Source organism: Calonectris borealis, chromosome 1 (assembly GCF_964195595.1).
Source record: "Calonectris borealis chromosome 1, bCalBor7.hap1.2, whole genome shotgun sequence".
Lineage (NCBI taxonomy): Eukaryota > Metazoa > Chordata > Aves > Procellariiformes > Procellariidae > Calonectris > Calonectris borealis.
Genome location: NC_134312.1, coordinates 174,648,360 through 175,225,075, shown reverse-complemented (window position 1 = coordinate 175,225,075; position 576,716 = coordinate 174,648,360). Strand labels below are relative to the sequence as shown.

Sequence of the window (576,716 nt, the reverse complement as noted above, 5' to 3'; positions counted from 1 at the left end):
TCCCTGTGTGTTTATATGCTTGACAGTTGCTGAAGTGAATGCATGAACTCCTTCATTACTGTTCTACACATAAAGGCATATTTTATGGTAACACATAGACAATATTATTTCGCCATTTCAGTACCAGTCATAAAATTAATACCTCTCCTTTTCTTGACAGTTTCTTACTGTATCAATAATGAAGTTCAGCATTATTACTTGGACTTTTAGATGACATAGATTACATAGACTTTTCTATTCCTACCAGTTATTGTAGCTAAGTTTGTCATAAACATATAACCTTCAAACACACTATTGCATGCCACCTGTTTCAGAAAGCTTCTGGTTGGACAAAATTCTGTTTACGTTTTGATAATAGAGGTGACTTACTGTCCTTTCCTGAATACTTGGTGTTCAGACAAGTTGTTCAAGTTATTTTATATGTATTGTATACACACTGTGTATTTATATAAACATGATTTCCTTCAATCTATCACACACTCCATCATGGTGAGTATAAAGAAACCTGTTCTCCCAGTTCTGCAGATGGCAGAAAGAGCCATAACAGAGGTTAAAGCAATATCAATATTGTGATTGTATTTAAACAGTTTGAGCCACACAGATGGTAAGCCTTGACTGGGCCTTTTAGTTCTTTTAAACCATAGTCAATATGGGTTTTATCACTTAGGGGAAACAATGAAAGGTCTTTCTTCAACCTCAATGCAACCATCATTCTGTGGGCAGATAGAAGTGTCATTTATAGTACAAAACTCTGCTGTCTCAGAAGTCCACGTACTCATGATGCAAAGAACTCTTTGTATCATGATTAAGTCTCTGCAGATCTGGAGCTGAAATGTTTTACTCAAGCACCTTGAGCCAACCATCGTATGAAGGTGATTTCTTTTAGAAGTTGACTCAAAATTTGATCACCATACGTAGGATTTAGTTGCCTCAACATAGCTGCCTAGTGTTATCTGAGGTAGGCTCAGATACCTAAGGCATCTGGATATCCAAGACACCTGCATGGCACTAAGACACATGGGATATCTGCTGTTCTGTAGTAGCAGCTGTTGATCAGGCAGGATAACCTACTGTGTTTGAATGGTGCTAAATATCAATGTTTAAGCAGTTAATTTGAGTCCCATGGGCAGGATTCTTGTCACAGACAGATTACTGAAGGCAGATGTCTTCAAGGTGTTTACAGGGAAGCCTGATGGTTAAGTTCCCATTATAGTCAGGATGGCTCAGTCTGGCTGCTCGCAGGTGGGGCATTTGTAGTCACATGCAAATGTCTTGAACACCCTAGGACATCTCATATGGTTAGAGGCCCAATGGCTATGTCTGTGTGCTGGTAGATGAAACAGGACTGTTCTCTGGTCCTGAGGGCAAGTGGCAAGATATGGCTCACAAGCACGTAGCTTAAAGCTCCTCCATCCCCAAAACAGTGTAACTGCATCCACAGTTTCCTTAAGGGAACAGTCCTCGGCCCATGCTATCCTCTAAACCATGTCCAGGCTCCTTCTGGCAGGTTACCAGCCTGGACTGAAACCAGATTAGGGTGTATCTTAAAACATAAAACAATATGGATGTGATGGGACATAACAAGAATGTTGTTTCAAGCAAATAAATTTTTTCCATCCTCCTGAGAAAAGTGTAAAATTTATTTCTACTTCAAAAACTCAGGGTATTTACATCCAATGTAGTTCATTCTCTATGTTGACATTCTCTTTGTTCAAAAGCTTTAGGAAAGCTCATCGCCTTAAATATATGTGGAAGAATTGCTATATAAATATAGCTATGATTATTTCTGTAGCACCACAAAACACAACAAACAGAGCACCACATAGCCCTTAATGATAGCATTTTATAAATTTCATTTTATAAATAATACAATTTATATATTTCTAGCCCCCAAATCATAATGGGTTTTTGTATTTTTCATTCTGTACATAAAAAGATAATATTGAAAGTTAATCAAGAATCTATTCTAGTTACTTTTCAGGTGTATCTCTAATGCTCAGTGACTGCATTTCAGAGATGCAGTTCCCACCAAATGTCATGTCTTGAAATCTTGAGAACATGTACTCTTGAGATCTAATAGCTACCTAAGTGAACTAGCATAGAGAATAGGAGCAGGCACCCATACATTCAGCCTGCCTCTAAACAAATATTATTAGCTTATAAGCAGGGCTACATTATTATATTAGTATATATTTTCCAGTTCTAGAGTGAGCTTGGAGAGCATGGGAGGGTCTTTGCATAGTACTCCATTGCATCATGCAGATAGACAGTTAGTGTCAGTTATAAACTTAAATTGGGAGTAACTTGGAGATTTCACCATATAAAAATAGTGTAACTAAGAGAAGATTCAGGTCATCATTCTCTTAAATTAAAGACTATTTAGTCCCCTCTTTTATGAAAATGACTCTTTGTTGCTGTATCTCAAGATTTTATTATGAACCCTCATGATAGTTAATATTTTTTTCAAACTTCACCTCCCTGAAGTATTATACTTACAGAAGAATCTCAACTTTTGTTTCAAATTAAATGGGGTTGCAGAAACACTTGAAAATATCACCTCTGTATAACTCAAATATAGCTGATCTAGGTAAAAGGGAACTTTCACCACCATTAAGGTATGTCATTCACTTTTTTAATAGCCTTGTGTAGTTCTCATAAAGAGAGAGAAAGGAAGAATTTATTTCAGTGTAAGATTTTGTCAATGTAATAACTTGATGGAGGTATTTGCATTAAAGAGTTACTGAAATCTTAATTTCAGACAGAGAATTAGTAATAATTGACATATACTATGACTTATTGCCAGCAAAGGAAATAATTTATTAACAGAATTGTTCACTGACAGTAGCTGCAAGAAGTTATGCATGAAATTCTGATTTAATTCCAAAAGTTACATATACTATGGTGGAGGTGGCATTTTACTTGCTAGTCTAAAAGAAGAAAAAGGTAAAAAAGACAGTCCTATTTGCATCCTTTTCATAATTATGTGGTTAACCGGCTTGCTCATCACATTGGCACGCCAAAACAGTGGCTGCATAATAAAACACTCTGGCAAAAACATGCATTTTATATAACTGCAAATGCATGACTCAATCTCTTAGTTCAAAGTGTTTTCCCCCATTATTTTCAAAAAGCAAGCCCATCTACTTCTGCTTGAGGCAGGAGCTGTGTTGCTGGGCATAGTAAAACCATGTATTGTTTTCCCGTATAACTGACTCGTAAGCCAAGATACTGAAGGGCACATTTCTGAAGCCTCCAAGGGCTCCCAGCCATACTGGCAACACGCTGGCCCTTTTCAAGGGCGGTGTCTAGCCTATACCTCCTAACCAGTCTCACCTACTGTGTTTGTCTGCCTCTCGCAGATTGCTTTGTGATTGGCGTCCACCCCTGCATGGCCATGCCAGAACAGTGAATAAACAATCGGGATACCCTGGCACTGGGATGCATTTTCATAACGATGAAAAATTAGGATTTCACAGATGGTGTGACTCAACTTTCCACTTCAAAGATGAGTTAGCTGAAGTCTCTATTATGGCCAGACGATGCCCAACCCTATGTGAGAGAAGTGGGGGCTGAGGGCAAAAGCAGCTTACTCTCCTGGTGCCTCTTGGCACAGTCTGGGATGGAGGCAGCTCGCAGCCAGCAGAGCTATCCTGTCTGCCTATAGCTGACTGGGAACAGGTAAACACAGTATTTTGGATAAATGGAGCAAGCCATGCTGCCCTACTCCCTCACAGAGAAAATCAGGCAACAGTCCCTTTTGGAGACCAAGAAGCTCAGCAGCAGCCTCCCACATGGCTCACCTGAGCTGGTTCTTTCCCAAACTCTTGCCAAAATGCCTGAACGATACCATCTCTACCCGAAAGAGTGGCAAAGCTGTTGAAAATTTCAGTTGAGTGAGTTCTACTAGGGCTTGATTCACAAGGGACTGCATATGAGGACTGAGATACATTTGCTAAAAGCAATTATATGGATCAATTACCCTAAGGACTTTACCAATTACCTATGGACTTGTGGAGGAGAAAACATATTCTTAACTTACATGTTTTATTTACTAAAATTGGGTGAGATCAAGCTATGTAGCACATATTTCTGTTTACCAGTTGGGAAGTAATGTCCCATTGCACCTGCACTTACTTATCTTTGAAGCTGAGATGCATTACTCTGAACAGGTAGGAGTAGAAACAGAGAATGATATCTGATGTGGTAACCTGGAAGTGTGATGTCAGGTACTTGACTCTTGAATATTTAGGAGCACTGTTTCACCCATAGTTTATACGGTCACGCTAATTTTTACTCCAGCCCCATAATGACTGTTCAGTTTTGAGACAAAGTGTAAACTTTGACTGACATTAAATAAACTCTGACAACACTAAGATAACATGTCTGAGAGAGCATTTCAAAGTAGAAATATTTAAATGTGTATGATAAAACAACAGACAAATGACATGATAATACAAAGAAATTAATTTTGTGGCTCTGGTGATTAATTATGTTAACTCAACATGGCATCCCTGAATCTGAAAGGGTCAATTACAGTTTTTTATTGTACATAGGAGGTTTTTACAGTTATATAAGTAAGAAGCTTTTGTAGTCTTATATTCCAAGTATGATTTCAGGAACTATAGCAATACTTTGAAACTGGGCTTCAATCATTTTAGAGAAATTGGTGTGCATAACAGAAAAGAATGAAACTGGGTTCCCAGGCAGTAGTAACATGATATGGGACATCATAGGGTGAGCGGCTTCATATTCCTTGTGCCACAAGTTTAATCTTTCAGTCCATTTTTATGCACCTTGCTCACCTCTATATCAGCTGAAACTCTTTGCAGGCACAAGAAAATGTGCCATGCTCATGAATATCATTATTACATATGTTTTTCAGTGGAGGAGCTTGGGGGTCAGCATTAAACATGCTGTTAAGGACAGCATGATAGGCCAAACCACACACAGACACTACTCCCTCTCTTGCTTCCTGCAAGTGAGGAGTGAGCGGGAAAGAAAAGGAGACAGAGCTGCCAGCCAGGAAACGTACAGTACACTGGGTACACTGCAAGGTTAATCCTCCTCCTCCTCATCCATGACAAAGGTACCGAAGAGGAGCGTGTTTTGATCTTGTGGGTCATCCCATCACCAAGCAGTTCCATGGTGAGTGCCTAAGGCTGCTCAGCCAAGTCCTGCTCCACGCAGGGAGCCCGAAGCAAACCACAACTTAGCCTTAGCAGGTCTTCACTGTCACCTGGTAGCATCATGTCCCACACGTACCCTGTTTTGCTGAAAGGACAGACTTAACATGTAGGTCATCTGAAAAAATACATTAGCCACACTCGAAACCTTGTGGACATCACTTCCCCCACCACCCACGAGTGAAAGATCAGACTGTGTCCAAACTGCGTGCAAGGAGACCAACGTGTTAATGACATTCAGTTTCAGGTACAGAGTTACCTTCCTCTGCTTCTCCATGCTTACCTCCTGGCATGTGATTCAGCACTGCTGACTTTAGATGTCTAATATTTAATTGTCTAAATGTAATCTACTTGTTTTGTCCTTTACTGGAGAGAAATAGGCATGTTCAGCTGGTGATTCATCTACCTATCTCAGATTCCTGTCTTACACAGGGACGATTTGCCTGTCTCCCGCCATTCACTGAAGTCAGAGCCTGAACAGCTAACTTCAGAACTTTTAGAGGTTTAATGTTAAATGAGATTAATCCATGCCTAGGTGCTTACTTGTGAACTATTTGGCTATGGATCATAGAATGGAACAAGTATTATTAGAAGGAATAAAATTCAGGTACAAGTTAAAATGGCTTTTATGTTGAGTTTTAATGTTGTATGTGTGCAATATATCTTGCTATTAAAAAATGAAAAAAAAGATTCTTGCATGTACCTCTGCATATGTTCATGTACACAAGAAAATTAAGGTGTGTTAGTGGAGGTAACTAGCTGTTGTAGCTGAATAAATGTGACACACTTTCAGGCACACTTTTAGTTTTATGTGTATATATATATATGCATATAAAGGAGTCAAAATGGAAACATAGAAACCTATTTCATAGAATCATAGAATCATAGAATCATAGAATCATAGAATCATAGAATCATAGAATAGTTTGGGTTGGAAGGGACCTTTAAAGGTCATCTAGTCCAACCCCCCTGCCATGGGCAGGGACATCTTCAACTCGATCAGGTTGCTCAGAGCCCCGTCCAACCTGATCTTGAAGGTTTCCAGGGATGGGGCATCTACCACCTCTCTGGGCAACATGTGCCAGTGTTTCACCACCCTCATTGTAAAACATTTCTTCCTTATATCTAGTCTAAATCTACCCTCTTTTAGTTTAGAACCATTCCACTTTGTCCTGTCGCAACAAGCCCTATTAAAAAGTTTGTCCCCATCTTTCTTATAAGCCCCCTTTAAGTACTGATAGGCAACAATAAGGTCTCCCTGGAGCCTTCTCTTCTCCAGCCTGAACAACCCCAACTCTCTCAGCCTTTCTTCATAGGAGAGGTGTTCCATCCCCCTGACCATTTTTGTGGCCCTCCTCTGTCTTTCTTGTGCTGAGGGTTCCAGAGCTGGACGCAGTACTCCAGGTGGGGTCTCACCAGAGCAGAGTAGAGGGGCAGAATCACCTCCCTCAACCTGCTGGCCACACTTCTTTTGATGCAGCCCAGGATACGGTTGGCCTTCTGGGCTGTGAGCGCACATTGTTGGCTCCTGTCCAGCTTTTCATCCATCAGTATCCCCCAAGTCCTTCTTGGCAGGACTGGTCTCAATCCTTTCATCCCCCAGCCTGTATTGATACCGAGGGTTGCCCTGACCCAGGTGCAGGACCTTGCACTTGGCCTTGTTGAAACTCATGAGGTTCACACGGGCCCATTTCTCAAGCTTGTCCAAGTCCCTCTGGATGGCATCCCGTCCCTCAGGCATGTCAACTGCACCACTCAGCTTGGTGTCGTCTGCAAATTTGCTGAGCGTGCACTCAATCCCACTATGTCATTGATGAAGATATTAAACAGTACCGGTCCCAATAATAGACCCCTGCAGGACACCACTCGTCACTGATCTCCATCTGGATATTGAGCTGTTGACCACTACCCTCTGGATGCGTCCATCCAACCAATTCCTCACCCACCAGACAGTCCACCCATCAAATCCATATCTCTCCAGTTTAGAGAGATTGATGTTGTGGGGGACCGTGTCAAAGGCCTTACAGAGGTCCAGATAGACGACATCAGTAGCCCTTCCCATGTGCACTGATGTAGTCACTCCATCCTAGAAGGTCACTAGGTTGGTCAGGCAGGACTTGCCCTTGGTGAAGCCATGCTGCCTGTCTTGAATCACCTCCCTGTCCTCCATGTGCCTTAGCACAGCTTCCAGGAGGATCTGTTCCATGATCTTCCCAGGCACAGAGGTGAGACTGACTGGCCTGTAGTTCCCCGGGTCTTCTTTTTTTCCCTTTTCAAAAATGGGGGTTATGTTTCCCCCTTTCCAGCCAGTGGGAACTTCACCGGACTGCCACGACTTCTCAGATACGATGGGTAGTGGCTTAGCAACTTCATCTGCCAGTTTCTTCAGGACCTGCGGATGGATCTCATCGGGTCCCATGGACTTGTGCACCTTCAGGTTCCTCAGATGGTCTCGAACCTGATCTTCTCCTGCAGTGGACTGCTCTTCATTCAAGTCCCTGCCTTTGCCTTCTGTGGTTTGGGCGGTGAGACTCAAGCACTTGCCAGTGAAGACCGAGGCAAAAAAGTCATTGAGTACCTCAGCCTTCTCCGCATCCCGGGTAACCAGGTCTCCTGTTTCTTTCCGGAGAGGGCCCACGTTTTCCCTAGTCTTCCTTTTACCCCCAACATACCTATAGAAGCTTTTCTTGTTGTCCTTGATGCCCCTGGCCAGATTTAATTCTATCAGGGCTTTAGCTTTCCTAACCTGATCCCTGGCCACTCGGACAATTTCTCTGTATTCGTCCCAGGCTACCTATCCTTGCTTCCACCCTCTGTAGGCTTCCTTTTTGTGTTTGTGTCCAGGAGCTCCTTGTTCATCCATGCAAGCCTCCTGGTGTTTTTGCCCTATTTCCTCTTTATTGGGATGCATCGCTCCTGAGCTTGGAGAAGGTGATCCTTGAATATTAACCAGCTTTCCTGGGCCCCTCTTCCCTCCAGGGCTTTGTCCCATGGCACTCTACCAAGCAGATCCCTGAAGAGGCCAAAGTCTGCTCTCCTGAAGTCCAGGGTAGAGACCTTGCTGTGCACCCTCCTCAGTGCCCTAAGGATCTTGAACTCCACCATGTCATGGTCACTGCAGTCAAGGCTGCCCTTGCGCTTCGCATTCTCCACCAGCCCCTCCTTGTTGGTGAGAACAAGGTCCAGCATAACACCTCTCCTCGTTAGCTCCTCTACCACTTGGAGAAGGAAGTAATCTTCGACACATTCCAGGAACCTCCAGGGTTGCTTATGCCCTGCTGTGCTGTCCTTCCAACAGATATCGGGGTGGCTGAAGTCCCCCAGGAGGACCAGAGCTTGTGAATGTGAGGCTGCTCCTATCTGTCTATAAAGGGCCTCATCCGCTCGGTCTTCCTGGTCAGGTGGCCTGTAGCAGACCCCCACCACAATGTCTCCTGTCCCTGCCCTCCCTTTAATCCTCACCCATAAGCTCTTGGTTGGCTCCTCATGCATCCCCAGGTGGAGCTCCATGCACTCCAGCTGGTCATTGACATAGAGGGCGACACCCCCTCCTCATCTCCCCTGCCTGTCCTTCCCAAAGAGTCTGTATCTCTCCATCCCAACACTCCAATCATAGCAGCCATCCCACCACATCTCCGTGATGCCAATAAGATCATAGCCCTGCAGGCGTGTGCACAACGCTAACTCCTCTTTTTTATTCCCCATGCTACGTGTGTTTGCATAGAGGCATTTAAGTTGGGCCCCCAATGAAGCTGTCTTACTGGCTGGGGTTCCTTTGTGCTGCTCTTCAGGTGCTCTCCTGCTGACCCGTGGTCCTTCTCCAGGCTCTGGGCCTCTGTTGCTTGTAGGGGTGGGAGGGATTGAGGTTCCCCTCCCCAGCAACTTTACAGCCCTCTTCACCAGCTTGGCAAGCCTATGACCTATTTGTCTTGTGACGGTGTACATCTAAAGTCCAAGTACACATTTGGTGTTCTTTAATGATATGCCATAATGTTACACACAGTCCTCTCAAAATGTCTCCTTTTTTATATAATTTCATACATGTACAAACATATACTATCGTATATGTAATAGTAGTTCTGAATTACATATAGTTTGATATATTACCTTTATGACATAGTAGATGAGTAGATAGATGTACACTTGTGTATATCTACGGTTGATTGTTCCATATACCTATGTGCAATGTAATCGCTGGTATGGCAAACCTGCACGACTTGCCCCATCCTTCATTGCTTACTCATGCTACTTTGCAACTAGAAAACAGCCTTGAAATTTCACTGAGGATATCTTGACCTAAGATGGTGAAAGACATCGTAATGAGCTCTAACCCCTTTCTATTCACTTTGCCGATAGCATTTACAAGAAGACAGGAGATCGCATGCTGCTCTATTACATTGCCGAAGAACACGCTGCCAAGCCCCAGCAAGGTGTGAGCTTAAAAACAGCCCAGGTGCTCAGAGTGAGACCGACCGCTTTCAGGCTGTCCTGTTCCTGGACTGGGACAGTGACAACATCACTTCAAACAAACTAAGCACAGCTGAGGATTGAGCCTTGTTAATGCACGAAAAGGACAAGTAAAATACGAGTGTGGTAGTCATAAAATAATTTATTTGGAATATGTGCCCAAATCTTGTAGATTTAAAACATTCCTTCTATTATGTTTATTTTATGGAGAAACTGATTGTGTTGTGACTAATGAGTTGCTGTCAAGAAAAAGAAATCAACTAATTGTTTAGATTTAAATCTGTACTTTAATAAAAAAAGATTATCTGCGCTGTAGACTGTTAGCTTCTTTTCATGTAATAATATAGGCAATCATTAAAGTATGAGTCATAAATAATAATAATGAAAAAAAGTAAATCAGCTGTTTTCTCAGCTGTAACTCTCAGGTTCTATTTAACTTACTTTTGAAAATACATCTCAGTGCCAACTGTTGCCCTTACGTGTATTTGTCTCTGAAGTGAAGGGAAATTGTGCATGTAGATCTGAGCTTAAAATCCGAACCAGTGGAATGGTTGTGTTTTTTCTTTTACCCTGCTCGCATAAATCCCATTTGTGGATCTAATCCAAAAACTTCTGAAATCAAAGGAAGTTTGTAATGACTTCAATGGATTTTGGAATAGAACTAAATTATCATGAAATGTTTTTAATTGAAAAAAAATGGCCGTTCTTCAAAGCCAAAACTTTTCATGAGAAATAGCTGGTTTTGATATATTCAGAGTCTTGAAAATCATTTGGAAAGAAAAGTTTGGAATTGTTGAAATGTACAAAAAAATCTCTGCTTTTCCACTTCTCGTCTTTTTTTTTTAGAAATATTGACTACAATAAAAATAATGTTGATCACATAGGATTTTAAAGCAAACGTTTCCTTATTATCAAACTAAAAATGTCAAAGTGTCTGGACTAATTGTTCTTTCAAAAATTTTATGAAATTTGAAGTTTTCATCCTCATCCCTAATGGGATTTTTTTTAAAGTATGAAGAAAATTTCAATGGATGAAGAAACTAGTTTGTGAACAACTCTCCTTTGGTTCAGGCCTTTAGTAGCAGGATGACTGTGGAGCAAATTCATACCTCCTGATAATGCCAGCTGTAATTTCCTTTATACTGAGTTCAGCCCACTCAAATGAGACTGAGCATTCTCAACAGTACCCATTGCTTGTTGTGCTTAAAAAAAGAAATTAAGAAAAAATAAAACCAAACTATTTGTCTTTCCCAAACCCTGCAAAACCCCCCAGCTAACATATTTGCTGTCACCGGAGGGGAAAAGCGTTGATAACTTGAATCTGTCAGCTCTCTCTGCCAGGTTGCTAGTAAGTCTTAACATTCAGCTGTGAAGTATAATTCTGATGGACAAACCTTCCAGTCTTTTCACTGCATTACAGAATAAAGTAGGTCTTCTTCTTTATTGTGTCCAAATGTTGTCTGAAATACCTCAACAGAACAACTGATAAAGTGATTACTGAGGAATGCTCTGTTGTTGTAGAAGGATTCCTATTCTTTATGGAAATGCATTAATAAAGAGTTTTAGGGTATATCTCATGAAACGAGATGCCGTCTTGAGTGATAGAAGTTCAATCCAAAAGTACTAAGGGAATGACAGCTATTCCAAAATACAGATTTTTTTGCAACAAGCCTTACTTTGGATGAACATCATTGTCATTTGTGGACTTCCAAAAAGATAAAAAAAGAAAGAAAATGGGAAAAAAAAGTTCAGTGGAACTGAGAAGGAATTGCAATAATCAAAAATAACTTCCATGGTGTTTTAACTCCTAGAGCCAAATCTCTGAGTGAGAAATGATCATATACACTAAGATGCACTGATCGTATTGTGGATGGGCTTAGAGATATGCATTTTTGTTCTGAACTGAATTTGAAATTAAAACTTTGGAGGATATGAAATGTTCAGACACATGATCAACTTATTGTTCGTTAGATGAACCTCATTGACTCTCTACACATACACTCTTGGCCCATGACTTATCAGAAATAACATGATTTGCAGTCTGGTGTGCAAAAAGAGAAGTTGAAGTTTAGTCACTTTACTTGGCAATTCTCTAACGTATTCCAATGTGCAATTACTTACTGCACAATATGATCATAGAAAGGTTTGGATTTGGTATGATATTCAATTTGTATCTTCCTTGAAAATCTATTCAAGTGGTGTGAAGACAGCACAATTATCTGTAGGACATGAAATCAGCCAGCCAGTTCTTTGTTTGTTATAACAACATGGAGGAGTTATTTTACCAACATTTTCACAATGTAGGCTAATGTCATGTAACTGCACTTCATACCATGTCTAGCAATGAGCATTGCCATTTTCCTACTATTTAACGGATATCCACATGATCAGTACTGGGAAAGATATGAAGAAAGGAAAGGAAGTATTCATGTTTATTGCAGAAGTCAGATTACTACCTTTAAAATCAGGCCTACAAACTTCTCTTTGTGTGATATAAAACCTGAGAAATCCAGGGGAACCCACTGGATCAGGTCTTTTAAAAGATATTTATGCTATATTCAGCAAGTAGTTTCAACCTAGCTCCCTATTTTACAATGTAAAAAAGCGAGGAGAGGTGCTTTAATCTCATGACTACATGTAATGTTGACAATGTAGAAACCTGGAATAGGGAACAAGATTGTTACGGCTTGAGCCTTGAAAAGCAGAGTCAGCAGACTTTATGTGAATGCTGAGAGTGTTTGGGACGATGTGTACAGGAATAGACCTGCTATCAAGTAACCACAAAAAATAAGACAGATTATTCATCTGACTTTGCTGAGAAATTTTGAAATGAGAAAAAAGGTTGCCTGAAATTTTCTCAACTAGCACAACAGGACTGTAAATTTCTGTAGGTGCCAACTCCAATCTTTGCTTTAGCTAAACAGTAGAGTTGGTATAGTAAACGAGACTTACAACATTTGAAAGAAGTACTCTCTGGAAACCTTTAGCATAATTTATGTCTTGAAAAAATTGCATTTCATGGTTCCATTCAAATAATTTCTCCACAATGCAAAAATGCTAGAACAAACAGCATTATCCATTGCAATAACCTACTTTGGCTCAGATGAAGACCAAGACTGAAGCAGTATTTGAAATCTAGCTCTGGAGTTCCTATACTGCCCATCACTGTGATTTTTACATGAATTATTTTCAAGATCAGGATAGGCAGAAAAAGGAGGTGCTTGCTAAGTAAGGTCATATACTCTTATTTTCAAGCCTGCATTGACCATGTCTCAGATCTCTCTGGATACACTACCAAATAACTTAGGTCCTCAGTTCATTCCTGGGTCCATACTCCCTCACAGTCCACATTGCATAAATTTTTATTTGCTACCAAGCTATTCTCTGGAAAAAGGCAAGTAGTTCCTCTGAAACAAAACCCCAATACAGTGTGGTAAAGATGAGACTGCATCAGGTTTGTCTTCCTCTGTCTTACACAGTCCTCCAACAATATCCCTGCAGGCTCTGCAGTCTCAAACTCCTCCCAGTGCCCTCATACCACACCTCAGGACATACGACACCTATTTTTGATCTCATGCTAAAAGAATAAAAACTCAGTGGATTACCAAGCAGATTATATTGGCTACTTTTATATATATATATATATAAAAATAGATATATATATGTATTCGCTCTATTTTTATATATGTATATTTATATAAAGTGCTAATTGTATTTGAGGGCTATGGGAGTACCACGAGACAGCTGTATGCTACATCAGATCAGAAGTGCTGAACTTTCTCTGAAAGAGACTACACTTGAGCAGTGCAGATGCAACCATTCTGCATCACTTGGCTGACGATCCTGCTGTCAGTCTCTGGAGTGAATGTGTCTGTGTTACACTATGCAATGCTTTGCAGAAATACCGCAGCTGGGTCTTAATAAACCCTGTTTTGGCAGCAGAGTGAGGCGATTTCAGAGGGATTCATGGTTTGTTCGTTTAGCTCTTTAATAAAAAATGTCCTATCTTTTTATTCTGAAAAATATGAAAAATGAAAGAGGGAAGACCATGCTTTCTTACTTCTCTCTGTTTTTCTTCCCATCAGATATCCCAGCTACCATCTCCCCTGCAAGATTTTCCTTAACGTGGCTAGCAAAGCACAGTGGGAGATATGGGTGAGGAATGTACAGCTTGCAATAAGAAGTCCACTAATTAATCAGGGCCATAGCAATGACTGAACAGTGTTTCAAATTTTCCAGTGCAAAACTGTTTCACTAATATTCCCATAATCCTAGACAAAGTGAAAGGCCTGATATTTGAAAAAAAAATAGAAGTTAACAACTGCTAGGTTCAAATAAGGGAAAACACAAATTTGAGAACATTACGTACTAAGAGTGAAAAATGTAGATGAAAGTTGTGCCCATAGATATTATTATACCTATTGATTTAGGAATGATTGCCTACACGTGGGGAGGATTGCATTTTGATAGCTTGCCCAGAGTACACATAGGGTGATGCTGTGTCTCTCTGGATTAAATAATTTGCCTCTGAAGATAATAATTTCAGAAGCAGTGAGTCAATCTGCCTTCCTGGCACTGTTCTCCTTTTTTTTTTCCTTTTTCTTTCTTTTTGTTTTTTGTTTGGATAATGCCTCCGTACCCATAAAGTGTTATGCCACTGCTGAATATCTAACTTTTATGGGAGTAAGATATTTATTAGGTAGTTAAACTAGGAGAGCAAGGTACAGGACTGTAAGAGAAGTGTAAACAAGAACATTGAGAATGAATGTTCCCAGTGGGCTGTATTTAATTCAGAAGTCTAATTTGCAACTAAAATAGTAATTATTGCTCATCTGGATACTGAAGAAAGGTTCATCTTGACAAATGCATTCATCACTGTCAAGGTGGATTAATTTGACCAAATGCTGATGTTTCTAATGTAGATGTTTCCATCTGAGCTAAGGCCAAACTTATAGGTAGAGGTTGAAATTTTATTAGATCAATTGTTATAGCTGGGAAAAGAAGACAAGGCTTCAGACCTACAAGGCCTTTTTCAAATCAGAAAGACTGAAAAGTCCAACAGTTTTGCTGCTTTTACCAATGCAAATAGTTGTTCAAATAGCAGATATTACCTCTACCTACAAACTTTGCTTCACCTTTGTCCTTAGACAATGAAGGTTACAGCAATATCTGAGCTAGTCACCACTTTGTAGCCAGTGGAACATGATTCTTTTGACTCATTTCACATATCTACAAAAGTATAAGATTAATCTTTTACTTATATTGCCTTATTTTTCTTAATTGATATTAAGAGAAGATGAGGATGACCAACTCAGAAACATTCCAAGTTAAATGATATCAATCCTATCTGATATATCTACATTGCAATGTACATCTAAGCTATCTCAAATACTAGAAGTAGTGTAACCACAGTAAAATGGAATTCAGTGCAAATTAATTTATCCTATGAAATTAGATTTTTGATTGCTAGCATTAAGAATATGAACTTGCTAATCAGCATAGCCTGCTGGAAATAATAGCTTAATGTGCTGAAGGACGCTATGGAAATAACTGACTAGTATGATGTGCTTTGTAACTATTGGAACGAGGAAGATCTAAAAAAAAAAAAGATTATAAAAAGAGCTTTTTTATTCATTGCCAGCTGTATTGAATGTTGTGAGTTCCTAAGAGTCTTCTCTATGAGTCATATTCTCTTGGAAAAGACTTCCTCTTCTCCATCATTTATCACAAGATAACAGTGAAAGAAAATCCTATGTTCAAAGGGCTTTCAGGATACTGAGGGTTGATAAGCAGCAATTTTAGTTCTTGTTTGTACATAGAAATACTGTATTTTTTATTATTCTATATTATGTTGAATATTATATATTTATTACTACATGCTAAAAGGCAGGTAAGTGTTCTGCGTTCATAGGGCTGGTAGGAAAAAATGGTCAAATTATTCCAGTGCCAGTAGAGGACTTGAGAAGCCAAGGTTCCTTTTCCAGCAGGCTTCCTTGGGCACATACCTTAGGCCTGTTTTTCAAAGGTATTTAGGCATTGCTCCAGTCAGTGTTGCAATGATTCTGTAATCTATCAAAGCTGTTACATGAACTAATAACTCTAAGTTAAGTCAACACAGTTTAAGCAGAAAATAAGATGAAGTTTTTCACAAGGTTAATTAACCCTTGTGAGTAACAGACTATACATGCATAGGACAAATTGCCCAGATCCCCAAGTCTAAAGCAAGGTGGGAAGTGTCTCCGAAGGATGTCTCTACTTTAGTAATATGTTATAAAAAATTTTCAGTGCACTTTTGGGCCTATGTAATGAAGAGGGTCACACTAACTGTCATGGTCGCTTTGAGCTTCAGAATCTACCTATCTTAATTTCTCTATCACATGACTGCTATTACCTACCTGCTTCTATAAGGTACCTATATGGTCCTTTCTTTATGTCTGACAACTTTTGAGGTGTTTATCCTCATTTACAACCTTGTGAAACAGAGAGGTATTGCACCTGTTTCACAGATGAGGCAACAAATAGCGATGGCTTGTCTTTAAGTTATATTTAGGATTTGTTTAGATTCAACATCACTATGTTTCCCTGACCAGTGGCATATCTATACTCCACAGTGACACAGGAACAGGGGCTCTTGGCCAAGTTAACAGACATGGTGAGATGTAGAAGTTTCTCACAAAGCATGCCCCAAATATGACATGTTCCCAGCTCATGGAAGAGTGAAGCTGATGTCTCTTCCCTGCTGGAAGAGAACTGAACCTCCGGTCGTTCCTGAGCCAGGAACTCGGAGAGCAGGAGAGGAGCTGGGAGCTGCATACCACAAGGCCTAAGCAACCCCACACCCAGATTGCTTCTGAAAGGGACCTAAATTTCTAAATCAGCTGCTTCTACATTAGCTCATAATGAGCTCCAGTTTTTTAATTAGAGACCTAATGGAAACCCATGTCAGGCGGTTGAGTATCGCTGTGCTAGAGAGCAGCCCTGGTGGCTGTGCAGCAAAGACTGAGCAGTACTATGAGATTGTGGCATGGCTTTCGTCTGATTTTATAAGGCACGTTTTCTAAACCACAGATCGCTGTTGCATGAATCCGCATCAGGTTTTCAACATCCATTTCAGGGAGGGCAGCAAAACTAGGTACAGGAAACATGACTTTTCAATGTCACAAGCACCAATAGTGCCACCAGCCAACTCCAGCTTAAAAAAAATCTACTTGTGTATCTGAGTAATGTCTTAGTTTGCTTTTGCAACAAGATGCATTGGGAATCATGCTCAGGTGGTTCTAGACATTGACACCTGTGTTCTTTTTAGTGTCACTGCTTTCTGGATTGCAGTCATCTGGTAAACGTGACTAACCTTTTTTATTTTTTTCTTCCCTATGGCTGTATGAAAATTAACGTTGTTAGATCATATCTAGCCCTCTGTTGCGCTTGATTTTGAGTTCAAAGATTTTAAAACTCGGGTAAGGGATATATTTTAATTCAGACACATCCCCCTAATTGCCCATGGATATGATTACTTAATGACTATAAATTTAACACAGCTTTGTTCCCATTTGCCTAAATCTGCCCACCTTCTCTTTCTCTATCATGTTATCAGCGTCCAAGGAGACACATGGGAGCTGATGCAAGGCTATCGCTTGTAAGTCACATTCCAACGGCAAGGTAATAAACTTGTGTATGTATAAATATTAGTACACCCTTCACACAGTTTATTTGACCCGCTTGGGATTTCATCAACAATAAACTTGGAAGGGCAAAACACTGTTACTGAACCTGCAGTTTCAGGATACGGTAGCTATGGGGCAATGCCACCTTAAGAAGTTTGGCCCTTCTGTTCCCTGACTTCCCGCCCCGCTCTCATCCCAGAGCAGAGGCCCCACCACTTGCACTGACACAACTGCTCTCAGAGCTACAGCGTGGACTGGATTGCCGAAATGATCTGCGTTAAGGAAAAGCTCTGATAAAATGGGGTTCAGAGCCCAGTCTTTCAAACAATTGTGCTGGCAAAGCGGAGGGAACCTGGCATTGCAGCACTGGGAAGGAGGAGGAGGAAGAGGAGTGAATAGCTGGAGCTGGGCGGGGTGGGAATTCCCGAAACTGGCACTGCCACTGAATCTGTCCGCTTGCGGACCGCAGCCAGAGCCTGAAGGATGAAAGCGCCATGGAAAACAGTAGCGTAACCAGTTTGCAACCCTTTTTTTCTGCAGCGTTGGTTATCCTCCCGTACTCATTTTTTAGGAAAAGCGATGAGCTCTCTAACACCTTTCTGGGGTTTTGCATGTGAAGTGTTTTCCCTGGTTCAGTTTGTGGCAATGACTCACACTCCTGAGCTCTTCCTCACCACTCTTTGTCCTTTTCTTACGCAGAAATGACTGCTCTGACGGGTACAGGTTTGATGCAGATCAATGTGCATGCTGACATCTGCGGAACAAGGCAGATAACTTTTTTCTTCCAGTTTCCTGTTTAATTTTGTAAGGTGATAGTTCCAGTTAGTCTCTAAAGGCATAATATAAGCCTTGTGTAAAGGCTTTCCAGTTCTGACATTAATGCTGTATTTTCTGTATAGTGAAAACCGTTGTCTTAATCTGGGGCGCAATATTGTTCAAAAATCTTCAAACTACTTTAGGTAAGAAAAATGTGACTTCACCCATTTTAAGGAGTTGGGGTGGGTTTTTATTTGATTGGTGCTGAACATCACAATCTAAGCAAATAGTACCTGGATACTTAGCTCACAAAGTATTTATTTTTAGTTTTGAAGTAGCTTTTCACATAACTGAGCTGTCATCACCTGCAAGAAGGACTGAAGTTACAGATCAAGTTTGGACATGTGGCTTTATACAAGGTCTCACAAAGATCCTGATAGCATGAAATATTCCTGAAAGATTGTTTTGAGTTTCACCCAATACTTAAGTCTATTTAGTCATGTCAGGGATTTTGCCAGTGGTCTGAACCATGTTATCAACTCCGTAGACCATCTACTTTCATAGACATGCAGAAACTATACAGGTACAGAAGACTACCCAGACTTGGCCTTCACATCTGCCTTCAACAGTTTTCATCTTATCTCAATGATAATGAATCTCCCTGATAAAATGATCAGGTAGAACCAATTTGACCAGATATTAAGCAATTGCTGTAGATATACTAATCTTTATTAGTTCATCGTGGAGTGACTAAGATTTTGAAAGAGATCCTGGTGACATAAAATGAAGCGGCAAATAAATTCAATTAAAAAAATATGGAAGACATAAATTCTTGTGTGTGTGAAAGCATGAGAGAGCTAAGGAAGTATTTTCATTACATTTATTATTCAACAAGGACCTACATCTGTTTTCAGTTTGCACTGATTATTGACACATCTGGCTATTTGGCCTTAGGAACTACAAGTTGCTGTTGTGGCATTATTCTCTGAATCAACTTTTTAGACCACCCGGAAAATAATACAGCAAGTGCTGTGAGAAGATTGTGTTATTTGTAATAAGATTACCTTTTGGCATCTAGATGTATTGTACAAATGGGATTCTGTCATCTTCTGTTTTATAAATTACAATTTTGCAATTTTTACACCTGTGGGGAAAATAAGGTTGTAGCCAAAGGGCTTACTGTTTGACAAAGATAAATCAGGATGGCCTGATAAAGTTTCAAGTAGATGCTAGATACGGTAGTAACTACTTGCCTTACATGGAAAAATACCTTTGTTTCAGTAGAAACAAAATACAGCTAAAGTCACAGAAATGAGAAAGATGTTTCTTTAACCTATGGTGAGTTGTATTTTTTCTGATTAATATCCCACTGTTGGAAGTGAATTTTGTCCAAGCCCTTGACCCTTCAAACACTTTTTTTTTGTAAAACACTTTTTTTTTGTAACAAACAGTTAAATTTTCCCCATCAGTGGTTTGAGAATAGTAATCTAGTCCAAGAGTCTAAAAGACAGATATTGTGAAGTATACGGTGAAGAGTTTGAACAACCAAAGGATAAGATCATAGGACAGAAGGGACCACCTAGATTACCAAGCCCAGTCCTTTCCAATTGCATGCAAAAGATAGGATAGTCCTGAAGGATTTACAGAACATCTACTCCAAACACCCCCTCAAACCACAGGCCACAAAACACTTCCAAAACCCTGTCACAGATTTAAGACATAGTAGTAAAAGACCAACAGCCACAGCTTTAATGTGCCACAGGAAGGAACATGATGAAATGCTTATTTGTTTTATTACAAATACTTTTAAACTAGGGTAATTTGTTGTTTTTAAAGAATAGTCTAGATAATCTATATGGCCACATGAAGCCACGATGTAGCTTCACTTGCTATGTTAAATTACATGTGGAATTAATTTGACCTTCTGCATAAAACTAGCACAAGCCTTGAAGATACATAGAATAAAGATATATAGGAAACAATTTGCTGCTTTTTGATGAATTGCAGGATTGTAAATTTTTTTGTGTGTTTTCTCTGAGAAAGTTTAGAAAGCCTCAACAGTTATTTCCATTCCTTCGGGTCAAGGATGCAGTTTTTAATGTGCATTATTGAATTTTTAATTCCTTTAATAGCTAAAGAATATAAAGTACAGAGGGCAGGGCAGCAAAATCACTGGGAGGCAAGAGCAGAGAATGAATACTGTATTCTTTGCAGTGCTATACTACACTCTGCTATTCTCTTTAGGCTTGCTCTTTGTCCTCTTCAGCATTGTGTCCCAATGAGCGGTTTGATTTCTCTTGTTTTCTCCTTAGGAGAAGAATCTTAGGGCAACCTTTGTGGTTGGGAATTGGCACCTCCTACCAGGCACGCTGCCATATAAACTGTCAACCTGGTCTTCTGCCTTTCCACATTTTCTGCACACCTTCATGGCAATGATGATGATGTCTTCTCCTAGCTGCCTGGCCAACGTAGGTGTCTGCAATTGGAGAGAGCATACCCAGCTAGGAAATGACTGCACTAGTGCACAGTTTGCCAGCAATTAAACATATGCAAGAATGACCGAGGCAAAACAAATATGTAAAAATAGAAACTACTCAGGATGATTTTTTTCATGTGCATTTAGTGGACTTAGGAATTCTGCAAGACCTTTGAAAAGTGATTTAGAGCTACTTTTATAGTGCCTGTTTTGAACATTATCTTTGCTGTGCCTACAGAGCTTCTGCCCAGCGCTTAGGGAATAGGCCAAAGTACCTAAGTCAGGTGTTCAGGCAGCCTAGTCAGACAAGAAAGTTAGACATCGTGAGAGGATGATTCAGTGTCCCATATGCTGAGCAGTAACTTTCCTGGAGCTCTGAGGCCTCGCAGTTAGGGCACTCTGCAGAGAGCAGGGGGATGCCTGGTTCCCCTCCCAGAGCTGTTTATGCAGTTTGCATGAGATAGACATAGGATTTAGAAAAAAGAAGAGACTCTAGGATCAGGACCTGAACCAGGTCTCCCCCTCCCAGCTGAATGACCTAACAACAGGTTCCTGAATTGTTTGTTGTTCTCCTTCCAGCAGTAGGAGAATGATCTGTCTTAAATCTGGATCTTGCTTGAAAAACAAAACCTTAACAGGAGGAAAGTAGAGTGCCTAGCTGAAGCTGGTCTACAGCATGAAGTTTAGGGCACAGCTCTAGAAAGGGGGAATATGATTTGACTCCCCTCAAGCTAAAAAGACTCAGACATCCAAATTTCCTACATCCCGCATGAGTGCTTAAACCAGTAAACTCTTTTGCAGAGGGCAGACTGTCTTTAGAAAAGCAAGCTCTGCCTTGGTGAACGCCTAATCTCAGATTGGTTACAGCAGCCTGAAACCTGTGTAATTAGGAGCACCTCTCCCCAAATCCTGGGTTAGCTACCTAAGCTCTGAAGAAGGGACAGGTTAATGCTAACTTCTGCTGGCTGGATCCCAACCATTTTCTTGTCAGAAGGAGGGCTGATTCATGCAGTACAAGCGCCTCGTTTGCATTAATCAACTCAGAAGTCAAGCAGGCTTCTCTAAATCCCTCAGGAATGGTTGTTTTCTTATACAGAGTGTGTCCAAACACCTTCAAGGCTCAGAGTTACCATTCATGGAGACATGAACTGTTGAGGTACTAAGGTGCTTTAAGTTGTAGATAGGATTTTCAGGAAATATGCAAATGTATCCTTGAAATTGGGACCTAGCCTGTCAAGCTACTCAGGTGCTTTAAAACATTTTTCCTTTAGATACAGGCTCTTAAAGATTCAAATGTGCCTTCTTGTGCAGTAAGTGGAGATCGACTTTCTTCTTTGGGGGCTATTTTGATGTCGCTCTTCTGGGTGATGCCAAGTATGTATTCTTTTTTGTTCCTTGGTTAATAAAGCTAAAGATAACACCTGAGAAGCTAGCATTTTCAGCCCGATGGCAAAGGTTTGAAGTAGTTTTAACACATTTCAGGACACAGCTATCCTAATGGGATCGTATCCCAAAACTGCTTTAGTCAGGATACAATAAACTGTTGGGAACAAAGTGCTGTAAAAACCTTCAAACAGAAATTCGGAACCTTACATGGTTCTTGGAAATAGGATCCATCTCTTTTCCTCTGAATTCAGCTCCTGCAGCGCGCTGTTAACCATCTGGTGTCTTCCAGGAAAGGAAAATGTAAATTACATCTGTCCTTTGCATGGTATAGGGGTTAAAATAAAAAGGAGCTATATTCACATCCAAAAAAGAACAGACTCATTTCAACTTTGGTGAAAGCTTTGTGTTTCTTAACTGCTAATAGTATACACACAGCGAAAATTCTCTTTGAATTATTGTTATACGCAATTCATTTTTGTGTACTCCACTGATTTACATGCACGCAAAAAAAATTGCAGTCTCTCTCACTTAAAAAGACCATCCTGGATCGAACTATTTGAAATGTGAGGTCGTTCACTTGTGTTCGTGCAACTTCTAGTGCTCATGATTCAGTGTACAATTATCTACTGAAACTTCTAGCACATCTTGGGGGGTCTTGCTGCTTCCATGCCAGCAATCGTCCCAGATGTAAATGTACAAAAATTAATGGTGTAAGAATAGTTGTTCATTGATGATGAATAGGTGCAGTGTGTATGGAGAATGGGTGGGATTTATATTATAATGAACTGTAGAGAATTCAGTATGTGATGGGACCCTAGAGTTTCAGTCATTACAAAAGGAAACCCAATAATGTATTTCCTTTTATCCAGCATGTTTTTTAAGTTTTTGCCCCTTCTTTTTGCTTAAGAATTGCCTTTTATAAAGCTGAACACCACATCACTTCTCTTTTCATTTCTCATTAGTTTTGTCTGGAATTTCTGTGCCTTATTATCAATATTTGGTTTACCCCAGAAAGAATTTATTTCATGGCACCACTGTAGATGTCTATAAGGATCTTCATTATAATCTCAATTTTTTTAATATCATCTTTAGAGTCATTCTGGTACGTGAGAGGGCTCTGCTTCAACCTCCAACCCCTCCAACCCTGATGTAGATGTTGTGCTCCAAGGGACAGAGGACCTGTCGATGACTTCCCGAATCCACCCAACTAAGTGGTCTGTAGTGATAACACTCAGACAAGGAGCAAGAAGAAAACTGAGCTCCTACTAGAAGAGTGGAAAGTAAGTGGCCAAGAAAGCAGTGCTTTTTCAGTGCAGCTGCCGCCACTGGAACCACTGGAATGGTCGTAGGTTTCCACCTACCTCAGCAGTACTGGCTGAGCAGAGTGTGTTTAGAAAGGGATCAGAGGGGGAGACACATATGATGAACATATCTCATGGAGGGGGGTGGAATGAGTGGGAAGATACAGCAGGCGCTGTAGGGGAGGAGGATAGTAAATCTGTGCTTTCATAATCACATGTGACTAGACACTCAGGGTGGGATTCATCTGACAAAAAGTAGATGTTTTCATCTGAGCTGCTCACACTCTGTGCCTTTCACAGGCAGTGGAGAGAGGTGAGCATTTTTTAAAACATTAGTTTGTGTTTTTGTGGCTTTATGGGTTAAGAAAGAGTTAGTTTTCCACATAATGCTTTTGTCTAATCCCTAAAGAAAGGATTTATTACTACTTTGGCAGGGAGCTGTGCTGGAAACTCTTCCTGCTTCAGTTCCCTGGACAATGTCCTCCCCTGAAATATGGTTTGACTGTTCCGAACAGTGCATTGCAAATTCACACACAGCGATATTGACATCTGGCTTTAGCATATGGGATACAGATAGTCCTTGATTGTTGAACAGCTGTGCTGCTTTGAAAAGAAACAATTGCATTTGAAGAATATGGGATATAGAGTAGGCCTTGTCCTATCCCACACATCTTGCTGACATTTCTTTTTCTAAATTACCAGTCTGTTTATTAAATTTCCACAGTATAAAAACACCAAAATTTATAAGAGACTGAAGTAGATGGTAATATTGTCAGATATGCCAGCAAACAATCCATTGACAACACATGTTAAGAATCAGTCCATTACAAATAGTCAAGAACAATGCCAGAAGATGATGGGACTGAGTAAGAACAAACAAACAAGCACAAAGGAAGGGACAAGGGAAGTACTGAAGGTTCAGAAAAAGTTCCCATCGATTTTGTATGTGAAAAAACACTTTGATGAAGAAACCAAGAGTTTTTGCAACTGTAATATAGCGAGCTCATTTACACAGTAACAAAGAGTGCTGCTATAAGCTGAACATCAACTGTCAGTTCGTCAGGAAATGATTCTCCATAGCAAAGTAAAATGCAGTTATACAGGGAAGGAAAGCGAATCTTTGCAACCCAAATTTATCTCAAGAAAAACAAGGATGTTGGCACATCTTGTTCCGAATTATGCTGTATACAGAACATTGCAAACTGAAGTTGGTTGTTCAAACTTTGCTTTATTTTGCAACCCACTAGTATATATCCCAACATGATTTGGTGATTGCAGGGCTGCATATCCCATTGATACATATTTCATATACTTTTCACCTAGTAAAAATTTTTGTAACCAGGCTAACTCTAGACACTTTCCATCAGTCCTATACCTTATACTATGACTTCTGGGTGCATAGGTCATAGATGCCATTATGAACACCAAGTCTGCCTCATGTGTAACAGTTTCACCAGTAAATTTTGTATATCAGAGCCATGGTATCTGCGTGAAAGATAGTGCATCTTTAGAAGTAGGTATTTAGTACTGATTTAAAGACTTCAGCACCTGAATTTATCCCACCTAACTGAGGTTATATATATATATTAACAGTCATTTGAGGCTTTCTCAGTATTGAGTGAAATGAGAACAGGCGGCATTGCGGTGAATCAAGCTGAATTCCTATTACATATTCAGGAAGCTGTTAACCTCCTATGTCAGTTATGTGCTTGAAACCTGGATGGAACAAATCTAGGACTAAGTGGGCCAAAGTTATTGTAGGCAAAGTTCTAGCAAATAGAAAATTAAGTGAAATGTTGCGGAATAATACACTGGCGATATAACAGAACCTCCTGGCAGCACAACCCTGTGACTCATCAGAATAACTAAAAATGACTTGCAATACAGGAAAGTGAAGGGACTGTTGAAATAGAGGAATAATAGTAATTTTTCAAAGGAAGAGAAATTAGTGCTGTTTATTCAATTCAGGGTAATGTGAAAGAGTGCAGATTTGTACTGTTCTAGCAGGTCAGCTCATGGTCAAAGACTTTTAATGCAACAGATCCCTTCACAAATTTATTTGTACTAAAAAACTGATGTGTCAAAAAACTATGATACCAAGCAGCCAAACAAACCAAAGATGTATTTTCAAAGTCTTTTAGATGTATTTTCAAAAAGTCTTTTATCTTCTTATATTTTCACTCCCCGGCAGATAACCATTTTCTCTTACCTCTGCCAAGTTCATGCAAGTCATATTCTTTTATTTCATCTTTATTTGTTATTAAATTTTCCTAAAGTTTGCCTTTTGTTTTCAGTATCTTTTTAGAAGCTTCTTACTATACACTTTAAATATATGGGACACACCCTTTCCAATTCTCTCCCTGCTCGGGGCAGAGTGGAGCAGAAAGTTTGCAGCAAAGACACTAAATGTCTCTTTCATACCATCTTCTGGGAATAAATACCATCAGTGGCCCAACCTCCACATCCAAAGTGTCATTAACTGATTTGGCAGATGATCTTTCAGGAATGCCAAATCTTTTCATTGCAGAATCTGTGGTACATGTAATTTTAAAATCTTCCATGCATTCTTCCAAATTCAGTACTGCATTGTGGTACAGTAAACAGCTGTGATCCAAAATGCGTTGCAGTTTTTTTACAGATTGCAAATACAGGAATAAATAATAATTAAAAAAAGATACCATACAGCCCAGACTACATTTTTTAGAGCATTGGCACACTTTTTACCTAAAATCTTAATACTTCCCTACCAGCCTGCGTGATTCATGGCTGTGTTGCTCTGTTCTCTGTTTTGACACTTGGCTGGCCCATATTAAGATGCTTTGAGAATGCACCATGATCTCCCATTTCACTGAAACATCACAGAGTGTACAAAGGCCAAAGCAAGAGACGGGATATAAGAAACTCCATATTTAGCTGCTTCACCTATCTTGGCACACATACCCTATTCTCTTTTCCCCACCTCACACTAGCGATCAGGTCTCCCTGATGAGCTATCTGTTCCTTAATGACAAGAATGAACACTGAAAGAAGTATGTACAAATGAAGATTAATAAGTAATAATAAGTATTCCTACCAAATATTTGCTAGCAATTGGCTTGAAAAGCTATTTAAAGTCCAAACCCCCATGGGCACAGAAGCTGTTTAAATTCAAGCCAAAGCAGGATTCTCAAATTAGGGGTATCATGGGCCTGATCCTGTAAACACGGTCAAAGTACAGCAAAATGTATAGCCAGGGTGTGCTTTTGTACTGTACACTAACAATGAAACTATTCTGCAAGGTGAGCGTGACACAGGCTCTTTCCTGATAGAGAGCAGAGGCTGGATCCAGGCCGCCCACGTGCCCAGCAAAAAGCCCTTTTCTGCTGAGTTCCTTGGTTTCAGCTCCTCCTGCCACAGCTATTTTGTTTGGTATAAAAGCATTCTGAAGTGGGGATTTGTACCTTGATGTCCTGGCCCTTAAGTGACTTAGAAAACCAGTTTCTTGTTTGGTCTTAAGCAGGCAGTAAGTGACTCCAAACTCAAATCACTTCCAGGGTCTTGCTGTCTTTTGGTTGATGGGATAACTACATGAAATCTATTCTGTATTAAGGGATGACAGGGTAAAAAACAGATCCCAGGAACACATACACCTCTCTCTTTGCCCAGGCTGGCTTTTTTTCTGGGACACTTCAAGCTGTAGTGAAGGGGTATTCAATGGTCTCATTGGTAGAGACTGACATTAGTGAGGGGGCGCATGGAAATTCATGTCCAAGCCATTCTGATTTTAATGGTTGCCAGTCACTTACTACTTCACTTGGGACTTTTTCAAAGTCCTGATCCTATTTTTTTCACTGAAGTAGGCAACATTTTAGAAGAGATTTAAGGAAGGCTTTGGGGATAATTGATTATGGCATTGTCTGTTTTGCAAGGTCAAAGCAGAAGTTATTAAAAGTAAGAATTTTATTTAAGGAATGGATGGCATATATTTTTAAGTGATAAGCCCATAGGATGCTAAATATGTCCTCCTGGAAATTTTAAAAATGTAAACTATCATTACTCTGTTCTGTTCTGCGGTTGCAAGCACTGGTGCCAGAATTTTTTTATGCCTGTGGTAACAAAATCTCTCTCCCTCTCCCTTTGCCCTTAGCCAGCCTTCCCAGGCCAGGAATTACAACTGATTTTAGGAGGGGGCCTTTTACACTTGGTGTATATACACTTTCATATACACATATATAAATCTGTATACAGCCCAGTGGTTATTACCTCAGTAGGCTTGGTCTTCAAAGTCTTCCATTTAAGGAATGGACAAGAGTGTCCTCCATGAAAAGATGACTTTTTAAAAAACTGAAACAGTAAGTCTGCTTTACAAATATTTTGAGGAAGATCTGGATTTTATCTCTTCATAGTGAGTTGTTCCTACTTTATACAGTTCTTCTGCATGCAGTCTGTATGGGAAAATGTCATTGTCATCAACAGAAGCACCATATGAGGAATGCATCTGGCAAATGAATGTTTCTCATATGTAGATTTTATTACTATTTTTTAATTATATAAAATTTCAAAAACCTGTTTCAATACTCACTGCAGTCAATGGAAATAAGTTATTTACTCCTGTGGGCTTCAGATCAAGACACAGTGTTGGGAAATTAAGCCCATTAGCATAGAATTGTTTTTTGGACTTGGCATTTTTAGATCCTCTTCTCTTTGTATTTTTTGAGCCACATGGTTCATGCTCAATAAAAAGACGTTATACTGTTGTACATGCTGTAACTGAACCAACAACTTAAGTTGCACTGTAACTAAATCATAACCTTTGGACAAGTTACAAGGAAAATGTACTTGCTTTATTGATTTTTAGTCTCTTCTGCACTGATTGAGCATTTACTTTAAATACAAAGACTGAAACAAGGATATGCAAATGCATAGTTCTTTAGTCTGACTAAATGTCATATACAGCAAAATAATCTTTTGTGACTTTACATAATAAGTGATTTAATTTATTCCTTCATTATCACTGTTTGCAAATATTTCAAAACACTAGTAGTAAGAAACTAGTTTAATTAATATTTTTGTTAAGGAATTAGACAGGCACATGCTCTGATTTTTATGATTTTTTTCTAACAAACATAACCTGTATTGTAGTAGCAGCCAGAAGTCTGAGCCAGGCTGGGGGAAAAGGTGTCATAACTATGTTACAGACTTATAGGAAAAGAGGCTCTTGTCCTGGTAACACTGCAGTCTAAATTATGATAGTTGCATTCACTACATCTTTGTTCTCTTTGTTCTCTACAAAATTATTCTCTAATTTTATTGAGATTAAACATATGGTGCTGTTTCTGCTGTTTGATTAACTGCAACATTTTTGAAGAGAAGAGAAATCAAAGAGATTTCAAATTAGCTGTGAAAATGCTTGCCCTGCAATTCTTTAACAAATATTTGAACAAACTTTTATAAGGAATTTGAAGGAAATGATTTCATGTGTTTCTTTAGGCACTGTCATCAATCCAAAACAATAACCTTAGGAAAAATCTGTAGAATCATATATTGTTCTTTAACAACAGAGCCTATCTCCATGGCAAAGTGTGTTGCGCAAGGAAGGGTATTTTAGCTCGGGAGCACTCTATACTAACAGGGCCATAAAGCTTTCCAGCGGAGCTGGCTTGCACTCAGCTTGCTCTTCGTATCGGCAAAGAATCTCAGGGCTTTTGCGTGTGTCCACGTAAATATGCACATACATACCAAATGTGGGAAATTGTCTGAGAAGAAGTGCTGGTCAGCATGGTTTGGACAGTAACATATTGTTGCTCTCAGAAAATCTTTTTACAGGTAGCATGTTTACAATATCTATAAATAATGTGTTGTTATCATTTGATAGTATTTTATGGACATCGAACAGAAGTCTGTGCCTTTAAAACCTGGTATAAAACATTATAATAATATTCAGAAATTAAAAAAAAGACAGGCATTCTTAAACAAAAGTCATTCTACATTTTGTTCTTATCTCCAAACCCAACATTAAGAGATCACATAAATAGCTGATTTAGAGGGAAGTTAAACTCAGATGACAAGTTGCATGATGGAGCTCAGAAGTGGTATTTGTTTGAACTCATAACTATCCATCCTTATGTAAGGTAGATAAGGTATCTACAAAAAAATAAAAGGGAAAAAAAAAAAGGCATAAGTTCCTTCCCAGTCTACTGTTACTCTCAGGTGCTCTTTGCTCTGTGTGATCATGTACTGATATCAGGTTTACTACTGTTGTGTCTATCTGTTCAAATGCATGATCCTAGAACAATGCTGACACATATTCATTTCATTATACGTATACATCTCAAAAGTCGTGTATTTTCAGCACTGAACCTGGGCAAGCACATCAGAGTCTTTCAGAGAGTGAAAAAAAAATCATTACTCTCATCTTCCCAAGATACTTCTTTGCGAAAATCCTCTTTACTGTTCTTCAGTCTTCCCTTATTATCTGAGACAAATGTTTGGATGTTGTCCCTGCTTCAAGAAATTATAGATATTTCCTCTTGAAGGGAAAAACAAATGCAAATAATAAGATGACCACAGTTTGAATCTAAACTAACAGGGGACTGAATGTTGGTTTTTTGTTGAAAAAAGACCTGGAAGGAAAACTAAGTTTGAATCATTAAACTGGCATTGTAGGTTAGGAAAGAAAAGCAGGAAGAGATATAAGACACGGAAAATATGAAAGAAATCGAGGATAAATGTTTTTGTGGCCATTTTAGAGGATAAAATATATGCATCTTGAGGTTTCAAATAATGGTTCGCAAACATAGCTTTTGCTTAAGTTGGAACGTTCTACAATCTAACAGTCTCATCTGCATTGTGTGTGTAGTATTTGAGACTTCTTGTCTTATATAATAAAATTACAGAATTTTTTATATAGCACAATGTATTCTGTATTCTAACCAATTCTCATTTTCATATTATAATTATTATTCGTTGAATGAACATGTTTACATTGTTATTTTAATCTTCTGTAGAGAGAACTTTTCAAACTATGCAAGCAGTTTAGCCCTCTCTGGTTAGTGACTCATGTATGAACTTACACTCTTTCCCTTCAGAATTATTCCAATCTGTAAACGAAAGAAAAAAAAAAGGGAGTGGTGGAAAACTTTAATTTCAGACTACATGTTGTTCATGAACTGTTTGTTTAACTCTGTATTGGTTGGGTTGATATCTGTGTCACATGATAATTTTCTTCCTTCATGATTGGAAGCTAAAACTGAATCACAAAACAATTACTAGTGACTAACAGCAATCACTCTCATTTTTATTATCTGGTCACAATAGCAGTTGAGAAACATTTTCATAGTGACCTGGCAATTGTCAGGATTCTCAGAACAGAGAATGTGATTGAGAATGAACTAAACTGGCCACATCCATTCACACACACAGATACTCACTGAGATGTAGATCTATTTGCCACGGACCGATTTTTCAAATGATAGCTTTCCTGTCTCACTTATTTCGCCAACAGTAACGTATAAGTGCAATTTGATGACGTTCTTATATATAGCGAAGTGACGTAAGTTATAGGTGCAAGTCCTGTTTGCACAAGCAAATCCTGCAGGAAAGAATTTACATCAATGACAACGCAAAATCCATTGTGCCTCGGCTTTTGAAAGTGGAAACCCCCCGGGAAGTTGGTCCTGAATGGCTTTCTGTTAATTACCTGATAATTATCCTTTCTACCTACAGTCACACGGTGACTATTGTTTGCCTCCAGGAAACATCCCAGCAGAAGCTCTTAATGAGTACCTAAAGATGCCCTGTACCAGGGAAGAGATCATAACCTGGGTGAATGAGTGCCTCAGCTCTTCTGGCACTATGGATCCTTTAGGAAGGTTGTTTAAAATCTGATTGCGAGCCATGGAAGCTGCATTTTTTTAATATATATTTGTGGCTCTGCCCTCACAAATCTATGATTCATGACAGGAATGCAGCTTGGATCTCCTGCAATGTAAGCAGCTGCAGATACTTCAAATACTTGGGTACATGTGATCCAGCAGCTTGCTATAAATTTGCCCCTAAAAATAAAGTAACAAGTGATTGAACAGTGATAGGAATTAAACACGGCAGTGAGTGAATGGAATGCACAAGTCCTTACCTCAGAACCTTTTATTATGGCAATTGCTATAATTAAAACCAAAACGAAAAAAGAAACACCCTAGAAAACTATCTTTGAACAAACTTACCGCAAGATTCCTTTAAAGGTTTTTTTTGTACTGTTGAACACTGAAAAAAGGTATTTGCTGGTATGCAATGTCACTGAGCATGATATTTATGTTGTTACATCATTTGAGAGTCAACTGCATTTCCACTTTCCACAAGTTACTGAACTAGTTTGGTTTCAAATTTCCCCTAAGTTTTTATCATGCGAACCAAATAGTCAAGCAACAACCCTGAGCTTTTGATACTGAAACGATATTTTGCTGTATGATTTGCTTGGAGACTGACTGAGAGATTGCAGGGTAAACAGAATTCCCACTGACAACAACCAGCTTTGGATCTGTCTCTGATGACCGAAAGTCCCAGTTTTTGTAGCCTCTTATGTCTGGATTTCTCATTTATTTGCCCTCATTTTAAGACTGACACTGTGTTCGGTAATCCACATAGGATGAAAGAGTATGTCAGCGTCTCTCTGAACTGATACTTCCGTGTCATCTCAGTTTTCAAATACAGTTTTAATATAAAATGTTGGAGGATATGGAAAATTTTAGAAGAGAGATTTCATGGTCAAATCATGTAATTAGATCCCATTAGCAAATCTCAGAATAGCTAACGGGGGACTTGGTGGGAATTTCAACCTAGAGGCCAAAGAGCAAATGAGAATTGGATTTAGCTACACTGCGAATCTCATTTCTAGAAGTGATTCTTTTTTTCGCTAAGAGACTCATCAGAGGAGCTGTACAGCCTCCTGCCTACACGCCTCCTCTTCTGCAGGCCTTTTGCTTCTGCTGTTGTCAGATTCCTATCCTACCCATGCACAGCAAGAACAAAGGTGCGAAACTGCCATTTTTGAAAGGGGGCATATTAGACCCAGATTTTTCAAGTACTCCTGTGCCTCTCCTTGCAGTGTGAGGTGGCTGAAGATAAGCTTTCTTTGTCTAGAGGATGGGCATTTGCTCTGAGCTGGTCTCCCGGGCTCCCTCTTCATCAAGAGAAAGATGGAGGCACCTCCAGAAGGTACAACTAGTGTGTTGGGGGTTGAATCAGGGAGGAATGCCAAAGGAAAAACAGACTGAATGTTTAAAACCAGTGCTATTTCCTGAAGTCTTTGTTGAGTTAATTATAACTCAGTTCTTACACTGACAAAACTAATTCTGAAGTTGATTTGTTTAAAAACATATCTGCCTTGATACAGCATGTCCGATTTTCTGTTTTTTCCCTGAAGCTCTGCTTTTATCTCAGTAAAATCTATGTATTACAGTACAGTAGCAGTATTGCACTACTACTTCAAATAAACGTAGTATCGTTTTTGCTGTGAAGCACCCTGTTCATGTGTCTCCATCAAGTGTGCTTTGTATTTCCCTCTTTAAATGTGAAAGGACAGGGGGGAAATGTTTATTTTGCTCTTGAATTCTGCACTAGCTGTTTAATATGTTTCTTATGAATTACCATTAAGAAAAGATTCCGCATTTAAAAGGAAGCTTATGAGGATATAGGTAAGTGTGAGTGTGGTCTTTTCAGAAGAATGTTTGATTGAAGACCTGTTTTTGGACACAAGCTAAGGAAAAAGATCACTTAACCTCACTTGAATAAGTGGAGATTAAAGGTTAAAAGCTTTAAAGCTTTAAAATGCATTAGCAAGAGAACAGTAAATACAATCCATGGAGACATGGAGGAATTAGCAAAACAAATGTTAAACTAAGAAATGCACTCTAAGATTCACTGGAATCTCCACACTAAGTCTGAATACAGAGCACATTTAAATGTTTCACTGGTTGTTTTAAGATTGTCTTTATATTCCTTATATTGGCTCTAATGGAGATGATACTGAACCTTGCCATGAATTATGCAAGCAAGTTTTATGTAGATCTTTCCATGTTTTAGCCTCCCTGGAGTTTTTCAGTTTTAAAGGGTGATTTTTACCATATACCTCACTTAACCTATTGCACATTGGCTGGGTTTGGTACTGCTGATGTATCACAATCCTGTTCAAAAAATTCCTGTACGGTATTAGGGAAAACAAAGTTACCATCATCAGTGATGTCATTTTATTGTATTGTAGACACAATATAATTTTTTATGAGTAGAACATCTGCTTAATAGCAGTATTTCACTTAGATATCTATATTTTAACTTGTATCATGGATACCTTCAACAAATACATTGGTGCTCTGTTTACCTTGCATAGATCAACAAACTGTTTTACTCAGTAAAACCCATGAACGTGCTAAACACTTTGTGAACACACAGCTACCTCCACAAAGAAGAGGGGTCATCCCAGGCAGGGCACACAGCCTAATTGTGAAGTAGGGAAGCTGTGTACCAACAGGGAGTATCTACCTGAGAAAAATGTTGAACAAGAATTAAAAACGGAATTTTTAACTATTTCCACTATTGAAAGATATAGAAGCACCTGAGGTTCCAACAGGACTCCCAAACTGGCAGTCCCCAACCAAGGCAGCCAAAATCAACGCCTCTACTTGATCTTCTGCACAAATGGCAAAATCTTGCTGGAGATGGGTGACTGATGGAAGTCTCGTGCTTGTAGATGCAGCAGATTTGGCATTGCCCACATTGTGGGTAAAATCCTGCCCCCACAGAGTTCAATGGCAAAATTTTGATCCACTTCAGTCAAGTGAGGACACTGTTTGTAGGTGAGAATACAGAGCGGAGAACATTCAAAGGTTTAAAAACTCAGATTGTATTCATTAGCCTGTGAGTATAATTATAACATGATATTTAAATGTATGGGATATTAGCAATATGTGGTAATTTTTGCTAGTATGAGCAACATCTTTCTAAAATTTGGCTTCTTAAGGATTCCAGTTAATATATAACAAATTACTCTCATTGCAGAATGTTCAGATATAAGAGCTTCTCAAGAGTGACTGAACTTATTTTGAACTTTTATTTTCATTTAAACTCTCCATTAAGGAATTTGGGAGGGTGAGCAGGGGAGAAAGGCATTTGTTTAGATTCTGCTTTTAATAAAGTTTTAACACTTTGATATCAGTCTCCGATTAAATGCAGCATCCCGCATTCCAAAGTGAAGAGAGGCTATTTGCTCCTTCTCTCCTCCACCCAACACATATCTTGCTTGTGTCTTAAGTAGAGCCTCTGATTCAGCCTAATTATTGTCATTAACAGCAGTTTTCTTCGGAGCAACATTCCTTGCTGTGGCCTTTCCTTCTCAACTCAAAGGATTATCCTAAACCCCAGTCTAATAATCATATTTCCAGTTATGTTTTGGGGGGGGAGAGTACCACATTCTCTGTCCCCACATTCTCTGTTCAAAGCTTGACTTAAAATAATGGATTTTCCTGTTTACCAAGTTACTCTGTAAAATGCCTAAGGATGGGATTAATCTGCAATGTAGATGTCTGCATCTAAGCAAGTCCTGGTCCTTTTATAGTCAATAGATATCAATAGACACTCTGAGTGTGTGATTCATCCCATCTCAAGATAGACGTCTAAATTAGGTCAGGTGACTCACTCCCTGGAAGTACTTATTGACTATAAAGGGAATCTGAATGACTAACTCAAAGATTTTTAAAGCGCTTTCTAAAGTGAGGTGAGATGAAACTCATTCTGCGTGCTTCGTATCTTCCGGCACAACCCTCTGCTCCTTGAACAGTTATTCTCACTGTATTTACACCCAGATCTTCGCAGGGCTTGCTACCATTTTCCAGCTCTGTCCTGTGAAACCCAGTCACGAGCTTTCATTTCAATTCTTCCCACCTGGGAAGACACCCCTCAAGCCTTGCCGGTCTTCTTTTCCCTGAACACTTAATGACTCCATTATCCGTCCTTCCTTGTCTATTATCACCCAGGACTTCAGCCCTGATATAAAATTTTATTTCATCTTTTCATGTTTGCTTCCTGAGGCAAGTTCTTCTTTTTCTTAACTCACCTTCAATTCAAAGAAAGAAGATCTGTTTCTTCGCTTAATATTATGAAATGTTATAGAATTTCAAAGTTCCATAATATTAAATAATAATTAATAAGTGATAATTGATTTTTTTGTTTGTTTTACATCACAAGTTTTCATAGGACATTTCACTGATTACGGTCACTCTCCTCGTATGTGGCTTTCTAGCTATGTTAATTCAGTCCTACCTCCTTCTCTGGCTACACTGTTATTCATCAGGGAAATCCCAGTGGAACTTGTATTTGTATTTTCAAAAATAAATAATAGGTTTGAATTTTGGCCAAAGTCTTCCTCCAGTAGTGAGCGAGAGAGTTGCTGACTGAGAGACTCTATCTCTCATGTGGTCACATAAATTAGAGTCCTGATCAACGATGACAAGCATTCTGCTAGCTAGACAAACATTAATCTGGTTAACTCCCCTTCTTCCCACTCCTTCCTGACACAGAGGAAAGAAGTGCCTTTGGAGAAAGTTTAACATGTGTAGGTTGATTTTGTTGTAGCTATAACGTGGCAATGGGGCTCCAAACACCTTTGGGAGTTTATGAAAATTCCAAGCAGAAAACAAACAAGCTACACAAAGCATAAAAGGCCGCCTTTCTTGCTTGCTTTCTTTTACAAGAAACAATTAAAATAATTATTTTTATTGTTTATGATCTCTAGAAAAATAATTTTTTCCACACATTCACACAAATATTCAAATCTGAAAGTCTGAGATTCTCAATTCTTTTAATGTAACTTCCATTAAAATAAATTTTGCTTTCACCTATATGAACAAAATGAGCAACGATGTCAAGTCTTAAAAAATAAATCTTATTAACCATACTGTCCTGACCGAGCTGTACTGTTTTCAGGTGCCTATCTATTACTGCCCCCGAGTGCTCCTCTGTGTCATTGGATGTACATGTTCCTGTTGGTGCCGTTTGCCACATTGTGGTGGGCAATGCAGAGCTATGCAACATAGCCCCAAAGTTTTACTGCAAAACCCAGCTGGAGGACATGGTCTTCCAGGAGTTTGCCTGCCTTTCAAGATCTAAAGAATGTAAAGAAACTTCTCCTGTAGAAAACAAACTTATTTAGATAATAAATTGAATTGCCACGTTTAGGATTAGATTCTTATGCTTTTGTTTGTATTTGGTAGCAGTTTCTTCAGATACTTAACTGACAGTGTTATTCAGGATTAATTCCTCATACTTAATATAATGATGCACAGCCTGTGGATAGTTTCTTGTAGCTTAGGAGGCAGAGAGAGCATCTGGAGGTGAAGTCTCCTGAAGTCCTTTATTTATCAGGCCTGAGTGTTTGCAACTGCTTCACTCCCTTTACAGGTTCCACAAACTCCTTATCAGGGGCTCCATACAGCTATTGTCTTTGTTAACCATTTAAATCACAAAGTGATGCTGGTGCTCTATAAAAAGCTGAAAACCGAAGTGGTGTACTCTTCAGCCTACCCCATTTGTCACATATTTCTATTTGACCTGATTTTATAAGTACCTTTCCACCAAGGGGAAGAGTTTGATTTTTTTTTTTTTTAAATGCTAGGGGAATGTTTTGAAGATTCCATATACAGTTGACTTCAGGAATGAAAGACTATTGTTTTGATCCAGAAAGAGTTTATATAAGGGATAAGGAAGGGAAAATATTCTTGAAAAAACAACCCCCTCCTCTTAAGTTGTGTATCTTGGAGCAGAGGAAACACAATCAGGATCTTCTGTTTTGATTAGCAAAAAAAAAAAAAAAAAAATTAGCAAGACAAAGTTCGTGGTATTTGTCTAATTTTCATAGCTCATTACAGACGTTATGCAAAACTGAGAGCTGCCACCAGCAAATACTCTTTCTGCCTGGAAATTGTATAGACACTATATTTTAAAAGAGTAAGATATAAGGTTTTCTGTAGGATATATTTCAAAGTTAATTAGGTTTGAATTAGGCTATGCAAAAAAAAACTAACTAAAAAAACAACCCAAACCCCCTCCAAAACCCAATACCTACAGCTTTCCATTCTGAAATATTGTCTTGTTTAATTATATTTTCTCTGCCTCCTTTTCCTCTTTTATCAAAAACAGAGACATTTTACCATCAAATTGATCCTGATGTTGAACATCCTATGTGGTCTGTGAAGAAATTGTTGCAATTGTGGCCTTGTTTATTGGATCATCCTGGGTCATTTATCTGCTTGTAGCTGCCTCTGAATTCCCAAGGCACTAGAGAACACTGTTCTCAAAACACCTAATTTCAGCCCTTGAACAAGCCCATTACCATCTAAGTCCTGAGAATACCAAACTGGTAGTTATATAGCTCATGACAAAAACACAGTTTCTCTTTTGTCCTGTAGCTCAGGTGTTAGAGCAGTTTTCCTAGAACTTGTGTAGTAGCTATAATAATCATATTCCTATAAAAAAGAGTAATTGCACCACCAGCATCACCACTACCACCAGTTGCTGACGTTTCAAAAGAAAGTGTGATCCTTGTACTTGAATCCTGGAAATTACCATCTTAAAAGCCCATGCTCAGCACCTTCCCATTTACAGGTGTGCCAAAGCTTCACAGATCCTTTTGGTCAGGATCTTCAAATTTCTGCTTACTTCAAAGTTCTGCAATTGTGTATAAACATGGAAAATACCTCAGCCTTGATGGAGTAGAGCAGCTTGCTGCTTGTTCTTCATTCTTTTGTCCAGGCCACACTCAAACCTTAACCAATACCCATCCTCGAGGTGTGTTGGGTAGCATCATGTCCCCTTTTGGTTACTACAGCGGCTACCGCTTTCTTCTCAATCCCTAATGGAGAAGACAGGGATTTCACTCTCCCTACTCAGAATTCCTTGCCTCTTCCTATTTTTAGGAGAGACACACATAGAAACATCAAATCATAGGATAATTTTGGCAGGACTTGACTGCTGGAAGTCCTCTGGTCCAATACTCTGCTCAAAGCAGGACCAGCTCCGAAGTTACACTATATTGCGCAGGGCCTTGTTCAGCTGAGGACAATCGATGACCCTCTGAATTCTGCCTCACAGGTCATCCTTTGCTTGTATTATTCTTTCCCTGTATTCAGAATCAATTTCCACTTAATATTATCCTAACACATATATTTCCATATTTATGTCATTATCAATTACCAGCTAAAAAAAAGGAACTTGCAACCCTTTACATTATTTAGAATTTTCATTACTTCAGTTTCTCTCAAGCAATGAACATACACTTTTTGTCTTCATTTATCCTGCTAAAATGAAGTTGCTACCAATTTCTGATCATCTCTGTTATATTTTGAACTCCAAAATGTGTTTGCCAATAGCTTGTAAACACCATTAACTTATTTATAGTAATGACTACAATGAATTTTCTATTGAAAGCTCAGCTTTAGAAATTGGTCACCACACACTTCAATTAAAAAAAAATCAGTTTTAAAAGCATGGATTAAGACATGCCCGATTTGTCACTTCCATGCTTGTGGGATACAGCCTTACTCACTTGAACAAGATCAATGTATGAAAGGTCTTCGCATTTCTTGTAAGAACATAGTATAAGGGCAGCCAGACTGAATATGACCATAGATCCTTCTAGCACAGTATCCTGTCACAGAGAGTGGCCAACAAAAAAAAGATTCTGGAAGAAAACTATAAAGAGCGGGGTAACCATTCATGATGACAGACAGGAGAAAAGTCCTTTGGATACTGCTGGAAAGTAACATGATTTTTTATTTGATACATACAGGTATTGTGAAATTAGTTGGGGAAGAAGGTAGCAAAAATAAACAGAACAGAAGTTTAAAATAAAGAATACTTTATTAATTTTAAGTATTGCACTTGGGAAAGACTACATTTGTCCTAATAGGGCAAAACCAAGTCTGAGTATGGATTGCTCTGGCGAGTCCCACTCCCTTTCTGAAAATGATTTCCCTCACTTGAGCCCTTCCTCAGCTAGTGTGCAGTGTCCTGCACTGCTGCGTAAGGCTCAAGCTCTTCCTTGCAGGGGGAGACTATGTGGAAGGTACAGTTTAAGGGCTTTTTAAAAAATATCTTTGGATTTATCAGTTGTATCACTTCAATATCTCTGCATGTATGTATACCCTCTTCAAGAACCAAAATCAATTACTGTTGAAGCCAATGAGATACACTGGGCCTGAATTACTAATAACTGTTTTTTCCACAGTCATTCAAAACAGTTCAAGAGTGCTTGGAGTGAACAATTTTTCTCAGCATTTTTTTGATTAGCCTTTGCTTTATTTATTATTTAAATTATTTATTATTATATGCTTAAGACAAATGCATTTTTCCTGTCCTATGGAATAAGTGTCTTGTTCAAAAGGAAAACCAATTAAAGTGGCTACCTGCAGCTTTGCATGCCACAAGTGTACACGTTTCCGAGGCAAAAATCTAAACTCCTTTGGCATACAATAGATTAATGGCAAGCAAGTACTACTTTGTTTAGGATAAACTATTTTGATGTGACTAGAAATTTCTTAACTAGACAGAGAAACCAGCTTTTGTATTTCTTATGGCATTTGCTTTTCATGGATTCTTTCCCAGTAGCTTGGTTATAGATTTATGGGATACTTAGTATCTTTGCTTTACATTCCAGAAACAGAAAGCTGATATAAAATAGAGATTAAGATATCAGAACCAATTCTTTCTAATTTTTTGCATAAACAAAGATAGTCAAGAATTTATACAAATTACAGTTGATTACAGCAGATTTTTACAGCATTTATTTTTTAATTGCTTTGAAGACTAGAGGTCTATAAGTGATACCTCGACTGGGTCAGGGACTCTATCAATGTGCTACAATAAATTTTTATTTAGTAAGCTAACCCTCACTGACATTATTTAGTATCACTGTTCTCTTTGATGAGGATGATTTTAAGATGCAGTTGAGCTTCTTTATGGAAGGTATAGCTGAAACAGCAAAGCTCTTCAGCCAAAATAAGTCCATTACCAAGTCACTAGTGTATGATGGAAAGCTTAGCTGAGTATGTCTGCAGTGCACAACGTGCTGCACGATGCAGATACTTACCCAGGTTTTAAGCAGTGCAACCACACTAACGTCCTGCTGCTGCTCTCTGTAGCTCAGAGGAAGCATGGGTATGGCTGGCCTTTGCTGTCTTCTATCATGAAGACATGCCTCAGGGGCAAAGGGATTAGCGTACTGCATCTGTGCAGAAGAGTGTGAGAAATACCACAGAGAGACAGAGGAGATACAGAAAACCAGAAAAGCTGCCAGAAGCAGCACCCGGAGATGGCTGGCGAAAGAGGCTCAGAGCAGGGTGCAGACCTGCTCTCCCTTGCCTGAGTCCTCCTGAGTGTAGGAAGCAGAAGCCTGAGCATTTGCCATAAACAGAAGTGAAACAGGAATGTGTAAAAAAGGTGGTTGTGCCCATCATCAATTATTCATTCAGTGCAACAAAGTGGCAAAATTTCCATGACTGTCTCATCAACAGGGTCAACATTTTGAAATGGGATTGAGAGGGTGCCACAAAGAGAAACCAGACTATTAGTTCAGCTTATGCTGCTTCCTGTTGGTTGTATTTTTGAGAATTTTGCCAAAGAAAATGTCACGAATTATTTCCGATCAGATTTATTATCACATTATTTAAACCTCTTAGCTAGCATTCACAATGGAGTTACCCCTTTCAGTTATTCATTTTGACACCTGTTTTAGAGGGAGTTAATTCAATGGAGGGTGGTGGAAAAAACATGCACGCCAAGCTGATTAGATCAGTGCTTAGCCCTGGTAGTGTCATAGGAAAGTCTTAGGGAGTTGGATAAGCTTCACCTGGAAGAATGTTTAGGTAGCCAGAGTACCTCGGTTTGGTTTTGCTGGAGTTACAAGTGATGCCAGAGCCTCTTCAGACCTTCACATGGCCATGTTGAATCCCTCTCCTGAGGCGTGATGGAGTGGTCAGAGAGAGCAAGCGATCTCCCACTGTCTTGTCTACCTGTGCAAAGGTCAGCTATCTCCACCGAGTGCTCACTCATCTCTGCACAAATTGCTCTTGGTCAGCATCAAATGGCAGTTCAAAGGGTGCAGGACCAAAGAGGGACTCTGAATAAGGGGGCTAAATAATTAATAAATTATTGATCATTGGTGGATATCTCCCCTCCACGTGGCCTGCCTGTTACACTCTCCAGAAGACCAGTATCTTTTGCAGAAAATGCTTTTGGAAACAGATCTATAGTGCCTACGACTTAGCAGCACCGAAAGACCAACTGTTACATCTATTAAAAAGGAAAGTCTAATCTTTTCCTTTGAAGAGGCAGTCTTGTCATTAGAAACAGAAACAAAGAGAGATTCAAAGGCAGTGATGGTATGGGAAATCCAAATCTTTCTCCCCAAGTATTGAATAAAGGCATGCCCTTCATTTCAGAGATTTTCCTTCCCTCCAGACTTGAGGATTCAGTGCAAGGAACCCACATTCTGGACTGCAGCCTCCACATCCTCAATTGCTCATTCCTCCCACTGGTCTTGCAGCGAGAGATTTGTCTCTTCTCCCATAGAAGCCAGGTGGTATTTGTCTCACTGACCATTAATCACCTAAAAATTAAAGATCAAATCTAAATAATTTATCTTGGCTCTCTGCAGTCAATGGAAAGAATGAGATGCCTACAAAGGGCAGCTCATCCAGCTATCTTAGACAATTATTGTAGAATAAGATGAATTGCCACTTCCCCATTGACTTCCCCAGAGAGAATCAAGGTGACAAGTTTAGATAAGACAATTAACTTTTAGATGGCAAAAATAAGAAGAGGAATCTCACCCCACCAGAATCATGGCCTCCAGCAACCATATATTTTTCTAAAAAATGCCTCTTCAGTTGCCAGTGACATTATTTGTTTCTTTTCCTGGTGTAAGTCAGATAATGTCAGAGTCACTGGTATCCCAACTGTGCGCTGCTTCAAGCAATGCAGGATGAACATACAGTGGGGTTTCATGGCTGGCATCCAGAACATGGTCGTCATATTAATATCTTTTTTAGTATGACTTTTCTATAGTCTTCTCTGTAGCATAACTAGTATAGCGATTTACAAATATATGCTCTGAAAATCTATTTTGATTTTTTTTGTTGTTGTTCAGTTTTTTCCTCACAGATCTGATATAACTCAAATGTGCATGTGCATACATATGTGCCTGTATAAATATATATATATATAAAAAGAATAGATGACACGTGCCTTCTGCAAATGCTTTGCCGTGTTCACAGTGGAAGTGATTGCTGCCCCATCTCACGCAAGCAGTAACATGAGCTGAAACTATAAAAGTTAATGATTGTTTCTTTGCCACAAAAAACCTGCTTTTCTTCTAATGATCTTTATTAATAATAACCTGCACAGTTTTTGAGCTGAGGTGTTGCTGCAATAATTATTGAGAATGGACTAGAAAATGTACTGGTAGATAAGGACTGTTTCGTTTCTGAGTAGTTAGAAGTATAGCCAGAAAGGGGAAAAACTATTCCATGGAAAATGCTGGCTCAGTTTTCTGATGTTAAAATTGCCAGTAATTCCCCATTCCCAAGATCTGTAATGTCAAAAGGACAGAGCTTCCTAGAAGTGAATGTCTAACAGCACAGCTAATATGTATTGCTTTGCTCTTTGTGATGCCTGCCAGGTTTTCAACAATACTTGAAAGGCCAAGCAGGTTTTTTAGATTAAGCGGGGCCAAGGTAAGGTTTGGAAATTCCATCATTTTCTTCAAATACTTTTTTTTTTTTAACCACTGACTAAGTGGATAAGTTGACTTGAGGGTACTTTTCCAGCATGAGGTTTTCTTAGTGGCAACCACACAGGATTGGGATTTGAGAAGCTTTCAGGAACATTACAACAAGAGATAGATTGGAGAGAAATCCCTGCTCCCGTTTCCCTGGACAGCACATGATGTAATATTGAACAACTGCTGTTTTCTAAACAGGATTGTAGTTAATTGTAATTAATCAACTTCCATCACCTTTGGGTAAGAACTCTGTCAAGCCTGCAAAACTGTGTCTTGTGAATATGTATTCAGGGACATTTCAAATGTTCACTATTGATCCAGGGGCCATTAAGAGGTAATCTTTACATATTTTCACACAGTAGTGACTGGTGATGCAATTCTACACTCAGGAAATTTTACATGATGGCATGTGTTGTCCAGGAATTCCTCACGATATGGATTTTTATGGTATATTTTAAAAACTCACATACAATTATTTCCACTTGCGCAAATGCACATGTCACAGGTTACACTTCTGATGAAGGAAGGAAGACAAACAAAACACACACATTTTCCATAGGAGGCTGAGAGGTCAGTGACTCATCTTGGAAGGTTCTGCAGATGAATTAAAATGCCTCTGCTTTGAAATACGTATAATGATATCTCCTTCCAGTTACATAGCTACACACAGAATAGATTGGTTATCCTCTCTTTCAAATCCTGAATTTTGTATGGCACAGCGTAGCAGCAACCCACACATTACTAATAAACAGAATTTAATCTACACGCTATAGGAATTCTGGGAGGAATCCTATATTTAGGCTGTACACCACTTTCCATTACAAAAGATTCTTGTGACCTTTTTATGAGAAGCTATAATGCCTCCTTTGTATATAGTAGACTTTGACTTTTGGCAAGGGAAAGAAATGCCTTTTCTGGGGAACTGGCTGACTTGTACGCTACTAACATTTCCCGCTTTCCTCCCGATTTGAGCTTCTCAGGAATATATTGGCTGCATGGCAAAACAACAACAACCTACACAGCCCCATCTAAAGCTGGGCTGATGCCACCAGTGATGCAGCAGCAGTCAGGGCTGCACGGGGAATGCCTGAGAGCTGCCAGTGGGACGGGAGCCAGGCTGCAGCCCTACCAATTAACCACAGCGCGCTTACCCTTCCCGCCGCCCATCCTCCCTCCAGGAACGCCACATGGGCAGCTCCGGAGCGGAAGAAGGGATATGGATAACAGGCCAGGTTATTCATTTTCATGAATTTTTCAACTGGTTTAGAACATTTCATACTGGCTGACGGCAGTGATTGAAACCTTACCTAAGAAAAATTCGGGAGCCGGATTCTCAGCTGTGTAAAACCACAGCCACTCGTTTATATGAAGGAGAAAATGACCCGAATTATGTAAAGATATTCAGCCAGACTTTGACACTTGACTGAGCAATTCAGTAACTCTAGAAAGTATATTATTTAAGGCTAATAACACAGTAATCTGCAATTAGTTCACTGGCACATAATGAACCAATAAAACTAAATGATCATGTGTGTGTATTTACACATCTGAGTCCTCTGCAAGTAACGTAAAGGATAACTGTACAGTGCATTTACATACAGCTTCCCAACAGCGATCTCGCTGTCCTGTACGAGTCTGCATTGGTGGAACCTCACGGTAGCCTTGGGCGGTAGGCCAGTTTTGTTATCCTAAAATTACACTTGAGGAAACAGAAGCACCAACAGTTCCAGTGACTTGCTCAGGGTCCAAGCCAGGAACAGGAGCCAGGAAGCAAATGTACCTTTGATTTAAGGCGGGTGTGCCTCCAACCGATTACAATTTGTGTTGCACCTGCCTACGCCTGGGGTGCTTGGCTCCACCTTTTCTGATCCCGACTGGGGCTAAACCGCAAGACCATTCTTTGGCATTTGAATGATAAAGAAGAACAAGAGGAAGGATTTTCTGGCGGTTAGGGTTCTAGCCAAAGCCTTTGCAAGACCTGGGTCCGACACCATTCTGCAATGCAGTTCCTGGCAGAAGTCCTCCAGAGTGTGTAGGTGCCTCAGCTGGGAGTGGGCCTAGGTGGCAAGCTTGCGCTGGGTCCCAGGTGCCTCGGCAGTACTCAAAATCCTGGTAGAACAGCCTCCTAGGTGGATGCCTATAGCTGCTTGTTTTTCAGGCTGTCCCAGAGTCACTCCAGAGAAGGTCTCTTCCCCCCCTCCTTCTGGACTCCCCCTGCCCCTGCGGGTGCTGTGGCTCCTGTGTGACTCGTGTCTGTCGGTGCGTGGAATATATGTTCAGTATGGGCACTATGTAATTCTGGGCATAGTACGGTTTGAACGTCAGGTGGCAATTTGCTAGAAGGCAGAGATGTATACGGGGAGGAAAAAGGGAGGAGACATTCCATTTGCTCTTTATTTTTTTAGTTGCTGAAGAAAGTGCTATTTGCTAATTAATAGCACAGTTCTGTGCCATATTTCACAACTTCCCTGTATTTACTTTCATGATAACTGCCTCGAATCACGTCCTAAGCTTTACTACACATTAACTTCATAGTGTGCTTCTTTCCTGTACTTTCCCTCAGCAAAACAGATGAGTGGGAAAAAACAAAACAAAACAACGTTATTCTCAAATCCATATGGGATAGATTACGTTCTTAACCCAATTACGGTGAAGTTTCAAGTATAGGCATCGTGGAAGAGCGAACGAGAAGTTAGGAGATATTCATCATTCTGATGAGATTTGATATCCATCTGAATGGGAGCTTGGCTTTGGACCCCAGTTTGGTTTTGGAATCCATTGAAGTTCCTGCAAATTTCAAATGAGCCCAGATTTTAATCTTTGGGTTTGACCCACCCTAAGCAGTGATACTAATTTCATGCTTCAGGCCACATTTCAATTCAAAATAGAAAAATGGAGTATTTGTGACTTACAAAGAGGAAATTATGGTATCAAAGGGTAGTGAAATGTGTCCATTGTCTTTACAGTTATATAAACTTAAAAGAAAAAAAGTATTCACATATGTAAATATTAAAAAATGGATTCTCATGTAGGAATGAGCCATTGTGAAAATGTAGGTTCTGCTGTTTGTAGCACCTTGATTTCCTTCAGTGTAGAGAGGAACTGCTGGTTTACTTTCCCCCTCAAGAAGTAAAACAAAAGAATTTTGCTTCTGCTTTGGTTTGAGATTTTGTGTGTTTGAAAATTCAATGTGAACTTTTATGCTTGTTATTCACATCTGAACACACTGAAATTTCTATGACATATACTGACAGATGATCCTTTAAGAGCATCTGTATCATAAAGCTCCTCCTGCTCTGTGCCGGGTGAAACGACTGATGGAGTGTAGCTATATTATGCATAATGTCTCTGGTATACACACCCTTATTGTAACTACTCACAGTCATTATATTGGATTTAAGTATGTATGTAAGACATAAATGCACCAGAACAGAGTTCTTTCAAAATAGGTACTGAAGTCATGGCAGTACTTTCTGAATGTACTTTGCTGCAGGATGAATATAAATAGAGCAGTACTCAAAACATCCGTGCAATGAAATCCTTTGGAAAGGATGAACTACATATGTAAGGTGCTATAAGATGCTGAAATATGACTATTTCAGTATGCATGTATATTTGCAATATAAATCCTTGGCATACATAAGAAATGCCAGGCCTTTTTTTATTTTAAGACTTCAAAACACTTTATATAACATGTTTACACTGTAATTCCAGGAAAGTAATAGTCAGAAAAGAGCACCATGAGCTTTATACATAAATCATATTTCATATGCACTTATTTGATAAGCCATACATGCATGTAAGTTTGACAGAGCTGCAATTGTTTGCACTTGCCTCCCAGGCCAATGAGTGAGTATTTTGCTATCCCACTTTTTATCACTTTGTGCTAATTATTACATTGTGTTGCAGCACTGAGGGGAAAGACGTACTGATACTGAGACCTTACCAAGGAAGTGTAGTGCTATGGAAAAGCATTTCTTGAGGAGGCCTCTGACGTTTCATGGATGGGTGCTTAAAGGTGTACACCCTTTGCAGATACTGCTAGCAGTGCTCTCAACATTTTCCTTGTATGCCAGATCATGACCAAAGAATACCTGCTTCATTCCTCCCTCGTCCGTGTCTGATGGAAGCCACATATGCCATACAGTTAGGCCAGCTGTTGCAAGGGAATATTTAAGATGGCCTGTGGCACTTTTTTTTTTTTTCTGGAAGACTTTCATGCAACCCAAAACATGTCAATAGCATGAATTAATTCCACGTATCTCAGAGAATTCTTGAAAATTCAGGAACAACTTCTGAAGACTCTGAAACTGAGGTATTCTTAGATGCCAGGAGATCAGTTCACAAGAGTGAGGGGAAAAAGACCAAATCCTTCTCTTTCTGAAATAACTGGAGTTCGACTATCAAAGAGTAAGGATCAGGTGTTTAGACTTTCCCTATAATGACAGTTTTGCTAATACTTAGGTGGGTAAGTATCAAAATCAAATTTTACTGTGTGGCTGGAAAAGGCTGAAAAAATTATGTTCCAGAGTCCTCTAAGTATCTAATTGATGTCCTGACTCAGAGTAGTATTTATAACATGATAACGAGGTAGACAGCAATAAAGAAAAGCTAAAATGAAAATCGGCTGTAATAACTCGTTGAACTCCTAATGCCTTCTGTTTGTCCCCCTGCTTGGGAATCTTCCTTCTAAAAGCTGCTGCATCAGGTCCTGCACATGTCCAGCTATTTTTAGGTTTGCAACAGGCTGTTTACTGGGGATTTGAAGTCTGGCAATCCAGATACTCTAGACACAGTTGGAATGCTCTTGCTCACACACTCGCGCCTCTCTGCAGGTTACACTTGGAATTAAAAACTGCGATGTGGCTCTGTCATTCAAATTTTACAGTGTCTGGCATTGGGTATCAAAAAAATCATGATGAAATAGAGCACTGTGGTTTTAATTTAAACTACTTAATACCAAAAATATTCATGGACAACTTATTGGCCAGTGGGCAGGCAAAAAGTTTTGGTGATCTTCCACTTAAAGACTATACTTTTGGTTCAGTCAGGAATCGAGATTTTCTTTTTTTTTAAATTTAATAACCTTTCTTCCTTTAAAATAGTATTTCAGACATTTGTATTCAATATTTAGCAGGCGCTTCTTGAAAATTGGTATTCCCTTGCTCCTCAAGCACGGATTTCAGCAAATTTCTTATTCTCCATTACATGTAATATTATACCTATCCACATGATCAGTGTATATGAACTGACAAGTTCAGCATAACAAGACATTTTAAGTTCTGAGATACTGTTCAATATTATATCTCAACAAACTTTTAAAATGAAATATCCCCAGTGATTTTGAAATCCCTTTAAAAAACAAATTATAAATTATTTATAACGTTAAATATATACAACTTATTGTTCAAAGCATTATACCACTTGGGGATTATTTTTAATTTTTTTAATAACGTACATTTATTGTTAATTTTTACAAGCTATGAAAATAAATTATTTTTTAAGCTTTTTGGACTTTTCAACATTTCCATGTTACGGAAGTGTGATTCTTAGGGCATCCTGGATCCAGCATATTGAGGAAAATAAGGACAGATAAAATCTTGTTCAAATTAGAAACTATTTAGAAAAGCAGATAGAGTTGAATGCTTTCTTCATTCTGTAGCTCCAATATCTATTTTTCTATCTATGTGTTTCTGTAAATGCAATTCCAATTTCAATGTGCTTGTTTTGTGTAGTCCACATATGGCTTTAGCATTTCTAGGTGCAATTTGTTTCAGCAGTCATAGGAGTATGACCAAAGACTACAATACAGCAAAAGAATTTGATGCTAGTTGTTCCTGTTGGTTTTTCACCCAGAAACACAAAGCGGACACGATGTTATTATTACCTGTCAAATACTCTGCCTTGAATTCTGTCATCACTGTTTGATATAAGTTATAAGCTGGAAACAAATGGAAGGTTAATGTTGATTTTAGAGAGACCTGAGCAATATGTTTACATACTTGGTTCCAAAATGCTGAAATTTGAAGCCTGAAACCTTAAAGAGAGGTCAATGGGAATTTAGCATCTGAATGTCTTTGAGGATCTGGGCTTTGGTGCTGTAAAAATGGAGCTTTTTATTCCAGAGGTAGGCCTGAGGCCATTGTCCTGATGTACAGATAGCCCGGGCTCCCTTAACAGTCTTCGTGTCTGTTTCTAGCAGGGACTGTGACCCCTCAGCAGCTCCGATATTAAAGCTGTGTGCACTGTGGATGCCAGAATACAGGTTTAATGTCCAACTGCACTTACCACTGTTTGAAAACGTTGGTATTTTTACTCTGTTTCTGAAATACCATCTCTGTCAGAGGCAGTGGGTAGGACGGGAGCACATGTACTTTGCTTTGTTTCCCCTCCAACTTGAACTCTGTGTTGTGAAACACAATCAGTCTGGTCATGGTCTACACAGCTGAGCTTTCCTTAGATGCAGGAGCATTCCTCTGAAGGCAACAAGCGTTTAAGATGATGTAAGGGCGTTTCTGACCCCCTGTGGGTAATATTGGCAGACAAAACGAGGACTGAGAAGTACGCTCACCTTTTCTGACCTTCCAGAAAGCCAAGAGAAAAAATCTAGTGGAACAAAGTCCCCACTAGAAGGACACAAATAGGTTTAACATGCAAGCACTTGTACAATATTGCTATCTCTTAGATACTCTTCTGCTGAGTACGGAGGACTTCTGTGCGTACAGTGTATAAGAGGAAAATAGCATCTCTGGTAGCCGAGCTGCTCCATCCCCACCACGGATCTCTGACTGGGAGCTTGTTGCCTTGTGTAGCTTCATGCAGTGACTTCAGCTTGTGCAGATGTCCCTCTGTCAGCTTCGATCTGTGCCTCCTTCCCCAGGTACTGATAGCAACCATGCCCTTATAGCACGTAACACGGCATGAGCTAACTACCCAAGTATTTTGTCAGCTTTTTGATCAGCCTTTGCACCTTGCCCCAAGTTCTCTGTTGCCACAGCTACATTGATAGATTTGCCTGAGCTAATGAGCAGCTCTGGTATGTTTACCTGAGCTTTAGCCCCTGAGAGTTATCCTCTGTGCGTCCCTTCCTCACTTCACGTGTATTGTGCAGAGTCCCTGGCAGGCGGGCAGCTCAGCTAGGTGGTGACGGAAGAAGGAAGGGCAGTAGTCTTCTCTGTCCCCCGGTGGTGGGACTATGGTTGCTGTAAGCACTTGCTCTGAAAAGTCACTCAAGCCCAAATTGGTTTCTGGTTTGTGCTTCCAAAGGTGGACTTCAGGATGGGGACGACAGTCTCGACAGTCTGCCTTTGTAGATAAAGCAGAGCAGAAGCCTAGCTTTAAGTGCCCTGAACCAGTCCTGGAGGAGCGGTGAGCCTCGTTAGACTGAAGTCAGCCTATCTGTGTACTGCTTTTATATCCCTGTGCAGCAGTCCCATCACTAGATCTCATCCAGTCCTCATAGTTTTACCTGGAACAATCCTTTACTACACCATGTTTCTCTTGACAGTCTCATTATGTGTGCTGAGAAGGAGCAATCACAACTTTGACATGAAAACATATTCTTATCAATTAATCCTTTGAACAATTTCAAATGGCTACATTTGAAGCTGTAGCTATCCTATATCTAAATGGGAGAAGGTACTAGCTCATCATGACAGGGCCTGTAGGATCTTACATGCCTACAGACTAGTGAGTGTAGGGATGCTTGAAATACCTGTGAGATTCTCCATACCCTACTGGAAATGCCAGTGCCATCTCCACAACACCTGTTTCAAATATTTCCAGGGAAAGGATCTAGACTATTCCCAACAGAGAGGAGCAAGAGTTAAATTATCTCCCACGGAGAGAGAGGCTAAAACTATCATACATGTACCTGTAGCTGCCTTCATGCTGGCTACCATGTGACCAGATATCCAGAGAAGAAAAGGGAAGCACCCAAGGAGGAAAGAAGGGGCTTAGACAGTCTCGGTGGCACTTTCTTCTGGGAACCGTTGATTCAGGGTTGCCCAACAACTACAGATATGAAAGGCCCTCAGAAATATTTGTAGACCAGAGAGAAATTTGCTGGAGGTGACTCCCAGCCTGTAGGAAAGGAGTTGGAAATGCCTGGCTGCATAAAAGGGGATCATACTTTGTTCCTGGGAAAGAGCAGCAGCAGGGACCAAGTGTTGTGTGTGTCCTACTGGAAGGCTCTGTAATGTTCTCCTGAAGAGTTAAGAGCACATGGGGTCCATTTTGCTGCTCATTTTCTGTGCTCCTCATCCTGCATTGCACTGGAGTTAGTGAGTCCAAAAGTGGTATCATAAATGTATCACTTCATTCTAATGGGGTTCGGGTACCCGGTACAGATCCTTAAAAGTGCAGTCCAGTTCACATTAACAGCAAAGTAATAACCTTTATCCTCCAGATATCCAACCAAACTTGTTTCATCTCCATGGTACACCAACAGCTTCTTGTCTTCTGGGAGTATTATTTCAGCTGCCTTTTCTCAGCTGCAGCAGCACAGAGCAGGGAAAGAGGTAATCCTCGAGGTAAACACTTGTCAAACCTTTCAGGAGTTCGTAGGTCAAAAACAACACTGTCAGTCTGAAACAAGGAAGTTGTGATTACAGGTCTACATGGAGGAAATGCCGGAATTAATGAGGAGTCTGCCTAACCTTCGCAAAAATCAGCAGGCTTGGCTCTGAGAGGTCACAGGAGCAAGTAATTTCTAGTCCTGTGAGGCTTCTGTGAGGAATGTGCTGCTGCCTCTTTCTCACCTTGAGGACACAGAGCAATGGTGATTGTCATAATTGACCAGAGAAAGGCAGTATGGGACATGGTAGGCGAGACAGCCACAAAGGGTAGAGAGCTTTTACAGCTCTCTAGAAAGTCACCGCCTTCTTCACTGCATCTGGCAGAGCAGAGGTTGGTCAGATGCAGAATTCAGGTCTGATGTTAACTCAGAACACGATGCCATTTAGAACTGAAAGCAGTTATCCTGCCTTTGTTTGTTGCAAAATTTAGACCAGTGGCAGGCTATGTACTCCTGCGTGTCATCAAGTCATTTTCACTCTGACGAGCGTCCCGCTGAAGATGCTGACGAGCTGCTTCACCTGTCTGTCATGCTTTCCTAGCCGCCCAGGACCGCGTCAGAGCTCTTCAGAGTAAAAGGTTCCTTCTTCTGCCTGAAAAACTCCGACTCACCGACACATGTTCTGAGTGTGCTGAATAAGCACTGCCCAGGCCCCAGTAAAATAGACTCTTGCCTTTCTGAGTTATTATAAGCCAGTAGAGGGAAAGTCAGTCTGTTGCTAATGAGTACTATTAATATCTCCTTTTGTGAGAACAAGTCATCTAATACCCTGAAGCTAGAGGCAGTTAGGTTCTTGCTTGAGAGACCATATCATCCTATTATAATTTTCATCTGGCAAGAAAATACAAAGAGCTAGAATGAAAATGGCGAATTAATTATACATTTTCATTGCAATTCTTAATCTCATTAAAACCTTTGCAGACAGAACTGAATTGTACGGCAACCTCAGTTATTTATTTCTCATTAACGAATATCAGACCCTCGAATCCGAATCCCTCTCTGGAGGGAGGCACCGAGCTGCTCAGGCCGCCTGGTCTGCTCTGCGCGGGGCAGCGCTGGAGACGGATGTGCCCACCCTGCCTTGCTCACGCATCCGCTGTGTTCATGCGAGATTTCTTCTCCCTCCTGGTCTGGTTTTGTGTTTGCCAGGTGACTGTCTCTCAATGCGAGTGACTCCCTATATTCATCCTGTGGCTTTTACATTTGGAGAGCAAAGTCTGGTTAAATGGCTGTTTGGGAAAAGTGATTAAATGGGTGGCAGGAGTTTGGTGCTCTTAAGGAAGCTCCATTAGGACTGTAGCGTCTGGTCCTCTGACAGTAATAAGCAAGTTTTGAAAGGAAAAGTAGAATCTGCATGCTTTCATGTAGCTTATGGTTTCATTTCCTTGCTTTTTAGCCTTGATTTGGAAACGCTGCATATGTAGCAGCCCCATGAGCTTCACAAGCAAGACTTCTGTGTATTAATTATAGCAACTTTATTATTTCCTGGATATTAACATTAAATTCTTAAAATGTCATCTGGATGCCAAACACTTAAAATTCAAGATGTAGTGCATTTAAGAAAGACTCTTATCTTGTGTTACAGAAATTCTTTTTCTCTAAGGCAAACAGCTATCGCTGAAGTCATTTACAAGTAGATTTTTTCGGTTGCCTTAATCAAGCTTTTTAATATACATGCAAATTGTAGCAGCAAAATGTTTGGATACACAAAAGCAAGAAAAAAGTGCACATATTGTATCTCCTTCTAGATATTGTGTAAGCACATGATAAATATTTTTACAAATACGAGCATAAATGCATGAAAAGCACACTCAAAGGTCATTTGTAAGCTGAGTAAACCTCACTCAAAGACAAGGTAAAAGTGAACACTAAAAACACTGAAGAACCGGGCATTGAACAATGGTATTAAACATTTACAAAAAAGGACATTTTGTAATTTCTTGTTTTGAATCTTAATGTGGGTGGAATCCTGGCGCTGCTGCAGTCAATGGGAGTTTTGGCATTGACTTCAATAGGCCTGTGTTTCACCCTGTATTTTTAGGATAATTCTTCAAGGGATTTATGAGATATAATTTTAAATCATAACAGAAAACACCCACTAAGGAAGCTACTAAATATTTTTTTGGGAAGAACAAATAATTCTAAGATGGGAGCAACTTGAAATACTCTTCCAACTAATTTTCATTTGCTCTTCGTGTTTAATGCAGCTTGAGTTTTATATCATGGCAGGAAAAAAAATCATGTGAATGTACATGCTGGAGACTTTTGCTCTTATGAGACTTCCAGAAAAGTTGCAGCACCCAATTTTTTTAGTTTTATATTTGATGAACTTTAATGAACTTGATACCCTTGGCTATTAGATAAGAACCACATCACATCTCATCATTAGTCAGCCAGATAATTAATGGTTGCAACTGCTGTAATAAAAACTGATATTAATCAAACCTGCCATGGTCTGTTTATTATTGTGAAGCAATTCACGTATGACAAGCTGACAGCAAAATATGGAAGAAACAGAAAAGCCTTTCGTGCGGATTGTTTGTTTCGGTGAGTGACATTTTGCATTGGTTAGCACCATCTGACACAAAGCAGGTACCCACGTGTTTTCAAAGGCCTGCTTCAACGTCTACGGCAGACAAATAGGAGCCTTTATGTTGACTTCTGTGTGCTTTGAAGTCACTAATGAGTATGTTTTTGAATAACATATAGTGTGAAATCTTAGCTGAAGCAGTAAATACATTAACATTAGGGTGACTGTTTTCCATTCTTCCTCCTTCCCTCTACTTCCTATTTTTGTGGTTTTCTGATGTTATGTCTTGTCTGTGATTACAGTAAAAGCTCTTTGGGACAGGAAGACTGTCTACTTATGTATACACATATATACGTGTGTCTGTGTGCCTGTGTTTCTGTACGTGCCATCTCATCTGTTCTGAGCCCTTTGCACACTCCTGTGCATGAATTTCCCAAAGCACAGCTATATGGTCCTGGTGAGAGTATGTCTTATAGTTCCTTAGTTATAAAAGTAGCTTTTTTTATTGCTCAGGGACTATAACTATTTTGGTTTAATGCCAGTTATGTTAAAATGTGAATCCTGTGTGCTAGCTAAGATCAAGGTAATTTTCAAGGAAGTGTTTGCTTAAGGGCCACAGAGTCGTACCAGGAGATGAATGCAGCGAAGAGTTCAGATCATCCTCTTCAACTGCAGCTTTCACTGGAGGGGTCTGTTCATCGAGGTCAACATTTTCAACCTAAGAATTAAATTTAGATTCTTCAGTCTATATTTATGTATCTAAATATAAACGGTTTCATTTTCAAAGGTGCAGATTACTCTGGACTGGCGCTGACAGCATCTATTCCGATCTTCCCTGGTAGAATTATTAACAGACACCTTCGTGCCTTGCTGTGCCAAGCAGGGATTCCTGACATGCAAACACATGTAAATATCATGAGTGCCATCTGCAAACGTAAAAGGACCAGGATGAGGAAGGTTGTATGGACGCACTTCAGGGGGAATGAGTAAGTAAGCACAGAAGCTGGGAAGATCAGAGCGAAGACTGATTGTTAGGCTTGATTTTTTATGGCAATGAAGATCTGGTTAGACTACAAGTAAAAATGAGTCAGTTGATCCAAACTAAATCTTGAATAATGAAGTGCGCAATTACTGAAGCACCTTTTTAAGGAAATGTTTGTTCATGTCAGAGAAGAGCTGCAAAACGCCGTAGAGTTTGTTGACTTCAACCTAGGAGAAACCTTAACACGGAAGGGCGAAGAGCTGATTGTCCACATCGAGCTTTATTGATGCATTTGCATAAGGACAAAACATGGGTACAAAACATCTGATCTAACTGGAACTGCTCATCCTTTCCTTGTGTGGTGTGAGTTGGTGATAACCAAGAATGATCAGGCAAAGTGTGCAAAAAGACCACCGAATGTAGGTCAAACACCTTTTGACCGAAGTATTCTCACTGACTTTAAACAGAATAAAAGCATTTATGTTGCTCATCTTGAGAGAGCTTAACTATATGTGTTCTTATATCCAATCCACAGCGCTGCCAGGATTTGCTTTTCATGTACACAGTAACAGGCAATAAACAATTAAAATGAAATATCATTTCTCCAGAGAAAGTTGGCCAGTTCACGTAAAAACACTTTCAGCTCCAAACTCGTGTACGTACATATTACTGTTCAGATTCGCAGGTATCATTGTTACCAGGCATCTTTGTACCATGATAAGTTTCCTCTTTCCTGCCACCACTCCCCATTTTAAGTTGCTTTGTAAAGGTAGACTATAATACTATTTTTTTCCTAATTCTCTATTATTAAAAAACAGTGCATGTTCATACTTCAGATGAGAAGTTTTTACCTGAAAAATGTTAGAGGTCTTGTAGTCTTTGAGGGTATTTGGAACAAACCATTACTGTTTGCAGACTAATTGTTTGGTGAGAATAAGGCAAGCTACCTTAATGACAGCTTGTGAAATAACAATCTATGATATAGTACTTGGATGTAGCAACAACTGTGTTTCAAGCCAAGTACAAAAACTGTCAGTATCTTGTGCGTGAGAAGCTTGTAGATACCCTGAGGTGACTTCATATAATTCTAAACCAGCAGGTAGCTTCTTGCATAGCTAATCATGGCATCAGTGCCTGGAGCAAGTGGAGGTGGTTGACAATGTACTTTAGTTTTAGATGAATTCAGCTCCTTTGAATATCATTTTAATTCTCTGTTCCAGTTTCTAAAGTAGGCATTTACATGCTTAATTTTTTGCAAAATACGGAACGTAAACTCAGGGAGGGGTAAGCATAGTTTATGTTAAAAGAACCCAACAAACCCAAAACCAAAAAGCTCTGATTTGGGGAACTTTAATTAATCTCTTGCAGAGTTGGGAGAACAACTCCTAGAAAATAGTCCAAAAAATGTCTTTTGCTCTCTCTGATACATCTCTAAAATATTTCTGAGAAAGCTTCCATGTAACTCAGTTGAGTGTATAGGTTATCCATAAACTACTTAAATTGTACACACCTCAAATTATTTGCTAGAAACTGTTTATGGTGTTTGACTGTTGTGTGGTACATTAATATCTGCTACCTCATAGAATAACAGACATTTTTATAAAACAAGAGGAATACAAGTGATTTCAAGATGACTGTCCAAAAACTTTTCTTTAAAACAAGGGTCGGTTTTTAAAACAGCATGTAAGAAATGTTAGATGCAGGTAGCTCTTTAACGGGATTAAAGATGGGTAAGCACTTATATGGGTAAGCGCTTAAGTACTTGCCTTTGAAAAATCCATTAATTCATACCTTTTAACACCTTTAAAAATCTAGGTCATATTTACACATTGGCTTGAGACTTTTGTTTCTCAGAAATACTCTCGTTACGTCAAATAACAGCAAATTAATACTATTTTGACACTTCATAGTAAGAATTAAGAGAAAACAATTGCTTGTTTTCATCTCTGTGAGAAATATTTAAAAACATGGATCAAAGTGGATGTTCTGCTTTTATTCAGTGAATGCCAGAAAAAAACTTGACTCTTCATTCTCCCACCTCTGTTGTCTTCACTATACCTAGACTATGTCTCAGTCTAAACTCTGAAATGGTGTCTATGTATCACAGCTTGTGTACACATGTAAAAGTCCGTACCTTGCTAAAAACTTGGGTTTCAGCACTTGAGCTGACATTGCTGGGCTAGTTAAATTTTTTGGTTATGCCCTGTTGTTCCACATCATGGCAGAGGAGAATAAAAATGCTGAGAAGGACCATTTTACAATCATGTTATATCCACATGAAAGTCAGTCTCAAAAGTCAAATCACGTAGACAAATTATTCACCAACACTATATGCCTTTCCTCACTGCACAAGTGTCCCAAACTCCCCAGTATGCTTGCAGAGGTTTTCCAGAGCTCTACTTTCTTTCTTTGCTGTTTGACTATCTCCAGCTTTACATCTGCTGAGAGCTATTTTCTTCTCCTCTGCCTGTTTGGAGCAGAACTGACAATGCAAAGGTTATCTGCTGCTAAACTTTTTCTCTGCAGACAGACCCATAAGGTGGCTCGTGACGAAGAGCAGCTCATCATTCATGCTCATTACGCCAGCATGTAAATCTGTTGGGGGTGAAGTCAGGAGCTGGGTGAAACTTTCAGAAACTTTCCAGAAGCCTACATGGGCTCTTTTGTCTCTGTGTCCTCAGTGATTTCGGATGCAATGCTATAGAAGTAAGCTGACGTTTGGAATGAGGAATAGGAGGGGACGGTGCTTTCCATATAAATCTAGTTAAAACTTCATGTATGAAGTGCTTAGGAAGTTTCATGGAGTATAAATACCTGCAGACGCTTTTTGCCTTTCTTCCCTCTGAAACAGTATTGTCTGGCTGGTTTGATGTAGCAGTTGCAGATCACCTCTCCTGGGGACGGTATTAATGGGCAAAAACTTTTATAGTGTGGATGCAAATTTAGCTTGCTTGAAAATGGAAAGTAAACACGAGAGCTGGATGAGATGTCTGTGTAGACAAGCCAAAGATGCTCAAGAAATACGCCATTTTTAAAGCAGAGGTGAGTATTTGTCCTAGGCACTATAAGAAAATACAAGTCTATCTTAAAGGACTCTGAGTTACTAATCATAATTTATTGTAATTTTTCTTGAGAAAAGGTTGTGTTTATATCAAAAAAATGAATTCACACAAAAAAAATGTGAAAAAAAATCATTTGGTCAAATGTTTAATTTTTCAAAGGATGCCAAAACAAAAAATACGACCCTGTTCCTTCAATAATGCATCAGCTTTCACTCATTGTCTTTTCCTCTTTCCCTTGATTTTCTCCCACTGAAAACATGGAGAATGTAAGGGAAAGGGACTAAAGAGAATGAATAGTGTTCTTGTACCACGACTTTTTCTACTGTAAAGTTTAAAAGCATTCAAAAGTTGAGAAATATGTTTTCCAACCATTAAAAAAAAACTCCAATGATTTTTCCAGTGAAAGAAGAGCATAAAAAACCCACCCCCAAAATAACAGGGAGGGACAGAAACATTAAAATGGAAAATTCTAAATAAAGCAAAAATAAATCTTTTTTCCCATCAGAAACAAAACCCAATTCCAGGATTAAATGAAAACTCTTTAACTGGTTTTGAAAGCATAACATTTTAATCAGAGATACTAAGAAATTGAGTCATTTGGCTCAGTTCACCACAGCCAGTCATAACTGTGAAGCAGAACAGCCTGAGAAACAGTCAGGGAGTCACAGAGGACAGATCATCTGCAGATAATCTCCAGGTCATGACTGAGGTCATTTAGCACAGAACAATCACTATTTTTTGTTGGTATTATGAGATCAACTATCTTAATATGCTTTCTACTTGGGCATGAGCAAGCACTTGTATGTTTGTATGTGCCAAAATGAATGGTTCAGACCTTGTGTGGTCAGAAATTTGGTATGCATGTACGAAAAAGTTACAATATGTGCAAAGGTGATAATGCACAAATATTCTATGCATTATAAATAAACAAACAAACAAACAAAAATTAAGTAGGCAAAACAGAAAGGGCTAGGATCATGTGTAATGTTATGTCATGAAAGTAAGAAAGGGTGGAGTATATTAACTGTATATAGATGTCTACATATAGTCTATAGAATAGACATTTACATCTGAGTTAATCAACGTGGTCCTCCTTAATAGTTACTGGAGAGAAAAAGCTGCTTGTAGTATGTGATGCATCTCTATCATAACAGAAACATCTAAGCCAAGTTCAGATGAAATGTGTCCTGTGTGCTTATTCCTTTCATCAACGATAACTAGCTAGATCAGATGTAGATGTCTACATGGTACTAGTGCAAAATTAGGTGAGAAGACTCCTTCCTCAAACGGCTCACTAGATCCCTAGCCAAGTCTGTGAAATTTGCTTAGGAGCTTCTAACGAAAGAGGGAGCTGAGTATGGCAAACTGTCAGAGGAGCCAGGTCTGTCTGTGATCCTTTTTATTAAAATTCCTAATAGTAGTAATGTTTATCTTTCCCTCAGAGGAAGAAAAAAACCCAACAGTGTAGTGGCCACTGGTCTGATAATTCATGTATTGTTTGGGATAAAATCTAAGGACTCCACAGACCAGTGTTAATCTGAGCTGTGCTTAAATCCCAAGGTTAAGTGTGGCTATGACTGGTTGAAAAGGTCATGCTTTAAAATTTGTTTCTGGGCTAATTCCAGCATTCGCATTAGAATGATTGCTGCCTGTTCAGTCTCTATTCGGAAGTGCTTTTCTAGCGTTAATGTAGCCAAGTAGCTTAATCCTCTCTTTAGTTTTTACCAACCAAAAACCACTGGTGATATCGTGCCTCTGATTCTGTGATACGAGATATGGGATGAGACTAGTCATAAGCATTCAGCTCTGCTTGACTCTACTACCATTGAAATGGCAATGAAATGCCCATTTCTGGCCATACTCTTCTTTAATGTGTAGAAAGTTAACCTCTTCTGTTCATTTCTAGGTATAACAATTACTATTTATGTATTGATATAAAACACTAGTTAAGGCTGAGCTTCATCTACAGCCTCAACCCCCACCACCTGCCCTCTCCTTTTCTGCACCTCTCACATGGACACCTAACATGTTAATGTTTCTTCAACACCTTCCCCAGTATTCTCAGCTGTGGCCGAGCTGTAGCCGCAGAAAACGCTACAGGGGTGTTCAGTATGGCTGACAGGGAACAGATGGACATGAAACATTGTACGTCAGCAGCAAAAGCTGGTGGGAAACATGCGGAATTCTATCTGAGATCTACGTTACCAGATAATCCTTATGCGGTGGACTCCTGCTAGGGAAGGATGTACCAGCTTTGGAGCTACAATTGACTAGCTGTTAACAAGGTGGTCGGCTATTAAGTGTTTTTAAGCCTTCATCTGAAGTAAAAGAAAGGTCAAACAGCAAGATGTCTAGTGTGTTTTCTAAGCAAACAAATAATCGCTCAAACAGAAAATCCAATCATCCCTTAGAAATTTAATTAAAAAAGATAATTCAAAGATAGTTTAAAATTACTATGTCAGGTGATAGAGGCAAGCCCACTGTGCTCAATAAATCAAGTATAGCTGAAACACTCAGTGGGTTTGGCTCCCTTGCCTCACATGAAGCAATTCTCAATTAAATGTGAGTTTTCTTCTTTAAACAATTTCCATGGTTTGATTTTCTTTTTTGTGGTTATTTGTTCCCTTGGAAGGTGTGCTAGTCATGTTGCTTTTGAACTAAAATTCAGCATACCATATACTTTTTATTGGCATCAATGCAATTGCTTCTCTTTGGCCTCCAGAAGTCCCAGACCTCCAGACTAGAAGTGGTGCAGAGCGCTGCTGGCGCCTTTTCACAAGTACAAAGAAGTGCAGACACATCACCCCCACATTGAAGCAACTGTAATAGTTTCTTTTTGATTTCAAGATCCAGTTCAAAATAACTCCCGTGGCTTTACGGACTTTTCAGGCACTTGCTCCAATCTATTGTACCTCATACATCTTGGGCTAGATCCACTCCTGGCTACACAAAGAGGCTGGAAAATTGCCCGAAGCACGCAGTTGACCACTCTCCCAGCTGGAGGGGTTGTGACCAGAGCAAGCTGTTCTCCAGCGATCTCTGCTGTGCAGTTCCCATTTGAGAGAGGCTACTATCCAGCACACTTTTAAGCAGCCGCAGGACTTCTAAGCATGCAGAAGATGGCACGTTAAGAAGCCAAAAACTTCCTTCATGACGCAGAGCGTGAAGCAATTTTTCATGAGAAAGGATCCCCTTCATAGCAATTCTCAAAACTGTAATGTGAACACTGTTAAGACTTTCAATTTTTCCTTCTAAATCCCCTGTTTTTTCTAAAGCCGTATTCTTCTCTGCACCTCCAGGTAATCCATCAACAGCCGAGTGATACCTGTTTTGCTCCCTTGGCTCCTACCACCTACAGCTTTCTGTTTCTATAACTCAGCACTGCTGACTCTTAAGATTTTATCACAAGTCTCATAATATTTTGTGTTTTTTATCTAAACCTCCACTGAAGTCAGCTAATTACAAGAAAATCCCATCTCAATTTTTATGACGTTGATACATAATTCTTACAATTGCAGAGAAAGGTCTGGGTAATGAAAATTTAAAAAGTCAAAAGCTACATGAAAACCTCACGAAATATTTTTAGTTTCATGGCTTTTATGGCTGTCTCCCTAATTTGGGATTCTGGCTCATAATTTTTGAATGCTTATACTGTCTCATCAACATGCTACCCCTTTTCATGAGATGACTCTGTGTTACATCAATTTACTTTGTGCTGAACACTTGAAATGTGCATTACTTTCAGGTCAACAGCAGTGTAGATGATTAATTAAAAATAATAATCTATATATTCATGTATTCATTCATCTACAGCCTAAATAAAACAATTTCTTCAAGAATAAGATACGTATTATACATTTATATAAACATAAAGGAGACATATATTAAGAAGGAAATATACACCCCAACTTGGGGTGACTGCTGTATTCAGCAGTGGAAAACTGTGGGTAAATTGTGGAGATTGTTCCATCTAAGTGGTAGAAAAATTTGTAGCATAATATGTATTCTGCATGGGCTGTGTATGTTAAAGTAGAATCTTTTAAATGTTTTTTTACCAGAGGATACTAAAAAATTTAGCAAAGATCTGAGAAGACATGTGATCATTCTCTATAAATATATTAGGGAGGTAAATACAGGGAGGTTGAAAAGCTATTAAAAATAAAGGATAAGGTTGGCACGAGAACAAATAGTATAAACTCACCATGAATAAATTGAAGCTGGAAATTAGAAGGAGGTTTGTAACCATCAGAGCAGTGAGGGAGTTTTGCCTGTTTTTACTGAGACTATGCTATGTAGCCTTGAAAAGCCACATGCCCTACTTACCATGAATCCAACCTCTCAGGGGTCAAGAAGAACCATAAAAATCTTCAAAAAATCTCTACTCCAAAGCATAAAAATGTCACAATTCTGAGGACTAATATTTATTGTAGGACCTTTTCAGCTAGAAACAGTAGTATGAAGTTCTTGTTTCTAGCCCTGCAGGGTTGAATATTTTTTAAAAAATAGTTATCGAACATGTGTTTTTTTACATAAGGTGCCTTTTAAATTCACCCGTCCATACGGCTGAATATCACCTATTCTGAACCTCCTTTTTACTCTGCCATCACTTTGAGGGGAAATTCTAATTTCAAGGGAAAGAAGGAAATGTTTTTCATTTTCTTTAAAATGGATACTACTGTACTGTTAGATTAGTGAAATTCAAAACTCAGGAAGTTACTGTTTAAATTTGCTGTTTTAAGAGGGAAAATTTGTCCATGTTCTAATCTTGAGGTGTCTAGGTATATTGTGCTAAACTATGATTAAAAAAAAAGAAAATTGGAAACTTCTCAATACAGACAAACTACAGTCATGATATTAGAGGCATGGCCTGATCCCATTTTTAGTAGGTTACAGGAAAACAATACGGAGTTGTGGTTAGAGTAACAAAATAATAACTTTGAGGTGATGCTTACCAACTTTTAATTATTTTCTATGAAACAAACCAAAACCTGCCTCAGTTTGCTAAACTCCTCAGTTCAAGTTTTACATCTGTAAGATCTCCCAAATCCACAGCATTTTGTGGGTTATCACTTTAAAATAATATTTATATATAATTTGTGTCATATAGCTGTACAGAATTAGACCGCACTTAAACAATTCTCAGAATAAATAATTTCAAATGCTATTTCTTACTGTGTGGATTGTTTGATTTTTTTGTACCTTGTTTCATTCCTTACCTCAGTCAATTCTTCTGCCTGTTCAGAGGCCACCATTTGCACTGGCTGAATTTACAGTTCTGTGTCAGAAAGCTGCCTTAGTTCCACCTTAAAATTATCTTGCTTTTGTCTTTATTGCCTTAATTCTTGCAGCCACATAACAGTGGCGGCTGCTGCACCTGACTGTGCCTAATTACCTCTGGAAAGCAATGCAAGTTACTCTGAAACTCTTTCTTGTTTCCTTGCTGACTCCTTTGTTCATGTCATATTCATTTGCTAGTTCTGAAAATTCATGTTCAGACTCAGCTACGCAGCCAACCCACTTTGTTTTTATTTATCAACCACCTAGCAACATTTTATTCATACAGGATCCACGATGACTACATGTCATTCAAAGGCATTACGTTGTGTAAGTGTTTGTAGCCGTGCAACCACGTCTCTTTTTTCCTGAAGTTATTCATCTCACAGCACTCGCTATGAAAGAGGGACATGATTTGTAATCTTTTTAAGAGAAGCCACCTATATTTTTCTAGAAAACATCTTTCAAATTCTTACATTATAAACCCAATCATTATTACTAACTCCTAGCAAAGGTAGGAGGAATATTGAAACCCCACTTTCCAGAGTCATTTGATTACATGACACTTTTAGGCTTCAGATTTAGCCTTCATTATAAGGGAGAGCTTAAATACGTGACCGAAATGTGCCTTGAAGCTGAACCTTCCCCCACAACATAGAAGGTAAATAAAAAAAAAAAAAAAAAAGTCTAAAATATGTTTCATCTCTAAATATCTTTGATATTAGGGCCAAGTTCATAATTATTAGCAGGTATGAGAGAAGAGTTTTGAGCATTTATGGCACCAAGACATCCTAGTCCAGAAGTAAATATTTTGTTTACACCTAACTTCAAACATCTATAATATAGACATCTGCATTGCTCTATACTCCCTTTATTGTCAGGGTAGAGAAACAAACACTTGCAGGGAGCCTGTTCATCTAACCTCTTTCACATATACACCAGGGTGAGATGAATAACATCCTGTCCATTACTTATTCTACTGTACTGAGCATAAGGAACCTTCCAGTGACCAGATCGCATCTGACACTGGGTAAAATAATCTTTCCTGCCTTTATGGGGCTGTTATTCTTGCTGAAACAATGGCACTCAGGCTGTAGTACTTTAGAATCTGAATCTTTTGCTTTTCAGATGAATTTTTTAAATTTCATTCACTATTTTATATCTAATAGAGATGAGGCACAAATACATATTTTTACACGGTATCTGAATTACAGAGCATTAGAGTATGTCATCTTTTTGCAGAAAAAATGCAGACACAATAAGAAAACACTTTTCATTTTGAACTAACCGTTTATACATTTTCTCTGTTTAGTCTCAAGATTTGTGACCTAAATCTTGGTAACAAGATGACAGGGACCTGTGCACAGACCCAGCAATCCACACAGCAGCTACAGATTTTCAGCATGAAGAGGGAGATGAAGAGGAGCCCCTCAAACCCAGATGGGTTTAGGAACAAAAATGGAGACATTTTTTAGGGGAGAGGAAAAAAGTGGAGGGAAAAGCAGGTTGTTTAACTCTTTAGGGACCATCTTGTGTGAGTTTAGGCTCCTCCATGGCTCCTCCGCAGTGGAGGGTGGCATGCTGAGCTCTCTGCTTTGTGTCCCCATCAGCCTACAGCTGGATATTGCCTCACGTCACGTGTCTTTAGGGCTTGCTGGTGGAGGATGAGGCTGGAGCCAGGCAGGGGATCCTCCTAGACAGGCTCTTTGTGTCTGGCTCGGCAGCAGCTATAGCTATGCTACCAAACGACTTAGCTCTCCAGGGTGCTCCTGGGCACAGGTCCTGATGCTCCACTGAAATAAAGCCTGGGCACTGCTCTGGGATAATTTGCTCCAGAAGCAGTATAACTACATTAAATGTCACCGGGCTTGGCTGCCTCCACTGTCCTCTGTATCCTTAAACACCACCCACCTCCCATCACTCCACACCAGGGAGTATGCGACATACACTCTTAGCTTTGTCATATAGAAACACTCCTATGGTGGGCTACAACACAGCCATCACAATATACTGTGCAGTTGAAAAAAACCAAACAGAAATGAACAGTTACATGTTAGAGCCATAGAGGCAGCTTGGAAGAGAGCCGGAGCCATGTGCTTTGTAGTATGGGCTCTGGCTGCTCCGCCTAGGACAAGCGCTCTGCATTTTCCAGGGTCAGGGATTGGCAGTCTCCAGTTCTGCTGTACTACGCTGTTATAGTCACAGTGGCACACTGGTCTGACTTCGTGGTACTGTTTTTCAGAGATAATACCAGTCTCAAAACTGGCTTTGGGCACTTTGCATCACCTTTCATTCTGGTTGTAAACATGTCCTTAGTCATGGTCAGCCTCATGCTCTATAAATATTTCATTGATTCATACAGGGGTTCCACTGCTACTCCATGTAAACAAAGCTAATAAACTCCAGCCCAAATTAAATAGGTGTGCACAAAGCTCCTAAGCCCCAACCTTGGCCACATAGCTTTGTTAATACTCAGCCAAAGTGAAAGCTGTTGATGTTTGCATTGCAGCATGTTATGGTAATTTTTCTAAAACCTTTTACAAACTGTCTTTTCCTTGCACCTGTACACATTACACTAAAGCTCTGTCTAGGCTTGGGGTCTAGATGCTATTTCAATATAAAACAATAACAGTATAACAACGATGTATGAAACATCACTGCCAATAAAGCTAAGGGATCTGAGTTTTGCAAGATGCTGAGAGACTTCAAATTGCATCTACTTAAATGAAATACACAGTATCATTTTTAAAACCATAATTTTACCGTTATACATGCCTTACATAACAATTGTTTTTATTTATAAGTAGTTTTAATGAAGTCAGTGATACCACTTATATCTGTAAGCACTTCTAAACTGGAGATTAAAACTTGGAGACATTGTGTCATTGGCATTTTTTTAATTGAAAAGTGGCTTTTGACCACAATAACAATTTTTAGACAGCCTGTTCTCAGTGACATTTTCTATTCTTTTTTTTTTTTTCTTTTTAATGGGAAATCTGCAAACTAAAACTTTTCCCTAGTGACTTTTGGGGACTTTCAAAAGAAAACAAGCTATTTTTTTCTCTTGAAATGTTTTTTTGAAAACACTTCTTAGCTTTAAAGATCCTTGAAGAAACAAACAAATGAAAAAGGTATTAAAAACATTGAAACAAAATGCTCAGAAATCAGAGCTTTCCAGCTAGGTTTGCAGGATTGGGTTCTACAGTTTGGAATGAACCCAGTTCCTCTACGGTACACATTTACATTTATTATTCTAGACAACTACTAGACATCCATTCTCAATAATTATGTGGTGAGCATTTCCCATGTAAATGCTCATATGAAAGCATAGGCCTAGATTTATACCACCTAAATTTAAGTAATTAGGCATTGAGAGAATTGAGAACGCTGGCCGTCCGGCAGTCTCTAGGCAATGGAGAGAGAGGTATCTCGAGAGGGCAATTCAGGTATGAGGTGGGTGCAGTGGGTGCCTCCCTCTCATCCCCTCTCCAGGGACTATGGGGGCACCTTGGTGCATCTCTAATCCCCTCTCATTTCCTAACTGAAGAACCTCAGTTAAGTGATAAAATTTAGGAGAGCCATTGTGTGTTTATAGCTCTGCGAAGTCATGAAACAGAGCAGAGAGTAGGAACTTCTGAAGTCCTTCTCTCCATATCTTGCCTCCACCAGTGGCCAGCAAGGACTGGTCCTGCCCATCTCGTGCAGGCAGGAGGTGTTTCCTAAGCCAGAGGTGGTGGCTTTGTGTTTAATAGCCCTTAGAGTATTTGTATATCATGTGTTCAATCAATCTTGTGTGAACAAATTTAAGATCCCACATCTGCAGCATCTTGTGGGAAGGACTTCCACAGCTTAACTGTATAGAGTAGTTCAATGGGAAGAAACAGGGGGGAGTCTCTTGACCTGGTAGAACACGAAGGAAGATGGGAACTGTGATACAAACAGTGGTTGCTCAGAAAACAATGCGCTGATGCAAAGGACTAACCCTTCACACTATGTACATCTCTATAAACACATAATACAGAAAAGCTTGATACACATTCTTTTTTTGTACTCTGATTCTTGGCAACAAATCGATTCTTAAATCATTACAAAGTACGTGCAATACATAATCCCATGAAGTATGCAGCCCATTTAATTCATCTGCTTGTTTCCGTACCTGTAAACTAGCTTGATGCCAGTGCAATCTGCCAAGTTTGGACTGGGGAGGGGGAGAAATGGTTCAAGGTCCTTACTCAGACCTTTTCATGTCGCGCTGCTCCTGGACACAGGTTGCGGTTACCCTCTGTATTGTTCTCAAATATCCTTTATGGACTGTGCAGCTCAGGAGGATCAGAGTTTGTTCTCGCTGTACAGGGCACATTATGTCCCTTATCTACTGGAACTTGGTTCTTCCTTTGCAGAGAAATGTATTTTTCTATTGTATCCATGGGAACTACCTTCAGCAAGGGTGGATGTTCAAACAGACGGTTCAGCTCTGCCCCCACTTCCTCCCCCCTCCTCTGAACGAATTCCTATCTAAATAATTCCTGTCTCTACAGGTGTTGAGACAGGCAGTTCTCACATTAAAAAAAAAAAAAGAGAGGGAAGAAAAAAAGGAAAACAAAATGATGACAAACGAGTTTACCTAGTAACCATTTGGAAACACTACCTCCTACCTCCATCTAACTATAAAAGGAAATATGTGTTTTATTCCTTCTCTAATCACAAGGTTTCAATGAACACACCGTAAGAGTACATTCAGAGCTATTCATCATCACTAAGTCCTAAGATTTAGGATATGTGCGTGCTTGAATATCTTAGCCATAGAAACCTCAGAAACTGCTGCTAAAGTGCAAAAATCCTTTCTTTAGTATGCACAGGCATAACATGCATAATCCTTTATCTCTGGGTTTTTTCCAAGGGCATGTTTGGTGGTGTGTGGAATCTGAGGCTGCTGCATGACGTTCCTGTTGAAGGTGCACAGATACCATGGCGATGGGAGCGATATAGGTGCCTAAATAGATAGATGGATGGATGCATGGATGTTTTCTTTACGCACTTGCCAGCATTTTCATTCAACCAGTCCAACTTGATTTTCCAGATTATTTAAGTGAGGAGTCTCAAATCCATCTGTTTGAGAAATCCTGGCAAGTAATCAAGCCCCCTGCAATTCTCCCCCACTGCCATCTCAAAATTAAAGGTAAACACTGAGCAGTTCTCATTTAAATATGAAGCATCTGATACAGCCTTGATTTTTCTTTTTTTTTTTTTCCTTTTTTTTTTTTTTTTAAGTCGGTGGAGAATAAAAACAACAGTTGAAGGAACTGCAGTCAGTAAAAAGTCTTCTCTGGCAAGGAGGCCAAACTAAATAATGACACCCAAAGCAAAAACATGCTTCACTGAAACTAAACTTTAGTCAATTCACTCTCTGAAACAAAGGATTTTTTGTAATTTCAAAAGTGAACATTGTACTTTACTCTGGCAGCCATTTGTATGTTTTTCAATGATCTGATTATGTATAAATCCCAATTTAGCATGCCTTTCAGCACCTAAATCCTATGAGTGATTTGAAAACATTAATGAAGTTTTCTATAGACTACAGCTGCCCTTCTCTTCCTCCTAACTTTTTTTGAAACGCAAGCTTTAGTGACAGTGTTTTGATGTGCCTCATTTGTTGATGTGTATTTTCTTTCCTTTTTTCTAATTACTTTGTAAATATTTATAAAAGATATGAGATCTGTTTCACATTCACACAGCGAGTCAATGCTTTTCCCTTCATTCCTGTCCTCTGCAATTGCTGTGCTTTCATGTGCGCTCTCAGACCTTTGATGGAACCTGTACTCCTTAGGAACGCAGTCATCAACGCAATCCGAAATTTAGCATAAGATGAGTTCAAAGGTTGCTCACTCGGGAAGGGGGTAAAGTCTCAGCTCCTACTCGGAGCCTGAATAATCAAGCAGTTTGCAAGATTGGCTAGATTTCACTCCTGGCTTTGCTTTGTGTCTTTGTCTCCATGTCTTTACAATTTGTAAAACATCTCTAGTCTCTGTTTACCGGATTGTACATCTCCTTTACACTGGCCTGAAGGGGTACTGTAAATCTACCCCTCTCAGAATGATTTAAAATGCTGCAGGTGAAACTGCCTCCCCTTTGCCTTCTCCCAGGCTCGCTGCGGGGGCTCGATGTCTGAGCACAGAGAGGTGAAGGCAAGAACCAAACGGGAACATCTCATGCTTACACCGTATGGCTTGGGATAGCTGTGCGCTGCGTCAAGTGCTTCCTACTGCTAGCAGGGTTTTTTGTGCTAAGGGGGCAGCGGGGACCATACCGACACTCCTGGTATTCCAAAGGGCTCTCTAAAAATGCTTGTATATCTCTGAATAACAATTTAAAAAGAAATACATATAGGGTCAACAAGAAGAACATATTCAATTCTTAGCAACTTTCCTATGGAGCATCTGTCTTCTAGAAATTGTTGTGAATTTGTTTCTTCTTCTTTTAAAAATAAATTTATCTTTACTACTGATTCCAATATTATTAGCAACAGAAAAACAAATTTTGAAAATAGTTCCTAAAAGCCTGTAGGTAGAAAAAAACCTGTGAAAACCAAATCTTTTCCAAGCAAAGGTTTCCCTTGACTGAATCATTATTTTCAGCTGAAAGTCTAAATTGTTGAAAATTCCTACTCAGCTCTATCCCTACTTACCCTGTACTTTTCCTGTAGGAGGAAAACCAAAACCTGAGTTACTGGGAATCATTTTCCTAAAAGTTATGTTTTCTTTTACTCAACTGAGAAATCATTTGTAATACCCTGAGTCCTCTTATTTCTTCAAAATAAGCCCCTACCTTATACACATGAAGTAGTGTAACCACATTCCAACACAGTCATATTTATTAAAAGTTCAATGTCCCGTGTATTTTAAGCAGAAGATGTTTTGGTTTAAGAAATAGTGGAAAATGTTAAAATAAATATTGTTCCAATCATTGCCCAACCAGTGCACTTAATTAATTTTACAATCAGGTGGTGAAAATTAACTTCCTTTTAATTTTAGGGCTATTTGGCCCTGCTGAACGAGGGCATGGTGTGATCAATACCGCAAGTCCTACTGCACAGGGCGAATCCAGCTCCTGGTGAAGCTGGTGACAGAGATTTTGGGCCTCACTCTGACTTAGCACCTAAAATGCCCCTTCATTTCTGCCTGCTGAACCCAGATATCTGAAAAAAAGATATCTGTGTTTTTCAGTACCACAGGTAAGCTGCCCCACTCTCTTTGCTCTGAGGAGTAAATCCTTAAGCCACTTTTCACTGATGATCTTTTTCTGATGCCTTGGCATCCTAAAGAAATCGCTAATGGTTGTTTTAGCCTCTCTTCCAGACATGAGTCTTCATTCCACAATCTCAGATAAAATAGTGTAAACTTGGGGAAATTCCAGACTAAAGGTGTAAATGGATTGCTGGATTCAAAAGCATTAACTTGGTAGATTTATTTCAAAATAACACCAGCATAACTGAGATTCAAATTAGATCTCTGTAGTATTAATAAATGATTAGTTAATACTCAAAATATCAACTTCATATGAAGTTCTACATAGACTTACAAGTAAATAAATTGTACTGTCAGTGCCTTATTTCTGCCTGATTTTTCCTCAGGGTTACTCTTAATGGTGATAAATATTTTTATTATTCTTCATTTGTGGGTTACTGAGTTTCGAAAACACTTTCCAGAGGTACATACAAATGCATGTGATTTTAAAGGATCTTGAATTCACTCCACTGTATTTATCCTAGTTCTAGAAAGGGGAGTAAGTGCACATCACCCATCACCCAAGGAGGGAGAAGCAGGCAGGGCTCGGTGCTCTGTGCTCTCCACATTTAGTGCAAGGGACAAGAGGGTGCCATGCTTCTTTAAGGACATTCTTGCATCACTCCTGCGTTGCCTATGCCCATCAGTGACTCAAGGGCAGAGTACTCTGACTGAACAGATTTGATTAAACCTTTCTGGGAGTAGATCTATCACAATCCTGCTTCTTCATGTTGCATGATAACATCCGGCCCCAGGCAGACTTTTGATTAAACGTTCCCCCGAAGATTTGTGGAGAAATGCTGTTTATTCCCACAACTCTGAGAGCATTGAGGTTATGTGCCCACATTTTGAAGTGCAAATTACATGAATTGCAATTTGGCAAAGATGTCTCTAGAGCTGGGAAACTGACGGGGGAGACCTATAGATGTTTTCCATTGGACTATGGTCAGGAAAAAAAAATGTCCATTTTTTAAAAAATTTCTTTAATTTTTTTATTTAGCCCACACAATCTTTAAAACTGGGGATGATGAGCGAAGAGAAGGGCAGAGCTTGGAGTGCAAGATGGGAACTGGAAAAACTTTAGAGAATCCTTTTTCAAAGGAGAACAACACACTGAGGTCACAACCAGACTCCTGCGATATGATTTATTTTCTATTCAGAACTTGCTATATTCCTCCCTCCTCATTTTTACCTTTGTTTCAGAGACAGCAAATGAGTAAACCGTTTTTTTCTTGACTTTGGAAAGTTTGCTGCTTAGTTTTAGAAGAATTTGGAAAAGTATTTGCCAAGTCATTTTTGAACTGCACACCAGCAGAATGATTATTTATTACACTTCTCACTGTTATAAGTCACTTTGGCCTATTCATAATGCAAAACCAGCTTGATTGTACAAGTTCAAACTCCTTTTCACTAACTTTTTCCAACTAGACCATAGGTAAGGGATGAGGAGAATCAGCCCATGAAAAATAAAAAAAGTATTTGAACTGTTAGTTCGTAAGCGGTTAAGCACCAGAGGCACAGACTGAAATATTTCATTGATGGTTTGACAGCTAACACTGCAGGGGATGACTCAGGACTTCTTGTTCATTCTTCGCTCAGACTGAACCATGATGATTTTTATCGAATTGAGGAGTTAGTAGAAAACGCTGACTGGATCTCTTTGATGCCAGTGTCAGTCTTAATTCCAGATTTCTCTGAATCTGATATGCTGTGGAAAATACTTGAAATGATTTGGAAACATCTAAATTGCTGTGCTGTGATTTTCTGTGATCCTAATCCTCCTAATCTCACATGGGCAGCACACTGAAGGGCCACTAAAGATCAGGGCACTGATGCGAGGCATTTTACAGATGTCGTGGGATATTGAGAGTTCCTGCTCCGCACTTGGCTTCTGTGAGCTTGATGGTCTGTGCCAGTATGGTAAGATGATTGATAGTATCCCCATTAACACAGACTTGCTGCTGAAGACAATGGTCCCAGAGTGCTGTGTGGGTTTCAGACTTTCTGCTTCTGCCATCAAATCATCCGGAAATATCTCTAGGTTGAAAAACTTCTGGTGTGTGTATAGCAGCACCAAGCAGCAGTTCAGGACAGAAAGAGAAAGGACAGAGATTTAGCGAACACAGGCAGGCAGCATGTGATTACATAACTTTTAATTTTTCCTGCTGTTTACAAAATCTTGGCGTTCAGAATATCTCCCTGTGCTGTGCTCCTGGGAGAGAGCAGAGCTGACTCTGCTCTCGTTGTAGGTCACTTGATTCACCAGCCTCCATGGATCAGGGATTAATTTTTATCAGCTGCACAAGAAAAAAAGATAAAGACAAAGAGATAAAGGAAGCGCATTTCTTCCCCCATGTTCCTTGGTAATTTGCCTATCCCCACAGGACTCTTACAATAAAAGAGATCAATAACAGTATACCAGTATAAACAGGAATTCTTTCAAGAGTCTTTATCCACACAATTATAAAACAGTCTCTTCCAGGTGACGTATATACTTCACCTTTGATCTCAAAACACCATGTTTAGCTGTAACAGTCATGTTCACTATCTATCTGTAGTATTTTGAATGTGTGATTCTTATCTATGTGTAGAGATTAAGCAGACAAGTACACAGTAGTCCTGCGATTATTCTCTTTTAAATATTTTCCATTCTCAGAAAAACTATGGGAAAAGGTGTCAAAGAGTAATTTCCAGTTAAACAATCTGCTAAAAAATCTGAAACAAATGGACCATTTCTAATGATTAGGCACTGTACCATAGAACAAAACACAGAACCACTTCAATGCAACAAATCTGCAAGTAAACAGTAAAAACCAAACATTTATAGGATACAGGCCATGCTCTTGTGTTGAAAATAAAGGAATATAGATAAGACATCTGATGTGGAAATAAACTGAAGTTGGCTGAACCTTGCTCTAATGGAGTTACTGAAACCCACAACAAACTTACGTATCCAGATGAAGCTGCTTTAATTTTTGGAAGATTCTGACAAGAATTCTTACCAATTCACAAACAGCACTCAACGTATGCAAAATCATGAGTTAGACTGAAAAAAAAATCCAACAGGTTTAACTACTAAGATTAGATTTTCTATGAAAACTTTTTTCTTTCACTAACCACCTCATCTCTTGAATTAAATCCGGGAATCATCTTGTGCTGTGTTACTCCAGTAATTTTCATTTACAATCAAATCAATATTGGAATAAATGTCAGGAGACATATCCTTTGTTTTATATTCTCACTCACACCCGTTTCATAGGATCATGGGATCAGAGGATTGGAGGACCCTTCTAGCCCAACCTCCTGCTCAAAGCAGAGGCAGCTTTGCGATCAGACCAGGTTGCTCAGGCCTGTGGTCAGTTGGGTCTCGAAAACCTCCAAGGACAGACACTGCACAAATTATCTGGACAGCCTGCACCCTGTCTGACTGTCCTCACGGGGGAAAAGGTTTTCATTCAATAGCTTGTAGGAAAATGTGTATATATAAGCTGTTGTTGTCAATGCTGCTGTTGTTTTTAATTTCTCAATAAATGTTTCATGAACCATCTGCCAGTGACTGCAGAATGAGTAATGCTGGTCTAGAGCGTAAGGGCAGGATTTCTCAAAATGGTGTCTTGGTCACTTTTTTATGCCAAACTTGGATTTTTCCAAAGAATTCTAAAAATACTCTAAAAATTACAACTAATAGAGAGATGTATACAGCCGAAATGCTAATTAAAACAGACAAAAAACAGTTGGGGGGGGAGTTAAGTAGCTTCCCGTGTTAGAGTAGTTAAGATGTCCAGCTGGAGGCAGCATGTAAAAACATGTTGTCCAAATACCCAATCATTTTCCGAATTAGACTAATTATCTGTAACTAGTAACTGAGGAGCGGATGGGAAGGCTTGTTAGGTATTTTGCTAAAGAACCTGAAGTATAAATCCTTGTTGGTGTAAATCCATCTTTGACTAATATTGGCAGAGACTGGGTACGTAGTGGATTGCTACTTTTGGTACTTCTCAGAAATCTAAATACTAGTGTACAGGGCAATAATAAGACTGGAAAAGTCAGCCAGGGCCATAGAACAAGCTTGAGCATTGATGGTTCACAATCAGTTCAATTGTTACTGGTCTCTGCCTGGGCTGCTCCAGTTGCTTCTCCCCAGAGAAAAACTGCTGTAGAGGCAGCAAACCAGAAGCAGTGGGGATGTGAGGCATTTAGCATCACTTGCCTTGGGACCTGGTCCCAGACCTCTTCTATTTGTGGGTAGAGACCACGTAGCCTGGTCCCCGTGGGGCTCCATGAGAAAGCTGCTCAAGGGAATGCAGTCTGGCCTGTTCTGTGCTCTTCTGCCAGGGATCATGTAGGCCTGAATTCCTCCCCCAAACACCTTTAGCTGAAGCATGCAAGACAGAAGCTTCATTGCTCCAGGCCCCTGGGCAGTCAACGGAGAAAGAAAGACACATCTGGAAGGTGATTCAGCACCCTGAGAAGTGTCTGGTTCTCCGTATTGACTCTTGGCAGCATTTAGGTCACCTACACGTCTAGTGCAGCTGTCCCAGATACCTTTAAAATTACTCAGGGTTAATTTGGGCTACAGTTAGTCAAAGAACATTGTGAAGAAAATCTCGTGATAGCTCCAGCTAAGATTAGGTAGGACTGTTTGAAGGGTTCTGGACATCTGGGCACTAAGCACGCACGTGGCTATGAAACAATAAATGCAATCTATCAGGCCTACCAGAGTGAGCGTGCATGGTGTGCATCCAGACCTATTGCATGGTGCATGCAGAATCCAGCATTTCTGGTCTGCATTAAATGAATGACTGAATGAATCTGTGCTGAATGATTAAACACAAAGCAGTGCATGCTCTCCTTGTACATGAGGGAGGTGTATGAAGCATTCATTGTCTTCTGCTGCACCCAGGTTCAATAGTTTAGCTAATTACGTGGTGTGCGTCTTTCCAGCAATTATTATTTCATATGACAGCACTATCAAATTGGGTTTCAAGCTCCCAAATGTGCAGCTAAACAGAAATGCTAGAGCATTTATCCTATTCACGTTTGACCAGTTGAGGAAGCTCATCTTTTCCAGACTGATGATTACAAGTTTATTTCACATTATTTATTTGTCTAGTTTTTTATTGTGGTTATCTCTTAGTCTGCACATATTGACGAATTTATGGACTGAAATGTGAGAACAGTGAGTTAAAGTACATTGGATCATCCAGACCAGCTCTTTCTGCATAGCATGATGACCACTAAGCTATGCAGTTATGCTGCACAGCCTCCACTAGAGAATCTTTTACCATCTCCGTATGAGTCTGCCCAAACGCCATCATTCATTCAGTCCACGCACTCTCTCTGCTCAGTCAAAGCCTGGGAAAGCAGGTGCATCTTCCAGTTAATCCTGAAAGTCATATATCTTAGCTGTAAAAATCAAGAAACATAAAAGTGGCTTGTGAAGTCTGAGATGATAGTCCATTCATCTTTCAAATTGCTGGGGACACTACTGTCATAAACATGGCTAAAAATTAGTATCCATTGTCATGTACAAGAAGCCATAAACTGAAGTGGGAGAATAAAGGTCTGTTATGCATGTTGTAAAAATTGGCATAATGATGGAAACCTGCTGTGACCACTTGAACCCCTAGGCCAAATGTGCCTGGAAATTGCAGGTATTTCATTGTCATTGGTTTCACATTTTTCAGTGTGGTAGATGTATGGAGGAATTCCTATTGCCCGTGGCTATTCCCCATGCTGAGGTCAGGGCAGATAAAGAAATTGTGTTCCTTGGGAGCTATCTTTCTAGTTTTCCTCATGTGTTCACCACTTTTCCCCGGTGCTTTACAGCGTTTTGCCACTATTGCTCAAGGTTTGCTGCAGGTAGGATAAAAAATTCTCTTTTCAGGGAATTCCCTCAGATAATCTCTTACAGGGTGTGTCTATACAGTCTTTTGCAGGCACTGAGTGAGCTCTGCCCAGTCTCTAAGAAAGCCAAAAGCCATGTGTATCCCATTAACACAATGCAAAGCCCAGGCTAACTGGCCTTATTACTGGGGCTCTCAAACACCGCCTTCAGATGGCTTCCAGATGTCTGAAAATTGGACATCTAAGTGTGAGCTAGTCAACCAAGGCTTCTTTTATAGTTAGTGTAGGAGAAAATAAACACCACCAGAGGCAAATTGTATGACCTATCTTAGATGCCTATCTTAGGATGAGATGACTCACGTTTCTCTACATCTACTGTATACAGAAAGGCCAACGTGTCTTGCTCAGACTTAAATTCTTATTAAAAAAAAAAAAAGCTGAGATCTTTAGATAACCATTTGTCTCGGGAACTTGGACTTTAATGAAACATCAAATAATGTGGGACTTGTCATGTGAACTAGCAATGCTGTGATCCTAATATTACATCTCAACCCTGGTTTTAAAGTCTTCCAAGAAACTTCTTTAAATTTGTTTACAGCAAGGTGTCTATATCCACGCAGTCACTCTGAAAACCAGACTCATCTTCTGTCCATTTTGCAGGCATGCAGTAATAGCCTGAGGCTTGGACAAACCATGACCTCCCAGATCTGCCAGGCCAAGCATGCCTCCCCATGCCTGGCATGTTGACTTCTTTCTCCTCTCACCCAGGTTCCTCCACATTAGGAATTCAAGCAGGGCCAGTTCAGTCAGTCCTTGAGGGAATAATATAAATGGAAGGAACTCAAATCCTGGCTTTTCAAGACTGCTCTTAATTACTATGTAGGCTTACCCACCGTGTCCTCTTTGAGCTGATGTTGTTAGAAGTTTTGACCTCTTCCTTAAAGGTTTCATTCTGTATTCTTACAGTCTTGAAGACTGCTTACCTCTGTTTCTGTGGTGACTATATGAAGTACTTGGGTTTGCTCGCTGGCCTAAAAGCTTGGACTAAATGGGCTACAAAGTTTTTTCTGGAAGTCTGGATAACAGAGCAATTAGAAATCAAACAGGTGTTGGCATTGATGTTCATTAGCCATGGGATACACCCTCTTCCGAATCACAGATTACGTCCCTTTCACAATTGGCACTTCATGTCAATAAACCTAGGCTTTCATAGTCACTAATGAGAATGGCTAGAATTGTCATGTCAGTCCCACTACGTATATTTTTAAAAACTATGTAATTCAGATCATGAGTTTCATTTTTCTTGATAGTTATACTTTCTGAAGCCAATAGATTTATCAACAGCACATTCGTATTTTATACCTGTACATACATGTGTACATACTGTGTATACATAGCAACACAGAAACATAAACACAGATCACTTGAGCCAAAGGTAACCATTAAGAAGAGTTTGTCAAAAGCATGCAACAACACAGAAGGTCCAGACTGGAAAGGCTGGTTTTGTACTACTTAAGTTAGGCGCCTATTCACCATAACCTTCCTCCTTGTCAAAGGAGACACATATCTCCGGAGGGTGATTTGGCTTGCTCCAGAATTAAGCTGTCCTCTGATGGTGTTTGTCTCTTTTCAAGGCAGGCTGAGGTATTCAAAGTGTTACACACTCAGAAACACCTTAGATTTGCTGAACGTAAGGTGGCTTTGTATTTATTTGAGACAAAACAGTACTGGGTTTCTCAAAACACATAGCCTAAAATAGGGTATGTACAGTGTAGGAATCTATATGAGTGATTCTACAATCTTGCTGAAGTCACCTGAGACCTAGTCAATCCAGGTCACTCTCAAGAAGACACCTCAGCTGAATTGTTTCCAAAACTCCACTAAATTGTTCCTTATTAGAAATTTAGATACCTAGCTTGCATCTAGACACATTAGGCAATGAAAGCTAGGATGACCTGAATCCTTCCCCACTTATCACACCTGGTGGCTTCAGTTCACAAGGCCTTTTCACAAAATCAAGCCCCATGCATAAGGAAAAAAGAAGACTAAGAAGTCTGAGAAGGGCAGAAAAATTTTGCAGTTTCAGTCCATAGCACAGTGGTTAAATTACCTGACCACTTAGAAAGACTTAGGTTCTGGTCTCACCATTAGTATTTAATTCACTTTGACCTCCCAAAAAGAGTATCTTAGTGCCAAGCTAACAGCTATTCTGACAGAATAGGTCTTTCAGTATTTCCCAGTTAGGCTGTTTCAGTTTCTCTGGAATAATTAAAAAATGGGATATAGGAAAACAATAACCCTAGGTATGAGGATTGCACCTTGAAAATCATCGGGCACAAGTCATCGGAGCTTGTTGCTATATTGTGCTGATCAGTCGGAACATTGACAATGAAAAACCTGTGAACTTAAACATCCTGGCTCTGGCTGATTTCTAAACAATGCATTATTCCCAGAACAAAATCCTACTGATTTCAATAATTTTGTTCTGCTGGCTGCTCAATGCTTTAAAAAAACTTCCTCTGATGACTCTATCTAAATCCTTAGTTGTCTAGCTGGCTTTAAAAATCTGCCTCTTTGAAATACAAGGTTTGGGTTCCTAAGTCAGTTAGAAATTTTTAAGACAGTTTTTCCTTGCCAAAAATTGGAATGACAGGATCAAGTCTGAATTTCTGTTTTTTCTTCCTTGTTTCCTCTTTCCCTCCCTACCCTGCTGTAATTGAGATTGTTAATCCATTTGGTTCCAGTGAGAAAAATCAAATACAATATTACAGTAGTTTTGGTCCAATGGATAGTACAGTTACCTCAGATGAGTAAGTGCCTCTTCTCCAATTAATATTTAGATGCTAGCATAAGTTTACTACTAAAAATTGCATAAGGAGTGATAGAGAAGTTTCGTCATAAAGTGCTGAGTAGTAGCTTGGTGGTAAGGGTCCTTACTAGAGATGTGTGAAATGGCAGGACAGGAAAGTACTCCAAAGCTAAGTAATATAAAAACCAACCTCTTTGGAAGCAAGGCTTTCTCATTTTTCATTTATTAACTGTGAAATTCTTCTGTTTCATTCCTGCACAAAATAAGAACACTTTCTTAAATCTCGGGAAAGCTGTGTAGAGGAACTTTGGTGGTTTCTTGCAGTCCTCAGGACTTAGGCATGTAGTACAGACTCCCATGAGAAGCTCTTTCACAAGACCTTTGACTCCTCCTTACATGACATGAACGCACACATGATCCCCTTCCTTCTGCCCCAAGACACTTCATACAGGTACTCCTGTATTATGGCAGACAAGCATTATTTAAAATACCTCTTTGGCTTCTTTGTACTACCTGCTACACAGAGCCCTCGACCTCTGGCCAAGATTCCAGTCTTCATGACATGATGGTTGGAGTTCCCCTCACACACACTTCTTAATGATAGGCTCGAGTTTTATTTGTATATCCTCAGATCCAGCATATTTCTCTATCTCTTTACATGTCAGGCTGGTTCTGTTGTACTTTAAAGTTAGTTTTACAATGGTAATTATGGACCAAGAGTTCACACAGCGCTGTACTTGATGTTAATACACAGATAAATGTATAATCGCTCAGTATTATGAAAAGTTCTAACTGAAGGACCAAAAGACTTTGTCATTTTACTCCACCCTTTATGAGTCAGTAAAATGGATTGAATTATATAGCAGAACCAGCACTTCACTGTGATGAAACTCGTAAAAAAACCACCAGAAAATGTCACTACATGTTGGCAGTTTATAAAAGGAGATTAACTAGCTTATCCATTGGTATTAACATGTCTTTAATAATGGTAGCATTCTTTGCAAATTAAATAGCTATTAATTAAAAAGCCTGTCCAGATATGCTTATGTGCCCATGTGAATATAAGCATCTACCTACCTTATTGAATAGACCTATATAGCAAGAACTAAACCCATTTTTATGTTTTCAGCAGATTATGCATAGAATTTAAGACCAGTTGGCTCTCATCTAATCCAAAGGGTGACATTTTTGGTCCTAAAGTTCCCTTTCTGCTCATCCACTCCTGTACAAAGCTGCATTAAAGTAGTGCCTAGAATCAGTGGTTTTTGCAGTCCAACTTAAACCCAAATACTGCGTCTGCTGCTAGAGGAAAGAATAGTGTGGATGGTGCATCCTGGCTCTGATGTTTTGTGTTTGGGTGATTCCTGTCAATGTTATAGGACTTTACTACAAAAGAAGCTGAGATGCTTCCCACTGTGTTGGGGGGAAAAAAGTGTCACCTATGGTCCTCCACAGCTGCGGCAAGTGCAGTTTAGAGGCATTGGAGAAGACGGCACAGGCAGGAGAATTGGGATAGAAGTTCCTCTCCTGTTTTGTAAATACAAATATTACATGTACTTACAAATGTATTGAAGGAGGAACCTTTGAAACTCTTTCAGTGATCTAAAAAGTCACGCTTGCTGTAATTAGCATCTGAATCTCTTCAGATCCTTTTTTCTTCAGGAAGAATCTAACCTTCAGAATTAGATAACCTGAGATATTTTTACAGTTCTGTCATAAGTATACTTTCCCTCCGTTACTGCATTGTCCAGATAGCCACTCTCTAGCAAGCAGGGATTTCATAGCAATGGATGTGTCTGCATAATTTGTGTCTACATACCTTTGAGGTGCTGTAGGAGGAAGGCTGCACTACAAGGATCCCAGTGCAAGGATTCCAGAGAGCTTTCACATCTACTAAATATTATAGTTATGTGTGAAGAAAATTGGAAAGAAAGTTGGATACACTACTCAATGTAGTTGCAAAACCAAATTGGAATGCAAAACAGCCAGCACATCTTCAAAGAGCAAAGACCTGTGCGTGTGTATGCGTGTGCATAGAATAGTCATAACTCCCATTTATTACTGCTAGAGCAACAGTGACAGGCTTTAGAGGTCAAATGTATCTGGATGAAGATGGAGTGACTGGTGCTAGCCTAAGGCACAGCAAAGTCTAGAGAAGTCCCTCTACTAATTCCACTTTCAGTTTTGGATGAGACCTAAAGAATGGGTAGGAAAGGCTTCATATCTGTAGGAGGAAACAAAGGGATAACTTTAAAAGACTATATACTACAGAAGACAAAGGGTCCAGAGATGCAGATCCTAGATATTCACTAATTCTACAGCATTTATTTCCTGACCTGTCCCAGCTCCCACTATCTCTAAAATCCAGAGTGACAGCTGATGTCCAGCAGAAGAGTTGTGTATTACCATTGTCTCTCTATTCTTGATAAAAGAAGATAAGAACCTATTTAAATTGTATGACGTTGTTAACCTTAGATTGATTCTGACAGGATTAAAGATAATGGGTTAAGAACTTCTAATCTTTTTAAGAGATACAGACCAAAGCCCATGAAACCATTAACTTAAATCAAGGCTTTGTCTCCACATCTCCTTATATATTGAGCAGTGGCATAATACCGTATTATGAACCACTAAACCTAGTAAAAGTGGCAAGCACAGAAGCCTTTTCCTAACTTTGTTGGAGCTTTTGATTTACTGAATTTAAGCTGTCAGACTCTAAACGCCAGAGAACTAAAGAACAGCTGCTCCATACCCATTCAGATTGTGCCTTAAATGACAGTCCCACACAGTAATGAAAGGAAACTATCTGTTTTGTATTGTTCAGCCCACACAGAAGGAAGCTCTCAAAATGTGAATTCCCAGTGTCTTTCTTTTTTCTTTGCAAAACATACACCAAAAGAGAGTTCTATGCTAGGATTATGGGTTCTTTTGTAAGTGTGCCTTATTGACTAGCTGAAAACAAAAGAAATAAAATATCTGACAAAAGCTTCATACACCTTTGAATTTATGACACAGGCATAAAATCAAATACCAATGCACCCCTCCTCGATACTGATAATATCTGAGGTACAAAACCTCATGAGTTTGACCGCAAAATAATGACTTTTTTGTGACTTCCATCTGAATCCTGATTTTTATGTTCTTGTCACTTACCCCTAGTGGGATGTATTATTGCTTTTTTCTTCCCAAATTCTTAAAGGTAATTCTGGGCAAGTTCTGCTATCTGTAGGCACAAGCCTTTACATCAGCATCACCTTTGTTCATCTACAGTGCCTATAGCATGTATAGAATAACATGGATCTTCAGTTATCTTCATTAACTGTGAAGGACTGTCCAGGGAGAGAAATAGTCATCTCATCCTAGCTATGTCTGATCCTATAAAGGTCTACATTTCCCATTGAAGCTGCCTGTTGCTGTTGCTGGTTCTAGAGACATACTAAACAAAAAGATTAGACTTGGCTAATTACGTCAGGAATCATTCCAGTTTATAGACGTTTAATGTGTACAAGTGTAAGTGTCTACATGTGAGATAGAATCATAGAATCAGAGAATCATTAAGGTTGGAAAAGACCTCTAAGATCATCGAGTCCAACCGTCAACCCAACACCACCATGCCCACTAAACCATGCCCCTAAGCGCCACATCTACACGTCTTTTAAATACTTCCAGGGATGGTGACTCCACCACTTCCCTGGGCAGCCTGTTCCAAGGCCTGACCACTCTTTCAGTAAAGAAATTTCTCCTATGTCCAGCCTAAACCTCCCTTGGCACAACTTGAGGCCATTTCCTCTCGTCCTGTCGCTTGTTACTTGGCAGAAGAGACCAACCCCCACCTCACTACAACCTCCTTTCAAGGTAGTTCTAGAGTGCGACAAGGTCTCCCCTCAGCCTCCTCCAGACTAAATAGTCCCAGTTCCCTCAGCCACTCCTCAGAAGACTTGTTCCCCAGACCCTTCACCAGCTTCGTTGCCCTTCTCTGGACGCACTCCAGCACCTCAATGTCCTTCTTGTAGCGAGGGGCCCAAAACTGAACACAGGATTCGAGGTGCGGCCTCACCAGTGCCGAGTACAGGGGCACGATCACCTCCCTGCTCCTGCTGGCCACACTATTTCTGATACAGACCAGGATGCCATTGGCCTTCTTGGCCACCTGAGCACACTGATGGCTCATGTTCAGCCGGCTGTCAATCAGCACCCCCAGGTCCTTTTCCTCTGGGCAGCTTTCCAGCCACTCTTCCCCAAGCCTGTAGCGTTGCGTGGGGTTGTTGTGGCTGAAGTGCAGGACCCGGCACTTGGCCTTGTTGAACCTCATACAGTTGGCCTCAGCCCATCGATCCAGCCTGTCCAGGTCCCTCTGCAGAGCCTTCCTACCCTCCAGCAGATCAACACTCCCGCCCAGCTTGGTGTCGAATGCAAACTTACTGAGGGAGCACTCGATCCCCTCATCCAGATCATTGATAAAGATATTGAACAGGACCGGCCCCAGTACTGAGCCCTGGGGAACACCGCTCGTGACCGGCCGCCAACTGGATTTAACTCCATTCACCACAACTCTCTGGGCTCGGCCGTCCAGCCAGTTTTTTACCCAGCGAAGAGTGCACCTGTCTAGGCCGTGAGCCGCCAGCTTCTCTAGGAGAATGCTGTGGGAGACAGTGTCAAAGGCTTTACTGAAGTCCAGGCAGACCACATCCACAGCCTTTCCCTCATCCACTAGGCGGGTCACCTGGTCATAGAAGGAGATCAGGTTGGTCAAGCAGGACCTGCCTTCCATGAACCCGTGCTGGCTGGGCCTGATCCCCTGGTTGTCCTGCACATGCCTTGTGAGCACCCTCACAAAAGAAAAAATAAAGATGTCTTGACTAATTACTGAGGGATTCTATTTACAACATTCCTATGCATTTTTTTTAATCCAATTAAATGCAATCTCTACAGATCCATTCCAACGTTACTTGGACATTCATAAATACAAAATGGACCTTTGCGATGAGAAAATAATGTTTTCTTTTTAATGAAACAATTTTTTAATAAGCATACTGTTAAAGGCATGTTATATTAATTTGCCAGTAATTTAAGATCTTGAATTTTGTATTTGTATGTGCATGAATGTTTAGCTCACTGAAACAAAATTATTTCACCAGAACACCCAATCTAACTGCCACCATCACCTGTTGAATGATACATTTCTGGCAACTATAGCAAATTTGCTGATGGGGTTGTTTGAATGGAATGTTGCTATGTAACCAAACTCCAACAAGTGTCTTTAAAACAGTGATGAATGAGTGAAGTCCACAAATAGGTTTTTTTCTGTCATAAATGTAATACTTACATAGAGCCTTTTAATTGCATCAGTAACTGAACCGACAACCAAATAAATCTGACAAAGAATGTGAAAAACTTTATATACCCTACGCTGATGGGTGGAGAAGATTTCAGGGAGGCTTTAACTAGTTATTTGCTTAATAACAAGGTTATATTTGCTCTTATGATTGTAATTATGATTTCATGGAGTTTCAAAATTGGGATGACAACAGCCTTTACATTTTGTGCAAAAAGCTAGATATATTGTCTTAGTAGCCTATGTGTAGCCTACAAATGTGACTGAGAAAGACTGAAAGAAAGATTTAAGAGAAGCCGAAAGATTTACTGTTGCAATAGATTAACAAATGAACTTTTTGAGAACACCTTGCCTGTATGAAACTAAACATTTCTAATAACAGAATGTCTATTTATTACTTATTTTATGTCACTTTTGGTCTGTTTTATTTTTGTATGCTTTCTTTCTTAATGTGTTCTGATGCTTTTGCAACATAAAAATTACGCAGGTGATAATTCTCCCTAGTTTTACTTTTTAAATAAAGACATTGTAAATCCTTTTTCCTAACCAACTAAATGTAGTAACATAATACCATTAAATTATTGGCACAATGATGGTGTTAACTTGGTTAATTTTTGCATTTTTTGTTTTGTTGGTTTTTTAGACTACACCAATACCCCAGCATATCTCAAAATAATCCACAGCCATTGTGAACAGTTTCAGGAATAGCTCTACCAGTCACATCAATTCATATTTGCTATTTCAAGTCTGATCTTCTGCTAAATGCATAAATGCTCCAGCATACCCTGGCTTAGTATTAAACTAAGAACTCAGATCTCCGAATAAAATAGGTTAGCTTGTTATTCTTAGGAAGTATCAGACCAGGTATTTCAAGAAGAAAAAAACCCAGAAATATGAATATCATGGTAGAGGCCATGGCGAGAATCTCAGACACATTCCTCTCTCTGGCATTTCCTATGGGGTTAGTTTAGGTGTCGGCATGTTGGCTCTTGTGAGTGAATTCCATTCATAAGCGCCGGGCTGTACCAAATCCTCGGACAAAGTATTTAAATGTATTACTTGGGATTGTGATTTCCACTCTTGCGTCCAAAGACCAAAAATTTGTGTGGCCTCACTGTACTAAGTCCCCCGGTGTGGAACTAGTCTTTGGTTCCTTAACTAGGCAAACTGAAGGCTGAGAGAAGAAACGGCTGGTCTCTGTTTAAACTCAGGGGATAAACATAAGAAGGCAAAAGATTTTAATATTTTAAGCTAAAATATCATGTTGGAATAGAGCAGATAGATAGTTAAAAATTAGTAACAAACACAGTTCAGAGTAGAAAATAAAAGAAGGATTCTAAGAAATAAATGCCCCTTCTGGAAGTGTTCAAAGCCAGGTTGGATGGGGCTTTGAGCAACCTGACCTAGTGGAAGGTATCCCTACCCATGCAGGAGGGTTGGAACTAAGTGATCTTTAAGGTCACTTCCAACCCAAACCTTTCTATGATTCTATGATTCTATGAAATAAAGTTGTGAGTCTTACAAGAAAAGTAATGGGAGGAAGAAACCTAGCCATTTTAAAATGGCTTTGATCAGTTTATGAAAGGCATTCTGTGTTCTCTTTGCCCATGATAACAAGGAACTGTACGTGATGTTGTGATCTGCTCCTCACATGGTCTTCATACTCAGTAATGTTAATACAGAATTTGAAGTCACATGAAGCTAAGGATCTCCTATCTTAAAAGTATTTGTTGAGATTTATGATAAAGACACAAAGTGCCTCTCGTTCTCTGTGTGGACTTTACCTGGTAAGATCCTGAATTCGCTTGGAGTATCTTTATCTTCCAGTAAAATTGAAGAAGCTGAAGATATTAAATAGTTCCTCAGATATTTTCCTTACTTTAAAAAACCAGATCCTTTCAGGTAACAGTAAGATAAAGATGCAGTGAATAATAAAAATAAGAAAACCTAACAAGGCAGCTGTAACTAGCAAGGATATGAATGCAGGTGGAAATCATGATCCCACAGCAGGTTTTGGCTCAAACTGTTTGCTGGATTTGGCATGCATATTTCAAATATTTTAGTACCTCTTAAGCTGTGGGGTTTTTTGTCACATAACATCTCTCACAAGAAGCTGCATTCAACATGAATTGGGGATGATTCCTAATTTAATGGACAGACCATCTTTTTCTGAAGTCTTTCCCATAAAGGCAACAGTTACAAACAGTGGAATCAATCTTTCCAAATTTCAATGCCCGCACTCTGTTGATACCTGCTTCTGAGATAATCATCCTTTGTTATAATCAGTGAAAAGAAATAGACACTCCTATCATGCAATTCCCAGTTTCTTGAGGAAGAGTTCTGAAAAAGATCAGACGTTTAAGAATATAACTAGTTCAAATGCAGATATTTGCATTGCAGATATTTAAGCACAGGTCACATGAATTCCACTAATAGGGATTGCCACTGCCTAGCTTAGGCACCTAATTTTTAGGGATCTAGGGAAGCATTATGGTAAGCACCAAAGTTCTCTGTATAGTAAATGAAGAAAAGTAAGTGCCTAACTTAGATACCTAAAATTTAATGGGCAGTAATTCTTTTTGAATGCCTTTGAAAGCACCTACTTTTTTCCTTTTACTTTATAAGCACCTACTTTTATGGAATAGGTTCATTAAGAACCTAAAATTAGAAGCAAGTTAGATGTGTAAGCTAGATAATCAGGACTAGCTTTTGCACTGATGTCTCTGTCGGATGATGACACAAGAAGATTGACATAGTAGAAAAAAAGAGTAACTGAAGAGAACTCATTTTGGACAAGATTAATCATATATTGATTTCTGCCTACATCCTACAGTGAGGTCTGTCCTAGACACAGGTACATAAATCTGTAGACATGCAAAGAAAGATAGATGTGATACTAAGCTCTAAACACTCCAAAAATATGTAGGTAAAGAACAAGGTGAAAAGTTCAAAATAAAACCATTTTTTATTAAAGTAATTTTTCATTGTGGGAGTTTTTGTTCATTGAGACTGCCTTGTTGTATTACCTGTCTAAACGTACATACGTAAAATATCAACAATAGTATTCTGACTCCAGAAAGCAATAAGATCTCAGAATGGCTTCTCTAGTTGAATAAAACAACAATTCAAAGCCAGCTGGTGCCTCATAACAGCATAGCTACCAATGGTCCTAAGTTTGATAGCAGTCTGCAAAGTGATGCAGTGGGACCTGGGTGTCAGCCTGGAGTACTGGAGTTATGGCAGAGAGGTTCTGCATTTGGACTGCTTCCTCCGTGCTTCCATGCCAATGTTTCCACATCTGCTTTCTTCTTTCTCAAGTCACAGAGACTGTGGTGGTTATGCCTTATTACCTGCATGCTTAAAATAGGGTTTCTGCCTCATCTGAGTGTTGTTGTAAAACAAGCAGTATGTAACAGCTACACACCGGGCCATTTCTCCTGGAGGAACTTCACTCCTTCTCACAGACCCCATTGGAGGTATCACACAGCACTGTCATTATTGACTGATATCTTTATGTCAACAATGCATTGCTTTCAGAGTGCGTATTTGGAGTAAAATATAAAGTCGTATTTATCAACAGATACTTTAGAATCAACTTTTGTATTCCTAAATGGTTTTACAACAGATGATTGAACAGATATTTCATGCATCTGAGACCTCATTAGTGTTATCCATTCAATTAAGTGACAACATTGAAAGAAGTAGGTGGGAAATTTGTAGTGAGATATAGCGTTATCAAGATTTACTTAACCTAGTGAATGATCTTCTCTATTAGGACACCCAAAAGTCTAGTGGTAGACGGCCTAATAATAAAAGATCTGCCTCCAGAATTGATTCATCTTCACCTAATCTCCAATGGACAAAAGGAAAAGATTTATACTCAGGAGCAAAACACAACATTTTTAAAATGCACACATGCCAGCTTTAAAACCATATGTTTAAGCACAAACAAAAAATATTTGCTGTATTTTTCTTTGCAAATTTCACTACTAGACACTTTCGATATGCTTAATTTGTTAAAGTACATCAAGTATGCCATTTAAAAAGTAGCACTCATATGTTACTGTGCTTACTTTCACCATAAAAATAGAACTCCCAGCACTCAGAGAAGTTGAAGAGAGTTTCAAAAATAAGTATTTTAACTCATGTCCTAGACACCTCTGAACCTGCTCTACACTCAGAGCAGAGCAGTCTGTGCATGGGAAGGAGAGCACTTGCTGCTGTGCAGAAGCTGGTTTTATGGAACTTGGCTTCTTTCAGAGCAATTAGAGCCTAATGGCCTTTAAAAAGAAATCCTAGTCTCACATATTTATTAACTATACCTCCTGGGACACAGCTCCTCTCTTCTCCATTTCTTCTTTTCACACTCAGGGTCAGAAAGAGGGTATTTTTTGACATCATTCAGTTATCTTTTCCTACTGAATATTTTTTTTTTCCAAGGAATGACCTCAGCGGATCTGCACGGGTGCAGCTGAAAGCAGCAACTGGCCACTTACATCTCTTCTTCTAAGGGTGTGATTTACCCAGGCAGGTGCAGGCAGACCTGAGCTCATTTTGCCTTTCCTCAGAGCTAGCTGACTGAGCAGGAGTGAGGACAGGATGAACTCAGGGCTGTCTGTACCCACCTGTGCAGGCATGCTCCGTAAATCATTAATCACAGCCATGGGATTAACTCCCCTAACATGTAAAAGCTGGCTGCGGAAAGCCTGCTAGGTGCAGAGGCACTCTCTGTCACCAATGGAGAGGCGGGCAGCTCAAGTGGCAATTCCTTTCACCAGAAGATAGGGTGATGAATCTCCCTTTGAAAATGTCCTCCTGGTTTTTTTTCTCTAAGGGAATTGCAACAATTACCTTAGACTTCTGTCTAACTTTGAGATGTTGGAGTTAGGTAAGAGGAATCTGATCCCCCAAGGGCGAAATTACGAGCACCTTCCACAGAGTGGGCACAGCTCTCGGGAATCAGCAGCCAGCTGCCGGCCAACGTGACTGCAGATACCTCAGTCTGATGTTCCAGACAGGATCAACCAAAGGGTTTATGCTGTTGTTTTCAGAGTTTTGAGACATGGGGTACACAAAAACTAGAGCCTGGAAAACATGATGTCCTGGTACAGTTTTAAATGGTTAGCAGGTCTAAACAGATTTATGTAGCAGTCATGGGCATTTACGATTAGGAACCACGGTCTATTTAAATCCTAATAAATATCTTCTGCTGAACTGTGTCAAAACAAAGTGCAAGATACCTTGAGTGGATTCCTTAAACAAATAATATTAAACTTGCTTAAATAACGCCCTCCAGGTATTATACTGAAACACCTGTTTTCTTGAGCAACATCTACTCCCATGGGAAATAAGTTCAAAGCCAATATAACATACAAAATGTTTTTGCCAGATACAAATGCAGCCTACATTCAGTATTGCAAATGGAAATTTTTCTCCATTTGCAGTCATCTTTCCTTAATAACCCATGGTCATTTATACAACACAACTATTTTTATTTGTATGAAAGAAATTATCATTGGAAATACTAAACTGCAACTCTATTTTTAAAAGAATTTGTTGAGTTTAAAGGAAAGAAAAAACAAACCTTTACCCAGATAGGGTTTTAATGTTAATTCAGAAAGGGGGAAAAAAGTTTCTGTACTTCAGCAACAGTTTCCCTTTGGTCCTCAGCGAGAATCTGAAATGAAACCCATCCAAATGAATGAAAAGATCCCAGTTTCCTTCAACAGGGTTTGGATTAGGGCCAACTCCTGCTCCCACTGGTTTCAACAGTACAATATCTAACTGGGTTGAAATGATCCAATTCTTATCTCTCTGTATATCAAGATTACACAAAATCAATAGTAAATATAAAGTGAGATTATAATTAGGCCTTGCTAATGGTGAGTTATTATTCAGAGTTAAAATCTAATTTGGAATGCATATTAGTTTTGGGAAGGATGACAGAAGCAGAGAATAATAAAGGGAAGCAAGTAAAGGCTACGTTGTTGGTGTCATTTCTGCCTTTTAGCTGATAGCCTGATTTTGTGACAAAGCTGTCATTGATTTCAGATAGAATAGGATTTTATCTGTTGCACTTCTTGTCTGTTGTTCATTTAAGAATCACGGCAGTTAAGTCCTCTGAGCAAGCAGAGAAGGATATACTTGATTATATTTAGAGACTTTTCCACTACTCAGATTTTTCCATTAATTTCAGTAGGAGTTTGATTGAGCCCTTTGCAAACACTAAAACCCACTGAGGGCTGGGCGTGAGCATTTCCAGAATTAACGGCAAACGAATATTTTCAAAAATAATGTTGTAGCTAAAACAATTTCCTAGTAAAGTATTCACAAGCAGCAGTCTTCCTGCAGTTCTCGGCTGTGCAAAACAATTTAATCATACCTTAAAGCCAACTGGAAAAAAGTTGTCTAAGTTTCAGTCTCTCCTAGAAATGCAACCACTAACATTTCCAATGATCTTTCCTAATTCCTGTTAGAAAGAGCTTTTATTGTGGTACCTACTACTTCGGTTTGCATTCTCTGGAAATCATCTCCAATGAGACGATTACCTCAAAGCAATTAAACAGAAATTTAGAAATAAACACAACCAAATAAACAGAAAGATGTGAAATGTCTTTCCTGCTTGACTTTGCCAAAGTCAAAGCAAATCAATTTCTTAGAAAAGAACTGACATCTTTCCAGCCAATGAGCAGGATTCTCATTGTAAACACATCAGAGAAAAAACTATTTCAGATTTAGTTTGAGTCTCCATACATGTCAGCTGGTCTCCCAGTAGCATCTCCATTTTTTTAAAACTAGCTGGAGTGTACGGGCGCTAATTACCTGCACACCCTTACATGCAGCTTCTCACCTTTTACATTAGCTTTATTGCTTGTGGCTTGGGCTTAGTAAAACTCCGTGGTTTCTGCCAGGTTGGACAGAAATGGACTGAAGCTTTTGAAGTACAGCTGAAATCAGTAAAATTCAGCTGGGCTTGCAGAAAAAAAAAACCCAACCAACCAACCAAACCAACCATTAAGCAGTCAGTTTCTTTGAGGACACTTCGGAGACTTTATTGTCATATCCTGTCTTCAGCTGTGTGGCGGAGTGAGGCTGGCCTGACTCCTCCACTCTGGTCCTCTTCTGCTCTGACTGTTGTGGGGAGAAGAGCAAGGGCAACTTGCCCTTACATACTGTGTCTTATCACAAGTAAATGGTAGTGGGTTAGACAGAGGAAGAAGATGGGACGCTCAGTGAAGATGTGGCTTAGCCCCTCCTTGTGTTCTGGGGACATACATACTGAGGCCAAACCTCACTTCGCAAGGCACTGAGATAACATGTTTCCTCCTGGAAGAGGGAGAAATAAGGGAAGAGTTGTAATTCTCAAGGGAGGGAGCATTATTACGGGATCTGCTGGTGGGATATCAGGGCAAGCCGCTTTACCTGATTCATAAGATAGTATAGATCTGGCTATTGGACTTATTTTTGCAAGGGAAAACCTGCAAAAATTATTTTTTGCAAGCTCAACTAAATTCAACAGTTCAAGCTCAATTATGTTATTGCTCAACTATATTCTTACATCAGTTCATAGCTTAACGTGATGAGTGTGTTTTTCATGAGTCCAAGGAAAGGTTGAAAACTTGATATCATCCAGATTCAAAGGAAAGGGATGGAAAAAGTAAATCTCATTGGTGAAAAGGAGGGCTCAGCCAGCCCTACAGCAGTTTGACCTGAAGATAGCCTCTCGCAGGCACCAATGCAGCTGTCAGTGGAGTTTTCAATAGCCAGATGTTGTTACTGGAAAATACATTCCAGAGTTCATTGGAGCTACTTATAGTCCTGACCTTGTGTGACCAAGGCAGCTGATTCTGTAGCTAAAAAAAGGTATTGCGGATTAAGCTGAATGTGAAGCTTCAGCTATAGAATTATACAGTATTTTGCTAGCAAAAGTGTAATGACTAGAACGTGCATGTGCCTCTTTACTGTGCCAACGCAAGTACTCTCCAAAAAAATTTTAACCTGTTCTATATATCTTATGAGTTGAGCTTATCATTCAAGCAATGGGGGGAGATGGTATATTTTCTTGCCTTCTGAGCATTTGGCTGATTTACTGCCTGGTGCCTTTAAAATTCTTCTTGTCCTTCAGGGTGAATACTATAAGATAACTAGAAAAAGTTTTTGTAAAAAAAAAAAAATACCCTCCCTTTCTGCAGAACAAGAAGGATTTTCAAGGTCCTGGAATGTGCTTGTTCCTCAGCCACCCACAGAATGCGTGGCAAAATTAAATACATCTGACACGTACAGTACATCATGTCATGTCTGCTGATGAGATTCAATAGAGTACTAAGCATTACTCAATGCAAGGCTTATAGAAACAAAAAGGAGATGCTGATTGCTTAATATTTACTTATAGTTTGCGAAACAGGACGAATAATCACACCTTAATTTCAGAGGAATTTTTCCTAATTCCTGTGTAGAAAATAAAATTCAGTTAGAAAGACTTATTTTTCCTAACTTCATATAATGTTTACTAAAATTCTAATGGGTTTGCAGTATGAGATGTCCCTTTTCAGCAGTGAGACAGTAGAGGGAGTGGAGGACTGGTTATTCAGAACCAGACCCTATAAGCAGGGACTATTTATATTCTTTTACATGGTCCTGAATCTGCACCTGAAATGCTATTAAAGGTACTGCGCTACCATTTTCTGTATGAGCTGTAAGTGCGAGAAATCCACATGAATCTGTAGTAAATTTTACAATTTACCAGGTTACCTCAGATTTCGACACTGTATTACACCTAGAAAAATACCTGCTCAGTTTTGATGGGATGAAAAACAGTACTTATAGTTCCCAGATTTCACCTGCTGGATAGGTGTCCTGTGATATTAAAGTTTCATTATGCTCTGCGTTAGGCATGCCCTGTGGGTTTGCATAAAAACACTGCTAAACCTTAACCTCCTCCCTCCTTTCTCACCATATCCATTAAGCAGAAGGCAGATGACAGCAGTCATTCCCACCACAGCCTCATTTTTCCAGGTCTCTTATTTTCTGCAGAAATAGTGCCACTTCAGCTGTTTTTTTAGTACAGAGTATACTTTTGGCTTGCTCCATCTCTTGCCATTGCTAGCGCTGAAGAAATGCCTCTTTAGATAGCATCTATCTGGTCTGCTTAGGGGTCTATCAGAGGTGATCAGATCTTTATCTGTATTGCACTTCTTGTATTATTGCAGATAGTCTTGTATGTGTTATAACCTCTCCATTACTTCTTCCTTCAGCTTAACATACTCTAAATATTTCAGAATTTCTGACACCTGCCTTATAAACCCTGCAGTTTTCTCTAGAATTTGCAGTTATTTTTCTGTACTTTCTGCTGTATGGGAGGATGTATCTAGCGACTTGATTTTTCTGGTCTTCCTAAATGCATGAGGTGTCTGTACTACACGGCTTCTCTAATACGTTCAGGTTCTTAAATACAGTCTCCACTTTGACAATTTTTAGATTTCCTAGCAAATGTGTAATCACTTAGTACCATTTTAGAGTTTGTTGATATTTGTACACATCAGAGGGACATTATATTAAAATGTATTTTTAAGAAGAAATACAACAGAAAATCAGCTTTTATAATTATGAATAGGATATGTATGTCTTAGGGCATCTGATAAGAGGAAATTTGAGAAAAATAAGAAAAATCATAAGTAAGGAAAGGAATTGCTTTATATATTGGAAATTTACCTTCTTTCATTGCATAAAGACTTTCTGTCCAAGAAACATCTCTTTTTGGCTGACTGTACTTAGTTATTATTAACAGTAAACATGTCACCAGTTGTTCATAGAGTAAAAAACCAAACAAATTCGTGAATCATCCAACCTAAGGTAAACTTTGAACTAACTCTGCAGTTAACTCCAAGATTAAATTCCATTTAAATATCGATGAACTTTTTTGCTCTTTTGTCCGTATTAATGATAAAGCACCTCCTTTGGCCATCTGAAGAACATCAAAATCTATCTAAAATTACTGTGAAAGAGGATTTTGTGATGGTAGTATCATAGCTACAAAGATACAGAACAATTTTTAAAAGAACAGTAGAGGCTCATGTTTTTCTTTTCTTTTTTTTTTTTTAATAGACACTGCTTACCTCACAGATTCCTCTGTGAAAATTAGAGGCTGAGTTTATAAAATTACCAGCCCTACCCATGTCAGATCTTCTCCACATATTTCAGCTGAAAAATTAGAGAGGGGACATTAAGCTTTATAGAAACCCACAATTATGAAGAAACAAATATGTGCAGAACCATTAGAGGTGCATTTGAAGAGAAATCTGTGAAAAAAGTGTTGATTACCAGACTGAAAACGTTTGCAGAATTGTAAAGCAGTGGGGGATTTGATTCTGCAGAGTCCCCATTACTGGGGAGATGGTTTGGGGACCGTGGCATATTGGGCTGTCTGGAATACACTGTCTGTGATCCCCTCTGGGCTAAATGGCTCTTACACAAATGACTCTGCACAGGACTGAGTTTTTATGGCATGTAGACACTGCTAAAAACAAGGAGGCCAGGGACTGAGCTCCAGCACGGGTCTCCTGGTGATCCAACCCTCCCACAAGAGTAGCTTATTCCCTGGGTATGGTCCGGAGCACCCCAGCTAGCTCCTCCCAAGACAATTTGCTCTTGGGAGCCAGCACTAAGCAGCACACAGAGGAACCAAGCTGTGGCACATGGCCAGGATTTGGTCTGGAGACTTTAGTAGTATAGACACAGCCCCACCAATATGCATCCTGGCACCCCCTTCCCAATATATGCTGAGCCTCGCTGAAGGAGCAGTGAGGAGACAACACTTTGCAGGCTAACCCACAGGTTAGTGACTGCTCTATATGGGGAAAGTATGGTGGGATTGTAGCAGCACTGGGAAACTACACACTTACAATGGATGTTACTGTCGTATCTCCTTATAATAGCAAATTCACGTACAGAAAACAGACCATCTCATGGTAAAAATGTCTTTTGAGACAGATTGCTGGGGTTTTTTTGAAGCATGAACTGCTAAGCCCAAAGCAGCCCTCCAAACACCCTTTACTGTTAGGGAGATGGGAATTCGTGGACAGATTTGGGAACTCCTGCTACCTTCCACCCCACCCTTCTTTTCCTCTTTAAGAGACCAAATAAAACTTTGGACACCACTTCTCTTTTGTGGGTGCCATCTAAGAAAAGGCTGCAGGCAAAGGAAGCACATCCCTTTCTGGCTTTCTGATGGGTTTTTAAAGGTTAACAACCTCCACCTATTTTCCTCCTCTGATAGCAAAGGAAAGGGACAGTGAGTAGAGGACAGAGATCAGTTTGAGACCATAGCTCACAAGGTGTGGCTCACAAGGGTGGGGAAATGAGGCAGGTAGAAAAAACTAGTTCAGTGAATGAGAAGAAGGCAGCTGAAGGACTGATTATATATGGGCAGTCAGGAGGTTCTTCCTAGGGTTGCTTCATGCTCTTTCCTGCCTTCCCTTATCTTTGAGCAGAGCACAACGCCTGTCTAAGTGGAGGGGGCAAAATGTAAGGGGTCTTACATTTTTGTTCAGATCAAAGAGTAGCTCCTCTTCTCTCACAGGGGAAGCCCCATCTTCCATTCTTAGAGAAAAGTAGAAAAAGTGTTGGTTCTGTAGAAGAGGAAGGTTGGGACGTTGGAATTCAGTAAGCACAATGCAGAAGTGAGGTGGGGTTATGAGAAGAGAAAAGAGAAAATTAAAAGCAGAGAGAAAGTCCAGGGAAAAGTTTAGGACCACACGTACAGGACAACTGAGAGGGAACCCATACAGCTAGGAATGCTGAGGAAGAAGGAAAAGTTAGGTGTGAAAGTCATGTGTCACCTAGCTTTGGTAGCAAATTGATGCCACAACCCTTCTCTCCCTTTTCTCTTTCTTTCTGATGTGTTGACACACAGAGAAGTGAGTTTTCGGGATTTTTCTAGGCTATATGGGTGGACAGAAACAACAGAAATACATTGGCATCTCCAGAGGACAGTTCATCCAACTATCTTCAATACCTATTTTATGATGGAGATAAAAATGAAGTGCAAATGGAAATAAAAAAGGCTTTGCATGTAAAGAAAAATTAACAGGGGGCCATTATTCTTTCTCTGAGTGCATTTACATTTCCAGAAGGACAGTAGCTTAACGTGATGGTATGTGTCTTAAAATGGGACCTCATGCCTGGCCATCTGTTAGTCTCATCTTGGCTTTCCTTTATTTTCATAGCCTAGTGTTTGCATCCCTCCAGCACATGTTCATTTCTTCATTTTTAATCAAGTGTTAAAATATATAGGGAAATGGCTGAGACCCTGGGGAACAACAAGTTTTTAGTGTGGTCTGAATGAACTTCCAAAAGTGATCAGAAAATTCCTTCTCTTTCTCACACAGTGTTATGACTTGACCTGTCTCTCTTCTCCTTTCCATATGTGATAACAGCACTAAAAGTTATATTTAAAAGTTATATTATTTTAAAAATTTCCTCTGAAAAGTGACGCTTCATTTTATTCCAGTATCATCTAACTTTTTTTTTCCAGATGGAAAAAACTCAGACATAGCATGCCATTTGTACTAAGACACTCGATTCTCCCTGCCTAGAGTGGTGCAAAGAACTTGGTATCTCAAATGACATGATAAATGAAATCTTTCAATATGAGTAAAAAAACCATGTCCATAGGGACATGCAAGATTTAGATGTTATGTTAATGCACCATCAATCTCCTGTAAGGAGTTGAAATGACAAACTCATTTTGATTATCAAGAGACATCAAAAAATAACTTCCTGATTTAAATTTTCAAATACATATAGGGATTTTTAACAGTTTCAAGTTGCTCAAGTTGCTATCAGAAAAGATCTTGGTACTAAAAGCACCTGCTGAAAATCAAGGTCCTTTAAAACTGTCTCTGACCGAGCGCGGAGACACTGCGGAGGGCAGAAGTGACGCTTGTCACACTTCTCTGAAGAAACACTTTATTTGGAATTCTGAAGTGTGTCAGCAGCTCCTACTAAACACTTGCACCTCTTGTTTTTTTCTCGAGACAGCTTGTGCAATGTGACATATAAGTCAGAAAAATGCAAAGACATTTACATATGTGTTTAATACACGCAGAATAGACCCCAGGGTATGTATTAGAGCAAATTAGGAGCCCAGTTGAGCTGGGTGAAACATTTTCCCTCTGTCAAACCCTGTTTTTAGCACCATTACTCAGACTCCAGGTAGACACAGGAGGGACCCTCCCTAACCTGGTGATATGGAAATGCGACAGAACCCAAATTAAAGGCTTTCTGTGCCTTTTTGGGGGAGAGGAAAGCTTAAATCCAGATCAACCGCATCCCTATTAGAGGCCCTATCTAAAGTAAGATCTTATGGCCATTGCCTCCTGCTGTATCTTTGTAGCTCGTAGGAAGAGGTGAATATTCAGGAACCAAAGGAGCAAGACAGACTCTGCAAAAGCACGTGGCTGGGCTGTAGGCATGCAGGCTTGAAGTCTTCGCTCTGCTCAGAGCGGAGCAGAGCCTCACAACCTAACTCCATCATAAGATGCCCTCATTCATGCTGCGGGCGCTCTCTGATGGTTTTGTTTATTGTTTGTTTCCTCCCACACAAAAAAAACACCAGAGCGCTCATTTTTGTTCTGCACCAGGAGCAAACCGCAGAACGTCAAAACCTCTGTGAACTGCAGGCATCATCATCTGGCCACCGTTCAGGTGCAGGGCTGCCCTTGGCACTTGGCTTGCTCTCCACAACGTATCCGTTGTTTTGGTGTAACACCACCCTCTCTCCTTTCCCCTTACTACCACTTGCACGCCCTCTACACTGAGCCTTCCTGGCAAGATGTCTGAAGAGTGAGTAAACAGAGGAATACATAAGAGTTTTCAGGAAGCTGCCGCTTCTTTTATCTTTCTGATTTGATCCTGCTTTGGTCTTAACTGTCTTGTCTCTTTTTTTTTTTTTTTTGTAAACTTAATTTTTTATAAAGGTTTTTCAAAAACAAAGAGAATGATAGCAAAAGCATCCCATTTAAATTGTAAAAAGAAGCAATGTAGGTATGACTGCATTAGAAAAGAAGAAAATAATTCAGAATAATTGAAAGGCAATGATGAGAGTGTTATATAAAAATTGGGGAAAAACCAGTTGACATAATAAAGAGACACAGCAATTTTTAAAAGATCCCAGAGAGATTCATTTCTCCACAATCTAAGAAAGCAATCCAGGCAATCTGGAAATCAGTAGGACTCTTAAAAGAAGGTCTTATGAAGCTTTCAAAAATTAATGTATCTTATTTGTGACAGTAAGCAAGAAATTCATAACAATATGATGCTCTAATGCTACGCCCTCTGTTAAGCAATTGCAAGGACAGCTGAAAGCAGTGTGGGAGAAGGGGAACCTCTTCTGCACATCAGAAAGTGGCAGAATGTAGGTTGTTTATCCTAGATTTTTTAACCAGACAGCCCCTAGATCTTTTGCTAAGTCTTTAATGCTTTGTTATGAAAGGCAGCTATCAGCTGAAAAACTCCAGGCCCATTGCTCACCTTCCTGTAACCAGGATCTGCCACCAGTTAGGATTCAGTATTTAAAAAATGACGCTTAACATTTAGAACTGAAATTCCCTGGACCCCTCAGAGGACCTTTCTCCTCACCATTTTATTGTGCCACTTTAAGCTGCTTTTGCTACAAAAGCTAGAAGACATTTCTTCCTTCATACCGCATTAGGTATCTGCATAGTCTTCAAAAACACCCGCCTCTAGTGAAGACTATGCAGCCAGTAAGCTTCACTGGAGGGCACGTAGAAGCAGAACAGTGGTAGGTAATGAGCGTCTTGCCCTGAAAGCACCTACAGCCCATCTGGGGATCGTAGGGGAAGCCTGTAGAGAGCAGATTTACCCAGCGGACCTTATGGCCTTGTACACACCACCCAGAGCGTCCTGGGCAGCAGTCAGATGAGTCTGAGGTTGCAGTTCCAAACGTGGCTGGGCTCAGTTCACATTTGACTTAAAAAAATCTCCACGAGAGATCTCTCAGTTACAAACAAACATGGTTAAGTGTGTTTTTCTATTGTGTTCATTTATTTGAAATGCCGTGCATTGTTAAAACACCCTCTAAAAGTGTGGATATCTACTACTTTTTGGAGGTAAAGCCATGTTAGCCTAAAAGTTCTCTTGGAATACTACCATGGAGAGAAATTTTAATAAAACAGAACTATTCACCAAAACCCTCAGTACAATGATAAGCTGTTTGTGTCATTCATAGTACCACAACCCAGCTCTACATGACAGCGCACAAGTCAGCTTGCCAGAAGTTTAATCTCTGGCGGCAAAGAGAAGCCGCTGTTTCACCTTTCTCAGGCTGGAAAAGCACCTCTCACCTTTCTCCTCTCTCCTTTCTGAGTACTCTTTGTACTCTTGAAAAAATGATGAGCAACTCCATGCACTGAAAATTCCTGCATAATGCCGAAATGCTAAACAAGAGAACTTTTTTTTTTTCCTCAGCAAATATAAACACATTCCACTTGAAGGTACAGTTATAAAATAGCAAAGATATGATTAAAGAATTCCATGTGGATTCATTACAAGCTTTCATTTCTGGTAAACTAATAAAGCTTTCCAGCTCATTTAAAAAAAATAATCTTCCAACATTACACAGGAAGAAAAAATTATTACTCTTTCGGTCTCTGATAGGATATTAGCAGAAAGGCAAAATATTATCTATGCCAGATATACAAGCCAATATCGCAGAAAAACTCATAAAGTATATCAAGTCCAGGCAAAAACATAACAAGCAAAAAGCAGAAAATCACTTGAACTGTAGCAAACTGATGGTAGACCCATAAATATAACTACTGTGTTCCCAGCCAAAGCAAAAACCTCAGAAACACATTTTCAGAGATATACAATTAAGACTGGAGGGGGCAGGGAAGAGAGAGAGAAAATTAACAACAAGCCCAAAAGCTTTTTACAGAACTGTAATGAAGAAGGAAAAGAACACAAGGTACAAGAATAAGCCAGATGAGGTAATAATATACCCAGAAAGAGTTGAGAAGACGGAAAGTAGACAAAAGTCATTCCTAGTTCAACTCGGTAGCAATTTAAAGAAGCAAGAAACAAGTATATGTACGTGTATATATATGCTTAAAAAACCTTCAAGAGCACTGCCAAGATTCCTTGTGGAGCTATTTCTGTGCATACAAATATTCTTCCACAAATGCATGCGAGTGGCCACATGATGCAGGACATTAAGTACAGCAAACAAGTCTTGTTTCCATTCACGGCCTTTGAATTTCTCTAATATTGGGTTTCAGAATGTGGTGGTCTAAGGAAGAATTTCCTCACTCCCAAAGATCTGTAACGACTTAGAGAAAGGGAACAATACCAGTCATACTGCATGAACGTTACATGGATGTTTCCGTCTGAAGTACTGTATATGCAGGTTTTGTGTATCGGCAGCCCAATATGTAAGTTAATGTTTTATACACTTCGAGATCTTAAAAAAAAAACAACACTGAGCCTTTCAGTGCACACATTTGAAGCTCTCAGGATGTGTTTTGCAAGAGTCCAGTGAGTTGAGTTTGAAATATATGTCTGATAGGCTGTTTTCAAATCAGATTTTAAATTTCATGTAGAACTTATTTTTTCGCCCCTAGAGGTGCTTGTGGTGCAGATCTGTCCTGAAGGAACATCTTTTGACGGTGCTTTGAAGAAAACAAAATCAAAAGGTGAAACTGTAGCAGGAGAAGGGAGGCAAGTTGTTCCCACACATTTATTGCCAAATAAGAGAAACATAAAGAGCTCTCTGGGGAGTTGTAGCTACAGTTGCAGCTACGTCTTGACCTGCTACGCTGCTTTTTGTTTTATAGTCCTCAGAGGCAAATTACACAGGTTTCACCCGGGCGAACACATAATCATCCAGCTGCAGATTCATCCCACCTTGCTCTAGGTTCCTAAACAAAAACTATGCTAGAAGCAGACCTATCTTACCCTCGCTGTACAGCTGGTGGAGAGGGAGGAATTTCCAGAAAATTATTTAAACGAAGGTTTGAATCTTGTTCAGCAGGGGCATATGTGTCTCACTCAAAATGTCCCTAGAAGAGCTCCTGGCACACTGAGGATAAGCTAGTTTCATTTCTTCTTTCTACTGTCAGTTTGTTTGACTTACAATAAAGTTTTTGAAGGGCACTCTGCTAGATGTTCTAAATTAGTATTGGAAAAAATGTTTCTTTTTAAACTTTCCTTTGTGTTATTTTCCTTGCTCCCCTCCTTTCGAGTCTATTGCTTCCCACAGCGAGTGGGGCATAAAGGAAATAGCTCCATTTAGCGAGATACTGAATCGCAAAATGTTAAGCAGTACACTAATTTTGTGGAGGAGCCAGTGGGGATAAGGCACTTAGTGGCAGAAATACTGAAAGGCTCAACATTGTAAAAAGGGAGTTTGCAGGCTTTGTAACCCTCAAACGCCATGTTCTCAGCCCTCTGAATCTTCCTGCTGTCCTGCACCTTCGCGGGGGATTTTTGCTCTGCTTATTTTTCCCGCAGAGATGGGGAGACGGTACCTTCTGGTATGCTCTGCTGCTACTACAACTAATGCTTGTGTGGTTTCAAAATCCCACTTAATCCACCGCCTCCATCCGAGTCACGGCGTATTTCATCCCGTTCCCCCAATTGCCTCCTTCCCGCTCCGGAGCACGTGCTAAAGCAAAGCTCATGCGGCATGTTACACAACCCCAAATTACTCTAGGAATTAGGGCATTTCTGATCCTGCTGCTAATACTGGTGTTAGACAATCAAGGATCCCTCCAGATCTGCTTCTTCCTACGGGGGGGTAATCGAAGTTGCTCGGAGGGACGTGTATTTCGCAGGGTCTGGGCTGCTGCCCGCCTGCTCCAGCTGCCGGGGCCTGATCCTGAAGCACGTGAGATCCACCCCCTGGAGCAATCTGCTGTGCGGGGACCAGGAAGGCGGACTGGGCTACCAGAGATGCTCTGTGGCCAACCCAGCATAACCAGAGATTTTGTGACCGAAGAACTGCGTGGAAGCGCTCTGCCCCAGTGGAACGTGATGCTAGGTGCCCAGCTGGCCTCCAGATGAGCTTGCTGCCAAGGGGAGAGGTTTCCCAGGATCTCGAAAGACCCTCTAGGTTGACCGAGTGAGAAATAAGGATCCGAGGAATCCACCCATGGCACAGACAGGATTTACCAAAAGTGGGGTTAGTGGTAGAGCGAGGGCCAGCACAGATCCTTGGAGTCCAAGGCTTCTACCAGTACTCTGATAATTGTCGATTTTGTTATCTAACATCGAGCACATAGACGCAAAAGTTTGGAGCAATGTTGATTAACTTTAGACCTGAGAGCCTAGTAGCTTTTCTGCTTATGAATAAGTAATGAAGGTGCTGGCAGCATGGTATTCACAGGCACCCGTCCATGTCCATGTCCCTGTGAGAGAAACAGAGAGAAACAGGCTATCACTGTATCACAACGATATCTTATTTATGTATCGGAAAGAAAAATAGAGTTTCATGTTTGTGGTATTCTTTAAACTGATTTCAGGGTTATGTCTTAATTTACTCTTTGTCCTGATTTCGGCTGGGATAGAGTTAATTCTCTTCCCAGTAGCTGGTATAATGCTGTGTTTTGGATTTAGTATGAGAATAATGTTGATAACACGCTGATATTTTAGTTGTTGCTAAGTAGTGCTTATACTAAATCAAGGATTTTTCAGCTTCTCATGCTCTACCGACTAAGAAGGCTGTAGATGCACAAGGAGCTGAGAGGGGGCACAGCCAGGACAGCTGACTCAAACTGGCCAAAGGGATATCCCATACCATATGATGCCATGCTCAGTATATAAACTAAGGGAAAGCTGGCTGGGGGGCCCCCTGCTCGGGAACTGGCTGGGCATCGGTCGGTGGCTGGCGATCAATTGCATCATGCATCACTTGCTTTGTATATTATTATTATTATTATTATTATTATTATTATTATTATTATTATTATTATTATTATATTTCAATAATTAAACTGCTCTTATCTCAACCCACGAGTTTTCTCACTTTTACTCGTCTGATTCTCTCCCCCATCCCACCGGGGTGGGGGGAGTGAGCGAGCGGCTGTGTGGGGCTCAGCCTCCAGCTGGGGTTAAACCACAACACCCTTACCTCAGGAGTTAAGAAACAAACACACCTTAAAATGCGGATTATAAAACACATACTTATGGCCATCTGGAAAAACATACTGATTGATTAAAGTTCAATCTATCTGCTTTAAGACCAGCTCACAGTAACTGCAATGATTGCAATTCTAGCTATGAGCTTTTTCTTCTTAAAACATTCCTCGCTGTTATTGGACCAATCACTCAACAACTTTCACTTATTTCACGTATTTCAATGCCTGGGACGTAGCCGATAGTCTGGAGCATGGTTCTGCAGAGGGAAGAAGAGGGTTTTCTGCCTGGTGACTCAGAACTGCTAAAGAATACAAAGGTCCAAGCTCAGTGATGTAAACAGAGATACGCTTGCGTATCCCACGTGCCTTAGAGCAGCTGAGAACGTGATCCAAAATATTGACCACAGTTCAATTACATACTGATATGTTCTGTCTGACTTTATACAAATGTGCTTTTAATAATTTAATAATTAGGTAAGTAGCCCTGAGGTTATTTTGCAAAAACAGCCTACCGCCGTGCAAAACAAAACGTAAATTTTGTAAGTGTTCCAGCTGCCTGTGACAAAATACCAGTAAATTGTTTCAGTGCAGGAAGGTCACTGAAATTATACATTTTTAGAACGTTAATAAAAAATGAATTTTGAAATCCAAAATGAATTGTGGAAATCTTTTATGTCTACATAATTAATAACAAGAAATTTACTCCTTTATCACTAAGGGAAACTAGGCAATGTTTTTTTACACGTATACTATGTGATGAGGTACATACGCCTTGTTTAGAAAACTTTCAAAGATCTCACCAGCTTTGCCTGGAGGTAGCGCGGGTCAGTGTTTTCCCACATCTCACCATTATCTTCTCAACCATGCGTGAAATACTTCTGATTAAATCATATATCTTTAAATTTTCTAATAGCGCAGGGTTAGTTTGAAAAACAGAGCATGAGCCAAAAGCTCATTGAATATTATTCAATGTGCATTCCCCAATTACTCTACCAGCATAGTTGGTTCCAAACCACTAGCAAATTGCCGTAATAAAATTTTCGATCAACTTTCCTTTATATATTGGTCTTGCCTCTACCATACCACTCTGAGCTCCTCCCAGCTGGATTCTTTTGCTGCTGGCAGGAGGCAAATGTTTATCCGCTGCCTTCTCAGTATTTGATTCATGTAGTGCTTACCCTTTTTATTCAGTCTGTTAACTACTGGTATACCAAGTCAAAGTAACTACAGGGTTCTATTCCTGTAATACAGACATTGACTAAAAATCAACTCACTTATCAATCACATGGACCAAGTGTGTGTAAGAAAACCTGATAATAGATGGTGGTAACTACAACTACCACTCATTAAAATCCTGATATTGAATTGAACTGTGTCATGTCCAAAAGGAAATCCAGAGCTCAGGCAGATGAATCACCCCCAAAAGATCTCACCTTTTTATTTTAAATGAGGTGAACTATTTCTTCTGGTCTTCCTTCTTGCTACAGTTCTAAAAAAAAAAAAAAATCTCTCAAAAATCATGAGGCAGAAGGATTAAAGGTATGACAGTATAATGCATAAGAAGGGAAAATATATTTTGAATTGCAGCATAGAAAAACTATCGTAGCGGCAGCTTATCAATATCTGGGTTTAATAAATGATTGGGGAAATTGCTTTTTAAATATAAATGAGTACATAGGAAATGAGAAGTGAAAAATAAATCAAAAGAGAGAGAAGAAGATTTTGAACTGTCCTTACCTTGTGTGCTTTAACTTGTTTGGTTTATTTCTTGTCCCGTGATTTGCTTGTAAGTTCTCTTTTAGATCACAGTCATGCATAAGGACTCAGTTTGGTATAAAACTCCTATCAATATGTTTATAAGGGTTTGTAACTGGGCCAGGGATCTGCCCATGGAAACTTTTCAGTCCCTGCTGAGTCTCATTGATTTCACTGAGATTTAATGACCAACAGCAACCCCTGTTAGCAGACATTAATAAAAAACTGAGGCTGTACTCAAGCATCTTGGATTGGAGTGGTAGCCCGTTCCTCAAGCGTCCCATGTGTTGGCTCTATTGCAAGGCAGTTTTGGGGGAAGATAAATTACATTCCTTCCAATCTCTGCTCCAGCTGCACACCAAAGCACGCTGACCCTAAGTGGGGACATAAAGGTTAAAACCACCAGCTGGCCCTTCACAGCTTTGAACCACAGGATTTGTGGGGATGTTTGGTCCAGAGGACCAGCCTTAAGCTCATCTCAAGCACGCATGGTTGTAAGGCCTTTGCTGTGAAGCCTGATCTGCTCCGGTTGCGATGAATTACTTGCTAGTGTAAACCTAGGATCAGTTAGATATCTTCTGTGCTTTTTGGACAGGATTTAACATAATTAATTTTAGCCATCTAAAAGTCATGCACCTCGTCCAAGCATTCTCGCTGTAGTCACCAGGTCAGGGCTTTTGTTGTTCCATTTGAAAATTGCTATGGGATATGGGATATCACATATTTAAGGTATGGGATGATCACCCTTGAGAGCTGCTTCTCTTCCTCCATGGGCTATCAGGGTAGGTAAATGACCTACTTTATACTACCTGCCTAACTTTTAGGCAGTTAAATTAATGATCTATGACAGTTTGAGATGTGAGATGTAGTTTCATGAGTAAACTGTAATAAAAAAAGGTGATAAGAACATCAGTAGTCAGATGCAAATTCATGTTGGGGACATTTAAACTCAAGCTCATACTTAAGGAAATAAACTTTAAAAAGCAAAACCACCTATCCTGCCACCCATAGAGCTGCCTGTGTTTAAAACTCAAAGAATGTTGTTAATTTGTTTTGTGCCTTTGATTTCTCTATGGAAATAACCACCTTTATGTATGCTTATCTACTAGTAGATTTCATGTTCTGACAGCAAACAGCTTCTGAGCATATTTGGATAGAAATTTATAGTTACATTGGAAGAAAACACACAGGGACAATAACACTTCCAAAATATGCAATAACACTTTCATGCAAAACACTTCAAAGAAATGTACATGAAAAAAAGAAAGAAAGAAAGAAAATTACCCTGAAGAAGTCAGCTGAGGGCTTTCCAACTGTGAGACTCTGCAAATTAAGATTTTTTTTTCCAGTCTTTTAAATGGCTCTGAGGACCCAGTAATCTTTCTTGCTGTCAGAAACCCAGAGTTGGGGCACGCTCCAAACAAAGACACTCCACAAATGGCTCCCTCTGGTGTGAAGCTGCAAGTCTCAGCCTGTCCTGGGAACAGTTGCTCTTTAAGTTACGGTTTATATTTTTAACATGATGTATAACAGCCGTAGGAACATCAATCTGAAGATCATCTCAAACGTGATTTTGTAAGAATTGCACCAGCAGCTCCTCATTATCCGGGCTACTGAGGATGAAAGAAGAACTTGGATAATCCAGTGCCTGAGTTATTGAATACATGGTACTAATGTCCAGCCAAACTCAATTGGCTTGCGTTCATCAGGATATACGAGCACTAGCCAAAGCACTAGCACAACCCAAGAGAGCTGCTGGAGAACCTCTCTGGTGCCTCTGTATCCATTTTTTCCAGCACCCTGAGGACCAGGAGAGGTTCTTAAACTGGCTACAGAATAACGTGAGTATACAGAGGTAACTCAGGTCATGCAAGGCTAATAAACCCTGCTAGGTCTGAGCTGGTTGTGTAGCACGCATCATATTTTGTACTTATTTGGATCCCAAGGATACAAAGCAGGGGCAGCTGAGCTGATTCTACCCCAAATTAGTACACGTTCAGCAGGTTTTGTTAGTTTGGACTGTAGGACACACTGAAGTGGCTACGATGCTTCTGAATATGAGCTGTCCCTAAGAAGCAGCATATTCGCATTCAGGGATTGCTGATACTGAGCTACTAAAGCAGACTCGACCTTGAATCAGCTTATATGACTCTGTGGTCCTGACCCACATAATCCTCAATCTGGATACAACATGTGCAGATGACTGAGAGTTGCCTGAAGTTTATTACTCTTGTACTTGTGTCCTTCAGAGCTTCTCTGCCTCCTTTATCGATTGTGACAGTTTTTTGCTGCAGTGATTTTTTCCTAAGACTCCAGACAGCAGCAGCAGCACAGGGATGGCATCACTTGTGGTGAACCCTGATACCCCTGCTCAGAGTGCTTTGGTAAGAACGGCTCTCTGTGTGTCTGTAAGCAACATATGTGCTGCAGAGCCAGAGCTCCACTCCAAGTCCCTTGGATGCGTGTGCTTGTCACATAAGATATTGGATGAAGAACAAAGTCTTGCTTGGAAAGGAACAATAACTCCTAAAAATTCAAGAACAAATTTCTAGCAGCTTTAGTTGAGTCCCTAGACTAGAAGTAGGCTCTGACATAACTGCTTTCACAGCTCCAAGACTCTTGGATGTCTGATCTTGCAGTGACCTGGCTTCAGTGCAGAACTGGAAAACCAGATACTGGGCTCAGCAAGTATGCTGTCTGCAAGCTTAGGGATCTTACTTGATAAGCCTAAATCCTCTTTAATGCTTAAAAACTGAAATCTCCCCCCTCTTGTAAAGAGGAAGAAGAAGTCTTGGAAAGAGGTGAAACTACCTGACGTATACAAAACAGCAAGCATGGCCCTTACTAATGACTGCAGTTTTTACCATAAGCGAGCCTGGAGACTTTTCCTGGGAATACCAACAGCATTCAGGTGTCTGTTTACCTACAGATAGAAGTAATGCACCAGGAACAGATGCTCCTGACCACATGTGGGTGGCTAAACCTAAATGCCTGGGGACCTTTCAGGTTAATTACGGAGGAATCTAACAACCTTAAGCACATACAGTATTAGGCAATTGTGGAAAGCAAGCAAGCTGAACTTTCATCTCGGATCAAACCAGGGTTTGGGCAATAATGACCTAACCTAAATAGAGTTTAGGATGCTTTTATCCTATCCCTAACTGTAACTAGATTCTGACTATTGGGCTGCAGATTATGGAAAATAGCCAGTTCTCAGCAGGCGGTTTGGGTTTGTTTTAGGCAACAATCAATCACACTCAGCTCATCGGAGGGAGCAGAGACATGGCTGTGGCATAGAGAGGATGTCCTTCACAGGCACAGGGGTGAGAGGGGAAAGTGCCCCAGTGTTGGATGTCCAAGGACTTCCTCACACTCATCACCACACTGTATGAATTGTTGGCAGAAGACTAGATCTCAGAGATGAGAACAAACACGAAGTGCAATTAGCCTCAGTGCAAAGCCAAAGAAACAAGGCACAAAATGAGGCACGGTTTGCCCGGGACCATCAGGAGGGCAGCGGCAAAGCCCACATGTCCTGACACCCAATCCACATGCCAAACTTTAGCTTACAACTGCTTCGGTGCAGGCGTTCGTATATTATCATTGCATTTGAAAGTTATGGCAAAGGAGACATTTTGGGAGAAATGAATACAAGCTCCCTTTTGGCTACGGGAGGTCTGAAGGGGTTTGTCTCCAGGTGGGTGCGGAAAGAACGGCTGTACTCTGCTCTAAGCTGGTGAGAAACAGCCTCCTAGTTCACACATTATAGGAGCCATATTAGCACAACACTGGGTCATAGTTAGTATAGGCTGTATTAGATGATGCCCAGAGCTATGCTGAGAGGCCTGCAGAGCTTTTGGACTGGCTCACAGTCATACCTGGCCATAAGCTGAATGATGGTGTTTAACAACCCCTCAAGCAGAAATACTCCAAGATGCCAGTTCTCTGCTGTCCTGTTCGCTGCTCTCTCTTCAGGCTAGTGAACATTGCTGGAGAACAGCCAAAGATCTGATTACCGGTATAAGCAAGAGAGAATAAATATAGCGGTTCTGGCTAACCCAAAAGGCAAAGAAATTCTTGATTCATCCTAATAATTATAATGTCTTTGAAAATATTTTGAAAAGGAATATATTCAGCACTTTGGAAATAAATATATTGTATGCATTTTCATTTTTAAGCTGCCATGGAATGTTAATGGTGACAAAATATTTGTGTTATACAGCCAGTATGTGAATATAAATATTTTCTTAGTGAATTTTCTACAGTTTTATAGTGTTTGGGAACTTGTAAGTGAAATTAAATATATGTTTAGGTCTGGTCTTCAGAAATCATAATAAAAACTCTTTTCTGCAATAGAAAAAATCAGAACAGACTACTTCTTAGGGGCATTAAAGTATTGCTGAAGAAGCATGATTTTTACACTAATTACGCTAAAAAAAGGAAGCACAAAAAATGCATCCCAAGTCACTTTAGAAACATGGAAGCGCATACTTCAAACCCAGGGGTAACTTCATTCATGCAATTAATTCCATTTAGTTAACAGGAGAAAGCATGTAGATAGAATTGATTCCACACGCAACTATCATCAGGACCAGGTCCTAAGCAGAAATTATATACGCCCAAGAATCTGCTGAGCGGGGTATGATTTGGGACTGGGACCTTAACCTGCTGAATACACCAGTCACTGTGGCCAGAGTCAGTCCTCCGGGGACCTGTTCTGCCTGCTCACCTGCAAAGCAGCCTGAATACCCCATCCAGATGCGACCAAGGTCTGAAGCATCCTGGTCTGTATTTTCCTGCAAAAACATCCCTGATTTATACCTATCAGCAAAATATAGCAAGGGCCAACACCTCAAAGCAATGCTACTTACCCAAGCAAGAGCAAGAACCAAAAAACTATACTCTGTCAAAGTAAAACTGCAGGTGATAATTTATTTCAGTAAAACATAATTAGTGGGATTGGAATTTGGCCAGGAGCCTCAGGTAAACATTCCTTTTAAAAATAGGAATTGGAAATTATTCTAATGAGTTTTTAAAATTAGTCTCAAATGTATGTACTCTCTCTAGATGCCTAGTATATTTCACATACAGTTAAGTTCAGGATAGATGCTGTGCACACCAATAATATTTGGTGCAAAGGAGAGCTTGCAGTGACCTCAAGGCTTTTCAAAAAGGTGAAATTTCTGTGCCGTTAATCACGCTCATCATTACTGGGACATGCTGGAAGGAAAGATACAAAACTGGCACCTCTGCAAGCACAGGTATAATAACCAAAAGTGGCAGGACTTGATTGTTTCTTCTCACTGGGTGTGGAAAACAATGCAGAACAATCAGTAACTTTTTTGTTTCAATTTTGTTCTCTACATGGCTCAGAACTTTTCTGATGGTCAGTTCTCCCTGAGGTCATTTTTTTAAAATCCCAGGGTTGAATTTACAGCCCAATATGGGTAACAGTTGCAGAGATTCATGTTACTTTTTAAACAAAAATTCAGCACCCCTTTTGCAGGTGTTCTTGAAAGATTTACAAGTCTCAAGCAATTTCACATGTCACTAACATCCCTGCATGATAATATAGCAACCATGGAAAATGTCTACTTCCTGGTATTTTGGGGGTTTGCAATCCCATCTGTTACATTTCACAGTTCATCGCTAAGAATGTGAGTTATATGATAAGTTGTGGAAAGTAATTACGAAAATACATAGCAAAGTCTTCTCTGACGGAAGCAAATGTAGTAAGGATGAGGGTCAGGTGGGGGATATGACAGCTTCAGTAAGAGTCTGTCAGAAAGGTCTTCTGGAAAAAGTCTTGTCCATCTGCCAAACATATGAGATAATTGACATCTTGGATGTTCCCGCCAGCCGCCTCAACAGTTCGGAATCGAACAGGGGCAATTCGCAGTCATTGAGAAGCAGAAATGCACGTCGTAATGCGGGAACGGGAGAACATGACAGGTGACATTTGCTAATGACTGGTAATGATACATAAGAGGTGTTAAGTATTGTAGCTATAACCCAGCCATTTTGGCAAACTGAAGTTGAAATACAAATTAATTTTAACTCTTTCTAAAAATGCCCTGAGATGATCTACCATCACTCCAGAGCATTCCTTGTACATCCTCAGTCAACATCTAATGCTGACATGTTATCTTTTGGACTGCTGATATCCCCACACCTTGGATAACCACTGAGAATACAGAATAGAAATAGAGGGGAAGTAAATCTTTAAGATCTCTGGCTTTCCAGTAGATTTGGAATAACTATACCTTATAGAAGTGTCTGAACATCTTACTTTAACTTATTCATAATGCAGAAAAAAACAGAATAAGTCATTAAATCCTCTTCTTCCATTATATCATCATACCACCCTCTGAGGATGAAATGCTTTCTACCGTATCAGTAATTAAGAAACCCAACAAATGGCATTTCTTAATTTACAGACGTAGATCTCTTGAACAACAGAGTAGTAAAACGAAAAGTTGAGGAGCAATCTGAAACATCTGCCACATTTTAACAGCAACGGAATTAATAACACGCTCCCCCACCCACCCAAGCATTCTGCCAACACTTCAAAAGGGTAAATGGAGTGGCTTGGATAATTATAGGTGTGTTGTCCTGATGTCAATGCTAGGCAAAACAGTCCAGCAGGTGGACATGACTCAATTAATAAATAATTAAAGAAAAACAATGCAATTGAAGTGAGTTTAGTTTATAGTTTATGAAAAATAAAACTTAACAAGCTACCATTACAGAAAGATGTTCCACACGTGTATGGAACCTGCCGGCTTTAACACAAAGGCTGTCCCTGCTTTACTGTCATGCTCAGAGCGCCTCGCAGCAGAGGGACTTGTCACCTGAGCAGCAGCTGGTGGCTCTCAGAAGGACCGTCTCTATTGTCCTTTGACCAGCTCCTCTGCTGACACAGCCTGCAGGAACTCAGCTGCCTTCAGCAGAGCTGCGCTCTTTCACGTCCCAAGCCCAGATTTAAAATAAATAAATAAATAAATCCATTACTTCAGAAATTCAGTCAAGTGGAGCTGGCCTTGCTGGCTTTTTCACTGCTGCCAGCTTCTTGCCCAACATTACCTAAATTGAAGTAAATATTTTGTGACAGCCAGAAGAGACCTGTATTAAACCCCTTGATCTGCACTTTGCACAAACACTTTTCTCAATTTAAGATCTGTTCCATTCGCTAATAACAGTTAAAGTGTATCAAGTTTGGACAATGCAATGGATACCCAGGAGGAGAGAATTCAGAGTACGGTATGAGTTCAGAGAGCAGATTTTTTGGGGTTTCCAAAATACTCACTCAAGCTCATTCCAATAGTAATTCAGAGTCCCAGGTGCATCACGTTGGATGAGATGAGCTAATGTTCAGCCATAGATTGTGGGCAATGTAAGATGACATATTAAGTGTTTTCCTTTATCATGATTGCTCGTGTGTAACCATTACGCAGACCATTACCTCACAAAAAACTGGCAAGCCAAAAATCACTCATAATGACAGTGTGTGTTTACTAAAGTGACATTCAGAGGACTCCAGCGCTAGTACATTGAAGATTTTGCCATCTAAATTACAACATGAATTAATTCACTTATTTCCCCACCACCACCTGTGGATCTCTGTTCCTTATTCAATTTTGCATGGCTGAAGCAGCATAGCAGAACATTATATTAGAGTCAGAGTGCAGCTGTGCACTGTAGTTCATCATAATTTGTTGACTATGAAATTCTTAATTGGAAGTAGCTGGCAGACAACATGGCAGATGATTACAGAATGATGGTATTAATTTGTTGGCGATTGTGTTCAAGTTGTTTGTATTAAAGACCCTAGTCCTCATGTCCTGTCCCAAATGAAGGGAAAATAAAATGTGCTAGGGATGAATCAAGCAGGGTTATAAATGCCACAGGTAGAGAATAGGAAAGCCCTACTGGCCTGCACCGAATCAAATCTGGTGACCAGTTGACTCCTGAGCATGCAAACAGGAGAGACCAAGCTTGCATCTGCTCCCTCTGAGAACATTGATGGGCAGCCCTTCCTCCAGCTGGGACAAACCTGCAATGATTCAGAGGGAGGAAAAAGTACATAAGCATACAAACATACCAGGACATTGAACATAAAGAAAGAGTGGGAAATCCTCCCCAGCAACCTACTGAAGATGTGACATATGAGATACACTCCAAGTCTCTGTCAAAATGTGAACCGTACAAGCATGTTGAGCTAAATGTCTAGTTTCATGTTTTCACCATGGATCATAAAGGAGAGAGATAAAAAACCACAGTCCACAGATCTGTTGATTCCAGCACCTCAGGAAGTCACCAGACTAACCCTCACTCTTTAATCCAGCTTCTGATTAGAGCACATCCTTAGCAATATTTCTAACCATACTTAAGAGAGTTTAAATCCACTACCATCCCAGTTAAGCTTTTCAAGTCTTTAACTAACCTTACGGCTAGGAAAATGCAACTAATGTCACGGCCAAGTTTGTCTAAATTGAACTTCAAGCCCTTACCTCTCATTAAGCCTTTGACAACAGGATTGGAAAGCATCCCACTATCAGGTCTCATCATACACACTAGCATATGGGATGAATGACTTCTCTTCAGTGAATTTAGAAAGTTGTACATCTCAACCCTTAGGAAACGTTTGTCTTCCAACCCTTAGGTCCCATTTATAGGCACATTGGTATTTCCACATTCGTCTTGAAACAGTGGACATCAGAGCAGGCTTGGTATCACAGTAGCAGCCTTGTCAAAGCTGCCTGGACAGATGTTTCCCAGTCTTTATGGGATATTCTCCTCTTTATATCCCAGGATCACAGGTGCTATTTTGCCACTGCACTATTCTGAAATCAAATTTTTCAAAGATAAGTCTTTCTTGTAGCCACTTTTTCCATGCAGAATGGTCAAGATAAATCTCGCCTAACCTTATACCCTCCAACTACGGCCCTTGATTGCCTCTAAGTTGGTAGTGTAAGACTAAAAGGCTAAATAGTTAAAGACATAATCAAAGAGTTAACAAACACTGGTCAGAACACATGGCTTTGTTAAGGGTCTAACACAAGGCAGAGTATATCCTGGGTGAAACCCACCTTCCCGTGGAAGGAACTGTTTCTTTGTGTCTTTGTTTCTAGAGGTATTGTCTCATGCATGTCTGTACTGAAACACATGTTATGGGATTGTGACTGTTTAAGCAGGCAATTATATTGATGCTGCTGTAATGTGCTTCCTTCTACATTTTTACCCAACAAACTTTGTGTTGGCTAAGAACCCTACCTGAAAACACTTTGTATGGTCATCGATGTTAATGAAAATGCTGAACAGTGCCAGCTTAAGAGTCAGTGCTGGAAACAGATCTGTTCTTCCTTTGTAGTAACTGCTTGAGATCTCTCCAGGAGCCACCTTATGACATGCTTGTTATGTGTTATGCTGCGTTAATTTTATATAATTCACGTTTCTTAGTCAAAATGTAATGGATAGAATGTCAAATGCCTTGGAGAAATCCAAGTATGTGACATCAGCATAGTTACCATTGTCTGCCAGCTTCAGAACAAAAGACAACAAATAAAACCTACCTTCCAACCAAAATACTTACAGCTTCTAACTCTTTGTTCTGCAGTCCAAAACCCATGGCCCTGTATTTTCTAACCATCACTGTCAGGATAATTATCTGATAGCTACCTGTGTCATTCCTTTCATCATTTCAAACACCAGACCAGTACCAAGAGTTTTTAAATCCTCAGGAATTCCTTCGGTTTTCCAAGCTTTACTAAAAATTTACCATGGGCCTTCAAAGATCTTGGCTAATTTCCTGATGATTTTTAGATGCAAGTTCTCCAGCAGATGTTGCCTTCCCTCCTCTGCAGTTACAGATGGTAACTTCCCTACTCCATCCACAGCATGGTATGTAATGGACACAGCTTCCAGCCTCTCTTCAAATACAGAAGAAAAACAGCTGTTGAGCGCATCCAACCTCTTTCATTTCATTACCTGCATATAGCGGTCATAGCTGACAGGGATTCTTCCTTTCACAAACATTTATTTTCTTGTCTTTGAACCTATTGTCTCAGATCAGAATACTTTTCCCTTCGAATGGTATCTTTTCTACGGGTTTTCTGAGTTGTGTTACAAATCGCTCCATAACAGGCATATAAGGCACAAGTTCCATTAATTCCTGTATTACAATTCAGCAGTGAAACAGAATAATTATTGCTCTGTTAATTTGTGTTTCTTATGATTACCCATAAACATAATGCAGAATCATGGCAGTCTGTGCTTCCTTCTATTTCACATGATAAAACAGAAGAAGGGAGATATTAAATTTGCACTTCCTCTTTAATAGTTTTGATATTAATTTAATTTACTTCCTTTAAATCTTATCTGGCAAATATCTATCCACAATCAAAAGCTCTAAGCTATATTACCAGAGCTGTACACAGGAACTTGCACTGCCACTAGATTTTGGATGCTCGCACGGGGCATCCCCTATCTACCACAGTATTTACGACAGTCCTTCCTGCTCTCTCACCTAATTGTCATTGCAGATAGTTAAGACTGTGTGGCTGTTTTCAGACTGGTGTTCTTTCATCCTTTAGCTCAGTATAACAAGACTCAGTCACTAAAGCTGTATCTTACCCATTTGAGGAGGCTATAACAACACTTCTGCATTTGTCCATACTTGATCCCATGAGGAGGTAAAAGTACAGTAAGGAAAACCCCAAACTTCCTGACAGCTTTTTTATTTAGTTAATTAGTTATTATGTATTTATTTAATCTTTCTCCTGGAATTTTCAGTTTGCAAGACATTTCCAAAAATCTGAAATGGAAGTTAGATCTGATTCAGAACTCTATTTTGAAAACAAACAAAAAATGAACTTCCCCGGTAGAAGACATACTGCATTTTGAGAAGATGTCAAGTTCTGAAACAAAATTTGACTTCCATTTTGTGTGCTGCTGCCCATTCAGGTCTTCACACAATGTTGGGAAAAGACATAGTCTCAAGCAATTTCTCACCAAGTTTAAAATAGGAACCGCTGGAAATTTCATGGAGGAACAGCAAAATATACCATAGCAAAAAACATTTATTGAACAATGCAATTATTATAATTAATAATACTGCTATACTATAACAAAAGGCACTTCTCTGCCAAAGCTTGAGGCACTCTTCAAGTCATTAAAAGAAATCACAATAATTAACAAAGAAAATATACAACCTAGTAGAACTTTGAGGTGGAAAATAGTTATTACATCACCCAGTTCATTCTCTCTTTGCCAATGGAGGACTATGGTATCAAGTACAAATTCAACTTCAATATTTGGATGCAGGTTTCCAACTCTTTTTCGACATAGCAGCAACTCTTTCAGCATGAGAGTAATGAAATCTTGGCGCTCTGGCCTTCAGCTTGAGAACTTCTCTGAGAGCCAAAGCTCGTCCAGACTTTTCTGTGTGTTTGCCCAGATAAATGTAGTTAAATGGAATTGTTTACATTGCTGTTTTTCCTGTTGCACTTGTTCTCCAACCAGAAGTCTTATATAAGAAAGAGCATTTTACATACAGTGTTGCAAAACGGGACATCTCCATACAGTACAGCTAACATTTTAATAGAGCAGAAAGTAAGTCTTCACTTTTTTTTCATTTGCTTGCAGCTGTCTGAATAAATTGCCGGTATGTCCCAGCTGCTTAAAATTTATGTTTTCTATACGCATATTCCTATTGTAAATAAAATAATTAATTTATAGTGGCACAAAGGGACAGATCCAGCTGAGGTCTTAGATGATGCTTCCAAGTGTAGCTCTTGAACGCTTCTGTTGTAGGCACCAGGTTCTAGGGTTCATTCCACCAGACTTGTAAATGCTTATCTAGGCGGTGTGAAAATGAGTACCTCCTGTCTGCAACACACGTCTTAGATTTGTATGTGGCAGTGCCCTTTGAAACCTCTGAATTAGGCCATTTTGCTCCGTCAGACTCTGAATCTCAGCATGTTGTAGGCTGAAGCTAAGCCCCAAAACTACTCAGACCAGGGTTTTGGGGCATGCCCGGGCATGTGGGCACCAAGGCAACTCTCAGGTCAAACAGCAAATCGGTTCAGCAAGTCTAGTGAGCTCAGTAAGGTTAGGCTGAGCAAGCGTGAGGTTTTTGTTTGTTTGGCTTTTGGATCAGATGCACCTAAAGTTCATCCCTCTCCTGTCTCAGACTTCTCTGCCCTTTTGTTTGTAATTTGTGGAGCTGAATCAAAGTCACTTACATGAATGGGATGCTAAGCATGTCTCCTGGGAGGAGAACCTGGTCTTCCAGTTAAACGCCCTCAATACTTAGGATCCTTTTCCTGGAAAGGAATTTTCTGGTTTGTTGCATGCTGCCACCAGATCGCAAGGTGGAATTAGTTAATGGAGACAAAGAGGAGGCCTACGCTAAAATATCTTTTAGGTGGTTCTTTTTTTCACACTCTTGACATTGGCTTATAAAACCTATTTTAGGAATGCAGGCCTGGGTTGTCAAGTCCAGATCCCTGGTGAGTAGATAGGCAATTCTTATAAGAACTTTATTATTCCTTGGTTGTGATTATGAGTCACTTCCAGTTTGCTCAGACTGGGGAGGCCCCCTTTGCAGGTGGAAACAAGTCACAGATTCATTTATTCAGGTCTTATTTTTTGTTGTCCTGTCAAAAATATATACACTGCAAATCTCCTCTTTATTTCAGAAACGCTGCGGGGGGAGGTGCATACGTGTCACTTCCAACAGGCATTCAGCTTTCACCTGCCAAACCCTTAAGATCTCTTCTCCGTTCCAGTACCTGCACAGTCACGCAATGTCCTCCCTCAAAAAAAAAGAAAAATAATAGGATTCAAATAAAACAAACAGAGAAGTTGATATTGATCTAAGCTGACTACAGAGGAAAGTAATTAAAAGTGATTATTGCTCCTGTGATGCAATTTTGAGAATCAGCACAATACATTCTCCACCTTGTTTATCCTGCTATGCCCAAATAAATAAAATCCAGCTTTTAAAATTATTTATCTCTCTGTTTCATTTAGCAGTATCCTCTGGGATTGCCTTGCGTACGTGAATAGGACCCATTTGTTTTTATAGCTTCTTCTCTTATTTATAAGCTCACCCAGGTAGTAGAGTGAATTCAAAACCAATGACACAGTGCTCAACTAATTACCAGTCACTTTCTATTCCAATTGTTTACAGGAAAAAAACATGACATATTTGAAGATCTTCTGTGTTTGCTATATAATAGTACACAGTTACTTCCATTTGGTTTAGAGAGAGCTGGACTGACGCTGACATTAAATTAATTTTAGACACTAGTATAGGGAAACCAGTGAGAAGTCTTAGCCCAGGCTTTTAAACTGTGAAGGAAGTATCACTGTCTGCCTGATCTACCCTCCTGCACTTCTGCTGGGAAGGAGGAGAGCAGATGGCCACGAGGGCTGTTTAGTCTGGCCATTTTTGAGTTCTTCACTGAGTCATTTATAAATCTGTTTGGTTTTTAGCCTCTTTGCAAGACAGTGTGATTGCTCTTCCCTGTAAAGGCCTTCCAAAAGTACAATTGCACCATTAGCAAATAACATTAAGGAACTTCTAAAGCCAGTGCTAAATCATACTGGCTGGTTTCCATAGAACTTTATTGCCTCCACCGAATGAGAGCACATTACTGCTTTGGTTATGCTTGTAACAAAGCAATTTATTAGACTCCTTCACTGCAGTTCGTCTGCCCTAAGCTATGCACCCAAAGTACAGGTAGACATGTCTCCAGTTAGATGCTTGCACATAGCTGCAATACAATTGCCTGCAGGAGACACTTAATTCTTCCATACACCCACTGTCAACCATCTAGACATCAAGGTCTTCATCCTCCGTGGCTTCTTCAGTTAGGACAGCAGATTTTCCAGCTACTCCCGCAAGATTCAAGTCAGTACTTTAAACATAGGCGAGTAGATGGCCCACATGGAATTGGCAGCTATGAAACCTGGCCTGTGGGTGACCCTTGTCCTCATGGAGAGGCAGTTGAGGCCAGGTGTGATGCTCTAGGACATCTCTGATTATACTAGATACGCGCGTTTAGATAAACGAATTGAGACTTTAACGTCTTATCACTTCTCCTGCCCACAACCACTTGCTGACAAGTTGTACCTCACCCAGCTTGTGGATAGCTGTGAACAGCTCTCTGCCCACCACAAGCAGCTAATGAGTTTAATTCCAAATTGCACAGGAAAAGGAAACAAAACCTCTCAGTTCTGTGGTCTCCTTTCATAGCTGTGTAAGACCTTTCATGCATGTCTTAGTATGTCTTAAATCACTGACTCCAAGCCCTTAGCAGGCCCCTAGCTTTCAATAAAGTGGGATAAAACAGAAACTGCTTCAAGTTCTTAAAAGACATGTGGATGAACCTGATGCTGAAGGCCTGGGTCACCAAGCTGCAAGAACAGAGGAGCTGCCCTACTGCCTAATGGCTAGTATATTTAACACCACCGCCCCCCCCCCCCCCGAGGCCATTTTCTAGCACCGATGCCAGCTGGCATGGGACAATTCATGTCTACACAGTTCAGCTCTCTTAGTCCCCAAAATAGGATAGCAGCATCCAGCTGCCCGTTGGGAAGGATCTCTGGGCCATGCTAACTCCTTAAGAATGCTTGGGTGTTGTTTGGTAGAATGCTAGCTCAGGCCAAGAGGCCACTCCAACAATACAACAGTACAGGGCATCACCTTGCAGTGTTTGTGAATGCTCCCCACGCTGCTTCTCAGAAAGGGTTTAGATGTGCTTCAAGCAGGTCTGGAGTCAGGGACAAGGAAACAGACATTGGCTTCTACTGAGAAAGTACAAAACCCCAAAATAATGGATAGTTTTGAGGTATGGTTCAACACACATGGTGCTAGCTGAGATCACGTGAGACAGATGCCCAAAGAGCAGTAGGGTCCCAGTGTTACACGCTTACCAAAAAGCCTCCTGTCCCTCATCTCATTCATTCTGACTCTGGCTTTGAGACCTGCGTTAGACCAGACACTGACCTAAAGCTAAAACCACCCTCATCTCCCACTAGTGCCTCCTGGCTAGTCCGTGCTCATGAAGTCTCCAGGACCCATGAAAAGGACCCTGCTCTCAGTAGATCTGCTGTCTCACTCCTCCCCAGCTGCCTAAAGGTCAGATCCTGTGTGGCCTTGATGCTTTTCACACTGTCCTGCTGCATTGTTTTCAGGCTGCCCATTTGACCTCATTTGCCCATCAATAGCGTAATGGCTTCTGGGTAGTAAGAGGTTTTACTATGGCTTAGGGACATCTGTTGTCATGGATGTGCGTGCTGCAAATGCTGCCACGGATGTGTGTGGATTTTCAAGCACCTGAATTTAGCCACTTACTGGACGTAAAGCCAGGAGAGTGGTGGCAACGTGGGGATGAGATGACCCAATGACAAATATTTGGGTGCCTGAAGCAGCCCAGCTACCTGAGATAGGGCAGGCGAATCCCACTCTGATGCAGTACCTCCTCACAAGAGATGAGCAAGCTGTGTTGCACAGCACTGGGACAGTTTGTTTGCATGTAGATAGGGCACTGGCAGAAGAATTAATGGGGCAATGTTGCTCTTTGGAAAAAGAAATAGGTCATCACTGGCATCATCTCACACTGCTTCTGTTTATCTCCGTCTTCTCACTTTTCTAGTGGCATGGAGGTAGTTATCCCTTCTCCTTTACTGTGGTTACCTTTCATCCTTCCTCCTCTCTACTTAAAGTTTACCTCTTCATATCAATAAACCCACAACCTGAATTAATTTCGTGAAAAAACTGTATGACAATGAGCAGTGGTAGCATCTTTTTTACTAATATTTCTTATAATGACTTCCTCTTGAGTACAGGTTCCAGTTTCCTGTGACACTATTATTTGAGACTATATAAAAATCAAGATGTAAAAAATAAGTTTCTTGTTGACTGTCAGATGCTTTTGACATTTTATCTTGGGTAATCTTTTTGAAAACCACTTTTGAAGAACTTGCTTTCTGGATTTCTTCCCAGAAAGTTTCTAATTTCTCTTTCACTGCATTCTTAAGAGCATCCTTGTTCTCACACATAGTCGCTGGAGACAATAATGTCTCTAATTTTGCAGTCCCTGGGTAGATGGACTGTATAGCTTTAACAGATGCTTCCATTTGAGGAAAAAAGGAGCCAGTTGCAAGCAACTATCTCTTAATGATTTTACACTTCTACTAAAATCTGCATAATTTTCTAAAGGTTAATCAGCATAAATTTATTTCATGGTTAATAAGAGGCAGCTGTTGTTAAGAACAGTGAATGAAGAAATTTTTAGGATGGTGGACTTTAAAGCACTTAGGCCTAGATTAAGGCAGTCTAAATTCCATCTGCTTCCCTATACCTTGTGTCTCCTTTTGTGTCCCTAAATCTCCAGGGACATAGGACACACTAAGTACAGGAACTACAGATCAAGTTTTCACTGTCTGACCCTGTACGTTGGTGTCCAGATGTAACAGTGACCAATACCTCTCAAGTTATTTAGCTACTTGTCAACAAGCGATTTACAAATTTGCTTACTGGTGCTTCATGAGTTACTTCAGTTTTTTGTTTTTTTTTTTTTTTTTTTGCTGTTGCTTATTGCTATATATCAGAATTCAGAAGTTACCTGAAGTGCCATGGGACATAGCCCCATATGCACTTTTTCTGAGTATCTAAGTGAGATTGTGGGTAATGGTGGCACAACTAGGGCTTCACTGATAAGATTTCAAGTCTTGCTCTGGACTTACTTCAAGTCTTTCTTCTGTTGAAAGCTGCTTCCACTCTGTGCAACTTAAATGCATATGTGGTTATGTGAGCCGAGATCTGACCTAGATCTGATGCTAAGCACATTGTTCCCTTTTGTGCTGCTGGCTACAGAAGCATTGTATCTTAACCAATCTTACTGCAGCAGCCAACTACTTATCTTCGTCTTTGAACAGATTCTTAGTCTTGGGTAAGGATGTGTTACTGTCGGTCAGATAACACTGGCTTTTGAGGAGCTGTTGCAAGCAGCTACAGCCTTTGCCCTCTGCCTAGCTTTCAGTCAAATGTTGGGTAAGAGATTTCCAAAGGAAGAAATTTTCATTATTGTTGTTCCTGACCAGATCTTTTGCAAGACTGCTCTATAGCTTTGGAAAAAATGTTACTCTAGAAAAAACCCCAGCAGAATCTCTATCACTGATTTCACATAAAAAGGAAGATAACTTCCATGGTCAACTTCATACCGCTGAGCAGGGAAGAGACAACACCTAACAGGAGAAAGTCCGGCACAGAAGGTAGACTGATAGGTAAGAATGCATCTCAGATACTTTAGCATAAAAAGAGACTTTGCTGTAATATAGACCAATGAAGAAAGCTTTACAGTTAAAACTTTGAAACCATGAGTATTTAGGCCTGAATGTTCTCATAAAACTCCCCACAATAATTTTATCACAAACACATCTACTCTTTCCTAATTTTACATTAAGTCATGTACAAAGACTCATCAAATAGAAGTAAAGGGTCTTCTGGCAAAAAAAAATCCTTAAAATATTTACCTAGCCATAACTAATAGCTTTTGATTGTTCCTTAGTAAGCTTGGAAGCCATTATAGAAAGCGCAATTAAGAGTCTTGACATTTACTGTATGTTCCAGTTCAAATTTACTAATGGATACAATTCAGTTCCTTTTTGCACCACACAATGCCTCAAATTCAGCTCAGAGTAACGCAGACTTCCAAGGGTGAGCTGGGAATAATTACACAGAAGGTCAAAAGCCTCTTGCCCTGCAATAAGTACCATTTCTGACAGGCTTGCTAGTTTGTTTAAATAGAACATTATAATCAAGCAGATATTGGAAAAGATTTCAAGGAGATTACTTTCATACAATATAGAGTCACCTTCATAAAGAAAGATATACCTCATTTTCAGTTACGTGGATGGTCACCAAGAAAGAAGGGCCTTTTGATACCGAGGTGCAACTGCAGTTCTAGTCATTGTGAGCTGGAACTACTTATCCAAAGTAGGATTTTATTGCCAAAATAACAGTGCTTGAAACTAAGTGTGCTGAACATCCGGCCCAGTGCAAACAGGCTGCATAAGTATCTTCAAACCAGCCTCCCTGAATGAAAGAATTGATACTTTTGTGAATGAAACCAGATACTGAAGAATTAGAAATGCAGATACTCCTCTGGTCACTTTGCAGAGAAAGGATGGAGGAGGAGGAGTAGAAAAGATGCTGATTACAACATGCTGTCTACATAAATCAAACATGTGTGGAGGTGTGGGAACATGCATATAAACCTTTCTCCAGAGTTTGTTGTTTCATTAAAATGAAGAAAACTCAAAAATGTGTTCCTTCCTCACCCTCCTTCCACATAACAATTCTTGCTGAGCAAAGTGTTAGTCCTGGGCAGACACAGATGTCACCATTATGACTGACAATCAAATTCTTGTAAGGAATAGCACAACTAATTTATCTGTATTTAAGAGCGAAGACCTGTACCAGGTTGGTACGGGAAAGCCCTCAGAGTGTCCTAGACTTGCTGCAGGATCAGTGGTATAGCTATGTTGAAAGGGGTACAGCAACAGGCAACAGGCGGACAGGCATCACCGTGGTGAAAGCAGTCTAGGGCATTGATGGCATTCCTCAACACAGAGTGGCATTACTTTTTCTTCTTTTACTCATTTTTTTATTTATTCCAAGTATCTGAGGTACTCACAAAGGTTCAATTAAAAAGAAGTGCCATTCCCTGATTTGAGAAACAAACATCTTGTGAACTCCTGAAGCACTTCAGCTTTGAAAGAAAAACAAGTAGAAACTTTTGCCAGTTTGCTACGAAACTGCCAAGAACGCCGCATTCACTATTAGTTATTTTTATCAGAGAGGGAAGTTGGCTAAAAGCCTGAACAAAGAGGTGGGTCTTCAGTCCCTTGCTGAACACGGGGAAGCTCAGGTTTAGATGTGTTTCTAACAGCAGGAAGAACTGCTAAGGTAGCAATTATCTGTCCTCTGCAACACCACACCCAGACTTCCTTCTACCCCTGTCGCTGCAGCTCACTGAAAGAGCATCGGTGGCACAGAAGAGACAGTCCTCATCGTCTGGTCTCTGGCTCGTGGTGATCACCACACGATACTTCACCTAGAAATGAAGTGTGATATTCTCTCATCATCCTATCTTACACAAAAGCTTTTCAGTCCCCTTGACTCATAGCCCATACAGAGTGTGCAGCCCATTTGGTCCATATAGGACTAGGATGATTGCAGCAAGATCTACATGTAGTCAGCGATCATGAGATCATAGCTGCTCTGCTGCAATAATCTCCCACTTGCAGCATGTGTCACAGGTATGAACCGCTTGGCCTGTAAATCGACAGGTTTGATCTTGCCTCTGGATGATTCCTGAATAGGTTGCTGAAAGGCTCTCAAAAGCACCTCCACCTTTTAAAGGGACTCCACCCTCTTTACTCACAGTGGGTTATGAGGAAGTTGCTGCCTTTTTTAATTTGTTGCTTCAGCTGACCTTTTAAAGATCATAAATGTATTTTATGCCATACATAAATTGTGGGGCTTTCTGCAAGTCTCACAACAAAGGAGTGCTCTAGTGCACTATGTCTACACCTTTGAGACATAGGAGAGGGTGTAGGCTGTGTTTGTTTCAGGATTCAAAATGTGCGCACAAACAGGGGGAGCTCAGCTGGATGTAGCAGCGTTGGTGTGTGGCCGTTTAGAAATTTTACTTCCAAATACAGAAATCATTCACTTGTATTTCTGACCGTATCTGAATCAAATCCAAAAACCAGGATCATGACAGTTTTGAATCCGATATCATCTTAAGGACAGATTGATTGACACAAGCCACATTTTTAGGGAGGGTTATTCATAAACACGTACCTTTTGACACAGCAGGTCAAGTGAATAATATAGAATCATAGAATCTTAGAATCATACAGGTTGGAAAAGACCTCTAAGATCATCATGTCCAACTGTCAACCCAACACACCATGTCCACTAAACCATGTCCCTAAAGGCCTCATCTACACGTCTTTTAAATATGTCATACCTCAGCACTCCAAAGCACTGGCCTGTGGTGGAGATGATTCCTTGGTATGTTATTTTCTTCAGCTGCTTGAGTGAATGTGTTCTTTGTCTGTAGGTTCATGCTTTTGGAACAAGATGTTATTTAGTTCCAATTCCACAGGTCATTTTTATTTAAATAAAGGTGCCACGGATTTTGCTTCCCCCCTCCCAGTTACCAGTACGCACATGTACTCAGCATTCTTTGGCCGAGGCATGCTACAGCTGCATCTGTAGCTGTGAATACACAACCCCACCTGAGGTTCTCATATGCAACCTGCAAAAAGTCTGCCCAGGTCTGCTTGGCCTGACCTCCTCACGTGTGCCCTGACCTTCTCATGGCATGATGACAGCTTACGAACGTGCTGGACATGCCTGAACACGTAAAGCACTAAAATGCTCCCAAGGAAAGTCTCCCGTTGCACCAATCTTGTGGCCTCCCAGACGGTCAAGAGCAGATTTGGCTTTTGGATGGCCTCAGGTAACCCCTGAGATGCAGTGCACCTGCATCAATACACCTACATGTTCTGACCAAGCAGAATTCTCTCTTGGCTTATACAATGGAAATTAGAAGCAGGTGTGCCAACATATATCGGTAGGGAAATGCACCCTTAATCCACAAATGTTTGCTTTATAAAGACTGGAGTACTGTAAAAGCCATTCCTTTATGCAATGCAGCCTACAGATTATAAGACTGAAGAGACGAGGCATGGATTAAGTGCATTACCACACAATGGACATATGTCAGTTTGGTTTTTATCACTGTCAAACAAGCACTGGGAAAGAGTCATAAGAAAAATATTTATAGCAATAAATCCTATTTTAACATGATAACATTCAGACTGAACACTAAAAGAACTAGAGTTATGTAGAATACAAAGTGACTCAGGTATTCCAGGTAACCCATGACATATTGTAGAGTAATTATACTAATATTTCTGGCTGGCTAATAGAAGTTGCAGGAGAAACTGCACTTCATAAGTTTTGGATAAGAAACTAGAGACGTCTGGGCTTGCTGCACGTTAACCTTAGTGCAGTAAGTATAGACAACTTTTCTTACCATTAATGACATGATCTATGCCAGTAAACATCTTCCAAAATGTAAGGAGCACAAATTATGACTGCTTTCATAAGTCGTATAACAAGGTATGCACTGTTCTCCAGTCTCACATAATCACGGAAATATCATCACTGCCGTAGTTTGCCTCCCTCTGGATTTTTCCCCTTTACATGCTTATGCTGACAGTTTGCTTTGCTTTACTTTACTCACTAATGTGGTTAAAATTTGTAACCCTCTTGATGACTGCCACGGTTACAGAGCACATCTCTTTCAACAGGTTCCTTTTTCCTGGCGGTAAGACAATGTCTCTGATTCATAGGCTGCAGGACAGTGGTGGTGAAATCACTGCAGCTTACTGTCCCTTGGCACTGGGGACCAGACTGAGAGCTGGTGTAAGCTGGGGATTACCATGGAGTGGAGAATACCATCCCTGACTTTGGCTTTTGAGGTTTGGTTCCTTTGTCAGTATTTTTCTCTTTCCTTGCCTTTCAGAAACTGAGAGGAATATGCAAATGTTTCCATATCACACTGTATAATTTAACAGAAGACTAATATTTTGTCTGGCAGCCTTTGTAGCTTGTATAGATGATTTCTTACACCAAGCTTCCCCTTCCTTTCTCCCTCTCTCCCCCATCCCTCTGAGTTTAAGTGTGATGTTTTGAAAAGCAAAGCTATTTGACCACAGAGTCCTTTCCAGCATTTAATAAATTAGGCACGGGTTAATATGGCAAATGTCTTCAGTATACACTCCTCCTTTTCAGTTTGCTTTACCAAAGTCTGGTTTGCCAAAAACACGCTCATTTGAATTGACTGAAAGTGTTCCATTGAGGCTGACTTTTAATGAAAAGGTTTTTTTGAAGATAGTTTTCAGGATGGAGAGTAGAGAAAGAGGGGAAAAGGCTTTTTCTGGTGCTAAAAAGCAAAGGTATTTTGATTCAGTAATGGATACTTTCCAAATTAAAAATCTTCAGTGTGTAGATCCCAAGATGACTGCTTCAGTAGCCCACAGAAATCTGTTTGTGCCCTAATTCTCCTCTGCAAGTGTTGCTTGGACTACATTTCCCATCATTCACAATAGCCAGGAGGCCCATGAGGCAGTTTAGCAGGAAAGAAACAGCGCTGCACGAGTGACGTTCTCCACGGTGTTCAGCTCATGGAAACATTCTGGTTACAGTTCCTATAAGGAACCTTGATACCTTTTCCATATAGAAAATAGTACTTTCCAGACAACATTTCACTTTTGAAACAAAACTCTGCTTTTGCAATGGTCCTTATAAAAGCAATGATGATGATGATGATGATGATAATAATAATAATAATAATACTAATAATAATAATAATAGTAATAGTAATAATAATAGTAATAATAATGTTGTCATGGGAAAAGAAATCCCATTTTTTTATTAGCTCTACTATTCCCATCTTCGTGAATCTTTCCTCGTTGAGAAGAAGTTCAAAGAAAAGGTGAGCCTGACATGAGAAGTGAAAAATCCGGAAATCTACACTGGGGGGCTGTTTTCAGCAATTCCTTTCATCGGTGATCTCAGCTTCCTTCCCAGATGAAATTACGCTTCTGGAATACCCACTTAATATCCTTTCTCAGGCATAGTCAATCAATTTTGCATTAAAAATACGAAATTACTGCAACTTGCTGCCTGTACAATTTTTTCCTGCCATACAGTACCGCCATCCTTTTGGTTATAAAATGAAATTTAAATAATGCTGCCATGTTCCTCTTGACTGAATGAAGTGTAAATATTGATCAAAGCTTCCATCAGCTTAAAATATCAGAAATTGAAAATGGTGCTGACAGACAGATGGGTATTTAGTATACTGCTCAGTACTTCCCTGTTTTTCTCCTTTGTGTTTATCAGTGCATTAATTTTTCCTTGTTGCACCAGCGTATTTTTATTATTTAAGCAAATTATCATGGCTGAGGTAAGTAACACGATTATTCTTTGTTAGCTGGCACATCGCCATTCCTTTCATGTGTTCAAGAGTCAGCTATGAATTATAAGGATGTAATGTCCCTGATGGATTTAGTGGTGACATCATAAATCCTCACTCTGATGAAGACACTAATATGTGCTGTTGCCAGTAATTTGCTGACACCACTGATAGTTAAGGGCACAAATAAAGATGTCTTTCTTGGCATAGTACCATGGAAGCCAAAGCTACTGTGAAAGAAAACACCAGCCGGGTGAATTTCAACTCCTTTGGAAATACATCTGTTAAAGGGGGAACAATACACCTACATAATGAATGACGCTCTTCTGTGCTTATAACGTGCTTTGAAAACCACAGTCAGTTGAATATAGAAAGAAAAAAATGTATTTGAGGGATCTGGCAATAGTTTGTTAATTACTTCAGCTTAGCTAAAGCAGTTCTGGAGTAGCTTGGGGGTCGCCATGGCATAAGCATGTGGCTGGATTGGACCCAGAACAAAATAGGACCCTGTTGAACTAGTTGCCTGTATGAGCCTCCTTCCTACCCTTTCTCCAGTGGGAAGTCATGCCTGGCCTCCTCTGGCCCCAGATCCTGATTTAGTACTGCTGCCACACTCCAAAGCTGCAACCCAGTGAGGTCAGCATGTCCACACGGGCTTTGGGGGCAAACTTTGGGGGCACTCCCAGGTGAAATGGTGACCTATTCCTCATAAACCAGCAGAGACGGTCACGGCATGACTGAAGCCTGGCTTGTAATGAGATCCATTGGCACAGATGAGTTTGTGAGTATCTATTTGTGTAACACACAAAAATACCAGACTGGCACAACCTGCAGGCCACAGAGGAGGTTTGGCCATGTCTTGTCAACCTGATGCATGGTAGTACTGATCCAGCCTTTCACTCTACCCATCACCCCTTCATCCTGCCTAAGCTTTCCAAAAAGAAATTTAAGTCACAGCACACATTCATAAAACACTGGTTGACCTCTAAACGGATTCCTTTAAACATACCCTAAAAAACAGGGTCCTCTGTGCTGCCTCCCTGCACCATTGTTGCTCAGGAGACCTTTGTTCCAGGACCTTGCAACCTCTCTTAATCGCTTTTATTCTCCCTACCCATCTCTGACACCCAGGTCTTCCTTTCCTCTAATAAGATCCCACCCAGGTGCCTTCAGGTGGCACATGCTGAATCCCCCAACACCACCGGGAAGCTGAAGATCCTAGGTTTTGCTTCAGGAACTGCATGTGGCTCTTGGGCAGCAAGATGGAAATCTTTTTTGTAATAAAGTACATTAGGATATTAATTACTCAGGTTAGTCCAAGCTGCCAGGTAGCATTATCAATATCATTATAAAAGTCTTCGTGTGAGGGTTCAAACTTTGAACTTGGCTTAAAGACAATAACGCTGTAGAAATCTGTTCCTTCTATTTGCCTCCTCTGTTCTTGAACAATTTCAATTTTCAAATTTTCTCTGCGGCCCTGAGAATGACCATTTCCTGCCCCCAGCTCAAATGGGAGCTGCGTCGCACAATGCCACGTGACTCCAGAAGCTGTGGCTTTGAAAGCAAGCCAAAATATCTGCCTTCTGCTGTGCAAAACGTAGATGCTATTCAAATGCGGCATATAAAATACATTTTATATTATCTTGACAATGAATATGTTTATGCAGTGTATCAAGCAGTGCTTGGCTTCCTTATGCCATATGGTGCAGTTTTATTAATAGTACTGATTTTCATCTAATTTACCTGAAAGATTTCAAACCTCCTTGCTTGTGTAAAGTACCTGAGACGCCGACCTACAGCTCAATCCAGATCATACCTGTTTTAAGTACTCCACATGAATTTCTATCCAATTTCTATCTATTCCAAGCTTGCTGGGACCTGTCAGTATTTCTACTTTGTTCTTCGCTGGCAAAGCATTGATATGACATTTGTAAATGTTGCCAGATGAATCGGTGGCCTGGGTTTGGTACGTAATTCAGAACTTCAGTTTTTCAAGCCCTCTGAAGCAGCGGCCAGCATTGGAGCCAAGGTTTAATATCATTAGTGTATTAATTTATGTCAGCGGTTGAGTTCATTTTTTTTTTACCGCATTTCACAGAAAATCTCCTACCACCAGCAATTGATCAAACATGACAAGCTCCCTCTTGGCTATCGCCTGTGATACGGGCTACTTAACTCCTGTATTCCTTCCCAGAATGGAAACTGAGGCTTTTGGCGAAATAAAGGAGCTTCTGTTTCTCTGCCACTGTCAGAAATGGAAATTCAGCGCAATCTTTTCATCAGCTTGAAATGCCAGATCAGATTAAAAGCCGGGATGCCAAGAGGAGGGCATCTGATGCACTGCTTTGAACTGCGGTTCTTAATGCTCTTCGGTCCACCACTTTGTAGCAGCACCTCAGCCTTCCTGTCACTCCCCTCATTAGAGCAGTGCTGAAGTGTCAAATCGTTAACGGAGGCTGAGGTCTTCTGGAAACAGCCCCACTATGGCAAATTCAAGCCTGCTATAGGGCTGCCAGGCTAAGAGGGTTACCTCAAGGAGGAAAGCACACCGGTGGGGACGTAAACTGAAATTCACGGGGCGCATGCAGACTACTCGGTGGTCACATAAATTGGACATTGGGACCTCTCTGTTGGAGAGAGCGAGTGGCTTTCAGGTCAGCTCCGTTCCTGCTATCCACCAGACCTGGACTTTTCAACGGGGTGTAGGAGTTAAACCAAATGCACTCCTGGGAGTAGCCGGGCTAATTAACGTTGACATTACTCTCCTTGGCTCCTGGCTCTCCTGGCTGCTGTAGAAGCAGCCAGGGTCTGGCAGCCCCAGAGAGCAGTGCCTCTCACTGATCTCTTGATCTTGGACATCTTAAAGGCTGTGGTAACGAAGCTGGGTGCGAATAACAGAGCCCATCATGGCCGGCAGCCTGAGGAATCAACCGCCATCCCGCTCGGACGCGGTCTCATTGCTAAACCTTCCCTGCATTTCACACGCACATGGAGCGCCTGGTATGAAGCGTGTTGTTGTCATAATGAAATCATGGGGAATCAGATGGAAAAATGTGTGTTTGAGCACTTAAAGCTAGACTTGTAGACCACAAAACAGACTTCACAAGTAGAGGTCAAGGTGGCACCAATTAAGACAAGATTATATTTAATGGAGAGTCACCTGGATTGAATTAAGTGTATTTTCTTGGACCTAGCAGGCTGGAATCAGGATAAACAAACTGCTCCAGAATTCCTAGGTGACCTTCTAATAATTATGACCAAATTTGAGTTTCAAGTCTTCAGAGCCCCCAAATTATCTTTTATATAAGAACACACATTGCTACTCGGGAGGTCTGTTTGTTGTGATGAACAGAGCATAAAATAAATCCCTCACACACAATACTGCAGGTGGAGGCTGCAAAGCAGTTTCTCCGACCAATAGAGCTAATGGGCCTCCAGTGTAAAACACATTTTTGTAACTCCCTTTCTTCAGACCTTCTTTTGTTGTGAGAAACACAATGCCAAAAGAACTTAATGGCTTTGTTTTCCAGTCCATAAACTGCTGACATGTCACTGGTGGTGTGGTTAAGCCTACGTGGTAAGTCCACCGGAGTTCAAGCTTGTGCTACAGTCAAGCACTGGGGCCACCGCTTCTCTTTTTATTGCAAGCTTTGTTGTTGTTGCACGTTCAAAATATGAAACCGTACTTCTGCATGGAAACACAGAATAAAACCATGATACATACACGTCTCAATCTTGCAGGTTCAATCAGCAGCATCTTTGCCCCTTATGCAGAGAGGATGCCCAGGAGAGGAACAGAAAGTTGTACAATTAGGCTGAATCCAATTCCTGTTTGTTTGCCACTCTTGGACTGTATAATCTACCCGTTCACATTAAGATGAGCATCGGTCAACTGTTTTTCACCACAAGAGAGTTTCTTTTGAAAATGTATTGGTTCACTGAGCAACCACTTATCCAGCCAAGACATTTCAATACCTACTTAATGAGCCCATGAAGGTTTTCACATCCCTAATGGGTATCAATTATTTGGACCTTATGAATCCCTGGCAGCTTCTTAGTGAATACACACTCTTGTCAACTATTACCATTTTCTGTTAGCAGTGAAAACAAGAAAAGCTTAGTATCTGCCGGCAGATGCAGAGGGGGCTTCCTTAAAGTTCACTAGAAATGTCTAAAATTCATGGTTTCAGTTAAAACTGGACTAGAACACAATTTCAAATAAGAAAACATTCCTTGTGGACCTAAAGTCATTTCATACAGGCTTTTCAAGAGTTAGCCCAACTTCCAATCTCTTAAGAAACTTAAAACGTGTCATAAAAAGAAATAAATGTCACCCTTGCAGAATTTTCTTCACTTGATGTTGATTTGAACCTTTAAGCCCGTGGCTTATGGTCTTGCCCACTAGGATTAGAAATACCGTTTTTATGCTACAAAAGAATGGGAAGATGTAGATTTTCACATGGGATACAAAATGCCTGGTCTTTCTCTAATAAAGCTGGAGATAAATCTGATACAATTAACACTTCAGATAAGATTGTACAAGTTTTTGAAATATGTCTTTCTGTATTTTTTTAATTTGAATCTTGGGTGTAGGGAACCGTATTTTAAAAGAGGAGAAATACACCAGCATCAATAATTGTTACAAAGCTTGCAAAGACATTTTTAAAAACCTTTACGTGGGATGTGCAGATAAAGGTGTCATGAAGGTATAAATGGTTGTGTTTGGCACCGTCTGATTCAGTGTTTCACGGCCTAATTATTTCCACATCTTAGTGCTGCCACCATCCTCTTTCCCCCTAACCCTGACCCCTAGGATCACTGTGCAATCATACTTCACCCTCACCTCAGCCCCAGGTTCTTGATACCGCCCTGTGTCCTTTCATCCCTTTTCCTGACTTCACGTCCCACTTCTGTCTTAGTCCTTGGTTCATGCTACAGGTGCCTTACCACCTCTTCTTACTGCCATTCCCTCTGCCTTCTCCACCCAGCCCCACCACCCTCTGCTAGGTGGGAGTTAAAGACAACCACCTCAGACAGACCCAGCTGAACCTCTGTAACACCGGGCCTGCACAAAGGCTGGAAAACCTGTCGACTTGGGCTAACAAGTGCGATGTGAGACTTGCCTCCCCAAGCGGGAACCGGTGACTTGTATTATCCAGTGGTGCTTTTTGTGGTTGTGAGTAATGCAGCAGTTTGCAAAAGGATGCTGAGAAACCCTGAGTTCTGCATCCTCTGCTCCTCCCACATATAAAAACACCAGCTCAGACGCTAGCTGCTATATTATTATCATCATAACTGAATACATTACATGACAGTTATTAAATACTTCCCATCCGGGTCCTTTGTGAACTTTAATTAATTTACAGTGTCCCATGCAGATGCCACTGCAGTCAGCATAGTACGTGTACTCCAAAGATAAGACACGTGTTAGACATTATGCACGGGGAACAAGACGCGTTTGATGGCCTTTGGCTTTGGCATGAAGTGAGCCGAACGGCTCCAAATTTGCTACTTCGTATGAATTGACTCTGGAAGAAAAACATTGGATTCTGAGCAGATTTGGGACAAGGATAAGTCTTCCACCACAAGTGACGGGACTCCCTGGAGATGTCTAGGAACAGGAATCAGTGATTCACGTTTTAGAGGAGATTGACCTTGAGAGCTCACCACGACGTTACGGTTTCTGTCTGTGCCCCCTCCTGCCGCTCACGCTCATTATTTCTGCTAAACAGGTTAAATGATCAATCCTTCAGCACCAAACCGGGAGGTAACCCCGCTACCCTCTCCAGTGGGATTGCGTGAGGGACTCCAAAGCCACCGCTCCTCCAGAGAAAGGTCGTCCTGGGCTCCGGGGCGCCTTCCCGCCCGGCACCGCTGACACGGAGGAGCAGGCACCGCCACCGCGGAGCACGCAGCCCGGCTGTCTCCGCCGCCCTCCCACGCCATCCCCGCAGGCTCCGTGCCCTGCTGCCACAGCTCCGAGTGCGCACAGCCTTCCCCCTCTTGCAGCTATAATTAATTAATTAATAGGGGTACACCCACATGGGTGTTATGCAGCATGGACAGGGCCAGCCTTTAAGAGGGGCTGGCAGCAAGCAGTGTGGACACGGGCCGGCCTTCACCCCATGCCCTCGGGACCAGGGGCTGCGCCCCGGCCCTGCTGTGCTGAGCTGCGGAGACAGTCTTTCAATCTACCAGCAGCAGCCCAAATCAGAAATAGAAAAGGAATAACAAAGAAAAAAAATTTGGTTTCATGTATCTGTTAAGCCCTTCCTGCTTTCTACAGCAAGGTGTCACCTTCCACCGTGTCTTTGGTAAGTGGCTATCAACTATCTACTGGGCATCACCACTCCTGCGAGTTATGGCCAGTGAACTAACTTTTGGTGACAACTGCTCCGAGCCGAATTCAAGCTCAAAACTGCTGGCAATGCCATCCCTACTTCCTACCCATAACCTCCCTAGGATAGTCAAGGAAAATATTTTGAGCCCTGAAACCTCCTTAGAGTTTATGGGTACACAGCCATCAGTGTGAATCAAACTAAAGCTGTCAGTCCCAAAGGGCCACGTTAGTTTTCCCACAAAAGAAACATGACTTCTGTCCCACACTTGGCAGGTTATTAATTTATTTTAATTGGCAGTAACCGTGACTGAGTTACATTCATCTTCCCAGATGTTGTTAGGGATGAAAGCTCAAGGAATAAGCCTTTTCTGCTGTTGATGTACTGTGTGCCAAAACTCGTCTTGAGCCCCTGGCTCCCGCTGTACTTTTCTTGTGTCTGTACTGCTGCTTTGTGATAAATGAAACTTGCAGAATCACACGTACCGTGGTACAGGAACAAGCATCTCGTCTGGGGAGCGGTCAGTGCCGGAGGCTAGAAACTTGGGTTGTGTGTACATCTGTGGAGGCTCATGTAATAACTACGGCAAAGTTATTATAACTAAAGCAAAGGTGCTGAGGCTTTGATTACAAATGTCAAACAAAACGGGAAACAAAGCAAGGCTGAGGAAGGAAAAGGGCCCCGTCCCCGCATTCTCCTCCCCCCGCCTCGTTGCAACGGGCTGCTTTTCTTCCTTTGTTTTATTTGCTCTAAAAGCCTTTGCAGTCTTCCCTTCTTGGCACATTTGTCGAGTCCTGGGAAGCTCAGAGTTTACTCTCAGTTACACTGAAAAGCCCCAGATGGTATAAATGATCGTTTGTAAATAAATGAATAATCAGAACCAAAAAGCTCCGCAGAAACCCTCTACCAGCCTTTTCTAATTTTTTATAAAACGCCTCAGAAACAGATGGCATACTTCACCAGCCGGCTGAAACAGCCGTGTTACCAATTTGCGCGTACAGAGATCAATTTCATTTCGGCTAATCTCAGGTTTTCGAGTACCGTGAAGCTCCTTCCTCCACGCCGTGACTCCCCCTGCAAGCAGGGACGTACCAGACCTCTGCCTGCCGGAGGAGAGAGGAGGCACCCGAGGAGCAGCCCCCGAGGAGGAGGAGCAGCCCCCGGCTCACATCACTTACCTGCCAACCCATCCCCCAGCCTGAATGCCAGACGAGGCCCCTAGTACGGCCGAGGCTAAAACCTCTGCTTCGTGTCCCTGCTTTGTCCCCTGGGGCCTGCGTCTGCCTCGTCTGCCCCCTTCCACGCCTGGGTGCCGTGGTGGCTGCGCTGCGTGCATGACCCGGGGCGGTCTGGGTGACCTGGTGTCCCCTTTTTGGGGGGGGCATGTTGCATCTGGTTGTCCCCTACCAGATGCACTTTGCAGTCTGGGCTCAGGCTGAGCTCACGCTGCCTGTGGGGGAGGTGAGAACGGTCAGGTCTGAGGGGCACCCGGGGCTTTGGGGCACCCCTTGAAGCACCAGCTCAGGTGTGGGGGACAGGCATAGAAGAGTCTGAGCATTCATTTCCTTCCCTTGGCCTTTCGGTTCTAACATCTTAAAATAAAGGGCTTCAAAACTGCTGTGCAGCTTTGGCATAGTAACGTGGACACCTGGCTCCTAAGATATTCCCAGTAAAGCTCCTGGTGTCCACAGGCATGAACTCGTAGAGGTACCCCAACTACCTTTAGAAGGAGCTAGTCAGTACATACGTGCATATATACATACAGTGCGTGCACATGTATGTGTGTGTGTGTGTATATGTATGTATGTACTAAGCAGATAGATATATGTACTCGCATGCCTATACGTGCTACTAGTCAGATCTCTGACATCAATGTAGACATAGCCAGTATTTAAGAACAAATGAGGAATTAAAGCGGCTTTATCTGCTGGATAAAGCGATAGCTGGGGAACAGTTGCATCCCGCTTCCCGCAGCAGCCAGCCCTCTCTTTCGGCAGCTCCGACACGTTTCCACCAGGCTGTGGAGGCAGGAGAGGAAGCTGTTTCCCAGGAAATCCCCTGCCGTCCTGGCCTCGGCCACACGCAGATGGGCTCCGTGCCATCCTGGCGATGAAGCAATTTCGGCGTGCTCCTCTCCCCAGTCTGCCGGTTGCTCGGACATGGCGACACGTGGTTGCATCAGCCAGGGTCGGATTCGCCTCTGTTGAAATGAAACGGCAAGGCAGGATGGCCCCACTCGCGCTGGTGGAAAGGGTTGAGATTTTTCCGCCTCAAAATCAGACCCAGTGTGCTAGCGAAGGTGCTACAACGGTGATTTTATTTATGCTATTTCCAGTAGTTTCTTTTCTACATACATGGCATATTTAATGAATGTATTTAACTACGCTTCTTTTCCAGAAGCCAGAGACTGCTGGACGGAGACAGAAAGCTCCTTTCCAGAGCCGCAGGCTTCCTTGTTTTCATTCGGGACCCAGTGACGGCGTTCAGCCACGTACGCTACGCCACATGTGTCACATTTATGATCCCGTTGATCACAGGAGAGGGAAATTTAATAACTCCTTACAGACCGCATACCAGAGCCTCTTCACGGCATCGCATTAGTAAGAAACACAGAGGGGAGCTCATAATAAATGTTACAAGGGGAAATACCTTCGACTGATAAGGAGCCGAGCAGATGACAAATCACAAAAGCCTCCAGTGAACCCCTCAGGAGCAGATAACCTTGAGACGTACCTGTATATAAAGATTAAACAGCAACCCGAGCTCAGCAGAGATTTATAGAGCTTTGCAAGTGTCTTGGTTTCACTGTTTGCTTTTGTAGTCCTTTCTGGACTTTATTGTTAGTTTCTGTCTGTTAATATTCTGTACAGGCCCAAAAATACAGGCGTAGAGAAGTCAGCCCAGAAAAAAAAGAAGAATTTATTTGAAATATTTTACAAGGAGATTTTATAGATCAATATCCCCAGCAAATGAGAAAGATGATAACCAGGAAAGGGCACAGTACACCTGTGAGCGAGGTTGTGCAAAGATACAAACAAAAACATGAAGGATAAAATATATTGACTTATTTGAGCTTACTGGCTAAATCTGGTTATTCATTCCTCTGTACGTGGCAGCCCTAGTTATTATGGGCTATATATTTTTGCTAAGACAAATATGTGAGGCAATAAATGCCTTTGTTAGTATGCTTCAACAGGAAGGGTAGTGGCTACTGCTGCTATTCGGGGCCTCTCAGGGAAAAAAAAGGGTAAAAAAAAAAGAGTAAAAAACCATGGCCAGTTACGGATTGGGTTGAAACCTTAATGAGGGAGACCATTCTGCCTAATGGCTAAAGCGAGAGAGTGGGGATCTAAAATGGTTAGGTACTATTCTGAACATCAGGAAACACATTTTCACCGTGAGGGTGACCGAGCCCTGCCACAGGTTGCCCCGAGGGGCTGTGGAGTCTCCATCCTTGGAGATATTCAGGAGCCGTCTGGACAGGGTCCTGGCAACTGGCCTTAGGTGGCCCTGCTTGAGCAGGAGGGGTTGGACTAGATGGCCTCCCGAGGTGCCTTCCAAGTGCAACCATTCTGTGATTCTGTCATTTCTTGCTCAATTACTGAGTCACTCCAGCTTCAGTCAATTCCCTTTGGTTCTTCATCTATTGCAAGGGTGTAACTTCACCTGATTTGCAAGGATGGGAGGGCTGGCAAGGGACACGTTTCCCCAGTGTGCACCACAGGCATTGCTGAAGAGACCGCTTATGTCCAGGAGCAGTCTGCCCCACAGGGCTGGCTCCTCTTTGGAAAGGACAAATACTCAGCGACCACCAAAATTGGGATCCCCTAGCCTCGCCCTTTCAACTCCCAACCAAAACCTCACACCATCGGGTCACAGCGCAGCACGCCAGAGTACAGCGAGCAGGTCTTTCAGCCAAATCTCCCATACGGGTGTGCTTCCCTATTGCAGGCTGGCGAGGAGGAATAGCACCACAAACCCACGGGTGAAAGTCTGCCCCGCCAGAGCTCCGTCCGGGAGGCAGGCAGTCTCCCAGGTTCAAGGACGATGCCGATGTGATTGTTCCTGCACGTAGAGGGGGGACCATGCTTATCTGATCCAGCAACTCAATGTGCAAAGTTGAAGGTGGTTACCAGCGGCCGCTCCTCGTCATGCTCGCAGAGAGCCAGACGTGCCGCGTACGGTGTATGAAACACCACGTGTTGACTTTTCACTCCAAACGGACTGTTCAGTAACAAAGGAAAAAAAAAAGGGGGGGGGGATTAGATGACAATTGAGCTGTTGTTTGTGCAAGTGGAAGAAATAACTTTTCAGGAACAGACCGTGGGTCAGGGCAGTGGACGATGTGGGCGTTCGCTGGAGAAGTCAGACTAAACAGGCAGTGATGCGTTTTATACTTATGGTACTGTTGGGAGAAAAAATGATATTAAACACACGCAGGACACTGAGGAAGAACAAACAACTTATTGTGTGGAAAGCAAAAGTGCTTTGGAAGGGCCAGTAGGACTATCTGATTTTAAAATTCATCAGCGGTTTGAGAGATTCAAGATCAAGCTTTGGTTTAGACACATCTCTTGATAAGGCTCAGAGGTCTCCAAATCAAATCACTTTGTTTACTTGTTTCCCTGCCTGTAACCATGTAACACTACGGCTTTTGTTAGATAAATGATCGTATCTGTTAAAAGCAAGCGGATGGAAATGCAAGGGAAAGGGAAAATTCACATTCAAGGAGAAATTTCACCATTAGGGCAAAGTGCAGCTCCAAGCCTCTGGCTTGATATCCACCGTTGTCCTACAGACCCTACAGGAAGCTTCTTTGTGGTATGGTCAGACACAAGGGAGAGGCCCACGGGCCTCCAAACGTCCCTAGGAACAATCACAAATACCAACCCTCTTCAACTAAGTATGGAGCTGATGTTCCCAGTGCACCACTGCCCCTCTTCATTAGCTGTTCCTTTACTTTACAGGCAGACGGGACGAATCCCCTCTCGGCTGCAGGGGTATCTTAGGCGTGCTGCACATGAACTGTGCCAGCTTCCCTGCACAGGGAAAGGAGGGAGAAAGAATCAGAGACACACACACAATTCCATTTTAAAGTACTTCGGGAACTCAGATTATATAGTAATGCAAAATATTTTTATACCATCCCAGGACATTTCTGTTTATACTGCTGAGTGCTATTTTATTTGTTCCAGCTTTGCCACAGATGCACAAACACTGTGAAAGGAGAAAGAATGTCTACTCTATATGATGGCTTTTAAAAAATCAGAAAAGCAAGTAAAATCCATTTCTTAAGCAAACATTCCATTAAAAAAATCACTATATGTTTATAGAAAAGATTTTTTAACAAAGGTTTAATTTAAAAAAGTTAATAACTGGGTGTTCCAGAAGGTTTGAGTCATCCACAGTAATAATTAGGGGGTTTGTTCCATACAAAATGCTTTATTTAACCTTCATGCCTCCATCCAGATAATTATACAAATGCATACATTTAAAGGTTTAAACTCTATTTCAATTCACAGCTCAATTCATAGGAAAGTTGAATACAGAAAAGCAATGCACCAACAAAATATGTCTGAGACACCATTAAAAACGATAACACTTGTTCATTTAAATCTTTGAGAATAGACTGGAATAATCATCCTCTGACAGAATTTCATTAGGGGACTCCCTTTACATTATCATAGGGCAAAAATCACCATTTTACAGTAAGAGGAAAAAAAGCTCTGAGTATATTTACAATACATACACTATACATAAATACAAGAACAACACTTACATAATATTAATAAACTTATAACATAGGTGTTGCCTAAACACTACATAGTATATAAATGCAGAGGAAACTATTGGGAAATTAGATCTTCAGATGATTACTTTTATTTTTGAAGAAAAGTAATTTTTGCATTTAAAAGCTTTTGAAAAGAAGGCAAAAGAAAAGACTTAAGAAACTAATATGTTTGCTTGCTAGCACTGGTATTTTTATTCCTTTTAAGTGTAGGACCTCTATTGACACTATTATCTCTATGAGGTTACCGACAATGACCCTCCCTTTTGCATCTTATCTAGGAAAAAGATTGAGGTGCCGTACATACTAATTCCATTGCTGTGAAGCTTCAGTCCCAAATTAATCACTTTGTAAACTACGGGATGTTTTTGTATTTTTACACAGGAGGATCAAATGAACACTCATTGGTACATACAACGGTAACGACCTGATTAGAAGGAACAATTTGGGGCCACATGCAACCCCATCCTTAGGATTTCATTCAACTCATGCCATAGGGGAATTTGCTTCATCCATAAGTGACTTGGCCAAGAATGCTATTTTTCATTATTGTTGTTTCTTCCTAAGCACAGCTGAAAGAACTTTCCCATTTAATGGTATTTTTGACCCCACATGTTGATAGCAGTGTCCAAATCTCTCTTTCACTTGAAGTGTATGAATGTGTGTGTCTGTGTGTGTGTGGGTTGAAGGTCTTAAGGCTGATGGTGCATGAAACTTCAGTAATTCATTACTAGCTCTGTGTATATTCTATTGCGAGTGCAAATGGGAGATACAACTTTTTAGGGACAGACAGCAGCTCAAGAGCGCATACTAGGTAGGTGTTCAGCGGAGAACTCGCATTACCAAGGAAGCGACATATAGGACAATAAGGAAAGAAAGGGTTTTGTAATGAAAAGTAAGATGCAAATGTAGCAGTGAAAAATACTTTGAAACCAGAAATGACAACATGAACTCTGAATTGTGAAAAAGATTAGTTCAGCCGTGAAGATTATGGCTCAAACTCTCTTTCCAAAGAAGCTCTTTACCTCTAGAAAGGCAGGAACAGGGAGAAAAGCAGTATCTGAACCTACTTCTGTATTTCATCGTCCATGCTTATGACAATACATCAAAGCCATCACCTGTGGTTGCCTACCAGACACTGAACTATTGTTTTTTAAATGCAGAGGTCACAGCAGGGAGCAAGGTTTAGCAAGTCAATGTGTGAACCGCCATTCACCTCTTCTTTTATACCTGACAGCATCTTGGCTCACTGAAAATTTTGAGACTGAGCTGGGGAAGATGTTCCAGGTCACACATACACACAATAGGACCTCAAATAATTTTTTAAATTCTTATTTTCATAATAGCTATTATTTTCATAATAGCTAAAATTCACATTCACAGATTTGCTCGTCTGGAGGACTAACAACTGTGCACTGAATAATCTAAAAATGACTAAAAGGGCAACTCAGTTTATTTCATAATTTAAAGTCAGAAAGCACAAGCTGCTATAGAGGTCTGCTGGCAAATCAGTAAAATTGAGAAAAAAACCAACTCTGTATTTGTTTTTAGAAAGAAGGAAAAAAAGCCTGGCTCATTTTGGGATGGTGAAGACAAGGTGCCCTTTCCTACGCAAGAACTAACACACGTAGGGCTGGAGTCAGCCAAACCTCCCAACACTGCAAGTTTCTAAGGGTGCCTCCTTGTAGCGTTGCTGCTCCAGAACAAAGAACCAAACCCTCCTCTCCAACAACAGCTCAGGTACGAGGTAAGAAACTCATGTTTCCTTTGTCCTTCTGATGACACATTCCCTGGTGCCCTCCTAAAATCCCCGGCATGAATTGAGTTCTTTTGTGTGCTTAATATCTGGAGACTAAGCTCAAGATGACAGAATAAGTATATGCATGTTCTGATGGGCTTATTTCCACCAGTGGCTAACATTGAAAAGTAAGTTCTTACTAAAATAGCAGTCTTGTCACATGATGAACCAACGTGCATAAATGTCTAGTTTTTACATGCGAGTCCATGTGCTTTTTTTTTTTTTGCACCTGCATTTTCTTCTGTACATGAGCATCTTCAGGCACACCCAATCGTGCCTCAGTGAATAAAAAACGAACACCCATCCTTCCACTCCAGCAGCAACCCCCTGATGGCAGCAAAAGTCTAGGCAAAATCTGGAATTTTTCAAATACAAAATTCTGCCTGGATAAATAACAGGTACAAATTTAGAGGATGGAAAGCAATCTTCCTCGGCAAAGGTATTAGGACAACCAGTTACATTTTGTTCTCCAATAAATTAATTTTTAGACACAGAAGAGGGATGGCATTACACTGCTATTTTCACAATCCATTAGCAGCAGTTAATATTTTTTTTTACAGAAACCTACCAGATTAAAAAAAAAAAATTGAGAAAATAAAGAGCGGAAGAGTCACAGCTGGCCATTTTCTTGCAAGATCAGTTAGTCTATTGATGCAAATGTTTAGGCCACTCAATATAAAAATCTCCCTACTCCGTTTTAGGAATATTGACTTCTTGTTTGCTACTCAAACAGTCTCTAGACTGACAGTCCCCAATTTTTCACTCGTCTGTCCCCAAAAGAAAGAAAAGTAAGTGATATATTTTGTCCACTCCTGAAGTCAATCAGTTCTAAAATGGTATTAAATACTATGAGCATTACATGACAAATAGAAAGGAGACATAAGGTGAGCTCTGTGTTTCCAGAGTTCGATGCAGAGGATTTTTCAAGAGAATCCCCATTCTACCATATACCCTAAAAAAGCTCCATTGGGCTTATTGCTGGTTTTTGGATTATTTCACTAGAGAATACCCTGGATATATGGGCACATCAGACATAAATTAGGAAGAAATCCCCTAAAACACTGCTTGACAATGACCTCCATTCACACCTACTGAGAATCTATATGGATATGAGTAATCTGTAAGCTAAGATCCATTTTCTTCTTACAATTAGATGACAGACATTATCTGAGAAAATAACTAAAACCTCTAACACAATATCTCAACGTGTGAAAATACAAATGGCACTTTGTGTTTGTTTCTGTGCTGCATTATTGTTCTCCAAGTAAAATTTCATTTTCACCTTATTGTTAACAGAATCCCGTAAGTTATTGCTGTGTAAAAGTATAGGAACATCCCATCAGTTCTAATTACAGGCACTTTCAGTTTCTGTTTCATCTTTTAAAATACATTTTAGGCTATCTTGCTGAAGTGTATGTGCATTTTAAATGTCACAACTGTCCTGCTACAATTGATTGTGTTGATGTGCTACTGCACCTACAAGACTAAACTCCCCCGGAATCAGCAAAATGCAGCCTATTTCAGCTCTGCAACCTTTATTCAAGATGCATTGTAGTCAGGGAAATACAAGAAGAAATAAAATCAAACGAGAGTTTGCCGTTACTGTATCTGCAGTTCATTGTGAAATGCCAGAAGGAAAAAAAAAACCCACAAAAAACCCAAAACCTTTCATATGGTTTTCATTTTGATTAAGTGTTTTTTTCCTTTATTCAGTCAAAGACATTCTGAGTGTTGACTTATTCGACATTGAAGGACTCAATATGACTTCGCTATATCGCACGCGATCTGCCAAACAGCAAAGAATTGGCCACTCCATTTTGCAGAGAAAACATGCTCTGACAAAACAGAGTAATTTACCTCTTACATTTTGTGTTTAAGCTTTGCAAGGCATTATCTTACCATTTTTCCTGATGAAAACTAAAGGGTTTTTAAAAATGTACTGCATTTAACCTATTTACACCCCATGTAAAATTGTGAGTTTGAAAATACTCTTCCACGATCACATATATTACAGAATATTAAAACTGTTATAAGTATAGTAAAATACTTTGAATTTATTCTGATTTCTAAAGATGCAGTATCCTTATAGTTATGTTTTTGTACTAAAACCTGATTTACTGCGGAAATTGATCAGAATTTAAGCATTTTTAAGGTACCAAAGGGCTTGACTTCATAAGCATACATTACACAGCAACTGTTACGCTATAGCGAAACTGTGAAAATACAACGATCTTTGAATTTCTTTGTGCACTTCTCCAGTTATAAATCACAGGCAAAGGCATAATACAATAACATGAGCTGGTTTCTTAAGAAGGTAGTATTTTCTTTTACAGTGTTTATTTCCAATTCTTCCTTTTTTTTTTTTTTTTTTTAAATAAACTTGTTTATTACCTGCACATGGGTGGAGGCATGTGGAAGTGCTGGGGTTTATATGGATGCGTGTATGGATGAGCATGCGGGAGTAGGGTGGATTACTGAATGATCTTTAGACTTGTCTGCTGTGGAAGACGCAGTTTCACACACTGACCCTTCCAAACCAAAGTTTAAACTAAAAAATAAGCAGGATATTAATGGTGAAACTTACTCCGATTTTGAAGTACCCACCTTCAATAAAGGAGAAAGAGATTTTTTCCATTAAACAGCATTTATTATCAGAAGATAGATAAATTTATAAATGGCAACTAGAATACATTTTCAACGTGGCTAATGGAAAACGAGACTTATGATCATTGTTATTCCCATTATTAAAGGGGAGAAAGGTTGTCCAGCTATTTGTCCATGCTCTGCACTGTGAGTTTACCCCAAACATCAACATCACTGATGTAATTTTTAACACTGTTAATTTTGTTATACATTACTCCAGCAAATAATCATATACACAAGTCAGTCTAAATCTATTTAATTAATTGTGTAAGCATGGTAGAGAATAAGGAATACTGCATCTTCATCCCCAAGTATAAACTGCTGTTGCAATGAGCCAATTTTACAGTGCTGAATAAAACAGGTGCTCAAAAAATAATGACAATTTAAAATTTAAAAAGTTCTGTATCAAAGCTGCTTGCTTGTCATGTTTTCCTATAATGCTGGCTACTGAGATTTCCTGACAAATCCATTGGATCCTTTTGGAAACATCTGAAATATGACACTGTGGCATAGTTTCCCTTGAAAGCTGTAATGGGCATGGTGGATAATACCCATCCTTCACTCACACTTAAAAGCATAAACTTCTGTCTTCCCGAAAGAACGGGACACTGTATATTTGTCTCTCCCAACTGCTCAATCAAGATGGACCTACTGTGTTGTGTCAAGATGAGGTGTGGTATTTCTGCATGCTACATATGACATAAGCCTTTGCGATGGTTATGAAACGTCATGGACCTGTGGTGGGATACCAGGATTTTTGAGGAAACTATCCTGGAGCAATCGCCCTCGGTCTTTGCACAAGCACAGAAGTTTGGCGGGTCTGAACCCCAGCCGCTGATGGAAGGACACCCTGAGAATCTGGGGTACAACAGCTCCACATCCAAACACCCTCCTCCCACAGAGTAACTTCCTTAAAAATACTTCTGAAGGGGAAAACAAACCAGAAAACAACCTCACAGAGTATTTGGGACCAAAGCCTGTGGGCGCTGGTACGAATGAGAAACTTGCCAAGAGCCACACTGGGTACTTGAAGCCCGGTGGTGGACTACTGCTGGTTGTGTAAGTTGTCCAGAGGTAACAGCAGCACGAAAAGCCCTTACATGTGTGCTGGAAAGGTTGAGGATATACTTCCTGCCTGTGAAGTAAGAAAATTTAGCATATCCTCCTTTACCTTTTGGCTTCATTCTGTTACCATTGACATGCTCTTTGCCTGTGTCCCTTGGCGTGAGTGCTGCTTTATCCCGGTTTCACTTTGGGGTTCCTTGAATAAAACCAGACCCTCTTTCTGTTGCAGTGTTTCCTATGCATAAAGTAATGGGCAACCAGCTGAAAGACAAGGGATTCACACAGACCAACCTCTGCCTTGGGAGATGAGCCTCCCGAGGGTCTGTGATACATATGCTCCTCCTCGGGGCAGTTCAGAGGTGAATGCTGAAATTTAAGGCCTCTCAGTTTCTCTCGGAGGAGTTTTTCTCTCTTCATTGCCTACAGAGGAAGCCCGAAGAGGACATTGATCTCTCCCAGTTATATCCTGCCTTTGGGAATAACATCAGAGACAATCTCTCTCACTGCTCCTCTTGTACGCTAACAGAATGGCCTTAAGAGCTTCTGGTCAAATAAACTTCATTTTCTGTGGGAGAAAAAAATCAGAGATATTGAAAGAAATTCTGTATGCAATCGGTTCTTCAACTGAATTACTGCTATTCAAGTAATTAGTCGGTAAAATGTTTTTGGGCAGGAAAATAATTTTATCCATCAATTGACTTCCACCTGACCTGACTTCTTTCCCTAAATGCTGAGAATGACAGATCCATTTAAGGGGACGATACTGAAGTACATAAAAGACAGACCTCAGACGTAATCCATGAACCATCTCACGCACAACACCGACAACCAGTTTTTTAAACCAACAGCAGTAATGCTGCTGGTTAAGACCCAGTTCTGCTGCCCTGCAACGCCTCATGGCCTATCCAGAAGCTCTGATCCGCCGCAGCCTTTTCATGCTTTGCACGGACACTTAGCACCTCTGCTTCATTACTGATTTGGAGCCGGATACTAAAACGTTGCTGAATTTTGTGGAAGTTGATTACCAACACAGGCAATGGGAATTGATAGAGGCATTTTTCCCACAATGGCTGCGAATAATTTGTCTTGGGTTTCTCTGCTGACCACTCGGCAGAAGAGAGCCTGAGCTTTAACAGTATTGAAGTTCTTTCAGAGAGCTGATAAACTATCCGGTACCGGGGAATATTAAGAACATATTTAAAGGCAATCAAACTCTGGGGCCTGTGAATATTGTTATAAAGTATTATGCTAGTCATATTAATCCTCAATTAACTGCAATTGCTTTCAGTATTTGTATGGGTGCTCTGTGCTGGTTCTTCTTTAAGATTACCTTGATTTCAGAATCCCCCCAACATTACTACGATTACTTCAGGAATCAGAAATTAATTCAGACTGGTCAAACATTTAAAAATGAACAAGTGGCATCACAAGTTTAATCTGTGCAATTCCTGGAACCAAATATTCATAATTAAATGTATTGCAAAAGACCTTTATGTATACATCTTTTATCTCTAAGCTATAAAAATCTCAACACTTAAAAAATCTTGCCAAGCCTCCTCTTTGTCAAATTTAGCTGAATAGGCAGATCCTTGTGAGGAAAGAAAACAGAAAAACACTATTCCGTTTGCATGAACAACTGATGACTAAGAGTTTCTCTCTTTCCTACATAATTCAGTTAATACAAATTGGTTTGCAATTATAGGGCTGTATGGGAATGATCAAGAATTTCCTTTTATTTAATCTGAAAAGGCTTGGATTGAAAATCCCAGCAGGCGCAGCCACTGGTACCCATATAAAGGGCCATTTATATCATACTAGACAGCTGGCAAAATCTTGTTATTCCCTAACTCCCAGGGAGAAACCTAATGTCTTGCAGAGCACCACTGCAGAACCATTTTGCCTTCCTACTTACGGTTCATCCACTGACTGACTCCTCAACAATCAGTTCTTTCCTTTATCTATCTTGCTTTCCAGACACAAGTATTATGTTGAAGGAAATGAAAGTACTTAATTGTGGTACCTAGCAGGTCAGTGAAACCATCAGAAAGATTAACTTAAATGATCTTACGTGCTATTTCTGCATGCCCCCCCCTTCTGTTGGTGTGGAGTAAATTATTGTCTTGAGAGCCATTTTACTCATTATTGCTTTTTCTCTGCAAGAGATACAGCCGTTTCTTCTCTGTTTTGTTTGTTGGTACATTCAGTTCCATTTCAAGAATGGCTACACCACTAACCTTGGTACCAGTGAGTATAAGAACTGACTATTTCCTTGTGTTCAAACACTGGTCATGGGGAAGAGGATACCTGCATGAAAGAAAACTGCTTTTCTTTCTTTCTTAGATGGGCTCTTTCTATACAAATCAGAAAACGGTTCTAAATAAGTCCATGGTAAAATACAGATACTTAATATTGTACTTTCAGCAGAGATGCTGCTGCCCCTTGTTTATTTTACAGACTTCAACAACAACAACAACAACAAAAGAAAAGAAAAAAAAAGATAAAAGAAAAAGGTTAAATGGCTGGTGTCCTCTAGGGCATAATGACAAATTGTGGTACAATATTAAAATGCCACCATCGTTATTGCAAAAGTCTGCTCAAGCGACCCTTCAGCTCCGACAGTGGGACCTCTCCAGCAGAATCTTCTTGCCTACTCACACGCAGCTTGTCTGTAGCACAGCTCGGGCATAATGCTGACACCGGCCAGATGGTATTCAAAACAAGGGGAAAAGATGGGATAATAAAGGTCTAGCGGTCTTGCTCTCATCATCATCATCATCATCATCATCATCATCATCATCATCATCATCATCATCATCGGTTTGTCGTATCTAATCCTCCAATCAGCAGTGATTTTTCAGGAACAAAATGTCCAACAGCTGAGAAAACATACAAGCTATAAACATTTTTTGTCAAAGGACACAGCATGTAAAATAATGCCCATTCCTGTAGCATTTTGGCTGCTATTTCCCAGGTGATTGTGATGACACTTTCAGGGGGTAGCCATGCTGAGGGGCAGACGGGATTAACTTCAGATGGCGAGGAGAAGAGTGGCACTTCTTTTCCTGCTTTTTTTTTTAATTTCTGTTATTATTTTTTGTTACGGACATCAGGGAAAGCCCTGCCTGTTAACACTGTAGAGGGGGATTCAGCCCTGCTGAATTCACTCCGGGTAGTTAAGAGACCCAGCTCTTAAACTCGGCTGGAACAGGTAGCATTTCTCAAACCAGCATGTGTCTGCGGCGGTGGAGCGCCAAGTGATCTGAGCGGGAAAAGCTGCGGTCACAGTCTGCACACTTGAATGGCTTCACTCCCGTGTGCTTGCGGTAATGCCTCGTCAGTTCGTCGGAGCGAGCAAACTTCCAGGTGCAGCCTTCCCAGGTACATTTGTAGGGTTTTTCTCCTGGGAAAGACAAAAGAAAGAGGGGAGGGGGCAAAAACAGGTGGTGATTTTCCCCTTGTTGCTCTTAATCCCCGCAACCTCCTCTGCACGCTTCCCATGAACACCCACTGCCTAGGGGTTGCTTTAGGCCAAATTACACAATTACGAGGTACCGAATCAGCTGAATATAAGGAAAGGGCCTTGAGATTTATCATTCCTATGGCATTCACATGACTAAGAAAATCAACAGGATTAAGGCAACAATACAGATCCTACCTCGCAGGGGTGATGCGGGGATTAACATCAGGACAAAGGGCTGTGTAATTATTCTCATGATTACCGTACGAGTTTGCTACCCTCATCTCATCAGGCTACACTTTCTCCCAAAATGGCCAGATTACCCGATATTCCAGCAATTGATCATGGGCTGCCACAGACTTCCCATTATTTTTATGAAGTTTATGAAGGTTTCTAATTATTTGTGTAAACAACACTGAAGGACACTTCTTAGCAAGCTGGTAAAAATGAACTATGATTTCCCAATTAAACATAAAAATTCAATCTGCAAAACGTCCTCTTTATTTATTGCACTTACTTTCAGTAAAATTAATTTTGCGTGTAAGATGTTACCAGGAATGGTGTACAATTTTTAAATGTACTCAGCCATGGGACTTGCACAACACTGTTGATAAATACCCATTTACTTCAATGAGATCAGACTTGGGCTAAGTGTAGCTTTTTGGAAAATTCCACCCTCTGCTTTTTATTTAAAGGTAAGCATGATGCATGCCCCATGTTCTGTGTCATATCATGTCAGAGAAGGAGATTAATACAGCAAAACTAGATTTTGTGCTTTCATAAAGCAAACTGTTACAAAACCCCATTTTTGCCATGTTTATAGGCTATACTTATTTGTGATTTCCATCACCAGCCTTCAATGTCCACACGTTAAATGCTCTTGGCAGTTACCTTGATCCCACAGTCGAGCATGCACCAAACTGAGGAAGGGAAACTGTGTGAGGTCCGTATGTATCTTCCTTTGGTGTGTCGTAAATGATTTTTTACCTCCCCTTCTGAAACCAGCTAATCACAACCAGGACAACAAAAGAGCATCTCTGCAACAACTGTTTCCTTTGTCAGGCACAATCATTCCTCAGTTATTTATTATCTCTTATGAATCACGAGCAGCTTGCAAGAAACTATTTCAATTACATGAACCAGTGACGCAACACTTGCTTTGTCGTAGGCAGCACCTCCCTCCATGCATCTCTTCAAAAGTCAATAAAAGCTTTGCTGAGAGCTCTCGGTTTCAAAAGAAAATTCCCGAGTAAGAATATCATCACAAAGTTCAAACAGCCCTGAAAAGTCCAGCTGAAATGGCCATGGGTGCCTCTGTAAGGAAATCGGATGCTGTACAGGCATGTCAGCAGGGTTGTCAGCAGCATTTGAACTCCTTGGGTTGGTGCCTTCTGTGCACCATCTGGGCTGTGCTGCAGTTTTGATGTCAGACGGGGGTGGGAAACAGTTGCTGCGAGGAGAACCCAGCAATCCAGGCTCTGAGGTGACCACAGCCCATAGCTGCACCAGTAGCAACTTAGCCTAGATAATTGTACAGTCCTCAGCCAAGCACAAAGCACCAAATAGTGTTCATTGCCCCTGGGCAGTCGCAGCGTTGGGCGCCTGGAATCCAGCAGCTGCCACGAGCTGGATGGGCACAAGCTACATGGCAGATGGCGGGTTGGCACTCTTGCCAATGACAAAGTGCTACAAAACGTGTTCAAATTCACCACCAAACTGTGTTACATACATACCCTTGCCACAAACAGTTGGTGCGGAGCACCAGGCAAATACAGCAGTCTCCCCATTTGACGTAGCAGGTCTATCCTAACGGTCTCGTCACACTGCATCAAGAGTTTCCAAGTGGAGCGCTTGCCCTGTCCATCCTCAACGTACTTTAAAACTCTCTTTTTGTTTAGACTCTGGATATTACCCCGGTTGGTTTCTTTGACCACGGAGACTTCCAGAGCAAAACGAGAAGGTATTTCCTAAGCTTTGGATCCTTATTTAAAAGCATCTGAAATTCTAAGTCTCTCCCTGCCCTGAGATCCTTTCCCTGCAATGGCCTTTTTGGTACACAAATCCCAGCTCTTTCTACCCTTGGCAGAAGACAAATAGAGAACCTGATGCAGAGGGGGATGGTTGGTGAAAGAGAAATACCAGAAATAGCTTCTTTGTCCATTAAAACACTATCACTTCGAGTAAGAAACGAAAGTCAGCTGATGCAAGGACGTGAGCACGGGTCATTCGGCTGGAGTCCCCAGGTGTTGCTTCCAGCCTCCCTCTCAGAGAGTCCTGCTTTCCCAGCCCCTATAGAGCTATGTGAAAGAGACGGGACTAACCACATTCCTCTCAAGCTATTTACACCACTGAAGGAAAATCGCTCTTACAAGCTTAACCTAAGAATACCTTTCATTATTTTCAATTAAATATATGCGTATAGCATAAGAAGGAAAAAACCAGGCAAAGTAGCATTACTCTGAAGACGTTCACTGACATACATCTTAAAAAAGCTGCTGTAAAGAAAACTGTGAAAGATACGATTTTTCATTAAGATCAATCAACAACATTTTATGCAAACCTAATTTTCAGGGGAAGAATAATAGTATTACTTTTCTGTTAAACACCTACATTATCTGAGGATGGCCAGGTGCTAGAAAAAAGATGTTCTTCTTCCTAGGCAATACTATAGTAACTGTTAGCCTTTTGTTTGGTAACATCCCAGACGTGAAGAGTGACCACTGAATCCGTAAGAACTACAGTAAAAATGAAAGATCCAGGAGTTCAAAGGATGGAGAAAGGATCAGCAGGAGCAGAACTGTTAGAGGATGGGAAGCTGGTGTCAGATATCACACACCAGCTTTGGCTGATGAGCTTGGGCACCCACAGCTGAAATTCTCAGTACAATCAACAGAGAGAAGCAGGACCTCAGCAGGGCAACCCAGAAAGCGCTGACTGAGGAAGTGGACAAAACTAGTTTGTTAATTGGAAGAAACTAGCCCCAGTGCTCATATATATATTGCCATTTCAAGACTGGATTGCAGTGGAGTTGAAGTCAAATACTCAATCATTTTGATTCAGACACTTCTGCCTCTCTGCGAGCACTTGAGCTTAAGTGTCTAAGAAACTCTTGGGTTCAAAGTGTGGGCACATTTTGGCTCCTTCGATGGCTCGGCAGCTGCCAGAGCATGGACCACAGAGTTACTGTCCCAGTAACACTCAAATTTTCATTCAGCTCTAAGGAGCAAAAGCAGGCAGTGTGAGTCTTGCCTAGGGTAGTGGAAACATGGGCATGAAGGAGAAGACAAAACAGTGGACAGTTTTTCGAAAATGGTAAAGTAAAGTAAAGAGAGCTGCAGAAAGAGACTAAGAACCTGTGACAATTAACATGAGGAGAAAAAAAACACTAGAAAAAGATAAAACCCTGTAAGTTAGTTCAATCTTCTGAATCTGTATCATTTTAGACTTACAGAAGCTATCCATTTAAAAATAAATGCCTGAAGCTGTGAACATTTTCATGGGAGCTGACCCTCTACTTTCGCATCTGTCTTTGAGAGCTCTATTGTTTTGTCCTGAAACCTGACAAAAAGATCTCAGAACACAGAGAAATTGTATTCTGATGCTATTTTGCAGCTCTGTCTTGCAATACATGCACAGTGAACAGTATGCCATGACAGGCATTTACACGGATCAAGAGGGACCCTGGAGCATGAAAAAGTTCTTCTAGACAGTTCCCTGCAGAAAATGAGTATTTTCTATTGTTTGGGAAAGTTAATTATGAAGTTTTAAAGGTATGACTCAATGCCCCAAATGGAACTAGTCATTTTTTTAATCTTCTATTAACAAAACATCTATTTCTAAGAGCCCTCCAAAACCTTGCCTTTTGTAGTCCAGATGCCACAATCCAAATTAGTTTAATTACTTTTACCATATTATTTTTCCTACCCTACCATGACTCCTCTCACTTAAGCACTTAAGAACATAGTTGCAACAGTTACTCATTAAATCTCCCTAAACTCAAGCAAATAATGAATTAAAATAATGCTGAATAATGACCACTGTTCAGCCAATCCTTCCAAAATTTTCCACCCTCCCCACAGCCCAACATCTGTCTTCCCATATCCTTATTCATTTACTCTACCATCTGGAAGATCATTCACCCATGGAAATAAATCTCTCTCAAACTTTTACTTATGACCCAATGACATTCACATATTCCTTAAAAAAACCCGTATATGGGTACTAGGCAGGAGACCATGCCATGTAACAGATGAAGGAACCAAGGTCTGTTCTACCCCGGGCAGAATTTCCCATGCAGTACGTTCCTCAGCAGTTATCCTCTGCCCATCAACTAGCTTGTATCTTGGTATTTGATGCCAGATGCTTCAAAGACAGGCACCACAAAAATGCCATGTAAATAGTTAGGGGTTATTCTGCCAGCGGTGAAACTGCTCTGGAGCCCCAGGAAACAAAGCCGGGCTTAGCCCCTAGGCAAGGAACTTTATTTTCTGCAATTGCAGATGCCCTGTGTACTCCCTGCACACTTGCAGTTCCTTTCATTTGTGTATTATTTAAGTTTCATTTATTCATCAGTTTAGCAGGCTCTTGGCAACCATGTCATTTGGTCTCTTCTCCCAAGTAACTTGCAATAGGACGAGAGGAAATTGCCTCAAGTTGCACCAAGGGAGGTTTAGATTGGACATTAGGAGAAATTTCTTTACTGAAAGAGTGGTCAGGCCTTGGAACAGGCTGCCCAGGGAAGTGGTTGAGTCACCATCCCTGGAAGTATTTAAAAGACGTGTAGATGAGGCACTTAGGGACATGGTGTAGTGGGCATGGTGGTGTTGTGTTGATGGTTGGACTCCATGATCTTAGAGGTCTCTTCCAACCTTAACGATTCTACGATTCTATGATTCTATGATTAAGTAACGATGAGGTAACGCCACTGACTACCAGGACAGAAAACACCCCAGTGATCAAGTTCTAAACCAATTTCTTTCTCTGGCATAAACTCACCTCTCTCTCTCTGGTATTACAGGTGAGTGCCACGTGCCTTCTTATTTGTGTCCTCTTCAGACGTTCCCATCTATCCAATTTTTCTCCACATGTAATTCTCACCATGACTCTGAGTTATTACATCACTTCTCTGTAGCCCCTTCCTGCAATAGTACTCAGCATTTTGAAATACTGGTAAAATTTTTATTCCAAATAAGAGTCAACTAGAAAATACACATAAGGGACTGTTCAGGGGTACATGCTTAGCCACCTAGGCAGATTTTTCTGTATTTAAGCTTTCATCACCCTGTGAAAGAGTCACAAGCTGAAATTCCACTTTTGAGAAGGACAAAGTTAGAAAAGCACTTGGAAATGAAACTTGGTTTACAGTTTCCAAACTGGGAGGGTGGGAGCATAGGGGAGATGCCATCCCTCACTCCATTCACGAAATACAATGGTTTTGAGTGAAACTTGCACAGTTTAATAGGTGGCACCTGCCCATCTGTGCTATCTACAGCCACATCTTCATACAATCAGTTCTACTGCCATTACTCTTGGACGAGTATTCCCCACATAAAAACAGTGTGAGGTCCTAAGGATTTAGCCCATAACAAGTTGAACGAAAACAAATAATCCAGCACACATGCCTCAGCCTATGTTTGATGATGCTAAATTTTCTAGTTGAAGTCAACAGATCTGCAGCTTTGCAGGGTTGAGGACATCTCCTGGTGATTCCTGGTTTGGTTTCTGCTACAGGATACTATGCAATATATATAAGGTGTAGTATTTATGTCAGCTGGTTTCAGCTCCCGCATAAACACCAGAATCGTTCTGAAACGCATGGGACAGTCACACTGCACCCATACTGATAGGACTCTATCAGAAGGGGAAATCATAAATTGAAAACCACAAATGATGGCTAATTAGATCTTGCATTTCTACTAAAAATAAGCAATTTTGGGCAGAAAAGACTCCTTTTACAGCAAAAACACTATCTGATAATGAGCAGCCTCAGGCACTCCCAAAGGAAGAGGGAAGCTTAGCTTTTAGACACAGGGGAAAGGGAAAAATGACAACGCTTACGTTTTGTGTGATATTTTTATTAGTATAATTTTTTAATGAAAAAACATCAGAGCACTTATAAAGCACTTTCCAACTTCAAAGTGCCTTATAAAGCTTTTTTAAAAATGTAATTCTTCATAAAAGTCTGTCTTCGTAATAGCACTGCGTAACAAATGTCATGTCCACTCTGCAGGTAGGAAAAGCAACACAGCAAGCATCAGTGACCTTCCCAAAACTGCAGAGAAAGTGAACAGCAATGCTATGACTCACATATTAGGAACACCTTACTTTCTGTAATGAAACTGCTAGATCTCAGTTTCATCCCTTTTAAAGTTTGAAATATTTTAAATCATTTTGATGCAAAAATCCAAGTCAATTATTTAGATGTCTTTTTAAAGGTCATTTGGGATCTCAGTTTCCAAGCTACAGATTCACTATATCTCTTTGGTGAACATAGTGAATTTGACTTTTGTGTTTCAGTATTGTCAAAATATGCAAATAAAATATCTTTCTGGGAAAAGATTAAAGTTTCGTATCAATTGAGCAAGTCTGGGAAAACAATTTCTACGAGCAGAACAGGAACATACTGTGACATGTCTTGAAATACAGGTTTTTTATTCCTTGTTCTCAGTCTGACTTAGGCAAAGCACAGGGACATGGTTTCTTCATGTGAAAACTGGGAACAAAACGATTTCTTCGATTCAAAAATACCGTGACAACCTCCACTCTAAAACACTTCCTCACAGTTTTGGCAGCTCTTGAACCGATTATTTACAAGCTCCTAATAATTCAGGTGCAAGTCCTTTTCCTACATCACAACACACAACTATCTTTTCATTTCACTGCACTGCTGAGCTTGGGTCCTGTTTGCCACCCTGGTCCTCCTTCTCACTCACTCTGCAAGACCAGTACTAGTTCAGCAACCTTATTTCTTTCCTTCTCCAGCTATTGCCCCTCTAGGTATACAGCTGCCTCGGTTTGCTGCTATTTTAATACAAATCCCAGCAAAAAAGCCTTTGTGACCAGACTTACAAAATTAAATTCTCCTAAATGCAATTTAAGAAGGCAAATCCATTACATTGGTCTCAGCCCTTTTCTGTCACCGCACATACAGGAGAGAAAGGAAGAGGGGGAATCCAAGAAACTTCTCTTCCACATTTTCTCTTTTTGGGCTTCTGCACAGAGACTTTGCCCCACGATGGGACATATCTACTACTATGTGAGATACAAATGAATTAACACTCTGGGACAAGTATTAGTTACATACATTGTGAAGGGCGTTGTTGATGTAAAATGAGAAATTTTAATTCCTGTAAAACCAGATATTTTTGGAAATGTAAAAGGCCACCTCCTGTGCACCTGAATCCAGGAGCCAGGCCACATCCCAGCAGTAAATGATAAATAGCATTTTATTACCCTTCCTGATAATTTTTTCCTGCATGATGTGGTACGTATATAAATATTTAAGTATCTGTTAAGTGCATATATACACACTTAATGTATTTTTTTTTTTATATATATGTAGTGGAAGATGGCATGAAGTGTTCTCCTTCCCTCCAGCCACAGCAAATATATGGGACTATCAAACTTCCAGTGCCATGGGGAAGGCTGAGATTTTTCCTTTTACAGCAGCCTTCACTCACAAAGGTATTTGGGAAAGGTGATGCAACAGATCCATACTTCCATCAGCAGCGAACTGCACGGAGGGTGCCAGCAGATGTCCACACTAACTCTCTTTAACTGGGGTGCTGCAGGCCTGGAGTTTAATCTGGCCTCCCCAAATAAAACACTTTTCCTTCACTGTGGTCCATGACTGCAAAGGAGACACCAAACAAGTGACACTTCCCTTTCCAACTGCCTCCGATTCTGCTACCGCCCCTCCTCCTGGATGCTCCAGGGATTGCTCCACCATGTTCATCAAGAGCAATACTGATGTTTCTCAGTATAAAAGTTAAACCTTCCACTACCTGTAAAAAACAAAACAACAAACAAGACCCCAAAGAAATAAACAAACAAATAAAAAACAATAAAAAAGCTCCAAGGGATGAGCTTTGTCTCACTCAGTTTTGCACAATTGATTATTTGTTGTTTGCACTGTGCTAAAAGTCAAGCTTAAGCAGAGGACGGGACCCTGGTGTGCTGGGCTGTCTGCAGAAACAGAGCATTAAAAACTCCACCGCCCATTTAAGTAAATGAATTGTGAATGGAATTAAACTTCCCAAATGAAGAGATATCAGTTTTCATCACCATAAAAAGCAGAATAAGTATGTATGATAGTAAAGAAAAATATTAACTGACAAAAATACATGACAAGGGAAAAGATTATTAGAGTTAATGTGACCAAGATACCACTACATTTCGTATCAGAAAACACTGAAGTGCAGAAAACAACCCCTCATCCTACACAGGTGTCATCTGATCTTTTTCCTTTCCCATGAAACAAGAAGTTTTTTTAAAATTTCCCCAGTTTTCTACCGACTTATTTGCAAAAAATGAAGATTGAAAACACTAGCTTTCAGGCTCTACCTCTTGCTTCCTTTTAGTCATGGAAATAAGAAAGCAGAAAAAAAGAAAACCTGAATAAAACATTAAAACAAAGGCTTTTGTGAAGCTTATTTGCAGTTTTGAGCATGCTCCGATCAAAGGCTGCCCTGAAAAGGACAGAGCGAGCACAAGCAACTCCAGACACACTTCCCAAAAAACACGGGGGGTATCACCAGCAACGAGTGTTTCAGTAGCAAGTTGCTATCCTGCTCCCTCTGTCAGGGACTGAGTGGGCTGCAAGAGTTGGTGTCCTTGGAAACCCTGTACTGTGTATTTACTTCTCCAGGTCTGGGTGCAACATCTGGGAAAGCATTTTGGAGGGAATGGGAGTAGAGAGGTCTTTCTCGCCTTCATGCCACTGCAGGGCTACACATGGTAGACCACAATCATGCCTGAGACCTTAGATGAACTGCAGTTCTTTGGAGGTAGAATATTAAGTACTAAATAGTTTACTTAGAGAAAATTTTATTCTGCATAATGAAATCATCATTATTCCCTCGTGCCACACACAGACAAAACACATATGCACCCCATATTTACAAAGTCAAGGGGCACTGTTGCAAGTATTTTTCATAACCTAGAGACTGAAAGCAATCACAGACGCAATTAGACTTGCTTTCCCATCAAAGTGCCTTGGAATAACCACGTGGGCACTCTTCCATATCGGCACAGCATCAGACCTACAATGCAGAGGAATGACTCCCTGTGTGTAAGGTGAATTCAGAGCTCGCAAAATGTGCCAGAAATGAAATCATTTAACTTTCCACAGAGCAGCTATTGGAAGAGAACTGGATGTACAAGCTCCTTGTGGTATGGACACCTGCCCGTAAGTAGCTGGATTCAGACAACTATCTCACTACATCCAGAGGTTCCCATTTCTGAACATCACCTTACTGGGCTGTGGTGGCATTGGTGAGTCTGCCTTTATATCCTGGTACATATTGCACCAGCAGACATCTGCTTTTAAATATATTTCTGTCCTGAAATCTGAACTCAGTCACATCAATGGGAATAGGCTGAGGCTTCAGCAGCCCCGTTTATTAAATAATCTGTTTATCTTCTAAATAGGAACTGCATGAAGAAAGAGCACAAAAGCTAGAAGTGAAGAATTCCATGAAATATACTGGTTTCCACATTGGAAAGCTCTACTGTTTATTGAAACCGGCAGTAAATTTTAAACACTAAAAGAAAGTATTTCTTAAAAAATAAAAGCATCACCCAATACAAATAGAACCTCCTATTTTACTTAAAGCAAATTAATTTTTAAATTGGCTTTGTTTATTTAAATTCCCAGTTTCTGGAACAGCATGTGAACCTGCTGTTGCAGCTTTTTTCACCTGACAGATTTACGTGGAGGAGGGAGAGCTCTGGGATAAGGGCCTAGGGAGCATGTAGGACATGAGAAAGAAAAGCTGGGCTTTTGAAGAGCGAGTCTGGAGGGTAGGTGACAAAGAGGTGTTAATTTTAAGGTAGGCCAAAAATCTACACAGTTCAAGTCAAATCCAGAAGGATTATTTTAAAAATGTTGCTTCCTCCCAATATTTGCCTAAAGCAGGGATTACAAACCTGTAAATATCTCTCTGGAACTTATAGCTAGCAAGGGGCATTAAACAGACCTTAAGAAAACAACAGGTAATGAATGGAGTTTTAAAACCTACAGAGCAGAAATAACTTTTTTGGTGCCTCCGACTTCTTAAGTCCACTCTGAAATTGCTCAAAGGAAAATGTGAACAAAGACTAATGACAGGGGCCCTTTCATATTAAAATAATATATGGGGCAACAGTGAGTGAGAGGTATGCAACGTTTGAAAAAGCACAGGCTAAATAAAACACCCATGTACTCACTAGCCCTCTCTCTTCTAGGGTGGTGTCTCAACCCAGCTATAAAGGAACATCTCGGGGAGGAAATGCTGTCATTTTCTCAGGTACAAAACCACATTTCTGAGATGTTTACTGTCTCCATGTAACGCCACTGAAGACCCCCTGACACTGACAAATAGGCTTCATTACGTCTGTGGCAAAGGTATTTGCTCTCATCTCTCAGGAATGATATAGGCGTTGATCAAGGACAAAGCACCAAACACTAAAAAATTCATTCGGCCTGGGGGCTGTATTCAGCCTGCCTCTGTAAGTGTCTAACGAAGCAGCCGCATCATCTGCAGCAGCAGCCCTAAGAAGAGTGATTCGGCTTGGTGCTGGTTGGGGCTCACGGATGAAAAGCAGCAATTGCAGCCCAGTATCTGAGCCCCACAGAAGTTGCTCTGGTTACAGCTCTTGCCTTCCTCCACCCCTTGAAGGCAGAGGCAAAGCCACGGCTGTGGCTGTATGATGCCCTACGTTCACAGACTAAATCCATTCCCACTTCACGCCAACTGGAAAGTGCCAAGCTTTTGCTGCCATTGACCCCAGAAAGCCACTCTGCCATCTTCCTCCAGAAATTAGTAACTAATAACTGAAATAAGGTTGCACAGAAATACGGAATGCTGATTACTCCTACAATAAAAGAAAATCCTACGGAGGTAGGAGACAGGGAGCAATCTCGTCTGTATCAGACGTTGTAAAATTACGTCTCACATAACCTTAAAGCAGGCATCTTCTTTCTTTATTGACTTCTTCAAGATGATTCACACAATATTTTAAACTCCTTGCGCTTCTCCATATGGTAAGAGGGTAGCCACAATGAGCTACAACTGGATTTAGTTGTGAGCAACTTTAGATGTGAAATCCAAGACAAATCAAATTTCCCTTTAAATGACTATGTAGTTGGTTAGATTTCTCAGGTCACAGTCCCCATGCTAGGCACCGCTTTGGGAGTGGCACCACCCATTGTACTCTGCGTACTTAGAAAAAAGAGAAGAGCTTTAAATCTCCTCCACATGTACTATCCATTATACATGTTCTTTACCAGGCCCCCTAACAGACAGCATAATTTGCCTCTTCAATTTACATAATATGCCTCAAATTTACATGCTCTTCCTGTTTAAGGGGAGATAGATGATGTCTATGAAAACTGGATCGTGATATGCAAAGGCCCGCAATTCAGGTTAAAACAGAATATTGCACACTAGGATTTGCAGACTAAGTAGCCTGTGGATGAAAAGTGAAAGTAGCTCTTAGCCACGTGGTTGGCCAGTGGGACAGTTTGTTCATGACCGGGTGCACAACCACACACGTGCCTCGGGACATCGCCCACAGCCAGCAGCCACTGCCCTGCAGTGTCTCTGTTGGCAGCCAGAACCTGCCATCTTTCGATAATCATGCTTTTCATTATTTAATGCATTAACAAGGCAACTGAAACCACTATGAATAAAAAAGGGTTTGTGTGTTTTTCGTATGATCACTGTCGTCTATCGAACAGGTGTTTTCACTTTCTAATGTCTCCTTTGCACTGTTCGGCAACTAGCCCAAAGAGTCCTGGATGTTTGTTCTTGTCTTCCCTCTCCTCTCTCCCTAAAACAGACTCCCCTGTCCTCTCATCTTTCCAGTCACTCCCCTTATCCACAACTAATAAGCTGATTGAGGCTATAATAATAAATACATGAAATATATTATTTCACCTGAGACTTTACTGTATTGCATTTGACCTGATAAATGGCCTGACTGCATGGCTTTGTCCTGCCACCTTTACTGTATCTAGCTCACGGAACTTAGTTTCATTATAGTTACAGATGATTGAAAAATAATGATAAGTCAAGTGAAATTTTGCAGGGACATTGCAAACGATTTTGACTACTTTGCAGCTTTCCATTGACATTTCAGAAACATCCAGCCAACTAGAGAGGAGGTCAAGATGTATGTCCTCAGTTTTATGGCATGAAAATATCTGCCTTCTTTTTGCCAAAATAATGAAATTATTTAATGCATTTTACAGTTTTCACAGACCAGATTTCCAGTTTCACCAACTTCACAGATGAGTTATTGAAGTCTAGTTTTTATAACCCATATCAGTCTCTCAATAGAAGGCATAATTTGCCTCTTCGATTTACATAAAACCTATCAGAATTTCATCATCTCTCTTCAGAGGGAACAGAGTCTGTAGATCTTTCACAAACCCAGGCTAGTAGAAAAGAAAAAAACAATTCATTAAGATAAATTTAAATGTTTTTAGAATGAAATTTTGATGGGGGGAAAAAACCAGTAGAAGCAACCAGTGTTACTTAGTCTGCAATGCTCAGCTGTCCTACTGGAAGTTTCAATGGCAACTTCAGTACCACCTAAAAGGCCTGAAATAGCCATTACGTATCATAAAATAATGCAATGGTTGTTTCCCCCTCCATCTTCAAAGTAAAAGCAGCAAACTGAAGAAGATGAGTCCCACCAGGGCTGCATGGGTGCAGGACCTCACGGGGAACAGGAATTAAAGCTCTCCCCATTCCCAGGGCTGACACCAGCACCTACGTCGAGCGCAACACAGACATAAGTGGACCAGGAATGCAACCCAGGCCTGCTGGTTTTCCCATTTTTAAAGATTACTCACTTGTAGAGTCACACATTAGTAATTTTCTTTAAGTTCACTGAAGCAGAAACTAACTCAACACAACTCCAGTGAGCCAATTTCTCACAGTTTCTCCTTGCGGAAAGAGTTGACAGACCTGAGCTGCGAGATTGCCTGCGAGCCCCGAAGGCTCTCCATCACACCCGATACCTCCTGATAGCTTTATTTGACGATTTGGCAAAACAACAACAAGAAGCTGATACTAGAAAGAGAAATTTAATACCAGTGCTTGTGATTTATGAAATGCTCGAACTATTACAGGTTTCACTTGCAGTTTTTCTAGTTGGAGAGACAGTGTGTAATTCAAGCTCGCCCCCCAGTGGACTCCATGCCCACACCAGTACACTAAATTTTGAGGATACTGGTGGGTGAGAAGTATTGGGGTGCTAGACAATAGCATACTTAAAAAAAACTAGGGGTCATTCTAAGAGAATTAAATGCAACTGTCATGGTCTATAATATTTTGTTTCTGTTTTTAATTACATTTAAAAGAAGTATGCTTTCCAATCAACAAAGTTGTTCAAAATACCACATTGTTTTTCCTCCTGTATCCAAACAACTGCAAATGGTTTAGTGGCTATGCATATATAGTAAATGAAAAAAAAAAAATAGTTCTCAAACACATCCTGCTTAGGTAAACAATTGTCAGCAAGATCAGCCTGCCTAAAAAAAAAAAGGTCCAGATTATGCAATGCTGAGTTTCTGTGATCTTTTCTCAGAAAGTTTCCTACTGAAACTTGCTCACCCTTGCGTGCATAGCTGTCATACTTCATTTATACTTATCCAAAACTGCGCTAATTACTGTGGGTCATATGTGAATAATTAACTTCTTTTGCCTGAAGCAAAAGTAAAGGCCAAGATAAAATATGCGAGATGAGATTATTACATAGAGTATGCTCATGGCCAATGTTACATGTAAATCTGAATATAACAACTTCTTACCAAGACCTGAGAAGTGTTCTGTAATACACATTTAATTTTAACAGCACAATACAGATTTTCTCACTGGATCCATTCGCTAAATTCAGTGCTCACCTCCTCTCTAGACTACACTTTACTTCTTACATTGCAGCAGTCATGAAGACATGACAACATAAAGTAGTTAACAGCTGACCATTTAATGAAGGTGTTTGATTTGAGGTTATTTTTCTTTTCTCCCTGAAGGAATAACATCCAACATGACTGCAAAATATTTCAGGCAGCTGCCTTTTGGGGTGGGGATTCATTTCAGCCAGTAACAGGTAGGTACCCGGGCTTCCTCTGTACTCAGCAGTGAAAGAGAAGCACCTTCGCAAGCCAATCCCTGGGTCTACCTGAAGAGGGAATAACGTGCCCCAGAGGTGCCAATCCCTCTTCTCTGACTACCCAGAGATCCCAGACAGATAGTATAGCCTAGACATCCAGCTGCCAGGGAACCAAGGCTGAGGAGATGGATCCTACGATTACGGCAGGTACAGAAACTCCCTTCATGCTGCAAAAGCTGTAATTACCAACACCATTTCAAGCCTTCAGCGCCTAGTTTTGAGCACCCTAACTGCACAGCCCGAGATTCAGCGGTGCAGACTATCTAACACTGATTTGGGTGTGTAACCTACAAGTGCTGGTCTGCCATGAGATCACGAATGAATTACAGAGTCATGACAAACGTGATTCTCAGTGATTTAAAACGTCACGGCAGAGAAGAGTCTTCTGTATTTCTGGTCTAACTTGGGTGTGACATTTCTGAGTTTGTTCACATCTAGTTTTGCAACTCAGCTCCTTACACGGTGCTTGGTTATACTCCTGCACTGGTTGCCAGTCTTGCAGGCTAGAAAAGAGTGACCTCCCTGAGGTATAAGCACATAAATGGTATTTTTGGTTCAAACCAAAGAGTCTATCGGTTTCACACCTCTGCTGGGCCCTGCCTTCTTATCTGCTACAGCCATAAAATGCTCAAAGGGTGATACAGGCAAGAATAGGGAAACAACTTGGAAATCAGGGCAGGGAGAAGGAAAGGGACAGAGTAGGGTTAGATTGGGATAAAAGTAATAAAACAAGAATGACAGAGAACAACGTGAAAGGGTAAGGGACGAATAAAATATATCGGAAGGGTGGGGACGAAAGACCACATTGAAGATGGGAAGAACAGGGAAGAGGAAAAAAGAATTAAGACAAGACATGGTAACTTAAGAGAAAGGAGGAGGCACAAGCATTAATGGGAAGACATGAAGAAACTAGAATAATTGGCCTAGAGGGAAACGTAATGAAATTCCCAGATCACCAGAACATTTCCGCTGTTTAAGGAAGGGACTCTTACCTTACAGAAATTGGTTTAGTAGGGGGTATTAGGATGGAGCCTTGTTCAGTATTCCTCTCAACAAAAGTCCTACCAACCAAAAGACATATTGGAAAGAGTGATGGAGACGTGGCCTTATTTGAAATGTAGAAGCCATCACTTAATTTTTTAAAATTATATCTCATACTCTTTAGAGTACATCACACCACAGAAAGCGCCAGCAGATTCTCAGCAAAGAACAATACTGTGCTACATGCTGGATAAACAGCATCTTTTCTCCAAGGAGTTACAAGAACGCTGAAGTACATTAAGAGCAGAGAGATCAATAAATTTAATTTAATCAAATCAGCAGCAGAGTAAGGAACAGCACTGAAACTCAGAGCGTTCTGTCCACTGCCTTTCTAGCCATCCAAGCGATCCGCTTTTAAATTGTTCTTGATGACTTCAATTTGCTACTCCTGAGTTTATCCACAATAAAATTACAACAATTACACATCACTACTTCAGCTACCCTTACATGCCTGTCATGTAGACTAGTATCAGCCCATAAAGTTAATAAGGACACCAGGTATTGATTAAGTGTTAAGTATTATCATCACTCAATGGGACCCACCTCATCTAGGCACCTCTCTTGCATCTCTGTTGTAGGGATTTCATGCAACCTATTCTCATAAAGTGACTGACTTCCCTCTGCAGTATGTGGTAGGTGCCTCTGAAAGCCTCCAGAAATAGTGAGCTCTTGAGTTTACACTTGAATTGAACTGAAGGCATTTAGTGACACCTATCATTCAAAGGCTACATCTGTAAAAGCAAGTAGTAGCTCCATAGGAGCAGGTCTGTAGAGTGAAAAAAATGGTGCTGAAGATCCATGTCCACACTATATGCTTTTCTTGAGGGTTTTCTTTGGATTAGCTCTGGTTGGTCCCAAGCAATGACCATCCATTGTTCGTTGAAGCACATTAGGTGTGTCCCTGGAGGCCACTTTTCTGTTTAGTTTCATCTGCAAGGAGTCCGGTTTGTGCCGAGACCACTCTTGTGCTGTGAAGTGGGGATGACAAGGAAGTTCAATTCAAAAGCATGCTCAATCTGCACCAGAATGCCAATGCTGATGCACCCGCAGACATCTCTGTTGTTTAGGTATAGGCCTTCAGCTCTTAGTGTAGGATGACGAGTTCAATACGTCCTAAATCAGGCAGAAAGGAACCTGCTTGTCTTATCTGTGTTACACAGTGCCAGAAAAGTCTTACCTGTGTGCGTCCTCCGGTGAGCCTTCAGGTGGGAACTTTTTGTGTATACTTTGTTGCATCCCTCAAAGTCACACCGATGGATGCGCCGCTTCCTGGAGTCTGGAGACTCGGACCTTCTCTGACGCCTTGTGCTCTCAATACTGAACGGTGAAATGGAACTGAAAAACAGAACAGAAGCAAAAAATGAAGCAAGAGCATGGTGTATATCCTGGGCGCCAAAATATCAGCTGTAATATATCACTGTGTCAGAAGTGACCTTAACAATTAATTAAATATTTCCTTTTCTACAATGTAGTCCACAGCATGTATTTGAAACAATTTCTGCTTGAACTAGAGCATATTTTGCAGTATGAAATAATTCAAGTCTTGATTTAGAAGTGCTTGTTGCCAGAGAAAACACCACGATCCTTGAAATACTGCTCCAATAATGAAGTAGCCTGACTTTATCTGAGCTTTATTTCTCTGTTACATGTGTCCACATCCAAGTTCACTGAACCCTGCTTTCTAAACAACTTTATATATAGCCTCCATAATTTCTCTTTGACAAGTTTAAATAGATAAAAATCCTGAAACCTTTTATGAAAAAGTGTTTCCAGTACCCAGGTCTGGACTATGGATCCTTGCATTTGGCCAAACACCTGTTGTTTGCTTGCATCCAGGTTGCTAAGAGATCCATATCACCCTGCAGCAGTGATTTTTCCATTTACTTATTTAACAGTTCTCAACCTATCACCTGCAAGACAATGAATTTTATTTCCTTTCAGACCACTGATAAATAAGAAAGTTTATTAGCACAGGGCCAGCAAATGATCCCCACAGAAATGCCTATGCTCAGCGAAGATACTCCATTTACAGCAACACCCTAAGGCCTATCAGTTATCCCAATTTTAAGCAAATAAAAAGTAACGTTGAAGTCACATTGCTTGATTTTATAAATACAGTATGTACCGAGCCTAATACTTGAAGAAAGCCTGCTACAACAATGCACTTGCCTTGGTTACATAAACTTGTGTCATAAACTATCATCGAGTTCCAAGATCAAAACCCTCATCGACTTCCATTAACTATATTACCCAGCTATAAATCATTATTAATTGATCACCTTATCAACCCCATTATGGTTATTCTGCACAGCAGTCACGTTCACCTACAGTTATACTAGCCTGCTTAGCTACTTTAAGTACTGGAACAACATTAGCCTTCATTAAGTTTCTGGGGCTTCCCCCACATTCCCAGGTTTATTGACATTGAAGGTAAATGATCTAGAGATTCATCAGCCAGCTCTTTTAAACTTTTAAGATGCAAGTTCCCGGTTCTCCTGAAAGAATTTGTGACTGTCAAATGAAAATGAATTGGAGGAAAAGAAACTGAATCTGATCACGAAAAGAAGTAAGCACGAACCTTTGGGGAAGCTAAGATACTAAGAAAGGCATTTGAAAGAAGCACTGATGTTGATGCATCTGCTGAGAAGCTCCTGTGTCAACACCAATCTTCAACCTTCTGTAACAACAGCCAGTGCGGTTACAGCTGTAGCTGTTCTGCCATAAACTTCAGTTTTAGAGATTTCCAGAATTTGCTGAGGACTATTTATATTGGGTTAAAACTTCGCAGAAAGCATCTCGCATCGTTAGCATGTGATTTCACTGATGTTCCAATTCGCTGCATTACAAATCTTTCAGCCTTGAATTCGTGGTAGTTCAAACTACGCATTTTTCTTTTTGTTTAAATATTTTTACAGTACGGCCCTAATTTAAAGCACTATTTAAAAAGAAAGGAGTACTCTCTTTCTGACAGCCCTCTTTTTCTCTTAACACTTGATATATATTCATACTTCATCTTCAGGCAAAGAGATTTTTCAGATTAATTATTTTTGCCTATAATATGATGTGTGTAAACGGGCATGCAGGGAATTTCTGAAATGGAGGAAGAAATGGACAGAGGGCTGTAATATCAACATTAACTAGCAAAAAGTAGTCCCCAAGAGAGTAAGACACATCAGCACTATAACTATGTGACAGGAATACAGATGTGTTTAGCTGTCACAGAAATGGCTCAGGAATTGCATTTAAACATCTGCATCTCAGGGCAAATAGAAGTCTTGGGTTAGATGATTCACCGAGAACGGTCTTGCTACTCCAGGTTTTTTTTTAAACAACCCACCAGCTAAAATAAAAAGCAAATGTGTAAATCAAATCTTAAACCTCAATACTGAAGGTACAAAATCCAGTGCTCAAGACCAGAAAATCTTTATCTTTAAAAATAAGTATTCGTGCATCATTTTTGCTGCATGTGATTTACGAGTCATCTTAAAAGCCTATTTTGTAACAGGGCGTTCAGATCCTGGATAGTACGGCTCGTTTAAATGGGAGGAGGATCAAGCTTATAATGCTGCTGCAATTTCCAGCCCCGAGACAAAATGAACCTTAAGCAGAGTCAGCACCTCGTAAAAAGCTATTTGTCACGTACAAGAAGGTGACCTCACTGCTGGGAACTGCTCTGTGCTTTCCCAGGTATTTATACAGGAGACGGTGGCATAAAGTAGTGCTGCAAAGGTGGCACACGATCAATGTTGCTGCTCCTTAACTGGATTGCTCCCTCTTTCTGAAAGGCGAAGCATCCTACCTATTCCATGCCAGGAAAAATAACCGAATAAGCCACAGAAGGTGCTGTGCGTTGCCACTGTCCCCTGTGAGCTTCACAGCCATCGCTTGCTCAGCACGCCGAGGAGAAAGGTTACCGTCAGCTGGAACCAGCAAATGTAACCTCATGCCTTCCCTTCGCAGCAGTGAAGGCTAAATGACAAACCAGCCAGCAGAAGGGACTCACGTGGCAAGTGAGAGCACACCTCCAAGGTGATCTTCCTCTGCCACTCTAACCCCCACTCTAACCCACTGCAGGGGGACCCCACAGTATAGACACACTCACCGGCGGAAAAGTAGCCAGATCCTACCTGATACCACCAGCCTTGTTTTAGCCTTAGAAAAGCTGTGTGATTTTTTAAAATGGAGATACCACAGGAAGCCCTGAAAAGAGCACAAGGTGCGTTTTAGAGCTTCCTGAAGTTAGTCCCTCTCTCAGTAACTGTCTGTTGACTTGTTGATGTTCTTCCCCTTGGCCATGCAGCAGTAAAGGGACACCCTCCTCTTTCTCAAGCAATTTCTACAAAATACCCTCATCGACCGCGCAGACAGACATAAAAAAAGTCCTCAAAACCATGTTCTGTGCCTTTTGAAAGCCATGGGGGCTCTGCCAGGGGGCTCTGGTCAGCACAGGCTCCAGAAACTACTGTTTGATGGCACCATGGTGGACAAAGACTTAGAGAATGAACACGACAGGGAACTCACAGGTAGTTTTTTTTTACAGAGTTTTTTTCTTTTTGTTTTAAATGTGGTTTAAAATCCTGTAAAATAAATTAAAAAACCCCAAAATCAAAAAAACCCACCACATCTTAGCAGCCTCTTTTGACCTCACAGACTGCCCAGAGTGAAGACCTGGAAACACGTCAGCAGCTGAGAGCTGCTGGGGTGCCCAGACGAGGAGCTGTCAGTTCTCCTGTTAATAGCCAAGGTCTCAGGCAGCCTTTAATCCTCAAGGTGGGTTTAGCAATAGGACTGATACCATAGGTAACATCCCAGGCAAACTGCAGGATGTATCAAATTACTGCTGATACATCAAGTTTGAAAGAAATATTAACAAAGAAGAAAACTGGGTTCTGACCTGTCAGCTTGACGTTTATTTATTTGCAGTTCGTTAGTTCTAAAACCAGTGTAATTTCTCTATTAGTGTAGAAATTATTACCCTAACAGAAATCCTGGGTCACTGGTTGCCTCCATAAGCAGCTGCCTCCATAAGCAGCTGCAACACCTGTAGTCAGTACTGCTCATAGGGTGAAATGAACAAAATCAATGTGAACATTTAGGGTGATTTACAAAACTTCAGCTGTGTTATTTGCAGCCAGAAGTGAAAACATGCATCTCTGCAACTCACACATGGCCAAGTGCTTGTCCCTCTGATGCAAAAAGTCTGGGGCTTCGCCAGTAGATGGCCATCAAGTTCTCCTGAACATGATCTGTGCTGCATGCGACAGGAATTATAACCACCCTGGTAACGCAGGATTATTTTTCCTCTCTACGAATGCTGCCCGTGACCTCCTAGGTGTTTCGCCTCCATTCTACATACAGACTGGGAAAGGCCCTCATCATATGCAGTAACACTGTTAAAAAAACATGTAGCAGGTCTTTTTATACCGATCCTGTGTTTTCTGAGTGATATGCAGAGCAGAGCTGCCCGGGGAGCACGGTATGTTTATTAAAGCCTTGAACTGTGTTCAGTGCTGCGACACATCAACATGCCATGCGGTGACAACTTGCTGCACCCTGGCTGCTCCCCACAAACAGCCTGCTCACATGCTCTCACCCTGCGGCAAACATGCAGTGTTACCTTCAGCCACAAAGTACGAGCTTCCTGGCACTGCCGGTGTCCCCAGCAAGCTGGGCAAGAGCTGGCTGACATGGCCAGCATGGAGCCAGTGACGTGCAGCAAACTGCCGCTTTGCTCTTTGCCGTACAAACCCAAAAGTGTCCCAGTGTTGCGTTTTCGTCCTTGTGATTGCCACCTTTACTCTTCCTCGGCCCCTCTGCTATGAGCTCAGGCTCTTTAGCTATGTCTCCTGCAAGCCTCGCAGAAGACCTCATTGGCCCCCCTGACCTGGGGCCAATAGGTATTGACCAGCTTGTGTCCAAAGTCCCCCCCTACCTTACCATACGTCTCTCCTTTACAGCCTTTAGACTGTAAGGAAAATGAAAATTTAAATTTGAAATTTAAAAAGGAAAAGGAAAATTTAAAAGAAATATCTTCCTCCCCAGCTGTAGTTAACAAGAGACTTATGGCTACACCTTAACAATAGCCCGCAGCTGCTAAAAACAGATGCTAACCTCACTTTGAGGTGAGGCCCAGACACATATCAGCTGTGCCCTCTCCACTCCAGCTTCCACGAGAAGGAGAACCAGACTGGGCTCGGCCTGTGCAGCAGCCACTCAGCCCGGATGAGGGGCTTGGCAGGCCAGAGTGTGCCCCACAAGGTGGGCGAGCCATGGTCCTCTTGTGTTTCTCAGGCTCTGGGCTGTTGAAGGATGTGATTTGGCGAAGCTGGTGTACCAGGACAGTCCTGCTCCAGTTGCTTTCCCTTGTGTCAGCACTGGCACTTGTCTGATCCTGTAGAGAGCCAGTTTAGGGACCCACAACGATGACGTGAATTCTGCAAAAAACATGTGCAGCTTGCTTGCTTTTGCTGGTTTAGCTCCCTAAATAGTGGAGTCTGCCAAGTACCTGCACTGACACATGGGAGAGGATGGGAACCTGTGGCCAAGGGTGAGGTGAGAATCATCACCCTTTCAGTGGCAAATAGCTGTGATTACCACCAATGCCCCAATTTCCATGGAAATTCAGAATTTGTATGAAGAAATGGAGACATGGACATAAGGAATCAACACAAGGAACAGCTGGAAAATCCACCTTTCACTCCACAATGAAGCTTCTTCTTGTGACACTTCTGTATGCAGAAATAACACACACAAAGATAAACACATAAATAGATAGGCTGAAAACAAAAACTGGGAGATATTACCATACTAAATACTTAGGAGGTGACAATGTGCCTTGACAATACGGGGTAGAACCAACAGACAAACATTCACATCTCACCCTCAAGCCAATTTTGGACATCCAGATATTTACGGTTTTTCTTTGGTTTTAAAAGGAAAACAGATACAAATATACAATATTCAAATACACAAATAGTGTATAAATTTAGCAATGTGAATCATTACTTTACGAGACATGAAAAGCTTCTGGGCCAACCTTTCAGTCGTAATAACTAAAAGCGCAGGCAAATGAAATAAAAGCAGAAAACTAGAATATAACATGTCTGCCTTCGGATGGTAATGAGCACTTGAAAATCCTTGGACCTCTTGCATTCGCTCAGCATTCAAAGGGAACCTGAGCTGCAGAAACATCGTGGGTTTTGGCCGTTTAACACTTATAAAAACTAGAGCTCTTAAGTGAATAAATATGGGCATCAGAGTCAAGCTTTCTGCATTATTTTTGAAAATCTTGGCCTTTGGATCCAGTGGTGGGACGGCACCCACCCCGAGCATGTCAGTCGATCTCACACAAATCCATGGCAGCTGTCGGTCACCCTTCAGGTGAAGCGGGCCAGTAGCATCGCTCAAGGCTCACAGAGCAGCTCCCTGCCAAGGACAGTCAGAGGCAGAGACGACTGCGGTCCCAATGCTTTTGCTTGGCTTCTCTGGCACATTTCTGAGTCAAGCGTACATGTGCACAGCACCAGGCGGCTCATTCAGGGAGCTAATCTCACTTAAGATACAAGTATCCTCTCTCTGTTAAGACCTTCAAGTTTCAGACGCTAACAGGCATGGTATGAGTACTCTGTGTGTTTTTGAAAAGGGGAATGGAACTGCATTTCCCAGTTTCCAGCTCTCAATTACTTTCTTTTGTAGTAGCTTTTCACACAACATAATTTTATTTTCTGATAGCTAGTATAATGTTACCTTCCCACTCAGGATATTGGTGAAAGTATCCTTATAAACACAACATATTAAACTGTGAAGAAATAAGATACAGCTTATTTTTCATTACAGTTTATGAAACTTCACCTACTATAGCAGTGAGATGCCAAAATCATACTATATAAAAACATAGTAGTTTTGTTGCTTTAGTATGCTTAATAAAGACCAGCGTAATCTCCTGATAAAGTCTTCCCCTCAAATATTTACTTACTGCGTTTTTCTTAATACAAAGTTTCTACTGTCTCCCCTTCACAAACAAACAGATGCACATGCATATATACATATGTATTTTTTTCTCCTCTTTGATTCTTAGATTCTAATTAATGTTTCATGAAAGGCAAACATCTGCCTTAGAAATGTTAGACATTAAAACATATCAAGCAGTACTTACTTAAGGCAATCATAAAAGGAAAATATGTACTACTCTTTTATTAGCGGTAGTTACTTCAATCAGTGTATTTTCAGGTGATATTATACTGGAAATTATACTTTTTGTCAAGAAAGAAAGGAGGAATTTGGCAGCATACACAAACAGTACACATATTAAACAGGAAAATCACATGGGTAAACAAGACACAGATAAGAGACTATTTGAATACATTTGGTTCAGAAAGTGTCTGAACTGAAGATGGTGGGAAATCGCACCAGGAGCAGACAGGAGTAGGAGCACGCTAAGTTTGCCCTGTTATGCTCTGTCCTACGTGTCTGCTTCTGGCTGCTGCCGGAGACAGAGCCTCAGGCAAGAGGATTCTCTGCTCTGGCTCCGTACGGCCATTCCCGTGCTCTCACATCCCTGTCCTGGGCAGTCAGCAAACAAAATACCCTGCACATCTCTGACCACAACTTTATCTGCAGCATTTATTCCCACTGAGACCAGCTGAAGTTACTTGAACTGTTGAGCTGCCTTGCAATACTTGAGTGCGTTACATCTCTCTGGCTGTGGTGGAACTGGAAGCATGACTATACACGAAACAAACTTCTGGCAGAGGAAAAGAGCTTTGGGGTCTACTGGGAAATGCACCAATGTCAACCATGGCACGCCTTACCAAAATTATCCATCACCTCCGTTATCAGCTGTGTTAAGCTGAGACATGAGAATGAGACAGTTGCCTGATCCTTCTGAGCTGTGTTTATGCTGTGGGATCCGGGAGCACTTTCCAGCTCTCAGAGCCGCGCTGTCCTGGGGGGTAACCCAGCTCCACACTGGGCTGAGACAGACGCACACCCCACATTCTCCTCTCTCATGCTGTTCCTCTGTGCTCAGTTTTTTTTCTGGGACAGAAAGTAGCTACGACATGCTCCAGCATGTCCCCCAGACCTGATGACTGGACAACTGGGACTGCAAAGCACACTATCCCACAACACAGAGAAAGCCTATAAATCAAGCCTATGATGAACTCTGCAATGATACTTAAAAAAAACCCACCAAAACCTTTCCACCTATTTTACACTTACCACTAACTAAGAAAATTCTACCCTAGAGACTTATTGTGTAAAAGAGCACAGAAATTACATGTTAACTATCTTGCACTTAAGCACTGCCTACATAATTTAAATGCTTATTCCTGGTTTTGGGAAACAACTTGCAACACCTGCAGATCCTGCTGTAAGAACCAGAATCTGGACCAGCCTCTACGTAGAAACAAACTTATTCCTGCACAAGTACATCCAGCCGTAGCCAAGCATGGGCAACAGCAGCTCCCAAACCAGTGACACCCCTATCGAATTACTGGGCTGCTGCTTAACAAAGACGAATTTCACACTTCTTCTAACATGCCAGGACACACAGAGCTTGCTTCTACCTGTAAAAGTTTTAGAAACATTTGACACATAGACAAAATACTTTCAGTAATTTTAAACATAATTCCACTTCATTGCTCTCTGTCTTCCCCTTCGTTTGGATAGATGACTCACATTAGGTGAGACACTTGTCCTTAAATTTTGCTATAGATTTTGAGGTGACAAACAACAGCAGTTGTTTAAATCTGTTTAGGAGGTTTTTTTTTCCTAACATGTGCAACGTACAGAAGATGCACGGCCACATGATTGACAATTCCGGCTCTTCAGGACGGCTGAACACAGTGCAAAGGCTGCTCTGGATGCTGAAGCCCACGCTAACGCCTCCTTTGGTAACACGCTGCATTACCGTGGAATAAAGAGTAATAGAAAAACTCAGCTGGGGAGGGAGCTGTAGGGGTCATCTGATCCAACCTGCTGCTCAACAGGGTTAACTTCAGAGCTTCAGATTGCTTATGGCCTTCTCCTGTTGAAGTCTGAAAATGTTTGAAGATGGAAAAAACCGCACCTCTCGGCAACATGTTCCAGTGCTCAGCCATCCTCATGTTCTAAAGGCAATTTCTAACGAATGCTTGTTTTTTCTAAATAGTTCCTACATAAATGTTTATATTTATAAATACACATACCTACACATTACAATGAAAGATAACAGAGTGACCATAATCTAATGCAAGCTTGAATTTATTTATTTATTTTTTTAAAATTAGCTTACTTTGCTTGAGGCCACTGTTCTTCCGAGCTAAAATGGAAATCCATGAAAATAAGGAAAGAAAATAAGCAGTGGGGAAAATGTATCTTCACAATGAACTTGCAGGTGCAATAAAGTGCATCAGCAGAGGTCTGTTCTTTGGATCTGACGACAAAGCATTGTACGTCTGAAAGCAGGAATAATTCCTGAAATCCTGTATCCCAAACGTGTTTGATGCATGCTAGTTCAGGCCTGGGAGCCGAACCTGGTCTAGCAGAGAAAGAGCATCTTATTTCGTCCCCTCCTTTCAGAGCTGGCAGAACAGCAGTGATCATTCACAGGACCTCTAACGCACCAGCCATCCCAGCACTCCTTCCAGATGGAGGCTGCATCAATGCCGAGTCTGTTCTTTCTTTTTTGTCCCCTTCTAAACAGAGCAGAAAATTGGGTAACCGAGCACCTCCAACTCAGCTTTGAGAGCACAGGGCCCTGCTTTTTACCTTTCCTGTTCCTTTCTGATTCATACTTTTCCTTCATGTTTTTCTGGCAATGCATATGCAAACAAGCTACAGCAATACTGGTATTCTCAGCAGAGGAAATGAAAAAAGTGAAATAAAGACTACTCTGTTGGAGACATGGGCTGAGCTGAAATTTCCAGCATGGAAATTAGATGAGTAGGTACATATTCACGTCTTTCACCTTTGTTCTGGTTACTTGTAGAAACAGTATAGACGCTCCACCTCCTAGTGCAGGACTCCCTGCACGTTGTACCTTGCTCCCAGATTTCACTTTCTTCATGTATCTCCAATTCTGATTTCTCACATCTGTGCAGCACAGTAGTCAGTTCCAACGTCTGAACAATGATGACTCTCGCCTGTGCACCCATCTCCTCTTGTTGGTCAGACTAACAAATGTGGAACTGATCACTGCAGCGGTGATTAAAAATTCTCTCTTCTGTATCCTTAGCTGACAAGATTGTCACGTAACGTCTTGTCAGGTCAGTGACATTAAATGAGGACATTGTGTCCACTGGGACTGAAGCTCATGTGAATGACCTTTTCTTCCTTCCTGTTCAGAAGGCTTATTATCAATACATTAAATATTTGATTACCCTGGATACCTATGTATAATGCAATTACGGGTGGTCATCTGTCATAGTCTGTGTCATCAAGCAGATTTTGGTAACTACTAAATAGTTGACTCTCTTGAAGTGTACACTTCGGTGCTTATATATGTAAAGATAACCTGCCACCCCCAACAGAATGTCATCTCAAAAAAACAATTTTGTATGCCCCACAGCGTTCTACAAGCTCCTGTCTCTGAGAATATATATTGCAAAGAATTCATCTATTGCAGAGATAAAATAAGTATCATACCTATTTGATCTGGCTAGGAGAAAAGGGACTAAATAATTTAATTCATTTGGAAACAAAAATGTTACTGAGCACAAGATCATACTTCAGGGATCTGGGTTTCTTCTTCTAAAACTACTTTCTAATCGATAAAGTTTGAGATTTATGGGTTTTTTTCCTTCCAGAGCACCCTCTCCTATTGAAAGGAATTTTTTATAAAAGAACATGAGAAAATATTCTATAAATCAAAATTGTTACTACACTCCAGAGGCCACACGGATTGTGTTACCATGCATTTTCGTTAACAACCATGAGGAATCCTGAAGTATTTATGTTATACAAGAACCTAGCTTTTCTATTCAAGACGCTACCTTGTACCTGGCTTTACAACCATGCATGTCGATGATTTAGATTACAAGATCCTTGCTACACCTTTTTTGCTGGTTTGTGTTTGCAAAGCAAAATAAGTACCATGAGGTCCAAATCCATGAACGGAGTACTAATACACTACTGCAATACGAAGAAACCCCTCTGCCTCTCCTTGCATCTAAGGTTTTCCACACCTGTTTATAATATAGTCTCACCTGAGAACCAAGCAATGTTTTGGGCTTCACCGGGTCCAGCTCCTCAGTCTCCTTTCCCAGGGACTGCCATGTCTTTTCTCTTCCTGCCCTTTCTTTTTCTTCTCTCTTCCCCCAGACTTGCTGCCACCTCCCCAGCTGGGAACTGCCTCTCTAGAGAATCACAGGGCCAGGTTTTGTCACCAAGTAAGATATTTAGAGAAATTTAGAGAGTTGCAGTTTCACCGTGTTTGCTAGTATCTGAAAGATTTCTAGTGGCTTCATCGGCACACTGGTATAGAAGGTGTCCCTGAAAGTTGTAGAAATCACTCGGCCATATAATTTCTGAGAAAAAGGAACCCATGACTACCATCTATGAGCTGTAAGAGTTACCGTATCTTTTTACTGGCCTTGCACAGATAGGTTGGACCACGTGGGCAACCATTCCTTTTGTTCTCTCCATCATTGAAATCAATCTGATTTCCACCCAGTGAATACTCAGTCTGCACTCTGAGTAGCTGTGGGTAGGTAGAGTCTTTCCACTTGTAATTAATTAGGCAACAGAGCACTTACCTACTTCTCACACATACCGAAAAGGCAAATTTCAACAGTTCCTTGTTTATCATTACACCAGTCCAGCAGTGAGAAAGATAATCCAGCTTGGACGCAGGCCTCGGAAAAGTCCAGCAAAGCTGCCATTGTCTTCAGTGGAGTCAGACATACGCTCTCCCAACAGAAAGAGGAAACCAGAGTATTGTGGTTTTCATTAATTGGTCCCCTCAACACTTTCTGATCAAGGCAGCACTGCATTTACGATCTCAAGTGCTCACGGGCAGGGCAAGATTTGATTAAGAGCAAAATTTCTTCTGTAGGCAGACTGCATATAGCCATAAGGTACAGTTTGTACTAAGAAATCTAAGGAAATACATCTTTAACAGATCTGTTTGTTTGTCACATTAGAAATTGTTCCATTTGCACACAGAGTACACAGTCTCTATTCTTCACGATAAATACCCCATAACACTTTTTCAAGAGCATCGATTAGGCTGGTGGCCAAGCAGCTCCGCTCCTCTGGGCTTCACTGGGTCGAGGTGGCTGTGTGGGCTTGCTCTCATGCTCCTCCCCTTAAACAACCAGGTGGCCCTTAGTGTGGCTATTTCCCGGTCAGGAAAAGCTACAGACACCTTTAGGATGGCAATATTCTTCTTTAGAAAGGCAGGAACAAAATCCTGAGGACTTCTTACTGTCAAAATAAAGGGTCAAGATTTCACCCTATGCGTGCTCCAGCCCCGCTAAGGCAAAATCAGACTGAGGACTTGGCTGGTTATATTAACTATCACTTTGTATGTGAATTTATAGGAAAGTTCTCATGCGAGGATTTAAATTGGGTAAGATCTAAAGGAAGTTGCCTCTTCAGGTTTTTTGATATGTAACACAATGTGTTCTCCTGATAAGAAATGTTTTCCCACTGGCTAAAGGGCGTATTATCTCCCTTTGGGACATCAAGTATTCAATTATTTGAGGGAAATTATTCTGCTATTTCCAACAGAGACTGAATGTTTTGTTCAGAAAAGGATAAAAATATATGAAGTTGAACAAGCTTTGCAACTGTCAGATTTTTGACCCAGCCCTTCCCTGAAGACTAGCAACAGGCAAAACTGCATGTTTGCAGGCTTTATCAAATAAATTTTATTTTGCTTCATCCCACAAGAATTATTTAGATAAATATTTAGAAACAATGCTGCCCAATGAAAAAAAGAGAAAGAATTCATAGTTATATAGTATTGTAGTTAAATGAACACTTTTTCACAGGGGGTTAAATAGCCACCATTTTCACATTAGCACACTTTTTCCTTTGATTAGAAAATGTCTCAGGGAGGAGAGAAGGAACTCAGTTTCCATCCACACAGAAACATCACCCAGTCACCAGCAGGATTTCTTGCAGATGCCTTAGACATGCATATCGGACCTCCTTCATCCACATGATACTCCTTGTCCTATTTAGTGCTGAAGAATATTTCTATGGCCTTGTTATTACTTGTATTTTTTACTAGTATTTTTTACACTACCGTCACTATCATTTATTTGGAGCACACTCACACTACAAAGGAAATCTTGCAAAGAAGTGAAGCAGCTCTGTCTAGCTGCTCTCTCTGAAGTGGGCGCATCCCTCCCTACCGCATCTCCTACAACACTGAGAATCAAGGGATGGTAATAACAGGCCACTCCGTTCACCTTGCTAATTTATGCATGTTGCTCATTAGCGCTTTGGCAAGCGTAGTTTTTAAGTCCCAAAGGCAGGTCAACAGATCTGAGTGGCTAGAAAAGAGTGCTCTGAATTTCAAGCATCTTAAATGTGCGGTCAGGAGCATCGGTCTAGAGCCCAGCGGTCCCTTGCTTTGCCACAGGTTTCCTGCATATATTAGCCCAAACACAATTGTGCTGACCCAGGATCCAGTTCATTTGTCTCTGGAATTTCTATTCCTTCCCTGAAAGCACCAGTCTCCCAAATCTTCACTATCAGGATGTTTGGCTTAATAACTTAAATCCACATTAGGACTTCTGTAGTTGTTCTTTTTAAACTTCCCTTTGGAAAAAAAGAAAAAAAAAATTAAAAAACCCCCACACCCACTTCTGGATATTTCCCCCTCCCTAATCTATTAAAATATCTGCTTGTTTACTATCTGAAATCTTACAAACAGTATCAGTCACCAAATATAAAGCACCAACTAGTACTGCCAATATAGTAATTAAGAACAACCGGCATGCTTACACTGAAGCTTTTACTGGAGAAATCAGAGTCTGTTAAAATCTAGCAAAACTCAACCCTCCACATATGTTGTTTTGTTTTGTTTTGTTAAATGGGATGGAACATACCAGAACTTTGAAGATCAAAAACCCCCGTAATTTCCTAAAACATTTGGAGCCTTTGCATGCAGTAAAAAGGGATAATTATCAAAGCATTTTGCTGTCACAATTGTTCATTTGGAAAAGGCACAGGAAAAAAAACAAATCCAAAACTCCCAGCACAACAGAATGATATCGCTGTAACCACAATAAATAAGAAAAAGTGTTAGGCAGGTGGGGGGAGACATCAGAGCGACATTCGGCGCAAGGTCAGACAAGACAACCGTGACCATCGCAAGCAACTGCCTGAATAAGACATCTCACCCTGGAAATGGGGTCCCACGCCCCACGGAGCCGCCCACGACTTTGGGCAGGCGTCCCTGCCAACACCACCTGGGAGGTGCAGGAGGTTGCTCAAGGCACCTCGTGACACCCACCAGAGGTAACACATTTCAGGGGAAGAGAGAGCAGGGCTCTTCCCTCCCACCGCAGTTCTCATTTCTTTGACACTTTTATTCCATACGGGAAGGATGGAGGGAGGAGGACTGTCATTTTAGACTGAAATCGAGTTTGCCACAAGATCACAACTTGGATGCACAAAACCCAACTTGATGTGCCCATATTCATTTTTTTCAGAAATACTGCTGTAGAGAAGACATTCACTTCAATTACACCCCTGAATCCTCTTTGGAAACTCCCATTTCCAAGTCCACCTCTTCCCCCTCTGCCTGGATAATTAACATTAATAATGTTAATTAAATGTGATGTAGAAGCATCTTGTGGCACCACAAAGTCCCTCGCCTGCCATACAGGAGGTAGGTGGAGGATGTGGACGTGGATACCCACCCCACCACTCACCCTGCAGCAGGCACAGAATAAAGCTGTAGCGCTTCTGCCAACGTATTCGTTCGAGGTAGCGTTAAAAGGCTATGTTTGCTGGCCAGTTATCTCTTGCTCTTGTTATGGTCTTTCCTACAAAAATGAGATGTCGGAATTTCAATGCGTTTTATGTTCAGTAAATTATAGTCGTTTTCAAAACATCTTTAACCTTTTCAGTGGCCGGTGGCCTGGCAGGCAGACCTCTTGCGTCTTTTCATACTAAAAGTCTGACAAACCTCTTCTGGAAAAGACAAGGCAGGCAGGGAGATGGTATGTAAAATTACAGAACATCAGACAAACTGGTAGCGCATACTGCACTGCTCTCTATTTAACACCAAGATGGTAAAACCTACTGTCTCATTTCTGTGACAAAAAATTGAGCAACAACAAAAAACGGCCCAGTATTCATCTGTTTTTGTGACAGGCTGCTTTCATTTCAGCCTCTGGAGTTCAAAGAGCAGAGACATGGTTTTATATAGATGTGCCGTGGGTGAGCTTTTTCTTCTGAACGGCTGAATCTTAACTCTACCCATCTGAAAGCACTGGATTTAAAAGCCATTTTGAAGGACGACACTCTTATGAAGTCTTACATTATTTCAGAGCCCATCTTACTCAACAACACCATTTGAAAGTATACCTAAATTAAATGCACAGCTTCTCATTAAAGCAATGTGCTATGTTCAAACAGCAGCGAAGATTGGGAAAGGAGGATAACATAGCTTGGGGCTCCAGAGTGCTGCAACTGATTTCCAGGGTATCCTTAGTCCTGCCCCTTATTCTTTTTGTGGTTTAGTTCCTGATTTGAAAAGTATGGTGATACCACCCTTCCTCCTTCTCTTCCTCTTCCTCTCACCACCTTAGGTGTATCATCTTTTTGAGAAGTGGCTGAACCACATGCCTGTATGAACACAGCAGCAAGGGGGCTCCAACTCCACCCACATTTTTCAGGCAGAAGAGTAAATGCTAGTACTAAACAGAACTAACAAATTCTGAAAGTATGTAGTATAAAAGATCAAAACGTAATCTATCCTCATTTCTCACTCTGCTAGCAGTCAGTAAATGCCGCTTACTGTTTGCAACGATGTCCAGAGAGAGTGTTTCATCCTTACTCTAGGTGCGTATTTTAGGTGAATATGGTTAGGAAGAAATCCTTACTAATGCTACATGGTGATCATGGTCCTACTGCATACTTTCATATCACAAACACATCGCCAGACACGATGCGAGTCAAGTACTGGCGTAAGATTTATAAAAGATCTCTTGAGAAAATGTTAGGTTTTCTTCTTCTAAAGTAATGATTAAAAAGTCCTTGAGTAAAACAGGTTTGTGATCAGACTGCTTCTGCCCTGCTGGCAAACCTTCCAGAAACTGCAGGCTCCCAGCTCCGGGACAAAAGAGCCATTATTGGCCAAACGCTTGCAGGAACGCGAAGCCACTACTTCATGTTCTGGCAAACGTCCCTGCAAAAGGTGGTGCTATGATTTATGTGCCGTTCAACGTTGTTTTCAAGACATTCACTGAACTGAAGAAGCACCATTAGAATATGTCAAGCACACATCAAAACCCATCTAAATCAACAGAGGCTGAAAATACATCATGTGCTTGACATACAATAATTGACATGTCATATTATATTTGACATTTCAAGGACAGTAGTGCCTATTTAAATGGAGACACGGTAATATAAATATTTTTTTACTTGAGCTAACCAAAATCTAAAGGGCATCTTGGTGAAGAGCTGTTCAGTAAATATCTGGGGAAAAAAAAAGAATCCTTTTAAAAGAGTAAAATCTCTAATGGCTCAAATTATGAAATGTGGAAGAGCCAACTTACAAGAAGATAACTCTACTAACACGCCACTATCTCGGGAGGAAATTTTGGTCATACTGGCTAGCAACCTCCTACTGATTTCCATGAAGCCATAATTTCACCCATCCCTCCTATCCCTCCCTACTCCCTTTGCAGCTCTGCCTGGGTTTAGGCCTACAACTAACACTGCCCAAGCTATCAGCATGACAACTGATACAGAAATACGTATTAATAGGATGGGAATACAGGGAGGCACGCACACAGCACAGGTCACACTCTTTTTCCCTGCACAAACAAGACAAATTGCAACGTAGCAGAATTTTGAATTACATATGCTTCACCTGACACCTCATCCTCTCTACTGGAGGCAACTGCATGGGGACATCACCAGTGATAACAAAGGTCCTACAGGACGTGTTGACAGGAGAAAGGGGAAGGCAGTATAAACCATGCAAAGAAGCAGCAGCTATGCAAACTACTCCTTACAGGAGGACTGGGAGATTCCCCCAGATTTAACACCCAGCAAATTGAGAGCCCACTGTAATACTTTCTTCTGGTTCCCACCCATAAGGAATCTTGGGCTTTTTTCCTTCATTTAAATATTTGAAAGGGTTTTTTCCACCATATGTTGTGATGCAAAGGAAAGGTGCTGGCAGAAACTTTTTAAACTAAGTGTTAAATAGATCAAATTAATCTGCTGCTGCTGCTTTTACCTAATACTTTCATGTACAGTCTTAATTGATTCTTTCTTGTTCCATCTTCTCTCCTCTACATTTCCAAGACATGATGCTACACTCCCCTGAACTGCTGTTTAGCCAAGTCATGCGTATTTAACTCTTTCACTCTGTCCTCTTAGCTATCCCCTCCAGCAATCTAAGCAGTTTGCTGCTCGTCTCAGGTCTTGTTCAGATTTGTAAAGGTACTGAATGCAGCACAGTTCCCTGAAATAATGCTATGTTCTGAGCGAAGAAGCATAACAGTAGCATTTGCAGGATGAGACCCATATGCTGTATGCGTCATCTAATGATGTTACGCTGTGTGGATGCCATATATGAAAAACCACTGTAAATGAGGGTGGGTAGAACTGCCAGAATAAAGAACGAAGCAAGCATGCAGAAATCTAAAAACCAGGTAAATACCTCCTGTGCTGAATATTCTTCCCCTCCACATTTTCTTCCATGTAAAACTCTACTTCAAAGAATGCAATGAATTTATTAATGACTAAATGCCCAATCTGTCAGAGAATACAAGCAAACTAAACCACCTTTTTTTTTAAATCCAGATTCTGCTTATAAATTCTGAGATGCTTATGCCCAAATAAGAAAGTAAACAGAAATACTGTGTTAGTTTAAAACTCTATTAAACCAGAAGAGGGAAAAGGAGATTGGAGGAGGTAATCATGTTAGACCAGCAAGCAGAGAATTTTAATCCCCCCCAAAACCCTCAGAAAGTTTTTGGTGAATCTTCTTAATTGCAGCAACTACAAAGAAAAATAGTATGAGTAATCTGTCATAAGTCTCATTCTTCTTTCAAAGCTGTGGAGCAAGGTAGAGAGAAAGATACGGTGCCAGGGTTTCATTTTAGACCTCAGAATTAAATACCGAGATCAAGTAGTTCAAAGGAGATGAAGGAAAAAAGAGTTCACATACTTTGTGAATTTAACTTATTCTTAATAGTTGCGTCTAGGCTGCAGTAACAAGACAAGAGCATACTGGGGGAAAATGGAAAAAAACAAAAGTACTAGTGAATGTGAAGTTATTTTCAAGATTTGGAATAGGATAATTCAAAGAACTGAGAACAAAAAGGAAGAGTAAAACTAGAAAGTGCTTTTTGACAGCCTTCTTTTTAAAAAGTGGCTGAGCAGATTTATCAAAGTGTGTGAAATGTTTGATCCTAAGCTGAACTTCATGAAAACAGAATCATATTCCTTTCTGTTCGGAGGTCAGAGAAACGCTGCCAGAGGCAAAGAAAAGGACAAAGAGCACTTTCTGATTTTAAATTAGGGAGTGCTGCATGTATAGACACAAATGTCTCTATATATGTAGCTAAAAGGCGGTTCCCAAATACAAAGTGTGTTTACACATTTAATTGACTAAAACTAAGAGATCAAAATCTGAATAGCTGAAAATTAAAATATTATCAAATGACACAAGTGAAAAGGAGGCTAATTGAAACATAGTCTTTTATATAGAGAATGGAAATACCTAAACTTACTCAAAATGTTGTTGCTAATTAAGTTATATCAAGGCTCTGGAAGTAGGATGCACCAGTGATAAAAAGACGTAAGTATGCTGTAATGGCAATAGCTATCTATTCTGAAAGCACACCCAGCACCAAATACTAGGGCACAATATTTTGAGCTTATGTATGCACTGCTGAGGCCAGACCTGCTCTGCTCCACCTGAGGGCTGTCCTCCTTCCCCTGCCCCCATCTGCAACCCACCGAGTGGAATGAGGCCATTCCACCACCCTGCTAGCCATACATTAGGGATGGGACATCTGCATAGCTTCAAGTCGGGACAGCCTGTTACCCTTTCTGCATCAAACGCCATACCGCTACTCCTTCAAGCTTGCAACAGGATTTCTAATGCCATCAGGAACTGGACGGGACATGCTGCTCTATGCAGAGGCTGTGCTGTGAGGCAACCTGCTTCACAGTCCTAACAAAAACACGAGAGTGGGAGCTTCTGCTTGCACCAGAGCAGGAGATCAGAGGTACGTGGTCTCATCAACAGTGTTTGATTGTTCCTGCAAACTCAGACTTTGGTGGGGTGCTGCCTTGCAGCAGAGAGAGGAGACTGGCCTTGCAGAAGACTTCTCCGCCCAGAAGGCCCCATCGCTGGGTCTTCCCTTAGGACTGTGAAACTGGACAACCAGGAGCAGGGGGAGCAGCAAAGGAGGACCAGACAAGTGAGGCCACCAAATGTGACACAGGACAAAAGGTGTCTGCCACTGTCCCAGTTCAAGGTGCTACAAGCCTTCAAGTCATCCAGACTAAGGTCACTAATTCTGATTTCTAATTGTAATTAGAAGGGGAAAAAAAACGTAAAACAAACAAACAAACAAGCAGTTCTTATTTGTGATTTGTAAGTCAAAAGTCACAGCCTTACTCCAATCAACTCTGCACTGGATCTTCTTCACCCGCCTGCCCAGCTCCCAGTCCTCCCCAGCATGCTACCACCTGGTCTCAGTGCTAACTTCCCAGTACAGCGTTACACAAAGGACTGAGAGGCTGGAACTGGAGAAACATCTGAAGGAAAGAAGAGAAGGGAGATGAGAAAAGCCCTGCGACACCGCAGTGGGAACAGCCCCTCTGTATATGCCCTTCTACACACAGGTTGCTTTTCTGTCCGTACTCCCAGGATACTCTGCAAGCCCTTACAAACAAGAATGCAATCAACTTGGAAAATATTAGGCAGACTTTTTAAATCAAGCAAAAACAAACAAAAAGATGCTTGTCAGTTAACAAGTCCTAATACAGACCAGAATTCTGAGAGCATCTTTACATGTTCTCTTCTAAATCCAATTTGCTTTCATTGCAACTACTTGCAGGAATACAGCCAGGAAATGGCATAGAAGCGTTTAAAATTCAGGTCAAATTTTAAGTTGGTCAGAAAGTTAAGGAGAGGCCATGTCACTCCAAAAATGTAATTAATTTTTAAAGTCTAAAAACCAAAGTAGGATGCTAGAGTGACTTGTTCACATTTGGAAGCGATCTTAAAAAGGTACCAGCTTATGCTATAAAAATGGAGAATTTTAAAAATTAAACATATTTTTATTCAATTAGTAGTTTGTTGTCCTTCTAAATCTCTCCAGGGTTTGAACTCATGAAAACCGAGCAATCTATTTTCTCTCTTTCTCTCTGGAGAGAAAGCTTAGCTTCTAACCAGCTTGGTTAGTTTCTACACCCATACTTTTTCAGGTTGATCTTCATGTTACACCTCTCAATCCTTTGTGTAACACTGTACTGGGAAGTTAATTTGTGCTCCAAATTAATATTTTAAAGAAAGCTCAAAACCCCTCTATAACTTGACCGTCATGTGAAGTTTGGAATTTAACAACATTATATTACAAAATAATTTTTTTTTTTAAAGATGAAAAAAAAACCCTTATTTCTTGCTGCTTAATATTACAGCATATTCTTTTCATATGAATGAAAACTGCATCGTATTGAGTACAACATTGAAGGGAATGCTTTCAGTCTCAGTTACTTGTATCCAGCTTGGTTGCAACTTTTTGTTGCTGCCTCTAAATGTGTACCTACTTGTAAATTGTCCTCCTTCTAGCACTGTCTATGTTATTTCTCAATTTTTGTATGTGATTAGAAAATTTTAATCAGAATTATATACCTGGATTACCTGTACACAAGAAAGCACTTACTAAAAATCCAAAATACTTTTAGAAGTTCCCCTTATTCCCACTGAAATGAAAAGCAAAGAAAGCAATTATGTTGCTCTAAGGGGTTTTCTTCTACTATTGTTTTCACAGATTCATTAATTGAATGCCACTCTTGAAAACAAAATCAACGTTAAGTCTCAACTCTAGATGGCAGCAGCCTCCTTTACTTTTTAGTTTTCTCCTGCCTTAGTTTCTTGGTCTTTGTTTCTTAACCCTCTAAATAATTCTATACTTCCTTCTCTTCCCCCAAAATAAAGACTTCAGTGCTCCAAGCTGCACAGTTTGGGGAAGATGACTGGAAGGCATTTTCACTAGAAGAAATCAGGCCATTCCTGCAGTTAAGCTACACTGTTCTTCAAAGCATACAGAATAATTGAAGACTGAAGCGGGAAAAAAAGAAAGGAACATTTTTCCCCTCCCCCCCCAATCAGTCACCTGGAGAAATGTTAGAAAAATAGTGCTTCTTTTCGTCTAACGACAGCCCCTCAGATAGAAAGGGAGGGGGCAAAGGACAGAGAAAAGAAAGAAACACAGAAGAAACGGAACAAAAAGGTGCCATTTCATAATGACTTTGAACCGGGGAAAAAAGTCTACCTAAAGAATATGGCTTTAAAGTGCTGAACAATTTTACAATTCTCTCCCTTTGGGCACAGTGTACTGACACTATGCTGGTGGAGTTTATTAGATGAACCAAGGCTACTTTATGTGCCTTAAAACTTAACACATAAGGAAAGCTATTGCTCAAGCTGAAACACCTTGTCTGAACTCCTTTCCTTTTTCCCTTCTCCTAATATTTGCATTTGGTTTTGCCACTCAGGCACCAGTCTTGGCAAGTCTCTGTATTTTTCTACGTATGTCCTTCCCCCACCCTGTTGCTAGTGTCTTCCCCCATAATGGGTATTACGTAGGGTACCGCACCTCCTCCAACCCCAGTGTTTCTCACACGGTCTTTGACATGATCACATCTCTGGCATTCACATGAATCAAATGGAAATACAGAAATATTTTAAACAGAGATTTCTAAAAGTCCATACATGCATAATTCCGTAGCATCTGTAAACTGTTGCAATTAGAAGCTGATTCTGTGAGCCCTCAAGCACACAAGCAATTTTATTTGGGCAAACAATTCCAGTCCAGCTGGATCAGTCTCCTCTGTGCAGTTTCCCAGAAATGTGTTTTCAAAACCAAGCTATTAGACTTTAAGTTCACATTTACTGTCAACATTTTGAGGATTCCCACATACACATGTTGTCACGGTCTTATTTCTACTGGTAAGGACACATACGGACATCGGAGACAACTCAGGAAACCGCCTTTTGGAATAGTTACTGCTGAGGGGTACTTAATGTTGTGCTGTAGCACAACAACATGTAGCATTGTATCCTAGGATTATATTTGTGCTATCTTCACAACTGATGGACTTCTTTTTTCTGCATGAAAACCATACAGTTCAGTCCCCTACATGCCATTTTGAGGCCCCAAATATCCTAAGGCTGGTGAGGCTGAAGTTAAGAAGCATGGATCTAGCTGCCTTGCTGTGAGGCATACGCATGGTCTTGTGGAATCCCAAAGGCTGTAAAAATACAGAAAACTCCAATAGATATCTTCATCCTCACCCTTCTCCGATTGCCATCAGGAAATGCACTTTTCTATGAGAAGCATACAAACAAGAGAAACAAGGATTCTGAGAAACAAGGATTTAAGACCAGCAGACTGACATAAAGTACTGTAAGAAACATATAAACATGTAAGAAACAAAAAATATGAAGTTTAACTTCTGAATTCACCTCTGACTCACTCTACTGCAAGATGAGACAATTTTAAGAAGTCTGAATACAGAGCAGGCCTGTTACTAAACTCTACTTGATCACCACCACTACATGATCATTACATGACATTTCTCACAGTGCGGTTTTACCATACACCTGAAATGATGTAACCACAGGTGTCTAATAAAGGCAGCAGTTTCGCTTTCTTCCCCCTCCATCCCAAGCCATAGGTGCCTCTAACCCTATGGAGAAGCAGGTTAGGGAGCTAACATGTGCCACTGCCCTCCCTGGCGTGATTCACCAGCACTCGGCTGAACATCGGTACCCACACGAGAGAAGTGGCTAAAACCCATGGCTAGGAACAGGGACTGGACTCTGCTCATTAGATTTGCCCATTCATCTACGCAATCAGGTTATCCCTGCTACTTTTGGAAAAGCAACTAATATCACCAAGTCACATCATTGCTAAAGGACTCGAACACTAAGTCAACAAAGGAAGACTGCCACCCATGCACACTCCAAAACTTAACTTCCTTGTCATATTACAACTGAAGCATCTCAGACATAAAGTGTCTTCTAGAAGACCACACTAACACTATCCCAATGCTTTTTAAGGAGAAAGCCCTGACTACTCAACACTGACATACGTGGTTCTGTGTTTTGTGGTGTGCCTTAGGGTAAAAAACTGAAATTGGTGGATATAAACGTTAATTCCCGCAATTGGATCCAGATGGCTGAACCTGTGTCCATGTGGGACCCCATGGAAGTTAAAGACATTCCCTGAAGGTGCAAAGGGTTGCTTGCACAAGTGCACTTGCACCACTGGGATCAAAATCTTTACTTTTGGGTCTAACACAATTACGATTCAGAAATGACACGTGAACCATGGCCACTTTAAAAACTGTATCTCGAGGGCCCAACACAATTTATGAGAGCATCAGAAGTCACCAGTGGTCTCACCCTTAGGACTACAGTAATGAACAATTCATTTTCATGCTACTAGAGGGAGCAAAAAGAGAGCAAACGAAGCAGTAAACCTTCTTCTTCCCTTTCTTCTCAATTATTATCAGGTTTATCTATAATTCATAGGTTTTACTATGAGAATCAACGTAATATCTGAACGGAGTTCAGATTTATGAATTTATTCGCTCAATACCCAAGTGAGGCTGATGGACAACGTTAATACCATTTTTCAGACAAAGGAATGACAGAGTGTAATTAACTGCCCATTTTTTTTTCTTTTTTTTTAAAATAGGTATTACCTAGAATGGAAAATGTAAGTGATTGGGGCATCCTTAAAAGTCACGGCATAAGAAATCTAAGATAAAAGGGGTAGTACATGGTACATAAGAAATCCTGAGTCACAGTCCCTTATATCCACTGAACACAAAGGTATATGTGATTCCAGATAACTCATCCTTCAAACTCCCCTTTCCTGGCTTTCACTGAGTGCTTGTTTTACGGCATTTAGGATTAGAACTCACATACTAATTTTCGAAGGACTTTTTCTCCAGGATGGTATTTTTACCTTACATCTCCTCTACATTTGTCATGTCCTCTTCAAAACTCCTTCTCTTTCTCTGTTCTAACTTAGTTAACTGGTTTGCTTAGACTCCTTTGGTGGCCAAAGGAAAGACAGACATAGGGAGAAACTGGCAATTCTTGGGATAATTCACCTCATGTATCTTAGACATATATGTTTTAAAATGGGATGGAGATGTCCACCTCTCTCCATTAAATGCAGTATGAACTCTACCTATCTACTTTACTGGTGAAAGGAGTCATACCAAGAGAAACATTGAATATTTATTTATCCATGGTAATATCTTTAGCTGTTATACTGAAAGCAACAGGTGACACTGAGAAATCAAGGCAACTATTTCCACACAGCTGATAAAAAAAGGTGGTGGACTGTGAAATGTATTTAAGAGCAGAGAAAAAGTAAAGAAAAAGAGACTCATTTGTTTTACAAGAGTTGTAAAATTGCTTAGTTGTTTGTCTACTCATATTTGCCATATGTGTACGTTTATGAAAATGCAGTCTGAGCGAGAGACCACAGAGGGTGTCTGGAGGCAACACAGGGCATGCTGATACACCCTTGACTTTAATGTATGAGACTTGTAATGATGGACTAATTTGGTTGAAGCACTAGCTTGGCAGAAACAAAATACTTATAGACTATTAATAGAGAAACTTTTCACAGAAGCTGTGACCTTTTTGACTTAGCATGGTTTACAGCCCTACCTCTGTTACAATTAAGGAGATGCTTGCTGCAAAGCAACACGTTTGTGTCTTTTTCTCCCAATTATAAAGAAGGGACTGCTAATGTAGAGCAACTCTTTAGTTCACATACTGATGCAAGTCCCTTCTGCAGTACCAAGGTGTAGTGAAACAAGGTAGGGGAAAACACAGGGTTTATGGTGCTCTGAACAATAATGTCCCCTAAAGTCCCACAAAAATCTGTCCTCAGTATTGACAGTCACTCTAGTCAAAGGCCTATGGAGATCTGAAGACAGTGATCTCTACGCTGTGATAATAAAACTAATTAATAGGAGAAAAGATTATCAGTCACAATGTTGCAGCGGAATTGAGTGTATTGAAGTGGTTACTTCCCTCCCTTCAAAGTTAGACATATGTAATAGATTTCTAATGATTTTGAGTATAATTAAACATTTAAAAACAGTATTGCAAATGCCTGATGGAAAACAGTTATGAAACACATCAAAGAGGATAGTCCATTTACTATTTCAGCCTTTATTTGCCAAGCCATGTGTCAATAAAAATACTGGTTGTTAAGGTCACTGAGACTAGAAAAACCAGGGAAATAACTGTATCAGGATCATTTTTAACACAAGTGGTTAAAGTCTAAAACTCAGGAAAATACGTAATGCAAAATATACATTTGCATTTTTAGACACATTAAATCAACTTTTTTTTTAATCGTAAAAGATACTTATTCATCTGACTCCATCTGCTCAAGGCTGTAACTCAGCAGCACACAGAACATTAGTGAAAGGACATATAGTCTAAAAGCGCAGGTGCATGGGATTAAACAAAAAAAAAGACATAAAACAATGTAAAAAGACAACAAATTAGCTCCAGAAATACAAGCTAGAGAGAGAAATTTGGAAATAATTAGCACAATTGGTACAGTAATCCCAGTTCTTCCTGGCACTACAGAAATGAGGAGTTCTATAGGGATATGCCGATAGCTCAAGCAGCAGAACAGCAACAACCATCATTTTGTCATATTTAAAAAACAGAGGGTTGAACAAGCTACCAACTCATTAGAAGCAAACGGTGAGAACAGTTAACCGACTGGTATTTCAGCAGTTTTACACTTTGCAACTATTTGTGCCACGAGAAATGATTTGTAGTGATGTTCTGAATGTAAAGAGACATAGAATAGTTCACAGGAAGCATGTTTCTTTAATTTATCCTATTCTTAGTAACAGATTCAAACAATGGCAGATCTACGATTGGTTTGGTCTCAAGAAGAGAGCACAGAGTGAAAACTCTCCCTGTGAAAATTATTTCAGCCCCATCTTTGACAGCTGGCCCACAATCATGTTACCCTGGGAATGCCAAATTTGTGAGATAACTGAGGGGAGATAGCAGAGCTCTGCACAGCCAAGAATGTAATGATAGGAAGTGATTATACACCATTTCTTCTAAGAACTGGAGGCTTAAACTGAACAGAGGGAAGAACTATTTTTTTTTTCATGTAACACATACTTGGAACTCATTGCCACTGCATACTGCAGAGGCCAAGAGAATAAATGGGCTCAAAGGAGGATTACACAAGTTCACAAAGGGCAGGGCCTTATATGGATATCAAACATTAAGGTCAAGAAATAGCCTCAGAGGCTGGAGGTGCATAAAATACTGATTTTCTGAAGCTATAAAGTAGAAAATGAATAGAGGGAGGAGATGTAGTTATTCCAGAGGAAGAATCACTCTGTACCAACGCCATTTTTCTGCTCTTTTGGTAAACACTAGACAGGTTACTGAGTCTGCTTGGACTGACTCAGTAGAAAGGATTTTAGACTTTGGTCAGTTGTTTCTACACACACACTAGTGAAACACGCCCTTTTGAAACCAAATGCCAGCTTTAGTGAAGGACTCCCATACGGGACTGGGATGACCTCCAAACTCCACATTCCTTGGGGCATTTACAAATACATGGCACGTGCAACAAATGACAGCTTTAAAAATGGCAGACCCAGGGAATCACACTCATCAGAAAGGAGAGGTTCAATTTGCAACATCCAGGCTATCCACCAGTCCAACAAGGCAGGGCTGTTCGCTGTACATTGTCCATTGTTTTGTTCAGGCCGAATCCAGATGACAAGCTGATGAGCATAGTACCATTTCCTATTCAAGAGTATTTTATAGTCCCACAAGGACATGCCATCTTCTCAGTATCATCTAGCCCAGGAAGCAGGTGTAGGGAGCATGAAGAAATATCTAAGGGCATGGGAAGGTGATGGGTGGGCTTCTTGGTCTCCATGGAGGAAGGGTGAGCAGCCATTGCCAAGGCAAATGGGGAAGGGACAACAGCAAAAAAGAATAGTACTAGAGTAGGCTGCTGAGGCAATTGAAGCATACTGGAAGCAGCAACGGGCAGTTTGAAAGGTTGAGAAGTGGCAGAGATTTCAACAGCTAGCTCAACTGAACAAGTCTCCTTGATCTCGTTGTTAAGACAATTTTCTCTAAAAACATCCCTACTTTAACAGCAGGATATCTTAGCAACTTTTGCTCATCAGGTCTGGTGGTAGCAGTAACAATACCATGGAAACGACTTTAATTTTCTCCATTGAAATCATTGTAGGGCTTAGTGCTTGCACCAAGATCATACACAACAGTATTTAACAATATTACCATGACACAGTGATGGAGAGGGCGGCTGGGAAAGGGGAACCTAAAAAAAAACACCCAACAAAAACCATCCACAAAATTGCCTGATGAGTCATTTTTGTGAAATGAAAAGTAATTTACACAGCAGTTTTACAGAAAAGAGAATTATGCAGTTAATAGGCGCTGCTGGATAATTACACTGTACATGAGGCCTTGCTTTTAGGGAAAAATATAAGCTAATAAAGAGTCAGACGATCGGTAATGGCAGGGCTTTTGGGAGATACCGGAGACACAAAGCTAAATAATTTAAAGCTAAGGAGTATAATGACCGTGAAACTGAATTATTTTAAGTTTATATTAATTCTCCACCCAATTACATATCTAACATTAAATCCAAAAGCTAGAGAATTCCCCTTAGTTGCAAACAACCACAGCGACAACGAGAAAGCCGAGGGGATGTGATCCCGAACATGACCGGACTCTGAATGCGTCCTCCCAACTGCTGTGTACATCCTTAATATTCAGAGGTCTTCTACAGAATTAAAGCCAGTTTACACTTCCCTCCAGTTACTGCTGGTTCAAGTAAGGTCTCTCCCTAAAACGGTCAACTGCAGTCAATCAATTTTCTTTGCAGCGCCTTTTTGTACCTTTCAAGCACCAGCAGCAGATGGCTCAGCCTGGCTGTCTCACTGCCACAGTCCTAACGGAGAAACCAGTGAAAAGTTAAACAACATTGAATTAACAATGAAAATGATGACCGGTGTAATGAGAGAGTTTCATTACCTTTGCGTTGTAAACAATTTAGCCCTGATTATTATTGACCTTTGGTGATGCTGCATCCAAGTAAAATGCGCTCTCTAAAAAAAGCGTGGTTATACTGGAAGACAGACATTGTTTCTGAGTGTATTCATAAATAAACCAGACCACTTCCCTTCCCGTGTTAGAGGTTTACCTTACAGCTGAGTTACCAGCATTCAGCAATCACCCTTACTTTGCGTCTGTGCAACAAACAATACAAGAACAACTTGACACAGTACACCTGGCAAATTATTGTTATTACTCTTATGGCACCCAAAAGAGCACTAGGTACTTCACAAAGTAGTTAAAAAGACAAACTATGTGCCTCAGTGAGCTAATATGCTGTGAAACAGTAGAACTACAGAGGGTGGAAAAGCAGGAGGAGGTGGTGTAACAAGAGGAAGTATACGGGTTACAGGAATAACATTAAACAGTTACTAATCTAGGAGACATGAGGTTCAGCGCACGCTGCCTATTCTTATTCCACACTGAGTTCAGAGGAATCCCTGTTACTGGACATTTTGTTAGCATGCTTTCCAAATCCATTGTTTTTTCCAAAAGTGCCATTTGCTCGCATGCTAATCCGCATCTTTTTTCGCTTAGGTTTTGCAGCCTGAAAGCAGATATATTTGAAAGTTTTGTCAGTTCCAAAGTAAATATGACTATTAAGGATTTACAGTTCAACAAACAGCAGCCACAGATTTTGAAGCTTTCACTGATTTCACAGTGACGGCACAATAAAGTCCGTGACTTCGGGCCAAGATGCACCAGGCCAAATGCACAGGAGCAGCTCGCTTCTCTACACACTACATAATGCACCAACAAACGACACAGAGTGGGACTCTGCACACTCGCAGTGCAAGTTAAAGAATTTGCAACCGACTTGTTTCTCTCACTCTTCATTTGATTTTTAGGGCTTACTGGTCAGGGAACCGCCCAGCCCACTTGGTGTAGCTGATCTATTCCCACTGAAGTGCTACGACGCCGTGTGAGCCTGCCACTCCCATGCACCTCCCTGTCCCCCAGCACTTCCCTCTCCTCTGCCAGAGGGATTACAGCATCCTTCACCTGCTGAATGCGTTGGGGACAGCCTAGGGGGGGAGGCAGAAGAGAGGAAGGTGCATTAAAAAGAAAGACCAGGAAAAACTACAGTGCTCATTACCGAATCCATCTACCAGTACAAAAACAATTGCCCCACAGTTCCCTGCTCTTTGGGCAACCGCATACCGTCCAGAACAAAGCACGCTGTTGGCGCCTTCGGACTATTAATAATAGTAAGGTATGTGCTGCAGCGGGAGGGAGAACCGCGAGGGGTGGTGCTCCACAGGGCTGGCATAAGGAATGGATCTGCTTCAGGCTGCCTGCCAAATGCACTGGAAAACTTGACTTTCCGGGGGCCGCCGAAGGATGCTTTTCTCCCGCCTGCAGTACTCAGAGGGCTTTTGCCCAGACCGGGCTGCACTGAGCCAAATGCAGGCGGGAGGTATTCCTGCTTGCTCTCCAGCCTCCCCAGCTGGTACTCCTGGCCTCCTGATGAAACAGAATTACTGGGCTCTCTGACCACCCTACAGATAAAAGCTTCCACTTCATCCTGCCATGCCCGTGGGGGTTTATAGAGGTCACTGGAGCCAGCGGTGACACCTAAGAAAGAAATCATTACCACTAGCCCCTTAACCCAAGGGGAAGCAAGAGGGACAGCAGAGCCTGCCAGAGGGACTATTCAGGTTTGTCCAGGACCCACTGCAAATATAGGGCTTAAGACCGTCTCACAAGATACAGAGGAGAGAAGAGCAAAATTCAGAATGTTTTGATGGAAACACCTCGCTCCCTGCTAATAGCCTTATATATCAAAGATTTTGGAAGGGGGCAAAGGCAGTAAACCAGCACTGAGAAAAGAAGGGGCACAAGAGAAAAAAAAAATTGAGATGCTAGTGTCCATCGGTGCACCATTTAGCATGGGGAGACATGTCCAAGGGAAGTAAAGTATGTACTCATGAACAACCTGCTGCCAGTTCAGGTCTTGGATCACCTTTAGGTTTCCACACACATGACATACCCCTGAGATGCAATGTGTCCCTGCTAGGGTGCTTCCTCCCCCTTCAGATGGCTGACAAACTGTAGGACAATGCCCAGAGAAATGCTTGCTGGCTTAGGTAAAAGGATTGCAGACGGCTAGCTGCTAGAAGCATTACTAAATACCAAGTTTACTCTCATGGCTGTTTGTATTTCTGGTTTGTGTATAGCAGGAACGGTCAGGCAGGGTGAATGCTTGCTGTTGTGCAGATCTGCTGCAATACCTCATTTTCACCGGCGGAGCTGATCAAGGCTTCCCAGTTCATTTCTCCCGGCAGCCTACCCTTGCTGCAGAGATGTGCTGTGGCACATTGAGAGAGAGCCCAGCTCCCTACAGAAGTGCATACAGAAAATTTATACCTTGCCACAGGTACAACCTTCAGCTTTCAAACCACTAGCACTGACTCCACAGGTAGGAGAAGCAATTTGGCTTCCATGTGTACTGAGCAGAAAGAATCTGAGATATCATCTATTTTGCAAAGGATTAAGGCTACCAAGTGTCTATCTTAAAACATCAGTCTGCCTCAAAAATACAAACATGCAGTTAGGGTTTCCAGGGACACATTATCTCACATTATGGTACATGCCAAGAGGTTAATCTAAGCCTTGGAGATATGTTTTGAAACTGGTTTTGTTAAGCCACTGTCATCTCCTAAATATAACTTTGTTTTCATTTAAAAAAAAAAAATCCTTTAGGAGTTTCCTCTGAAAAAAATAGTTCTTTGAGGCTGTCTTGAGGATTCCTGGAAGTTTTTCCTGTGTTCTAAAAACTTCCCTTGCGAAGCCCCGCAGCCATACCTCCTTGGCGCAGGTGCCCAGAGAATGCAGAGACTGCACGGCTCCTGCACTGGCCACCCCCAGCTCTACAGCTCGAGGTGGCCCTTCCTGACCAGAGCTAACTCTCTGCCCAAATAATTTCCACATGACTTCGCAAGCTACTTCTTGCAGAGAAAAGCTTAGCTGAATTATCACCTCATTCCAAACTAGTTCCTATACAAATAAGAAAGCCCGTGAGCATAGCACCGAAATTTATTGAAATGCTTATTTTCCTGCAACGGTTGACAGAGTGCATATTACTTTTCAGCAGCTAATACAATTTTGTCACCATTCCTATAAAGGACCAACCACAGTTTCTCTCTAAGATGGAGCGCACCTCTATGCTCACACAGCCGATATACTTCCAGGACTCTTTATTAACATTTTCCCTACGATGGCTGCTGCAGCTGAGCTGTTCTGCACAGATTTTCTGCTCGATATGGGGGGTTGGGGAGAGGGGCGCTAATTACACAGAGAGATGGAGCGGGGCCAGGCAGCCCCTCTGGTGCACTGTCTCCTACATGCACAGCCTCCTTCCTGCTGTTTTGCAGCTACAAGGATCACCTGTTGGTCTTGGCGCTCGCCCAAGCTGGGGCCTAGCGGAAATGACAGAATCAGCTAGAAATGAGAGCCAGCTCCTATTCCAGCCACCCAAATGAGGGAAATACAAAAACAGATGATGGCAACGTGACCTAGCTGCTGCACGCGGGAGCCAAGAGGGGGTGGGGTAGAAGGGAATGGAGAAAGAAGGGGTATATGCCGGAAAAAAACCCACAAAACAAAAAAAAAAACCCAAGCCACTAAAAGGAAGCTTTTTTCCTGCTGTTCTTCTCTTTTCATATTGAGCACAGCAAAAACATTAGGAGAGTTTTTCTCCATATGAACACCTGCCGATAGGGAGAACTAACTACCTTGTTCCTGCTCCTGCTGGGGATGTCGGATGTTTCCATCTCCCACATGAGGGATGTCAAAGGGATATTCAGGTACGTGGCAGAAACAATCTGCCTGTTTCAGACCGGCTCCTCTCTGTACTGCATGGCGACACACCAACTGTTCAAAGACCTGTGTCAGGAATTCCCTTCTCCCATAACAACAGTGCTCAGCAAAACCTTTTACTTGATATTTGGGTGAGCTGCAATGTTATGCAGCAGAAGGACTAAGCACCACTCGCCTCTCATTTTGTTTTTCTGGACAGAAAAGCAGCTAAGTAACCCAATAGGAAAGGTAACCATCACTAACAGTATTTAAAACAGACGAATGCTGCCTTTTAAATGATAAAAATACAAGCTAATTACACATTGCATTTCCAGATATAACTAGTTTCATATAAGCTCTTGGAATCTACATTTACTCGAAGCAGTAACCATCTTAACATGCAAAATTCCTCATCAAATTTCTCTGGACCGTTGAGTTCAGTGACACCATAAATGCATACTCTCTCAAATAGCTTAATAGGCTTTAAATGAGCTTTTAAGAGTTTCTTTTTTAATCAGTAATTTTTAGAAACAATAACAATAAAAGCAGGAAAAACCTAATTCTTAAAAGGAAGTTTTTTCCCTCTCCGAGAGCAATGGAATGGGTCCCCAGAGCTTACTTCTTCCTGAGAAAACACTTAATGAATAATCAATGCACAGTCCGATTCCTCAAAAAGCACCGAGCCTTCAAACACACCCAGTGTTCAGCAATCTCTGTGACTTTGGTCTTTAAACTGTAACACTTTTTGCCTTGCCCTCCCTAGTTTCCCAAGCTTCCTTTATTTCTGTTCTTTCTAGCAACTAGGTAGGTAAGCAGAAGCAAAATTTGAGCAGTGGGAGCAAGCTGGGGCTAATTTGCACCTTATGAATTATTCAAGCCCTCCTGATTCCTGCACCTGCACCGAGGCAGGAAGCTTGCGAGGAATAGTCATTACTCTTCTCTTGGGTTTGCACAAGCTCGGTTACTGCTCAGACACTTTGTTCTGTAACTAAGGGTGTCAGGTCTTGTATTAAGCAGTGGAAGTGGGGGAAAAAAAATAACCTCACATTGTCAACCCCCCCTCCACTGCCCCAAACCCAGGATAATCATTCAACCCCTTCTGAGGCAAACAAATTGTAGTTTGTATCAGACTGCTGAATTCATCTCACATATGCTAATCCGGATCAGAGCATCAGCAGAGAAAAAACGCATGTGTGCATGAGCTAGTCTTGTCAGATATTTACTCAGCTGTATTAGACTGCACGTTTAAACTTCTCCCTAGCTCCCTAGGGAGTATTTCACGTGCATCAAGTATTTCACATGCTAACTTGATCATTAAGGCATCCTTCTCCACAGATACAGCACAAATAAATTCTCTCTCTGGCATTCTGGCTAACATCAGGGGTAGTAACAGTTTAATACTATTGGAAGAGCCTATATCGTGCTTTCAACAGGATGGATTTAACGAGCAAATAGGTCTTTTCCATCTTCATCTACTATTATCTTGGTAAACAGAACGTGACACCTAACTGCAAATCCAGATATGACCCATGAATCTAGACAGCCATTAGGAACATTTGCACAGACCAGATACAAACCAATTAGCACTATGAACATTTTAAGATAACGCCATTTTTTTGAGTTAATATGCTAAGGCAAACAGATCTAAAAGTATTATGCAAATTCAAAGCAGCAAACACCATCTTTACTGCATTTCATGTCCACAGTTGTACTGAATATCTTTGGGTCTTGTCCTTTATTAACATGCCGTTACCGAAAAGTTCTCCAGTTAAAAGATCGTCTCATTAATCCCAAGCAGCTAAGCATCATGCTTTGATTGACTCAGTAAAACAGATCTGCGGCAACTGATAATGAAACCTCTTTAATCCCCTCTTCTAAAATAACGAGTCAAACACAAGTGTTAAGCATTCAGAAAGGTATAGTCAACCCTTATCAAATCTTTGCTCTTCTTCTTTCTATGCCTAAGAAGTTAATTCATTTTCCTTTCGACGCAGAATGCATGATTGGTCCTACGCTGCTCTTATTTCATTCCCATCCAATAATAGGTACTCTGGCTCTTTTTTAAGGTATTTTAATCGGGCATGTAAACATGTTTTATTCTTTGGTGCTCTTTCATTCAGCATCATTAATCCCCAGCATGAAATCAATAGACTTAAAACATTTAATCACGTCAAAATGCAACATACAAATCCACAAATGACTTTAGCTCATCACACACACTGAATAGCTTGCATTTGGAAACTATCCCTTCTTTTTGCCATGGGAATCAGCAAACCCTAAGCTGGTCTTTCATTGAAGTAAACAGATTCTCTCCAAGTATTTGCCATTAGGCAAAAAAAGATGTTGATAAACAAAACACGGGATTTTCTGTTTGCTCTGTCATCTTTTTTCATCCTTTGCAGTCAGATTGGCCTTATGAGAAATACTTACACTTGTTTTACCGTAACCTCTTGACAATATGCATGTTTAAAAAAGTTTAAAAACAATTACAGTAACTGGGTTACAGAATGTACTGGAGGTGCAAGGGAAAAGGAAAAACATCTTTGCAGTTGTTTATTTTCCTTTTTTAACAGTTAGCACACATTGTTTCTCTGCTTGAAAAGAATGCATAAGGGACAACAATCACAGTTGCTTTTAAAAAAAACAAAAGAAGAGAATTTGCTCTACTTTATATATGATTTCTAAAGCTACTGGGATACAGAAAGTGACAAGAATTTCTTTAATGGGGCAGAAATTGTGCCTGAGATGTAAAAATTAAGGACAGTCAGATCCATCATTTTATAGGCAAAAGGGCAGAAACAGGTAAGCAGGGAAAAACGAATACTCTAGATAATGGAATAACATCTTTAATTTTACTACATTAAAAAGCACTGAAAGCTTGCTCATTTTTAAGGAGAAAATATATTTTGGAAAGTGAAATATGTGGAGAAGTGTGGAAACAGGCATGCTGAAACCCTAATTTGGAAGGCAGGCACCCAAAAGCCTTCCTAGATCCATGTCTGCATTCCCACCCACTGTCCCATGAACAGTCCTACCCAGCAGGTCCCTAAACTCATGAGGTCCTTCACTGTGAAGCTGCAAGGGCAGCTTACCTTTGGGCACCTACCACAAGGCGTACGTTCACACATACTCTTTCAGGTAGGTGCCCATTTTCCACCTACAGGCAGGGCAACGTCCTGAACTTTGCCGATGTCTTCTGAAGAAGCTCATAAAAGGCAGGCAGAGTTTTGATGGTGGTGGCACTGGCAACTTGTTGTATTGTAGCCTTATGGTCAAGTAATCTCCCCAGGTAAGGAGGGACTTTGGTTGTAGGTCCTTCTCAGACGGAAGGCTTGATTCAGCATCTCCCCCATCCCAGAAATAACCTGGCTGTAAGCACTTGAGGTCTCCTGCATGAGCATCCACGGAAGCAAGGCTACTCTGACACCAGGAATGCAAGAACCATGAGGCTGAAAGGTGGGGTAGAAAAGGGCATCCTGGCTCCATACTAGAAATCTGGACACTCGGCTCCGAGAGGGGAACAGTGAAAGCTCTATTTCAGTATCCATAGCTGTTTCTGGCCTAATGTTGCTCCAGGGAACGGAGCCTACAGTCCCAGTCTTGTCCATGCTCAGGTAGGATTCGGGCTCTTCTTGCCCACTCTCCTTCCCATCCCCGTGACTTCTGTGCTCCTGTCTATACAATGGCCAATATTCAGCTAGAAGGAAGATGAGAGACTCCACTGATCCCCAAGTATTTCATGTGATTAGGCCTGTGCCAAGGATCCTAATGACTAAAACACCTCTGCGATGCTTGTGCTGAGAACCTAAAACTCAGGTCTCCTACTTTGTTGACAAGCTAGTTAACAAAGCTCTCCTGCAAAAGGTGGGAATATTGCTGTTGCTGCTGCCAGCTTGTTTTTCAAAAGAATCATCCCTGCTCCGTTATCATCCAGAAAGGGCTATGCGGACTACCTCTGAGTGAAACAGATGCTTTTAGTTCCTACTGGTTCCCTATATAGTCCATAATGACTTATTTAATGTAACTGGGCTGTATTCCTATGGAAGCACTTACGTTCCGTAGGCTGTCACCGAAGAGGAGTATATGCCTAAACTATATTATATTGGACATTAGGAAAAATTTCTTTACTGAAAGAGTGGTCAGGCCTTGGAACAGGCTGCCCAGGGAAGTGGTTGAGTCACCATCCCTGGAGGTATTTAAAAGACGTGTAGATGAGGTGCTTAGGGACATGGTGTAGTGGGCATGGTGGTGTAGGGTTGATGGTTGGACTCGATGATCTTAGAGGTCTTTTCCAACCTTAATGATTCTATGATTCTATATGGGTGGGGTATCCCTTTTGCTTGCTCCTGAGACATGCAGCTCTCTCCAGTGATTATAATGGGGAATTCAGGTGATTTTCCTCAGAGGTCAGACCACGCTGCGAATCTTAACCTTAACATACAGGTAGAAGTTTGTGTCCGAGTGAGGCACAAGTGCTATTTGCTCAAGTGTTAAAAAAGTTTTGTGAGTATGTAATAGAGACACCATTGCCTTCAGTGTAGCACAACTTACTCTCACTACAGCTGAGTGAGGGAATGAAAATTTCATAGCAGGTATGACTAATCTGTACTTTACTGTAAGTATCCAGAGTCTTAGAGACCTCCTGATTTTGCAGTTTTTCCCACTGAAAGTAACGTTTATGCACTGAGCTGCACGGAGGAAAAGGCATAGATTAGGGAACAACTTCAAATGCTTTGGCTATCCTAGATGCATTAATTTTTCATTACCTCATTTATGGGGGGGTGGGGGGGGAAATCAAACCACAAAAACCTTAGGTAAAACTAAAGTATGTAATGAGGACATTCCAAATCAGGCAAAGAGAAGATCAAGCATTTTCTTCTGGCAGTGCTCTTAATTATTACCAGTAATGTCCTATTTATTATTATCATCATTATTCTTTATGCTTTTTCTTTAAAAATGATCCAGATTGTCTCCCCAAATGTCTATTTTTTTTCTGTTCGACAGAGGCTAGATTCACTCACTGTTGAAAGCAATCGAAGTTTAGACATAAGCCTGTGCTCTGTAGTTACAATTTGGTTCCAGAGATGAATTGCAAGTACAGACTTGGGCCCTACATTCCTACTGACTGAATGGGAATCCTAACAAGTGAAACAGTGTACTCTGCAATGCTTATTTTCTTTTTGAACTGGTGACAAGTGAGAACTACTGCTTCGAGTTAGTCTTACAAATGGCAGGAATAAAACAGAACAGTGCAAATGTTCGTCTTTCAATAGTGGAGAGTCAAAGCAAACTAAGGTGAAAATGGTGTCCGGCAGGGTAATTCAGACCAGGAGAGTCATCCAACTCCACAGCAGCTTGACCCTAACATAGACCCAGAGGCAGTGCTACAGCTGCCAGCTAGACAGCTAGCCAAGAAGCTAGCAGAGGTGCAAGCCAAGAAGCCAGCCATGAACCCACATGCCATTGGCAAGAAAGCTATATTCCAGAATTTGGCATCTGGGTCCTCCAGCTGCCAAACATCTCCCATCTGGCCGAGCCTGTGGAACAAAGTGTTAAAAAGAAGAACACGGGTAAATTATACAAGAGTGAAAGCAGTACCGATTGTGAGACACCAAGGACGAAGAGGCACGTTGTGCCCGCCAACATCTGAAACTCACACATAATATCACTTTGTCACCAGTGAAATGGTGGATCAGGGCACTTCTGGATCAGGGGAGGCAGTATGGACAAAATGCTCAACATTTTACAGGAAAAGAACAGTTAGACATGTATGAACTGCAGCAACAGTCCCAGCCTGTGGCCATCCACGGAGGTCAGCAGATGCAGAACATTTGTGTGGGATTGGTTTTGAGTAAAACTTACAGCTTTTAGTAGATTTCATGAGCCCAATAAAAAAAAGGGAAAGGTTCCTACAAAAAAAATTTCTTCAAGACTTTGTGATCCATTCTGTTCCCCCGCCATCACAAAGAAAATCAAATATCTAAGAATGTTTCTGTACCTTCATAACTAGAATACCATAATTTTGAGTGTAATTTTATGGAAGAATAACTTCCTTGAAATTTAGTGGAAAAAGATAACTTCAGTAATACAAAATTGAAAAAAAAAACCAAACCCAAAACTGGGCAGGCATGAAATTTCATTCAAATGAAATACATGCACTCACATAGCTGTATTCAACTGTAGCAGAATTCACTTCTGACAAGCAGTTACTGTTCCTAAACTGCAATAGGGCCGTACTCCAAGAAGCAAGACCAGCTGTGAGGAATACTCCTAGCAGTGCGAGCAGTTTTAAGTGCACCGTAAGAATTCATACTTTCAAATGATACACTGACTTAAATATTCATCTCATTGGCCTCATTTCCACCTTTCATCCATTAGTAGGATCTCATATTCATTGCTATGGTATGCGTAAACTCTACACGTAAATTCATGAGCAATTTTTTGAGCAAAATATTGACAACATTAAAAAAAGCAAAAATTGACAACATAAGCCTCCTTCTTGAAAATGCTTCCTGTAGAATAGAAGCTAATATAATTGGTGATTATACAGAATATTATCGCTATTTTCGGCTAACGGAGCCTGCATTCAAAATCTGAAATACAAATTTATTTTAGAAACACAATATTTTGGGAGACTAGTAGGCTCTTCAGAATAATTTCTAAAATTGCACTGATAATTTCAATCAGATCAAAGAAAATTCTAAGGATTTTTAAAAAACCCACATATCATCTCAATTTCATACCCAAGGAAGCCTTAAAAGCTTTGTATTGGCTTTAACAGAGAAGTTGCTGCTGCTGCTACGTTGAAAATGTTTGAGTAATAAGATCCTGCAAATTTTTAATATAAATATACCAGTTGTAATGCAATTAACTGCAAATTGAAGATAGGAGTAGATTTGAGGAACGATTTCTGTATTTGACTACTCATTAGTAATTTGAAAGTGTAATTGCTCTTAAACATGCCGTCTTCTTAATTTTATTATGAAGCTTAGCTCTACTCATAAATGTGAAGAATCAGATTTATTCTGCAACTTATTTGCTTACACTGAATGTGTGAAGTTGTTTTTCCTTCTGTACTCCTCAGATAGAGGGCCCACGGATTACTGAGAGTAGATAAAGCAGTGAGTTGGTGGATTTACACTTGTCACATGATGAACATGACTCAAAGGCATCTTTTTAGGGGCTCACAAAACAAACAAAAGAAGCGGGGACAACAAACAAGCAAGCAAGCACACTGAGAGTGGACATTTCATTGCACACTACTTTAAAACCCAATAAAACAACAGCAACGAATCCAACAAAAACAGGAACCCTATCAGTGTTGGTACATCCCTTCTGTTATATGACATCATTTCTACTTGGGCAAGTGAGGTGAACTCGAGGCACTTTATGGCATCGCAACACTCGCTGAAACCTCCCAGTCACCCCCCACTGGATTTGTATATAAGCTCTGCACTCTAAAGCAGGGCATCTACTAGGCGCATTACACAGTAAGGTTTTAAAATTGTGGCTTCCTTGAAAAAGAAGTAAGGAGACATTTGCAAAGACCTCTTCCTACATTTTACAGCTTTGCTTGTCGACTGTTTCATGGTAACTGGCAATGACCCATTATAACATGAGCTGTGTTGATTCACGTTAACTTTGCTACTCGATTTCAGTAAAATATTTTGAACATTTTAAACTGCATTATCAAACATTAGACAGGATTTTGTTTCAATTCTTGTATTTCAGTCATTGGGATTTGGAAAAAAAATTTGCAGCTTTGATGCACACCACCACCCTCCCAGCCCCAAAATACAAAAAGCAATACCAAAAATCAACTTGGGACCTTGCCCAGCCCCGCATATCCCCCAGCCATGACATAAAGAGGGAAGAAAGCTGAAAAGCACTGCTACTAGACTTTGTCAATAAAACAGAACATTATATAATACACAATAAAATGCTTCATACCTGGAGTTGAAAAAACGAAAAGGGTTAACAGCTGACCTGGCACAGCCCCACATGCTCTCTCTGGAAATTGAACACAGACAATTAGGAATTTTAAGTTACCCCAAACAATTGCAGGGGACTTAGACAAGCTTGAGGAACACTTACTGCAAAGTAAGCACACAGCCTCAGTGTGCAAGGGACTTTAGGATTTTCCCATTTGCTTAAAACTCCTTCTTAAACTGAAATTACTCTGTAGCAGTCCCAGCTAATGCTAAGCAAGTAATTAGGAGCTCTGCCATTAATTTGCATGGGAGCAGAGTCAAAGCTTAAGGGCCCAGGTGTCACTTAGTGGTAATTCTGGATCATGGTGGATCATATTTTCTTATTAAAAAATAATCAGTGACAAAGAGGAAAACATTAACGAGAATCTAGAGCAGGCAGACATTGCACGAAGAGGAAATAGAGCCTGGAGCGAACGTCCACTCCCAGAATTCTGCTGCTTGAGTAATATTATTCCCAACAGATCACTGAAAAACCTAGATTTTAATGTTTTTTACTTAAAACTGAGACTCCAGGGAAAATAGATCATCTTCCAGAATATTATTTGGAATATTGAACAACACAAATATATGATGTCATAGCTGTATAAACTCCTATGTTGGGATTTGGACTACGTGGAATGCTCCTTTTCACTGACAAATTCTGATCTACTGCATGTGCTCAAACAAGAAGCATCATACACAGCTGGCTTTTGGAAACAGTTCCACCACGTTAGCAAAAAAAAAAAAAGGAAAGAAAAACCTGTAGAAAGCCAAGACCGTGAATAACCCCCTTCAGTCCTTCCCTCTGTGGTTTAGACCCCAAACGTACCGTGAAATTAGTCTGAGGCCAACGCCCAAGAAACTAGCAAAAATATTAGAATAACAACATGAATTGTAAAAATGTTCTAGCACTAGCAGTTCAATGCATTTACACTGGAAACATTCTGAATCCTTTATATGCTCAATTAAAATGGACAGGTTGGCATAGTAATTGTGGAAAGAGAAAAGGAAATTTTCAAAGCAACTTCTCTTGATTTATGTAATTGCACTTTCCATTGGGCCTTGGAAACCTACAAATAATCTATTTGCTCCCAAGATTTTGCACTGCATCATTTGAACCTCTCACACTTCCTTGCTTCAGTACAGTAAATATTGGTTGTCTTTACTGTTTGCCTGATTTTGCTATTTGTTAAATGTTAAATTTCTGATAATGACAGAAATCTGCTATCAAGATGACAAAATGATGTAAAGAATTTTCAAAGTCTAGGTTATTAGCTCTATTAGTTATTATCACAGCCTGACACTGTTTTTTTCCACCCTGTTTTTCCACTCTCCATGTAGAGTCTCTTCCTTCTTCAGAAACATATCTCAGGTACCTGTCCCATGGTATCACTAGGTACAGATTTTATTTCACAGTTCGTCAGTACCTAATCAAAGGGCACTGGGACAAAATCTCCCCTACCCCATTAGCCCTCAACCGAAATCAATATGCACTGGAAGAATGGCAACTGGAAACCAGAACATTGACCGTTCTCTCCCATGTCAATTAATTTACAATCATCTCCGTCTTATTGGAAAAATATTTATTCCTACAGCTGATACAAACAGCAATACATTACCCAGAAGTCAAGACTCTAAATTTTGTACACTTCTTTTCATAAAGGTACCTTTCTAACAACTAAGCCATAAGGCAGGCAAAAATACAGTTGGGGAGGATGATAAGCATTTGCACGTTGAATTTTTGTCAGTGGAAAATTTAGCAGACAACTAATACTCTGGTTAGAACCTACAGTATCCAGGCACTGAAATGAAAGACACCCAGACATCCTCCAACCAACCTCACAGACACCTAAAACTTACTATGTTCCTCCCTGTTTGGCCTGAAAGCCAAATGGCTGTGGCCTCCCACCCAGCCTCTGCTCTGATCCAGAAACCTCGGGGAGAAATGCCCAACCCTTGCCTCTGGGACTTGAACCTTATCTGTGCTGTGAAAATGGCTAAAACACACCTGACAACATGAACTCAGCATAAAAGGGATCTGTAACAGCCACTTCCCAATCCAAAATACAAGTGTAGGAGGAAAAAGAAGAGGAAAAGGATGTTGTAGGACCACTCCTGGATATCTTTTGCATCCTAGTCTTGCGTTCCAGAATTGGCAAATGTAGGTATCTTGCTTCCTGAGTCAGTGCTCTAACCACTAGGTTTTTATGCCAGACGTGGGCGGCTGCAGCACTGCTGCCGCTGGCGGTCACATTTTTAAATGGAGTGAAGGCTGGTAGGAAGAGGACAGCATGCTCTGGGTTTTAAAACGGGTAGAAATAGGTAAGCTCAGAACAAAGTACTTGATCTCTTATTTTCCACAATGGGAAGTTGGGAACGTAAGCAGGTTGTTTTTTTTTTTCAAACTGTATTTTAATGAACAACTACAGGTCAGAAGCCCAACCTCCAAAGAGAGCAGAGATGACTCACAGCCAAGGACCTAGCAGGTAAGCAGAGCCGGCCCTAGGAAGCTGGTTGCTCTGCCCTTTGAACTTCAGAGCATTTAAATCTGTGTCAACTATACTGTGGGAGTGTTGATGCCTTGTGTAGGTGCTCTGAAACACTGCTGGAGCCAATCACCTATCTCATAACCTCACAATGCCTCCACCAGACCCAAAGCAGCCAATCTGCACCTCGTCTCAAGTGCCTGTGCTGTTATGGTTCATCTTGGTTCTGGGTACCTGCAGTATTTCACGCATGTTGCAAGCATATGGGGACAGCGGAACCTCTACGCCATGCAGTATATGGACAAGGATGTACCTGTTATAGAACTGCATGTACTTGGTAGTTCCTCTCAAGCAAGAGGAAAACCACATTTCATTTTGACTATGCCTTAGTAGTGGCTAAGAATCTTGGAAATGATGTGGTGATACAGACAGCAAGTCATTCAGAAGTGGAAATATTGAGTGCAAAGGGAATCAACCTGTTCAGCTGAGTAAATAATTTTCAGCAAGTAATTTATTATACAACATTATCCTGTTACTCTGCTTTTTAAACTTTTATGAATGAGATTTCATTCATTATTCCAGTTCCTCCTGTGAACTTATTTATAAATGGTTTGACTTTTGGCTCTGATACGCAACTGATCACAGAAATAGCAATGGCCATCAGTTCTTAAGAGAAACACCATGGTGACTTCTGTGTGAAGCAATCTATCTGACAGCATTGTGTGTCCCTGATTTATCACTCAGTATCCCCGCCCTATGCTAAATATTGTCTTTTTAATGCAAATAATTGAGAGAGATATTTTGACAAGACTGAGACTCCTGCCGACTTTTAACGAATACATAAATACAAGCATTTCTTCTCGTGCCTGCCAGCAGCTTCTGGTCATTTCCAGGTTATTTCATTTTTCAGGCTCTGTTTGTAACACTGGAGATTTCTGCCAGCAGCAGGTACTGTAGGATGAGCACTTTTTAGGGCAGCCTTAGGATGAGCACTTTTTAGGGCAGCCTCTGACCTCAGTACCTGCCAGCCTGCTCCACACTGCCCGAGCTTAGTGATACATGCCAGGCAAGAGTGGTTTGGCCGTTGCTGCCTCCTCTGATCCACCTCGGGTCTCTTCCTTATCTTCTGCCTGCCTCAGTTTTCATATTTCCTTGCACCACTGTAACCTGTGGCAACTCAGTATATCCCAGAAGGGTAAATAAATAAATAAAAACATGACCCAAAACTTCATTCTTGACACATCTTTGTTTGTCACGGCTATAACAATGAAGGTGCTCAGCTTGTCTCTGAAACCTGTGACTAGCATTACTTCTGACACACCTCAGGATTAGATGCTATTATCTCAGCCACTGCATTGCTTTACTCCTTGTTTCAGCCTTCAATTCCTTTCATTTTGGCTAGAGTAACTTGTCCTAGTTTCGGCTGGGATAGGGTTAAATTTCTTCCTAGTGCTGTGTTTTGGATTTAGTATGAGGAGAATGTTGATAACACACTGATGTTTTCAGTTGTTGCTAAGTGCCCTCCTAGTCCAAGGAGAGCTCCCGTGCCTACTGACTGAGCTAGGTACACAAGATGGGAGGGAACATAATCAGGACAGCCAGCCCAGCTGGCCAATGGGGTATTCCATACCATGTGACGTCATGCTCAGTATATGAAGGGTAGGCGTGATCCAGGAAGTGCCGATCGCTACTTGGTTATCGGTCAGCGCGGGTGGTGAGCAATTGCATTGTGCATCACTCATTTTGTATATTCTATCATTATTTATTATCATTATTCTCCCTTTTCTGTTCTATTAAACTGTCTTTATCTCAACCCACGAGTTTTTCTCACTCTTACCCTTCCGATTCTCTCCCCGTCCCACTGGGGGGGCGGGGGGTGTGAGTGAGCGGCTGCGTGGTATTTGGCTGCTGCCAGGTTAAACCACGACATAACTTCATATGTGTGCTGGCTTTAAGCTCCGGTTATTCTTTTCCTGATGTGTCCAAAATAGTAACACTCATGTCCTCAGTCACATACACATGGAGAACGACACCTCCCTGGCACACGGGCTCAGTACAAAAAACTCTTCCATATCCATCATCCAGGATATCCATCACTCCTCTTTATCTCCAGCGTAAAAAGAACTTGCTGTGAGAAATGAGGTTGCGGTGGAGTCACTACTAGTGAAAGAGGATTGAACCAATAAAGGGGAAAACCTAGCACAATCTTTTCCCATTGTGCAGGAAAAAGGAAAATGGCAGAAAAAATGTGGGTTGTTTTTTTTTAGATCCTTGTATTCACATGCTCACTCAATTATGCCTTGCTAAACAGTGTTCCCCGCTTAATAGTGCCCTCCTTTGCATGCAGTTTACATACCTGTGACCTACACTTTTTTTGTGTTTTTGCATGCATTGATCTAAACACTCAGGAAACATTTTTCCATAAATCAGTATAAGCACTGCTATTAAGATTTAATTGTGCTGCATGTTTGTCTGTCACAAAATCACAGGAACTGCCTTATGGAAAAGGAAAGATAAAAACTTATCTGATCTAGATAATGAAAAAAGGAGTAATTTTGGCTCAAGTGACAGCAGAGGACAATGCTCTTTCTTTTTCTTATCAGTAAGTCAAGGTGGCAGTTCACTGAGGCAGTTTTGTTGTGGCTTTTTCTGGCAGTGTTCGGCTATTTAATCCGCACTGATGAGTATTTGCTACACCTCTGAATTTCTTAACGCACACAGCTCTGCCTCTGCTTTCTGTGCTGATTTAGAAAGAAAAAACAGAAAAAGCTGAATAACGAATCACTGGGGAAACAGACGCCAAATAGGTGTACAAACTGCTAACTGGGTAGTAGTAATGCATAATGTTATTTATAATTCATTCTTCGGTGTCATGCTCTTCAAGCAATTACACAATACCTGCCACCCTATCAGTAAAACGCATTTCACATATCTAACCACTAATGACTCAAGCTTCACTCTGGAGCAACACATTGTAGTGGATTAAGCATGAGACTAGAAGGCAGACGTCCTGATCCCAGCTCACCCTCTGCTTTGCTGCATGGCCTTGAGCAAGTCACTAACCTGTGGATAATTATAATATTTGAACACACGTGGGACCTGTACAATTTAATTAGTTAATGTTTGCAAAGCACTCCAAAGATAAAAAGTGCTATATGAATTACAATCATACACTATTGTTTTCGGGCATTTTATTCCAAAGCACATTTGTGTAAACATGTTTAGTAATGTAAAATCCCAATAATGGTAAAGTTTGATAACTACCTTGAAATGATTGGCACTTCTTAGAGTAAAATTTAAATTAATTAACAGATTTAATCTATTTTTGAGAAGACAATTATACTAGACAATTCAATATAGACACTGAACTGAAGCTGGGAAACAAGATCTTTGAAAGTTTGCTTGTGATGGATAAAGGTAATAAAAGAGACATACAGAAAGGTATCTATGAACCCATACATGTTACAAATACCTCTCTCGCTGCACCATGCTGGTCCCTAAAATAGCCTAAGTATTGAGTTACTTTTTTTCTTTTTAGCATACAGACTTCTGTTACAGTTTTAAGATTAATCATTAGACCTAATGAAGTTAATGGTAAAACTCCTCTGGACTTTAGCAGACCCAGGATTCCTTGGTTCTTCCAGCTTATTATGCACTTAATTTAAATATTTCTCTTAAAAGGAAAATACTACTCCTAGCAATGATGTGATAAAATACGTATTAAAGAGCAAAGTCTAGCACTTCAAAGTGATTCAGAAGAAGAGAACAGACATCCTAATAACAACGTCTCCTTGCTCTAGATTCATCTACTCAACAGTCAATAGTAACTTACTGTTATAGGGGAGATAGGAAAACATAATTTTGTGTAGACCAAGTGAAAAGCACTTTTATTTTCAAATTAGCTTTCTTCAGGGAACAATTTGACAATATCCCTATCTCCTAACACACTGTCATTTAAGCTATACCGTCCTTTCAAAGCAGGCAGCAATGTCAACGTCTTTGTAGAAGCTGGTTTTGATTTACAGTTGCTGTCCACCTGGCACTTGTTCCTAATGATCGCTGGCTGATGGGAAATCTGTTATTCTGGCAAAAGGCTCTGGGACATATATCAGCAAATTTCCACACCAAAAATCCTAGAATCTCTGTGCAGAATGGCATCCGTCGATTTTACTGCCCAATTGTCAAATTATTAAACTTTTTTTTTGGTAAAATATCACATATGCAAAAAAAGAAAAAAAAAGTAGAAAAAGAAACTTTTTAGAATTGTATAGGTCCATTTGGATTGCTGAAACCAAAGGCTCATAGTTAGTGCCTAAAGAGCAATTCCCAAAGGTATATAGGGCTTTTAAGCTCTTGCAGTAGAATTCCTTAGTACAGCTTTAGGCAGATTAATTTTTATATACAGAGGATTCTGAGAATTGAAATTCTACTAGAATAAAGTTTGTAAAGTGCCATATAAATACACTGTAGAGGAAGTCAGTACTTCTTTAGCAAGTTATCTGAACTGCATGTAGGTAGAAGAAATCACACCTGTAGTAATTGCATAGGCCCAAAATTTACATGTACTGGTTTAGTTTCTTCTTGAGTCACAGACTTCCAGTATGGCCTTAGAAAATCACGTAGAGGGGGTTTCCTCATATATAACTTAAGCAATGTTAAGGTTTATCACTGTCCCTAAGCCATTTGTCCAGGCTCCTTTATAAACACTGGGGAAGGTAGGCACCTCCAAAAGGTAAAGGATCACAACTGATGAGATGACTGGGCCTAGAAGTATGCACATTCTCCACTGAGGAAATCCAAAATACTTGAGCCTAACTTTTAGATCGATTACATTGTGAGAGATGAACCTTGCTGCAAGGATATGTCCAAACGGAACAGTCCAGTACTGCCCAGAGGTTCCCTAAGCTAGCTGAGACACAGCACACCTCTGGCAGCTCAATGGTGCCCTTGGGTCATTCCCAATCCAGCAACACTTTTCACTGCAGAAACCTTTTTTTTTTTTTTGCCACAGGATACATATCTGAGACTGCTGACAAAAAATAAAACAAAACTGGAACAGAAACATCCCTGATGTGGGCATCAACCATAATACAGTGGGGGCATCAACCATAATACAGATGACTGCCTGCCTTACAGGGCTCTACGTCACCAGTGTCTTTCACTCACATATCTGCATACACACCTCTGTAAGTCAGCTCAGTTCGTAGGGTGACTCTCGAGGAGGCTGAGGAGAAGCCCCACGGCATAACAGCCTGTGGGGAGGTAGGAGGCCCACAGGCAGTTCTGCTTTCTGAGTTTGGGATACAATTTCCCCCCAGCAGCGTTGCAGCAACCATGTGATCTTCTGCTCTAAAGCCTTACTGCAAAGGAAAAACGCATCCCAGACTTGGGATAAGAAAAGTGAAATTGAGAAAAAGTGAAAAGTGAAATTGAAACTGATGTATTCCCACGATTTTGCTCTAGACAAATTAACATTCTCCAGTAAAAAAAAATGCTTTATTGAGAAACTCTGGACCAGCTCTAGTCAGTTCTCCATCTGTAAAACCACCATCCAATTGTGTGCCTGTTTTAAAATGAGCATTTGTCCATGGAGCATGGATGTACCAGAGGAGAGAGAAGCAAAGTTCACACAAGTACTGCCAAAACACTCTTGCTTACATTTCTTGGAGACTCGGGACAAAGTATTTTGTCTGTAACTAGAAGAAAAAACTGAGGTGAAAGTTCCCTATAATGAATAGTGCAATGGTAGTAATGACTGCAGCTGAAGCAGCAGAACAGACAATATCAGTGTAGAAAATGAATGGCTGATGGGAACAGTTATAAACCTCAAAGAGATAAAAATCAACCACAGAAGTTGATTTACACTGAAGAAGTGGCGGGAGAAAAAAAGAAATATAAGGAGAAAAATTCAGACTTGAAAAATACATACCAATTTAAGAGAGTACATTGGTACGGTGGCTATGCTGTGGAATTTCTTTTTCACTAGTGCAGTATCCAAAACTATCTTCCACTGTATTGCAATAATAAAAGCCAGCAGAATTTAAAAATAAAGTAAGACGATCACATTTGTATCAATGTATCAATTGCATAACATAGCCAAACACAACAGGGGGTAGAGTCAAAGCCCCTAATCTCATTTTCATACAAGCACTCAGCGGCACCCAGCTCAGCGCAAAGAATTGTTCACGCTAAAGGTCACCACGGTCACATCCAAATGACAAATCACATTTCTATGAATTAACAGCAGCTATAACTACAAGTATTCAGGACTTCCTCTCTGAATTTTCTGTCTCTCCATCATCCCAGAAAAACAAGAAGCTACCTTAAGCATCATCAGTTTATATGCACAGTCCATCTTCTCCCTGACATTGTTTGAAAGAAAAAATGGTTTTGTCAAAGGGGCTCCCTCTGCCTACACCCCCTAAGGAGAAGGAAGTCTAGAGAAAGATGGATTTCTGGATCTTTGGATTTTTACCGATACACTGATCAAAAGTTCATGCTAAAAATCACCCTCCTCTGCCTCTCCCACTTCTGCCCTCAGCCTCTGCAAGGAGGAGATCTCATGTGGTGTGTGTTCCGGGAGAGAGAGCTGCATGTTGTAAAGTAACGTATTTTACTGCGTAAGTGTGCAAGGAAAGAAGGAGATGAATGCCCTGTTCAGGGTTTGCATTACTATGTATTATAGAGGTGGCTCCTGAGCCCCGCTGCATCAAGGCTACCTACAGATGGAAGGGCTGCCAGGCAGAGGGAACAGCACGCTGCCTCCGAGGAGGGCCCTAAAAAAGTTTTACTGGTCTTCTAGGGTTTGACTAATGCCTTCTCCTCCCTTGGCTTCATAAAGATTTCTAGAGCGTATCTGAGATTTGACCCTGAATATATGATGCTATTCTTGCTGTGTAATAAGCATCAGTGGTGTCAGGCATATGGAGGCAAATCTGCTCTTTGTTAGAGAGCTACATGTCAAAATGAGTTTGTAAAACACGCTACAAAAAGGATGAAATGCTGCTTACAATGCAAAGCCCACTGAAATCTACATATTGCTGCAATATTTATTATCAGCCAGAGCATATTATCTGAGATTAATAATTTATTCTTAGTCCGAATTATGGTAAGGCATAGCAACTGCCATAAAGCAGCATTGTCACATAAAGAAATTTCACCAAAGTACCCTGCTTGAAATAATGACTTTGTTTATCTATAACTTTACATTATTGATCGGGTTTGCTGAGCTGAAGAATGACTATGAAGTCATTCCAAAAGAACTACTGAGAAGTCTAGAAGCTCAGCCAATATAAAGCTAGCAGCAAGAAGGCAATTTTACAAATATGCAAGCAAATTACATTATGTTTAAGTAAATAAGAACTAATGCCAAACACGTGGCTCATAGTGTTTGATTGTCACAATTTTTACTGATAAGGATTTTTTTCTTCTAAGACTATAGTGGACCTGAAACAAAGCAGCAACACAGGAGGATGCCTTCCAGTTTTAGAGGACATGAAAAGCAAAGCTTTCCCATAGGCATTCCAGACTGTCCTATAACCCAGCCAGGTAAGGGAAATTTCCAAGACAAAAAGCTTAAAAACAGATGTATTAAAAAACCAGTTCCTCCCCAAACACTGACTAGTTGATTTTCTCCAGCTCATGGTTAAAACCTTGGCATTGCTAACCCCACCTGGCAGATTCAGATCCAAGGGCAGATGTCGGAGCATTCACCATCGTCCTGTCATTCCCAGCTTCGGCACGCTGACTCCCCAGTCAGGCACCGTGGATTGCCTTACCCTCACCTCACACCAGAGATCTGCAGTGCTGACACGTGTGTCCCAGGCAGCTGTCTGCACCGCCTGCAGTCAATGGAGAGGAACAGGCGCTCATGGGCTTGAGTCCCTCTCTCTCCCTAAATTAGACAGCTAGAATAGGTCAAAAGAATTACCGTCTGGACACACCAACTGCTATCTGGCCCATATGCAGGGAGGTGAGATAACTAGCTCAGATGCAGATACCTACATTGCAGATGTCTGTCTATGCAAGAAGAAGCCTGAACCCCACAGACAGCACACAGGGAAAGTCAGGAGCCTCACCAAGGCAATGCCCCACAGCCCCACACATTGCGTGAGGGGCTGCACAGGGCTCAACCAAAGCAAATACCTACCACAGAGTATTTGAAATCCCTTTCTGCTCCTGGACAATAGGTGGCAATAAGCAAATATATATACATACATATATATATTTATAATACTTATGCAGAATAATTTAAAACATGTCTGAAAACCAACCAGAAAAAGGTCAACTGTTGTCTCGCACCTGCCACCAGCATCTACAAACTAGGCTTGGTATTTCATTTAACAAAGACAAGATTGCACAACAGCAATCTGGTATTGAAGGAAAGGATGCTGCCATCCCTTTGGAGGTGCCATGCTGTACTTCCCAGCCAGTATCCCACATGAAGAGAAGACTCTCTCTCAGCAAGAAGTTGTTTTTTGTTGTTAGCTGTATAACGATTCACAAGAGCGAGCTTACAAGCTCACTTAAGAAAGAACGCACTCTACGGGACAGTCTTCTAGACTCTGAGGTCCAGCCTACCTCACGTAGGCACTTGGCTTAGACCTATGCTTTACTGCCCACTGAAGCAATCTTTCTATGCATGCCTCTACGCTGCCCAGTTATTCAGCAGAACAGTAGGTGCCTTTCCATATCCTCAGAGGAAATTCCTGTCTGCTAAGTTTAGACGCTGAAATTGAGCACACAGGATCTCCCTTTGGAAGGCTTCAAAGGCACTTTCCTCTCTGGAACAAGGCTATGTAGAATGCGGGCTTTTATTATCAGTGGACTGCTTTGCTAAACGTCTAATATTAAGGTACATGTTAGATGACTAAACTAAGAATAGAGCCCGCCTGTAAGGCACTATATTATAGACCAAGAAAGAAATGGATTGAGTGGAGTCAGTATAATGTGCTAACATCTCTTTTCAGCTCAGCTATATATGTTGTGTCTGTGACTGAGAATGAAGTAAAAAAGAAGACAAATTGCAGATCACAGTCAAATTAGATTTTCCTAATGGGGCTTTTAAAATAAACTAACAGATTACTGTTTAAATAAAACCTTTAACAAGGATGAGTTGATGTTATATTATTAAATTTCTTAATTTAATTCTCAAGCTCCAGAGCCAGCCAAGTAATATGCAACACATTTACCTTCACGAACTGTGGAATGCATTGTGGAAAAGCTAAAAAAGCTTTTAATGGTTTGACCAAGCCTCTAAATGTTCAAGCAGTATCAATCACAGAGAATAGTATCTGCCTGCCAGTCGTATGTTAGAAGTATGTGCTAGCACCCCATGCTTCCTCTTTTCATTAATTAGACAGAACCTTTTAGTGCAAAATCATGACGGTTGTTTTATTTTTCTGGCTTATTACGTGTGCTATAAACTGAGAAAAAAATACTTAGCACTTCAGGGCCCGGTGTTGTAACTAGCGAATTCAAAATATGTGTGAGGCCTGTCTATCAAGCAATAGTGTCACTGGTGAAGAAACCTTGCCTTCCTTTATCACCGTCAGAAGAGGAGGATGCTAATTACAGTGAGAGCCAACACCTTGCCTTGCTCATAGAGAACTCCCTCTCTGCTTAAGGGGAATACAGGTTTGAGGTTATACAGTTTGACTAGAAAATGAATTAGTGGATGTCTGGTGAAAACCCCAAAAAAGTAGTTCTCCTTCAAACACGGCTTAGTTTCCTCTAAGCAAACAGGGCATTGCTTTGGAAACATCAGTGCTTTTGGCTACTGATGGCCAGGAAAACAGAGCAAAACGAAGTACTTTTAGATAAGACGTTTAAAATGCATCTATAATAAATTATATAATAACAATGTCTAATGGCCTTTATTATATGCCTTCCTATTTAATAACGTCCAGAATGCCCATATTTTGAACCTCTCAGATAAAGTAATGTGTTTTGTGGGTCTAGCACAGGCTTCAGTGCCTGGAGGCTCTAGTTCTATTTCCAGCTCTGCTTCAGACCTACAGGGTGACCTTTACGCATAACCTCATTTTCCTCACCTATAAAATGGGGCTATTAATACTTATTTACCTCACAGTTGGTTCCCTTCCAGCTACTATAGCGACTGGGCAAGCTCATGCATCTACAGAATTGCTAATGTTCATGATAATCTTTTTCTTTTTTTTAAACAAGCAATACAGACATTACATTAAGAAATTATTTGTCCATCCAGTGAGTAAAAGTACACAGAAAAATAATACCAATGGAAAAAGTGTTCAAAGCCCCTCGCCAATTTCCTCTCAATGACACTGTCCTTCAGGAGAAATGTAGGTAGTTCTCATTTGACAGCAACTAGAAGAAACTTCCTGATGCTGCTTTCAGTCAAGAAAAAATTTCATGTTTTTTGAGTGAAAGTCTAACCTGGTCTCCCTTTGGAGACTTTGCAAGCTTTGCAAGTAAATAAAGGGGAAGAAACAATTTCAATTTGGAACTTTACCTAATAATGAGGACGGAGAGAAAGAAAGGAAAAGAGAATCAGAGAGAGATGAGAGATACAGACATCTCTTTCTAAAGGGAACGAAGCTACACAGAAGAGATGCCGGCAGGTATGCCGGCCTGCAGCTGGGGGGACACTCCGGCGGCGCTGCCGAGGGCCGGTTCCTCCATCGGCCAGGGAGCACCTCGGCAACACTCATCTCGCTCTGGGAATCTGATACTTACTCTTGTACTGCTCTGGCTATGGAGAGCGCTGTAGATCCAGTTTCATTAACGCTATCTAAGGTCACATTTGGCAGGTCGTCATCATCACTGTCACTTTTAATTTGTCTGGGAGATAGGCCTCGGGGGTCCATTTGTGCTGGAAAGAGACATATAATGGATTAATATGAGCGTGCTGAAATTAATCTCATCCCAGAACAACATCAGGGCGCACAACACATCTGCTCGCTCAGGCCGGACGGCACCGCTTGTGCTGAGCTTCCCAAACCGGGTGATGGATTCGCAAAGGCATCTAGCAGCGCTACAGCACAAGCACTTCCAGCAGCATGCAGGTGTGCGAACACACACAGGCTACACCAACGCATTCAGCGGACCTGAAATAAAACTGCACATACAATATTCGTCAAAAACTCAATTTACCCTCAAGTTACTTAGTCTGGATGACTTCAGAAAGCAAAGAGAAAGGGCTATGTCTGCTTTGCACAACGCAGCACACTTGAGAGTAAATTTTACAGCAAAATTTCAGGAGCAATCTTTGATTATTTCGACTGTTCATCATGAGATACCAGGCTGAGACGCATGCCACTCCAGTTAACTACAAGTTAGGTGTCAAAAAACCCTCAGTTGTACTGATTGCTGACTCAGTTCAACACCAGTGTCAACCTCTGAAGGAGCCTTCCCTCCACATCATTACACGTGGCAAAGCTGTGGCATGCAACTTCTCACAGGCAACTAACTTTCTGGTGACTGATGGCGGGTAGGCTTAGGCAGGTTTTTTTGAAAAGTCACATAGTCTCAGCCGAACAGCCGAAAATCAGGAATTGCAGGATTGTTTTGTCCATCCACAGCTTACAATATCCTTACTGTATGGCAATGTACTGGGTGCAGGTGCCCAGGCGCTGGCAGGGGCTGCAGGGCAGCCTCTGTGAGGAGCGGCCGGGGCTGCCCCGTGCCGGACACAGCCGGTTCCAGCCGGCTCCGACCCACCCCCCACAGGGCACGGCCGAGCCCCGCAGCCACCGTGCTGGCGCCTCAGGGAAAACGTCCTTAAGAAAGGGCAAAAAAAATGCCACACAGGCAGAGTGAGGAAGAAAGTGTGAAAAACAGCCCTGCAGACACCAAGGTGAGAGGGGAAGGAGAGGAGGACGTGCTGCTCCACGGTGGAGCAGAGATTCCCCTTCACCTGAAGAGACCACGGTGGAGCAGGGGAACAGCATGAGAAGGAACAGCAGAGAGGAGCTGTTATGGACTGACCACAGCTCCCACTCCCCATCCCCCTGAATGAAGGAGTGAAGTTGAGCCCGGGAAAAAGGGGGCAGTAAATTAAATTAATATTCCCCAAGTCAAGTCTGTTTCGCCCGTGACAGTAATTGGTGAGTGATCTCCCTGTCTTTATCTCAACCCATGAGCTCTTCCACCTTATTTCCACCCCGCCCCGTTGAGGAGAGAGAGTGTGAGAGCGGCTGGTTGGGCGTCTGGCGGCCAGCCAAGATAAACCCACCAGAGCTACGTTTTGTGCCAAAAAGAGATGGGAAAGGAAAGGAGAGCAGAAAGATAGGCTACCTGCCTTCCCTCTTAGCCTGGCTGCTGCCCTGCAAAGGGAAGTAAGCACAACCCGCACACGGGCAGGGGGAGGAAACCAAGAAACAGGTGTGAGGAGGACTACGGGGCACAAGTGTGACCTGGGATAGTCCTGAGAGGAACTGGGGGTTGCTTGTGTCAGGGGACAGAGCCAGAGACAAACTTCAGAGGTGATATAAAGAAAGAGACATTCCTCCTCACCCATGAAATACCATGTAGGATTAGTAAGTGCTGAGAGACACCGAAAGCAGCTGGAGTAGAGAGCAAAGCTGGAGAGATGCCTGACCCTGCAAGGGAGGAGCGGGAAGGGGAAGACAGGCAAAAAGATTTGTTTAAGTATGTGTTTGTTTTGTTTGGCCAGGTGAAATAGTGGTATCCAAGATTATTTGTTTAAAAAGCTAACTATTGAGTTTGTTAGCTTGTGCTCTTCTGTATTGCAGCGTGAGAGATAGGACACTTTCTGGGTCTTGCGACGTGCTTTGCAAGAAAGGTAGCTGTCATTCCCACTCAGCTCTGGCTAACCACAGCCCTGGACAACAGGTATCACAGGCTCCCTTTAGAGATCATGAACAGTTCAGTGGGCCTGCAGCTAGACAGCAGCTCCAAAAGTCACCGTTAAATTTCCCATTTCACCATGTTTCTTATGTTACCGTGTTCACTGACTCTAGAAGAGGGACTGAGTTACACTGAAGAATGGGAGGGCTGTAGAACTCCAGGAGCTGTGCAGCCATAAAAGTTGCACTGATGGATAGCTGGGCTCTTGAAAAGAAAGCCCTCCCCAGATGAGAGACGACTCGAGGGAAAGTTTGTCTTAAATTTTAATTTATGTCTTAGCTGTGAACTACCTCTGACTAAAAGAACAGTGAGTGCTTATAACTACCCTTCAGCTGCATTTTTTTTTATGCTAAAGAACTTCATAAAGAAAATACTATTAAAATATGTTCAGCAAGCTGATGCAACAACCTCTTCTGGAAGCACAGTGCATTTACAGATGCACAGTGTGACTTGTACTAGCTTTCTGCTAGTTTAGGTGCCTCAGTAATACTGGCTACATTTGGACTGCTTATTATTTCTTCATGTGTGGTAAAGAAACACCTTTTGCTTATCAAAGCAAAGACTGTTGACAATGAACAATGATCTGCATGAGACAAACGTACAGCAACTTAGAAATTGTTCAAAACACTTGTTTTAGGTAGAATGAGCACCATTCTGGCTGTGCTTCTTAAAATCATGACTTACACGTGATGGTATTCAATGTGTACCTGAGCATTAAGGATAATCTAGTATCTGATTTAAGAGCAACTGAACCATCTAGCCATGATTTAGCCCCAGAAAACTATTTGGAAAGAAGTGCTATTTCTGAGGATGCCTTGTTCCCTCGTGTTCCTTCTTAAAAGCAACTTTAAGTATGAGATTATTATTACTTACTTCATTACTTCTTCAGTTTTTTTTAAAGTGAATCTCGTTACAAGAAGTTATACATTTGTATCTGCCTGATATTTAAATGCTGCTTTTGTGAAAGCTAATGTTTGTAAATAAAATTAAAATTGTAACAAAAAACTATGTATGCAATACTTTTTATTAACAGTGGCTTAATCTGATTTACACTACAGCAAAAGTTTTAAGTAGCTAGCTCAGAAACTTTCTTAATATTTAAACCTAAGACTAACTTGAAATTACGTTACAGAATTTAGTCTGTAATACAGTTATTATACATGAATTTTGATCTCTTAAGTGTGAATACACCTACATAAAAAGAGACAGTATAAATGTGTATGAAAAATCTTATGTACTTTTGCTCCTTATAAGACACACTGTTTCATTATTATTGCAGATTGCCAGCTCTTAAGATATTATTGAGACTCCGATGATATTTGGTGTTGGTTTTAGATTACCAGAGGAATGTGCTAGGATGAAAACTCTCAGTTACATTGAAACGCTACCTTCTTTTTGTTTCTGCTCGGCGAGGTAAACCCTACTCTGTGTACTCTTAACACAGCCATGAAGTTGCCAATGGGGTTGTGCTTTTGCACCCCACTGGGCACGGTTTGCCCCACCAGACACCAATGTTTGAGCACATCACAAGGTGCTGTGACACTTGAGCATGGTGAGAACAAAAGACAAGGAACGGAAATGTATCAGTGGGCAAATTCAAAGGTGGGCAATTCAAGAACATTTTTTGTTATATTTTTGCAGTGAACCTAACTAAAGACGATAATTAAACTAGAGAACGATCTAGGGATTATTCCCTTATTTTTTAACATCGGCCCACATAGATACCCTTTTTTGTCCCCTCCTCCATTTGTGACCTCTTCTCAGCTTGCAGACTTGGGTGGCCGAGGCGCTGGGGAGCTGAGGTGACTACCAGGAGGCCAAACTTCACCACTGCCAGCTGGTGTAAATTGCCCTGTTTTCTCATCAGCATGGCTGCAGCTGCTGTGAGGAAAAACAGCCTTTAAAGCTATTCTCCTCCCCCAAATGAGCCATGTGAATAACCAACTGGCCGAAAGCCTAACAGATATCTCCTCCTCACCACTCACTACAGTGTGCAAACTGCAGTACAGGATTTTTATACATTCAGAGTTCATGACTCCTACTAATGTCAACAGCTTTGACTTTCTCTTGGACATCTAAGAACAACTGTCGGAACTGCTGGCACCAAGTTTTATAAATACCAGCAGCAGTTCATAAACACTGAATTAAGAGTAATTGTTGGCCTAACGAACATCAAACTGGAAAGAATGAAGAGATACAGGCAAGAGATAATTTAGCAAATGAGATGAAAAGGTGGAGGACAAGTGAGTAATGGAATGCAATTAGCAAGCAAGGTGGAGGAGAGACCACAAAACATGCCAGTGCATTTTAACCTCCCTTCGTGCTGTACCTTGCTCTGACGACCAAGCTTTTCCTTGAACTTAGGACCATGGGTCCAGAAGGAACCAGCTGGGTCACTGAATCAAGTCCTCCCTATCACAGACAGACACATTTCACTAATAAAGTTCAAGCCTTAAAAATGAGCTGGTTTTCTTGCCCTTGCTACTCCTCTTGAAAGGCAAGATTTGTCTGACAGAGCTATCCAGTGGTTTTGTGAAGTGTGAATGAGGCTAAGGTGAGACAAGCAAAAAGAAACGAGTCAGAGACTGCTTTCTTAGGACAAAGGTGTCATTGAAAGAGTGCACAGGAGCTACAGCAGCAAGCTGTTAGCACTCCATGCTGAAAAGACTGGCGAGCCAGGGGAGTTATTTAAGAATGTCTGCAAGTGCTGAAGGCTGCAACCGGCCACGTTGCTTTCCATCCTTGTTAGCCTCAAGAAACAATGATCCTTTTTGCCAAAGAAAGTACAGAGAATTGCTCTTGATGCATGTACATACATGCAATCACTTCTCAATGGCCCCTTTGCCAAACTGTACCAAAAAGGAGTTTCCCTTTGGGCAGTATGAGCGAATTCACTCTCCGCACTTGTTTTAAGGTAAGATGTGCAAATGGGTCTCACATATCAGCCTGTAAATACTCCAGAACTTGGTCTACCATCATTAGCATTGTATCTGCCAACTGTCAGTTGCCAGTAGGAAAAAATCTAATCTGGATCAGATATAAGCTTGCTTCTATTTCTATCAAACTAAACAGTTTTTGGCTTTAAAATTTATGCTGGTTGTGCGGGGCCAGACAATACCTGATCCTGTTTCTCAGGACAACATTGCCCCTTCTGCAATGCTGGAACAGATTTAAACTTGCACAGCAACTTTCTAATGAGCACTGATTGAATTTGTGCTTTCTGGCACTTGGCTGAGTCAGGTACAGGATTAGCCATGTCATGGAAGCAAAACCTCCGGGAAGGATCCAGCCCGCCAGCTGCTAAGGGCAGACGAACCCCTCGGAACAGAGCGCAGCCTCCACCTTCCCAGGGGAACAACCTGAGCACAGGGCCATGCCATCAGGGTATTTTTCTCCTTCTCCACTCTCTAAACTGGTGCTCCTGTCCACATGGGGGCATCTCTTAGGAATTGGGGACTGTGGATTTAAATCTCTCCAGGCTGACAAGAGCCCAGCACACCTCCTCTCACTTCTCACACATGTGCTGGCGTTACTAGGTTGGTAGGTAAATGCTATTCCATCTGTCATATTTGGGCCTCACCCGAATATGTCCTAATCGCTTTGCTTCTTTCCAGTGATTATTTAGGGATACGCAGCTCAAGTGCTCTCACCTGGCTGGGCAAGGCCAAGCGCCATCAGAAATCCTGCAGTTGGATGCCTGTAGATGGCCTGAATCTGGGCCCTTCTTGGCATGAGAAGGGCCATTCACTAACAGACTGCTATCACCGCTGGCAGTTTTCAGTTACCACAACCTGATTTATCTTCTCCAGTCAAATTTCCTGTGAGTGAAAGGGATGAAAATTCATCCCATCAGTAGGCTCACGAAGACCCACTAGAAGTAATTTCATGCCTACACACTATCTTTGTTTTAAAGGCAAATATGAGTCCCTTGGGTTAAAGACGAATGAAATATTTAAGAGCAGGAGAAAACTAAGTAACCACCAGGAGTTCTGCCTCTCTTTATAGTTAAACCATGTAGTATTAACTAATGCCGAAATGCCTCATTATGAGATGATGCTTGCTGGTGTGAAAGCAGAGAGAGAAAATTTCAGCAGCCTGAAATATTGAAGCCCCCGTCTCACTTTATCTTAAAACCTCAGTTTTCTGCATTAAATTAACTTCTCTGCTAATAACTTTGTAAACATACATACATGTAGGCCTGCTGATACACCACATCATAATAAAAACTGAGTCATGCTTAGTTGCTCTCTTAAAATAATTCAAAATCTATTCCTGCTTTTTGAAAGGATTTCCAAGTTCAGAGTCCATTTGCTTTTGTTTCACATATTAAAGTCCCCACCCTGTTTATTCTGAAGGATGCCTAATATTCAACCCGCTAATCGAAATGATTGCTCATGACGGGATTTGCAAGTGGCCCTGACATCCACCCACTAGGCTTGCCAGCCACAAGCAGTGTTACGCAGGTCTGAAGTGGGGAGAGGAACACCAAGGCCCGTGCTAGGTGAGACATCAGCCTGGATGGTGGGGAGGCTGCTCTGGGCTTGCTAGCTTTGATCCACACCTGGGTGATGTGTTTGCTCTCGCAAACATAGCCACAGATTTTTATTGCAATGGAAATTTAAATTATGCAGAAACGTGAGGTACCTCAAATAAGCCAGAAAGAGTCATGCTTGCTGTTGCCAAATGTCTTAGAAACTCCTCTCCAGGTGCTTCCAGTGCATGCTGGCATACAGCAGCTAAAAGAAGATTATCTCTAGCTGTAAGCAACGGTCGCTTTGCACTAACCTCCATTAGGAATGGAAAACCAAATACTACCCGACACCCCAAAATTTACACTTACAAGAATCTCATTAGTACTGCTGTTACACACAAGTGTGTCCATGTGTCTGTAGAGCTGGAAGGACTGAAGTAAGAAAGTGACATTTGCTGCCAAACTCCCAGAAGGATGGTATTGGAAAATATGGTTAAAAAAATTACATTACACTTGTGCTTTAGCACAATATGCTACAATCTGTCAGCGTCAGAAACACTGTGAAAGTTGTAGTCTGAACCTAATAATAATAATCTGCCACTCACAATAACCCCATGACCCAATGGCACCTAACTGACATTCCATCAGCCCCCATCCTCTCTCAGAGCCCTGCACATCAGGAGCTGGGTGACACTGGGAGGGGAGGGAAGAGCCTCTCACCTCCTGTTTTCAGACAACTGCATTGCAAATACAACTGCCCCAACCGTCCCAGTTGCCATCTACCACAGCCAGCAGAGGTAGATGGGTGCCTTCAGGGGTGCTGAGCCCACCCACCTCTGTGGACTGCACGGGGAATTCGGTCGTGTGAGCCCCCCTCCCTTCTCTTGACGGTGCTGGGGTACCAGCCCTGGCAGAGCAAAGTGGCTCAGTACCCTGTTGAGCCATTGCGGACCCACTCCTTGCTGGGAAGGGGCGGAGAGGAGCCTTGCTACATGACTCCGTCATGCCTTGGTTTTCTGGGAAAGGAGCAAAAGTGTCTGGGAGATCTCAGTAAGCACCTGAAGATGGGACAAGAGCAACAGCACTGCACAGCCTCGCTTGCTCCCACTCCCTCCCCATAGAGGGAGAGATGCCATAGAGGCATCTCGGTCCCCAGCAGCGACGCTGAAGAAAATGATCTTTGGCCGCAGGGCCCTAGTGGGCAAATTTGGAAGAGGAGTAATTCACAGGGGGACACAGTAATCATCATTAAAACCAATAATCTGCCAACAGTTATGAATACTGAAGTGTCTAAACCATAAGTTTGGTCTCTACATTTGGCATATGACACAATTCCGTACCTGAAATATCGCAAGAAGTAAACTGCTGGCCAACAGTGACTTTTGCTTTTTCTTAAACTGCCACTGTTTCAAATACCTCTGATAAAAAACCGCATCTGGGTGGACCAAACGCCAAGTAGAGGGACCAACTCATCTCCATCCTTCTCATTTACTCTTGGAAAATAGGTTTTACAACTGTGCAACCCCAGCCTCATGCTGTAGCTTGACGTCTGTCTCCAGACCACGAGCAGACATGAGCGAACATCCCCCTTCTTGGCAGGTTTACAGAGAACAGGGGACCAACACCGAGCCCCCCAGCAGGATAACATCACAGATGCCACTGCGCATTTTGAATGGTGGAAGCAACACTTCCCGATGCAGACTTACAAGAGCTATTTGCAACGAAGCTCTCAGAGAGTAAGTGTTATACTCGGGTTTACTTAACGTGTTTTAGGAAACCAAATCCTGGCTTTATGGACCTAACAAATGCACTCATTGTGGGAATGGTGGCATTCATGATTTTCTCCTCCTAAGCTGGTCCATACTATATGAAGCACATATATGGCATCTTTCTTCCTATTTAAAGTTCATTATAAGCACTTTATGCGTTGGAAAACACTCTGAGCGCACCTATCAGATTTTCAATCAAAACAGCTTGGTGTCTGGTAGGGGCAGCAGAATTGGTCGATTTATTTCATAAAACTTTATGTACAAAGCAGCAGTATCCATGAACTTAATGATCAGAATATAGAGTCTACAGGGGTAATTTTTATTACAATTTATAGCAAGATTACCCATACTCCACAGTTTTCAGATTTTATTGAGATTTTATGGGCCTATACGGCTAGAGCAGTTAACTGCACCCAACATAGCTATGGTTCACAGAGAATGGGAATTGGCACTGAACACACAGTGTAACTAATCTACCAGAGAATATTAATTGCTACAATCCAATCAAAGGCAATATTTAAAATCATTTCACCAGTCAAATAATTTGCCATAAACCTGTAAAAGAATAGCTGTGTGGAGAAATAGACAGGTGAGAGTGATTGCATGGATGTAATATATGCACATATTTAAGCATCTCTGTCATTGGGTTGTATACATAAACATACAACACTATTTTTTTAAGCAAAGGACTTTTCTCTTTCTAAGCTACTTGAATGCCAGGAGACCTCATCTACACAAAAAACAAAGTACTCAGACTACTGAGATTTATATCTCACTGAGCATCCAATATACAAATACTCTATCACCAAAAGTAAACAGGGAAAACAGTAAGGACAGAGTATATTTAATATTAAATAAAATATTGCAAAGCCACTACAAAATGGTAGCAGATTGCAATTTACACACTGCAACAGTCTAGAGATATTTTAGACACAAGAAAGTTTCCAGCAGGTTGGTCCAAGGCAAGGATGAAATAAATAAGAAGTTTTATGCATATGTTTCCACTGGATCCAAATTTGTGGGATAAAAGGAACTAGATCAAAGCTCAGCCCTGGTGAGAGTACAGAGCTGAAGGACCAGAAGCATTCTTTGCATGGAATAAAAGGAATTAACAGCTTCCAAAAGGTGCAGGGACTCAGGATATGTCGAAATGGACTTCCTCATCCTCCTTATGCTGGGCTTCACAAATAAAGTTGGAATAGACATCTACCTCATTCCCCTCCCCAAATCTGCTCCTACTTAAAAACATACATGATGTTGAATCCACTGTTAATCTTAGAAGAGCATGTGCTTCTATAGAGGAAGACTCACTAGTGAGTCACAAGAAATATGACTTTTCTGAAGATTTAAGTAGAAGACTGTTTATGGGACTCCCTGTAGTCAACCCAAGCTACTTTGTCTTCAAGCAACCTCCTTCTCAATTTCAAATACCACAGCATGTCTTGTAACCGGTGTTTTAACTCTCCATGCTGGCAAGAATTACTATTTACTCTAGTTCTTAAATATATGCACCATCTCCAGTAACACAGGTCCCACCCTGAACGCAAGCCTCTCCTCTGCCTGCTTCTCTTCCTGGCTAGCCATTGCCAACCTGCTTCTCCTTTCCAAGAACCACTAATATTTCTTCCAGACGAACCAAGCAAACAGGGAAGAGAGACTGAACATTTTGGGGGGCAGGAGGGTGGAGGTGGACAGGGTGGAATACGTACAGTCGCAAAATATTTTTGTGTAACAACAAAAAAATTACAGCTAAAGTAGAAACTCTCCGCCTCAATGCAACTCAAATCCAAAATAATCATCTACTAAAACGTAGAAAGGATAATCACTTCACATGCATAAAAAAGGCAACACTACTGGTTTTAATTAAGAGTCTCTTCCATAGCATAATTTATACAAACAGACCATATAATCTGACCTTTAAACATATGGAACGGTTCTCTAAATTTCTAACTTTGTACTACAAATTGCATTTACTTTTGTGGAATAAACTTTACAGTAGGCAGAAATAACAGGCTGTACTTTAAAAAAAAACAAGGGCAGTGGATAATGTAATCTAGTGGATAATGTTTTAAGTCGCAGAAAAATCTGTAGCAAAAGGTACTGTATTTACTACTTATTAATGTATGTACAGCAAGGAATATGGCATGTGAAAAGACACAATCTATGTATTTCTGCTAGGTCTATACACAGACATAGTAATATAAAAATAGTCCATGCCAATGTCATTACGGATGTTTATGTACACGGGATGCGGATGAAGTTCAGTTGGCAAATTTAAATTTATAATGTTCTGACTGGTAGATTTTGCAAGTGGTTGTGTCTTCTGAAAACTTTAAAACCCGTAAGAGTGAGAACCCAAAAACTTGAACCAAAAACCCCAGAAATATCAAAGTTGCACAGGTCCTTGGTGCACCATCACCAGGAGGGAGCTTCTAAAAGGCCCTTCAATGAATGGAGTAACTCTTCTGAACTACAGAAAACAATTTTTAAGGATATTATCTTTGGCAAAACTTGCTGCTAGAGGGACATGATTTGCCAGTAGTATTCGTGGATATCTTCCGAAAGCAAAGCAGTGGACTCAGGCTAATGGGACCAGAGTTTGTAGGGGAACGTGTTGCTGCCGTAGCAGGCTCTTTCACTCCCACCAGTCTGAGCCTCTCCTTGTTCCCCTTCACCCTGCCCAGATCTCTTTCCTACCCTCCTTTTGCTTCCTCCCCCTTCCTCTGTCTCCAACCCTTTCCCACTTTTCCTCCTGGACGTGTTCACAAATCCGTAGCCATCTCCCCACCTCCCCTTCCCCCCACCGCCTTCCATCCTGCCCCTCTTCCCACTGCGCAGCCCCTTCCAACCTCCTCCTTGCCTCTTCCCAGCCACAATTTTTTTTTGCTTTATCCTTTAAGGCGACTCATATTTTTTTCAGATCTCCAAACTTGGCTTAGTTTCCGCATGTGCTTATAAAGACAAAAAAAGGACAATGGTCCAAACTGAACTGGAGGTTCATGGCACAAAACCACAGAGGTTCTAGAGTTTTTCACCAAAAAAAGCTGGAATAAATTTTTCAACATGGAAAATGCTACATTTTTTTCTCTACACTCAGTCCCAGGAAGAGTGGTATAGCTTTTTCTTGAAACTTTCCTCAAAAAGAAAGAAAAAAAGAAAAAAGAAATAGCCTGAGTCAGACATACAGCATGGAAAATGTTAGCCTAGATGGTAAACATATAGACAGACTTTGAGTAACCGAAGACAGGGTTTTAATGGAAACCATCAGGCAACCTTATCTATAGGTGCTGCTACCTGCTGTGCCCCTAATTACACCTTTTAGCAATCCTCACCATTGCTGAACAGGGAGAAAAAAAGGCAAGGAAAGAGTTTTTCGTGGGATTTTAATGCTCTGGAATACTTTAATGTATAATAATGTCTAGTGGTCACCACCTACTCCATGCAGAAAAAAATCAAGTGCTTTTGACAACAGTGGTGACCGCTGAAGGAAGTGAACTTCATCTCTTTGCCACGTTGTAGGGGCTGGCAGAGGGTGCAGCCTGGACCTGTGGTGCCCAGGGGGACTTGTGCCTGGCTCCCATCCCCTCTGTGCCCCGACAGCCCTAACACATTACTACGTTTTGTGCATATGAAATAGCATGAGGATTAGGTTGTAGGGGGCAACCTACACAGCTGGGCTGGCGGTGCAGGGGCAGCACACAGAGACCCCCACTTTGGGGTCTCCCTGGGGTGCCTCCTCCCCAGCGGGTGCATCAGGGAGATGGCAGAAGGGGAAGGTCCACGGTCGGCAGGGCAGTCTGCATGTAACCATGTTGAGTATGTGCGCATGTCAGTGTTGTGGGATTACAGAACAGTGTTAGAAATTTGTAGGAATTTAGTAAGATTTTGTAAATGGCTCATGTTGTATTACCGATGTTGAACATATCGTCCACTGATTACCTTCTAATTATGTGTTGTTAATAAATTCTTAAAAATGCTTCGATCCTGATTTTGATTTACGCTAGGTGAACTGAGAGGTTTATATCCTGCAAAAAGCATCAATCTGACAGAAGGGTGCTTTTGTAGCCTGATACCCCTGGCTCCCATTGCCCCCCCTTGGGGTATAGCACGTGGCACAGGACCTGACGGGATGCTGCCGGGATGCTGCCGGCAGCTCATATATACATGAGCTAATTCTCTGCAAACCCATCTGGTTTTCAATGGTGCAGAAAGGGTTTGATTTAACAGGAAACCTTATAAGTAAAAAATAGGAGAGAGGAGGCAGGACAGAGAGCAGAAACGAGCAGCACATTGGGAGGCAGAAAAGGAGATCTGAGACTCTCCTGAAGGAAGGTGCGACAGAACGCCAGGATGAATGACGCCATGGAGAAGGACGCGCAGCAGCAGAAGAGATGACGACAGTACGGGTTAGAAATATTAACAGATAAGGAGGGAGAGATGAAGCAGAGCTGCTGAAAATGGCACTCAAAGAACAGTCAGCAAGATGGGAAGCACTAGAAAAAATGGAAAAATAGAAAAAGAGGGGAAAACAGAAGAGGAGGTAGTGATTTCTTGTGCTGGAGGGAAGAGAGAATTCAAACGGAACATGAAGAAAGAAGTATTTGCTTGAACTGCCTAGAAAAGCAGCCACTGGGAGGACAGTTTTGTCTGAGAGAGAGGAAGGTGGACTGTATGGTTCCTGGGAAGCATCAGAGGAAGCAGAAAGCCACCCGAGCAAAATGCCTGGAGGCAGGATTAGAGGGATGGTGGTGGCCAGAGAAGCTTTTGCAATAAAATTAAAAATGAAATGGTTCTAGTCAAACCTGGAAGGAAGAGGAAAATTCAGCATGAGGAAAATAAAACTGGGAATAACAAGAAAAAACCCCTTTCTCTATATTCTGTTTCTTGCATTTTTCCCCTAAGTACCTGTATCCAGAAAAAACGGAGAGGTCTGAACTTAAGTCTAATGTAATTTTCATTGATTTTAGCATTGAAAGTATCTCTCTTCAGGAAAGTGCCTAAGTCTCATTCAAGTGAAAAAGACTTGGATACAGACTAATGTAAAATATAATTTTAAGTGCTTCCCAACCACACCCCTGGAGCATCAACATGGTCTCTGATTTAGCCCCAAAGCAGCAACAACACACAGATTATGGGACAAATGCTGCCGATGCTAACTGTGGATCGACCTTGTTTCAGCATGCGTATTTTTTTGTTTCTGAAAATGATCAATGTCCATGTAAAAGTTGAAAGTAGTGACTCTAGATGATTCTGAAACTGCATGGCTCCTTCAGCTGGTAGAGGATTAGCAACCAATTCAATCTGACAGCAATGTCCTGCTGGCATCTGTGTACATTTATTTCTTGTTTTCAGCATGAAAGCTGACCATTGAAGGGAAGTTAATCTACGCACATATGAAATTTATTTAATCAGTTAATTTATGCAACATCATTGCATTTTATTATTTATATTGTTTTACATTAAAGAAAGAAAACCACAATCCAGTGAAAGCTGAGAGAAGATGACTATCTAGAGTGGACTGTTGCCCATTATTCTTCTATTGTATTCATTCAAATTAACCTGAACATTTATAGCAAAAGAATTAGTGATAGCAAAATGGATACAACTGATGAGAAAAAAAAAATAAAGAATGCTTAATCCCTTCTTTTTCTTTAGCTGTACATTAGGAAGTGCTGCAGGGCTGGTTAATGATCTCTGCCAATAATAGCACAAAGGCGATATTGTCAGGGCAGCTCAGGAGGCCTGGAGTTCGTGGGCTGAAATCCCTATGGCACATTAAATTCTGGAATTTTGTTGACGAAACTGGGGTAGCAAAGTTCCAGTTTTACAAGATCAGGAGGTGCTTCCTCTACAGGAGACTACTACCAGAGCCAACTAGCACCTCTGAAAAGAAAACAAACGGGAAAAATTCTGGATGAGCTCAAGGTCAGGTGTGGCTCAAAAGCTCCAAAATCAAAATACAGACTAAAACTTTCCTTATTCTTCTTTTCCCAGACATCATGGTGAAAAGTTCTGCTTTCATTCATCATTCTTGACATAACAGCACAAAGTCCTAAAATTACATCATTGTATGAAGTGCAATAAAATTTCTTAAACCGTCATTTTGAGGCTTAAAACAAAACCCAGATCAGCTGTGAGCTCGTTTCCCATGTCCAAGCCTGTTGAGAGGGCACAGTCCACACTCGGGTACTGAGGAAACGGGAGGAGAACCAAAGATTTATCGACAACAGGATGCTACTAAACATCAGAATGACCCATCACTGTAGTCCTGTAGAATAACACACAGTCACCAATATATCAAAAACAGACATGAGAGTTGAAGAAAAAAGGTCTTTTAGTTGTAGAGACCCGTTCATTATACAATTAGGTACACAAGAGATGTTATAAGATGTATTACTAAATGCCCTGTAGTCTCATAAGCCCTAAAGTAAGGTTATCTGTCAGTACCCTCGCTTTCTGCCTCAAGCAGTACCTCATTTCAGGGGAGAATTAGCCATATTTTATTCACTCACACGCAATGAACCTTGAAATGAATCTCTCTCATTCCTTTCCTCACGTTCCTATCTCTGCCACTAATGCCTTCTTTATAAAGCTATGCTTTTCAAAGTATTTGGGCACATCTGTTTTCTCTTTTCTTCCTCCACCTATCATGTCACCATCTCTAACAAGTTTTTGCTCCCTCAGTAACTCTTATGTTCTCATTTTTTCTTGCTCTCCTGCTCCCCTTTCTGTGTTCTTTGGACACCTCTCCAAGAGTGTATCTGTCCTTCTGGCATGTGCTTTCTTCCTCCCTTCACACCTCCATGTGCCTCTCGGGTCCTGTCTCTGCAAAACTCATTCCCAACATATACACTCCATGTGGCTTCCTTCCCTTCTGCTGTTTAATCTGGAAGAAGAAACCTAATTCAAAGTATTGCACTGCCACTCTTTGAGCTTAATAAAACCTACCTCTCTGCATCTGCTACCGCTCTTTGGTCCAAAAGCCTTTCCTTCTCACGTTCCTACAGCCCAACGACTGCTTTCTCTTTGTATGGAAACAATCTCTCTGACATTCTTTCTCTTGCCAAATCTGTATCACCTGGTGAGTTTTCCATGTTCATCTATGATGTCTTGTATATGTAATTATTCCGTTGTCCTTTTTCTTCAGCTTCTGGGAAGGATTTATTCCTCTCAGGACAAAACTTGCCACGAGTTGTCTGAGCATCTAACAGCATTACTGACCTCAATCATTTTAAAAATATTTATTTGTTTTAAAGAGCATCTGGGATAAGACTTTTAAAGGTTCCTCACGATAGTGTAAGTTACGTGTCTTTTCAGCAAATGACCCTGTAAGTTTGTAACCTAACAGTTTTAAAACTTTGTTACATTTTTCCTCATACAAGAGTGGGTTTAGAGATGCTACAGATGCACTAAACTGGTTCCACCTTACCTTTGACGTGGCTTCTCCCATCCTCTAACAGTGGTACTACTATAGTGTTGTTCATATTCCCAGGCGATCTCACAGCTGTATAGACAACAGGTACCGACTGTACCACCACGGGGATACGGTGCACGTGACTCATTTTGTTGGACTGCAAGTTCATGGGGCTTGAAGGTGGTACTGGATGGATAATGTGCAAAAACTGCTGGCCTCCAACACCAGACGCAGAGGCCACAAGAGGACCTGGAGTTAATACTGACGGTACAGACGCTGCTGAGGATACCGATGTTATTACCGTGGGTGATGAAGCTGGCCGACTAGAAGAAGAAGAAGTAGAAGTAGAAGAAGGGGAGGAGGCTGATGCTGTCATGGAAACCGGTGAAGATGAAGCTGCTGTAGGGGATGACCTGGCTTTGTTTATTGACAAGTCCACTGGTTCAGTTTGTGTTTGGAAATGGTCTGTGGATAATGAATCCTCCGCGGGGTCCGCCTTCATGTTGTTTAATAACAAGGGTACAGCTTCCATATCTGGGTAGTTGTGGACGTTTGGAGACTGTTGAGGAAGGACAAAAGGACATAGTTATATATGTGGCTAAAGATGACTTGCACACTCAATTGCTAACACACACATCACGCAACTTTGTCCTGAAAGCCACAGGATTTGTTCCTGTTTCTCAAATGACAAATCAAGCTAGAAAGCTCTGACATGTTCAGTTTGAACAGACCATTAAAAAATAGTTCTACTTCCATTTCTTAGAAGGTGGCAGAATTAACTGTACAAAATCACCCTGTTTCTTTGCACTACTCAAAGTCTTCAGTGGCAAAAATTTTAAGATCTCCAGAAGTAACCACTATTTATATTGACAGGACATTTCTTCCTAACATCTAACCTTAAGCTACAGCGTTACTCTCTTGTGTCATCTCCAATGGACATGAAGAAAAACTGGTCACCACCATTTTTCAAACAACTTTACATACAGTCTTCAAGCATGCAGAATGTCCCCCTACTTGTCTGCTTTTTTCTAGACTAGGCAGACCTTGCTGCTTCTTTCTGTCATAAGTCACCTTTAAAAGAACAAGCCTTAGCACTCGTCTGCTCTTTGCAGTGATCTTTGTAGTTTTGTCCACACCACTTTTCAGAAGGCGGCGCCTTACGCTAAACACAGTCCTTCAGTTCAATGTTTGACTTTTTGCATTCTGCATGGTTACTGATAATGAACTTACAGGTCAGTACAGAGCCCCACGTTTGTAGGGTTGTCCTGTTACAGGCAGCAATGGCTACAGCAATTAGTTATTCTGAATTAGCACATTAGATAGCCTTCCCCATTGTTATAATTTTTTTTTTTTTATTTTTCCATACTAATTAAGAACGATTTTCCTGACTTCGCAAAATCATTTTATGCTTTACACCGACTCTTTCGAAGTTGGCTGGTGTAAATTTATGCTAGACTGGTGCCATCTGCTCTTTTTATATTTTTGTTCCTTATTTCCATCATCAAAGAGGCTAATAGAATTTTTTAATAATGCTAGGCCAAAGACAGATCCCTGGAGAAGCTCATTTGATATATCTTTCCTTTTTGACAGTACATCATTAATAACTGCTCTTTAAAAATGTTTTTTCAAGTAATATTCAGTAGGCAGAGCAAGGAAGGAAATGCCCATCGGTAACCTGGTAGTAAGACAAAGCACAGCTCTCAGCTCCTCAGCTAAGTACCTCCATGGCACTGCACTGCAGCAGAGCTGCTCTACAGGCATACACATGCCGTTATGTGCTGTAGTATGGAAAACCAGCCTCAGTAAAAAACATTCGCCAACATTCGCTACTTCAAACCTCACTTGACCCAAAGCAATTATTCCATATACAGATCTAACAAGCAATCTTTTTATGGTACCTAAGCAGCTCTAAATGCATTCACTCGATCTCTAGATTATAGTATTTACCAAGTATCTAAAAATATTAAGTCAGAAATATTTAAGCCACAAATATTTTAGTTCGTCTACTCTAAATAAGCTAACAATCAAGCAAGCTGTGAATTCACTTTGGGATTTTTATAATCAACTATGTTAAATATTTCCATGGAGAACCCTCCTGGTTTTGAGTCAGAGCCAAAATGCATCACAGAATGGAGTTCTATTGCAAAAGGAAAATAGAAACACTAATATTAAAAATTGTAATAATAACAGCCTAAGTGGATATTAACCCTGGCATGCTGAAAGATGATATGTTCTAGTAGATCCCATCTATTCAGCTGATTTAGACTGGTTCTTGGATCTGACATTTTTCCCCATTTGAAAGCAAGAACATCTCTGGAACAGTGAGTCTCTTCCTCTATTCATACACAAATCAACTTAAAACAAAGGCACCCCAATTCATCCGGCCCCTGGACCCTGCTGTTCTGCTGTAATACAAATAACAAAAGAAAAAATCCCTTTATAAAGACAATGGGAAGTTCTCCTGCTAAAAAAGAACACAGAGTGAAGAACAGGTCACTTTTCAAAGTGCTTAACCAGCTATGAGTGACAAGGTTATGAAAACATCTTCCTCAAGAAGGCAAGACTGTAATTGCCCAGTGATGATTCCTGGTAACTTCCTCTGAAACACCTTATCCAGGCTATTGTCAGTAATGAGATTCTGCATTAGGCATACCATAGGTGCCACAATAAAGACAAAACCATAAACATACATGGCACAAGTAGTTCATTTGTCAAATCTTGACAAGTCTTGTATATGCAATGGGCAAACAGACCAGTTCTGCTGAACTAAACAGACTGGTGATAGAGTGAAGGCAAGGCAGAGAGGGACACCCTGCACAGGCTAGACCCAAATCTTCATAAGGCCAAAGGCAACACCTTCTATCTTAAATGTTTGAGAGAAGGGGGATAAATGGGATCAATTCACCTACAAGGGAGATGAGGGATCCCCTTGGGCACATGGCTGGGCAAGGGTCATCTAGAAGCAGTACGAATCGCAAGCTCCATCCACAGGGCAGATAAATGTGCCACGGAGGAAATCCCACACGTTGACGTACTTCCAGGCTTCCCCTGGGTGCCAGAGGCAGATTTCAGGTTGACCCAATGCCGCCTGCCTCAGCAGCACAACTTGTTACTCTGTGAGCTGAAGGATGGATTACCCTGCTGTTGCTGTCCGCCGTTGCTCTTCAGAGCACCCTGGAGTGCTCTGAGGGCACCAGGGACTTGATGTACCTAGCATATACACGTCAGACTGCTCCCAAGAGTCTTCTGACTTCTGGGAAACTTCTGAGACTGGACACAAGGGATCCACAAGGACCTCGAAAGCAGTCCATCACCAAACCGAGCGCAGTCTATCCCAAAGTCCCACCTGTCTTTGCAGCAAGCAGCATCAGGTCCCTTACAGGAGGAGTAAGAAAGAACCCCAAACCCTTATGTAGCTGATGCCACACAAAGTACTTGTTCCATGGATAGAGTTAATTGTCTTTGAGACAAACCACAGGTCATGACTTACAGATTTTTCTAGATTGTGCTAAGAACAGGCCTGTGTTTTACTATAGTAATTACACCTAGGCTTTTGGGAATAAAAAAAGGAAAAAAGTATCATGTAACTGCAGTCTATCATACAAATCACTTTCTCTTTTAATAGCTCTTCTGAATTTATTTTTGTACTGTACATTCCTTATATTGTATCTACCTTTCGGTAGGTACCTTCTTCTTGTCCAGAGCTGCTGGAGGGGCCATGCAGTCTCTATGTACTACAGTAATACAGCTGATATTATCATTCAGTCTTCAGTAGTGAAACTGAACTCAAAACCTTCACAATCCCTTCATGAATTTCTCCAAACAGGATGAAAACTGGTATGCCCTTCAATGACCTCCTTTTTCTGCCAAAACTCTAAGACCAAGAATGCCTTTTCTTTGGTAAATTCAGGCTGTGACTGATGTCAGTCAACATTACAAAAGACAGCAGGATCCTTATTAAAACAGGTTTGTACATCCCGTACTTAAGATAAAAATTATAAACAAGTGTTATATTTTGTTCTCCTGGTGGTGAACAGAGAGATCCACCCCAACAACTCACACTCCCTTACAGTGACCTATGAGTGGTATAGATGTTTCTCCATGATCTCAGATTTTATCTAAGTTGCCAAAGCTCCATTTAAACTGTATTTGGATCAAAACTTTGAACATTTCTGAAAATGGATGGTATATGCAAACCTTTCCAAATGATGATGACTATTCCAGAACTACGTGACGAAGAGTAGCCACGAAGCCAAAAGGGATGGCTGAATTCTCAGAGATTCTTAGCATTTCCCCAGAATGTTATTAACCAAGAATTAACTGTTCATTTCCCTAGATGATGAGTGTTCCCATTAGTTTTATTTAACAGAATATCCTGGTTTCGGCTGGGATGGAGTTGATTTTCTTCCTATTAACTGGTATAGTGCTGTGTTTCGGATGTAGTATGAGAATAATGTTGATAACACACTGATGTTTTAGTTGTTGCTAAGTAATGTTTATGCTCGTCAAGGACTTTCCATCTTCCCGTGCCCTGCCAGGTGTGCGGGGGGCTGGGAGGGAGCGTGGCCGGTACGGCTGGCCCAGCTGGCCAATGGGCTATTCCATACCATATGACATCACGCTCAGCATATAAGGCTGGGCGAAGAAGAAGGAGGGGGGGACTTTCGGAGTGATGGCATTTGCTTCCCAAGTAACTGCTATGCGTGATGGGGCCCTGCTTTCCTGGAGATGGCTGAACACCTGCCTGCCGATGGGAAGTAGTGAATGAATTCCTTGTTTTGCTTTGCTTGCGCGCGCGGCTTTTGCTTTTCCTATTAAACTGTCTTTATCTCAACCCACGAGTTTTCTCACTTTTACCCTTCTGATTCTCTCCCCCATCCCATTGTGGGGGGGAGTGAGCGAGCAGCTGTGTGGTGCTCAGTGGCCGGCTGGGGTTAAACCATGACACGGAACCACATTGTTTCTAATTGAGAGGATCACAACACTATGGATGGGATATTCAGAGGTATACCTTCAGCCGTTCTGTCAGCTCATAAAGTCAATTGGATGCAAAACAAATGGTTGCATGTTTTTTCTCCTGTCTCTCTATTCCTGCCTTTCCATCCTCATCTAGTAAACTGGGCTTCTCATGGTGGTGTGGGCTCAGCTGATTGCTAGTTTGGGCATCTGAAACAGGTTTTCCCCATCTGGCTCCCAAAAGTGTCTGTGTTGGTTTTGCAAACTTTGTTTTGGTTTTAGGGGTCTAAACTCTGTTGAGAGTTTGGCAGCTTCCAGAGCATTTGGTGGGTTAGAAAGGGTTCAGCCTGAGGTCCCTGTAAGCCAGGGGGCTGCCTTGGACACCAGCCCAGATCATGGGAATACAACATGAGGGGGTACAGCTCCATGCGGCTTCCCTCATCTCACTGCTCCTGCCCGTTGGTACAAAGGAGAGGGAAAGCTTCAGCCCTGCCTCTAGCTGGGACTCGGGGGCAAATCTCAGTAATGCCTCCCTCTGCAACACCACCGTCACATCCTTATGCTGTTCTCCATCCACTTAAATCCAGGCTGAAACAGAACTGGAAGGCAGGTTAGGACGGCTCACTGCTAGAAAAGGCTTTTTAATAAAGCTGCAGCTTCTACTAGTCAGTCCTCTTGGCTCATGCTTTTTGTGCCTGCCCTTTAAAGTTGTACACCAGCATTCTCTGCAGTGCTCTGTTTCATTAGCTTGCCGCCAGGAACATAACACGTGATTTCCCTATTCACAAAGCTTTTTTTGGCTGTGTAGAAAAGCATTCCTTACTGCCCGTTTCCCCAACCATTATGGAAAAACAACCAGCCAGCCACACAACCAGCCACAAGACCCTGAGTGAAGCATGGTGAAGTTATGGCTCTTATCTGCTGGATGGCCATCCTTTCCTGCACAGTTCTACTTCATCTTCTTTCCAGTGCCCTGAACTCCACCTCCTCTTAGCTTACTTTGCGGTAAATTTTGCAACAGCCCCTTTCCACTCTCTTATTCTACTCATGGCAATCTTCTCTGTGTACCAGCATTGCCTCCCACCCATGACCAAGCCATGAAGAGCTCAGTTTCCGCACAGCTGAGGTTAAAACCAGTGAAAAAGAAAAGATCATTTTGTTTTCAGCAACTCATCTTGATGCCTTGCAGTTCATCAACTTCACAGCGTACTAAGCTTCACTGAGTCTTTATGCCTTTGTGGAGTTTTATTGCTCCTGCACAACTGAGTTTACAAACCTCCAACAACCAGTTGTCAGCTTTTAAAGTGTTCTTCCTTTCTGGCAGCAATCTCCCAAGGTCAAACAATTTGTAAGAAAGCATACCAAAAAAGCTGTCCTTGATGACGGAAACCGAACAGACTAAATTTAGCATTTATAAAATAAGCTGGCTTTGAGGACAGGAAGTTAAAAAATAAATTGCTAAGCGTTTAACTCTTCAGTCAAATCACACAAAACCCCTTCTTGGTTGTCATCGTGCTGCCTCACTTCATTCTGCTCTGGCGAGAGATATTTCAGGCAGGACGATTTTGTTTTGTCAGAGTTACAGGAAAGTGAGATGAGAAAATCCTTCTGAAAAGCTACCCACAATTTTAACCATGTCATTGCCACTGCCATACTAAAACGCCGAGGCTCGGCAGTGCAGGCCCACAATCTTCTGGGCAGGCAGTGCAGAACTGCGCCCAGTTAGAGCAGCTTTCAGCTCCGATCATCATGCTTGGAGGGCGAAATCTAAATAACCAGGAATATTCTGCAGGTTACAGATTTTCTAACACTTCACAGTAAAAGAAACACATGCTAGGTTCAAAATGACAAAAAGCACTTGCTCTAGCAGAAGTAATTTTGCTTCTGCATAGCACACAGATGTGCTTACAACTCTAATGCCATTAGAGTTGTGCAGGTCGATTGAGTTTAGGATATGGTGTGTTCCATCTTTGGTATACAATTTGTTTTTTATAATTAAAATGGAATATTTTCCTAATCTGTCCTGTAGATAAGGGTAGAAAGCTCATCCCCTCGAAATTGCAATTCTGCAGGTGCTTGCCACGAAGCGTATCTGCCTGTATCGGTTTTGTCCTGTCACGCCCTGACTAGGCACTCGCAGAGTATGAAAGGCTGGCACAGGGTGAGCTTGGGTAAGTAGCAGCTTGGGCACTTCAAAGAGCCCTGTAAGTTATGGCCCAACTACCCAGCCCTTTACTCAGAGTCTTTTTTGCTAATCTAGGAGTGAACTATCTTTAAAATTACGGGAGAGATGTTTTTGAAAACACCTTCCCGTCATGAGAAATAACATTCACAATACTCACACACTTCTGCCCAAAAATCGCCACTTCAACCAAAGCGAACAAAATACTCTATACAATCTGCAAAAAAACGAACTAAACAACCTCTAGTTGAAACACTCTGCTATCCCCCTGAAAAGAAGAGACATCTGACTCTCTACTATGCTCACCTTGAGATGCAGCTATCGTTATTAATCTGAACATGAAGGATACCCCAGTACAGCAGAAACAGACGGCTATATAAAATCAGAAGGGCGAACACGTAGGTAGCTGAGAACTAAAACTGAGCAAAACACTTAAAAATTTGTTTCTGAATGCAAAAGCACCAAGCGAACAGGCATTTGTGCCTTTTTGCTCAAGGCTGCTGCTGCTGCAGGCTTTCCCAGGCTGACAGAACTGCTCAGCTCAGATTCGTTGGACAAATGCAGGAGGTCACACTGAAGAAGAAAGCAAAATGCAAGGCAGCTGGATCTTTCTCCTTTTTTTCTGAAAGCATAAATTAAAAAGTGGCTTACTATCAGTTTTCAAGAAACGGCTGCTTGGGGTCAAGGTTAAGTTTGTGTTCTAAGGAAGAGGAGAGATCCTCAAGAGACGGCACTCCCAAGTAAGGTTGAGTAAGACTCTCTTACAACAACTCCCATTGAAGATTTTCTAAAAGCACCAGTTGGCACCAAGAAACAGAGAGGTAGAATCCAGGAATTATTAAAATAAAAAGAGGTTCAACGAAAATGCATTTAAACAAATCAGAATCGATTCAACAGGAGAGACTGAGAGATACCCACTTTAAAGTACTTGTGATTCACTTAATGTATCATTATCTCTGCATAACACTTGGACTTTTGATTTCAAAGTGGATGTTTCCAACCCTCAAGGCCTAAAAATAAAATTTCTATTGTCTTCGTGAGTCTGAAGAGGCAAAAGAAACTCAGCACATGCTACGAGGTGCAGGTGGCCTTTGTTAGCAGAGTGTTGCCAGATGTGTAGAACCTACAGAAGATGGCCCAAAATAAAACAGAATTAACTAAGAGCTGGAGAGACCAAGTTCAAACCAACCATTCATACATAGACAAGCAAAACTCAAGCTCCAAGGCTCTAAAAATTATCTTTTAACTTTTCCTGAACAGTCACACTACGGTGTTATTACATACTACTTCAACAATAAAAAAGTACCATGTGCTGCAACCTTTACTAACACCTCAAACTAGGACTGGGGAAACGTGCTTCAAAATGAAAGGAGATCCTTATGCAAACAGCATTAGTTTTTAAACACGTTGAACAATGAACGCAAATACATCTAGTGTGAAATGACTTATTTTTAAATAATACATTTGCAAAGACAGAGTAAGCATTAAGGTTATTTGGCATTTAACTCTCCTGTCCCAAAACTGACACGTTTACCAAAGGGTTTCTCCCGTGACACAGAAGGAGGACAAGTGATTACAGACATCTACAGCCCAATAAACTAATCAGCCCCTGTACTATCTGCTACATTAAATGCAAAAATGATACATTTCTTGAACATTAGGCCAAATTCTCAGTACCTCAAATTCTACATGGGCCTGTTGTGATTTTTTTGAAAAGCCACAAAACCTACCCCCTTGATCCCTAAGTCGTTAACACATTCAGAAAACTAGCTGTCCAGCATAGATGTATTATTTATATTTGAGCAGTGTTACTAGAATGCTCTATCAAAGGAAGAATTTGCTGAAAGAAACTAATTTATGCCCATCGCTATGACACAACTCTTCAAGAGAAACGAATCTTACAAAGGTGTGGAACAACAGTGCGGTAGAACATTGCTTGCAGTATTACTTGCTTAAGCATATAAAGAATACTGATAATATATTTGTATTCCTTGTACTAACCCATTCTAGATTTGAGAATAATTTCTGAACAAATGGCAGATCCCTAAATAATTTTTAAAGGGGAGGTAAAACACCATGAAAAAATATCTTATTGCCCCCAATTCAGAATTATTCTTGGGATTTAAAAAAATGTTAGTTTATAAAATCCCAGACAACAAGAATTTCACATATTCACTTAGCAGCTCTCCTCATAAGTTTTTCCCTCATGTTTTTGGGGTAGTTCTTCCCCTTTTTTATTTCATAGAATCATAGAATCATTTAGGTTGGAAAAGACCTTTAAGATCATCAAGTCCAACCGTTAACCTAGCACTGCCAAGTCCACCACCAAACCATGTCCCTAAGCACCACATCTACACGTCTTTTAAATACCTGCAGGGATGGTGACTCAACCACTTCCCTGGGCAGCCTGTTCCACTGCTTGACAACCCTTTCGGTGAAGAAATTTTTCCTAGTATCCAATCTAAACCTCCCCTGGTGCAACTTGAGGCCATTTCCTCTCATTCTATCACTTGTTACCTGGGAAAAGAGACCGACACCCACCTCACTACAACCTCCTTTCAGGTGGTTGTAAAGAATGGTAAGATCTCCCCTTAGTTGTTTTTTTTCTCTAGTGCAATTTTAAATCAGTCTTTCCATTTAGTTTATCCAAAAACTATGCATCGAAGAGTACTATGAGTTAAATGAGATTACTTGAGTTAATAAATATGAGTCCTTGATGTTTACATTAGAAAATAATAAGAAAAATTGTACTACACATACATTAGGATTTCAAAATTAATTTGGTTTTGTCAATCTAGACTAGTTACTTAGGCTAAGATGGAATACATCAGGAACTTTCCCCAAGTACCTACCAAGCAGGTTTGCTGATAGAGAGGTCCATCAAACTAGCAAAGCTTAGTGAAAGTATTTTTTTTTTAAAAGTACTCAGCAGCATTTACATTTCTTGTTGAAAATATTCAAATTATATTCTAAGATTTATTTTTATCTAACATGGAAGCATTAAATGTTTCCACACAAACCAACTTGCACTGAAAAGCAATGAAAGCCTGAAGAATAATTTGCAGCCAACAGTCTGCTGAAGATCCACAAGTTAGAATTTTGATGCAAAGTTTTGGTAAATATTTTCTTACTCTGCACATCATCACAGAATATTCATAAATGTATTAGCAAAAAAGGACTATGACAAATAATGCATGAAACTATTATTTGTATCTTTTAACCACCTGCAAGCTGTTGCCCAGCTCAAAACTGAGCCATGTCCCTGCCAGTCTTGAAGCTCAGCACTCCCAAACTGATCTTGCACTTCAAAGTCATTCCTCCTTGGGCAAGCAGTGCCAGATACCGCAAGAGGACTCTATGCACCTGGTAAATACAGCTGGCATGAAAAAGGCATAATTCTTTTCAATTATTCCTCATTAGTCAGTCTTCCTTGCATGTCCTCTAAGGTATGAAGATACCCATGAAGTACTTCAACAATTCTACAGCTATCTGATAAATACATCAGGAGTGGTGGTGGCGGTGGAAGTGCCATGCTTGAACCTCACATCTAATATGCTATTCATACATGGCAACTGGATTTCTCTCTGTCTCTCTCTCCTTGTCTTTGTTCACCTTAATTTTCTCCAGAAGGATTCATTTTCCTAAATGAACCTCCTTCTTCTGTTTACTGTCCTTCAAGCTGAAGCTTAAGTTCATTTTGTTCTTCTGATCTCTCAATTGAGATTGCATCTCAGTTTCAACACACTTTTCTTTACTAAAGTGGTTCTACCCCAGGCTTGTTAAACTGGACACAACAAGCTCACCTCTAACCCCCTGAAGTCCTCCTCCTGCTTCCCACTGCCACCTTTCCTCTGGGACCGGGCAGCACCGAGGAGGGCATCAGCTGACCTTGAAGAAGGAAAAAGAGCCAAATTTGGGAGAAGAGTTTGGCTGGAAAAAAGAGGCAGACAAAATGCAGAGATTGGGTCTGGCGCTGTCTGAGAGAGGAAAGTGATAGCGAGTCCTGGCTGGGAAGGCTGGGAGACCATGAGCAAACAGAGCGGGGCTCCATGCGAGGTGAGTCCGTGAATTAAGGAAAGCAGGCATTTTAAATCCTAAGCAAGCCATTAGGTCACCTAATGTCACCTCAGATGCAACTGAGAGGACTATGAGATGAAGATGAGGGTGGGAAGGAAATGGTGCCCATATCCCTGAGTGGTGGGATTGGCTGGGAAGGCCGTGGGGCTCGGCTGGATGGGAGGAAGAGTGTCCCATCCCGGAGGCGAGGAGACGGGTCAAGCTTGGAGTGACCAGACAAAAGGGTTTGTGCCAAGTAAAGCAAAACGCCCTGCCAGGGCCTGGCACGGGCCCCGAAGCCGCTGAGGTTCACCATTCCTCAGCAGACATCCCTGAAACCCGCTGGTGAAACATCCCGTCCCTCCGCAACACCCATCCACGAAAAATGAAGACAAGAAGCGCGTATTGCAGTAATTGCCCACGACAGGGTCTGATCAAAGTTAGCGCAGACAGTCCTCTTCCTAACACCGCCCAAAGGCAGACTGCTTCATCTTTCAGGCTTACTAGTGTTCTTTGCACACAGCTTTTGCGAAGGGAGCATTGGGATGGCTATTTTTGACTTTTTCCCCCGAAAATGAATGTGCTCTTATATAAACTATGAATATGTATATTTGGAAAATTAGTTTTTAATGCCTCTGGAATGGATTTTGATCCAACCCATTGACCTAGTATGTCACAGTACTTACTGTTACAGAAGAAAAGACCAAGAATAAAAACCTAACCCTCTCTGTGCACCTTTTCTGAGTCTTTATATATATATTATAAAAATTACAGTTAAAGGCTAAATAAGATAGGATATGGATTATGAGATAAACAACCTATGGACACCATACATGGACCAGCAGACAAATACACGGGTACAGACCATTTAACACAACACTCTGGAGCTGACTATGAAGATTTCCTTGTTTCAGTTCTTATCCTAAGGCAATAATAACCAGTTACTGATAATTGCAAACTGATTAGTCTTCAGAAATCTCCTTTAGATGGGGATTATAGACTACTTCCACTTTATAGAAGGGAAAATGTAGGGGAGAATCTCAAGAGTTTTTCCAGTACTACAATATCAAAGTTTAGAGTTACAACATTAGAGATAAACGCAATAAAAAATTAAATGCATTCTAACCATGAAGCCCTATTTATATTATTTTATTCTTTCTGATTTTTAAGTGTACCGAATATAAATAGTATAGAACAAAATCTATCATTATTCACAATAATTTTCATGCTCTAAAGTAAAGCCTACAGTATCTATAACAACTCTCATTATTTGAAACTATCACATCTGAAATCTAAGACAATTGTACACACTCATATTCTTATTTCTTTATACCTTTAATCTTAATACATATCTCAGCAACCGAACTAAAACAAACTCAAACTGATTATTTTTGTAACAGCTAGCAGTATCAAACTGATTTTTATTACACAGCAGCAGAAACTGGGTATTTACTTGTTTTTCTCAGAACAGAGCAATACAAAACCAATACGATCACTGTATTACCAGTTATGGATGACATCTCTCTAAGTTTGTTCCAGAGGACTAATTGTTTTTAAACAGAGGAAACATCAATTTTCAAAGAAGGTGTTCATAACAGCAGCTTAGTAACTTTTCATTTCCTAAGCTTATATCAACTTTTGGAATATATGACAGTCCCTAAAATCAAATTCTGTTAGAGACAAAATTGTTGGTTTTTGACAACAAGTAATACATATAAAATACCAGATTAGACACCTGAAGCTAAACTGTAGGTAAAACAATTCTCCTGAGTCCCCTTAAGAGATACATATTCTAATTTAATGTAAACTGCTTATATGCTCCCCATGGTGACAGGGGCAACACGGCACAAACTATCTCTCCTGCTTGTCCAGAGAAGTCGAAGAAATGGAAAAGGAGAAAAGAACCTTTTTATTTTGGTCCACGAATTATTTTTCAACAGAATGAAAAGTTTTATTTTATTTACAAGCTCTTTAGAAGTTTCTGTTTAAAAAAAAAAAGGGGGGAGGTGGAGGTAAATGTTAAAATGAACCATCATTAATGATACACATTGACCCAGTTAATATTTAGGCAGTCAAAGAACACACATCAGTTATTTTCTGATTTTTTTGTTATTTCTTTACTGATTATAACAAGCTAGTGAATTTGAAATCAATTCCCAAAAGTTTTTGGTTGACTCTTCTTTCCCTGCCTCCTCCCCACTCCTTTCCTTTGTTATCAAAACAACATTTTGTACAAAGTTTACCCTTGGCTCTTTCACCAAGCCAAATGATTTGCGCTCAATTCGGATGCCCAGGCATATGAGACCTCCTGGCGTACAGAAGACAGCACAGAGCTGGGGGACAGGCTTTGGTACCCTCATGGGGAGGTGCTGGCAGCGGCTGGGGTACACCAGCCCATGTCGGAGGGCATAAGGTGACGATGCTGGCAGCCGTGCAATTTGCTATCTACGCAAACCCCAGCAAAAGACGCACACAAGCACCTCATGCAGGCATGAGAGGCATAAAAAAAAAGTTCATGCTTTGCTTTGTGCTGGTAAAAAAGTTCTGTAATGCTTTATTTCGTTTTTAATACAGAAATAAACACAGTGCCCGCTGCGTGATGTTGTGTAACATTACAACAGCGATGTTAGGGTAAGCACTGACACACATACCCATGTTAGATGCAACAGGACACAACACCTGGTACTGGCTATGGAGCTGATGTTTTGCCACATCATTGAAACCATTCCCCATATTTGAACCAAAATTATTGTTATGGTCCAAGAAAGAGGGTCCTCAACTTCCTCTCCATCGACTGACAATTTATTATTGCATTTTACATGCATACACAGACACATGGATTCGCCCTACTCAACAGCCAAAGCTTACGTGAAGGATCCAAAGGTACTGAGCATTTCCAGAAGATTTACTGTTCAAGGAGCACCACTGTTTAAGATGTAAGAGCTGATCCCTGCACGTGTGCTGCTTTGCTGCTCTGACTCAGAAGGGAGACTCGAGTTACATGCCAAACCTACGTGCTAATTTACTTCAGGAGGGGTGCATGAGGCAACTTTAAAAGAAGTAGAAATTGAATCATTCTATTTTTCCACTAACCATTGTTACCATGCACAACCAAATGAAGATGAGCACACCAAGTATCTCTCTGAGTAGACATACTCAAGTTTCTGCTTCTCCTGAGACACAGACACCATTACTCTTGTTGACACGTGGGCCTTATGTTTAAGCTATTTTACAGCACTAATTAGTACTGGCAACTCTTAATATATTACAAACCAAAGAGGAGAATTCACAGTTTTAGGGGTTTTTCCCCCACAGAATCAAAAAGAGTATCTCTAGCTTTAATATATACATAATCGCGTGTTACAGCCATGAAAATCTAACACGAGAAAACTAAAAGCTGTAAAGTGCAGCTGTTTCATAAAGGGCTTGGCGTCTCACAAGTTTGCTTCAATAATTCAAGACTTTTGCACTCAAGCAATACAGAAGACAGTTTCTGACACAGAGCAACACCCAAGCAGTTAGGACCACAGTTCCTCTGTGGTGCGACCTGGGGCAGAATCACAGTCTAACTGTTCTGATTAGCTCAGGTACCCCCTTCTGAATGTCAGCACAGTCACCACTTCTGCTCTGTTTCACTTCTAATGTCCTTCACATTTGCAAATGAATGTATCACAGAATGGGTTGGAAGGAACCTTCAAAGATCATCTAGTCCAACCTCCCTGCCATGGGCAGGGACATCTTCCACTAGATAGGTTGCTCAAAACCCCGTCCAACCTGACCTTGAACACTTCCAGTGATGGGATATCCACAACTTCTCTGTTCCAGTGTCTCACCACTCTCATCGTAAAGAATTTCTTCTTCCTTATGTCCAATCTAAACCTACCCTCTCTCAATTTAAAGCTGTTGCCCCTTGTGCTGTCACTACAGGCCTTGGCAAAAAGTCTTTCTCCATTTTTCTTATAAGCTCCCTTTCAGTATTGAAAGGCCACAGTAAGGTCTCCCCAGCACTTTCTCTTCTCCAGGCTGAACAACCCCAACTCTCTCAGCCTTTCTTCATAGGAGAGGTGTTCCATCCCTCTGACAATTTTCGTGGCCCTCCTCTAGACCCGCTCTCAATGTCCTCCCTATGGTATTCTCATTCCGCAGCAGAGACTATCCTTGGTTTGGTACACAGCCAACACCTCCCTCACCTGCCAAAAGATATTGTAGAGGAACAGTGACGGTATAAATGAAAATCACTCTCTGATGGCATATATAACACCCTTTTGCAATACTCTCCTTGCTGCTTCAACAGCTTGTCTAGTCCGTGATTTGCAATCCATTACACAGGGGCAAGTTTGCCAGAGTTACTGCTCATCTTCACGGATAAATTGGCCATGGCAAAGAGCTTGTGCGTACTTCCTAAGCAACAAACTTCACAGTAACTGCTGCACCAGCGAAGAACAACAGGTCTACCACTTGCATCTCCAACTGTGAATTGGCCTGTTTTCCAAAGAAAGATTGAAACAGCTATGAAAATGAGCAGCTATGGAAAATTCTCATGACAAGGAAGTTTGCTTATGCCCTCATTAGCTACAGACTAGAAACACTTAAGCACTTTGGATTAACTTTATAAGAAAAAAGAGTCCCCAACGAATAAACCTCACCATACTGAACAGAAACGCGCTACCCTAGCTGGCAGGGAAGTGGTCTCTCAGAGCAGCAGACCATTGCACTGCCTGTCCTGCTGGTGCGGGGCTAAGCCACCCAGCATCCTCACCACCTGCCACCAGGCTCCGGAACTGGAGTCCTCTTCTACAGCCCTGAAGTTCCTCCTGAAAACAAGGAAGGTGCAGTTGGGAGACCTGAGTCCCACACCAACCTTTGTTTCGCATTTTATAGTAAAATAATGACTATTCCTCAATGAGGAGACATTGAGGAGGGAGTCTTGAGTTCTGGTCCTGTGTTATTTTAGATAATCACTGGATGAAATCAATGAAAGGTATTTTGTAAGCAACATGTGAGATTGTGTGAGCCCACCTTCCTCTAGCACAGCTGTCAGCAACCTCTGGCCTGCATGCCAAAGGTGGCATATGGGTAGATTGTGAATAGCACACAGCAGGAATTTGATGCTAAAATCGTCTCTCATAGAATCAAGATGTCATGAATTACCTGTTTGGTAATGCACGTCCAGTTAAGAGAAAAATCCTGTTGAGAACAATGCTGTTGAAAATTTGCCTAGCAAGTAAACTATGACCAAAGTATTCTCTCTCTCTCCTGTCCTGTAAATCTTAAAACCTGTAAAGCAGACCAGTTTGAAAAGGATGCATCAGAAGTACCCCATCTTAGAACAGCCTCATAACCGCACCTCGTAAATCATAAAAAGCCTCATAAATAGAGCTCTCCTTGCAAGTGGAGGAGATGGATTTGAATCTCTTCAGGCACCGGTGCAAACTGAACCCAGGTCTTCCACATCATTACTGGTTAAGCGACCCATGCCTCTAGGTAAAACAGGGCAGGAACATTACCTGCTATTTTTGTATTTTAAAATACAAGGTTTCAGGGCATCTAAAGCAGAGTCTGAGTCAGAGCAGTAGAAGTTTTAACATCTCAACCACCAGGTCAGATATCCTCAACAGGAAAGCTATAGATCACCTCTCTTCCTAGTCCTGATTAGATGCACACATCACCGAGCTGCTTTGCCTTTTAAAAGGACCACATACACATAAACAAGATTTTAGGCCCCAAGAAATGTAATATATTATTTAAAAAAAAAAAAAAAGAAAAAAGATTACATTCCTCCAAATTTCTGCAGTCAAACAGAAGATTTAAAGATTTCAGTTTTGAATTCTGGCACTGAAATCCCTACTGATGTTTCACTTCAGGAACGGATCAGGTTAAATGCCCATTTATTTTGCTATGTAGAGATTCAGGAGAAAAGGAAAGTCGGATTCACACCTGCATATGACTAGGAGTCCAAGTGACTAGCTGACATGGACATCATTTAACACGACAACAGTGCTGTGAAAAGACTGTTTATAATCCCATTACAAGATTTTAATAGAATGACTCACAGTTAATATAAACCCAGGTGGTCTTCACAGACAGATGAGGTACTTCATCATATTACATGGTTAACAAGAACTTTGATATACAAGGGCCTATTCCTCAAGTGCACTAAGTATTTCTGAGGAATCTGTTTAACTTCAAACCAAATGACTCTACAGCTTAGACAGCAATTTATATTCAACTACTAACTAATCTAGTGCCTGCATAGGATATAATTGATAGCTTTATTGCTTTATTATGCTGGAATGTAATGACAAGCTTTATCGCCATTTTTTTTCCCTTCCCTCCCTTTTAAAAAGCGAGTTTTTATTATACGGAAGGAAAGTAACAGTTATATTTTACTGGCTGTGACAGATATTGCAATTTTATTAAATTTAAAGTAAGTTAACAGTCATACTGAAAGGTCATCACTTGGACTTTACAAAGCCAGTATTAGCCCAAAGACTAACTACAGTGGCTGTGCTATGTGGAGGAATACAACAAAGCCGATACACTCATAGATTAAAGGAAGCAGATTTTGCTTGCCAAATTCTAATTTTGTTTTGTACGTGAACGTATCATCCTCTAAAATTTGCTTATTTCGTACTATGATGTATTATGTGTTCAGCATAACATTAGACAGTGGATCAGCCCAGACACCAGTCCCGTGGATGCAGGCATTGCTTAGAGCGACCAGGGCTGTTGCTGAACCAACTAATGACTCTTGTTCTGAGGGAACAGCTTTCCAAACGGCCAAGAAAGCCAGCTTACCAATTGATCCACTCTGACTATTAAAAATATGTCCCAACAGGGCTGAGAGTTAAAATAGCAGGGCCGGCTGGCAGCCAAAAAAAATGACTGAATGTGAGAATCTATCGAGGGAAATCTCAAGTTATTTATTCATACTCATCATCTCAAAAGAGAAAGAACATTTGTTTAGGCCAGAATTTGCAGACTGTGCCCTGCTTCAGGCATTGATGCTGTTTCATAATGGCTGGCCTTGATGTACCTAAATGTGAAAAATTAAGGAACCTTCATAAGACAAAACAACCAAACTTTTTATAGTATTACATAAGATATAAATCTAGGAAAAAGAAGTTTGGCAAGTGAAACCTAATTCATGCTTTGCCTTCATCTTACCTGTCTCCAAAGACTTCTATATACAAAACACTATTAACCTATATGATTGTCCTGGTTCCAGCTGGGACAGGGTTAACTTTCTTCCCAGTAGCTTGGGGGGTGTGCTGTGTTTTGGGTTCGGTGTGAAAGGAGCGTTGATGGCCCATTGATGCTTTGGCTGTTGCTGGGTGATGCTTGCACCGGGAGGGGGGAGCACAGCCGGGGTGGTGGACCCAGCTGGCCAATGGGGTATTCTATACCATGTGACATCATGCTCAGTATAAAAACCAGGTGTGGGGGGGGGCTCGCCCCCCGTTCGTGACACGCGGTCGGCGGTCGGTGAGCGGTTCTGTTGTGCATTGCCTGCTTTGTGTATTCTGTTATTGTTGTTGTTCTCACTGTTATTATTACTGTTCTACTTAGTTTTATTTCAATTATTAAACTGTTTTTATCTCAACCCGGGAGCTTTCCTACTTGTGCCCTCCCAATTCTCTCCCCCATCCCACCGGGGGGGGGGTGATCGAGCGGCTGCGTGGCGTTTATTTTTTGCTGGCTGGGGTTAAACCACGACAGTCCTTTTTGGCGCCCAACGTGGGGCACGAAGGGTTGAGATAACGACAGATTATTTAGAACATATTAAGGAATTTATATCTGGTAACATATTCGTTTGTTCTGCACCATGCTCTTGTTTTTACTGTACCTGTTAAAAATTGGAGTTGGGTTTTGTAGTCTGTTGTGCTCTGCCGTGATTAATGATGTTTTGCCTGGGAGATTTGTTACTAAAACGCTGGCATTGGGGGTTATTTGGTATTTGGGATTCGTAATGAAGCCGTTTCTGCATTTCGGGTACCACCTCATGGAGACCATTAGCAATTATACCTTTTCCTCCGAGAGATTTTTTATGGAGGAAATAGAGAATGGCACCCTCACTACCTTCATCTCCTTTGTTAAAATAACTTGCCAGTACCTTGAACATCCCTGGGTAGTTAAGATACATCTCTTGGTACTCCTTGGGAATATTGTTGCGGTTTTATCCAAGGTTAGTAAGCAATTTAAGAATGTCATCCAGAGATCTGCCCCAAGGTTGGATAGTTATGAGTGGCAGGGCGAGTGGGATAGCATGGGCAAATGCCTAGGGCGATGGGCACCCCCAGTGTTCTGGAACTTTACCCCTGAACAAGTGCAGAACCCTGAAAAATTAGTAGAATATTTGGAAGAATTATGCTGTCACCCTGGCCATTCCAGGGAGACGCAAATTACTACAATGTGCTGGGGCCTGGCCCACGCCTACCGAGCCCTATTTAACACCACTCAGAACCCCCAAGGGGAAGGAAACGTCTCTGCAGCTGATGACAAAGCAACAGGCCCTGCGGCTACCCCACCCCCCACGGCAAGCACAGCGGCTCCCTCACCCCCCAGGGCAAGCACGGCAGCTACTCCGCCCCCTGCGACAGAGAACCAACCCATGCCGGTATCAGTCGCCCCTATACAAAAAAGAAAATGCACAAGAAAATCAGCTCGTCTAGTAAGGGATGAAGATGAACCAGGGCCATCACGAGAACAGGAGGAGGAGGAGGCAGAACCCGTAAATGAGATGGTCACCACCTGATCCCTATCCCTGGGTGAGCTGCGAGATATGCGAAAAGACTTCAGCCGTCGTCCAGGCGAGCACATTGTCACCTGGCTGCTCCGGTGCTGGGATAACGGGGCCAGTAGCCTGGAATTAGAGGGTAGGGAAGCCAAGCAGCTGGGATCCCTTTCTAGGGAAGGGGGCATTGACAAAGCAATTGGACAAGGGGCACAAGTCCTCAGCCTCTGGAGGCGACTCCTGTCAGGTGTGAAGGAAAGGTATCCCTTCAAGGAAGATGTTATATGCCACCCAGGCAAGTAGACCACCATGGAGAGAGGTATCCAGTACCTGAGAGAATTAGCCGTGCTGGAAGTGATTTATGATGACCTGAACAACGAGCAGTTATCCAAAGACCCAGATGAGGTCAAATGCACCCGACCCATGTGGCCTAAGTTTGTACGGAGCGCACCAGCGTCACATGCAAACTCATTGGCAGTAATGACCTGGAGAGATGGAGAGGAACAAACAGTGGATGAACTGGCTGGCCAACTCCGGCAATATGAAGAAAGTCTCTCTTCCTCCCTACGAGCCTGTGTCTCTGCTGTGGAGAAACTGTCTCAGGAGGTCCAGCAACTCAAAGAGGATATGTCCTGCTCCCCCCCTGCACGGGCCAGCGTCTCAGCCATTAGGAGCAAGCGTCCCTCTGCTCAAGAGAGGAGACATCGTGGGTACACACCCCGGGGCACCCTGTGGTTTTACCTGCGTGACCACGGAGAGGACATGAGGAAGTGGGATGGAAAACCTACCTCAGTCCTACAGGCACGGGTACATGAGTTGCAAGGGAAAACAACCACAAAAGGGGGTTCTTCCAGGAAAACCGCTGCTCCAGTCTCCAGTGAGTTCCCCAGACAGAGTAGAAGGGCTGATTCCACTTCCGACCTTAACAAAGGGACTTCTGACTCATACTTACAAGAAGTGGATAGCGAATATGATGACCAGGACTAGAGGGGCCCTGCCTCCAGCCAGGTGGAGGAAAGGGACAACCGGGTTTACTGGACTGTGTGGATTCGATGGCCTGGCACATCAGATCCACAAGAATATAAGGCTCTCGTAGACACCGGTGCACAGTGCACCCTGATGCCATCAGGCTATAAAGGGGCAGAACCCATTTGTATTTCTGGAGTGACAGGGGGATCCCAAGAGTTAACTGTGTTGGAGGCGGAAGTAAGTCTAACCGGGAATGAGTGGCAGAAGCACCCCATTGTGACAGGCCCAGAAGCTCCGTGCATCCTTGGCATAAACTACCTCAGGAGAGGGTATTTCAAGGACCCAAAAGGGTACCGGTGGGCTTTTGGTATAGCTGCCCTGGAGACGGAGGAAATTAAACAGCTGTCCACCTTGCCCGGTCTCTCAGAGGACCCTTCTGTTGTGGGGTTGTTAAAGGTCCAAGAACAACAGGTGCCGACCGCTACCACAACAGTGCACCGGCGGCAATACCGCACCAACCGAGACTCCTTGATCCCCATCCATGAGCTGATTCGTCGACTGGAGAGCCAAGGAGTGATCAGCAAGACTCGCTCACCCTTTAACAGTCCCATATGGCCAGTGCGAAAGTCCAATGGAGAGTGGAGACTAACAGTAGACTACCGTGGCCTGAACGAAGTGACGCCACCACTGAGTGCTGCCGTGCCGGACATGCTAGAACTTCAATACAAACTGGAGTCAAAGGCAGCCAAGTGGTACGCCACCATTGATATCGCTAATGCATTCTTCTCCATCCCTTTGGCGGCAGAGTGCAGGCCACAGTTTGCTTTCACTTGGAGGGGCGTCCAGTACACCTGGAACCGACTGCCCCAGGGGTGGAAACACAGCCCTACCATTTGCCATGGACTGATCCACACTGCACTGGAACAGGGTGAGGCTCCAGAACACCTGCAATACATTGATGACATCATCGTGTGGGGCAACACAGCAGAGGAAGTTTTCAAGAAAGGGGAGAGAATAGTCCAAATCCTTCTGAAGGCCGGCTTTGCAATAAAACGAAGTAAGGTCAAGGGACCTGCACAGGAGATCCAGTTTTTAGGAATAAAATGGCAAGATGGACGTCGTCAGATCCCAACAGATGTGATCAACAAAATAACAGCCATGTCTCTACCAACTAACAAAAAGGAAACGCAAGCTTTCTTAGGCGTTGTGGGCTTTTGGAGAATGCATATTCCAAATTACAGTCAGATCGTAAGCCCTCTCTATCACGTGACCAGGAAGAAGAACGACTTCAGATGGGGCCCTGAGCAACAACAAGCATTTGAGCAAATTAAACAGGAGATAGTTCAGGCAGTAGCCCTTGGGCCAGTCCAGGCAGGACAAGATGTGAAGAATGTGCTCTACACCGCAGCCGGGGAGAATGGTCCTACCTGGAACCTCTGGCAGAAAGCACCAGGGGAGACTCGAGGTCGACCCTTAGGGTTCTGGAGTCGGGGATACAGAGGATCCAAGGCCCGCTACACTCCAACTGAGAAGGAGATATTGGCAGCATATGAAGGGGTTCGAGCTGCTTCGGAAGTGGTTGGTACTGAAGCACAGCTCCTCCTGGCACCCCGACTGCCGGTGCTGGGCTGGATGTTCAAAGGGAGCGTCCCCTCTACACATCATGCAACTGATGCTACGTGGAGTGAGTGGGTCGCGCTGATCACACAACGGGCCCGAATAGGAAACCCCAGTCGCCCAGGAATCTTGGAGGTGATCACGAACTGGCCAGAAGGCAAAGATTTTGGAATATCCCCAAAGGAGGAGGTGATGCGTGCTGAAGAGGCCCCACCATATAACAAACTACCAGAAAACGAGAAGCAATATGCCCTGTTCACGGATGGGTCCTGTCGCCTTGTGGGAAAACATCGGAGGTGGAAGGCTGCGGTATGGAGCCCCATACGCCAAGTTGCAGAAACTGCTGAAGGAGAAGGTGAATCGAGTCAGTTTGCAGAGGTGAAAGCCATCCAGCTGGCCTTGGGCATTGCCGAACGAGAAAAATGGCCAGTGCTTTATCTCTATACTGACTCATGGATGGTGGCAAATGCCCTGTGGGGGTGGTTGCAGCAGCAGAAGCAGAACAACTGGCAGCACAGAGGTAAACCCATCTGGGCTGCCGCATTGTGGCAAGATATTGCTGCCCGGGTAGAGAACCTGACTGTAAAAGTACGTCACGTAGATGCTCACGTACCCAAGAGTCGGGCCAGTGAAGAGCACCAAAACAACCAGCAGGTGGATCAGGCTGCCAAGATCGAAGTAGCTCAGGTAGATCTGGACTGGCAACATAAAGGTGAATTATTTATAGCTCGGTGGGCCCATGACACTTCAGGCCACCAAGGGAGAGATGCAACATATAGATGGGCTCGTGATTGAGGGGTGGACTTAACCATGGACACTATTGCACAGGTTATCCACGAATGTGAAACATGCGCTGCAATCAAGCAAGCCAAACGAGTAAAGCCTCTTTGGTATGGAGGACGATGGTTGAAGTATAAATACGGGGAGGCTTGGCAGATTGATTATATCACGCTCCCACAAACCCGACAGGGCAAGCGCTATGTGCTCACCATGGTGGAAGTAACCACAGGATGGCTGGAAACATATCCTGTGCCCCATGCCACCGCCCGGAACACCATCCTGGGCCTTGAAAAGCAAGTCCTATGGCGACATGGCACCCCAGAAAGAATTGAGTCAGACAACGGGACTCACTTCCGAAACGCCCTCATAGACACCTGGGCCAAAGAGCATGGCATTGAGTGGGTCTATCACATCCCCTACCATGCACCAGCCTCTGGAAAAATTGAACGATACAACGGGCTGTTAAAGACAACACTGAGGGCAATGGGTGGTGGGACATTCAAGCATTGGGACACACATTTAGCAAAGGCCACCTGGTTAGTGAACACTAGGGGATCTGTCACTCGAGCTGGCCCTGCCCAATCCAAACCCTTACGTGCTGTAGAGGGGGATAAAGTCCCTGTCGTGCATATGAGGAATATGCTGGGGAAGACGGTCTGGGTTACTCCTGCCTCTGGCAAGGGAAAACCCATCCGTGGGATTGCTTTTGCTCAGGGACCTGGGTGCACTTGGTGGGTGATGAGAAAGGATGGGGAAGTCCGGTGTGCACCTCAGGGGGATTTAATTTTGGGTGAAAATAGCCAATGAACTGAATTGTACGATGTTAGTTATTACATAGTACTGTATGTCATCACTTTTATGGTTACCATATGCCATATTAACAGTATTACAGTAAGAATCACCCAGATTAATTTAGGATGAACGCCGATGAAACTGAGCAAGGTGCAACAATGATAGAACCAGACGAGCGCCCAGAACTGGCCTCCGCATGCAAGAGCCCGACACCACACACCATCTCTCCTGCCCTGCAAGACCGTTACGACAGGTGGAACCCGAAGTCATGGACTACATGAACTCAACGGACGTTTTAGAGGGATGGCCCATGGACTAAGGGAATGATATCTCTGTGTGCGTATATATCAAAAGGCAGGGAAAAGTAGCGGTGACTAATTGGAATGTATGGGAAAATGTGAGACCTGGGCATGATGTAGATGGTATAGAATAAGGGGTGGATATTGTCCTGGTTCCAGCTGGGACAGGGTTAACTTTCTTCCCAGTAGCTTGGGGGGTGTGCTGTGTTTTGGGTTCGGTGTGAAAGGAGCGTTGATGGCCCATTGATGCTTTGGCTGTTGCTGGGTGATGCTTGCACCGGGAGGGGGGAGCACAGCCGGGGTGGTGGACCCAGCTGGCCAATGGGGTATTCTATACCATGTGACATCATGCTCAGTATAAAAACCAGGTGTGGGGGGGGGCTTGCCCCCCGTTCGTGACACGCGGTCGGCGGTCGGTGAGCGGTTCTGTTGTGCATTGCCTGCTTTGTGTATTCTGTTATTGTTGTTGTTCTCACTGTTATTATTACTGTTCTACTTAGTTTTATTTCAATTATTAAACTGTTTTTATCTCAACCCGGGAGCTTTCCTACTTGTGCCCTCCCAATTCTCTCCCCCATCCCACCGGAGGGGGGGTGATCGAGCGGCTGCGTGGCGTTTATTTTTTGCTGGCTGGGGTTAAACCACGACAATGATACAGTTGATCTTAGAAATATTGACTACACACCAAAAAAATGAAATTCCAAATTACATCTTCCTTACATCCTGAAGTAACAGAACACTATCACAGAGGGGTATGTTTATCATTGTGAGGCTAAGCCAGTTATCTCTGGAAAATTAGTTTACTATGTAACTCTTTTAAGATACAGAAATATGTCTTACAACAGTAATGCAGCACTTGCAATAGCAATCTTGTACAACAAAGATGGCAAATACGGTAGCTGGCGGTTCTTGGAAAGGTATCGTGAAGTTGAGTTCAGTAAGTCTCTCCTGCTTGAAAGGTTGTGAATGATGTGAGACATTTTTTCCAGTATTCCCCTTACAGATTAGCTTCGTCCAGTAAAGGAACTAGTCCGGCTATTCTCAAACAAGCAGTCAAATCCTCCTGGGGAACAGGCGTCTCTGAATCTTGCCTTCAATCTTTCAGATCTGGCAGAAAGGCCAAATCCTTGGTATATAAATAGTAAGAAGTATGCCACTCATTTTCTCTCATACATTTTGGAATTAAGGAAGAAGTAAAAAAATCCAAAAAATGACACGAAACGGAGCGAAATTTTAATAGATTAACCCTGTAGTTCATCTAAGTTATAACTAGAGGATCTAAGAAAGAAAATTAGGAAATGTAAGTCCTCTGCTTTAAATTCCCAAACAGAGTCTGTACATGTGTGTACACACATAAGGAGGGAGAACATCGCTGGGCAAGATGATCTCAAAATGACAGCTAGCACTGAACTTACTTTCCTCAAACAAAAGGACATAAAAATTCTCCCAAACTAGAACACAATGGCTTAAAACCCAGAATATATTACCTGTTTAAAATGTCATAACATGGTATTTCTGACATGTTACTGCTATTGATGACTAATCTAGACAAAACCCCTTCCTTAACAGATAAGTAGCTTATGAAATTTGAGAGGCACTTAGTTATCAAATATTATTCTGCTTATGGCACTCATGGGTCAACATGCCTCTTGAAATCTTGCTGTGAGTTTTGAGAGCTGGTTTTGAGTTCACTTTAAGTTAACCACCAAATAAACTCGATAAAACACTACAGCTGAAGCCAATGACCCAACATACATTACACAGAATAAAATCCAGAAAATTTACTGATGGTGAAAGAAGCATGTCAAACTGCTTTTATTATGACAATAAACCAACAAAATGTGTGTTAGACCTAAGTAGCCTTTATGAATATTTGAAGAGAGTGTACTTTGAATATTGTAAAAAAAGCACTGACACCTGCCATCATAAAGGTGTGCCACAAACAGGTTGCAGGTAGGGATAATATTCCCCACTCCTATATTTGCATGTCTATCATGTAAATGTTGGCACGTGAGCTATAGGAGTTTAATCTTTGGCTATAGTCAGTAGAGCCAAGAGAGGCCAGAGAGCTCCTGGGCTGAGTGGAGCTGCTGTCTCCTGGAGGATGAGATCAGCCTTCCAGGCTCTGGGCTTCCAGCGAGAAAGCCTCCCCTTATAAGCCAGGTCCGACCACCAGCCTACGCACACATGCACTGAAATGGTCTAAAGCTAAGGTAAGAAAACATGTCATTTGGAGATTTTTCCACTATGCCACCTTTATAATGGAAGAAGGCCACTCCTGCTGTAATTACAACATACAACTGGATAATCAAGATTTCAGGTGGGGAGCTGTGTACTCAGCCCTTTCTACTTCCTAACCATAGACTCCAAGCTGCAAAATGGGTAAGTAACTAAAAAGGGAAGCAAAGTGCCTCAATAAAAGGGATAGCCTCATTCAGAAATTCTGATTTCCTTGATCTGCCAATATCCCCTTTGTTTTGTTCAGATTAACCTTCGGCCAAAGGTATGCACGGTCAGAATGTGGCTGAAGTAAAAATATAAAGAGCACAGCAGGAAGCAGAAATAGCACGATGTTACTCAGCCAAACTAAAACAGAGCTGGCTATAGGATGCTCCAGACAGACTTTTTTTCTTCTTCTTTAAATGTGGCACCATTTATAGGCTTTTAGAAGGCACTAGACTTAGAGGATGTCCAAAATACTGCATTTTAACTTCAGCCTGGTTTTCCCAGGAAGGGTATTAATACCTTTAGGGCAACCAAGGGAATCACAGGTATTAAGAATATTTACTACCAGAAACCAGTAAATTTGTTGAATTTATTCTCAACAGAAAAATCTGAAGTGACCAACACAATGAAAATACCTATATAGTAATGAATGACTTTGATAAAATGGAAGATTCATTGTTTGCATTCATGACAGAGACATTTTTGACAGGAAAATTAACAATACATAGGAGAACAGAAAGAATGAGTAGCGCACATGTGAATTGCTGTCTTCTGTTTTACAGTACGTCGTAAAACTATTGAAATTAAGATACTTAATCTGAGCTTGTATTATGGAAGTCATAATGTAACCTGATACAATTTGTAGTTTACATACTACTACTATACATATAATACAAATGGAAAGATAATAAACACAACACTTGTGTGGTTACTAAATGGCACAGGTGCCTGTGACCAAGTTCAGTTTGCAGCTGAGTTCAATATACTGAGTTGGTTCACCTTATGGAATAACAATTTCTGATAAAGTAGATTGCAGAATAAAATTTGGATTTTGTGTTTGCACTAATAGCGAATAAATTCAACTTGTCTCCAAGGACTATGAGCTACATATAGCTTTTTGCTTGCTTAAACTACCAAGATTAGTACTAATATAAGAACGGGCATTAATGTGAGGACTGTAGACCTGGCCTCACGTGTCCCTAATGCCTTGGGCAGTTACAAGACCACCACCGTGTGCCAGCAATGACTAACTTCATCAATGGTTAACTCTCTCCGCCCACCATCTGCTTACACCACAGTCAGAGAGGTGGTAAATGCTTAACGGGGAGGAAACTGATGAGTGAGTATTTGGCAGCTACAATCAGCACAGCGCTGATTTTTGAGTGATGAATCACCACTTCTATCCCAGGCACACGGTGCTAGTACATTCACTGCGCAGAAAACCTCCTTTCTGGATGGGGCTGGTGGCAGGGCAAAAAACACCGCTCTTGCTAGAGCCGTGTCAAGAGACTGCTTTGGACAAACCAGAAAACCTTATGGTCGAAGGTGGCTGTGTGCAATACTGCTCACCATCATTCGCCAGCTGCAAACCAAACTCTGGGAAAACGGGACTACTAGTCTGGAGATCTCACAGAGTTTGTTTATGGTCAATAAGGTTCACCTTTTCTTTCAGAGACAGTGAAAACAAGATTGAGGATTCAATGAAGCCATGCAAGGTGTCAACGACGGCGCCCAAGGCAAAAGCTGCATCCACTCCCTTGTAGCCCACTTGCATTAAAATGATGTCACACCACAACAATAATACTTCAAGCTCTGACAAAATCTTGAATGAACTCGCAAAAATTGGAAAATTGGAAAAAACCTGACTAAACAACATTTTGATACACTCAGCTGAAGCACGTCTCCGAAATGTGCTCTCCACAAAGCCCTTGGCAGCCTCACCGCAGGCTGCCCGGGACCAGGGCCAGGAGACTTACCAGTGTTGTCATGGGCTAGAAATTTCACTCCAGCTACCTTCAAAGCCCACCAGACGACAGCGAGGTGAAGCAGCTTTATTTGGCATTACAGTGCAAGTGCTCTTTAGCGGTGCTGTAGGGTGTCAAGATTTATTTGCCCTCCTCCCCTTGCCTCTCATTCAGAGTTTGGGACTAGTTCAAGTTCTGACCCAGCTTTTGGTACTTCATGGTCTCTTGAACACAATTTCCACCACAGCAGCACTCACGGTCACAGTATAGTTACACACAGGTCAGCAACTACTTTCTATGGCATATCAGCTCTATCGCAAATGACATCCCAATAAAACAATAACAGATCCACTGACATTTTGTCACATCTCTTAATGTTGAGACAAAGTCAATGAACACATCACACACGCTTCAGGGTAGTGAACGGGTCAGATCAGTGCTTCTGCTTTACTATTAACTTTGGTAGAATCTAGAATCCCCAACAAACTCAGTAGAAGATTTCCTTTTGCCACCCCAAAACAGGCATCTCATAATTCAAACACCTGCCTCAGCATTGCCTACAGTACCAAGTTATTTCATTCTTTTCATTGTGCCTTTAAATTGACATCAACAAGTGCCAAGGCTTTTTATATAAGCTCAAGCCTGAGAATGCATCTGTCTATATTAATATCCACCCCAAATCCATTCATTTTGGGATCCATCAAGAACAGTGGAATATTAATGATTACTTATATAGATACACACACAAAGTATAAAATATAAATAAAAATAGTTACATAGTATATGTTTGTGTATATATTCGTATTACATAATAATTTATTTACCTATATATATAGACATACATTATAATGACATACATTTTGTGAGACCAGGGCTATTCTTTGCACCACTGAGCTTCTCCTCACTGACCTGCAGAACAGCTGAAAAATCACATAAGATACTGACTTCACTTGAGTATCTCTTCTTCTCTTTGTTTTTTGCCCTTTGCAAACTCTTTAGAAAAAAACAATGAACACCAGTTCTTCCTTTTTAGCCAGCTAATTTTTATTAAGATTCCCCTCAATATCGTATTGAACATTTTACTTTGAGAATTTCCAATTCATTTCTGCTTATGACAGTTTTACACCAGCACAACTCTAATACTGTCCTTTCAAAGATCAAAGCAGAAGAGGGAGAATTCTAATAAAATCAGCTCTAATTCCATTAGATTTCAAGCAGTGCTTATGAATCTGCTCTTTGGGGGCCAATCACTAAAATGCCTCTTTCAGCTCTGGCTTCTTATTTTTTATATCTTCTTTAGAAATTCACTACCCACTCGCGGCATTCAGCAATGAGTATTTTTGCAGTGTATATACAATATATTGCGGAGTCTACTGCCCAGAAACAGATGCCTAATATACACTGCACGTACACTTGTTGCTTCCAACTTGCAATCCTTCAGTGTGTAAAACAGACTTAAAGCCACAAGGCTATTTCTACTCCTCACTTCCACTGTCACCTCTGGAGCAGAATTGTAATCGATCGTTTGCAATTCATGTATAATTTAAAGGATATCACGGCAATGTGTCATACATCACTCTGTAAAGCAATGATGTCTCCCTCGAAATTTGTTTGCCAATTGTAACAAATCTGCATGTAAGCTCTATTCTTATTTTGCAATTATCATATGCAACAGTAGTAAATTTTTTTTCAAAAAACAAAGCTCTGCATGATGCTATGGGATACATCAATGTTTTTAGAGTAACTAACACAAAATCTTTACTTCGAAGCCACAATACAGTCAGGTTTTCCGCACTGCAAACTATTCTTTCAGTAACACAATATGACTTTCCAAAATAAGAACTTAAACAACCAATATTCTCTTTTCTTATTGTTAGTTCAAGACAGTTACAATTAAAGTTTCAGTACAGTGATCTATTAAGAGCCCATAACAAGACTCAGCAGTGCTGTATATAAATTTACATATATGGGAGATTTCAGTAGTACACATAAAGAACCGAAATTTGCAGAAATTGTTTTTTAAGTTTACACATTAGGATAATCTTTTTAATCAGACATATAGACCCAGATGCGGGATTTCAGAAAGGATTATCCCTCTGCTAAGGAATACTCTATTTCAAAATTTCCACAGAAAAATTAAAACCCTTTTGAAATGCTATCAGGCTACCATCACTAGTATTGTTTGAAACACCTGAGCCCACATCTATGAAACTCCTTCAAATCCTTTGGCACCATATCAGAGTGAGGGTTTCTGACACCTTTCATCTCTGGAAAAAGAGCAGGGCCAACGCTATGGCTGGAGAAATACTTTTTTTTTTTTTAAAACGAATTAGCTGCATCTGTGACTATATACACATCTAAGAGACTGACAGAATTAAAGACCTGATCTACATATCTAGTTAGGTACCTGAACCCGCTTTGTTTAACTGGAAATTGGGAACATAAGTGCTGTGGTGGGTCTCGAGCACAGTCTGCTTACTACAAAGCAGAGATTTACCTTCAAGCTCTGTCCATCTGTCTTTCTGCTACTTCCCTCTCCTCCTTTACCATGCACATCGCCGCCGCCAACGTAAAATCAAATATGATCATTTCTCAACCAACCTGTCAAACAACCGCTGCTGCGCTGTGGCTGGTTAATCAAACGCGTCCCTTTTGAAAAGTACATGCTGGTACTTTATCTGCCACTTCAAATTAGCGGCTCCGAAAATTCAGGTCCATTTGCAAACCACAGTCTGTCCCAATCCATTATCACATGACACTTGGTCAGCAAGCAGATTGTAAATTAACATTTCCATCTTCTGCTGTAGCCTTTTAGTCATAGTAATTACAATAAAATCTCTTTAATCAGCAGACTCATAAAATAACCAAGACGGATGTCTTTTATTTGAGGAAGACCTTGTGATACACATTATGTCACCAGCTGCAGAGGGAGAATATCAGGCTTTGCTAAGGTAGCAAAGCAGGAAGCTTTCTCACACTCAAGCCACAACCAGCTATTTGAGTTCCTCACTGATGCAACGCCTTCTGTTGTGATTAAACTGAAACAAATAACAGATATTTCCAGTTTTCTCTTGTATTCTCAGTGTATTTCCAATGATTTTAATAAAACGATCCCACAAAATGCCTGCAGATCACCTAAGCAAAGACAGACATGCCCCTGTAATATCATTTCTACAGCATTCAAGGCAGCCTTTTCAACAGGGCTTATAATTAAGAACGCTTTTGATGGCGAAATTGGGCCTCTGCTGTTAATCAAAGGACCAAAGACACCCCTCAGCATGCATAATTTTGCACCTCTTTGTTTCAGAGAAATCTTGACAGGAAAATAATGGTTCCTTCCATTTCTTTCTTCTCTGTCAGTTAACCAGGGAAGGTTATTCTGCTCCAGTCTCCCAACTGCTGCAGCATAAATTACCAGGAAACCGTTGCATGTGTTTTGCACTGGGAGCGAATGAACTGACTTGGGCAAAACGGCCTTTGCCAGAACCTACGGGTATGACCCAGAGAGAATTCAGTGCTCGTTTAAAACTCAGGAAAATTGTAGCCAGCTGAAACAGTCTATCCCCCAAACCAAACCCATTTCTCATTCTTCAGATTTCCCCAAATATGATCTCATCTCAGACCTAGCTAACCTCAGAAGCACACCACTGCCAAGACTCTTCAAAAGCTTGAAAGACCTGAAAAGAAAACACAACGTATTTCTGCAAAGCTTCTGTGTTGAAATGAGGTCCACCTTAGACAAATCTTCCAAGGTTATCAATTGCTTGCATTTCCAGGGAAAATTCTTAGGTTTATAGGACACATCTGAGTTCCCAACTTGTAGAGCTAGTCAGTACTCAAGGCACAAGAATTTCTGGTAACAGGGAAATAAATCAGAATTAAAAGGTACACAAAAAATAATGAGGAAAATGTATGCAAACAGAAGAAATCTAAGCAGCTTTGCTCAGTCTCAATCTTCAAGACAGATCAAATAGCTCCTGATCCCGCTTTTCAGTGTTTTGATCCTGTCATTGATTTATCCCCCAGAGAAAGTAAGTAAGTTTAATCTTCAGACAGATACTGAAATCACTGCAGCTAAAGAGGTAAAGAGCTCTCAGAAATAAACCATCTTGGTTTGCAAAAGCTTTTTATACTTGCAAATTTCATTAATCATTCTTTTTAGAATGTGCAAGTTCAAGACAATAAATCTAAACCATTTCTAAAAATTATCAAACTAACAAAGATAGAGGTCCTAGGGCAATCTCAACCATGAGTTAACTACTCCTGTGCTGCTTCCTTGATGTTACTGGCCAAAGAGGCTTTTAAAAGATACGGACATCCCCTCACCTTGGCTGTATCCCCTCTGTGCCACACCCATGTTTCTCCCCTGTGCAGGACATTCATAATTCACTGAATTTACAGTCTTACTAGGAAAGGATCCATTTAAAGAAAACTCCAGCATGAATTTTACATCAGTTTGCTCCTTTGGGTATTTCAGCATTCTTCAAAGAGAACGTGTCAGTAATTAATGCAGGTTTATACGTTTCTTCCTAAGAGTCGGCCCACATACATGTTTTTGTCCAACAGGATACGTCCCTCAGCAAAGGCCTGAGGAGCACTGGGACCACTGTTAGCTCTCTAGTGAACCGTCAGTCACTTCAATGTAATCGTCTAGAGGCTCTTCTGAAAGAAGCATAGTCTTCATTTTTCATTGTTCATACAGTACTTTGTCTGATCTAAATATCTCCTTTCCTGACATAGCCTATTTTTACTGGCTTTATATTTCTTCTACACTACCCAACTTGGTATTAAAAGCCAAGTGAAAAAGTTCCAGAAACAACTGAAATATTTAATTTGTTTTGAGGAAATATAACAAAAGTTTCTGGAAAGAACATCATCGCTATCTTCGCACCAGAACCAGGTAGAAGTAGTGGGAATTACAGCCATTTCCTTCTGGTTTGCAGTTACAGAGAGACAGGAGCTGCATTTACAGGAGATGCCACAGAAAGACATTTGGGAACACAAAGATCAAAGAAGAAAGAGAACCTGAGATAAGTAGCAGATATGGCATTACCAGTTACAACAGCAGCTAAAACCTATTCTACCAAATATCATCATGTTGCTCTTACAGTAGGCTTGAGGGCACAGCATTACAAGATATCTTAGAGGGCTGCATCTAGTCTTATTTTTAGTTTTAAATCAGATAGCATTATAAAGACGATGTCCCTGAAGGCCATTCCCACACACTAAACATTATCTCCCACCACCCACAGAGATTATGGGGCACAGCCTTTCCACGCTCTACTTTGCACTCCATACTTAAGCAAACCATAATAAAAGCATCTTCTTCTCAGCAGCTCCCCACCCCCTGCCCCTGAAACTACCTTCTCTTCCAGAATTACTGATTTATGATGTTATGCAACGTCTTCCAAAACTTACTTTGACTTTCTTCCCAGACATGTAGTCTGACCACTGGAACAGCAGGACGGAGATTAAATTTGATACCAGAATGTCTCCGCCAAGGAGAAGCCAATTTTTTAAATTAGGAGCTGTTTTTAACTACTACCAACACTCTGTGGGCAACAGGGTTTTATTCTGATCTTGGCTACGTTCACATGCTAGGAAAAAGAGCTATTAGTCTGAAACTGAAAACTTTACAAAAATTGGAGGACATTCTTGATGGATTTTTTCCATGCATAATCAAATGTTCTATCCACAGTCACAGTCAGGGGATGAAGATTATAAATTTCCATATTTAAGTCAGAAAGCATACAAACGCTGAAGATTCAACAGCAAACATCTTCAGGTATGATCTGAGTCCTGGTGAATGGATCCAACCAAGTCTATGCACCAAGAACCCAAAAGTTTGTCTGTAAAGGCAATCCAAACACAAAGAACTTCCGTGGACTGTGCTTGTTGCTTAGTTTCTCATAACTTTTCTACGTCAAAGGTGCTGTATAGAAAAAGGGGAGAAAGTGTTCCTGTAACAGTATGTTCAAGAACGTAGAAAAGTTTGAAAAAATACAAGCAAGCAAGCAACAAACAAAAAAACTCAGACACCTTTCCTGTATACAGTAGCAAGCAGAGTTTCTTTCAAAAAGAAAGCAGTGTGATGACATGTGCTCCTCAGATTCCTTCTTTTAGGGCTCCCCGACTTTTTCTTCCTTCCTGACACAGCATAGCAAACTTATACGGGATCTTTGTAAGTGAAAGATACTGGTTCAGTATTTTTCTAATACCTTCCATTAGGCAACTTTTTTTTTTTTTACTACTACTGTTAAACTAAATTTTCGTCATAGTATAGCTACAATCCTGCAAACAGATATATCTAAGTTTTGATACTTGAACCCCATTCTTTGTAAAGCTGGCATCCTTGCAAAAACTAGATTGTGAACTCAGACTCACATGCTACAGCAAAGCCTGCTGATGTGTTATCTCCTGTTATGTCTTTAAAAATTGCATTTTTTCCAGAGCACCGGTCACTGTTCAGGCACTTTCATCTCTGATCCTTTGCAGACTAAGCCTGTATTTTCCTTTCCAAGTCCTTTTCACTACTTCTTTCAGCAGTAATAAACACAGTTCTTTCAGGTAACAGCTGCCTTGCAGCTTGACACTGTTCAGAAACACATTACAATGACTGCTACAGGAAGATAGCTTAAAATCAGGCTAGTCTCCAATAGACTTTGAAACTAAGCTTTTAAATGCAAGTGTATGAAGCTCATTTTCTTTGTAACACTTGAAGCCGAGCAGTTACCTTAACTGACCCAGTGAAGAGGAAAATGCCAAGCAGCATCCCTCTGAAATGTGCATGCACAGCCAGAGCAGAGAGAGTGCAAAACAGCAAGGGCAGGACACAGCACTTGAAAGAAAAACGTATTTTTTTGAGTTGCAAGCAGTGACCACATTGCTTTAAGCATCTAAAACACAATAGCAGATCAGAGTTTGGTGAAACAGGATGCCTTTCACAGCATTTTTGTTTCCAAAGACTATTTAAGAAAAGACTTAAGTGTCCATAGACATGTCCCAGGCTCCCTTGTTTACTCTACCACTACTCCAACAGTAACACTGCTACATGTTCAGAACTCCTAGAGAGCTGATGCAAACTCCACGTTGACATTAACAAGCACACCAAATATATCACTGCCTCTTTTTTTGACTATAATTATGACTGGGACAGACCCCTTACCTACCAACAGGGCATGAAAAAATAAGTGTATTTCTCTAACACCCATGAAGTAAAAGCGAGTAAGCAATGCAATATGTAGCATTATGTTCAAATGCCTTGCTTTGGTCCTGCACAACTTCTAGACATCATAGTTGTTCAGAAAAGCTTTCCTGCACCCTCCTCCATCTGATGGTGGGAAGGTATGGAGAGTTTAAATAAACACGGATACAGTCATTCTTCTGCTGAAGAATACTTGGAAAATAAACAAAAAAATCCCTATGTTCTCAAATACAAGCACATTTCTGCATTGATTAATCTACAGGAGAAACGACTCAGTTGTTTTTTTTTCAAGGGGTGGGGTGGAAATGTGACCAGCTCCTACAAGAATGGGCTCCTGTCCTGGGACTGAATTTTCTACATCCCAATGCAATTCAAACCTAAACTCTCATGGCAAATACAGCTAAGGGAGGAAGGACCATGTGGCTGCATGATGGTACTCGCCTCACCTAGAGATGCCAGTGATTATAACAGCATCAGTCATTTACTCTGTGCTTGCATAAAGCATAGAGACTGAAGCAGGTGCCTCCTTCCTTCTCCATCTAGTTTACAAAGAAAAGCTTTATTAAAAAGAAAGATTTTTTTTTTCATTTCTGCGAAAAATTAGCAGACAACTCAGCCCTTACAGCATTAATAAAGTGTATTCAGCATGAGACATGGTTAAAAAGTAAGTACCTCAGCACAAAATAGTTGTAAGACTCGGACAAAATATGTGGAGGAAAATGCTCAGTTTCACAGGGCTCAAGGAACTGCCCCAGTTGCCTTTCTCTTCTCCCCACAGACACTAATCCAGATATAATTACGGGTTAACTTTACAAACAGTAAAAAGGTCTTCTCCAGGAGATGCTAAAGTGATGACAGGAAAAAAAAAAAAAAGGAAAGGAAAGCAAAAGTATTTGCTCAACTGTATGTAGCTTCTATCTGTCTTCTATGTCTTTTTGATTTACATAAAATGCTATAGAAGCAGTCAACAATGCTTTTTAAATTTTGTCAAGTTTCAGACATTGGTTAGGGATTGGCAAAGTTCTGCAAAGACAGGCTAGAAATAACTTAGAAGTTGATTTGCTCGTGTCTTGAGATACAGAGACGTCCCTCTGTTTTTACCAGATTTTCTATTATTGGGCCGGTGTGTTCTTGCTCCCATCTCAGCTGAGATCATGTACCTACCAAACAGGAATATGCAAAATGCCTCACTACCAATATTAACAGAAGAGCACTGTACCATATTATTCATGCAAGATATTATCAAAAAATTATTTCACAAATCTATTTGCTACATTTCTCCTCCCTCTTACTTGCTGTTTACTTAGCTGCTGAAATCACTACATTTCAAATGCAGACATGAACCTTTTACCATGAATATCAACTAACATCTTCTGACTGAGCTACAATTTAAAATGTCAGTTCCAGGCAAACAAGTGAGCAAAACTCATGAGGGTATAATTTATTAACACTGTAAAACGGACTGCTGCTAAATTTTTTTCCTCTGGTTAATGACAGAGTTGGCCCCTAATCAGATGTGTGCACGCTACAAGGAGTTACAGGATCACCCTAATTCTGCCAGCTGATTCAGGTTTTAACATTTGCTTCAGTTCTTAACTGAAAACCCAGCAAAACATTAAAGAAACATACTCTACGGTAATGATGACAGACTACATCCTAAAACATATTCAAAAGATGCCCCATCCCCCGAAACAAAGAAAATTCCCTTTGTAGGAGATCACAGCAGCGCAGAAAAGTAAGGCTACATGTGATATCAAAGGTAGAAGCTAATTAATTTTGTTGTGCTAAAAATTGAACCAGATAGATTTTGGGGTTTGTTCAATTTATTGTTAAATCTTTAAGAATCTTTACAGCCGTGGGAGGCGGCTTGTTACAATGCTTAGCTATCATTAATGTTACAGAGTTTTTACTTTGAAAACTAAAACTTCTCATCACAGCCTCAGAGAATATGAAGAACAAATGTTTATTGTACTGCCTATAAACAACCTTTCCAAGAATTTGAACCCTATCATTTTTTCTTCTTTCTAGACTAAACAAATATTTATTTGTCAATGCTTCTTCTATTCATTTATTTCATGCTATGCATTTATTAACTTGATTTTCCATTCTAAAATTATTTGTCACTTTTCTGTATTGATCTTCCTTTTAATGGTTCTGGATCTCACCTCCACCTTACTGATTTTAATCCTGTTTTCTATAGTGCTTGCAGTCCAGCCTGAAGTTTGCAGGCTTTGTTTAGCCACAAGAAGAGTAGGCTCAGGGGGATCTTATCATCAATGTATGTAATAAGTATCTGATGGGAGGGAGAAGAGAAGATGGAGTCAGACCCTTCTCAGTGGTGCCCAGCGAACAGACAAGAAGCAATGGCACAAATCGAAATACAGAAAATACCATTTAAACATAAGAGAAAAACTCCTGTACTGTAAAGGTTGTCAAACACTGGAACAAGCTGCCCAGAAAGGTTGTGGAGCCTCTATCCTTGGAGATATTCAAACACGGACTGGATACAGCCTTGAGCAACCTGTGCTGGGTGGTCCTTCTTGACCAAAGGGTTGATCCAGATGATCTCCAGAAGCTCCTGCCTGCCTCAGCCATTCTGTGATCCTGTGGTTCTGTCCAACTGCATCCTATCATCCACAAATGGATAACCCCGCTAGATATATCCTTCTGCCAGACAGCACACCATCACCAATTACTCTGTATGTTTGCAGTCATCCACATAGCATGCTTGTGTACATTTGCAGTCACCACATAGTAATAATCATACACACACTGTATATCTCCAGATTGTTTCTGAGATGTCATATATGATGCTAACCAAAGCCTTACTGCAGTCAAGAAGGAACAGTTAGACTGTTCCCCCTCCCCAGCTTAGCTGCAGGGTCACCGAGTCACTATGTCAAGCAATCATTTCATAAAATCCATTTCACAAACTCAGTATATTCATAGAATCATAGAATAGAATCATAGAATAGTTTGGATTGGAAGGAACTTCTAAAGGTCATCTAGTCCAACGCCCCTGCCATGGGCAGGGACATCTTCATCTAGATCAGGTTGCTCAGAGCCCTGTCCAACCTGACCTTGAAGGTTTCCAGGGATGGGGCATCTACCACCTCTTTGGGCAACCTGTGCCAGTGTTTCACCACCCTCATTGTAAAAAAATTTCTTCTTTATATCTAGTCTAAATCTACCCTCTTTTAGTTTAAAACCATTCCCTCTTGTCCTGCCACAACAGGACCTGCTAAAAAGTTTGTCCCCATCTTTCTTACAGGCTCCCTTTAAGTACTGGAAGGCTGCAATAAGGTCTCCCTGAAGCCTTCTCTTCTCCAGGCTGAACAACCCCCACTCTCTCAGCCTTTCTTCATAGGAGAGGCGTTCCACCCCCCTGATCATTTTTGTGGCCCTCCTCTGGACCCGCTCCAACAGGTCCATGTCTTTCCTGTGCTGAGGACCCCAGAGCTGGACGTAGTACTCCAGGTGGGGTCTCACCAGAGCAAAGTAGAGGGGCAGAACCACCTCCCTTGACCTGCTGGCCACACTAAATATTCCATCATTACATTTGGTTTTGTCCTCAATATTGTAACTAGGAGACTTAAAATCTATGTGCTCTATTACAAAATTATTTTAAAACTTCCAGCTTGCACTTATTCAGGGCCACTTGCTTTTGACGAGTTACATGTTTGAGGATCTTTCATGGTACCAAATTTGGTTATCAGTCTGCAATTCCAAAATCTTCCTTCTTTCTCCATTTTAAGAACTCTCTATGTGCCCTCTTACGGGATCTCACCTGTCCTTTATTGTTTTTACATGGTAATTGCTCATGAATTTGAAGCTGCTTCAATTAGTTGCTTGGGTAGACCAGAATAAACTCCCTCCTAAGCCTACAAACCTGAATGCATCTAACTCATGAAAATGTCCTTTAACCTGCTCTTTACTTTTTCTCCCCTGTGTTCCTACCACCTTGCTGTTAGCTTCAACCATGCTAAGCAACTGATCCCAATTAACCTTCCTCGTAAAGACAGAAGCAAGAAAGGTCGATCCGTATTCCAACTTCTTCTGTCATCCATTATTTTCTCATCTTCTCCTTTAGATAAGAGTCTTATAGCTTCCTTTGTCTCCCTCTACTTACAGAAGCTTTTTTTTCATTTACAAAACCTTATTTTATTGTGCATTACCTCCCTTACTATATGTAGCTCAGCATTTTTTTAATTTGTCCAGCATTGTCCAGATGTTCTTTTATCTTGAATAGTCATAGTGCTGAAAGAGTTTGAAAACATTTCTCCCTGTCCTCCCCATACTGTTGTTCAGACACTTCTTATTAGGCAACTGCCTTGAATTAAGTCTCAGCTGACCTGCAGAGAGAAACTGCTAAATGATCTCAGGTTTTCAACATTCTTTTGTAACTGTATTTCAAAGCTGCGCTAAACAAATCAGTCAGAGAGCATCAGCCAAGCAGTCCACCCACGTTCACACCCTTTCTTTACCTAATGATAATTACAGATTGTACTACAGACAGCCTTTAATAAACAGCATCAAGTTTAGAAGGAAGACATCTGTAGGGACCCTTCTGTTGCCATGGAAATATCTTCAGGCCAAGCTGTCTTTAGCTCCACACATTACCTCCATATTAACGTATTATTATGCTTTTCTTTGGGTATTAGTACAAATTATGGACTAACTCACCCCAATCAGATTGTTATAAATGATACTATGTCTGACTTTGAGGGATTCCAAAGAACAAGGAGTCACAAATGCTACAGAAAAGGGTAAATTCCTGGACTTCCAGACAAACTGAATACTTCCCTGATGTTGCACAGATTTTATTCCATGAGGTTCTGAACATTTTCAGCTTCCACCAGTAACTGGGCTAAGTCAGGGCTCCCAGCAAGGAACCAAGCCCCACAACCACCACTGCACTTTCTGAAGGCTAGTGAGCAATTTACGACTAAATCTTTTCTGTATCGTTGTAAGAGTTTGGATGAAACTTAAGTCATGCCAGCTCAAAATATTAAATTGATGACTACTTTTTGAGACTATCTGATTAATGCAGTAGTAATCACGAATGCAATAAACAGCAATAGCAAATGATGTAGAACGCTACAGCGATAGGCACAATAAATATGTACAACAGACACGCTCACATGGAGGACCTTTCGCTTTGAAGGACCCCAAAACATTTTGCAACTATGTACACATAACACTGCTGAAATGTCGTCATCTCAAAGGTTAGAAGGTATTAAGCAACTTGCAAACAGCATATAGCATAGCAGTGAGATCTTTAACACCCACACAGAATAAACAGGATCTCAGTTTTTAAGATCTCATCCAAAACACACCCACACAGCCAAATGCATGGTATTCCATTTACTTGTTTCATATAAATGAAGAAAGAAATTAACCTCTGCTAAGATATGAACCATTGGTCTCGATACGGGTGAGGGATCCAAGCTTGAAAATTAGATTTTTCATAATTAACTACAACATTTTGACTGCTTCTCTAAAATTAAATAGGACATAACTGAAAATGTTCCTTATTCTGACGACATTTCACATTATCAATAACTTTTAAACAGAAAATCAATCAGAAGAGTTTTCCCTACCGGCTTGAATTGTGACACTAAATTTTCTCAACAAGTATTTGATGACAGACTTTTGAAGTGATCATTAAAATTGCTGTCCAAAGAAGTACAGGCAATGTCTTAAGCAGGAACCGAATGACATAATTTGAAACCCACGAAAAACAGACATGAAGAGAATGCCAGGGAACATAAAGCTAAGGCTGCTGCTGCTTACCTAGCATGAATTGCATCTGCTAGTGAAAAGGCTGTTGGTGGAGATGCTCAGATAAAGAAAATCACAACAAAATTATTTTCTTTAAAAGTATTTACTATATTTTTCTCATACTTTATAACTGCAAAATGGAAAAAAAAAAATTATCAGACTGTCCAGAGTATGAACAGTGATTTAGGATCTATTTTTGCACTGCTGCCTCAAACAAAAGTCCACAGAAATCCTCCCAGGGACCCCAGAAAATCTGTGATTATTGCTCACAAGTAATGTTAAGTTCAGTCAACAATTTAAAACATCTAAAGGTGAGCTTTCCCTCTTCTTCCTTACATCTCTCTTTCAATCTTTATTTTGTTTCTGCTTGATCTTATTCCCTCCAACAAAAGAAATTACTCTTTTAATAAGCATAGGGATGTGGTTTTATGCAAACTGTAAAATCAGAAATCCTTGAGAACAGGGCTGCAGGATGAAAATCTTCACATAACAAGTGGCCCAACTACCATCAGTACCAAGCAGGCAGCACCACAGCTAAGGAATTGACTTGTCACCTTGGTCTTTCTAGAGCAGCATTTGCACTACACCACCATCCCAAGGTCAGTGTAAACTGACATTGAACTCTGATGTTACGAGAAGCAGCAATACCACCTCCCTCCTGTCCCCAACTTGCCTCCTCCCTCACGCTGCCGTAGGGACTCGCACAGCAGCACCAAGGAACTAGCAGGTTGAAAATAACCTCTTCCCTCCAGAAAAGGATTAATTTTTATTGTATATCAGTTCTTCAATCCGATGCACTAGAAACGCTTCTGTTGGTGATGAGGAAGGAGCTTGGGGTCAACCACGTGCAGCCAAGACGACAAGGTGGGAGGATGCTGCGTGCTGGCAGCGGTACTGCCTTACGCCATGGGATGATGATGATGAAATGAAGCGGGGATCTGAGGGCAATGCAAAAGGCTAAGGACAGTGACATCTGCCCGGGCGGTTGGAGTCCTGTATAATCAACTCGCATTCAGTGGTGCCGCCTTCTGTCAGTAATCCCACTGGGATCAGCAGGACCATGCACGGACGACTTGTTGTGCCACTGTCCCTAAAGTGTTTTCCCGTGTGTTTAATTTACATGATCGCACACTATGTACAAAGCTCTCCATTCGTTCAGCGCTCATGATAAATGACCATCAGTGAATGAGACAACGGGTCTTGTTATTCCACTGTCACCGATGACTGCCTGATGCTCTGTTTCATTTGGAAGATGCCACTCAGCCACTTTAAATAATATTAAAGCTTTCTCATTCATGTCGCAGAAGACACAACCTGAGTTCAAGGTTTACCGAACTCCCCACTGCTGTACAGACCCACCAGCCAGGCCTCAACACTGTGTGAAGCTGAGACTCTGCAGCGTAGAGGACTCTGACTTCATGAGCTCCACTTCTGTTCCCAGCACGGCACAGGAGATCTGTGTTGCTTTTCCTGCCAGCCTTCCTCTCTAGAAATCCTCCCCCACATGAAAGTGCCATAGATGTGAAAAACATGCCCACCAAACTGAACGGACCCAAAGCAGATGGGGCAATAATGCCAATGATAAACTGCCGGTGGAAGAAAAGGAGAACGATGGAGATAGGCACTGAGCATCCTCCCCTCTACACTTCAGAAGCTGCAGAAGTTAAAGACAAACAGCTGAGTAGCAGTGGAAAGTCAATCACAAGGCTTAATTTAAGCTGCATTACATACAAACAATCCCTGATGAACAGTAGGCACAATAAGCAGGTCAGAAAAAGTAGTATTATTTTTTAATTAAAAGAGAAAAATGAAGATCTCTGCAGATCCTAAGTTCAATACAGTTCCAATTAAGAACAATGAGATAACAACAAACAATCTAGCAGCATTTAGCTGTACAGCAAATGATCTCTAGTAGCGTTACTGGCTTCACAAACAATGTATTTGTCAAGAACAACACACCTATTTAAGGAAATAACCAATAATCCCACTAGCACTTTCCATATATAAAACATATAATCCTGTTATTTCTGAGGTTTTTTTACATTTCAAAGTAGACGTAGAAAAGAAAATTTTTTAAAACATTGTTTCCATCTAATCAAACCCCAAATCAATGAAAAAATGGAAGCAGATAGCGGCCAAAGCACAATGTGCACAAAGAAAGTGCCACTTCCTAGGCAAGAGGGCTTCACACTCAGCAGCACAGTGCCAAGAAAGAACTTGCCACTTGACATACAGCAGTTGCATAAGTGAGAAGACCGATGCTAATTAAATCAAGAGATTGCCACAAAAGGTCATGTTATTTAATGTGTGATATTCTTGGGCCTTTGAAGAACACTTAACATATGGCACTACCGTTTTTTAAGTCACATTTCAGAGACTTTTCTCATATTCATTGTATCAGATCTCCATCTACGAAGACTTGCAGAATGAACTTGCAACACTGAGTGACAAGGCAATAACATGTAATGCATGTGGGAAAACTAACCCTTACTGTGCATATACAATGATGACCTGTAAACTGGCCACACATGTAAACGTAGCTGTTCTGGTGGTAATGGGTTATGTTACAGTAGCTCTCTTGGGAAACAAGACATTTCCTTAAAGAAGATGCCAGGTTATGGAGTAAGATGTATAACACATTCCTTTAAATGCTGCAGGGAAGACAGACATGGGCAAAGTGGTAAAGACGTCCTATCTTTCAAGAATGAACTTCACTCACATTGAGGACTTTGATTAAATCGCCTTCCTGTTTTGGGCAAGGGCTGAGGGGGGGGGTTAGGTAACATTTTTGTTTTAAACCAACCACAACCTAAAGCATGAAAACTCATTGTAAATCTGTACCTTACATGTATAATGAATGACAACACAAATGTCTCAAGAGACCTTGAAGCTACCGTGAACACTTGTCTGAGAACATCAGCTCAACCGTGTTTGGGCACATTATCTCACGTGAGGAATATGCAAAGAGGGAGCAAAACAGAAAATGCCACTGCACAACTGAACAAATCCAACATGCACCACGTAGCTCTGGTTCCCCCTGTGGGACTCGCATCCTCTAGCTTCAGATGCATATTTGACACCTTAATCTGTGCTGGTCATCCATGCACCCGTTCTACCCAGCAGAGAAAAATCAGGGGGCCAGAGAATAATTTGCCTTGCCTGTCCTAGAGACGAAGGATGATTAGCTCAGATATTGCTATTTAACATTTAAATATGTGACTTACTGAAGAAGAATCCTGCATCTGTTATTTGAAAAGGAATGTTAGCACTGAAAAAATACAAAAAAGGCTACAAGGATGATCGGAGAAATGACATTCAAGGATAATATGCTTTGGTTTTGGAAAATGATGACTGAAGTCCCATGATAAACATCAAAATCCTGATAGACATGGAAACTGTTCCTCACAACGTAAGAACAAGTGCAAGTGGCAAACAACAGCTATAAAATAACTGAAAATAAGTAGCCTTTCATGTAACACCTACATTTACCACCACATTGCCACAGGTATTCTGGAGACCAGAGGCACAAATGAGTTAAAAGATGGATTAAACAGTTTCACTGGGAAGAGCTCATTAGTGGCCATTAAACACAATGGTCCAAGTACAGCAATGGGCTTAAAATCACTTAAAAACTGCTGACTGATGGAAGTTATGTCCAAGGAAGGATCACACAACACCAACCTTTTTCATCTTCCCTGTTTACATCACCTGTTAGAGAGCCTGCTGGAGCGTGTGGCCAAATGGACTTTTGACTTGACTCACCGTGGTGGTTACTGTGGTTCTCAATAAATCAGCCCGCTACCACCTCACTCCACACAACCAGACTTAAACCATAAACTGCTTTAATGCACAGTATGTTTCACCGCATGCCCACATAACAAAGGTTCTGGGTTGTTTTTTTGTTAAGTGTCAGCTCCTTTGTGGATATTACCACTCAAAATGTCATGCTGCGTACTCAGTCAGATGCCATTTGGATACAAACCTAATGAACAGGTTGTGAAGCACCTACGTTGTCATGTTCCCAGTAATAAAACGATGAAAGAGATGGTTTGATAAATGAAGTATGAGATGAAGAAAGGAACAGTCTTCTCCTTCAATACAGGTTTGTATTTTTCCCCAGTTACCCTGAGCCTCCAGCAGCTGAGGACATCAGCTTCCTCAGGCTGATGGTGAGGCTTTTCCAGTGGCTGAGGGTTCAGCAGTTACCACCCAGCAACAGTAATAATTCTGGAGCCCAAGGTACTCCCCCAGTCTCACCATTTGCCCCGCTGCCTCCCAATGAGGCTATCCGATACCTTGCCGTTGAAGTTACCCAAGGCATCAATCAGGGTAACAGATCTACAGAACATTTACTCTGGGGCTGAAGTATTAAAAGACAAGTGCTGAACTTGGATTTAAGAAGTGTAATGAAATACACAGGGTTAGTGGTTCGATTTTGAGCACGTTTTTGTTTTTAGACTGAGGAAATATGACATGGGGGTCAGTACAACACGGTAAAGATGAGACCACACATATTAGATGTAAAGCTAATTTTTCCTATTAGGGACACAAAGTTCATTTGAACATCATCCAGTGCAGCATTCATCTCACCCCCCAAAAAGAGCAACAAAACAAATACCTGTGTTTTGCAAAAGGCACAGACTTCTTGTTCTTATCAGGGCACAATGGAAGCAGTTGTTTTCCATCTATGAATTCTTTACTGACTTAGAGGCTGGTTAGCCCAGATAAACTCTCCTCCATACATTCTTCCCTGACAACTGAACTCAGATAAGGTTCTCCAGCTAAAATCTGACCAGATTAAGATGTTCAGGGCATTTGTGACAAGAGTGCTTTCCTTGGCCCGGCAGAGCCCAACCTTCTTTTTTCTTTCCCCCCCTGAGCTTATGAGAATGATGAGAAGTTCTTTTACTTCCTCAAGGTCAGGTTCGAAGTGGTGGGTAGCAGTGAACTAAATGATTTACTTGGGAGGAGACACACTCTGAATTCAAAATTAGACCGAGTCTTTAACTGAAGCTGGACTGTAATGAATACATTTATCTGTATCTCACATGAAGAGGGGTTTATTTGAAAGCTTCAGTTTAGGCACTTATTGCCTAAAGCAAATTGATAAGTGAATTTTAAGAAATATCTACAGAAGTACACCAACGTGCTACAGATAAACAAAATACTGAGAACAAGAAATGCATAATGGGAACAGTCTTATGCACACTGAAGCTCATAGTGAAAACTCTGGATGCTGCAAAAGCTTCAAAACCTTTATTCTGTATGAAACAGTAACAATGTCCAACCAATAATAGTATTATCCATATTGATTACTGATTTTTGAAAGCTGATCTGATCAAGTACCTCCCGCTACTAGCCAATGACCTTCATTTTTAAGCCATTCCACCAGCACCAGGCTCTACCCAAATTAAAACATCGCAATTTCATGTTTGGTGCATCACTTCCAGGTTATGAAGCTCCTCATACAAAAATGGGGAGCTTATTCATTTCAAGTTCCTTTCTCAGGGTACATATTAAGATTACATTAACACTGTATTATTACTCATTAATAATGCTCCCCAAAAAATAATCCTATGACTGTAGACCAAATAGAATTATGTCATGGATTGTTTCTTGAGCTTGAGCTGTGCAGTCTCCTATTGTTTCTGCAGACAGCAGTTAACTGCTGGTTTGTTACACCCAGAAGAGAGGGAATATATTGTGTGGAGTTTGTTTTTCCTTCAGGTCTGTAAGGAAAGGCATTGGTCTTTATGTTTCTTCAGTGTAAACTTGCAAGTCATCTGCTCAGGGGCTTTTCTGTCAGGTTTTATAGGAGCAAACAGAAGTCAGGAGGAGAAACCGTTCCCATTTACAGAGTCTCACCAACTCACAGATTAATACATCGCATCTATGGAATATACTGAAGAAGGAAACATGATGTAGATCAAGCTTCCCTCCTCAAAATTACTATCTTTGAAACTATGTGAAACAAAAGAACTCACTGTGGAGGATGCTTTGGCTCCCAGAAATATCTTGGGGCAATCAGCAGTGCATCAAAGTAAATAATGATACTCTCACACCATTGTTTTGGTCAGTTATGGCAGGACGATCTTACTGTTTCATGTGAGATAATGATGTAATAAATCTTAACAGATCTGTGCCACTGCACTCTTTTCTTTTTTTCCTTCCATGACATGCTCCCAAGATTTCTAGCATGCAGATACATCGTCCTCATAAAGAAAGGCCTTGATCCTGTGAGTCCTTGTGTGGCTCAAAAGGTTGATGTTCTCCATTACCAGAAACAGCACAGGCTACACAGAAGCGCTATAAGGGATGAGCCTCAGACATAGCTCTCCACAGTGTTTGAAAACTGCCATTCTTTTGCACGCACAATCCCTCATGCTCAGAAAAATTTTAAAAAGAAAAGCTTTAAAAACAGAACAAAAAAAACCAGCAGCAGATTCTGTCAGAAAAACAGGGTTGCAAGGAATTCTCTGTATCATCAGCGCGGGCTGCGCTGTCGTGCGGCTCTGTTATTTCATGTAATGTTCCCTAGCCGTCCTTTGCTGGGGTCAAGATGCCTGCCTTGTTCAATCGTTTAGCACCTGCATGGCAAAGCTTAAACCGCACGTTTCATTCACATGGCGTGACTAAAACCACGACCCATGAGTTAGGGCAGCATATATCCAAGCATTTATTGCCACTCTTCCCCTTCCCTGCACACCCCTTCTGCTTCGAGTCTGCTTTGGCATTTGCTTGACTCCTCAGAAAGCCAAAATTACTGCCATTTTTTTGCCCCAGGCTACTTCTATGCCAGACTGGCAAGCTGAACTGGCTCACCAAGTGATCCCATGGGTACCAGCCTCAGCTCAGGGATGGCATTTGAGGACTCGGGGAAGGGAGGGGGTGGGAAGAAGAAAGGAATGGGACAACCTTTTCCAATGGCTGACGTAGTCTCCACTACAACTAATGGTAAGATTATTACTACAAGGAGTATTAAATCTTGTTAAGACTGGTGAGCACTCATCTTGCCCTTCTGGAAGCACAAGTCTAGAGAAGCCACCACACTCGTGCGTTCGGCCAGTTCGCTAAAGCAATGCCTTACCCTGCCAGAAAAAGCAGAGGTCATCATTTAAAACATCAGCACAGACAGGTGGAAGAATCTTGTTAGCTGCTGCCCTGAGGTTTGCGTGTCTGCAAGAGAAGCAACAGAAGGAGTGGGGAATTGAGAGAAGGCAGCACAAGCCACCTGCACAAGGGCAGGGGCCCGGCGGCACACGGCAGAGCTACCGGGGCCTGGCAGCAGCAGCACAGAACTCAGCAGGGGCTGATTTATCCAGAGATACTCCCTACTAACACCATTTGGCTGCTTCTGATCCCAGAGATGGCTCATACCCTAAGTGCATAAGCACTAAGGGTGGCAGTACTGCTCTGAACACAGCTCACGGTCCAAGCTGAACACTGCTTTAAAGGCATTGGAGGTAAACCAATGCAACTGTCTTGCACTGCTAATTCCTCCTGCAATGCATGAGCAAGACAAAAATTCAGCATTTCAGATAAAGCTTCACTGACTTTTTTTTTTTACTCCTTTTTTAAAGTCAGAAGGTTTTACAGAGCTACAGACCAAACACAAATAGCACGAGTCCAACTTCCAGGACACCTGGCTAATCAGGGTTTAGAAATAAACATTTGCAAGAAATGCCAGTGTTAAAAGTTCTTCTCAGTCTTTTTGCATTGTGTTAGAAGAGACAAGGAAGACAAAAAGTAAATATGCTCGTCAGTGATTTAAAGGGAAGACTCAAAACAATTACTAGGGAAGACAGACTTGTGAAACCCTCATCTGGCCTTCGCAGCTGCTTGAGGAACGATCCACGCAGGGCTCGGGTCAGCCTGCGGCTGCTGGCTCGGCGCTGGCACCCATCACTGCCCCGCGGGCGAGCGCTTCCCAGGTCAGCAGATGGGCACAGCAGGGTCTGGTGCAGGACGGCAGGAAGCTCCGACAGAGAGATTGCCAGCGCAGGATTTCAGAGGGGGGATGGTGAAGGTTGATGATCAAAAATGTAACCTTTCGTTTTTTCACAGGGCATAGTTTTCTCTTAAAATTCCCACTCAGCAGTTATTCATTACCAGTTTCCTCCTGTTAAAGAAATTACTTGGTTGGCATGGCAACATATTACCACCCTGAATTTCCATCCCTGTGCCTCCTTTCAGCTGCGAGGACTGCGAGCATCACCGGTCCCTCCTCATCCGTTCATGCCATTACTGTCCATACCCTACTCCTTCACACAAGCTTTTAATTAAATTGCATCTGGCATCCATAGGCGTGCACAGTAATCTTGTTCTCTGGCCAACACGTTCTGCAGTGGAGCTGGGGACTGAGCTGCAGTTCAGGAACACATGCTCAATGTAAAGAGCAACTCCTAAACATACAGGAGAAGTGGTCAGGGCTCAGTTACTGACCTACGTCACGCATCTTTTAGATGGATAAAAATTACTGTTTGGGAGAAAAAGATTTTTCCCCTTATTTTAAAATAGTAAGGCAAACCTATCTAATGATACTACATGCAAAATTTTTAAACAGAAAGTTATTTTAGCATAGCATGCACTCCGACGACATTTGCTGATGTAATTTGCATTCACCGTTAACTACTGGATAACAACAAAAACCATGTATCTTTTTAGAGATTATACGGTTCTAGAAATCATTTGAATGGAATCAAGGAACATAAGAAAAAAAACAGGGTACGCAATCAACAATAAACCCTGTCTCATACACACTTCACAACGTCCCTCCACTTGATAACAACAAAATTAGTCCATAAAGAATATTTAAAATTCACTTCTTCACAAAAAAATCTCTTGTTGTAGGATGTATTAGAAATTGATTAGTTTAATAGTAGAGTTAAAACGAAATTAAGAACAAGCATCATACCTGACATGTAATACATTTCTCTGCCTTAAAAAGCACAGAAATTTAATCTAGTTGATTTCTTCCAATTATTTTAAAGACTTTTATACACCTCAATGGTTCTTGAGATTATGGTAGAAGCTTTTATAGATTTAAGGTTCCTGCATGGTACCTTGCCCCCAACTCAGTGCCATGAGTAAGTAACAGAACTCCTTCTGTTCTTAAAAACTAAGCAGATATTTACATTCTCTGCTGGATGCTGCATATTCAATACCTTTCAAGAACGAGCCCACAGCATGCTTTCCACTGTGGACCAGATATTTCATACTCTGCATATGTGACTTGGATTTACTTTATTTTGAGCACCACTGGTTTCTTTTTAACTTGGGGTTTGCAGACAGGAACTTGCAAATATTACTTTACGGGAAGCTGCAAGTGTTTCTCCATAATCCGTTTAAAGCTACCAATTTTCTAGGTAAGCCAGCTATTTTATTGTTCAGCCTTTGATAAATATTTGATCCTTTTCTGACAACAATAAGGTCCCCATCTACAGTGAAAGTAGGATGAAACTCAAGGAGTACTCTTGGGTAGGCTAGAAGCATTTATGTAATTTTAAACCAGGAATAAATTAATGCTTGTGTATTCAATACTAACAACATGCGTATTTATTTTATGCCAACAGCTGTCTTAAATTGCCACTTTATCCCATCAATACCCTCAATCGTTATTCAGGGAAAAAAATTAAGGGTTTGTCATGCTCCAGACAAGTCATTCAGCCTAAATCCATTCATGAAAAATAACATGTATAGCAACAAAGGAAACAAACTAAAGCTTCAATGAACCAAACTATGAATTGTTTTCCAAGAGCAGAGGTAAGTAACACTTACCTTTCCACTCCGGATTTTTTTAGTTTATTCTGTAAAAATGAATACAATTCAGAAGCCAACCGGAACAGTTTTGGCTTCTATTCCATTTCTATCTGCTATTTTCGAAGTTTTCTACCATGAAAATCAATAATGTTTTCTGTGCCACGTTTGCACAGCATGTTTTAACTTGCGGACCACACAGAACTGTGGGTGTTGCAGATCTAATCAGTTTATACCTACACCCTAACCTGGATCTGTGAAATAACCTGAATTTAGAGAGAAAAACTCTTTAAGGTGTTTTAGCTTTTTTTTTCCTCTTTTTCTGGTTTAGAGCACATCCCTGCACATCTCTGAACTGGCACAACCGCAGAAGAGTTAACAGTGGACAGGAGCTTCTCAAATCAGTGTTCTGCCATAAAAACCACAGCCCAGACCACTACTACTTCCAGAGGAGGTTTTTTTTCGTGAAAGCCATTAATGACATTAGTACTTTATCTGCTTTTTATTCAACAATACAACAACATATTAGTATACAAGCTCTAAGTACCCTATTAAACATAAGGTTGAGAGTCTCATGAAGTTATTAGACAGCATTGTTCCACAATACCCAGTAGCCAAAGGAACAAAAAGTCTTTTGCATGTTACAATATTCTCAATACCACAGCTTCTGCCCTCCCCAGAAACCTCATCGCATGGACTCCCTAAAAATCCACTATGTTCTGCTATGACTAAAGGGAAAATAAATCACGAGCCTATCACAGGAAATGCTCTCTTTGCCACTACCATCTATATCATTAAATCTTAAGCTCTTATTGTAGTCTCAGGATGGCAGTAGGCAGGTGCAAGACAATTTAAGGTTTTACAGATCAAAACCAACACCACAACCTCTGGTTATCAGGAAAATCTCCGTGGAGCTCCAAGAGCAGTGACAATTTGCAATACTAAAGGTCAGTATCTGCTCATGTGGTCCCCAGTCTGCACACTGTCAGATACTGGAGAGCGTACCAGGGTAGTATTGCTCTACGCTTGCTCTATGCTTGCACTTTCTATAGGCACGTGCTATGAGCCGCCATTACATGAGAAAAAGAACCTTTCATCTGATCCACTGTGGTCACTCTGGTGTTCTCATAGTCCCATATGGACAAAACCAAAATGACCACTGTTTGTGTGGAAAGAAGAACAGGTTGGAGCTGTGGTAATCAGCGGCAGCTTTGGTGTAATGACCTTTAAGTAATGGAGTTTGAGGCCCTGAGGAGAGTGAGGAAAGACAGACAGAGACCTAGTCCAGGTCGATCTAGACCCTCGACTATTGGAAAGCAGTAGTTTTCAGGGAACTAAGTGGGATCCCATGGGAGGTAGCTCTAGAAGGGCCAAAGAGCACAGGAAAAGGGGAAGATCTTGAAGGACAACATAAAAGTGCAAGACTAGTGCATCCCACTATTCAGAAAAGCAAGAATTATCAGGAGACCAGTTTGGCAGACGTGGAACACATGATGGAGCTCCAGTGCAAAACGGCAGTATAGCAGGAGGAGCAAGCAGGGACGAGCTACAAAGTATGAACACAGAAGTATCGCACAGGCACACAGGGGTGGTGTCAGGAAAGCCACAGCTCAGCTGGGGTTCAGACTTGCAGGAAATATCAAAGACAACAACAAGAACTTCTACCACTACATCAGCAGTAAAAGGTTGGACAAGGAAAACGTGGGTTGATGGCAGAATGAGGTGGGTGAGCTATTAACAGTGAGCACCAATAAGGACGAGGTACTCCATTGCCTTCTCTCCCTCAGCCTTCACCAGCAGAGCCTTCATGCTTAGAGACAGGGTTCAAGGAGAAGAACCACCAGTCATGAATGAGGACCAGATCCTGGGGATTACCTGAGAAGACTCAACCCAAACAAGCTCATGCGACCCACCCAGCTCCATGCACGGGTGTTGGGACAGCTGGCTGATGTCCTTGCAGCACCCTTTTCTACAATGCTTGAAAGGTGCTGGAGACCATGGGAGATCCCTGATGACTAGAAGAAAGCAAATGGTGCACTCCTCTTCAGAGAAGTCCAGAAGGGCGATCTGGGGCACTACAGACCAGTCAGCCTCCCTTTGGTCCACGGAAAAATCATAGAGAAAGTCCTCTGGGAGCAGACCTCTGGGCACCATGAAGGAGGAAAAGGTGACTGGGAACAGTCAGCATGGATTCACCCAGGGTGAAGCATCTGATATCGCTAATGGTACTCCATCCTACTTTTCCTTCCTAAGTCAACAGTTGTCCTTTCTCAACAAGAACTCCCTGTTGCACCGTGCAAAACAGAAGCCCACAATTGATCATTTACCAGTTTACACCTTCCTGTTCACAAACAGCTGTTCAGTATTAAAAGAGCAAAACCACCAGAGAAATCGGAGAAATTCGGAGGCACCAGGCACTCAGTACTTGAGAACTACCAATACAGAATATGACCAGGCTGTATCCAAACCATCTATCTGGCAAAAAGCTATCAAGAAAGTGGCAAATGTCGTGGAAGGGCACTACAGTATTAAAAACATAACCGAGCATATCTATAACCCAGACAGAAGAGGGTGATGCTGCTGATAGGGAACTTCCAGTAACTCACCTTCTGCAATGACATAAGCTCCACACACAACATCACAGATGAAGATCAAAGCCAAAGTCAGTGCCTCGGTATCAATATTGATCTCTAGTGTAAATTATGAAAATAGGAAATGGGCTACAAATGCCGCCAGAGCAGCATAAAGAGGCAGGATGGTGTCCCTCCAAGAACAAGGGGAGTGGAGGCTTTGGAGGAGACAGGGCTGGGGAGGCTGATCTGACATGAGCCTTTTTGTGAACGAGCCTCGCTTGGGAAGACGACCTGCTGTCTTCCCTCCGTTGCATCCCCAGCACCTCTCCTCTTCCACCAGCCCCTCGCTTCCTGCCCACCCCTATGAGCTGAGGCTCCATCGCAGGGGTGGCCCATGTGGAGGTGCCACGGGCCTCGCCATCCTCGACTGCCTGGCCTCCGGCAACGGCAAGCATGGGCAGAGACCTGTGCAGGCAGGGGACTGCCTTTCATTGCTGCTGGCTTTTTTGCCTGTGGTTCCTATGATTTTCTGGTGTGTTTAAGCGATGCAACCAAGCAATAACAACATTTGTAAAAGGATGTATGTGAAAGCAGATGCCCCCTAAATAACAGTTTATTAAATACTCATCCTCCCAGTGTGAAACAAAGAGGGGGGAGGGGGTGAAGAAAGAGAATTAAAAAAAAAAAAAAAAACACAAACCAAAAAACCAGGATCCTTAAAGTAATTTATGTAAGGGCTCATCTCCACAGGGAGAAATAAGCAAAAAAGCCAATAATGCTAAAAAATATACAGTTCTTTCAGTACTTCCCAGCAGGATACAGAACAAAAGTAAAATATACATTAAAAAGACTATTTATAAGGCAACCTCAAATGGAAAAGAAGAGCTAAGAGAACATCAACAAACAAGTGAAAACTAGAAGTAATCCCTTTTCATAACAAACAACAAAGATTGAAATAATTTTTGTACTATCATAACATAGTGGCATTTGTCTCATGTTGCTGAAGTGTTCTGTGATACTGTAAATTATTGAGTTATATTGGTTTATTCATATTTTTCTTAAGCTAGCCAGTATATAATAAAAATGTAGTAAGAACGCACACTTACACAATACTTCAAGTATCTCAGTGTCCTCAAAGAAATAAAGTATAGCAATTATCCAAGTGAGAACCAGGAATATAGAAAAATTTCACTTCACCCTGAGCCAAAACAAAGGGCAAAGACGAGAGCTCAGTCACTTCCATTTCTCTTCCATTCTAAACATACCAACATGCCCTGTTGAACAAAATACAGACCATCATAATGAACTGACAACTCTAATGAGCATTTAAAAAAAAATAAAAATCCATTAAACTCACCGGCGAGTAGAACAAGATGAAACGTAATGATTAACTTTTCTTCTAGCGAAATAATTTAAAGATTTTGTGATTCACAATTATTTCACTGAGACGTTTCAATGGAAAACATTTTAAATAAGGAACTATGAACCATGAAGATGTTACCATGCATCAGCAGGTCTGCGCTACCCATCTATATACATAATCACACGCAGAGGTAAATGTGAGGTAATTCAAGGTAGCTTTCTTGTTAATAAAAGCAGGATTACCTAGCTCACCTTATCGGTTTCTCCATAGGAACAGAGGGACTACGTTCACTTGGAACCTATTGAATTTCACTGCAGTTGCAACCTGAATTAAACTTCAGATGCCCTACCAGGTAAGTCACCAGATCAGAAGAGTATCTGCTTTTTAGATGCCAATAATTGTTTTGCATGAAGTCTAAAACTCACATTACTGTGTCTTAGAGTTACATTGCACTGTGACACAAAACAACAGAGACCTGAGTTGCGTTTCAATGCAGAAGTGCAACAGGGTTTTAGACTACAGTGCTGTATACCAGCTGATACATGGCATGCCCTACGCTCCTGTGACTATAGCATTAATACCTTTCTGGCAGGATGCAAAGAGCAAAAATCCGTACCTCACTGGTTCCTCAATTAGGACTGAAAACTAGATCAAAATTACAGTTGAGCTATGGATATTGGATTCCCAAAAGAAATAGAACGTAGTGCACACACAAGAGTCATTGGAACTGGGGGTATCGGGGGGAATGACATAAATGTAGATGTTTGCATGGTTGAAAATTTTTCTTACACTTTTTTTTACATTTTCAATTATTTTTTAATGCAGTGAAGGAAATGTTGACCTTTCACATCTCTATAAAACAAACAATTTTCAACCCGAAATGTGGATTTAGAAATTCACAGTAACTGACAGGTATACAGCTCATATGTACCATGCCTGTTTTTCTTTATGATTAGAGTTTCTCAGCTGAATAAATCTTCCATGAGATTCCCACTGCAAGCTCTGGTAGCAGAGCAAGCTGAGAAGTCATACATCATCAAAAAAGCAGACTGGCTTCAACGTGAGCTCACGAAATAATTGACTGGGGATAGAAGGCAACCAAACTATAATCTCACTACGCACTTCAGCACTATGCTCGAATCAAAGGGTTGACCTTCCTTCTCCCAAAGCCAACATTATTTTTTCAGTCCACATAAGCACACAAAACCGTTATCAATTCATGTATTTAACATATGATATATTGTGTAACACTGATTTTTCTATGGAACTCTAACAATATTAAGCTATGCTAATTTCTGGGGAATATCATACATTCTCTTTGAAACTCTTTCCAGTCTTGTAGATAAAATGTTATCCTTCTCCTCCACCAAATACATCCTCATAAAATCTAATTTTTTAGTAAGTGAAATCATCTTTTTGCTGCCCTTCTATCGTTATAGATATGGGAAACCTCTTTCTGGCATGGCACTGTTAGCTAAACACGAGCTGTTTGGAGCAGAATCTTTCTCTGCTTCACTCCTTTTCGACTTGCTACTACACTCCTAATACACACTATCATTATTATCTGAAGATGCCCATTGAAACAGTGTCTAAACACAACTTCTGATTAATTACACCAAGATATCCAGGGACCGTCCTTTATTTGTATAGTGCCTAGCGCAATGACGTCCTCACCCACAACTGAAAATCCCCCTGTTCCTACCATATACACAACAGATACCAGAGAGAATAAGGACTACATTCCCTGCAGTGCGCTCTAACAGCCAGCTTAACTGCCCAGGAAAGGAAAGCAATGGCAGACAGCGGTCAGTAAATTAAGTCTCAGAGGACCTGGGATCCTTCTCTTAGTGAGAATTTCAGACAGTATCATACATCTTACAACCCCACCTGCATTTTCTATCTGTAAACTCGGTTAACTTGGCAAAAAGACTGCCTTGCAAGCGTGACAGTGAGTGTCCTGACTGAGCTGGTTAAGCTACCATTTCCTATTAGTCTTAAATCTATTACCTTTCTATTGCACTTCTGTGTCTGATCCCTGAGGAAAAAAATCCCAAATAAATAAACCACACCTACAACCATGGTGCAAAAACCCCTTAGCGCTCTATTCTATACAAGGGCTGACTTCAGAAGGAGTAAGGACCATGTGCGACACTGTCAATACTCAGTATTTGGCAAGGCAGCAGTGCAAAGACATGCCCAAAGTAGGTAGGTTTGGGTCCCAGAAGCATTAAAGGTGTCTCAAGATGTAGCTTCAGATACAGTTAAGCAGGTCTAACTACAGGCCTTTGTCAAAAGCAGCACCCACGATCTTCTTCCCACCATTCCCCTCTCCATAGGATAGAAGATAGCCAGGATTTCCTAACAGCGTGACCGCAGGATGTATACAGCCATTCCCTTTCCCCTGTTGGGCTGGGTTTTCTTAGATCAGCGACCAGTTGACCCAGCTTTCCCTGACGTCATCCATTCACTGGCAATGCATACAGCAGGAATGTCAGTTTGAGAGCAAAGTTGTAGGAGCTGGCTACCTTTTATTCTTCATGCGAACTTCCGCTTAACATGAAACAGCACCCACAGTATTTATCAGCTTGTGGTGCTTCACTTGGCTTAATTAATCCATCTGATGTAGCTGTTGGTGCACCCTTCTGGGATGTGTCTTGCACCCTTGTGGGTTGCAAGCATATCCTTCAGCAGCGCTCGGGGAATATAGCTGTATCTCCTTAGGTACATCTCACATGGCTTTGCATCGTGCCCTGTAGGTTATGTCCTTACTGGTCTTTGGGGTCAGATCTTGATCTCTTTCCGAAGAGTGTCATACATTTATGGCACTGTAAAGCAACTAATGAATCATATCAGCTGCGTTTTTAACACCTCAATAACACTCCTCGAGTATCATCTATTGCAAGACAAAGAAAACCAACAGAAAGTAAGAAGGGCTAGTTTCTTTGCAGAAGAGATTGATACATGTGCACTGTCCATATGCTGTTTGTTTCCCCAAATCAGTCGTGCTAAACATTAAGTAATTCAGAAAAAAAAAAATGAATTATTTGAATGAAGCAGAGATTCATAAATTACAACAGCAAATACTAGAAGTGCTCTTTGTTCTAATAATATGGAGAATGTACACAAGCTGAATGAATCAACATAAAACAGTTCCCCATATAGTCAAGGAGCAAGCTTTGCTATTGAGACTCTTCTCAACTGAATTTCAATAGGTATTTTTGGAAATCTTTGAAAATAAAACAGATTTCTGTTAGTATTAGCCAGGCTGAGGTAGAACATGTTTATGTATATAACAACATAAGAATGGATGGCATTCTTCAGACACGAGATGACAAGATAATTTGGCTGGAGACGAAACACAGAGAACAATACTGGCTTGTTAAAGGGTTTTGTCATTTTACTCATTATTTTCATAATTCAGTCATGATAAGGCATGGGAACAGAGACAGACCAAGCAGAATTAGGAGGTGAATTCAGAATAAGATATATAATCTTCAAATAATGATTTGAGGGGGCAAAATGCAGGCACAGGAATGGATGAGACTGCAGATCTGGAAACAAAAAGGCTGATGAAAATTAGAGGTTCATTATTCTCTGTATTTGAAGATTAATTGTGGGACATAAGTCCCACATTCGTATCTCCTTTTAACAGAAGCTTATGGCCCGACTTGCAAATACTTGAGAAAGTGTAACTTCATGTGTCTAAGTCAGACAGACACATTTAACAGTTTTTAGAAACTGGGCCACATCCTGCAATGACCAGCAAGACTTGCAGACTTCCCACTGAAGCCAGTCAACACAATCCATCCTAACTTCTTGATAGCAGACATCAGCTAACAAATTCACTGCCCAGTCTGTATTACCACCTAAATTAATCCAGTCTCTGTACATTTTTACAATGAGGAGTATTACTTTTCAAAATGGTTTTTGGCACAGCCAAAGAGTGAGTATTTTTTTCCTGCTGAAGTACCCCACCTTCACCTACATGGGGAGGGACCACCTTCTTCATGTTCTTCTCTGAAGCTGGTTACTGACATACAAAGATTTTACTGCAGACCAAAAGATCTAAAGCTGTAGGTCACTGGAGGATATTAAATGATAAGCAAATTCACATTTCTAAAGTAATTCTACCAATTTATTAGCAATGCTAGCTCCTGTTCCACAGTAGGGGAGATAATAACGAAGCCTTGTTAAAGGGCAATGCGATATCTTTTATGTAACATCTTTTTTTCATCTGTGATAAAGTCATTAAAGCAGCACTGTGTCTTCCTGAAGCCTCAAACAATAGTCTGCATTAAATCTCCTGTGCAAAATTAAGGACAGTAGTTCATTGGAAAAATAAGCATCTGTTCTTGCTAATGCTGATGGCCTTCTAAAAATCATTAAACTGTTCTAAATTAGCGATGATAAAACAAAGCAGAACTGTTTTAACTTTTTCCAAAGCAAAGAGAAAATCCATTTCCCTTGTAAATACTTTTTTGTTCCAAATTTGCCTAGTAACCTATACCTCATAAGGCATGTTTCCTTTATGGGCTGCCTAAATCCCATTCTCCCACAATCACCTAGCTTGAACTCAGTGTCTTTTAAACCCAGGTTAGTAAAGGTTTGTCTTCACTGCATCGACGTAGGCTGTAGCTCCTGAGTCCTGCCCACCTCTCCTCTAGAGACAGGCTCAAAGGAACTGGTGCACGGGGCACAGCTGAAATACAGGCGTTGGCTGCAACTTCCCTTCAGCCTCAGCTAGAGACTGGGCTGGTTTGCAGCAGTAGTAGCTCACACAGTTCATTCTCCCAGGGCTACCCTACAATTTCAGCTGGAGTACACTTTCTTTGTTCGCTTATTCCTTCTGCTGTATTGCATTTTAAATCCACTTTTGCTTGCTCTAGATATGTAACACTTCTGCAGTGTAAGGACTGAGATGCTATTTAAGAATACTTCTTAAAAACTTTTCAGAGTTATCAGCCCAGGTTTGGACACAGAGCACCCAAACACAGTGCAAGACACAGACAAATCATGAAACAAAACGAAACATCTCCTAACAAGAAAGTTAAAGATCTTGGAGGTCATGCATAGATGGTAGAGAAGAACCTTACGTTATACTTAACCTCTCCTACAAAAAGACCGAGGACTCCAATAGGAAAACCAAAAGCAACACGGGAATATAATGGATTGATTTCCTGGCTTGGTATCCAAATACAGCAGAAAACGCTAGTCTCGGCTCAATGATTCACTCTGTCCTGGTACTCATCTACATTATGGGTGACTTCTACCACCACCACCACCACATGTAGTCAAGAGACAACACCTGGTGAAGACCAGGTTACCCAGAGCAGCACAGGGAAGATGAACTTCTGATAAATGAAATGCAGACGGCCAGATGGTACCTATTTCACCAGAGCCGTATGCCACAAAAGGTAAGTGAAGAACCAACTTAAGGTTAAAAGCTGGTGCTATTTGTATAAAATTTTTTTTTTTTTTTAAATTTTTCTCCTATTGTGCTTCCATTTTAGTGGGGCAAGTGTAAAAGGGAGGGAAATGTTACTTCTTTCTGAGCTTTTTATTTCTATGTTGTCAAGTTACTGCAGTGATCATTGTTCACTTTACCAAGGTTGCTAAGCGGTGGTATTTTGTACTGCTCAAGTCAATAGGCTGGTGGACAACTGGTTCACAAACTACAAGGAATTTATAAAATGAATTTATGAATTTTTGAATTTTTTAAAAAGGCTTTTAATAAAGTCCTAGATGAAACACATATTGTTTAATTGTTAAACTCATCAAATTATGAAATAAATTGAAACCTTGGAGTAAAAATGGACTCAAACTTCATGTCATCTGCTGAAGTAATCCACCAAGCCAGCATCGTACACATAACATCATTACGACAATTCCATTTGAAGCAGGAATGTAGACATTTCGCTCATCTCCTTGTGGTCTTGGAGCCAAACTCAGAATCACGGGGGTTCCTTCTGGCCCCCACTTTTTGCCAGTAATTCAGCGTTGGCACCAAGCGACTCCTGAGAAGTCTCCGCACCTTTGCCTCACCTGCAGCAGTAACGCACAGGACACCACAGGAACACGAAGGTGACGAGGCACAGCGACACCCAGGTGGGATTTGACCCAGCACCAGCCTGCTGTCCCTCCAAGCACACACGCTTGCCTCCACGCAACAACTGCCCAGGGTGCGATTCGACTCTCCTCTAGTGGCTGCTCTCTCATCAGGCCAACGCTGCAAAAGCCAGGACTGTGGAGAGGACTGGCTGGATGTCCCACACAGCACTGCATGCATACATGCATGGCCAAACAATATCCACATTCCCCCAGCAAGGTCCTTTCTATGAATCCCACCTTGGAGGTCATGAACCACAAGGGACAGCTAATCAAGGCACAACTACTGAGAAAACACCTTTTCTGACTGACAATGCTTTCCTTGCCCTGCAGGAAAGCATTCAATATCCCTACAGGAAGTAGGCACGTATCCTTGGAACTCACAATTAATTTGATCTTAATTTCAATAAAGTTTTGCAGTAATTGCCTTGTAAACACCCACCACCATTAATGCGGAGGATCTGCCAAGACCGGGATGCTTAGCTATCACATGTGGCAGCCTCCCAGACTGCAAGAGCAACCTGAGGAGCAACCCCCCTCACTTCACCATGCATTGTACAACATGGCCCAGAAAGGGCTAAGCGGGATCGTAACACAGCACCACGAGGGAATTTTTCTGTTGCCACTGGAAAGGGCTGGAAGCTGATGCTAGATAAATTCAGATTAAAAATTAGGTGCATGCTTTCAGAACAAGAACAAGTAACTACCAGCATAGCTGTGGGAGGTTCTTCACCATGATTTGTTTTAAAATCAAGAAGAATTTTATTTGAAATATGGGCTCAGACTTAAACAGGAGACAATTCAAAGTGGTCCTGTAGCCCTTCTCAGACAAAAGATCAGATGATATTATCCCAGGTCCTCCAAAGCCTCATTAGCGAGGCATGGCAACTCAGGGCTCTCTGGTCTGATCACCCAGTGCTCATCACCCTGGTCGAAGGCCACTGGTGCTCCAGACACTGTTGGTTTCACTCCTCCACAACTGACACAGCCTTCAGGATCCCCTAACCACAGATGAAACTTTCTTTTCGTAACACTTAAACCATGTCTCACTTCTGCCCTTGCAGCAGCTCTAGAGCCAATAGCAGGTACCAAGCAGGAACCGCAAAAAACCCAGCTGTCTTCCTACAGGTTTTGGAAAGTTTGCCCAGTCTTGTCTGGTGTTCAGCAACCTAAGTGATGAAGCTTGGGCCACTACCTTCAGAAGACTCAAAATGCCATCTCAGTTTGCGAATTTTCAAAGTAGAAATCGCATCTCGCTGTATACACATATGCTGCGATGGAGGTGCAACTCTAGGGACTTTGGGCACTACAGTAACACAAAGAGACATCGCAACTTCAAATTCATACCACTTGGATCACACTTTAGTTCCCACCCCATGCTTCCCAGTTATGATATTCATCTTCCCAAACAGCTCCACGTGCTGTTTTCTGTAATCACATCCCTCAAACACTTGTCCCTGTTATGTCTACCTATTCCAAACAGTCTCTGAAGCACACACTGAACATCTGTTTCAACCACCTTCCTCTTTGGAATTTAAGCTGTTTGCTGGAAAATTGCCATCCTAATGGCTAGCTCCTCTGTTAGTGAACTGGAGAATTCATTCTGTATTTATTGATTGTTCCCTAATGAAGAGCCATAAAGGTGCCAGAGACTCTTGACCAGACACTACCTAATTAGTACCAAAGCGCATAAAATCCGAAATCAAACCGAGCTCTTTGTCCAATGGCTCAGTCACTGGAAAAGAAAAAGATGACATCATTTTCTGCTGACACAGAAGTCCGTAAAATTTTATTAAAAAAGCCCTAAGGAAATTAAAAAACCATATAAATTGTTCATTTCCTTCCAGTTCCTAAGACACCAAATAGGTCTTCCAGAATCATATCACACTTTGCTAAAGGAAGTATTCTTCACAAAGGACCCAGCAATATACATCATGCATAGAATTTATTTTAAACTAGACAAAGGCAAATACCAATAAAGCATTTGTCTTCTGAACAATATAGAGAAAGGTTTATGTTACATACAAAGACATAATGCAAAGTATCCAGAAGGTATTAAAAATTACCTCTAATGAATCTGTCTTTTCATCATCGTGGTTCATTACAATAGACCAATTTTTATGTTCCCTCAAACTACGCTGTGTTGGAGTATTTTCTGGGGGTACTTGCTCTCAAGAAGGCAGAGAGATGATCAAGAACTCCATTAGATGTCAAGGTTTTTCTTCTCTCAAACTTAAAGCCTCAAAAACGTCCTGAATAACTGATATTTCCTTGCAAGTCTTTCAAATTAACTCATCCTGAAAGTTAATTCCCTCTCTTCCATATCATTTAAATTCTCCATTAAATAATTGAGAAAATAGCAGGAAGGAAAAAAGCCAACTAACAGAAGGAGGCAAAAGCCCATTCCTACATGGCAATAGCATTGCTGCTTCTAATATGCTCTCTGTTTGTTGAAGGCATCGGTCTTCAGAGCAGTGAGGTGGCTTTCATTCTTTGGGATAATGTAAGATGCACACAAGGAAATAAACATTCATGATAACACAAAATCCATTAAATACAGATGCCCTCACAGCAATCTACAATCCCTGATGTAATTATTACCACATATGTAAGAAAATACCCTTAATATGTCCAAAAAAGTAGTCTTCCATTTTCCTAAAATCTACGATTCCAATGCCAAACACTTGTTCTACAAAAAATTCAAAATCCTATTCATAATCTCTGTCCTGTATTCAGTAGTCAACATGATACCAGCTTTAACCATCCGAAGCTTCTAGCCCTCTTATCATAATGATAAACAAGTGTATTCCACCAGAAAGAGAGCAGGTTTGCACAAACAGAAAATGGAGTAGGACGAGCATATAAAGGACGAAACAACCACAGTAAGGCAAATATCCCAAGAAGGCAGAATAGCAAAGATATGTATGGGCTTCTCAGACATATGAATTTGGCTTCTTTACTGTAATCCATTATTCTTTCCTGGTTTTTTAAACTGCACCTTTTTTTATAATAGTAAAATTACACCAACAGCATCTCGACTATCCCAGATAATTTCAATAAGTCTTCTGCAGAGTTTTGTTTTGTGCTCCCAGCAGATGACACTAGATGCTCACCGGTACGTCTCCCAAGAAAATGAGCTCCAAAATGGTAGAAATGAAGAAAAACGTAGAAAAGAAAATGACAATACAACGGGAGGGACAGCTAACCACAGAGAAGCTCGGGAAGGGTCACCAGCGCGCTGCAGAGTGAGGCCGCGCAGAAACCTCTGCTTACCCCTTGCTCGGATTCCAGCAGCTCTGTTTTGACTCTGACTGCCGGCATCCCATCAAGCATTAACATTCTGTTCTCAAAGGCGCTGATGTCCTAAGGCAAAAAAAGGACAAGGTTAATCAAAAAAATGATGAAAAACACTTGGTTTAATTCACTGGTTTAGTTCTACGATATTGTAGAAGTAAGTTAGTTTCTTTCAGCAGAAATAAAGTTAACGAAGATGAATATTAATTTCAAGGAGTAGCTACCAAGTTACTACTTCTGTTAAAATAGTAAATTATACTTCCAATTATCCTTAAAAGAGAACTAAATCTTTGTAAGCAACAAGGGAAAATCATCTCCAATTACTATTTTTTAATTTGAAATTAATCATCCAGGTGCACATATATAAATTCCTTGCTTTAGAACTGGAAAGGAGAGCAGTGATGTCAAATGACTTCAGGTTTTTGGCAGTATACTTAGGTATATTTTATTTCAATCAAAGTATTTGTACTTCTGTATTACCTAGAGAAAGCATACGCTTGAATTCAGAGAAGTTATAGTGAAGGCCTGTACACATACACCCCCAATAAATTAACATGCATCAACAACTCCTCAGATTTCATATCATTCATTATCTTGTAAAGTTATCAGCATTCGTCAAAGAAAATCTCTACGCACTCACCTCTGACATAAAAAAATAAAAAAGCATGTTGAAAACATGCATTGCCCTTGTAGTAATGGACAATATATGCTGAGAGCTTCAATCTGAAGTGAGATTTGCAGAACTGTGCTTCCCTGAATCAACACCCCTGCTCTGAATGTCTCATCCCGCTGTTGCTGGAGCAGTTTATGCAGACATGCAAAACAACTTCTTGTGCCTTCAGTTCAAACGCTACCACAAACTGAGTCAATTTTCCATTCCAGCCAAGGCTCAAGGCTGGTGTTTGAAAGCTAGCCCTTTCAGCTGTCATTTAGTTTGGACAACATGGAGAGAATAAAAGATATGCTATCCCTCAAGCTAGAATCTGACCTTACGAATCCAGACACCTTGGTCAGCGGTACAGAAATATGAAGACATCACAACTATTTTTCAAATAGCGAAACTACAGCACATATCGCTTATAAGTGACTCATTCACAGTCACTTACTTATCTGCAGCCCCGTCTGGAAGGCAGCTCTCGAGACTGGAAACTCACCTCTGCTCTAACCGTTACCTCGCAGTCCTCAGTAACTGCACTGTAATGGAAAAAACGCTTTCCCTGGGTTTCACGGGCAGCAGATCTGTTCAGTACTGCATGGTGCCGTTATTCATAAGGAATAAGTTCGTAGCCCAGTTTCTTATCATGGCTGCTTCAGGGGAATTCTAAGAAAAATGGTCTGTCCTAATGGAGCTTCCAAAATACATTTTAAAAACCTAAATTAATTGGAAAAAAAAAATGTTTAAAGTAATGCACCTCATCCCAGGATTTTCACTTTCAGGGATATAAATATTGCAGCAACTGTTTATTTTTGTATATTTCTTTACTTTATTGTAATTTAAATAACATGCTGAAAAGCTGGGAAACCGATACGCCCATGCTCCAACATGATGCCACCGGCAGAGCAAATGACCTGTTTAAAAACCCTGTTGGCCTCACTTTGAACCCCATGTGTTCCAGCACACAGAGCTGCGGTTTGATACTACAGGGCAGGCAGGAACTTGATGGTAAAGCAGATAAGCAAATGCAACAGCAAATGCAAATGTAATCTCTATTTTCTTCCTTAAAAAGTAGATTTAGATAGTTCATAAAAAGCTCTAAACGCTTAAGTTATAAAATTTCAGATCAAACAATTAATTTTCAGCAGAACGCCCCCGCATTCAAACGTGTGAATGAAGACAAGTCAAGCTGTTGAGTTGTCCATGCTATGCTACCGCTGTGTATCTACTGTATTTTAAGCTTGGCACAACAGGAAGAAGAAGAAAAAAAAAAAGGCTCTTCCTATGTCTTCTCAGCAATTTATATTGTGCACCTTGATCTTTATTCAGCGTTCGAGGCATGAGGTGGGGAAAACGCAGGAGGGACTCCAACGCCACAAAACAGCTGGCTGAAATTGTTTTAGGCTTTACATCCCTTTTCCCAGCAAGGGCGGTGCACTGTTTACTTATCAGAAGTGGATCTTGGGTGTCACTGAGCTCCAGCAATTTGGATATGGTTCGGGGTGGAGCAAGAGCAGGAGCCAGGCTGGCATTCCTGGCTCCCCCAGCGCCTATTCTGCAAGCAGAGAGGTTCCTCTCCCTTCTTGATTTATACGCCGCACAGTTGAGTTTTACAGCAAGATCAGGAATATACCATCATCAGGCATCCCTTAGGCTGTTTAGCTCATAGACAAAGAAGGATGAGCTGATATTGCTTCGTGTCCCTGAGGAGGTCTTACCCGCCTGAACGAAGGGATGAGGCTGGCGCACGCAGGAGGCGCAGGCAGGAGGAGGGGGGAAGACAAAGCGCCGCCGAGGAAAGGCAGGTTTAATGAACTGTTAGAATCTGATTAGAGGCTAATGTCCCTTTCAGTGCTTTGTACCAATTTACAGCTGATATACTTGAACCATTTTTCCCCACTGGCTGTGATAAACTCATTAGTTTTAAAAATGCAAGCTAACCAGAGCCTTTGAAGTTTAAAACTGATAAATCATGAAAACCTGACTAGTTCATGTACCATTTAACACATTTACATTTAACTAAATTTTCATAGCGCTCGCTTCCCCTTTTGTTCTCTAAAACCATGTTTCTTAAAAGCAGCGCTCTGCCTTTTGAGTGCTGGTCTGAAGAGTGAATGCAGTGAATAGCTTCAGCTTTTGGGTCATTTATAATTCAGAGTAGCAATAATCACCAAAGTAGATTCTTTCCAAACTATTTGATCCCTTCTGCATTTATAACTGGAAGGACATTGTGTGACACATCCTGGGGGGGCCACTGCCTGATAAGACCCGAGTAGATCCAGTCTGTGTGCTATACATATGGGTGACTGACATGTTTAGCCCAATAGTCGCCCAGAGAGCTGATCTTCCCAAACTGCGCTCTCCTGCCATAAGCAGCGCTTGCGCTACAGTATATTCAAAGCCATTCAGCAAATAAGATGTAATTGCCGAGGTTTGCATATGGTGGGCAGTCATCTAAGGCAAAGGGCCTTGACTCATCACCACGGGGGCTGCAGGTGTGAACTGAGTTCCCCAGGGAGCCTCTCTGGTCAGCCAGGCAGATGGAGCATCCACACCTGAGTGAGGCCAGGCTGCTCCAGCACCCCACATAAATTGATGACACTCAGGAGACCCACCAGCAGAGACTGCTGACATGATGTACTGAGTCAATGCATTTCTCAGGCCGCAGTCCCCTCCTGGCTCACTCAACTCTCTTCATCGACTGTGGCAGCTAACTTCCAGCTCCCAACATTGCCCAGGTGAAGGTGACCCGAATTCATGTGACAGCCCTTCCTTCTCTATTCTCCTACCTCCCACCCCAACCCATCTGGTGGACTCCAGTCACCCACCAAGGTAAAACATATAGCAGATGTATGTCCTAAACTGGGCATATAATCAAGCCAAACACTGCATGACCTTACCAAAACATCTGTTCTCTTGGATCAATAAACTAACTCATCCTAAAAGAGATCAACTTCTCTTTCTCAGTGCCACCCGTTGGAGCCTTTCACTAATCACTTTTGGACATTTATTCCCTTGAAAAATTAATTAAAAACACAAATCATACCCAGGTCAGTATGTTGTTACAGAAGACGGATAAGCTTTCGGGCTTACAAGCTCTTCTTCTGAGAAGCTATGGCAATCAGTCTAATAACAAGACTCTCCCCACTCCTAAAAGGCCTACATTTTCAGTACAGCACCGCTGCAATTATCTTTGGCTACTTTAGAGGAAGAGAAAACAAAACAAAAACTCCTATCTAATCCTGGTACAAAAGCCCCCAGCATCCTGTAGCGCTTATTTAATTATGAATTACACTATTATGAAATTTGGCTCCATCCATGAGAAGGGCCATGGTTTTGTGGCCAAGTTTTTAATTCGGCCAAGCCATACATTTGAGAATCACACTGCAAACTTTTAGAAACAACAGGGGAGCTGGTGCCACAACCAACCTCCTGCTCTGAGACACCACCGAAGACACCCCTAAACCCCCTCCATAATTTCTTCTAAGCACAACATGACAGAAACTGCACATCCCCACCCCACACCATAATTGTTGTCCCTCCCACTCTCCAAGATTTTCACGTCTAGTTGCTCAGTACTAATGCATCAGAAATGAAACTATGCTCTCCCAGACCTGGCCAGTGATGGGCAGAACCCCAGGCAATCCCAGGAAAAAAAGCGGTGAGCTCAGGCTTCAGAGCACCCAGAACCCAGATCTCACATTTCCTGCATGGATTGACAAACATTTATGTTCCAAGACAGTTTCCTCCTCTTGTTTCATCTCATCAACGCAAGAGAGATGCAGAAGTAAGGTGGATGATGTTAGTTACTGCTGTCACTAATGAAGGTAATGGGCTTAATTAGTCACGATGAAGAGTTGCACACTGGCAAGACAAAGCCACTGATGGTTCTGAACTTTTCCGTAAGACACCGAAAATGTTCAGCTGACAATTCAATGCTTCGTAACTCTGGTGGGCTAATCTTAGCTGGCTGCCAGATGCCCACGCAGTCGCTCCCGCACTCCTCCTCCTCAACAGGACAGGGGAAGAAAATTAGATGGAAAAGCTCATGGGTTGAGATAAAGACAGGGAGATCAGTTATGAGTTACTGTCACAGGCAAAACAGACTGTAGAGAAAATTAATTTAATTTATTGCCAATTAAAATCGAGTTGGATGGTGAGAAACAAAGACAAAAACTAAAACACCTTCCCCCACCCTTCCCTTCTTCCCAGGCCCAACTTCATTCCTTCATTCCAACTCTTCTTTTACTTTTCTGTACAAACTTAATTTCTAACGTGACACACTTTCATTTTTGAGAAATGAAGTATCAGCTGGGGGAATAACAGTTGCAAATTCAACATTCAGGCTACAGTAAAAAGTTTCAAGTTTAAGGGGAGTACATTTGAATAGCTAAGAGCCGAGAACAGCCCTTAAGCAGTCTTTCCGTCTCAAACCTATGACTTACAATTTTCCCTGCCTCATCTTAGAGTTGTTTTTACAATTTACTGTGCATGCAGTAATTTCATAATTCATCAACATATTCCCATTTTATGGTTCTGAAATTGAGTCATTTTTGTGAAAAGTGTTCTTGATAGCTTAGAAACACGAATTTTTAAGTTTTCCTTTTTTATACAGATATCTTAGAAACATCACTGAACTAACCACCAAGTAGCCTACGTCATTTACATGCCCTAGCAATAAGATTACCTTGTTGATTTTTCTGAACATGAATACCTAAATTCATGTTATTCTCATTACTTACATTACTATACTTAAGTTATCCATCAGTCAAAGCAACAGACAGCATAACACCTCAGGGCAAAAAATCTGAAGAGATCTACTCAAGGCAAAGCTTTTGAAGATATGACAGATCCTTTTAAGGATATGACTAGATAAGATTTCCAAAGTTTGAAATTGTTTTTCTCTTTGTTTCAAGGGATAATAGAAAAATGAAAGATTACCATCTCTTCTCAAATATAACTATCTCCACAGGGAGAGGAAGCCAAGGAGAATATCTTCTTTCCAAATTCTCACAGGAAAGAATCAATTGTCTACTACCTCAATCTCCTGAAGACCTTCATTTCCAAAGAAGTCCTTTATATACCATACAATGAGATTTGTTAGTCACTTAAAATGTAGTTATCTCTAGGGTGAAGCATACCAGTTAACATTGCCACAGTATGTATAAGAGCAGTTCATTCCAAAAAGTGAAGGAAACAGCTATCCGATAGAAAATAAAAGTAAATTTATGTGGCTAGAAGATAATCACTCAGCTGGGAGTTCTGCCAGGGAATCGGGGTTAACAGCCCATGTCTTGCCATAAGATCTTCATCATACGTAATTATATCTATAGCTGTGTGAAATGTTCATAATGAAAGCAGAGATTCTGGTAGTTCCGCATTTTACTCCGAACTTGAATTTCCACTCAAATTCACCAGAAAAGAAAAGGATCATTTGCATTTATTGATGCTTCAAGGAAAACCAAAACAATTTCTTAAGAAAAAAGTAGAGTGAAGCCTTAAACTTCATACTGTTTTCATGTGAAACTGGGTGGGGTTGATTTGAGTTCATTCCAATTCAAAATAAAATTCCTTTAGTGAGAAGAGAATAGAGAGTCTGCAGAAACCTGGGTGAACAATATGGACATACAAGCTGCAATTTATGTCTTATCTAAAAACCAAAAGCTTAAAACACCACAGCAATGGACTTCTGGAAATATGCTAGGACAGCAGCTCAGCACATGAGTGTGAAGAATAATTAACTAAAGCTAATAACAAGGTTATTTCTCACTGATCTACATACCTCTCTCTGGTGTGCTTGTTAGCCCTGAACAGAGCTCAGAGTGGACCCAAATGCAGTGTATGAAATTCCATACATCACCTTGCACTAGGAGGCCATGGGAGGAGGACAGTCTAGGTATAGGCATATCTATCACAGACATGCATCTGCATGGCATCCAGTGATCACGGAGGCATCATAGCTCTAAGCTTTCCTGGAAGCCTTCTGAGTGTGGTCTCTTATTACAACTGCGTATGCCAGGTAGAGCCCAGACCTCAACAGCAGCTGTGACTCGATGCTGTCAATGCCTGAGAAGCACGTGCAACGGTTGTCCTTCGGCTTGTGTTGTCCTGCTGAGATCCTCATCTGATGTACCAGACCATGTCCGGCTGTATCCTGCTGCTACCAGTACAAAGATGTACACATGCACCACAAGCTTCTTGAATTCCTATTCTGGTGCCCAGATCCCTTAGAAAAAAAAAATACTAATTTTGCAGACAGCAGGTTTCCAAAAGTTGTTAAGTAGCCAAATCCCTAAGGATGTAGCTATATTTTAATTTGCTATATATTTTTACAACTCTGTCCCCAGGGAAGAAGTTCAAGTCCAGACAATATTCAGTGAAGAGAACCAAGATTTCATGTTTTGCTTCTAAAGCCTTTTTGGTTTGTTTGGGTTTATATTAGTTTTAGCAAATATAAATAGAACCGAAGAGATGGGGACACCTTCCAGGTGACACAGGAGCATCAAGTGCATTGGCAACTAGAGGCCAATCTGCTATTTCTCAGACTCAGCAGGCAACCCTGTCAGCTTAGACTGCTTAAAATCCCTTTACATCAGCTCTGCTCTCCTGCCACTTTTAGCTGTCTCTACAAAGAGTCACCAATCATTCCTATAGTGTGTAATTCAGACACAGTGTGTTACAAGTAACAGTAATTACACCAGAGCCATACATTTAACTTCTATCAACATTAATGGCTTCATTGTTTTCCTTCTAATACAACATTCTTAGAATATTTGATAAGATTTTTGTGAATACCGATGGATTCATCAAGTATTTGTGGATTTTCTTTATGTTATACTTAAAAGTCTTGCTTAACAAAAAAACCCCAATCCCACTGCCGCCCCCCCCCCCCCCGCCCCCCCAAAAAAAACAAACCACACCAGAAAAAGAGAGAGCCGGAAGAGAGCCATCATTTAGGAGAGACATATACTTAAGAAAGGGTAAGTTTGGAAAAAGCATGCACTGCATTTATCTTTACACTAGAATTAATTAAAAAAAAAACCCTTTTCATAACACTTCATGATGCATAATAGTAAAATAAACTCTTGATAGTTTCCTTTGGGTTTTTAAAGCACAGACAAGTAGTGAAGACTGCTATCAAGTGGAAATACATGACTTTTTCACAAAAAAAAACTAATAATTGAGCTAGATTGCCACTTTTCCTTGACCACAGTTACAAGTCAAGTGGTTTTAAAAAAACTATTACTCAATTTCCAAAGTAGTTTTCTGCTATCCTATGTAAACTGTCCTCGCGTTTGGAGAAGAGTTTGAAGAATATGAGGCTTAAAATTAAAAACAAACATCACCACCCCCCAAACAAAATTGCAGTGGGAAATATAAAAGAATTTTCATAGTTCTACAAATATTATATTGATCAAATTTATTAAAACATGTACTAGTGTGCCGGTTTTGGCTGGGATAGAGTTAATTTTCTTCATAATAGCTAATATGGGACTATGTTTTGGATTTGTGCTGGAAACAGTGTTGATACACCGGGATGTTTTAGTTACTGCTGAGCAGTGCTTACACAGAGTCAAGGCCTTTTCTGCCTCTCACACCACCCCACCAGCGAGGAGGCTGGGGGGGCACAAGAAGTTGGGAGGGGACACAGCTGGGACAGCTGACCCCAACTGACCAAAGGGATATTCCATACCATATGACGTCATGCTCAGATATAAAGCTGGGGGAAGAAGAAGGAGGGGGACGTTCAGACTTACGGTGTTTTGTCTTCCCAAGTAACCGTTACACATGGTGGAGCCCTGCTTTCCTGGGGATGGGAACACCTGCCTGCCGATGGGAAGTGGGAATGAATCCCTTGTTTTGCTTTGCTTGCACGAGTGGCTTTTGCTTTATCTATTTATTTGTCTTTATCTCAACCGACAAGTTTTCTCACTTTTACTCTTCCAATTCTCTCCCCCATCCCACTGGGGGGGAGTGAGCGAGCGGTTGCGTGGTGCTTAGTTCTCGGCTGGGGTTAAACCACAACAACTACTTAAAGGTTACCTTTACTATTAGGTGGGTTGTTGCCTCAATTATTAAACTTGAGAAAAAAAATTACATGAACAGCTGGTGAGAGCAGTTTCAGGTCAGGTTTTCATTCAAGAGGTCCATCTTTTGCCTTTACCAAAAACTAAAATCAAAATTTAGATACACAAAAGTAAGTCTCAGGTCACAACATGTTTTTAATTAACTTCTGGTGCTAGAAGGAGTATGCAACATCAATAGTGTGTCGGGGGAATAATTCTGCCATCTGAAAAAAATTTCCTGTATCTCTTAATTGTCTAAGTTGTGACTATTTTGTATTTGCTGAGCAACTGAGCATTGGATGGCATTGCCCAGGAGTTTACCAACAAATACACAGTGACTGAAATTTTACTCTGAATTCTGCCCTTACTTGCTCTGGTGGGAAAATGAGCTGCTGAAAGCATGGGGAGCTAGTTGGCACACTTTCCCCCCACCTGCCAACATGCAAACTCTGCCTCCATGAAGACAGATAAAACACGGGCCCTGCATGCTGGAGAATAAAGGGAGCGTTTAGCATGTAGCAGTAGCCACGGTTTAGTCCAAAATTTTTGTCCGAGATGTCATGTGGCAGGCCAAATGGCCAAACATAGCTGCTTTTTGCCAAGAAGACAAGATGCCATCTACAGGGTCTGCTTGGCTCCATCACTCCCTGCAGCCCAAAGGGACCATCACCTCAAATCGACAGCGCCTTCAGCTCTGTGATCGCAAAGCCCCAGAGGGAGTGGTGAAACAACCACATAGGAGGTTTCATAGGCCTGGACATCATTGCTTCCTCCATAAATTACTTCGGCCCTTTCCATCTTGGGTTTCAAAGAAAGCAAGCATGCTACCAACAACACTGTACGCCCTGCTGGAGCATGACTGGCTGGCAGATCATCCCCAACCCTCTGGCTTAGAGAGAAAACTGTTGCTCCTCCAGGTGCCGTGTTCCCTCCCCTACAATAAAATATAGTGATAAATTGATTGTCAGCGCCAAAAGCTGACTTCTTACAAATCACGGACATTACAAACTATATCCTCTGAATAAGAGCAATATAAGGTAATGCCATCATTAAATATGCCTAGCTGCCTTCTAGCAGCTGGGCCACAGAGATGTTAAGCAGCTCTTAGCCAGCAGAAGTGTTTCTCACTTATCTGAGAGCCCCAGCATAAAGGCAGAACTAAAAGGAAACCAGGATAAGCCAGCTTTCTCCCTTTTCCCCCTGCTAAAATTTAGGCAATTCAGTTAAGTCTTATTTTTATTTCAGATTTACTTTGTTCACAAGCAATTTTTAAAAACTTTTGAGTTTGGGTTTTTTGGGTTTTTTTTTACTATTAAAGACAGAGCAGTATATGGCACCCATAAAAGAACCCCTTGTTCCCAGAAGTCAGTTGTTCGTTTCCAGCTCAGCTTGTTGCACTGCCAGCTACAGGGACAGAGCAAATTCACTGCAGCCTTGAGAGGAAGAGGAGGAGGAGGAGAAGGAGGAGGAGGAGGAGAACATGCTTGTGTGCAGCTGCACCCTCCAACGCCACATATCGTAGGACGCACCTGCAAGGAGAGCAGCCTGTTCTCACAGGATCTCAGAAACCGTTCGCCACGGTTCACGTACAAAGTGATACGATAGGCGATAAGCAATGAAACCAAAAATGTTCTTTCAATGGCCCTATTCCAGCTGCTAGGAACAGCTGTAATCGCAACCTGCGCCCCAGCAGCTCCACCGGAGCAGAAGCACAGCCAGAGTGCCGTGTTTGCAAGACTGCACGTAAAGATTGTTTGATTCATGCACATGCCAAAACAACAAAGGAATCATTACATAAAGCTGAATGATTGCATGCTCAGATGAAAAAGACTATTTGCCAGAAGCTAAGCATTACTTCATCACCCTTCCCTTCACCTTTTGCACAGCACCTTACGTGCACGTGGAGGAATGGTAATTGCTTTACACACTTCTCGCCGTGGAGCAAACAAACTGCTTATTTTGACATTTCAAAAGAAAGAGTGCATGCTCTGATGAAACTCCCAAACTGCAAACGTTTCACACCCTGTTGCAACCCAATCTCTGCTCTATTTAACATCAGTCTGAGGTTTCCCAGTCCCCACAGGCTTCAGTGCAAACTGCTGGGAAAATATTAATATTAAAGCTGGTGAGTAGCACTTGGTACATTTCAAAAAAAGGGAAAACTCTGAGTTTTGTTCACTTAGTGAATGAATGATAAAGCACCTCAATTCATGAATGAGAATTTGTAAGTAACCACCAAATAGGTGAAAAAAATTGTCTAAAATAACATATTGCTCTCAGACCGCTCACATCAACTTCTAGATAGAAGCCGAAACCTGATTGCTCCCATAAGGTACTTTCTTACCCAAGACAGGCTGACCAAAACGCTTATGTACAAAACTGTCAAATTAGATTCCACAAGCAATAAATTATTGTGGAACTAGGGTCCACTTTAAAGGCAATTCTAATTAAGTGTTAAGAATTTCTAATTAACAAGTTGCAAATGTCACCAACACGCGTTTCCCACAGATTCTCAGAGAAGTTGTGATACCTCAAACACATTCAAAAAAAAAAGTGTACTGCACATGGAACAAAATTACTGCCAAATAACTGCATAACCTCAAGATTAAAGAGTATTTTAAGTAACTATGGATATAGCTATAAAAATGACAGAAAAAACATCAGAAAAAGATATATGAGTAGCACGTACTGCACCTCATTAACAGATGCTTTGAACTTTCATTATAGCATCTTTAAAATTCAGATATCAAATTTGCTGTATACAGCCAATCAAACTGGGCACATATATTAAATTTAAGGTTATAAACAAAATACACAAGTAATTAATTTATAACATATCATTTTACAGCATGAGACATCATGTAACCCTGGAAAAATATGGAGACCAATGAATGCTATAGCCAGTGTTTTTTCCCCTAGGATCCCATGTTAATTCAGGCGGGAAGGTGCTTCAGGAGGTCTCCAGTCCAACATCCTGCTCCAAGCAGGTGCAGCTCAGAGGTCAGACCAGGTTGCTCAGGGTTATGTCCAGTCAGGTCTTAACAATGTCGAAGGATGAAGATGGCACAACCTCTCTGGGCAATCTGCTCAATTGGGAGACAGCCCCCATGGGCATAAAAAAAGGTTTTCCCTCACAGCCAGCCTGAACCTCTCTTGTTTTCAATGCATTGTCTCTTTTTCCCACCACGCATGGCTATGAACTGACTAAGACCCTTTGAGCCCACACATCCTGCCAGTGTTTGCCCATCTGACTGTGCACCCAACCAGGCTGTAATAACTGTAACTCAGATACAAGAACATTGTTGGAGACACTGTTGAAAGCCTTGCGGAAGCTGAGGTGAATGGTGTTCACTTCTTTCCCCTCACCCGCTATTCCAGTCACTTTACACTGCAGGTGGCCATCAGGTGGGTCAGGCATGCTTTATCCCGGGTGAATCCATGCTGACTGTTCCCAGTCACCTTTTTCCTCCTTCATGGTGCCCAGAAGTCTGCTCCCAGAGCACGCACTCTATGATTTTTTCCATGGATCAAAGGGAAGCTGACTGGTCTGTAGTGCCCCAGATCGCCCTTCTGGACTTCTCTGAAGAGGAGTGCACCATTTGCTTTCTTCTAGTCATCAGGGATCTCCCATGGTCTCCAGCACCTTTCAAACATGGTAAAGAAGGAAGCACAAGGACATCGCCAGCTCTCTCAGCACCCATCGATGCAGCCAGGTGGGTCCCATGGGCTTGTGTGGTTTGAGTCCTCTCAGGTAATCCCTGGGACTTGGTCCTCATTCATGACTGGTGGTTCTGCTTCTTGAACCTTGTCTGTAAGCACAGAGGCCTATGAGAAGGCCATGCAGGTGAAGGCTGAGGGAGAGAAGGCAATGGACTACCTCGTCCTTATCGGTGCTCACTGTCAATAGCTCACCCACCTCATTCTGCCACCAACCCACATTTTCCTTGTCCAGCCTTTTATTGCTGATGTAGTGGTAGAAGTTCTTGTTGTTGTCTTTGATATTCCCTGCAAATCTGAACCCCAGCTGAGCTGTGGCTTTCCTGACACCATCCCTGCGTGCCTGCACGGTATTTCTGTGTTCATCCTTTGTAGCCTGTCTGCTTCCACCCCCTGCTATATGCTGCCTTTTTGCACTGGAAGCCATAGAATCATAGAATAGTTTGGATTGGAAGGAACTTTTAAAAGGTCATCTAGTCCAACGCCCCTGCCATGGGCAGGCACATCTTCAACTAGATCAGGTTGCTCAGAGCCAACCTGACCTTGAATGTTTCCAGGGATGGGGCATCTACCACCTCTCTGGGCAACCTGTGCCAGTGTTTCACCACCCTCATTGTAAAAAACTTCTTCCTTATATCTTGTCTAAATCTACCCTCTTTTAGTTTAGAACCATTCCCCCTTGTCCTGTCACAACAGGCCCTGCTAAAAAGTTTGCCACCATCTTTCTTATGAGCCCCCTTTAAGAACTGAAAGTACTTAAAAACCATGACTTCCCCCCTTAGAGAAGCTGGTCTCCTGGCAAGTCCACTTGTCTGATGAGCTGGGAATTGGTTCAAAAACAAATGGGACTTTTCTACAGATTTGTTTATCCAGAGCTATCAAGCATAAAAATACAGATACAACCTCTGGCTATGGAAGTATTTGTGCCCTAGATTTTTTGCCAACTTTTGCAATACCATCGCTCACACACAACCTTGCTACATCCTTTCTCTAAGCATCCATCTGTTGTTAGATGAAGCATACAAGGTAGACGGTACTTTGCCCTGACAGAAAACGGCCACATCTATATTCCTATGCCTTTTCTTTAAGTATAAGACATGCCAAAACCATGAAAGTTAAACCAGCTCTAAACCACAGGATTCCAGTCTCAAGACTCACACTCAAGAATGAATTGACATTCTTCTGCCAAGTACCTAGTATGGATCACTGCCAAAAAGGGACCTTAAGCTAGGTGGGCCACTGTCTATTCTTCTGCAGCATTACACTCCGCGTGATTTATTCCAGAGGTAAATGAGATGGTCGGCACACGGCATCTACAGCTTAGCATGGACTTCAAATGATACCTTCAGAGCCCTCTTCCTTTGCTTCCCTCAGTCATTACTCGATCGCTGAAAATGCAGCAATACAGTCTATCCATGCGTACCACCGTTCCAGGCTGATTTCATGGTAAAAATGGTAAAATTAATGGTAAAAATCACAGCCAAATGATACTGTCTGGCAAAGCACCAGAACATTGCAAGTTATTGTTATTCTCACTGAAATATATAGAAGTATTACACCAAGCTATACAATAAAACTATACATTCCTACCTGCTGTTGAACTCTACCTTGCATCAGAGATGCCCTATGCAAAAGCTTTGAGAGAATTGTGTGTGACTGATAAATGTGCCCCTGCTGGGTCTTTAAATCCTCATTAGTGTTCTTTAAGTCAGTGCACCTGATTATACATCGCGCAGCAGGAAGATCTAACAAAGTATTGTTATTTGTATTATGTTTTTATAACCTAGCATCACGCTCCCATTAAAAATGTATAGTGACCTTACCCATGTCAAGGCTTTCAAGAAATAATACACTGAGATAATTGGTTGTTTGGCATCATACATAGCCTTTATAGAGTGTGTCAAGCCCTGAGTCATACTAATATATTTAACGTTTCTCATTAGGACATAATAAGAAATTGTGCCTGTATAAATCACATATTTATTCCCAACACGTGGCTTGGTTACACTGTGTAAAATGATGAAAACGATTTCCTGTCTACACTAGCTATGTCTCACATAGAATAAAATGCTTTTATTAGATTTACTTTGCACCACAAGAACTGGATGGGTTAAGCTGCTCATATTTTTAAGCAACGATTTCTGCACAGGCAGAGAGTGTTATGTGTACTGCATCTTTCTGAAGAGATCTGGACCACTGACATTAATAATGTGACAAACTGCCTCCATCATAGTTCTGGATGCTGAAATTCAATAAACATTACTAAAATATTCTAACCACTAAAGTCATAGCCACAGTGGTTTCAAGAGCAGTGTTTATCAGACAGTGAATGATGCTGGACACAAATCTGGGGAGTAATTCCCTCAATCAATGTTGATGATTCACAAGAATGCTTTTCACGTTGAAAGCTCATGTCAAGTCACCAGTTCACATGTAAAATAAAAAAGAATTCTAGGAATTCTTTCAGGAAAATATACCTTTTCTTAGACTCCTCACAGGACGTCAGCTTAAAGAATCTATGTCAGGTACCCAGCTCATGTTTTGTGATGAAAAGCACCAAAGCTATGTCATTGTTGGTGCTGTTTCTTCAGATGTCCACACCATGGCTCAGCGCAATCAACACAGAGCCTCCATCCAACTTTGGTGTGCTTGTGTATGCCTTATGTATGTGGAGGTATACTTTATATTGTCTGAAGACGTTAATAAATTCTGCATTTCAAGAATTATAGAAAAAAAGCACGGTAATTCTATCACCTGTTTGGTGCCAGGAATAATAAATTATCCACTCTTACGTGAAAGTTGTGAAAGTCTATCATCGTTTATTCTTAAGTTTAAAATAGTCTCTGAAACATTCAGGTGGGGTTTTTTTGGTTTTGTTGGTTTTGTGGGGGTTTTTTTGAAGTAATGACAACTCTCTGTGAGTGGCCATTTGCTTGAAAAACAGCAGAGCTCTGAATTTATTTTCAACCTCGCAAGATCAATGGATTATGTTTATTATTCTAAAACACAAAATTAAGTATTAACCTGAATACACTAAAACTGGGAAGAAAAGAAAAAAGTCATACCGCTGACCAACTGTGAGGAACTACTAGACTAATTTAAGAGATCACTGTTGTGACTATATCTAATTATCAAGCCCTGCAGAGCCGCACTGAGGCAAAGCAAGCCTTTTAAAATAGGTTACTAAATAATCCTTCACATTTTTACCATCATCAGCTGCTCTCGGGTCAGACATAAAGGCTTATGCCTGGATTGGATAAATTTTGTTGAAATTTTGCAAGGCGGATACTAGTTAACTACTTCACACGCTCATCATGTTGGATGGCCTACAAAGAGGTTAGTATCAAGCATCTGTGCAGGGCGAAATATTGGTTGACTACTTGGAACGTCCCCCAGGGTTCAAAGCAGTCCAAGCTGATGCAGGATGGAAATGCCCAGCTTCACTCCTCACCAGCAAGGAACATGGGTTCAGCAGTTTAAGTGTAATAAGCACTCTTGAGCTGCCATCTCAGAAAGAAGTGAAGGAGGCAGACAATTCCATGCTACAACAACACAACAAGCAGTAGATGCTTACTCTTTTCTCCCTTTAAAATTTGTAAAATTTTCCAATTGAAAGCTTCAGGATTTTGAACTAAATGAACAACAGTTTAACAAAACAACCACAACCATGCTAGCCGGCACTTAGGTTCCTTTGCAAATGCAATGTTATCTCAGCCACACATGGAAAAACACTTTTTTTTTCTGACTTACTAGATACGCACATAGGCAAATACTTTTAGGTCATTTCTGTTTGGATTAGAGATGAGAGACTTCTCTCTGAGACACGCATCCCAAAGTAGGCTAAGCTGTGGAGAAGCAGGGCATGAGGAAGCTATCCTAACCAGGGTGCTCCTTCGGACACCACGACTCTTCAGGATCCTCTTCCGTGTCCTTAGGATCTGGTGCTACGTAGCTACATAGTGCGTTGGAAATTCTGGAGGTTGAAGTGAACTTTCCCCCTCACTTGCCTTGCTCATATCTTATTTAGGATTTTAGCACAGTTTGGGGAACAGTTACAGACACTTTAAATCACATTTGCCTGGTGTGATCTTTTATTTATTTACTCTAAAGATCCCCACATGGGAGAGTTCAGAGTCACCGCGGTGGAATAATTTCAATGTTTTAAAACACTTCCTGATGAAAACAACTCTGTTTGTCTTTATAAAACATTCCTCGGTCTCTGATCCCACCAGGCCATGATGTGGACAGACCCCAGCAAATATAAGCAAACAGGTTATTACTTTAGTGCCCTCCCTTGCATACTGCAGTAACTGTTACTGATACAGACCTATGACTAGACAAAAATAACTGGTTTACTAGAAACCCAGCCAGAAAAAGGAACTGGTAAAATGAAAAATCTAACTTTGTACATCAACTGATAAATAATATTCACTATCCAGTATCCAGAGTAAATTTGGCAGAACTAATCCCAGCCTGCATCCTGGAATTAAGAGTGGAGCACAGCATATTTAGCAGACCAACTAGGTATTGTCCATCACTACTGAAATCACTGGAAATATTTTAATTTTTTTCATGAAAAGCAGAAACTAACCCTGCTCACGGCATGCTACATTCATGAAATCATCCCTTTTTTCTAATAACCTGGTTTCATACTAGGCAAATAAATGCCTGTTTCTGTGCAACACTGCATGATGAATTACCTGCCCAGACTTTTCTAAAAGAAGTAGCAATTGACATCAGGTTAATACAAAAGGATTCTTAAGCTGCATATAGCTCACAGAAACCAGAAACTAAGGACCTCATTCGCTCTTTTGGAAATCTGCTATGCCCAACAGTAAATCTTTTCCTTCAGGCAAAAGTGGTAAGTAGCCTTGATCATAACAAACTGTTGCTACAGATCAAAGAGTAATGGCACGTTTATATTCCAAGTAAAGTAATAGCCAAACTCTTGCTTGAAGCCAAATACACAGTTGAGAAGCACACAACAGGAGTTAATGTTGTTATTACCATCTGCATTTAACTATTCCACTTTTCCAGTGTCTCTCTGTCCATTTTCCATGCTGAAAAAATATCATCAGCTGAGGTAGAAAAACGCACTCACACCACCAAAGTGGGCGAACTGGTTTGAGTAAATTAAAGCCTGAAACCTCTTAATGTTAATATTAAAACTTCTTTCCAACATACACCCACTTTGAAATTATGAAGGTTCTAAAACTTTTGAAATTACTATTATTACTACTATAGAAATAAATAGCAGGTGAGCTTGGTTTATAAATGCTTTCCATATATTTAAATACGTAGCAGTTAGGATAATTACCCAGCCTCTTATGAGCCTCTTTTATCAAGCCATGAATTATCAGCAGGTAGTGTATTTTTACTGCGTAAAAGCCATATTTTCACAGAGAGATGCACGTTGCCTACCATTCCTGAAGAGCTTTAAAAGGCCTGAATAAGACAGTATGATAGTTAAAGGCATCCAGATTATTCAAAAGAAAGGTTTGGCTCCTTGTACATGAATAGCCAGGATATTATGAACTCTCTGGCTCTCTTTCTGCATATAAAAAAAAGATTATCCTTGCTTTCTGCAGAGATTAAGGCAATTCACTTGTTCTACATTCTGCGATAAAATAAACTCCACTGTCATGCCGCCTGGAGCTCCTGTATCTCATCCATTATGTAAATCTCCAAAGAGTAGTTCAGCAAACATCATCTTAGTTCCACTGCACTTAATAAGATGACCTACACATATAAGTTAATTTTCATCTTCCTAAGACCAACAGAAACTCCTTACTTCTTAATCTGCAAGAGAGATTCTCACTGTCATCTTTCTTCATAACCACCAAAGCCCAAGCTCATGCGGTTTTAAATGAAACTCAGACTTAACTCCAAATGTTTGGATTTTGGGGGTTGCACCATCTCCTCTAAAAATAGGAAAATAAAGCCCAGGAAAAATAATGTTTTGAATTTCACTATTTCTAGGACATCTTCCCCATCCCACCCCCTCCCCCCACCAATACAAATACTGAAACACTTCTATATTACACAGAAATTAAGGTGGAAACTCAGTGCATATTTACCTATAATGTTTGAAAGCCAAGGCTTTTGTTTTCACTTGAGCTATGCCCACATGTCCATCACAGCTGACTGCTGCAATCACAGCTGTAGCGGACTGTTACCAAACTGAACCAAAACAACAACAAAAAAACCCTAAGTAAATAGCAAAGTTCAAAAGAAGGTGACAGCCTCAAAGCAGAAAACTTGCCCTTTCCTGATGCATCACCAAACCTCTGCACAAGAAAGACTTAATGAATCACCAGGAGTACACACGAAGCACCGTGTGGGAAGCCTAACAGCGGGTCAAGATTTACATTAATACCAGGAGCTTATTTTCTCTTTTAGACACATGTCCTTGGGTATATGAAATACTGTATTCAGTAGAATCATTATTCAGTCTGTTAGCAGTGGATATCAGTATTAAAATAACTGCCTTCTCCTTACGTGCTAGCAACTGAATTCTAACACGTTCTTCTACGCCTTCATATAGGAAGTGACAAATTGCCATTGTTTGACATTATTCTCTCCATGGCATGTCAAAAATACTAAAATCCAAATGCTTTTATTTCTAGCACTAAATGTTTATTGTCAGATGTGTAGGAAAAGGAAAACAAGAAAGTGTATGTAGTATTTCAATTTCTGCTTCAATATATCTTAATCAGCATCGCTGTGCAGACCAAGAACCATGAGTTTTTCCCTTATCACTGATAACTAAGGAACAACTCTAAAATGCAGTCAGCTGTGCTGCTTCATGATACTGAGAATTAATACCTCCCACAACAGAAGTATCCCTTTTTTTCCATGCAAACACTTACATCCTGATAACTAATGACCAGAAACAGGTCATTAAGAAACAAGCAGAAGTAGTAAGCCCCGTAAATCTCTGATTTAAACTTGTTTTATTTTATGGATCATGCCCAACAGAATTGAACAGTATTCAGCTTCTTGGACACCAAAAACCTGAGAGTATGAATTTAAACATTTTTCTCCCCATTAGGCACTTTGGAAACTTGTGTCATACTTCTGAAAATACACACATCAAAATGGTCTTGTCAAACAGCTTTGAAATTAAATGCCTTGTGCTTCCCCCTCTGGAGTAGTATAAATTTAGTCATTATTAGAATTAGTGTAATTGTTCTGTAAGTGCTCTAGGAATAAAAGGTGAAATGAGCTCAGTGACTGCTCTTTCATACCCACGAGAATGTACCGCAGCAGAGAAGTCAGGCTGCCAGAGCAGGGATGCTCAGGGATGCTTTGAAAACCCAAGGACTGGAGAATGAGTCCAGCAAAGTGGAACCTGGTGTACTCACTGTGTCTGCGCCAGCATAGCTTACAGGCAGAGATGTCTGTTCTTCCAGGGAGGAGATGGAAATCCCATGGGAAGAACTGCCCTCTGGAGATGCCTACTGCTGTCTGCCGACTCAGGAAGGCGGGAGCCTTCAGCAAAACGACTGAAGTTGAAAGGAATGGATCCAGGCCTTTGAGATCTAGCTCCCTGTGGACTATGTCCCGTCACCTTACGACTAGTCCTCACCATGGGTATCAAGGCTGAAAAAGGAACCAAAGAAGCTGGTTTGAAGCAGAAACTAGTTTGGAACACCACTAAACAAAGAGGGACATCGCACAACTGGGAGATCCCTGAGCGTTCACTTAGCAGAACCGCGAGTCTGCATCTCCCTCAGCAAGCAGCACTGATCCAACAGAAAGGGATCTTCCGTTTTAGCTGAAGATATCCACAGCCTATGTCTTTCAACAGCCCATGAGAAAGCAGAGCACGTTAGGTAAGCTGTTTGGAGCACACCTCCCGGTTTGGTTTCTTCCAAAAGCCACCTAGCTTGCGCAGCCCAAGGCCACACTTCAAGGCAAACCGAAGCACGCCGGGCCGGGACATTCATGGAAGCATTTCCTGATCTAAGCTACACCAGTCATACACTCCGCTCACTTCCCAGCTCCGGTCTGGTCTGCTCCAGCCAGCTTCCTACAAAACCGAAACCCGCCTGTGGTTTGGGGGACTGATCCTTCCAGGCTTTTCTAGCAAGAGTGTGGACAAACCTCTACCAGTTTGACTGGTCCTACCGAGCCCTCCTAGCCTAACCCCTCAGACCCTGCGCACGGCCTCACGCCACAGCCCACAACACGCAACGGCTACTTGCATGCCACGGAAACACGACAACGATAGGCCTCCAATTATCTCCAACGGTAACGAGCAACAGGAGCACCGCAAAGGTACGGGAGGACACCCAAACTCCAAAAGGCAGCAGCACACCTGCAGCAAGCGCGGTATGGAGGGAGCTAACCCTGGCCGGTGGGCGTGCAGGGACCTGGCGTCGGCAGGCCACAGCTCGCTCCCTGAGATGGAAGCGCTCAGCGAGGCAGACACAGCAAGTCCTACATTTAGGCTTGGCAGTCCTGAGGTACTCAACACGGCCACAGCCAGCACTGAGGAAATGCTCATGTCAAAGTTTCTCACCTAGATCTTCGGGTTGCTTCCATCATTTTATTTCATACAGTCTACAACGTGCGTTTTGGAGACTACAAGGGAGAGGAGCATCCGTTTCTGCTCCTCCCGAGCAGCGGGAGCTCTGCTGGTAGAGCATCCCCCAGCACGGGGACACCGACACACCACGCATTTCAAATACCAGAGATGGGAACCAAGGGTGTCTGTGCCTGCATTATAAAGCAATTTGTCATTTTATGCTCACAGGCTAGTTTTTGTTATCTCTGTTCTCAGCTCTGGCTAAACTTTTCAAGGTGAAGTTTTTTGGTTTTCACTCCCAAAATGAATTAAAACACAAACAAAAAACCCACCCCAAAACCAAAAAAACCTCCAAACTTTAAAAACCAAAGCAACAGTTACAGGAGGACACTCATCACAGGGAGAGTTTAAGCTCTGTATGACTTAAATTAATCAAAAAAAGTTAAGTAATCACACACCAAGCCTTACAATCAACATCAGCAAGTAATACAAATGACAGATGCCAACATGACAGATGCTAACTGAAATTGTAAGGGGATATCTATTAACTCCCAGAAGTAGTTTAACAGGCACTCTACTGCGCTGAGTTATGTCAATAGGTGCTGAAGCAAGCCCTTAAACGCAGCTTTCACCTACATCCACAATTTACTAACTACAGAGTCATCATCATCACCTATCTCTTCATGGAGCAGTGATCTAGGCAACACCAGCAAGATCTGCCTTTGCTTTACAATGACATTTAGTAATTTTAATGACATGAACTGTGAAAAGAACTCCGGTATTTTAAATATTCCACATTTTCGTCACATTTTGTCAATTCTAGACTAATTACTCTCTTGTGAGCTGCACTACAATGGGGGCCGCCTTACTCCCCCACACGCTACCTCACATGAAGATTGCTGACATCCTTTTTTATGCAATTCTCCATTCTTCCTGTTTCAAAAAACTGTTTAATAAATAGGATTTTAATTCAAGAAGTACTGCAAAATCAATGCACCTGAAACATCACACAGCAGCTCCAAGCAGCGCAGAAGTCTGTGCAGCCACCAGGATGCAAACCCTGCACACCACTGCTGAGCAGTTGCTGGGCCAGAGACATTTCTTGCGATTCTGCGCAAAGCCTCTTGGGCAGCTCTGTGCTTACTACTTGAAAATATAACCTTATTTATTATATATAAAGATCTCTTCATTTATTGATTTTAAAGCAAAGCTTGAGGCTGTTGCAGTAGACCAGGCTTTGACAGGGAAAGTCTAACCCACCCCTGTGCCTACTTCCATTGCCTTTCTGAAGTTTGAGGGTGCAGAAAGACCACAGCTATCTTCAACCACTAAAACAACACTTGTAAAATGTATTGTATTTTTGATATATGAAACTTAAAAGCAACGGTTACGATCCTCTGTAGATGTCTGCCCCTGATCCACACTGCTGGGAATGAAATAAAAGAATAAAGCCCTCAAAATCATAATCCAACTTGATTTAAACAGGGTCAGATCACAAGCCAAGCACTAAATATGATTTGGCCCTAACTCTGATGAACTGATTTTGTGTGTGTGTGTGTGTATGTGTATGTACGTGAGTGTGCTTTGGATACCCGCCCCAAGCCAGCTGCTGAAGAGCACTATGCAAACACACCAAAATAGTTGGGAAATGAGTGGAATGGAGCCAAGATCTGGGATCCATAAACAAGAAACCATTTAGGCTATGAAAGCAACTGCCCAGCAGAAATGAAGAAAGAAGTGGTGTAGAACAAATTTTGTACTGCTGTTCGTAAGGAAAGCCTAATAGGAATGCCAAGGTCTTCCCAGAAATCATTTATGAATTTTACAAAGGCAAAGGGAAGAGGAACGAACTTGTATGCAATGCAAACGCGTCAAGCTGAAGGGGTTCATTGCAGGCACCTTAAATGCCTTTTTCTCCTTGGAAAAGATCAGTGTTGGAAATGCCCCCAGCAATTTTTCAGCCATGAGGATCAGTGCCAAGTCCACCCCACCCCACTCCCAGTTTGGCTGAGCTGGCGGCGAGCAAACCTGGGGGCTACACCGCTCACAACACACGGCCCTCCAGCAGCCCGTCAGCCGCACCGGCACCCAACGGGAAAGGACGGGAGTAAGAGACAGCACAGTATGCGGCAGTCCATGTAAGGAAGAGAGTAAGAAAGAAAATCTCTGCTGCTCCTCCCTTTCCTGAATATAAGGTGTGGGGAAGAGTTTTCCTCCCACTCCACAGTTTCAGCATAAGTTTTACATTTCTAAGCGACAGTAAGTAAAAACAAATCAGTCCTATGAATATGAGCGGGTTCCAGACAACAAACTGCCTGCTATCTATTTGCACTGTGAAATATTCATTAAATATCAACCAATCGACTGTTAAGGGACCCGTCTTGATAAATGCTAGACAACAGATGAAACCAGAAGAACTTCACAGTCTCCCTGCCTTGCTGAATGGGGCCATCAGTCATTTTTAAGCGGTCGTTTGTTACATTGTTTTATCCAAGATATTTATAATCATAATGAACTGAGACAAAACATCAAACTACAGCCTCTTTGCCTGAGAGTAATCTAAATGGAAAAGCACGTAACAGAAGGGATGGATTGATGGCCAGTGCAAAACAACTCCCTTGAGATTAATATATTTTATCCTGTTGATGCTTCTAGTCATAATTATACTCCAAGAATCCACTGAATGATGTTAGAAGTGAAAGACCACTTAAGAGCAGTCACTTCCTTTTTAGGAAAACTGCATTTGTTTGTAATGGGTACCGAGGGGACAGCAGAGGACAAAAACCAAACATATCATCACACTGCTACTAATATTCTGACTATGCAAATAAAAACATAAAACTTCCTTGAAACACCCTCGAACACATTAAAAAAAAAAATCATTTTTATCATGACCAGACTTTAAAATCACGAAAAAAGTAAAAATTGAAAGTCCAATGAGTCCAAACCCCATCCAAAACCAGGGTAGCTCCAAAGTTAGATGAGATGGCTCAGGGGCTTGCCCAGCCTGCACTGGAGCATGGGGTTGTTCCTCCCCAGGTGCAGGACTTTCCCCTCTGCTGAACTTGATGAAGTCCCTGCCAGCCCCTTTCTCCAGCCTGCCTAGGTCGCCCTGAACGGCAGCCCTGCCCTCAGCTGGGTACCGTTGCGCAGCACCACAGACGTGCACCCTCCTACGCCCTGCTCCGCACAGGAGTCAGGGCAGGTGAGGAAAGGGCACATCAGGGGTAGGAAGACTCCTGAGATGGGACGAGGTCTAGAGAGCTCAAGAAAGATCTTTGTACTGATTCCTTCCCTCTAAATAGCTGAGCCAAACTTGGCTTTTGTTTTTTGTTGCTAGTTTTTGGTTTGGTTTTGGTTTGGTTTTTTAAGATATGACACATAGGTTACATTCGTAAGACAGCAGTACTTCTTGGGCTTATCACATAGACCTCTTTAGAAAATAAGCAGTCACCTCCTAACACCACTGAATTCAATACAATTCTGTGGTGTTTATCATTTTTTGAGCATTAAATAACTTAGAACATCATTAAGCCTGATCAAATGAACCGCCCAGTAGTATTCCTGCAGGATGCCCGTGAAACCACAGTATGAGTGGGAGATGACGGTACCCGAGACCTCTCGTCAAGTACAACGCAGACCTGCCTTTTCAATTTGAGCAATCTCTTCTCCCCTTTAAGTTTGCTCTCTGACCTTCTTTCAGTCCTGCCCACTTCTTTTTGGTTCAAAGACTTGATCTTTATTTTGCCTGGGACTTTTTGAGCTATAGTTCCTCCCTGTGAGTTACCAATTTCCTTACCAGCTCCTACCCTGGTCTGTCATCTCCATACATCTGCATTCAGTCACTGTAAACTGAAAAAGTAAACTTTAAATGTCAGATCAACAGAGAACTGAACCTGAGGCAGACCAACAAAGACCGAAAATATACCAATATAACATACAGATGATACAACCCAAGTTGTTTACACCCCCAATGATATACCAACATACTCATGTTAGCAATTGAAAGCTTTCAAAACTTCGTTAGCAAAGCAGCAATAAAGTGAAAAGCTGAGACAGGGTGCTGGGTGAAATCCAATCTCTTTCTTCTTGGAGCCAGGACTTTATCAACTGATCTTAACAGTGACCAGAGAGGAGCCCTCTCCACTTCTATTGCTTAAGTTTTCTGGAATCAGTCTTCCCAGAAAGGGAATTTTTAGCCTCGGTCTTTGAATTCCTCCACATAACCACATTTTTTTCTCATTCAGCAATATGATTTAATCATGGTACTTTCCCAATAGAAAAGATTAACAGCTGGATTCAGAGTCCTACGCTTGAAAAGACTGCCAAACAGAAAACATGTAAAGAAATAACTCAGTATCCCCTTCCTTATCTGCACATATTATGTGCAGCTTCCCCACAATTACTGCGGGATGTCATCAGAAGGGCATGAGAGAGTGGAACTATGGCTTGACAAGAGGTCACCCTGTTCTCCTGTTCTTCCTTCCTTCTGCCACCACTCTGCGTTGAACCAGAAAGGCAAAAGCAGAGGGAGGAACAGAGATACAGAGCTAGCAGTGTTGCATCTCTCATGCAATTCCAGTCTTTCCCAAGAAACTTGGGAAAAGGCCACATGAGTCCAAGAGTCTTCTGCGTTTGCCTTATCTGGAAGCCCCCCCTCCTCTGCACAGACTTTGTTACGATGGCTCCTCTCAAGGATCTGACAAATCCTTAATGCTGTCTGCCCTGGTGCCACTTCCCAAGCCAGTCCCTAAGACTGTCCTCTAGTCTGGCCCAGTTTCTCCTCAATTCTACGTGAAACATCACCACGCTATGGTAGTACTATCTTCTGGATAGTATGAGGAATCCACTGTAACATAATGATATCCAGAGACAGCTTACAGATAATTAGGTTGGTCTTTGCACCCTCTCACACTTTCTGCCAGTAAAGAACCTCTCCAAGTTCATACATACAGGATTTTATCAGTGCAGTTCTGGAAGATGCAAGCAAGGTTTGTATGGTATCAGTTTTTCACTCTGCTATTCATAGCCAGGAGGTCTGAGCAGGGAAGTGTTTGCTCCCCCACGATGCGAGCCCATCCCGAGCTATCAGACATCGGTGTGGACAGCAGCCGCCAACATGTCAGCAATCAAACCAAAGAGAAATTCCTTAAGACTTTGTGCGCTGGTTTTAGCGGGCAACAGCTTCTGGTTCGTACCTGGGCATATGGGTCCCTGATCCTATAAAGAAAACGTGTACATTACTGCAGGGCTACTAATACCACTCGCTGTCTCTATTAAGGTTTAAATTTGGCTCCTGGAGGCTGGAGGTGTTTTCTGGGACCTGCAGTATATAAAGCAGATGTTGTACGGATGCTTCTGAACTAAAGATTGTTTCACTGGCTGTTATTTCAGGAGACCGGATTCAAGGACACAGATGACTCTTTCAAGTCTTACGCTGCTTGTGAATCCAGAGGTAGCTAAGATCAGCATGTCCACTACTTGTAAACCCTAAAAATGCGTACCCAAGAAGGAATTAAAGTAAACTCTTCTGTAGCCAAGTCAGTTGTTGATAAACTGTAAAACTTCTGAACCACTAAAAGATTGATAAAACCAAATTATCACTGAGATAAATAACTAAACTACTTTGATCAAGTTAATAGAACTATAAAGTTACATTTCTGGTATTGAACTGACGCTGTGCTTTTGAAAAAATCTGGGGGTTTTGCTGTTTTTTTGATTGTTCCCACCCCTGACTGGGATTCAGGGGTTGAAGAAAGCTCTCTAGCAACAAGGTTTTCCACCATAACATATCCCTCCTTGACTAGTAGTTTCCAGAATGCCTTATTTAACTGAGCTGCTGCACAGCATCCTGCTGGACTGTGCCCAGCATTTGTCATTACAATTCATTTGCTCCGGTGCAGACCCACAGGCACAGTCAGCTTTGTTTAAACAGCCTTGGCAGGAATTGGTTAACGTAGCATCCCAGCCAAAGCCTATAGTTCACAGTCACCAACAAGTCAGATGTCAAGGCCTACTGAATTTTATCATCCTACAAAGCATAACGATAGTCAGTAAAGCACAGAGGTCCACTAATAACTTCCTTTTTAACTAGTGCAGAAAACACATGCTGTAAGACAGCCATCTCTCTATGATAAGAAAACAAAGCACCAAGATACTTTCGAAGATATCATATCCTATTTGACTGCTTAAATAGCATTTGTCAGCGTGGCGTCTGAGTGCCACTCCACAAAGTATTAAGCTTCCCAGCCAGTAACTGTAATGGAAGACAATGCCTCTCTCATTCTCCCTTCATCCTTGCGCATAAGAATAATGAACACCACTACGCGTCAGCCCATTCAAACACCTGGCTTCAAAGGAATTACCTATTTCCTTAATGTACTACTAGGTTTTCCTTTGAACGTTCAGGTTTGGTCAGAAACTGTTAACACAGCTATAGTATACTGTGTTAAGCTATAGTATTCCCCTGCCTGAAAGACAATATGGCATATGAAGCTCAGACCGGTTACTTCATCTATTATATTTTGTAACACAATATAAATTTTTGATAATAGCAGTAATATGTATAATGCATATGACTAAAAATGTCAACTAACTTTTATGGCTTTCCTCTTCATATGAATATTCAGTCATCCATTCGTCCCTAGATCCACTTCAATCCTGAAAAAGAAAAGATGAAATAATTTAATTGATGTATTTTCTTAGAGGTTCACTAATTTCTCAAATATTATTGTATATGTAAATGAAAAACCTAACCACAGACATCTGTTCCATAGTAAAACAGGGGTCAGAAGAACAGTAAGTTTATAAGCACTTTAAATAAAACTGGATAAATACAACAAAGTACATTGGAGAAAGCCTTATATTTGCTCTTAACTAATGATTTTAGTCAATGCTCTCAGTGTCTTTAATTTCTGAGCTGCTACTTGAGGGCACTAAATCCCAATTGCTTTAATTAGTCTTCAAGGCCCATTATATATCAGTACCCTGCGTTTGTACAGGTAAACTTTCCAGCAGTTACCGAGTGCAAATATTCTTTACTGGTATTTCAAAATGTATTTCACAGAAATACTATGTGAGATCTGGACAATTAAAAAGCATTAAAAGCTAAAATACATTTATTAGTAAGCTCAGTCAATACTCCAGCCATGGGAAATAACTGTGCAAGACCATTACAGAATTTGAATACATATTTCTTGAAAGGTTTCCTAAGGATACATGATTTTTCAGTTATGTTTCCATGGGAATCAATAAAAGCAAAATGTATATAGAGCTTTAAATACTATATTGTACTTTTGGGAGTTCTCCTTCAGGTTTAAGAAAATATACTAATCCAGCACTGTAATTTTTTTAAAGCCTTGGGGGGGGGGGGGGGAGGGAGTTTCAGAAGTCCAAAATTTAAATAATAGACAATATGTCTTAAACACCTTGCCAGAATATGTGCATGTATCTGGAAGCAAATGCTACTTACATATGTCTCTCTTCATAATGGAAACGGTGTGAAGTCAAGAATCTAAACCTGCTGTCAGAGTTGTTATAAACAATCTGCTGTTATTTTTATATCATTCAAAAGAAGGTCATCCTTCAAATAGCAGTGAAGCATCACCTGCCTGCTTTTAAACCACAACCCAGTATTTCATTACTACTGTATATACAACAACATGACTAACAGGTCTCCAAACACCAAGAAAACTTTTACACTGAAAACAAAACAAGAAGCTCCCTTAAGCACGTAAAATTAGTAAATATTCATATACTGTGCTACTATTATAGTGACTAAACACCATGCACTTAATTTTATTTCTAAGAAAATATTAACGGTAACAGAAAAAAGTAAGTTCCAAATATTCACATGAATCAAAAATCACCACAAACACCAACCTAACTAAATGTAACTAAATACTGTAGGCTTAGAGCATACTAACTATTGTAGACCATTTGCCCCACCTCCCCTGCATCTTGTAGACTGTCTTTCCTTTTTGTTGTTTAACCTCCCTTGGCATTATTTGGATTGCTTCAAAATTTCCACTTCATGAAGCAGATTTTTTTTTTTTTTAATTGCACACTTGAAGAACCACCTTTGAGTTTCTAGCTGCTCTTTCTCTGTGCTGATGTCTGAAAATGGGACAAGGGGACCAGGTTTTCCATATCCTGGACTTATGTGATGTGCTTATCTAACCTGAGCAGGAAATTACTTGGTCATCAAGTTCTTTAAAATTAAATGTAATGTATTCAAAAGCTTCGTGGGGTCTCTGTCAGAGGAAGACAGAGTTTGACCTGTATTTGTTTCCAGTTCTCCAGGTTTTCTCATCATTACTCCTCCCTACACGCACACAGACACACACGCTCCTACAATGCAACTTAGCTTCAAATTACACACGACCGCTGAAGTCCTATTAGGTTACGGTGGCTATGGTGACAGAGCAAACATGGGTATGTGTTTCAAAACTGCTAACGCACCGCTATCCAACTAGCCATAGCCACAACTGGTTTTGCGTTATCAAATCATGTACAACAGCCCTCCTCATGAAAAAGCTACTTTGTTAGCAATGACAAAAAATCAGGTTTGCTTATTAATTCTCTTCAGATCTGCACAATTTATCAAGCACCGAATTGCCCACGTCCTTGCATCACTGGGGTGCTCTCCTCCATGGAAGGGCTTTTGCTTGTCCTCCTCTTCACCAAGTACAAGCAGGGCACACCACAAGCTCCAGCAGTGCCACCGTCCCACAACGCTGCTCCACCATGACACACATGGTTTGGGGGTAGGACAGGGGTTATATCCCCTAGCACTGACCACCCGGGTGACCAAGAGCTTTGGTTTTGGTGGCCAATGCGCACTTGCCACACATGCCATCCATACAGGCCTCTTCACTGCAACTATTTTAGGCTGCTTTTGGGGAGAAGATGAAAAGCAAACCGTTCATCTGAAAACGGCATTTAACTAGTAACTCCACAAATCTGTTGCCTGATTTTCAGAAGAGCTGAAAAGCTTCGGCTTCAGATGAAATGACTTGGAAATGCATATGAAAAACAGGAGCGCCTGTCCTTACAGACCTAGTGCATCCATTCTGCCACATGTGTCACCGCTCTGAAACTTGCTCTGGACTTTGGTTTTCAGCGGTTTACTGTGAAATCTCAGTTTCTACTATCAGAAATACGAAAACAGACATGAAAGTCTGAAGAGAAGCATCTTCCATTTGTATGAAGTGGTTTTTATACCAGAAGAAAATCTACCTGATGAGACAACTGCACAATATTCCTGATTTGAAACCTTTATGTCAAAAAGGCTCTTTAAATAATCATAAAGCAAAGCACCTAACAAACCACCAGTTTCAACCAAAAGAAAGAAATTTAAGTAGCAAACACAGAATTATGTCCAATTCCAGCCAAAGGCTAACCATTGTCTTAAAATCATGTTTTCAGACCCCACGAGTTTAGAAAGTTTATGAATGTCACCAAACATCAGATTACTTCTCCTACAGCAAGAGAAAACCAAACAGAAATTACAACACCTAATCCATTTTGAAAACCTGTCTTGATCGGAATAAATGCCCTGGTAGTCCCACCCTGGCTGGCATCCCCACCCACCGGCAGAGCTGAAGAGGAATCATGGACCAGAGTAAGGAACATACGAAGGGTTTTAGGACAATCATGCTGAACGTATTTCTAGACAAACAGAGGCCACTATGTGTATACAGGTGCCCTTGTCTCTACAAATAGAACATTTTTGAACATATAAACCCACATTAATTCATTAGAAAAGAAGTTAATACTGGTATCACTTTCACATCTCTTTTACATACTGCTGAATTTTAAGTAAATTCCCATTAATACAGTTACAAATTATTCCTCGCGCTATTTTACCCTTTTTCTAATTCAGATAGATATGGGAACATACATTTGGAAAAGACAAACTCATTCGCAAAGTTAAGTCATTTGCTGAATCAGGATTTATTAACTTTTCCCTCTACAAAGCAAACCCCATATTTGGGCATAACTATGTTTCTTAACCACCTTCTTGCATCATTTATTTTACTTTAAAAGTATACACTTTTCTTGAAAGCCCTTAAATCTGCACTTATACTTCTGCAATCCCTTTCAAAGGCCCTAAGTCACACCAAACTTCCCTAAAGATGGAGTGCAACTTCTCCCAAACTCATGAAGACCACCCTGAACATCAGGTAAAGCAGGGTCACTGAAAGCAGTTTCAGGAGCGTTCACAGATGAAGGAACACAGGTTATCCTCAACCCAGTGTTGAGGATGGCTACCTTTATATTAATAGTAGCCACATACTTGCCCTTTTTTCCCATGTTTCTGATTCTTGCAGGGAAATTCGTAAACTCCATGAAGTAGACATTCTGCAGAAACTACAGATAAAATATACATAACCACAAGCTACAGATTTGCAACAGCCCTTGACATTTAAAATCGGTAAGGGACAGGAGAGGCTGAAATTCAGTGCAGCATTGCACTGAATGAGCATACCCAAAAATCTACCTAAATTGCATTTTCAGTGCCTACCTTTCTTGGCTTGGGTCTAGCCCCCAAGATCTTTGTAAACTGAGTTCTGTACCATTGTAACTGAAACTAGCCAAAACACTTTGCCACAAAGTTGTCTGTAAAAAAGATAAACATCAAATTCCAACATAAGCCACTGTCCCACCAGCAGCCATCACAAGCTACAAGATGAACCAGGTAATACATGGTTTAAATGCATTCAGTTTAGGTTAAGTGTAACTGCTATGCATTTTATAGACCTCACAGGACCAAAGGAGCACTTGCTACGCATTCTGTTACTCACTAAATAACTGCAATCATAAGGTTTATTCTGTCCTCAGCTAAAGCTTTTGCTAGTCTTTGATTGTGATTTCTGTTCAAACAAGGCAAGTGGAGTTACTTGCTTTAAGATGCCAGCCCCCCCGCCAACATCTTTGTTGCTCTGACACAGTGTCATAACAAAAATATCTTAAGCTGCTCAAAATATTTCTGAAAATTAACTTAATGCTTCAACTTCTGTTTTTCACTGGTATTTTAATAAAAGTAAAGAGAAGCAGGAGGCAGAGAGTGGGATGCTTGTTGCTAGGTGATACCTAGCTCTCCTGAACTCCTACGGACTGAAATATTTATCCAGACTCCCACGAAGAATGACATCTAACAGAGAAAGAAGAGACACGGGCACTTACTGAAGTACATCATGATTCAAGGTAAGAAGCAGCAGCTCTGCCACCAGCTTGGTCCCTGGGATACATAAGCCAAGGAGGCTGCAGTCTGCGATGGGAGGGGGTGATGCAGCTTCTCCCAAACGTCTACCTTGATTTCAGCTGAGCCTCCTGGGGCGATGTCTCCAAAACTTTTATGCCAAACCAAAATGTTCTCAATGCCACTGGGCTCTCGGCAGCGTGAGCAAACACATCTTTTGCTCACCTGATTGTATAGTTGTGTTAGTTTTCTGTTGTTTGGGGTTTTTTTCCACAAATCATTATACTCCAATAACCGTTTCCATAGAAAAAAAACATGCAGCTGGCCAGATGTGGATGAATGATTCATTAACCTAACACACAACCTTCGCAAAAAGTCTGTGCGCCATACGCCTCCCCCTCCTCCTTTTAAAAGGTTTATTCAATGATTAAACTTTCAAGGAGTGCTTACACAGTCTTTCAGTAGAGGCTTAAAGGAATAAACATTCTTTACAGGGTCTTTTATTTGACATTAATGAATTATTTTGAATTGAACAGCTTCAAGGATAAGTCCCAGACCTTCTGGGACTTAAAAGATGAATTTCAAGAACTCTTTGTTCTCCCTAGAACTTAAGGGTCTGGTTTGGCAAAAATAATTATACATAAATATGCTACTTTTCATAATTTCAGAGAATTATTACTCTGGGAAGGATGATGACAAGGGGTAATGGTTTTAAACTAAAAGAAGGTAGACTTAGACTAGATATAAGGAAGACATTTTTTACAATGAGGGTGGTGAAACACTGGAACAGGTTGCCCAGAGAGGTGGTAGATGCCCCATCCCTGAAAACATTCAAGGTCAGGTTGGTCGGGGCTCTGAGCAACCTGATGGAGTTGAAGATGTCCCTGCCCATGGCAGGGGGGTTGGACTAGATGACCTTTAAAGGTCCCTTCCAACCCAAACTATTCTATGATTCTACAATGTTTTTCAGTGATATTTAAAAAAACCTGCAACTGTATCAATATACACAAAGAATTTTGGTTTGGCAAATGAAATTAGAAAGTGTGTGTGCATGCTGTTATACTGTAAAGGTAAAAAAAGATTCAGTAGTTAAAATCTGGAGAACTAATGGGAGTCTTCAAATGCCTGGGTTTAGGTAATAACCAGTGGTCAATCTAGAAGAGTACAATAAATGGCAGGGAGCAGAGAAAAACACAGCAAAATACTACATCCCCCTTGATTTTTTATTCTAAAAGTAGTGGTTATCTTTGACACTCTCAGTTGTTTGAATGGATAGCTCTGAAACCTTGATACTCCCTTCACAACTCTAGTTTAAATAGAATGACATTGTTTTTTGTTAGATCTAAATAAAATAAAATTTTGATAAACACAGTCACACATCACTTTGGACAGCTTCTCTGACATAAGGAAATGTTCGTGTTACATAGTGCACACACTCAATGCAAGGTCTTTTAGTTCACCATCTTATCCTCGCACACAGTTCAAATTCCACATTAGAGTTAAAATTCTATTCACCAGCCTGTGCACAAAGTCAAAGGACTCAGTGGGCCTTTTCTTGTTACAAGAATTGCAGCTTTATACATATATATATGTACACACAGACATATGCATATGTACACATATATGTATATGACTATAAAAACATGCACACATACAGCCACAAATTTCTGGTGAATTGATTAAATATTTTTTGTAAATAATTGTCTTAAAGAATCTGCTGAAAGCGTAATATATCATCAAAACAACATAGGACTTTCAAACAAGCTGCAAAATGTAGCTATGTTTCTAAATGCATAAAGAACTGGAATTAAAAAAAAAAAAGAGATCTTTTCCTCTTATTTTCAGACTTTCTTCAACAAAACAGTATGTATTACTCTCCAGATAATGACTATCCAAGATTTTTACTCATAAGGGCTTATGAGCATCTGAAAGAAATTATAAAACAGTAATATTTAAAAACTGGTTATTCCTAATGGCAGGTTGGAATCATTTATGTTGTGTTTCTACATTTTATTTGCACTTCAGACAAAGCAAATGTGATTAAGTGTACTAAAAATTAAGTCAAAGTGTGAAATCCAAAAGGAAGGTATCCCACAGGAAAACAGCTCGTGCTTCAAGTAGGATAAGAGGGAAGAGACTTGCCAGTGATTCTTCCATATCTTCATGGTGGGGAAAAGGATAAATACCACCCTCTCCAGCAGATCTTTCATGGTTGCACAGAAAAAGACCTAACTACACAGGTTTCACACTCTTATTTGGCCCTGCTAATAAGGATTAGCATTACCAAATGCTATCACCCACTCACCCTCTTCCGGTTTAATACCTTTACTCAAACTAGGTTTATGGTCGGTCCAGAATCAAGCCGGCTCTACTTGCAGTACAGGCAGCAATACTTACTCTTGCTTCTCAAAGTTGCAAGATAATCTTCATTTATACTCTAACCCATTCAAAAATAAAACAAGGATTTTCTTTATTTCCTGTGAAGAGGCTGCTGAATCCCAGAGACCATTAGAAGAACAAACAATCCTTGCACTTGTACACAGTTATAAATGAAATAGCCAGAGCTCAAGGACGAGGTCACCAGTTTCCTTACAACACTCAGTGGAGCATCAGTTTCCGCGTGGACCGTGCATCTGATGTTTCTTGTGGTGATGGCAACCCCCCTGACTACCTAATCTAAGGGAGGGTGGCTGAACACCTAAGGCCCCTTTCTACAAGTCCAAAGGAACAAGCATAAATTTGCTGCTGACTTTTGCCAAAATCTGCTCTCGGTCAACCCAGCTGTCGTGAGCATCCCACGATTTGGTAATGGAGCACAGGTATCTGAGATTTAACATGCAAGAAAGTCTGAAACTTGAATGTCTGGAACAGATGAATCCCGCCTCAGATGGCAATTACTACCCTTACGTGGTTCAAAATTCCATAGAGTCTCTTTGTAGTTGCCTTCAGAGGGAACACCAGGACAATGGAAAAATCAGAGCAGGAAGAAAAAAATTTAACACTGTTTGTATGTAGTAGCTTATATAAACCCTGGCATGTCTTTTCCTTTTATGCTGTGCAAGATGTTGTAAATAAGTTAAAGAACAGCACTAACCATCATCCCACTGTGGACGAAATATCGCGCAGCTTTCCCCTTACCACGTATCAAGTGCGCTGTGCCAACTTTCGCAGCAAAACCACTTAAAGAATAAGCAAAACCAGAATAAGCTGTGCCCATTAAACTTGCCTTAAAAGAGGGAACAAAATCATTCTCACAAGCAGCAGAGAAAGCTATACAGGCTGTAAGTTCATACATCACCAGAAGGTAGTTGTAAAATCAGTGTTGATGCCCCCGTGGCTGGCACAGGCAGCGAGAGCCAACACCCCATTTCACCAAGCCCCAGCCTAGAGATTGGTCACCTCCTCAAAAGCACCTGCTCAGCTACGTGTGAAGAGTCCCACCTCACCACGTCAGCATAAGATAAGTTAGAAAAAACCTGTCAAACTGCTCAAAAAAACCTATGTTGCTCCTCCAAAACAGAGGTGGCCATAAGCAGCTAAGGGAGGACAGGCTCTCACAATTTACCACAAAGTTGGGAAAAACGAGCAAAGAAACCCAGCAAACGCTGTTCAAAGCTGTGATACACACCGAGGAAACCCAACCATCCTCATTTCTAGGCTTAAAGTTATGCTTCCAAAAAAAAAGAAAGTCAACAGCTGAATGCACCCTGCTCTACATAGTGAGTAGTTACATTCAGCTCCTACTCCTGCCTTTGCTCAACCCACAATAAATTTCATCACTGCATTCATTACAATTTGGGCCCCTTCTTTTGCTTTCCCTTAGAAATGTACCACTAAAGTGCTTTTTCAAGAAAATAGCAAGATATCTATGTACATGAAGGTATGGGTACATATTCAGGCTCTGAACTGGGGGCACTATGCTATTAATCATTTTAAGGAGTTTATTTGGCTGGCATCCTAAAAATGTGGCTGATGAGTGTCTATTTTAATAGGAAGGTACACTCTCTAAAATTGATCAATTGACCACGAGTGTTTCCATTAATCATTTTTAATGTCTTTTTTCCTAGCCTGCCCCTTCTTGAAAATGCAGACTAGCATTATTACTAATAATTATCCCTCAGTGTACTGTAGGTAAAAAGCTCAGAAAAGGGAGAAATACCATAAGTAAGTATAAAATGTTCCCATCAGGCACTGGCCAGCTCAAAACAGCTCCACTACCAGATTCAGTAGCTACAAATCTTTTAATAATAATTTGAAATGCAGAGAAAGTCACTGAAGCATACTCATGCTCTTGATGTCTTTGGGTTGAGTGAGAAGAGTAAAATTGACTCGAGTACTGTTCCTGGAGAATTTCCACTTGGAACTCTCCACCCCAGCATTTCAAACTTCGCAACACACTGTAAAGCTCAGCACAAGCCATGATTAACCTTAGGACAGGATGCATCTGTTCAGAGATCTCATTGATACATACCTGGTCAAATTCCACTGGCCTCCCTAGCCCTCATTTCTCTCTTTGTTCTAATAGCCCTCGTATTTTTGACAGGAGGCACAGTTGCTCTGGTTATTTTCCTGTCCTTGCTTAAACAGAAATGTATTTGCTTCTCCCCTATCTGATAGTTCCCCCATCACTTAGATTTTTTTGGGGGGGCAGGGCGGTGTTGGGGAGTAATTCAATGTACTGTTTCATTCAGTAATCCAAGGGGGAATTCATCTGCCCATCCCACTACATATTTAAGTGCAAAAACCAGAAGTAGCCAGATTTCCAAAGGTAATTTGTACTACGCAGTCCCCTACTGAGATCACTGCAGCAGCCTGCAGGACTCACCATCTGCATGCAGTAGCGCAGTGCCATTTCATTCTGCAGACCAACATGGACAAACAACCCCCTTAACCGTGGCTCAGTAACTATTCGCATTCACAGCCCAGAAACTATAACCTGAAGAATAACTTTAGCGGATAAAGTTCTTGCCAGGTGGCGGGTCCGTCTCACCTACAGACACCTACACCTGCGCACGCTGCCCTTCATGGCTCTGTAGTTACAGGAGAGAAAGAGGCAGCGCAAGGGCCTTAGTCACTGTCATTTCAGTCAGTCCCACAATCACTCTTGACTGAAAAGTATTTTAAATAAAATGGTACTTAGTTGTCTGCAGAGTGAAGGGTACTACAAGTTTTAAGAGCTTTGGTTTTTTAAACAAGCCTTGGACTCCTTTGTTCTCCCTATCAAAACCTCCAATTTTTAAGAACTTAAAAGTCATCGTTTTCAATGGGGCCTGGCAGACTTGGAAAGGCATCCCATTTTTGAAAGAGCTTGGAGAAAAAAGAAAAAGAAAAACAAAAAAAGTAACTTCAGATGGTTAAATAGGACTGTCAGGCAGGAACTGGCAACACCGCCCACACTAAGCTTCCAGCATACCAAGGTGATACATAGACGTTAATACAAGTACACTGCTCATCAGTTACATGGACACCACCATAAAAAAATTATTACAAAAATCAGAAACTAAGGATGATAAGGAAGTCACATTGTTTGGTTTATTAAACTAGAGAGGAAAGCACTCCAAAGAAACAATCCTGTATTGCACGGAGGAAACCACAATTTTGAAAACCAAGGATTTTCACCCTGGAGCCCCTGAGGCTTGGCCACGCTGGCTAGTCCCGTACTCTGTGTCACCGCAGTGAAACCAATCAATCCCAATTTACGCTCCCACCATTCCCATTACAAGCTAGCAAGTGGACTCATCATATTTAATTATCTTTCAGGGAAGAGGGTGCAACAAATAAATTAATAAACAGCATTAATAAATAATTTAATAACAATAGAAGACACAAATACCAAAGGAGATTACCACTGAGGAGGACCTTTTTTTCCCCTTCCCCCCCCCCCGCCCCCAATATTCCAGGTGTAACAGAAAAACAACACAGACGTGACAGTATGGATGCTGTTTTGGATGAAGCATGCCTCTGGAAAGGCTCAAAGACTTCTACCCAAGACACCCAAAACTATTCCTGGCTAACCACCACGATCCGTAACCCCTACAAACCATCCTGACTCAGAAGAACATGAATGACATGAACAACTACGCTACACTCACTACTTCCCTGAGGATCAAGTTCAGCAACATGCCCGACAAGCAAAGCTTTTGTTTTTCTATCAATTCTCTTTGATTACTTTTTTGATTTGCGGGGAACATCTTACACAGTACATGACTTAAACACTTAACAAAGCAGTTAAACTAACAGGCAGTAGCAGAAATGCGTTAGCTGAAGATGCATCTGGGGCTACACCCATCCTCGGTTTAGTGCAAGGAAAACACCTACTGGGTATCTTGAAATTATGAGGAAGCTCCTAAAATACATTAACTATTGAAAAATATTCCTGTAATTTGATTAAATAAGAGATAGCGAACACAGCTTTTGCTTGTTAGAGTTATACTGACTTCAAGTGGTTGCCCCTCATCTACTGTTGGTGTCGGAGTTCCCCCGGCCCTTTCTCCCAACTACTCCCTTCGGTGACACCTGTTCTTCTTTCCGCGTTACCCACCACAGAAACATTGCAGTTGTCCAGATCCCAAGTCTCAAGTGTCCTCCCACCTCTCTGAAGTTCCCGATCCCTACAGCCACCACCAGACCCTGCTCCCATTGACACTTCACCCAGGCAGGGAAATCCTCCTGTCTTGACCACTGGATGTCCCTTTCCGTCTCCTCAGCTGCCAGGGCAGGCTTCTAGTATGCAAGTCGGCAGTGCCACAACTGGCACCTCCAGCCACAAATTTCAGGGGTGTGGTTAATCAGACCACTCTGTTCTTACCCTCAGCCCCACTTCCTAAATTCAGTGGCTTCAATATAGTTTAAAATTATAATCTGAAACAAGGCAATGAAGAGTATGTGAACCCAACACTCCTCCATGATTTGTCCCCACCTACCCTCATCACTGCTCTTACCACAGCTCTCGCTTCATCCTCTTCCCTGAGCCTCCTTCTTTTGCGGACCACTCATCCACCGGCATTTTCCAACAACAACCCTGTCACAGTTTCACCGAGACTGGCTTTATTCCCATTAAAAAGACAAATTCTGACTCCACCCTGCTGTTTAATCCACCGCTAACTTTGAAAGATTTCAAGGCTGTTTTTTTTTTTTTTACACAAAAGATAATTATTTCTTCCATATCTTAAGTTGTGCTCCTGGTTATTCACTAGATAGAAATATTCTCTGCTCTCCATGTTTTGAGCTTCCAATATTCTGAATTCACTGCTAGCAGTACAGGTGGCTGGTGCTACCTACTCCAAGACACCACCGAAACAGAACCTGTCTCACACGATGCTCTGGTAACAAAACCTTTTCAATAGCAAAGACAAAGCAATTATAAGAGCATCACTACAGAAGCAAACTTCACCACCACACACAATCAAAGTACTGACAGCGGTCCAGAGGCAAACAGCAAACATTTCTGTATGTTGCACTACTAAGACGTTTTTAGAACGGTTTTATTAAAAGCAGAGGTAGCTGCAACAGTCTTTTTAATAAACATAAGGAATACTGCAAACAACTAACACTCCCACAAGTGGCAAATGTCATCATCCTAATGATAACCCCTACAGAGTTGCATCCTGTTGAGTTATCACAATTAAGATTCTGTTAAAATGCCCATTACAAATATCTGGTTTTAATTAACTGTAATTCAGTCTTATAATATGAAGCAGGTTATAACTTGCTGATTTTTATAAGACAATGAATTAAGAATTCGGAAACAAAATAAATGTTAGTCTCTTGGGGGGGAGAAGGAAATCAAACCATTTTAATATACGTGAGAGAAAGCAATATAAGTCAATAAAAATAAAAATCATAAATTTTGCTTACATAGACCAAGTTTTATAGATAATAAAAAGTACACCACTGAAGATAAAAATTCCACAAGTGTACATTTACAGTTTAAAAAAAAACAAAACAAAACACAAAAATCAGTGTTACAGCCCTGAAGTTAATACTGGAGAAAATATGGAGGTGAAAGCAATGTCTACATATTGGATCAGGCTCTTCCAGATCCTTCAAGGGTTAGTCTCAAAAAAAATTTAAAGGAAAAAAAAAAATTAAAAAATTGCACGTGGACATATGCACAAACCCATAGAGGGAATGCGTATCAAAGGGTTAAAATCCAAGCTGCTCGCGCCAGGGCCATGCTCAGCCTAGGCCTACACCACCCTGCCTGGCCCGTCAGGCCTCGGTACCGACCGAAGGCTTACAGCTGGGAGGGCAAACAGGGGAAGGCTTCTTGCATTTAAGGGCCATTTTCACCGGCGGCATCACTTCCATTCTTAGTCCCCTGATGCATTACGGTCACATTATTTTGCTTTTCCAGCTGCATTTTCCAATCTAAAGTACAGAAGCAGCCCTCTTTTCTCATCTCTCTTTGCCTTATCAACGGACCAAGTGACAATAACGCGAGATCGGGCCGGCGATCCATCCGCCCGTCCGCTTTCACGTCCCGCTGCTCACAGCGGGCACGCTACGGTACAAGTGTCAAGCAGTCAGGAAATCTCGACAGGCCCCTAATCTTTAGGGTAACAAATATGGTAAGTCACCCTCTTGTACGGAAAAATCTCATGGACTGGGGCCAACGGTTTAAAGGGCTTTGACATGCGGAGAAGGATTAGAACAAGCCAGCACCACTTCAAAATGAAAAAGCAGCGAGGTCTGGCTTCCTAAAAAGCAAATTCACTAAAAAGCCACAAGCTTAACTGGAAACATCTTAACCTGCAATGTGTCAGGAAATACAAAGTACGCTCTTTTAAACGCATGCTGAAAGAAATAATGTCCTTTTTTTTTCCCGTGTTGTTTTTCTTACCAAGGTTTGAAAAGAGCCCACAAGGAAACATTACATTGAATGAGTTCGGAAGGAGCGTATTATCTAAATACAGAAGCACATTTGTACTAATATCCAGGGACAACACTCACAAACACCTTGTTACTATCCTGTAAATGCCTTCAAAATACACAAACATCTCTAGGCTGCACCAGGGATGCAAAAGTTTCACAGAAGCTGCTCTTGAGAAGTTTCCAGAAGACCAGCGCACCAGCGATGGTGACAGCAGTACCAGCTTTCTCTTCTGAGCTTTTTCACGCTTTGTACCCAGCGCTCTCAGACGAGCACTGTTCCTGGGTTCAGAAAAGAGAATAAATTTTCAAGATAAAAGCCTGAACAGACAGTCATAACATGCCCTCCCCTCTTCTTAAGAAGGGCGATGAAGACAAGAAGTAGCCGTGTTGAGTTCTGTTATGGGGTTAGAGCAGTAAGTGGTAAGATGAAGGACAGAGCAACACAAACCTTTACACAGGTGATCATAAAAGTCTCTTGTAGGCGTTGGAAAGCAAGACGGGGCCCTGAGCTGGAGAAGGCTTGCTACTGACCTCAGCAGGAGACCACCGACCTGCTGCCTCTCCGGGGCTCAGCTTCCTGCCCACGTCATCCTCTCCCCTCACCTCCCCTCCCGTCCCCCAAGCTAGAGCAAGACAAAAGACCTCCTCCATAGGAGTGGGAGGCATTTACACTAAATTAAACTAATACTAAATTAAGCTTCAAGCTTAAGCTATCAACATTTGCTTGAGCTTAAGCTATGTCCACCCCGGAGGCAAGGTCCAGCAGACCACAGCGTCTTCTGAGTTGTTCCCAAACGGAAAGAAATTAGCAAGAGCGGGACGGCATAGCTAGGAAAGCATCGGTCCTCCTCCTCCACTCCTGCTAGGGGAGTGCCAGATCAGGGTCCTCCCCTGCTTTCACAGCTTCATTTTCTTTGTTGCCACCTAAAGAGCCATCAATGGAGAATTCACACAAATCGTAAAAACTAGGATGGAAGAAGCCTCAAGAGATCATCTAGTCTCTCCCTAGCAATTCACACCACTGTGATTACCTCAAAAATCATTACATCTTCATTATATCCATTATAGACAAGCTTCAAGAATGGAATCGCTGGAGCTGCAAAGCAAAACTGCCTGTAGCACCAAGATTCGTCTTGATTCACTCTGAAGACAAAACATCTGCTTTAACTTACCATCAGGACCACAAATAGAACAAAAATAGTCAGTGTATGCAGGCTGGGTGTTTGCCAAGAGCTCTGATATTTACTTCAATTGTTCTTATAGACATCTATAAAGTAAACATTTTTCAATGGAAAATTAGGATTAAAACTCCCACAAAATATGACTAATTTCAATAAATTCTATGCCTTTTAAGGATGTTTTGCAGATCAATTATCACAGATGACGTCTGCAAAATGTTTTAAAGATAAAAAGCAATATGAATTATTATCACAAAGTTTTAGCTGTCCAGAGCAAGAGGGAAGGTAAGAAAAATACAGTTTCATTCCTCCGTATGATATGAAATACAGTAGTTTCTTAAATGGAAAAAAACCAACCCATACACAATAGCAATCAGTCCTCCAATTTCTTAGAAACTGATTTTGTACACAAGCTTTATGATCTGTGCCCCCAAAAACAACAACAGGAGTGGCAAAAGGCAGTTCCTTCATGCAGAAGTCCGTGTTCCCCTGGCTAAATCTATTTTCTGAAAGAGGCAAGGCTGTTGCTAACCCTAGTCAGATGAAGTTTCCAGATACCATCGAACTCTCTAACACTGGCACATCTAGGTCATTACAAAGGTCCCTGGAGCCGATGATCTAATTGGTTGTGATCCCTAGTGAAATACAAAAGTCAGTATTTGGTCCACGTATTTTATTTTTTATTTCAATGCATCTCAACTCAAGGTAGTTGAAGTGTAAATCTGTACCACCGAACGGGCTATATTTTAGTAAAGAACAGTAGTGAATGCACTCAAAATAACACTATTCTCACTACTAAAATAAAAATCTTTTTAGTACAGTGAAAGGACACATGGAAATGCAGACACCCTCAAGGTAACCACATAGAGTAGGTGTTATTACTTCATACAGACACTTCTAAATACCTCTGATCTCTTGGGATTTTGTTACATCCAATTAGTCACACCCAGAGAATCACCATAAATAATACCAGGATTTTTTCCTATTGCATACACAAAACCTTGCAAACTACTTTTTTTTTTTTTAATATTAGAATTTGATCATACAATGTTAATATCATTTTAGCTGTAAGGATCCTGGTCATTATAATATATACTCTAACTGGTAATGGTCAGACAGAATGCTTCGCCCCTGTACTGCACCATGGAGATGCACTGTCTGAAAAAGATACTACTAAATCCATTATCGTGAGCATTCATCTATACGGAGCAATTAGGTAACTTATAATTATCTTGCCTTATATGCTACGGTCACATAAGAAAACAATGCTGTTAAAAGCAGTAAACAAGACAGGGGCAGACTAACAGGAATAGAGAGGAAATAGCAGGAAGGGAACCAGAAGAAAGAGACTCAAATGCCACTGAAAAGTAAAGAAGGGAAATGAATACATGTTTACTGCAACTCGCCCTACTGCATTTGCATTTTCTCTGCTTCTTAGAAATGGAAATGGAGGAGTATTAACAATAGCGAAGACCATCTAGCTTACTGCCACCACAGAAGAAATCGTCAAGCCCTAGAGTGTAAAACTAGGGTTATACAGAGTATCTCTTTAAAAAGACTAAAAGACTGTAAAATACAGCAAATGGAAAACTATCCTTTACATTTATTTTGCACTGTCCATTTCTCTATGTAAGTCTAATATTTTTTAATGAGATTCTTTTCAGGGAAGTAGCAGATGAGGCCAGCAACTGACTGCTATTTTGTGACTGTGCACTCCTATTCACCTTAAAACAGGTGTATCTGTGAATTTTTGCTTGCTTGCTCACACTCCAGTGCCCTGGCTTTGCCGTTTTTAGCGATTCCTTCCTGTGTGAATGAGCTCGAGCGTCAGGTTTTCTTTCACACGCCAACAGGAAGCCCTGCCCCAAAGTTGCAAACGGTGCACCGGGGAGAGGTGCAAGCTAGCAGCATGATGAAGACGTAAATTTTTCATATTCATTTATATTCAAAGAGAAAAACAGAAAAATAGGATAATAGATATGAGATCTAGAAGAGAAAGGGTTAAATTTTCTATCTAGAGTAAAGCAAGAGGAGATAATGGGAAAGAAGGAGAAGTCTCAGCATACGGTGGAACAAGAGGAGGACAGGACAAAGCATCAGTAAAAGGAAGCAAAATACCACGACCTTCAAAAGCCAGGACTGCCTCCCGTAAATACCTCACGTGCAAGTTTTCTGTACGTGAAATTCAGGGGAGGAAGGTCTGTGGGAAGTTATGAAAATACAAGCTGAACGAGCACCTTGCAGGTGACTGACGAAGCAGAGTGACTGAAATAAAACCTTTAAGACAAAGGGAACCAGAGGCTGCCAGAATGAAATCGTTCTTCTAACTATACCTAAAAAAATCTGGAAGATTTACAAGAGAGAAATATTACTACTATGAAACCCATGTGATTCATTATGTACACCAGATAAATTGTCCTTCGCCTCCAATTACTGGACTACGAAGTAGGTAGAAAACCAGCTGGACCGCTCAAAATATATTCACCAGCTACTCAAAGTCCTACTAGTAGCCAATATCTAGGTACCAATCATGTATAGGACTGCTTCATTAACAACCAGTATGAAGGGACAAAGCTCACCCTCGGCAGGTTTGCAGATAACATAAAACTCGGGAAGCGGTCGGTACACTCGAGGGCAGCATTGCCATTCAGAGGGATCTCTGCAAGTTGGAGAAATGGTTTGGCAGGAACATTGTGAAGTTCAGCAGAAGTAAACAGCAGGTCTTGTGCTTGGGGAGGAATAATTCCATGCACCAGTACATGCTGGGGGCTGACCAGCTGGAAAGCCACTTGGCAGAAAAGAAGCTGGGGGTCCTGAGGGACGACAAGTTGACCGTGAACCAGCAGTGGGCCCTTGTGGCAAAGGCGGCCAACAGCATCGGGAGCTGCACTAGGAAGAGCATCACCAGCAGGTCAAGGGAGGTGATCTTCCCGCTCTGCTCAGCACTGGTGAGACCCATCTGAAGTGCTGGGTCCAGTGCTGGGCTCCCCAGTATAAGAGAGACATGAACACACCAGAGGGAGTTCGGGACAGGCTGCCAGGCTGGTCAGGGGCTGGAGCACATGGCGCCTGTGGACAGGCCGTGAGAGCTGGGGCTGTTCAGCCCGGAGAAGAGAAGGCTTGGGGGGAGCGGGGGATCTTACTGCTGTCTGCAACTACCTAATACGGTGCAAACAACAGAGCCGAACTCCTCTCGGAGGTGCGCAGAAACAGGACAGGAGGCAAAGGACACAACTGCAACAAGTGAAATTCCAGTTAAGGAAATCAGAAAAGGAAAAGGTTTTTATGGTAAAGGTCAAACACTGCAACAGAGTGCCTAGAAAGATCACAGAATCTCCATCCCTGGAGATGTTCAAAACTTGATTACACAAGGTTCAGAGCAACCTCACCGAACTTTGAAGTTGAAATCAACTTAGAATTCGGCCCTGCTTTGAGCAGGGACTGGACCAAATGAATGACCTCCAGAAATCCCCTCCAACCTACGTTAGTCTACCATTCTGAGTCTTCTCTGTGTATATTAGGTTTCTCCAACCATTAAGACTTTGTCAATACAATTTTTTGAGAGTATAGGAAGATCCCACTCCAGTGACAAATTTTTAAGACCCAGAGTTCAGGGCAAAAAATCTGAACTAGGGAGCTTCACAGAAGTTTTAGCATTCTTACCACTGGAAAGAAAAAACTCCAAACCCTATTTTCCTTCTAAGCTGTTCAAAAATAAATGCAATTTTTCTTCAGAACTCCTAATCATGAATATGCATCCATGTGTGTATGTGTATGTGTGTGTAAAAACATATACTGTGTATTTATATGTATTTGCTAACACATCTTGAAACCTCCGATTTGTTCATGGCATCCTGAAGAGGTAAAAAACCCAGCAGCTTCATATTTAAGTACTATACCACAGAAACACAGTTCACAGAGTTAATTCTCACTATTCAGGGATATTCCAGCTTTCCCATAATACTAGCTGTATTTTAAAACACAGTTCCTGTGTCACGGGTTTCCTGTTCTTCCCACGTGATGCTCAGTAGTGTAACAACAACTATAGCCACGGCTTACACGGACACCAGAAAAGTGACAATATGATTTCAGCTGAAAAGAAAGACCTGCATTACTCCAGTGCCAAATCACGTGCCATCGCTAGCACATGCTGTTAGACTACATCCAGGGGACTTCAGTAGCTCGGATCAACTGCTCTGAGAAAGACTTTGTAAACCTTCAAGAAGTGAAAAGCAAAGTAATAATAATTCCACCAGCTGTTTTTTTTTTCTTCTACGCACACATGGTATGTTTATGTAAGCATATTACAATCCATCTGAGATATAAAATATCTTCCAGCAAGAAATTTCAAGTTTCGGATTTTTATGTACAAACTAAGAATACGAATCACATGATGAAACAGAAGGAGGAACAGATTTCTGTAGTTTCCTATCATCTGTGAAAAAAGCACCAGGACGCATACATGATATTAATCACCCAGGACTCCACAGATTGCATCAGCAGAATTGCATATGGAATCCACAATTATTATTATACTTTGATGCTGAAGTTAGACTGCACTCAGTACCAACTACTCAGAAGACACATTCAGTTCCCTTTTCCCTTCAAAACTGGTGCAACCTCAGATGATGATGTTTCTCCCTTCTAGAAAAGTAATGCACTGTCCAGGTTCAGTCTTAGTTCCAAAATACTTAATAATGCCGCACTAAAACAGTGGTTTTCAGCAACATCTCTAGTAATTTTTTCACAACGGTGTAACTGCTTTCATATAAAAGCAGAGAGAAGGAACACAATGCAGACTGTGGAAAATTCTGCCTGCATTTCAACCATAAATCCTGAAGGTCACACTTGGTTTCAGGCCGTGGGACATATCTATCCTTGGGAAATATCTGGAAGAGAGCGAGGGAGCTCTGCCTTGGTCCAGCTCACTACACACACAGCACCTCCGGGCACCTTTCCAGAGCCCCCACCGCTTTCAGCAATGGACGCTCACCAGCACGGCTCTCCACGAACTACACCATCAGGTGCCCACAGCAAAAGCCCAAGGGCGAGAGAACATACCTTCCTCCCTGTGTTGTTTCACACCAGGGATATACTCAGCATTTAACATTTCTGTGAAAGCAAGTAGCAACCAAGCAACTGGCAGTGGTACTCAGTGAATAATAATTAAAAAAAAAAACCCCAAACAACAGTTCACACCAAATATCTAGCTCTCTGCCCCATAACCATCCTTGCACTGTAACTGTAATTTCAAAGAGAAACACCGTATTATTTTTTAAATGATCAGGTCACATGCTAAAGAAAATATACAACTCTGGAGGGGAAAAAACCTCCAAAAACCAACAAACAAACAAAATTAAAAAAAAAAAGAAACCCAACCACAAAAGCAAAGCATCCTCTTTCTCAAAATATAGTCACAAGACTTAGATGTTTTAACTTTTAACCCACATTCTCCAGGGGAGAGATGGAAGGAGGGAGGATAAATACATGTTGCCTAAGGAGGCTTAACAATCCAGATTCACTGTTATACTCTTGGTAAAATACAAAGCAAGTTTCACCCTCATGGATTTTGAGGTGGGAAACACAGGGGATTTAAGTTAATTATTAACCTGGCAAGTCATAAAAGTATTAAGAGAAGTATGGCAAGTTTTACGTATTAGCTTTCACTGAAAATAAGAGGAAAAAACACAGATTTATGACACTTTTGATTAGGATCACACTGTATAAACATAGCCTGAGGCAGGAAAACCCACCGCATCAGTCTAACTCAAATTTTTAATATCATAAATTTGTAGCTAATCCTTCAAGATAATGTATTAGTAATGCTACAGACCTATTGTTTATTTTTTCTGTACACAAATATGTGACTCGACTGTGCGAGATGCCTGGGACACCCATTTAAGTGGGGAGCATGGGTTGTTTCAGAGCAAAGGTTTATTCACTGTCTCCGAGCATCAGGTCCCTTATTAAAATCACTGCTGTCATGGAAAAAAAAAAAATAGGTTTTGACTGTGGCAGTAACAGTTTCTAGATCTTGACAAACACTGAGATGTATCTAATAGATAAAAGCTGTACTCTAGAAACATAACTATGGTTTAAGTTTAATTACTTTACTTCTTGCATTCTTTAATTCATACTTAATTTAATACCCTATTTCTTTTTATCAAGTTAAAAATCAAAGCTCATCAAGGAGTGCAATGTCCTTCTAAGGAATAATCCAGACCCAGCACAAGTAGTCCCCAACTGGAATCCCATTTTTCATGCTGCACCACCCAGGAAACCCTTCCTGCACCTCAGCCGCAGCTTCCTCAGCTGTAAAGCAGAACAGCAGCTCTACCAGGTGAAGACAGTCACGCTTCTTGGTGGAGGGCACAGTTGACCAAAACAGACAAACCCATCTAAAAGCATGGTGCCAGCAGCTCTCTCTCCCCCCTCTCCACTCTGGATTCACCTCATTGACTCTTGGTTTATGAAAGGTTCACCACCTCTGATGTTCATCTGGCTCCTTTGGAGAACTAAACGGGCAAAACTACAATTGACTTCTAAAAATAATTAATTTTCAGCCAGATTAGGGAACTGAATCACCTTGCCCAGAGGCCAAATCAGTACTGGAGCCAGCATACGGAGTGGAGTACAAATGGAAGGAAAAGGGGAGATGGAGACCACTGCTTCTGGCACAGCAAGGTGCTGGGTTTGCTAAGTCTGTCTCATCAAAACCGTATCTGGTGGACAAATGGTACAACATGCCACCTGCTGACTTACTGCAGAACTGAAACACTTTCCAGAATTTTTACATTCTTCAATAACTGGATTAATTTTGCATGGAAATTTTAAGTAACATAAGACAACTTTTATACTTTTGATCAGTGTATCAAGGTAAAGAGAGGTCACGAATTCATCAGCAAGAGCTGGTAGGATCATGTTCTGTGGCACTGTAATCATTTCATTTTTCCTGTAATTCTGGAATCGTCTCAGGACTCGTCTACTGTTGACAGAGCTATACATTTTCTCATTAAACTTCAGTGGGATCAATCCTTAATGTAATTGCACTCCCGAAACAGTGAGCGAAACATAAAGAGAACTCTCCATAAAAAGGAGATGAAGAGTCCACAGGAGTATTTTTATTTCTCAACACTCTTTCTCTTTACGTTACAGACATGCTTCAAAAGAAAATTAAATTAACCCATGAGTGCTATTTAACTGTCAGATACGATGCCAATGGGCACTTTAACAAAGACCAGACAGTCAGAGAGGTAGGATACGCCACGATGACTTTCAGTACTTTGCTTCCATATGAATGAACGTGTTCGAATCTGCACGGTGTCCCACAGCAGGCAGTACAAAAGGCATATTTAAATTATATGTTTGTTTATAGAGGCAGAAGAAAATAAAATTACAATGAAACCTCCAAGATTTGCTTGTAGGTCCAGCAAAAGAGAGAAGCATCCTGGACCCGGCTGCTAAGCCAATGGAGCACACATTCCTACGTCCATCTAGGAATACTTTGGCATAGCCTCTAAAGACGACACGTTATTTAAGAAAACTGGTCCCTCCCAGGTAATTGAAAGCCACCACTATTACTGGGCAACACCTTAACTCTAATCATACAAAGACCATTAGCCTTCTTTTCTGGACAATATGCCATTTCCATTATATAGCAGACTTCTTTGCAGCACAGTACAACGTAATGCAGTCCTATTAACTGGTTTTCTACAGGCAGGAACTAATTTATACCTGAAGTGACTTGGATTTTCTTTTTGTTGAGATATCCTATACTAAGTTTCTGCTCAGAACGCATTTTTACAGCTGAGAATTAGCAGCCTTTGAAGATATGGATTTCCAGTAGAAACATGAACATATTTAACTAGAGATGGTAAAAGATGGGTTTTCTATTAATACTTAATATTATCAAAACCCCTTACTGTAAGAATATAAAAAGAAATGGACAGTTCAAGGTAAAACATTATCTACAATCACTTCTGTACATGTCCTATCTTTATGACTGCTGGCTGCAACCTTTTTAAGGTCCTTTCACTGATAGTGCTTATCTCAGCTTTCATTTTAAAAGTTTTTTTTTTTAAAAATTCTTGCAATGAAGTACCCTTCAAACTACAGATCAAACTGCTTGATTTTGACTTTGTACCAATGATTTTTCACCACTAGCTATTCATAATCTCAACTACTTCCTAATATCAGAAAGACAAAGGAAAAGGTACCATAAACTGATGTTTAGGAGGGACAGCTACTCAAGTTTGTGGAAGCTGAGTGTTATTTGGCACCTACAGACAGACCTGAAGATCAGATTCAGTACACAGCAGTGGTCCACACGACCGCCACTGCAGCTCCGAGCTTGCAGGCACCTAGTCCTCAAGCTCTGGCACCCAGAAGCCTGTGATGGGGACTCTGTGCATGCAAAGAGAGGGACACTTCACAGTGGGATCGAAGCCTTCACCCACACTTTTAAGAGCTGACCGCAGTTAGCACCAAAAAAGGCTGATCTTAAACCCAAACCCTCTGCACGAGGTACCAGATCCGCAGCTCCCGCATCTGGAGAAGAACAAACATTTTTCACTTGAGAAGAGCTGACAATGTTTCAGTCTTCTTGGCTAAAACAGAGCAGCAGCAACAGGGGGTCGGCACCACTCTCCACACCCGTCAGGACTGCAGAGAGGACTAAGCTGCTCCTCCTGGATCAGCAGGGCCCAAATCCACGCTCAGCTTCTCCCAGCCAGGAACAAGAGGCTTGCTCTCCAGAAGGCAGTGAGAAGCAAGAGATGGCACGACCAGTCTTATATCAAGGGTGCTCCCACCTTCCCAGAGCTGTTTTATGCACTTGGATATTCCCTGAAGAAAGTCACTGAAGTCCCTCATTCGGGTCCAGCCCCACGCCTTGTGTGACCATCATTTGCAGACATCAGGTGGCCTTGCCTTTCTCTGTAATTAAACCTGATCCTTCTCTGGAGCTCCAAAAACAGCCGCTGGGGCAGTAATTTCAGAAGTACGTAAGAATACACTGATTTTCGATAGGATTTAGGCACTCCCAAGCTTTCTCCCTGAAGGAAGAAGATGGACAGACTAAGCACATCACCATGCAATGAGGAACACAGCTACACAAGAGCAGAGGAGTCTCCTCCAAGTCTTCCCCTAACAGAGGGAAGCAACGAGAGGGACATGGCAAATGGCAGCAGTTACCTTTAGGGACAGGAGGAGCAGCAGGAGTATAATCTCCTCCTGGGAAAGGAAAAGGATGGACAAAAGAAAAAGAGCACTAGAAGGATGAACATGAGGAAGAGAGCAGAATATGCAAACTAAAAAATGATGGGCAAAAGAGGAACAATAGGATAAGTGATGGAGAGAGAGGAAATACAAAAGAAATGCTGTAAACTCCTAAAAAAGTACCAAAAGAGCTGTAAAGTACTTTAAGAAGCTTCAGAATACTTCTCTGAGGGAACAATGTCATTTTTTTGTTGTTTGGTTGGGTGTAGTGGTTTTTTTTTCCTGTTTCTCTGTTTTTACAGAAACTGTTGGATCTGAAAGCTGAGGGAGTTGACCGCTGCCAGGAAGTGAAGTCACTGAGACAAGCTATGTTTATTGATTTTAAACATTTTTAAATGGCAAGAGCATCTTGCGTATGCATACTCATGAGCGAGAGACCAGAATGGAAAGAGACACAAAATGGTGAGTGAGCCATAAACAGAAAACATTAGACAAATGTGAATGAGACACTAGTATGAAGTCGCATATAGAAAGAAAGAAAAAAACCGTTCAAAGAAATGAGAGGATCAAAAAATTCAGAAAGATGCAACTTTCAAGCTACTCAGCTGTGATGCTTGTGCTTTCCTTACTTTTACAATATACGTATCTGGCAAGTGTCCTGTATTTATGAGCATAATAAAATGGTGATAGGACTCATAGAAGTATTTTCATTATATCAATATTTCTGGCTATTCTGAATTTTAGCAAACCAATAGCAAGACAGAAGGATGAAATAACCTCTACTGCACCTATGCTTCAGCTCTGCAGGAGCATGGGAGCCCTCCCGCCACGCAGGCTTCTGAGGAAGGAGTCAAACTGCAGCGAGAGAGATCCATACTATCCTAGAGATTTTCCCGCTTTCTCCAATCCTTACCTGACCGCAGCCAATTAATGCTGGGGAATTGCTTTTAAAGCCTTGGGCTATTTTTTTTCTTTCCTCTATTCACCTTACCTAGAACCCGAGCAGTGCTCTGGGTCCAGCACGCTCATTATTTTTTCTGCTCTCCAGCTAGCAAACATCTTGGTTTCTTCCAACTTCTTTGGCTGTTTTCCCACCCAGGCTCATACATATACAATAAAAGAATCCCCTAAAAATGTTAGTTTGAGTATCCATGAAGAATTCTTTTTTTCATCCCTGTCTGCCCCTCGTATCTTCCTGCAGTCTCAGCCAAAAAAGTTTCAGAACAGTAACGCAACCTGTCCTCAAACCGCATGGCCAGGATTCTTCATGCAACAACCCCCCCTCGTTACATGCACCAGCTTCACTTCACATCAGAACTTGCAGGGACAGAAAAGTTGCACAGCCTCAAGAAACTGCCAAGGAAGGAAGAGAAAGGCAAGACTGAACTGCCGTTTCCAACCACTCTCCACACAGCAACACAATGTGTAAACAACTGAGGGTTTAAGCACATCTCCTCCTCCAGCCACCACTGAAGAAGATGCTGCCCACTGCTGCTCAAACTGCCCCTGCCAGTGGTACCCTCCCTTCAGACCTGATATTCCCCAGTAGGGAATGATAATATACTCAAACACGCAACACAACTGAGCAGGTAGCAACCTATGATGGGGCGAGGTTGGGGTAGCAGGTTTTTGGGGTAGTAGCTGAAAGAGAACATGTGGTGAAATCCAAAGTTGCCTTGCCTAGCTTGCACAGTCCTATTATGGAGCTCCTGGAACACAGGAACACACTGTCTCACATGGTAATTGGTTTGCAATTTGTATGTGCCTTACTGGTTTAGTTCAAAAGTCCTTACATATTAGCTTGAGAGGCATTTTCAAGAGCATCTCAGCCGTTCAGATGCATCCCGTCGAGAGCCAGAGTCACATTTAGTTGTCTCAGTCATTCAGATGATTTGAAAATCCTACCGTTTACATTATTTTTTGCCATCATGGTCTATATCCGCCTCCCCCTAATGTTAGGTATCTAATCAAAGTACCCAGATGGGGACCCAAGGTGTCCTAGACTCTCCCTACAGACAACCTACACGGGCATCTCTGGAAGTCGCCACAGCCCACCTGAGATCTAGAAGGGCTTTTTACCTCTCCCTTGACTGACTACATTGTGCTGACTACACCTTTACCTGAGCACAGTGCCTCCATCAGGTGTTAAAGTTAAATGAAATAAGCCTAGGTCACCTTCCCTTGTTGTTTTGTTTCATATCCATATATACACATATACATATCCATGTATAAATACATACAAATACATAAATATGTACATACAAACATGCATATATAAAGACATGCACTTAACCGTTCTTTAGCACAACTGCTCTTGGTACGCTTGTACTCAAGCGCTAAGCTGCTCTTGCAAAGAAATTAACTGATCCAAGTCAGGACAGGCTGTTACTTCTCCCATTCACCTTTATAGAACCTCTTAAGCCTTTAGTGGGTGTGGGTCCATCTCCCGACACACTTTTGTACTGGCATAACTGGAGTCGTACACAGCAGAGAAATCAATCCAATTAAGTTAAAAAAAAAGAGATATACTAGAAAAAAATGGTTACTAAATATTGAAAAGATAAAGATGTGTAGTTCTGCAGATCACTCATGAACTTGGCAGTACCTTCCTAATGATCACTTCTGCTTGCTCTCCCGAGATGCCAATGGAGCCAAGACCTAGCAAGTGCCTGTCTGTAAGCGAGCCTTCCACTTCTGCAGAGCTTTAATAAGGAAAGAGTCTTTACATCGGTACGTGGTTTTGCCTACTACCTGCCAGGCTAAGTCTCAATACGAATAGATTTGCAAGGTAGCACTGCTCTCACACAGTTAATGCTAGTAGACATGTGTTTGGCAACGTGGAATCTAGCAATAGAAGTCGGCCAAAAATACTGGTTTGGTTTTGCTTTTAACATAAAAAACTGGCACTCTGCCCTGCCACTACAGCAGTCTGCACCCAGAGGAGACGAGAGGGTCCTCTGCATCCCACCAGGGTCCCCTCACATCACATTTACCAGACCTCATGCAGGTAGTACTGCAAAGTCAAATTCTGTATTTCTACTTAAAATATTGGTCATGTTTTTGTGGGGCACTCTCACCATCAGGTAGCCATATGGAATCACAGTCTGTTGAAAGGCAACAAACACAGATCAATAACTACAGACTGATTCGTGTGCTTTAAATATTGTCAAAACATGCATGAGGAAAAGGCTGGTGGACTTCACAGCAGAAGCTTGATGCGCTCCAATACTCCCGTGCAGGGAACTAGCATCCACAGGAGTTAACTACTGAGGAAGAAGTATCTACAAGCAGACAAGACAAGTAAATAAATAAATAAGGATGGAGAGCATTTCACATTCTTTCAGCCATTTATATTTAGTGATCTCTATATGACACAGTCTACAGTTCTCCAATAACAGAGCCGTGCAACATGTGAATGAGAACAGGAAAACATGAACTCAGAGATCAAACCCCAACTCCTCCAGCTTTAAATTGAAAATAACAGTCCTTTCCCTATTGATTTTTTTTCTCCTCTTTCATTTGTGAAAAATTGATTTTTCTCGCCTGTGTTTGCTGAAGTGGCCACACCTGCAGCTCACTGCTTGCTTTAATCTTTGTATTTGTTCATCCATACCCCAAGTAAGCCATGTCAAATAAGCCCCTGTCCCACACTCACCGGTGGTCTTGCTAAGTCTCACAAATCCTGTCCCTCCCACATTATGACCAAAAGATGAGACAGCTGCTCCTGCCTTCCCAAAGGCTGCTCAGAGGCCCCTCCGGTAGCCGGAGACCCTCAGGACAAAACCCATGTCTGCATTTTTGCAGAAGGCCATCTCAGAGCACCATCTGAGGAAGATGCAGTAGGAGCTCACTCTCCCTCGGCAGCTCCCAAGAAAGCAGCAGAGTAACAACCCCAGGCTTGCCATGCCTGAACGCCCTCAGGAAACCTGGCACAAAAAAGGAAAACCCTGGAAGAAGAGAGAATTTTGGGAGGTCGAGATGAAAAGGCAGAAAGTACTCACGCAATAAAGTCCTCACCACAGCTACTGCCCGTTTCTCTCACTCTCTCAGTGATGGATTTAACAAAGGAGCCCACACCACACTTTGCCGACCTACTCAGTTCCTCTGAAGACAGCTGGACTAGCTGGAAAAACGCCAGACAACTCTGGTCCTTCAAGTCCCACGACTATAAAACTTTAAAATTGTAACATACATTTAAAATTAAAACAAAAAAGTTTGACTGAAAATTTTCCAATGAGAATGATTTGGGGATTAATCTAAATAATAATTAAAAAAAAAATTGTGGTTAAATCTGTGGTGCTTATGAAATACTAATATTTTAGCACTGAATCCCTCCTACGAAAAAAAGGAGCTCTTAATTCTCAAACCAGGCCAGCCTGTGCGGCAGTATTTATGATGTGCGCACATGTCCGCTCTGAACACGTATGGCTTACTTCGCTTTTGATCTGAACTAAGACTTGCAGATGTGAAAGGCATTAATCCACTTTGGCAATCAATCTCTTTCGTGCTAAAAAAACCTGCACATCGCACACAAAAATAGTAATTTGCATGTAATAGGCAACTGAATTTTAAGGTAACTAGCTATCTTGCAAGCTTATGCATTAAAAAACCTAGAATATATTCCTATTCCAGTATCCTTTGAACATTAACTGTTGGGTGTTTGACTTAAGTCAAATTATTTTAAGCCCTTCACGACTGTTGTTATTGTCCTTCCCTGGCCCTTTGGTCCACAAGGACAAATACCACATGAATTATGGTGTAAGCCCACAATTATACAATTCTACAGCTCATTTATCAGACTGGCAAAAGAAAGGAGACCAAGTGATTGTGACACAATCAACAGATATACAAATTATAAAACACATCTAAAACCCTAATTATCTATTCAGGATTCACTATAAGGCAAACACATCTTGCTTGTAGGCTATGGGAAAATTAAAGAAGGAAATTAAGTGACCCTCCAAGTGTCAAAGGGACAAAGCCCCCAAGCAAGGGAACCTAGGGCAATGGTCCTCTATAGGGTTACATCCTAAATGGACAGCATCCGCATGGCACGTTGCCCTGTGACCCACAGTGACATCCTCCAGTACACAACGAGGGGCAATTCATCTTTTACGTAGCTATGTCCTATTTGGTTGATTTTCTAAGCAGCAGCAATTTCCAAGGAAAAAAAAAGCGCAAGTTCTGCCACAATATTATTCATTAAAAAAAGAAAGTGTCTCGCCCCATGCAGAGACGAATGATTCATCGTTGTGCCCTGAGGAATATCCAGGCCAAACAAGGATGCCAGATAAAAAGACAATCACTCCACAAACCAAGTGCAGAGTAAATAAAATGAGACCTCTTCCCTTTCCGGGAAGGGGAACAAGCATTTTTCTGTGAATTTGGGTCTGCTCTAAACTTCAGAAAATTTAGTGTGCAACTAATCTTTCATTGAAGCAGTAACTGAGAACAGAGAGTTATAACACACGACCGCAAACTCTGTGGCAAAAGGAGCAATCTTCTACTACTCTTCAAGCACTTAAGTTGAGCTTTACTCCACATAAGCTCTAAATGCCAAACTACCCTAATTCGGAGTTTGGTGACCCTAAGTTTCAAATATAGTTAAATGATGAGAGACAGAAGAGCTGAACTGCCCCTGCAGACACGTCCCTCTCTGGTGACCTTGCAACATGAAGGCCACCTCTGTACCAGCACGTTGGCTTGGGCTATCAGCTTACCCCGGTTCCCAGGGGAGCCGTGGTGCACGCAAACCAGGCTGCTTGCGGAGGCAGCTAAACCAGAAGCCCCTCTCCAGCTGCACACCAAATGCACTCCAACCCCCAACGGGGCCATAAGGGTCCGCAATAACAACTGCTCTCATCATTTCCATCTGCTTCTGCTGCTCCAGATCACCTGCTCATGTAGAGGTAGCCTCCAGCACATAGTTAGGCGAGACAAGTCTAAATCTGATCGTTTCAAGATTCTGCAACTGCTTCGAATCCCTTTTAAAATGAACTCACGCTGCATGACATAAGACTATGTTTTGCTAGTATTACCAAATCAGTATTTGTTGTATATTTTATGGTTCCCTTTACTCTCCTTGACTCCTGCTGCTTCTTTGAACCACCTTCCCCTATTTTCCGTGGGGGCAGAACATTTAAGTATGTTTACAAATAACTACAAAATCATGGGAAAGGAGCTCAAAGTACTGAAGCTGAAGAATTTGGCAGCTTTGCCCCTGAGAAGTAACAGTCGATGTCCTGAGAACATGCAAGGAGGACATTGCTAGACTTCACGAACATCCTCTGATCAAAAATGCAGGCATCTGATCCGTGATACCTCTGGGCAGCAGCACATCTGAAGCCATCACCCAAGGCTCCCCTTACTGTCAAAGCAGGGGAAGAGAGGTTTCTAGAGCTGAGCACAAATCTCACGGCAATCTTCCAGGTGTGCCTGGTAAGAGGACTAGCTCCAAAAGGAAAAGTTCAGGTCAGGTCGTTGCAGGTAGGTGGCCCTTGCACAAGCATCAAATACCACCACAAAGAGTCCCAGATTACACTATGCAAGATACTTTTGCCATCTGCAAGATTAATACTTAAATAATACTATTTGCTTTATGGCTACAGCACTGATAGACGCTGGTCTCCTACAGATTTATTGATTAAATCATCTTACTTAAAAGGACAACATCCTATATTCATTTTATTCTTCATCTAGCTTTAAAGCATTTTCTTTTTTTTTTCCATTCACCTCCTCCACTATATATCTGGAATTTATACAGAGGAATACATAGAATCTACCTCTTAAAATATTTATTGTCAAATGCAAGCTTTTTCTTGTTATTATTTTGTGAATTTAACTACAGAAAGTTATACCTTGATGGTCTGAAGATGCTCTTTGCTTTAACTCATCTTATTTTGTCCAATAGGCAGAACAAAACAGGGTATTTGGAACGTTCTGACCAAAAATATTTATAATCCACAAGAAGCTTTAAAAACAAGACTTCGGACTTGCTCCTGCCTGACCAGCTTTTACTCATCACGTCCCTGCCCTGAAGTATGTATCGTGTCCCTCAATAATGGCTGAGAATAGAAAGAACCGCAGCTAACGTATGTTGAATTCCGAAAGCGAAGACATAAAATCAAGAGCAAGTTGTAAGCTGCTCTGGTAAGATTGTTTTTTAATATCAAAAATTAAAAATCCTTTTCTTCTGGATAGTACCCATCATTGCTAAAATAGCTTTTAAAAATATGAGGCATTAAATATATATACTGTTTATGTATAATATATCATATATATAAAATACTATATATCTGTATGTACACAAAAAATATAAAGTCTGTATGAGACCACCTTCATGCAACGATCTCCAAATTTAACTAATTTCCAAAGCAATCATTTCTAGAGCATTAACATTTCAAATGACTAAAGCACACAGTGAGGTGCAGAAGAGTTGAGTGGTTCAGTAGTTTCCTATAGGAAGCCAGCTCCAGAAGGAAGACTGCAACACTAGCCTTCCAGCTTCCTGTCCTGAATCAAAAATAAGAGGAATACTAAGAGGAAAGCCTCTCATAACATTCTGGTGCTTTTTTTTTTTTCTGCATGTGTGTTCCTAGATAAGAAAAAATATGTGAGTCTCAAGAAGGGTCATGTGAATTATTAGTATATTTCAATTGTTTGCCCCAGGCAGGAAAAAGGATCACGCAGTTATAAAACAATCTCAAGTCTGCCAACCATAAAGAAAAGAAAATATAAAAGGTACGAGGATATTTAAACAAATGGAATTAATTCAGGTCCTACCTACTCCTCTGTAGTATCTGAGCATCTTCCAAAAGGACATAAAGAAACATAACTAACATCTGTCATGTTAAGGTTAGTCTCTCTCAAATCCTTCCTGGGAAAAACCACACGTGCACCACAGTGTTCGGGGGATTTGGAGTTATTTCATTCTTTTTTTTGTCCCCCACATGCATCTGCACATTTGTTTATCCTTAGTCATGAGAACATAGATGATTTGAGAATCACCTCGGGGAAGAGGGATGGAGCAGCAAGATCTAGAAGAGTCGGAGCATCATTAAGGAAATAGATGGTCTGTAGCAAGAAACCAAGAAAAGTCAAAAAGGAAGATAAAAGAGGCGATATCTTATCCAAGATGTCTTGCTGTACAAGAATTAACACAATGTACATCTTCAGTTTTCTAAAAGGCGAGGAAAAAGGAATGTATTTGGGGAGATCCAGCTTTTCCAGGCTTTTCTAAAGGTTGTAAGATATAGTCTCCTGAACACGCTGCTTTCATTTCAACCATCTCTCACCATAAAAGCAGTTCCCCTTATTTTTTCATTAGATTTTTAAGGCAATCACAACCTGCGTATCTGGAAACGTAGCTCAAAGCTTCTAAATTGTTTTCCACATACTGCACAAGGAATGCTCTGCCTCCCTCCCATGTCCTTGCCATGCCCCATATAGTCCAAAATTCCCACTCTTTGGGATCTGTGAACCAACAAAAAAGTCAGAGAAGTCTCTTGCTGCAACCCCGCCACGTTCAAACATGAAAGAGCCCCAAACAGGAAGACACAACCGCAATGTATTTGATAACAACCACTAGCACCACCTGAGGGGGTCACTTAGGCTTCATTTCGTCTGTCAGGCAATGTAGGTAATTTAAAAATAACACAACTGTTAACTGGCTATCCTAACTAAGATGCAAACACTTGGAGAGGAGATATTTATGGTCACCAAGTAATATTAAGTTTAATCTCCCTGTCTTCAGAACAGAAGACACTCAAAAAGGAAAGCGGGAAAAACAATTCGTGACAGGGGGTGTTAAATCGGATGGTCTCAACCATAGGGTCACACAAGCATTGACATGTTTACTCTCTCGTGGTTATTTCCAGAAGGAAGCTCCTTCCATTCAGCATCAAATTTTTCACGCTTGGGCTGTGCCTGGAAAGCAGCATTTGGTTTGGAAAAGACACAGATTACAGCTTTCTGCCCAATTTTGACGCATAGGAAGAAGCAAAAAGGTAACAGGTCCAGAACTGAATTCCTCTTCTCCATCATGACTGTCACCATCATCACCAAAACATCCTCAAAGATTTCCCCTTCCCCCCTCCCCCCCCCCCCCAATCACATTTCACACAACGATCTGCGCTAGTAAACTTTCTCACATCACTACGCTCGCATCCCAGGGCTTTTCCTTACTGGTTTTTCTGTCTGTCTTCCCACCAGAAGAAGATTTCGCAAATGGATTGCACCTTTCTCATCCGTACGCGGGCTCTTAAGATGCGGCATATTTCTGCCCTCAGACTTCAGGGCAGGTAGGAGATGTCACTTTGGCCTTCCAAAAAATCAAGCCTTGTTCTGGTCTATCAGCCCATTTTTAAGTTCTACATCTCTGAGCCCAAACCCAAACAGCCCTCGAATGCCTTCTGAAGCTAAAAACCAAAACGGGAAGTTCTGGACAGGTAGGTGGGAGCAGTCAAAAGAGAAGTTTATCAAAGAACCTGACAAATTTTGCTTAGGAGGAAAGCAAAACCTCTCGTGGGTGTCTGCTGCTTCTAAAAACCACTGGCTCGTGCTCTCACAGGCAGCCGTCACCTGCTCTGGTCGGACCAGCAGCACACAGGGACTGCAGACCTCTTCTTTCCCGCTGGGGGATATCTAGACACATGACAGGGTGCGAGACCTTCATGGCACACGGTGTGCCCATCCCTCCCCACTACCTATTTCCCACACCCACTCACACCCCCGTCTCTCAAACGGATCCGTCCTCCAAGCCTGCTGATTTCTCATCTCCCCTGATCCAAAGGAACGCCACCAGGTCTTTGCACTCAACCGCACGTTGCCTGACTAGTGCCGCAGCAACAAGAAAGCAAACCCAGGCTTCTTTACCCAGATGAGGTGCTCCACCAAACCCCTGGTGCTGGGGGTTGGACAGACATAGGCGTGGAGGAGAAAGGGGGTCCAATCCCCAATGTATCCTCCCTCGCAGGGCTCTCTCGGGCCACTGCAAATCCTCTCGGCTCAACTTTGTCAGCTGCTGGAGTCTACAGACAAAAAGAAAAACCATAGGAAAAAAAAAAAAAAACCTGCACTGTCAGCCAGGATTTTCAGAGGAAGCTGGGCTTCTCAGAAGTTAAGCATCCAACTCGAGACATCTTAAGGCGGTTAGATTTTACGTGTGCTATTGCTCTCTTAAAGCTCATCTTTAAGGCTGGGAAGCACATAATCGAGAAACCTAAGACTCTTGTGGCTTTCAGGAGGCGTGGGTGTCAATGCAAAATGGCACTCTCAACTTTAATTTTTCTGTACAGGCATTACAAGACTAATTTGTTGAAATAGATTTAATTGTATCACAGCCCCCTACATATTTGCATTGCTCTGCAATATCGAAGTTTTCCAACCCAGCAGCTTCAGATCTGTATCACAGGAGAGGGAAAAAAAAACACCACCCAGTTTTAGGCACTTCCCCTGTATGGTAAATTTACAAACACAAGAAGGCAGCTAGAAACTGTTCGCTGAACTCCCCAAAAGACAGAAACCAATCCAGCTGGAAAATGCATTTCTTAGCACACAAATTACAATGCTCAGTGATCCCCTCTGTTCATAAGATGTCTAGGCACAAGGGGCTTGTGCTGTGCTCAACAGTAAACAGAGGTCTGGGCAAATTCAGAAAGTCCAAAGTCCGAGGCTCCCCATAGAAAATGTGTTGCTAATAACTGCCTTTTAATGTAACAAGGCTCCAGCTCAAGTAATTTCTCTCATCCCAACAGTGGAGGTATCAAAGAGGAAGAGAAAGGGGTTCTTAAATATGTTGATCCCAAGAGATTTAGTTCACGATATGCCAAACAAAGCCACATAAAAAACATATGTAAGGGAATTCCACATTCCCTACAAAGACATCACAAGACGAGGGACTGCCGTCATCACCTCCGTAACCCATCAAGACGTTTTATGAAAGCCACCGCTGCATTTAACCAAGTCAACATGAATCTAGACCACCCGTAATGTGCACATTATGTGTAAATGCTGCGCAAGAGCCAGGTATGATATCAAACGGAGCTAATCTAGTTACTCAGTTACAAAACAAGGTGCAGACCAGCCAGATTCGAGCTCTTTGTTCCTCCCTCCCCAGCTGGAGAGCTCATCAGCTGCCCAACCCACATGCCATGCTTGTAATTCAACCCCAGCGGTGACCAAAACAAGCTCAAGTCTGCACTTTCCTGACCTCTGAGGAAGCAGATAACATCAGTCAAGTTCAGAATTAACTGTCTGCTAAGTTTCGTCAAATTTCCCTCCGACGCGGGATGCCAAGAAGCACCAAGTAAGAACCAAACTATAAACGTGCAACAACTTGCCCTGCGCTCCCCCCGCCCCCATGCTTTCCTTTCTGCACTGATTTCATGCTCAGCGCTTATGCAATTCATCAGCTGAGCTTGTGGCAGGTTAGCAAAGGGCAGCAGGGACAGGCTGCCCTTTTTCTGACTCCCCGGGAGGGGTGAGCAGAGCAAGGAGCGATGCCACAGGCAAGCAGAAGCAGTGCAGGGCACCGAGCTTTGGCAACCAGGTACCCAGCCCTACAAGGATCAAGGGCAAGCCCAGCTCAGAGCTACAAAATGGCACAGATCTCATAAAAGTCGGTACCTACATGGAAGAAACAACAGGCAGGACTGAGCCTGGTACCACAAAGGTTCAGCATCCTTTTAAGCATTCACAGTAATGCACCAGAAAAAGATACCCAAGACTAGAAAGAGTAAAGAGATTAATAGGCTGCAGAATGAAAAGCCAACAAAGAAAACAAAACTTCTTTTCGCAGTTGATTAATATCACCTCTTATGTGGAATAATATAGCAGGTTAAAAGCGAAATCCATGCCTCCATCACGGTAGAGAAACAGATTTGCAGTACAAAACCTTGGTCGAAAATTCTTAATTTATCTTTGGCAATTTAAACCATTTTCACATAAATGATGTTGAGAAGGCAAAACTGACTGACACTTTGTTTCACAATAACACATCAGCCAAAAATCCTGGCTCACATGCCTCATTTGTTATCATAGCCAAAGACTGGGAACTTCACTTCTCATGCTTTATGCATAAATATAATCTACCTATACAGGAAAACAAGCATCACGCTGGGATAGATTCAACCTTGACTGAGGTATGTAACTTCCAGGGATTTCCCTTCACTCAGACAAAAACCCGCATCTCCTGTACAAAATAAAAATTACTGCAAAACTTGGAGTTTCTTTACCAGTTTTGATCTAAATTCCAGGTCAGGCTGCAAGTGACATGTATTTGTGTGGCATTCAAATGATTAAGATGAGACATTATTTCAACAGAGTTGGGCTTATGCAGCCTATCATTTTCAGAAAGCATTTTAAAACAAAAACAAAAGCACTTGATTTCTGCAACAGAACAAAACCACTGATAGGAGAGGTCTTTTAACCCACAGAATTGAGCAGCAGACTGCAAGGAACCCATCCTCTCCATTTCTACTGAAACAAACCAAAACAACGGTGGCCTTCCTCTTTCCCCACTTCTCCCCAACATGAATGTCATATTAAAAAAAAATATTAATTGGTGTTTTGGAACTACTTCATCTTTGATCCTTTTCTGTCTTATAACAACCATGACAGATGCAGAACCAGAAATTTTTATTGTTACTGGGAGACAGAACTCATGTCTCCTTCACATGGTGTCTCCCACTGGTATTTAAATTTTTTTTAACCCGAGTTTTCAGCAGCCGTGCCTGCTATTCATAACGAAAGCCACGGCAGAATCTTTCAGGGCCGCCGGCAGTTGTGGTTACCTCACTTCTCATAAACACGGCGGCTTCCTGCCAAGGCTCCCCTGCTACATCAGGTTGAATCATGGCATCCTTCACCGCCGTGACCCCTGAACGCAGTCATGCCACAACTCTGTCTAGTTCCATTAATTACACGTTGCGGTGAGATAGCGCTTCTGCGCCTACCTCCAAAACGGCCTGCCTCTTCCCTAAGCCAGCTGAGAGGCTGCCAGCACGCTCCTTCAGGTGGCGTACAGTTAATAGTTAGGATTTTCATGTTTCAGAAATAACAATTTTCACGAATTGCTCGCAATATGAAGTTCATGGTACACCTTTAAATACGCTGTGGTGGCAAATATGTAATCCTCAAGGCATGATCCTATGCGTCATTCACTCTTCTAACCCTGCAGATACAAGCACATGAGATAAAGCTCTTGATTAACTGAACAATAAAGAACAAACGTGACTTTTTTTTTTTAAACTAGGTGAAAAGAGGTGAATTAAAAAACAAGCAGAGCATCTTATCGCTCTTTGGTGATCCTGTAGTGGATACATTTATTGCACAGCAGGACATTAAATGTGTTTTCCCATATACTGATAAATTATAAATTATGTGTGTTCTACTTCTGGTAGTACCACTTTTCTGATCATCTCTTGCAGGACTGAGTCAGCTAATAGCAGCCTTGGCATTTCTGACCTTTACTTGGTCAAAAAATTTCCATTTTGTTGTTTAAATCAAAGATCCTGCCTGCAGCCCCCGATGGTCACCATTTCACCTACCCACGGTGACCCGGTCAGTCCAACAGCAGCATGACAGCAGCTTGACACCGAGCCACGCGCATGTGAGGCTGAGACCAGCTTCTTTAGATGACAAATGCTGAGGTGCCCCTTCGACACTTCTGGCTAGAGATGTTTCCAGCCCCTTCAGATCACTCCACCTACCAAAACCTCAACAGGGTTGAAATGGTGATGCTGTCAATCAGCAAGAAAAAATTTCTGCTGCTGGGGGAGCAAAGAAAGGAAAAATAAAACCCACCCTCCCTCCCTCGCTTGCTTGCTGTGCGCCTGCACCTCCAGCTGCCTCGGTGCACTGCGTCACTGGATGAAAATAGACGGGCTTGACAACTTCGCTGGCTCTCTCAAAGAGACCAGTTGGCAGAAGCAGCAGTCTGCTCCCGGACAGAAAAGGGTGGGTTTATTATTTCCTCCCCCCAAAGTCTGAATGTTCACTTTCATTTTGACTACAGGGGAAAAAGAAGAAAAAATTTCTCCTTCGAACACAAAATCTGAAAAATCCACACATCTGCCCACGCCCAGCGAGTAGGAAACCTTCACAAGTGTCATCTGGTTCTGCAGAATCTAATCTTCCCTATGAGAAAAAAGAAAACCTAAAAGTTGTGACTGCAGAGCTAACCTTCCAAACACAAGCAAGGGTATAGTGAGGCAATGAGCTACAGAAATGCTCCCAGTGCTGCTGTTGCACCTTGCTACACCGCTTCAGAGCAAAAGCGTTGCTGTCCAGAAAACCCAGGGACAACCCCAAAAACTGATAAGCAAGCCTAAATTTCACACCGCTGCTATTCTACCATAACACAGGGAGACTCGGGAGAGGCAGACTAGCAAGACAGATGTAAAGAGCTACGGGGCACGCCAAAATCCAACAGGACAGTTAAGAAAAGCCTGCAAGAGTGAAAGTGCCCAAAACACCTGTGATGCACCCAGGAGCTGGAGGAGATGGAGATTCAGCCTACTAAACAGTATAAAATACTCAAGAAGACAACTTAAATAAACTTTCTTAAATGAACTTAAATGCACACCAGCAAGTTCTTCATAAGAACATCTGTATGGGTAAGCTTTGCTCGGGATATTTTACATTAAATCGATGCTTTACATCTCAACGCACAACTCAGTGCAGAGTGCGAGCGCCTGTGATGCATCGCAACTTCACCGCCCTGCCTCCGGACAAAGCCCGAAGTGCGACGCTGCCACGGCTGCATCCCTACCCCAACCACCCACACTTGCGGAGCTGCGTTTCGGGGGACTGCAGCACCTCACTTGTGCACGCCGAGCCAGAGAGGAGCGACCTGGAATTGCGTTTACGGATCAGGTGGCACGGTCAACATGCTTTTTTGGCCCATGATCACTCCACACCTTTTCAGGATCAGATTACCAAGGTCATGAGTCACCCGTGTAAGATTTCAACCAGGGCGCAGGTGTGGTCACGATGCAGACAGAAAACATCGCTGCTCTGCAGTGGTCATCGGTGCCAACACAAGAGGAGGTTTCGTAAAGCAAAAAGGTTTGACCTGAATTTATGTGAGAAACCTAAATTAACCATCTCAGTACCACACAGGTCATTTTCCAAATCATCTCTCCACTTCAGATGCTTCAGAGCCGTTGCTAAAGCTGCTAGGTTTTGCAGCCTATTTCTCATTCAAAGTCAAAATGACTAAGAAGCTTTCAGAAATTTTAACTCATGATTTATGCCCAGAAATAAAGACATGGGTGGTTTGAATAGACAAATCTGCTTTTTTATGACAGCCCTCCTAAAACTGTTGGTACAACAGCACATAAATGCTTAGTACGGAGGTCATACACAAGAGATCACTTCTGAAAGGCACTTCTGGAAGGTCATAAGAGGACCACCCTGCTTCCCCCCAAACAGACATCTACTAGCAGCATCTCAGGGATGGCATGCTCCCAGCACATCCCCTCAGCAGAGGTACTGAGTGTCTGTGGGCTGTCATGCTGCAGGAGCATAGCCTACTTTTCTGCCGTCGATGGTCTGAAGTTGCAAAGGAAAAGCCTTGTGAAGAAAAGGGGGAATTACACTGAAAGGAGGAACGGTGATGGACAGAGGAATAAAGAAAAAGAAAAGAGCATCAGTTCCAAATCCTTTTTTTTGTGGTTTGTGCTTTGGTCGTTTTTAAGATAGAGTTATTTGTTACATACAGGTGGCGGACCAAAATCCAACATATGTCAGAGACAGCAATTTTACTATGGAGAGGAAGCTGAACATATCTATTGGTCTTGGACAGGCCTGCAATCCAATCCCATCACTAATTCCCATCTCCTGTCTGATCTTTAGGTGTTTACTCTTTGATGCTTTCCTGCCGCCACTGAAAGAGGAGTATAACTCATCTGGGTAGGAGCTGCCTGCGTCCTGTATTTGGTAACACGGTGTTGCAAGTTTTTCATCCTTTAGCCTTCAAAAACCTCCTTTTAGAGGGAGTCAAGGCATTTGGAAGAGGGCCGAAAGAGAAAGCAGGAGCTCCTCAGAGTGAAGGACTGAGGAATACACCACTGAAAGACCAAGAAGCCAAGCGAGTCCTAGATCCATTGGGAGAAGCCAGGAAGTAGGAAGGAACTGGTCATGGAAATGACTGAAGAGCAGCTGTGACGTTCATGGCAGAAAGCCATCATCACAGCGGCATGGCAGGGTGTCCTCGTCACCTATCTCATGTCTGCATAGGCCTTCATACTCCTTCCTCCAAAAAAGGACTCTTAAACTATTGTCATCTCATAAAGCAAGTGGGACTAAGACAACTGTGGATGACATTTTCTTCTTGTTTTGCTATACAGACTGGGCATATTGATCCAATAACAACTTGACCATAAGCAGCTCAGAGGTCCTGGCCCTCACACTAGCAAAAATTGTTTCTGACATCCCGTCTCACGTTGAAGGACTACACATAACCATGACAGAGCTAGTGACCATTGTAAGACATGGATAAGGGTCTGAGTCTACCAGCACTGAGCTGGAACTGTGGTGGAAGCCATCTGTCTGCAGGAGACTAGTGGGGTGCCGCGTACAGGGAAGCTGGCAACATCAGGGCCTGACCAGCTGGGATCTGGGCCATCTTCCAAGCCTGTTGCTGCTGACTGGTGAGAGCCACAACAGTCTTTTCTACCCCAGAGGAGTCATTTGCAGATCTCCGACAAAAATAAATCCAATAAAGCAGATAGGTTGCCACATGACAAGGAAAACTCAGTAGACAGATTACCAGAAAAGCAACAGGAAGATCCTCAAGTACAGAACTGCAAATTGGAGATAGCCCAATGCATGAATGAAAAGCAGATGGAGCCCTTAGACTCAGTACAACCCCAACATACCTGGAAGAACTTGTGGGAAGAAATCCCTTTTTAGTATTTTAAAGCATGTGGCCTGCTTAGACTCAGTACAACCCCAACATACCTGGAAGAACTTGTGGGAAGAAATCCCTTTTTAGTATTTTAAAGCATGTGGCCTGCTCACAGCAAAGAGACAAATCCAACTGAACAGAGCAACCACCTCAACTTGTGCTTACAGGTAACCCTTTGCAAGAAGGGTTTCCTAAGGAGATATTTCTACTTTTAACAAAACAACCATTACTTACCCTAATGCTTTAGGGCTACTCTGTGAGAGCAGTCTCTGCATAGCCGCTAACTGACTTCTGTGAACACAAGTTGTACCTTTTCTGCGAATACTTCCGAGAGTTCTGTGCTGCAGAAGAAACTAATCCCAAGCTGACAGCCCAACAGCATAGGTGGAAATTTCTGCAGCAATTAATTTGGTAGGTTATTGGCAGATGAGTGCTACTCAGACTCAGGATGACCACAGCCCAGAACGCAACAGAACTGCTCGGGTGTCTCTGGCCACATGGGCCATCAGAGCAGCGCCGGATCACTGCAAGACCAAGGTGAAGCAAGTTTGTACATCACCTAGGAACTATTACTAAAGGAAAGCACACATGGGGATACCAGCAATTAAATGCTGCAAAGGTGCTGGGAACTGCCCATGGAGGAGTCATGTCACACCAGTCAGGCCCATAGCCCGCTGAAATGGCTCAGTGGAACAAATGACGCCCGTGATACAATCCCAGTCTGACACTGCCACTGGGCCACTGAACGCAGAGCTACTAGCCGGGCGAAAGCAAGTAATGCTTCTTCCGAGGGCACAGAGACTCTGCTGCAGATGCATCAATCTCCTAGCAAAGGAGGGCGGTCAGAGGCAAGGTTTACAAGCCTTTCACAGCAGGGAAGGGAGAGGCGGAAGCAGCAGCTGGGAGCAAGGCAGCTGCAACGAGTGAGAGTGCTCAGGAGAGGGAAGGGAGCTCCTCAGGGAGGCAGCAAGTCAGGCTGGCCAACCTTGCCAAGCCTCCATACCGAAATCTCCACGTGCTTTAAGAAGCACAAAACACGCACCTCACGCCTTGGAGGAGCTGGGGGGTCTCCGGAGGTCTCATTTCTCCAGCGCTGGACACAGCACTCTGTGTGAGGGGGTCCCGCAACGTCAGCCTCCGCAGAGCCTGTCGGCTTGCCTCTTCCTAAAGCCGTGCGCTCAGATCGCCCAAAACCCCTGTGCCAGCACAGCCCTGCTTCTGGGCGCGATGCGGTTGCCTCACAGACACGGCACGTGAGCCGTGCATACTGATCCAACCACTTCAGTATACATGAAGTATACTGAAGATATGTATCTCCTTGCCACCTGAAACAGCCTAGCTGAAAACTGGCGACATTGCACGGAGGAAGGGATGGGCTAGGGCTTTCCTGCGGTCTCCAAGAAAAACTCAGTTACATTTTTCATCTGAGCTTCAGTGCATGAGTTCACTCTGCCCAGAACACCAAACCCACCAACCAACTGGTACTGGATTACGTTACTGGGTACTTCAGGGAAGCCCGAACACAAACTTAAATTACCACTTAATCAGTGCTCTAAAAATAGTTGGGGGGGAGGGTCCATCCACAAAGAAAAATAAGCTATTTAGAAGAACAATGCTCTGGCAATCACCTCACATTCACTGCACGTGGGAGAAGAAATCTATCCTTTATGAACTGCTCCTGGGAATAAAGGAAATCCATGAACTTGCCAGATAAACTTTTCAGAGGGAGGAGAGGAAGGCAACCATTTCATGCCCCTTTCCCAGTCAAGACTGAATACACTTACGGATGGGTGAAGGGAAAATGTGAGGGAATAAACCTGATTTAGAAAGAGATGGATCAGAAGGAGAGGGGAAGAAATTCAGAGAAAAAAGCAAGTAAGTATTTTGTTGAGTAACTCCACTGAATCATGGAACAGAAGGACAGAGCAAAAGGAAAGAAAATGGTGACTAAAGAGTAAGATTTACACATGCACGTTCACATGCTAGTACCTCAGTGCCCGACTGATTTGATAACCATCCCTTGCATATTATGCAAATCAAGTTGTCAAGAAACCTTTATCCTTTACTCAGGTCTTGTTGTGGAGATACATCAAACACCACAACTATAGCCCTCTCGTGAGTTTTTTTATTTAACATTTTCTGCATTATCCTCCTCAACCAAGAGGAGGATAATGCAGAAAAAATGCTACCTCAACTACTCAACTTGTGCTATAAACTAAGGGTGGATTTCAGCTCACCTAACGTTAGCTATCTAAACACTTTTAACTAAAGCTAACGGTCCAGGGCTCCCTCTGTAGCCAAAAAAAAAGACAACCACCTCCAGACAGCAATTTGTCTTCTTTTAACATCCATTTCTGTGACTGGTGGAAGGAAACATCCTTTGGAGATCTCTCTGTCTACTACTGCTGATAGAAGACATCTAGGCAACTAGGCTAAACCAGATGCCTAACTGCAGTGACTGAACGTCAGCGAAACGACTTTCACCCTCGCAGTCTGCAAGGTGACAGAACTAATTGGCACTTGGAAGAGAACAACCTAGAGAAAACATCATTTGCACAAAATACTTAGGACTTTAATTCCTCGGGGGACAAAGAGGGGCATGCAGACACAGGTCAAGGATCGCTAGTGGAAGGATCTTTAATATTTACATCTAAGGCCCGCTCTTCAAGTTAAAATTAAGTAAAAAGCCAAAGAGGTTCGATAGTTTCCTGGCAAAGTGCGCTGGGCACTTAACGCCTTTTCTGATGTTTTTGAGCACAGAGCACGGTGAGGGACATCTGCCACCACCAGCACACCTCCCTGCAGTCTGCACAGGAGTGACCGGGTGACTTGGCTGCGACTGATCCCCACTGACGACATGAAGCCTTTGGAGAACGCTGCCAAAAACTCAATGTACAGGATGATGAAGATTGGTGGAAACTGCATAGAGGAAGGTAAAGGAGAAATACGTACCATCAGACTCACAAAGTATTTCCACTCCTCTGTGGCGTGGCAGGGGTACCTTTGAGTAGAAGAGCGGAGAACAAGGCTGATGGGCAACACTCAAACTACCGTGATTTGCTGCAGTACCTTTAACAAACTGCGCTCAATTAATCTCCTCTGGCTTCTTTCCATCACATTTTATCAACTTATTCAAAGTGAGCATTAAAAGCTCTTTAGTACCTTGCTACGTTTGTTACTGCTGAGCAGAAGTAATTGCCAAGTAAGATATCTATCTGCCAGAGCCTGCTCGTGCCTGAGACGGTGGAGGTCATGTTCTGGAAAAGTTCGACTTTGAACTTTTCCAAGTTTCTAATTCCCACTGACGTTACACAAACACGTAAGACAATTGAACGGCGCAGAAAAATGGGAGGTGAAAATCAGAGATGCAGCAGAGCCACCACCTGCCCCAGAACAATTTTTACTTCTGAAACCGTCTGAGCAATTTTAGGAATTTGTTTGCCCCATTTTCAAATCATGCATCTGAAAAACAAAGCTATCAGTTACCATCGGTGAAAATGTAAGTGATCCCTGAAATATATGCTGGCCCTCGCACGCCCGATGCTGCCTCCCCTCTCCCACCGCTTCCTCCCCCAAAGATGCACGGAAGTACCAAATCCTGTTCAGGGCTCCTTGAGGAAATTCTTTGTCCGTGATGTTTTCTCTAAAAACAGTCCACAGCCGACTTTCTTTTTTACTTCCAACATAGCAGGATTCAATTTCAGTGCCCCAGCTGCTGTGAGAATCAGACGGGAAGGAGCAAGCTTTGAAGCGCGGCCGCGCAGAGGCCGCCTCGCAGGATGCCGGGAGCTCCGGCACACAAAGCACCAGCACCACAGAACCACAGCAACCAAACCATTACAGCACATCACAGAAAACTCCTCGGCTGTGGAATCAGTCCTGGGCAAGTCAGTCTTGCCTGAAGATATCCTTACACATACAGTAATGCAGACAAAAAAAAAAAAAGCAGCAAGCATTTAACCTCTTTGATGGCATTTTCAGCCAAAAATGTGACTTGAAGAAGCCTCTACATTTCTTGTTCAGCTATACATATTATGGCATAAGAGTTAAGCACCGTGTCAGTAGCTAATGTCACTTGATAGCCTACTAAAGCTTTGTTAAGCATGAGGATTTGCATGCTATTATCAACAACGTCATAAACTTTCCAGACTTCTGCAAAAATCTCCTGGCTGCCATTAAACTGTTAACACTGTCTTTTTCCCTTTCTTCTTTTTTTAATTAAATCTCAGTTGCTGACCAGAGAGCATCGCATTTCGCCTCTCCCGCTCTCACTGCTGCTGCACTGCAGTGCTGCGCTGGGAGCTCTCTCCTCCACGTCACACAGCCGCCCAAAAACCTCCCCTCCTGCCCGCAGGGCTGCAAACCCAGCAGGACCAATCCTGCCTCCAAGCATCCCCCCCGTCTATAGAGCAGGCTACAGCACCAGCACGAGAAGCGTGCCGAAAGCACAGCGGCTGCCACCGGCGTATCTGATGTGCTCTCCCACTTTCAGTGGGCCTGGGGAGCAAAGTCCTTACCCCAGTGCCTCCAGTCCCCCCTCACTTCTCCCCTCCTTGCCCAGCCTCTGGCAATCTTAAATCTTTTCCAACTTTTACTGATGGGTTGGTTAGCACATTGCTGGGGTGGGTTTTTTTTGAGCACTCATGATTAAGTCCAACTCCAGATTAAGTCCTTACCCAGGACGACTCAAAAGTCTACAAAGACAGGCACGGTAGAGAGACACACAGACCAGAAGATACCCATCACACAGTAAGGGGAAAAGTTATCTCCTTGAAAAATAAAAAGTTTGAGCAAAGATGACAGATTTGTATGCATGTATCCTTTGGGCTGGATACCAGTCAGTAAGGTGAAATACGAGGAAAATGAATGGCCGTAACAAAAAAGGACAAGACATGAGGGGAAAAAAAACCAAACAAAAACCAAACAAAAAACCCACCCCCGACTGTAAAGGGCTGTAACGGGTTTTAAAAGGTAAGGGAAAACTTATCTTGATGCATCTCAGGTAGATGTAATGCAAGGAGCTGCTTTCTGAGTAGAAAGGAGAAACAAGAGTAGGTCAAGAAAAGCAAAGAACCAGCGAGAGTGGTGAACCATCACTGCCATGGGCTCGTTTGCTGTGCAAGCAGCAGTTGTACTGAAATGACATAAACACCCTGGAAAGAGCAAGGCAGTTCTTGAACAGCACAGTGACAATCAAATGAAGGATGGGTGAAACACACAGAAAACACTGTATTTTTTATATATGTAAGTATAATAGATATAGATTTTTTTATATATATATATATATACACACATATATATACACATACACACAAATACACACACGATACAGTGCATTTTGTAGTCACTTACAAGGGGGATTTGTCCACCTTCAAACTTTCTTTTCCACAATGATGATGTGCTGAGACCTGGGGTGTTTTTCCACTTGTTTTGACTTGTTTGGGGGTTTTGGGGTTGGTTTGGTTTTTTTTTTTCCTTTGTGATAAGTATCCCCCTCATTGCTCTCCCATGTGTTCCCCCGTTAGTCTGCTTGTGTCCATCTACAGCCAGCTGCCTTAATCTTAAGACTCTTAGGAGCTGTTTTATGGACCACCTATCATAAGGGGATCCTGACCTATGACCAGAGCTTGTACAAATAAAACAAATAAATTATTTGAAAATGAAACATTTATGATGTATTTATGGACAATATTCTCCAACAGAACAAGAAAAGCACAGCTCAACTCCATGATGATGCAGAACCGCTGATTAACATAACTGAACAGCTTTTGTGCTCTCCAAGCAGATTAAACAATTTACAGTCACTGAGTCTTTGGACAGACCCAAATGAGGAGATCAGCTTCTCTTCGAAGGGACCACCCATGTACTCTGTGTTATTCTCCATGGCCTTCTGATCAGGCACTACTGTCAGCAGAATTGAAGTGTGCTTTGGGTACTGATTTAATTATAACAAACCTGTATGAAAGATCTTGGCAAATGGGTTGATCACAGTATTCATACACTTTCTGAAAGACTTACTGAACAGCAGTAATCCATTTGGATGCACTGTAACTCCGATATAATTCAGCATAAAGACAGAAAAAAATAGTTTTAAAACTTCACTTTTCTAATTTCAGTTTAACAGAGTACTGATGCACTAAACACAAATACGTTAAGTGTTCATGTATTTGCGATCTGGAGAGAAAGATCAAAATTGTCCTTCCTCACTTCATTCTAGTAGAATCACTGCCAGAAATTACATACTTCCCAAAGTCAGCCTCTCCGAGATTTCAGCTCCTTGTCACTGCTATGCTACAATTTGCAAGAGTTAAAACCTGAATTGCATTTTCATCTGTTTGAAACCATTATGCAGGTAAAATTCGTAATTCTTTAAAGTGACATGATGTGAGGTACATCTCATACCACTCACAGTTTGTACAGATGATAATGAAGGAAGCACTTTTTGAAAAAGTATAACTACTATCTCCGTGGCATTGACATTAAACCAAGCTTTATGTCTGTGAGAAAAAAGGCAAAGGATGCAAAGCTAATAATTTCTTTGGTTGCCTCTCAGTTCACTCCCACATGTTGAAGGGTAATAATTGTCTCCAGTTACTTACTTATGCAAGAACTTTTAAGGATAGCCATCTATAAAGAATGTTTCTCATAACTATCCTATGTTTATATACAAATACAGGCACATCATTTTTCAATGTCTCCATATGAAAACTAATACCAGTAGCTGAACTGTTTCGAAAGCAGACACACATTTTCGGACCCAACTTTACCCTGTGGGTAAATTTTCAGGCTAACTTTACTATTTCAGTAAATGAGCCAAAACAACTCTGCACCTCTAGACTGCACCCAGACTGTCTCAAACCAATCTAATAAGACCTCCAGTTTTAGTAACTTTATGAGAACGCTCTTCTCCCTCAAGTATTATCATCAATATTTGAATAAGATAAGAATGAACGCTAAAGACCATTTCCCAGTTTTCATACAGACAACCCGTACCAGGGATGGAAAGGGAAAGCCCCCGTCTACACTCCCACGCTCCCCAGTCTTTATCTTCCTCTGCACACTATTGCATCGTTAATTTATACCAGAGATGGGAAAGAGGGGCTAGAGGAGAAGTCAGTCACTGTTAAGTGAATTTGAAGAAGGCTGTTGCCCAGTTACCTGGTTAGATTTCAAATCCCAAACAAGAAAGGACAGTGTAACAAGGCCACAAAAAAAGGAGAAAATTAGTCTATGTGTGTATAATTTCTAAGAGGGAAGAGCTGGCAACAAGACAGAAGGAACTTCTAAGTGTTATAAAGAATGCAAATGTAAACTTGAATCAATCGTTTCTTCTACATATTATATTTGGGCAAGATGAACAATGCTGGAGTTCCTATACTTTCCCGGTTTTGCAGGATTTTTTTTCTTCCCATTGAAGTTACTTATTGTCTTACACAGTGAAATGAAAGCAGACGATGCACCAGAGTCTGTATTTTATTCCTTTGATATCATTTTTTAAGACAACACAGTTACACACGTGAATGGAGGCCTCTATTTACCTGCTGCGCTTTTATTACTGATGAGGAAGCAATCTTAGCTCAAATTTTCAAGTATGCCATCGGGGGGAAAAAAAAAAAAAACAAACACAATGTTCTTTAACTTTAAGCCCAGACACAAAGATAAACCATGAAAACCAGCAATTTGTATGTGTACAGCCATCTGTACTGCACTTAGCTAAGCACCAAGTCTTTAAAACCCTGAAGAAATGTTAGCTTTAAGTATCTAAGAAAAGAAGTCAGCAAAGAAGGCCCCCAGAATGTCTACAAACTACAGGATTTTTCACTATTTTAAATCCAAACAATGTGACGAAACTATGAAGGAATAACTTCAGTTTAGCTACGGTGACATTCAGGACACACTGACCGAAATAACACACTCCCCACGCAAAAAGCTGCTAGTAACAGAAGTGGATATCCACTTGTATCGAGAGTGAAACTCCACTATGCAATGTCCCTGCTGCTTGCAAATTAAAGGACCTGACTTTTTTAAAGCACAGTTGTTTCAAAAAAATTGCTCAGTGGCTGTTTTAGACTTTGACATGCAGTGGTTTATTTCCTTTAACAGATACTCCTCTATCTACTGTGTGAACAGTGAGAACTTCACTGTTCAAACTTACAGTAAATCCAAGATTAACACACTTTTTTTTTTCCCCATGCCACAATTTTTTGCCTATTTGTACGGCACCTCCACTCCAGCGTCAGAGAACCTTTGGTTCAGAGAGCTGTGCTCTCCAGACCTCCGCATGGATGGAGCTACTTCTGCTACTGAGCGAGAAGGAGACGGAGCCAGGAGAGGAGGGCCAGATGTGGGTGGGTGTACATCTCTGGGCAAAGAGCTCCTCTTACACCCAAGCAACACAGGGGTACCCCTGCAGAAGCACAGGCTCTTCAGCTGTGAATTACGAAACCCACCAATGCGTATTTTCCGCATTCCCCGTGCACAGAAGGCAGGCAGGTATCCTGGCACTGCCACCACAGCACTTGCAATAGTTTAACTCTTCTGAGAAGCGCAACCTTATTACCTCTTTCCCTGGTATTATGTGAGTGCACTTGGGTCTTAGGTCTTCTCTATTACTATTTGCTATTCTCCTGGATAGCCTGTTGGCAAGTGGGAACACAACCAGTTCTCATATCCACTAGGAAGCTTCCAGATGCCATGGCCCACTCTACCTCCCATCAGTCCCACACCAAAAACCACTCCTTTGGTCCTCCATTGGTTCCTGCAGCTCCCCTTTCTTGCTTACTCATCTCTTTTCAAGGACTTGCTCTTTCCCTTCCCCCCTTTAGTTCAATGACTGATTCAGGTCAGAAAAAAAAAAAAAAGACACACCACAACTTTAGCTCAGTAAGAAGCAGATGCTCCCCCTCCCTGCTCTCCATCCCCACCTCCATCTCACTCCACCACACACAGAGAAATACTTATAACAATGCAATTAAGACCAGATTCCTAAGTATTGTCCCCATTCCTAAACCTTGCCCCCAAAATCTCAACATTCGTAAGTTTGGGACTGTCACTATGACTAAGTGAGGTGCACCGCAGTGTATAAACTGCCTCTAGCAAGCCTGGAGAATGGTACAAGTTCTTCTGTATATAGGAAAGTCATCCTTCTTGGAAACAGGGCCAACTGCTCTTAATCAGCTTCACTCTCATTTCTACATGGCCACCCCAGCTGCATTCTAAGTGCAACCCTCATGTGTTGCAAAGTGATTTTCTTGACAACATGCTCATTTGTGTATTCTACAGTATTTCACAACACCTTTAGTATTTCAGTTCAGAAAAGCTGGCCAAGCAAACACATTTCTCATTTTGCACAGACATGCTTCTGCAGTTTGCTAACTGAAGAGGATGCCTGCCAGTATCTCAGATTATTTTTTTTTTTTAGAGTACATTAAAACCGGGCTTTTTGCACGAGACTCCATTTGCCACATCCATCTTTCCCTCTTAAACCCAGTATTTCCTATTCTCTCAGTAACTTCACCATTTACATATGCCCAGTCTATTATATTGGTGTTCGGTGAATTTATTTCCAAGTGGTACAGGGTGAAGATTTGGATCCAGACAAAGTAAATCTGACACACAAATCCAGAATAATTAGCTCCTTTCAGTTAGTGAGGAGGACTCTGTGGGCCTTGCCAATTCCACCATCAGTTCTCTTCCTCACCCTTTCCTCTTCTCAGAGGAACCCATTTGCCCACTGGCTCTACCTCCCTAGGCAGCCTGCGGCAATGACAGCTTCATGACAAACACACACTGGAAGACATGAAAGAGCCGATTCTGATTCGAAGGAGATGACATCTCCAACTTACCTCCAGACTAACTTTTCTCATTTAGAATCACAGAATGGGTTGGGTTGGAAGGGACCTTTGAAGATTACCCAGTCCAACCCCCCTGCCATGGAGGGACATCTTCCACTAGACCAGGTTGCTCAAAGCCCCCTGACCTTGAACCCTTCCAACGGTGATTTCAGCATCAACGTGAAGAACGCCTTGTCATGGAGTTGAAAACAGAAGTCTCCATCTTTCCTCTAGCAGAAATAGCTCCTTCTTTCTTTCATCACATCAGGCTACAGAGAATTCAAGTGCTCTGTCCAGAAAGCTTTAACACCTTGTAGCTCTCATGCCCAGTCAGAGAACTGGCTGATAGTCAGAGGTTCACACACATTACAGGCTGAAGGTAAGTAAGAAAGAGATATTTACTTTCTACTTGAATTGATATTTCTCTTTATCTGTGACTAATGTAATCTCTCACTTCTTTCATCACCTTACTCCCAGAAGTCAATATAACCTAGGGTAAGAGCCAACATATCTGAGGACTGACACTGATGCTGCTTCTGACACTGATGGAGCCACCACAAAGCTGAGAAATGCTCTGAGCTTCCAGTATTATACAAGCAACAGCTAATAAATATCACATAACTATTTCTAAAATCTACCTATGCTTGCTAGAAACAATGAGGAGTCTGAAGCTGAAAATAGTATCAATATTCTGCCAGAAAAACACTGAACATTTAAAGTCCCCCTGATGTTTCTACAGGACTAAGTTTTTGCAACTACCAATTTACTGGTGACACCCTAGAAAATCAGAAGAAATTGTAAAAGAGCAATAGGTCTAAGCGTGTATTTTTTCCTGCCTGCTGCCTTATAGGCTGCATAACTTATACGGCTACTATTCTAATGACTTAAAGTGATATTCAGAAGACACTCATCATATTATGAAATGGAAGAACTCAGAATAATCCCCTCTCTTCAAATAAAAGCAATATCACACTGCCATCTCATACATTTCCAACTTTCATTTTCATATGCTGAGAATTCTCTATACACCTTCACTGCGGTTATCCCTTCTTCCTTCTAAGTTTAAGTAAAGAGCAGCGACTTCTCTCCAGCTTTCATCTGGAGGCATTTATTTTACAATGAATCCTGCAGTATGAAACTCAGTTTGTATTGGCACAATGGCTTCACATAAAAACAACCATAATTTTAGCAGAACTCTTAGGCTGCAAATCCTTGTTCCCATCTTGACTGACTTTGCAGTAATCCATGTCGTTTATTTGGTTACACAAAGAACCACAGTTCATTTGACATAATTATCTTCCTTTTCTGTTAGTATCTATGTTTGGCACCCTAAAGCGCCATACTCACTTTTTTTGATGCACGTTCATGATCCTAAACGAATGACTCAGTATACCTGCTGTTCTGCTTTCAGCCATACAAAACTCTACCTTCTGCTTTTATTAGCTGTGGACTTTAAAACAAGCAAACAAACAAACAAAAAAATCACCCCACCCTAAGACTCATCAAGTACTTCCCTTTCTCAGTCTTCCCTCTGCAAACACCAATCAAGAAACCTTTTTTTCTGATTTACTGACCTCCCCTTCAGCTTAACACTTCTGTACACAAGTTGCAAACAGCAGGAGTCTCCATGGGATTCTGCATCACTGCATTTTCTACATATGGACTTTCTCTCTTTCCATAGGTCCCCCACTTCCCTCCTCCCGTTCATTAATCTTTCTGCCATCTCAGCTTCTGCCACTGTAATCCACAGCCGTTGCAGGTGGCAAGTCAAGAGCAAGCTTGTCTTCATCTGCTACAGCCAGCCACTGAAAAACAATACAGCTGAATCCTTCCTTAGCACCCACATCAGAGACAAACACCCTTGTAACCTTCTGGATGTTAAGCATTAATTACAGAAGCATTAAACACAGCCTTTCTCCTCAGTTAAACTGCATTGATGAGAAAAGCAGCATCACTTGGCCCATGCACAGAGGACTTCCATGGTCTCCTGTTTGCTCTTAACATTGAGCCCACAAGACAGATAGCCCATAGATACAGCTGTCTTACCTGTGACACGCTGACCTACAGGTTTCAGTGGTCCTTGCTTGCCTACGCTACCAATGCCTCTGGACCTTTAGGACCTGATCCCTACAAGCACCTGTGCAGGCACCTGCCTGCACCCCACCTCCTACTTCTAGTGTAAAATCCTACTGCAGCCCCAGATGTAGGAGGATCTAGATTCATCCTGCCTTAATTAATGTAGCCGCACAAGGCTATCTTAGGCCACTCACCTTAAATGCCATTCACCGTAAACACCTTTATAATCACCAAGCAAGGCACAATTTCTAAGGAGTAATAATATTTTGCATAAAACATGTAATACATTTTGGGGGAAAAATCCAACGGTTTGAGACACACACAGTCTTATCCAGGTCTAAAACAGAAGCACAGCTTTGCACGCTCATGTTCTTTCCAAGTACATAATTTTTTCATCATAATACATTATACCTCCTTAAAAACTGTGCCTTGACATCTTCTCACAGCCATGAAACAACTAGCACTACAGCCAGCAGACAAACCCATGTGGGATGGACTTTTCCCCAGGGAAATCCAAGATCTCATCTCTGTTCTGGAGGCGTTCCTCTGGATTAAAAACACTGGGGACGTAAGGCTGTCCCACTCCTAATTTTGGGAATGGCTAGAGGTGCTCTCCTGCCAGCAGCACTGGTGGTCTCCAACCACCTGGTCCGCTCCTGCACAGCCATAGCTGTTTGGGGGGATGAACTGGGAAAATAACCCAAGTTAAGAATAAATCAGTAAAACCCAAGAAGTTCAGGCAGTTTCTTGATCCAATCCAGTCCGCTGACAGCGGAAGCGGTACGAGTGATGGAGGCACAGGCACCACAGGAGATGGGTGGCAACAAGGACCGCGTAAGCCAGCACTGACACTAGGAGAAGCACAAATACAATCGCAGCCGGCAGCACCTCAGTTAGATTGACTGAACCAAGACCTGTTCCTCGCTAATGGGCGCACAGAAGCAATCTCTATCCACTCTGTATACAACTCAGCACTCGTAACATGTACGCAACACTCTGCTGTGTGCTTTTTCTCCCATAGGGATGCTGCTTTCCAGCCCGCCAGTATGAATCTAACACCATGCTCCAGGAATAAAGGAGCTTTCGTTTTGAAAACCTTAACAAGCCCAGCAAGACCGAATTATTATCTGCAGTCTTTAAAAATAAGTGTATATAAAAATTCCTATACAATAAAAATAAGTTATTCGGTAAATGTAATTTACTTAGGCTTATCATACAATCTCTTGCATAAACGTAAGAAAAAGCATTCAAACCACCGTTTAGAAACATTTACAAGACATGAATGATGATTGACAGTGTCTAACTCCACCAAGAAGAAAACCTTCCAGGTTGCAGTCCATCAGTTGTGAGCAAGGCACTAATGACCTAATTTTTAGGGGCATTAATTTGTTAACTCCAGTGGGAGTTGGGTTGCTTAACATAGGTGAAACTGGAGCCAGGGATCTCAGTTCCAGCAAAACTCTCACAGATTCTCTCCAGTCCTCCAAGCACCCAGAATTAGCTATTACACCAAGAAACACAGAATTATTATAAATATCATTTCATGGACATGCAGTAACTTTCAATACGGCCTAATCTCTTCAGAGATATTAATTTAAAAGCCTGAACCAACAGTTTAGGATTTCCTCTAAGCTGCAGCTTTCTCAAGTCAATATTTGTAAATCATGTTTCACGTTTCCAAGGAAACCAAGTGGGTAATACCTCTTGCAAACAGCCTCCTTCAATATACCTTTCAAGGCTACAGGGCCCATAGAAGTTACTCTCGGTCTGACAAAGGAAAGAAGTTACACTTTTCCTTACATCTTCTGAAAAAAAATCAGCTGAAGCAACATACGTAGCAAGCATCTACAGAAATCCCTGTGGACTTCGCCATCTGAAGCACACATATAATGACCCTCGTATTCAAGCTTTTCTACATATTTTCCCAATGGTAGATCTAAAAGTGTCCACAGTAAACAGCATTACATTCATTTTACACATGCACTTCTGAAATTACTTCCAAATTATCAGCCAGTACGCCACCTACGGAGGTCTGAACATATGTCACCAACCTCTCTAAAAATGTATTATGCATCTCATGGTAAAGTTCAAATGTTAATGAAGATAGAGACCAAATCTAGGGATAGAGTAGTATGTTACAATAGAATGCTGCTTACTTGATTTTTTTCCTATTATTTTTCTGATTTGACAGACATTTAAATCAATTTAAGGCATGACTAGCTTACTGCATCCTGCAGACATAAAATAAACGGTGAGGAGCACAAAATATACTCTAAGTAATTTTCTTGATGAGATCTTAGAAAAAGCAAGATTATCAGTGAAGCAGCAATGACATAGTATCTCTATCTGAAGAAGAGAGAAGGAAAAAAGTAAAGCCTGACATTAAGTAGAAATAACAAATCTATGAATTCCACTTTGATTAATGTGAAGACTTAAAACTTTAAAAGAAAACACCTACAACAGTTTTTTGTGCTCTTGCACACTGAATACAGATCAAAGCAACCAAGAAACCCATTTTCCTGTCTGTTAGAAGTTCGGTAAGACTTCTGTTTCCAAAAAGCTGGGGAATGTGCTTTTAAATGACATACTTAAAGAGCATTATGTGTCCAAACATCCTTGCTGAAGACCAAGGGCTCTGAAGTTTCACCAGAAGAATCCAGACTAGAAAAATACACATCGCACTTTCATATCTGCTCACATCTACCTACAAGACGTCCTCAACAACTGTTTAATACACAAAACACATATCCAGAGCTCCTTAGGGTGTTGCATTTTGTTCCCTTAGAGAAACTCAACACTGGATAAGACATGGATGCTTTTTGGTGGCTCAGGGTAACAACAGAAACATCAGCCCTTCCAGAAAGCACCTCAACCTCCTCCTGACGTAACAGGCATCGAGCCGACTCCACGGACTTTGGCTGTAACAAAATTTACTGCATCCAGAATGAATCTGCAGCCTACAAAGGTCCACATTCTAGAACAACACAAGAAATAAACCTGCAGCTTCTCAACAAGCCTAGGAGGAGCAGCCAGGAGACTCTTTGGACATTACAAAAGAGGATTGTTCAAACAACAAAAACGAATCCATTACAACAGAATCACTTCACACAATGTACCACGCATCACATTAGCTACGTAAACTTCTGTGGCAAGCAGTGAAAACCAATTTCTGCCTTACAAAACGTCTCAAAGTTGTCTGCAGTATAAGAAATGTCATTCCAGAGCTGACGATTGAGATATTAGTAATGGACAAGACCTTCAGTGGCTAATAACTAGTGCTGCAATAAGAGAAATCCACGTTCCATGGAAAGTATATTCAGCAGCAAATAGTTTTCAAAAGATCTTAAGTCATCACTGAGCAACAAAGGGCTTTCTTTTTGCCACCATTTACTAATGAAACACACACACACATTTACTTTTCTTGGACCATTTGTGTCCTCCCCCCACCCCTTAATTGAGTAGTTTCTCTCCCCTGCCACCTGCCTTCACCCCAGAGAAGGGCAACTCACATGGAGTCCCAACAGCACAACTGGGAAACAGATGGGAAAGAGCAGAAATACTCTCCCAAGATCCTGGAGCCAGAACAAAGACAAGGACACGTACCAAATGCAGCCCTTGCCCAGAGTGCAAGGAGAGGAAAAGGCCCAAGGGACCCTCCTGCTGTGAAGACTGCAAGTGAAGTCATGGCCACCTCGAACCTCAGATGTCCCAGTTACAGAAGAGCAGGACACAAAAAGCACCTGACAGCCTGACCTAAACAGAAGAAATGGAGTCGCTTTCCACATGAGGTACTTGTGAGGTACCGCAAGTTTTCCCAAAGGTAACGCCAAGACACCAGCACTGAGCCGCCACGTGCAGCTCCAGCTGTCTACGGCACCAACCCAGAAACCAAGGGGTTACTGCTTCACCGCAGTGTTTTCAGGAACTGCTGCAATAAATCTTCAGCAGAAATTCCGGGCTCCAGGGACCTATAACATGCTACATCATCTATAACATGAAAATATAAATTAAGGGATGGCTGTTTTTTACATTTAAAATTGTGTGCAAAGGAAACTAATTCTGCATTTAAAAAAAACTGACTTGAAAGTAAAAAAAAAAGATAAAAAGGCTAATAGACATTGTGTGGAGAAAACAAGAGCAACATTACTGGTGAAGAACAACAAACAACACCTAAAAATTCCACTTCAGTAAAAAAGAAATCATTATTAGCCTTTGCAGAGAAAGGATTTTAAGCTAATGACTGCAAACGCTTTAGGCTCACATTTCTTCTTTGCCGTGTGAAGAGCTGTACTCAGAAGACAAAGTTCAAAAGCTCCGTGGAGAGCTGTTCACAAGCTTCACACACCACTGCTGGACTGTAAGGGGCTATTTCTTAATAAACTGGTGGTTCATAAAGAACATAAAAATCACAAATAGTAGTAAGCCCAATGGAGGAAAGCACAAGCCTACTTCAAGCACCCCACTGGAAGTGCTAAACCAAGACATTGCAGTGTGCACTGGAGAAGAGCTTGTCAGGAAGAGGAACTGGAGCAAACGCTGGGACTGTAACAAGTGACCGGAGGTCGACTGGATTTTAGAAAGCTGATGTTTCCCCAAAGACCAATTAGTTTTGCAGTAGTGGCATATGAGATGTGTGTAAAATTAGCTTTACAATGTATTTCACTTTCCTTTTTTAAAACACAGATAAGTAAACACCCATTTGGACTTCTCTCAAGAGCATAAGAAGACATTCTTTCGGCAGAGAGTCTCCACCACGCCTGGATGTATTGCCAGCGCTCTTTACCTGGTTCACTTTTCTCTCGGGCAGCTTGAAGCATTAATAAAACCTTTCCTCTGATCGCCACGTTTCAGTTTTCTGACTTGCTGCATAGGGCTACACCACACAATGGTCCTTGTTCCCAACCCTGATCCTTCTCACAGGATCTGCACTCGTTGCGTCAACTTGCAAAAAGAAGGTGACACAGCCAACAAACTTCCTTTTCCCTCTTTGAGAAGGAGGAAGGGAATTATGTTTCCAACTGTACTATTTTTTGATAACTCTGCATCCTACATCATTGTGCCTGGCTCCATGATAAATACAAGTAGAAACAGAGTTATCACACTGAACAATGAAAAAGCTAGCACAAAAAAAAAAAAAAAAAAAAAAAATCTTGCTTTGGCCTTCAGTTGCTATTTCAAGAAGTTAGGGAGAAGGCAGAGAAAAAAAAGGAGAAAGGCCCATCTTTAGTTTGGTGTCCTTATAAAATAAGGTTATCTATGATCACAGTTTTAAAGTCAGAATATGTAGAAATTAAGCTTTATTTACATACTTATATCTCCTTGAGAAGACTGAGGAGCTAGAGTAGTACATACATGAGCATGGAAGAAAGTCTCCAAAAAGGATGAAATAATTACAGGGAAGAGCTCCAGTTTGTTCGAGTACCAGTAGGACTTCAATGATAAGATCACTGTGAAAGAGTACGACTTCCCCAAGTTGAGCAGAGCTCAGCAAAATCACCTGGTATTCTTACTCACTCTTTTAAAACTGGTACGATTAACAAACAGCAGTTATGGGCGGAAAAAAATGGAGTCTCCAAATAACAGCATTATTAAACTTGAAATGATCCTGGAAAAACATAGGAAGAAAAACCAGAGTGAGCAAGAGACAGAAAGGCCTGAAAAGTGCAGCAGAAGGCAAGCACACCAAACACTGAGCCTGGGCGATTCTGCGCAGCTGGTACCTCTAGCCAGGGAGCATCCTCTTTCATACTTTAGATATAATACACTGAACAGACATGTCTGAAAAGGCACCTGAGAAATGGGGTGTCAGTGTCACCAGCTGAGAGTAAGTGAAATATTTGAAGAAGTTGTTTTCATAGGCAGCTTCACAAAATGAGAATAGATGGCTACTCCTACCTTTTGACAATGTTTAATAATCCTAGAAGAAGCAGGCCAACCAACAGTGCTCCAAAACCTGTCTGGTAAAGAAATGGCTTTTTTCTGTAACATTATTATATGTTCTAATGAAAAATTCTGATTCTTATTTAAATTATTCAACAAAATTACATTTGAAATTATGAAACCGATTTACATTCCTTCTTTCATCAATGCTCAAGCAGTACTCGTTTGCTGTTGAAGTTTCAAAGAAACTACTAACCTGATAAAAATCACAGATTAAACAAAACTGTAAACCAATCAATAAGCAGGTGCATAAGAGAGTATCTTCTTTCTCACAGACCAATAACTAGCTCATTCAGAAGTTGAAAAATCTACCAGGAGCAAAAGAAACTAGGCAAATGTGTTTTTCTCTTCAAACAATATGCTGAAGGGTGATACCTAACAGTTCTAAAACTCTCAAGGATATTTTAAACAGAAACTATGAGTTTCTCTTAATAACCAAGTATCATTTTTCCATTATTTAATATAAAAATTAGTTTTAAACACAAATACTTATTAAAAAGATATTTAAAGTACCCTGGCACATTAAAAATAAATCAAAGTATTTATAAAAATAATTTCAACGATGTTTTCTACAGTTTTTATATATGTATTTCTATCTAAGTATAGGTGACAAAGTCAATAGTAAAATTAAACCACCTAGTAAATAAGACATCATCAGTTGTATTGTAATATTAAACATGCAAAAATTAAAACTCAGTAAATGAACATTGACTCCACAAACTTTTTAAATACATAGGTATGCATACAATGCATTCTCTCAGCTAAAAATTGGAGTATACTCTGTATAAAGACAATTTCATCTCCTGTGTATCGGCACGCTAAACGTCGCTTAGCCGACGGACATCACTGGGAACAGAAAATGAGTAAGAACTACAAAAACCAAACAACTGATTGTTTAAATCAAGTTTTCCTGCCCGCTACTTTCAAGTCAAAATGATTTAAATCAATTCACCCTCTTCAACAGCCACAAATTAAAACACTGTTCAATTATGGAAACCCTGAAAATGAAGACGGAGAAGGAACTGACAGGAGACTGGTTGACCACTCACTTAAAAGACAGAGGTATAACAAGGTTAAGTGGCTGGAAGCCAAATATATGGATAAATTCAGGGTACAAATAATGCATAGAGATTAGAGTAATTATAACCACTGGAACAGCTTACCAAAGACAACAGTTGATTCCCCATCGCATGAAGTTTTTTTACGTTACAACCGTTTATTAACAAAATGTTCCAACTCCAAGAGATCATGCTTCATGCAGGCCGAAGTGATACTCTACTGATGGCATTATTTAAATTGAATTAGATGATCATAATGGTCTTTTCCAATCTTCAAATCAACGAATCTACAATTTCATCCCATGTTGAGATCCCGTATTTCTTGCCACTTCACTAAGTCCTGGCCCCAGTGAGTATAACTTCATTTGACTTTACAGTACATTCCTTCTGCTATCTGCTTAAATGCCAACATGTCCGTCAGCAACTAAAGACTTTGAACAGAACCAGCCATCACCTGAAATCATCCTTCAGGATGACCCGGAATTCTAAATGCAGCTTCACTCTTTAATTAAGATCTCAAATACACACTTTCCAAAGTCTTTTCAGCAACTTAAATTTCAACAGGCTTAAAATGTATTTTACACGCTGCTCTACGGGGGGTACCTAACATGTTCTTTAGCCTACGACACAGAGAATTAAGTCCCCATCTCAATATGGGACTTCATGTTTCGGCAGAAGAGTGCCATACAGGGAGCTAGGAAAGCCTACGCCAGGCACCAAGAGCAAGGATGATAGTTTTAAAGCAAAGCAGCCTAGAAGTACTCCTAAACCCCGAACTAGGAGTTCAGTCTCAAGTTGGAAGCCTCTTATGAGACACAGAGCACTAGATGGCTCTCCAAAAACAGGGTTCATATTAAAAACAAATTGAATTCGGTAGCTACGGCTAAATTCAAACTTGTTCATCCAGGCAGAAATCCTTAAACATCTTTCCAACTCACACACTGGTCAAACGTGGCTTTGCTTCTTCCTCGGCATTTGCAGTGCTGTCAATATGCTTTTAGGACACAATTCCCATACTTGACACGGTTGCCAATCCTCAAGCTTCATAAAAGCTGCAGTCTAATCGTTCCAACTTTTAAACTGAAAACACTATAATGTCTGACGAACCCTGACTGGAATTACTGTTTTAGATCATATCAAATGATTGCCATAGCATGTGCCTCATTTCTGCTCCCTCCTATAAAAATTACTTTTACAGATTCTTTGATATAGATAAAATTTTTCAGGTTTGCTGAATTAGTTTTAACATTGTATAACAGAATGAGAACACTTCCACTGACTATTTTCATATTTCTAATATTTAACGGATATGAAAAGAAGACTTTTCGTGCTACTCTCACGTTTCTATTTATTATACCACAGTAATATGCAAGGAGACAGCCTGGACACGCGACTGACCCTGGCTCGCTCTGGGTCTGCTGAAAGATGCTCTTGCACCCACGGCCAAACACAGGGGAGCATCCTCACCCCACCTGCCCCGCTCTTGCCTGGGCAGAAGCCACCACGGAAAGCCACGCTCGTGGGAAGGCAGCCCTCCTCAGAGGATTTGCGACTTAGGCGCTGAACAACTGAGAAAATATCCCTTTTGTGGAGCAAGTAGCAATTTTAAGCTTATGTTTGTGTATATATATATATATGCGCTATAAATAGCATTAAGGGCCACTGGCTTCTTTGGTCGGATGGGTGGAAAGCACAACAGTACAAGTAGAAAAGTTTTTAAGAAAAAGCATAGGGTGAGGCGGGGGGAGAAAGAGTAGTTAAAGTTGCTACACCTTTCACAGAGCGAAGGTGGCTTTAAAATAATCCAGGATACAGAGAGTCTGGCTGGGAATAAAAATCAAAACAGCCTTTTAATGACAAGACACTCTTCGACTCAGGCCATCAGTGGAAGCGTTGTCAGAAAAGAGCACTCCTCACCTGAAGAGGGGCAGGGCAGCGTTGCAGGCAAGAAGCAGAAGACAGCGCCGCAGCTAAACACACAGTCTACCCACAGGGAACTGGTGGATGGGAACGCGATTCATCGACTGCAGTCAGAATTCATCACAAGAAGAAACTTCCTCCTTTCAGTTTTAATTCCTCTTTTTTTTCCCCCCTCTTTTTTTCCCTTCTTTCCCCCCCGCCTTTTCCTCTCCCCTTCCCCTCCTTTTTTTGAGGAGACAGAAAATGTCTTTCATGTGTCAATGAAAGACACACATACGTAGAACTTCAATAATATTTGGGAGGGATCTGAAAGCCCAAGTATTTTTCATTTCTGCTGATGGACTTCAGACTATGGCCACAAGAGGACTTGGGTACCAAACCGCGCAGCTCTTGGGTACCAAACCGCTGTCCCTATAGGAGGAAGCCACAGCCTGGCTAGGGGTGCCTGCTCTCACAATGCACACGGTCAGTTAAACACCAAATAATGAAAGCCAAGAGAAGAGCCGATGGAAACTGCTGTTCCTTCTTCACCACCATCACATCCTGCAAGCCCAGGAATGCTTCTCCAAGGATTTAAGCAGAGCAGGTCTCCTCTCACCTATCTTTAAATAAATACAGCGCACGCATCTATGCGTGAGCTAAACATCTGAGACTTCCTCTAATGTCGACCAAATGAGAGGTTTTCTGATGGTCTTTTCACCAGGAGAATGATTCTGGCGTCGTGATTTTACTACATACCTCTGAGGCGAGGATGAGCTAGGCTCCTCTTTTGGGGAAAGGAACTGTATTTTATTCAAGCTATCTGCCAGAACTGACTTAGGCAAGTGTCTGTGATTGCTATGCATAGACTCAAGCCTCCCATTCTTGCCTAGTCCACATGCTTCTTCAGCATCGCAATGAAAAAGAGATATTGTCTTCCTAAATCCAGCAAGACATGAAACCTAAAGGAGAGCACATCTCCAGCAAGCACAAAATAAATCCATCTTGGATACTGGCTGGGATACAAAGCAGAAAAAGTGTACTAGATCTCCCGATATTTTTCAGTTTGTGCTATGTTTATACTTAATTTTTGATGCGACTACTGTAAACTTTATCCCAATACAGTCACAACCAAAAATTACAAATCTATCACTTTCTCAAAATACAAGGCCCAGAATTATTGATATATACTCTTTAGACAAATGTCAAAGACATTTTAACAAAATGTTGATTTAGCTGCATATAGATCTGGAAAGTAAAACTGAAAATGGCAGTGCTTTCCAAAATAGCAGCCTCCAAATCTGCCTGCTAACTAGACTGAGTTTGCATGCTCTCCCTTTCAAAAGGGGAATAACTCACTTTGCTCATTTTTTCCTTTCAAAATTCTGTAGGGCACTGTGTATACAAAAGATTTCCTTGGTTAGATGGAACCAGTGAAAATTTACGTTGCCTTGTAACTGTTACTGATTTACAGAAATTGGAAAGGAATATTTTTCCCCACCTTTGTTTTCTGGGGTTTTGGGGGTTTTTTTTGTGTTTTGGTTTTGTTTGGTGTTTTCTTTTTTTTTTTTTTTAAGAGAAATCTTTTCATTTCCCACTTAACCCAAATTTTCTTGCAACTGAAAGATTCTCTGAAAAAGAAACTGGAAGAGTTCCAACTACTGTCCAACACTTAAAAAGATTTTAAAGTGTCATCAATCACAGCTTTTTACATGCTATTCTAGAGCACTGCCAATCCATACTTGAAGACTAACTCAAAACTGGTTTATGCCAGTATTGCACACTCAAAATAAAGATACAAAAAAAAATTTCTATATTATTCTGATTTTAAGTCAAGTCCTGCTCAGATTCATGTCAGATGTTACTACATAACACTCACAGCCGTTACCTTTCTTTCTTTCCGAGGAAGAACTGGCAACTGATACCATTAATCCTGAATACCTCAGTGGCTACCTCGGATGACGTGTTATCACGTTATGTGACACACATGATGTTATTAAACATCACATATGTTTAATATCTTTATCCATGATCTGGGCAAGGGGATCAAATGCCCAGTAAGTTTGCAGACGACACCAAGTTTGGTGGGAGTCTTGATCTGCTGGAGGGTAGTAGGAAGGCTCTGCAGAGGGACCTGGACAGGCTGGATCGATGGGCTGAGGCCAACTGTATGAGGTTCGACAAGGCCAAGTGCCGGGTCCTGCACTTCGGCCACAACAACCCCATGCAACGCTACAGGCTTGGGGAAGAGTGGCTGGAAAGCTGCCCAGAGGAAAAGGACCTGGGGGTGCTGATTGACAGCCGGCTGAACATGAGCCGGCAGTGTGCTCAGGTGGCCAAGAAGGCCAATAGCATCCTGGCCTGTATCAGAAATAGTGTGGCCAGCAGGAGCAGGGAGGTGATCGTGCCCCTGTACTCGGCACTGGTGAGGCCACACCTCGAACACTGTGTTCAGTTTTGGGCCCCTCACTACAAGAAGGACATGGAGGTGCTGGAGCGTGTCCTGAGGAGGGCAACGAAGCTGGTGAAGGGCCTGGAGCACAAGCCTTATGAGGAGCGGCTGAGGGAACTGGGGTTGTTTAGCCTGGAGAAGAGGAGGCTGAGGGGAGACCTCATCGCGCTCTACAACTACCTGACAGGAGGTTGTAGCGAGGTGGGTGTCAGTCTATTTTCCCAGGTAACAAGTGATAGGATGAGAGGAAATGGCCTCAAGTTGCACCAGGGGAGGTTTAGATTGGACATTAGGAAAAATTTCTTCACCGAAAGGGTTGTCAGGCCTTGGAACAGGCTGCCCAGGGAAGTGGTGGAGTCACCATCCCTGCAGGTATTTAAAAGACGTGTAGATGTGACGCTTAGGGACATGGTTTAGTGGCGGACTTGGCAGTGCTAGGTTAACAGTTGGACTCAATGATCTTAAAGGTCTTTTCCAACCTAAACAATTCTATCATTCTATCTTCTATAAAAGGTGTCCTCAATTTTTAGCAGACCATCTGAAAACGCTGGTCCCATGGGAAAAAAGCAGTAACATCCATGGTAAATGACAACAGTCACAGTTACTCTTTGAAATTCATGTTACAAATTTCTGATATTGCATTATCCTATTCAACAAACTTCAATCACTTCAGCTGAAATTTTCAGTGACTGCTTCTGCAAAGTTTGATTTGAAAGTTTTTGAGAACACACCAGTCACTTCTGACAATTTTGGTAGTGGAAAAAAAGCTAAAAAATAATTCATAATATTTTGTTTGGAAAGATTCTCCCTCAGGCATCCACAGAAAAAGACAGAAACTGCTGGGGTTAGATAGTTGCCTTTACCCGTGTCAATGCCAGTCTGTTGAGACTTGAACAAAATATCTGAGAATGACAGTTCGCCCATGCTCAGGAAGGCTTCCAGAGCTCGCTGGTAGCATCTCCAACTCCGCTAATGGACCTGAACTTATTTCCAGCCGGCCTGAGCACATCACCTGCACCGACCGGGCCAGCCAGCATCACTGTGCTTCCCACATTGCCGTCAGAGACCTGTAAGGCTCCAAAAAAGAAATGCAACACCACCACCAGCAGAGCCCTTCTTGGCCAAGACAGAGAAAAAGAAACTATTTAGGTAGTCAGCAGGAGGATCAGCGTTAGCATGCATAACCTTGTGCTCTTTGCAGCTCTGACCACTGGACAACACGCCACGCTAATTAGGAATTAGGGTCACTGCTTACCACCTTACAGAGAGGGTAACGAAGTGGTTGTCCTAGGTGACATCTGACAAAACCAAGATCAGAACTCAGGTCTCCCGACACGATACATCATCTGATTAATTATCCCCTTCATGGCGCTGATGTCCAAGGTCATGCATTTGATTGTTCTACGTTTCTCTAAACGACGAGAACACGCTCGCCCCACAGCCAGGAACAAAGCTCGGGATTTTTGAGTCCCATCATTACTCTGCTATGTAGCAAATACCGTGCCAGCCATTAGCAAAGAGCATGCTTCATTCCCATCCTGGAGGCTGGTTCAGAGAGAGGACAAAAGCTTGCTACTGCTAACCAGACATTCCTTAACTCAAGTGGTGCTGGTCTGCATTGCAACTCCAAAGCCTAGCAATGCCAGCAGTACCAGAGACCCACAGAAGGATAAACACCATTGCACATGAGAACATTTGTTTCAAGAAAAAAAAAAATCTGTGAACAAATAAACAAATGAGGAGATTAAAAAAAAATACAGACATTGCTAGGATTGCGTTCAGAGGGTAGGAACCACCAGTGTGCAACGGTCTTGGCAAACTTTATTCAGTATCACTGAGCATATACTTTCAATAGTCTTTAATCATGGGATCTCCCTTGACCTTGAAACACACAATCTTAGTTCTGATATACCTTAGCTTTTGCATGCTTGCGATTTTACTGAACTTTAAAAAAAAAGGAATAATCAGCAAGCCAACACCTAGACAAGTCCTACCCTTGTACCTGCAGCTGAAGGGGCTCCTCTGACACAGGAGGTGATGTGCACAGATGCAGAGTGCATGAAGAAACATAGTCCTTCTGAAGCATACAGTCCACGAATATATTTCACATGACTTCATATATTCACTCCCAAGTTTTACCATATATTTCAGTTGAGAAACACTGGGATGGCTCATGCCACCATCCCTTCCCAAAAATGCAGGAAATGACAGAAATAGTTACAGGACCAAGGCACACCATAATTTGTCTTCTCCAAATCAAAACACATCATTCTGCAGTAGACATAAATGCAAAAAATATTTGTATATTATAATTTGATTTTGGTTTAGACCAAAGTCTAGATCACACACTCTGATTAATACCATGAGATTTTACACTGAATTCAGGAAAGGAAAGTCCACACAAGCTCAGTGTTACATACATTGTAGACATACTGACTTTCTGGCAAAGCCATGTTCGTTTTTCCTCTTCCTTCTCTCTCTTTTTCAAGAATTCTCTGCTGCCAAAAGGTAGATAAAACTAATTAAAGAATACTCTACCATTTTTATATTACAGTTATTGCTTGGGAGCAAACATGAGAGCACAGACTCAGAATAAACTTCAAACCTACCATTCACACCAAACTTTGCAAAAGTATAAGAAAGTTCACAGATTTTAGGGCACCAAGTCTAACCAGACCTTCTGCACAGAAAGAGCTTCCAAATGCAAACACGGCACCACTAGCACCACTTTTATATATATCTATAAAAACCACAAGAGACTGCACAACTATCCTCACATTGATCCAATTTTACCCACTTTTGCAAGAGTGCCATATACATGTATTAGGTCTAGTCAACTCTCCAGTCAAGTTTGTCAACATAGCTCTATGCCTAGCTATAAACTAAAATGATCATTTTGACACTGAATCCTCAAATATAACTCGTTACTCTTTTTTTTTTTTTGCATTTAGTACCAACTTCAAAAAAGAAAAAAATCATTCAGTTGAAGCAAGAGGGCTTCTAAAGTTCAGTTGTTGAACACAGGGTAAGGTTACACCAAGCCTTTTCCACTGAAGAACAATGTTGAAAGCGTCCTTAGTACTACACCGCAAAAGCACTTCTCTTTTCTAGCATAAGCATGCATCTAATTTAAAAAAATTAATTTCTTCTTCACTGCATAGGAAGCATAGTCATTTCATGCTTTCACATTTTCACTTCCAAGATTCAAAATTTGTCTTACAAATACAGCACAGCACACCTAGCACAAAAGGAAAGGAAAAGCCACAACCTCAATACTTCTTTACATTTCACGTTGAAACAGCATGCTCATTATATGTTTTCCTCTTAGCTGCGGAAAGTGAGCATGCTTGTGTTTGCAGCTCCTCCTCTTTCAAAGATACACAGCTGCAGCTGTAGTAAACAACCACTAGTCAGGAGCTGAGAAGGTCAAAGTCTCGGTGCTGCATCCATTTCAGCTTTTCTAAAAATGAAATTTCCATTTCAAGAAACTAATTTTTTGTTTCATTTTGTAGTTACGTCAAGGAAAGGCAAACCACAATCATCCTCCAACAAAATAAATCAAGATACAATACTTCAAAAGCCACAAGCAAAACACTTCAGTAAAAATAACTATTTCCCCAGCTTTAATATACAAACACCTCATTCAGAGTCTCCTATTTTACTTGATTCGAACAAAGACTTGGTCAAAACCAACCTTGTACTGACAAGACCTGTTACACAATGCAAGTGACACTTACTGAAGGAACGAGCAAGGAGGTTGGCCATCCTGAAAATCCACCGAATTGCACAGACCTTCCGCAACCCCACAGTATAGCGGAGACCTCCCCAAGCTCCCAGAGAGGCATTGCCCATTTTCCTCAAAAACATGGTCTGTATTTCTATTTAATTATGGCGGGTACTGTCACGCACCACCTTGGACTGGGTGAAGAGGAAGACAGTCGCTACCACGGGGCTTTGCAGCCCAAGCCCTTCGCTGACCCCACTCCACCATCTCCTGGGGGAAGAGGAGCTGGTTCAGCCCCACCGCATTTCAGCCTCCTCTCGTCTGAAGTAAAACCCTGCTCATGCACGTTCAGGTCTGGCTCATCCCGACAGAAACAGCTGGCAGAGGACTCCGTGATTAGCCTGCCCTGGAATCTTAAAGTTTATTTTTAAAAGTTGTTACACGCAGTCTTCTTGGGCTCTCAGGGGCCTTTCCAGCAAAGGTTTTTCTACAAGAGACCGCAAGAAGGCCTGGAAATATTACCACTAAGTATTGCTGGGGGAAAAAAATAATTAAAAAAAAATCGTTTCCCATCCCCCCTTCTTTACACGTCTGATACTGCCTCACTATCAGAAGCAGAAACCAAACAGTATCTCCCACATCCTAAACTCCTTCCCAGCCCCTCCAGCACACGTGCACTCACTCATCAAATGCCCCATGGCATATCTCCTCCTCAAAAAGCCTCTTTTTCCCCACAGCTGGGGGACAAAAGAGAAAATACGATTTTTCACAGCCCTCTTTAAATGCTATTGACTAATCCATGAACGGGGTGGGTGGGGTGGAGGGGGGGAAGAGAAAAAATGTGGGGGGGGAATCCCAAGCCACCTTGTAAAGCTGCCAGTATCCTAATGAAAAGGTTTGCCTAAAGAAAGGTGCTCCCCAGACTGCCCCCTCACCCCCCTCACTTCCAGGTACCAGACACAGGAAAAGAAAGGAGGGAAAAAAATAATAAAAGGGAGGGAAAAAAAAAAAAAAAAAAAGAAGGAAAATACCACCACTGTTGTTCTGGATGCAGCAGGGGGGAGCGCCTGGGGGTGCTGGCCCGGGGCGGGGTGCGCATGGGTGCTGCTCCCCGGCCGCCGAGGGGGTGATGTCATCCCGCCAGGCTCCAGCCCGGGCACCCGCCGGCAGTGCAGCGGCGGCAGCTCCGACCGGCTGCCAAAGCCTCAGGCAGCACAGGGGAGGGGAAAAAAAAAAATAATAAAAAAAACACATTTAAAAAAAAAAAAATCCGCATGCAATGTTTCCTTCGCTATGCGTGGTCGGTTTGTGACGATAGGTGACACACCGGCTTGCGGACAGCGGTTGCAAGTTGATTACGTCCCATTAGAAAGATATTCGCCCTCCCCCAGCACGAATAATATATTAAAAAAAAAAAAAAAAAAGCAGACTCGGTTTATGCAGCCTTACGTCATTAATAAAATGCTCCTATCGCCCCATCTGTGACCTATTCAGCACAGTTACTAATCCCACGCTAAGACCACTTTGCTGTTCCTGAACATTTCAGAGTTGGAGACCAACCAGAAAGCAGAAAATGGAGCCCATATGCCAGCGCTATATAAAGCAGCCTCGCAAAGTTGCCGTGAATATCTACCTGCCGTGGCGAGACAAAAAGGGAAAAGCAAAAAAAAAAAAAAAAACCAAACACGGGGGAAGAAGAATACCATTTATTTCATGATGGATAATTAAAAAAAAATGAATTGGTTTACTTACTTATTCAGGGGGACTGCCAAAAGCTAGCAGGATTTTACAAGCTCGATATTAACCCCGATGCAAGTGAACTTCTTTTTGGTGCCTCCTACCAAACTGCTCGTACCTGCTCCCTAAGAGTGTAAAACGGCTATTTTCTACGCGAGCCTGTTTGTGGGAGCCAAGATCCGAAAAAAGCCCCGCTGTCTGGAGCGGAGCATCGCATCCCTGCAAACCAATGGGGGGGGGAATATAAAATAACCCATCTGCTGGCTCCTACCTGCCTCCCCCAAAATCCCGCACTACCCTAGCTGGTGGTGCGGGATTTTGGGGGAGGCGGGTATGAGCCCAAATTTCATCCCAGCGCATTTACCCAGCTGCACCAGCAGCGAAAAGCTTTCGGTGGGCTTCACAGGGTGATGCCAATACCATGGGGCACACATCTCCCGCAGCCGCTCTGGGCACACGCTTTTAATGTAAATACCAGCGGTTTGCTCCCGGCCACCTTCTGGAAGAGCGAGTATTTATTTTATAGAAAATAATTATTTCTGTAGAAAGTAATATAGCATTACGCTCTGATTTTTATTTTTCCCCCCCATATAACATTACGCTCTGCTTTTTTCCTCCCATACAGCGTTACACTTCGGTTTATATTTTTTAATATTTATTTTTACGTATTAATTCCCCCCCGCCCCCAAAGGCGCAGGGGCACCGCGGCCGCCCGCCCCCGCCCCCCCCCCCCCGCCCAGGGACGGCAGCACAAAGGGCTGGGCGCTCCCAGCTCGCTGCTCATCACTCCGGGCTCATCGCTTTTTATTTTTTCCCCCGCTCTTTTCACCGCCCCCCCACCACCTAAAGCCTCAGCGGGAAAGTTGAGGGAAAAGTTCGGGCCGGCGGCGGCCCCCAGCACCCTGCGCACACACACACACCCCCCCCGGCATCGCTGCCGCCGGGGCACCGGGAGGGATGGAGGGAGAGGAGGGATGAAGAGGAGGGATGGAGGGAAGGAGGGAGGGGGGAGGGAGGGAGGGCACCGCCGTTAACCCCCGGCTCGCCCCGGCGGCGGGGCCCGCTCCGGCGGCGCTGGGGGAAGGGGGGAAGGGAGGGCGCCCTGTTTTTCTTTAAAATTATTTAACTTCAGTATAGAAGGGATTTTTTTTTTTTTTAAAAAAAGAAAGCTGACCGGGACAGCAGCAGCAAGAACACGTATGTTAGCCGTTTATTCTGGTAAGAAAGGGAATCGGCACAGACCTGAGCAGAAGCGGCAGAGCAGGAGAAACTGTTTCCTTCCCCTGACACAGGGTCCCCGCTCTCTCCCTCTGTCTGTCTGTCTGTCCGCCCCGCTCTCCCCGGGCCGTGTCACACGCTCGCACACTCACACACAGCCCCGGCGGGGACAGCCGGCGGCCGGGCTCGCCGCCCTCCCCGGGAAATGAATGGGGGCAGCCCGGGGAACCGCGGCGATCGCCGCCGACTTACCCGCGTCACATGATGAGCCAGGGCAGGGTGGGCCGGGGGTGGAGGCTCCCGGCGCCGCCTCGCCTCGCCTCGCCTCGCCTCACGGTGGGGCCGCCGCCGCGACAGCCCACCGGCCGCTCAGACAAAGGGCCCGGTCCGGACCGCTGTCCCCCCTCCCCGGCTCCCGGCCCCTGCTCCGGCCGCGGCGGGCGCCGGTGGCGTCGCTGGCATGCGGCGCGTCCCCGCCCCCACCGGCAGCCGGGCGGGGGGAGGGGAGGGGCCGCGCCCCCGCCCCTCGGCCGCCCCGGCGCCCGGTGCACCGCCCGCCCCGCCCCGGGGGGGGTGGGGACGGGAACGCCCGGCCGCACCGCCCCCCGCCCGGCCCCGGCCCCAGCCCCGGCCCGGCCGCGGGGGGCAGGGCAGCAGCGGGGCGCCGAGGGGAGGGGCAGGGCGGGGCCGGCAGCGGGGGCGCGGTGGCGCCGAGGGGAGGCCCGGGGCGGGGGGGCGCTGAGGGCAGGCGGGGCGGGGCGGGACGGGGGTGGACAGGTTACCGGGGCGCCGGGGGAGGCTGGGCGGGGTGCGGGGCGATGGGGGAGACCGGAGGGGGGGGGCACGGGGCGGTGGCGGCGCTGAGGGGAGGCCCGAGGGGGGCGGGGCGGTGGCGGCGCTGAGGGGAGCTCCGGGGGGCACAAGGCGATGGGGGCGTTGAGGGGAGCCCCCGGGGAGACATGGCGGTCGCGACATCGAGGGGCGTTCCGGGGCGGGACGACACACAGGGCGATCGGGACGCTGAGGGGAGCCGCGGAAGGATTGGGGGGACACGGCGGGTCAGGGCACGGGGCCGCTGCGGGAAGCCCCGGGGGGTGAGTGGGGCCCGGGAGGGCGGAGGGCGGGTGCCGGGGGCTTGAGGCGCGGAGCAGGCGGCGCCGTCCCTGGGCCGCGGTGCCGGCGGGGCAGGGGAGGCCGGGCGGCGGGGGCGGCGTTCGCTGCTCTGCGTATCTGGGCTGGCCGTGCCGGGCTCTCGCAGTTACCTGGCGGACTGGCAGGGGCCGAGCTCTGCAAACCTTTCTCTTGGGTTTTTTTTCCCTCCACATAGACGGACTGCAGCTTGTGAGAAGTGTGTGTGGTGATTCTTCTGCACGGAGGTCAGCGCGTAAGTCTGAGTCGCGCCTCTGCAAACTGAGAACTTCCTTGATGGGAAGATTTTTCACACGTAAGGGCTGCAGATACTGGGTTGTAAAGGCTTTAATAACAACATACAGAGAAACAGATTCCAAAATCTTAAAGTTTGTTTAAAACATAAATTCTTTTTATTACATGGATGTTTTAAAAGAAGAACTTTAAAAACCTTACAAAACAAAAATACAAATCCTGAGAGTTGGTGTAAAACTTTAAGAAGCAAATCTCTATTTCTTTTCAAAAGCGTTCTTACACGTACGTGTTTACACGGTGAAATATTCTGGTGGAAAGACCCTGTCCCATGCTTGACCAGTGTGAAAGCTATTAAGCTGGCAGGTTTACCTAGGGATACCCTTGCCTTGGAGACCCTTTTGTTAATGTAAAGCTGATGTAGCTGTTTTCTGCCTCCTCCCTTATGGTTTGTGTTGCATGAAGTAAACACGGTATGGCCAGAGTGCAGGTGAGCTTTGACCAGCCCTGGCTGCTAAGATGGTTTCTGGCCAACGTTCGGGGATGGATTCAATTTAAGGAAGCTTAATAGCCCTGTGAATAGTCAGGGTACCGTGCTGGACCCTGGCAAAAGCCGTGGTCAGAGCAGGTAGAAAATGGCAAGTTCTTTGTAAGTCCCCACCCCTCGTCCTCCTCAAATTCAAGCTCAGCTCAACAGCTCCAGAGGACCCCACTCGTAACAATAATTTGGTAAATAAAATGCAAAAAGAGGGATCCCTTGTCTAGTAGGTTGGCCAGTCCTGTGCGTGTGTTTGTGAAAGCTTGCATAGCTTGAGTATTTACACAGAAAGCCAGGCTGAGCTCAGGTAAATAATTACTGCTAAAATGCTGTTACTTTCAGTAAATACAAACTAATGTTTGCTGCTCTACACAATATTTACCAAGAAAGCCAGAAGAACCAGAACCAATGTTTGTTCCCTTACAGGGTTTCATGCCAACTGCCTGAAATGCATCTTTGCATCGCTTCATGTGTTCTCCCTGTAACCGGTCCTCTGCCACCTTTTGGCATAAACGGTTTAGGTAACATAACGCCCTCACTATTTGTCCCTGCATCTTACCTCTGTTTCCATAAGGTTAAAAAAAAAAGGCAGAATGGCAAAGAAGAAATGTTAAAATGGATATATACAGAAGTCTACCCTGCAGTGTGTATAAATATATGTGTCTGCAAGCTATAAAGGGGATTAGGCATGATTTGCTATTATAATTTTGCCTCTAGTGTAATCATTTCCTTTGGAGAAAAGTGAGCATAGAGTTAAAATACAGTCTAATGTCCCAAGCAACGTATTTCCTTATATTATTACTTTAGATACAGAACCAGTTCCAACAACTCACTGTAAGTTACATATGTGATTCATTAGATTTCAGAAGATTTTACCCAAGTCAAAAGTTAACGTCGTAACACTTGTTTTAAAAGATAAAATATGCAATCCCATAGGAAGCAGGCTTCTATAGAACACCGCTGGAAACATTCCCTGGATAGATGGGTAGCTTATATTCAGATCTCTCAATAAAAAACACGAGTATTAACATTCATCCTTCTTAACCACTTGGAACAGGGAGCAACGAGTGTTCTGCAGAGAAAAACTGGTTTCTACCTACTGAGGTTAAAGGAATAATGAATACTTGGCACATGAAAAACGAATAGTGATAGCAGGAAGAAGATTGCATGTAGGCAGTGTGATAAGGTACGTAACAGAAGCATCATGTTACACACGTTGCCGTGCCCTGAGAAGCAGACGAAGCTCATTTCCATTGAATTTCAGATAAAATATTTAAAAACATCAATATTTATTTTGTCATACTTAGAAATATTTTATTCATTTATCTAATATATCTAAGGAAATCATCTAGAAGAGGGGTTGGCTGACTGACATTTGGTGATCAAATCTGTTCTCCATGAGCTTCATTATGTGCTATGTTGGCTGTTTACATGGTCTATTGCCTGCTACTAAGAACTATTACCCATATGCATGAATTCACAGGGCAGTATCTAAAGCAAAAAATACACAGCTACATTCGCAGGAGAAACGTATTACGTGATTATATATCAATAGATTGATACAGAAGTAGGGATTTTACACATTAGTATTTGATATATATCACAGATTTATAGAGAAATGTAGTTCTCAATCACATGCTTTTATGGAAAACCTGTCCTACTAAATCACCGTCTTGGCTCACTCTGTATACCTGACCCCGCTGTTTCCATTCTCATCTAGCTTAACAAAGCTGAGCATACATCGTCTATTTGAAAATGTTCTGGCTTACATTTTAACAAAGAAATACTTTAAAAACATTTAGTATTTCTAAAAATTTAGAAGGTTCTCTTTTTTCTTCATTTTTTTCTTGGAGGAACTTTAATCACATTTCCTATTAATCAGTGGGACTTTTCAGCATGCCGTTTTTTTCAGAAACAAGAGTCTTAAATTTTGAAACAGGAACCTTAACAGTGTATTGCCGTGTACAATTCTAAAAATAGAAAAACATACTTTTGGAAGCCAGGAGAACAAATCGTCCCACGGAACATTTTTGGTTATTTACTTTTTCATAAGCTCGACAAGTGTGTTTATGTGCGTTTTTTAGACTTTTTCCGTAATCCTTCTCCACTTCTGCCATATTGCCTACAAAGCAGTACTACCAATTCACTTTTATTGAGTCCTATCACTTACAATCCCAGATGGCTCTTTCCAGTCTTCCTGTAGCTGTTCTTCCCCTAGTGGAGTTTTCCTAAAACTTACCAAAAAGAAGGTCCTATAAAATCTCCCCATGATGTTCCTCAGCCTCTTGCCTCTCCTATATTTGTCTTCCACTGATACAGAATTTTCTTCACCATTCTTCCCCGATATCCATTGTCCTATTTGCATTTTGTCTTAGATCCCAATCCAGCAAATGTGCAAATAAATGATACTCTTGAAAGCAATTTAGCAACTTCTACCTTTAACTTAAGCATGTTTTAAGTCTTGGTAGTTTTTTTTTTTTGTAATTTAATCATAATGAATCAATCATTTTTCAAAATAGAGAGTGGCATCACCAGCAGAGAGCACACTGGAACCTCAGAACAAAAGAAAACAGAAAATCAATAGCATATTTTAACAATGCGAGCCTGAAACAAATAAAGATACATCTGAAATAAATCAGTAGTGTGCCTAATATTGAGACATTTTGTCATTTAAATTAACACCAGTTATAAAAAAATAACTCTTATCTATTGTTTACTCCATTTCAGTTTGTATTCAATTTTCTAACTCAAATAAACTAAAAAAAAAAAATCAACCTTACTACCCAAACCAAAAACTAAACGCGTTTTTATTTGGGATGCATGGTCAGACAAAAGCTTTAACAAATTACATGATATATTTTAGAAGACAGATTGTGTTCATTTGCTGAACTTAGGGAAACCTTCGGGTTGACAGATAATCAATTCAAATACCTGCAGTTGAGGGATCGTGTTACTAATTCCTTTCACAAGCCTTCCCTTTTGGATAGAGGCACGTAAACGGGGTCTTTTTGCCAAGGAATTGACCACATCAGCAGATACAGCCTTTCGGGTATGGTTGCTGTCTTGCAATCCAGCCTGTGATCATCTGCCAAGTGCTTCCTCCGCTCCTTCTCCACTCACATTGGTGTTAAGCTCAACATGAATACGTGAGCCTTGCGCCTTTATCCGACAACCGCTATCAAGCATGAGGTTGCAAACTATTTTTGGGCAAAGACGTCAGCTTCTGTTTCTTTGAATCTACTTACAAGGTATTTCAACATGCACGGCACTCTACCATCAAATGGTGGGGTTTATAGTCAACTTCTAGGTGGCCATTAACCAAAATGGTCAACCTAAAACGTGAAAGTACAACTGACAAGTAGCACTATCGTATTTCATGCGACTCACTCAAACATCAGTAATATTCCTTGAGTGTGAAAATGGTAGCTTTTGTACACCACATTTGTGTTTTTTCTGTACTTTGTATAAACCGATTGTTTGTTCTTGGACAGATGATCAGGAAATCTTCCCTTCAGCTCACTCTCCTTAAAAAAAAACCCAAACCAGCCTAGCTCAGCGCATAAATGGCAGTGTTAGTGTACACAATGCAGCCTCGCTTATATAATAAAGTTTATAATGAAGAATAGTTCGGTAACACTGCACAAAAGAGGAAAATTATAATCTGACGTAATAGGTGCATGTTTTTCTCCAGGGACAGAGATCAAAATATTCAATTTGCCAGATTTAGACTAGCAATGTTGCCAAGACACATATCCTAGGAAAGTGGGGCCGCACGGTATTAATGCTTCACTCCCTTGATCCGAAAGCTCTGTGCCCTTTCTATAACCTTGGATTGAGATCATGCACTACTTTCTTTATTTTTTTTTGAACTTGCCTTCTTTTAGCAAGAGCCCTTGAAGGGTTATGATCTTATTTAAGAGGCAGAAGAACAGGAGGGACAGTTCCTTATTTAGTGTAATCTGACATTGGCAAAAGTTCATAGGCAGTAGGAAGTCATCAAGGAACATGTTCTGAGAAAGAAGGAGGTTTTGGGTTTTGTATCTCTCCAATGTTTGGTTAATGTTTTTGTAAGAAAAAAAATGGAGACAAGCACTTCCTGGCCCTGGAGACTGTGTCAATTCGACGCCCAGGAACGGCATGGTCTGCTCTGGATTTTCATTTCAAAACTCTAGTTTGTAGCTGAATTTATGGACCTAAACATCACCCTGAGAAAATTTCTTACATCATTTTAAGCTCCATGTTCAATTCCATTATCTCAGCTCCTCATATTGAATACTGTGTTGTTTGGTTGTTTAGGAGACAAAAAAAAAAAAGGGATCTCTTAAACAGTGCTTTATAAAGAGAGGTGTACTGTATTTTCATATGAACATTAAAGCTACTACTTCTCTTTTGGTAAGATAGAGACATGGTGCGGGACAATCTTTCCAGATTTTCCCTGTAACTCCCACTGTCTTGTGTTCTCCATGGCTCCCGGTTATTTTGCTCTCCACTGTGTCTCTGTAAAATTGGTAATACCTAATTTGTTCCCTGTGCATGGGTTTCGTAGGCTACAAAAGAAGTTCTGCACATGAAAGACCTGGAGAAGCAGTTTCAAAGCCAGAAGAAATGTTTCGGAAATGGTTGAGTTTTGTGCACGGAACTGAGAAGCGTTCTGCAGGCAGGTTAGCAAAGGAACACGTTCAGCTGGGCATGGATCTGATTTCGTACCTAGTAGGCAGCCAAAAACATCTGGAATGTCTTCTTTGCAGATATTATCATAATAATCTTTCACGATTTTCTTGACAGGTTTTAGGCATAAAAAATATTTTCAAGAAATTCTGTTTTTTCCCAGTTGTTTTTAATTCAGCAAAGTTCTTTCTTCTCCATGAGGTGTTAAAGAAATTACAACAGAATAAATCTCCAAGCAAGTAAGCACTTAGATGCTTTTTCTTTACTCAGACAGCATTCCTCCTCTCCCATCTTCCACCCTGTCTTACAGATGTTTTCTTGTATTATTAAGACATTCATGTTGATAACTTTTGTTTTGATTTCAAGGCCACGCAACTTGGCTTTTCCGGCACCAGAATCTCTTAGATTCAGGAGGTATTTACCCGGCCTCAAGAACGGAAAAGATTCAGAATCAGACTGGAAATGGGACGCATTGAAAATAGTTCTTTTCAGCTCTTCAGTTATTTCATTAGGTTGGCTTGAAATGCCTGGGTTTGCACCTGGTCATCATGGACATATCCATGGTTGTGGTGATTTCTGGATCGTATGCTTTCTGGATCAAAAGTTGATGGCTCACAAGCGTTGAGAGGCTTCATCTGGACTCAGTTGTACATACCACATTTCAGATGAGGAAATTGTGTTTTTCTTTAATTAGTTATATTTTTTTTAAAATGGGGAATTTCACAGATTATTAACCATAGTTGTGCCACTGGGTATCAATCTAACAGCTGAAAAACCTAAGCATCGTATTGTAGCTATTGCTTACTTAACGTCTGGGCTTGTTTGTGGTGTCCTTGTTTTTTTAAACTAAGAGAATGAATTCATTTGAGTGACTGCAAAGCTCAGTAAATACCAGTTATCAATTCTCTTTCTAATGACAACTGATGACATGATTTTTACAAATGGTTGAGCACTTGGCAAATGCTAACCATAGAAATCGAATGAGCTGAAAGAAACTCCAGTCTGCCCTATTGTCGCTACTGAGCTGACAGATGGGAAAAAGAGGAGGAGGTTGTGATGTTCTCCCAGAAGCCCAGGGGCACACCGCAAAATGACTGCTGAAGTGTCAAGTGAGAGAGGAGCAGATTTCCAAAGAGCAGACATTACCTATATTTTGCTTTAAAAGTTGCCCTTTCTAACACAGCCCCTCTAAATGGGCTGACCAAATTCTCTACGGAGCAGCCAGCACCAGAGCTCATTCGAGCCTTAGCAGTGGAGGTAAAATTGAATTTCCACGAAGGAAGGAGGAGCTGGAGCCAGGCTGCCTACTCCAGCAGCTGCTGGGGGAGCGGGAGGGCAGGGCTACCATTACAGCTGCCCCAAGCAGGTGGCCCAAATGCCAGCATCTGCCGCTGCCCTGGACGCCGTCACCTGCCTGGGGACCAGCAGCATGGCCGGGGCGCTTTGCTACCCCGGCCGTCTGCTGCTGCGAACAGCTGCCCGCTCTGCCGGTGCCTACGCAGCAGGGAAAATCCCCCGGTATGTGGAAAAGCCTGTAAGCCCCAGAATAAGAACTGAGAAATCTGCGGTGGCAGTCTGTTGAGATCAGATCGCTCAGCCTTGCCTTTCCTTACCTATCTTTTTTTTTTTCCCCTCAATCAGTCTAATGTGTCTCCTTTGGTTTTGTAAAAAGTGACTGGAGAAGTTAAAAGTACCAAACTTCAGTAGCTTCACCCATATGTGCTGCGCGCCTCAGGCTAGACAGCACATATTGGTAGCCAGACTGAGAAGAACATTTACCACATTACCTCTTAAAAACTCACTTTATTTTTCTTGTTGAGCTGGCTTCTATCCAATGTGACACTCCAGCATGAGCCATGCAGTGACAGCAACAGCCTCCATGGAAACACACGGGAGCATGAGGCCAGCCGTGGGGTAGAGAGAAAAGGCAGCTCCGTCCTTCTCCTTAGTCTGCCACGTATTTTCTCTGAGCAGTCCTTCCTTTTCATTTTTAAAGCGTTATTAGGAGTGTCCCTCCTATGCCACCGTGTCTTTTCGTATGTCTCTTGTAAGGATGCAAAGTTACGCTGAACCTGGAAAACCCGGGGCTGATTGCAAGGTATCCCCATCTCACAGCCCCAGCACCTCCACTCCTCTGTTTTACACGCTGGAGCCAGGAGGGGAACCTGCCTCTGTGACCGAGACACAAATAAATGCTGGCTGCGGTGGGTGGAGGTTTGAAAGCGTATTGCGGAGCGAGGGGCTCTGCCCGGCCAGCAGCCTCGGCGCTGCTGTGCCGAAGGTGCTGCAACTGAACGTCTCTTTTTGGCAAAAAGGAGGTAGAAAGCAGCAAAGGGAAGTGGTACCTTAGAAACTTCCTCAATGTCTTTCAGAATTTTACATACCCCCATTTCGCCCAGGAACAGGTTTATTGGGAAAAGGGTGGGTGGAGGGGAGATGTTAAGGAGGTTGCTCTCCCAGTAGAGTAACTGGGGAGGGTTTGATGGTCAGGATGCCCTGAGGAGGAAATCCCTCATCATCATGGCTATCATCACGCCTGCCTCTCCATCATACTGAAAACTCACTCCCCCATCTAATAGCAGAGTGCAAAGTTGCCTAATGCCATTATTATATAATTGATGATATAATTTTCCCTTATATTTCTCCAAAATTTTCCTTTTTTTTTTCCCCCAGACAGCCTTGAAGTAAATCTCTCAGCCCGACTATCCACTGTTCGATGCAGACAGTGAACCAGGTAGCTGTTTGGCATTGTTCCACGTTTCAGCGTTTCACAGACGACAGGCTAAATCTGGCAAAATTTGCAAGCCTACAGGCTAGCTGCTACTGTGCTTCACTTCTAGACACCTGACTTTACATCCACAGACAACATGACAATACTAAGTTTTGCCGCACATCGCTCGTAGGCTCCTAGTACTGAATTTGTGACGTGCGGTGTGAAATACCCATTCTGTACATGTCACAGGGAGAATCAGGTGCCTGGGATTCACCACAGCCAGAGTACTGAGCAGGGAGTCTCTTAAACTAACCAAGAACAATGACTGAAAACAGTTATATAGTAGAATTTCCCCCGTCTCAGCACCTAAGTGTGGGCTGCGAGGCAGTAGTTCTGTGGGGTTGGGAGTTGCAGCCTGGTACTCTCTCAAATTGAGCACCTTAGCCATCTTTTCCAGGGGCTGAATCAGCTCTTTTTTTTTTTCAAATGATGCATCAGTACCCTGACAATAATATATATATGACATGTAATACAATACGTAATAAGCACATTTTAATGTATAATGCTTTAGTATATATGTTATGAATAATAACAATAATACACAGCAGGCACCTAGGTGATGTTTCTCCTACCTCTCTCATCTCCCAGCACCACTCTTTATATTAGCTGTGCTTGCCTGAGAGACTGGGATATTTCTGACTAAATGTGGTATTTACATCAGGACCAACCAGCAACCTTGCACCCTCTCTAATGGAGAAAGATACTCACCTTTAGGGTCTGACTCATCTCATCCTAAAATAGGTTTCTAAATTTTACTGGCATCACCAGACATCTGTGTCGTGCCAAACGCTTCAGTGGGCATTAAGAGCACACTTGGCTTCAGCATGGACTCCAGCTCTTTTGATGCCGATTTGGTCACTCCTCATGTCTTTGCTGTCCCAAGTGCTTTGGGTGTTTGTGGGTAACACCAGGTCACCTAGGCTAATTCTGCTCTGAAATCTTTTAGGCGTAAGAACAGATCTTTATAAATCTGGCCACTGTTTCCTTAGTTAAATTTCCTCACAAGACTCTTTGTCCCTGATATCTCAGACACATAGGAAAACTAATTGCACAGCAAGCCATCACAATCACCTGGCTTCCTAAGTGGTACTCTCTCATCTACTGCAATTGCTTCTCCGAGATCGCCAAGGGCTTTAGGACTCTGTCGTGGTTTAACCCGGCAGGCAGCTAAACACCACACAGCCACTCGCTCACTCCCCGCCCCCGCCCCCCACTCTGTGAGATGGGGGAGAGAATGAGCAGAGTAAAAATGAGAACACTTATGGGTTGAGATAAGAACAGTTTAATAATTGAAATTAATATAACAATAATAATAATATATAATGAAAAGAAAGGTAACAAAAAGAGCGAGAAATAAAACCCAAGGAAGACAAGTGATGCAAATGAAAAGAAGAAAAAAATTGCTTACCGCCAACCGACCAATGCCCAGCCAGTCCCCGAGCAGTGGCCCCCCAGCCAGCTTTCCCCAGTTTATATATTGAGCATGGCGTCATATGGTATGGAATATCCCTTTTGTCAATTTGGGTCAGCTGTCCTAGCTGTGCCCCCTCCCAGCTTCTTGTGTATCTCCAGTCTTCTCAGTTGTTAGAGCACGAGAAGTAGAGAAGGCCTTGACCCGGTGTAAGCACTTCTCAGCCATAACGAAAACTTCTCTATATTATCAACACTGTTTCCAGCACAAATCCAAAACATAGCCCCATACTAGCTACAACGAACAAAATTAACTCTATCCCTGCCAAAACCAGCACAGACTCCAGTTAACATCCTTAATATCTATTTTCAATGTATGAGAGCAGGTCCTGAGATGATGTCAGTTTGAACATCTGCATTGAGTTAATGGTCCTGGGCATGTTTATCAAGCTGGGGATGTAGCCCATGAACTGTGTGTATCTTATAGAACCATAGAATAGTTTGGATTGGAAGGGACCTTTAAAGGTCATCTAGTCCAACCCCCCTGCCATGGGCAGGGACATCTTCAAGTAGATTAGGTTGCTCAGAGCCCTGTCCAACCTGACCTTGAATGTTGCCAGGGATGGGGCATCTACCACCTCTCTGGACAACCTGTGCCAGTGTTTCACCACTCTCATTGTAAAAAATTTCTCCCTTATATCTAGTCTAAATCTACCCTCTTTTAGTTTAAAACCATTCCCCCTTGTCCTGTCGCAACAGGCCCTGCTAAAAAGTCTGTCCCCATCTTTCTTATAAGCCCCCTTTAAGTACTGAAAGGCTGCAATAAGGTCTCCCCGAAGCCTTCTCTTCTCCAGCCTGAACAACCCCCACTCTCTCAGCCTTTCTTCATAGGAGAGGCGTTCCACCCCCCTGATCATTTTTGTGGCCCTCCTCTGGACCCGCTCCAACAGGTCCATGTCTTTCCTGTGCTGAGGGCTCCAGAGCTGGACGCAGTACTCCAGGTAGGGTCACCAGCGCAGAGTAGAGAGGCAGAATCCCCTCCCTCGACCTGCTGGCCACGCTGCTTTTGATGCAGCCCAGGTTACGGTTGGCCTTCTGGGCTGCGAGTGCACATTGCTGGCTCATGTCCAGCTTTTCCTCCACCAGTACCCCCAAATCCTTCTTCCCAGTATCTTTCACATCACTTTTCACCTTTTCTCCTCCTCCTCATCTAGCTCTCATTCCAAGAGAGTCTGATCATTCCAACATCTTTATAGTGTAATACATTAAAAAGAAACTTTGTTGGCTACCTTTAAAGCACTTTATATCACTTTAAATCACTTACGCTACCACAGCAATACTGCAAAGAATGCCATCTAATTTACATAAAGTCACCCAGAGGTTAATTAGTATATGGAGGTAAATTTCCAAAAGACTGCACCAGGAAAAAAGCAGCAAAAACCAATTCTTTCCTTAATTGGTTTTGTACACACACCTCTCATTCTATGTTTTACAAATGTACTCAGTAATTTCTGTCTTCATTTTCTGGGAAGATTGCATGTCAGGTAGAAAGGAAGTCTGTCATTGTGTCTGTCTGAGTGGTTACTTGCTGACCTTTTGTTGTGGGATAGACTATTTGGAAATGTTGCCATCCCAATTGCATGGTAGGCGCTGTAATGCTACACTCACGTGCATCCTCTACAGTGGAACAAAAAAAAAATCCCCAGTTATCTTTCTATTTGAATAACTGCTGGGAAATGTTGATAAAAACATCACATTAGAATGACACAAAATAGTACACCCAGCTCTGTCCACATCGCAGAATGGAAGGTGCTCACCTGGCAAGCCCACGTGCCAGAGGAAGAGCAGGGCATTTAATGTTAGTGAGGAGCGGCAAAAGTGATTACTTTTCTTTTGTTTGAAAAGAAACACTCTGAGGGACCATCAGAAACTGTCTCCAGATGACCAAGGAAGAAGGCAATCTCAGAGCCTTGCTGGATTCACCTCTGAGTCTGGACACCCAGAACTGTGTATTGGCTCCATATCCATCTCTGGATCCTGAGACTTCAGTGGAAGTGGTTACGCTTTTCTACAAAAGCTTTGATGGACACAGTCCAGGTTAATTCGAAGACCCTACTCTTCTCAGCAATAATAGCACACACTTCCACTATCAAGACCCAGAAAACATGATGGGTTACACTACAGTGTTTTTCACGAGAATTTTTAGTATTAGCATTTACTGCAACTAGACTTCTGCCTGAGCCTGAATCGTGATAACCTAGAAATGTTTAACAAAGTTGAGTTTGGCTTTTTAAATATGAGTTAAAAGTTATGTTTCCTTAAAGGCTTTGGAACTATTCTAACGCCAAAATGTGTCTTTCTCCGAAGCCAGTAGGAGAAATCCCTACAGCAGGGTTGAATAGCAGTAGCAGACTATAAAGACTTCAGCTTTATTTCTGTCTTCTCCACCAAGCTGGTTAGACACCTGACAAAGCAATGCCGATGGTGGAGCCACGGACCTACTCAAGTTCATGCTAGAAACAGAACATCTCCTGCCCCAGGGTGCAGTGTCAAAACCACGGGCACACCGTGCTGTACGGCCTCCACCGCCTTCCTGATCACTCCTCCCCTCTCTCTGCAGCAGCAAGGTGGTGGCTCCTTTGAAGGCTGAAGTGGGTTTGCAGTTCTCTAAATGTTATTTCTGGTGGACATTTCTACAAAGGCTGCCTTGAAAGCAGACGTGATGCAAACATTTCCATGATGAGGGGATATACAGTGGTACAGCCTCTCCCTGGTCACATGACAGTAGATGTCACAATCGGCAGTGGTAATAAGGTAATCAGAGCCCTTCCATTTTCCTTGGTCATGAATAAATCTATCCTTGACAAGTAACATCCCTGTGTTCATTCAGAAGTTGTAATATAGTAAGAATACCAATAATCAACATTGAACTTCTTTATTCTATTTATGCGTCCATTATTCCTTATTATTCTTGGTGCCTAAGAAAGTGTTCTTTCTCTTCCTTTAAGCAGCTCTTGTCCATTGTTGGTGTTTACAATCTTCTTATTGTTGCTGAGGGTTCTCCTATTCCCTCCCTGTCATCGTTTAGCAAAGCTAAATGCATTTCGTTATTTTAATCTTTCTTGAAAAGTCAATCCCTTAATTAGAATCTATGGTTGTGGAGTTCCACCGGGTGTCTGCAGGCTAAACACCACTGAGGCTATTTTCTTACTAATTGTGCTCACAGAGAGGACATTTGTTAGTGTTGTTGATGGCACTGTTTTTTTTTTTTTAAAAGACTGTTTATCTAGGTGAGAGGCAAAAGGCAGAATTCATTAAATCAGATTTTCAAAGGATCAAAGCCTACAAGGCATAGAAAGTGATTATTTTCTTGGTTGGGATTTTAAATTGAAACATGCAAAGACAAACCTAAAAGCTAGGGGTTTGGAGAATTAGCACGTCAAAATCTCTCTGTAAAACACAGAGATTTTAAGATTATGCTTGTGAAAGAAGGCTGTCAATGCTGATCCACTCTCTCTCTTACCAATCGCTAATGAGCATCAAAAACTGTGGAAACACTCCTTGATTGCTAACCTACCAAATACATTTTGCTAAAGAGACATTTGGAGATTCAGTGGGAAGAACAGTAATGCCAAAAAAAAAAAAACCCTACCTTGTCCTTTGTCACTTTTGTCTCCAGTTTTGCTCACTGATCAGCCTGCATGCAAGTTTTTAGGAAAGATTTAGCTCTTCTAGCATGCAATGGAAGAAGAATCAAAGAATCTTGACACAGACATCACAACAACTTTTTGAAATAAGTTTTGATGGGCTTCTCAGTGTGTCATTCCTTTCCTGTATACCTCTTAGGGATGTAAATTTTTTACACATGCAATTGCCCTCCACAGCACCACACATACTAGTCTAGACAATAAATGTAGTAACAACCTACCTGAGGGATGTATCTTTTACCCAGCTCATAAATTTACTGTAGTTTGAATGTTTCTTATGCTTGGATATGTCTGATTTGATTCAGTTCTATCTAAATTAATTATTTCATTGCCCATGAGCTAAAACAAAAGCTGCATTGTTTGGACATACAAGGTAATGGTATTCCATCAGGGTATGCTCAGAGTGTGTTTCTATCTATCTCCTCTGTCCACCATTTCATAATACAGAGATTATTAAGGTCAGCTGTGTAGGTTGGCTTCCTCTATAGCGCTCGGGTTGAATCCTGTTCTGTCACTCTGCGCTACGTTATCCAGTCACTTCTCCTGGGTCCCGCGTTGTAATTTGCTGCCCACTTCCAGTCAAAAAAGTAGCCTTTTTAAGGCATTTCTCCTTCACTTGGGAGATGAGTCCTAGCAGCTGGGGCTTCCTAGTCCTTGCCATGGCCACATCCGTCCTAGACCTGATGTGGCCTTATGCCTGGTGACAATTGCCAATCTAGCGCCAGAAGACCACACTAACAATTTAGCTATGTGGCTAATTGCACACTTGTGTTTGGACCTGTGCCCCGGTTACTGGCACGGACGTGACTTGAGAACAAGTACCTGTTGGGCCACACTGTTACTGTGCCTTGGGGATGCCCGCGTCTTTCTATATGAGCTTCACAGCGTTTTGTGCCACCTGTAGCATCTATACCTCCCCTGAGAGCAATCATTGCACCATGTCCCCATTGTCCATCTCATTCCCCTCTTCCACCCCTCTGTTACAGCTGCTGAGGTAGACAGGCTTTCTCTTCCCTGCTCTCCTCCTGCCCATGCGACCTTTCCTCTCCCACCCACACAGCGGCTTAACTTGAGCAGCAGCAGAGCTTACTCCCTCTACAAATTTCCCCAGCACTGTGATTTAAGCATTCTTGTGGTATTTAGGAGCTGCAGCCTAAAACCCTGACAGTTCAAAAACTGTCCCATTTCCAAGGTGAGATGGCTATTGCAAAGACCCTGAAAGCTGAACTCAGAGTCCAATAGGTTTAGGCCCCTCTGGGAATTTCAGAAGAGGTTGGGCATCTTGTCTGGTCACTCTGGAGCAGGACAGATCTTAGGTGAAAGGCATGGGGCGTTTCCTGACACTGGGCTGCATCTCAGCTGGCTCAAACCTTTTCTTTGAGGGATTTGACAGCAGACCAGGATGCTTCTGGAGAGTAAACGTCTAGTGGGTTAGACAGTGCTGGAGAGTAGGCAGTCTGGATCCCTGGGATTTAGGCAGGTGGATTTTGTCCAAGTCCCAATATAATTTTGAAAGATGTGTGTGTTGCTACTAATGCCTGCTCCTCAAAAACATGGCAAAAATTTGCATGTGCTAATACCTATATAGCTATATACCTATACCCACATACCTGCTGACTTTGGTTTTCAGTGAAACCCCTATATTTACACGACTGAATGACGTGTCTGCATCAAAAGGCCCTTGGCTTGCAGCTCGCCACTGTGCATTGTACACTGCAGCTCCGTCCCAGGCCGAGGTGCCAAACACTCCGAAGTTCAGCCATCCTGGTACCGTAAATGGGGAGATTCATTCCTCCTGTGTAAATAGGAGACAAACTAGCTTCCAGGTAGCACAGAAAAACAGAAATGAATGCTTTTCCCCTTAAAAGAGTAAAAAGCATCTGTAGAAGGAAGACCCATCCTTTAAAAGCATGAAAAATATGTAAATTTGGCAGAGGACAAAATATTTTGAAATGATGCAACACGGAACAGTCACTGACACCCCTACTGAAACGTGACACTGGTTCCAGGATGTTCAGGCACTCCTGCTGGGACAGATAATCTGCATTTAAATTACAAGATTCAACCATATGTCTGGCTGGGAAATGAAAAGGTTGGAGTGATAGATACCACCTTGTGCTTCTGCTGTTGGAGTCTTTCATCCTGCTCAGTCACCCTCACGCACCGTGGTCTGTTCCAGGATAAACTCTCTTCCTATTAAATAATATCCAAATGTCTCCAGGGCCCGTTTCAGAACCAAGCAGTCTCTTTTTTTCTCAGAAACTATATATCAAATCTTTGGTGGGAGCAAGCTTTTGACTAATATTCTCCTCTGGTTATTTAACGTGTAATGACTTATCAATTTAACCCACGCAACTTTTATTTGAGATTTAGGCTATGACATATGACAAAAGGTAAATCTTCCCCATTTACAAAAAAGGCACACCCTACCCCCCCTCTCTTGTGTGTGTGCATGTGTTTTAAAATAAGAGAGCAATATTTCCCTATAATTCAAGAAATTGTTAATCTTTTTTTTGCCCAGGTGGTATTGGTTAGCCTTTGCCATTACCTTTCAGTGGGAAAAACAATGGAATTAATTGGTGAGAAAGATCTCATTTTCAGTATTATGAAGAAAAAATAAAACAGCATAAAAACAAAGATGTCTGAAATATAGAGCCTTTTCCCACATTTTCAGTGTGTTACTGTTTCTGGACTTTTTTTTTTTTTTTGAGTTGCCACGGCACATGGCTTGGGTTTAAGAAACACAGCGTAATGTGGGCTTAGTGATTTGATGATGGTACCAGTGAGTGGTAAAGGCACGATCTGGGTTTAGAAATCTGGTTGCTGTACTCGTCAAATCAGAAATACTCCCAGAATTTACAGTCTTCATTGCAACCCTTGGAGGCAGCCGGGGAGGACACTCTGCTCAGCATCAGCGCGTTGCCGTCCTTGTAAATGCCGCCTGGAATTTGATGGGGACATTTTTAAGCGACACATGCAAGGAGCTGAGCTGAAAGCTGGAGCTCTTCAGAGGGAGAATCTGCTCGCGAGGACTTCAAAGAAAGATGTCAACGCGGCGCTTTCCTGGGGAATTTTCTGGAAAAGATGGGTTTGCAGGTGAGCGAGACAGAGGTCAAAAGAAGCCTTGCTTTGGTCTGTTTTCTGTCTGTCCGAGTCGCTTGCTGTGGTTTGCCCTCCCCGCTTTTGAGCCCCTGCTGTTGGGCTGAGCTGCTGGCCGAGCCCTGGCCAAATCGGTGTGGCGCGAGGAGCGTCACCGTCACCGGCGGTGGCGGCGGGGACTCCCCGTGGCCCCGGGCTGCTGCCCGGCTTCTGCTGTCTCCAGCCACCGAGGCAAAGCTTTGAACTCAGCTCTCACCTGCACATCTCTCTGCTTTTATCACCACTTCGGAAAAAAAGGAGAAAGACCATTAGTTTAGACCAAGTGTGAACTGATAAAAAGGAATGTCCTTGTGAATTGCTCCCAGAATTGTCGCTGGCCTCTAGTAAGAACAAAGAAATACAAGAATTTGCGTAATGACTCTGAAGGTACTTGTTTTCATATACTTTTTATTGTTGTTTTATTTCAGGGCAGTTTTAATTAAAAGTAAGCACTGGCAGTAATCATATGGCATATGCTTCCTTTTGGTAGCTTTTTTTATTAAAAGATCCTGATAGTGAGGTTGATAAATCATCTAAATGATCGTGCATGAACACTTGTAAAATCTAATTTGGTAAGGAATTTTTCCACACATGGCATATATCCTAAGTAAGTGTTTTATAAGAGAGACCAGAGAGTTTTATGGAGTGTGGTTTGGTATGTAGTATAAATACATGTAATTTTGTATACATGCCATACACAAAATACTGTAGGTATCTGTTTAAAGGAAGACAGCATGACAAACCTCTAGGAGCCACAAAGTCTACCTGGTACGTATTACGCATCTTAACAACAATTGCCTAATGGATGTGCTGATGCCAAAAGAACCCTTTGGGTCTTTCTGAGAAGAATACATACATAAGCTTCCATGAAATATGTCATCCCTTTCACTCATTTATACTAAGGAAATACCAACAAAACACTGTGTTTAAATAGCTTTAAGGATCTGATATAAATCAACAATAGCCAGGAAATTTAAGAAAACCAAAGCCTGACACTCCCTCTTCAGCACATTACACCCTGTTTTTGCAAAGTGAGTTAGAAGCCTTGGGTATCCCACCTCATTTTCAGTTCGTGATTTATGTCAGACCCTATGGGAAAAGTACCAGCAATAACAGAAGCTTCCAGCTCAGCCCTTGCACGGCAAGAGTTCAGACGGAATCACAAGAAGGCACATGAGCTTTACATAAAATATCAGTAACCTTTTGGCCTGAGACACCATTACCCAGCAGCTGAGACCGAGTCCCCGCTCTACCCGGCAGCTCTCTGTGGCACCCGAGCTGCCCGGCCAGCGCTGGTACAGATGCAATGCCCTGCGGAAGGGAGGGACGCTGTATACATGCCAGAGGAGCAGCTCTCCAAAGCCTGTAGGACATTTTCCATGCTGGCTTCGGTTCACTGGCTGGGGTGATCCCGGCTTGGCAGCACTGCCTGCATTGCTGCTGCCAAGCCCTTATGCTCCCAGCGGCCCCCAGAGCTGGGCTGTGGTCAGGGTGGTCCTGCAGCGCAGCCCCTCGGCACGGTCACGCTGCTGGGAGAGGGCCCTGGTGCCCAGTTTTCAAGCTTCAGTACGTGTTTTGGAATATACATATTAGCGTAAGTAATGCCGATATACAGTCAGTCTCTGTTACCCAGACAGTTAAATCATTCTAAAACACGCTGGTTTTTTGTTTCTGATTAAGACAAGTTGAAAATATTTCATTCCAATGCAGGATTAGTTGATGCAGGAGGACTAGATCAAGGCTTTTTTAACTACCTTTTTTTTCTTTTCCCTCTCTCCTATCGCAGTGATAACTGCTTGGCACCAAGCCCCAGCATCTGCTTTGGACCCATGGAAAAGGAGGAGGCATCTTCCCCAAAGCCTTCTGGGCACCGCTAACCCCAGCAGCCTTGTCCTACCCCTGCAGCAGCTGCTCCCACCCACCCTACCCTTGTCATCCCATCGCCTTGTCGTCCCTGGGCCCTGGGGGTTCCTCCTGGCCGGAGGCAGAGCTGTGGCTGCGTCTGCAGTTGCAGGACTATCCCGGGAAATAGAGAGGTGGGCCGGGTCCTGAGGACTCAGGGGGAAACGAGGTCCGAGTGAAAGCCCCGGCTCCCTTTGCTGCTTCGTAATTCTAGTTATAACGTTGATTCATAGCGAAACAATTTGGTGAAAAGAAAAAAAGACTTCCCTGTAAGAAGATTTCTTTTTATTGTCAACTTTCACACAGTCAGAGGAAGAAATTCCCTAGGCAATTAGAGCTTCTAACATTACAGGCACAAGGGTTGTTTTGAGAAAACAAACACATGTCAGCATTTTTTAAGTTATTTTTTCAACCTTTAGACACGTTGGCAAGGCATCGATTCAGTGGGTTTTCTTACATGAAGGCATATAGACAGGAAAGCACAGTACCAGCTGCGAGTGCAATATGCCGCTGGTCTGTTAATGATAAAGAGCAACAATGCGAAGGAGCCGTAAACCAGACAAAGCAAAAGGAGGAGAGAGGCATCCACAGAAGTGGGTGTGTGGCAGCTACCCAATTATTGGTGATTTCCCTGGTACTAGTATCTAAAGTCATTAGCGTAAAAGGGGCATTGGTTAGGGACATCCGCACAGCTGTGAGTAGCTGACGGGTTTGGTTTTGTTTTGTTTTTCCCAAGTCCTGCTTTCCGTAGTGGCAGCGGTGTAAAAATAAACTTAAACTAAAATCAGTTTACAGGGAAATTTATAAACACAGTATAATAATGGCTCCACTCCTGCGGCTTGCACCCTCTGTCTATTAAATATTAGCCCTCAGTTTTCATAATATAACTTAACAAAGAGAACAGCATTTAAAAAGAAATGTGATCATTCTAAGCTTTTATCTTAAAATTCTGCCCTCATTTATGCTACGTAGCCCCTCTGACTTAAATCTGTTTAGTACAGTAAGGTGAGTTACACTTGTAGCAATCAGTGGAAAACATGAGCTAGTTCTTATACAAAATAAAAACTTCAGTGTTCCTATACATATATTTAAAGAGAGTGCAAGACCCAGCATGTGTAATATTCTTTTCAGCCAGCTTGGTGAATTTGTGTTGAACAGGTAAAATAGGAAACCAAAAAATGGAGTTTGAAAAAGGAGAGGAGAATTTAATAAACCCATGCTAGAGCCAGAAGCTATCAATTCCATATCATTTTCCCCTGAAGCGTATCTGTGACGTGCAGAGTCAATAGGGGAGGCATTTCCCAAACTCGGCCCCTGACCTTGCGGCTGGACCCTGTCCCTGCCCAGCCTCCCGCTGGCCCCAGCAGCCCTTCCGACCAGCCTGGATGGTTGCGCAGACAGATGTGATAACTTGACCGGTGACCTAGATAAGACGCCTTTCCTAACCCAGAGGGCAGACAATTTTAAGGGCACATCCCTGCCTCCCCTCCACAGGAAAAACCTGCACTTCACCCAGGACGTCTCCGCTTGGGACAGCCGTGGTTTCAGAGGATGGCAGGGGCTGTCATCCAGAGGCAGTGATTCTGCATGGCAGCTCTGTGAACGTGGCAAAGGACTGGAGGGAAGATATGAAGAGAAGATGAATCTGTTCAGCACTAAACATGTTTATTTTAACTTCTCTGAAGCTTCTGAAAAATCACTGAGCAAAACTCCAAGGTATAAATCAAAGTGAGAGAGAGAAAGAAAAAGGGCAAGCGAAAGAAAGTCATTACTTTGATTGGCAATGAAAGATTACTCAGGATCAGTAACTCTGCCTAGCCCAGCTCCAAATTCACCATTCCAAAACGCTCGAAAGAAACCCATGTTAAAAACAAAAACCAAACCAAAAAAGCCCAGGTGTTCACAGGAAAATGACTTGTGTAACGACAAGTGGAAATTTGGGTTCTGCCACCCATTCTTACACTGCTGCATTGTCTTTACTATTAAAAGCATATTTCAAAGGATCCCAAGCTTTCTCTACCAAGTGTTTAAATTAGAGAATAAAGGCTAAAATGATTAACATAAAGATGGCTATCTGATTTTTTTTTTCTCTCTTCAGTTTCATGTCCCTCAGCTACGCCTTAGCGCAGCCCAATTTACAGTATAAGGCCGGAAAGTCAGTACTAGGCACGCCGTTACAATAAGTACTGTTCTCACTTGTTCACTATAAGCTCCCTATTTCCTTCTTAAAAGTTGTTTTCAAAAGGATCTGCTTGCGTAATTGTGCAGCAGCAAGCCCTGGTAGCCTCAATCCCCAAGAATGTTTTCAATGACCTCTTCCTGCCCAGTTTTTCCATGAGAGAGAGAGAACTGTTGGGAAAGGGGGAACCGACAGTGTTACCAGAGGGTAAATGAGTAGACAGATGCAGAGCAGAGATTAGTGTTTTAGGAAAAAAAAATTCTTTTTTTTTTTTTTTCTTTTTCTTCTCCCTGGTGTTTGGATCGTTTTTAAAAAACACACCCTCATTTTAACATTTCATGTCCTTTTGGTTGGCATGGGCCTTCCCGCAAGAAAGCAGACCCTAATTTTAGAGGTGAGAGTATTAAAGCAGAGGAACGGGTGCGTTTCACCCACACAATGGCTGCCGGCATCAAATCCAGGTTGTGGATCAATCCTGGCTCTGAAGAGGCTGGGCAGCTTCGCAGTGACAGTATGAGTCAACGTGGCCATTTGCACGACAGATAAGTAAGTGCAAACAAAGGGTAGGAGGACAGTAGCCAGAGCATCAAAAATGAAATGTCTGCTTCTGAGGGGAGCCGAGCACACTAATGCAAACACATACCTGTACCACGTGTGGCAAATCAAGATTTGTTTATTTACAGTATCAGTTTTGGTTATGGAGAACTCTTCAAAAACCTAAGGGCGAAATGACCTTGAGAAGTTCACATTATTAAGAATTAATTATTACCCTCTGACAGACCCCATTTATCACCATGAAAACACCAGATACTTTAATTAGAGCACTTCTGGCATCGGAGCATGTTCCCTTCATGTTAGATTTTGGTTTAGATTTTGTTCCCAGGGGGACCACAGGAATTCTTAAATGTACCAAAGAGCAGTTTAAAGATTTTCCACTACGATGAGTTTAAAAGTTGGGGTTTTTTTTGTCCCTGAATCAAGCTCCATAATAACCTCCATAATCAAAGAATTATCTTTGCTAGTGACAGACAAAATTAATAATCAAAGTTTCGGTTTTTAACCCTGCCTGTCACCTACAGCGCTGACGCTGAGGACCACGAGGTAGATTATTCAGCAATTAACATTATGTGATGTTGCTGAATGCAGCATATTTCCTGTAGCTTAAAAACATGCCACGCTGTGGCAATGCAGAGTAGGCAGCTTTTAAAGTTTGGATTAAATCTAAGAGAAAGTCTCCCATGACTCGTTCAACTTCTGCCATTACCTTATGTATTGTGATAACGGTGTAATGCAAGGTAGGGATTTAAAAAGACAAGAACATAAATCTTTCTTTGAGATTGATGACATTTTGCTCATTGCCTGTGCGTCAAGAGGACGGAGGGAGCTTGCTGTGTTGCGATTTCCCACCCTACTCCTAGTAGGAGTGCAAAATGAAAACTTTACACTTGGATCAAACCCCGTTTTTGCCTCCAGGACAAAATTTCCCATCAGATTAAGACCTGCAAAATTTGGTCCCATAGGGAAGAACTCAGGAGTCCTCAGTAACATCCTGAGGAGCCCCTACTGCTTTGTCAGCCACAACCAGCTGCGAAGTCCCCACCATCGCTTTGGTCGCATTTTTCCCCGGATGGGAAAAAAAAAATCCGTGCAAATACGATGCCCCAGTGCTCCGTACTCTTAACTATTCACCCCAAACGGTCTGCCTCTTTAAATGAAGCGCAGGCTGGAACACGCTATCTGCTTCTCAGAAAGCCGAAGGTGGATGCGTGCCAGGGATTTGTGCAGCTTCCTGGCTTTGCTGATAAAGAAGGGCCACTGCGAGGTAAACCTCTGCTCTCTCCCAACACGTTTCCTCTGCGGCTGCCCAGAAACAAGGGACCCGAGAAGAGCAGGGAAACACGGAGCCCACTGCCTGGGCAGGAGGAGGCCTCTGAAGAGTTCGCGCGCTTCTACATTTAGAAATGTGAGCTTCGAGCCCGGGCATTTGCATCCGCGGGTGGAAAGTATGAGAAAGCACATCTAATGCTGAACGTTAACGATAGCATTTGACCATGTTAACCAGTAAATGACAAGGCAGGGTCATGGGAGTTAATTATTCAAGTAAGTGACTGCTAAAAGAAATGTTTAAGAAATGCTGTAGTTTGCAGTGACTGCAATGGAAAGTGACTAATCATTTCAAAGTTTAACCTTGACAGCTCTAAGCAGACCCTTCTTGCTCTTTTTCTGGTTTTGTTTTTTAAATCAATATTGTCGACCTCGCAGGCAGAACATTAAAGGTTTTGCAGAAAAAAAACCCCAAGCTGGCTAGAAAGGCACCTACGACATGAAGAGCAGAGCTTCAGGAGAGAAGCAATCTGGTTTAGAGGGGTTCAGCTTTGGGAGAAGGGGGCTCTCGCCCCAGCTCCCGACCTGTCGCGTGATGTGGGGCCGCTCTCCTCGCCTTCGGGACTCGTGTATTTAGGTTATAACCTCTTTGGGGCAAACTCTGCCTTGTTTGTACAGTGCCAAGCACAATCAGGCCCTGCTCGCCACTGATGTCCCTCAGCACTGCCGTGATATAAACGCTAACGAAGAGAGACTGCTCATACCTGTGTAGCCCCAACTGAATCCACCACTTAAAAAATTTCATTATTTTTTTGGTGCCCGGATAATTTAAAAAACTCCCAGGCAAAATACAATTACTGCCCTGCCGTAACCGCTAAGCTTCTGTGGGACATAGCTGCATAATTTTAAGAGCCAAACATTCCACTAGACCTCTTTGTTTCAACAATCAAATACCAGAGAGGAAGGTAATACTGACAATGTATTTTTCTTCTTAGGTATGCTGAACTGCTTTACAACTTCTTATACTGATATATGAGTGTACAATACAAAAAAAAAAAGGCAAGTATAAGCTAACATTTTATAACAACAGTACAGCATATATACAGCACTTCTCATCCCAAGTGTACTTAAATTGGACATACAGTTGTCACTTGACCTCCCAGGAAAGTGCAGCTATCTCCAAACTGGGACACAGCATGTGTTTAATAAACAATATTTGAGGTTTGGACATGGAGAGGAATCATTTTTTCCCACTTACAGCTCTGTTAAGGATAAAGCAAAAAATAAAAGCACATTTAATGTGTATAGGCCTATTAAGATGTTGAAACTAAGAGGAAGGCAGACTAGGAGAACCTAAATATGAAGAATATTTTATAAAGGGTAAATATGAAATTTGAGCTGGAAAATGAGAGGGCAACTGAGTGAATATTATTTTTTCTTGGAAAAAGAAATGCCTTTGAGGTTATAATCTGGTTATTTAGAAGCCTGGCTTTACCCTTATCTGAAAACCAGAACCCCCAGTGTTATTTGTGCCCATTGCTGGGGTGGGCTCTGCACTGGAATACATCCTTTGGGAATACCTCAAAGGGAAGACTGCAAAATCCTCAGTAGTATTGCCCATAAGAAAATATTAACTCCTCAAGAGTAACTCATTCTTGATGTGTAGCATGAAATCATGGAGGTTGTGGGAGCTTCCTATTCTTCCTGCTCGTGTTGTAGGGGTGCTAGAAAGGTTATCTGACTGGGTTCTCAAAGAGACAAGGAAGTCCTCTTGTAAGATGGGTTAACATGCAGGCATGGTCAACCCCTCCTTAAACGTTGCCTGGCGTATGTTGCCCAAAATGGCTCTTCAGCAACAATCCACAGTCGCTTGAGTGTATACTGCAGTGATTACCCTTGTCTCAAGTTTAAGTCCTGCTGCCCAGGGTGTCATTGTCCCTGGAACTCCTGGAACAGCTTTCAAATGGTTGGCATGATGTAGAAATGGGCTTTCCTTCCTTCTAGTCCACCCTTGTGAGCGCAGTTGCCACCTCTGCAAACAAACATGCGCAGCTGGGAGAGAGAACATTCAGGCTGAACTTGAGGAAAGTCTCAGGTAGCATCCTTGGCCTCCCAGCAGGAACCACAAAAGCTGAACTTCAGAATAAGCAAGTAAATAGAGATGTTTGTTTGGATAATCAGAGGATTTATAAAGCTGGGTTTCCACAGAGATTGCTGGCAAGACTGAGTGGCAGACATATGACCCATTCTACCAGAATACAGGAGACAGGAGAAAGTTCAGGACCACGCTTGTGACTGAATGCCATTTTCTGTATCGATGGAGCGGTCCCAAACGTCACGGGGAGCTACCAGTGGTCAGGAGGAAGGAATCTCAGCCATGGCTAGAAAAAGTGTACTTCAATCAGCAGGGCAAGGGTGGTGGGAGGCGGGGGGCATAAGTACAAAGGGAACCTTTCATGCAACTCATACCTGAGAATAAATGTAAAAAACATTAAAAAACCTTAAAGTTATCATTGCAAACAATCCAGTGGCAAGTCAGCCTACATTAAGAGTAAGCTTGTAAGATAAGCATGCAAATTAAAGATTGCAGAAAGCAGAGGTTTGGTTTTCAAGTCCCATTGCTCGAGGCAAGAACAATTTACTCTCCTGCGGGACTTGGACTGAGGCAGAGGGATGCGGTAAAGGCAGTGTGGGTGGTTCACAGTGTTCACTTTGCTTTTGCCTGGGAAGCTAGGAAGCCACAACCATTCTTTGCTTGTAGACTTTTTGTTGCTCTAAGCATGAATGTCCCTTTTGTCCTCTAACAATCCCATTTTAGGATGTGTTTAGGAAGACAGTCTCTGACCCTTTCCTGGACTAGGGATGGAAGCCAACTGAAGCAGCAGGATGCTATTCTTCCAAGACTACTTTACGGTCCTCGCTTTTGATGCCATTGCAGGCATCATGCAAGCCAGGATGATTTCAAGCTATTTTGCTAACTTGCCTTCATCAACCTATACCAATGGTGATAACCACTCTTATAATACATTTTTTCAATCTTCCCTGCACCATTCTTGCACTCATTCCCTAGGAATAATTTCAGCTGGTGGTTATAGATCTTCAGCTCAACATTACAGAGCAGGCAGAGGGGATGAAGAGAGGCTCTGCACCATCCTCTCTTGATGCCAGCCTGCTTATTTTTCCGAGTATCTTTATGGGGAAACTTTCAGTCCGTTTTGAGTTTTCCTTCCTTCTGTAAACCTACCAGTTTTAGATAGTGTGGCAGTGGTACATACTGTCAGATAAGCATTGGTACTTAGATGTGCCTGAGCTCCCTTTATAGTCATTGGACATGATTCAGGGGCAACAGTCACATATTTAGTGCATTTTTAGGAACTGCAAGGTATCCACAGTCCTGTCTACCTGTCTAGCCTTCAGCTGCCACTGTGGAAAGGTCTTCTGTGCGTCGGTGCTGGGTCACATCTGCCACCTCCCCATGGATATCTTGGATACCATAAGTGATCTCAAACAGCACTAGATCCTTATCTGTGGACAAATAAATTAAGCTCCTATCTCACACCATCTAGCTCTGTCTATATTTACTGGTAAGAAAGAGGTGTCTGTTTATTTCACCTATCTGAGAATGGGCTGGTGTGCCCCCGGGGGATTCCTGTCTCTATCCATTGATTTAATAGGAATTTAGGTGAGTAGATGAGGTGCGATGACTGATTTTTAGATGGCTATAGTGAGGTGAAATGAATCCCATCTGTACTGTCGCATGATTAATGTTGGAACAGTAAGCACCTTGCACTTTGCTCTTAAGTGTCATAATAATTTTGGTTAGATTTAATGTGTTTTAAAAAGTGTTCCCGCTTTCATTAAATTGATCCTTGTTAATTATAATCCAATAAATTTTAGAAGAGGCTTTAAAAGGTAATGATTTATGCATCTATGTTCAAAAACCAGAAATATCAGACAGAAGGCCAGCAAACTCCTCCTGAATTCAGAACATGCGTTTGAGAAGTGATTTCAAATCCCTATGCAAGTCAAATAGAGGGAGAAGTATGTACAAGACATACTGCTATATTGTGACAAACCATAAAAAAGCTTTCAGCTATATAGCATCTTGACAGGCTGTTCAAAATCAAGTGTTGAACCTCACCCTTTACCCTGATAATCAGGTTTCCCTCTTTGCTTCACACATATATTATGCCATACTTAACACACAAAAGAAAAAAAAAGTAAATATTTTCTTTACTGAGAGCCAACTTTGTCGTGATGCACCCCATCACTCTTCTTGTCTTTTATTATAAGAAAAGCATCCTGTACTTGCTTGTATAGCAAACAGATCTTTCCTAGCAGTAGTCCTGATAGCCGGAATAGGGATTTATGAGGCCAGGAAGCAAAGTGTAGTCTTGCCGCTCAAGAATAACGGCTAGTGTGTTAATCTGCCAAAAAAAAAAAAAAAAAAAGAAAAAAAAACCCTCAAACATAACATTTTTTTCTTAAGTCCTGTCCCTCTAAAGATATGGGCTTTACTTACTTCCTCTGAGCAGTCAGTGTTCATGTTAGTGACACAACCTCAGTGATCCATTAACGCTCATAAAACTCCATACCAGTATTCAAAAAGTATTTATAGACTCAAAGATAGAAGTCAGGGCATATCCCTACCATAAGCAACACCTTTTTAGCAATGCTTATTCCACAAATTTATTTATTCATTACTCAGTCACACCTATGGTAGTCCTTCTGGCCAATACATAGCTACAAGACCTGGTGATTTTCATGCATTATCGATGTCATCTACTTTTCTTGGATTGACCTTTTCTGATCACTATCCAAACAGCTGCTGCAATTGCTGAATTTCTCCTGGTATATCCCACTCAGCTGCTGTGTCTCAAAAGAATTCTGCTGGTCTGCTGAGGAGCTGCATGTGAGATGTTAGAAGAAATGTGGAATGGTGCAGGGAAATGTCTAAAAAACCCAAGAAAAACTGAATTCTATCAGATAAAATAGAAGTACCTGTGCAAACTTGGCTCTGAGTTCTCTTCGTGCACTACTGGTATTTCACAGCTCGTTACAAAAATGCCTCAGCCAGGGCACTGCGAGGAAGGGAATGGTGATACTTGTCCACCATGTCTTGAACTTTTTGTGAAGATGCATGTCATGGGCATAGAATCATAGAATAGAATCACAGAATCATTAAGGTTGGAAAAGACCTCTAATATCATCGAGTCCAACCATCAACTCAACACCACCATGCCCACTAAACCATGTCCTTAAGCGCCTCATCTACACGTCTTTTAAATACCTCCAGGGATGGTGACTCAACCACTTCCCTGGGCAGCCTGTTCCAAGGCCTGACCACTCTTTCAGTAAAGAAATTTTTCCTAACATCCAATCTAAACTGGTCATTGCCATCAAGCTAGGGAAAAGCTAGAGACGCTGTGTGGTGCTGCTGGTGGCAGCATGCACGCTGTTTGCAGCAATGTTGGTGGCTGCATGCTACCAATAAAACTTTCAAGGTATAGAAATGGACTGAGTTGGTTTCTGTTATTGTTTTTCTGAGTTAGGGAAATACAGGACCCAGGACTACTTCCACTGACTCAAATGACAGCAAGAATCAGGAAAAAATAAGCTGATAGACACGATTATAATGATTATATTTCCTCTCAGAACCAGTTATATCTGTTGTACCATCCTAAGATAAAGGTGTAGCCTATGTATATAATAAAAAGCAGGAAGAAACAGGTGAAATATTTGGGGCTAATTACATGCTGAATGTGTCAACTACAGAAATATTGGACTGAATTTTCAGAAGCACTGCTACACATTGGTTTTGATTGTGTCACTCTTCAGGATTTCTCTAGATCAAATGGCCTCAAATCACTGTATTTCCTGACTAGATACCAGCCTTTATGCCCAAATTCAGTGAAGAAATAATAAGTGTAGCACAGGAAAGTGATTTTTTACTTCAGTTGATCACCAATTTACACATGTACCCTACGCTGTATTTATTCTTATAGCAAAAGATTGTCTAAAAATAGCCATTACTAGCAATAGGAACTCTGGATGAAGAGACCAGCTTAAAGACAATCTGAAAGTGAATGTGTCTTTTGAAAGCACCTGTGCTATTCAAAGGTCAGGCACATGCTGCTCTTTCCTTGCTTCTTAATAACGAAGCAGTAAGCTTGTTTCATGGTAACAATAATAGCCACTGTACCAAATTCAATCCAGCACTCTATATACAGTGATACTGACATCTGACGATACTTGTGACAGATTACTATGGTCCTCCATCATCAAAGTGCAGTAAAAATTCAAGGCTGCAGTAAAAATTAATCTGGCCATGAAACTGGCCTGTAGTTATTTCCCCCCCGCAACTACTGCAACATTGATGCATACAAGTCATCAGACATGACTTTGGAGGGTATTAGATGTACATAAAGCTTCCAGAGAGAAACAGAGGGTTGCTACAAAATATTCAGAAACCAACTACTTAAAGTGCATCTTTTTACATCTCCTGTGTGATTACAGACAGTACCGTGAGTAAGAAGTGACTCGGCAATATCTAGGATGTTTTGAAAACCTACTACCAGTGAGCTGGGAATAACATTTCACCTTTCATACGGAGACTTCTGATTCAAAGTCTGGCCTGAGTCAATCTGACCAAGAAAATGGTTCTAATTTAATTGCTGATTTGAAATAAATTAGTAGTTTTAGTGAAAACCCTAAGGATGAAAGTCTTCATCACAAAACCACAGCCATCCCTACGACTCCTCTGGATCCTCAGAAAAGGCGAAGGAACTGAATACCTAGAAGAAGAAACTGGTCATTGCCATCAAGCTAGGGAAAAGCTAGGGACGCTGTGTGGTGCTGCTGGTGGCAGGGCAGGGTAAGAAGGTGTATCTCCTGTCAATGGAAGACTTTTATCTGAGACTTATTAAAAGGACTAATACTACATTCATTCAGTAAAATACTCATTTGGAGGTCAAAAAAAGTACTGTCTCCTGCTAAGGAGAGGAATATAAATATAAATATAAACATAAAGGGATGTAAATATATCTTTAGGTTTTGCCTCGTTCGCTTAATCGCTTTTGTATTCTCAGTTTGTAGAGCATCTGTATAATCCATACACGGTAATAATTTCATGCACAAACTTCAGTACGCACAGTGCTGCAGAAGTTGAACAAACCTTGTCAATCACAGAACACAGGAAAACCTGTTGGTGGAACAAATCTGCTGCATGCTTTAATTGTAGTCAAAGAGGCCTAGCTTCTCCTAGATTTTCATGGTTTGTTGTTCAACTAGAATGTCTTCCATACATCTGAAATTTGCTCCAGGTTATATGATGTTTTGTGATCCATCACAACATGGCATATTACCAATTGTTACTATATAATCCACGACGAAAATATGCCCTTAATGCTCCATGACAAATGGAAAGAATTTGGGTATATCTTATTTAAAACAGTAGAGGGGAAATGGAATACAGCCCAGCTCTGTAGTTCAAATTTATCCTTTCGTTAAGGGGAAAGAGGTATACAAGTAAAAGGTATCCGAAACTTAGATTATTCATAAGAGGGAGTCAATGGCTTAAGCTTTTCTGAGTTGGCTTGCCCATTTTTTTAACTGTTTCCTACCCATAAATATTTCTGTAATAAATGTGCCAATACAATTTTGGGTATGCTTTTATGATATTAAAATAGGCCTTCTGGAAAACTCATTTAGCATTTTAGTATAACACTTCTATAGAATTAGAAAAACAGAACAGAAAACTTTGCCCTTTTGAAATCAGTGAAAACAGCCCTTTTGACTACTCGAGACTGCAGTTCACCACTTTTTAACTTTCTTTTAACATTCCACAGCATGATAGATGCAATGCCAACACAAAGAAAGGTATACGGTCTCTACTCCAAACAGCAAGCATTGCCAAAGAGAAATTTTTCTATTACATTCTACGAACTAGTTTCAAACTCTATGGCCACGTGTTTTTTAATAAATTCTATAGGCTTTTAAAATGTTATCCATAGATTCTCTCACTTTAATTACTTTTAAAGATCTATCATCCTTTTCCAGGGATCTGCTTATTATTATTAACATTATAGCGTTAATACTTTTTGGTTCAGACTTGTTTGTAAGTAATACAGCGTGACAGTACTGTAGGAGAATCATTAATTATAATTTTAATGTATCCAAATATTTTGAAAAAGAAATAAATAGATTTGATTACTGTGTATGATCTACTTAATGCACCTGTAAATAGATGTTTAAACACTCTGCATTTGCAACTGGAATTGAGCCTTTTTATCCTACCTGCAGCTGGGCTACAAACTGAGTGCATAAATAACAGGTGTTCTAGTTTCAGTGACTTATTTCTCAGCTTCCTCAGGGACAGTTAAGCCGCTAAATATTTCTCATATGTGCCTTACAATATAGAGTCTCAAATCAAAACCCTGTCATTGTGGGATGCCTCATGTTGAGATTAACCATTCTCTTATTTGAAGATTTTTCTTCTGGATCAGTGGCTGGCTCTTCTGGAATGGCCAATGTTCACGGCTGATACTAAACAGGCACAAAAAAAATCTCATTTTCTTTGACTTCAAATTTGACTTCGTTTTCCTGATGCTGCACAATGCATTTTAATTAAAAGGATTTAAGGAGTTAAGTGAGATAGAGCCTGGAAGCTATTCTACATTCTTCTGTGCCTTTCAGTTCTTCCCTTTTCTTCCTTCCTCTCCTTCCACCATGTCCAAGACAGACTGCATCAGTGCCGTGGCAGATGACCAACAGTGCTACATTTAGCTGTTTGTAATAAACATTCCCTGAATGATGAGAAATATTTCTACCTTGGGAACTAAGTATGATGCACTTTTGTTTTTTTCCCCTGCCTGAATGAGCAAGAGACAAGAACTGAAAATCAACCCCAGGAATCTTGCATGACCCTGCAGAACATTACCATTAAAAATAATTGTTACTGGTAAAGCTGGGATTATTTGTACTCATATAAATTCACCTTTGCTGACTGAAGCTTTAAGTACTGCATTTTGAGGCAGATTTTTTTGTATAGTAGTAATACAGTTGAAGACGTTTCAAGATCGTAATTAACTGGAACACATAACATTGACTAAGGACCAAACGCAACTCAAAATCAATATGAAATATGGATACCTCATGGGATGAAAAACGTAACTGTAAGAGAGTGTTCTTCACAGAGTAGGTATATTCCTAGATGGTTTTGGACCCTATGCTGTTGAAATTGTTATCACAGACCCCTAAAGAAAAGACAAAAAAATTGCCCCTAAAGTCTGTAGAAGACTAAAAGATTAGGGGAGTGACCAGTCAGTATCATGGAGAACTCTGTACAGCTTGGTAAATAGTTTAATAAAACTACTTGTATTTCAACATGGTGACAGGAAAACTCATTCATCTACAAATAATGGGGGAAAAAATGAATCTGAAGAAGCTTGTGAGAAATAAATCAGGTGAACAGGCTCTCCCATGGTAATGCAATGCTTACATGTAACCCAGGAATTCTGTATTCAGAAAGCGTAGGAAGACTACATACTGCTGTGTTTCAGCCTGCTGGAATACTAAACCCAGCTCTGGTGTCTACAATTTGATACGGACTTCGAAAAATCAAAGACGTTTCAGACAAGGTCCTCAAGGATAAATAAAATGGAAACTCTTCCTGATGGAACTCATGGAATGAAATACTTAAGGCATTGAAGATAGAGGTGAAAAATTACCCAAGTAGCTACCTGGAGAACAGGAATTCAGTAATAATGGGCACTTTGATCTCACAAATAAAGGTGTAACATGTTCTGAAGGCTCAAAAGGGCTGTTTTCACTGATTTCAAAAGGGCAAGGTTTTCTGTTCCACCAGAGTGGCAGAGATATGGTCAGAATTAGAAGTGACAGGATTGAAATTTCATCAGTTTTGGGGTCTTCAAGAAAAGGCCTCCATCCCTTGATGATGGCTGATGATTTCCATGCATGAGGTAGCTGACTATGGTGAGAAGGACACGGTTCTTTCAACTGCAAAAGGGAAAAGCCTTATGAACAGGCTATTATATTGGAACTCAGACACTTCTTACAGAAGTTAGAGCATCTCAGCTGGATGCTGAAATGGGTTAATTCATAGGAACTTTTGAAATTAGACCTCTCAAAGAAACTGAAATGAGAGTGAGGCCTTGAAACATAAAATGCTCAGGTGTATTTGTTGTGTTCACCAAGTCGCCAGTGGAGCAACGAGCCCGACTGAAGGGTTTCTTTGTGCTAGTCAGCAGTGTCAGGTCGAGATGGCAGTCCAGTGACCATCAGGCATATGTGAGGCCACAGGCCAGGTGTGAGGTCAATCCAAGATGGCCAAGCAACAAGTCAGGCCCAGTTGGGCAGAGGGACACCTCCAGCGTAGCCCAGAGCAGGGCTGGGTGCCCGGGGCTGAGCTGAAATGGGGCCCTTGGGCCATGGGCAGGGTGTGGGGGGAGACCTCAGCCGAGGCTGGTCAAGGCCAGTAAGGCCCTCTGGGGCCTGGACGGCAGCCTCGTAAGGCTGAGCAATTAACATTTGTTTTGGTTTATGCCAGAGACCTTCTCAGAAAAGATGTCCTCAGCACGATGGCATTTTCTGGCAAGATTGCTAATCTGTATCTCTTACTACCGTTTGTGAAAAGGGGCCACCCATCCTTTCACAGTACAGATGAAGAGTGCTGTTCTCGTACAAGCATGACGTTGTCTTCTGAGACCATTACTCCCTGATGCATAGCATCAGTTTATGAAGTGATGGCAGCTTTCAGGTCATGAGATCATATCAGGCTTTTTAACCTGCTATACTCCTTTCTTTATATCGCAGACATCAGGTTTTAGTAGTTTCCAGTATCTCGTCAAGTAAAATGTCAATGGATGACAACCTAAATTTAATCATTGCCCTTCTGTAATTTTATCTAAATACAGATCAGTCTGGTTCTGCAGGTTATTTTACAGTGTTTTGTTATTTTGATATTGTTTTCTAACAACACTTTAGATTCAAGGAGATAACAAGGATTGGCAGTTACATGACTCCACTCCCCACAAAAACCTGTAAGTTATCTACTAATTTTTGTGGCTTGCGTTTCGTTCTTTCTACACCAGAAAATAATTTGTTATGCCTAATTGCCTACTTAGTTGCAATATTTTCTAGTAAAGCTATCTTAAGAAAGTGAATATAGCAAGCTAGGACAAATATTAGTCGTCTTCAGCCAGCATAAACATACCTATGCCTACCTTGCTCCAGGGGTTCAACAATTTCTGTGGTGCCAATACGAGCTCTTTCATTTGCCTTGGCCTGTATTTTTGGCATATGCAACAAACTTAAAAATACTTCCTTTTCATTTCTTATATTTCCAATACCTAAGTTCCCTTTTTGTAGCTTTTGAAATAGTTTTTGTGAAAGATCTTGGAAACATTATTTTAGCGTATTTAGAGAAAATCTCATCTAGTATTGTGACGACCATCCATAAATCAATAGCAATAGCTGGGAATATGCTATTATTATATAATTATTCTTTTATGTTTTTATTTTAGATATTGTAATACAACAGTAGTTGTACTTTCCTTAGTATCTCACCCCCACCAGTAATCCAAATTGCTCTGAGATCAGACAGTTTATTTTTTCTTTATCAGGTCAACAGACACGTAGTCTGCCTTTAGACTTTGCTCTGTTGCACTTTTGCCAAACCTCCATGCCAGGGATGTCTGACCTTTTGAATCAGGGCTGGATACCTGTTCTGGAAACCTCTGCAGTTTGCTGTCTCACACTACTCTCCTGTGTCTCATGGATGCAGCAGCAGCTCACAGGGCTAAATATCTGGTAATGCGTAAATGCATTTCCAAAATGTTAAAAATACTTTTGAGACCAGATTAAATTGTCAGTTGCAGAGCCCTGCTGTTAAGAATATACCAACCAATCCATTTTTCCCCAGAGGTGAATTCAATCTAAAATCATATATGTATAGCTGAAAAAAAAGGAGTATCTGTTCTCCAAGGTGCAGAAAGGGTGTTTGTGAAGTGCTTTTGGCAATGGCAAGAAGTGGTTTATGGTTAGCTTCCATCCACACCTCATAAATAACATTCTCACTAATAAAGACAAAAACTTTCTACACCTAATTACTAAAGCCAAAGTGTCCCTCTCTGTTTGCTCTCATCACCGTTCTGCATTTATTAGCCTCTCTGAGGCAGTGATCTCTAGTTTTGACAATACAGTTATGAGAAACATGGAAAAAAAAAAGTACCTTCCGGCTTGTTAAGGCAGGTAGGTGATGGCCTCAGCTGTGCTTTCATTTCCCTGTACATATTGTTGGGTTAGCTTCTTAATGAGGTATGCTATTTCCACCATATGAAATTTTTGTTTCTTTTTTCTTTATTCCAGAAGCCCTAACTCTTCTTGAAGCTGCCAGGAGTCACTTGTCAACCTACTGTTTTTCTCACATCAAAATTTCATCTATGTATACCTTAACAACCTCTAGACTGTCAGAAAGATGTATTTTCATGTGAAACACCTGTTAAAAACAACTCAGATGGTGATCCTCAAAAACAATGTTTCCCAATAGGGAGGAAAATGGTCAAAAAACTACTTTATTTTTTTACATGAAGTGCAGAAAAATATTTCCAACTCTTCTCTACAGAAATGTATACCCTAGTCTGTGGTGGAAAACGTTCCCACTTTACAGGTTTCATTGTTTTGGATCTATAAAGAAATGAAAGATTCCACTGTTTTTTCCACTGTGCTTCCTCCTCTGGCCAGGAAGTTGCACCCACGCTACCCGTTGTTTCATTTGCTTTCCTCCTGCAGAGCGGTAACTCTGTCCTGTTCCAAAGCAGTTTCTGTTTCAGGATGAAGGGTGTTCTCCCAGGAATTTGAACCTGAGGGCGTAGGAGAGTGGCAAAAAGAAGGCAATGTGGTTTTCTCATCTATGTTCTGAAACCCACTGAGATCTTCCAAAGTTCTTGGAAGACCTACTCCAATGCTTTTGTCCTTTTCTTTCCAACCTAGTCCCTGTGTGAGTGTTAAGTCCTACATCTTAATTACGTGTTGCTCATTTAAGTTACCCTTTCACTTACCCCCTCAGCCTTGTAACTCAGCCCCTCAACTTCCCTTCTCACATAAAAGAAGGAAAAAACCCTCTAAAAGTGCAAGATTGTCTTGGTGGGCTTAAGACACTGACAGATAAAATCCAGCAAATCTTCCTGCAGTTGTTGGAAAGTTTCCTCGTGTCTCCATTACCATCACCAGTGCGGAGCTGGCACAAGGGAACGTGTGCTTGTGCCTCCGCTGCGCTAACGCAAAGGCTGACAGCCAGCCTTAAATCACCAACGAAAATGGGCTTGAATAAGACACAATTCCTGTACTGAAGTAGATTGTGCATGGGCATACACTTCCTCCTGTCAATTCTGTTAAAGGGTGATAACCTCTTACAAAGAGACCATAACAAACAGCTGGGAAGCAGTAACATCTTAAAGCACCTGAACTCTTTGCTAAGCCAAGCTGAATAAAAGCCCTTAAATCAGTCACAAGTGCTTATACTTTTTTCAATGTTATTCTCGGTTTAAAAACATATCACTCATATTTTTCATTTTTATATGGAGTAGTATTTTCCTCAAATTTCTACAGTACTTCCATGGTCAGACTCTTCTACTAACATTAACTGAAAAGAATTAAAAACATTAAATGATTCTGAGTCAGCTCCTGTCAGAAGTAATGTTAATTTTTGACTCTTCTTTGTTCCAGGCACTACTCGTCAATGGAGAAGAGCTACTTAAATCTTTCCTAGTTGTCTTCCACATTCATAGAGCTTTAACTCCAGTGGGACTTTTTGCTGGCTGGTCCATTTCTCCCTATGGGAATTTTTTAGTTCATTTTATTGCTGATACCACGTGTGATTCAGTGGTTACTCAGCATCAAATACTTTGCCAGAGTTCTGCTTCATTCAGCATCTGAATTTTAACTGTTCAGCACTTGCCACAATCCTCTGTACAGTTTCTGTGACCCGTGGCCCAACTGGATCATATATAAGAACCTTTTAAAATACAGTTGCCACATTTTTCACTTCATATCATCTGCATTCATTGACAAACTTTCTGAAAATTATCATGTTGTAACAGTAAAAGTGAAACTAGGATTTGACTTACCACTTTTCTGACTTACCTTTGACATGTTGCAATTCGTGGAGCTCTTTTTTTTAATTTATTTCAGGAGGCAGAGACTTATGCTTTTGGAGGACAGAAGTGTAAGTTCTGTTGACAGTCACTGTGTAGATCCAAGGGCTCATGAGTTGCTGCATGGTAACAACTGAGATGTTCCTAGACAGGCACTGATATATTACTATTGGTTTCTTGTCAAATGTGTTCCCCCAAGTGTAATTATGCACAGAACGTGCATACATTAAATCCATTCCAACCACTACGTTTAGCCTCCTCAGCTCTTGTGAACAGACATGCAAAAAACACTCCAACACTTTTTTCTCACTCTTAAAAAGCCCCAGTATCTTTGCTTCCCACCCTTAAAGAAAATCAACGTTTGGCAGCTGTCTTATGTTTTTGCTATGTTCCTGATTTCCCTCTGTTTTTGGCATTGCCAACACATTCTGCAATATGCTGCAGTGCCCTTAATAACACTTTGGAACAGCCTCGCTAGAAATGCAGTTCACTGAGGATTGAATTAGCATGCATCATTTACAAGGTGTACAGTTATGACTTTTGAGCCTTTCCCAGTATTTTATTGTTAATACTTCTTTTCAGATGGGTTATACTCACGTGAGGAATGTCCCAATTTTGTGACATGTTTCTTTTTTTTGTTTTGCTCCTACATACTTTGGCTGAAACATTGCTGATGGCATGAAAAATTCTGCATTTCTTGACCAACCAGGCTTATCGTTATGGTTATTATTTTAGTTCAGTTTCATGTTCCATTATTAAGTGTATTTGCCATATACAGGTTGGCCATCTCTGTTCTTTGGCTCAATATCAATCATTTTCAGAGGCTGAAACAGGATTCTGAGCCTCCAGCTACCCAGATAAAAACAGGATCTGTAATTTGTCACAGGTGTTTGCTGGAACAATTCCAGCAATGGACACAACCCTAAAAATTGCAGGACAACATTAGATTTACATGACATGGTGGGAACTCCCTCTACCACTACCTGGGATCTGTTTCTAGAGTACTACGGTTTGTGACCCTGTGTAACCATCTATGATGCTTCCAGATGTCATTTGGTGTTGCTGTTGTAAATATATCTTCATCTACCCTTGAGAATTGTGAAATCAAGTTTTTAAAACCTACTCCTTCCTCACATTATGCATTTTATATTAGGAGCATTATACCAGGTGACAAAGAATCATGGATTTGCAGAACCAGGTAGGCTGGAAGGCACCTCTAGGAGACATTCCATCCATCCTCCTGCTCAGGCAGGGCTAATCAGATCAGGTTGCTCACATCTGTGTCCGGTTGAGTCTTGAACACCTTCAAGGATGGAGTGCGTGCCCCACAGTGTCTCTGGGTTTCTTCCAGTACTGGATCAACCTCATGGTAAAAAAAACCTTACATCTAATTGAAACCTCCCATGATCCCCTTTGTAGCCACTGCCTCTCATCCAGTTGCTGTGCATCTCCAGGAACCTGAAGTCTGGCTCTGTCTTCTTTACATCCTCTGACCAGGTAGTTGCAGACGCAACTTTTAGTTGCAGATGTCCCCTTAGATCTCTCTTTTCCAGACTAAACAGGTCCAGCACTTGCAGCCTTTTCTCACAGATCACGTGCTTCAGCTCCAGAGCAGCTTACTGGCCTCCTCAGGATTCAATCCAGTATGTCCACGTCCTTCATATATTGGAGACTCCCAAGCTGGACACACTATTCCAGATGCAGTCTCACAAGGGCCAAATAGAGAAGGAGGATCACCTCCCCGGACCTGCTGGCTGCAGTCTTGCTAATACAGCCCAGGATGCTGTTGGCTTTCCCGGCTACAAGGTCACATTGCTGGCTCATGTTCAGCTTCTTGTCCTTCAGGATTGCCAGGTCCTTTTCAGAAAAGCTGACCCACAGCCTGCATTGTTGCATGAGTTTACTCCATTCCAGATGCAAGACTTTGTATTTGCCTTTGTTGAACTTTACGAAATGTCTGTCAGCCCATTTCTCCAGCCTGTCAAAGTCCCTCTCAATAGCAACCCTGCTTTCCAGTGTGTTGACTGCTCCCCCCGAGTTTGGTGTCATCTGCAAAGTTGTTGAGAATGCAGTCTGCCCCACCAGCCAGGTCATCAATGAAGAGATTAAACACTGCTGGTCCCAGTATTGATCCCTGAGGGACACCACTAGTTACTGGATACCATACAAGTTACTTTGCATCACTGATCACAATTTGTTGAGCCCAACAGTACAGCCAATTTTCCACTCACCTTATCATTCATTTATCTAGCCCATATCTCACCAGTTTGGTGATAAGAAGACTATGGGAGATTGTGTCAAAGGCTTGTTAAAGTCAAAGTATGCCACACACACTGCCCTCCCCTTGTGCACAACATCATCATAGAAAAGAAATTAGGTTGGTCAGGCATCATTTGCCCTTGATAAACCCACGCTGGCGGCTCGCAATCACCTTCTTGTCCTTCATATATTTAGAAATGGCTTCCAGGAGGATTTGGTCCATAACTGTCTCAGGGACTGAGGTGAGGCTAACCAGTCTGTAGTTACCTAGATGCTCCTTCTTGCCCTTCCTGAGGATGGGTGCAATGTTTGCCTTTTTGTAGTCATCAGGAACCTCTCCCCGTTGAAACTACCATGACCTTTCAAAAGTGTTAGCAGCACCACAATGACATTAACCAGCTTCTCCAGCTCCCTCAGGTGCATCCCATCCGGTCTAAGTGGGTTACGTGCTCCCCAATTCTCTTTTCTCCTTCTGTGGGTACTACTTCACACCTGCAGACTGATAGGAGCCTCAGACTGATAGGAGGGACCTGGGAGGCCAGAGGGCAGACCTTACCAATGAAAACTGAGGAAGAAAAACGCACTGAGTACCTGAGCCTTTTCCATGTCCCTTGTCACAAGATTCCCTGCTCCACTGAGCAATGAGACCACATTCTCGTTAGTTTTCTTCCTGCTATTGGCATACTTATAGAAACCTTTCTTGTTGCCCTTTGCCTCCCTTTCTACCTTCAACTCGAGTTGCACTTTGGCTTTCCTGACTGTATTCCCACACGCTTGAACAGCATCTGTTCATTCCTTCCAAGTAGTCTGTCCCTGCTTCCACGTTCTGTGTACTTCTTGTGTTTGAGCTCAGGCAGGAGCTCCATGTTCATCCATACTGGCCTTCTGCCATGCTTGCTCAACTTTCTGAACATTGTGCGCTGTTCTTGTGTTCTGAGGAGGCTGTCCTTGAAGATCAGCCAGCTCTCCTGGGGCCTTTTGCCCTGCAGCAGTTTCCCATGAAAGCCTTTCCTGAACAGACCTAAATCTGCTCTTCTGAAGTCCAGGGCTATAATTCTACTGTTTATCTTGCTCTCTTCTCTCAGGATCTTGAATGCCACAGTCTCACAGTTGCTGCAGCCAAAGCTGCCCTTGACCTTCAGATCTTCAATTAGCTCCTCCTTGTTTTTTGAGTAGCAGGTCCAACATCTCGTTGGTTCATTGATCACCTCCATCAAGAAACAGTTTTCAATACAGTCCAGAAATCTCATGGATTGTTTGCGTCTGTCCATATTGCCCTTCCAGCAGATACTGGGGTGGTCAGAGTCATCTATGATCACCAGGGTCTGTGACTTCGAGGCTTTCTCCAGCTGCCTAAAGAAGGATTCATCTATCTTCTCTTCTTGATTAAGTTGTCTGTAGGGATATCTACTACAACATTGCCTGTGCAGGTCCATCCCCTGATCCTTATTGTTGTGGAGAGGTAGAGTTCAGCAGGTCTGGGAGCAGATGTCTGAGCTTTTGTGGTACTGGGGGGAATGGGTAGGCCATTAGCATGGTATCACGTGCCAGAGCACTTCATTGAGAAGCTGTCAACATTATCAGCACTCTACCATTGATTGATGCTGGCAGGCATCAACTGAGTTGGAAAACAGAAGCTATAGAGTAACAGTGATATTAGCACTGGTGGGACTCAGCTCCAGATTATGACATCTAAATTTAAGTGTGTGGTTATATACATGGAGCCAGTGTCTAATCTCAAGGTATGAACAAAGGTCTTATCTGCAGCTTGGTGCTCCTCACTTCTAGGTAAGGCAGCTGAAATACGGCTGTGGAGATGGACTACCTTTCATCAGTGAGAAAAGGAAAAGATCCCTACAGCTGCAAGACACTAACTAATAAAACGCTCGCTGTAGACCAGTAAGCATTCGAGAATCCCTAAGAAGCAGGTACAGAGAGGCTTGCTGGAAAAAGTCCCATGAGAGATAGGTACCTCTACCAAGGGGAGAGTCTGTACGGAGCTGGGGGCCATCCAAGGCCCCCAAGGGTAGAGCTGGTTTGATATGACACACACACTGCTATAGCAACGTAACTGGAGCCTTTCAAGATGATTCAGGAATTTAAGTCTATTGCAAAGAGATTTAAAATCTAATGGCAAAAAAAGCTTTTACTAGCAATAATGGATACAGATCTAAGTTTCTCTTCTGAAGCTCAGTAGTATATACCTAGAGGTACATTATAAGACAATATATGTATTGCTATGTTGCACTATCTTTTATTGCAGGAGAAATTAATTCCTATGTTTTAGAATTTCTTTTAAAATTATTTACACTCTCCAGAATGTTAAACAATGATATTAAAGTTTCAGACAGTATTTTTCTTTCAGGTAAGTGTCACAGGCCTAAATACAACATATTCTTTTCTCTCTCAGGGGGTCAGTCAAGATTTTATGGGTCAGATATGAATTTCTTGATATTGGTTTTTTCTTTCTACTCCAAATCTATGTGTATTTGTTTTTTCTTCTGCCTCAGACACTTCCTTATTACATGAGTCAGGAAAAAACTTGGCAAAGCTGGTGTTTCTTGTTACCTATCTCTCTGTTTTAGTCTCCCTACTCCTTCATCATTGCAGTTGCTTATGTGGGCTCTCTTCTTTAACTCCTACAACACCTGGTCAATCTCCAATTACCTGCCCAGCTCCTGGGCCTTTACTTCTGCTTGCTGTTTGCTTCAACAAGCAAGCCAGCTGCTTTCTCCTAAGATTATTTCACCAACCCCATGAAATCCACTCTCAGCTTATCAAGGGTGATAAATGCTTCTCACTCTGTCTATATGTTGCTGTCCAGAACAACTACTCCTGGGCATTCCTGTAAACCTGCGGGTCTTGTTCTCACCTTCTGGCAGCCTGGCTGAATTCAGGCCTTTTCCCCATCCTTTTCCTTGATTATTCAGGACTTGGCTTTTTGATGGTGCTGGCTGCCCACAGTCCTCACTATTTCAATTTAACGTTCTGATTGTTCGGATATTTTGGAAGTCAGGATACTGATCCTACAATTCATAATTTCTCCAGCCAACACAAGGCACAGGTATATGTGCATGGAAGTAAGCCCTTTAAAGCAAAAGAAAAGTTTGTATGTAAAGGGAAGTACATTAGGTACATTGCTGTATCCATTACAATAACAGAAATGATTCTCATGCTTGATTATCACAAAAGCTAGCAAGTGCCTTCTCCACTGGAATCCACAGTAATATTATTTCTGAAATACACTTTTGCAAAATCTCATGCTCCAGTATATGACAGTTACTACAAGCAACTGTAAAATATGAAGCTCTTTCATAAAAACCCATACTAGTACCAAATGACATTCAATCTACCGTATGTACTGTAAAATCACCCTTTGTGATTGTGGATAATAACAGGGTTTTACTGTGCAGGTGGTTTATGTTGTCAACAAGAACTCATGATAAAAACACAACATTAAGATCAGGTTGACATTAGGAATGAGTGTAGATTGTCAAGTACAATATGGCAGCTAACTTAAATCACCAAAACTAATTCTTGCCTGTTGTGGCTGTTTATATAATAGTATGTCCTTCAATCTGCTGAACCCTGGTTTACTTTCTCGTCTTGATGTTTCAGAAATTGTCTTGGCAAGAAGGGTGCCAGAGGGGTATGTCCATGTTAATTCAGCCTTACCACCCTCCTCCCTCCCAAAAGCAGAGTAAAGGGTCTGGGGAAAGATCATTCTGAGATCTCAACTGCTATAAAGAGGAGCAATGATACCTTTGCATTCCTGACTGGAGGACATATGACTGATGTCTAGGAAGAGCCTGGCTAGCTCTCACAGTTGTAGCTAACTGGCCCAAATGTTACCTTGCCATAGTTTACAGAAGCTGCAGCTTTAACTTAAGCTAAATTTCAGTTCTGGGATTTCTTTAAAAATTATTTTATATGGTTTGTTTACTCAGGTAGCTGATTATGTAAATGTGTAAGCTAATATTCAGTACTGCTTCCTATTAATAAAACCCACAACAAAACCAACCAGCTTGTGTCATGAATATATCACGTGCTTTCTATAGTATCTCTCTCCAAAAATCACACAGCCTGGACTGCTGCTGATAGCTTTACTCTGTATCTCCTTACAGAAGAGCAAGCCCCATTTATTTCAATGATGCCACCTCTGGATAGACATGTACTCGATATAAATTAAGCTACCCCAAACCTGGCTCATTGACATGGTTAGTAATTTATTGCAGGCTGTCAGTGCATCCTTCTCACAGAATCAAAGACAAGCTCCTATAACATGAAACTTAGGACTGTATGGACAAATTTCCAGCATGTCTTGCAAGCACTTTCAGAATATCTGTGACAAAAAGTATGAGGCTATTACAGCGGTTCTTTACAGAAAATATATAGTGCACACACTAACTGATGCAGGTACAGGTAATTAAATTGTCCAAGTTCTGTTCTCATGTATTCCAGCAAAATCGTAATAATTTCATTCATTTCAGTGGCTTCCTCTAGTCTTGAATATTGTAAAGGAGAATTTGAGCACTGTGTATGCGTTAGAGATGCAGATTCATTACTGTCAGAAAATGACATTAGTGTAGTGTCTGAAAATGACTTCCTCGTTTGTGAAGCCTGCCTTGCCAGGAAGATATTTACTTTAAACAAAACCCAAACTTGGAGCCGAAGATTTCTCATGATCAAATCTGTCAGCTTGAAAGACATCCTTTCTCAGTTTCCTTCCTCCCACCACATGCCCACTATATGCAAGTCTCACAGATTAGAAAATATTGCTCTGTACCATGGATTCATGACAAATTTTTTTCATCCAAATTAACCTCTGCAAGCTCCATTACTTTCCTGTCAACTTCCCGGTTACTGTCATAATCAGATTTCTGAAGGCTTAGTTGTTTTTGAGAGACACAAAACTGCAATGGCCATTGAATCACTCTAGCCAGAACTCTGGAAGAAGAACGCTGTCATGAATATTGAGTGGGCACATGCTGATATATGCTACAAAATGGTGACGACAGAGCTCTCTATTTGTAGCTGTCCATCCTTGCTGGCTCGTAGCTAGAAAGATGGTTGCTATCCTTCTTTGTCTCCATGTCTGTCACAATACGTAGGTAAACTGCTCCAGAAAGGCTTTTAACAAGGTTTAAAGCAAGAAATCCCATTTGGAGAATAGGTAAGCTAGGGAAGAGAAGTTCTACTTTAAACGTCTAAACAGGTACCTCAATAAGCTGGCACTGAACAAGCAATTTTGCACCTTGCAAATCCTTCTTTTGCTCTCTGGTTCTTCAAATGAAGATTGAATATGAGCCTGAAGACAGCGCGATGTTCAGTTGCCTCCATGGACAGCCTGACAAAGTCTCTAAGAAGAACTGGGAATTTGATTCTATGAGAAGGCCTGGTTTCGTGACAAAGGAAAGAAGGTGGCAATTGCCAGCAGTCCAAGTGCCCTAAGCAGTCCTAAAGATAGGATTTCCAGGAAAACACACATTTGAATTTCTCTCCACCAAGAGAAATTGGTGCAGAGTTTTTGTTCCTGAAGTAAAAACATTCTCTTGAAACGAGGTATATTAATGATCATTGTGTGAATTAAACAGGCAATAACATCCTAGGAGCTTAGAAAGCTTAGCTGCCAGTCATGTTAAAGGGTTACACTTCAAAGTACCACAGGGCAGTCTGAAGTGATATGAATGCGCTGCCATCTCTTTGAAAAAATTAACAGATTGGGTTCCAAGCACTTCTACTGCTGTGAACCACAACTCTGATAATACTGTTGATTTCCATAATATATATATATCTCCAACATACTGGTCACTGTATATTAAATAGCCAAGGACAAAGCTTATGGAGAAGATGGACATAAATTTAGTGTGCTTTGCTTGCACTTTAACTTCTGCTACCAACCTAAGTTTCTTCAGATAAAAGGAGGGATATAACCATGGGCCTTTACAGTCTGCCAAAACATCAAAGCACTGGCGAAGTTTTACTTGTTTAAAATCACATTGCAAACAGCTACAGTTAATGTGTGGAAGACATTTATGGTAAACATAGTGTTTGTAGTGGAAAGATGTTCTTTTGAAAAAATACCAGTTCTGACCATGAAAGCGAAAGGCAATATACAAATTGTGAGTTTGCTACAGAAAAAGGGATACCTGAAATTGTAAGCATTTCCTTATTCTTTTGACCACCTTTTATCTCACCAGAAGTTACATCAGTGGATATGTTCACCACATCTCCATGAAAGTTCTTTTCAGTTTTTAACTTTATATCCCTCTGCTTAGATTTATTTCAGATAATCGCAGCATTTTTTTTAGATACTGTGCTTGAAGATTATTTTGTAAAACTGCTGGTTTTGTCAATCATCAGCAGTATTTCTTCTTTCACAAATGTCAAACATATTTGAACTCCTACATTTTCTTTAAAATACAGGTTTTTAAGTAATGTTAAAAATAATTACTGTCATCTCACACTGCTCAGTAACTGATTCAACTTAAATTGTATTTTCCATACTTTGCTTAACATACATCTGCATCAGCCACAAATAATGTTATTCTAGGTACTGAAGGCAGAGGCTATAGGTTCTGCCGCCCATCCCAGTTGAGACATTCACTTATGTTCGAAAAAGACTCCACGCACAAAGTTTATGCCCGTCCTCTAACCCAAGACTTAGTTACATATTCAAACTGAATGTGGTACGGTTCTCAAAAAGGATAATGAACGGAAGGTTTAAAGAGCTCCTTCCCTGACAAGAGAATCTCAATGGGGGTTTCTGAGCTAAGGGACCACAGTCCCACCAAAGCACAAGGCGGTGCCCCGCTGCTGCTCTAGCCCTGAGGCCAGGCAGCATCATGCAGAGGGAGATTTTCAAATGATTAATAGGGAGTGGAACTCTAGTGCCTAATTGATGTTTATACCTTTTGGGAAAAAAATCCCCTGCTGTCAGTATTGTCGACAACCTGGCTCAAATTTCTCTTTTCACAATAGCAAAAATGCTGCTAAGTCCACCTGAAAGAATCCTGTCTGGCAGAAATGATGCATGGAAAATTCAGGCAGTCCCCTCACTGTGCCAGCAATGATCCAGTTTGACCTATGGACAATCCAGATTAAAGGCTGTAATGTCCTGCTAATGCATTGTTCTCTACAAAAAGCTTTGTTGCGCAGAGTGACCACTCCTTTGCTGGTCTGCAAAGCCGGTATTGTGCTGCCCAGTATCAGCACTCAGCACCTTTGGAATCTGTGCCTGTGGAAATCATTCTGAGGACCAATTACTCCCAGGAGAATTAATTCAGGATCTGATCCTGTGTCATGTCCTGCATGCCCTTGGCTCCCAACTTGGGAGATGCTCAGTGATAGGTAGAACTGGAAGACATCAAGGCCTGCTCCTGGTCTCGCAAAAATCAACTGCAGAACTTCAAATGCCTTGCACAGTGAAGGATCGGAGCCTCCCTGGGAAGAAGAGAAACGAGCAAACCTGTGATACCTTTGCACAAAAGATTGTTCAGTGCCACGGCGTAACGTGAAAATTCACCAGAAATTTTCTTCAGGCTTACACACACAATAATTTTACACAGAGAATATAATGATGGCTAATAGTATGACTCCAAAATACCATGTAAAATACATAATGCTGAGATCAATGGTGAGTAAAAGCACTGAAATGACAGCCTTTCAGTTCAAACAAAGCATAGTATTAAAATTCTGGTGGGTGAGTTTGGAAACAAAAATCGTCAGCTTCTGACTGATGTAGCCACCTCCCTGGCTGAGTGTCAAAATAGGTCAATAGAGCTTTCTTTTCACAATAGCGAGAAGTAAATGGGAACTTTGCTGTGTTCCACTCTAGATCAGTAGGAAGAGACATTTTCACTGTCATGTAGCTTTTCTATTTGTTACATGATACTCAGTGGTATTAAATGACAGCTGGCAGGTTTTCAGCAAAGGAAGATACTCTTGTCCCTGAGGATGGCACCACCCCTTGCACGGTTGCACCTTAAACGTTACGGCCCAGCAATGTAAAACACTGCAGCACCTCAAGGTTCAGCTCAGCCAAGCGTGGCAAGGTCAGTCAGCGGAGCAGAGGAGGGCAGGGGAGGAAGGCGGGGGTGGAGATGGCAGCCTGACCATAACCCAGAGTGACTAGGGCTCAGTTTCTAACGGCAACAATCTCAAAAGCTTCTCTGTGCACAGATTCATAATTAAGTGCTAAATAAAAGTGCTGTGCTGTGAACAGTGCATCCTCCCTTACAAATTCAGACTTCATCTTCAGACCTGGTAGTCTAATAAAGTAATTCAGTCTGAAAATTCCTAACATTTAAGCAGGGACTGTGAAATCAAGACATGGTCCGGGTCTCAATACTGTTAAACCCAGTGATCTCCTTCACCAAGTATTGCTTGTGATCACTGCGTTCCTAGTTCTTGGAACCACATCTCCATGTTAATACATTGTTAGGACATTGTCTAATTGCATGTTTAGCTTCATCGTAAAAACCAAGACAAACTTGATCAGAATAGTAGATTACAATCACAGGATCTGTGCACAGAAAGAAAAGGTCCAAGTGGAATGAAGGTCAAAAAAAGTGTAACGTCTTTTTAAAACTTGCAGCAGACTTTTTCCCTAACATGGAAAATAATCCTTTCAAAAAAAACAGGCTCTTAGCCGTACAACAAATCTGCAACAAAGCAAGGCTACCAGCAAAACTGAGTGTTTTTATAGGAAAGACAGAACTCACATCTTAGTACCTAAATGAAAAAGTAATACCCTAAAACATCTAAATGACTATATATTATTCATCATAATGCTTTCATGATTGCAATTAGTACAAACACATTTGCTGTGCTTCCAAACATTGGTGGGAATGTTGATGTTTACATCAACGTAACAGAGATTTGTGTATTTTCTTTACAGCAAACTATTATTTTTAAAACAGCATAGGAACAGGAAACAGGAAAGCAGACATCTGAAAAAAAGGTTGACCTCCTATCTGGTTTATAGCTAACGCTATTTTTGTGCATTTGGAGAGAATTATACATAACCTACAGTAGAGTGAGATTTTAACTTCTTTATGCACAACCACGTGATTTTATGAATAGTGGATTCCACTGTTGTTACAAATGCTACCAAAACTGTTCCGTGCATGTTCTGGACAAATGTATTTCAGTGTTGGGTGGATTAGTGTACTAAACGAGGTGTGGTTCAGACAGAGGTTACTGAAAAGGTTACTGCTGCGATTTGAATTCCTCAGAGTATAGGTGTACCCGTGGTGCCCTATAGCACCGTATCCAGTTTCTCAGGTAATTGCTCAGAAGTGTTTCTCTGTTCTCCCTTTTCCTTTTGTGTGTATGTGCATGCCTCTATGTGTGGTGGCAATGAAGGGAGGAGGGGGGGAAGAAAAGAGGGTTGGGCTCAATATGTCGTCCATGAACATCTGAGGCTTCTCCAGAGCTAAAATAATGGGAGTATTTTTCTTTTCCTTCTTGGGGAAAAGGACTAACGTTAATTAAACAAGGCGGCTTTTCCCATTCAGCAAGAGGTGCTCACTAGAGGAGTTTTGGCTTCTGGCCACTGGAAGAAAAAAAAAAAAAGGTGAGAAAAGGAAAATTACCAAACCACCTCATCTTGCTTCTAAATTAAGTACGGCTAATACTTACTTCAGCTTTCTTTTTTTTTACTCGTCCCCCCCTCCCCCGGAGGCGGGCGCTCCCCTACGTCCCCGGTGACACCTGCTGGCGAGGGGGCAGCCCGTGTGCCGCGGGCTTTCGTGCCACCACGGGCCCCTTCCCAGCGCCGAGCCCAGGGCCACCGCGCGGGAGCTCGCTTCTCCCTCCCGAGGGAAAGCGGCCTTCCCGCCGGGGGGGCTGGGGCGGCTGCGCAGCGCAAGGCTCGGGGCGCCGACCCGCCGCCTACGGGACCGCTGGCTCTCGGCGTGCCGGCCCCTTGTTCAGCGGAAAGGGCGACGGGGTGAGAGGGCCGCCCGCCCCTCACGCCCGGGGCTTGCCGGCCGGGGCGGTGGGGGGGGGGCTTCAGCGAAAGGCGCTGGGACAGCAGCGCTGCGTGCGCCCCCGCCCCCCGGCAGACGGGAGGGCGGCCGCTCGCCGGTGGCGCGACCCCTCGCCTCGCCCCTCCGAACATCTGCACCCCGGCACAAGAGCGACTTGTGTGCGCGGCCCCGCTGCCGGATGAAGCCCGCCTTTGTCCGCCCTCGCACCCCCGGAGCGGCGGCGAGGCGCCGCGCATATCAACGATCCCCCCCCCCCCCCCCCCCCCTTTCCTCCTCCCTTCCCGCCTGCTCCCTCAGGCCCGCCCGGAGACCCCAGGCAGCCGTTGGGCCTGAGGCGGCCCGCCCGCGGGTTGCCGTGGTAACGGCGGGGGCCTGCGGGGCGGCTGCCGCCCTGCCCTGCCTGCCCAGCCCTGCGGGGAAGGGAAGCCCTGCGAGCAGGGCCTTCCACCCCCGCCGTGAAAGTAAACGTGCTCAGTGCCGTTCTCCGGTTTCCCTGTCGAAACCTGCAGCCCCGGCATCTGCGAGGTGTTTGCTGAGGGCTCTGAAACCGGGGGAGGCTCAGGCGTCCCCGCCCCCGCCCCGAGGCTGCGGCCCAGCCCGGGCCAGGCAGCGGGGGCCCGGCAGCAGGCCGCTCTCTGCGTGTTTCCATTTCTGTACCCCCTCTAATCACATCTCCAGGGGTTTTTGCGCCATCTCGATGCTCTTCCCGGGTTTACTGGGGTTAGCTGAGCGCCCCGCAGCCGGAGTAAGGGACGAGCGAGCGGCAGAGTTGCTCTTTCAGCTGAAAACCGTGGGCGGCTGCGCTGGGCTGCTGATGATCCCAGGTTTAGTCCTTGCCGATGACTCACTGCGTGCGTGGACATCTGCTCGGGGAGCTGCTGCCCTCTCCGTCGAGAAGTCCTGGAGCTGGATTTCCATAATGAGGTTTTTCAGCTCCAGACACAGTGTGTTTAGAAACAGAATTTTCTGCTGGGAAGAGTTAAATTGCCAGCTTTATACAGTTATATAATATTTGCTGGGTTTTGTGTGTTGTTTTTTTTTCTCTCTTTAAGATTTGTCATGACAGACCAAAAATAAAGCAGAAGGGAGCAGAAAAATATCTGGGCTGAACTGCACTTACAAACTGGATTCTCCACTCCCATGAGATCATTTGTGGAATAGGTTTTTGATTTGGTAAGGTATTTAACACAAAATTGGAGAGAAAAATAAAAGGTTATAGGAGATTAAACAGTACTTTTTTTAAACGCTAAAAGTCAGCAAAAATAAGACTTAAGCTAAACAGCATAAATTAATTTCTTTAGGAATTGTGCTACCGTAAAAGCAATAAGCAGTTTAGTCTAAGAGTGGGCTCTGAACTCTTTGAAAGAATCGTGTTATGTATGTGCAGTCATAAATTAAAGTGAAGTCCTGGCACTCGGAAGAGCGGCATTGCTTTCCTGTGTGCTTTTATTGTATTTTGTGTATTGACTTAGTGTATCATGTCATTTACATTACATAGTACGGAAAGGACCCCAAAATACTAATTCTCTTAAGAGATTGCTGTTTACTTAAGTACGTGATCCCAAGCATTTACGGAGGGTGATCCGGCTAATCCTTACTGTCTGATTTCCTAAGTAAATGATTTTAGGGATCATTTGTATTAAAAAAAAACTACTCTCAGCTGGCTTTCTGGTTGTACTTAGCAATGTATCCCTATTGTATTTAGCAAGCTTGCTATCGTACAAAATGAATGAAAGATGACAAAAGGCAAAGATTGAAGAAGAGCACTGGGAATTTTAAAAGACTTTCACTTCTGCACTGCCATTTTTCTCTTTCACTGTATTCTCTCCAACAGTTTAAACAACTGCTGTGGATGAACCAGGTTGTGCAGGTGGAGCCAGTGTTTAGTAAGGCACGCTGCTTTAGTAAGTCACCTGTAAAATAAAATGATCTTTGATGTTTGAATAAATGCAGTTGTTCTTACTACTTTCTTGGTCAACAACAACAGCTGAAATGTAGCTTGGAGTATCCACCTAAGCACTAAGCACTTTTGAAAAAAACACCGAGTAAGTATTCAGTCAGCATTCGTGAAGCTGGGGTAGTCTTCCTTTGTGAGAACAGGTACTTGTTAAAAGCACCTCTTTTTGTCAAGCCAATCATGACGTGCCATGCCTGTATTTTTTTCTGTGACACTTTGTAAAAACGGGATATTACCATAGGGGGTAATAGGAATATGTGTGGGTGTGGTGGGGAGGGGGAAGAAGAAGTTTTGGAGAAACTCAGAGAAGGTCCAGCCAGGATGCTGATGAGATCATAAGAGAAACAGAGGTGAGAAAGAATTTAGAAGCCTTACCAGAGACCTTACTGCTTATCCCCAACATTTCAAAATGGGGTTTTAAGTTGGAGAAATAAGTACAAAAATGAATTATCTATACTCTGTGGTTCCCAAGGTATTTGAGAGTGTCTTTAATGTTTCCACTCTAAAAGGGGGTTAGTTCTTTTCTCTGTACACTGCATTTCAAAGGCAGTCCCCTAGAGTGAAGTTCAGCTTTGGCTTCAAGCACAGAAATTTAGCTACGAGAATGTGAGTGAGGTATCTTAACTTTCCGTTGCAGACAGTGGGGGTGGGATTCAGGTTCCTCTGAGCCATTTGAACCTTGTGCTTTAATACATTGAAAGGGGGCCTTCAGATACAGCACAATGTGACTTCTGGATAGACAACTAGAGGCCAGGCAGGATTAGCCAGGACAACTCAAATGGCACAAAATGCCATATTTAGGCAACTGAAGTTAACCCAATACATTCAAAGGAGTTTGCACCTTAAAGTAGATACTTCCATTTGGTCAGCTGAGTAAGTCTGCGTACTTTCCTGACTGCACTGAGAAGACCTATAATGACCATGACAGTGGCTTAGACACTTGGCTCACAGCAAGGTCTACGCTTAGGATCTTAAATTCAGGTGCTGAATCCTATCCTTGCAAGCTTAATTTACTTAACACTGGTGACCAGCATTATTTGAGACAGCCATACAGCACTGTCAGTTATCACACAGGACCTAAGGAAGACCCACAATCTTTTGGAGTGGCAGCCAGTCCATGCATTCAGGTTGTCTGAAGCTCTCTTCTGTGAAAACTCACCTCTGAAAACTCAATTCTTCAAACATTTTCTGAGAAAATACCTCTTTCTTTCAGTTTCCTTTTTTCTGCCCACAAAGAAGTTTTATATACAGCCTCAATCTTTTCTAGAAACTTTGAGCTGTCTAAGCCTAAGTATGAATGAAATAAAACAAGACCCTTCTTTTCTGGAATCTTTATTGCTATAGAAAGCAGACTCTTAAATGGGAAAAAAGGTGGGGAAGGGATGCCATTTAAGAAACTGAAAAGTGTGAGTGGCTGAAAACTTGCTGTTCTGTGAAGTTAAAGGTTGATGAAAACCTTTACAAAACAGAGGGCTGAAAGCATTAAACTTGAGTGGTTTCATTCAGGAAAGGACTGGAAGTGAAGAAGGGTAAAGGAAGACCCGTGTAATACGTTGGAGAGTAACAGTAAAACCAAACAAGTCTACAAACATTGGGAAGAAGTTCAGGAAAAAATAACAAGTAAATCATGCTTTTCTAAGAAGGCAACGCAGAGAAAGAAAATCTGATACACATTGGACACATCTCTCAGAGATTATTCCCTATTGAGCTTAACATTCATTTGGATAGAAGGGTGGGAGCAGACCCATCCCTAGTGGCAGAGATCCCCTACCACTTCTTTTCTTCATGACATTTCTTTGTTTCTGTTCACTCAGAGAACCATTCTCACAGTTAGCTCCAGGATTTCTCTTATTCTTCCATCTTTTTTCCTCCAAAAATGAAAAGCCTTCCTCTGCCTTCAGAAGATTTTTTTTATGTGACAGAGAGTCAGGTCATCTTTTTATTCTTTTCAATATTTTATGAGAAGCTTGGCAAGCTTTAGAGATTCTTTAAGTTTTAGGACTGAGAGAGAAGCAACTTAACCTTATGCTTTTGTGCCAAGAGAGAATGCACTTTTCCTGGTGAAATGTTTAAGCCAGCCACTTGAACATCCTCCAACCTTTTCACCTTTTCACATCAATATCGGCTTGAAGTCACAGCTGCTATAGATACCATCATGGGGCCGGAGCCAATAAAAGAGTTAAAGCATCTACAGCAGGACTTAAGTGGAATTGTATTGCCTGAGCCTGGACTGGTGATCCAAAAGCCACCTGTTCATCTGCTGCCTAGCTTGATTAGATGCCTTCCTGTAGGACTGCGAAGTCCTCTAGACGCTTACAGCCAAATTAAACAACTCAATACCTTTCTTTTGTCTGAAGTGAGGGCAAGGTTGGGAAGGCAGGCTGTGCTCCGTTTACAAATGCTTGAGGGACTCAATCTGTTAGATATTTTTTGAGCATGCCTAATGGATTGGGCCTCACAAGAATGCAATGGATGCTTTCCCCTGAAACACAGCTGAAGAAGAGGCAGCAGTGCTTCCATGCCAAATACACATAGATGGAGGCACGCACACCAGATACAACACCAAATGTTCAGGGCACTCTCACCCCGAGAAGTAGGGGATGTAATACTGTTCTCAGCCTGAAAAATTCAATGGACATTGAGTACCTTTCACTTATTTAATATTAGCATTCTGCTAGAAGCAAGGACCGAGGCCTACAAATGCCACTTTCCTGGTGATCGCCTAGCCCTTGGATTACAATGGCATGATCTATCAATGTTCTGCTCCGTTTGCTGTACAGAGGGACAGAAAGTCCACCCATCCTAGTTAGTTATGTCGCTGATTATTAGGGCCCTTATTTGTCAGGTGGGAGATGTGAGCTGAACCATTTGCTGGGAGGACATGGAACCTGTGTCTTCCCACTGAGGCGTGGACACGTTTTAAAAGTGGGCGTTGGCACCACTTCTGGTTGCAATGTAACAACAACAAAAAAGCATGAGTTCTGCTATGTTTCTTCAAGAAAGAGTCAGGATGCTGTGTCTTCAAAAGAAAGGAACTTTTCTATAGTCCTGGCTAATCTAAGTTCTAGATAGGGGTGGATGTAAGGTAGGCTCATGTTGTCAGCATTTCTTACTCCCTGGCTCTCAGTAGGTTCTCACTCAGTGTGCTGAGATCATTGTTGAGAGGTTCTTACAAATTCCTGCCTGGGGAGTAGCTGCTTAACATAGGTTTTGAGGGCAAAAGCACGGACATGCTGCATCTAAATATGAAGTGGCCAAACCACGTTGTATCTATTCCCTTTTAAACTGTTTTTGTTAGAAATGTTGCTCTAGCTTTTGCTCTTCCAGCACATACTTCTCTCCTTCAAATCAATGAGAGAAGGTATTGCTTTGATCAGGCTTGATCCTTTCATAGATGTCCAGTCATCTTTCTTTGCCACGTGACTTTGTGATAAGCTTTAATCATATTACAAGGTAGTCAGCTGTTTGGTTACCAGTCCTACTTGGGTGGGCTGAGCATGTCATGTGCATCCAAGTAGGAAATTATTAAGAGATAACAATCCTCCACTGTTAGCCCTATATCAGTCCAAGCTGGAGGTAAAACATTGGGAGGGACACAGACCAACCTTGTAATCAAAATGTTTGCAGAGAGACAGAAAAAAAATATTTATCAATTGTCCACTGTTTACCTAAGTAATCACTTTAACTGCTACTGCTTTTGGAATTTGTAATTACCTGTAAAATTGTTGTATCTTTTCAACTGGTTAACTGTTGTTTTCTCTCCCTGAAGAATTTATCTTTCTGAAAATTTTCTACTGCACATTCTGAAATGGCATTTTCCCCTTTATTGTTCTATAAATTTGAATCTGAATTTAGCCAGACATATCATTCCTCTGCATTTCAAATCCGACACCCCAGGGGCTTGATGTTTTCCCTGTGTCCATCTGCTGACAGGAGGAGTTTTAGCTAGTGTTTGGGTTTGCATACTAGGACATGTGGAGAAACAAATTAGCAGGTAAAAAATTACCATTCTTCAGACTCCTTTCTTTTTTTTTCCTTTTTTTTTTTCCTTTTTTTTTTCTTTCTTCCCCAGTAAGAGTCACAAAGATAAGTGGCAGCACATGGCTTATAGCTGCCTTATTATAGCACCCCTCCCATGTCGCCAGTTCAAAAGCTAAGTAATAGTTCTGATACTAGCTAATCTGGCAAAAGGATTCCAATGGGTGGATGTGAGAATAACATCTGCCTTTCAAATCTTATGCTTGCCAACATAGGCATGTGAGGTTTTTTGTTGTTCCAAGAACCTCTGAAGCATAGAGAAGGTAAAGGTCCTATGAATTGGAACCACCTGCTTGAACTAATGTTTTGGCAAGCTCCTGTTTTCCTGGAGCTCATTCAGAGTATTCTGAGCTATGTGGAATGGGAAAAATCCACAAAAATGACTTACTGCCCCATAAATATTTTCTATACTATTGTGTTCAGATGGGAAGAGTGTAGGGAACAAGCCTAGTAAGTGTGAAGCACATACTGTATCTGTATGAGCACTCTCTTTACTGCATAGTCTGTTGTATTCCCGTCTGACACAATAAATACACAGCTTAGAGATCTAGGGGCAAGCAGCTTTCAAACCTGATGCTGCAGATAGCACAGTGGATTCATTCGCTGTTTTCTCAAACCCTCTATTTCACAGTGTTACAGGCCTCAATATTTGTTTTGGAGTAGCTGGACTGAACAATGCTGAAAGTTTCTGAGAGTCCCCTTTGTACTTAGATTTGTGTATACAGCCTGTACGTCCCTCACGCCATACCACTTTAGTGTGAAGGGCTTCTTTTTAAAACAAATACTTGTTACGACCCTTGTAAAACAGCCCTGCTGAAGGCTTGCTTGTTTATCCTTCAAAGGAAAGGCAACAATGGGATGTTTACAATATTTGTGAATTCATGTTAAAAATGGCAAGCATGTGAAAAGAGTACATTTTCTATACGTTTTGTCTTTTCAAGTCGGATCAAAAAAATTAAATACCTACCATTCACAAAATCAGGAAGGAGTTACACCTCATCACTTAAATAATTAAAAATTGAACCATTTAATTTTTATAACCACGGAGCTAAAATTTGCTGTAAGGTTTATAAAACAAACCAAAGGTCTCCTTGATCTGTGGACACTCATAGCCCTTTTGAGCTCTAACACACCTGTTATGCAAAGTGAAATGTTCAACAGGGAGAACTAGAAGTCTAAGCCAGAATGCCATCGAGTAGACCAGTCAGGATATTTCCCAGGAGGTTCAGATGGCTGCTCTGAATCAGGCATGAAAGGTGTTAACGTCCATATCTCTATAGATCTTAGACTGGGTATGCAGTATAAGGGTGTAATTCCCTTTATGAATTTTGTAAATGATGCATACAGGCTCAGGCAGGATCGTTCTACTCAGCTTCTCTTAGTTGGTCAGATTCTTGCTGAGCTGCTCCACCAGCTATAGAGGAAGTGCAGCTGAAATAGATTTCTAACTTATGTGTCCAAATACCTAAAGCTATGTCATATGAATGCAAGCTTTTGAGGATATCGCACTGTATTTTGTTAGAAATGCCTGTGATTCAAGGTCAAGGTCAATCAAAAAGTTTAATGTGAGCCCAAAGTGTTTATTTTTTAATTATGCAGTTACTGTGGGTTTTTTAAAAGGGTTACTTTAATCTCAACTCGCCTGTGCTTTTCAACTTCCTGAGTCTGAATAGACTCTAGCACTGACTTTTTTCTTTGTCCCTTCTGGTGCATTTGCTGGGTTCAGACTCTGTGTTACTCCCTCGTTAAAGTGGATACTTACGATCTGTCTTTCCTTGGCATTAGCACCAGTACTGACACTTTATAGTGCCTCAAGCATTTAATCACATCCTTTCTCTGAACTTTAATCTGGTGGGCATAATTTACCTCTCCAGAGAAAAGTTAAGTACATAAAACAATTTTTAAAAACATTGAGAGCCTATTTGCCCTTAATTAGAAAGCACAAAGGATATATGGACTCAGACAAAACAATAAGATTCATGTATGCCATCTTGACTTAATTTTGTCATCACTCTTGGGCATTCTTTGGGGGATTTGATCAACATCCTCCAGTATATGCTAAATTTCCATCCATGAGATGCCTACCTACCTACATCATGGATTAACTCTGTACATCTGCTGGTAATTTGGGTCCTTTGCTGTTCATGCAGTATGTTCATTCATTCACTCAGTAAAATTACCAGACATCCTTTTTCTTATAGGCACTAATTCTCTTTGTCAAATGACCAGTTATAACATTTTCTTATCAGGTGATTGAAGTCTATCACCTGTTTTTAAATTGCCAATCTCTTTGAGTTCAGACTGGAAAAACCGGTGTTTGCCTGAATGATAGTGAACTTTTTCTGAGCTGATAGGATAATCACAGTTTAGCAGCTGTTGATTGTTAGCCTTGTGTTAGAATGTCTCTTGTCCAGCTCTCTGGGCAAAAGATAGCAGGGATTCTAAACACAATCCACATACAAATAATTTGTACTCTGACATAGCATTCTTAATGCTATATATAGTGGGATTCTCAAATCATCTCACCTGCAGGTGGTTTTTAGAGCTGCTGAGACTTGGCAGTTCTCATTGGTTTTCAGTTCATGGTATGGTATCTCAGCATGCCTGAAAATTAGAACAATATTTTTCTAGATGTCAGTGTGCGAAGGGCCACAACAAAGGTCACCTCAACCATTTAACCCACCACAGCACTCATCATTGTGGTATTTTAAGTGCTTAAGTAATTACATGGTTACTAAGATACCTTGGATTACTTTAGAGGTTTGCTGAAATTAACTGGTTCCATCAGTTCAGAGATCAGGTTGCTAAAGTTCTTAATCCAAGTGCAGATGCTTCTTGCATTGTGTGCTGTGCATTACTTTCATAAAACCATTTCCTTAACCAAGAAAAAAATATGTATATAAGTGTTGCTGGAATCAGTGTTGCTAGCCTTTTCCAGTTCATAACCACTTTTTGCAATATTGTAAAACAAACCATGAAAGTGGTGTTTATTTGTCTTACAGAATAAAGTATTCTCAAGAACTATGCCCACCCAATATACTTACTTTTTACAACCCATGTATGTTGCCTCTTTGAGGAAGGGACTGTTTCTTTTCTTGTTCTGTAGAAAGCTATTACTTGCAATAGGGAAAGGGATGCAATACTCATGGCAGAAGTCATAAGTGAGCAGGCTTCCAGAAGGATTAGAGATGACAGTGTTTCAGGGGTGGAAATGAGCAGATTGTATTACAGAGATAAGAATTAATGTAAGAACATATAAATGTTGTGCTGGGTTAGGCCAGAAACCTGAATTGTCCAATATCTTGTCTCCAGCCGTGATCAGTACCAGATGTCTCGGGGAAATTAAAAGAGATGGCAAACGCCTGGTAGAAATCTTTGAATAATACTTTGTTAATGTCCAGCATATTTCAGAGCAGGGAATTCCTGAACCAGAAGTCGTGTCTCAATACTTAATGGGCCTCAGTAGATTTTTCTTCCATGAACTACTTTTTAACTCACCTTCTGGGCTTGTCATCTGGGCTCTCATCAGAGCCAATGGCAAGGTGAAAATACTTCTATGACATGATTCACCTAATTTATTTTCTCACCTAAGGATGAGAAAATAGCTATCCAAAAAGCACTGGTTTCTTTTTAGCAGAAAGAAATGTAGGTGGTTAGCTCAGATATGATGCTCTATGTGAAGTTAAGAAATGAATGAATCCCATTCTAGACATGAGATTCAGATCACAGATCCTAGAATGGTAGGTCTTCATGTGAACTATTTTTTGGTTCAGTCACCTAAACATAGGCATTTACAGTCACTTGAGATTACCTGTCTGGCCTCCAGTATCTTTTCAGAAATGTGTGGGTTTTCTCGCATAGGTCCAGTGCCATACTTGCCAGCTTGCCAGGATGCCTCAGATACTCCAGGACATCTCAAAAGGCACTGGATGCCTGTGTTAAGAGACTGAATAGAGCCCAACGCATCTAAGCTGTAATTGAGGTAGGTGAAGCGTATTCAGTGCAGTGAGTGAAGCCTAAAGGTGATGTGTAGAGCTTGGTTCAGCTGGCTCAAACACTGTTGAATGTTGAGGTGCACTAGGGTGCCTGAGGCATTCTCATGGAGCTGGCAGGTGTGACACAGGACCTACTAGAGATGGCAACTCTAGAATGGCAGTTGGAGGCCGGGCAGAGTAACATAAGGCATTTCAAATGACAATAGACACCAGGCCAGGAGACTGAACTGAGCCTCCAGTACCATGGCATCTGAACTGCTCCCCAGGTTTCATTGACTGTAGGGGCTTATGCCCAGTTGCCTAAACATAGGCGACTAGAGCTAATTGAGATTGTTTAGGTTATCATCTGAGCCATCCATGTATATGAGATAGGTAGGACCTAGAGGGGACCTCTGCCCCTTCTGGTCCAGCGGCTGGAGGCTAGGTGAGTACTCAAGTGATGCTAAATGTCCATGTGGGGAACAGAACTGACTTTTAAGTGAGAGAAACGAAATTAAAGTTGCAGAAGGGGGGAATTAAAAATGAGGACTGCTTTAAGAAATTAAACATTTGATGAAGTTTTTCTTCCACTAAAAGAAAAACATGCAAATTTAAGTAGTCTTGGATATGTTCAGTGGAGGATAGTGAGATAAGGAAATAGTGTTCTGTATTCTATATTTGTACAATGCAAGGTTGCATTTTTGTTGGGACTGCAACATAAATAATAATAATAATGAAGTTGCACTTCTGTTTTGAAAAAAAAAGACGAAAGGAGAGATTAAGATGTTTTTAAGAAGTTGAAAAGAAAGATCAATGAAATATAGTTGCAACCCAGTTTAAAGATCAAAAGGTAACTGATAACAGGAGGAAATAGAGATATTAAAATGTGAAATGTGGAGAAATTCATACAGAAGAAATACTGTTACAAAGAAAAAGGGAGGAAGAATGCTATGAAGTTGGAAAAGTTTCATAAGGAAACAGATATCCCCTACTAAGATTTACGCACATAGGCAGGCTTGGAAGAGTGAATTTCAGTGTTGAAGTTTGCCATGTTGTCATGAAGAATGAAAAGTGGGAAAAAAGCAACAGAAGAAGAAAGACTGGTCTCAGCATAGAAGAGGAAGGCTTCCATGCTGCAGGCAGAATGAACCTATTTAGCAAACTTTATAGAATTTCTGAGAGAAAGCTTCCCTTCCCCTCCCCCAACACTTTACAGGTAAATTAAACACCAGAGTCTTTCATTTTTAAAGAAGGATTTTAGGGAGGATTTGGGCAATGGACAGGTAAATCACTGCAGTTTCATAATAATTCATTTAGTGCAGTTTTTTCCATTTTCTATTTACTACAGTTTTCCATTGCTGAAATTCAGAAACATTGTTAAAATGTATTTGCTTCACCTATTAAATATTGGAACTATGTTAGCACATTAGACAATAAGTGAAAACAATTAGGAAATTTTACTTAAGAGTTTATTTGTTAGCTGGAACAACTTCTTAAATTTTAACTGTATACGTAGTCATCTATGTTACTTTCACAGTGTTTGTTTAATATCTAAGGATTTCCGTAGATAATGATCTTGGAACCCATATTCATGAAAACTAGAAAAATGTTGAAAAGACCATAAAATTTTAATACAAAACTGAAATTTTGTATTTTAAACAAGAAAAAAGAGACCTTTACTAAATCATACTATGATAAACATGCATAGAAATTTCCATGACAATGAAACATAACTTACAGTTTGTTCTGCTGTAAAAAAAAATCTGATGAAGAAGGAGAAAGAAATATATTCCTATATTTCACTCAGAATTTCTCCATATCTTTCTTTAGTACCCACAAAAATGATGTAGCAGAAACCACACACACACACATGCAGAGGGCGATGATTTAACGCCTGGGATTGTCAGAAAAAATATCCTGCCATTTCCAATCAAATTTAGTCTGTATATTATGGTGAAATTCTGTAAGAAAAAACAAAGAAGCTGTCATCACGTCTAATGGCGTGCTTACATTCAGAATCCCCTCTGGAATAATAATTACATCAGTGTATCCGTGCCGATGTATCTCTGCTTTGCCTGCTCCCACTGTTGTGCCTGCACTGTTAGATGTTACCTATGATTTATGCCAGGCATCTATACCGCTCTGTGCTGCATTGGTGGCTGCACATTTCCATACCGATGGGTATCCCGTGGTTTCTGGCGCTGCTCCCGGGCCCTGCTGAATTCCAGGCCATTTTCATACTAGATTGCGAGGTATGTTCAGGAGGCCAGGGGAATTGTGGGGATGGGAATCAATTGCTTGTAATTGAGTTCTGCTGTATCTCACAGCTCACTTGGCTGATGAAACAGTGTGCCCACAATTTATGTATACCCAAGCACATACCCCTGGGTGAATTTCCCACAAGCTTTTTGTGCAGATGTGAGTATCGTAACCGTGTACCTGAAGACATCTTAGCTATTAATAGAAGTCTTTCAGGCTCTTACAAAGTTCATTGCGTTTTAGGAAGTTGTAAAGCAAGCTCCCTCATTAAGAGTGGGAAAACCAATGGAATCAGTAATTTCCGTCTTACTGAAATTACATGTGTATCTGCTTGGAAATCTTGGATTTTTTTAATGCCTTAAACAACTTAATGAAAAATTAAGCTTTGGGCTAGTAATGGCATTCATCCATAATGATAAACAACTATTATTTTTATTGCTCCTGCTATTTATTTTTTTCTGTGGTATTACCTAGAAATCTTTCTTTCTAACGTGTTTGAATGACCATCTCCTTCCTTGTATCACCTTACTATTACAATATAGATGTTGTACGATACTCACCTTTTTACCATTATGCTATTCTGTTTTGAGAATACAAATTCCAAGAACCAGGGAGAGAACAACACTGCAGAGGATTACAGTCACCACAGAAACAGGGTGTTTTGAGTCCTTTAGCTAAATAAAGTGACCTTGAGAAACCCACACTCATACGTTCCTGGTTTTATTCCTGGTGGGAGGATGGAGGTTGGAATTTCTAACACTTCAGGGACTCATAAAAAATATCAAGGCAGTGGGCATGTGAGGAATCAGCTGGAAATTGTTCCTGGCATATCTTACGTTTTTTGCCATGATAGCAGTGTATCAAAACAAGTCATCTGTGCTATACCAGGAATTGTACGTAATTTGATAACAGGTCTCTAGTCAGACAACATCATCTGGTAAAATTTGTCTTCGGCCACAGATGCCGCAGAGGGAATGTTTTATATTGACAACTTCAGCAAGAGCAAGGAAGCAGCGGCACCATATAGTCCAAGCATTGTAGATTAAATTTCCTTTGATTTGGCCTTCACATCTCTCAGTCTGTAATTGCTTTCTGCTTTTGGTTTGGTGATGATCCAGGTTACATAAAGACTGTTTGACTGGAAAGATTTGGATGATCTCCCAGTGACTGAAAGGTAATCTATGTGAAATGACAGCAAACAATTTTTTTCCCCTCGACTATCTTCAGCAAACCAAGTCAACTTCTTGCTTCATTGGTTTCCATCCTCCTTGTGCCTGTCAGTCACAACTGATTCAGAGTGACTGATCACAGCGACGAGATGGCTTCCCAGCGCCTTTGCGGCTCTCGGCAATTAAACATCCGCCACCGTGCTGTGAAAACTTTTACCAGATTCGCTGTGAAACTTTCTTTTGTAGCTGGAAAAGGCATTTTAATACATCTGCAGTTTTGTCTGCTTCATTTACTGCAATGTTCACGGTAACAGGGCACCACTGCAAAGCACATTTCCCAGGCAAGGAAGCTGTTTTCTAACCTCCGCTACAACATCTAACAAGGCTTCTTTTTCTCCACTGGTTGGATGGATTAGGAGAATATTTTGTCCTCAGCTTCTATGCCTGATCCCATAGACTTCAGTAGATGTTGTGAATGCATGGTACTATAAACGGACGTGTCTCTTGGTGGTAGATTAACAGTTTCAAACCCAGCAATCCTTAATCGCTTTTCCAGACAGGAGTGCTTATCTGAAGTAAAACGCAGCAACACAGAGTAATCTGTGAAGCAATCAGTGATACCGTTTCATAATAAATCCATTTGCAAGCAGTTTGCTCCTGGTTCCCTAGTGCTATGACTTCCATGTTAACATGTTTGTCCTTGCGGTATTGTCATTGTTTATGTCAAATCCACGGGACCGAACGCCCATTTTGCATACCCCTTTAACTAGAGTATTCAAATGAAACTCATTTCATTTGTGTTATGTGAGGATTTACGTGGTTCTATTGCAAAAAAGCTGTTGAAAAGCTAATTAAACTATCTGTGCAGCTTGAAGGTGCGTAGCACTGCGGACAGACTATAGAGGGGGGAAGCTCTAGGTTTGGTGGAGCTTTTCGGCAGATGTAACAGTAATGTCACTTCTACTTTTCAAATGCACATCACAGTCCTCTGCCAAACATTGGCATGTTTGCATGCATGAAAAGTTGAGAGTTTATTTCATAGCAAAATAAGGCCGATCACAGAGCTTGTTACAGTTTGTATTTCCATTTGTTATTCAAACTGGATTTACTGAATACCAATACCAAAGTGTTATAATTTTGATTTTGCAAGAGGACTGTCACTGTTCTGCTGTGACCTAGTGCAGAAATACTGCCTCACATTTCTCTGCACTGTTTCTTCTCTTAATGATGGCTTAGTCCATGGAGGGAGTGGGGGGAATAGTAAGTTCTCTTTCTAGCTGGTGCTGGCTTCATTGGCTTTCATTGAAGTATGTGAAAAGTAGTTACAGTTAGGAAAATGTCATGTTGATTATTATGAGGTAATTTTTAAAAGTCTTCACATTTACAAACTTCTCTTTCATCCTACACACTCAGATTATAGCTGTATCCCTTCTCACCTTCATTTACTTGACCCTTTATAAAATTGGCTTAAAAAAATCCCTGTCTCTATAGAAGCACTGTGGAAATTAATTAATAGTATGAAACACTCAGGATCTATGGCAATGAGCATCATAAAACCAAGAAATAAAGTTTGAAGGGAATTACTGGTTCGTGTGAAAAAAAATAAAACTTGGAAGTTAGCTTCACTCCACTGCAATTTAGAAGAAAATCAAACAATTTTGATCTTTTGGTGAAACACATTTTTTGAAAAAAAAAAATTAAGCTTAAAGTGTTCTTTCTGTCATAAAAGTCAAATATTTGGAGATGGATTTAATTTTTAAGTATATATATACAAAAGTACATTTTGTCTTTAATGACAAAAGACAATATGTTCCAATTTGAAAATACAAAAAAATCACAGCATAATCAAAATGCTTTTAAAACAGGGCTTTTTTCCCTCCTTCCTTCCCTCCTTCCTTCCCTCCTTCCTTCCTTCCTTCTTTTCCCTTCTTTCTTTCCCTTTCTTCCCTTCTTTCCTTCTCTCTTTTTGTCTGTCTTTCTCTCTTTTTTCAGAATGAAGTTTCTTTGTGCTGAAAGTCTGCCACAGAAAGTTTTTGTTTTGACAAAAGGATATTTTCTTATTGGAAGATTTTCAACTGCTTCTACCCAGAAGGAAGTTAATAAATTTTCAGGGCAGTGCCTGTGTAGTGTGCCATAAATAAAGCTCAGGGCAAGAGACTGAACTGTAAGTATTGAACAAATAACTGCTTATTAATTTTAAAGCAACCATCTGGTGCACTGAATGGGGCAAGATCCTGTGGAAAAAACCCATGAACCTGTCTTTAATTCCTGTGAAGGATTGAACAATATAAACATTGAGCAGAATTAATGATGGAATTTTCTAACTTTTAAGAGCTTTTCTTCATAACTTTAACATTATTTTAATATAGATCTTCCGCATACAGTGTGTATATATATTTATACATACATATATATGTACATATTTATATATATGATTAAATTTTGAATCATCTGCCTACTCTGCACGCAAAAGGGAAGCCGCCTTTTTTCACCGCCTTGTTCAGTGCAGCTGACTCCTAATGCTACAAGTGAAAAAGAGGAAGGCTTAGGTCTTGTCCAGACTCTCTGAAAATGGTGATCCTATCTGAGACAGCAGAAAGGATGTCTAGCCTAGGCCGTTAAAGCCCTTTGTGTGTATTATTCCTTATGGAAGCAGAGAGACTGAGTCTCAAATCCAGTAATTGAGTAATTCTGAAAACCACAGTGGGGTTCTTGCTCTTTCCTAGGGGCAAAGTGGCAGTGCATTTCTCTTATGTAGCCAGCACTGGAGAACAATAACGTAGACCATTTACGTCTGTCTCCTTCATGACACACCATTCAACAGTGTACAAACCTCTCTGGTTCCCACCCCTCAGCACAACTGTAGGAAAGTAACAGTGGTCATACCAAAGTCAGAACTTAGGTACATGTCACCCAGTATACTGCTTCTTACAGAGGTTTAGGGCAATAATTTTTAAAAAGAAATGAGAGTGAACTGTCTTGAGTATGCTGTTTCACCAGTGCTGAGGCAGACTATGTGTTAAGCCGGTTGCGTCTAATCATCACTCGTATGAACGTATCTGATGCTTTTTGGAATCCGTCATAGCTTTAGCACCAAACCTTCTTGGGGGAGCAAATTCCACAATGTAGCTATGTGTTGTATGAGAAAGTACAACCTCTTCTTTGGTTTGAGCTTGTAGCCTCATTACGTAGAACATAAGGCTGGAAGAAACCAGCTGGTTGGTATTTGTGTCGAGTGTGCTGCTATTGGAGGTGACTGCAAGAGTGTTTTGGTACACCGGGGAATGTGGGAATTCAGTCTGACGTGTCCTCACACACCACAGCCAGCAAAACATTTTCCAGCACTGTAAATAAGGCCCTTTACTGCGTATCACCTTCAGATGGATCTTTTTGAACCTGAAGAGTCCTAATCTTTATCAGTCCTACTCCATATGTAAGCTTTCTCCTGCCCCAATCATTCTTGTTAGCTTTATCTATACTTTTCACATTCTGCTGTATCCTTACTGAGGAAGGGATTTAGAGTTTCATGTACTGTTCAAGAGACAGCTTTACCTGGAATGTATATATCCCTCATAGTTCCCCAGCGTTACTTGGTACTGTGCTGCTATTTTTAGTCAGCTGTCCAAAATTGTTCCAAAAATCTGTTTATTAAGTATTAATAAAACTTCAGGTTATATCTATGCCAAGGAATCAGAAGGTTCCCAGTCAGTCACTGGGCCCAATATATGCCCTGGTCCTGTGTCCCTTCTCCCAGACATGACCTAAGTGGGCATGGGTTCCCAGGAGGAGCTCCAGCCCAACTCCTACTTAGAACAGGTTGGGCAGCATGACTACGTGGTGTGCCATGAAGCGTACCCACCTTCTAGCCACAGCCTTCCAGCCTATCATTAAGTGTATGTATAGACATACAGATAGATGTGTCTTCATGTTTGCGTGCATATATATATACACACACACATATATGTATATAAAATTTATAGCTTATTTTCCTAAAGAAGTGGGCTTATGTGCTGCAATTGCCAATTCATCTGTCTGTTTGTTTCTTCTTGATAACTTTTAAATGTTTAAATTGATTGAGCACTACCAAATTTGACACAGGGGTAGTGATCACAGGAAAGTTATGCATTTCACAACTAGTGGTGGTTGACTTTTGGTAGACACATAAAATGAGCCTCTACTCTGACAGGCATTTTAAGCTGACATTAGCTGAAAATATCACTGAAAGCATTCCTTCCCTCCCTACATTTGAACTAACAGTGAACTAGACTGGGGAACCAAGCCAACTGAAAAAAAAATGGTCAAAAAAATGGACACAAATACATCAGTGCTTACGTGGGCACATGTGAAGAGGGCAGTAGCAAGGAAGAAGGTCCTGCTTCTTCTAGTGGAAGGGCTACGTGATGCTGTTCAGAAAGACTGCTGAAGGACAGCCCCAGGAAAGTGCTTCAGCCCAAACTCAGTGGTCAACTGCTCTATTTGCTGGCTGAACATGAGCCGGCAGTGTGCTCAGGTGGCCAAGAAGGCCAACGGCATCCTGGCCTGTATTAGGAATAGTGTGGCCAGCAGGAGTAGGGAGGTGATCGTGCCCCTGTACTCGGCACTGGTGAGGCCACACCTCGAATCCTGTGTTCAGTTTTGGGCCCCTCACTACAAGAAGGACATGGAGGTGCTGGAGCGTGTCCAGAGAAGGGCAACGAAGCTGGTGAAGGGCCTGGAGCACAAGTCTTATGAGGAGCGGCTGAGGGAACTGGGGTTGTTTAGCCTGGAGAAGAGGAGAATGAGGGAAGACCTCATCGCGCTCTACAACTACCTGAAAGGAGGTTGTAGCAAGGTGGGTGTTGGTCTCTTCTGCCAAGAGGAGCGATAGGACAAGAGGAAATGGCCTCAAGTTGCGCCAAGGGAGGTTTAGATTGGACATTAGGAGAAATTTCTTTACTGAAAGAGTGGTCAGGCCTTGGAACAGGCTGCCCAGGGAAGTGGTGGAGTCACCATCCCTGGAAATATTTAAAAGACGTGTAGATGAGGTGCTTAGGGACATTGTGTAGTGGGCATGGTGTGTTGGGTTGATGGTTGGACACGATGATCTTAGAGGTCTTTTCCAACCTGTATGATTCTATGATTCTATGATTCTATGATTCTATTTCACCTGCCAAGTGGCCAGTCAGCAGGGACATAACCCTGTGACTTCAGCTGCAGAGCTCTGGTGGTTTATGTCGCAGATAGCAGCTAAGATATGGGGTGTGAGGGAGGAGATTAGGAAATGGACAGAGGAGGATACGGAGACACAGGACACAAATCTGGAGGAAACCAGTCTTTGCTAGCTCTGCTGCCGTTGCCCGTCTACTTAGGCTGTTGTACAACCAGAGGTGTATGGGGAAAGAAAACAGGCAATAGAAATATTCCCCAATATACCATATTTATCTGTTTTCCTACTATTCTGTTGTCAATTATAGCTTTTTACCAGTTTGTCCGATACTGTACTTAAATGTACTCATCTATAGTTCCCAAGATCACCCTTAGACTTCTTTGAAATAAATATGATCCCATGTCAGCAAAGACATTTCCTGTCTCAGTTGGAACCAGATGTCTCTCATTCATTTCTATGATTAAGGAGGATTTACGTGAATATGTTGAGAAGTGTTATTATTCTAAATATAATGACCTTTAACAAATCCAACTTCACAATAAATGCAACAAAAGCAGATCCATAAAAAGACAAAAAGATGTGTGTGTGACAAGGCAGGAAAAGCGGTATAGCTTTGTATATTTACTATGTATATGTGTAATTGCAAAGCACATCATGATGCAGGAGACCTATCTGTATGTTGCTAATAAGAGGCATTGTAGAAGAGAAGGTTAATAAACTAGTTCAATTAAAGCTATGTGTAGCGATAATGGTCTCAAAACAGTGCATTTTGAGGAGTCCTATATGAATAATTTGCACATCATTCACCAAATGGTGGCCATATCTTTTCGTAAAGTGGTTTCATAAAATCTTCTATATGTGTTTTACGTGGATTTTGTTTGGTTTGTTGTTTGGTTTTTTTTTATTATTATTATTTATATTTAGCTATTATTTCTAACAGCCTGTTATTCTGGTAACTAGAATAGATTTAGGAGTGATTAAATTTTTCCTGCCATTAAAATTAATCTTTTTGTAGCAAAAGTAACTCTTAGAAATTGTTTTCTACTAGACTTAGATTAATATGTAAAACGGGAGGACTCTTCCACAATTCGTATTGAATTGCTCATTCTCTACTACTTTGGCACTGAGCGTCAAGCTTTGATTAAATCTACATGGATATCTGCACGGGATGTTTTGGAAAAGCTGGATGGTTTGTGGGGCCTGTCCTTGGATGAATCAAATAGCTGTCCCTGAAAATAGAGACAGCTCACTCCTGTTTCCCTGTGCTAAGCAAATTCTCTGTCTGCCACATTTTTGTCATGACTGTTGTTAACACAGTAGCTGATCTCAAGATGGCATATAGAAGGTGGGAAATTTCTTCTCGCAAAAATGGTGACAGCCTTATATTGATTTAATCGGAGTATCTTTGGTCTCTGTAATTATCATGCAGTGTGGGAAACCGGATCCATTAATGATCCAAGAGTTCTCAGATAGAAACCCTTGAAAAAGAAGAATTTGTTAAAGATTTTATGCCACATTGCCATATGATTTTTGAACGGGCTTAATTTCACTAGTGTAAATACGAGAAGGTTGAATTAGCAAAAAATCGTACATATGGCAAGATGAATGAAGAATTAATAGAGGCAGCTCATCATAGCCAACTATCTGAAAGACTGCATAATTTATGCTAACTTCTAACTTTCAGTGAACAGCACAGAATCTGCATGGATTGATGCTCCGTATGATCTGGATAAATCTTTCTTTGGAGTGTGATGCTGAGACTAGATTTTTAGCCATAATGTTAATGACTGCAGCAAATGGCAGCTAGTGAGGAAACGCACAACTGGTCATCCTGATCTGCATGCAGGTCCTGGTTCAAAGCAGTGTCGTCCAAGAGCTACTTTGTACCAGTGACTATAAGGCACATCACTGCAGGAACAACAAAAGTAAACAAAACAAAACAAAACAAAAAAAACAAAAACGCTCAAACACCATTATAATGTTTTAATTTCTAAAACTAGCAAATAAAAAAATAAAAAAGGAATCTTGCTTAGAAGAAATCAAAAGGGGCAGCAGAAGGATATATATGTACCGATATGCTTTCTTTAAAAATATCATCGTGGAATCTCAGAGGAAATGCACATAATACCTTAAAAAATATGCTGTTAAACAATGAAGAAAAAATAAAATCCAGTAAAACCCGAGCCATTGCGAGTAAGGAGTGACTTAAAAGGTAAAAAGACTATTCAAAATAACTATATATCATTCCAGGAATGATATATTCTTATGCAAAGAATGAATCATTCATCGTTCAAAGACTGAATTATGTCCTCTCCAAATAAGGAACTATAGAAGAACATAAAATATGACAACTTAAATCTAAAAATGCAGTCAGATAAAAAAAAAAGATTTTGAGTAATGGCTTGATTGAGAATTGATAAATAAATGCAATTTAATAAATAAATACATTTGGACCATATTGTGTTATTCTCACCTTCAAAATGGATTCATGCTGCTAAAGTAAAGTACCAAGCTAGAGTGTGTTTGTAACTCAGAGACCTCTTTAGTTAAAGTCTGAAGAGGAAGATTCAGTCATTGTTACTGCATGTATGGTGTACTTATAATTGGTTCACTTGAAGTACAGGTAAATTGTTAAGTTTGTCCTTGTTAATTACACACTTAGTTGTAGCTGCTCCCAGGTCAGCCTTTCATGGGGCCATGGCAAATGCTGTACATAAATATTCACGTAGATATTTTTAATGCTCTTTGTCCTACACTTGAGATTTATGTCACATGGCACAACTATCTCTGCAGTTTAAATAAACATATGGTAGAATTAAAACCTAATGTATTAGGTGTTTTTCTTGTAGACATGGAAGCTTTTATTTGGTAGGACAGTGACCTGGCATTTAGGAGTCTGAAGTTAAATCCTGGCTTTTTTGAAACACATCATGTACAGGAAGCTTCCAAGAAGCTGTTGGCTGCAAGGCTAATAGATGGCCAAAGTGTAAAAGGTGTGCTTATAGACCACTTATTCTGGAGAAGACCAAAAAAATGAATTCACAGAATTCATGTGAAGAATGTGAAGAACGTGAAGAATGTAAAGGTCAAGGGCAGCCTTGGTTGCAGTGACCATGAAATGGTGGAGTTCAAGATCCTTAGGGCACTGAGGAGGGCGCACAGCAAGCTCACTACCCTGGACTTCAGGAGAGCAGACTTTGGCCTCTTCAGGGATCTGCTTGGTGGAGTACCATGGGACAAAGCTCTGGAGCGAAGAGGGGCCCAAGAAAGCTGGTTAATATTCAAGGATCACCTCCTCCAAGCTCAGGAGCGATGCATCCCAACAAAGAGGAAGTCAGGCAAAAACACCAGGAGGCCTGTATGGAGGAGCAAGGAGTTCCCGGACACACTCAAACACAGAAAGGAAGCCTACAGGGGGTGGAAGCAAGGACAAGTAGCCTGGGAGAAATACAGAGAAATTGTCCCAGCAGCCAGGGATCAGGTTAGGAAAGCTAACGCCCTGATAGAATTAAATCTGGCCAGGGACGTCAAGGGCAACAAGAAAAGCTTCTATAGCTATGTCAGGAATAAAAGGAAGACTAGGGAAAATGTGGGCTCTCTCCAGAATGAACAGAGACCTGGTTACCTGGATTATGGAGAAAGCTGGGGTACTCAATGACTTTTTTGCCTTGGTCTTCACCAGCAAGTGCTGGAGCCTCACCACCCAAGCCACAGAAGGCAAAGGCAGTGACTGGGACAATGAAGAGCTGCCCACTGTAGGAGATCAGGTTCAATGTCCAGATGGAGATCGGTGATGAGTGGTGTCCCGCAGGGGTCTGTATTGGGACCGGTATTGTTTAATATCTTCATCAATGACATAGGCAGTGGGATCGAGTGCACCCTCAGCAAGTTTGCAGACGTCACCAAGCTGAGTGGTGCAGTTGACATGCTTGAGGGACGGGATGCCATCCAGAGGGACCTGGACAAGCTCAAGAAGTGGGCCCATGTGAACTTCATGAGCTTCAACAAGGCCAAGTTCAAGGTCCTGCACCTGGGTCAGGGCAACCCCTGGTATCAATACAGACTGGGGGATGAAGGGATTGAGAGCAGCCTTGCCGAGAAGGACTTGGGGGTACTGGTGGACGAAAAGCTGGACATGAGCCAGCAATGTGCACTCACAGCCCAGAAGGCCAACTGTAACCTGGACTGCATCAAAAGAAGTATGGCCAGCAGGTCAAGGGAGGTGATTCTGCCTCTCTCCTCTGCTCTGGTGAGACCCCACCTGGAGCACTGTGTCCAGCTCTGGGGTCCTCAGCACAGGAAAGACATGGACCTGTTGGAGTGGGTCCAGAGGAGGGCCACAAAAATGGTCAGGGGGATGGAACGCCTCTCCTATGAAGAAAGGCTGAGAGAGTTGGGGTTGTTCAGCCTGGAGAAGGGAAGGCTTTGGGGAAACCTAATTGTTGCCTTTCAGTACTTAAAGGGGGCTTATAAGAAATATGGGGACAAACTTTTTAGCAGGGCCTATTGCGACAGGACAAGGGGGAATGGTTTTAAACTAAAAGAGGGTAGATTTAGACTAGATATAAGGGAGAAATGTTTTACGATGAGGGTGGTGAAACACTGGCACAGGTTGTCCAGAGAGGTGGTAGATGCCCCGTCCCTGGAAACCTTCAAGGTCAGGTTGGACGGGGCTCTGAGCAACCTGATCTAGTTGAAAATGTCCCTGCCCATGGCAGGGGGGTTGGACTAGATGACCTTCAAAGGTCCCTTCCAACCCAAACTGTTCTATGATTCTATAAACTCTTGTCATTTGTGTTTGCCATGGAGGAGCTGAAAGAGTTTGTTTCGCACAAAGGAAACAAACATCTTTATGGGAGATGGTTCAAAAATCTGTGTTGTATCGAAACATCTGTAAGGAAATTTTGAACAGAACAACAAATGAACTGCTGTTCACAGATAGCCAAGGCATTACCATATTCACCTTAGATCGCTAAAAGAATTAGCATTAGCATGAAATATTTAACCATTAACTATTTAAAACTGCCAAGGGAGCATGCAAATGTGAGAGAAGTCTGAGCAAGTTCCAGGGAACTGCAGAGAACAATATCTGGTGTCTGTGTTGTGTAAACTGGTGGAGGCTATTGTAAAGAGCAGAGGTGAAAGATGTGGTCTCGCACTGGAAATGTATCAGTTTTCTAAAGGAATCACAAACATATGGGAGCTGGGGTAGATATAGTGGGATTTCCAAAAATGCTTTTGTTAAATGCTGCCGCCAAAGGCATTTAAAGAATGTATAGGATGATGATGGTCCTCTGACAGATTGTCCTGGTTCTGGCTGGGACAGTGTTAACTTTCTTCCCAGTATCTTGCGGGGGGCGGGGGGGGCGGGTTGGGTGGGTAGGGGGGGAAGGGTGTGTGTGTGTGCTGTGTTTTGGGTTTGGTGTGAAAGGAGCATTGATGGCCCATTGATGCTTTGGCTGTTGCTGGATGGTGCTTGCATGAGGGGGGGGGCACAGCCGGGGGGGGGGTTGACCCGGCTGGCCAATGGGGTATTCTATACCATGTGACATCATGCTCAGTATAAAAACCAAGTGTGGGGGGGTTCGCCCTCCGTTCGTGACACACGGTCAGTGAGCAGTTGCATTGTGCATCCCTGCTTTGTATATTCTGTTATTGTTGTTGTTCTCATTGTTATTATTACTGTTCTACTTCGTTTTATTTCAATTATTAAACTGTTTTTATCTCCACCTGGGGGTTTTCCTACTTGTGCCCTCCCGATTCTCTCCCCCATCCCACTGGACAGGGGGGTGAGCAAGCGGCTGTGTGGGGTTTATTTGCTGGCTGGGGTTAAACCATGACACAGATAAATAATGGTTAGAAGATTAGTAGTTGAAAGTTGAAATAAATTGCCAGTTTTCAGTTCTTCAAGTTTCTTAGCGTTGGAGGTCACAGGGGAGGATCTCTTTCATGGTCTGTGTGAATATCCAGCCCTAAATAACTGAGAAAAGGCAGAAATGACAAAACATACTTATGATATGACAAAGCTTACTGATGATACTAACCCATTTAAAGCTGCAGAAATGAAAGCTGACGGAGAAGGTCTGCTGAAGGATTTCATAATACTGTGTGCATGGCACCCGAGCATGGTGTCCTGCTCTCTCTGGTGTGCAGCAGAAAGGGCACGGTAGCACATTTCACAGGTAGAGTTAATGCACTGAGCAGAGGAGGCTAATGAATGATGGGGAACGTGCTGCCCCTCATCAGTCTGGGAGGGAGTGGGTTGCACACTGTAGACTCTTGCAGTACTCTTCTGGAGAGGCATCGTGACATGCTAGGGATGTTTTCAAAGAAATAAAAATGTATGATGGTGTGGAAAGTAACTGATTGTGAAAGATATCTGAGGTTTTTAGACTAATCTGTGTTGACTTTGTGAAGTCAAACGATGATTTTGACCTTTGCAGAAGGGATCAAAAGAAGAGTGAACATACAACAAGGAATTCCAGCTGGAAGGGCTGGCAGCAAAGGGGAGAAAGATTTAAGGGAGAGTGTTTGTTTGATATAATGTGAAGATAGAAGAAATCTGACAGTTACACAGCGTATTAGAGATTAAGAAAGACAAATGATAATGGGTTTAGGTGAAGGAAAATGGAAGGATGCATTTAGTTAGATAGGTTCAAAATAAGATGTCTACGCCTTAAAGACAGCCTGCTCCAGATTACGAAAGAGTCTGATAAATGATGGCTCTTACCACTGGATCAACTAACTCTCCTCTCTGACTGTTTCATTCACATATATTCAAGCACTTTCTTGAGAATGTAGGTGTGCTACACAAGAATTAGCACGTCTACATATTAACATTTTCTTCTTAATATTTACAATAAGACTAAGGATCAATACTGCTATACTCATTTTATAGATGGTGAGTAACATTAAAATGGGGAGAGAGGCCAGGCATGAAAAGCTGGACATGAGCCAGCAAAGTGCACTCGCAGCCATGTCCTGGGCTGCATCAAAAGCAGCGTGGCCAGCAGGTTGAGGGAGGTGATTCTGCCTCTCTCCTCTGCTGTGGTGAGACCCCACCTGGAGTACTGCGTCCGGCTCTGGAGCCCTCAGCATGGGAAAGACATGGACCTGCTGGAGTGGGTCCAGAGGAGGGCCACAAAAATGGTCAGGGGGATGGAGGGGATGGAACGCCTCTCCTACGAAGAAAGGCTGAGAGAGTGGGGGTTGTTCAGCCTGGAGAAGAGAAGGCTTCGGGGAGACCTTATTGCAGCCTTTCAGTACTTAAAGGGGACTTATAAGAAAGATGGGGACAAACTTTTTAGCAGGGCCTATTGCGACAGGACAAGGGGGAATGGTTTTAAACTAAAAGAGGGTAGATTTAGACTAGATATAAAGAAGAAATTTTTTACAATGAGAGTGGTGAAACGCTGGCACAGGTTGCCCAGAGAGGTGGTAGATGCCCCATCCCTGGCAACATTCAAGGTCAGGTTGGACGGGGCTCTGAGCAACCTGATCTAGTTGAAGATGTCCCTGCCCATGAAGGGGGGTTGGGACCTTTAAAGGTCCTTTCCAATCCAAACTATTCTATGATTCTATGATTGTATGATTTTAAATGATTAACACTAGAGACACTCTTAATCTGTGAGGGGGAGCCTGCAGTTTAACTAGAGAAGGAAAAGATACTCAGAACCTCAGCTCCAGATCATGGAGTTGCTGTTTTCATAACAGCAAGAAGAAACTTTTTTCTCAAGAGCTTTTCAGAATATGCCAGCTCTGAGGTAGTTTGTACATTAGGCAACCTCGCAACCTAATTAATGAAATAAAGGAATATTCTGATAATTGTTTCATCTGTTAATAATACTTTCTGTTACTGCAAGAGCACAATTTAACTTTTAACTAGACAGAGTAAGGTTAGATTTTCTCCTTGAACAGGAGTGGAATTCAATTGCGCAGAAGCAGATGTCTGTATCTGAGCTTGTTGTTGGTGTCCCCCCCATAGAGTCGTTGAAGAGATACAAACCCTTTAGGGCATACTATATATTTAATCCTAAACTAGATGTTTTCATTAGAGGAATTGTGCTGTAGTGTTTATTTCTCTGTTGACTCTACAGGATCCTAAAGTAACTAGGTCATATCCAGCTTTCTTTGTGGTAGATACCCAAAGTTACATGAAATTAATCTCATTCTGAGTTATCATCTCATACACACAAGGTGTTCAAGGTGTCCCATTCTTGGGAATGGCATATGAAGGAAGGTGAACTGGAAACTCATAGCAGGTTTTCATCCGGAGTGAGCTGAGGAGTCTTTTGAACTTGGGCACATACTTTACCTCCATTAAAAAGGCTACCTAAGGAAATTTCTCTTGATAAGCAACAAAAGGAAAGCAGATTTTAATTTTCAGAATTGCATCTTCTCTTTACACTATCACACATCATATTAGTGTTAAAGAAGCTCAGATCAAGATTCAGATATCTTGAGTTTAAGCACTGCTGCCCTATGGTTGTTTTCCGATTGTCTGTCTGCAGGCACTCTTCACATTTTCTGTGAACGTGTTACTGAAAAACTGTCCACTGTGGATCCATGAGTCCATCTCGCCTCACATTTCTACTCACTTTCTTATCCAGTGCAGGAAAGAGGTATTGTTATGTCAGCGAAAATAAGATACATTTGGACCATATTGTGTTATTCTCACCTTCAAAATGGATTCATGCTGCTAAAGTAAAGTACCAAGCTAGAGTGTGTTTGTAACTCAGAGACCTCTTTAGTTAAAGTCTGAAGAGGAAGATTCAGTCGTTGTTACTGCATGTATGGTGTACTTATAATTGGTTCACTTGAAGTACAGGTAAATTGTTAAGTTTGTCCGTGTTAATTACACACTTAGTTGTAGCTGCTCCCAGGTCAGCCTTTCATGGGGCCATGGCAAATTCTGTACATAAATATTCACGTAGATATTTTTAATGCTCTTTGTCCTACACTTGAGATTTATGTCACATGGCACAACTATCTCTGCAGTTTAAATAAACATATGGTAGAATTAAAACCTAATGTATTAGGTGTTTTTCTTGTAGACATGGAAGCCTTTATTTGGTAGGACAGTGACCTGGCATTTAGGAGTCTGAAGTTAAATCCTGGCTTTTTTACAGAGTCTTCTCTGACTTTTGATAAGTTAGTTACTTACGGAATGGTTCACAGAAAAGAGATGTAGATGGTGCATTATCTGTAAATCTAGTGTAACATTTACCCATCAGGATGGTTTCCTAGAGGAGAGAAATAGTTGCACAAAGAGTACCAGTGCAGATAATGGGATTTCTCAACAGGATGCCCAAATCACCAGTCTATAGGGGCTAAAAACATATTTGTTTGTCTTGTTTTTTGAGATTACAGTGTATTTAGAACTGCTCTGTCCCTCACTCTAAGGTTTTAGAGCAGCTAGTATCACTGGGCTCTCAATGAGGGGGCCTCCTATCACTACTGCAATGAAAATTACCAAAATGCTGCTAATAGTAAGTTAGTGAAATCCAGGCATCTGCTTTCATTTACTTTATCCTCAGAAAGTTTTAACATTAGATGGTGACGACGAGATTTTTGCTACGCAATGATGCGGAGTGCAGCACCACTTTCTTCACATTTCTTGCCAATTAAATGTTGCAGATTCCCCCATACTCTGGCTGTAAGCCAGCGATAACTCATCAAGGAGGGAAAACAAAACTCACCCTCAAAAAAAAGAAGGAGGGGAGTCTATACAGAGAAAACATCATTTGCTTCAGGTAGCTGTGGGATTAAAAGCACACTTATGCCCAGTGGCAGGGAAGTAGAAGTACAGTCCATTCTGTTCTCCTCTTAATAACTGATAATGCAATAATAAATACATAACAATGTTAATAATATCAAGAATATATGGCTGAGTGAAAATGAACAGTTTGAATAACTCAACCTCATTAGAGCAGACTTATTCAGCGAGGTGCTAAGCATTCTCTTCTCTCACCTGGTGCATCTTGGAGGTTCAAGACCCATTGATAGACGCGTATTTCAAATGAACCATTCCCTTGTAAAATACGCCAAGAATTTGAATGAAAGTAATTATGCAAGCTGTTTGAAGATAAACTCAATAGGAGGCATGTTAGCATGTTCAGTTGGGGCCATTTTTCTTTTTTTGCTTAATTATTTTGAAAAATAGAAGTATTCTACAATGTGCAGTAAATTGATAAAGGCAAGCAGGACATTCGTTGCAGGGCATTAGGCAAAGCAGGGAGCCGTAAGCCTTTTGATCCACATATCTGGCTCTACTGAAAAATGAGATAAAAATAAAGTAAAAGTAAAACAATAGAAGTTATTAACAAATTAGTCTTTTTTGAGAGGTGAATACTTTGGTTTCCTCTTACAATAATTGGAGTCATGGCTCCACTGCACAATATAATATTTGTATTGGAGGAAAAGGTGGGGGTTTTCATTTGAATGTTACCATGCAAATATAGTGTACAGCATGGCCGGTATACTGTTTGTAATGTTATATTAGTTGTGGGTTGCTGAGTTGTATTGCCTTCAGTGAGTATACTGTTCACTTACAAAGTACCGTGAAACTTTGTTAGTAAGAGCAAGGACATACAGTATGTGCTTTTAGGTAAAAGCTAAAATATCTCGTGACCCAATAGAGATAGAGTTCATACTGAATATCAAAACTAAAAGCTACTTTGAAAAAAGAAGCAATGCCAGAAAAAAACTGTTTTCTGTGATACCTAATTACAAAGAGCCATTAAAAAAAAGGTGATTTGGAAAATATAGCTAGAGAAGAAACAAGATTTTTTTTTTTTTCCTACTAGATAGAAAAGCAGATCCAGTCTTGAATTGGAGTGAAAATTAAAGTAATGAAAATTTCAATTTTAAAATAAAAATCTAGTCACCTGAAAAATATTGGTTCAATAATTTGACATTTTTGTTCCAGTCTGAGCTTTAATGTGTTTATTCCTCTAAACTAATTTACACTTAAATGCAAAAATTTTGCTTGAATTGAAAAGAACCTTTTGTATTGCAGTTGTTAATACATACCATTTTGAGAATTTTGATCTTTTTTCCAGCATTTTTATAAAGTGGGAAATTTCTTGAAACCAATCCTTTACTATGAACATAGAGGTTTCTATGAATCAGCACCTAATGGTGAAAAAATGTTTCTTTGAAAACTGTCTTACTAACCATACCCCAAAGCACACAGGATGGGCACAGGGAGATTCTTTGTCCCGCAGGAAGGGAAAGGAAGAAGTTCTTTTCTTACCATAAGCTAATATGTGGCCCACTGTACAGTGCTAGTCCACAAACTGGTTTTACTAGCCAACTTCTACCAGAGTTTCTAATGCAGATAAAGCAGTATTAGCATAAGTTTAATGGGAAGGGAGGACAACTGGGGAAGCAACCATTAAGCCTGCTAATGGTCACCACTGAATGTTGCAAACAAAACCAGTCCCCCCTCTCAAAGTGCATAGAAATCATTAGCATCTACGCTATGCTTTTAATATAGATAAATGTAAGGACTCCTTTAAGATACCTTGCATAGTTACTTTTTTTAGGATTCATATGTCTAGCAGTTAAATACATGTATGCAAAAAATCTTTTATGTTTAGTGCCAGGTCTCTAGAAATCAAGTTTTTCTTTCTACTTGTCTACTTCAGTCTTCATTTCCCTTCAGAACTTCTCTCCCTCTCCCTAAACTAAGCTCAGCTTCATATGCCTGTTCTTTCTTCTGGCCTACTTAGAGGGGTCAATGTCTCCAGATACCTCCTCCTCCAGGAGTGAAAACCTTCCATTTATGGTATTGGAGGAACCGATCCAACCCCAAATTTCTCTTTATTTGATTAAAATTTGGATCCCTTTTCAATCATATTTCATACACTGTTTCAGAAAAAAAATTGTCCTTTTTTTTGCAAAGCACTTCTATTTCTATTCTAGAAATGTGGTAATAAGCATTGCTGTTTCGTAACCACCAAACCTAGTTACTGTAAGTATTTTTGTTTGTTTGTTTATAAAGAATAACTGTGTTGATTGGATGTAGGAGTGGCTATTTGAAAGCTACGTGAGACTGGGGGCATAGCATATGCCACTGGTGAAATTCTCTGTAGCCTTAAGTCTTCCCACAGAACCCGCAGCAATGGAGACTTCAGCCAAGGGCTGCAAAAATACGTTTGGTTCCATAGGTAGCCCAGGATCATAAAGGGATGAGATAGGTAGCTTAACATCACTACATCCTTTCCTCTTCTTGTCCTATGATCTTCTGCATGACGTTAAGTAGAGACAGTGCCCCCACAGGCATTTAACCCATTACCCAGAGTCCCGCAAAGCATCTGCGTGGAGTACCAGATAGATAATCAGCACGGTAGTATATATAGTCATGTAATATTTAAAGTGAGCAAAGAAAGGATTTTCTCTCATCTTACCTTTGGCATTTTTTTATTTATCATGAAATTCTTTAGGTTTTAAGTGTACTGTGCTTTGCATGTAATTACTTACAGAATATAATCACTGGAAGCCATTTGCTGATTTGTTCTGAACTATGAAATGTTTATGCTATTTTATCAAAAGCAAATAAGAAAATAAAACCAATCTTTTAAGAACCCCATATAGCAAACAATCCATGTATGAAAGCTAATAAAAAGCTTTAATGCTTGGACTATCAGCTTCTGTGGTATCACACACAGTTCTATTGTACAGAAGCCAGAACTGGAGTTTTAACTTAAGCATTAACTCAAATGGATATGAATCTCTTGGGTGCCATTTAGAAAGCAAGCTGAGGGGTGGAGGACAAGAACACAAGTGCACGCGTTGCATATCCATAGGGCAAACCACTGCTATACTTACTAGACTTATACTGTCTGACCTTGTGCATAAAGATGTGAAATGAGGCTTGAAAGAGAATGCAGTATGATTTGCAAGAGTTAAATGAAAAAGAAAGGCCCAAAGCAAAAAAAGAAAACCACAAAAACCCCAAATCCAAGAAAACAACCCCCAACCAAATACTTTCTGATAAAAATGGCATTGGTAAGTTGCCATTTGTTCCCATAGTTCCAAAGGTGGACATACTTGTTATGGTAAGTCCCGGGGACACACGGGATACGCTCATTTTATGAACTGTAGGCCAAAGAAATGATTTGGATTCAGTTGTTATTCCATTAAATAAGTCACAGGATATTTTTATAAGTCTCTGTGTGATTCTGGATTTCAGAAATAATTTGCACAAACAAAAGGTTGGTGGTTTTAAGCTTCATGGAAATAGAGGACAATATAGAATTATATGATTATGCAAGATATTTTGGCGTTAAGTATCCTTTGACAAATGAATGGTAGGGCAGTACCATGAATATCTAGAAACACATTGGAGTTAACGGCATAGCTTCCTTAGCTGGTTTCTAGTGCTCATCAGACTCCGGTTTCTTCTTCAGCTGTACAGCCAAAGACTTGCATGATAAATGCTCCTGACTTTTTCCTGTCCTTACCTCTGTTTGCTGATGTGCAAAGGGATCTGTGACAGCAAAGGCAGTTTCCCTTCTTCCTTCTCTTCCCCGACTTTATTCCTCTTCTGAGAAATTAATCTTATGATACACAAAAAATGAACTACAGTGTTGTACAAGTTAAAATTTTAGCTTGCAAACATTAACTTAAGAGTTCGGAAGCAGGTGCACATCTATTGACTTCTCTGTGGAAGCTACAGCCGGTTCACCTACCTATTCCAGAAGCTGACAGTTAGCTAATTTATGTCTTCTCCAAACCAGCGTGTGTTTTTTAAAAAATACTGTGGAACTGTTTGGGGTACAGCACCCTTCCTATTAGAAAATGGCCACACTTTTTCTTTAGGCTTTTTTTACTGATGCAAAGAATTTAATTTCCCAGCCCCAAACTCTTTTTGCCTGATGTCACAGATGCTAGACTGAGAGAATCCAGTCTCTTTTCACCTTTAAATGAGTAAGAAGTTAAGCTGGATGAAACAGAGCTTTTCCTCCATTGACCTGCCAAGGGCTGAGCAATTTAACTGCAGTAGGCTCCCAAACTTAAATTCAAATGTTTAAATAACATCAAGTCACAGACAATTACTTTATAAAGTCGTTAGCTCCTTTTAGGTAAACCCAAGTAATATTTAAAAAAAAGCAATTCATACGGTATTTTCTTCAGAAGGTCTTTTTAATTCACCTCGAATACAGTTGTAGATCTAAAACCAAATGCTATCTGAAAAATTTTAGTAAAGTCTCAGTGAAAATTTGGACAATTAAATTTCATATCAAGCAGAGCTTTTGCCAGGAAATGTTACCCTTCCATCAAATCATGACAAGTTCTGGATGAAATCTGTACACTTCTGGGGTGTGACTGAAAATGTCGAACCTCCAATTTTTCACTGAAAAATAAAAATTATCCCTGCAGTCTCTCTGTCATCTCCTGATGAGTTGGACAAATACCATTACAACATCATTGCCTTTACATATGAGAGAAAGGAGATGATACCTCCCAGCTTCTCTAGCTCCAGGGTGTATAACATAGTCCCCATTTTCTCTCCCCCATTTCAGAGGGAAGTATTTGCCCTGCTGAACAGAGGAGCTGGAGCTCAAGGACTGAATCCTGATCCTCCCAGGATGGTGCTGCAGACCAGCTCACCCCAAGACAAACCTGCTGTACTAGATGGTGTGGAGAGAGCTGGTTGTGTGCCACTCCTCATGAGGGCTAGAAACTGGTCCCATTGCCCTCTCGTTTTGCAGTGTTGACCTACTGAAAACGTGCGGAGCCTGAACATGCCATCAGCACCCAGACACAACTATGGCAGAAGAAGGCTGCTACGGGGAGGGACACGTTAGTGTGAGATCAGCCTGCAGTGGGAAAGGGTTTGGCTGTTGACAAGGAAATCTATAACCCTCCATTTCCCTGTGCCACCTCTCTGGGTCAGGGAGGGCACAACGTCTCTCTAGGTTGTCCTGAGTCATCAAAGGGTGTTTCCACTCTCACAAAGAGGGAAGTTCTTACCTGGCAACATAGTTTTTATAGCTACCTGTTTTTTAGTCCCTGTAAACCAACAGGCTTGTGATAGGTATGAGGAAAAGCATTTGCCCCCAAAAAAGGATAGTCTACACTCTTCCAGTTTCAACTTACTGAATTCTTTTTTTTTTCCCCTGTATTCAACCCTGAATAGTAAAGGATAAGAGGATTGAAGAAATAACCAATGGAAAAAAAAAATGGGGGACAAAAAGCTTCTAATGGAAAATAACAGCAATACATGTTTCATGTCAAAGACATTAAACCATAACACACACAAAAAATGTCGTAAAACAGTACAAGCATTGTTCCTACAAGAGCAGAAAAATTAAGTGGGGCAGATATTCAGCTATAGCCAGTGTTTTTTATTAGAACATGTGGTGTCTATAATGTCTACACAAAAGTAACATTACAGAATTATAATCATTATGTAAAACATGCAGACATGGCTTAGGAAGGTTAAATATTCTGAGTGGAAATCAAATCCTTTCAGATATCAGGGGAAAAAAGCGATTTTGCATAGTCTTTCCTGAAACTTGTGATACAATGACTGCAATTTGTTCACCACATGCAGTTTTGCATACAGAATAAGTACATTAAAAGAATTTTGAGTGACCTGGTTGTAAGCAGCAAGCAAAATGGAATGAATGAAAAGTGAGATTCTATGGCAATATTCTAATGTATTACACCTATATACAGTTAGGGAGAAGTATATAATTCTCCCTAAGAGAATATATATAATTATATAATTCTCCCTATAAGAATATATATAATTATATAATTAAGCGATCTGAAGAAAGAAATAAAAGTTCTGTTGGAAAGTTTTTACATGCCAGCCTGACAGCTGAGCTTGGACAATGAAAACTTAAGATCAGAAAGCAAATTCTCAGAAGGAGTTAATGCCTTTTTTAAAAACAAAACAAAACAAAACCCCCAAAAGCAGAGGATAGAGATCACGAAGACTGAGCAATCAAGTAGGCTGTGCAGGAGCTTCTGAAAAGCACCCAACCTGCACTGTGAAGATCTCTGAATACTATATTACGAGCAATTCAGTCAGAAGACCGGAAAGAAAGAAGAAAAACCAAACAAAACATATACAACAATTGTCAGAATACATAGGGGCAGAAAGGGAACAGATCTGTTGATCGTCCTTTCCAGCTCAGCTAAAGTTTCAAGTTACACCCATTGCCCATCATTTCTGAAGACTGAAAAACTGTGGATCTAATGAAGGCGAGAATTGGAAAGAAGATGTTGGCATTAGAAGAGACACAAAGAAACTTTGGCAGGGACACTTCTGATTTGGTGGATAACACCAAACTCAGTGGGAAGGCAGAACATACACTAGAAACAAGGCTCAATCCCTGGCAGTAAAACCTGAAGAAATGACCTAGTCTAATGAGTATTTTTATTATGAGCTCAACAGAAGGTCAGTGCCTCAGCACTTTGAAGTCATCTCAGTAAAATACAGTGTATTGAACCAAAAGTCTTAAAATACTACTTTTATGCCATGTTCAGTGCCCAGGAGTAAATAGCATTAATATTCCCAAGACAGTTATAACATACTTTCACTGCAACATTTACTAAAATATTGACAGAAGCACAGGTAGGAGATAGTATCAGATCTTGCATTCCCTTGTCTTTATGTAGACTTTGAAGGATGTGAAGGCAGTTTTCTTGCACTCCTTTCTGCACCCCCATGAGAAGCTTGGCAGGCTCTGGAAGAAAGTATAGTAGTGGTTATTTAACGTTAGTATGATGTATGAAAAAAAATACGGAACAACATGTTTTGCTGTGTCTTGAGGTAACTGAAATGAGAACACCTGTGCCATTTGCAGGAAGTCTGAGGCAATCCTAATTCAAAAAAGGAAAAAAAAACACTTTTAGGCATGCACTGAAGTATTGATTCAGCACAGTACTGACACACACTGAAGCCTTTTTCTTAATACAGGCAAAGTAAAACACAGGCTTAAAGTTAGGTTTAATAAAGATACTAAATGGAAACCTGAATACTCAAACAGAGCTGTGCAGGAGTGACAAATCCTTGCAAGTCAGCCTAACGCACTGGGCATCATAGCACATCGTCGTAAAAGAGCAAGGATATGATGTATGATCCGCTGAGAAAATGACTTTTCTGTGGCATGTACTCACCACTCTTTCTGGGAATGTCAGTATTTCCCTCTTTGAATCTTCCCTGTGCATCTGCCTTTATAATAAAACCCCTGCAAGCAAAGGAGAAGGGCCCAAGAAAAAGAACAAGATCAGGGATTCAAAATAGCACAGCCACTACAAAGAAAAGGCCCAGAGCTACAGCGATGTTTCATGAGGCAAAGTAAAAATTACCCAGGAAATTTAGTAACAACCACAATGAACTGTTCTCTTGTTTCATAGCATTCACCCTTTGTTCTTAAATACCTCTCTGCAGAAAAATAAGCAACACACTTTCTCTTTTGATTGTTCCTTTTTACATAGACTGTCCATTCTTAACACACTTCCAGAACATTTTGGGGGTTAAACTTTGTATTTGTAGTTCTTACACTCTCCAGTTGTAGGCTATGTAGAGAAATTATTCTATTTCTCTCTCATTTTACATATCAGCTTCAGTTGAATACGATCTGCCTGAAGAGACACTTGCAGTATTGCTGGCTGGCATAGTGGAAAATACCTTTTATGGCCTAATGCACCAATGTGTACATAACCCTTTACCCTTATGCTTCTTGTTTGTTACTTTTTATAGTTATTTATGTGATTATATAATTAGCTGACCTAGTTTATTATGTTTGTTCCATCATTTGCTCCTGGATCAGAACAAGATCATAAATAACAGTGAAAGAAAAGAAACATTTATTTCCATATACAGTGACTCAAAATTTTTCCTCTGATAGATTTTTATAAAGAAGGTGTAGTAGGAGAAAAGAAGTTCTGATGTGAGGTTTAAGCATGAAATATTCTTCATCTGATGGAGAGTGGATTTTTCCCCTCTTTCTTGGAAATTTTGACTTAAAAAGGAGAAAGTGATATTTTATTCCAAAATAATTCACACATTATTTAAGGCACTGAGGAAAGCTGGAAGCTCTTAAAAACTCATGTGACCAAGGCTCTAGTACAGCAGTTAATGAAAAGCTATAGAGAATGCCAGTGTTTACTAACAGTCATTTAGCTGGCTCCATTCATACTTTACAGCAAAAATAATTGTGATGGAAATTATACCATAGATCTGAACGTTTTTGCTTGTCATCCAGTACCCTGTTATTTTGATTATTTGTTATTTTTGCCACTAGTTATTTCTTGTGTGTTTGCTCAGCATGCAGTACTAGTTCAATCTGTAGGAACTACCACAGCATAAATGCCAACCATAAAGAGGAACCTTTAAATTGACAATTAGGAAGTAATCTGTCCTTGAGGAAATTAGCTCCCTAATTCTCTATTAGTGGCAGATGCTACCAACCGATCTAGAGATGTTTTCATTCCTTCAGCCTAAGCAAATCGCTTTCCCATTCTGCAGGCTTTCCACTGTGTTTGAAACTAGCGTTATAAAATATAGCTGTTCTGGAAACAGAAGACCTGTAAGATATAATGGGAAATTATAATTTTGCTGTATTTTTTGCATAACGTTTTGTAAGATTATATTAGTGCACCCTGTGTAAGGTATTTTATACCATTAAATTTTCTTCCCCCAGAAAGGAAATCACATTTTATACTCTGCAGCTTTTTAGAATAATTGTTATGGAAGTGAATTGTTGAACTCTTACTAAAATTCTTCAGGAAGTTTATCTAAAGACCTTTTAACAGAACACTTAAAGGACTGGAAATATTTCTGCAATAAGTGCTAAATATTCACTCTAGAAATCTCTCCTATGCAGAAAAAGTTAGGTTGCCACTCTTGTCAAAGGAAATGGATTCTTCCAGCATTAACTTGAAGCAGAGAAAGAGTCATTCCCTCTCCAGATAATTTAACTAAGGACTGACTCATTTTTCCAGCCCAACAGTTCTTTATAAAGTGCATACATTTATCAGGTTTAAGGTTTAAAAGTGTAATTCTGCTATGTACCTATAACTGCCGGATGTAGGTAGGCAAGTTTCATAGCCAAACATCTGTCTCCTGAAAAAGCAAATGAGGTGAAATTCATTATGGAGCTACAAGGAACAAATCAGGACAGAGCACAGGGCGCAGGTTTCTGTGACTTCTTTGTCCGCTGGCCGTACTAACTCAAGCCACTCCTTACGTGCATACCAACACTTTGAAGCTGGGCCTCTATCGTTGTAGCCTCACTGCAGGAAGAAAACAGCAGTTAAAGCAAAAACAAAATCAACATTTTAAAACTAAGTTAAGACCCAACCTCTGTCCTAAGCAGAAAAAAACCCCCAACTTTTTCACGTTTTACGCATTATACCATACTTTAAAACCTTTGTTTAAAAAGACTTTGAATAATTATGTGATAGAAGGATACCTGGATTTACATTTTCATGAGGGACTGCAAGATCCCACATGTTTAACTGTAGACAGTATATGATAGAAACATGATAGGAGTTATAAAGAAACTGATGGGAGAACCTTCATAAATGCGCAGAAAAGCACAGATATGCTGGAATGCATTGTTAGCCCTTGTTGACAGTATAACACCACTGCAGAGCTACTGTGACTGCTGTGTCAGCCTCTGCTACTCCACCTTAACAAATTGTTTGAAACCTTATATATAATTAAGCTGTATTTTCATTTTATCACCCTGGTGTCATGTACCAACCTATTATGCTTTAGGTTTGCAATAAAATACACAAACCTATTATGCATAGTATGAAGTAGAAACCAGGAATATATTATTACTGCCTTTCTCTCTGTTTGCTACTTATTTAGATGCTGAAGTCTTCTGACAGACATTTGTCTTACTGTGTAAAGCATCTACTGTCTCTGGGTATTAAATCCATAGAATAATGAATAAATAATAATAATACATAGACTTCACTTTCATTTGCTGTGAGTTTATAAGTTTATTCACAGTAAATATAAAGTATCAATGTAGTTTAAGAGGTATACTAGTGATGAGATACCAAAGAATACCATTTCCATCACCCATACATAAACAATTTGTTATGGAGCACATTAAGTTATTGTTGCATTGAAGATGCATTCCAAAAGCTTATCTTACCCATCATACGCCATTGATTGTCCTACCAGAAGCCATTGATTAATGTAGGAGCTTTCAGATTTGGAACATGGTAAATTTTTCATCACTTCACACTTCTAATAGAAGAGGATTTATTTCAAAAAGACAAGGGAAATGTAAATAAAATTCTAGGCTAAATTGAGAAATCATTGTGTCCTGCCAGTGTTTTGTAAGGCTCTGGACTTATTCCCTGACCTCTTTTGCAAGTGTCTTTATCCTAACTCGTCTTTGCAATCCTTGGAGACTGTAGCAGCTCAACTCTGCTTTAGGGATGGAGACCAAGATCTTGTTGGAGGTGCCAATATTTGTTCCTACTGTGAAGGTAGTATCAACCAGCAATCACAGGCAGTTAGCAGCTATCCTGATTCACCCAGTAGTTACAGCAGCTTCTTCATGTCCTCCCAACCCTTAGGAAAAATTGAACAGGTTTTGAGATACATTGCTTTTTCTAATACTTTGCAGCCTCCAAGGGAGATACAAACACAGTCTGAGAAATAATCCTAATGAAACCAATGGCTTTAAGTTCCATGGCTATAAGTCATGATATACCTAAAGTCTTCCTGTGACTCATCAAACTCAGGAATATAAAGTAATCTGGTAACCCCATTCCAACAAACTGAATCTTTTGTGGTATAAACAAATGAAGTTGTCCTTCAGGCATGTAGTACCTTATCTGCCACTGCTGAGTAGTAAACATATCAATGTTTTTCAAGGAAAATACTTCTATTTACACCCATTTCAAAGACCAATTTTGTGGTTATTTGTTTTCCTGGAGATCGCTCCCACTGGCTATTGGAAGTCAGACAATAGGAAATGTGGACGTCTTCTCCATCTGTTTTCAATTTATGCCTACTCATGCCTACAACAAGGCTAGAATGTCATTTTGTCAATAACGCTGTAATGCATCCGATACTCCTAGGTAAAAAAGTCTCACTGGAAAAAAACAACTTTCAAATACTCTGTGATCGTATACAGCCCATTTATTTCCATCAAAGTCTTTGGTGCTCAATGCTTGTAAAATTGAGTCCAAAACTTCAAACTATGGTAAGCCTAAGAGGAAGGTGGTGTGGGTCAGTTTCCTTCGAATTGTTTTTAAAGTATTTACTTGAAGTTGTCTGATAAAAGTCAAGAGCCTGCAGCGTGCAAAGCACAATTATCTATGGCTGACTTGATGCAGCGTTGAAGGCAGTATTGGACTAGACCTCCGGAGATCCCTTTCACCCCAAATTTCTGTGCTCCTACTTTGCATGTTTGGTTTAGGTATATTTTTAATGTACAGATTGATATAGATTGTGGGTACAGTGAAAGGCAGATTGCTCACTGAACTGTGTCAAATAAATACCAAAAAGGGGGGAGGGTGGAAGAGTTTTCTCTCTTGTAGAAAGAGTTGTTCACTAAGTAATTAAGTGTGAGAGATGCCTTTTAATCTAACAAAGAGAGAATTTCGTGCATAAAGAAAGGAAACAATCTTTATCTGAATGGAGAGAGTGGCCAGTTAAGGAGGAAATAAGAGTTTCCAGAGAAAAGATTAAACCTGTTCTTCTAGAAGACTTCAACAGGACATTGGCATATGGGCTATCATATATAGTCCATCCAGGAAGAATCAGGAGAGAGGGGTCATCTAAGATCTGAATCTATCTAAGAGTGCTTTTTGAGGGAGTGCTATTTCCTAGCAGCAACAGGTTGCTTCACTCAACAAAAAAACAAAAAGGATGGGCAAAGCTTAAAATCCAGACTGTTAGCATTTCAAAAGAAAGAGAGCAAGTCGGCTGATTAAGGAAGAGCAACTGAGATCTTTTTAGAAATAAGGTCAGCATGAGTGAGTAAAGCATAGTTTTTCTTTCCTTTATTCACCTGCATGTTTTATAGACATTTGTAACTGTGCTATTTTGAGTGAAATGAATAAAATCTTATATTTTCATTTTACCTTAGTCTGATTTAAAGCTGACTTAAGGCCATAAGCACTTAAGGACATAACAACAAAGCATTCCTCCTCTTGGATGGAGCATATCTATACACCAAAGTCTTGGAACACTTTAATAAGAGCTCTACCTCCCAGCACATCTTCTACTATACCCAGGAGGTAACAGAGCTATCTGAGCTCTATGAGAACGTGTAGATCTGGCACCACAACAATACGGGGAGATGGAAGTCTCTTCTAGAGGCTACAGGTGATATTGGAGTCTCTCTAACATGCAGTAAGATATTGGGGTACTTTCCATAAGGGCCAAAGGGAGGGTATCAAAGGTGCTATGCTTTCAAGCAATTTGAAGACTCAGAGCTTTAAAGCTCTGGCCAGTCAGTCTGGCCAGACTGGGGTGGCACAAAAGTTTTCCTGTCTGGTTTATTTGCACTAGTTACCAGAACAATTTTACTGTCACAGTTTTAGCTGTGGGATAGCTCTAGCTGGTTTCTAGTTATCAGTTTAAATTTTTAGAGCATTTCTTTAAGAGGGATTATGGAACTACTACTTTAATGCTTCCCGATAAAAATGGACAAAAATGGAGGCCTAATAATGTAAAATGCTCTTAAGCTTCTTAAATAGTGAGTCTACTGGCAGATAATCTTTCATACTATCATGCTGTAGTGCAATCGATACTAGTAAAACTGGTTTAGGAAAGCAAATTAAAGAAGTCAAAAGGAATTGAGCAAATACATCTAAGGAGCTGTGAGTTCTTCTAATTGCATGAAATCTCCTTTTTCAGAAGGTGCTGTTATTGACAGCTTTGTCAGTCTTTCCCTTCGCTGTATGTTGGAAAAAACCTTTGCAAACCTAGGTCCTATCTGCATTGATCTCTGAGCCACCTGTAATGTAGGCTGGATGCAAGGGGAGAGAAAGGGGGAGTGGATGGAGCATGGTGGGCAGTAGTCTCCTGCAAAAGCGGTGTAGCAATGTAGCTGCTAAGCATGGAGCAAGTGTTCATGGATGAAGTGATCTCTCTTCTACTTGCAGTGATTAACATGTTTAGTGTATAAACAGCAGTTTTTTACACTACAGAAATCTTTGAAATTGTCCCAATTGCTAACAGTGGTTAAATATTAAAACCCTTTATTGGCTGTTTACCTGATCTCAGCACCATCATATATACTTTTCCTGATAAATATTAGAAGACATAGTGGTATCAGACTTCGTGGAAGTTTTCTACACTAAGGTTTCTAAATACTGAAAGATTTTAGTTCTACCAGTCTGGATTTTTCTTCCTCCTTACTGTAGCTATTGCCACATGTTTTCTCAGAAGTGTTTTCTGCAGTACAGACTTTGTAAGCTTATGAGAACGAGCAGGACGAGAGGAAATGGCCTCAAGTTGCGCCAAGGGAGGTTTAGATTGGACATTAGGAGAAATTTCTTTACTGAAAGAGTGGTCGGGCCTTGGAACAGGCTGCCCAGGGAAGTGGTTGAGTCACCATCCCTGGAAGTATTTAAAAGATGTGTAGATGAGACGCTTGGGGACATGGTGTCGTGGGCATGGTGGTGTAGGGTTGATGGTTGGACTTGATGATCTTAGAGGTCTCTTCCAACCTTAATGATTCTATGATTCTATAATTCTAAATATCAAATACGAACTTCAAGGATTAGTTAACTAGGGGCCTGAAACTCATGGAAAGTATTTAAGCTCAAAGAAGTCAGTGTTTCAGATGAGTTCATGGCATCTCCCAAAAAGTGGGAACGATTGTAACTGATTGAAACATTCCATCTCCTACATTGGACACATGCGTGAAAAAATTATAAAATAAAGCTGTGAATTACAGAATGGTGTGTCCTAACAGCCAGTGAATGACAAGATAAAATCTTAATCCCACCTGAACTAAGGAAAAATATAATTTAGCTTTACCCCCTTTATCCACCTTTGCATCTGTCCCTTTTGTTTCTTTATAGAAGGATACACCAGCTTGAAGTGTTCCCTTAGAATAAGATCAATGACTTGATTCGGAGGCCTTTTAAAATCATTTCTGCTGCTGAGAAGATTCAACTAAAACCACTGTCACTGTTGCACAATTAGCCAGACTTTTTTAGTCTTTCTTTAATTGTTGTGGGATCTCATATGGCCAAAGTCTTTAATGCTCTGGAGTTAAATAGCTGATTTTTCTACTTCAGCCTGGACTTTGGGCTTCCAGTCCATTGTGCAGAAATTATAATTGCGAAGTGTGTCCAGGTGGGTTCTTCTACAGCTGTAACCAATAGAAAATACAACTTCATGTAACCTTCTTAAAACAAATTATTGTTTAAAATTAGCAATATCTATACTGAGCAACAAGTGAAAATGAATGTTAAAATCATCTGTGCATTTATTCAATTTACTTACATGGTTAGTTAAGCCCCTTCTGTCCCAGGCTCTAAGCTGTGGAATTTTATTATTAGTCTCTTTCCTCTCCATGGCATCCACTTCGTGATATTTCCCTTCAGCTATCTGATATCACCCAGAAAGTATATGATACATTCAACTTTTCTGGAGTTGTGACCTCCAGATCAATCTGGGAGACTAAAGCACTCTTGAGAACTATCGAGCATGCCCAAGGATAGACATAACCAGACCACCACATATGAATGGTTCCTGCATGGTCATCTTAGCGTGCATTTTTTAACAGCCACAGCTGAATCTACCCAACAGATGCATTATAGGAAGCAGCACCAATTACCTGCTCAAGAAAAATTCTGGACTTTCTAGGAGCAGTTCCAGCTCTTTTATCCCATCTTATTTATGAGTAGGGGATTGATTCACTAAGCTTTTCTATGAAGAATCAATCTGATGTATAATACTTTCCACGTACTGTATTCCAATATTTTTAGAGGAAAGCTTCATGTGTCTCTGATGCATTGTTTGGCTGTCTTACATCTTATTAATATTAATACTACAGCAGTTTTAGCAGCAAGAGTTTGTGGGAGATTCCCTATCACCTAGTTTTAAAGCACAAGAAAAACAAACTAATGGTGGGAGGCAAATTGGGCTAAAATCTTTCAGGTCTGGGACACTGGGTCAAAGGCAGAAGACAAGAAACTGCTGTTCCCCCCAGGGGCAGCCAAGGAGTAGGAAGGTTAGAGGTGTGCAAAGGAGTATGACTCTTTCATTCTAGCCTGAACTCCCTTAAAAACTCTTATCTGAACAGTGGGGGAAAAAACCATTTAATTAGATGTATTCGTAAAGCTTGTTGCTGTGTTTGATCAAATACTAAATGCAACCATATTCTTGCAGTGGTGGCCCTTGCACAGTTCTTACATTTCCCTGAGGTCTTCCCCACTCTCCTCCCAGATATCTTGTTCGCAGTCTAGTCTGAACGTGGCCAGCTTGTCCGGGGCTATGAGTTCAAGGTGAAGTTATACCAGCATGCAGTCAGGTTCCAGCAGCACTGTGTTGTTCTGTGTTCTTCAAGTGGTGTTCTACAACTTGGCTGATTGGATTCAAGGAATTAACCTGCATGTGGATAACTTCAGCTAACACTGCGAGGAAGATCAGTGCTAAGTAGACCTTTTGAAATGAGATGTGCCACTCCTTAGTAAGTAAGAACAAAAAGGCTGCTTGAGGTGGGCCAAAGGAGCCACAGTTACCTCAGCAGCTGCAAAGATTGTGGACGGCTGGGTAGTCACAGCACTGCTAGTATTTCGTTTTGAAGCCACCCTGTCACGTAAACTACCCCAAAAAAATGCAGTGACAGGTGCTTTGCAAGAATCACATTAGCAGAGACACAGTCAATACAAATACAGTCAACAGAAGGGTTAGAATCGACCTTTGGTAGAAATAAACTGTGTGTGGGTGTCCATGGATGCACGTATGTGAACAAACACTCAGGTATAAACTTACCTATTGCACAGTGTGTATATTTTTTCTGCGTAACCATCTCCAGCTGAAGAATTTAGATTTTGCTCACTGTAAAGACACACTGAATTGACACAGTGTGCAGGTGTTTTGCTTCACTGGGATAATTAGCCTCATTGGTGAGACTTTAAAAGAGCTTATGGAAGTGAGTAGGGAGGAGGCTTGTTTAGGAAAGACGCCATGCTGGCTGAGAGGTGTGGAACATGGGATTTTTGGATGGTGAGAGCCATCCATTTGGTTCATCCCTTCCCTTTCAGGAGATATACCCAGCATTGTAAGAGTCCCTAGACACTCATCAGTTGCTGCAACTCCTTCCCTTGGCAGCCTATTTTCTTCTCTAATAACTCTGTGAACAGAAAGGGCTCTTCCTAATCTTCAGTACATAATAGGCATGGACAAACTAGCTCAGTTAAGTAAGAACTGGCCAGGAGCCTTGTTCATCTTTAGATGCCAGGGCAAAATCTTTTGGATTTAAAAAAGACTTAGGGAGCTCTCAGCTTCTTTTAGGGTAGCCCTTCTTTGTGCCCTCCTGTTGGGGTGTGCACATGAATAGGCTGTTCTTGTTCATGGAATATACAACATTTATCACAAGGTGGGAATATGTTTCTGATATAAAGAGACTCTCAGTTACTTGGTTCTGCCTCGGCAGTCTGCTGACTTTCCTAAAACTGTTGATGGGGTTGATATGAACTTTTGCGATCTGACAGTACATAGGATGGCAGCAACACAAACTATTCCCATAGAGACAAGTTCCAAGAAGGCCAAGAGAACTACTAATATTAAATAATTGCATTGCATTGCATCTCCCTTTCTAGAACTGATTTATTACACATATAAAAGTATTATGATCTTTCCTCCCATTATTTCAAAGTGAAATGCTTAAAGGGCTAATAAAATCAGTATTTAGCACACTTTTTATTTTGTAGTTCAAAATTTCAAGCTTGGCATGAAAAACATTACCTCTAGGGAGTGAAAATAGCCTTACCCAGCAGCTTCAAATACAATTATCTGAGTCATTCTTTATTTTACTTCTTGCAAAATACCAAACTGAGGTAAAACTCCTTTTGGCTGATAGACAAAAGAAAATTACAGCTGTCTGGAGTTCAAAAGAGTTGCAATAAAACTTGAATTATGACAAAAATATACTGTTTGTTATTAAGACCTCAACAGTTCACGAATTAAACAACTGTATGTTTCTCTGCATGTTTGATGCTGCTCATGTTTTCCTGGGCACATATATTTCTGCAATATAAAGTGCATTTCCCTATCTCTGCATACAAAATTGTTTTATTCACATCTCCTTATACACTTACATCATGATTTTTTGTGAGACTGTGCCAATTTACAGTAGATGAGAACTGGGTCCATTGAAATGATTCACTCGGGCAGTGGACAATGTTAAATACTTACAACCATTCATGTATGCATGAGTAGTCACATCATTTGCTAATAATTTGCTGCTGTCTCCATATTGTGGGAAGAAGTTGCTCTGTAGGCAGAATATACTTTATTGACTACCCTGGGTAAAATGTAGACTAAAAACGTTTAAGCCACTACATACAAAGAATGAAGCAAGGATTTGCCGATGGTACTGCAGTATTTATTTTTAATTGAACAAGTGCACTAGGGTTTCACTTTTGAATAGGATCTTAGGATTAACAAGTTGTTGTTGTTCACATTTAATGTAAGGATATGTTGGCAATTATGTTCATTCCAAAAATGTCTTTCATGTTTTTAAATGATTCATTATGGCCTATAAAACAAGTGGATTAAGGACACTTAATTCCCTGTACTTTGAGTGTAGCTCTTGATCACATTTTCAGCAGTTTTAAAATGGTGGAGGCTGCAGTGCAGCTGCTCCAGCAGTTCTTGAGCCCTTGTAGGGCAGAGGTTGTAGAAACTGCAGTACCAGACCAGGCCAGTAACCCAGCAATCTCAGGGTGCACTCTCCCACCGACCGGTACTGGATTTACAAGCGTATTTTCAAACAACAGTCAACAAGCAGCTATTTAACTGTCTACCCAGAGGCTAAACTGCTTTCGCTTGCCACTTCGTTATCTCCATGTACCTCAATGTGTGAGGGACTGATATCATACCTAAAATTTTGAACTTAGAGCTCAGCATGTTTTAATTATCCATAAGAGCACACTCTGTGCCTCGGATTCAAATACATGTTGTGCTAATTGGCTCCTCACAGCTGGGAAAACAGTATTTAGCTTAAAGTATGTCCACTAAATGTTGCTACCTTTTGATTTTATTGGCATTCCCTTTATCCTTGTATAGTCTTGTAGGAGTATTTTATTGTGCTCTACTGAACACCGTAGCATAATCTCTGTGTCACTTACATGTGTCACCTTCTCGAAGGTTGTCTTTTCCCTGAAGCGGTGGTCCCAATCTTTGGAGTTTTTCTTGAAAGTGGTATCTTTTCCCATAGCATGCGTCTATGGTCACGCTCATCATCCATCTCTGAGCCCCTGAGTTTCTGCTGTGTACTTCTAGGTGTAGGTTGACCAGAATCAAATGCAGTGTTCAAGATGAGACCATGTTACTGATTCATGACTTTACTCCTTCCCATTCCTGTATCTTACTCTACTGTTTGTTAAAAAATAAAATAAAATAAAAAAATCTTTTCTGCCCCTTAAGCCTAATTCAAAGCCTACTAAATTCTTAAGGGATCTACCCTCTCAACTTCCTCCCCACCAAAGTTTTAAATTTTAAAAGAAAATGTTTCATGTTTTCACCAGAGAAACCAACACTTAATTTTCTACTTTCAGCACTTTTCTGGAGATCTTTCTGGTTAAAAAAAAAAATTGTCCTAGTTTGAAATTTAACATTATTTTTTAGATACTAAACTAATACTTGACACTAGTTGAATGTGTATTTTATAAATATACAATTTAGAAGTGTTTAAAATTATTTATTTTAAATTTTCTCTGTCTTTTTCTCACAGACAATCTTGTTTTGGTGGAGTTTTTCAATAACCTCAGTTAGTTTTTTCCTACTCTTCGTTTTTTTTTTTTTTTAAATTTCCAGTCCATGATAAGTCTTTGCATTTCACCCTTATGGGTTTCTATTCTTGGTATAAAAGAAACTAGGATTTTGTATCATATTCATAGGTTTTTTTAACAAAAGTTGGTCTTGAAGAAAAAAATCAAGATGTGTTGCAAAATTAGGCATTGTTAGCTCGCTTCCATCTCACTTTAATGGGAATTAAATAACGAAATACCACTATGCACTTAATACAGAAACATTGTCTTGAGATGCTCATCATTCCAGAGATCTTATCACATACTCTACTGCACACCTTCAATGCTAAAAATATCTTATTACTCTTATACCAATCAGTCTATGACTCTGACAGAGATTAAACAATTTAATGTTGGTAAGCAAACACATATATAAGATACTTAGTTTTGTGTGGTGTTGTGGAAAAATTATGATTTTGATTTAACTGCCTTGTTACTTTATTCATGTGCCAGAATATAGACATCAACATCCAAGAAATTTCTCTACTACTAGTGGCTGTCAAACCTTATATCTTGCCTCAGTGTGTGTGACTACATTCTAAAGAAAGATAAAAAGATCTATAATTCATTTGACCAACTATGCAGACCTATTTTGTGATTTTAAAAAAGTTAGTTCTTGATCCCGGCAGTAAAAAGTTGATTTTATGAAGCATGAGATTTGATTAGTTTTATCTTAGCGCACATGATGGTGTTATTATTAGATAAAACAGTACTCAACTTCTTAAAAAAAAACCAGCTGCAGTGCTGAATTTTGCAGGATGACTACTTCCAGCAGGCTGCAACCCTAAGCCATCTTCTCTCAACTCATCCTTTAGAATATTTCTAGCAAGCTGATAGCCTGGTCTGCACAGCCCAGCAGCGACGCGTCTTAAACACGTAACTTTTGAACAGGTTCTGCATGAAATATTTTACTCTCCTCAAGCATATTGACTCTGCTTTGGTCAAGATTTTCCAAGTTTCCTCTATTAGTCTGAGCCTTGAGGGTGTCAGTTCCAGACTCAGGGACCCAACTGTGAGTCAGGGTCCAACCCTGTTATAGGCAGTGGACTATGGAGAGCTATTCACTGCATGCTGCAGCAGACACTTGTATCTGGTCAGCTGAGCAGACCTCAGCCGGCTCTTTTGACGAGATCTCCATGGATTGTAAGAAGAGGTTACATACTAGGGTAATGCAGGCACTTATAAGTTTTAGATTCCTATTTAGGTGTCTGAATTTGCAATTGAATCCCATCTTGATTTCCCTTTGTCACTTCTGTCTCTTCAGCTGTGGGTAAAGATGCAGGTTAGTTGAGAAAGGAAACCTAACCCAAAATACTGCAAGACCCATAGCTGGTCCCTGTTCTTCTGTTCTACTTTTTTACAGAGACAATTGGGGTTTTTAAAGCCATTTGCTCTTTCTCAGCATCTTCCTCTCTGGTTTCCTGGTGCTCTGAGACTACATCTGCAGGCACATGTGCATCTCAGCCAGATCTCTATCCTTGGGACCAGGATCACTGGTCTGAGGTCCTAGTCTCCACAGAAGTGGGATTGCCTGGTCCAGAGGGAGCAGCCTCCTGCAGCGGCTGGCAGGACCCCAGGGCTACCACAGCATCTTTGATGGTGCGAGCCCAACAGATTCAGCCTTCTTCACGTGACCTTCACTGATTTAATGAGGCCTTTTCAAAGCCAAAAGTCCAGCTCATCTTAGACACCGCTAAATGGTATGCATGGCACTGTGTTTGGTCACCTACAGCTTCCCAGTCCAAGTGCCCAGATAACCTCTCTTCATCTGGGTTGACTGTAAGCAGCCATCAGCATTCAGCCCAAACCTCAGACTTACTTACGCTTCTGGATATGGAGCAAGTTGCTTGAACTGCTATGCCACTAGGTCCTACAGAGCTATGTAGAAACAAAATTATAGTATACAAAGGGAAGTATTTATTTCAAAATGTATTGCCTTAATCATCATTTAATTTGATAGAATAAATAACATTGGGATAAACAAAAAAGTGGAAGAATGACTGTACCGGGCATACAGAATGCTGGAGACATAAATTTTCCACGAACACAACTCACCAAAACCAGAGCAATATTGTAAAGAGTTTCCTACCCAAACGAGGGAAACAGCAGTATGCAGGCAGTGTTCAGTAGACTGCCTGACAGAAATACATTACTATTTCCATGACCACATTTCTACTAAAGATTAGATGTAACAGTTTCGAAACATCATTAAATGCTGTTATTTCTTACTTTTAGTGAGCCTGTTGTAGCCTCAGAGCTGAGAGAGTGCATTCTTGCTAGACTTCCTCATTACATTTTCAGTAATAACTGATATTCCCAGTGCAATTTCCCCTCTGAAAACTCCTCCCAAGTCACTTGGTTCATGATGCTATTGTAAAAAGAAGGCATTAGAATGCGTAAATCAGTGTCTAATCATGGCTAAACCTAACGTTAGCACAATTGGGCTGGCAGCCACAACAGAAATGTCTGGATTTGACTTAAATATTTTAGGGGCCTTTATTTGGCGTGTATACCATGATAGAGACATGCAGATTAAGCATCCAAAAAGTTGGGGAGGAACCATGGTTATGATTGATTGCCTGACTCGGACATAGCGGTTTTTGTATATAAAAACAAGGAAATCTGTTAAAGAATTGTTGCTCTAGAATTGCTGATTTTGTAACCAACTCTTTGCCTGAGGTCTGCATATTTCCAAAGCGTGGCAAGTCACCAGGAACTCCAAATTTATTTGGAGAAATTAGTTGGTAGCCATTGCTAGCAATAGTGAGGCTACTCAGGAGTCAAACTCTGTATTTAGGTATTTGGACTTGAAAGTAGTTTTAGCTACTGAGTGGTCTGTGCTTCTTACTGTGATTGATAAGTTGTGTTTGCACTTTAGACCACTAAAAAATTAAGAATCTCTCTGTTTGGAAAAAGCCAAGGTCTGCCAGATGTAGAAGCAATACCTTGAATATAACAAAAGGGAAGCCAAATTGTGCCTTTAATATTAAGAGTTCTGAACAAGATGATGAAAAGGCTTTGTGCTAGCGAGCAGGGAGGAAACACAGGAAAATTAGAAGAGTTCTTGGATAAAAACAGAAAGCCTTTATTAGCTCTTGGGAAATTCCTGCTTTGGTTTAATGGCTGAACACTCTTAGGGGAAAACATGTATTGATCCTTTTTCTAGTCTCTGCAACATCCTCTACTGTAATCAGTTCCCTTTATGTCTAACAGAGCCTGAAAGGCAGATCCAAAATGGAGCTCAGGGTCTTGTATCTGAGCCATGCTATATGCTGTTGGAAAACAAAACAAAACAAACCCAAAACATGAGCAAATTTAACTTAAATGAACAGCTCTCTTGTGATTATTTTTTAAAGTCCTTGTCATTGCATAAATCATCATTTTGTTTAATATAATGTGATTTGTTACACATAAGTGAAAAACTCTGAACAGTGTTGTCTTTAGCAGAGAACAGACACTGATAATGAGGCAGAAAATTATGTGAGAGCCCAAAACATTGGTTCATTGCTTAAGCTATCTTTTAAACTTGCTTATGAAAGTAGTGGGTAGCCTGTAGCCAAATGCCTCACATGCCCCATCAGAATTAAGGAGGGCACTTTCTTTGCTCTGAGCTTTCTTGGTTCTTCTTAATATCATAAAAAAATTAGAATCTGTTTCTTGAGAAAACCCCAAGTGCCTAACAAGATTCCCACAGTTGTACCTGTGTGATGATTTGGCAAATCTATGTATAATCTAGGGATTGTGGCTGATATTATTAATCAATGTGAAAAGAAATTACCTTCCTTAATGGATAGAAGTTCACCATTCTTTGACAACTTTTGGGTTAAAAATCAATTGTAAAACCTTAATGACTGAAGAAAAACACATCATGCAAGCTGAAGCCTACGAAAAGTTTTCTTGAAAAGCCTTTCTGCAGGGTGTGGTGGCTTGGGAGCGGCAAATTCCCAGACACAGCAAAATGAAGCCATATGTGAGTTAGGTGAAATATAAACCTGGAAAGACACAGAGTCAGCTCTGAGGTGGAGAAAGAATGAGGTGGGTATGCTTTCACAGGGAAATCTGAAGCTTGGATTTACATTTAGGGTGAAGTAAAGTTAGACTAAATAGCTGACCTAAGAAGTTTTGCAATTTTGAAGACAAACCCTGAACCTCAGGAGAAAGACCCTGGGAGCTGGAGACCCAAAAGAGCACTCCAGTGCAATGGGAGGAAGGCCTCTAGGAAATTGTGGATAGGGGCATGTGTAGCGCCTATGTGTTTAGGAAGCAGCAAAACCCAGCAAAACCTGCAAGAAGCTTGTGCATTTGCTTTCACTCTTGTTGTGCCACTGAAAAAATCGGGACAGGAGGGTCTGAATACCCAAGCATGGTATCCTGGCTAGTTTCTTCAGCATCTAGGGAACATGGAAAGGAGAATCTGTGAGTTTTGTGCTAGTCTCCAAAGCTGCTAGATGGGACTGCTGGTGCCAGCTGGGGGGAGCTGGGGGGTGTCTGAGAAAGACCATGTCTCCTTGAGCATCCTGCAGCTTGGGGGTCAGGCACAGCTGGGGGGGGAGCCAGCCAGCAGTACCACACCATGGGCTGGAGGATGGCATCCATCCTGCCAACACTGCGATGTGAGCATAAGGTGTGGGGACCTGACATAGAGGAAATCCTAAAGAGAAAGGCCCACAAACAAGCTGGTGGGTGTTAAAGAGAAAATGAACGTTGAAGATACAACCGTGGTCTGAGCAGTACCGGCTGTGTGCTGTAGCCACACGTGAGTGTGATACCTAGGGTGGCCTCAGCCCTTGCCCTTACATCCATGGGAAATATGCTCAAATGCACAGCTGAGAGGGCAGCCACAGTGTACTGCAACAGCAGGTAACTGTAGAAGTAACCATATGGCAACTGTCTCTATGCAAGTCACATTTTCCACACTGCTGGAGATTTTAGATTCAAGACTCCCACTGACTCTAAGAGAGAAATAAATGGACCTTGTTTTATTTTCTGCAAACATTGCATTTTCCACAGCCATTTCACTATACAGGCTAGTGGTCTCCTTCAGGCATATATCTCTATATAGACAGGTGATTTTCCACAGAGGCTGTGAGATGTGAATGAATGTAAAGTGGACCCTGGGCTTTTGCAACAACAGATGTAACCATGGAGGTCTAGTCAATGCCCCTGTATTAGATCCTCAAGTAGTTTTAATGAGCGTAATTAGATCCTATCATTCATAAGAGTTGCTGAACTGTGCAAGTCTACATCAACAAGAAACACCAGGTTCTGGGGTGTTTGCAGGGAAAAAATATTTGAAGTAATTTGCAGGGCAGGCTATTGTTCTTAGAGAATGTCTTGAGGAAGTGAATATTCCTAGTTTGGAGAAATGAGCAATAATATACTTTTCAGTAGACTTCTAAAAGAGCAGGCATGTGAACAGATTAACATTTTAAGACTGCTATGATAATTTAGAACAAGGTTTTCTTTAAGTGATTTGTTCTTCTAATATCTTGCTAGTCACCATGCTGATATTGATGATGCTAGAAAATATCAAACAAAAAAATCTTATCCTACAAGTTATATCCCCATGTATAGTCCCAGTGACTTTTGTGGGAGTCTGCCTGGGTGCCAGGATCCACTTGCAGCTTGAATGACAGCAATAGTTTATATATGGTATATACATATTAAGTTAAGCTGCTTGAATATTTCACACCTTGCAATTTATCTGGCAAATTTGACATCTTTTTCTGCTCACCTAATATTTGTGGAAAGATTGTAATTTCTCAGATTATGTCTTACTCAGATGATCATGTACACTTTCTGCATGCAGCTCAGCAGACATGATTGGAGTTGTGCTGATCAATTGTGTACAGCAAGATGAGACACTACTGCTACATAATTGTTGCTCCCCGAGGCTCACATCCAGATCCCAGCAGTTCTCTTCCCAGTTTATTGAGCTGTAATTAAAACAAAAGGGGACACTAATCTTGCAGTGAGCACTCACGGGAAAAAATTTTGACTTTGTTTTAAAAATATGGATGGCAATGAATTTGTTGGAATAAACCAACGTTGAAAATGAGCGCAAAGGTGATGTCAGCATGATGGAGGGAACTCACCACAGTCACTGCGGGTGTGTTCGCACTAATTCTTCCTATTACACCCACACAGCTTCAGTCAGAACCTTTTAGCTGACAACAAGGATTTATATTTAGCGCTTGCGGGGAAGAGCTGCCCTTCCCTAAAATACCTTTCCCATTTAACACATTTTTATTGCAGAAGATAACTTCTCCTTTCTTGGCTGAATGGTAGACTTTTGTTCTAAGAAAAAAGCGGTGTTGTAAATGAGCAGAAAGCGTTTGCGACTGTATTGATCCTTGAGAAAACACGGACAACATACACTTGATAATGCTACAACTTTTTTTTAATTAGACTGACATATGTGAGGAGAACAAGGGGAATTTTTTTTTCTTCAGGAATTCAGAAATGAAACTGAATGGGCAGAGTACTTAGTGACACATCCTGTTGAGCAAAATGCCTTAGAGTGTTGACAGATTGTCAGTACTAAGTTTTGCAACATTTGACTGAATTCTGTAGTGAGTTTATTAAAGTGATTTAGTGCGGTGCGAGCAAGTGCAATATGTGTTCCACCCATTTTGATTAAAACAAGGCAGAGCACTGGAAAGATGCCAGGAAAAAAAATTAAGTAATCCATTCATATCTTTTTAGAAAGTTTCTACAAACACATGCCTACTTCATGAATGATGGAACATGCTGAGAACAAAAAAGAAATTAGCAATCGAGCAGGCAGCATAAAAACCCCTCTTCATTTGTATTTAGTAGTTCACAGTATGAGTATGTGGGAGTAGCTGCTGACAAATTGTTCCCCGGGGGACTAGATACGGCATTGTTATATTAGGTCAGCTGAGCAGGGTGGGGGTTGTATGTCCATGTAAGGTCTAGCAGGGCAAGCAATGGCAATGGTCGTCTTTGCCAAAACAACTCGGCTAACTTTAGCAAAGATTGCGACTTAACAGCATGAAAAATCCCCTCCAGCTGTACTAGTAAATAACAAAATGGAAAATGAAACCCTGTAAACAGCAACCTGATTCTGTTTCAGCTAATTGGGTGATTTACTGGTTAGAGGTTAGAGGTTTTGTCAGTAGTTCAGTTAACAGACCTGACGCATGAGCATCCGCTCAAATCAGCATGGCTAAAGCGGGCCTGTTGCAAAGAAAGAGTGGTTAAGAGACAGTGTTCAGGCTGCAGCTATATGACAAGTGGCTTCTTAGAGCAAAGTCACATACTATTAGTGCTGACCTACAATCTTTTGCTTTGTCAGCTACTGGCAGAGTATCTTGATCTCATTCTACCTATCTCTGACAAACACCCTAGCTTCCTACCCTTATTTTCCTTTGGCAACCCATATAAACTTTGATATGTCAATAGAATATTTTGCATTGAGTGCTTATGAGAGATGAAAGTGGGTTTGTAGCTGAGCAAACAGTGCTCAGCTCGTCTCTAAAGATTTCTCTGCATTGATGTTCTCGCCATTCTGACAAGAAGAAACATCATCCAGTGAGCATTTTGACACATATCATACTCTCTATACTTCTGGACGTTATCCATTTAAGATATACAAAAGCCTACTGAAAGGATGTTTTTATTAAGTGTAGAAAATATGGTCCTGCTGCAATATTACTCTAGGCTGCAATACAATCAAGGTTTGGATTTGTTTTCATTATTGTTTTACACCACCACTGGTTGGAGGGAAGATTTTATGAAACTGTCAGCATCCAAAATTGCCAGGGGAGCCAGGTTCAGGACATAATAACACCCATATATTCAAGCAGGATGCTTCAGAGGCAGGATAGCTGGCTTGTGCAACATATTGACAAAACTCAGCTGCTAAGCCTGTCTTGATGGCCCAGAAAAAAATGTGTCTTTGTTGGGGGAATGTGAAAGTGGCAACTACTGGGGCCCATGTAGCACTTCTTCAGACTGGAGGAGCATCCAAACTAAAAAGCCCTGATGAGAAGCAGACCTAATTTTCTTGGCAATGGCACTGTTTTAATGCCACTAGTACCTGCACCAAACTAGTACCACTACATCAGGGATCATTGTGACATTAGTTTAACAGCAAGTACATAGAGCTATCCTGGGTTCATTTACGTAGTGTACACCTGCCAGAGTGGCTTTTTAATAACACCTCAAGGCTTAGCCCAGTGCTTATTTCTGCATATGCTGCACCTGTAAGATGATAAGCCGATTCACAGCACATTGGTCTGTGTGGGATAGGTCTTCTGTAGGTCTCCTCGTCTTTCTTTAACACTTCCCTGTAACAACAGTAACATAGCGGTGTGTATGTTTTACAGCAAGTATTTCAAACAAGCTTACTGCACATGAGAGTTAGACTTGCTTATATGTCAAACCATGTCAAACCGTGAGGTTTATCTAATATCCTTCCTGTGACACCACTTTACTGCCTGACCTTAGGCAAATCGCCAGATCCTCCATTGCTGAGTTCTCCTCCCACTTTTAGACTCCCAAGATTCAGTGAAAAGCTCTTTAGAAGTGAAAGCACTTACTATTATTAACTTGCGTGTATACACCGATGAGAAATGTGTATAAAGACTTAGTTATGGCTAGATTCCATAATGTTTACTCATCCTAAATTTGTATGGTCCATTGATTATAGTACTCCAAAAGACAGATAGAACATGCTCATTTATGTTGGAAATCGGCATTTTGAGAAAGCTAGGTGTTATTGTGAAAGATGACGAAGTTCACATCCCAAGTCACTTATTACAAGCCGACAAATGTTTATGCAGTAACGTGTAAATGCGAGAAAGGTGTTACTCAGGGTTAAAAATACCATACATCTCTAAAACATAGGCACAATGTAGGTTTTATGTCCCCTTTGCACCTGAGATTTGGAGGTCACATGGTACATTTTATTCTATATAGTGGATTTCCTTGCCTTTTTCCTTCTCACCCATAATATTCCATGTATTTTTCTAAACATAGGTTGTTGGACTCCAGACATAACACTGTAAAAATCTGTCAGCTCAGTTCAAGTCAGATAATGCCCTTGGCTACTTTTATTTTCCAGTATGTCACAAATGACCACTCATTTCTTGACAGAGGTGTCTGGGTCGGAATACGCCCAGCTTCCTGCTGGTAGCAATTAAAATTATCCACCACCCATGGGTAGATTTGAAATAAAGTATCAGCGGAAAAATGACTCTTGTAGCCAGCTAGCTCATGCATCAATAGCGAGGTATAAGCAAAGGTGGCACTAGAAGGAGAACTGCACGTTACAAAAGAGTGAAAGAGAAAAAAGAGAAAAATTCTAACCTCAATGTCATATGAATAATGGAGAAATATTACCACTGACATAAGAACAGGCTAGTGCAATGCTGGAGGAAAAGTGACACAAATGGCAATGATGGCTGTAACATTTGGAAAAAGAGATGGAAGACTAGGTGAAGCATTGGTGTTGCCAGCAGGGTAATTCCTAAATCTGAGAACAGCAAGGATGCTGGACCCTCATTTCCAGCTGACACAGATTTCAAGCCAGGACATATCTGAAGGCTCTGTTCTGCCCTTAGTTGATTTCAGTAAGTTTCATGAGTGAACGTGATGGCAAAATACAAGCTTAAAACTAGCCTTTGTTAGTCTGTTACAAATCAGTGCTTAGAAATGACAGAAACAGAAGATGAGCAATTCCTGTTGGTCCAACTCTTGAGGTTTCCAAACTGATTTATGATCCCTCAACTGATCATGCAGCATTTTCTGTCTGCTTGCAGAGGGTTGGATTGAATGTTGATGGCTCTACCTCTTGCTAGATTACACTAAAGCCAAATCTACAGTAACGACTTAATTTTGCTTGCCTATTGCTGGCATTGCATATGGCATTGCATTATCACACAATTGCAAAAGAGTGGGGGAAATTGCCTGCTCAACTATGTAGAGTGAAGACAGTAGTCCATAAACAAGCATTGGTGTCACACTGTGGGCTCATCCTATGGAAAAGCATGAGGCCTGTGCTCTTGCCAAGGAAAGTTGTCTATATATCTTTTGCCTGCTGTTCTGCTTACTCCAAAGCAAGGGTCAAGTTAAGTCCAAGCCTCTCCATAGCAGGGCTTATTTTTCTTTATCTGTATCTAGATAGTTGAGGTTCAGATTAAGAAGCAAAATATTTGTTCAAATTATTTTTATCAAAGTAATTCTACTGGAAACTGCAGAACTTTCAAAACTGCCTAAGGCAAAAAAAAAAAAAAAGAAGAAGGAAATGTTATTAAAAGACAGCATGATCTTTTAATCATGCACAATATTTTATTCCCTTGTATATTCTTCCCCAGTGAAATTTATACCTCTAAATAAATGTGTATGTTCTGTAGAGAACATACCAAAACAATTCTCTTTCAAGATTGATGGTGGTTCTAATCTTAGGGAGACCAAAAAAATGAAAAAAAAACTGATCCAGGTAATACCTGGGCCAAACTTAAGATATTTGATATGTATCTAGCTAACTATACTTAAATGCATATTTAAAAAACCCAAACATATTGCTGTGTGTCCAATCTCCTTTATGCCCAGTTATTATGTCCACTGGTGCATGCATTCTGGGTAATGCAAATGTCCATGTTCCTTCAACAGTCAGTGGGGAAGAGAGAGGTGTCACCAGAGTTGCTCTCTTCAGGGTATGACGTTTATCCTTTGATTTACCTTCTTTTTCCATTTACTATAGGGTGAAACCTGGACAGCATGCTTTGGCTGGGTAGCTGGGATTTATATGGATGAAATTAAGCTCAGTAAATCCTAGTTTTGATGCCTGATAGTATTCATGCAATGTTTTGTGCAAGGTAGATAGAAACAAGCAAATGAAGAAAAATATAGTTCTTTATGAATATTAGTAATTTTTAAATGAGAAATTTTTTGTTACATGTCTTCCTGCTTGCTAACGTACTCTGCCACAGAGCTTCTGCAGTGCTTGAAGTTCAACATCATGATTTTTGGACCTACTTTCATGTTTGGAGAACTCATCTATAATGGCAGAACAGCATGGAAGCTGTAGGAGGAAAAAAATTTATGGATGTATCTCTGAAAGATTTTGTTGGTTACAATCTTAGCTGGTCTTATATTTCATCATCCAGTTTCCCTACCTGGACTTTCACATGGCTGATAAAGAAATTAATTACATAAGGATTTCATAAGGATCTGCCATGAAAAATTATAGATGCGAGATTACTATTTTATAGTTATTTATTAGTGCCACTTTGAGTTGTAAGCATAAAAAATGTTTAGTCTCTCAGTAATCTATCTTTCAAATTGTGCTCAAGAACACAGTGATCAAAAAGGTGTGCACAGCATGGCAATTACGGTTGTGATTTTCCAGGAAAAACTGCAAGGCAGTTTGGATAATCAGTATGACTGAATTAAACTCTGGAAAAAAAATTGGGAAAAAAACCCTAGAGGAGAACATGACATTCCTACGGCTTGCCTCCACTGAACTCCCCTGCGTACTTATGCCAGACAACCACAGGTAACACGGAAAAGACTGAACGGGTAACTAAACACAGCGTTCCCCTGGAGCAACTGGCTGCTCACGGCTTGGACAGGCACACTCTTCGCTGGGTGAAAAACTGGCTGGACGGCCAAGCCCAGAGAGTTGTGGTGAACGGAGTCAAATCCAGTTGGCGGCCGGTCACGAGCGGTGTTCCCCAGGGCTCAGTTTTGGAGCCGGTCCTGTTCAATATTTTTATCAATGATCTGGACGAGGGGATCGAGTGCTCCCTCAGTAAGTTTGCAGACAACACCAAGCTGGGTGGGAGTCTTGATCTGCTGGAGGGTAGGAAGGCTCTGCAGAGGGACCTGGACAGGCTGGATCGATGGGCCGAGGCCAACTGTATGAGGTTCAACAAGGCCAAGTGCCAGGTCCTGCACTTCGGCCACAACAACCCCAGGCAACGCTACAGGCTTGGGCAAGAGTGGCTGGAAAGCTGCCCAGAGGAAAAGGACCTGGGGGTGTTGGTCAATGGACATCTGAGTATGAGCCGGTAGTGTGCCCAGGTGGCCAAGAAGGCCAATGGCATCCTGGCTTGTAACAGAGACAGTGTGGCCAGCAGGACTAGGGAAGCGATCGTGCCCCTGTACTCGGCACTGGTGAGGCCACACCTCGAATCCTGTGTTCAGTTTTGGGCCCCTCACTACAAGAAGGACATGGAGGTGCTGGAGCGTGTCCAGAGAAGGGCAACGAAGCTGGAGAAGGGCCTGGGGCACAAGCCTTATGAGGAGCGGCTGAAGGAACTGGGGTTGTTTAGTCTGGAGAAGAGGAGGCTGAAGGGAGACCTCATTGTGCTCTACAACTACCTGAAAGGAGGTTGTAGCGAGGTGGGTGTCGGTCTCTTTTCCCAGGTAACAAGTGATAGGACGAGAGGAAATGGCCCTAAGTTGCGCCAGGGGAGGTTTAGATTGGACATTAGGAAAAATTTCTTCACCGAAAGGGTTGTCAAGCATTGGAACAGGCTGCCCAGGGAAGAGGTTGAGTCACCATCCCTGGAAGTATTTAAAAGATGTGTAGACGTGGTGCTTAGGGGTATGGTTTACTGATGGACTTGGCAGTGTTAGGTTTACAGTTGAACTCGATGATCTTAAAGGTCTTTTCCAACCTAAATGATTCTATGATTCTAAACTCTGGAAAGGTTTGTTTATCCAGTCCATTGGGTATGCACCAAGTCGCAGGTAGTTTAGTGACAGTAGAACTAATGAGGTCTGGTTTGCCATGGCTTTGTGCCTCACGGATGCCTTCTCCAGTGTTCACGAGACCCAGCTGAGGCTGAGGGAAGGAGGACTGAGCTCATTCAGCAGCCAGAAAACAAAATGGGTCTCTCTCCCCTGCCCAGCTCACCATGACCACATAGAGGTAACTCACAGGTTCAAAAGTCAGGAAGACGTATAGTATCTGTATAGAATGCATAAGCTTTATTTTATTAGAAAACCTGGCTACAGGTCTAAGCGTCAGGTATACCACATTGTTTGAATTCAATGTGCTAAGCAATCCTTAGTAATGCTAACATAGGGAGGATATCGAAACTAAAGGCAACACAAAGCTGGGCCTACTTTGAGCCTCTCCACTGGCCTTTAGAGTCAGCAGCAGTTAAAGTTTTAAGACTCTAGTGGCACAACATCCTTGGGCATCCTTTACGCAAACTGGCATCAGAAGAACAAAGTATCTCACATTACCTCTCTGCTTTCAGCTTCATACTTCCGCTTTCTGACGTAGCGACAAGAGAGATGCTGAGAATTTAGCATTTTTGTCTGGACGTGGAGGAGATAATGGACCTTTTGTATCAGGATCTGAAGCAAAATTTTATCCAGATTGTGTGACAATTCAGGAAGTGCCTGGCTGTGAATGCACACTAAAAGAAGTCCTGTTGCATGTTCATGGATAAATGTATATTATTAACAATATGACCCAAATATACCCTTGAAGCATTAACCCCACAAATAATAAGCCCTGTGAAGAACCTATAAATTAGGAGGAAAAATAATTTCATCCAATACAGAAAATGAAGTGCAACAAAGCTAACCTGTTAACACAGATTTATAGCATAATTGCATCCTGCTGTTTGCTGAGTAAAATAAAAGTTGCAAATGAGGTCCAAAATTCATTTACCCAAATCCATTAGAAGACAATATCACTGAACAATCACATTTATGAGGAGGAAGAAGATTTCTGCTAATTTTGGTATCTTGAGATATATGTTCCTTGTCAGGAAAAGCAGCCAATGCTATCATCTGTAGAGAAGTGATGGGTATGTTACTATTCCTATAAATGGAGCTCTGCAGACAGCAGATCTCATCTTGTTCCACCTGCGGGAGATAGTGTTGTGAGTTAACAGGAGACAGGTTATGAGCCAAATTCTGTAATCAGCTACATTAGCTCAACCCTACTGATTTCAATGAGGCTTAACAGGTGTAAATGAGGACAGACTTGCCCCTACCTGAGAGTTTGTAATGGCTGATAAAACAAGAATGAGAAGTCCTTGCAACTTTCTCTCTCTTTTTTCTTAGTAAATTTTTAAAAGTATATATGTACAGGACTGGCTGTTATTAAAGGTAGGAGAGAGGCTGCTGTTGTAGGGTAATATCGTCACAATATATACTAAACAAAGAATGATTTTTTTTGTAAAGGTGACTGGCTGTAATTTGAGGTTAAGAGGCAAGGTCACTATTTAAGGCTTGAAAGTTTGGATTCTGGGGCAAGGAAAACTGGACAAAATACTGACTTTGGCCATTCAGTTTATCAGAAAATGAAAAAAAAGAAAAAGAAAAAAAAAAGATTGTGCATCAAAAAATACATGAATTAAATATAATGTAGGGATTTTCTCCCTAAGGTCTCCATGGTGAAGTGAGTCTTTTTTCCCCACAGGAGAACATGTTTCTTGCTTTTTCCAGGGAAACAACTTCTGTGCTTTGCAAAGATGAAAATTCTGCCTCCAAGTGGGAAGTGGAAGCCGAATGTCAAAGGGTAAATTCCATGAGAGATGACAAGTGCTGATGGGCTTGAATTTGCACAATCAGCAGCATTCAGTCTCTCCAGGGGAGGTAACATGGGGAGTCGAGGGAAGGAGGGAGAGAAAACGAGTTCAGGCTGTCATCTCAGGAGGAAAGCTTGGTAAAAATATGTTCAGAATTTGGAGTTTGCTAATGAAATTAGCTGAAGTGTCTTAAAATATTTATATGGTGGGTTTGTTTCATGTTAATAAAAAATGGAACAGTCTCTTCAAGTTCTTGTTTTGCAAAAAGAGGAGCTGGGTGTGGTGGGTTATAACACAGGGAGAGCTTATTGTTTACCCATTTTTTTTTCTTTCTTTGTTTTGGAAAAATAGTCCTTAAGGAATGTCAGAAAAAATTGGCAAAGTAGGAAAAAGAGCAGGATGTGATTTTTCATAGGGTTAAGCACCTACTTGAAAATGCAGAAGCACACAGCTGTGTATCATATCTCTCATGCTATATGAATTATATGAATTACGTGAAAAGAGAATCTGCTAAGAGCTTGTCTCGTGTGGATTTGAGGTTCAAGAACTATCCCTGAATAACTTTTGAACTAAAGGTGTCTCTACATGATAGAAATACCTTCAAGAACAGGCAGTAGTGAATTCCAAGCATGGTTATGTAGTACACATTATAGCACACTGAAAGAAGAAAACTTTCAGCTTCCTGAGGAGAGCAGTTCGGGGGTCTCCTTTAGAAACATGTCCTGGTCCCCTCAAAACTAGTCTACAATACCAGATTGGCATGTATCCGTATGTATATGGATAGACATACTTATGCATACACATACATACACACACAGAGAGACAGAAAAAGGGTATCCACAACAAAAGCAGAAGATGAAGATAAATAATCCTACTGGAACAACTAATTGCTTATGTTGCTCTTTTCTCTGTTTATATGAAGTTTGGAGGCACAACACATGAAGCTATCTTTCCATGAGTTAAATATGAATGTAATTTCCCTACCACGCTATTTTTCCCCCCAGAAAAGTCTCTTCAGAGCAGGGGAAGTAGATCTTATACTACAGGTATAGGATGAACACTAATATTGTGCATGTCAGTTGTATAGGATGAACACTAATATTGTGCATGTCAGTTGTATGGATACCCAACCAAAGTCCAGAGGGAGAAAAGACCAGTCTTACTAAAAGAAGAAAGGACTGTGAAGATGTTTTAAAAGAAATGCAGCCACATGCAGTGGTACAATGTTCTACAGAAACCTGCCTTTTGCAGGGGCAGAGAGTATCTTCTGGCAGATTTTTAGAGTGTTTTTTCTACTTTCAGAGGATTTTAATGCAGCAGCTAACAATCTGGTTACCATCATGCAAAACACTGGCATAGGCAAGGCCCAGCAACCTTTCACATGGCAGGTCTAGCTGAGGTCAATGCTGTGAGCCTTCCCGTAGCTCATTACGCTGTAATGGAAGCTAGAAGCCTCTGTTTCCCCTGGGATTTTGCAGTGGGGCAGCTGGAGTACATTCATTACCTTTTTGTCAATATGCACCTTTAGAGCGGTGAAGATGTAACTTTATTCTCATGTTGCTTCAGAGACCTGATGTCTTCTGTGCTTCAAAGGCAGCCTGGATCTGATGTTTCCCGGACCTACAACCGGGACTCTTTTCAGCTGGTACCAGCCTGTCCCCACTGGGACAATACTACGGGATCAGAATCTGACGTAAATGACAACTGAGAAGAAAGCACTGCCAATAGAGAAAGCCAGGAATCATAAGTCTTGCATAATATTCTTCATTTCCTGGCCTATTCCACAAGTGAGAAGTGGACCGAAAGGGAAAGATGACAATTCTTCATCTATTGAAAACATTAGGCACAACGAATCAAGAGGAGACTCTCATTTTTTTTATTTGCAGGGGGGGGGAACAGAAATATTCCATGGTGTGGAAATTCCTATGTGCCATACAACAATATAGGATTTTATCAGTCTTACTAGTTTGCCCCAAAATTGAGGGAATTGAGTTGTAGTGATAAAAACATTAGCCTGATGTTGTCTTGACAGAGGAATTTCTACCAGGGATGTTGCCTGGTGCCTCTTTGAAACTCGTTCTTTTCTGATTGAGCATTAGCAGGAGAATGCAGATAATAATATGGATAGGAAACACTGGAAAAGGGATTATCTTCAGTGCAGAATGATTTTAAATTACTGTTTTTTTTAAAAAAATGGTGAGTTACAACAAAGGATTTTTGCCCTCTGAATGTAGTAGAAAGCATGCTTCAGCTGTAAAAAAGATCAAACATAAAACATAACTTCTGGACAATATATTGTGTTGATGATATGTATGTGGGGAGGGGGACCTTGGATTTTGCAGAGTATCTTTTTAAGGTATCAAGAGAACTATTTAATGAAGTAGATCCAGGTGTTACTAAAGAGAAATAAAGAAGGAAAACATACTGGTATTCATTACAACAGAAGCAGCTGAAGAAAATTAGAGAAGATAACTAAAATAGGGAATATATCCATAAAGGATCTTACATAGGCCACAGTCATGAAGATGTCTGACTACCTGTGTGGTGTCCTAGAAGGATTAAAAAAAATGAAAGTGTATTTTATGATGTAATTTTTCATAGAATATATGTGTGAGTGTGGCAGTCTGACAGCTCTGCCAGGTACATTTCTCCATTTAGTCACGGAGGATACAGAGCACAGGACTGTCGTGATTAACTTTTATAAATGCCCAGACAGATGGAAGGGCAGGTAAAAGCAGTGAATCTGGCCAGCTACAAGTCAGGCTGAGCAAGCAAGAGCAGAACACTTTATGTGGTATAGTAAGCTGGTAGAATCAGCCTCGGTATTGAAGAATTAATACTTCTGTAACACAGAGCAAGGGTGACTAGAAACTATTTTTTATGATGATATCAACATAATAAAAAAAATGCATATTTCTTGCTTTCTGGAAGATATGAATTTTATTACAGTCTTATTGTTGAGACATACAGGTGCAGAACCACCCTGAGAAGTCCAAAAACCTAGCAAATGTGCCAGAAATGGGGATTCAAACTCAGTTCAATCATTGAAATCATAGCTAGAAAAGAAATATGGCCTCAATCTTTCTTGCTGGAATATCCCAACCATTATATATCAAAATCTGGAAAATGACATTTTTATATTAATGGGGAGAAATACTTCTCTCTTAAATCAATGACTAAACTCACATTTTTTATGAGTCCCACCCATAAGCAAATGAAGAATGGATTTTTTGTTGGATTCTTTCTGTGTAAAAAGCAACACAGTTATTCTTGCATAGGCTTACATTTTAATTCACCATTGTTGGCCAGAATAATTTTTATCAATAGGAGTGAGGATGTCTATGATAATGCAAATGTCACATAAAGCCACACAGGTATTCAGTATAACAGTGCAGGGAGTTACATGCTTTTTTTCTGCATATCTTCGTGAGACTTTTCTGGTTTTCTGGCATGGATGTTCATGTGTGAAGACTTCAGTGTGGCTCTCAAGTCAGATGAAGTCATCTGGAATATAAAGCAAGTCCAAAAAGCTGCTGGTGTTTCCCTGTGGAGTGGTGAACAAAACATTACATGAGTTATTTGTAAGGAAGGGTAACACTGCTAATAGTGCTTCAGAGGCAGGATGGGTGAGAGCAGCATTGGCACTAAATTGTGATGGAGGATTAGAGCCCTCCAATCCATCTATACAATAATTCAGAAGAATTCTTAGAAGTTCTTGTTGACAAAAAATAAATAAAACACCCATCTACCTCAATAATGAACTTTTGTGGCATGTCTTTGACGTGACAGTACCTCTTTTTTAAAAAAAAGCAATGGATGGTTTGATGCTACACAGAGAGCAACTTAGGGGCAGGGAAAATAGTTAATCAGTGAGCAGGAACTATAGAAGATCCTTTAATCTAGTGGTCAATGGGGCCCATAGGTCTCTTTGCTGAAACTGCCAGGAGAAACCTGGGACGGTACCAACTTTCCACTCTATCAGGGAGGGAAAGTGCACTGCATAAAATGAAAGAGTTTCTTCATCTATTCCCCTCCCTCCCCGCTGAGGAAAAGGCCAAAAGCTAGTCATTTTAAATGAGGAGGTTATTGGAATTCAGAATTTCCACGTGACACATGCTGTGTTGATCCTTGCTGCATGTGAAGATTCTGAACAAAGACTCGTGTGTCCGCAGCAATGTAGCGAGGAAGGGTCTGAAAAATATTCAGCTTTTTCAAAGAATTTGCTTCTGCACAGAAAGCCATCATTTCACCAGGTACCTTTTCTAATAGCAGAAGGCAATACTGGTGAAAAAAGACACATCTGCTCCCTGTCGTCCCAGAGCTGCTCATGAAGAGACATTTTCCGGAATCAGCAACTCTAGCTGAGACCAGTGAGTTTTCTGCAGATAAAAAGTCTGCAAGGGTTTTTTTTTCTGTTAGATGAGGTAAACTAGGTTTCCTCAGACTTTCTTAAGAAACAGAGAGGAAGTCTGAGGAACTGAAAAATTAGGCTCTGAAGCTGGAATTCGAACCAGCAGGGCAGAACATCTGAATTTAATGAGGCTCTGCTTGACATCAGCAGGAGCATTGGAAGGCCAAAGTATACAGGATTAGGCCTCAGATTAATGATGCAATGAAAAGGAAAAATGCATAATTTTAGGGAAGATCATTTTGATGATTGATTTTATAATTATTCATGGCACCTAATGTGAATTATCAGGATGTTTTTATTGATGGCATTTATTAATGCATTAAATTTTAAACTGTGCTCTGGAAGACAGTATAATACAGGCAGGAAACAGAAAGAGAGGTTGAAATCTTTCAAAAGAGGCTGAGAAATAAGGATGCTTCATGCAATTAAATGGCACACAGAACATCCAGCTACTGCTATGTCACTGTTTTAAGCCTACACCTTTATTACAGGGCTGCTGCAACAATTTAGGATTAAATTGTTATATCAGATCTTTGTTGTAGTATAATCAATCAATGAAACATTTAAGAAAATCCTTTCCAAATGCATGTTCCAAAAGAAAATTAGTTAATGTCAGCTTAAAATCCCCTTATACTCTCTTCAGGGCTGCTTTACTTATACAGTGTTTCTGTGGGCCCAAATTTGTGAAAGCTTCTTGCCATCATACTAGTAGTTCGGACTTGATCTTTCCCATAGTCAGTACGGACTCCATTGCTTCTGAAGCTGTAGTACTGAAAATCTGATTTTATTGTGGTCACAGTAGGAACTTGCACCTGAAACAAAACTGGGGTAGTTTTCCCACAGTGAAGCAGGGCTTGCTACTCATTAGGCCATAAGAGATCAAAATTATTCACAGTGTAAATGGACTTACTGATTCTGAAGTCAGAGTTTTTTGCCTGATAAGAATTTAGTGCAGACTGTCCATTTTCATGCAGATGGACCTCTTAGCTGATAAGGTCTGATAAAGACCTTATCCTGTCTTTATTGTAAGTTAACTACAACAACTTTTGGACCTAAGGCAATCAGAGTTGCCTTACTTCACTAATAGTGGGAAACATGGCCTGTCAGATAAGTGAGGTGGCAGAAAAATTTCTTCTGCACTTTCATGAATATCCAGCTTCCCCTTCCTCACCCGGTAGCATTTTATCTTCAAGCAGTAGAGAAATAGGAAAACCCTGAATACTAAGAACAGTACCTTTTATGCTAAAGGATTTTCATTTCCATACTGTTTTGTGGAACAATATATCAAATAGCTCTGCATCAGGTGAAACGCACACTGTGATTTGTATACTCTCCCACATAAAAAGGAGGTTAGTAAGACAAATCCCACTTAGCAGTCTAGATGTTCCAACAGAGCAGAGCTTTGTGAAATGCAAAGCATTCTCCTTAATCTTTACGTTTTATGGAGCTTCCAAAAATGCAATGTTTTCAGCAGTAAAATGTGTGACATTCTTCAGCCATACCCCCAACATTAAACACAGCACTGTTTATTTCATGCCAGCAGCACTGGCAGGACAGCTTTTGCTGGAGCAGCATCTGATTCCAAATAGGGTTGGCTGAGTTTCGTCTTCAGAAAACTCCAGTCCAGCTGCAGCTAGGTGCTTGCTAACTTTCTTTTCAATATCTGACTGGCTGAGCTTAGAAGAATTAACTTGCTCTTACTCCTCCCTATGTCAAATTGTACGAGGAATAAAGCCCTGAAAACCTCTCAAAGATTTCAAGTCCCCTGTAAAAGCTACTGAAGGACTGGGATTTCTTCTTTTCACCAAGCAGATAGCTGATCCCCTCTACTAAATAATAATAAATAATGTGGAATTTGCGTAGACATTTGGACCATTGTTTGGGAAGAGAGGAGGCTGGCAGGTCTACTACATAGCTGCAGAGTATTAAGCCAAGGATCCAAATTCAAACTAGGGCACATTTTCCCAACTCCATCGCAACAGCTGGCACCTAGCTGCTTTACATGTACAAGCCTTCCTATAAAGACTGAGTAACAGCACGTAATTTTTCCTTTGGCTCAGTACTTCTGCTGTGTATGATAACAGTACTGCTGCATGGGCCGGTATTATACATGCTTACCTTTGAAACCCCCATGGAAGCGTGCGATGGAGAAGGGAGGTATTGCTATTTACAAGCTCACAGTTTACCCAAATTCTAATTTCCTACTCTCGGGTTCGATCCAGCAGACAAGGCAGCCGGGCCAGATCTTGCTGTTTACCTAGGGGCTCCGGGAGGGGATGGAGGGGAGGGCACTGGCTCTCCCTAGCAGCCGTCCAAGGCTTTCTGGTGCAGCTGCACACATCCAGCTCTGTGGGAGGCCGGAGGAGGTCCCACGATGATCTCAGAGTAGCAGGGTTGGAAAGCCACGCGCTGTGTTTCTGTGTATGCCAGCAGAGATGCCTCAGCCCTGGCACCCATCTCATAGCAAGGCAAAGAGGGGAGCACCCTCCTTTCTCCAGCTACGGATTCACCAGCCGCGGCAAAGCGCCCTGAGCAGGGCCTGAGGTGACAGGTCTGCCTCGCGCCCGGCTCTCTCCTCTCTCCCGAGCTCCCTCACCTTTCCTGCTGCAGAGGAAGTTGCGCTCGTACACGGGGGCGGCTTCACGCTTTCCAAAACGCTCTTCCAGTCCCCTCTGCCTGTGGAGGGTTTCCTGCAGAGTGCTCAGGCCTGTGAGTCTGTTTCTGGTGACGGCCTGCCCGTCACTTCAAGAGGCCCTGGCGACATCCGGCTAGCGTAACGGCTGCCCAGTGACCGAAACGAGGTCATCAGCACTAAATGAACATGATTTCAAGTCTCCCGAGCTACATTTCTTCAAGTGTGTGTCGTTATTCTTCCTTCCGTACACGCTCAAAAGGAAGGCTGGTTTAAAGACTCTCACTTCAGCTGTTTATTAGCTGAGTTAACACAAACATCTCATTTCGAGCACTTGAGCAAATTTCATGGTTTCCCTTCCAGGGTGGCTGACCCGAAACCTCCCTAACAACACTCTTGAGGAGAAGCATGGAAATGTTCTTCTCGAAATCAATTTCAGATAGCTATTAACAATCACAATCAGTATAGCAATAAAAACTAAGACGCAAACTTTATTATAACTCTTTCTAGGCCGCTGTGTGTTTAATGCAATACCATATAGCTGGCTTAGAAATGGTATTTCCTTTGATCGTGCTATTACGACGGCACGTAGTATACGGAGGGGTATTAATCTTGTCTGCACTGCTCACAGCCTTGGCTGACCTAAAAATTAGAGCTCAAATTCAGATCAGGTCTGTGTTTTACCGTGTCACAAGGTAGAGCACTGTTACCCTGTTTGTAGGACAAACGACTGATCTCACAGTTGTTCTGCACTGGACAGATGCTCTGGAGAGATGCTAAAATCATGGTTCCTTAGAATCTAAACTTATATTCCAGTTAGTAGGAATATAAACAAAACTTCCTGGTCCCTCTTTTCTCATATTATTTGCTTTGGCAGACAAGCCTAATCCTGTGGCCAGGAAGGTCTGATAATTGTTTAAATTGTTGGTCATGTGCATCAGGCATAAATCCATACAATGTTTCAAGTAGACAGTACAGTCAATTTTTCAATGCTAAGAAGCCGTCAGGATGGCACAACTCAGTCATCTTTTTTGTTAGGTTTTACAAGACATTCTCTAAAAAAGTGCTTTCTTCCCACAAGAAAACTCTCCAGTTTGTCCTCAGCTTGTTTCTTTTTATGTATTTCACACTTCTTCCTGGATTAATCAAAGCAGCAGTCTGCATGCCAAATCTGAAGTCATCTGCAAACCAAGTATGCTGTGATTAAAAATTATATTACTGATATCCTAAACTAGATTTTAATGGGTATTGTGATAAGAAAGGTGTTATTGGATTACCAGCCTTGAATTAATTTTCATTATCTTTCTTTCTTTTAATTAATCATTTTTCTCTCTTTCCTTTCTTGCACTGAGAGTCCAGTAAGACCTAATGGGCACTGGGGAAGTGGGGAGAGGGCAAAATAAATGGAATATAGGGTTGTAGAAGCAACAATTTTCTTAAATAACTGAGGCCATGTAAAAGAAGGAATTAATCTTTTAAATTAATTAGACACATTAGGAGAAAAAGATTAAAAGGACTGGAGAGTGCCCTTTTGTGATCAGCCTGAAGTTATGAATCTTCCAAATTATACCTAGCATTATTCAATCCCTTCAAAATGAAACACAGTTTTACATTTTAAACAGACTTTCAGATTGTGGGGCAGAGGTTATGTTTTTAAAATATAGTGGTCATTGCTTCAGAACAATTGGTGAAAGGAATGAGAGGAAAGCATGAATGCTTGTCTCATACATGTCTTAGAAAGGAAGGTTAATTGAGATCACTAGACTGATTATGACGATCTCTTTCGTAACGAAATGTATCAAGGTCCACCCAGATTTCATGAAACAAACCTATTGGAGTTTTAGGTCATACTTCAGTCTTCTGAGGAACTTCAGCTACATACCTGGTATAGAGACCAGGTCACCACTAACATCCTAGGCCTTTAAAATGTAAAGAACTGGTGAGCTAAAGTATACCTGGCTAAACCTTATGGCTAACCATGTCTAGGCTACAAACACCGTGATGGTCCCAAGCTGGTACAAGATCCCTTCCTTATCCAGAACCGAGCCGTCAGAATGCTAGACGAATCCCTTCCCGTTACTCACATCCTGCTCAATGGATAAACCTCAACATCATGAATGGTTTAACCTAGCTAAGCCAGCCATGTGTTGGCTTATCTGAACCACTTGGGATTGGAAAACGGGGGAATGAAATCTCATGGCAGGCTCTCTTGTGAAATTTCTAATATTTCCTAATATTGAGGCCAAAAGTAACAGGCACCTGATTTGCCAATGTTTTTTATTATTATCATTTACTGTTATTACTTAGCATCTCTACCGCTGATGCCAAAAATTTCGCAATGTTCACAAAACAGAAAATAAAGCCAGCATTTGTTGGTTTGCAACATGCATTTGTACCTCAGAAGAAGCTCCATTTGATGTCTCTACTTGGAGGATTCTCTGGGAGGTTGTTTGACAGGAAACAAGCATCAAGATACTGAAAACAGAGCCATGTCTTCTCACACCAAGCTGGATAACGGAGATAGATGGTCGCACCAGAGGGAAACAGCAGTGGGAGTATCTTAGTATAGAAGAGTTTCATTAGTGTGTGAGATATTTGGGGTGTGTTTTGCAAAGCAGCATGAACTCTATCAACATCTATCACAACAAATAAGTAAGCACATACTCCAATAAGGCTGAAAGGCGGTTGGCTTCATTGTACGTTGGATCTTGCCTTCTGAGTAATGAAGAGAAAGGTGTGAGGGAAAGCCCTACAGCAGAGTACAAGACAGAATAAGTTTCACTGAATGAACTAGTTTCCTTCTGTGGGAGAGAGATTTTTAACTTCCGCTGCAGTGTGTTATCCTAAGACTAGCCCTGGTTGTGTGAAACCACAAGCACATCTAAATTACAAATTCTCCTGTTCACGGCTTCACCTTGCCCTTGCCTTTTCCTTTGTCGACATTCCAGAACCAGGGAGAGAGTAAGTGAAAACAGAACATCTCTTCCATCAGCATGGAAGAGGGCTGTAAGGAATAAGAGGATTCTTGCACTTTTGCATGAGCACAAAAACAATGGAGTGTTTAACCTTTTAAAACTTTATTAAGCTAGATGAGAGTTTCTGCTAATAAAGGAAGCGTCTTTCGCTCTCTCTCTCTTTTTCTTTCTTTTTTTTTCTTTTTTGAGAGATACTAATGCTTCTGCAGAGCAAATGGAAGGAAAACACCACTTTGCACTCTCTATAGTGCATAGGAAGTATTACGTCCCATTCTGAGGGACTGCCTATGCTGCTTGGATGCCTCCTTTATACAAACAGTCACATTAATAAAGAATGTCTCCCCTTTTAACCACCCTGAAGCTGATTTCTCATCTGGGAGGTTATAAATTATTTTTAGAGGTTAATTGTTATGCAAATCTGCTCATCATGGGGTTCCAGCATCCAGAGAAATGAGAAAACATTCCCTTCCCCAGTGGCAGAGGCTCATAGAGGACACCTTTTCATTTCTAAAACCATTTGGAGAGGATTATGTGCCATATGTTTTCTCAAACATATCACACACTAAATGTAAGAAACCTATATTAACACAGTGTAAGCTTGCACAATTACAACATAATCGTATATTAATGTGCTTATTTTGCGTATCCGTATATTTCATAGTATGCATTTCAAAGCATAGTGCCCAATCCTATAAATTCTGCTCAGATGAACAGTTATCACACAGGCAAGTATCCCCTCTGACATCTGCAGGTAAGCTTTGCAGTATGAACCCACAAACAATACATAGATTTTAAGTGCATGTTTAACAGGAGAAATGGGGGTAGCAAACACTACAGGCCAGATGCTGAAGACAAAAAAATTTGGAATGAGATTTTTTTTAATCAAGAGCAAACAGGGAAATAAAATGTTCATTTCTTATTCGTTTCTCATTTCTTATACTGTAAGATTCAACTCACGTTGCTACCTTCACTTACCAGGTGAGCTAGTGGTAAAAGCCCCTTTAGTGTGAGTTTGTGTGAATGGGCTGTATAGGTAACTACTGGAGAAAGAGTTCCTAAAACACAGCAGGCTGAAGGATGGAAAAAAACATGTGCTGAGAGGTAGAATGTGAAAGTCTCCCAAAAAACTGAAGCTTCAGAGACTGATGGTCCTGTTGAATCAACAAGAAGTGATGAACTCAGGACACCAAGAGCTTGCCACATCTGCCCAGGGCCAGCAGCACCCAATGGCATCAACAGCAGGCCATTTAACTAATTCCTGATTCTATTAATAATAACAAATTGAACAGTAAAGGGTGTTATAATAGATATTTGTCGAGATCTGTAACCCCCTAACTTGGTCTCCTGTCAGGGGATTCTACAACACTACCCTCTGAGACAGCTACAAAAAGTTGTCACGGGATAAACACATGGGCCTGATAATTGTCTCGGCTGTTCTTCGTAGAGGTTTTCAGAGATAGAGTATGCTCCCGTCGTTCAGGAATCATGGGGATCCTGAGCAGTCAGGTCCCTTTCCAGAGACCGTGGTACAGCGCTGTGGAATTGAAACTTACAGGATCTTTGCAATGGGGAAAACTAAGAGTGTACAAGGCCCATCATCTTTGCTAGATCTTGTATGAGGTGAGAAAAGTCTCTTTTCCATCAGATGGGGGACAAGATAAAGAGTAGAAGGACAATAGTAACTCAGATTAAGGAAAATTACATTACAGCAATTATCAACACTACTCTATGCTGCTTTTTCCTCCTAGCATATATAGATATACCTATAGTTTCTTTTAACAGTAGGAATAATAACTCTGGCAGTGGAATTTCTGAATTTTGATGAATAATTCTCTAAATTAGAAGTTAATGTTTGGTCAAGTTCCAAAAAAGGCCCAAGAACTGTATTTCTTTAAATACAAGAAAATGTAGCTAGTTTAAGAACACAGATCAAAAGATTTCAGACATAGTCATAAACAAACTGTAGGTCATTCTGAGGCAGATGTGTGATACTAATTTACACAGCACTGATCGATTATTGAAGTACTTTGGAAATATGAAGAATACATTTCACCAGATAAACCACACCATTTAAAGTGGTGGATAGTAACTTTTTTGCTTCAACATCAGATAATTATTAGCTTTTTTCCAAATTTTCATCAGCAAAAAGGTGAAATTATCCATAAGTTTCAAGTAATAATGACTATAACTTTTGGCAAAAATATAGTACGTTCAAATATTAATGATTGTGCTATTTTTTTCTCCAAAAGCATCTACAAGATGCTTTAAGTACTCAATTTATGCCCACTCCATCCTATTGCAAAATCCAGTGCCTTGTAGGGGATAAGTATTTTGGTTGTGTCAATGCTGTGGGAAAATCTCTACCCTTTAATGCCTTCTCTTAGAAGACCAAAAATCCTACTTCCAGGACACTTTGAAGCCTTCACCTTTGAATACACCCCCCCCAGTCAGAGTAGGTGTTGAGTCTGGGTGTCCTCTTAAAGGAATGGACACTATAATACTTGGTAGAGTCCGAAAAGTAGTTTCCCAAAAAAGGGAGGTACCTAAAAAACCCAAGTAGGAGCTTTTCAAAATGTGGTCCGTAATTAAAACCTTTTAAATGTATATTTTAAACCTGCAATTTATTTAACAGTAGATTCTGACAGCTACCTCATTTTGAACTTGAAGATAATGCCTCATTCAGTGACAAAGTATTAAGGTGAATAATTTTTTTAAAAAGAAATTTACTTATTATTTTATTATGTATGCAAGTTGATGTTTAAATGGTGTTTGGGAGCAGTAGGGAACAGAGAAAATAAATAGTCCCTGGCTCTTCCCAATTTGAGAAAGATTAGGTGTCATCTGAATCATGCTGAAACATTCTGAGCCAATGAAATAAAGATGGTATTTTGGGCACATCCTGAGAACAACATGAATTTGAATGAGAAGAAATTACAAGTGAGGCAGTACTATGGAGGTGACCACAGATGAAGAACCCTTAGAACCAGAGTCTTATTCTATAAAGAGAAGAAAGAAAAGTACTTGAACTTAACATCTGGATATTATTTCACAAATTCCTCAGGAGGAAAGAGTCAACAAAAGCAATAGTAGCTGCCCTAGCAGAAGCGGTCAACAGGAGACTGCATGGGCTAGTTTCAATGTATTTTTATAAAATCTCACTGAAATGGATGAATGCCATAGAGGGATATAAATTTAACGAGGAGGGGTTGGACAGTGCCCTCTGTGAAAATGAATACAACGCATTTACCTCTAAGAACTGAGTCCTTTGGTATCCTGAACCCAAGTGGAAATCTGGACTCCCTGCAAAGTTGCCAGAGCTCCACACGGCCGTGGGAATCAAACCCTGCATATCACACCAAGGCCCATGCAGAAAGCTGTTTCTGCTAAAGCTGCAGCTGCCTATAGTTATTGGGGCAGGCAATGAATTCCTTAATGTGTGTTCTGCTAAAAATTTCAACGCTACATACTTTTCCTGTCTATGAAACACTATGCACTATGGTGGATGAGAGTTTTTTGTTGTACAAGAGTCAAGAAATTCTCTTAAAGTTCTTGTACCAGCGGTAACTTGTTTTTTTACATGCATGAGGACGTTATACTGTGATACAGCTGTAGTTGGCAATTGTGCTGAAACTGAACTCTCTACAATGCAAAAAGAAAAATGGCTACTCATGGAGCATTTTCCACAACATCCCTTTAATTTTGGAAATTGCATGCAGCCTCCTTGATGTCCTTTCCTGTTTAGAATTGCCTGAGTTAACCTTTAGGCATGTTGCAAAACTCTTTATTTTCCATCAAATTTTTTGTTGTTTTATGAGGGACAGGGGCAATTACAAGTGCAGGTAGCTTTAGATATAGAAATTTTAGAATTGCAATAGGAGAGCTTTGATAACATTAGTATTTTAGATTAAGTCAAGAGGGTCTTCAGCAACTTCAGTGATCTTTTCACTTTCAACAGATTGAGGTAAATAATTTAAAAACTGAGTTCAGAGTTTGGAGACATATCTCCAATGTGAGTTTCAGTTAATGTAGGAACATTAAATATGGATTTCCTGAATTTGTACATGTAAAACATGTTACAATTTGAACACTGCTTAGTACAACCTTATAACTCTAAAACCTGTATAACTCTAAAAATAGAAGCAGAGTAAGAAACATTATTTGAATATCTAGCAAGAAAAATGAGAGAGATAGATATATATGTAAAAGTTTTGGGTGGGTTGCATCCATCAGAAGACAGTTTTCTTTTAGGCAAAATCTTTTTGTCAGGTGATTTCCTTATCAGAACAATTTTTATGACTTCTTACTCTAAATTCTATTATTCAATCAGTAAAGTTGACAAGTACAAATATTTCCCTTCATTGCCAATTTAGCACTTTTTTCTAGCATTCTGCATGCCAAGTAGATTTTCCTTGTAAAACTACTTTAGATTTTGCTAGTTAATGGGAGGGGGTGTGGGGTGTGGGGGGTGGTGGAACAAAAGAAACACGGCTTGTTTTAATATAAATATTGACTCATGGCTTTACAGAACAGACCTGAAGGGGAAAATTTTCCTTGATCTTTTTTTCCTCCTATTATTTTAAAAATAAGGTTTCTCATTAAAATCCAAGGAGTAGCTTTGTTTCAGTCACAGAAGACATGCTTTTCCTTTGTAGAACATCCTAACTGAGTAATTCATTCCCATCAGAGCTCTATTGGCAAGAGGAAAGTGGATGTTGGTTAAAAAAGAGGGCTTAGATCCAGCAGAGCACTTAAGCGAGTGCTTAACTTGTCAGTACTGCTAATTGCGTATTTAAAGTTAAGCATGTGCTTAAGTGCTGTGTTGGTTTGGTGCCTACTGCCATAACTTTTGCTCAGGAACGATTACTGCTTGTTGGTAGTGCCCTGACTTAAGAAAATTCGTACCTTTCATACTCCTTTTAGAGCCTATTTGCCAAACACCACTATCATAAACCCCATCAACACACTCAGCAGAGAAGCCGGAGGAGGAACTGGCAGTTAAATTCATTCTTTCAGCTCCACCTGTAAGAGCAAAGAGAGGACTATAGCGTGAGACTTTTCTCCAGATTTAGGCATTTACATCTGCCTAGCTGCCTGGGCTCTCCTCATGGGCAATGGAGAGAAATAGGCACATGGAGAGACCAAGTCACCTCAGAGTACTTCAGAGAAGCATCAAATGAATCATTACGATTCGTATAAGTGCCTGCTTCTCTCCATTTACTGTAGAGCAAGATGAAAGGATTGAAAGTGAGCATCTTGGTTGTAGACAGAATCTAAGGGCAGCTGAGATGAATCCCTCATCCCTCCACTCAGTGCCTGAACCACTATTCTGGGTCTTCACATAAGCAATATGTTAAAGAAGAAAAACTTACAAGGTTAAATTCGTATTTTATAGAACATTTTAAAAAACTATTGGGTATGGTTCTAAAACCTCATTGCATTTCCATTCGTGTTCTCCCTGGAAGTGGTAAATAGTTTTAATTCGCATAAAATTCATGTTAGCACTAATCTCCAGGCTATCATACTTATTCTCAGAGTGCTTCTGAATACTTCTCTGCAAAAAGTAAGAGCTGTGGTCCCATCTGGTACACATTAAGAATCCATGGTTAGCTTCCCCATGGCAAGTCCTCAGAACAATAATCACTATTTCCCCAACCATAGCTATGCACCTGAGGGTTGTTTGGTCAGCACTTCCAACACATAATGGCTGCGTGAGCTCAGCAAGAGCTGCTCTGGCTTCCCTGATCCTCTGACAAGGACTTGGAAAAAATCAAAAAAGGGCAGAAATCAGTGAGGAGATGAAGCATTTGTAATTCTTAAGGTTGTTTTCCTGCCTCACCAACAGGTACACATTTGCTTTGTCACTTTTTCAGTGGAAAAGAATGCAACTCCCCCACCCCATCCTCCCATTCCCAATTTGTTATTGATTTATCAGTTTAAACATATGTGTTGCATTGTAAACTACTCTGCACATTTAGTAAAACTTGCATAAACATCATGAATAAACCTTAGGAAAAGAAGAACACATCTTACATGCATTTGAAAATGCTTATTTTCTCTGGGGTTTTTTAGGCTTGTGAGAGATTACAGAAGGGCATTGAGCATAAAGTTGCCAAAGCACTTACAATTGATATTAAATACAAGGCAGGGCGCTGTTATGAAAATGAAAGTCAGCTAAGAAAGAGTATTCTGGAGACTGCAAAGAAAACTAGTGCTGAGATTCATTGAGCAATGGGACATATGGACCATCATGGGGGAAGCACAGTGTGGCAATATGCATATGACCAAGGTTTCCATGTTACCTACCAACAGGTAGCAATCTACCCAAAAGTGCCTTGAACCTTGTTGTTTTGCGGTGTTATTTAGAGAATTTAATTGTATTTCTCCTCGTCTCTCTAGTTATAATCACCAAGAAGGCTGGAAAGGACCTTGAGAGCCTACCTTGAGATTCCGAGAGCTATTTTATTGCCCCAAGACAGGATCAGTTGTATTTGCGATAAGTAGTATGTTCTTAAAATCTGCCACTGCTGGAGGTTCCATGTCCTCTGCAAACAAATTACTGAAATGCCTACTGGCAGGTGTTATAATGTCTCACCTGAATCTACCTTACTGCAACTTAAGTCTCATTACTTCTTTTTCATGTCCCATTTGATGGACATTAGGGATGTCAATGACTCAGTCCCAGGGATGGGAAACCTCTCCTCCAATTTTGAGTGCCTGCATCTGAGCTCATTATCCTAGTAACCCACTTCAAGGAAAATAAATAAGCACTTTTAAAACAGTCTATTTCATCTCTGTTTCAGAGTGAGATGAATTGGGCCCTTGAAGTACCTTTCTTTCATTGGGTTTGTAATGGGAGTTCAGATGTAGGTATCTACATTGCAGATATTTCTTTGGTCAGACGAACCCTACCCTGCTCATAGCAGGATGATGGGAATACTTAATTTTCATTCATTATGCCCTATATGTTGGGCACTGTAGGGATCTCTGAGATCCCTACTATGAGATGGCACCTGCACCAATGTGACTTCAATATGAAGCTCTTTTATCCCATTAGCCTTCTTTAATATGTTAAATTGCTACCAGTGGAACTAAAACAGCATCTGGTTTTAGGGAATCCTTCAGTTCTTGCCTGACTACAGTATTATGAGATGAGAAGATCCTGCATTTTTTTTCACCCCATCTAAGGGACAGTAATAGTGTAAGGGAGCCAATGAAAGTTTCCAGATGTGTATTTTCCTAATACTGGGATATTTCTATTTGTTTGGATTCCTGCAGAGATGGAATGTGCAGCTGCAGCAATCATGACTCTCAATAGCAAGATTAACTCCTCTTAATTGAAGAACAGAAGACAAATTAAAACAAAGCAAATGATTTCCTGATTTTATGCCATGTTTCAGAAAATTGGTCAAAGTCAATAATTGTTACTAGGATGCAAGCTGATTCAAGTCCAGAGGATTATTCTTGACTTTTTAAGCTTCTCATTATAAGTGACTAGTGCACTATACACAGCTCATTGCTATCAGTGCAATTGCAGTAGTTGCAGCTGCACCAATAGTTTAAAAAAAAATAATGTAAGTAGAACCACTGTTGTTGCCCTGTAGACAAAAAGACTAGAAAGTCTGATCCTCGGGATGGTCCGTGAAATGGCTGTGGACCTGTGCTGGTGTAATGAAGATCAGCATGCAGCTTTCATAGTTCTCAATTAGGGTAACGGGATCCTCAGAGCAGAGCTTGATGCTATTTAGCAAGTAAGGCTCTGTGACACATTCTGGTTACATTATGACAATGAAATCTCTGGAGGTAATGGAAATGTTACTTAGTCACAGTTTTCTGGAATGAGGCAATTGGACAGGCCTGCCACCACTTCTTGGTGCTGCATAGTGGTCTAAGCTGAAAACACAGTATGTTCTCAAGTATATATATATATTCTAGTACTTATTTTTTATGTTCATATTGTCACATTAAAGTTGGCCCAGCTCTGTGATTGCTTTGAAATGAAGTCAAGGAACCTAGCTAAGGTGCAACAGGAGAACATTTTCCTTCAAAGAAAATTGTGATGTTTTCAGTTGCAGCCCGCAAAGCATCTATCTTCATCTGCAGCAAAAGGAGTATCAGATCTTTCAAAATCTTGTATTCTTGTGTTCAGAGTGCTTCTCAGTGAAGTGGTAACCTCTAGTCTTTATGAAGAAGGTTTTGAGCCCTTCTGCTGCCAGAGTTCTCTTCCTCTCTGTAAATCAATTCATTTCCGTCTATTTGCCATGCTCCTGGTCTGAGTGAAACACATAACCAAGTGTACTATGCCCTTCATTCCTTTGCCTTTACAAACAGAAACTTCCAAGCTTGTATTAACAATTTACCAGAACAGTCTCAAGCAAGTTTATTTTAATATTATCTCAAACTCTGCTAGAAGGAAGTTTCAGCTTTGAATGATGAGGGCCAAAGGTTATGGTCATGCCAGCACAGATGCACAAAATCGTCAGGGTGAGGAACTTCCCCGTGAAGGTGCAGCAAGTTTTTAAACTGTGTCCAATAGTAAGTACCGCAATTATGTACAAACCGCCTTTACCAGCAACGCTTTGCCAGCTGTGTGGTAAGAAAGTAAACCAAGCTGAAACTTTGGCCAAGCTAGCTGTTGAAGTAGAACAGTGGAAATGCACAATGCCATGATGTTGCATGAAATTCCTTGTGGACCCATGCATCTTAAACAACTGGGTCTTCTTTTGCAAATGCTGTTACATACAACACTGAAACTGCTCATGAGTGTGAAAGGCATTGGTAGAAGAGCTTTGCACAGGAAATACTACAGAAAAACACCAAGAAGACAAAAAGAAATCATCAGATGTAATGGTAGCTTGACAGAGAAAATGCAGAGAGAAAAGCAAGAAAGAGTTTTCAGTTGTGTGTTTGAAATAGGTTTAGAGTTGAGAGTGAAGGAATAATTTCTTGTTTGATTCCTCTTGTAGTTAAGGAAAAAAGACCCTGTATATCCTTTAAAGACTTATAGTTTCATCAAGAAAATCTTAACTCCATCATCAATCTCTTCCCTTTTGTGGAAACAAGTTACAAGACCTCAAGTTTTGGCCAGCTGCTCGGATCAAAAGTTCTTACACCGTGAGAGTTGTAATGCAGAGCTTGTGTCCAGGCAATCCACTGACTCACAGCCATGCTGGCTGAAGCAGAAGGTCCAAATATCCGAAGCTGCAAGGGTTAAACAGTAAGGTTTGCCCAACCATGCCTAGTTGGGTAGGAGCTGTTAGCAATGAAGAAGAGTAAAGAGGCTTGATTAGCAGTTGGCCTCAAATGCTTCCTCATCAATTGGATATTCCCGTGACAGCTCAGAGATCCCAACACCTGTGACCGGCATGGGATGGGAATGCATCATCATGCAATTCTCCTCCCAGGCATGGTCACAGCATGATAATACAGTCCCCTGGTTAAGTCAACAACTCCCAGTACATGGAGAAAGCTAGGAAGAGCTGTTAGCTCTTGATGATCTTGCTCTGGGTGGCATTTCCGAGCTAAAGGCTCCCTGTAATCTCCCTTTTGTTCCCAGTGGAATAAGCCATTTACCACTCCTCTGACAGCAATCTTTCATTGTCTGCCCGTACTGCCTCAAACAGAGCTTTTAAGTTAAGATCCCCTTTTTGTTAACATGTGTAAATCTAAAAAGACTCCATAAGAACCAATGTAAGTTTTTTTTCATATAAATATGGGATCTGCACATAGCAAAAGAGGGAGGGAGAAATAGAAGAAAAGAATAAAGGAAGGAAAGCAGGCCCAGACCTGACACCAGGGACCTTGACTCCACTCACCACAAAACTTAGGGACAGGTATAAATGTTCTCACTTTACTCACATGAGAAAGTGACTCCCCCTACCCCTCCCCAATGCTCTCAGAAACTTTTATCTTCAGTCAGTCATCCTTGCTGTAAGTTTCTTTAAACTGTAATTGGATCATGTTCCAGATTCTGGGGGACCCCTTTGTCAGAGGAATTCCTGGGCATATAGCCAATATTTGATGGAACCGAGAGTTACTAAATGAACAAAAGACTGACTGTAGATATGATTCTTTGTTTGTAGTAGAAATCCCAGTTTTACTAGCAACTATTTTTAAGGAACCTTATAACAAAATATGTGTGCTTGTGCACTCAATGTTCCTGTATTTTATTTTCTGTCAAATATAAGACTCTAAATTTATGAATATCATGATCTCTGTGTGTTCCATTGGGAATTTGGACCTTAACCTTCGCGCTTGCTACTCTTGACCATAGAGATCCCAAATGTGTAGGCACCATTTGAACCCCAAATCAGTTTGATTTTTGCTCTCTACACATGTGGCTCTTAGTCATGTGCAGCAGCCCTACATGTAGCAAGGGGAGCACACCTTTGGTTAGACAGGACCAGAAATCAGCCAAGGCCGAGATTGGTGAGGGACTCCATAGGGATGACATGCCTCTCCTATTAAAGTCTGTGGGACTTTTCCCATTGATGTTAATAAGTCTAGCCTTCCAGTTCTGTCCTTTGGAAGATGATTTGAACACTTCTGCTTTAGGCATTAAGCTGAGTTGGTAGGCACTAAAATTGAAAAACACATGTGGTTTCAAATAGCACCAAAATAACATCTAAATATTCTAGAGCGTGTTTTATTAGTGTGTTATTAAGCACAGGTTGTGCTCCATAGGTGAGCTTTTGCTCTCAAAACAATAAATCCACAAAATAACTGCAAACTTGACTTCTGCTTGCCAGCTTTAAGAACTGATAATCACACATTTTCTCTCTCCCTAATCTCCCCTTGCAATTTTTATTCTAAGTGACCACCACAAAAACTGCTACAGTAGATTTTATGAAGAAATGTGCAAAGCTTGTATGACAAAAAACTGCAAAACTGATGAAGAAAATACAATCCTAGTAATTGCAGGTCCTATAATCTCATTCTAAATTAGCTGAGATGAATTGACTAGTGTGGAAATGAAAATATATTTCTAGTCACTGCTACACACTCAGATCCAGGTGCTGAATATCACCCTCTTTTCCTTATCTTGGCGTACTAAAAGAAAATATTACTTGGATATTTATATATCTTGATACTGACACTAAATTCTTGGAACAACAAAAATAAACTTTTGAGGTGACTCGGAATGGGAACAGTCTCATTTGTCAGATACAGACAATAACTATTTCTCTTTTACAAGCAGAACAAATGACCTATGGTGTGAAAAACAACTGCAGTTCATTCGTTGTCATTCACTCTTTGTGCCCAGGTGTGAAATGTTTTTATCATACACAGATACAGTCCTGCTGTTTGCTCTAAGTGTGTCGTTTTCATTGCAAAACATTTTGTTTACATTGGTAGCTTGTAGAATGGCTGATTAAGAAAAAGCTCAAAACTCAGAGCTGGTGTTGGTTGGTTTTGGTAACCCATCATTTCCCTCTAAAAAGGTTATTTTCTGAGTATTCAAAGTTACACAGGAAGCCTAAGGAGTAGGTGATTCTGTAAACACTGGCACGTGTCATCACCTAAGAAAGGAACATGGAGAGGTGCTTGGGAATGTGAACCCTTTGGTAGAAAAGCTTTGCACAGAAAGACACTGATAAGATAGCAAGGATGTAGAGACATCTAGGTACTGGTAACCTGACCACATTAAGAAAGGGAGAGAGAATGGTTTTGGAATTAAGTGTCAGCTGAAATGGGCTTGGAAATGTGTGCAAAGAAATTACCTCCTGCTGTTGTGCAGATTGGTTTTGGAGACACTATTTTTGAGACACTATATTGAGGTTTTAAGGTAGTTGCGCATGCCAGATCTGGTTACACTTACCACATTGCCAACGTTTTGATTGCATGGTGTTATTGCACAGCACACCCATTTGGGTCATGTCTGTCTGAGGTAGAAGCCGGAGCAAAGTTGTGCATTGAACATGCTGTATTTGCTGCATCTTCAAATTGTCCCTTTCTGACTGTAAGGGATGTGGTAGACTGGGGAGGGGGGGAATTTTCCAAAACAAAGGCTCAGTGAACCCAGGCTTTCAAATGAAAATACATCTGCTGCATACATTCCCCTTTCCAGCTGGTAACTGGATGCATTTTAACGACTTCCTCCCCATCATCTATCCAGCTTTACAGCACAAATGACATGGTCTTCAATGCCACAAATGATGCCTGAGTTATAAGAATGTTTTACAGGTCTCTAAATAGTCTTTCTTTCAACGTCTTGTCCAAGAACAGGCACCTCTTTTTCAGGGATTAGTCTGTCCTTAATCCTGAGAGAGCATCACCTGGGGCAGTTCTTGGCTTCTGTGGAGTCAGCTGGACATCAGCAAGAACTATGAACCAGGCCCAAGGCCGGCAGATGCCTTCCTTGTTATTGCTTTGTAAAGTATCACTCACACCAAAAATGTTACAGCAAAAACAACCATGAAAAGAGTATCTACCATTAGTTCTCTCTCTCCCTATCCATCTTGCTAGCATTTAAAGATCAAGGGCTTATTCTTTAAATGTAGGTTCCCATTGCTGGCACAATTAGCTGTGTTCAGAACAACTAATGGGAAGACATTTAGCTAATAGGAAGTGTTGAGAGAATAGTTTTTTCATCAGCCAAATCTTATCCTTTCTCTCCCACGCTGAGTAAGCCTGCATTAAAAATTAAGAAAGTTTATGTGTTCTGATTCTTTTTTTTTTTTCTTTTTCTTCCTTTAAACTAACCTTTTCAGTACTTTTTCCTGGAAAACCAACTTAATTTCTCAGCAGTCTTCTGGCATTCTCTCTTCTTTTTCTTCCTTTTGTGGCAGTCTTAGAGTCTATTTAAAAATGGAATATCTTTAAAAAACCTGAACACTTCTGACATTTGTGACAAGATGAATTCACATTTCTGTGGCAATGTTGACACCAGTCTCTCCAATACCCTGCTTATCTCATTCGCACAATAGCAAGGGGTTTTTTTTACTTATATATTAAGACTGCTCCTGCCTGTAAATATATATACGCACTGATGCTCACAACACAAATAAGTAGGTGACAAAAACAACAGTGTACTCTCAATCTTTGACAGCTTGTTTCTTTGCCATCACCACCAGTTTCCCACAGGGGCAAACCATTTTTGCTGCAGCTCTACTCAAGGGTTAAATTAACATGTGCTTCCAGATACAGAACTCTCCCTGAGGGGAAAACATGTACAAAAATGGAACAACACAAATATCCATTATTGTAAAATTCTCAACGGCAGAAAAAAATTTCCTTGTTCTCTACTAACATTAGACAGCCCTGGAATCTCTCCAAGCACAATACTTAGATGAAGAGAACATTTTAAAATAGGGGTTTAAAACAATTGAATAAGAAGAGATACTTTGGAGAGGTACCATTTGCTTTGCACTCCATAGCCCTTTGCCTGCTCCTGTTAGAGTAATAAACACACATCCCAGGTGACAGACTACCAAAGATATTGTCCAGTAGGGACATCTAGCTTCCTCCCATAGTCTGTAAAGGATTGTTTCAGTAACTTTGGAGATGTCTTTTTGACTGTAACATTAATAAGTGGTTGCAATGGCCTAAGTAATATACGTCCTTTGCTGAAGAGTGCTCCTTCTAAACTAGCTGATATAGGTTTTTTTTATCTGAACCTCAGGTGCAAAGCAGTTCTTCAGGAGGTGAATCTACAAAAACACCCCCAAATCTCTCAAGTTGAGTTTGGAATTTAAAAAAAGAAATATCATACTCTGGAAATGACCACAGCAAAGAATGTGCTCAAAAAAATGGCACATGTGTTCAAATAAAGACCTAATAATTTAAGTTTCATGAGCTTGTTCATCTTTCTTGTCAACAAGTGGCTGCCTGAGCCTTACCTACCTGCACCCTCATTTATAATCGGAGTTGCTCAAGAAGAGGAGCTCAGCCATGGATCCGTTCAGGGCTTTCCAGCCTTACCTTTTCTTCTGAAGCAGGCAGCTTGCCCCAGCTTTTTGACACAGCTCACTCCAGCACTGGCTAGATCGGGACCATGCGAGCAGATTAGCTTGGTTTGCCTCACTCTGCCATGGAAAAGTTTTGCCATCAGTACAACCAGCTGTTTGTCACTGCTATACAGGGTGTCTTTACTAGGAATATGGTTTTCTTTCATAAGTCCTCCTAGGGCCAGGTCTCTTCAGGAAGTTCATGTAGCCAGCTAATGGAGAAGTTCAGAGTTTTTCATGCTTGGATAAGGGAAGACATAGCAAAATAGAACAATTAGACACCTCTATAACCAAGCATTTTTGCCTTTCTTTACTTCACTCTACCCAAGATTCAAAGTTCAAGCTTCATTTACTTTTTGTGCCCTTTTCATGATCTCTTGCTGAGTCCCTAAGCTCTTCTTTAGACAGTAAAGATAATCAATTCTCACACTTAGTACTTGAAACTTCAACAAATAGTGAGCAAACTGAAATTAAAAACCACAGCTTTCAATGAGATGTCTTGCTGACTCAACTTGTCTTTTCCATTTCTGAGCTGAGGAAAGTCCCAAACTTCTTGGAGGTCACCCAAGGGAGGCAGCACAGGATCCTCCCAGCCACTTCTGCACATTAGAAGAGTCAGGTCACAATCCCAGAAGGTTTGATCCTGTCCCCACTCAAGTCAGCGGAAAAATTTCCATTAGCTTTAAAGATGGGAGTTCCACCTCCTAGGGCCCCATTGTGTATCGTGTCACCTAGGTGGCTGACTGCTTGTGACTGGACAGCATCCCCCCGGCGGGGGGGGAAGGATGGCCTCCGGAGAAAGAGGGAGAGCAGGCAGAGCAGGGTACTTGCGTGTCCACTCATCTCATGGGTTTCACTGGCAGCCCGCGGAAACACCAGTAACCAGTTCACAGATAGCTTGTCCAGGAATGGACAATGATGCGTCCGAATGATGTAGGATCACGCTGACACATACTATGCAAAGAGGAATGGTGTGCAGAGCACCTGGTGCTCCAGCCACAGCCTCTGGCCAATCCAGGGCTGCACTTCCAGGTTTCTCTGCTCAGGCAGTGAGTCACGTCTTAAGGGAAGTTCATGTAAGCGCCATCTAAACAGAGCATGGGCTGCTCTTGTGATTTTGGAAACTGTGCACAGCAGAACATGGTGTAGAAGCAGGACTACAGTTTTGTCTCTTCTACAAGGAAGAACAAAGTTTAAAAAAAGTAGAGCAACACAATCTTAAAATATCTGTATCGGCAGCAATGCTAATAATGAACCACAAGCAAAAGTGGATGGCTTATGAAGTGAATTTAATTGTGGGCTTCTTGGAGTGTGTGCAAAGACAAGTCAAATGCCACTGCTGTAACTGTTTCACTTCTTACTGTCTCATTGCTGAACTTCTTGCTGATGTAGATATTAAGGCACAGTACCTGGTTCTCTCACTGCTGTTATTTAAATGTATAGTAGCCTTATCTACCTATGTATTATTACCCCATATTTATTTAAATAAATATTTTTAAAATGTCATTTAATGAGGTTATTGAATTGTAAATGCATATTTAAGGAAACAGGAGAAAGAGAAAAAAAACTCACCAAGAATCAAGACGCTATGGACAAAGCACAACCTTGCTGAGCTCAGGGAAAAAAGTCCCATGACAAACCCCCAAGGCAGAACACCCAACACCCAGCCAGGACTTTGCATATACCTTATGCAAAAGGTATAATTTTTTCTGTTAGGCATCAAGAATAAGGAGCAAATGTACCTACCTGATAAAAACTGTTTAAGGTTTTCAATTCAAAATACACGTTTTCTGGAAACTTTGTTCCAAAAAAGAACCTCAAAATTAGTACAAAATATCATTACTTTAATGATTATAACACAGTCTTGCAACTAGGCTATCTAATACAATATACTATTACAGATATTTCACAGTTTCAAATTACAGTGCCAAGTAGCAATACCCAAAAAATGGACATGAAAGCTCTGAATGAAGACCCAGGAGTAGCCTCACATTCATTAGTAGGTGAGAAGATGGGTTCAGCTGGCACTATTTTCTCCACTGGTAGTATAAAAGGAAAATGGCACTCCCTTCAGTCGTGGTTTGCATATCCCAGGATTCCCATATTAATCTCCGTGTCATAGCCTGTATGCAAAAAACGTGGTTCCATGGAGCGGAAGAAGTTAAAAAGTCAATATATTTTATGGCCCTACAAGGAGCTGACAGATGAATTCTGTCCTTTCCAGAGGCACTCAGTGAGGCAGCACATAGGGGAAACTGGATTTTCTTGCTGGGTGTGGGGACTCCCGTGATTATCACATTTATCGTTAGCAGTACGAGCACACGTGGCGCAGCAGCACTTCGTCAATATTCATGCCTGACGTGTTGGTGCCTGCAGTCATAAAGTTTAAAGCCTCTGCCCCACTGCCTAAAAGTCACAGAGATGCAGTGGTGCAAATCACCCTGGTCAGCAGGTGCCCTCTGGAGGTATCAGCTGTTCAGACAAAGGGGAGGGTGGGATCTGGGAGACAAGTCGCGTAAGATGCATCATGAAGAGGATTTGCAGAAAAGGATTCAAAACAGTTGATGCAAGCAGACATTAATAAATAGTATTACTTCATTCCTAGACATTGTTTTTTATCCTGTCCCTTCAAGGCACTTTACACAAGAAGTCACTATCATGATCCAAATTTTCCTGAAGCACAAGAGCTCCCACAGCCTCAGAGTCGTCCCTCTCCTTCCTTCAGGGCCTGCCTTGCTCCAGGCACTTGGGATGGCTGACTGTTTCCTCTCTCCCTGAGCAAGGCACCGCACCAAGGACAAGGTGAAGAGGCAGGCTGTCTCCCTGCTGCTCACCTGCACCCATACCATACAATGAAAAATAAATGGCAAGGAAATGAACTGACCTGATGTTATCAGTCATGCGGCATTACTGCTGTTTTCAGAGACTGGACCTTTCTGAACTCATCTGAGGACTCTTCAGCTGCAAAGCCAATGACCTCATTTGTCACCTCGCAAATGCCTCTCTCCTGTGGACCTTGTGGATGATGTACATCTTTGTTTAACAAGACATCCAGCTTTGAAGAAGGAGGAAAAGATTGCTGATAGTGATGTGAACTCAGAGTAGGCATAAGTCACCTTTCCAGGAGAGCTCAGCTCTGATTAAAACACAGTTAAAAAATGTGCCTCTCCTAAGAATTCCCCTTGTAACGTTCCCTGTTAGATTTTCCAGGCTAGATCTGTGCATGACATACCAGGAGGGAAATATGACTACAATTTTGAACATAGAAACAATTAAAAAAATGAGAGATTTTTTGAGTGTTGATGGGAAAACCATAAACCTTTGCCACTTAGTTAAAGGGGGAACAAATTCATTTAATGATATTAAAAATTCTACAGCCTGTGTGATACAAGACATCAAAATAAAGGATACAGCAAGTCCCCGCTGTCTTAAAATCCTATTGTTGATGAAAGCGAAGTAAATCAGGGACAATTAAAGCAAGACTAGGTGATGAAAAAGGGTGGGGATTTATAATTTTATTTTTAAAAATTAAATTAAAGTTTTAAGGTGCAGCATTGCTTATTTTTTTTTAAATTAAAAAGCAGGTTTCTCTGTGTTCCTATGCAGTAGCATAGTGAGACTGAGTTCTATTTTGAGAACATGATGGTGCTTCTTAGATGTCATTAACTTCAGCAGGAGGTCAGCAAAAAATGGGTTTGCAAGATTGGGATCAGACCCTGATTTGTTCTGTTTTGCAAAAAAACCCAAAAAAGTTTCAAAGAAGAGAAAAAACATTTTGGGACTTTGGTGACAGAGAGCCAAAGCAGTTTCTCAAAACACGTCTTGCTGTAGTCTTTGAAAGCTTCTGTGTCACTAATAAGAATGTCACACTTGAAGGAGCATTGTACTGTTTTGTAACCTACAATATGAATTCTGGTGCCCAGCCACAGGTTAAATGCACACAATGAAATTCTCTTTCCTCCCACTGCCAGTTCTGCCACTTACTACACTGAAGTCCACAAAAATACAATATGACTCAGAATATGTAGGCTGTGACTAAGCAGAGAAAGTTCATTCAAAATTGATTTTCTTTCAGGCATCCCTGATATTCCCTGCTTCAATTGCTCACCTACTGTACAGTTGAGTGAACACTTAAGGAAGTTGCAAAGCAATGCAGCCTGTCTGGGACATGAAGGAATGTAGAGCAGGATAATCACAACATCATCAACCCAATTCTCCAAGGTAGCTGGCCAATAATGCTGTTCTAATTGAATAACTTATCCACAGCTATTTCCCTCGGGAGAGCCTACGGCTTAGGCTCTCTGTGTAGGCAGATGGTGCAGCATACACAATGAAACCTGTAATTTTCTCTCACTACTGGGCATGTTAACAGTGAGCTGTTTTCCCAGTTCTGCTAGCCCGTTAATATTTTATTTTAAGTGTTTTCTTCAAGTTATTATGTGCCATGCAACAGAGAATGGAGAAATCTGTGATACACTTCATATTTATTTTACAGCCAGCTCACTAAGCTACCCCATGCTCATTAAGACTTCTGCTTTGCTAATCAACAATTGTATATGTCATCATCAGGTATATGCTGAAATGAAAGTGTCATAATTAAAAACAAAGGTGCATGAGTCATCGGAGCCCTGAATTACTAACTAGCAGCAAAGCATAACAAATAGGCTGCAAGTGAATTCCGAATCTGCAGGGCTGTTTTTTAAAACATGCATTAACAAGCGTGTGCCAGGCATATTTCTGACTCTGAGAATGCTGTCCTGATCTTGCACTCTGAACTACACATCTTAGCAATGTACTGCCGTCCCCTTGTCCTTAAATGTTGGAACAGCAGCATAATCCTCAGCAGCAAAAGTGGTTGAAAGGCAAACACAGTCTGGGAGGGCAAGGCAGCAGAGACAGCCCATCAACAGCATAACAACATGACAGATGACAGACCCAGAGGCAAATCCAGGCCTGCCAGCAGATCAGCCTGCAGAGCCTGCCAATGAGCCAGATGCAGCTACTGCAAAGATATCATCCCTAGCTTAGCATCTGGGTCTTGCTGTGGCCAACCACACTTCATGTGCTCCATGTCCTTACTGCTGACCCCAACTGCTGGGAGAGGCTGGAACAATGAGGAAGAACTTGACTGCATCAACACTGCATTTAAATTTTGTTAGTACTAACATCGTGACTATAAAAAATGTCAATTTGTGTACAGGATAATTATCAGTTTGCATTTATTTTAGGTTTTCTGGCAGTACATATATACTGTTTCCCCTCTCCCACTGTCTCTGAAAAAAGACAGCTCAGGGATTGATTCTTTGCTTGCCATTCCCGCTCAGCAGTACACGTTTAGCTACTTCACCGTCTCTTAGAAGTAGCAATACACTGTAAATCTATGTGTAATTAAACCTTGGTGTAGAGATCCAGCAGTCCGTGTCCCTGGAAAGGTACGATTCTTTCTAATGCACAAGTATTTCCAGGGCTTGGCTTGTAGTATTAGACATCAAATAAATCTTTTCAAGTGACTGGTGTGACAATTAAAGTGAAAACTAATGATATGCCATCATGGAAAAGATAATTGCACCCATTGTTAGATACTTCCCAGGGCAGGATACATGCACAGCCCTTCAAAAGTGGCATTCATTCGTTCACCCTGGCATCCTAGTCTGACTACAGAAGTGTTATTAATAAAGTTATCATTTTTCCTTTTACAGAAGTTAGGGACATTCTTTTTGGATGATCCTGCCCCCCTTGAAGTTCAGCACTGCTTTTCTGCATAGTAGTAATTGGCTCGGTCACTCAAGCGAAATGTAAATGCAGATACTCAGAAGCATCCTGTTGAGGACAGGGTGGGAAAGAGGAAGGTCCTGTTCTCTTATTTTCTAATAGCTACTAAGAAATACCTGAAGGAAATGTTTATAAATGTGTTCTTCAGAAAATACGAAGAATAGGAAATTATTGATCTGTAGTGGAGATTTCCTTAATCTTGTTGAAGTCTACGTACATTTATGGAAACCAAACCATATCATCCCTTTAGGTTCAAGGTAGGATTAATCTCACTTACCTCAGCCATCTAAGTTGCACTAGGGTCCCTTTTAAATCAATGGAAAAATATAGGCACCTTCAGAAGGCTATTCATCTGGTCCTAATGTAGTCATCAGAACAATTCATCTGAAATGAATCCTTCTGTGAAGGTACCTATGTCTTCCTATTAATTATAAAGGAAGCCTACAGAGACTAGCTTTGAATTAGGTTCCTATTTTTTACTCTTGTAAGATCAGGTGAGATGTATCCCACTCTTGGTGTTTCTTTGGCTAAAAACGAATATGTGCACAGAAAATGGAAAGTTAAGAGAGGATACATAGGCTTTCATTTTAGATTCATATATATTCCCATAATTAAGAAAGGATTACCAAATAAGATGAACCATAAAGCTACTTTTCTTTGTTTAATACTACAGAGCTGGAAATAGCACAATTCCCCATATGCAGCCTTTGAGCCATTGGGAATCTAGTTCTCTTAGTGAATCATGCAAAGCTGGAATATCACTCGACGCTGATTCCTTCTGCTTTCCATTCGTTTATGCAGACAGATAAGAAGATCCCAGATGTATAAAGGCAGCCTGCACTGGGGACCCGGTCTGTTCTGATGTTAGCAATTCTTGTAGTTACTACAGGGATGCTGAGCAAATGGGATATTGAAAAGGACACTGGATACATTGCAAACCATGCAATCACAGCTGTTTTGAGGGGGGACACTTACGTGATCCGTTCTGATGAAGATACGGTCCTCTAACTAAAATTGCTTGATGACCCTGTGGGTGGTATAATAAGATCAACTTTTTTTTCCAGTAAAAGCTCATTGTTTTTTCTACAGTTTGGTGGACAAACATGGTATAAACCAATTGTTTCAAAAGCTTAAAAAGTCTGAAAAAACCCAAGACATTCCACTGTAAAATTTTCCAAAATAAAATTTTTTAAAAAATTCAAATTTCATTTTAAAATGTATTTAAGCTATGCAAAGAAATACCAACTGTTTTGAAGAAATACATCATTTGGTGCTGGAATTATTTTTCCTTTTGCTTTTAGCCAGCTGAATACTCTGTATGACAAATTACTTCATAGGTCAACCTAAAACAAATTCAGAACTGCCAGAAAATTGAAAAATTGGTTATTCACATAGCAGTACTGCAGGGTTAGTACTTCATCTGTTCTGCTTTTGCTGTGTAATAAAGAGAGTCTTGAAAACCGATGCTGTTTCTCCTCAGAAGAGGTAGAATATGGCAATGCAAGTTTTCCCACAGCATCCTGTTGTTTGTCTGGGGTCACCAATACAAAGGAAACGGAGTCACCAGCACATGTCTATACCCAGAGTTCTCTGAAGAGAAAGAAGCATGTTAGCTAATTCCACTTATGCTGCTGTTGCTATTTTCTGTGCTATTTATACTTCACTGTGTCTACTGAATTCATTTCAGAAAAGCTACCAATAGTCTCCAATTTGATGCAAGCTGCAAAGAAAGTTAATTTTTTAATCTATTAAACAGCCACTTGGAGCAACCAAAACTTTCCTTGACACCTTGTACAGAGGTGTTATTCTGCTACAAACAGAAGTAGATTTCTGCAGCAATTTAAATGAATTCTCATGGAGAAAATGGATCTTTTTGATTATACATAGCTATTTTGAATATATAGATATGTCTTTAAGAACAGAGGCAAGAAACAAAGCCATCTGGTGCCTTAAAGTACAGAAGGGATGTGGAACTGTTTTTTTATGGGAAACAACACTGTCAAAAACTACAACTGCTTCCATGGGTCAGTCTCATTTTCTTTAATGCAGAACCAGATGCAGATGGTAGGAACATTTCCTAGTGACTTTTTAAAAGCTAACATTCAATATTAATGGCATGAAGTGAGGTTGCTTGCAAGGGTGTTTTCATCAATACATTAGGTCTACAGAAAAGCATTTGCATTGAAGCAAAACTTGTAGGGGCTTGGCTTACTGCAAATTCCGAAGTGGGGGAAAATACCTTGACATCCCTTCCCTCTGTTTCGTCTCATCTTAAAGGCAGGAATCATTGTGCAGAAAACAGCTTTTCCAAGAGCACAGGAAGGCATGTAGGGCCTAATCCCTTTCCCAGTGAGATTAATGGGAGGCCTTTTATTGACTTTAGTCGAGACTGAGGGCAGCAATAAAGATACCTGGCTCCCAATTCTGTACTCAAACGTACTCTAGTAAAATATGTATTTAAAATCCTTCCTTAAAGGCCTTGAGCTGTTCTGCTACTGCTGATCACCCGAGACAAAATCGTGGTATCTCCATCCATTTGTAGAAGAGTACTACCAAAGTCAGAATGGTGAAACCATTATTTGCTGTAGAAAATCAGCGAAGTTGTCTGCAGAAAGAATAATGACTTACAGCAGGATGGTTCAATAAAATAATGGTAATTTCCTGCAAATTCTATAGGATTTATTCAGGTGAGCTGAAGGAGAGAAGATGAGAACCAAATAATTCCTAACTTTGCATTGGCACAAAGCTTCACTACTGGACCAGTTCTCACACTGGTATAGTGTGAAGTAGCAGAGAGGGTCCCCTGAGTTATGTGGGATCACCCCAGATCCATAATCAGAACCATAATCAAGAAAAGGCCCCATGCCATGATCCTCCTCTATATGAAATAAAAAAAAAACATTGGAACAAGAACAAATCTGTCTCTGACCTGTTTTTATCTCCTCTGTCTAATATTCCTTCCCAGATTTGTAACGTTAGAATGTAGTAAATATTACACATTCTGACTTTACCTGACTTTACCTCATGATTCTTTGCTCACAATATTTAACATAGTGTAATATGACAGAATGCAATCTCCATGACAGAATGCAATCAGATCAGCTAAAATTTAGTATCTTCCTAATTTTTATCTAAATACTTTGATACAAGAAAAAACCATAAACTGTTCACATGAAAACATAAGTATTTATTTATGTAAAGCATGTATATATATGTATAAACAAATTGGGGATAAACAAAGGGAAGAAAATACCAACAGGAAATGGAGCAAATGATTTACAAACTCTAGCATAGGAAAAATAAATCATATAAGTGAATGCTGCAGTAAAACCCTGTTTTATAAGCAGTTGTGACCTGTTTGAGGGGGAAATGCAAAAGCCTGCCAAAAGCGTATCATATCCATCTGTCCAGTTTAGAATATTAGTTGGGCTTTTACTTGGCCAGTTCTCAGCCCAATCCTGTTAATACTTACACATATTAATAGCCTTGTTCCTAAACGTATTCCAAAATCATCAACTCAACAAGACTGGAATGATGTGTAAGTAAGATGACATGTAACTAAGCGGATGCGTAGGTCCAAACATGTGCGTAGGCACGTGCAGGATTAAGCTGAAAAACTATAATATATGGTTAGCGTTATGGTGCTAGCCCCAGTTTTTGGAGGCATGGCTTAAGTTCCTATTTTTATCTAGATTTCCATGACCTTAAAAGCATCATTAGGATGAAGATTTCCATGTTTTTATTCAGCACTGCAGTTCTACAAACTCCTACAACTGGTGCTTATATTTCTCTTTCATCCGATGTGCAGAAATGCCTACGTTTTCAGAAGAATGTGCACAGGATTGGATTTTGCTCCCTACTCTAATGGATAAAATAAGTACTCTTTGAATAAGGCTTGGAACTTCACCATGGCAAGCTGGTTTCTGCAAACTCTTAGTTACGTATTACTCTCTAATCTTTACAGTCACTATCCTACTATATCTTAAGTTCATCTCTGCAGTCTGAACCCTGGTAAGCAGGACATTCACACGGGGAGATGAACGAAACTCAGATTCCAGCATCTGGATATTGTGAATTAGAGGAGAACTACACCAATTTAAAAAAATGTAAGTGATGGCCCCACAGATGTAACTATAATTTTAAAATCCTGGGTAGTTATGGGGTTTAGTATGGTAGTACACCTTTCTCAGCATTTTCCTAGGGGCCAGCTTTAGTGTCTGTGTGTCCTCACATCTGGTGGATGCATGATGAATGTTTTGGTTTTCCTATCTGATGTCCATAGTTCTCCCCAGGTCCCCCCAATGCAAAGCTAGGCATTCGGCACTCACAGGCACCAATATTATAGACAGCATAATCAGTGAGATTGTGACAGTGAAGTTCTTTTTTGGATCTCTCAGCTGTTCAGATAAGAGTATGATGAAACTATATAAATACTAAAGCAAAGATAAAACATGTTATTGGGTCATTTAGGGCCTTGCCCAGAGGCTGTTCTGGGGGAAAAGCAGTATTTCCCTGCAGTGGCCAACTCACCTGTTAAAAGAAAAATAGCTTTTTCAGCCTCAGGAATCACAACCATAGTCTTCTGATATTAAATTATTAACACTCAAGCAAGGATTTTAGTTATTCTCCAGAATGTTTCTACCTATTAAGAACAACATAGGACAGCTTTATAAGATTGCAGTAAAACATATGCTTTATTTAGGAGACTTTTGATTTTCTTGGCAAGTATTGCATGTATGGAAATTTGTGTACTTGTCCACTATTGCAGTGTGTTCAGCCTTTCTCACCAGTTTTCTAGCACATGATGTAACTAGAAGTATGTTAAAGAGTTTTAATGAAAATCCTTATCAGACGCCATTCATTTCTCCTCTGTGGCTACTTTGCAAGCTTAAGATAGAGCTCTAGTTCATAAACCGTCTGCGTCAATCTAACCTAAGATTCCAAGCAAAATGCAGGGATTTGCTGTTTTGACTGGAAACGAGGCAAAACTTTGCAGCTTTATTTCGATTTTCCAAATTTATTTGGATGTGGAAGGTGACAAAGAACAGAACCTCTGTGAGCTGAAAAGCAAATCCACCCCACCTTGGTACAATTTTAGCTGTAGTCTACTGGCTCCCAGAAGTTTAACGTAGCTGTTTGCAAAGTTTCTATTACATATAGTGCCAGGAAATGTCCTTTGTCTGACTATGTCTAACAAGTACATGTAGGACAGAAGCCATTTGTTAGAGGTGAAAAAAGAAGTTATATTTCTGACTTCTTTTCTTTCCTAATAAGGATTTTCAGCCTCCTTTGGCTTTAGACAGCTATTGATATACCCATGTGTTATCTTCTCTTCAGAAAAAATGAAAAAACCCCAGAAGAACGGCGATGTATGAATCATGTATATCCTTCTGAATGCCTGTTTTATATTTCAATGAAATTGTTAGTAAAATGAAAATACATACAAGGGGTTTGAACAATCTGACTGAAAACAGGCCATGCCATCCCGCTATGTCCATTTCCATTTTTCAGATTCTAGGCTTTTTGGACATAGATGTTTATAATGCCGAACACTGTGCATTGTGAAGATGTTCACCCAGGAAGTGTCACATCCAGATAGTGTCACACCACCTTTAGGCTCACCTCTGGATAAAATTTAGTTTGATAGCCTGGCCCAGATCATCCCAGTTGCTTAGCTCTGTGTCTCTTCAGGGCTCATTGGTCTATGAATACAGTCACATGAATTCATAACGAAGCGTAGTAGATGCTGTCTGCCATAACTGTCCCCACATTCCTGCTTTTGCAATTAGCACAAATGAAAGTTCAGATCTGTCTGTATAAGCTGTATAGATGAGCCCCTCAAGTCTTTAATCTATTAATAACGTTTAACAGTAAGAAGGCGGCGGTAAAAGATCCCGCTAAAGAAGTAAACCCTCAGGTTTTTTTCCTTATGCATGGAAAAGGATCAAAATTACTTTATTGAATTACCTTTAAAGGAGAAAATGTGCTAACATACAAAAATGTAAAAGTCTCTTTAACTAAAGAACCAATACATCTTCCTTCCTGCCAAGCAACAGGCGCAGGCGTATCCTTTCATGTCTTGATAACCAAAATAATACAAATTGTCTTTTTAGCTTTTTTGCCATCTGTAAGACTCCACATGTTGTCATTACTTGTCTAATTTACTATAAACACCCAAAGGAAACATAGTCACCATCGTTGCCTGCATTTTCACAATAAACTAATGACTTAGCATATTTTAGCGGCTACTGAGTGAGACCTCTCCAAAGACGCTGTTACTCAGTGTCCTGGTTTCGGCTGGGATAGGGTTAAATTTCTTCCTAGTGCTGTGTTTTGGATTTAGTATGAGGAGAATGTTGATAACACACTGATGTTTTCAGTTGTTGCTAAGTGCCCTCCTAGTCCAAGGACAGCTCCCGTGCCTACTGACTGAGCTAGGTACACGAGATGGGAGGGAACATAATCAGGACAGCCAGCCCAGCTGGCTAATGGGGTATTCCATACCATGTGACATCATGCTCAGTATATGAAGGGTAGGCGTGATCCAGGAAGTACAGATCGCTACTTGGTTATCAGTCAGCGTGGGTGGTGAGCAATTGCATTGTGCATCACTCATTTTGTATATTTTATCATTATCATTATTATTTTCCCTTTTTTTCCCTGTTCTATTAAACTGTCTTTATCTCAACCCACGAGTTTTTCTCACCCTTACCCTTCTGATTCTCTCCCCGTCCCGCTGGGGGTGGGGGGAGTGAGTGAGCGGCTGCGTGGTATTTGGCTGCCTGCCAGGTTAAACCACGACAGTCCTTTTTGGCGCCCAACGTGGGGCACGAAGGGTTGAGATAACGACACATCTGACCCGAACGGGTTAAAACAAATTTGTTATAAGCATTCATTATATCAGTTTAGTACTCGATGTTCACAATGTGATTTATTTGCTCTCAGAGTTTTTGGATCTGTTCTTGCAGTTTTGGTCTGTAGCACCTTACTGACTGTCTATACTGCTGATTATCAGTTTGTATGTGGGGTTGGTCATCTCTGGGAAATGGATTAAGGTCATTGCTTTGCTATACTGTGTGACCTGGCTTTATGTTATGATAAAATTATTGGTCACGAGCCTGTACTCAGCACTGCCATCATTCCTGTTCTTCGGGAGCTATCTTTTGGAAACTATTAATAATTACACTTCTTACGTCTTCACCTCAGAGGATGAATTTAAGGGGGAGACAGGATGGGACACTTTCTCCCACTTGTTCACCTTCCCCTCCATATCTTCAGAAACTCCTTTTTCTTCTATCCTCTTCATGAAGACGTCCACAATATTCCCTGAGAATTTTGAATATCCTTGGGATGTTCAAACAAGCATGATCATATTGCTATGTCTCCTGAATGTGGGTCAGGCCTTGTTTAGAGTTAAACAACTATTCAGGAATACTGTCCAGAGATCAACCCCAGCAACAGATACAGTGACTACTCAAACCCCCACGACAGGCACCGTGGCTACTTCAACCCCCACAACCACCACTATGGCTACTCAGACCCCGGCAACAGTCACTACAGTTACTCCAACCCCCACAACAGGCACTGCAGCTACTCAAACTCCGCCAACAGTCACTGCAGTTACTCCAACCAGTGCGACAAGCACTGCAGCCACTCAAACCCCGGCAACAGTCACTACAAATACTCCAACCCCCACGATAGGCACTGCAGCTACCCAAACCCCAGCAACAGGCACTACAGCTGAACAAGAGGACCAACCGTCGCTGGTATCTGTCGCCCCTGTACAGAAGAAGAAATCTTTGAAGCGGAAGTCAGGTCATATAGAAAAGGATGATGGAAAAGCAGGGCAATCACGAGGAGAGGAGGAGGAAGAGGAAGAACTCATAAACGAGACAGAAACCACCCGATCCTTATCCCTGAACGAGTTGTGAGATATGCGGAAAGATTTCGGCCGTCGTCCAGGCGAGCATATTGTTACCTGGCTGCTCCGATGCTGGGATAATGGGGCCAGTAGCCTGGAATTAGAGGGGAAGGAGGCCAAACAGCTGGGATCCCTTGCTAGGGAAGCGGGTATTGACAAAGCAATCGGAAAAGGGACACAGGTCCTCAGCCTCTGGAGGCGACTGCTGTCAGGCGTAAAGGAAAGGTATCCCTTCAAGGAAGATGTTATGTATCGCCTAGGCAAATGGACCACTATGGAGAGAGGTATCCAGTACCTGAGAGAACTAGGCGTGCTGGAGGTGGTTTATAGTGACCTGGACAACGTCCGAACACCCAAAGATCCAGATGACGTCCAGTGCACCCGACCCATGTGGCGGAAGTTGGTACGGAGCGCACCAGCATCGTATGCCAGTTCGTTGGCAGTACTGTGCTGGAAAGAGGAAGAAGCACCAACGGTGGATGAGGTGGTTAGCAGACTTTGGGATTTTGAAGAAACTATCTCCTCCTCCCTTGTCTCGGCTGTGGAGAAACTGTCCCGGGAGGTCCAGCAACTCAAAGACGGTATGTCCTATTCTCCACCTGTACGGACCAGTATCTCAGCCATTAGGAGTCAGCGGTTTTCTTCTCAAGAGAGAGGATATAGAAAGTACACACCACGGGGCACCCTGTGGTTTTACCTGCGTGACCACGGAGCGGACATGAGGCAGTGGGATGGAAAACCTACCTTCATCCTAGAGGCATGGGTACGTGAGTTGCAAGGAAAAACAATCACACAAGGGGGTTCTCCCAGGAAAAATGCTGCTCCAGTTTTCAGGAAAAACCTGTCTCACGATGGTCCAGTTTCCAGTGAACAGTTCCCCAGACAGAGTAGAAGGGCTGATCTTACTTTGGATTGTAATTGCAATGAAGAAATTCTTGACTCACGTTTGCAAGAAGTGAGAGATGGATACTATGACCAGAACTAGAGGGGCCCTGCCTCCAGCCAGGTGGAGGAAAGGGACAACCGGGTTTACTGGACTGTGTGGATTCGATGGCCTGGCACATCAGACCCACAGGAGTATAAGGCTCTCGTAGACACCGGTGCACAGTGTACCCTGATGCCATCAAACTATAAAGGGGCAGAACCCATCTGTATTTCTGGAGTGACAGGAGGATCCCAAGAGTTAACTGTATTGGAGGCCGAAGTGAGCCTAACCGGGAATGAGTGGCAGAAGCACCCCATTGTGACTGGCCCAGAGGCTCCGTGCATCCTTGGCATAGACTACCTCAGGAGAGGGTATTTCAAGGACCCAAAAGGGTACCGGTGGGCTTTTGGTATAGCTGCCCTGGAGACGGAGGAAATTAAACAGCTGTCCACCTTGCCTGGTCTCTCACAGGATCCTTCTGTTGTGGGGCTGCTGAGGGTTGAAGAACAACAAGTACCAATCACTACCACAACAGTGCACCGGCGGCAATACCGCACCAACCGAGACTCTCTGATCCCCATCCATGAGCTGATTCGTCGACTGGAGAGCCAAGGAGTGGTCAGCAAGACTCGCTCACCCTTTAACAGTCCCATATGGCCAGTGCGAAAGTCTAATGGAGAGTGGAGGCTAACAGTAGACTACCGTGGCCTGAACGAAGTCATGCTGCCACTGAGTGCTGTCGTGCCGGACATGCTAGAACTTCAATACGAACTGGAGTCAAAGGCAGCCAAGTGGTACGCCACCATTGACATTGCTAATGCGTTCTTCTCAATCCCTTTGGCGGCAGAGTGCAGGCCACAGTTTGCTTTCACTTGGAGGGGCGTCCAGTACACCTGGAACCGACTGCCCCAGGGGTGGAAACACAGCCCTACCATTTGCCATGGGCTGATCCACACCACACTGGAACAGGGTGAGGCTCCAGAACACCTGCAGTACATTGATGACATCATCGTGTGGGGCAGCACAGCAGAAGAAGTTTTTGAGAAAGGGAAGAAAATAATTCAAATCCTTCTGAAATCTGGTTTTGCCATAAAACAAAGTAAGGTCAAGGGACCTGCACAGGAGATCCAGTTTTTAGGAATAAAATGGCAAGATGGACGTCGTCAGATCCCAACAGATGTGATCAACAAAATAACAGCCATGTCCCCACCAACTAGCAAAAAGGAAACACAAGCTTTCTTAGGCGTTGTGGGTTTTTGGAGACTGCATATTCCATATTACAGTCAGATCGTAAGCCCTCTCTATCAAGTGACCAGGAAGAAGAACGACTTCAGATGGGGCCCTGAGCAACAACAAGCCTTTGAACAAATTGAACAGGAGATAGTTCATGCAGTAGCCCTTGGGCCAGTCCGGGCAGGACAAGATGTCAAGAATGTGCTCTACACTGCAGCCGGGGAGAATGGTCCTACCTGGAGCCTCTGGCAGAAAGCACCAGGGGAGACTCGAGGTCGACCCTTAGGGTTCTGGAGTCGGGGATACAGAGGATCCGAGGCCCGCTACACTCCAACTGAGAAGGAGATATTGGCAGCATATGAAGGGATTCGAGCTGCTTTGGAAGTGGTTGGTACTGAAGCACAGCTCCTCCTGGCACCCCGACTGCCAGTGCTGGGCTGGATGTTCAAAGGGAAGGTCCCCTCTGCACATCATGCAACCGATGCTACGTGGAGTAAGTGGGTCGCACTGATCACACAACGGGCCCGAATAGGAAACCCCAGTCGCCCAGGAATCTTGGAGGTGATCACGAACTGGCCAGAAGGCAAAGATTTTGGCATATCCCCAGAGGAGGAGGTGCCACGTGCTGAAGAAGCCCCACTGTATAATAAACTACCAGAAAACGAGAAGCAATATGCCCTGTTCACTGATGGGTCCTGTCGCCTTGTGAGAAAGCATCGGAGGTGGAAAGCTGCTGTATGGAGTCCTATACGCCAAGTTGCAGAAACTGCTGAAGGAGAAGGTGAATCGAGCCAGTTTGCAGAGGTGAAAGCCATCCAGCTGGCCTTGGACATTGCCGAACGAGAAAAATGGCCAGTACTTTATCTCTATACTGACTCATGGATGGTGGCAAATGCCCTGTGGGGGTGGTTGCAGCAGTGGAAGCAGAACAACTGGCAGCGCAGAGGTAAACCCATCTGGGCTGCCGCATTGTGGCAAGATATTGCTGCCCGGGTAGAGAACCTGACTGTAAAAGTACGTCACGTAGATGCTCACGTACCCAAGAGTTGGGCCACTGAAGAACATCAAAACAACCAGCAGGTGGACCAGGCTGCTAAGATTGAAGTGGCTCAGGTGGATCTGGACTGGCAACATAAGGGTGAATTATTTATAGCTCGGTGGGCCCATGACGCGTCAGGCCATCAAGGAAGAGATGCAACATATAGATGGGCTCGTGATCGAGGGGTGGACTTAACCATGGACGCTATTGCACAGGTTATCCATGAATGTGAAACGTGCGCTGCAATCAAACAAGCCAAGCGAGTAAAGCCTCTTTGGTATGGGGGACGATGGTTGAAATATAAATATGGGGAGGCCTGGCAGATTGATTATATCACACTCCCACAAACCCGACATGGTAAGCGCTATGTGCTCACCATGGTGGAAGCAACCACCAGATGGCTGGAAACATACCCTGTGCCCCATGCCACTGCCCGGAACACCATCCTGGGCCTTGAAAAGCAAGTCCTATGGCGACATGGCACCCCAGAAAGAATTGAGTCAGACAACGGGACTCATTTCCGAAACACCCTCATAGACACCTGGGCCAAAGAGCACGGCATTGAGTGGGTATATCACATCCCCTGCCATGCACCAGCCTCTGGGAAAATTGAACGATACAATGGACTGCTAAAGACTACGCTGAGAGCAATGGGTGGTGGGACATTCAAACATTGGGACTCACATTTAGCAAAGGCCACCTGGTTAGTCAATACCAGGGGATCTGCCAATCGAGCTGGCCCTGCCCAATCAAGACTCTTACGTACTGTAGATGGAGATAAGGTCCCTGTCGTGCACATAAGAAATATGCTGGGGAAGACAGTCTGGGTTACTCCTGCCTCTGGCAAGGGAAAACCCATCCGTGGGGTTGCTTTTGCTCAAGGACCTGGGTGCACTTGGTGGGTGATGCGAAAGGATGGGGAGGTCCGGTGTGTACCTCAAGGGGATTTGATTTTGGGTGAAAATAGCCAATGAACTGAATTTTGATGTCAACTGTTACATGATATTGTATATCATTATTTCTATGATATAGCAGTGGTATAGCAGTGAAAATCACCCAGATTAGTGAAGAATGAACTAACTCCGATGAAACCGAGCGAAGTGCAACGATGATAGAACTGGACGAGCGCAGCAGTACCGAAATGAGAACTGGCTTCAGGATGCAACGGCCCAGCACCGCACACCATCTCTTCGGCCCTGAAAGACTGTTATGACAGATGGAGCCCAAAGTCATGGACTAAATGAACTCAGTGGACATTTTAGAGGGATAGTCCATAGACCGAGGGAATGATATCTGTGCGTGCATATATATATATGTGTGAATATATAAAGAAAGATAGTGGTGGTTAATTGAAATGTATTAAAAAAAAGATGTGAGACCTAAGCACGACGTAAATGGTATGGAATAAGGGGTGGATACTGTCCTGGTTTCGGCTGGGATAGGGTTAAATTTCTTCCTAGTGCTGTGTTTTGGATTTAGTATGAGGAGAATGTTGATAACACAGAGATGTTTTCAGTTGTTGCTAAGTGCCCTCCTAGTCCAAGGACAGCTCCCATGCCTACTGACTGAGCTAGGTACACAGGATGGGAGGGAACATAATCAGGACAGCCAGTCCAGCTGGCTAATGGGGTATTCCATACCATGTGACGTCATGCTCAGTATATGAAGGGTAGGCGTGATCCAGGAAGTACCGATCGCTACTTGGTTATCGGTCAGCGTGGGTGGTGAGCAATTGCATTGTGCATCACTCATTTTGTATATTTTATCATTATCATTATTATTTTCCCTTTTTTCCCCTGTTCTATTAAACTGTCTTTATCTCAACCCACGAGTTTTTCTCACCCTTACCCTTCCGATTCTCTCCCCGTCCCGCTGGGGGTGGGGGGAGTGAGTGAGCGGCTGCGTGGTATTTGGCTGCCTGCCAGGTTAAACCACGACACTCAGAAATGGCTGGGCACTCATACTCTGAAAAACCAGGCCACTTAGGAACTTGGGCAGCTTCGTTTCCAAGAACTTAATCACGATACTGATTATTTAACAGGTGTTCATGCCTTTTGCTCGCTCTTACTAAGATACATCACTATGCAGCAGTCTTCTAATATCAGGCAGAAACTGTAAGTACTCATGGGTAGTTTTGTTCTGTAGTTTTCCAACTGACTGTTACTTTACATGTCCTCAGCACATACACAAGGGGAAACCAGTGATGCATGGAGGAAAACAGGCTTGCGTATCGTCAGGTAATAATTATATTAGGAAAACACTGTTTTTGTTGCTCCTGCTTCTTTTCCAGCAAAATTAAAAATCACACCTTAGAGAGGCTTGTCATTAAGGATCTAGTAATGCTGCCTTGCCTGTACACCATCTCCAAGAAGCTTAAGAGAATCAGATGTCTTGAGCTGTGATGAATCACCTTGGTTGTTTTTTTTATGCGATCCTAATATTCAGCTCAGTGAAGCAGGATTTTTCCTGCCCCAGGCAAGACGGCCTCTTCTTTGTGCTTCAGATCAAGGGGCTGTTGAAAATGATGGAGAGTAGAGTGAGTAACAGGGAGAAAGTACCAAAAACTTAATTATTGAAAGGTCAAATGAGCTCCTCTTTATCGTCAAACTATTTTTTTAACTCTATGAGAGATTGAATTTGGCCATGAAAAAAAAAAGTGACAGGAGACCTACCTAACTCACAGAGCTATTCTGAGGATAAATACATTACTGCCTGTAAGGCACTCAGCAGCTGCGATAACAACAACCATAGAATACAGATAGATAGACTTCTTAATCCTTAAATGACTCATTTCATCCAAGTGTGACAATCCTACACCTCAATCACATGTAGAACACCACAGGGAGGAACACGTATGCCCCTTAACCTTAATGGCACCTAGTCAAAGATCTTTTTTCCTGTCCTGAATATTTCCCCTGCAGTACTTCCCTGGTCTACTACTCTTTTCTTTTTTTTTTCCTCCTTTTTATACACTTCCCTACTGTAACATTCAAGTGATTGCAGGACATTTACAAGTTTCTGGTAGGACATACAATGTGAGATACAAGCAGCTTTTTGCTCATACACAAAAGCAAGACAAGCCCTTTGTTTGGAGACTTTAGCATCTAATAAGATAAGGCATAAATAAACTGAACTGAGATACATCTATTACATGGACAGACCATGCTCGATTTAAGACATAGCTGGGGAGAGCCATGTCGGGTCTGGAAGACATCTAGGTGCATTACTATAGCTCAAGCAACAAGAGAAGGATGAACAAATACGCAGGTATGCCCTCAGAGACCAGGGGAAAAGGCAAGATGTGATGGGGTAGGAAGGAGAAAAAAAGGTTTATTGGCCACATCCTGATAATTGAAAGTTTTAATGGCACTTTTTCCCCCCCCTTGGAGTAGTTGGTGCTACAAGAAAAAGGATGGTGTTAAAAACACACTGAAAGCTCTCTGCTGCCTTTTGCAGAAGATGAATGCAGTTTTAAACTGCAGCTTTATTGTCTGTTGGCAAAGTGACTGCCATGAAGGGATTTAAAACTGCAAATTCTTTAGCACAGTCAGACATACTTTTGAAAAATGAAGTCCTCTCCTGCTCAGGGGATTACTTTAACTTTTTATAACGTTCATTTTTGTAATTCTTTACTACTTCTTCATCTTGTGTTTGCTTTATGAGGTTATTATTTTTATACATAGTTTGGTAGGGTCTTAAGAAGGCTCAGAGACAGGTGTTTGAAATTCTAGGTGTAATAAAGAGACACAACATTTATTAGAAAAGAAGAAATGTGGCAGAAAAGGGAGTTGCCTTTTGTTGCTCCAATACCCAGCTCAGTTCCCACTGCAGTAGTTGGCAATGATATTTGAAATGGGGCTGCTTTAGGTCCTTAGGTAAGGAAACACTGACAGTAACAGTATAGCTGAGATACAGTGGACCAAGGATTAGTCACTGCAGTTCTGGATACTGAGGTTCCAGCTCTGCCTGTCCTGTTGTGGGCTTGGGTGTGTCTCTTGGGGCCACCCATCTTCACTTATCTTCACTCAGGTTGAGAAGTCACTTGCTCAATAGAGGCCTGGTCAGCTATCACGGTTTTTAAACGCCATCACACAGGATATTCCTTTAATATTCAGTTCCTAGGATTTCCATCAAACTAACTCCCATTTCAGATCTAACCAAGATGAAATAGAGAGTATGTGTTTTAGAAAACCATCATATACTGATTGAAAAATCTCCGTAGTTGGGAAATTTACCCACAACCCTTGGTAGCGTGTTCCAGGCATCATTTGCCCTGCACCATTAACTATTTTTATCTCCCATCTAGTCTGAATTTATGTAAGCTAAATGTCCCATTACTGGATTTTAGGCAGTTATATTGACAGCCCTGGCTGATCGAAATTTCAATTGGTAACTTACAGACTGATCAAATCATGACTTAGCCTTCTTCAGTAAGTTAAATTGACTAAGGCCCTTGAGTCTTTCATTATAAGGCATATTTTCCAATCCTTACGTTATTCTCCTTAGTCTTTTTTGATTTCTCAACAGTCTTTCTAAGGAGTTTACAAATGAACTGGCCTCAGTATTCCAACAGCAGTGATAAAAGAACCAAAGAGATATTAACTAGAGTGTCTCAACCCCTTTCAACCAAGTGATTGCCAAAGATTTCTGGGGAAAAAAAAATCTTCAGGACTTCTATGAGTTCTTATTCACAAAAACTAGAATTTAAACTAAGCTTTGAATGTGTGTTTGCTACTGGCTTTTTCCTCATTTCCTCATTTTGCTGATTTTCTCACCTCCATCTGTGTTTGGGAATGTGCGTGTATGAGGTCTTAAATATGCGTGTGAAATAACTGCAGATCATCTTCAGATTTTCTATGAACCGCCACTGAGCCTTGGACTGTATTCTTACTTGAGTCCCTTTCCCCGCACTTATTCCTTCACGCCACTGGGCAGTCCATCTCCAAATGTTCAAGTTAATCTTCACCTCCATCTCCCCACATGGCAGCTACACACTGTCCTGTACAATCTGATAATTGTGGTCTACCTTCTCTCTTCCTATATGTATGTTGTCACAATCACCTCTATTAAAAATAGACTGTTCTTACTTGCGCCTAATTTGCCAGTAAGTTAAGACAGCCCAATCTCACCTATCCATCTCTTTAATTATTAGCTGCTCCACTAACCTTCAGATCCGCTACAGGTGTTAGCAGTAGAGGGTAATGTTCATTTCAGAACACTGATAAAATTGCTGTACTGATAAACAGCACTGTACAGCCCGAGAACAGATCCACTCAGGACCTTGTGTATGACACTTGCTTAGTGATGACTTCTCACTCACATATTTTGAATGAACAATTACGTAACGTTTGCTCCATTTAACATCCATTGTGCTGATTTTCTGTTGTTTTCATTTTTAATTATAAGCACCACCAAATCAAATGCCTCACAAAAGCCAATGCAAATATAATTACCTTCATCAGCCAAAGTTCTAACTTCATAAAAAAGTATGTATGTATCAGGTTAGTCTAACAACAATTCCTTACCATCAATCTGTGTGGATCAACATTAATTGCATTACTGTCATTTAAAACTTGATTTACTGGGCTCGATATCATTCCATTACTTTTGCTTGGGACTGAAGCCCTAATGACAAGGCTGAGCTTCATCCATCTTTCCTTCTTTCCTTCTTTCCCTCCTTTCTTGTTTTCTCTCCTCCCTTCCCCCTCCCCTCCCCCCCTTCCGTCCTCCTTCTCTTCCTTCCTTCCCTCCTTCCTTCCTTCCTTTCTCTCTCTCTCTCACACACACTCTGTCTTCCTTGTTTTCTTGCTTTTAAAATAGCTTAAATGAACAGAAGGGAGATGAGAAGCTATTCTCTAGTCTGTTCTGCAGCAATCTGACCTGTGCAATGAGGATACTGACATTACCAATTTTTCTGAAGGCATTTGAACTCCATAGATGGAAAACACTCTGGAAATGCAAAGGATTATTGCCAAGTATTGTTGTTGCTGTTCTTAACATCAGCTGTTCCGGCTTAAGCGCTGCACTTCAGGAGTGCAATGTCAAAGAATAACTACAAACTAGCGAACAAAGGGAAGAAAGATTAAGAGCTCAGACATGTAGAACCTGCTTCTCTCAACAACTGTCCCTCAGCCCTAGACCAGCAGTCAGGTTGGATACGTACGCCAAATTTCCAGGTCTTGAGGGCTTCAATGGATGGGCTGTTCCTCGGAGAGCTGTCTCCCTTGGGCAGGAAAAATTGGAAGGTAAACAATTAGATGGCTGCGCTGCAGAGGGCTGCGTGCACTGATTAGGAGATTCTGCCTGACACAGAGGGACGTCAGTGCCTGCAGTGGTGTCTGCTCCTGTCACTATCGGTGCGCGGCAGGTGACGCTGCGGAGGATGAAGCTGGGCTGAGCTGCCTACGGAGTTAAAGGGAGGTGGTGGGGGAAAGGGGAAGAGAGGAAGGTATAGCTGACAACGGTAACAAACCCTTCAGTGCCTAAATGAGGAGAGGAGGGTGGGACAGCTGGATCTGAGAGTCGATGTGTCACAGCGCAGCTACTGCCGCTGGATCAGTTCTAAAAATAGCTGCTTATATCCTTTATGCCACCGCATAAAGGTCTCCGACGGAGTTAGATGATGCAACCAGGCCTTTGCTTCCGCTATGTAGCTGAAAGAGGACCCCACAGTTATCAAAGCTAAAAGTCGGCTTACAAAAACAACCATCCTCTTCCACAGTCACCCTTCTGCCGTCGTCACTCTCCAAGGAGGGTTGAGGAAGCAGACACTGTATGGGTAGCTAGAGCTAGACCAAGGGAAGCGTGGCTGCTTTAGGAAGCTTTTTTAAGGATTCACTTACACCGTACCTGGCACAAAGCAATATATATTGGTAGCCACCTGACTGCTGGTAAGCGCTGACGGTGCTTTGTGTGGGAGAGAAGTGCAAACACATTTCAGACGCTGTCGATGTATCGGCAAGCTAGGAGAGCGCTTAGAAAAGCCACAGGATATGTTGGAGAATGGCTACATCCCTTGGGAACTCACTGCATTGAGCTTGTCATCTCTGTGGCTTGTCTTGGAAGACTGCTTCTCCCTCCTTTTTGTGTCATCTTTGGGACTGATCGGGCAGCCCCTATGGAGCGGTTCAACAAGCTGTGTATTAGACAGCTGAAACTAGTGGGGTTCTAGAAACGCGCAGCAAAGGTGTGTAGGAATCACCATTCACTTCCTATAGATGCAATGGAGAGTTGTGTTTTTTCACAGTTTTTCTCTTGAAATATTATCAAAATTTGAGGACCAAAATATTTAAGAAAATATCATCACTAGGAAGGTATCATCTATTAAATTCTGTGGGAATCTTTGGTCAAGGAAGGGAATAGTAGACGAATATTTAATACTTTACTTTAATTTGCACTGAATTATTTTTCCCAGATTATGTCACACAATAAATGACCCTTCTAGAAATACAGATGTCTCTGGATTCCCACTGCAAGAATCTAAAAAAAAAAAATTTACAAATTTTTTCCATCCACGAGTAAATTGAAGACATTTTGTTAAAATCATATGGGACTTGTAAAAAAAAAAAAAGAAAAAGGAATTATTATCACTTCTGTACAAAGACAATCAATTATTTCGTGATTGCCAGGATGAATTCTGAAGATTCATAAACAGATGCCCCCAGTGCAGGAATGAGGCACAGAGAAGGTGTAAAAAGACCATCTTCGGGCTTTCATGTCCTGTAGGAATGTAATCCACTGGCACAGTTTTATTCCATGACTAAGCTATATTTCTGCTCTTCCAAGAGCCTGAAAATGTGGTTAGTTCCTGATTGTGTCAAGCTGACATGTTTGTAACTCTCCATAAGCTGAAGTTCAACAGTGCAGGTGTGAAGCACTGTTACCAAGATACAGAGCCATGTAAGTGCAAAGAAACATAAGAGGTAATCAACCAGCCCAACGGCAAACATTTCTCTAGGGAATGAGGGGAGAAAAAAAGAAATTGTGTTTGGCCATCACAGACAATCAGGTATCACACTGGGACTAGAGGAAAAGCTTAACTGGTTATACCTGGAATCAACTACTTAGTTTAGTTTAACTCTTGTGAAAAAATAAAGCAGCACGTATGCTCAGCCTGCAACACTGTGAACAGCAAAATAGCTGCCCTACCTGAGGACCTTCAGATGTTTTCATATTCAGGGCTAGATTTTTGTCTATCTGGTCATGTAATTTTCTGCATTGTATTTAACTCAGAGGAATTGCAAATATTCACATCTTTTGTTAACAATACCTGTATCTTGAAAGGGTGCTTTGACTCTTCAAAATGCTGCACAAACATTAATTAATCCACTTTATTGATAATTTAGTTCTCTCCTAAAGGGCTAGAAAATGACTACGCATATGGAAGAAGGCGTTAAAAATATTTTACTCCTTTATTCCTTCTTTACTATTGTACTGTAAGGCACTGAAAGAAGAATAAGAGTGCATACAAAAATACTGCAACAAAATTCTTGCTAGTGCTCTGCTGTCTTTCTTAATGATCCTAGCTGAATGGAGCCGTGGGGTGAGAGGGAATAGCACAAAAAAGCTGGTGTCCTTCAGCAAAAGTATAAATTCTCACTATCTGAACATAAACTTCGGAAACTACATTTGTATAAAAGAGAATTTCTTAAAACACCATGTGTGAATCATTAGCTAATCATCTATGGGCAGCAGGCTGCTGTTAGCTTTACCTCTTTCTCATCAGTCACTAACAGGGTATTAAAAGTGTGGAAAACAAATGAGGTGCCTCAAATTATTTTAATTGGAGAAATGGGGGGCTTAAGAGATGCTCAGGTAATTTACTTTGTACATAACACCTTGTTTGGAAGCAATGTACCAAATGAACAAAATAAATAAAAGCAAATCCTGGTAGTGCTTATAAAACTCTAGTTCTTGCTTGACAGAATGGAGATACAGAACATGGGTTAAATACTGCACTAGATAGCCCATTGCTGTTACTGGATCTTCTTCCATTGATTTCAGTGAGTTTTCACTCAGAATCCAAATATTGCTGAAAACTGAAGCAATACACCGTCTTACTTTCCAGTATCTGATCCCTGACAGCTATTTGATAAAGCCAGGAGGTGAAGAGACACTCTAACCTTTATGGGATGGAGTTGGACATTCAAAGCCTCATGTGTTGATTTTGCCAGGTTATACAGCCAAATCAGTCTGAAAAAGAAAGCTGGAAAGAATTGATCATCCCTCTCCCTCTATCCACAAGAAAATTTTACGCCATGAAGCTTGATGACATGAACAGTTTATCAGCATTTAGAGCAGGTAAGGGCATGGAAACATCCAGCAGAGAGCAAAGGATCTAAAACCACCTTTGATTAGTAAAACTTTTTCATGTATCAGTGACTGATCTATTCCCTCTAACATCAGTAATTAGTAAAACTTTTGATTAGTAAAACTTTTTCGTGTATCAGTGATTGATCTATTCCTTCTAACATCAGCTCCCCAGAAATGTTTTGATTGCTCATATCTGGAAGTTTCTGCCACCTCAGTTTTGCAGAATGTCAAATCAGTACTTTAATTCCCTGAGCAGAAACCTATGGCTGGATATATTTAGGTAAGCACCAGAAACTCTTTAAAATTTTTAAGAAACTTAGTCACTTTTGTGCAAAAAATAATTGGTAAAAAAGTGACTTGTTAATGGCCCTGTTGGAGCAGAGATTGGTAACTCTCATTAACAAGGCAAAGCCACTGAAAATCAGTCTTTTTTAAAAAGGGATCAAGTTTACCTTAAAGGGTTTTTAAACATAAAGTGTTTCCGTTATTTTTTAATTTAAAAAAGTGTTTATCCATTTACTTCTACTTTCTTATTTCCATTGCCTCTAAGCTTCTATATTTCACTGATCATTATGATATCCAAGACAGGGTTTAAATTCTTATTTTAAGCATTTAGAAGCCTGGCATTTAGGTCTAAAGCTCATCATTGCAGGTTCCTTTTATAATAAAAAAGAGAAAAACAGGTACCTCTAGGTAGTGATTCATTTCATCCCAAAATAGGCCAGATGAATCATCCTCTGGAGGTACCTATTTCTCTGCTAGGAAGCTTAGGGTGACTAGCTCAGACTTTGACAGTGAACTGCTAGACTTCTAAAATTAAGTCCAATGGGTCCCACCCCCAGCAGCTCATCTTCAAACTAGGGCAGCTTGAGAAGTGCTATTAAACTGAATGGTTCACCAAGAAAGATGAGGCCAATGTGCTACTCATGAAGTGCTACTAACAACAAGTGAGGCTTTTGGTCCTCATTAAATGGATAAAAAAATACTCATAGGTATTGCCACTTCATTTTTGAAAACTCAGACTGCAGCGTTTGTGATTCAGGGTACAATTTGAAACTTCACAGACCTTACCACAGCAAAAAGTCTCAACATATGGCATGAAAAAAGCCAGATTTAGATTAATATATCTGGGGCACTAAGCAAACCATGGCTCCCTCCATCCTTGAGGTGACAGGGAAGTGAGCATGCATTACATGTAACAGCTTTCTGCTGTGCTGACTGTAGGATCTTTTTTTTTCTTCTTTTGGAAGAGGAAATGTTTCTCCCTCTCAATATGCTTTCCTTGACTCTGTGTGGGAGTTTCTAAGGAAAGGAAACTCTCTTCAGAAACCTGGCCAGAAATTAAGAGAGCAGCATCTGTTAAACACTACAACTTTAGGGAAGCTTTAATGATGTGGGAGTAACAGACGAGACTGCAGCCTGAGGTGGCAATCCTGAGTTTCCTTAGATGAACATTAAACAGAGTTAAAATGAGCAGAGATAATTTTAGCTATATCAGAACTATGATCTTTGTGGACTATGGTTAACACTGATCAAACTTAAGTCCCATTTTCAAAGCATTCCCCAGTGGCCACAAGGAACAAAATGGGGTTTTTTTGAAGAACCAGAGTGAGATCCAGATGTACTCCCATGTCTGCTGGAGCTGGGAGTTTAGCCTGTGTCCCAGTCACACTGAGGAATCCGTGCCCTGCATCCTCCCCCTGGGCTCGTTTGCACTCGTCGTTCAGTTGTCCGCAACACCTCCATTGCTCTGCAGTACTGAACTTTGCCGCCGTCTTAATGATGCTTTCACATCCTACTTCTCCTTGATGTTGCTGGCCTGAAGTTACAAACTCAGAGATTGAAGACCATGAGTATCCTGTGTCTACTGTCAGAAGGTCATGGTAATGAATGGCAGCCGCTAAGAATACCCATGCCAATACGTGCTTCCGCTGCATGGGCTAGTAAAGAGAAGCAGAATCTGAATGCTGGAAATGTTAAGCAAGAGCCAGGATTTTTTATTTCTCTTTTAAAAATTGAGTCGCAAAAGGGAAGGACTTCACCTCCCCAGGTAGCTCGATTTTACTCTCTGCCTAGCTGAAATTGCGGGAGAATAACACGGTTTCAGCTCTGTATCCTGTTCCTCTGGACTTGGTTACCGCTTTGTTGGTTTTCAGACAAAAAAAAAAAAAAAGAGAAATCAAAGGGAAAGAGGAATCTTGAAGTGTGATCTGTTGCAAGATGTTGTTTAGAAAAAATATACCTTTTTCAAGGAAATCCAAACCCTCCACTGGCAGAATATAGTGAAATACTAAAATACTCAAAAATCAAGGAAATAAGCTTCCCACTGTGGCAGAGCACTAGGTAGGGAGCAGAACTAATAACTGCCAGCTGGTTTTGGTGAAACAATGCCTAAGTATACCAGCTAGGGACCAGCTTCAATCTGTAACTGCCCATCTTGCGTTTCTGCTGCCTCATTTCAGAAGTTTTTATGATACCAGAAGCATACGGGCAGCCCCTTGGAACAGATCAACAGCATATATGCCAGAAAGAGTGGAGGAAGGTCTGCTATATGAAAAAGGCATGAGGTACCAATGCAACACAAACCAGGTGAAACAATCATGGCACAGCAATAGCTAGTGTTACATGAAGGCCACCCAAGTTTACGTTCGTAATTGGCATATTGACTGAATCATACTAGCGAAAGGCTGTGTGTGAACATAAAGTAAACCAATGCTCCTTTGGGCTTTGAAGTTTCTACAAGGTTCTTGAGGTTTGTACTAAAGATTTATTGATCCTGGTCTTCAATAAGACCTGTAGGCCCTTCCTCTGATCCTTTCTGTTTTCCTCTACTTTTCTTTGACGGAGTGAAGGACTCCTGTGGGATAATGTACTCTGGGTTCTGAAGGGCCAAAGGACAGGCTTTGTGTACTCCCTCCTTTCAGTTACCCTGCAGATGTGCAAATAGCTTGGGATGAATAATGTAAAAGCCATTCCACCCTTTACACACTTCTACTTTTCATTGCTTACCTCTGAAATGTTGCATCATTGACAGTACAAGGAGATGTTTAAAATAGAAATGCTTATAACATATATTAATAAATACATTCCCAGTTTAAGTGAGACAAAAATGCTTATCTTCACCCTGCATTCCTTTGGGTTTCACTCGGATTGCTCGTGCATTGATACTCCAATATAAAAATAGATGTTTATTAATTTAAAATTGGCCTATGTCACACTCATGATGCTTTTGGCATTTATGCTCCCTAGTCCATACTGTATACATTACTCTGAAGGCTAACACTACCACAGAATAAAGCATTAGACTGTGCCAGAAGTGGAATTACTCCACAGCAGTGGCCATAAGATGCTGGTTTTAAACCTTAATTATTTCAGTTTGCCTCTTCTTGCAGCACACATCTGCACTTACTCAGAATGAGATTCTACCCACAGCTTCCTCTGGTAAGCGTGTTCCTTGCATCACAAGAGGACACGTACAGGAGAGCACTCACAATAGCTAAGTTTAGCTTAGGACCACCAGGCTATCTCTGTAGTCAATGAAAGCCTTTTTTTCCTCCAGAAGGTAAGTCAAAGCAAGAACCAACTGTCTGAAGAAGCAGACAGTGAGTTTTTTCAAAATACTCACATGGGGTCTCTGAGACCCCCATGCATGGAGGCCCGGTTAGTAGGCTGGCCACTTACCTTCTTTAACTAGTATTAGGCTTTATTAGACCTAAAAGGCTGAAAATGCAGTAAAGAACCACGAAGTGGCATCGTTAATATCATCCTTATCTATAAAAGCATAAAAGAACATATGTACCCCCACAGCATGCGTGTGTCACTGCCTTGCTATGCCTTGCAGTTGGATGTATTAAGAAATATACACCAATAACGCAATACAGAATGTATCTTCCTCCGAATGTTAACTTTCTACTCTTCTGACATTTTGGGTTATGCTCTTCTCCATTCCAGTTGAAAATGTAACTAAATACTTCACTTTTAACAGCTTAAATCCTTAGAGAATGATTTCATAAATTAAAGGCATCTGCATTGTTCTAATAGTGGGATTGTTTAATTCGTATCAAATGGTTTTGTTTAAACTCAAAAAATACAAACTCACCTTTCAGGACATGTATTGAAAATGCCGTAATAAACATAGCTTCCATAAAAACTTTTGTGTGGTAGTATTCATTTGTGTGATCTGGTAGAAGAATGACTAAGAGTATGATTCTTTATCACTTATCTTTAACCTTTTTAAATCTAGCTTAAATACAGAGCCACACAAATTCGCTCTGTACAGGCACTGAAGACAGACCGGTACCTTCAAAGGATGTTTCATCTCATCCCAGAATAGCAGTATAGGAAAGCTGGATTGCTCTCGATGTAACTGTCTTTCACCATTGATCATAAAGCGAGTCTAGGTGACTGACTTAGATGTGAACAATTAATTTTTCGGTAGTGAAAGCCAGGTGATGTGAACCCCATTCTATGATGCAGGAGGAAACAGCAGTGGATTATGTCTCATGTTGGGAACCATGTGGACAACTGGTTGCATTACTTACCAGCTATAATCTCAGCCTTGCTTAAAGGGAGTGTTATCTCTGTTGGTAGATACATTACATACATTTTAAAAGAGAGAGAAAGATAGTGAGAGAGAGGGAAAGACAGACAGACAGCAAGGAAGGCTTCTTTTCCCTTGAATGAGTGAACTCAGGCAGCAACAGAGTATCGCTGATATCCGAGTCTCCATTCAGAACTTTTCTGCTGTCTCTAACAAACTCCTGAAGGCACCTCTAATAGCAAGACAGTGCTTTGTAATCCTCTGCCACCTTCTTTTATATCAGAAGGCCTGCCCATACCTTCCGTAGCTTTCCCCATAGAAGCCTGAATGGCTGTGCTCCAAGACATTAGAAAGCGAAACACAAATTTCCTCCAGTTACTCTGACACAGTTTAATATGAAGAATCTCACTTTTTCACATAAACAACCTTTTATATTACATATTTTCATTCTATAATAAAGCATGTATCTCTATATTACATACATATTTATACACCAAAACTGCCAATGTAATACAAGGTTTTTCTATGTAACTGTCACATTTATGTAAACTGCATTACAGAGACTGTTCACTGCCTCCATTTCGCTTATCTTCCATTAAAACCTGTATAAGTTTACCTTGGAGGCTCTTCAGGACTTCAGCTTTTATGATTTTTATTGTTGTTGTTGTTTTTGGTTTTTTTATAGGGTTTTTATGGCTCAAAGCAAATTGCTCTTGAGCACTGTCAGGCTAAGGAGTGATATTGCAATATAGTTAACACGTAATAGGTGCATCATCATTCCAGAATACCTGTTCGGTCAAACAGGGAAAAACTCACAGCTTGCCTGCGTGATGTAGCTACATATACACATTCTTTCTAATATAGTGAGATAGGCACAAAGGACCAGCATGTCAATAGTGATATATGTCCCCATCCTATGCTTGTATGTTAATGCAGTACAGAAATAATTTTAGTGTTTGCTATCAGTTTTCTCCAACCTGGAGAAAATTACTTCAAATGAATGCAGTCCATTTTACTACCTACATACTTATAGGAAATTCTTGCAAATAAATACATGCCTTTTACAGCATGTGTTACTGGGTAATAGTGCAGTGACAGGAGCCTTTTAAATGAATGTTGTGCTCTTGGTAGCGACAGCACACCGGGGTTTGGAATAAACCAGTTGCAGCTGGCTGACGGCTTGGGAAAAGGTGTATCTGCAGAGTGTCACGTAATGCGGTTGGCATAATTCTTGCGAATGATAGTGAGCATAAATACAGCAGCAGCGCTTCTTCCAGCTTGATCGCAAGCCACTTGATCCGCAGCTCAAAAGTGGTATGTGGCTCTAAAGTGTTTTTCATGTCAAATGAGAAAGGAGTATTCAAAGATAGTCAGAATATATCGTGACTGCTTTTGAAAGGACGTATACCAGATATCTTAGGTCATCTCTACCAATATTTGTCAGTACAGTAACTTGTTAAATTTAAATTGATTCTAAGGTTTTGGGGGAAAGTATCTCAGCTTCCTAAAGACTGTGTATTTACATACTCTTTAAAAGGAAAAGTGAAACATCTTGGAGAAATGCAAGCTCCAACTAACAGAACAACAACTGTCTACTACAATCAAAATGCTTCTAATGATACAAATTCTGAAAACCTTTTGAAGAAAACACCACAGCAGTCCTATCACTCCCTAGAAGAAAATGGGTAAAAGTAAGTTAATTCAAGGATATCACTCCTCCAAAGTCCCACTGATGTCATGAACGGTTAGATTATCCTTCAACTAGTTTATGAGTGACAGCGCAACATTACATCACATTGACCTCCTCTATTCAATACATAGCTACTTACAGTAGAAACTCACTAATTGGCCCTATTGGCTGAAAAAAACATTGTAAAGTTTTGAAAGTTGCAAACTGGTATGTGAAAAAAATGCTTTAACCCCCCCCCCGCCCCCCCAGTTTCCTTTGTTCAGTTATTTTGACAGCTATAGCATATATTATTCGTTAGACTTCATATTGTGCTGGTGAATGTTCTGGAGAAATAATGAGTTGTGATCTCATTTCTCTGAAGCTCCTCTAGACCATTCAGCTGAGTAAAAAGGGTGACAACATGAGGGTGCGGTAGGTTTTCACTGACAGAACGTTTCTTCCCTCAGAAGAATAGTCTGATGAGCCATTAAGGTATACAAGAATCAGATCCAATATGAGACATTTCTTCAGTAATTTCTTCAATCTGCCTTGAGAAAGATGGGAAAAAAAAAAACAAACGGGAATTAGGGACAAGGGTGGGAGGAGAACAAGCAACTTGTGCTTTGATATGAAATCCAATACCCATTCACAGTACTCCTCTGCAGGATTCCTTATAGCTGGGTATTAGGGATTGGTATTATCATACTAATCATTTAGGTTGTGGAAGTTCGGGGAGGCTTCAGTGAACACAAGGGGTTTTGACTCAACTACTGTATAAATCTATGCTTAAATGCCCAGGCCTGGATACAGCTGCAATAAGAATGGAGGGTAAAACCGAACCTGAGTAAAGCAAGGGAAAGAATAGCAATAGAAATCAACAAGTGTGTTCAAATCACAGAAACAATTTCTTATTGAAAATGGTGAAGTTTTAATAATATGCCAAAGATTTCCTTAATGTCAAGAGACATTCCAACACCAAAAACTGACCACAAAACTATTTCTGCATTCAAAATCCTTCTTTTTAATTCAGTGGCAGCTGCAGACAGGCAGGGAGAGCACGAGAGTGCTCTAATATGGCCGAATGGCTAAGTTTGGACTCCTAGGGAAGGACTTATTCTGCCAAGCCAAAATTCAGAGTCAAATCTTGCTCCCATTCAAATCAGTGGTAGCTACGACAGAATGAGAAGAAGGGCCCAAATAATCATTCATCATTGTTTCCCGTGTATGTACAGCTCCTTCTAGGTGCTTCTAAGTGTGTTCAGGAAGTCTTGATTGTCATTTTTCATGTTATGCCTTCTGAAATAGGCAATTAAACAAAAATAATGCGCTTGGCTAGACATATATTGTGGGGACCAAAATTCACTGTAGTTGCTTTTGTTCCCCTGTCATCACCATTTCTCTGAATATTCTAGCAAATTTATTTCATGGCAGGAACATCCATTTGAACAGTAAGTTTGGGTAATATATCAGAGAAGGAAATTTCTGAATGTAGAAAATGAACAAAGAACAGAAACACACAGCACTTACAGTCAAAACTAAACAGCTTGCTTCAAACACCTCAACTCAGATTCCAAATATTGGCAGTGAACATCTCCCTCCCACCCCCAAGATTCCTAGCCTAAGCATAAGTCACTAAACCGTGCTGTTAAGAAAAAGAATGCAGTGGATGAATGAGTGTGAAGGCAATATCTGCTGCTTACAGAGTTCACAAACAGAAAAAGAGAATAAGTCATTTACTGTGGATGACAGCAATCTCTGTGTTTTTTGGCACATCTAGGATAGAAGTTCAAGGCTGAACATAGGTCCCAGTATCCCAGTATCCCTATTTGATTTTTTTTTTCCTACATACAAACAGCATTTGTTACATATATTTGTGCTTACAAAAATGATGACACTATGATATTTTTCCCCTAAAAGAAAGCTGTAAGAAAATGACAAACTGATTCATACCAGTAGGATTATTCTGCAGGTCATTATACAGAGGACCAACTGGTCATTTGTTTAATTTAACCTATATAATCTACCAATTCTCTTTTTGGAAGCACAGAGTGAAAGAATTCAGTGCAGAGGTATAGTCAGCCAGGCTGTATACAATGTGCACATAAGCAGACTCCACATACAGAACAACATTATTTCTATTGCTTTCTTTCATCCCTAACATCTTCAGCAGTGTCTCATAATCAAATTTTTCTTTCTCTGTTGTCCAAATCATTGGAAAAAGGGTATGGCTTGCACATGGTTTTGTCACAAAATTAAACCCATCAAAAATTCTCTTGTAGCAAAAATTTCATGCAAGAAAAGCAATAGCATCCTGCTTGTAGAGAAAAAAATTGGACTGGGAATGCATTGGATACAGGAGGTAAATCCTGTATCCTCCCAGCAATCCTCCCCATTAGCCCACATAACACTGTCATAGATTCTGCAACACTATGCCAAAATTTACGCTGAAATGGTTTCAAAATACTGGGCAGCATGGGAGAGCTGGTAAAAAGAAAGGTAGGGTTACGATAAACCTAGGCAGGGCAAACTGGTTGGGAAGAGATGGATTTTTTTCTTCCTGTGATGTTTCCTGTGTCCAAATATTATTCACAAACCTTGAAAGTTAGCAGTCTGCCATTATCAGAGACAAAACTCCAACAGGGAACCATGAGGAAAACAGGAAACCACACAGGGTTTCTAATAGGGAGGGAGAAAGGGAATCAGAAAGTCTGGGTCTAACTCCATAGTTTCCCCTTACATTCTCTATAACCTTGAACAAGTGGCTTATCTTCTCCCTAGTTCATTTTCTTCTTTGCAAAATTACGTAAATGCTAATGACATAATTGGAAAATATTTTCACTTACTCCTGAAGAAAAGAACCAAAACAAAACATGTGGACTAGATGTTCTTCTCACATTCATGTCAATCCAGAATGAAAATACAGAATTGTTCACACAAATAAAGGTGATAAAAAAACATTCTTTGTGCTCAAATCTCTAGATTGTAGACTCTCTAAAAATAAGAGATTTTGGCATCTAGTGTGGACTTTTCCCAAAAGCATGTGACAACAACATACTTCCCTGAGGAACATTTATCCTGAAGTGTTGCCTTTGGAATGAAATGAAATTAAATGAAATATATTCAGAGGACATCTAATGCATTTGTAGTGTAAAATGAGAAAAACAAGTCAGAAATTTTGCTTTGCTTTCTTCCTAGACCAGACTGACACATTGACCAGCTCATACTGGTGACCAGTGGTACCGAAGAAGTCTGCAGGATAGAAACAATTGGTATTTTTGTGACATCTTGTGGCAACTGGTATCATACTTCCTTTTTTCTTTCAATTATAAAAACTGTATTAATGAATCTGGACAGTTTGTTTTTTCCGTTTGAGAAGATTAAAGAAGTCCTCCTCCAATGTAGTCAGCACAATCGACTGCTCAGGTGATATGTCCAAAGTGTTAGGGGTACTCATCTAATGAAGTGGCCTGTTTGGTTGATTCTAAATGGGCTAATTCTCATCCCACCCTAACACAGGTGTACTATCTTCACAAGAAACTCCTTATTTAAACTGATATAAAGAAAATTTGCCTTTATCATTTTACATAATCACCTTTCCATAGGAGCGATTCTGCACTAAATAGTTCCTGTGAATAAGTTCTCTCACTCTAAATTCTAATAGAATAGCAAAATGCATATATATTTGTTACAAATTTAAATAATTTTGATAAGAACTTTGGCTCTATTGGCATGTGAAAAAACCAGTAAAAAATATGGGAGGAGCTGTAGACATTTCGGGCTAAGAAGAACTGAAAGAAAAGATGACCTGACATGCATCTTCTGGCTAACCTCACAATTTTGATTCACTTGCAATATTTGTTTCCATCATTAGGATCTTTACTCCTCAAAGTGATGAGATTTCTTCCCCTTAATAAATAGTCACTGTTACAGCAATTGCTACAGAAGATTTTGTTCCCTCTATCTTTCTATGAAATTTTTGATTCAAAGTGCAGTTAAAGATAAAGTCACTCTCAAATCTAGCTGCATCTACTATAATTGCTTTCATCATTGCTTTCTCCAGTGTCCATCAGAATATTAATATATTATTAATATTGGAGATATTGCCTCACTGTGTTCTAGTGTGGCAGTGATAGCCTCTGTCCGTGAATCCACTGAGAAGAGAAGATAAGGGAAGAGAAGAGAATCTTTTCAATACAACGATCATCTAGTCCAACTGCCTGACCACTTCAGGGCTGACCAAAAGTTAAAGCATGTTATTAAGGCCATTGTCCAAATGCCTCTTAAATACTGGCAGGCATGGGGCATCGACCACCTCTCTAGGAAGCTTGTTCCAGTGTTTGACCACCCTCTCGGTAAAGAAATGCTTCCTAATATCTAGTCTGAACGTCCCCTGACACAGTTTTGAACCATTCCCACATGTCCTGTCACTGGATACCAGGGAGAAGAGCTCAGCACCTCCCTCTCCACTTCCCCTCCTCAGGAAACTGTGGAGAGCAATGAGGTGGCCCCTCAGCCTCCTTTTCTCCAAACCAGACAAGGCCAAAGTCCTTAGCTGCTCCTCATAGGACATGCCTTCCAGCCTTTCACCAGCTTCGTTGCCTTCTTCTGGGCACACTCAAGTACCTTAACACTGTGGGGCCCAGAACTGCACACTGTACTCAAGGTGAGGCCACACCAATCCTGAATACAGCAGAATAATCACCTCTTTTGACCAGCAGGTTATACTGTGTTTAATGCACCCCAGAATGTGGTTTGCCCTCTTGGCTGCCAGGGCACACTGCTGACTCCTATTGAGCTTACCACCACCCAGCACCCCCAGATCCCTTTCTGCAGGGCTGCTCTCCAGCCACCCCTCTCCCAACGTATACTTGTGTTTGGCATTACTTTGTACACATTCTCCCAAGTGCAGAATCTGGCATGTGTTTTAGTTAAATTTCATGTTTAACGCCTTTCAATAGTACCCAGTTTGATCTTATCCATAATTTTTCTACGTACTGAGGTCAGACTAACATGTCTGTAGTTTCCTGGGTATTCCCTCACACCCTTCTTGTAAATAGAAACAATGCTGGCGAGCTTCCAGTCAGTGGGGAAGTCTTCAGATTCCTGAGACCTTTGGTAGATGATTGAGAGGGGTCCTGCTGTAACATCCACTAACAAGGGCAGAATGAAAACTGCCAATGCTGGAGTTGTGTGTTTCTCCTGACATAGACGTTCTCCCACGGGCAGGTGCATGATTCCTGTCTGGGGCCATCTGTGCACCTCAGAAATATTTCCTACACTCAGAGCATTTGAAAGATGGACAGCAGGGTCTGCTACACACCTGGGCTCCTCATTCTTCTTGGATTTCCTCAGTTGCCCATCCCTGAGAGCTCTGCTTCCAAACATCTCCTCTTCCTGTCTGGTAGTCTGTCGCTCCCCTCATCGCAGCTTAGTTTTCTCTTCTGGTTTTCTTGTGAAAAGCTGGGCAACCTTTCCATTCAATAATATTGTTAGACAGGTAAAGCCATGATTAACTTGAACCAATTCTGCTCTTAATCAAAGCTAACTCATTTTACCTTCTCTCCCCAGCTGAGCTCTTCAGGTGTTTGCTTTTTGGAGCAACTGGAGGCACCTGCAATGGAAATGTGGAAGTTAACAGGTGGCAAGGACCTACCTGCCCAATTGCTACCTTAGCTCTGAAAGGCAGATCCCTTGGATGGGTTTGCTCAGCTCAGCTGAGCCAGTTCTGGTGGGATCATGGCACAAAGTGTGATGGCCAACCTGCATCAGCCTTACTCTGCACTTTTGCAGAGCTGCAGGCTGGTGGATGACCTTGCTTGTCCCTGTGGTGGCAGCAGTCCCACCTTCTGAGGGGGGAGGCTTTTGTTGTCACGCTGTTTGTGGCTCTGACATACCTCTGCTGTTTCTGCCCCTGGTCCTGGCGACTCCTCAGCTGATGCTCCGGCAAGCCCAGCCACCTCCTCCTCAAAGAGTTCCCCATGGTGGTCAATGAGGAACTCCACCAGCTGTGTCACCTGCGCACAGCAAACCATTGGTTTCCACCCCGGGGGCTGAGAACGGGTCAAACAGCCTTTCCCACTCCCGACCCTCGCTTCTCCACAGAAAGCTGCAGCTGTGGGGCTGCTCTTCCCGGCAGCTCCCCCACGAGCGTTTGCTGAAGAGAGGAGGCAGCCAGGTCCCTCTGAACAGCAAAGCTCGGGTGGGCCCGGGAGGCCGTAGCTGGCTGGTAAACACAGCGTACCTTGCCCGTCACCTGCACCAGGGCGTCCAGGGGCAGCGTGTGCTCCTCGGCTGGGCTCAGGAGGTTCGGCCCCACGCAGATGGCCAGGTTGCCAGCACTCATCCTGCTGGTGGCCACATTTCTGCTGATATTCTGCAGCAGGGACAGCAAGTTCTTGAGGAGGAGGAGGTTGGCCTTGGGCAACTTGCTGGCCACCCTGAGGGAACAGGAACACAACGTTAATGAAGTAGACGTTGTCCACGCAGGTCTGCCAGGCTGGTCTCACCCACGCCCACCCGAGGGAAGGCTCCCTGGCCACGCCTGCTCTGCACCAGAGGGACTGGCTTCGCTGAGGTACGGCCACCTCCCTCCCTCCCTGCCCTTCTGGCAAGAGTCCCTTTGTGGAGCGACCCCCAATGCCTGCGGGAAGTGCTCCAAGGAGAGAAATGCTTTTCTGTGCCACTTTCCCCCGCACCCGACCCCACTGCAGCAAGAAGTGGCTGGCAGAAACCACGGCTTTTTCAGGCAGGCCGTCGCTTTGCAGGCACGTCCTGGCCTCTGCCCGTCCCTGCGGAGCAGGCAGGCTGCTCGCCACACTTACTCTTTCAGCGCTGCCAGCCTCTCCTGCCTGCTGGTCTTCTGCAGGGCGCTCATCCACTCCTCGTAGCGCTCCGCCTCGAGGAGCTTGGAGGGGATCTTGCGGAGGAAGTCCTGCAAGGCCAAGGGTGCCGGGTGAGGCTTTGACCACCCCAGCCAGGAGCTCAGGCAGCATCCTCGGCACTCTGGCTGACGAGCAGGCAGCTGGGTTTTGGCTCCTGCTCTTGCAGGTGCCATCAGCCCTGACAGAGCCAGGAGCTGCTGGTCTCCAGGTCAGCAGGGTTCACCTTCAAGATGACGGCCAGCAGGTGCGCAGGCTGGCTTTCAAGGTGGACCTCTGCTCCGCTGTCGAGGGCCTCCCTCAGCTCCCGGGAGGCATGCTCGCTGGCCGCCAGCCGGAAGATCCCCTCCGTGGATGGCCCGTGCTCGTGCAGGAGAGCCAGCAGGTCCTGCAGGGACAGAGGAGGAGAGTTGCTTGCCTGGAGACAGGCCCTGGGGCAGGTGAACCTTCCTCAGGGGCAGGGGCAACTGTGGACGGCTCTGCTTTCATGGGTCAGGATGGAAGGGTGGCTGGAGGTAGGGGACATGGGGAGGAGCCGGTTTTGTCCCCGAGCCCCACCTGGGGTCCCTCTGCTTGGGACACTGCCTCTCTGGAGGAGCCAGAGGGATGGGGATCCCTGGGCAGGCTTGCTTACCTGGATGGGCTGGGGCAGCGTGCCGTCCTGGCTGCAGAGAGCTGCCAGGGGCTGGCCGAAGAGAGCCCCCCTGCCGCCAGAGCCTGACGGCCCGGGCGCCTCTGCAGCGGCCGAGGTCCCTCGCCGCGCAAAGGGCCAGGGCAGCCCCCTCCTCCTCCTGCGGGTCCCGCCTGCTGCCGAGGAGAAGAGAGCAAAGAGCCGTGGAGAAGTGCCAGGTGAGTGCTCCTGGACCCTCTCAGAGCTGTCCCCCCACCACCAAAAGCAAGGGAGAGGCGTCGTTTGGGAACGAGGGGCCCCGGGGGCTCAGCTCTCTCCTGCCGCAGAGCGATGGGGACAGACGTGCCCTGCGGGAAGGGCAGCAGCAGCCCCGGTGCAGCACGAGTGCCCTCCTGCAAGAGGAGGAGAGAAGGGTCGCCCTGCCCCCGTCTTCTCCAAACTCACCAGCCGAGTGGCCAAGTCCACCTTTGCTGCCAGAGGGGACGGGTGGTGGCCGTTGCTCTGTACCAGCCTGCAAGAAACACACTGCGCTCACTGAGCAGCCCTACAGCAGAAAGGGCCCCCAGCGAGCTGCATCGTCCCCTGGCCATGTGTGGGAGGTGGGGACAGCCCAGATTGCACCCTGAGCGATCCTCACCGCTGCCTGGCCCTCGACCAGCCTCTCCAGGCTGCTGGCGTGTAGTGTCGTCACCTGGGCAAGGGGAAAAGAGCAGAAGGTCAGAAGCCATGCGCCTGATGCTGGGCTGGAGCAGCACAGAGACAGGAGGGACACTCACAGCATTGCGTCCGCTCAGCTCCTTCAGCAGGAGCTTGATGGAGGGCAGCTGGGTCACCTGGGCTCCCTCCACTCCTTCTGGTGGCCTGTGTGTGGGGAAGGGGCAGAGAAAGAGCTGTGTGAGACCCGAGCCGCCTCTTCCCTCTCCTGCCAGCCCGGGGAGCACTTCCAAGCTGCCCCGAAGCAGCCGACAGTGGAGCGGAGAGCAACGGCAGTGGTGAGGATGGGGCTGGGCAGGTGTTGGCTGGACACAGCTGGGCTAAGCCACTCCGCCAGCTCTGCCCGCTCAAGAGCTGCCCGCAGCCACGAGGGCACCTGTCCCCAGCTGGGGAGCGGTGTTTCCACGTATGGCTACGCCTGGAGCATCCCCCGTGATGTGAGCACGGGCCCCCAGGCTGCACTGCCAGGCAGGGCTTACCCAAGGAGCGCGCTGACCCAGAGCTCCTTCACCGCCCGGGAGCTGCAGGGAGAGGAGAAAGAGCCTGAGTGCCCGCTGCTCCCCGGCCTGCGGGCAGAGGCAGGCGCCAGCACAGCCCTGCCCCGTGGGGACGGCCACAGAGGCAGGACGGAGCCCCGTGGGGCAGGACAGAGGCGCTGCCCAGCCCTGCCAAGGGACCGTGGGATGTGGCACTGAGACTCACCGGAAGGTGACGACACAGCAGCCGCAGGGCCAGACGAGGACAAGGGAGTTGGTGTGTTTGCCTTCCTCCTCCTCAGCGGCATCCCCAGCTGCCCCCTTCCCACTGCTCAGCACCTGCAGCTGGCCCAGGGCCAGGCAGAGCTGCGGGCGCGGGGCGCTGCCACGTCTGCAGAGAGGAACGGCAGGGAGTGACCTGGAGGTGGCCGAGCCCGGTGGCTCCCCTCTAGCGTCTGCCTGCCACGGACATGGCCATGGGTGCATCCAGCACCAGGGTGCCGGAGGCCTGGGGCTGCTCCTTGGGCATCCCTGCCTGGTGCCAGGACCAGGGCTTGGGAGGAAAGGCAGGCGGGGTCTGCGAGCCTTACCGGGGCTTGGCGACGACCAAGGCATCGCTGAAGAGGAGGAGGTCCCTCTTCCTCGTCGCACGGCCCTGGGTCACTTGCACGCGCTGGCGGAGCAGCGGCTCAGGTGATGCTGGGATGGGCGCACACTGCTGCTCGGGGCCAGGGTCGTCCCTGCAGAGCAGACAGCGTCGGGCATGAGAAAGGCGGCTGCTGCGGGGCCCGGCTGTGCCGGCGTGTCCCCGAGACACAGGGGGAGCTCACCTGCAGCCGCGGCAGCAGTTCACCTGGCCCATCCTGACGAGGCCAGGAGAAGCCGCGTGTGGGACACGCTGGTGGGGCTCAGGACAGTGGCCAGCCGGCCCGAGTGAGGCTGCCAAGGGGGATCCGGTGCCGGGCAGTGCCACTGGGCAAGAGCTTGGCTCTCCCTAGTGCTGCTCCGTGCTCTGTCCCTGTAGGCACTGGCTGTTGCCAGGCCAGCGCTGGGTCAACATTCTGACCCCAACGGTCGCCCTGGGGGGCGGTGGTGGGGGAGGGGCACTGGGGGCTCTCCCCAGTACGCCCACGTCTCTCTCGTACTGGGGAACCC

At 41.5% G+C, this 576,716-nt stretch overlaps 1 protein-coding gene and 1 long non-coding RNA gene across 9 annotated transcripts; one reads left to right on the top strand and one right to left on the bottom strand.

Moving 5' to 3' along the window:
- Positions 1–145,258: 145,258 nt before the first annotated feature.
- Positions 145,259–398,921, bottom strand: KLF12 (KLF transcription factor 12). Of its 8 annotated transcripts, none has more exons than XM_075139016.1 (8): positions 398,745–398,921; positions 327,772–327,835; positions 300,187–300,276; positions 235,572–236,115; positions 219,770–219,905; positions 206,551–206,610; positions 166,396–166,553; positions 145,259–149,741 (listed from the first exon to the last, which is right to left on the bottom strand). In XM_075139016.1, exons 2-8 carry the CDS (start codon positions 327,790–327,792, stop codon positions 149,560–149,562), a joined length of 1,191 nt encoding a protein of 396 aa, XP_074995117.1. In that variant the 5' UTR covers positions 327,793–327,835; positions 398,745–398,921; the 3' UTR covers positions 145,259–149,559. The 8 variants fall into 8 exon arrangements, with proteins under 8 accessions (XP_074995117.1, XP_074995106.1, XP_074995138.1 ...); XM_075139005.1 differs by having other exon boundaries at positions 398,517–398,758; XM_075139037.1 differs by lacking the exon at positions 398,745–398,921 and adding an exon at positions 397,290–397,574.
- An 807-nt stretch (positions 398,922–399,728) lies between these two features.
- On the top strand, positions 399,729–403,365 carry LOC142077724 (uncharacterized). The gene is made up of 4 exons (XR_012671984.1): positions 399,729–399,936; positions 400,837–400,931; positions 401,468–401,596; positions 402,930–403,365. It is a non-coding gene; the product is annotated as an uncharacterized LOC142077724 (long non-coding RNA).
- Positions 403,366–576,716: the final 173,351 nt, after the last annotated feature.

What these genes read in the sequence shown, in the direction of transcription:
- KLF12 (XM_075139016.1), bottom strand. Translation starts at nt 327,792, where the DNA reads ATGAAGAGGAAAGCCATAAAA. An exon ending in TGAAGAGGAAAGCCATAAAA is followed by an intron (nt 300,277 to 327,771) that starts GTTAGTTGACAT and finishes TTTTTGCCTTAG; the next exon opens with GACATCAGCGCCTTTGAGAA. An exon ending in TCACCGGAGGACGCACACAG is followed by an intron (nt 149,742 to 166,395) that starts GTAAGACTTTTC and finishes TGTCTTTCCCAG; the next exon opens with GAGAAAAACCCTACAAATGT.